This window comes from Balaenoptera acutorostrata, chromosome 3 (assembly GCF_949987535.1).
Source record: "Balaenoptera acutorostrata chromosome 3, mBalAcu1.1, whole genome shotgun sequence".
NCBI lineage: Eukaryota > Metazoa > Chordata > Mammalia > Artiodactyla > Balaenopteridae > Balaenoptera > Balaenoptera acutorostrata.
In genome coordinates, this window is record NC_080066.1 from 150,084,980 (window position 1) to 150,649,733 (window position 564,754).

At 40.4% G+C, this 564,754-nt stretch overlaps 1 protein-coding gene across 14 annotated transcripts; it reads left to right on the top strand.

Annotated features, from left to right (window-relative positions):
• Window positions 1-114,018: 114,018 nt before the first annotated feature.
• Window positions 114,019-486,597, top strand: SIPA1L1 (signal induced proliferation associated 1 like 1). Of its 14 annotated transcripts, XM_057543412.1 has the most exons (27): window positions 114,881-115,120; window positions 149,323-149,418; window positions 201,335-201,401; window positions 208,529-208,666; window positions 299,685-299,746; window positions 333,402-333,457; window positions 347,851-349,651; window positions 368,276-368,406; window positions 373,989-374,177; window positions 387,964-388,138; window positions 396,578-396,681; window positions 399,570-399,727; window positions 409,799-410,372; window positions 410,967-411,241; window positions 420,595-420,864; window positions 437,023-437,172; window positions 441,689-441,813; window positions 444,149-444,211; window positions 444,649-444,767; window positions 447,763-448,205; window positions 462,573-462,809; window positions 463,598-463,763; window positions 468,801-469,047; window positions 480,932-481,078; window positions 482,957-483,071; window positions 485,683-485,767; window positions 486,444-486,597. In XM_057543412.1, exons 7-27 carry the CDS (start codon window positions 348,154-348,156, stop codon window positions 486,585-486,587), a joined length of 5,415 nt encoding a protein of 1,804 aa, XP_057399395.1. In that variant the 5' UTR covers window positions 114,881-115,120; window positions 149,323-149,418; window positions 201,335-201,401; window positions 208,529-208,666; window positions 299,685-299,746; window positions 333,402-333,457; window positions 347,851-348,153; the 3' UTR covers window positions 486,588-486,597. The 14 variants fall into 14 exon arrangements, with proteins under 14 accessions (XP_007184452.2, XP_057399393.1, XP_057399396.1 ...); XM_007184390.3 differs by lacking the exons at window positions 114,881-115,120; window positions 208,529-208,666; window positions 333,402-333,457 and adding exons at window positions 114,019-114,141; window positions 114,705-114,764; XM_057543411.1 differs by lacking the exon at window positions 333,402-333,457.
• The last annotated feature ends 78,157 nt before the right edge of the window (window positions 486,598-564,754 follow it).

Here is a 564,754-nt window from a genome sequence, read left to right on the forward strand (position 1 = left end):
ACATAACAAAGGCTTATTTTATAAATGCTTCTTAGCCAATGAGGGGCCGCTCTGCTCCGCTCCACAGAATCTCTCAGGGGCTCAGGGTGATAGAATCCATCATCTTATAGCTGCCTTGGTCACCGCAGCAGGAAAAGAAACAGCTGGAGGGGATCAGGCACCGCACCCCACCCCGCCCTGCCAGCCCAAAAAAGTGAATCCTGGCACTTCTGCTGGCATCACACTGGGCAGATTTAGTCACAGGGGCCAGGAGGTGTGTGCAGAAAGAAAAATGGATGCAGTCAGACATTAAAAGCCGTCACCACACTGGGGAAGACCCCTCATTTAATCCTCTTTTGGGCTTTAACAAATCTTTACAGCATCGAGCATCAGGCCAGACCCTGGGAACGTGGTGACACCAGGGCTGCTGCCGTGCACAATCTGGGGAACGTCACTCACACTGTGTTCTGTATGAATCTGCCCCCTGGAGTTGTGCGATGCAGGAGCTCTGCCTCTGTTTTTCTTGGTCTGTTCTCTTTTATCACGAATATCCATTTTCCCCAGCAGAAGAAACACTCTCAAAGGGCGGGGAGGGTACCTGAGTAGCTTAGCACTATCATCTTAGAGTTTAGCACAGTGCCGGGTGGGCTCAGTCAATGCTGGTTAAGTGGATGCTTGAAAATGAATAATTCTTGACTGCGTTTCCCACCAATCCCAGCCTTCAGGGAGCTTATAATCGGCTGAGTCAAGAGCTATACAAACAGTTAACTGAAATATCAAAAGAAAATCTCACGCCAGAGAGAGCAAAATACATGTCACATAAAAATCTGGGCTACGTGGCTTGGAGCACAGAAAAGCACGGGGTCACTTTGACCCAGATGGGCTCAAGGAAGCTATCCTTGTTCTGTCGGTGAAGCAGTCATGTCCAAAGAGGTTGATGGCCCTGTCTGACACGGGGTGAGCTGCCAAGCAGTGGAAGGACCCTGTTGTATCTCTTGGTCTGGTGTTATTTTCTTCTCCCCACACTATTAACTAACAAATCGCTATATTTGCAGAGCAGTTCACAGTTTTCTGACAGCTTTCCTGTGCAGCTAAGACCTAAAATACCCCCAGGCGCCCAGCCTGAGAATTCGGTTAGCTTTCGGTGCTGCGTTCACTTCCCGTAGGGGATGTGGGATATGTCTTTTGTTGTGAGGCTGGAACGTCTAGTTCTCCCTGCCTGGCTCTACCTCACAGCACTTTCCCCCCACCTGCCCCACTCCCCAGCTGCCCAGGACAGCCTCGCAGAGCAGGTAGCATTTCCAAAAGGCATCTGCAGAGAGGATGGGAAGGCCCCATCTCAGCAGTGATGGACAGAGAGAGGTGGAGGATGGCTACCTTCCCCCGCAGGCAGGAACGCGACCCATTATTTTGAGCTCTCGAGGGAACACAATGACATAAGCTTCCCATCTGGCTCCCCAAACACTTTTGAAACGATTCCATCTCAAGTCCATTAATTTTAGGGGGACTCCAAAGACAGGGCAAAGTTAGCGTTTATCATCTGGAATCTCCATCATTCAGGCTTTGTCACTCTGTGTCCTTTTCTCTCTCACCTGCCTTCCTTCCCCTTCTGCAGACCTCTCCCTGACTCAGGCCCAGCTAGGGCTCCATTCGGCCTAACAAACATTTCCTGAGTGCCACCTCTGTACCAGGCCCATGCTGGGTGTTGGAGATTCAAGGACAAGTAGGACAAAGTCGGAACCTCAGGGAGCTTGCTGTCAGTGGGTTTGGCCCAATCGTGACACCTTCCGAAGATACCTGCTTTCATCCCGTTCCACCTTCTACCCTCTCCCTTTCACAGAACACGTGTCCTCCTTAGAGTCTTCTGTGTGCCAAGCAGTGAGCTAAGGGTTTGCATACATTCTTTCATTTAAGTTTTCACATCAGGCAGATTCTGTTATGTCCATTTTCCAGATAAGGACATTAAAGCTTAAGAGGTTATATAAATTGTCCAAGCTCACACAGCTAAGGGCCCAGCTGGGATCCCTCCCAGATGGACTGCCTTCAAGACCCACCTTCTTCCTTCTTCCATTGTAGCCACCAAAACTCGGCAGTTGACTATCTACACTCAGAACAAAAAGAACAAAGAAATATCTAGGGCTTTAGCACTCTCTCTACCACCCCTTCCTTTTGACAGTTAGGGGTTTGTTGTTGTTGTTGTTGTTTTTAAGTCTAGTGATTCTAAGACCAGGGACTTGGAGATCATTGTCTCAGATTCCTGGAGTTTTAAAAACTGGATGTTTTAAACATTTCTTCACCCTCTAGAGGGTAGGAGAAACCTTTTCTGACACCACCACTTGAGCACTGTGGTTTGGCCTCTGTCTCAGAAGTCATCTCCTGGAGTCCTGGAAACAGCATGGATGCTGGGCTGTCTTTTCACATCCTCAGAGAGGGAGTTTCAATGGTCCAAGAAGTGGTTCACACTGTCAGTCTACTGAAAAACTTCATTCATGACCCTCTTTCATCCTGTGATCCCCTTGGAAGAGCAGGAGATGGCACAGACCCCCATGGAGGTTTCTGAAGGGTCCCATCAGGAAAATGGACAGCACTGGAGGGCCGTCTGTTGGTTGTCATGTGATTTGCATGTTGCATGTAGTTTTCAAGCAGTCCCACAAACTACCCAAATATCTACGGCAGGATCCACAGTATGATTTTGTTACTCTGGTGTTTGAAGCTGTCAAGTCTTGATTTTTTTTTAATTGGGGGATAGTTGTTTTACAATGTTGTGTTAGTTTCTACTGCACAGCAGAGTGAATCAGTCATATGTATACATATATCCCCTCTTTTTTGAATTTCCTTCCCATTTAGGTCACCACAGAGCACTAAGTAGTGTTCCCTGTGCTATACAGCAGGTCCTCATTAGTTATCTATTTTTTTTTAAAGCTTTTTTTTTTTTTTAATTTTTATTTTATTTATATTTATTTTGGCTGTGTTGGGTCTTCGTTTCTGTGCGAGGGCTTTCTCTAGTTGCGGCAAGCGGGGGCCACTCTTCATCGCGGTGCGCGGGCCTCTCACTGTCGTGGCCTCTCTTGTTGCAGAGCACAAGCTCCAGACGCGCAGGCTCAGTAATTGTGGCTCACGGGCCTAGTTGCTCTGCGGCATGTGGGATCTTCCCAGACCAGGGCTCGAACCCGTGTCCCCTGCATTGGCAGGCAGATTCTCAACCGCTGCGCCACCAGGGAAGCCCTAGTTATCTATTTTATACATAGTATCAGTAGTGTATATATGTCAATCCCAGTCTCCCAGTTCATCCTGCCCTCCCTTTCCCCCCTTGGTGTCCATACATTTGTTCTCTATGTCTGTGTCTCTATTTCTGCTTTGGAAACAGGTTCATCTGTACCGTTTTTCTAGGTTCCACATACATGCGTTAATATACGATATTTGTTTTTCTCTTTCTGACTTACTGCACTCTGTATAACAGCCTCTAGATCCATTCACGTCTCTACAAATGACTCAATAGCGTTCCTTTTTATGGCTGAGTGATATTCCATTGTATATATGTACCACATCTTCTTTATCCATTCGTCTGTTGATGGGCATTTAGGTTGCTTCCATGACCTGGCTGTTGTAAACAGTACTGCAGTGAACATTGGGGTGCATGTGTCTTTTTGAATTATGGTTTTCTCAGGGTATATGCCCAGTAGTGGAATTGCTGGGTCATATGGTAGTTCTATTTTTAGTTTTTTAAGGAACCTCCATACTGTTCTCCATAGTGGCTGTATCAATTTACATTCCCACCAACAGTGCAAAAGGGTTCCCTTTTCTCCACACCCTCTCCAGCATTTATTGTTTGTAGATTTTTAAAAATTATTATTAATTTATTTTATTTTTGGCTGAGTTGGGTCTCTGTTGCTGCATGTGAGCTTTTCTCTAGTTGTGGAGAGCAGGGGCTACTCTTCATTGTAGTGCGTGGGCTTCCCATTGCAGTGGCTTCTCGTTGTGGAGCATGGGCTCTAGGCTTGCAGGCTTCAGTAGTTGTGGCACGCAGGCTCAGCAGTTGTGGCTCACGGGCTCTAGAGTGCAGGCTCAGTAGTTGTGGCACACAGGCTTAGTTGCTCCGCAGCATGTGGGATCTTCCTGGACCAGGGCTCGAACCTGTGTCCCCTGCATTGGCAGGTGGGTTCTTAACCACTGTGCCACCAGGGAAGCCCTGTTTGTAGATTTTTTGATGATGGCCATTCTGACTGGTGTGAGGTGATACGTCATTGTAGTTTTGATTTGCATTTCTCTAGCAATTAGCTATGTTGAGCATCTTTTCATGTGCCCCTTGGCCATCTGTATGTCTTCTTTGGAGAAATGTCTATTTAGGTCTTCTGCCCATTTTTTGATTGGGTTGCTTGATTTTTTGATATCAAGCTACAAGAGCTGTTTGTATATTTTGGAGATTAATCCCTTGTCCGTTGCTTCGTTTGCAAATATTTTCTCCCATTCTGAGGGTTGTCTTTTCGTCTTGTTTATGGTTTCCTTTGCTGTGCAGAAGCTTTTAAGTTTCATTAGGTCCCATTTGTTTCCATTACTCTAGGTAGTGGGTCAAAAAAGATTTCTTTTTCGTACTCCCCCTCACCCAGCCACTCCAGCCCATTCAAATTCCCTATGCGTCTGTATGGAGAGGCAAGGAAAGCAGGAAAAATGTAAGAACTCCCTCGATGGTCTTTCGGGGCCACCTGCCCTCCCCGACAGTTTTGGCGCCAAATGCCTCCAGGAACACTGACTCAGTCTCATATCGCATCACCCCCACCAAAGCCTGCAAAGCCCTCACACTGAGCTCGGTCTTGAAAGCAGCCTTGGTTAGGTAGTGATCAAGACTCAGTTAACTGCAGCAGGAAGGGGGCAGACGTGGAGCTGAAAGTATGGCCGCTGGGGATCCAGGAAAAGACAAGAGGTCGTGTGTTGACATAAGGAAAGTCTCTCAGCAGATAGTGAAGCTGGGGACATAGGTCCAGGTTCAGAATAAGGACCTCTGCCCCAAGAAGTCCAGTCCTAGAAAGACTGAGTTACTGGGGCAGGTTACAAAAGTGGGGACTCACATGGTGCAGGGTGAAGAACCATAATTAGTTTCAACAATCTGGGTGGGGATTTGTTTTCTCATCCTCACTCACTTTTTAGAACTGGGGCTTAATATCCGAGTCACAGAAGCAACAAGAGTAACTCAGTGCTAAGTGGCAGGACGTTGAAGTTGAGCTACTGAAATCTCTCCAGCTAAAGGCAGGCATACTGAACACATGTTTTTGTCTGTCCTGCTCCTCCCCAGCCCCACTCACCCTCTGATAGTACACGATCCACATCGTTACCTTCCCTGCATGGCTACTACAGAATCATCAGCTATTTTTTTGTGACATTACCCCTCCCCCTATGGCCCCAGTTGACTGGTCCAAGGGCAACATCTGACCAGGGTAACTGACCAGGGCCCTTCCCAGAGATGTTTAAACTTGGGACCCAACTCATTGAGACACCTTCTCCGTGGTGACTCTCGCCCACCCTGCCAGTGCTCAGCATGTGTCCCCTCTTTCTTACTCTCTGTTCTGACTTCCTGTGACACATCTTCTTTTTTTTTTTAATGTTTTTATTATATTTTATTTTTAAATTTATTTTTGTCTGCGTTGGGTCTTTGTTGCTGCACGTGGGCTTTCTTCTAGTTACAGTGAGTGGGGGCTGCTCTTCATTGCAGTGCGCGGGCTTCTCACTGCAGTGGCTTCTCTTGTTGCGGAGCATGGGCTCTAGGTGCGCGGGCTTCAGTAGTTGTGGCATGCAGGCTCAGTAGTTTTGGCTCACAGGCCTAGTTGCTCCGCGGCATGTGGGATCTTCCCGGACCAGGGCTTGAACCCGTGTCCCCTGCATTGGCAGGCGGATTCTTAACCGCTGCGCCACCAGGGAAGCCCTGACACATCTTCTGTAACGGATTCTCTATCCATTGACCAGCGCGCTCTCCAAATGGTTAACGTGCCATTGGAAATCTGATGTTTCTGCTTCTTTTCCACGTATGCCTTGCTCTAAAGCCAAAACTCAAGAATGATTTAGTCATTTTCTTCACTGGGTTTCACACAGCTTCTTTCAGGGCAGTCAAAAGATTCTGACTTCATTTTGAAGCCAAAGGATTCCTTTCAACACTACAGCTCTCTGTGCAACCTCCGGAATCTTTCCTGGTATTCAGAGCTTCTGAGTGGCCCTTTTTATACCAGATACTTGAGTCAAACCTTAGCTAATTTCAGTTAAACTCCTCAAGCTGAGAGTTAGGTGAACTTAGTAAGCTGTCCTTTTAAAGAAACAGACTGATTCTGGTATAGAATCATATTTAGTTATTTTTGTGCTATGCACTAATTTCATCTAGTAGATTGTAAACTTTTGGAGGAGACTTAAGTGTTAAATACCTTTGTATCCCTTGGCTCACAACCATACACTTATTAAATATTCAATAAATACAAGTTTAATACATAAATGAATCATTCAATCACATTCCTTATGTTAAATATAAAATTAATGCTTTAAGTATTATTAATCAAATAGATAATCCCACTAGGATACATTTTAAGGTATACTGTTATATATTAGAGTGGTTTTATTTATTTATTTATTTTTTATTAAAGTATAGTTGATTTACAATGTTGTGTTAGTTTCTGGTGTACAGCAAAGTCATTCAGTTATACATACATATATACATATTCTTTTTCATATTCTTTTCCATTACAGTTTATTACAGGATATTGAATATAGTTCCCTGTGCTATACAGTAGGACCTTGTTGTTTATCTGTTTTATATATAGTAGTTTGTAACTGCTAATCCTAAACTCCTAATTTATCCCTCTCTTACCCCCTTTCCCCTTTAGTAACCATAAGTTTGTTTTCTATGTCTGTGAGTCTGTTTCTATTTCGTAAATAAGGTCATTTGTGTCATATTTTAGATTCAATATGTAAGTGATATTATATGGTATTTGTCTTTTTCTTTCTGACTTATTTCACTTAGTATGATAATCTCTAGGTCCATCCGTGTTGCTGCAAATGGCATTATTTCATTTTTTATGGCTGAGTAATATTCCTTTGTATGTGTTTCCCACATCTTCTTTATCCATTTATCTGTCGATGGACACTTAGGTTGTCTCCATGTCTTGGCTATTGTAAATAGTGCTGCTATGAACACTGGAGTGCATGTATCTTTTTGAATTAGAGTTTTCTCTGGATATATGCCCAGGATTGGGATTGCTGGATCATATGGCTAACTAAACTAAAATTATTTTTAGTTTTTTGAGGAACCTCCGTACTTTTTTCCACAGTGGCTGCACCAATTTATATTCTTACCAACGGTGTAGTAAAGTTCCCTTTTCTCCACACCCTCTCCAGCGTTTGTTATTTGTAGACTTTTTATTGATGGCCATTCAGACTGGTGTGAGAAACTACCTCATTGTAGTTTTGATGTGCATTTTAGAGTGGTTTTATAATAGACCCTGATATTAATAAAATTGGGCTAAACTAACTGACACTTTCCTTTTGCATACGGCACACCCAACTTCTAAGAGACCAGTTTCCAAATATGTGTCCTATATAAGGAAGATCTCCTGCCTTCCCCATCAAAAACTGTTTAACCCTTTGATGGAATAGGAAAATCTCACTGGCAGAGCAGAAATGGAAGCTGTTCAAGGCAGTTGTTGGGGGTGGGGGTCACCTTGAACCGTCAGTGAGTATTTGTCTGTCTGCCATGGGCCAGAGCTCAGTTAGAAGGAACTTATGAGAGCCCTCTCCCTGCCCCAATCCAGAAAGCAGGGGTCATGGCACCCCTGACAGATGCACAAGGAAAACCCATTAGAAGTGGGCACAGAAAGGTCCTACCAGGTGGCGGGTCTGATAGGTCATGAGTGGGGACAGAGCAACCCCGTGGAGAGAAGCAGTAGCTCCAGGGGCCCCCCCAAAGCCTGGGACACAGGCTTACCCCAGCTTCCCCTTTTCTTGCTGCACCCAGACTCCCACACATGGCAGGCCAGGTCTCTGATGTGAAGTCCTCATGTGGCCCCAGATTTTCTGTGTATTGAGGGAAGGCAGTCCACTCTCAGAGGAGTACAGGTATAAGAGCACAGAAATTTCTACCACCTTGTAGCCAGGAGAGGAAATTAGAAGGCCCAGGGCAGAGCAGAGATGTGTTATAAATTTACACCTTGACTCTGCTTCTCAGCTGATGACCTGGGTGAAAATGCACACACACATACAGGTGAACATATAGGATTCCGGTGGCTCAGTGGAAGCACAGAGGAGGAGAGAACCCCTGCTCCCAATTGCCTCTCCAGGTCCCAACTGTTCCCAAATATCCTGCATTAGAATAGGTCAGACGGCTGAGGACATCAGTTGTTCTGGTCTGCCCAGTGTCCATTCCACCCTGTTCTGACAATGGCATCCTGATTTTCCTTTGGACATCCACCCTTCCCCTCCCCCGCCCCAGTCCTTGTGACCTCATACTCCTGCTCTAGAAGTGGACACCTGCTCCCATCCTGGCCAAACAGTGGGTTCCATCCCCCTGGCCATGGTGATGATTTAGGAGAAGGGCATGAGACCCAAGCCCAACCAGTTAGCCCAGGGTAGATGGCTGGAATAGGAGAAAGAGGCACCCTTTTCCCATGGGGCAAGCCCAGGGATTCGGGGTGGGGTGGGGAGGAGAGGGGTGCTGTGTGGGGTGTTGGTGCCTGAGAATAGAACCAACATGGGGAGGTCAAAGGGAGCAGCACAACCCTTATTCAACAGGTTCCCAAGCCAAGAAATTCCCTATTCTTAAGCCAGATTGAGTCAGCTCTTAATGCAACCAAGAGTCCCTTTGGTGAGTACAACTGCCAATGGTCCCATCAATTAGAAAAGGGAACAAAGGGAGGGACCATCACTGAGGTGCCAACCTGGAAGGGGTCCACTTCTGGGCCTTTTCCATTTTCTCCTCTGAGAGGGGTTCACACAGAGGCAATACTCCTTGAGAGGCCGCCTGCAAATCCCAACAACCAGAGGGCCCTCGGCTCCCTCCCCACTTCCCTCCCTCTGTGTCATTGTTGAGGGAGGGGTGGGTTTCTTGTGTGTGCACTTTACCTGCAGAGCCATTTTTGGACCTTGTTTTCTGTAGACCAGAAAACTGCTGAAATTAGGAGGCATTTGAAGTGGCTCTTCATCAAGCCCAGAAGAGATTTCTGCAGTTGCTATATTTAAAAGCCCAGCAGCAGGTTGTTTGGGCTTATGTCGTGCTGTTATGTAATAAACATAATGTTAAGCTTTGGAAGACTTGAACACTGGTTGGGAGGGAGGAAAACAGTTAGCCTCACAATGATGTGTGCCCTGCAGATGCTTTGTAGAGGTTGGGGAGAAGATAATATAGTTTCTGCGTTAAGTAGTGTTAAAATAACAATGTGTACACAGCAGATTTGAATTACTATGTAAATTCCTAAAGGAAACAGTGGGGGAAAAAAAGAAAGAAGAAGAAAGGAGGTTGTGTATTAATATAAGGGAAAATGTAATCAACAACCAAAGAGAAGCTGGTTTTAGGAAGATAAAGGGACTCAAGAGATGTGGGCTGATCTCCTGTAGAAAGGAGATTGTATTGTTTTACTAGGCTGTGTAACAAACTGCCATAAACTTAGTGGCTGAAAACATCATGAATTTATTATCACAGTGTTTTGTAGATCAGAGGTCCAGTCATGGTGTGGCTGTGTTCTCGGCTCACGGTTTCATGACATGAAATCAAGGTGTCAGTCAGGCTGGGGCCTCATCTGAAGTATGGGGTCCTCTTCCAAGCTCACACAGCTTTAGGCAGAATTTAGTTACTTTTGGTTGTAGGACTGAGGGTCCCCGTTACTTTTTGGCTGTCGCTGGGAATTGCTGTCAGCTCTTAGAAGCCTCCTACATTTCCTTACCGTGTGATCCCCTCCATAGGCCCTCTTACGACATAGCTCTTAGCTCCTTCAAGGTCCCAGGAAAATCCCTCTCACGTTTCCAATCTCTCTGACTTCTTCCATCTCTGACCGCTAGACCCTCTTTAAAGAGCTCACCTGTTTAAGTCAGGCTCACTCACCTCAAGGAAGGAGATTACATGAGTATGCACACTAGGGGGTGAGAATCTTGGGAGCCATCTTAGAATTCTGTCTACCTCAGTGATCAAACTTTCGTACAGAAGCAGGGATCCAAAATACGTAATCTTAATATGCTACTGACAGGGGCTAAACATTTATGTCCCACCAAAATTGATATGTTGAAGCCTTAACCCCCAATGTGATGATGTTCAGAGGGGAAGCCTTTGGGAGGTGATTAGGTTTATTTGAGGTCATGAGGGTGGGAGTCTCACAATGGGATTCGTGTCCTTATAAGAAGAGGAAGAGAGACCAAAGCCCTCTGTCTCTGCCATGTGAGGATATAGTGAGAAGGCAGCTGTCTACAAGCCAGAACGAGGCCCTCACTGGGACCTGAACTAGCTGGCACCTTCATCTTGACTTCCAGCCTCCAGGACTGTGAGAAATAGACGTCAGTCTGTGGTATTTTGTTATAGCAGCCCAAGCTGACTAAGATGACTACAACACCAAAGGTCCCATTCATCTACCTTCACACGAGCCTTCTGGAAAACAGGGTGTTCAAAGGCTGTGAAAACATTCAGTATCTAGTGTTTTCCAATGACTGTCCTTCTTCTCTACCTCATTTGTTTGTGCCTTTATTCATTCAATGACTGAGCTCCTGTTCTCCCCTTGGCACTGTGCTTGACCCCAGGGCCATGTCTAGAGTGAGGTTAGTGAGACACCTGGGGACAGGTAAGATGTAAGGGGTGCCCATTTGCGCAACCCTGAGAATGACCGCCCCCCTGAGATTTTGCACACTAGCTTCAGAAGGGCACAAAATTTCTCCTAAAAAGCATAGTTGAGTACAACTAAAAACTGACCCCTTCTGACCTTTGATGAGTCCATAAATAAAGGTGTAGAGTCATTTATAACACTATTAAGATAAAATCTGACCCTAGTATAAACTCGGTGCTCTGTTTCATTGAATCATAACTCTGATGAAACCTCCGCCACCTGGTGCTCCACCAAAATGTTTGTGCAGTTTTCTCACATCCCGGGGAGAAGCCCATGTGTCCCAGCAGCATCCTCATATCCTCTTCACCTCTAGCTCAAGTTTTCTCTCTTATTGGCCATTTCAGTGCCAGCTGGGTTGCCTGTTGGGAGATTTACATGAATTTCTTTCTTTCCCCTTACTTCCATCCACAATATGGAGCTGAGCCACTCATCAAAATCTGACTTGCCATCCTGTACGTGGCCCAGAATTTCTCTCATCTGACTGAGAAGCCCCTGGCTCTGTTCTGAGTGCCCTGGGGGCCTTGCTGGTCCTCGGGTGCAAAGGCAGCTGAACCCTGTGACCTCAGCCCTGAAGCAGAGCCTGGGAAAGGAGACCACCCCCAATGCCTCTTGCTCAGGAGCTTTCAGGCTCTTTGGTGAACCATCCTCTACTCACTGTTCTCTGCTCTCCCATTGGGTGGGAAAACGATCCCCACATGGTTACAGTCTTGGGGCTGAGAGCCCTGCCACATCCTTGTTTAGGTTAAATTTCCTTAAGAAACCAAGCACAGGGGGCTTCCCTGGTGGCGCAGTGGTTGAGAATCTGCCTGCCAATTCAGGGCACACGGGTTCGAGCCCTGGTCTGGGAAGATCCCACATGCCGTGGAGCAACTAGGTCCGTGAGCCACAGTTACTGAGCCTGCGCGTCTGGAGCCTGTGCTCCGCAACAAGAGAGGCCGCGATAGTGAGAGGCCCGCGCACCGCGATGAAGAGTGGCCCCCGCTTGCCGCAACTAGAGAAAGCCCTCGCACAGAAACGAAGACCCAATGCAGCCATAAATAAATAAATAAATAAAAATTAAGGAAAAAAAAAAAGAAACCAAGCACAGCCCTGAGTTAGATTTCCTAGGGTATTACTCTGTGCTGAGTGCTTCACTGGGAAGAAGGTTAAACAGAGTACTGAGATGATGGCAAATACATAGGACTGATTCCCCAAACTCTGCATCTTCTAGAATTCTTTGCACAACAGCAAAGGACTGTTGCTGTTGTGAGGACTTTCTTTACTCCCACCCTCATGCCCTGAGCAAGGCAGATGTTTACTTCCAGCACTAGAAGACGGAGGGGGTGAGGGCAGAGATGGGAGGAATGCTGACCATAGCTAACCTAAGTCAGATCACCAGGCTGGCCGCTAGCCAGGCTCTGCATCGCCCTCTGCAGATAGCATAGGCAAAAAGCTGGGTCTTTGCGCCCTGCTCTCTAGCTTAAAGTTCTGATTCAAGGCTCAGTCACTCCCCCTTTGATGCTATTATTAATCATCCCTTTGCAGAGGAGGTGACTTGTTTAGACAACAAAAGCAACTTGAGATGGACCCTTACCTAGGGGTTCTCAGAACTGAAGGAGGTTCATTAATTTCTCTTCACCTCAGTTTCTTCATTCAAAAAAGTAGGCATAATTATATTTGGCATTCAGGATTTTTTTTTTTAATTAGAAATGATATATACCTGGCACAATGCTTGGAAACTGCTACCCCCTTAAGAAAGGGTTGCTACTGCTATTACTGTTATCCCTGCCTCAGGGTATGTGTTATTGATCTGGGCTGTGAGTTTGAGAGCTAAGATTGTGTGCATGGCTGATGGCAATGACAGTGCCTGACACAGAGGAGGTGTGCAGTCAATGAATAAGTCTGGAATTTGAGCATGGGACATCAGCCCCACCAGGAAATAAGAGTCTACATGCAATTACCTGCTCTATTTCCTGGGTTGGTAGTTCTCAAATTCTTTGTGTTCTGGACACATCTGATGGGACTGATACATTCAGACAGCTGTGAGTCAGCAGTAATTGCCACTCAATCCCTGCTATGGAAGAACGATGTCTCCCAATATCTATGAAAGCAACCACTATGGTCCCACCATGTATTTGGATGCCCTTTGTCATTGTGGTTGGGGGGTAGAATGTTTACTGCCCTGACCTCCCCAACTAACGTACGCAAGAAGAATTCTCACATATCCACTTAACCACTGTATTTCTTGGCCACTGGTTTGATAAAACACACCTTTTACCTTTTCCCAGCATTTCAGGTTGTAGCCATGGTATGTTGGCCTGCAGGTCTCAGGCAGGCACGTCAATTGCCCTTGGAATTCCAGGATTTAGCTTTGCAGTCTCTATTTGTCAACAATCTCAAAGGTCCTTGACATATAGACATTTGTAATTTTGCAAAGATGTCAATTTTTAGAAATTAGTTTATTATGGACTTCCCTGGTGGCGCAGTGGTTAAGAATCCACCTGCCAATGCAGGGGACACAGGTTCGAGCCCTGCTCTGGGCCGATCCCACATGCTGTGGAGCAACTAATTCTGCAAGCCACAACTACTGAGCCCGTGTGCCACAACTACTGAAGCCCATGCGCCTAGAGCCCATGCTCCACAACAAGAGAAGCCACTGCAATGAGAAGCCCGCGCACTGCAACGAAGAGTAGCCCCCGCTCACCGCAACTAGAGAAAGCCTGCTCACAGCAACAAAAACCCAACGCAGCCAAAAATGAATAAATAATGTTAAAATAATTAAACTATTAAAAAAATTAGTTTATTATACAAGTAATATATGAGTGTATATATATATTGCAAAATGCTTATATAGTTGAGAAGTACACAAAGGAAACGTGTAGAAGTCTTCCTTTATTTGTATCAGTCAGAGTAGGCCACATTATACTGCAGTAACAAACACCCCCAAAATCTCAGTGGCTTATAGCAACAAATGTTTATTTCTTGTTCACACTACATGTGTATCACGAGTTGGCTACAAGCTCTGCTTATTGCCTTTTTCACACCAGAACCAAAGATGATGGAAAAACCTAGCCTCTATCTGGAACACTGTCAATCTGGCAGAAAGAAAAAGACAAGACAAATGAGGCCCTGACTTCTACAACTTAGCACAAAAGTGATCAACATCTCTTCTTTGGCCAAAGCAAATCACATGGCCATTCCCAAGGTCAACAGTGTGGAGATATATCCTACAGAGAGGAGCGCAGCTGGGAAAGAAACTGGAAAGTTTGGTAAACAAGAAGACATCTCCCACTACCTCCTCCTAGGACAACTTCCCTCCCAGAGGTAACTGCTCTTAGCACTTCAGTCCCCTTTCTTATGTATTTGCCTAAGTGTGTGTGTGTGTATGAATATATATATACACATAAATGTAGAATATTCACATGCTGTTCTGCAGCTTGCTCTGTTCATTTAATCTACCTCAGAGACCTTTCCATATCAGTACATATAAGCCTACCCGACTCCTTCTAACAACTATATGGCATTTCATGCCATAATATATTTAAATTCTTGGTGTACTTTTGGATCTTTTCAAAAATTTTTTCTATTGCAAATAATGTTGTGATATTTATCCTTATGCACATGTCTGTGCACATGTGTATTTCTGAATAATAGGTTTCTAGAAATTGTTAAAGTAGAGCATGTGTGCATTACCATTTCTAATAGATACCACCAATTTGCCTGGAAAAATGCCTCATCAATGTACACAGACATCAGCAATATGCCTAATTTCCGAAATCCTCAACAACTCTTAATATTATTAAACTTTTTCTTTTTGTTGATCTGATAAGTTTTTTAAATGGTTGTTCATTGTTTTAATGCATATAGTGCATTTTCTTGTTTGTTGGTGAGGTCGAGTGTCGTTTGTATTTATTGGCTAATTTCAGTTTTTTCTTTTGTGAGTTGTCTGTTTCCCTTCTTCACCCATTCTCTAGTGGTTGTTTATTCTTTCACGTTTGAGTATGTAGAATTATAGTTTTTCTCAATATTAATCCTTTGTACTACTGCTTGTGAATATGAGTATCTTTCATTTACCATCAGGAACCTTCCTAAAAGCCAGACACAGAGTGAAAATATTAACCGGTAGCCCCTTTTTTGCTAATCCATCACTACCAACCGGTTTCCTAAAACAAAGAGAAAGTCAGTAAACGTAACAAATTACTTAGTACGTCAGATGTAGAAAACATTGCTTCCTGTTGACCACACAGTGACTCTGACGTTTAACAGACATTTGCATGTGTGCAGCCGCACGGCCGGCCTCTCAGCACCGTCAACATCTGACTCTCATCCCTTTGTTGACATTCTGCCCTCTTCAAAACATCTGCATATGATTCTGAAATTCCTCCAGTTATATTTGGAAAGTAACTAAAGAATTCCTGCCCCCTCCACCATAAATATATTACTTTGTTTAAAATGTTATATTGAGTTTGGGAGATGTACAAATAAAGTTTTCTATATAAATCTAGGCCCTAAACATGTTACATTGGAGAGGTATGTATGCTTTATGAAATCTGAGTGTTGATAAAGAGGGCTTCTACTGAGAAAATATTGCTAGGGAGGCAGCTTGTGAGGTGTATCTCTATTTGCTTCCAGTTTGGCCATTTAGTTTTTAATTTTGTTTTTGGGATTTTTTCCCCACCTTTATTGAGATATAATTGGCATATAACATTGTGTAGGTTTATGATGTACAATGTGATGATTCAATATGTAATATATTGAAAAATATTCATCACAGTCCATCACTTCATGAAAATATCTTATGTGTGTATGTGTGTGGTAAGAACATTTAAGATCTACTCTCTTAGCAGCTTTCAAGTGTACAATACAGTATTGTTACCTATAGTCACCATGCTGTACATGAGGTCCACAGAACTTATTCATCTTGTAACTGGAGTTTGTACCCTTTGATCAACATCTCCCCACATCCACATTTGCCCCTGGCAATCACCATCCCACTGTTTCTATGAGTTTGGCTTTTTAAGATCCTACATATAAGTGAGATCATCCAGTATTTGTCTTTCTCTGTCTGACTTATTTCACTTAGCATAATGCCCACAAGGTCCACCCATGTTTTCGATTTCCTTCTTTTTTTATGGCTGAAGAATATATATATACCATATTTTCTTTATGCATTCATCCCTCAAACAAACTTAGGTTATTTCCAAGTCTTAGCTCTTGTGAGTAATGCTGCAGTGACTATGTGAGTGTGGATATCTCTTGGAGATAGTAATTTCATTTCACTTAAATATATACCCAGAAGTGGAATTGCTGGATTATAGGATAGTTCTAGTTTTAATGTTTTGGGGAAACTTCATACTGTTTTCCACTGTGGCTGTGCCATTGTTTTTCATTTCGTTCATGGCATTTTTTTAGTCACACAGTTCGCCATTTTCATGTAATCAAATCTCAGTTATTTTTATTTAAGATTTCTGGATTTGAAGTCTTGCTTTAAGAAGGCTTTTCCTAACTCAGGATTTCTTTTTGAAATTATCCTATATATACAGATATTTTAAAGTTGTTAGTTTTGTTTTTTGTTTAGCTCTTTAATCATAAGGAATTAATTATTGGATAACATGTGAGGTGGGGTAGAGAAGGCTAGGCTACCTTTTCTCTGCCCTGAAGCAGGTAGCATATCAACCCAATACCATTTATTGGATATTTCCTTCTTTCTCCAACTGGTTTGAAATGTACCATGAATTAAATTCTCAGCGTTAAAAAAAAGGTATTCTGTATCTTAAGGCATCAGATTTTATGGTGGAGCTGGTGTACAGGTGTGCAAATCTCAGGGAGCATGAGGTTAATTACAGCATCCGTGGATCAACACAAGCATTCCCTGCACATTGTAATTATTCTCACAAACATAAAAACTTTCTTATGTGTGACAAGCGATTCTGATAGCCAGACAACTGCTAATGATGCATGTCAAGGTGTTACCGACTTGGGTCCTTGGACTCTTTAATCAATAGAAATTGATAACAGGCCAGACTAGGAATTCAGGCAAGGCTTTATTGGGAGTGAAAACAAGTAACAGGTTCCCTTGCTTGCTCTCCGAGGAGGGCGGGCTCGTTCCTTAAATGGGGTGAGTGTAGGGGTGGATCTGTGGGTCAGGCAGGAGGGGTGGCTTAAGTGATCTGCCCGCCCCCTTGGTGGTGCTGTGTGCAGGGATCATGTGCAGTACCCTGCTTTTGCTCCCCACACCTAAGAAATGGCAGTTGGTTTGTGGCTTTTTTGTATCTTATTGCTCATAATTTGTCCCGACTGCACATGCATGCAGTTATTTTTAGTCCCTTATAGTTTCTTTGTATTCTGTTGCTGGAGGAGACATTAGTCCAGGTGCAAGCACTCTGGTAAAGGGTCCCAGGTCCCAGCCTATCTCAAAGGGATCTAAGAAAGTGAAAGACCATTACAAGTAACTAGAGTCCTGTAGTAATAGAATTATTAAAGTTTTTAAGGGGTTGTTTTAATTTCTCAGTTATCCTTTAATATGTTTTACGCAGGGCCTGTTTGGGTTTGATGGTGTTCAATAATTCAAGGATTCAATAGTTCTGGGCTGAGTCCCTGGAAACATTCAGGTTCTACTGTGCCATGAGCTTTCCTGGTTCTGGAGATTCTCCTGCAACTGGTACCACCTTGGGGGCAGGAGCGGGTGAGACTTTTCCCAGTGTTTCCGTCCCCCACGTTGTGTGAGAGAGAAGGCTGCCGTCTGTGCGTCCATTTCTCACCACCAATGGCTCCTCATCCCATGGCAATCTGAGTGGCCCTTCTCCACACCTCAGAAATGCCTCATGCTGGTCTAGTCAGAGGAGTTTAAAGGTGCTGGTGGGGGGGGGGCGGTAGAGGAGTGCAGGTAGTATTCAGAGGATGGTTGACATCATACGGCAGATGCTTTGAGCCTACTGTGTCCCAGGGGGTGGACTTAGATAATTAGCAGATGAGTTGACAGTTGCCTAAAGAAAGAGAACAGAGTGCGGTAGGAAAGGGGAGTGGGTCAGAGGTCCGTCTCCTCTCCCCCCACCACATGCCCCACTGGCACCTCTGTGTCCCAAGACAAACAGTCTCATCTACACCCTGATGGAAGATTAGATGATAACTTAAAACAAGAGGGGCTTCCTGGGCTGAGGAGACAAACTGAAAGGTTCGTGAAGAATTTGGAGAATGCCACAGCAGGTAAAGGAGTTGCTGGCTGCCAATCTGGGCCAGGGATCTCCTGGCCCTGGGCTGCCCCCCAGCCAGCCAGAAGGTGTCTTCTCATGTCTTTAGAGGGCTTCACCCCTGGAGCCCAAGCCCACTGTGCCCCAGCCAGGGTTTCTCAAACTCTTCCTACTCAGCCACCCCTTGAGGCTGGAAGACTCAACACAGAACCCAGGAGAGGATGAGGCATAGCCAGGCCCACTCCAGGCAAATGCGATTTCTCTGCCGTCTCCACCTTTATCTCTAACACTGAAGCAAGTTTGTGTTCTACATCATGTATCTATGCTCGTTTTGATATAAAAGTTGTGTTTGCAATTTCATGCCTAGCCTCCCCTCTCCCCTTTCCATCAGGTCCCAGTATAAAATCCAGTGCTGCTCTGTATTTCATGGGGTTCATTACAGTTGTAATTATGTTTGCCCATCATGTATTTGCTGTCTTTCCCACTAGAGTGTAAGCTCCAGGAGGGTAGTGGCCATGCCTGTCTGGCTCAGTGCATTCTCAGTGGCTGACCAGTGCCTGTCTGTGGCCTTTAGCCTTGGTAGTTAGAGCCTTCTTACAATTAGGCACCTGTAGGTCAAGAGTCTGTTCTTCCTTTCACCAGAAGAAAGGCCTGATAACTCACAAAGGGGCTATTGTTCTCAAAGGGTCCAGGTGAGAGGAGCCATCCGTCATTGCTGGGCCCCAGCCCTGTCACAATTCCTGGCCCCCTCCCAGTGAACGTGAGACAATGACATCATCTCAGAATATATACAAAGAACAGCCTTTCTGTAAATCTCTTTATGGAGAATTACTTTAAGCTCATTCCTACTGTATTAGGTGCATAATATCATAACTCAGAGTTTCCCAGATTTAGTTCAAGGGCATAGATGATTTGGTTAGGTATAAGATTTTTAGAAATTTTCTTGTCCAAGAAGAATTTGAAGCATGTCTTGCTGATGGTAGGAAATCAACTCAATTTGGGAGAGGAACTGATTTTTCAAATAAGTAATTATAAGTCATACCAACCTCCCTCACCTATGGGTCTAGTTCTCCCATCTCTTACATGGATTTTCTGTGACAACGCTTATCATTATCATTCTTGATATCCACAGAGCATGATTCAAAAGATTTATTGGTTAAAAAATGCAAATTCCATAAAACAACAAAGTGCTGGCTCCAAGTTTCATGTAAAGGTGTGCTTAAACAAATGAGTCCACATTTGAAGACGATGCTAAAGAAAAGTAGTAAGAAATCTGAATTGTGGGATAGTTATTTTTACCATAATTCCTTACATTTATTGAATATATATTGTGACATATACTAAACTGAGTTCTTTGCATGAATTGGTTTGTTTAATTCTCACAGAAACCATTTGATATAGGGAGAATTTTATTCCCATTTCATAGATGAGGAAACATTTACTTGGGAGGGAGTAAGTAACTTTCCCAAGATCAGGCCTAGTGGGGAACTGGGCCAGAGCTCCGGTGCTGATTTATACCGTTCCGTGGTCCATTCTCTTACCACCGGATGTGAACAAGTGTTACCGAATCAGGTCTGGCTGCTCGCCGCTCGAAAATCAATACCCAAGAAAGATATGTTGGTAGCAAGGAAAGTTGCTTTTAATCAGAATGCTCGCAATCTGGGGAGATGGTGGACTCAGTGTCCTCCAAAAGCATCTCCGAAGACTCTGCTTGGCCATGAAAGTTTTTAAAGGGAAAAAGGGAAGTAATCTCCATTAATCGTGGAGATAGGGGACCAGAGTCGTTGCCATTCCCCACTGCGTGCAGGCTCGTCGACTTCTTGTGATTTCTCTTTCTATGCTATCTTGTTCACACAGTTTGTTCACAGGATTACTGAAGGGGAAACTAAGGAAGAGATCTGGTCATCTGATAATTACTTATTCTTCGTTTCTATTTCTTTGATCTACAGAAAGAACCAACAAACTAGGCAAGGTATTGGGTGATCAAAAGATTTGAAAAGGGTGCTAAGACCGGAGATGAGTAGAGCATGGGGGCGCCTGGTTTAAGGTTAGTGACAAGACAAAAGGGTGCCTCCTGCAAAGAGCTCTTTCCTGCCAAAATCTGCTTACACAAGCAGTAGACATCTGTGAAAAAGAAAAAGAAAGAAACTTTCACCACTTTAAGTGCTGGTTAGCTTGTGCTGCTCAATCCAGGGCCTTACAGATTTGTTTCAATGAACAAATTCATAATGATCCTTTGTAAGTGGCTCATTGGTTCATTCGTTTTTTCAGGTGATGGAAAATCTGTTAAACGTTGCCTCTCCCCTCCAACCTCATTACAATCTCACAAAAACAATTTTCATAAGTGAGTTTGGCCCATTTCTGAATTGCTTCAAGATCCAAATTTCCGTTTGACCAGCCATCAGACAGGAAGTCCTGACTAGTGGTGCACTTTTGAACAATGTGTTGACATTTAAAGTCCCTGTTTGAGTTCCTGCTCCAGGCATTATCTCATTGCATGCATTATCTCATTTTATTCTTACAGTCACCCTCTTGGTCCCATTTTTCAGACAAGGAAACTGAGGCTCAGAGTGGATGAGCCCCAGGTCACACAGCTAGTGGACTAAGGATCTAGGTTGATTGCAGGTCTGACATCACAGTCTGAGCTTTTAACCCCTATTCTTTAGTACCTTTTCAGTGAGTGCCAGGGAGTTTGGAGATAGAGGCTGTAGTAGTTCAGGAAGATTCCACGGAGGAAGTGGAAGATGAGTTGGATTTTGAGGATTGCATTGGAAATATGAGAATTGCGTTGGGGAGGGAGTAAGGAAGAAAAACAAAGAGCAGGCTCCCTTGCTTCTGTAGAGAAGGTGAATTAGACCATTTTGTGGTTGACATTGCCAGTTAATTTTCAATTCAACACCTGCCTTGCCATTTGAACTTAATCTTATTATAGCAGATCTCTTTGCATGCCTTTTGTTTGTGCAGATTTTGCACACGGGGGTTTTTAAGTCAATCAATGAGCATCTGTGCTGAAAGGAATTATTTTTGTGTGCATAAAAATAATTGGCCCAATTCCTCTGTGAACCAACAAGTAAAACCTATCTAATTCCTGTCTTAGAGGTAAAGAGTGATGCAGTATAGGAAGAAAAGCCTTTACCTAACTACCTCTCTTCTGTTTCTAGTCCATTCCATGATTTCCAGGGAAATGAATTTATACTGTTTGGAGGAAAGGCTGAGATCAGCATAACTAGCCTGAATTTAGCATACAGACAGTGTCCTTGACAGTCATGCTCAATGTGCATAAATGTGCAAGGTATTCCAATAGCAGAGAGGGAACCAGCCAAGAAAGAGATTTGAACTTTAATTTCCCACACATGACATCCAGATATACCACTGTCCTTTTCTTAAATTCTGTTTTGTACCATCCCACCATGAGAGTGTCTCATATAAAATATTCTTTCTCAAATATCCGGACTTCGTTTCCAAGTCATTTAATTTTCGCCAGGATGTTGACTCTGTGTCCTTGTCTTTAAATCATATACTTCTTTCACCATTTCCATTTTTCTTATCTTTTTTGCAGAAAGTAATTTTTCCAAAGACATATTTCAATGCATAGAAGGGGGAAATTACTTCACTTTTATTTAGCATCTCCCGAAACTTTCTTTGTTTCAGGGAAAGCTGGCATCAAGTGACTTTCTCCTCTGTATATCTGAGCAACGCAGTTTCTCCATCTCTGTATAAAGGTAAGCACCACTGGCGGCAGCCATCTAGCCATTGTTGGGTGGGACCAAACCTACTATCAGCTCCAGCAGATAGCCCTGATTGGTCTAGGCTACTGTCAGCTCCAGCAGATAGCCCTGATTGGTCTAGGCTACTGGAGGCCCAATTGTCATGGTCACAAGGTTTGGTTCAGGGATGAGCCAGTCAGTGCAAAGCTTTGAGCTGCTGTTGGTTGACTGTGAGAGACAAACTCTCCTGTCACGTGAGAACAAGAGAGCGTGAAATCCTTTTACAATCACCAGGAAGTTAGCCCTAGGAGGCAACGAACATTGGGTATAAAAGAGAAGAGAGGTAGCAAGAAACTGAGTCTTCACATCATTGTAGCCATCAGTACAGTCCATTTACCTCTATGCTCCCAGTTAGCTGATAAATCCCTTCTTGTTTGTGAATTCCAATTAGGTTTTCTGTCACTTGCAGCCAAACCCTTTTATCTGATACACCCGACTACTGGGCAGTGGAACTAAAACACAATATTACACTTCAAAATGCAGTTTATCCAGTCTAACCATCTAACAATAGAGTACTGGATAATTAAATTACATTCGATGGTGATATATTAGCCAGGACAGACTAGGCTGTTATAAATAGAAATGACAGTCACATAACAATAGGAAACAAGTGTTCCTGGTCAGCGGCTGGCTTTCTTCTGCATGGTTTCATTGGTTTTTCAGGAACCTGGGTTCCTTCCATCTTTTGGCTCCCCCATCGCTTAGGGCCTTGTCATCACCCTTATCAAGCTGGTGGAAGGGAAAGGAGGGTGAGGTGGGCACCACTGCTTTTTAAAAGCCTTGGCCTAGAAATGGGACAAACTCTTTACACCCTCCCTTGGTGAAAACTAGTCACGTGGGCACATCTGACTGCAAAGGAACCCAGGAAGAGGAAGTGGATTTTTGGTAACTAGTTCCTAGTCTTGGCCTAGATAGAATACTTTAGGAGACTATTAAATACATGGGAAAATGCCAGCAGAGCATTGTGCATAGTATGAGCCCAGGTTTTCTAAGGTCCCAGTCTCTAAGGTTCTAAGGTCCCACATAGCGTAAGCTATGTCTCTTTCTGCTCCAGCCCTGTGGCCAGGCTCCACTCTTGCTCTTTTCCAGCCATGTTGGTACATTCATGATGTTCTCTATAGCAAACCCACCCCACCATACCCTGACGAGCAATATGGATGTCACTGAAGTTCTTGGAGGAAGACAGAAATGTAATCAAATTCCTCCATGGATATCTGTTCTTTGCTCCAAAATTCTCTTCCCTTGTAGCACACTCACCTCACTTGTTCCTCTTCTCGGCCACATGCTTCTCGGCCACATGCTTCCCTTTCGCCATCTCCAGCCCCTGAAAGTGTCCTCATTGAGCATTTGGCTCTTGCCCTTTGTTATATGTCCACTCAGCAAAACAAAAACCTGATATTAAGCCTAAAACCAAACAAGATATTTTTACCTCCAGCATACCCCTCAGGGAACTTAGCAGATCATTCACTGAACAAAAAAGTTCTCTTCTTGGGGCAGGGCTGGGTGGGGAGTTGCTAAATAAGGAAATGAATTTTTGCCATAAAAATTCATTTACATAGAAAGAAAGGCTGGAAGGATATTCCCAAAATGTTAACAGTGTTTATCTCTAGGTAACTGGATTGCAAGTGGTTTTTTCCTCTTGTGTGTTCCTGTACTTTAATTTCTGTTTCCCTATCTTTCAAATTTTCTAAAGTACATGATGTAGTTCTTTAATCTGAAAGAAAAAAAGTAAAGAAAATTGTCTTTTGCTCAATTTTACTTATCAGTAGGGAAATGCAAATCAAAACCACAGTGAGATACCACTTCATACCCATTAGGAGGGCAATTACGGAAAAAAAAAAAAAACGGAACAGAAAATAACAAGTGTTGGCAAGGATGCAGAGAAATTAGAACCCTTGTGTATGTTGGTGGCAATGTAAAATGGTGCTGCCACTGTGGAAAACAGTATGGTGGTTTCTCAAAAAATTAAATGTAGAATTATCATATGATCCAGCAATTCCACTTCTGGGTTTATACCCCAAAGAACTGAAAGCAGGGACTTGAAGAGATAATTGTGCAACCATGTTCATAGCAGCATTATTCACAATATCCAAGAGATGAAAGCAACCCACATCTGCATCAATGAATGAATAAATGAAATGTGTCATATACATATGATGAAATATTATTCAGCTTTAAAAGGAAGGAAATTCTGACACATGCACACGGATGAACCTTGAGGAATTATGCCAAGAGAAATAAGGAGTCACAAAAAGACAAATATTGTATAATTCCACTTATGTGAGTACGTAGAGTGGTCAAATTCACAGAGACAGTAATATGGTGGTTGCCAGGGCTAGGGGAAGCAGGGACGGTATGTTAGTGTTTAATGGGTGTAGAGTTTTAGATGGGAAAGGTGAAAATGTTCTAGAGATGGATGGTGGTGATGGTTGCAGAACAGTGTGAATGTACTTAGTGCCACTGAACTGTACACTTAAAAATGGTTAACATGGTAAATTTTATGTTATGTATATTTTTCATAATTTTTTTTAAAAAAGAATTTATCTTTCCATAGGCAATTTTACAAGAATTTTTGACTTGGATAGCTTGTGATCTCTTTTGAAAACCAGATATTTCCCTAGTTTGGGCTTTCCACCTACACAGTATGCCTTTTTATATGAATTTGTAAAAAAGAAGAAATACTCATTTTACCAGTATTACATAAGGCTCAGGGGTTTAATAAGATATGGCTTCTCTTCAAGGATTTGCCATCTAATAAGTGGGAAAGACAGGTAAGCAATTAACTACAATCCACAGGGAAGTGCAATAGTGGCCAAGTGTAGAGATACAAGCAGTGAATTCTGCCTGGGTAGTTAAAGAGGCTTTTCAGAGAAAGAGGTGTTTAAACTGGATTTTGAAAAACTCTTATGAATTTACTCATGAAAAAGATGGGATGAACATGGGGGGCACACTGGAAAGTGACATAGAGACGGGGGACAGCACTGAGACAGGAGGAAATCAGTCACCCCAGTCTTAGGGCATCATGGGACACTGAACACACCTGGCTGAATGTCAGCAGGGGGGCAAGCTGAGGCCTGGATGTGGCAGCGTTGTCTTTCCTGGGGAGATGACCCAGGATGTGGGCTGAACTCAGAAAGCAAAGTCCAAGCCGGCCATGTGTCAGGACCAGAGCTGAGACCTTGGCTGGCTCGGTGGTGTGATTCTAGAGGGACGTGGAGCATGCTGGAGCTTCCTGTGCAAACAGGGGACTGGCTCCCTGCATGTTGGTGCCTGATTGTGCGCAGCTGTTGGTTTTGCAGTCTGACAAGGAACGGAGTAGAAGTGCTTTTCATTAACTGCAAAAGCTTATGTAATATTTCTTGTCGGCATCTTGGACTTGGCCGTTCTGCAGCACGTCTCCCCCCAGTACCCACACACATGGACTTGCGTGGGGCAGTGGAGTGCAAATGGTGCACAGCTGTACAACCAGTGCCTTGGCCCCGGCAGGGGGAGAACAGAGCGTGCTTGTGAGCTGGAAATCCGTGGGTGCTGTGTCAGTCATTCTGAGTCGTGGGATTGGTGGGGGGGGGGCGGCGGGAATCAGCTTGCGAGAAGGAGACAGAGGGCGTGTAGAATTACACGTCTTGGACCTGGAAGATCATCAAGATCAACTCATTCACTAGTTTATTGTCGATCGGTGTGGGTCACTCTTGTCACTGCAGCTGTTTCTGCTCTTTGAATCCTCTGCCATGTGCCGGTCCCTGCCTTCTGTTGGGCACTTCTATTTCCGGCAACCACAAAGATGGCCTTTACGGCTCCTTTCTGCATCCCCAGGCTCCCCTAAGAGGAACTTTACCCCTGCTCCCAAGGCCACAGAAGTGTCCAGGATCCATGAGCGTCCACAGCCAAATCTCATCTGGCCATGGCAGGAGCACAGAGTATAGAGGACGGGCCATGTGGAGAATCCCGCAAATGTACCCTATCTCATTTTCTAAGTTCCCAGGATTCTATCACCTACCTGGGGTCAGACCTTGACTCTCTTACCCAAACAGCACATAAACCTCTACCCTCTTCCCTTCTTGGAAGCCTCCTTAATTCCCCAGGTGGGCCTGACTCACAAAGAGCTGGAAATTCCCTGCCTGGGGTCAGGATACCCAGGTCTGGGAACACAAAGCCCTGGCTGCCTTTCCTGGAAGGGAAAGGGGGATATCTTTCCATTGTTTTTTGGTGATAGGTCAGAATAGCACAAAAGATAAGCTATGATTAATTTCTCAATATCTCACCTTGTTGCACATGGATGGTCTCATTCACCTGAACACCTGGAGACAGGTGAGCTGGGCTCACTCACCTGATACCATAATGTCAAGTGGAGCCGTTGGCCCTACCACCTGGTAGTCTGTTCATGGGTCTTTCTTGACTCCCCAAGATGTAACTGCTGGACACTTTTGGGTGGGCCACTGATTGCTCCTTCGTTTCCTTTCATTTACATTCACAGCTGCTCCTAGGTGGTACCTCCCATCTCATCCCAGCTCTGTCTCCTGTTCACTCCTAGACGTTCTCCTGCATCCCTAGGCACAAAGTCCCAGGGAATCTGATCTGGTTTTAGGGCAGAGTCCCACTGATATAGCAGGACCTAACCCTAACAAAGCAGTGACTGAGGGTTGGGAATCTAAGGTATGAACCCTCCATACTTTCATACAATTCTAAAACTACTTTTGAACTAGGAATCCTGGCACTTCTGACCCAGAGGAGTACTGCCATTTTTTTTTTTAAATTTATTTTATTTATGGCTGTGTTGGGTCTTCGTTTCTGTGTGAGGGCTTTCTCTAGTTGCGGCAAGTGGGGGTCACTCTTCATCACGGTGCGTGGGCCTCTCATTATCGTGGCCTCTCTTGTTGCGGAGCACAGGCTCCAGACGCGCAGGCTCAGTAATTGTGGCTCACGGGCCTAGTTGTTCCACGGCATGTGGGATCTTCCCAGACCAGGGCTGGAACCCATGTCCCCTGCATTGGCAGGCAGATTCTCAACCACTGCGCCACCTGGGAAGCCCAGTACTGCCATTTTTGACAAGCCAGCTGTCCCCAGGCCCAGGTCAAGAAACCCTGGGATCAAATGGCCTGAACTCTGCTAAATGGACAAGGCCATTCTTTTCTGGAATTTGAAACGATTAACTGGCTCAATGGAGGCACTTTTCTTTGTTCACTGAAGGAAGGGCCTTGTTGGTTGGCTTTTTCTAGAGTGTTCTTTAAGGAAGTTTCCCACCTTCCAGATTCTATATATTTGATTTTCCATCTTGTCTGGGTTCCTAGGAAAGCTGAAGCCTTCCCTCTGATGTCCAAATGCAGGGAATTGACAAGCTCTTTACGCTGGAAGACTTGCTAACATTGGGGCCACTCCTTAGGCATCCTTTTCCAGCCCCTCCCAACAATCTCTGAGCCTGAACTCCACTTCACGTCTGGTGTCTGGGATGTATGTCAGCACGTTTAAAGCTTCTTCTGCATGTCAGCTCCTGCCCTCCTTTCCCAGGTCTGGAAACTACGTCCTTTTACCTCCTCCTGGCTGTAGCCCCCAAAGAGTTGGAGGGCATGTCACTGTGCCTGCTGCAGCAGCCTATGTGTACGAACAGATATAGCATCCAACGATCTGATTTATGTTTTCCAGATTTACCGCATCACTCGCATACCCAGGCTGGCTGATATTTTAGGAGCGTGAATCAGAGTGTCTGGCATGGTTCCCTCTGTAGCCGAGCTCCGGCTGCAGGCATAATGAAGTTGGGAGGGGGGAAGAACTCTACTTATCAGGGAGGCAACGTGTGTCAGTAACAAGTCTGCCTGGCAACAGCACTAGGAGGGATCCCAGGCCCCAAGATCAGAGCCAGCATCTCCACACTGGTGGAGAAGCATCACGCTGCACAATTTTCCTCCTTGGTGGGCTGACTACCCTCTTTTAAAAAAAAAAAAAAAAAAAAGGAAAATAAGTGTTTTGTACATGCATTCTCCAAAAGATATCCCCTAACTTGCCATCAAACAGGGAGACTGCAATAAACTGAAATGTCACCGGGCTGGGTCTGTCCACGGAGATGTTACATGAATAATAAGAAACGAGTTTCTGCAATACAGTGAGAGGCAGGAAGATGAAGCTGAAAGAAGCAGAGCTAACTGACTCTCTGCGACTCAGTGTAGGACTCTGCTTAGGGAGTAGGGCTCAAGGCTAGGGAGACAGGGAAATATTCCTCTATTTTTTTCCTAAGCTTTTAGGCATGTGCTGCTAAATATAGAGTTTCCTATTTCTCAAGGAGTCTATTCAGAATGAGGGAGAAAGTGGAACAAGGACTGATCTAGACATCTGCACATGTGGGGCTACGTCAAGAGCAGTGGTTCTTTTTCACCTCTGGATCCCAATGCCTAGAGCAACAATAGACACCAGGTTGCAGCCTCATACAGGTGTGTTGAGCCAAACCTGGACCTGGCTCTGTTTGTACTTTGAGTGCCCTTGAGTGTATCTCTTTGCCCTTCCAGGCATCCTTTTTACCATCTGGAGAATGAACCGATGATCTCTTAGGGATTGTCCCAGGTCCAACATTCTAGGGTCTCAAGGTCAAAAGTGGTCTTACAATTTTTAAAAAGCAGGGAATTAAAAATGTTCCCATAAATGTTTATATCTCAAATGCCTGATCTTCAGGTTCTGCTTTATTATCAAAGTGTGTGCACACAACTGTTCAGGCTTGAATGTTCCCATGAATACATCATTCAGTGGTATCTGGGATACATTTACATTTTTAGCATCAGTGTAATTCTATTTGGTTTTATGCCATGGGAAGTTCAAGCCTGATTCAATTACGGGGTTTCACAAAATGAGTTTTTAAAAAGGAAAGACAATGCATTGCACATGTTATACCATTGTACTTTGCATTGTTATCCAATCAGGCATGTTGGGGGTGGCTCATGCTTCAGTCCAAGAATCTGTTAGCAATCCATAAAGTTGAATATTTTACTATCTTATTTGGAAACATGGAATTTAAGAGCTGGAATGGACCTTCGAGGTAGGCAGGCATCACCTACTAAAATAAGGGCAGGGAACTTTGCGTGCACTTTTGCATACCTCTCACCTCCTAATGTAGCTTTCATATTGTTGGTCTGAAAAACTGAACAGAAAAAGCCCTGGTTGCTAAACCTGGGAATGAGGAGGGGTTTGGGAGCATCAAACAGAACTGCATGCAATCTGAGAGTGCTTCCCTTTCTATCAAAAACAGCCATAGCAAGATTGCAGTTCCTATCTGTCAGAGAAGGGGCAAAGGTAACCGTGCAGAACTGCACAGAGGGAGAATTCTTCCCAGGTAACAGCTGCAGCTGGCTTTTTCCATAAAGTACACACTGAAAAGAAGCAACCCTCCGTGGAAATAGAGTTGAAGTCAACTCAGACTTAACAGGGGGAACACTGAGTCAGTTCAGCCCGACTGAGGAGTTATAGCAGTTGGATAAAACCTCTGGTCTGAGTAAGCAGACATGGTAGCTGTAGAACCCAGAAGGGAAATTCAAACCAAAAAGGATGAGAAGCAAAAGTCCTGAGATCACCCAAGTGAGGTATGAGATGAGAGGGGAAATCACAGGGACATTTTCCTAAGTCCTACTGAGGCCATGTAGTTACAGCGAGACCCCTAGTCTTAACCAGTGAGAAGTGTAAGCTGTAATGGAGAAGGAAGGTCTCACGGTCAAGCCTGAGGACGAGGGGAAGTTGAATACTGGAGACTGCAAAAAGAAGTCAAAGGCAAGCTGGAAGAACTGAGGGAAGGGAAGGGTCAAAGCAGCAAATTCAAAACAAAGACAGTGAGTCTTAGATTTCTGGAGTTCTTTTATATGATGCTTGATCCATGGCTAGGGTGACCATTTAGAGGAACTACATAGAGGTTTGGACAAATAAGAGGATCCAAACAGGACCGTGACAAAATTATTTCCTTTAGACAATGTCCTTAAATATTAGAAGTTAATACCAGAACCACAATCTATATGTATCTATCTTCATTTTATTTTGGCTACAAGCAATGTTACCCCAAAACTGGGTTCATCTTTTGGTGGGTGTCAAGCCAAGAGACAAAACGGAGCCAAAGATCGGGAGAAGGCAGTATTTATTACTTGCAGCAAGTAAGGAAAACACCGGGGAAATTTTAAGCTAAGGGTACATGCATATTCTTGAAGGGGTTTGGGCAGTATATGTATATTCATGAAGGGGCTTGAGCAGAGGAGAATTCAGCATTGAATTGGGGCAGAGGTTGACAGAGTCTAAGCTTTAGTTGATTGAAGTCATAAGGGTCAGAAAAGGTCAATGTCATCATTCCTTAGGTCCTGACCAGACTGGGGTCTCATTAAGCAGTTACCATCCTCCACCTAGGTAGGGACCTTAGTTCCTGAAGAACTCAAAGATGTGTATCAGATTGTGATGTATATCGCCTGAGGAGGAACTAGGATTCTGTTTCATTGCTGAACTATTGTTTCTTGACTGCTTTTCATTCCTTTGTTCCCTAAAGGTCATTAATTACTGAGACCTCCTCAAGGACAAGCATTGTGGCCAGGCTCAGATCACAAAATGGCTTCTCTTATGTCAAGAAAGCCATGACTGGTTGTCTTTCTCTGGGCAACCCCCCCCCCCCCCGCCCCCATCTACTAACAGTAACAGAAAACCCGGCAGAAAGGAGTTTGAACCATAAGGAACATTTATTGTCTCATAAAACAGGAAGTTAGGTGAGATAGGGCAATTCCAGGGTTCTTCCAATCAGGGTCCCCATGCCTCCTACAAGAACCCAATTCTTTCCATCTTTCACCTCCCCCATCCTCAAAGTGGTGTCCTCTTAGGATGGCTCTCCTCATGGCTTCTGCAGTTTTAGGCATCCATGTAGATAACAATGTTCAAGACAGGAAAAAAAGAAAGTCCCTCACTTTTGTAACTTCTTAACAGCAAAGAATCCCTTCCCAGAAGTGCTTCTCATAATTTTTCCTCACATCTTTTCAACCATAATTGCATTACACTCCCATGCAATTGCCGAAAGCAATCTTTTGGCAAGGGAAGCTAGATAAACAAACCAGCTGAGACTGATAAAAGTTCATTCTGTGGGGCCTTCCCCTATGCTACTTTGAATGGGATTGTTTTCTTCTCTTTCAGATATTTCATTGTTAATGTACAGAAATGCAACTGATTTTTGTATGTTGATTTTGTATCCTGTAGCTTTATTGAATTCATTTATTCTAAGAGTTTTTTGGTGGAGTCTTTGGGGTTTTCTATATACAAGATCATGTCATCTGCAGATAGAGATAATGTTATGCTATTCTTTCCAGTTTGGATGGCATTTATTTCTTTTTCTTGTCTGATTGCTTTTGGCTAGGACTTCCAGTACTATGTTGAAAAACAGTGGTGAGAGTGGTTACCCTTGTCTTGTTCCTGATTTTAGAGGAAAAGCTTTCAGCTTTTCACAGTTGAGTATGATGTTAGCTGTGGATTTTTTCATATATGACCTTTATGTTGAGGGATGTTGCTTCTATACCTCATTTGTTGAGAGCTTTTATCATGAAAGGGTGTTGAATTTTGTCAAGTGCTTTTTCTGCATCTATTAAGAGGATCATATGATTTTTATTCTATTAAAGTAGTGTATAATGTTTATTGATTTATTGATTTGTGTATATTGAACCATCCTTGCATCCCATGGATAAATCCCACTTGATCATGGTACAGGATCCTTTTAATGTGCTGTTGAATTCAGTTTACTAAAATTTTGTTGAGAATTTTTGCGTCTATATTTATCAAGGATATTGGCCTGTAGTTTCCTTTTCTTATAATGTCCTTATCTAGCTTTGGTATCAGGGTAATGCTGGCCTCATAAAACGAATTTAGCAGTGTTCCCTCCCCTTCAATTTTTTGGAAGAATTCGAGAAGATTGACATTAATCCTTCTGTAAATGTTTGGTAGAATTTACCAATGATCATCTGGTACTGGGCTTTCCTTCGTTGGGAGATTTTGATTACTGATTCAATATCATTAGTCATTATTGGTCTATTCAGATTTTCTGTCTCTTCATGATTCCATCTTGGTAGGTTGTGTGTTTCTAGGAGTTTATCCATTTCTTCTAGTTATCCAGTTCGTTGATGTATAATTGTTCACAGTGACCTCTATGATCCTTTATATTTTTGTGGTCTCAGTTGCAATGCTTCCTCTTTCATTTATAATTTTATTTGAAACCTCTCTCTCTCTCTGTTAGTCTAGCTAAAGGTTTGTCAACTTTGTTTAACTTTTTAAAAAATCAACTCAGTTTCATTGATTTTTTTTATTGTCTTTGTACTTTCTATTTTATTTGTGTCTGCTGTAATCTTTATTATTTCCTTCCTTATGTTAATTTTGGACTTAGTTTGTTCTCCTGTTTCTAATTCCTTGAGATGTAAAGCTAGGTTGTTTATTTAGATCTTTTTTTTAATGTAGACATTTTTTGCTAAATACTTCCCTCTTAGAACTTCTTTTGCTGAAACCCATACGTTTTTGTATGTTGTGTTTTCATTTTTGTTTTTTTTTCTTCTTCCATAGTCTATGATTAAAAGATTATTTTAATGTTATTGACAGATAGAGAAGTGCTGAAATCACACATGAATTATCACAAAGTGAGCACCCCAGTGTAACCAGCGCCAGGTCAAGAAATAGGACTACATCAGGACCCTCAGAAGCCCCTAGTGTGCCCTCCCAATCAGACCCCCTCCCTTCTCCCCAAGATCTCCATTCATCTCCTTTCTAACACCACATATTGTTTTTGAAGCTTACATAAATGGAACCCTACAGGATGTGTTCTTTTATGTCAAGCTTCTTCACTCAAAATTGTATCTGCCAGATTTAGTCCTGCTGGTGACTGTAGCGATAGTTTGTTCATGTTCATTGGAGTATAGAGTTCATTGCAATTATTTACCCATTCGCTGTTGATGGGCGTTTAGGGTTTTCCAATTTGGGACTGTTACAAACAGTGTTGTAATATTGTTGTGTCTTTTGGTACATATGCACTCATATATCTAGGAGTGGAATTGCTTGGTAATAAGATATACACACATTCAATTTTAATGGATAATACCACACTTTTCTAAAGCACCTATTTACATTTCTACCAGAAGTGTTTGATGGCTCCAACAGTTCTTCAGCAACACTGGTATGATCTGTCTTTTTTATTTTAGCTTTTCTGGTAGAGTCTATAGTGGGACCCCCTAGTTGTTTTCATTGCATTTCTCTCATGACAAGTGAGATTCAGCATTTTCCCATGTTTATTTGGATATCCCCTTTTGTGAAATATCTGTTGATCAATCCTGCCCACTTTTCTATTGGATTGTCTCTTGTTTGCTTATAGGAGTTCCAGATATGAGCTCTTTGTCAGTTATATGTGCTGTAATATCTTCTCCCATCCTGTGGCTTGTGCTTTCACTCTGCCATGATGTCTTTTGATGACCATGAGGATGAATGGCAATCAAGCTCAGGCTCCTTCCTGGTTTTAGTCTTATCTTCTGTTCTCTTTCTAGTCTTCCTGCTTTTGCTGGAACAAACTTCATCATAAGGCAGAGAACTCACCTCTTCCAATCCTGCAAGGTATAGTTTTACCTGGCTCTCAGCTACGAAAGGCAGAAAAGACATTTTATCAGACATATTTTTCTTCTTTTTCTACTTGTAGATGGACAAACTTTGAGAGAAGCTTATCTCTTTCTCATAAAAACTCACTGAGATCTTTAAGAAACAGCAAACACATTCTACAGCCTGAAAAGTTCTGCTAAATAATGATTCCGTCTCAAACGGCACATGCTCTGAGTCCCAAGAGAGAATGGGCAACAATTTAACCAGCTGCTTTGTTAAATTTTATTTATTTATTTATTTTTGGCTGTGCTGGGTCTTCGTTTCTGTGTGAGGGCTTTCTCCAGTTGCGGCAAGTGGGGCCACTCTTCATCGCGGTGCGCGGGCCTCTCGTTATCGCGGCCTCTCGTCGCGGAGAACTGGCTGCAGACGCGCAGGCTCAGTAATTGTGGCTCACGGGCCTAGTTGCTCCGTGGCATGTGGGATCTTCCCAGACCAGGGCTCGAACCCGTGTCCCCTACATTGGCAGGCAGACTCTCAACCACTGCGCCACCAGGGAAGCCCTAACCAGCTGCTTTGTTAAAGCATAACAAAGACAGCTAACTTAGCCAGGGATAGACAAATCCTCGCTGACCTTCATCCTACCTTGGATGGTACCTTTTAAAGTCTATCATTTGTAACACTTCACTGCTAGGTACTGATACCTATTAGGAATCATTCACAATTCAAACTAGCTTATGTGAAAAAAAGGGGGGTGAAGATTTATTAGGTCATGTAACTGAATAGTCCTAGTATAAATCTGTCATAGCTGCATACAGGGGCTCAAGCAATTTCATTTGGACCAATTTTCTCACTATCTTTCCATTTTACTTTCCTCTGTGTTAGCATTGTGTGTCATTCATGGGAATTTCTGGTGGTCCACTGGTTAGGACTCCATGCTTTCGCTGCCAGTAGTGCTGGTTTGATCCCTGGTCAGGGAACTAAGATCCCACAAGCGACGCAGTGCAGCTGCCACTGGAAGTGGTGAGGAGGGCCGTATAGGCATTTCCTGTGATGCGAGAGCCTGGACTCCATTGGGCAGCAGGTGGGGAAGAATCAACACACCAGGGAGCAGAGCGGAGCGGACCCAAGGACAGAGGCGGCAGCTGTCTCTGCTGCCACCCGCCACCACCGCCACCACCATCGGGGCTCAGCCCAGCGACAGGCCCTGTGCCTCCGCAGCCGCCCCGTGGTGCCCGCCCTGTGTTTTCATTTTTGTTTGTCTCAAGATACTTTCTGATTTCCCTTTAGATTTCTTTATTGATCCATTTGTTGTTCAGGAGTGTGTTGTTTAATTTTCATGTATTTGTGAATTTTTCAGTTTTCTTCCTGTTATTGATTACTGGTTTCATACCATTGTGATTGGAAAAGATACTAGATATGATTTCAGTCTTCTTAAATTTGTTAAGGCTTGCTTGGTGGCCCAACATATAATCTATCCTGCAGAATTTCCCATGTGCACTTAAGAAGGATGTGTGTTCTGTTGGATGGAGTGTTCTGTATGTGTCTGTTAGTGCCATTTGTTGTACAATATTATTCAGGTCAGGGAAAACTGATGTTGCCATGAAATTGGAAGACATATCCAACATAGCAATAATGAGATGTAGCCATTTCAGTGAAGAATCAGACAGACTTGGTTTCATTCTTGACTCCATTTTCTAGTTGACAGTCCTTGGGCAGTTACTTAGTTTCTCTAGACCCATTTCCATTGCCAGTATTCCTTTGGCATATGAGTTCTTTCATGGGAGGCAATGTTGTGAGGGATACCACAGCAATGAATGAGGCATTTTATAAGTCCCCAAAAAAGAGTGCTGGCCTAGAGGCTGTGGACAAGGAAGCAGGGGAAACAAATGTCCCCATTTTTCTCTCCTCTCACCTTCTGATCTCTGTTACTGTCCCCCCACCTTGGCCAAACCCAACAAGAAGCCAAAGAGACAAGGGTGGAGAATGGATGGGGGAGGGGCAAAGGAGAATAGCCAGCAAAGTTGTTGTATGCACCTGGTACGTACTACCAGATGTATGCAGGTAAATGAATATTATTTTTATTTTCATAATCTTGAAGTCAAGTTTTGGAAAAACGAAAAGTCACATTTCCCATGTATAAGAAACAAGCTTGGTGCCCTAGACTGTATGTTAGGGATCATGGTTCCCGACCTTCCTGCTCGTCACTTCTCTCATCCACAGATCAAGACATGTTAAAAGAAAGTTAGTATCTACTGAGATTCAGCTCTTTGAGGAGAGTTGTGAAAAGTGTGTTTAGAATAGCTTTGTGATCTTCCTGCCCCTGTAAATGCACTGTGGCCCCCCTCTACCCAGATTGTCTCTTTGTGTCAAATGAGTTCCTCCCGTCTAACTAAACTGACCTGGCAGTATAGCCAGACACTCGATAAACACGTCTGACAGAAGCTGTGGTAATAACAAGAAGGAAGGCCATCTGTCTTCAGCTGTGATGACAGCATCAATAGTGCATGCATCTTGAATAGTTTTTTCTGAAGTGATGGTGATTCCAGCCAACCATTCAGTACAGCCACTCTCTCTTCTCTCTACCCTTCAGTGACCAGTGAGTGATGACAGGTCACTATTCCATTCTAAACTCAAGAGCCAAACTTCTGCAGCCCATGCAGGTTTCTCCTAGCTCAGAGATGATTCAGTGTCAATGAGGGTCAATGAATTACAAATGGGATCTGATGAGTATGGACATTTAAAGGTACACGCTTCTCACACCTCCCATTCTCACCCACTTCACCTTTCTTCACTTCTCCCCACTGCCTCAGATTTTTGCCTTCCTTATCTCCTCTTTACTCTGTGCCCTGCACCTATGGATTCAGGTAGGATGAACCACACAGTCAACCAGGCTTCCCTGCCTTTGAGGGGTGGAGCACATTTCCCAGCCACAGAAGAAAACCAGCTTAGTTTCCAAAGTAGATCAGTTTTCCTCACTAATTTACCTTGAGACAGTAACCGATATGGCCTCCAGTTTTGATTACTTACGAACTTGGGTGCCATTCCTGGTTGTTTATTCCACAAATTACACTCTTCTGATGGCTTGACTCATCACACAAGGATGCCAGATACTCACCAGTTCTGTTCCAAGGGAACTAATGTGTGAATCCCTCCCCTGCTTACCCCTTACTCAACTGCTGAAGGAGCCAGAGAGAAAGTATTTTTAATTGGGTCCTGTTTTGATAAGATTTTAGGTGTTACCTTTAAAATAAACACATAAAAACCTTCCTCTTCTTCCGCTCTTCCAACTGTAGCTAAAGAAATAAAAGAGGGCTTCCCTGGTGGCGCAGTGGTTGAGAACCTGCCTGCTAATGCAGGAGACGCGGGTTCGGGCCCTGGCCTGGGAAGATCCCACGTGCCGCGGAGCGGCTGGGCCCGTGAGCCACAGTTGCTGAGCCTGCGCGTCTGGAGCCTGTGCTCCGCAGCGGGAGAGGCCGCGATGGTGAGAGGCCTGCGCAGCGCGATGAAGAGTGGCCCCCACTTGCCACAACTAGAGAAAGCCCTCGCACAGAAACGAAGACCCAGCACAGCCAAAAATAAATAAATAAATAAATTAAAAAAAAAAAAAAAGAAATAAAAGAAAAACACACCTGGGGGAGGGAAGAAGATGTTCTCTCAACAGTAAGAAATGTGTCAGCAGCTACAAGTTAATTTAGAAATTTATAGATAGTTCCAAAGAGGGGAAGATTTAGTACAAATTACATTTCTTGTAAAAGCAGCAGTTACCTTTATTTAATGGATATGTGGAAGAACTTTTTGTCATCTGTGCCTGGAGTTATTTGCTTCAATTATCTTGGTAGATGTCAATTTCACCTTTTCCTCTTCTCTTGAAAGAGAAAACATGGTTTATTAAAAAGGAGATCCAGTTCCCTTCTAAAGTATCAGGTGCCTGTCATGTCACTAAAGAAAAATGTCTATAAGCAGCCTCCTCTGCAGGGGTGGGCGTAGGATCCTTGCTCAGATAAGATGATTAGATTTTTTTCTGTTTTTTCCCAAACAACAGTCATTTATTTCTCACAGTTCTGGATTCTGGGAAGTCCAAGGTCAAAACTTTGGCAGATTCTGTTTCTAGTACAGGACATCCCCCTGGTTCATAAATGGCTGTCTTTTCTCTGAGTTCTCACACAGTGGAACAGGTTAGGGGGCAAGATGATTAGATCTTAACATCGCATCTGAAAGGGTACAAGCTTGAGCATCATACCCTTAGAGCAGTACTTCTTAACTGAATTTGCACATTAGAACCACGTGTGTGTGTGTGTGTGTGTGTGTGTGTGTACGTGCACATACATACACATACACACTGAATTCCTGAGCATCACCCTGGAGAATCTGGTTCAATTGTTCTGAGGTAGGGCCAGGCACTGGTAGGTTTTTAAAGCTCCTTAGTGATTCTAACATGCATCCAGGTTGAGAATCACTAGCTCATAGCTTCAAGAAGAAATCTGACCATTCCCATACCTGGCTTTGTTGCCCTATGAATTAGATAACTTTCTTCTGAGATTCAAAAGGAGATTCTTGAAACTGGTTGCCTGTGTGCAGCCAATGACAATCAGCAACGAAGGAGAAAGGAAGTGTAACACCTAAAGATAATAAGGGCCAAAGTTCTGAAAAGTCAAATATTAGAATCTGAACGCTGGGCAAACTGTGATGATGCTTCTTTCCCTCCTTCCCTGCTCCTCCCCCATGTGCATGCATGCTTGCATGCATGTGCAACACACATGCGTGTGAGCGCACCCGCACACACACATACACACAGTGACATACTGTAGCTCTACGCACAAACTCTAGCTTTGGCCAGCCTGGCACAAAGCAGCGAAGTGGCTGATGTCTCTTTGTCAAAATGGTCTTCCTGCCCTTACTGGGCTGCAGGTGGCCTCAACTTAGTGACAAGTTGTATTCCATCTTAAGTTATTTGTTTGGAATTCCAACACATTCTCATAGAAATGGTGTGATCGTTGTGATAAAGTTCCTAAGTCCGCTCAGTGCAGCCTGTTAACCCGTAATACATCTGAACCAAAGCGCACAAAAAATTCTAGGGCAGTCGTGGATTTAGAGCACTAACGGCATGTGTCCACCCTGCTGGATTCCTGATATAGCAAGGTGTTCCCTGAAAGAATAATGGCAGAAGCAGGAAGACTGACATGAAATGGCAATGGTGTAGGGACAGGGGTAGATCAAGAGCAGAACTCTGAAATCTAAGGGATAGGCTGAGGCAGCTGTGAGTGAGGTGGTATGAGATGGGGGCTGCCTGTTTAGTAGACCATTGACATTCACAAGGAGGTATTTGGAAATCTTAAAAATTCCCATATACTTGAACAAGGAGCTGTTTATGGAGGGTCTGGCTTTCCTACAAGTCACATGCCCATGGAGATTGTTCTCTGATTTTTGTGAAGATCTTGGTATACCTTGACCATGTTTTCAATTTAAACAGAAATTTTAATCCTCTCTTGATTGCCAGTTTTCACAAAGGAGCAAAGTGTTGTGACCATGAATGGTGGGGACTGCAGTAAACTAGAAGCAGATACTCCATCTCAACTCCAGCCAACTTCTTCCAAGATAGGCTGCTTGCCCAGTTCTCTATTTTTTTCAAGAGAAGCCAGAAATATAGATATTTATATTAAATATCCTAATTTTAGACTAGAAATACTAGTTAATGCAATAAAACAGGGAAAGGAAATACAAGATATATAGATTTAGGAAAGAAGAAATAAAACTGTCTTTGTTCACAGATGACATGATATTCTATGTAGAAAATCCCAAAGAATTGGAACTAATAAGCAATTAGAGCAGGTTTGCAGGATACAAAATTAATATACAAACGTCAATTGCTTTCTTATATACTAGAAATGAACAATGGGAATTTGAAATTAGAAAAAAATCACCATTTCCATTAGCACAAAAAATTTATATACCTAGGTACAAATATAATAAAATATGTATAAGATCTTTATGAGGAAAACTGCAAAACTCTGATGAAAGAAATCAAAGATGTAAATAAAACAGAGAGGTGTTTCATGTTTATGGCTACAAAGACTTGACATTGTTGAGATGTATGTTCTTCCCAACTTGACCTGTAGATTCCACACAATCCCAGTCAAAATTCCAGTAAGTTATTTTGTGGGCATCAATAAGCTGATTCTCAAGTTTATATGGAAAGGCAAAAGACCAAGAATAGCCAAAACAATACTAAAGAAGAACAAAGTCAGAGGACTGACACAACCCAACTTCAAGACTTACTACAAAGCTACAGTAATCAAGGCAGAGTGGTATAGGTAAAAGAATAGACAAATAGTTCAATGAGACAAAATAGAGAGCACAGAAATAGACCCACATAAATATAGCCAACTGATCTTTGACAAAGGACCAAAGGCAATTCAATGGAGAAAGGATGTCTTTTCAATAAATGATGCTAGAACAACAGCACATTCACGGGCAAAAAAAAAATTAACATAGATCCGGACCTGAGACCTTTCACAAAATGAACTCAGAATGGATCATCATAGTCCTAGGTTTAAAATATAATACTTCTAGAAGGTACCATAGGAGAAAATCCAGGTGAGCTTGGATTTGGTGATGACTTTTTTGATAAGACACCAAAAAAATACAATCCCTGAAAGGAAAAGCTAATAAGTTGGGCTTCATTAAAATTTAAAACTTCTGCTCTGTGAAAGACACTGTTAAGAAGAATGAAAAGACAAACCACAGACTTGGAGAAAATCTTTACAAAATGCATATATTGTGGCATTGTATCCAAAATACACAAAGAGTGCTTAAAACTCAACAATAAAGCAAACGACACAATTAAAATAGACAAAAGACCTGAACAAACACTTCACCAAAGAAGAAATGCAGATGGCAAATAACATATGAAAAGATGCTCTATATCATGTGTCATTAGGGAACTGCAAATTTAAAAAATGAGACACCACTACACATCTATTAGAATGGCTAAAATCCAAAGCACTAACAACTCCAAATGCTGGTGAGGATGTGGAGCAACAGAAAATCTCATTCATTACTGCTTTAGAAGACAGTTTAGCAGTTTCTTACAAAGCTAAACACAGTCTTACCATATAATCCATCAGTCATGCTCCTTGTTATTTACACAAATTAGTTGAAAACTTGTGTCCACGCAAAAACCTGCACACAAATGTTTATAGCAGAGGAGATTGGTTCAAGATGGTGGAGTAGAAGGACGTGCTCTCACTCCCTCTTGTGAAAGCACCGGAATCACAACTAACTGCTGAACAATCATCAACAGGAAGACACTGGAACTCACCAAAAAAGATACCCCACATCCAAAGACAAAGGAGAAGCCATAATGAGACGGTAGGAGGGGCACAATCACAATAAAATCAAATCCCATAACTGCTGGGTGGGTGACTCACAAATTGGAGAACACTTATATCACAGAAGTCCACCCACTGGAGTGAAGGTTCTGAGCCCCGCGTCAGGCTTCCCAACCTGGGGATCCGGCAACGGGAAGAGGAATTCCTAGAGAATCAGACTTTGAAGGCTAGTGGAATTTGATTGCAGGATTTCGACAGGACTGGGGGAAACAGAGACTCCACTCTTGGAGGGCGCACACAAAGTAGCGTGCACATTGGGACCCAGGGGAAGGAGCAGTGACCCCATAGGAGACTGAACCAAACCTACCTGCTAGTGTTGGAGGGTCTCCTGCAGAGGCGGGGGTGGCTGTGTCTCACCATAAGGACAAGGACACTGGCAGCAGAGGTTCTGGGAAGTACTCCTTGGCGTGAGCCCTGCCAGAGTCCACCATTAACCCCACCAAAGAGCCTGGGTAGGCTCCAGGGTTGGGTCGCCTCAGTCCAAACAACCAACAGGGAGGGAACCCAGCCCCACCCATCAGCAGACAAGCGGATTAAAGTTTTACTGAGCTCTGCCCACCAGAGCAAGAGCCAGCTCTACCCACCACCAGTCCCTCCCATCAGGAAGCTTGCACAAGCCTCTTAGATAGCCTCATCCACCAGAGGGCAGACAGCAGAAGCAAGAAGAACTACAATCCTGCAGCCTGTAGAACAAAAAACACATTCACAGAAAGATAGACAAGATGAAAAGGCAGAGGGCTATGTACCAGATGAAGGAACAAGATAAAACCCGAGAAAAACAACTAAATGAAGTGGAGATAGGCAACCTTCCAGAAAAAGAATTCAGAATAATGATAGTGAAGATGATCCAGGACCTCGGAAAAAGAATGGAGGCAAAGATCGAGAAGATGCAAGAAATGTTTAACAAAGACCTACAAGAATTAAAGAACAAACAAACAGAGATGAACAATACAATAACTGAAATGAAAACTACACTAGAAGGAATCAATAGCAGAATAACTGAGACAGAAGAACAGATAAGTGACCTGGAAGACAGAATAGTGGAATTCACTGCTGTGGAACAGAATAAAGAAAAAAGAATGAAAAGAAATGAGGACAGCCTAAGAGACCTCTGGGACAACATTAAACACACCAACATTCACATTATAGGGGTCCAAGAAGGAGAAGAAAGAGAGAAAGGACCCGAGAAAATACTTGAAAAGATTATAGTCGAAAACATCCCTAACGTGGGAAAGGAAATGGCCACCCAAGTCCAGGAAGCGCAGAGAGTGCCATACAGGATAAACCCAAGGAGAAACATGCCAAGACACATAGTAATCCAACTGGCAAAAATTAAAGACAAAGAAAAATTATTGAAAGCAGCAAGGGAAAAATGACAAATAATATACAAGGGAGCTCCCATAAGGTTAACAGCTGATTTCTCAGCAGAAATTCTACAAACCAGAAGGGAGTGGCATGACATATTTAAAGTGATGAAAGGGAAGAACCTACAACCAAGATTACTCTACCCAGCAAGGATCTCATTCAGATTCTATGGAGAAATCAAAAGCTTTACAGACAAGCAAAAGCTAAGAGAATTCAGCACCACCAAACCAGCTCTACAACAAATGCTAAAGAAACTTCTCTAAATGGGAAACACAAGAGAAGAAAAGGACCTACAAAAGCAAACCCAAAACAATTAAGAAAATGGTAATAGGAACATACATATCAATAATTACCTTAAACGTGAATGGATTAAATGCTCCAACCAAAAGACACAGGCTTGCTGAATGAATACAAAAACAAGACCCAAATATATGCTGTCTACGAGAGACCCACTTCAGGGACACATAGGGACTGAAAGTGAGGGGATGGAGAAAGATATTCCATGCAAATGGAAATCAAAAGAAAGCTGGAGTAGCAATACTCGTATCAGATAAAATAGACTTTAAAATAAAGAATGTTACAAGAGACAAAGAAAGACACTACATAATGATCAAGGGATCAATCCAAGAAGAAGATATAACAATTTTAAATATATATGCACCCAACATAGGAGCACCTCAATACATAAAGCAACTGCTAACAGTTATAAAAGAGGAAATCGACAGTAACACAATCATAGTGGGGGCCTTTAACACGTCACTTACACCAATGGACAGACCATCCAAACAGAAAATTCATGAGGAAACAGAAGCTTTAAATGACACAATAGACCAGATAGATTTAATTGATATTTATAGGACATTCCATCCAAAAACAGCAGATTACACTTTCGTCTCAAGTGTACACAGAACACTCTCCAGGATAAATCACATCTTGGGTCACAAATCAAGCCTCAGTAAATTTAAGAAAATTAAAATCATATCCAGCATCTTTTCTGACCACAGTGCTATGAGATTAGAAATCAATTACAGGGGAAAAAACGTAAAAAACACAAGCCCACGGAGGTTAAACAATATGTTACCTAATAACCAAGAGATCACTGAAGAAATCAAAGGGGAAATCAAAAAATACCTAGAGACAAATGACAATGAAAACACGACGATCCAAAACCTATGGGATGCAGCAAAAGCAGTTCTAAGAGGGAAGATTATAGCAATACAATCCTACATCAAGAAACAACAAACATCTCAAGTAAACAATCTAACCTTACACCTAAAGGAACTAGAGAAAGAAGAACAAACAAAACCCAAAGTTAGTACAAGGAAAGAAATAATAAAAATCCGAGCAGAAATAAATGAAATAGAAAGAAAGAAAACAATAGCAAAGATCAATAAAACTAAAAGCTGGTTCTTTGAGAAGACAAACAAAATTGATAAACCCTTAGCCAGACTCATCAAGAAAAAGAGGGAGAGGACTCAAATCAGGAAAATTAGAAATGAAAAGGAGAAGTGACAACGGACACTGCAGAAATACAAAGCATCCTAAGAGACTACTACAGGCAACTCTATGCCAATAAAATGGACAACCTGGAAGAAATGGACAGATTTTTAGAAAGGTATAACCTTCCAAGACTAGACTAGGAAGAAGTAGAAAATATGAACAGACCAATCACTAGCACTGAAATTGAAATTGTGATTAAAAATCTTCCAACAAACAAAAGTCCAGGACCAGATGGCTTCACAAGTGAATTTATCAAACATTTAGAGAAGAGCTAACACCCATCCTTCTCAAACTCTTCCAAAACATTGCAGAGGAAGGAACACTCCCAAACTCATTCTATGAGGCCACCATCACCCTGATACCAAAACCAGGCAAAGATACTACCAAAACAGAAAACTACAGATCAATATCACTGATGAATATAGATGCAAAAATCCTCAACAAAATACTAGCAAACAGAATCCAACAACACATTAAAAGGATCATACACCACGATCAAGTGGGATTTATCCCAGGGATGCAAGGATTCTTCAATATACGCAAATCAATCAATGTGATACACCATATTAACAAATCGAAGAAGAAAAACCATATGGTCATCTCAATAGATGCAGAGAAAGCTTTTGACAAAATTCAACACCCATTTATGATAAAAACTCTCCAGAAAGTGGGCATAGTGGGAACCTACCTCAACATAAATAGGCCACATATGACAAACCCACAGCAAACATCATTCTCAATGGTGAAAAACTGAAAGCATTTCCTCTAAGATCAGGAACGAGACAAGGATGTCTACTCTCACCACTATTATTCAACATAGTCTTGGAAGTTTTAGCCACAGCAATCAGAGAAGAAAAAGAAATAAAAGGAATACAAATCGGAAAAGAAGAAGTAAAACTGTCACTGTTTGCAGATGACATGATACTATCCATAGAGAATCCTAAAGATGCCACCAGAAAACTACTAGAGCTAATCAGTGAATCTGGTAAAGTTGCAGGATACAAAATTAATGCACAGAAATCTCTTGCATTCCTATACACTAATGATGAAAAATCTGTAAGAGAAATTAAGGAAACACTCCCATTTACCATTGCAACAAAAAAGAGTAAAATACCTAGGAATAAACCTACCTAGGGAGACAAAAGACCTGTTTGCAGAAAACTGTAGGACACTGATGAAAGAAATTAAAGATGATACAAACAGATGGAGAGATATACCATGTTTTTGGATTGGAAGAATCAATATTGCGAAAATTTCTATACTACCCAAAGCAGTCTACAGATTCAGTGCAATCCCTATCAAATTACCAATGGCATTTTTTACAGAACTAGAACAAAAAATCTTAAAATTTGTATGGAGACACAGAAGACCCTGAATAGCCAAAGCAGTCTTGAGGGAAAAAAACGGAGCTGGAGGAATCAGACTCCCTGACTTCAGACTATAATACAACGCTATAGTAATCAAGACTATATGGTATTGTCACAAAAACAGAAATATAGATCAATGGAACAGGATAGAAAGCCCAGAGATAAACCCACACACCTATTGTCAACTAATCTATGCCGAAGGAGGCAAGGATATAGAATAGAGAAAAGACAGTCTATTCAATAAGTGTTGCTGGGAAAACTGGACAGCTACATGTAAAAGAATGAAATTAGAACACTCCCTAACACCATACACAAAAATTAACTCAAAGTGGATTAGAAACCTAAATGTAAGACCAGACACTGTAAAACTCTTAGAGGAGAGCATAGGCAGAACACTCTATGACATAAATCACAGCAAGATCCTTTTTGACCCAAGTCCTAGAGAAATGGAAATAAAAACAAAAATAAACATATGGGACCTAATGAAACTTAAAAGCTTTTGCACAGCAAAGGAGACTATAAACAAGACGAAAAGACAACCCTCAGAATGGGAGAAAATATTTGCAAACGAATCAATGGACAAAGGATTAATCTCCAAAATATATAAACAGCTCATGCAGCTCAATATTAAAAAAACAAACAACCCAATCCAAAAATGGGCAGAAGACCTAAATAGACATTTCTCCAAAGAAGACATACAGATGGCCAAGAGGCACATGAAAAGCTGCTCAACATCACTAATTATGAAAGAAATGCAAATCAAAACTAAAATGAGGTATCACCTCCCACCAGTTAGAATGGGCATCATCAGACAATCTACAAACAGCAGATACTGGAGAAGGTGTGGAGAAAAGGGAACCCTCTTGCACTGTTGGTGGGAATGTAAATTGATACAGCCACTATGGAGAACAGTATGGAGGTTCCTTACAAAACTAAAAATAGAATTACCACATGATCCAGCAATCCCACTACTGGGCATATACCCAGAGAAAACCATCATTCAAAAAGACACATGCACCCCAGTGTTCATTGCAGCACTATTTACAATAGCCAGGACATGGAAGCAACCTAAATGCCCATCGACAGACGAATGGATAAAGAAGAGGTGGTACATATATACCATGGAATATTACTCAGCCATAAAACAGAACGAAATTGAGTCATTTGTAGAGATGTGAATGGATCTAGAGACTGTCATACAGAGTGAAGTAAGTCAGAAAGAGAAAAACAAATATTGTATATTAATGCATATATGCGGAACCTAGAAAAATTGTACAGATGAACCGGTTTGCAGGGCAGAAATTGAGACACAGATGTAGAGAACAAACGTATGGACACCAAGGTGGGAAAGCGGTGGGGGGTGGGGGGTGGTATGATGAATTGGGAGATTGGGATTGACATGTATACACAAATATGTGTAAAATGGATAACTAATAAGAACCTGATGTATAAAAAATAAATAAAATAAAGTTCAAAAATTCAAAACAAAGCAAAAAGAAATGTTTATAGCAGCTTTACTCATAATTTCTAAAACCTAGAATAACCAAGGTATCCTACAGCAGGTGAATGGATAAACAAATCATGATCCATCCAAACAATGGAATATTATTCAGCACTAAAGAGAAGTGAGCTATTAAGCTAAGAAAAGACATGAAGGAACCTGAAATGCATATTGCTAAGTGAAAGAAGCTGGTCTGAAAACTCTATACACACTGTATGAGCTCAACCATATAACATTTTGGAAAAGACAAAGCTATAGAGACACTGAAAAGATCAGTGGTTGTCAGGGGGTTGGGAGAAGGGAGGGAGGAATGAAAAGGAGGACCATGGGGGATCTTTAGGGTGATGAAACTACTCTCTATGATATAGTGGAGGATAAATGACATTATCCATTTGTCAAAACCCATAGAACTGCACAATGTAAAGAATGAACCCTAATATAAACTCTGGACTTTAATAAAAATATATCAGAATTTTTAAAAATGTTGGTAACCAATGTGTTTTTCTAAATTTGATACAAATCAACACTGCGTAGGCCGAACAAACATATCTGAGTCCAGTTACCTCTTTGAGACTCTAGGCTTTCCCCTCCTGAGTCAACAGAATTCTAAAGTGACTAGCAAACAACAAAGCTGTGTTGAAATATGGTGGGTGGTCAGCTGGGTATGCCCATCTTCAAGTGGTTTACACTTTCACACGAGGCAGCTCTTATAAATCCAAGTCCCTGGAAGATCATAAATTATGACACATCGTTAACCTCCTAGGCCACTCATGAGTGGTCAAAACTATGGGTGAGAATAGCTTGCTCTGTTAGTAATCCAAGTTAAATGCATGTTTGAAGATGAGCCATCAGCAGTAGGGGATGGGAGAGGAATTCTCCATGGGACCAAGCTGTTGTTCAGTCAGAAAAAAAAAGACAGATCTGCCTGGCCAAAAAAAGAAAAAAAATGTATATAATTTTAAACACATATATAGTTTTAAAATAGAGTGAGGGGTAAGTTTTTGAGAAGGAAGTCACTCTATCTCCAGGTAAGGTCCAAATCAGTTCACTGCAAATAAACTGAAATCGTTTCACTTTCCATGCCCAATAGATGCCTTCTGCATTGATCTGCACTGGGCTGTACTCTAGGAGATTGAGAGACAAAGTGGTCAATGACATTTGCAGTTGAATAAGAGAAAACAAGTACACAAATAACGACTTGAAGATAAAAGTCACAGAAAAGGATTCTCTGCAAGGAGGGAGACTAGGGCATCCATTGGAGAGAATAAAAGAAAGCCTTCAAGGAAGAGGGGCATTTTGGAAGAGCCTTGAAGGATTAGTAGAATTTTTATAGAAGGAAATATAACAAGGGGACAGTCCAGATCAAGAGGGCATTGTGAGCAATGACCCAGATCAACAAAGGACAAATATAAGCGACGTGGTTTGGCTGAAGTGGGGCACACACACAGGGATAATGGAAAATGTGGCTGAAGGGAGAGATTTGGATGTTAAGTGGAGAATTCTGAATGTCAGGCTAAAGCATTTGCGTTTAATTCAGTGGTCACTTATCAAGCATTAAGCACTAGATGGGATGCTAAAAATTTCCTTCTCTTCTCTGTCCTTGCACCTGATGCTGATGGAAAATTTCTTTTCTTCCCATATATATTTTTCTTTCTACTCTTGTCTTCCCCCTTTGCCATCCTTATTCTTCCCTTGCTTCCCCCCTTTCTTACTCTATTCCTGATAAATTTCAGGACTCCTTTCATCTGCTCCTCTCCTCTAGGCAAGGAAGAATGGCTGTTGCCAAATCTAATTCCATTCTCCTTGGGCCTATTTTTAAGGACTTTTTCTGGGATGTTTCTAATATTCTAACCTAACATATGCCACTAAATAAACAGCTCTCTGATCTCTGACTTTTAAAAAATCTTTCTTAAATCCCCAAGTTAACAGCTCCATCAAGAGGTGAAAGAACTTTTCCTATGTGGTTATGAAATGACAGATAGTGTTGGTGGGCCCAAGGTAGAGTGGGTCCAATTATTTGCTAGAGGGTGATAGTTAAAACAAACCTTGGTAAGAAAGCAGCAGCCAGCCTTAAGTGCAGCCCTCACCAAAAGCAAACAACTTCTTAGTAGGAGTGTCATTATCCCCATTTTATTCATCCTGTAAGCATTTATTGAACATCCACTCTGTACCAATTGCTGTGTAGGTCTAAGGGATAGAATTATAAAAGATGATGTTTCTATGTATATTGGTCACATTCTAGCAGGAGATAAAAAGAAAACATCACAATGGTATGATGATGTCTAGAACTGTGCTTCTCAAAATTTAATGTGTATGCAAAATTACCCAAAGATCTTGTTGAAAGTATCTTTTCATTCAGTAGGTCTGGGGTTGGGCCAGCCTGCATTTCTAACCTGAGGCAGTCAAGTGATGACCATTCTACTGGTCCTGTACCACATTTGGAGAGGCAAAGTTGCAGGGAGGTCCCAAGCACTACAGAACCTTTATGTTCTCTCTTGCTTACAGTTGACCACCAAAGATTTAGAAATATTAATGGTAACATCTGAATATATATGTGTGACATAGTTTTTTGTAGCCAAAACAAAACCAAAAAAACAGTAGTCATTAAAAGAACAGAAATGCAATGATACAATGTATAGCTCCAAATCCAGAAGAAGGGAAAAAAAGAAAAGTATCTTCAATTTTGTCATATTCCACAGAAGGTATAAGAGAAGAAAGAAAGAAGCAAAGGAAAAAATAGCAAACTGAAAATATCAATATAAAATAAAATGATAGAAATTATTCCAAATATATCAAATAACAATAAATGTAAGTTAGTTAACTCTGCAATAAAAATATAGAGATTAACAAATTGCTTGTTTTATTTTTCTGTGGTAAGAACACTTAACATAAGATCTACCCTCTTAAATTTTTAAGTGTATAGAACTCTTCATTTCCATCCTACCCGCACTCCCTGGTAACTACCATTCTACTCTCTGATTCTACGAGTTTGATTATTTTAGATAGCTTATGCAAGTGGAATCATTCAGTATTTGTCCTTCTGTGACTGGCTTATTTTACTTAGCATGCTGTCCTCAAGGTTCATCCATGTTGTTGCATATTGCAGAATTTCTTTGTTTTTTTAAGTCTGAATAATATTGCATTATATGTTTATACCACATTTTCTTTATCCATTCATCTGCCTACAGACATTTAGGTTGTTTCCGCATCTTGGATATTGTGTGCTACAATGAATATGGGAGTGCTAATATCTCTTCAAGATCCTGGTTTCAATTCTTTTGGATAAATATACAGAAGTGGGATTACTGGATCATATGGTAGCTCTAGTTGTAATTTTTAATTTTTTAAGCATCTCCATACTGTTCTCCATAGTGGCTGCACCATTTTGCATTCTCACCAACAGTGTACAAGGTTCCAATTTCTCCACATCCTCCCCAACATTTCTGTCTTTTTTTTTTCTTTTTTTGATAACAGCTATCTAAACAGATATGAAATGATATCTCATTGTGGTTTTGTTTTCTGTTTGTTTGTTTTTAAATGTAGGAGGAATTGGATTTTTTTTTTTTTGGCTGCGTTGGGTCTTTGTTGCTGAGCGTGGGCTTTCTCTAGTTGCGGTGAGTGGGGGCTACTCTGCATTGCAGTGGGTAGGCTTTTCATTGAGGTAGCTTCTCTTGTTGCGGAGCATGGGCTTTAGGTGCGCAGGCTTCTGTAGTTGTGGCACATGGGCTCAGTAGTTGTGGTGCACAGGCTCTAGAGCACAGGCTCAGTAGTTGTGGTCCATGGGGTTAGTTGCTCCACAGCATGTGAGATCTTCCCAGACCAGGGATCAAACCCGTGTCCCCTGCATTGGCAGGGGTATTCTTAACCACTGCACCACCAGAGAAGTCCCTGTGGTTTTGATTTGCATTTCCCTGATGACTAGTGACACTGAGCATCTTTTCATATACCTGTTGGCCATTTGTGTGTCTTCTTTGGAGAAGTATTCAAGCCTTTGGTCCATTTTTAAATTAGGCTATTAGGGTTTTTTGCTATTGAGTTATAAGAGTTCCTTGGATATTTGGAATTAACCCTTTTCCAGATGTATGGTTTGCAAATATTTTCTCCCATTATGTAGGTTGCATTTTCACTATGTTGTTTGCTTTGCTGTGCAAAAGTTTTTTAGTTTGATGTAGTCCTACTCATCTATTTTTGCTTTTGTTGCCTGTGCTTTTGGTGTCATAGCCATGAAATCATTTCCAAGACCAATGTCCTGAAGCTTTTCTCCCATGTTTTGTTCTATGAGATTTACAGTTTTGTTCTTACTTTATAAGTCTTTAATCCATTTTGAGTTGATTTTTGTGTATGGCATAAGATAAGGGTCTAATTTCACACTTATGTATGTGTATATCCAATTTTCCCAACGTTATTTGTTAAAGAGACTATCCTTTCCTCAGTGTGTGTTCTTGGCACCCTCATCAAAGATCATTTGACTACATGCATGGATGTATTCCTGTCCCCTTGGTTTATATGTCTGCCTTTATGCCATACCATATCAGTTTAATTACTGTAGCTTTGTAATATATTTTGAAATCAAAATATATTACAAAAGTGTGATGCCACCAGGTTTGTCCTTCTTTCTCAAGATTAATTTGGCTCTTTGCAGTCCTTCATGGTTCCAAATAAATTCTAGAATTATTTTTCTATTCTGTAAAAAGTACTCTTAGGATTTTGATAGGGATTGTATTGAATCTGTAGATTGCTTTTAGTAATATGAACATTTTAACAATATTTAGTCTTCCAGCCCATAAACATGGGATGTTTCAATCTGTTTGTGTCTTCTTTCATTTCTTTTAACAATGTTTTGTAGTTTTCTGTGTATAAGTCTTTCACCTCCTTAGTTAAGTTTATTCCTAAGTATTTTGTTTTTGATACTATTGTAAATGGATTGTTTTCCTAATTTCTTTCTCAGATAGTTATTGTTGGTGTAAAACCCAGGTAAACAGCTTATTAGAAACATGACTAAACAAACTACTTCCCCCAAAAAAAGGTTTGAAATAAAGAAGTGAAAATAAATTACCATGCAAATGCCAATCAAAAGAAAGCCTATACACAGAAACTAACACACCATTGTAAAGCAATTAGACTCCAATAAAGATGTAAAAGAAAAAAAAGAAAGCCTATGTACCAATATTAATAGCAGACAAAATAGAATTTAATAAAAAAGTGTTTAATAGGCTTTAAGAGAGATTAACAATAAAAAGTCTACCAATAACAATAACAGTGAATATTTAGTTAGGGATGAAGAGGCATGATGTCTGCAACTTGCATTCAAATGGTTCATCAAAAAAAAAAGTTAATGGAGAAAAAATGTGGCAAAATGTTCCTAACTTGTAAATCTAAGTAAATAGTATAAGGGTGTTCATTTTACAATTATTTCAATTCATTGTGTAAGTATTTCAGTTTTTCTACTCTTTGGAAATTTTTCAAAATAAAATTTTACAAAGCAAAATGTTGGGGAAAATTAACTTGAATAACTCATGAGCTAAAGAGGAAATCAGAAGAAACTATAAAATATTTAAGATGGAAAACAAAAACACATGTTAAAACCTGTGGAAAACAGCTAAAGTAGTATTCAGAGGGAAAATTATAGCTTTAAATAAATTTATTAAAACAAGAAATATTTAAAATAAATAAGTAAATCCTTATGCTCAGATACCTAAAAAAATTGAATAATAAAGTAAATCCAAAGAAAGTAATATGAAGAAAAAACTTAAGATATGAAAAAATGTTGATGACATAAAAAATGAACAATGGAGAGATTCAACAAAAACAAGAACTTTCACTCTGAAAAATTAAGAGATACAATACCTAGAAAGACTGAAACAAAACCAAAAGAAGTTCAAATAAACAATATTAACAAAAAGGAGGATGTAATAACAGGCACAGTAACTATATTAAAAATCAATAGTACAATGATACAAATGAATGTGGCCATTAAATTGAAAAACTTAGATAAAATATGTATTTTTTCTAGAAAAATGTGAATTACCAAAATTACTTTAAGAAGCAATTATTAAAATTAACCTAAGAAAAAGTAGAAAATCTGTATAAACCAATACTTACTAGAGAAATTGAATCAATAATTTAAAGTACACATAAACCCACCACCTTCAAAATACCAAATGTATTACAGGCAAGTTTTAGGAGACTTTCAAGAAACAGATAATTCCCATGTTTAAAATTTTTTGCAGTGAACAGAAAAAGAAGGAAAGCTTCATCAATCTGTCACTTTGCTCCTGTGCAACTTTATGAATAAAGTCCTACCAGTAAAGTTGCTGGATCAAGGGTATATGCACTTGTAATTTTGATAATTATTACCATAAAGATCATACCAATTTATACTTCCACCAGCAGTGTATGAATGGAATGCCTGTTTTCACATATCTTTGCCAACAATGTCTTCAAATTTTAAAACCTTTGCTAATCAAGTGATGAAAACTGGTATTCCATTGCAGTTTTAATTTGCACTTCTCTTACTATTAATATAGTTTATAATAAATTTTATCTTTTCATTTGTTTAAAAGCCACATGTAACTCTTTTATGCATACTATTTATGTTCTTTGCCTCTTTCTATGTGTTTGTTTTCTTTATTGATGTGTAGAGGCTCTATATGAGATGTGTAGAGGCTCTATATGAGATATATTTAGAGATATATCTAAATATCTTAAATTTAGATATTTTATAATGTTTTTAACAAGGAGAATTCAAAAACATTTACGTAATTGTATCTAATAGTCTTTCTAAATTGGCTTCTGTGTTTTATGTCATATATTCAAAGATTTTCACCACTCCAAGATTATTTTTTAATCCTCCTATTTTTTAATCCACTGGGAAATTATTATGATATATGGATTGAGGTAGGAATCAAACTTTATTTTTCTTCCTAAAGAGCTGAAAGTCCCCCCCAAGCTTATTCTATGATGCTCATAGTCATGGCCACAGATGATGAGAGTGCTCTGGCTAAGCCATAAGGGAAAATGGGGACATCTTCCTGAAACAGACCATACCTGAGCTGAGTCTTAAGGAATATGTAGGAGTTAACCAGACAAATAATGACCGGAAAACTGAAATAATTCATTCCAGCTAAAGATTAGCATTTCAGAGAGAGAATGACTTAGAGACGAGTCTCAAGAGATGAGCAGGATGGCCTTGGATGCCACGCTTAGAAATTTGAACTTTATTTTGAAAATGAAAGGGTACCACTAAAGATTATTTTTTAAGAGGGAAAAGGTAACGTGCTTAGATTTGCATCTCAGAAAAAGTACTGTGGCAGCAACTTTGAAAATGAATTGGAATGGGGCAAACCTGAAGCCAGCAGAGCCCATTTAAGCGAAAGCTGACTTTTTGTGAAAGTCACCTGACCCACATCCCTTGGTTAATAAGTGGTTGGACCAAGCATGAAACCTAAGTATCCTACTTTTAATTATTTCTTCATAGTTTAGACAAAACCAGCAGACAGTGTACCAGGAAAGGATATAACCTGCCAATAAGTGGTTTTAAGTGTGACTATTTTAAAGCCCAAATCTAGTGTACTTGAACTCCAATAAGCTCATATGAAGCCTGACTGTACAGTGATTTCTAAGTCAGTTCAACTATCGAATCGCATTGTTGGAGGAAGTCCAGTGGGCCCTCTCCCACCCATGACAGGAATCTCTTCCAAAACACGCCCAACAGATGGTCTAAGAGCCCTGTGTGAACACTCTTCACCTTCAAAAAGAGCTCCCCGGCCTCCTGTTCTTCTGTTTCAGATCTAAACATAGAAAGTTCTTTCTCATGTTGAGCCAAAATTCTTCCTCCCTGTAACTTTCACCCATCAGTCAGCAAGGTCTTCTCCCTGAGTCTTTTTTCCACAAGGAGAAACTATTAGCCTTAGGAAACACTGTCATAGAGCCATCATAAAGGCTATAATGTTTATACCAATGGTTGCACAACCATGTGAATGTATGTAATGCCACAGAACTGTGCACTTAAAAATAGTTAAGATGATAGATTTTGTGTTATACGTGTTTTACCACAATTAAATTTTTTTAAATAATTTTTTAAAGATACTAGCAATACCTGACCAGTTAAAAGGCTTTGAACTTGAAATGTTGATGACTCTTCACAATGGTACTGAATTTTTATTTTGCTTCCTTTTAACTCTCTCTTATTTCCCTCTCATAACATTTTCATGGTGTACCCCATCCCGTCTGTCTTGTAGCCAGGATCTCAGTTTATCTTTGAGAGCCAAGTCTTACTCTCTTTGGCCCTAAATCCTGATGGTTCGTTGGATCATGTGAACTTGCTTTAAAAAAAAAAAATCTAAATTAGGGTCATTAGCTCTGTTTTTTCAGGGCAAAAATTATGATACTTTGAACTCAATAGTCCCCATGTTGCTATAACACAGCTCTAGAGGAGGAAAGATTTTTAAAAATATTTTCATTCCAAAATGTTAAGATCTTAACAGGAGGAGTTTCATATTTAAAAGTGGAATCTGAGAGAACACTCATGACCCAAGGGAACCCGTGATAATAGTGGAGTTTTTAACTGGCCCATCTTGCTAATCCATTAACCAGTTATCTGCTTGTAAAACCAGCTTCAGTCATGTGACTTAAAATATTTTGATCTGCATGAGATATTTACTATAAAACTTTCTTGCCAAAGAGTGAACCTGAGTTTTTCTGTGAGGACAAAATCTGTCATGAGCTCTGCTCATCCAACAGGCCAGTACCTGATGTGCTGCCGTTCCCCACAGCAGCTAGGACCTTGAGTCTGTGGGATCACTCTGTGCCCTACCACCGTCAGCCTCACTGGCTCTGTGGCAGCTGCTTTAGTGACAGCCTCAGGAATGCTTGTTGTTTGTCATTTATAGCTATAGATATTTTGAGTGTGATGGGATCAACTAGAAGACATCTAACATAGCAATTGACCACAATTTGAGAGAGTACATTTAAAATTTAAGACTTAGAATGACATGCGGCCATGCATCAATCTCTTCGATGTTAAACAAAGTCTTCTATGAAAAATACCGATTTTTAAGTTTGGTATAATCGTTTGACTGCTTAACTCCTTTTTCAGTGTTCTTTCCCTTTTAAAAACTAATGTAAGCACCTCAGAGAGATGAATGTAATTTTCCCATAAAGACTTATATTTCCTTAATTTTTATATTCTTAGTTAATCTTGATTCTTTCCAAAACCACATTCTCATGATCCATCATACCTATATCCCTTCCCTGTAAGATCTTTGCAAGTGGTATGCTTTTTAAAAAAATTGTTTGAAAACAAATTTTGACTTCTGATAATGGCAGAGCAGCTTGGTTGGACTAACTCTCTCATAAACAATAATTATAAAACCTGAACAAAATGTTTTAAAAAAACAATTTGAATACACTGGAGACCTATCAAAAGTAAAACAAAGTGGAGAGCAGTCCACCATTAAAAGCAGAAAGTATACCTTGAGATTTGCAAGTTTGCAACTTTTTACCTGAGCACACCCACAATCCACTGTCTTGGGTTGTCAGGGGAGAGTTCAGGCTGGCAGATCAGCCAGAATTAAGGGGGAAATCCTAGAACAAAATGAACTGCAGGAGGTGTGAAACCCAAAATCTATCTAAAACATCCACCCAACTTCTTGACAAGGAAGGAAGGAAGGAAGAAGGGAAGGAGGGAGAGAGAAAGGGAAAAGAAAAGAATAAAAAGAAAGGACTTCCCTGGTGGTCCAGTAGTTGGGACTTCACCTTCCAATGTCGGGGGTGCAGGTTCAAGCCCTGGTTGGGGAGCTAGGATCCCACACACCTCAAGGCCAAAGGACCAAAACATAAAACAGAAGCAATATTGTAACAAATTCAATAAAGACTTTTAAAAACTGGTCCACATCAAAAAAAAAAAAATCTAAAAAAAAAAAAGAATAAAAAGAAAGAAGGAAAGGGAGGAAAAGGCATCAACTGGAAGCTGAAAGAACTGAGCAGAAAATTCAGTTGTTGTTGAGTGCAGGAAAACATAGTTTGGAATTTGAGTCTAGCCAAGTTAATAACGATTACTCTTCAAAGGAACATAGCAGAATCTAGTCTACACATTGTACATTTCTTTATAACCAGCATCCAATTATAAATCACTAGATATGCAAAGTAACAGTAAAATGTGACCCATACTCAGGGGGAAAAAAAGAAAAAGGAACTCTGAGATTATCTAGGTGCTGTTGCAATAAATAGACAGGACTAAGGCAACCACTATAAATATGTTCAAGGATTTAAGAAAAAAATAGTCACAGCAAATGAACATAATGGGATAATCACAGCAGAAAAATAGAAACTATAAAAACAGAACCAATGGAATTTTAGAGCTGGAAAGTACAATAACTGAAATGAAAAATTCATTGGATGTTTTTAACAGCATTTTGGAGGCAGCTGAAGAAACAGTGAACATGAAGGTAGATCTTAGAGATTATTCAACCTACAGGACATAGACAAAAGTCCCACACATTTGGAAATTAATCAATACATTTATAAAAATCCATGACTTATTTCATAAGGGAAATTTGAAAATATTTTGAATGGAATTATAATGAAAATATAAGATATCAAAGTTCATATGATGCAGCTAAAGGAGTTCTCAGAGGAAATTTTACATCTTTAAATTCATATATTAGGAATGAAGAAGACATTAAAATCAATCATCTATTCATACATTGATTAATAGATACATAAAACGTGATGAATCCATACAATGAAATATTATTTGGTGGTTAAAAGGAATAAAGTGCTGACACATGTTACAACATGCATGAACCTTGAAAACATGTTTAGTGAAAGAAGCCAGTCACAAAAGACCACATATTGTATGATTCCATTTATAAGAAATGTCCCAAACAGGCAAATTATAAAGACAGAAATTAGGTTAGTGGTTGTTTAGAGCTGAGGGAGGAAGTTAGCAAGGGGCGGGGTGACTGATAAAGGGTATAGGATTTCTTTTGGGGGTGATAAAAATACTGTAAAATGTATTTGATTTTGGTTGCACAGCTTTGTGAATATACTAAGAACCATCATACTGTACACTTTAAATGGGTGAATTGTATAGAATGTGAATTCTATCTCAATAAAGCTGTTACCAAAAAAAAAATCTAAATAGTCAACATAAGAAACTAGAAACAAAGTGAGCAAATTAAACCCAAAGTAAGTAAAAATTAGGAAATAAAAGATAAGAGCACAAGTCAATGTACTAGAAAAGAGATGATAAATAGAGAAAATAAAGCCAAAAGTTGGTTCTCTGAAATTAGTCAAAGTGGTAAACACCTAGCAAGACTGATAAAGAAAAAAAGAGAGAAAATATAAATTACCTATGTCAGGAATGGGAGAGAGAAACACAAGTCCTGCAGACATTGGGTGGTTGCATGGCTGTAAGTATATGTGCCAAAATTCAGTAAACTATATGCTTAGAATGGGTGAATTTGATTGTAAGCAAGTTAAACCTCAATAAAGCTGTAAAAGAAACAATCAGTGTAATCTACTTGATTAATAGAATAAAGAAGAAAAGCCGTGTGATTATATCAGTTGATGACAATTCTCCAGACTTTGAGATAGAGGACTCTTAAATTAGTTATTTGCATACTGATCTAAGCATCTTTCTTGACCGTTGCTTGGTAAGATGACCCGTCCATTTCCATGATGAGAGACTGTACATCTTTCAAAGGCCATGTTATTTCCTCTCATCAAGGTACCCCATGATTTGTAATGACCATTCCCACCCTGCCTCTACCCTTTTTCTTTCTCACTTGAAAAGGCCCAGGTGAAACTCTGACGATTTGCTTGTGCTAGCCACTTCTGTCTTAGCAGGATTCCAAGAACAGGTCACTGACTAACCGCTACTACAGTTTATTGACCTTGTTGTGACAAAACCATCCCAGTCCATTCCATTCAGTGGTTTCTTTTTCCTCCTGTGGTGGTGATGTATTATAACAAAATGAAGTTCAGTGCCTGGTTCTGTGAGTGAACACGTATCCAAGGAGGATCAAATAGGCAGAGACGGCCCTGTGGGAACCTCACCTCGGGTCTATGACAAAGAACAGGAAAAGCCTGAGACTTTCTTTAAAAGCATAACCAGAAGTCACAGTTAGTTCCTACTGAGTAAAGGGAAGAAAAGGTGAAAATAAGTTTCCTTTATTCCTATGTTATTCACACTGCTGAGAACTGTAAAAGGGAGACCTCTTTATGTATGATTCTTGAAGGTTTTCTTATTGAATAATACTGCTTTGTGGCTTTGTGGTGTCTCAGACTTACTCTGGGTAGTATTGATTTCTACCAAATTCTAGCCTTTGCAATGTCAGGGCTTCTGGACAGAATCCTGAGGCAAGATAGACAAGTCTTTCCATGTTTTTCCATGTAGACTAAAGATCCAGTAGGAAGAAGTTGTAAGGCAGTAGAGTACAGGGTTTAAGACAATGGACTTGGTGTCAAATAAGCCTAGGTTCCAGTCTCAATTTTGCCAATGATGAAGTGACTGGCCTTGGGCAGCTGTTTAATCTTTCTGAGACTTAGTTTCTTCATCTCTAAGATGGGTATAATAACACTACCTACCTCATAGGGTAGCCAGGAGAATCACATAAAATAATGATTTTAAGGGCATATGATGGTGTCTGACAAAGAATAGAAGAACTCATAATATTTATTTCTTCATGTTTACGTGTATTTTCTGCTAGGCAAATTGGCACACTAGAACATTGCTGGAAGGAATATAAATTTGTACAGTCTTTTTGGAGGGCTATTTCTGTTAAATTTTTTAAATCTCATGGGCTTCAAGCCTGCAATTGCACTTCTAGGTGTCTATATTAGAGAGCTATTCATAAGTGCATATTTAACTGAAAACTTGAATTTCATATGCTAGTAAGCCTTATTAAACATACCTATAGACAACATTTTCCCTGGGTCCTACACTGTGCCCTTCTGAACTAATTTATTGAAGAATCATCAACAGGTTTCTCAGGCTTCCAAGAAAGTCAGTCATAGTCTCCTGCTATTTTAGAAATAGATGTTATATAAGCCCTTAGAATTATAGATTGTACAATTTTTTTTAAACTTAGAAATAATATGGCTTAAGCATCTCCTCTTATAGATGAGAAAAATTTAGGCCCCCAGTTACCCAACTAGCTGATGATGGAACCCAGGACAAATTAGTGCTATTAGCAGTTTGTGTTCTCAAAACCCAACTGTGTCCTTTTCATTGCCTGAGAATTCATTCTTACTTATTGTCAGTGCAGCAGGCATAGCTAGTTGTTTACCCAATATCTCTTTTTTCCTTCCTAAAAACACTAACTACCCAGCTTCCCTTGCAGCCAGACTTAGTTCTGGCCAGTGAGATATAAATGGAAATCCACTGGGTGAGGGCTTTCAGGAAAGCCATTGTCTTCCTGATCTAAAAAGAGCAGGCTATATAGCTGGCATGCAATTTCTTTACCCTTCTCCATGTTTCCTCCTGAAATGAAGACACGCTATCTGGAGTGTCAACTGCCATATTGTCCCTATGGTGACAGAGAAGGACTATAGAAGGAGTCTGGGCATTGGTGACATTTTGAGCCCATGCATCAGCCTCAGACTGGCTTTTCTTGTTGCTTCTTATTATGCTAGAAAAATAAGCCCCTTTTCGATTAAGCGACTGCGGTCCTATTTTACATTTATCTCAATTCCCAAGAAGAATAGAGGCTGTGGGGTATAAACTCTGCCATAGCTAAATTCATCTTGCCTTATTCATTCTTAGAGGAGGAAGGGACCATCTTTCTTTCCAAACGTAACCATTTCCATCTCTTTCTGTCTCCTTCCACTTCCTTTTCTTTTTTGACATACCAAAATGTTTATTTTGTATTTATGAATACTATTATTGTTATTACATCTTAGTTTGGTAAAGTACTTGGAAGAACAATATTTTATTAAAGAATTTATCAAAAGTTTTGTAAGCTGTAAAACACTAAATATAGATTACTTTATTAATTTTACTTTTTTTTTTTTTTAAAGCAACACAAGTGGACTTTTTTTTTTTTTTAAGGGAATGCTATTTATTTATTTATTTATTTTGGCTGTGTTGGGTCTTCAATTCTGTGCGAGGGCTTTCTCTAGTTGCGGCGAGCGGGGGCCACTCTTCATCACGGTGCGCGGGCCTCTCACCGTCGCGGCCTCTCTTGTTGCAGAGCACAAGCTCCAGACGTGCAGACTCAGTAGTTGTGGCTCACGGGCCTAGTTGCTCCGCGGCATGTGGGATCTTCCCAGACCAGGCCTCGAACCCGTGTCCCCTTCATTGGCAGGCAGATTATCAACCGCTGCGCCACCAGGGAAACCCATTAATTTTACTTATAATTTTAACTAATATTAGTTTTACCTCTGCTGCTACTATTACTATTTTTTTTGTTGTTTTTTTAACATCTTTATTGGAGTATAATTGCTTTACAGTGGTGTGTTAGTTTCTGCTTTATAACAAAGTGAATCAGCTGTACATATACATATATCCCCATATCTCCTCCCTCTTTCGTCTCCCTCCCATCCTTCCTATCCCACCCCTCTAGGTGGTCACAAAGCACTGAGCTGATCTCCCTGTGCTATGCAGCTGCTTCCCACTAGCTATCTATTTTACATTTGGTAGTGTATATATGTCCATGCCACTCTCTCACTTCGTCCCAGCTTACCCTTCCCCCTCCCTGTGACCTCAAGTCCATTTTCTAGGTCTGTGTCTTTATTCCTGCCCTGCTCCTAGGTTCTTCAGAACCTTTTTTTTTTTTTTTTTAGATTCCATATGTATGTGTTAGCATACAGTATTTGTTTTTCTCTTTCTGACTTACTTCACTCTGTATGACAGACTCTAGGTCCATCCACCTCACTACAAATAACTCAATTTCGTTTCTTTTTCTGGTTGAGTAATATTCCATTGTATATATGTGCCACATCTTCTTTATCCATTCATCTGTCTATGGACACTTAGGTTGCGTCCATGTCCTGGCTATTGTAAATAGAGCTGCAATGAACATTGTGGTACGTGACTCTTTTTGAATTATGTTTTTCTCAGGGTATATGCCCAGTAGTGGGATTGCTGGGTCATATGGTAGTTCTATTTTTAGTTTTTTAAGGAACCTCCATAGTGTTTTCCATAGTGGTTGTATCAATTTATATTCCCACCAGCAATGTAGGCGGGTTCCCTTTTCATCACACCCTTTCCAGTATTTATTGTTTCTAGCTTTTTTGATAATGGCCATTCTGACCGGCATGAGGTGACACCTCATTGTAGTTTTGATTTGCATTTCTCTAACAATTAGTGCTGTTGAGCATCTTTTCATGTGCCTCTCGACCATCTGTATGTCTTCCTTGGTGAAATGTCTATTTAGGTCTTCTGCCCATTTTTTAACTGGATTGTTTGTTTTTTTGATATTGAGCTCCATGAGCTGTTTGTATATTTTGGAGATTAATCCTTTGTCCGTTGTTTCACTTGCAAATATTTTCTCCCATTCTGAGGGTTGTCTTTTTGTCTTGTTTATGTTTTCCTTTGCTGTGGAAAAGCTCTTAAGTTTAATTAAGTCCCATTTGGTTTTTTTTTGTTTTGTTTTGTTTTTATTTCTGTTACTCTAGGAGGTGGGTCAAAAAAGATCTTGCTGTGGTTTATGTCAAAGAGTGTTTTTCCTATGTTTTCCTCTAAAAGTTTTATAGTTTCTGGTCTTACATTTAAGTCTTTAATCCATTTTGAGTTTATTTTTGTGTATGGTGTTAGGTAGTGTTCTAATTTCATTCTTTTACATGTAGCTGTCCAGTTTTCCCAGCACCACTTATTGAAGAGCCTGTCTTTTCTCCATTGTATGTTCTTGCCTCCTTTGTCATAAATTAGGTGCCCATATGTGCTTGGGTTTATCTCTGGGCATTCTATCCTGTACCATTGATCTATATTTCTGTTTTTGTGCCAGTACCATGCTGACTTGATTACTATAGCTTTGTGGTATTGTTTGAAGTCAGGGAGCCTGATTCCTCCAGCTCTGTTTTTCTTTCTCAAGATTGCTTTGGCTATTCGGGGTCTTTTGTGTTTCCATACAAATTTTAAGATTTTTTGTTCTAATTCTGTGAAGAATGCCATTGGTAATTTGATAGGGATTGTATTGAATCTGCAGATTGCTTTGGGTAGTATAGTCATTTTCACAATATTGATTCTTCCAATCCAAGAACATGGTATATTTCTCCATCTGTTTATGTCATCTTTGATTTCTTTCATCAGTGTTTTACAGTTTTCTGAGTACAAGTCTTTCGCCTCCTTAGGCAGGTTTATTCCTAGGTATTTTATTCTTTTTGTTGCAATGGTAAATGGGAGTGTTTAAAAACAGCTTTTAAATTTTCCTTCAGCTTTGGCTCCCTTCCAAAATACCATTCTTTTGCTTCACTTCACATCTAAAAATCTTGGGAGAAGAGACTCCCAAAGCCTGCCCTCCCTATGGCTAAAAATGAATTACGAATGCCCTGATTCAACCAACACCTTTCACTCTTCTTTCTATCTGAACTTTGTAACATTTGACATTGTTGGCCCACCTTTCCCATCTTGGACTCTGACCTCTCTTGACTTCCTGACACCACACTCTCCCACCTCTCTGACCCCATCACTGCCCGGGCTCCTTCCCTGGCCCCTCTTTCCCTGCCTTGTCTTTGGATGCTGGTGTCCTCAGGTGTCCTGCTAGACTCTCTCCGTCCACACCTTTCTCTGGGAAGCCTCTCTCACTTATGTGGCTTGCTATTTGCTAATTGTCTACAAAACTACTTACATATCCCCTAGTTGTTTTTTTCCTGAACTTCAGATCAATATTTTTAGTCAGTTCCAACTGCTGGAACTTCAAACTCAGTATGCCCAAAGCCAAAGCCGCAACATCCCCTGTCCCCCACCAAACCCCCTTTCTATAAAATGAATAATCATACATCCAGGTATTCGAAGCAGAAACCTTAAACGTATAGTTAATCCTATTATAAGCCTAAAAGTTTGAAATCATCCTTGAAAATTTTGTTGTACAAAATTGATCGATGAAAACCACAGGGTTCATGGGGAAAATGAGCACAACACTCAGAAACTTCATCAGTGACATTTAAAAAAAAGAGATAGAAACCTATTAAATGGTAGCATGGTCTTACACGTGTTCAATAGTTGAGAAATACGTAAATAATAGAATAAATGTGGCACTTTCAAAAGACCTGAAGTTTGCTTGGGGAAGTGGGCATCAGAAGGGCTGCAGTTTGTGGGTTATTGTGACGTGGTGGAAATCAGGCAGAAAGTTGTCACCCCAGATGTGGATAAGTGTGACTCATAACACACGTGGTGAACTGAGGAAGCTGGTAAATGTCTGAGGGGCGTGTATGTGTGTGCGTGTGTGTGTGCATGTGTGTATGCATGTGTATCATGCATTCCTAAACTAGGTGCAGTTTTCTGCCTTCACCTAGTGTTTTTTGAGGGACAGGTATGCTCAAAATGTTCCCTAATATCTCAGTAGGGTTGGAACAAATTTGAATTCTCAAAGCAGAGACTACAGTTGAACTACTGTGTCCTGAAAAATTCCATCTTTTCACCCACACAGGGCTTTGGTCGTGAATTCCCATGCATTTTGCTCCTATTCACATCCGTTCTCTTCTCCTCTTCACTTCTTCGCCGTCCCTGCCGCTGCGGCTCCAACCCAGACGCTCATCACCTCCCATGGCAACAGCCGCCCCCGCTCTTTCCACTGCAAGGGCCCTGTCCCGCCCCCATCGGAGGCTTGGGAACTGCCACACCTGCAGGCGTATCCCTGAGCAAACATCAGCCGGCGAGGGCTTCTGTTACTTGATTAGGACATGGTCCCTGATCCCTGAGCCATTTGTTCATTTTAAGATGGGGCAGTGATAGCTTTCCAATAGAGTTGTCGTGAGGATTAAAGGAGGGAATCTATGTAAAGCATCAACACGGCATCGAACACATAGAAGGCATTCAATAAGTGATTATTCTTCTTCCCCTTTCCTATTTCTCAATTTAAAAATAGGATTTTAAAATATTAAGAATACATGTAGTGACTCTACACTTCCCGTGGGATCTAGTGCAATCCTTTGAGAAGGGCTTAGAAGACCCTCTCAACCTGGATCTGGCACTGCTTTCAGCCTTGTATTCTTTATCCCCAGCCCAGCTCCCAAGTCACCTCCGTTTTGAAATCTTCCCAACTGCCTCCCTCATCCAGAAAAAACTTTGTCTTTCCCCATGAACCACACCATGCAATGTACATACACCTCTGATATAGCATCTCCCTAGTCCTCGGTAGTAGATGCAGTTTGCCACCTGCCAAACACCCAGAGCTTTCACCCCATTCTCCTTTGCTAACAGAACTCAGTTTTATTCAGGTATCTACTCCTTCCCCCATGAGACTCGAGGATGGTGACCTCATTCTCAGCATTAGGAATAGAACCTAACTAGTCTGTGCCCATCAGAGTTATCTCATTCCCTTTGCCAGTGATGAAGTTTGGAATGGGCACATGACCTGATTCTGGGAACTAAGACATGAAGGAACATCTGCTGGGAAATTTGTGAGAAGTATCCTCTTTTCTTAAAAAAAAAAAAAGATACAGGAAGAAATGGTTTTCTTTCTTCCTTTGGCTGTTGTGATATCTGATGTGATGGCTGGAACTGCTGCAGCCATATTATCTCTAGCCTGGTTTAGACACCAATGCACATAGAACAGGGCAAATTCAAGAGTATTACAGAGAAGAGGAACTAAAATTTATGTAATGTTCATGGCAACTGCCCTACCTCTGGACTGTTTGGTATTTGAGTCAATAAATGTCTTTGTTGTTCAAGCCATTCTGAGTTAGGTTTTCTGTCACTTGTAGTGGAACACATCTTGATGAAAATTGGCATTAGAGTTATTTATGAGTCTTTCTCCCCAGTGATGTTGAGAACCCCAAAGAACGCCTTTGATTTTATACCCCCAGCACTAGGAAGCTCATGCCACTTACTGGATGCTCAGCAAATTTTTGTTGGATGGACGGATGGATGGATGTATGCACAGACAGATGAACCTTCTGGCAACCTGCCCATTGTGCTTTCCAGTATCTGCCTCCTTCTCAAATATCCTGCTAATCCTTTTATCCTTGACATTAGGTAAAATATCAAGGGGAGGTAAGGTGTTTAGTCAGGAAGTCCAGAAAGCCATAAAACAGAAAGGCAGCCAATATTGGTATCCTAGGAGTGCCTCAAGGTTAGTCACGGTTCTTTCCAATGTCCCACAGCTGCTTTCATTCTCAACTCTGGCAAGAGCCTAGAGAAGATAAGCTATACATAGGAAGGTACCCATGCATTAAATCCAAGAAGCAAGGTCAACATTTTGTAACAAAATTGGAGAATGATGACCTGTATTCCCAAACCACTGAAGTACCAACAAGCAGTCACTGAAGGGCCTGAAACCAGGGCCAAGTTTTCTTTGCAGACAGTAGTGTGCTGTAAACTGGCTCTTTGGAAGGAAAGCTGTAATTTGTAATGTTGTCCTCATTGTGTAAATTCTCCCCCCAAAGCTGATTTCAAGTAAACCAGATGCTGAGCAGCTGGCTTGCGGGTATAAGCTGGCTCCAGCACACTGTACCTACAGGACAGTGGTCGCTCTGCTCAAGAGGCAAGATCAACATTGGCCAAGGCCCTGGAATTCCAGACCATGTGGGACTCTGGTTCCCTTTCTCAGGAATGGCACCTCCATCTATCCAGGTGCCCAAGGGTGAAAGTCATGGAGAGCTACTTTACGGCCCCCTCTGCCCACTTCTAAACAGTGACCACATGTGCTCTCTTCCACCTCCAAAATATCCTTCAAACCCACCTATTTAGCTCCCTCCCCTCTGCTCCTGCCAGGTCCAGGCCTTTATCTTCTCTGGCCCAGACATGGTCTCCTAATTGGTCTCCCTTCATCCACTTTCACCCCCTGAGTAAGTGTATTCTTCATATTGTGCCTGAGTCATCCTCTGAAAATGCAAATCTGATCGTGTTAGTCTTTTGAGGAAAACCTTCACTGGCTCCCTGTAGCTTTAGGATTATGACTAGTCCTTACCACTCCAGATGCAGCCCTACAGGCGTGGCCCCTCCTTTACTAGCATTAACCCACTACCCTGGCCCTGGCTTACTATGCTTCAGCCTCTTTGATGTTGTTTTGGTCCCCCCAATGAGTCCATGCTTTTTCATGCCTAGAGTCTTTATATGTGTCTTTTCCTTTCCCTGGAAAGCTCTTCCCCTCCCCTCTTTATCTCCTCTATTCCTACTCATCCCTTAAGTCTCAGCTTAAAATCAATTCCTCCAGAAAGCCTTCCCTTGGATCCTCAGACTAGGTCAGATCCTCCTTTTTTAGATTCCAAAACATCCTGCATTTCTCTTTCCAGTTACCCTTTACCTGCCTTCCCCCCTGGGCCATCAGCTTCCTCACTGCTTATGGTGAGAAATGCTAGGCTCTGGAGGTAGCATTTTCCACATAGCAGCCAGAGTGGTCCTTCTAAAAGGCAAGTCAGCTCTTATCACTCCTCTGTTCAAAATTTTGAATGGCTTTGCATCTCTCTCGGCATAAGCTTCAAGGTCTGTACGAGGGCCTCTAAAGCCCTACAGGTCTGGCATCTTCAGTCACTCTTGCCCTCTCTTGCTCTGCTCTAGCCACACTGGCTTCCTTGCTTTTCCTTGACTATGGCAAACATAATCCTGCCTCAGGACCTTTGCATGTGCTGTTTCTTCTGCAAGAAAACCACAAGGCTCACTCCCTCATTTTCTTCAGATTTCTGCTCAGATGTTACCTTATCAGAGAAGCCTTCATGGTCCAACCTACCTCACTCTGATATTTGTTTTCCAAAACCACCAAGGAATTCTCTGATTCTCAGTGGACACTGATTGGGTGTCCTACAAATTAAATTAAGTTCTGACACTATCTACCTAGAGATAGTGTTATATTCCACAGGTTAAGAGCTCAGTCCCATAAGATGGCCTCCACTTCAGGGACCAATCACAAGTCCAGGTTGTTGCCTGTGCTTCTGACTGACTAGCTATAAACAGGAGATTCCTACAACTCCCTCCTGAGGTTTGATTAATTTGCTAGAGTGGCTCAGAGAAAGCAGAGAAACATTTACTTACATTTACCAGTTTGTTATAAAGGATATTATAAAGGATAAAAATGAACGCCAGATGAAGCAGTACATAGGGCAAGGTCTGGAAGGGTCCCAAGCACAGGAGCTTTTGTCCCCATGTAACTGGGGTGTGCAACCCTCTGGCATGTCAATGCATTCACCAACCCCCAAACTCATCAAACCTTTCTCTCTCTCTCTTTTTTTTTTTAGTTGAAGTATAGTTGATTTGCAATGTTGTGTTAGTTTCAGGTGTACAGCAAACTGATTCAGCTATATATATATATATGTATATATGTATATATATATATATGTGTGTGTGTGTGTGTATATATATATACACACACACACACATATATATATATATATACATATATATATATATATATATATATATATATTCCTTTTCAAATTCTTTTCCCATATAGGTTATTATAAAATACTGAGTATATTTCCCTGTGCTATACAGTATGTTCCAAATCTCATTGTTCAAGAGTTTTTATAGAGCTTAATCTGTAGCCCCCTCCTTCCCTGTCCCAGAAGTCAGTGGTGGGGCTTAAAGTTACAACCTTCTAATCTCAGGGTCTTTCTGGTGACCATCCCCATCCTGAGGGCCTATCTAGCAGCCCCTCGCTGTCATCTCATTAGCATAAATTCAGGTGTGCTCAAAAGGGGCTTGTTAATGAATACAAAAGACACTCCTATCACTCAAGACATTCCAAGGGTTTTAGGAGCTTTGTGACAGGAATTGGGAACAAAGACTAAATATATTTCATATTATACCACACCTAGCAAACCCTCATCTCATCAGTATCTCTCCCCCTTGCCCTGCTTTTTTTTCCTTCTTAGCCCTTATCACAACATGACAAATTACATACTTATTGACTCATTTGTTTATTGCCTGTCTCTTCTCCTCTAGAAGATGAGCTCCAGGAGAGCAAGGATTTCATCTATTTTGATCACTCTGTGCCCCTGCCATCCAAAACAGCACCTGGCCTAACAGTACTTCCCTTATAATGATTTATTCAATTGCTGAATCCTGGAAAGTTTTGTGGAAGAAGCTCAGAATGGCTCTGGTACACTGCTGGTTGTTTTTAGTTACATTGCCCCCAGGTGATACATTTACTTGTATTTTCTGGTAATATCCTTCCAGCATTGGTCACTCTACTTTTCCACTAATTCACCTTTGTGTGGAGAAAATAGTCCCCTAGGCCATAGTTCTAGCACTTACCATGTACAGTTAGATGCAGCTTTTGAGAAGAAAAAATAGAAGGGTTTGAGGAGACTGTACAATCTCCCTGTGCTTTGGCACACCCTGAGGAAAAAGGAAAGATACTTTAATACCAAAGGTCAGAGGCACAGTTTATTTTATCCTCTGTCCCTCAGAAGAAATTACTTTTAGTTTAAAGAACAGGCCCAGGTAATTTCTATCAGTAAACAAAGGGAATTTTAAAGTGAATGGATTAACATACCCATATTTGCTCAGTACGAACCAATCAAAAGAGTTTCTTTTTTTCCTTCTTGTCTTAAGGAAAGTATAGTATCAGAGGGTAGGGGGTTTTCTGAGATTCCTTAGAAACGACTTGAAAGTGATAGATCAGATTTGGAGTGAGGGGTGGTTCATGTCCATTAGAAAGGGGGAGAGAGAGAGAGAGTCAGAGACAGAGAGAGAAACAGAGATGCATCTGGATTTCTAACATTGCCATGAGAAATGCCATCTCCTGGTTGGGCTAGAACTGAACCCATGTCCTGCCACGAGGTTGACTAGATGCTTCTTGGGCCATTTCGACTGCCCTCTATCCTTGTCTAACCTTGGTTCTGCCCTGACTTGCTGCTTTGGCTGGAGAAGTTCTTTAACATACTTCAGGCTCTGTTTGTAATATGCAGCCTGGACCCTGTAGAGCAGGACGCTCAAGTGCACAGGCTCAAGAACTTGATGGCTTGGGTTCTAATTCTGGCTCCGTAAGGTACCAGATTTCTGAATTGGGCAACTTATTTAACCTCTCTCACATATAAAATGAGGAAGGCATGTACCCACCACTTAAGGTTGTTATAAGGATTAAGTGATGGCTTAATCCAGAACAGTGTCTGGACTTCCAGACTCCCTGGGCAGACAGTGTCAGGACAGGCAGCGTCTGGATCCTGGAAGCCCTGTGTGTGGTTTTTGTCAACAACTTGTGTGTTCCTGAATGAGTTTCTTATCCAGAATCTTTACTTTCTCTGTTTACAAAATGATGGGCAACCATTGCCAGCACACCTGCTCAGAGGCTTGTCAGTATGGGGATGCATTAGTGGGAGCAGGAAAGGACCTTCCTTGGCAGGTGTTGGGAGTGACACAGAAGCTTGGCAATGGTGTGCAAGCTCACCCTTGGCCTGACTGTTTAGTCCTAGCATGGGGACAACGGCAGTGTTGCCACACAGTGATGTCAGGGGCTAGGCACACATGTCAGAGATGAAGATTCACAGACTAGAGCTAGGATATGTACACTCTACAGAGATGAGAAGAAAAACAGAGCAAACTCCCACACATGCTGTCCTATGGCACCAATACCGATTCTCCAACCACCTCAAGAATTTGCCTGCAGGGATGGCAATGAAAATGTGGCCTTACTCGTTGGACAAGGTCTGGAAAATGTGAATGAGGAAAAAAAAGCTTACGGTTCCATCGGAAAATGCCCTATATCTCACGAATGCAGCAGAAGCTCTGGCTGTGGTTAAATGGGAGGCGCTGGTCACAGAGCAGAGGGGAGAGCTCAGAGTCCGTCAGAGCGCCAGCTGTGGTCTCAGAGGGCATCAAGAACTCAGAGGGCATTCCCAAGGGAATGAGTGATGCTGAGGTGCATTCCAGGAAGACAGCCTCTCTGTGGGAGGAGGAAAACGAGTGCTCTGGCCTCTGCTGCTCCTTATAGCTGGTGGATTACAACCCCCTACCATGGGCACACAGCAGCTCCCTACTGCCCCAACTATGGGCAGAGCCTATAAAGACAACACCTGAAGCCATCATGCTACGTACTTGGGGTAGAGACCCGGATTTTAATCATTTGGAGATGGTTTAAAGACCCATAAATAAATGAGAGGAAAAGGACATAGAGCAGAAGTCCAACAAAGGAGGAGAATAGGGAAAGGATGGGGACCAAGTCTGAAGGAGACTGTACGCAATCCACAATGGGGACACATTGTGCTGGTCACCGAGGTGGGAGAAACTCAGCCCTCCTGGAATTAGCAACTCAGGAAAGCCAAGGACACAAGTACAAAATAATGCCAGGACAGCTATAAAGCAAAAGTCAACCAGTACAAAATAATGAAAAACCCCAAAGAGGGATTGCATAGAAGTAAAGAATATTCTGGGGCAGTTGGTGAAGGCTGCTTAAGAAGTGAGTTCTGAGCCAGGCTGAGTTGAGAAGAGGAAGAGAGATGTACGCTGAGTAAAGGAGAGAGAAGGAAGGTTAAGGCACCATTTCAAAGGAGGCTGAGTTTTTTTTTTTAATTGAAATATAGTTGATTTACAATGTTGTATTAATTTCTACTATACAGCAAAGTGATTCAGTTATACATATACATACATTCTTTTTCATATTCTTTTCCATTATGGTTTATCACAGGATATTGAATATAGTTCCCTGTGCTATACAGTAGGATCTTGTTGTTTATCTTGTTTGCATCAGCTAACCCAAAACTCCCACTCCATCCCTCCCCCCACACCCCCTGCAAAGGAGGCTGAGTTCTGCAACATGATGCACTGGAGAGACAAACTTGGATGTGAATCCCAACAGCTTGATTTACAGCTCTGTGACTTTAGGGTTCTCTCAACTTGACTTTCCCATCATTGTAAAGTAAGCATTATAATATCTCCTTCTTGGGTGATTGTGAAGAATAAGATAATGTATATTGTAGGGCCCAGCATTGTGCTTAGCATGCAGTAGGCACTTAATATGTGGTAGTTCCCTTTCTCTTTCCAGTCTTTCATATAAACCCATTGCTCAGGCTCCAATCAGCATAAAGGCATGTTCTTTTACATCTGGTAGAGGTCATTACTTGCTCCAGAGTTATTCTATGCTCTCAGGTTCTAAAAAGAAAGTGGCTCAAAAGAGAGTAAAAATACCAAAAATGGAACTGTGACAAAGTAATCACTGTACTGGAACTTCCTGATTATTTGTCTATTTCCTCCAGCTTCTTGAGAATGGGAACCATGTGTTATATCCTCAGTGCTCAACACAGTATCTGGCACACAGTTAAACCTTGATAAATATTTTCAAAATGAATGGGAACCATGTTTTATATCCCCAGTGTTCAACACAGTGTCTGGCACACAGTTAAACCCTGATAAATATTTTCAAAATGAATGGAAACGGGTGAGGAAAAATGGGCAGATGGCCAAAGAATTAGATGTGATTATACAGAGCGCACTATGAGAAACTGAGTGTAAGAACAAAAAACAGAAGCACACAAACAAGGAAGAGAAGAATGTCTTTGAAACTTGAAGGGGATTAGACAGATCACCACACATACATGGTAAATACTAAAAGAAAAGAGCAAGAATAGAAATGAGAGAGACAGAGAGAGAAAAAGAGAGAAATTGAGACTCATTCTCAACTTGTAAAAGCCATAGGGATTCTACAACGCAGGACAGCTGGGTCCTGTGTCCTGCTAAGACAATGCAACGGGCTTTTTCAGTTATAGGAAGAAGAACAAGGAAGACACAGTCCTTTTGCTTGGGGCAAGATGTGTAATTATAACAGATGACAGAGGAAACAGAGCTACTGGGTCCGGCAGTGCTCCTGCCTCCCAGGAAGAGAGGAAGCTCTTCGTCCTGGAAGGGGAGCTACAGGAGGTGGTGAGCATGAACGGAAGCCAGGGGTCCAGAGCCCCGAGCATCCCAGGTGGATGTGAGTCTCTCTGCCCAAGTAAGGTATGTCATCTCAGAAGTCAGAAGGAACTTGTTGCAGATAAACTTGCTGTCCTCTTCTCATGACCTGTGACAAGCCATAAAGACCTGGAATGTTGTTTTTAAACTCAAGGGGAGCAAAGGATAAAAAAGCGAGATCTCAATATAGCTCAGACCAGTTGTTTCCAAATGATGGCTCTCAGATCCCTCCTGATGCCCTTTTTTAAAAAATGCAGTCTGAGGCTACAGAACTCAAACATAGAAAACTTGTCAAAGCAGAGATGCTCTGGGTGTCATAGGGAAAGGAGGCTAGGAACACCCCCATTTTGCCTCCCCCTCTCTCCCTGGAAAGGGGGCATACTCTGAGACACTCTATTGAACCCCAGAGTGAAAACCACCTCTCTAGATCAGGAAAGTTGACATTTGCTGAATAAATCATTCGTTAGCTCCTATAAAGGGAAGCAGTGAACCCTGGAGGCCAGCAAGCTGGGGTTGCCTAGGAAAGAACAAGGCCAGACCAACTTCATTTCCTTTTCCATAGGCTGTTGGTGGAATGCTACAGCAGAGTTCATCAAGGCTTGAGCAACATGTATAACAACATCTTTCATTATAGCATTACAAACAAAATGAAGTTTCTATGATGATGCCATTGGGTGGATGCAGCACTATTAAGACCATCCCCAAAAGTTGTTGGTTAAAGGGTTAATGCAAACTTCTGGGGAATTTCTAATGGCCTGCCAAGGGACTCTTTTCAGTCAGCTCTTTTTTGACATTTTAATCAATAATTCTAGCAATAATTACCTTTCATTAGATGCTTAATATATTTGAGGCATGGTGCTAAGCACTTTATATTCAATCCTAAAAGCAGGTACCATGTTTATCTCCACTTCATAGGCTCAGAATGGACAATTAGTTTATTCAACATCATATAACTAGCAAGTGGAGGAGTGAGGACTATGCCTAATGGATTCCAAACACTTTGCTATTACCCAGATGAAGACGTTGGTGACACTCTTACGACATGAAACTATCAGGGATAAGTAATGAGTCAGATAATAAAATTATCATCCAAAAAGATCAGCAGTTCAAAATGGTGGATCACATTTAAAATAATGAATGTAAACAGAAAGAATAACTGAAGGTCTAAAACAAAACACACAAAAAACCCGCTACCTACCTCCAAGATAGGAGAGATATGGCTTAACTGCAGCATGTGTAAAAGAGTCTTGGAGGTTTTAATTAAAGACAGACTTGTCATGAGTAAATGGTGAAATATAGCTGCCAAAAATGTTAACATGAACTTAAGCCATATTAATAGGCTTAGAGGGTCCCAAACAAAGGAAGGCCCAAGTCTGCTCAGACCTGCAGTGTCCTTGCAGATATGTCATTGTCATATCTGCAGTGTTCTATGCTGGGAATCACATTAGAAGAGGGATGGTGATAAAAAGAAATCCAGTCAAGATGGCCAAAGATGTGGAAATGATTTGGGAATACTTATCCTAGAAAGAAGTAGAGACTGGGAATAGGAGAGCCATTTGCAAACATATGAAGGGCCACTTCTCAGGTTGCTGCTTGTAGCAGGAGTGTACTTTGCTCTAGCAGAGAGAACCAGCCTATAGGGACACTCTGACTGTGTGCCTTCAATATTTATGACCAATAGAGGCCCCAGGACCTGGCTACCAGATGGAGTTTCCAATACTAATCTTCCAAACAAGTCTTTGGAGAGTTTCAGGTAAAGATGGTAAGGAAAACTGGTTCCCAGATTAATATGCAATAATATGCAAATAATAAAACCTGCCTCTCCAAACAAAACAAAAACAACCAACTAACCAATAAACATACAAACAAGCTTCACTAACAACAACCAAACAAGGAGAAAAGTACAACTTCTTCCAGAGGGCAGACAGCAGAAGCAAGAAGAACTACAATCCTGCAGCCTGTGGAATGAAAACCACATTCACAGAAAGACAGACAAAATGAAAAGGCAGAAGACCATGTACCAGATGAAGGAACAAGATAAAACCCCAGAAAAACAACTAAATGAAGTGGAGATAGGCAAACTTCCGGAAAAAGAATTCAGAATAATGATAGTGAACATGATCCAGGACCTCAGAAATAGAATGGAGGCAAAGACTGAGAAGATGCAATAAATGTTTAACAAAGACCTAGAAGAATTAAAGAACAAACACCTAGAAGAAATAAAGAATAAACAAACGGAGATAAACAATACAATAACTGAAATGAAAAATACACTAGAAGGAATCAATAACAGAATAACTGAGGCAGAAGAACGAATAAGTGACCTGGAAGACAGAATGGTGGAATTCACGGCCACGGAACAGAATAAAGAAAAATGAATGAAAAGAAATGAAGATATCCTAAGAAACCTCTGGGACAACATTAAACACACCAACATTCGCATTATAGGGGTCCCAGAAGGAGAAGAGAGAGAGAAAGGACCCGAGAAAATATTTGAAGAGATTATAGTCAAAAAATTCCCTAACATGGGAAAGGAAATAGCTACCCAAGTCCAGGAAGCACAGAGAGTCGCAGGCAGGATGAACCCAAACAGAAACACGCCAAGACACATAGTAATCAAATTGGCAAAAATTAAAGACAAAGAAAAATTATTAAAAGCAACAAGGAAAAAACGACAAATAACATACATAGGAACTCCCATAAGGTTAACAGCTGATTTCTCAGCAGAAACTCTATGAGCCAGAAGGGATTGGCACAATATATTTAAAGTGATGGAAGGGAAGAAACTACAACCAAGATTACTCTACCCAGGGAGGATCTCATTCAGATTCAACAGAGAAATCAAAAACTTTGCAGACAAGCAAAAGCTAAGAGAATTCAGCACCACCAAACCAGCTCTACAACAAATGCTAAAGGAACTTCTTTAAATGGGAAACACAAGAGAAGAAAAGGACCTACAAAAACAAACCCAAAACAATTAAGAAAATGGTAATAGGAACATACACATCAATAATGACCTCAAATGTGAATGGATTAAATGCTCCAACCAAAAGGCACAGGCTTGCTGAATGGATACAAAAACCAGACCCATATATAAGCTGTCTACAAGAGACCCACTTCAGACCTAGGGACACATACAGACTGAAAGTGAGGGGATGGAAAAAGATATTCCATGCAAATGGAAATCAAAAGAAAGTTGGAGTAACAATACTCACATCAGATAAAATAGACTTTAAAATAAAGAATGTTACAAGAGACAAGGAAGGACACTACATAATGATCAAGGGATCCATCCAAGAAAAAGATATAACAATTATAAATATATATGCACCCAACAAAGGAACACCTCAATACATAAGGCAACTGCTAACAGCTATAAAAGAGGAAATCAACAGTAACACAATAACAGTGAGTAACTTTAACAACTCACACCAATGAACAGATCATCCAGACAGAAAATTAATAAGGAAAAACAAGCTTTAAATGACACAATAGACCAGATAGATTTAATTGATATTTATAGGACATTCCAACTGAAAAGAGCAGATTGCATTTTCTTCTCAAGTGCACAGGGAACATTCTCCAGGATAGATCACATCTTGGGTCACAACTCAAGCCTTGGTAAATTTAAGAAAATTGAAATCATATCAAGCATCTTTTCCAACCACAACACTATGAGATTAGAAATAAATTACAGGGAAAAAAACGTAAAAAACACAAACACATGGAGGCTAAACAATACCTTACTAAATAACCAAGAGATCACTGAAAAAATCAAAGAGGAGATCAAAAAACACCTAGAGACAAATGACAATGAGAACATGATGATCCAAAACCTATGGGATGCAGCAAAAGCAGTTCTAAGAGGGACGTTTATAGCAATACAAGCCTACCTCAAGAAACAAGAAAAATCTCAAATAAACAATCTAACCTTACACCTACAGGAACTAGAGAAAGAAGAACAAACAAAACCCAAGGTTAATAAAAGGAAAGAAATCATAAAGATCAGATCAGAAATAAATGAAATAGAAACAAAGAAAACAGTAGCAAAGATCAGTAAAAGTAAAAGCTGGTCCTTTGAGAAGATAAACAAGATTGATAAACCTTTAGTCAGACTCATCAAAAAAAGAGGGAGAGGACTCAAATCAAGAAAATTAGAAACGAAAAAGGAGAAGTTACAACAGACACTGCAGAAATACAAAGCATCATAAGAGACTACTACAAGCAACTCTATGCCAATAAAATAGACAACCTGGAAGAAATGGACAGATTTTTAGAAAGGTATAACCTTCCAAGACTGGACCAGGAAGAAATAGAAAATATCAACAGACCAATCACAAATAATGAAATTGAAACTGTGATTAAAAATCTTCCAACAAACAAAAGTCCAGGACCAGATGGCTTCACAGGTGAATTCTATCAAACATTTAGAGAAACGCTAACACCTATCTTTCTCAAACTCTTCCAAAAAATTGCAGAGGAAGGAACACTCCCAAACTCATTCTACGAAGCCACCATCACCCTAATACCAAAATCAGACAGAGATACTACAAAAAAAGAATATTACAGACCAGTGTCACTGATGAATATAGATGCAAAAATCCTCAGCAGAATACTAGCAAACAGAATCCAACAGCACACTGAAAGGATCATACACCATGATCAAGTGGGATTTATCCCAGGTATGCAAGGATTCTTCAGTATATGCAAATCAATCATTGTGACACACCATGTTAACAAACTGAAGAATAAAAATCATATGATCATCTCAATAGATGCAGAAAAAGCTTCTGACAAAATTCAACACCCATTTATGATAACAACTTTCCAGAAAGTGAGCATAGAGGGAACCTACCTCAACATAGTAAAGGCCATATATGACAAATCCACAGCAAACATCATTCTCAATGGTGAAAATTGAAAGCATTTCCTCTAAGATCAGGAACAAGACAAGGATGTCCACTCTTGCCACTGTATTTCAACATAGTTTTGGAAGTTTTAGCCACAGCCATCAGGGAAGAAAAAGAAATAAAAGGAATACAAATCGGAAAAGACGAAGTAAAACTGTCACTGTTTGCAGATGACCTGATACTATATTTAGAGAATCCCAGATGCCACCAGAAAACTACTAGAGCTAATCAATGAATTTGGTAAAGTTGCACGATACAAAATTAATGCACAGAAATCTCTTGCATTCCTATACACGAACAATGAAAGATCAGAAAGAGAAATTAAGGAAACAATCCCATTCACCATTGCAACAAAAATAATAAAATACCCAGGAATAAACCTACCTAAGGAGGTAAAAGGCCTGTAGTCAGAAAACTATAAGACACTGATGAAAGAAATCAAAGATGACACAAACAGATGGAGAGATATACCATGTTCTTGGATTGGAAGAATCAATATTGTGAAAATGACTATACTACCCAAAGCAATCTACAGATTCAATACAATCCCTATCAAATTACCAATGGCATTTTTTACAGAACTAGAACAAAAAATCTTAAAATTTGTGTGGAGACACAAAAGACCCCAAATAGCCAAAGCAATCTTGAGGGAAAAAGATGGAACTGGAGGAATCAGACTCCCTCATTTCAGACTATACTGCAAAGCTACAGTAATCAAGACAATATGGTACTGGCAGAAAAACAGAAATACAGATCAATGGAACAGGATAGAAAGCCCAGAGATAAACCCACGCACCTATGGTTCAACTAATCTGTGCCAAAGGAGGCAAGGATATCCAATGGAGCAAAGACAGTCTCTTCAATAGGTGGTGCTGGGAAAACTGGACAGCTACATGTAAAAGAATGAAATTAGAACACTCCCTAACACCATACACAAAAATAAACTCAAAATGGATTAAAGACCTAAATGTAAGACCAGACACTATAAAACTCTTAAAGGAAAACATGGGAAGAACACTCTTTGACATAAACCACAGCAAGATATTTTTGACCCACCTCCTAGAGTAATGGAAATAAAAACAAAAATAAACAAATGGGACCTAATGAAACTTAAAAGCTTTTGCACAGCAAAGGAAACTGTAAACAAGATAAAAACACAACCCTCAGAATGGGAGAAAATATTTGCAAACAAATCAATGGACAAAGGATTAATCTCCAAAATATATAAACAGCTCATGTAGCTCAATATTAAAAAAACAAGCAACCCAATAAAAAAAATGGGCAGAAGACCTAAATAGACATTTCTCCAAAGAAGACATACAGATGGTCGAGAGGCACATGAAAAGCTGCTCAACATCACTAATTATTAGAGAAATGCAAATCAAAACTAAAATGAGGTATCACCTCATGCCGGTTAGAATGGGCATCATCAGAAAATCTACAAAAAATAAATGCTGGAGAGGGTGTGGAGAAAAGGGAACCCTCTTGCACTGTTGATGGGAATGTAAATTGAAACAGCCACTATGGAGAACAGTATGGAGGTTCCTTAAAAAACTAAAAATAGAATTACCATATCACCCAGGAATCTCACTACTGGACATATACCCAGAGAAAACCATAAATCAAAAAGATACATGCACCCCAGCGTTCATTGCAGCACTATTTACGATAGCCAGGTCATGGAAGCATCCTAAATGCACATCGACAGATGAATGGATAAAGAAGATGTGGTACATATATACAATGGAGTATTACTCAGCCATAAAAAGGGATGAAATTGGGTCATTTGTTGAGATGTGGAGGGACCTAGAGACTGTCATACAGAGTGCAGTAAGTCAGAAAGAGAAAAACAAATATCGTATATTAACACATATATGTGGAATCTACAAAAATAGTACAGATGAACCAGTTTGCAAGGCAGAAATAGAGACACTGATGTAGAGAACAAACGTATGGACACCAGGGGGGAGAGTGGCGGCGGGGGGGCGGTGTGGTGTGATGAATTGGGAGACTGGGATTGACATGTATACACTGATATGTATAAAATAGATAACTAATAAGAACCTGCTGTATAAAAAATAAATAAATTTTAAAATTTAAAAAATTTTTTAAAAAGTACAACTTCCTGCCAGAAATTTTTTAAAGGCTTATGAAATCCAGTTAGACGGGATGAATAGGTAAACTGTAGTAAACAAAAACAAACAAACAAACAATAAACCCTGCACGGGGATTTCCCTGGTGGCGCAGTGGTTAAGAATCCGCCTGCCAATGCAGGGGACACGGGTTCAAGCCCTGGTCCAGGAAGATTCCACATGCTGCGGAGCAGCTAAGCCCATGCGCCACAACTACTGAAGGCCACGCGCCTAGAGTCTGTGCTCCGCAACAAGAGAAGCCAATGCAATGAGAAGCCTGCACACGGCAACAACGAGTAGCCCCAGTTCGCTGCAACTAGAGAAAGCCTGCGTGCAGCAACGAAAACCCAACGCAACCAAATATATAAATAAATTTTTTAAAAAACCAAAAAACCCTGCCCAACACTCAATGCTAGGTGACAATAGAAGTATGTTTACCATCTTCTCAGAGAAAATATTTGTGACCTAACAATTTATCCAGTTTATCCTTCAAGAATAAAGTAAATAGGCACATAGTCTCAAGCATGGAAGAGCTCGGTATATATTACTATGGGTCCTTCTTGAATAAATTACTTATTGATAAAGTTGAAGTGCAAGACCCTAGGAGAGGAATCAAAATAGAGAAGTCAAAAGAGGAAAAAGAATCAGAAATTAGCCTTGGATCCTATGGGATTTATGCTATACATGTAGATGTAAATGTTAAAACCTTGACAAGGTAAATTTAATATAATCAAACTTCAGTTGTATTCAGAGGGGCACTGGGAACAAGCTATGAATGTATACCAGGAAGTCAAAATATCTTGTCTAAAATTAAAGCAGTTGTTTAAAGGCACTTTAACCTGTTGAGTTTTGTTTTGTTTTGAATAATATTTTCATCTTAATTGTAGGGGGCTCTTTGAGGAAGCAATATCTTGAGTGGTGAAGGTAACATTTATCTGAAGTTTGGCACTTTCCTCGTTTCACTTCAAGTTCATTTATTTTCTTTTTTCCTTTTTTTTTGAGTAATATTAAATTTAATACTTTCCTAAAAATAGCGTGGATAGTATGGTAGATGCAATATTTAACATTTCTTCAGTTTCAGTCTGCTGTGTCTTCCTGTTCTTCTGGGGCTGGAATGATACAGTGGATCTGTATTTCCACACTCTTGCAGCTCCTGTTCCAATAGAATTTAGCAGCCACCAATCAGATGCACTTCTGTGAGATGAATTCAGCACAGGGTTCAGTGAGGATAAGGTGGTGGCATTGGAGCTTCAGCAGTTACATCATGGCTCTGGAGCCCACACTTCCTCTGGGGCTTCTGACTCCTGTGTTGCAGCTAAGGCAACCCCGTGGTTCCTGAGCCACCACTGAGAACTAAGGTGGTGACTTCCTTGTGGCCAGATCACCTTCGGGTGGTATATTAATTTCCTGTGGCTCCTATAACAAATTACCACAAACTTGGTGGCTTAAAACAACAGAAAATTATTGTACTATAGTTCTGGAAGCCCAAAGATCAAAATTATTATCACTGGGCTGAGGTGCCAGCAGGGCCAGGCTCCCTCAAGAGGCTCTAGGGAGAAATCTGTTCCTTGCTTCTTCCGTCTTCTGTTGGCTGCCAGCATTCCTTGGCTTGCGGTCACATCACTCTAATCTCTGTCTCTATCTTCAGTTGCCTTCTCCATTTTTGTCTGTGTTAAGTCTCCCTCTCCTCCCTCTTATAAGGATTCATTCACTTGTATCCATGCCTTTAGGGTCCACCCCGATAATCCAGGATAATCCTACCATGATAATCATCTCGAGAGCCTCAATTTAATCACATCTGCAGAGACCCTGTTTCCACATAAGGTAATATTGACAGGTTCCAGGAATTAGGACGTGGATATATTTTAGGGCTATCTTTTAGTATACCATAAATGGCATGATCCTGGAGCCTGAATTTGGGGCAGTATCTTACTGGTTCTCCAGATTCCTGATTGTGGCAGAAGCAGACACTGCCTGACACACTAGTTCTAAAGCATTGTTCTGGAGATTATACCTAGAGGCCCAAGCCTGAAGCCTGATCCCTGGGTCCTTCCTGAATTCTATTTGCACACAACTCCCTGTCTGCTTACACTACAAGAGCTTTCTGTTCCCTGCAACTGCGTCCTAATGGATACATACAAACATGGTCACATGTTGGTACAACTGTTTATATTTACCTCTGTATACTTTTATCTGTACATCTATATAGCTGAGCTGCACATTGACTATACTCCTATGTACAAAGAAAAGACACCACTTTGTTTTAAATAAATGCTCTGGTATTGGTTGTAAGCTTCTTCAGCTATGTTGTGGTGGATGGAATACAAAGAAGGAGGGATTGAAATTTTACTCCAGTCTGGTAAACTTAATATAATGAAGTGGCTTAAGGAGTTCATTGTGGTAAATTCTCAGTCTCTCAGATTCTCCTCGCTCTTCTCCAAGGTGGAGTCTGTGGATTTTATGGCCTCATGGTGTCATCAGCAGGGCAGGAAAGACGAAGTCCTCAAATCCACGCTCAACCCTCCGATCACCAGTGATCTCTGCTTTGCACTGACAGTTGTAGGCTTTTCCTGGCCTGTGGCTTCTGAGGCACCCACCACTGGCGTTGATGGCGCTGGCCTGTTGTCTCTGGTCTTGAAGTCCCCCACGAGCAGGCTTGTGCCTGTCCACTGACCTTGTCAGCTCTTCTGCATTCCTGCCCTCAGTCATGCAGGAACTTCTGGGCCCCTTGCAGGCCACACCAAGCCATGGGGGATGAGGAGCACGACCTCAGGTTGAACTATCCTCCTGAGCCCCACCAAAGTTGCTGCACTATTGCCCTGTGCCCTATCGGAGGCGGGGGCATGCAGTGCCGCTCTAGAGATTGACAACCTCCTTGTAGGATGGGTGGTGAAGCCCTCCAGCTCTTTGGCTTCGGTTAGCTATGTGGATGTTTTAAGATTCCCTCTGTGCATACAAGTTTGGTTCTGAGGCAGGCTGAAAACCAGAACTTTGTGTCTGATCTTCTCCATCTCTGTCTGACCCTTCTTCTCCTACAATTCCTGGAGTGAGAATTGGGCAGGCTTGGGGGTTTCTGTTTCATCTGTAGCACATCTGTCTTCTGACATGCTGTTCCTAGGGTAGCCAGCCTCATGACATGACCATCACACACCGGAGAGAGGGCTCCTGTATGCCAGAGAAGAAGCTCTATGATCTAGTACTGATGTTAAAGGGGGAGATGACATAGCTTAAAAATCCTTTTCTCTCTTGATTACATCTGGCTTTCTGAATATTTTCTTGTTTGAAATCAAGAGGTCAAGGAAGTTAGCTGTGATCCATGCTCCCTGTTCCAGACCATACTTGTTCCTCCCCAGTAACAATAAGCCTTGTAGCTCAACAACTCAACTCTGATGAGGGAAGGCTGCTGGGGAACCAATTCAGAAGGAAATTAGAATGGATCAGTTTCATATTTAAAAATATTAGCTGTTAATCTATGCATTAAGGTATGTCTAGAATGATATCCACTAAATTTTCATCAAGGTTACTTTTGGATTCAAGCAATTGGTAATTACTTTATTCTTTGTACTTCCAGTTATTGCTTGGATTTCTAAAAATAAGCAGTAAGTCTAATAAAAATGTCCTTAAAAATTTGGTTTGAATCCTTTCTCTGCAACTCCCTTTTTTTTCCTTTATCAAGAACTAGCATCATATAGAACCTCCATAATTCAAGAGTCACTAATTCATTAATTGATTGGGCATCTACTGTGCTCCAGGTCATATATTAGGCATTAAAAATGAAATAAATAAAAATCATGTTGACCTTTTAGGAAACCACAATTTAGAGAAGAATACTAAGCACACAACTCTAACACGTTCTGATACGTATGATGACACCATTTCCTGACTTAACATGTCATGAAGAACTGACTCAATTTCACAACACATTTCATTAAACATCCACATATGAGCCAAGCCCTAGGCAAGTGCTGGGGACAGAAACACATCATTTCATCTGGATAGCTTTTCACCAAGAGGTCTCAGGGCTTTCAAGTTTCGCCCGAAAGTCTGCAAGACAGAGCTCACAGGCTGGAACTCTCTTCCCCTTCAACCTCCAGCCAGTTGGTCTACCTGCAGGAAGCAAGAGCTGTTCTAAGAAGTCAGAAGTGACAGGTTCTGTGTTATGGATCAAAGAAAACACAGGTGCCAGGATGGGCAGCTGCATATATCCTGGTCGGGTCTCACCAGCCACCAGGGAGGAGGTGACTAAGGCTGGGAGTCAGAGTTCTGCTCTGTCCCACACAGAAGGACTCTCTTCAAACCTGGTCTCCACGTTGAGCTGACTTACTGGCTTCCTCCTCCTATGGTGTCAGAGGACCGTGTCTCTCTCCCAACTGCAGCGCTGAGCTAACGGAGAGAGCGCTTATTTCAAGGTAGATAGTGGGAAACTGGTTTCACTTCTCCTTTCTATTTCTAGGTATGTCACTGACTTGCTGAGTCATATTTGGCAGGCTCAGAACCTCTCTTTTCTCCTGTTTTTTCCATCTAGATAATATGGTTTATAAAGAGCTCTAGGCATTTTGTTTCAAAAAAGGTATAAGCATGTACAAATAATAGTGGTGTTTACCAAAAGGCTTTTTTCTGTATGTAGTTCAATTAAAATATGATCTTACTGCAGTAAAAATATTTGTGTCTATTTTATTCTTCACTGGCATGAAAGCTCTTTGAAAACAGGGACCATGTGTTTACATATTTCTATTCCAACACTCGGCATAGTACAGTATAACAAAGCCTGGTATTCTCTGCCTGGTCCTTGAACCCAGTGGGAAATCCATGCATGCTGACAAGCAGCCTGGAAGTGTCGTGAAGTTTTGTGATGCATTTCGGCATCTTTTGAGATGTAAGTCTATAGTTTTCATCTGATTTTTCGATGGTGTGGGCCAAAAAACAGAAACAAAAACAACAACAAACTAAAACAGTTAAAAACCATAAAAGAGGCTCTTAATATCTATTTATTGAATGAATGTGCAGCTGCAACTCTTCTCTCTCAACATTATCAATTAATTCTGGTCATTCCTCAGAAGTGCCAGAGTTCTGGAGGAACTTACACCGTTTCACAATATCTGCATTGTCCATTTAATACCAAATGCAAAGGGATAAAATAGAAAAGAAAAAGGTGAACACCATGACCATCTTGCTGACACTGAAGTAGCAAGGAATAGGAAGACTGTCACTTAATACTATGCTCTCACCCCAGCTCAATGGCAATGTGCTCAGGTTATCTATTTAATTCACAACAATCAAACTACTGTAAAACCCTCAATACAGTGTCTTACAAAGAGAAGATACTGCATAAATATTTGATGGTAACAAGAAGGAAGCAAGATGAAATAAAAATAAGATACTGTAAAGATATCACCATAAAAATTTTGCTAGAACTTAATTTTGTCATGAATATTTTAAGAATATTTGGGGGCTTGGGTTATATATGTGATTTCTAAATTTATACTCCTGTAAAGTTTTTTTTTTTTAAAACAAATGTATTGAAGAGAGCAACTAAATTATAAATGTGATTTCTAAATTTATACTCCTGTAAAGTTTTTTTTAAAAACAAATGTATTGAAGAGAGCAACCAAAAGTATAGTCGATGTTTCTAATTTTATGTAGCTTTATTTGTAGCTTTAAAATATTCCACTTCTCCCCAATAGACCAAAAGTGCCTTGAGGTTGGACCCATGTTTTGTGTTTATGTGTTCCTTTCTTGTTCCCAACATTTTATACTGAGCACAGGGCTTTACTTTCATTGATGCTTTAGAAATATTACTGATAAAGATGAATGAGAAGTATCTAGTTATGAATAGGTTATCAAATGTCTCTCATATATGAGATTGTTCCACTTTTCACTGATTTATCTAATTTCTGTAGTAGGGTACATGACAGCCTATGTTGAGTCATGAATTAGAATATAGACTATGCAATATATGAGACATATATGTCACAATTATTGTAAAATAAAACACAGATACAAAAAAGCCACCTAAAACAAATGTATACTCTAAAGAATTATTATATGGCTAACATTCCTTTTCTTAAGTATTTATTTATTTATTTATTTATTTGGCTGCGCCAGGTCTTCGTTGCGTCATGCGGGATCTTCACTGCCGCATGTGGGATCTCCGTTGCAGCATGTGGGATATTTAGTTGCAGCATGTGGTATCTTTAGTTGTGGTATGCGGGATCTTTTAGTAGCGGCATGTGGGCTCTTAGTTGCAGCATGCAGGATCTAGTTCGCTGACCAGAGATCAAACCCGGGCCCCCTGCATTGGGAGCATGGAGTCTTAACCACTTGACCACCAGGGAAGTCCCTACATGGCTAACATCATTATAACCAACACCAAAGTCAAGAAATAGAACTTGACCAGCCACCCCAGAAACCCTTCCATGTATCCTGTCCCAATTACAGTTCCCTTCATTCTTTCTCACTCTCCCATCCCAAGTAACCACTGTCCTGATTTTTATAGCAGTGGTTCTCTAAGAGTGGTCCCTGGACGAGCGGTTTCATCACTACCTGGGAAATTGATAGAAATGCAAATTCTTGGGCTCCATCAGACCTACTAAATCAGAAACTCTGGAGGTGGAGCCCAGCAGTCTGTTTTTCTGAGAAATCTTCCAAGTGATTCTGATGTGTTTTTAAAGTTTGAATTCAGCAAGGTAGCAGGATACAAGATTAACATACAGAAATATGTTACATTTCTTTACACTAACAATGAAATATCACAAAAGAAATGTAAAAACAAAAAAAAATCCCTTTTAAAATTGCATCAAAAAAAATACTTAGGAATAAACCTGACCAAGGAGGTGAAAGACTTATATGCTGAAAACTATAAAACATTAACAAAAGAAGTTGAAGACGATTCAAAGAAATAGAAAGATATCCCATGCTCTTGGATTGGAAGAATTAATATTGTTAAAATGGCCATACTACACAAAGCAATCTACAGATTTAATGTGATTCCTATCAAATAACCCCTGATGTTTTTCACAGAACTAGAACAAATAATCCTAAAATTTATATGGAACCATAAAAATACCAGAATTGCCAAAGCAATCCTGAGGAAAAAGAACAATGCAGGAGGCATAACCCTCCCAGACTTCAGACAATACTACAAAGCTATAGTAATCAAAACAGCTTGGTATTGGCACAAAAAGAGACACATGAATCAATGGAACAGAACAGAGAGCCCAGAAATAAATCCACACACTTACTGTCAGTTAATCTTCAACAAAGGAGGCAAGAATACACAATGGAAAAAGACAGTTTCTTCAGCAAGTGGTGTTGGGAAAGTTGGACAGCCACATGTAAATCAATAAAGTTAGAACAAACCCTCACACCATACACAAAAGTAAACTCAAAATGGCTTAAAGACTTAAATATAAGACGTGACACCATAAAACTCTTAGAAGAGAACATAGGTTAAACATTCTCTGACATAAATCATACAAATGTTTTCTTAGGTCAGTCTCCCAAAGCAATACAAATAAAAGCAAAAATAAACAAATGGGACCTAATCAAACTTACAAGCTTTTGTACAGCAAAGGAAACCACAAACAAAAGACAACCTACAGAGTGGAAGAAAATATTTGCAAACAATGAGACACACAAGGGCTTAATTTCCAAAATATACAAACAGCTCATACAACTCAACAACAACAACAAAACAAACAACCCAATCAAAAAATGGGCAGAAGACCTATACAGACATTTCTCCAAAGAAGACATCCAGATGGCTAACAAACCCATGAAAAGATTTTCATCATCATTAGAGAAATGCACATCAAAACTACAGTGAGGTACCACCTCACACCGGTCAGAATGGCCATCAGTAAAAAGTCTACAAATGGGAATTCCCTGGCGGTCCAATGGTTAGGGCTCTGTGTTTCCACTGCCCGGGGCCGGGTTTGATCCCTGGTCAGGGAAGTAAGATCTCACATGCTGCGTGGCACAGCCAAATAAATAAATAAATAAAAATAAAAACTTAGTACCAAAAAAAAAATTATTTTTAAAGTCTACAAATAATGAATGCTGGAGAGAGTGTGGTGAAAAGGGAACCCTCCTACATTGTTGATAGGAATGTTAACTGGTGCAGCCACTATGAAAAACAGTATGGAACTTCCTCAAAAAACTAAAAATAGAGTTGCCATATGATCCAGCAATCCCACTCCTGGGCATATATTTGGAGAAAACCATAATTAGAAAAGATACATGCACCCCTATGTTCATAGCAGCACTATTCACAATAACTAAGACATGGTAGCAACCTAAATGTCCATCAACAGATGAATGGATAAAGAAGATGTGGTACATATATACAATGGACTACTACTCAGCCATAAAAAAGAATGAAAAAATGCCATTTGCAGCAACATGGATGGACCTAGAGATTATCATACTAAGTGAAGTAAGTCAGAAAGAGAAAGACAAATACCATATGATATCACTTATATGTGGAATCTAAAATATGACACAAGTGAACTTATGTATGAAACAGAAACAGGCTCACAGACGTAGAGAACAGACTCATGGGGGAGGGATGGATTGGGAGTTTGGGATTAGCAGATGCAAACTATTATATATAGAATGGATAAGCAACAAGGTCCTACTGTATAGCACAGGAAACTATATTCAATATCCTGTGATAAATCATAATGGAAAAGGATATGAAAAAACATTTACATATATATGTGTGTATATATATATATATATATATATATATATATATGACTGAATCACTTTGCTGTACAGCAGAAATTAACACATTGTAAATCAACTATACTTTAATAAAATAAAATTTTTTGAAAAGTTTGAGAACTACTGCTTTACAGTAATCTCTTCCTTGTTTCTCTTTATAGTTTTATCACCAAAACCTGCATCCCAAATACTGTCCTTTATTCTTACCCATTTTTAAGATTTAATATGTTTTTTACATCTCTTTTAATCTGTTTCCCCATCAGCCCTTTCTTTTCCTTACAATTTGTGTGTTAAATAACTCAGGCTATCTGACCTGTAAAGTTTCCCATGGTTTGGACTTTGCTGATGAATACATGAATATTCATGGTGCAGTGCAACATATTCTTCTGTCCTCTGTATTTCCTGCATATTGGCAGCTGGATCCAGAAGCTTAATTGGACTTCAGTTTGATCTCATTGGCAAGCCTATAGGTGGTGTTCTGTTCTTTCATCAGGAGATACATAAAGTCTGGTTGTCCCTCCTTTTGTGATGTTAGAAGCCGATAATAATGTCTAGATCCATTAATTTATTATGGGCTGAAAAATGGTGATGTACGAATTCTATCATTTCTTTTTTTATTTATTAGCTAGAATACTTTTACAGAGATGTTTCCCTCATCTATTAATCTGATAGTACAATTTATATAGAAAAGGCAATAAATGTTTATTTATTTATTTATTTATTGGCTGTGTTGGGTGTTAGTTGCTGCTCGTGGGCTTTCTCTAGTTGCGGCAAGCAGGGGCTACTCTTTGTTGCGGTGCACAGGCTTCTCATTGCGGTGGCTTCTCTTGTTGTGGAGCACGGGCTCTAGACATGCAGGCTTCAGTAGTTGTGGCTCGCGGGCTCTAGAGCACAGGCAAAGTAGTTGTGGCGCACAGGGTTAGTTGCTCCGCGGCATGTGGGATCTTCCTTGACCAAGGCTTGAACCCGTGTCCCCTGCATTGGCAGGCAGATTCTTAACCAGTGCACCACAGGGAGGCCCCAGCAATAAATGTTTGCTTCTTTCCCATTTTTTTAAGCCAGGTCTGAAGATAGTAAATTAGTTCCCCATTATCCTCCAAAAGTGACCAGTTATTTTTTTAGTATCATTATGACTCATGGATTTACACATATTTGATATGTTTCAATCCATTACTAGTATGATCATTTTTGAAGCTCAAACCATTCCATCTTGGGCCAGTGGGAGTCACTTTAAGTTGACTCCTGAGTCCTTCTGTGAGGACCCTAATAGTCTTTTGTAGCTTCCTTGCTATCTGGAATAATAAGATGTTCCAGATCCATCTTGTACCTTTCTTACCCTGGACCTGAAATCACTTTTTAAGAAGCCCTGGCTACTTTTAGAGTAAAATGGTGCTTCACAACCACAGTCTGAGCACTAGAGGAACCCACTAGGGTGAGACATTGTTTTTAGGCCTTTTCAGTAAATGGAGAAAGTTATAAAATATGTGTGTGTGTTTATGTGTGTGTGTGTTAGTTATCTAGTGCTGTGTAACAAATTACCCCCAAACACAGATGCTTAAAACAATAAACATTTCTTATCTCAAATAGTTTCTGTGGGTCAGGAATCCAAGACAGGCTCACCTGGGTGGGTCTGATTTAGGGTCTCTTATGAGGTTACAGTCAAGATGTTGGCCAGGTCTGCAGTCATCTGAAGGCTTGACTAGGCTAGGAGATCCACTTCCAAGGTAGGGCATTCCAAACCTGGCAATTTGGTGCTGCCTGTTGGCAGGAGGCCCAACTGCTCAACACATGGTCCTCTCAAGGGGCTGCTTAAGTATCTTCAAGACATGGCAGCTGGCTTCCCCTAGAGCAAGTGATCTGAGAGAATAAAGCAGAAACCACTATGTCTTTTATGATCTAGCCTTGGAAGTCACATTTTCTCATCCCAAGTGATCTTCCTAGTTACACAGGAAGGGTCAGCAGAGGGGAGGGGATGACAGAAGGTCACAAACATCCAGAGGACAGAATCAGTGGGAACCATCCTGGGGGATGGTTGATATTTAAAGATAAAATAACTCACACACATTACTACTGATACTTCCATTTCACATGTAAGACTCAGGGTTTTTATTTATTTATGCTATATTATATTGCCTTTCTTTCATACTGAGAATCCTAGCAATTAGAATTATCTCATAATTACCCATTTGTTCTTAGGTTAGTTCAGGTCTTTCAAGTGTCAAACACCAAGATTGGATTAGACATGCAAAAGATTTTGGAGAGGAAAAGCCTGGAAAGGGTGAATGGGAGGAAACAAGAGTAGCAGGGACAGTCTGCAGACTACAATGCAAGTCTAAGACCTGGGAAAGTGACTGGGGAAAGAAGGAGGATGGGTAGGAAGAGCCCCAGATTACAGCCCAATTCTAAGAAAGTTTGGGCAGGCAGATGGGGAGCCCTCAAGCCAAAATGTGAGTTGGAGTCCTGCATCCAGCAGGAATGTACTAATGTACCCCGCTGCCCACCCCTCAGTGCTCGTTCATCGGTTGGGAGGAGGGGGCGTGGCAATGGGAGATCCAGAGGGTGGAAGTTGGGGCTGTCAGTCAACTACGCTCCAGGAAGCTGAAGATCTGAAAAAGTGGTTCATTATCATGGATGCTATGGTTTCATCCCACCTTGTACACAACAGACTCAGAATAACGATACCAATACTCTCACCACTAATATGATCACTGAAAAGAGTTAAAATGTTTTAGTATATGCTCATTCCAAAATCCCTCCTGTAAAAATACTTCTGTGTTTATGATTCAGAATATAGTCATTGCATACTGTATTCTCTCCTTTCAACCCTCATTTAAGATGTTTATATTTTTACAAATCCTTCCACCAGGATTTGTAAAGTTAAACACATCCTCTCCCTTTACAATCTCCTCTGTCCTTAACCATAATCAGCAAAACTAAACCTGACTTCAGTGTATCCTTTCGTATTTGAGAAAGGATCTGAAATTCTGACTGTAGCACAGTCTGGTTACTTAGACTGCTCTAAGTAAAATGTAATAGATCTATGGCATTTGGTTGCACATGTGACCTCAAAGCCCAAACTGGATAATCCAGAGCTGATCTGATGGCTCAATAGATAGATGCCTGACCTGCACCCATTCCCATGCTGGCGTAACTCACACCCCCAGCACCAAAGCAGGAATGCAAAACTACATGAATTTTTTAGCTGAAACATGTGATCTTGAGGAGGATGTTCCTTTGAACAGGCTCCTTCCAGGACCCTTAGATATCAGGAGAGTATGGGGGCTGAGGCAGAGCGTGGGTTCAACCCTTCTGCTGTTAGAGGTACTTCAGTTGAAAAGTTTGAGAAGCATTGTTCTATATATAGCTCAGGTATTAGGGGGGATCTTTCAGCTTTGTAACATAATTTAAATAACAATAAGTGAAGAGTCATAAAGAAGCTGGTGCAGGAGAGCAGTTGTTCTGGGAGCACAGGTTTTAGTCTGGGTGTCATGTCTTCCCTCCCCTTTCTTATTCATGGCCCCAGAATTTTCACAGTTCAAAATGGCTTTGTAAATCAGTTAAGTACATAGAGACAAATCCAGGCAAACTCACATCCGTGAGAAGGATCCCATTAAGATTCCCAAGATGAGAGGTCCCTGTGAGAAACTGCCATTGAACTTTTCGATAGTTCACCCTTGGATGAAAGTGTGGAAGAGTTACAAACGATCTCTTTGGCTTTCAGTATGAGAACTACTGCTTCACGTTTTTCTCTCATTTCCTTGATCTTTACCAAAAATTGAATGAGGCTGGCCTTCCAGATGCTGGTGGTCTGGTCCAGTGTGCTCGCTAGGCTGCCGTGGAGTCCACTGTGGGGATTCTTGCTGGGTAAGGCAGCTGCCCCCTGGCATGAGGGCAGCAACTCCCCAGGCAGAGAAATTCATGTCCAGGGCAACCATGCCCACTCCTGCTACCTTTGTTTTAAGAAGAAGGATTTAAAAAGCAAATGGGCTATGGCTTTGGCTCCTGATTTGTCCTCTGGGCTAAATTCTTCACACTCAAACCAAACACCTCCTACCTGCCAAGAAAAAAAAATCAGACTTATAAACTGGAATATGGAGTGATTATTTTCATTACAAGAAGATTTTTCATTTTCAAGGAGAGCACTTGCCAGTAGATTCCTTCAAATAACCAATTCCCCTGGAATGTTTAAAAGGAGATATGAGTGACAATGGCATGACGCATGTGGAGCTTTTGGGCTACACATCCCATACATGTCATCGTGGTGGCCTTGCCAGACAAGAGCGATGGAGACCCAGGCGACTCAAGGTTGCATTAAAATAGCATTTCTAGAACCACAGTGGAGAGAAAGAATCTTTGAATACACATTGTCTGACTCAAATGTTATGAAACCAGGTTTTGTCCTTGTCCTCGCCCCTTCAGCCAACCCTTCTTTAATTCAATTCCGCCTGCAGTTGCAGTCAACTGTAGGAGTTAAGAGTATAAGCCTTGAAGGTTGACTGCCTGGATTTGAGTCCTAGTTGTGCCCCTTACTCTTTCTGTGACCTTGGGAAAGTTATTTAGCCTCTGTTTTCTCATCTGAAAAATGGTTCACATGAGGATTAAGTGTGACAGTATATTAAATATGATAATATATCTAAAACCCGATCTGCCTGGCACATACTAAGTTATTAAGTCCTGTTAATAACTGTTAGATGAGCAGAATGCCATTTCCTCAAACTCAGCAAATAAGACAGGTGTCGTGTTCTGTTCTGATTACATGATCCATGAACCAAGAGAGGGCTCAATATGCAGATTCTCCTGACTTCGAATTAACACTGAGAGAACAATTCTATGTTAGTTAGACGACACTCCAAACAGCACTATCTTCAGCTAATATCTCCTTAAAGTTCAAATGATCAGTATTAAGCAACTCATCCAGCACATTAATTTCTGCAGGGCACAAAGGGCTATTAACCCTTCCAAGTGACTTTATGGAGATGTATGTTAATTAAAATTAGAAAATCTTCAAGTGGTATATCAAGACTCTTCTATGATTAAGACAATTGGAAACAATTGTAGTTTTTTAGATGTCCTGGGTAAAATGATTTATGTTATAACCTATAGGAGCCGTTCTCAAAGAGTGGTCCCTAGATCAGCGCCATCAGCCTCAACTGGGAACTTGTTAGAAATGCACATTTTGGGGCCCCATCCCGGACTTATTAAAACACAGCCGTCTGTGGTTTAACAAGCCCTCAGGTGACACTGATCTATATAGCATGGTTGGCATATAGATCCATGCTTCCCACTGCACTCTACCTCCTCCCTATCCCTGACAGATACTGTTAATGAAACTAAGCATTTCTTTTTTTTTACAAGATTCTTTTTTTTAATGTTAATTAATTGATTGATTGATTTTTATTTATTTGGTTGTGCCGAGTCTTATTTGTGGCAGGCGGGCTCCTTAGTTGTGGCTCCAGGACTCCTTAGTTGCGGCTCCAGGGCTCCTTAGTTGTGGTAGGCAAACTTAGTTGTGGCATGCATGTGGAACCTAGTTCCCTGACCAGGTATCAAACCTGGACCCCCTGTATTGGGAGAGCGGAGTCTTATCCACTGCACCACCAGGGAAGTCCCAAACTGAGCATCTTTCCCACTGAGTTTGGATGAAATCGTAGAACCCTTTTCAATACAGTGTCCACAGTCACTACAAATCAATCCGAGTTGGCATGGCTGGTCAGGGATGGTACTCTGAGGTCTCAATTAAGCATTCTTTCTTTATTTTTTTTCTTTTTCTCTTCTTTTATTTATTTTTTTTATTTAGCCATGCCATGTGGCATGTGGGATCTTAGTTCCCCTACCAGGGATCGAAACTGCACCCCTTGTGTTGAAAGTGTGGAGTGTTAACCACTGGACCACCAGGGAAGTCCAAGCATTATTTCAATTACTTGAATTTCCCTGAAGGAAAATTGTGCCTCTACCTTAAGAGGTCAGGAGACCCTCAGGACACCAAGAAAGTACTTGGTGAACTTTCATAATCAACTCTCCTCCCTGACATACACATGCTCAGGAACCACAGCGTATGAAATTTCCCCCAGTTAGCAACACAGGCACAATGTCTGTAGCACAACCTCCTGCCAGAGAGCTCAACCTTGATGTAATTACCATTGAAATCCTTTCAGACGGAACTTCCCTCATGGCTCAGTGGTTAAGAATCCGCCTGCCAATGCAGAGGACACTGGTTTGAGCCCTGGTCCGGGAAGATTCCACATGCTGCTGAGCAACTAAGCCCATGCACCACAACTACTGAGCCTGTGCTCTAGGGGCCGTGAGCCACAACTACTGAGCCCGTGCACCTAGAGCCCGTGGTCCACAACAAGAGAAGCCACCGCAATGATAAGCCCGTGCACCGCAACAAAGAGTAGCCCCCGTTCACCGCAACTAGAGAAAGCCCGCGTGCAGGAACAAAGACCCAAAGCAGCCAAAAATAAATAAAATTTATTTTTAAAAAAATCCTTTCAGACCATGTTAAATGTCCAACTGACATAGTATGAAAGTCACATGCTATCTACTTATTTATCTATATCTAATTATCCTAATATGCTGCATTTCATGGGAAATAGATCACAACAAATTTGTATACTGTGACCTGATTAGCTTCGATACCTTTGGATTGCCACCATCCCACCTTAAAAAACCCTATCTTTTGAAAAAAGACTTTGAAATGGCTTTCAATAAGACATATATATGATAAACCAATTAGAGAAAAAGATAGAAAATCAAAATCTTTGCAGAATTTAAGGGCTGCACATGTACTAGGACTCTAGGATAATTGGTTATTGTGGTTAAGCTTATTCTTGGCTCTGAGCAATAGAGAAATATGGTAGTTTAAATAATTCTCATTATCTGGGTAAAACAAAGTACTTCCACTCTTCAGAGGAGACATGCCTGGAATATAAGCGTCAGGATTCATACGTGATGTCACCCTATTTGCTACCCTGTTATTCTTTAAGACTTCTGACTTTCTCTTTTTACTTCTTTAAGGTAAATCTGAAAGCTTAGTCATCAATATTCAGTGTAGATTGGCCATACCGCACAAGATCAACCCATATTAAGATTTGTCCTGTTTTATCATTGCCTGTTGTTGTGGCATTATTCAGCGTATGAAACATCCAAAAGTTTCCTTTTTAAAAATGGAACTTCATTTATCTTTGACCATATTGCCTAATAAATATGAAGGTAACTTGCTACAAATCTTCATTGAATGAGGTTATTTCCTTAATAGCATTTCTGAAAGATGGCTATTGCTGTTAGTAACAGCCGTTGACATCCTGAGAATTTAAATGTTCAGAGCAATTCAACATGAATTTATTTAGCAATCTATTATGTGTCATAAGTGGTGTGGCTTGAGCTTCAAGGCATGCTGGGAGTTCCCAGCTAGGAAGAGGATTTGAGCTAAAGTCAGCCAAGACCAAAACCCAATCCAGGTCCAAGTCCAAAATCAACAAGTCTGATTCGGAAAGGTAGAATCGTGCGTGATGCAGACCTTCATCAGTAACAAACAGCACTAGTTCTTAGAGGTCAAGTCTGAGTCCAAGACCAGGACATCTGTTCAGATCGCCAGAAGTTATAACTGGTACAAGGTTCAGAGAGATTAGCAGGAATTAGCTGAGTTCATGGCTTCTATTCATAGCTGGACTTCAGTTCTAGCAGGAAACTGAAATGGATACTAGCAAAGTAGGGAAGAGGGCTGTAGCTGGATGTATATATTGCTGCCCAAAGACTAATTTCATCCCCAAGCAAATTAGACATTGGATTATAGGGCCATAGATGACTTTCATGCTCTACCATGGCAGACACGGTTACATGCCTCTCTGGTATCCAGGACCTTTTTCTTCCTTCTTCTTTGTTCTGGGCAGCAATGTACCCAGCCCAAGGCAATGGATTATGAAAGGTCTAAGAAGCTAGTTATAGCAGTCATGTTCCCTGGCTTCCTAGACTCCCTTGCAGCAGTAAGTGCCATGTGACCCAGTTGTAGCCAATGAGACAGAGGGGGAATTTGTTTAAGATGCTGTTGGAAAAACTTTTGTTTTTCTTTTTAAAGGAACAGAATTGGCACAGCCCTTCTTCCTGACTTGCCTGCAACTTGTTAACAAGGAAGAAAAGGTAAAGAGAATCATAGGGAGGTCAGCCCTGCCATCACTGAGCCAATAAACTAATGCCAGCAGCCATTTTTGTCCAGACTGCTGTGATGTAAGAATTATAAACCTCTTTGTTCAAACTATTGATAGATATTCTATTATTCACAGTGGAGAGCGTTCCTAACTGATACCCCACTCACTATGAAGATGGAAATCCTAACCACTATCACGTTCAGAGACTGGAGCTGAGTGTGAATGTGGCAGAAGATGGAAACGGACATGGCACGCTGTGCTTAGGGTTCAGGGCCATGGAAAGGGAAAAGGCAGTGATTCTGGTTTAAGAGCCTCATACTTTTGTTTGGGAAACCAAACTTGTGACATGGTCTGATCAGATCCCATCTGAAATATCTGCTCTAGTTCCGAAGGCCGTTTCTTTTTTTTTTTTTTTTTTAATTTATTTTTAAATTATTTATTTATTATTTATTTTTGGCTGCGCTGGGTCTTCGTTTCTGTGCGAGGGCTTTCTCTAGTTGTGGCAAGTGGGGGCCACTCTTCATCGCGGTGCGCGGGCCTCTCACTATCACGGCCTCTCTTGTTGCGGAGCACAGGCTCCAGACGCGCAGGCTCAGTAGTTGTGGCTCACGGGCATAGTTGCTCCGCGGCATGTGGGATCTTCCCAGACCACGGCTCGAACCCGTGTCCCCTGCATCGGCAGGCAGATTCTCAACCACTGCGCCACCAGGGAAGCCCAAAGAAGACCGTTTCTTAAGATGGACATTATCTAAGGTTAGCCTAGGATAGTCAAGACGTTGGAAAACATGCCATGAAAAGAAAGGTTGAAATAAGAGAATTCTAGCAACAAGGATGTTGATAAATGGAAGGCGTTGTTGCATTAGGTAGAGAATTCTATGTACTTCACCTTTACTATACTAGGCAGCAATCTTGTGGTCTCTAGACTCAGTCATAGCTAGTCCCAATCTGGGTTCCCGCTCCTATTAGCCACATGATCTTGACAAAGCTGTTAAAGCTCACTATCTCTCTAATGTAAAACATGGTGACTGTAGTTGATAACGCTGTATTATATAATTGAAATTTGCTGAGAACTTAAATGCTCTCACAAAAACAAACCCGCACTACCTCATACCTCAAAACCTCAATATCGTCATCCTTAAAATGGAGACAATAATGGAATCAAGCTCATGGATATGTGTGAAAAATAAATGAAATAGTCCCTGTAATACACTTAACTCAATGCCTGGAACACAGTAAATATTCAATAAATGTTATTGGTATTATTTTGAGAAGTAATTAAGTACATGGACTCTGGAGTCAGAATACCTGGATTTAAACCCTAAATTCATCATTTGCTGGCCATATAACCTCGAGTACATCTGTTTCCTCACCTGTATAATGGGGATAATGATAGCACCACCATCAAAGGATAATTATGAGTATTAAATGGTGGAAGTGAAGCTTTTGGCACAGTTAAGTGCCCGATAAATGTTGGCTTTTATTATTATTATTAGCTAGACTTTGAGCAATATAAAAACTTGATCGAATTCTTGTTCTCAAAATGCTTATTATTTTAGTTTCTAAAACTGAGAGATGGGGATATATGTATATGTATAGCTGATTCACTTTGTTATAAAGCAGAAACTAACACACCATTGTAAAGCAATTATACTCTAATAAAGGCGTTAAAAAAATAACTGAGAGAATTCAAAAATGATGTATGTGAAGAGGAGATCAGGGAGGGAAATAATTAGCTGAGGCTGGAAAGGTTAGGGGGAACGTGGTGGAGGAAGTAGGATTTCAGGTGATGGGTAGAATGGATGTGGTGGGAATGGAGAGAGGACAGGGGATTACCAGTAACTTCCATTTTCAGGAGACTACTTTATGTATGTCATTTATTTTTCCTTCTCCTGGAATAAACTGAATATTTTAATAATGTGATTTAGAAAAACACAGCGTGTGAAATAGTTTATTCCTTGTTTCATAACTGCTCATCTAAGCACTTTCAGTGATATTTTTTAAGTCATTGTTCAACACACAGTTCAGATCATGTCTAAACCAAGAAACATATAAGAACAGGAAGTCAAAGAGAGCACAGGGATGGGTACCTAACCAGTAGGCATTTGATCCCGTGTGTAAATGATGTTTAACAGTGATGACAACAAAGGTATATGAAGCATACAGGTGCTTTTCTTTTTTCTGTGAAGTATGGATTATACCTTTGGAAAGGAATCTGAGTTCTTTGAACCCAACAAAGAAATTTCTATTTCTAGAATAAGGAATACTGGCTGCAAAGACTTCGGCAGAGGACTCAAGTGCTTCCTATCTTGGCCACGCCTATCTTGCTGGCCTTATCTCCCAACTTCCTTCAAACACCCATAGAAGCCAGAATGGGCTAGTCTCCTCGAGGCCTCCCGAGTGTGTCCTGGTCCCATGCTTTGCTCATTAGCAGCCAATGCCTGCCCTTGAGTAGGTGCCACTGGCTGGAACCACACCCATTTTTTCCATGTGCTGTTTTGCCAGCCTGGAATCCTTTTCTTGGACATCTCTATTTAGCTAAAGCTTATAAACCCTGTAAGAGGCCTTTTCCCTCCATAAGAGTCCTCATTGATTTCTCTCGTTTCTAAACAACAGCGTTTATCATCTACATCACGGTTGGGAACATGTGCCTTCCAAATACTGGGCTGCTAAGGCCACTCCTCTGGTCCCAATCACCTTCTCATGTTTTCCTTTCTCTTTTCCATACCAGCCAGACGTATCAGGTAAGAGCAACATGGGCAAAGCCCAGAGGCCCCAAAGAACCCGGCATCAAGGTCTGTGGGTTAGTCACTTGATGGTTGTGTCCCCTAGAAACATCCCTTAAAAGCAGAATGTAAACCAGTTTCTCCATGGTCAGAATCTTAACCATATTTTTGCTTCATGAACACAACGTCCTGTTACAGTGTGACCATCTTTTCCCGCTCTTGCTAGAAATCTCAAGCCTTAACAAACTGTGACATATCAGTCTATTAAGTTAAGTGGCTTCATGCCTAACAGGTGTGCTTCAGGGCGAGGCACCCTCCTAGCTGCAAAGCTGCTGAACTAGAAACATTATCTTCCCTCTTCCCCCTAGAAGATGAGGCATGATTGCTCTGCCTTTCCTTTATGATCCTAACACGCTGTTACAAGGGGAAGCCTTCCCTGATTTGTGATTGGCAGGTTTGCGCAGGGTGATAACTGGCCTAACTGCCTGCCTTACAGCTGAGAACGGAAGTTGTCTGGAATTTATCCCACTATCACTGAGCTTGGACTCCAATTTCTTCTTAGCTTGCACAAGATCTGTTCCTCAGAGAAGTTGTCTCTGCCATTTATTTTCCCCTCTAACACTTCAAGCTTCGGCTCCACATCACGATTTATTTGTATGCCAGGAGTTGTTGGATAAACAGACATTTGAATTACGAGCAACTGGAGATTATTAGACAGTGGATCTTTCTCTCTTTTTCTTTTTAAATTATCTCCTTCCAAAACGGATTCCTGGTTTCACTCTCTTGGAGAGTTCCTGAAAGGCTGTGGGGAGGAACTATACAACACAGCAGCTTCCCCTCTAGGCTGTGGGCTTATCAATGGCAGGGAGTGTGTTAACTTTCCTCCACACACACAGAGTCTTACACTGGGCTGGGCCTTAACTACATGCTCTACAAATGTTTGGTGCATAACCTCTGAGATGGATTAAAGATGTCACTTACTATTCCTCTCTCTTACTGAATAGGCAGATGACGTAATTTCTTGACCAATAGAATATGGCAGAAGTGATGTCATGCCAATTCCAGGCCCAGACCTTAAGGGACTGGTGGTTTCCATTTCCTCTCCCTCAGAACACTCTGAAAGCCCTGCCAGGTTAAGTCCAACCACCCTGAGACAGCTTTGGTGAAGAAGCCAGTTGGCAGTCCCAGCGAAGTTCAGCCTTCCCCCCTCTCCCCACCGAGATGCAGACCTGTGAGTGAAGACTCCAGACTACCAGCTGGGTACCACTTACAACAGAGAATTGCCTGGCTGGGCTCTCCCAGAATTCTCTAACCCACAAAATTGTGGCATATTTAAAAAATGGTCGTTTTAAGCGTTTAAGTTTTAGGATAATTTGTTATACAATAATAAGCAGAACAGAATCCTTGGGGAGGCTCCACATATATTATTCAGCACCCTAGAAATCAACTTGTATCCTTATAACTATCATTCACCTGGCTAGAGCAGGGTAGTACACATGTGAGAAGAGTAGGGCTGATTCACTCCAGCTAGTTATGGCCCAATAAATGTTGTTTCTCATCTTGTGTGCTGCTGGGCAGTGTAGACCAGAGAACCAGACCAACCTCAGGACACAGAGATTTCAAATAGGATTATATCTGGCACTTGGAACCCAAGAGGACTGAGTCATCCTAGTTTTTTCTTGTGAGTATTGGAAGAGTTAACCACTGAACAGAAATAACATTTCTAATAGAATGGGATAAGATAGAAATTAGACAGAAGACCCAGACTATTCATGGTGATGATGGAGTGAGAACCACTGGACTAAATGAACATAATGACACAAGGCAGATGCCCTTCCTTTCTCATCCTAATGGTAGGTCCAGAGAAATATGGTTGCAGATATCGACTGGGGGTGGGATGAAGAATGAGAGAAATTCGAGCAGAGAACAAGAGGATCTAATCATTCTGTGTGTACTTGGAATTTCTGGTTCAAGCGACTGGAAAGCATCTTAACATTTAAAATTTTTCTGGAAGCAACTGAAGGGAATAACTCAAGAATAAAATAATGACAAGATAATGGCTTAATAAGAAAACCCTCGGGCAGGGTATTAAGAAACTTCCATTTCAGTCCCAACACCTTGCAAATGATTTGACTTTTTTTTTTTTAATTAAATGTTTTTAAATTTTTATTTATTTGTTTATTTTTGGCTGCGTTGGGTGTTCATTGCTGCGTGCTTTCCCTAGTTGCGGCGAGCAGGGGCTACTCTTCATTGCGGTGCACGGGCTTCTTATTGCTGTGGCTTCTCTTGTTGCAGAGCATGGGCTCTAGGTGCGTGGGCTTCAGTAGTTGTGGCTCACAGGCTCTAGAGCGCAGGCTCAGTAGTTGTGGTGCACTGGCTTAGTTGCTCCGCAGCATGTGGGATCTTCCCGGACCAGGGCTCGAACCCGTGTCCCTTGCATTGGCAGGCGGATTCTTAACCACTGCGCCACCAGGGAAGTCCTTGACTTCTTCTTAACTCTGTTTTCTTGTAAAATGATACCTTAATGGAAATTATGTGGGTTGAATTGCAGGAGAGGAGATTAAGAAGTGGCTTAGAAAGAAAAAGAAAGAATGTAAGATTAAGATATATACCGACCAACTCTTGAGAAGTTTGGAATAGAAACTCTTCAAACAAACAACCTCTTTAAAAAAAAATTAAGATAAATCACTCTTACTATTATATAAAATCTGATTATTAAATTTATATAAAAAATTAACTGTGGGGACTTCCCTGGCGGTCCAGCGGTTAAGATTCCGTGCCTCCACTGCAGGGGGCACAGGTTCGATTCCTGGTCGGGGAACTAAGATCCTGCACGCCACACAGCATGGCACCCCCCCCCCCAATAAAAAACCAAAACTGTGGTTAGATAATGAAAGGCAGTAAATGAACCAGCGAGACATACAAACAGCAACATTGTCTAAGAAGAATTCAACAGCTAGACTCTTTCTGCTGCATCTTGGTCTGGGTGTAATCCCCCTACAATGAGATGAAGGCCAAGCCAGCTGCCCTTCTGACGTTTGGGGACACAAAGGAGCCCCAGGAAGTGGCCACAGTGGCACTGGCTGAGAGCAGCTCTCCTGGGCTGGTAGTCAGCTGCTGTCACTGAGTGAAGATTCTTAAGTACATCCTCAACAGGAGAAGCCATATCTTTTGCCTTGCAGGCAATGCCAGTGGAGACAGCAGTGCATCTCAGAGTGTGCTCTGTAGCCTCTTAGGGTGCTAAGCATGTTGAATCCTGGGAGCCACCCAGACCAACTAAATCAGAACCTCTGACCCAGGGGCCTGGGAATCTACATTTAACAGGCACGCTGGGTGCTTTCCCTGTGCATCCCACAGTTTCAGGTCTGCTGCTCTGCATTCCCTTGCATGTAACTATTCCCAAGTACTCCACGTGTGCTCCAGCCTCGGTTCCTTTGTTTGCTGTTCTCCCTCCAGGAACGCCCCACCCCCTCTACTTCTTCACCACATGGGCCAAGATCCACTGGCTTCATGGAGCCATCCTCAACTTCTTGATCTCTTTTCCATAAACTCTAATTATGCTACTTAATCCTGTCTTATCCTATTTTGTAACCTATTTGATATGGATGGCAAATCCCCCTTCATGACCTAATTCCATTACTTCCTGCCCAGGGCAGAAAGATCCCACCTCAAATGGTTCCCCTTTCTGGCAAGACCTGTCTTCCAGTCATCTTTTATTTTGAGTAAGTGTTTTTACTTCTCATCTTCCAAGACAGAAGGAAGGGTGGGCCTACAGGCCACCCACACCATTGTATTGGGTTTCAGTGATTGGACCTCAAGAAGCACAAGACTTCTTCCACCACTATTGATTGTTTTGGGGTTTTTTTCCCCTACATTATCCTCCTCAGCATCAAAATCAATTTAAACTGAAGACTTAATGTTTCTGTTTTCTCCCAAGTACCTAATAATTTCCTTGAGGGCTGATACCTAGACTTATACTTCTTACATAACTCTTCCATCCTGCACGTTTATTGTTGCCTGCAGGACCTCGTCTATGGGAACTGCCGCTTCCACAGCTATGCCATGGTTCCTTTATGCCCTTTTGTGCAACATGGCCCTGGGCTCCTGGTCACAGCTGATTGGGCTAGAGGCAGGCACCTGATCCAAGGCTGAGTTAGCCAGGTGTTTTGTAAACTTTTCTCTTCGGGAGTTTTGTAAACTTGGGAGATATTTGAATTCTGAATGAACCCAGAAGGTATTTTCCCCATGTGGACAAAAAAGTCGAGGAACCAACCTGCAGAAAGAGAGAAGGATGCTATAGAGGCAGATGCAGAGGGAGAAGCACGTGAGTGATGGAGAGAACTCGGATGGTACTGTAGAGTTGACTCCTGAACAAAGCGAAGGTTAAGGGTGCAGAGTAGTTGAAAATTCGAGAATAATTTAGTAATAATAGTAATAATAGTCACCCCTCGGTATCTGTAGTTGCTCCTTATCCTCAGATTCAGCCAAACACGGATTGTGTAGTACTGTAGTATTTACTACTGAAAAAAATCCAAGTGGATCCCTGCAGTTCAAACCTGTGTTGTTCAAGGGTCAAGGGCCTACCCCTGGGTATCTTGGAATCAGGGTTTTCGGAATAAAGTCCCTGTTTCATTCCAGCTAGTTCTGGAGGCTACGAGGAAATCTGGAAAGAAAAGGAGGGCAAGGGAAAAGGGGTTTATGGATGGCTTTTAGGTAGCCAATCCACAGGGTCTAACAAAATGTGTATTATCTCATTTAATCCCCCAAACAATTATGTGGTTTTTTAAAAAATCCATCATTATTACTATTCCTGTTTTAAAGGTGAGAAAATCAAGGCTTAAAGAGGTCAAGTAACTTATCCCAAAGCCACTTGACTACTAAGGGCGGAGGTGGAGGTGGGATTGAGGCCAGGTCCTTCTGTCTCCACCACGCTGAACTGCCTTCAGGTGAGGACCAGTGGGTGTGATACTTTCATTCTTGCTCCCATAGTATCAGCCTGGACTAGGGGGCTGTGAATGAATTGCACAAGTCAATCCTGCACCTTTGAGTTGTCCCCAGCTACTTGGCAGGGACTGCGATTTGTGCTGCCCTCTAGAGGAAGTATGGAGCAAGGAACTCAAAACTGTTCAGCATCCCTAGGAGCCGGAGCTGATTGTCCTGAGAGGTGGAAGCAGCTGGGGGCAGCAGTCCTGAGAGCTCCACTGCCAGCCAGAGCAGCTCACATGGGCGAGCCGCACCACAGGCACCGATGAAGATCCACTCTAGCAGTGCCAACCACAGCCACCAAGAGAGCCCAGCAGGAGGTGCCTTTGAGAAGAGTCCACCCTACCAGCATGAGTTAGGGCTGCTCTTGATATCTGAGATGGGCTTGTGCAATGGGGGTGAGGGGAAGGGGCAGGAGAGGTGAGGGGAAGGTAGAGACCATGTTTAAAAGGGCAAAACCAGTGGGAATGGAGGGAGGTTCAGGAAACTTTTTCTTTTTCAGGAACAAAAGCTTCTTGACCAGGAGCATAGAGACCTCTGAAAGAGGGTAATGCCTCAACACATAAGTGTTTAGTCTAACGGGATGGGCCCTTGGCCTTCTCCTTTTGCATTTAAAGAAACAGAAGTCCAGGAAAATTAAATAATATTAGAGTTGAGTTTGAGTCCAGAAATCCACACCAGAATCCAAGGTCTAGTAGATCTTCCTCCACTTCACAGGGTGATCATTTCTCTGTGTATCTACAGAATAAATTTAAAAATTACATGTATTGTCCTCAGCCATTTCTCATACCTGAGTAAATGTACTCATCACTACTCCCCCCAAGTAAAAAGAATCAGTGATACGGAAAGAAACTTAAAACGTTCATCTCTAAAAAACGAGCTGTTTTAAGGTCCTGAATATACTTGAACCATCAGCATTATTCATTGTTACCTCTTTGCTCTTCAATAAAGGCTAAGATGGCTTTAACGATCTAGCTGTGCTCCTTGGTATGCCCTGCAAAGGACACCCTCGTTACATATGTTCCCTGCCCTCAGGAACACGCCAGGTGTGATTTCTCTTGCAGAATCTTGCTGCGCTCTCCTTGGATGCCTTGAGGCAGCTGCAAACTCAAGTGCCCCTGCAGCTCCTGGGTCCTTGTGAATGTCGCCTCAGCTCTGGCTGGCAAGGGAACAAGCCAGATGGTTCTAGGAGGCCTCAGCCCACAACTTCCAAGTCACGAGCAAGTCTCTTTTCATTTCTAGGGATTTTAAAAAGACAAGGGAGTGGAGAGAGACCTTTTTTTTCCCCCCACCTTCTTTCCCTGACACATCCTCGACCATAAAATCTGATGAAAGGAATAAAGAGACAAGAGTGAGTGGAAGGAAATTTCCACCTCCTAAGAGAATATTCAAGTTGTTTAAAAGAGGAGCTCCCTGAAAGGAAATACTATTGAAGGGATGAATAAAAATATTTGAAATGATCCAAAAATGATTTCTTTTAAAAATGACTGCTGGAGTAGCATGTGCTGATGCCTACATAGAAAAGGATCCAAAGGACGGGTGAACCAGGACTTTCAGTCCTCCTGGAATTTTTATGGAGCCCATGTTAATAAGAAAATCATCAGAAAGCCAGGAATAGCTTGAACAGCTCCATGGAGTATGTTTCAAAAGAAGATACCTATGAGAAGGACAAGAAAATTTGTGATGGTGCTTTAAATTAAAACGTTATTTAATGTGACGTATCAGCAGCTATAAGCTACTGCCTCTCACATTTATAACTCTAGTTCTGACCTCTTCTCTGACCCATGGATTTCTAAATATCTTGCTTTAAGTGTTCTATAACCTCTTAGGTGCAAATTTGAATATGTCTCTGCCTTCTGAAAATCCTTCAGTGGCTCCTTATTGCCTACAAAATAAAGCCCAAGCTCCCGAATGTATCACACGAAGCCCCTTGTGACTGGTCTTCATTCTCTCTAGCTGGCATTGGTGCCTAGACCCTGGATTGTCTCCCTGCCCCAGGCCCCCATATCTTCATGGCTTCAGAAGCTCAAAGAGGCTTCCTAGTAACAAGATGTTTTCTACCCTTTCTAAGATCAGGTAAAGCCAGTTAGCGATTTGGCCACTCCATCAGGATGGAGCCCTAATTCTCCTTTGCTATTAAACTTTGTTCATTTATTCCACAAACATTTATTGAGTGCCTTGCTTGTGTTAGGAACTATGCTAGAAAGTGGAGATTTAAGAGGAAACAAGACACATATCATGCCTAAGAGTTTATATACTGAGAAAACTCTGTGTATTGGTTTCCTATGACTGCTATACCAAATTACCACAAATTTAGTGGCTTAAAACAGCACAAATCTATTGTCTTGCTGTTATAGAGGTCAGAAGTCCAAAGTGGGTTTCACTGGGCTAAAATCAAGAAGTCAGCAGGGGGGCTTCCCTGGTGGCACAGTGGTTAAGAATCCGTCTGCCAATGCAGGAGACATGGGTTCGAGCCCTAGTCCAGGAAGATCCCACGTGCTGCAGAGCAATTAAGCTCGTGCGCCACAACTACTGAACCTGCACTCTAGAGCCTTCGAGCCACAGCTACTGAAGCCCGCGTGCCTAGAGCCCGTGCTCCGCAACAAGAGAAGCCACTGCAGTGAGAAGCCTGTGCACCACAACAAAGAGTAGCCCCCGCTTGCCACAACTAGAGAGGGCCTGCACACAGCAGCGAAGACCCAATGCAGCCATAAATAAATAAATAAATAAATAAATAAATAAATAAATAAGTAAGTAAGTAAAGTCAGCAGGGCTGTAATCCTTCTGCAGGCTCTAGGGGAGAATCCATTTCCCTTGCCCTTTCTTGCTTCTGGAGGCTGCCTACACTCCTTGGCTCATGGCCCCTTCCTCCAGTGTGAAGCATTTCAACTCTCTCTCTGACTCTGCTTCCATGGTCAGTCCTCCTTCTCTAGCTCTGACACTTCTACCTCCCTTTTATGATTGCATTAGGCCCACTTGGATAATTTCAGGATAATCTCCCCATTGCAAGATCTTGAATTTAATCACATCTGTAAAGTAACTTTTGCCATGTAAGGTAACACAGTCACAGGTTCCAGGCATTCAGACATGGAGAGCTAGTTTGCCTACCACACTCTGCTAGCCCTTTTACTTTGTCTTTAAAACAGCACTATTTGCTCATTCGGCAAGCATGCATTGAGTGTCTACTATGTGGCAGGCACTGTTCTAGGTTCTGGAAATACAGCGGTAATAAAGCAGACATTCTAGATGAGAGACGGACAGTAAACCGGCAAACAAGTAAACACTGTGTCTGGGGGTGATAAGGACTCCAGAAAAGAATAAAGTTGGGTGAGGCACCTGGGGAGTATGAGATGTGGGTGGATGCTATTTCATAAAGGGTGACTGTAACAATCAAGGTCCAGTTAGGAGAATATAAACCAGTGTTGGTAATTCAAAACGAGGGAATTTAACACAGGGAACTCTTACATAGGTGATGGAAGGGCTGAGAAGCTAACCAGGATGATGAGACAACCCAGAGATTCTTAACACTAGGAAGTTGCTACCACCCTTAGGCTAAAGATATTACCAGAGCCTGGGGAAGGTTCTTACCCAGTACAACCTGGGGCCAAAGAGGAGATGTATCTGCCGCTAAGACGCTGCCTGAGGCAGACAGAGAGGAGGAGAAAGGTCTGCCCCTTTATCTGGCCACATTCCTCTCCTGCTTCTCAGTGGCTGAACCCAATCAGCTAGAGGCACGACAAGGAAGCCTGGGAAACACAACCCATGGGGGGTCCACTGCCAGTAAGATATCACAGGAGGAAGGACAGCAGCCAAGAGCAAGACAACAGATGACCAACACGGCTGCCTTGGAACAGACACCGAAAGGAACTCAGAGAGTGAGTCATGCAGACCCTTGGGGAAACAGTTTTCCAGGCAGAGGGAACAGCAAAAGCAAGGCCTGGAGGCAGGAGAGTACCTTGTGAATTCAAAGAACAGAGAGATGCGGGTATGGCTGGGAAGGAGAGAGGGAGGGTGGGAGGAAGGAGATGAGGCCAGAGCTCCAGACGGGAGTCAGAGAATGAACAGCTTTCCAGGCCAGAATGGGGACTTTGGCTTTTTCTCTGAGTGTGATGAGAAGGCCTGGAAGGCTTTTGAGCAGAGAAGTGACCTGATCTGAGTTGCTTATGCTCCACACTCTGGTTCTGTGTGTAGAATAAAATATTGAGGGAAAGGGCTGGAATCAGGAGAACAGATAGGGAAACTCTTGTGATAATCCAAGTGAGAAATGGCTTGAATCAGAGAGGGAGAGTCGTGGTGGGTAGAAAATGACTGCATTCTGCACATACTCTGAAGGAAGAACCAACAGAATTCATTGCTGGTCTGATGTGTGATCTGAGAGACACAGAAGAATCAAGGACACCTCTAAGACTTTTGCTCTGAACAAAAACCTCTGAATCTCTGGAGGGGTACCCTTAGCTGAGGTAGGGAAAACTGCAGGAGGGCACTGGTTTGGGAGGATTATCTGGAGCTTTCCAGTTTTAGACATGTGAAGTTGGAGATACCAACTACACAATCAGTTGGAAATGTTGAGTCAGAGATGGATGTGTAAGTCTGGAGTTTGGGGAGGCATCTGGACTGGAGATGTACATTTGGGAGTTGTCAGTATATGGATGGCATTTAAGCTATAGGACTGGTGAGACGGCCATGGACTAATAGGAGACCACAAAGAGAAGGTGTCTAAGGACTGAGTTCTGGGGACTTCTATGTTTAGAGATTCGATACTGAGAAGGCCAGAAAGGTAGGAAAAGAATCAAGACAAACTCTTTTTTTTCCTTAAACTTAAATTTATTTATTTATTTATTATATAGAAAAGACAATTTTAAAAAAATTTTATTGGAGCATAGTTGATTTACAATGTTGTGTTAATTTTTGGTGTACAGCAAAGTGATTCAGTTATACATATACACGTATTCATTCTTTTTCAGATTCTTTACCCATATAGGTTATTACAGAATACTGAGTAGAGTTCCCTGTGCTATACAGTAGGTCCTTGTTGGTTATCTAGTTTATATATAGTAGTGTGTGTATGTTAATCCCAAGCTCCTAATTTACCCCTCCCCCCCATGTTATTTATTTTTTAAATTTAAGTATAGTTGATTTACAATGTTGTGTTAGCTTCAGGTATACAGCAAAGTGATTCAATTATATGTACGTATAGTGGGTTGGTCAAAAAGTTCGTTCAGGTTTTTCTGTAAGATCTTACCCCAGTGAACTTTTTGGCCAACCGAATATATGTATATGTATGTATATATACATATTCTTTTTCAGATTCTTTTCCCATATGGGTTATTACAGAATATTGAGTAGAGCTCCCTGTGCTATACTGTTTACTGTTTACTGTTTACTGTCCTTGCTGTTTATCTATTTTATATACAGTAGTGGGTATAGGTTACTCAAGACAGACTCTTAATCCAGAAGCCATGTGAAGAAATTGTTTCAAGGATAAGAGTGATCAACCTCTCCCCAGTGTCTGAGAAGTTGGGTGAGGTGAGGATGGGAATTGCCTACTGGATTTAGCAATGAGGCAGTCACTAGGGACCCTGAGAAGACCTGTTTCCTCTGGAGTGGTGGGCGAGAATGGCTGCTCAGAGAGGATTCAAGACAATGGAAGGGGAGGAATTGAAGATAGCAAGTGTGGAAAAACCTTTTGAAGAATCCAGTGGTGAATTGAAGCAGAGGGAGATATGGAATCTATGAAATGTTTGATTTTTTTACCAAGCATCTATTACAGCATGCTTGTAAACACTCAGAAACAATTCCATAGAGAGGGAAATTTTCCTGATGCAAGAGAGAGAGGCAACAATTGCTGAATCAATGTCCTGGAGTCAGAGGGGATGGGACGGGTACACAGGTGGAGAGGCTAATCTTGGCTAAGAGCACTGAGAGTTTATCCTAAGTGCCAGGAGGACAGAAGAGTACATGCAGACAGTTGCAGGTGGGTTAGTAGATAGAGACGTAGGGATGGAGTGTGTGCTAAGTTCTCTTCTGGTTGCCTCTGTTTTACCAATGAAAGATGCATGGCAGTTATCTGTGAGTAATAAGAAGGAGGTTTGATGGAGGAGAAGAAGGTATGAAATAGTCCTTTAGAAGAGTGGGAGGGTGGACAGGAAGTGTAGTAGCTTTGCTGAGGAATGTTCATTGATTATCCAGTAGGTGATGTTTTAAACATGTAATAAATACTGTAATGTAAATGGGAGAATGAGGTGTTCTAAGAAATCTAGTATTCAGATCAATAGAATTATATCACCTAGGGCTGAAACAATCAAATCCTAAAAGTGAAACAGCACTGGATATAATTTAATCTTGGCTGATTTGAGGAGCACTTTGGTCCTTCTTTATGGTTGAGTCATTTCTCTGAATATTAGTTAGTAATGCCCTGTAGCTGTATAGCCAATAACAGGAAGTTCTGAACTGATGATAATAGGCTGGATAGACCAGATTTTAACTGTAAAACATGCAAATGTGAATCAATGTTTATAATATTAATAAAAACATATATTTTCCTTGCTTGGTAGGCCTTTGTGTCAAAATTCATTCCATATTTGATATGTTAAGGGTGCGTTGTTGAGTAGAAGCGAATAACCAGAGGAAAGTGAATTCAACTGTGCTTTAACAAACTAAGAAGTTAATAGGGAGGTAGTTCGTATCAGAGAAAAGGTTACACGTCCCTTGAGCGTGTTGGGGAGGGGGCTGGGCAGAAGTGGGTAGACAGCCAGCAGATGGAGTGGGCAGGAAGTGGTTGAGATCTAATCTGTGCTTGACAAACTCTCTAGTCTCACTTTCCCTCTTCTGCTGCCCCTTGTCTGCTATTTTGAAACCCCAGGAAGGTCAGGGAAGATGCAGACAGAGTGCCTGACCCAGAGAACCAGGTAGTTGAAACCTCAGCTTTGGTGGATTTTGCCTTTTATTTCCTTCAAACATACTGCTGAAAGTTCTGCCACCAGTGAGGGGTAAATAGTAGCTTAGGGTCTTGAAAGAGCAGTTTTAGAACCCTAGGACAGTCTTTACTCTTCCACTATGCCTGAAGGTTAGGGAAATTATCTTTGTAGTTTGAGGCCAATACTCATCTCTTGAGCCTCATAAGAAACACTGAAAAAAGTTAATAGATTTGGCTAGCACTTGGGTCAGTTATTTCAAATGTATCAAATGGCTATCTGGGAGTCATAAAACAGGTGGTTCTGAAATTGTACTGGGTTGGTGGATACAGATTGGCAGCCATCCTTTAAGGGCAAAACTATGTTAAAAGCGGAGCCAGGGCAAATGAACAACTGATTTACAATAGTGTGCTATTTTATGAAAGATAGCTCCTGAAAACAGATCAACAGGATTGATGGTGATGCTCCAATGTGTTTCTTTGTAAAAATTTGATACTAAAAATACCAGTCTGTGAATTTAAGACTCACCCTTCTTCTCCTCCTTCCTTCCTTCCTTCCTCCCTCCCTCCCTTCCTTCCTTTGTTTCTTCCTTCTTCCCTTCCTTCCTTCCCTCCCTCCTTCCTTCTTATAGTTATTTTGGTGGGGGTGTGGATGTATTTAGTTTGGGTCTTTGAGTTACCATATTTATTAAATAACAAGAAATCTGTTTTGAGTTAGTGTAAAAATAAATAAAGAACAATGGATTCCCTTTGAAATTACTGTAACATGGTCAATTTTTAAAAATTAATTAATTAATTTTTGGCTGCGTTGGGTCTTCATTGCTGCGTGCTGGCTTTCCCTAGCTGCGGTGAGTGGGGGCTACTGTTCATGGGGGTGGCTTCTCTTGTTGCAGAGCACGGGCTCTAGGCACGTGGGCTTCAGTAGTTGTGGCATGTGGGCTCAGTAGTTGTGGCATGTGGGCTCAGTAGTTGTGGCTCGCGGGCTCTAGAGCTCAGGCTAGTAGTTGTGGCTCACAGGCTTAGCTGCTCCGCGGCATGTGGGATCTTCCCGGATCAGGGATCGAGCCCGTGTCACCTGCATTGGCAGGTGGATTCCTAACCACTGCGCCACCAGGGAAGTCCCTGTTGTTTTTACAGTTGAGACAAGAGAACTTTAAAAGCAACTTGTCAACATGTAGCTGAACTTTGTGAAACTGACCTACTGTAAAATGAAACACTCATTTTGAAAATTCTGTTTGATGTAAAAGGAAAATATCTGTTATTTACTGGAAATTTGTATAGGTCTAAGAGCCACAGAATTTTAAAGCTGTAATGACCTAACATGTGGGCTACCCCTCATTTTAGAGATGAAGAATCAGAAAGATTAAATAACTTCTCAAGGAGACTCGATTATTAGCAACACAGAAAAACTCAAACCCTAGTTTCCTGACTTTGTCCAGTGTTTTTTATCACTGTATCACTATATCACTAGGTTTCTAACATAAAAACCTTCACCGACATGACATTTAAGCTTGCATGTAACCTAAAAGAATCCTTATGTACTTTTTGGGTTTCTGGTTCCAAGGGATTGATTTAAATAATGGTTTCCCCGTATTTATGTAAATAGAGACGGCATTTTTTAAAAATTGAGATATAATTCACATACCATGGAATCTATTTTTTTTTTTTTTTTAATTTTTATTCATTTATTTATGGCTGTGTTGGGTCTTTGTTTCTGTGTGAGGGCTTTCTCTAGTTGCGGCGAGCGGGGGCCACTCTTCATCGCGGTGCGCGGGCCTCTCACCGTCGCGGCCTCTCTTGTTGTGGAGCACGGGCTCCAGACGCGCAGGCTCAGCAATTGTGGCTCACGGGCCCAGCCGCTTCGCGGCATGTGGGATCCTCCCAGACCAGGGCTCGAACCCGTGTGCCCCGCACTGGCAGGCGGATTCTCAACCACTGCGCCACCTGGGAAGCCCTGGAATCTATTTTTACTCATTCATTTTGATATCGAAAGTTTAAGCTTAACTTCTATTAACAGTACCCATTTTATTTAGGCAGTGAGTATATAAAAACCCCAAAGAAAAGTTTCTACAATCAAAAGAAGAAACAGGGGATGAGAAAATTTCATCTTCATCCTCAACAGCATTTTGGAGTAGGTAGGATGGTATCTGAAGAAGCTTAATGATTACCCGGTCCCCCATGGTGAATAGGGTTTTTATGAGACAAAGATGGAGAAAGAGAAAGGAGGGATTATAACTCTTGAAAAATAGGTAACTCTGTGTGAACAGAAGGCGAAGGATAGTTTAGCAAAGTCAAAAGCCAAACTGTGGAGCAGAAAATCATAGTCTAAGCCTAAGTACTTTCCAGGGTAGGGTGAAAGTACTGAGGACACGTACAGCTTGTGGCGTTCATTTCCCCCCACAGACATTAAGTAAATACCTACTATGTACCAAGCCTGTGGAGGCGCTGAGAATACAAAGATGGATAAGGCAGGTCCTCAAGGATCTCAGTCTGATGGTGGCGGTGGTGATGGGGCGGGGGGGCGGGGAGGAGAGAGGGAACGTATGGAGTGGGTGAGGGGTGGGGGATGAGACTAGACAGGAAGGTCGAAAAACTGAATATATGGTAGGAAATTGGGGGTTCAGATATGTGCTGACTTCTATGGCAGAAATCTATCTCAGAATCTCTTAAATAATTAGCCTCATTTGCCAAATTTAGCCAGATATCATGACGCTGGTCTTCTCCGGATGCCCTCTCAAATAGGTTCTAGCTTCTAGCCCTTGCTTTCCCCACCATTAGGGCGTCGGGCAAGGGAGGGGGCAGGTTGCAAACGGCACCCACGTTTGCTGCCTGGGCTCTCTGCAGGAGACAAGAATCCAGGGCTTTGCCGTCGTCATAGCAACTATGAGTTCCGCGGTCCCCCACCTTCCTCTAATTCCTTCCACTTCCCCCGCCGTCTGGGCTGAGCTGCCTCTTCTCTCGCGAGATTAGAGCGCAGAGCTGAGCTGCACAGCGGTGATCTCACCCGAGAGTTGGGGAGGGAGTGAAGGAGGGGAAGGAATGGGGCGGGGAGGGGAAGGGCGAGGGAGGCGCCGCCACCGCCGGCAACTTTGTGAGCGAGTTCACTGTGTGCTTGAGCGAGTGAACGAAAAGTCAGAGCGGCGCTGAGTCTCCGGGAGGAGGGTCCTCGCGGAGGGCCAGGTCTGGGCTTCAGAGGCCGCCCTCCCAGCCACTCCACCCTCTCCCGCCTCCGTGGCTCCCTCCTCATTTCCTCCCCCCACCAATCCTCCCGGGCCTTCCCGCCCCCCTCCTCTGCAGTTACCTGTCCCCTCCCCCACTCGGCACGCACCTCCCCTTTCCCCGGCGTCCACCTCGGACTCTGGTCCCCGGCCGCTCAGCCACCCCGCGTTCGCTTCCCGCGCCGGCCGCCCCCTCAGCTTTTTCTCTTGGAGGCAGGCGGGTGGGATGGGGAGCGCTGAGCCTCGGAGGCGGCGCGAGTGGGGACCCGAGCGCCCAGACAATAGTTGATGCCCGGGGACGGGGGCACCTCCGCCCCCACTCCGCCGGGAGCGCGGCCCCAGCCGGCTGCTCTCCAGCCTGCATTCCGCGTCTCCTTCGGAGCCAGGCTCGGGAGTTGGGCTGATTCCTCCCCCGGGTCCCCCTCCGCTCCGCGCCCGCCCCTGCCTCGCCGCCTGCCGTTCTCCGCAGAGCAGGCGGCGAGTGAGCGCGCGCCGACCGTCTGTAAGGTTTCTCTTTTACCCCAGGGAGAGCGCGCGGCGGACGCGCCCCGGACGTGCGGCGGCACCGGGAGGCCGGGCCGAGCGGTAAGTGGCTCCCGCGCCCCGGGTCCGGGCAGGGGAGCGGGGGTGCAAGACTGTTGACAGCCCGCACCCCATTTCTGGCCGGGGCGCAGGTCCAGGGCACGGAGCAGCACGCCGAGAGGCCGGTCAAAGTTTTATTTCCGATTTGGTGGCGTGCTGATAGCGCAGCCCGGCGGGGGCGAGTCCGAGCTGCACCGCGCCCGGCGCGCGCGCGCGCGCGCACCTCGGAATCCGAATCTGCACAACTCTCCGCCCGGCGTCTGTGCGAGAGGCCAGGAGACCCGCGACCCCTTGGGGTGGCTGCGCCCACCAGGCTGCTCTCGTCTTCACCGGGAGACTCTTCCAGTTCAGTCACGTGGGTGAGCGCTTTGCAGGCTATGCCGGAGGGACAGGCCGAGAGGTTTGATCGTGAGAAAGGGGGAAGAGCAGCTCGTTGCCCGCGGGTGGTTCGTTTCTCTCCCGGGGTCTGGGGGGGAGTGAAAGCCGGAGCTGCTCTAACCTGCTTTTCTTGGAGCAAGTAAACCACAAGAGGGCTGGGGAGGCGAGAAGGTACTGCAAAAAAGAAGTTTTTCTTCTTCGCCCCATTTGTTTCCAACTTCTATCCTGACCTTAAAGGGTATTTGCCAAGCTCCCTATCGCTCCACGGCATTTCTAGGTGGACAAGTAATCTTGTTGGACAGGTTGAAATTTCATCGGGTTCACCATTTGGAAAACATATAGGCAAGGGAAATGGCTCACTTTCAAGGAAGATGTTTGAGTTGTTGATTCTTGTTTTGAAGAGAAGCATTTGGGGACTGATGGATCCTAGACTGCATTTTCCTTACAGATTTTATTTATCATGACGGGTATTTTAGAGGCAGCACTTACTGAAATTCTTACTGCCTGCTAAACGATTACATTTCTAAACTGGGAGCCAGTGACGCGATGCAAATTTTAGAGTAAAGGTGTTGACTTTAATCAGGTTCCAGGTCTGTCTGGATGGACTGGGGTTGGCGTTTCCTCTATAAAGCAAACCTTTCATGTTGAAACTCTGACTCAGACTCTTAAAGACATTGTTTTTATACTGGTACTCTGTGGGAGTTGTGTCAACTTTCTCTCGTTTTCTCATATGGAATATTCATCCAAGGCAAAGATTCTCTGACTTAATCTTTTGGAAAAGTACAAGATGAAGTCCTATGGAATCCTTCTCTGCACCCAGTTTAGTAACAGTATTAATTTTCTCTAAAATCCTGATTTAATGACCTTCACTTTCCCCCTTTTCATTTTTTGAAAGCTGCAATTAAGCCACCTTTACCAGGATGAAAAAAAAAAAGCCGATGGAAATAATATAGAACAGTAGAAACAGCAGTAGTCTCAAATAAAAGGTTTTCATAAAGAAGTTTATGGTCACTGAAGTGTCCGACTATTAGATGACATACCAGTTATTAACGAGAATATTAATATTAAAACATATTTTTCCTATGGAATAAATTATACTCAGGCATTAGCAATTAACAGTGCATTCAAAATGATTTGGGTGATGATTTGCACGTAAATGGTTAGGGGCAAAATAAGAGATTTTGCTGGATGAATGGTATTATGTGGCTGACAACTTATTTTCTTATCTCTTTATGCTTAAGTAAAGGACTCCTGAAGTTGACTGTATCATTAGATTTCTCTAGTTGACCGAGAGAACAAGTTTGGCAAGTGGCTCAAGACAGTCAGTAGGTGTTGCTGTTAGCTTCTCTGCGGTTCCTGGTACTGCTCCTCGAGTTCGAAATTGCAGTTCTGGTGCAATGAACTTTTTAGCGCTGAAGTGTCAGTATTAGTTGTGAGTTCATCATAGGATTCTGTGACAAGGTTGACTTGAACTCCTGGTAATAATTGCAATAATAATTGCAAAGCAGCTCACTGAAATTTTATATTAAGAATCTTTTAACTGTACCGTTCCGCTATTATTTCCTGACTTCCTTACTTGCTTTGCTTTTGCATTGAATTAGGTGTGTAATTTTGGTGTAGGTCTCCCCACCCCCACCCGCCAGCCACATCTTAATTTTTTTTTAACAACTTTTAAAATACACCTTCTAGTAACTTTATTTTTATTTTTAATTTTTTTAATTAATTAGTTTATTTATTGGCTGCATTGGGTCTCCGTTGCTGTGCGTGGGCTTTCCCTAGTTGCAGTGAGCGGGGGCTACTCTTTGTTGCGGTGCGCTGGCTTCTCATTGCGGTGGCTTCTCTTGTTGTGGAGCACGGGCTCTAGGCGTGCCCGCTTCAGTAGTTGCGGCTCGCGGGCTCTAGAGCGCAGACTCAGTAGTTGTGGCGCACGGGCTTAGTTGCTCCGCGGCATGTGGGATCTTCCCGGACCAAGGCTCGAACCCATGTCCCCTGCATTGGCAGGCGGATTCTTAAATCACTGTGCCACCAGGGAAGTCCCTCTAGTAACTTTATTGAAGTCATGATTTTGCTTGAGATGAGCGATTCTGTAAAAACTTTGGAGGATCTTGGTTGACTATGAGTTGGGACGTGTGTCTGTTCTATCTTACTTTTGCAGTTTGAGTTTTTCAATACATGGCTGTTCTCTGTCTCTTTGAGCTGTGAAACAGGAGCATGAGAAGAGGCAGAACAGTGTAAGAGTACATATTCTTTGACTCTTTCCCGTTTAGGAGGAGGTATGTAGTGATTGATGATAACATGGTTATGTGCTTCTACTGGTCTTCACTGTCCTGCTGTCATTTCTGTTGGTCCACTTCAGTGCGCATATGAAGTGTGCCTAGCCTGAAGATTTTCAGGTGACGTGGCAGATTTGAGCCTTTTGATTCACTGACCAAACTGGACTTTCTCTAAGGAAGACAAATAGACTCATCCCCCACGTATAGAGCTAGCGCTCTGATATAGAATGCTTCTTTCTTCCTTTTGACTCAGATCACAGAAGTTCATATCTCAAATTCAGAAAAAAAATTTTCCTTCATAATGTCACCATATTCCTAATCTTTTGAGATTTGTATTAAGTCAAAAGGTAGTTATTGAGTGCCTCTGTCTGGGAGGCATGCTGTTGAGTTCTGTGATTCCAGTGGTGGGTAAAAGTGTGTTCCTTGCCTCAAGGAACTTACAGTGCAATGGGGCCATTTGTAGTGACCTTCCCTGGTTTGGTGTTCTGATACACTGAAGCTCCCATAAAAGTTTTGCAGAGCAGGCAATTATTTCTGAGTTGTAACTTATTTAAATTAATTTTTTAAAATTTATAATAAATTTAAATAAATTTATTTATTTATTTATTTATTTTTGGCTGCATTGGGTCTTTGCTGCGCGCGGGCGTTCTCTAGTTGCGGCAAGCGGGGGGCCACTCTTTGTTGTGGTGCGCGGGCTTCTCATTGGGGTGGCTCCTGTTGTTGAGGAGCACGGGTACTAGGCGTGCGAGCTTCAGTAGTTGTGGCACGTGGGCTAAGTAGTTGTGGCTCGTGGGCTCAGTAATTGTGGCTTGTGGACTCTAGAGCGCAGGCTCAGTAGTTGTGGTGCACGGTCTTAGTTGCTCCGCGGCATGTGGGATCTTCCTGGACTAGGGCTCGAACCTGTGTCCCCTGCATTGGCAGGCGAATTCTTAACCACTGAGCCACCAGGGAAGTCCTAAATTAACTTTTTAAATAATGGGGCCCAGTATTTGTCCTCAGAAGGCCTGGGTTTCAAAAATTTTCCAGCTATGGGATCTTAAAAAGTAATCGAACCTCTTCCTGAACTTTCTGAAACAGCGTCTTTTTTTGCAGCAGTGGGCACAATGCTTGCTTCACTGCCTTGCTGCAAAAATTATTGAGAATATATGTATGAAAGTAATTTGTAAACCATAGTCTTATTTGCAATTGCATTTTCTTGCTTCCTGATGAACAGATTCATAGATTGTTGGGTTTAGAAGGGATTTTGAGTATAAATCATTTGGCCCTTCTTCCCCATTTTACAGATGAGAAAACTGAAGCCCAGAAAGTTGAAGTGATTTTTTTTAAAGGGTGTAGAAGAACTAGTCAGTGATCATGCAATGATTGGAAGGCAGGTTTTCAGATTTAACTGTACTCTTTTGCTCCCTGTTTTTTTTTTTTTTCCCCCTACCTTAGAGTCTATTATGTTAAAATTTATTTACTACATTTTCCCCCCCACTAAGTGTTCAGTATTTATTACATGTCTAAAATGAGAAGAAGAAAAACTTACTGAAACAAAATGTACATGAAGGTTGAAAAGCCATGAACCACACGGATGTAGTGTTTGGTAACTCAGGTTTAGAGTTACTCAGATTACAAAGTTATGGCAAAAGACATTATGAGTTAAAGTCTTTACATGGTAGAGCCTGTAGGTTTTTGTTTTTTTTTTTTTTTAAAGGAATCTTGGTTAACTCAGAGCATAATATACTTATATGCTCTTTAGAGAAGCCAGGCTTAATTTTTTGTAGTTGACCCATCTTTTTTTTCTCTTGTTAAACTCATTTTTCATTTGTAAAAGGAAGTGGTGTGCCTCCCTTATTTTTGGAACAGTGGCTACAGGTACGGGTTACTGGGGGCAGGGGTAGGGGCTAGGGACGATCTGTTAGGTGGAGGTATAACTGCACATAAAACAGGACAGTGTTGTAGGAGCTTCCTGTTGAAAACATAAGTGATTTCTATAGCACCACCCAACTTCCACTGGGGTAATCTGAGCCAAGAGAGAAGAAACATCCCTGCCACTTGGGTGACTGCCCTTTAGATGAGGGACTCTCCCGTTCCCGAGAAGGGTAAAGCATTATGTTATTCCTTCAGCACTCACACAAAAATCTGTGTCTGTTCCACATACGGTGCTATTTAAAATAGGGGTTTTCCACTATCACTTGAGATTGACAGTCCAACCTTATATCCACTGCACGTTTACTGGTTTGGTATGGGAAATAAATTGGCCTCATTGGATTTTTGTTCTTAGTTTTTTTCTGTGCTTAGCTAATAAAGCAAAAAAAAAAGCAAAACAAAGCCCACACACTTTGATGACACTTTGTTTTCCAAAGGTTTAATACAAATTAAGTTACTTATTCTCAGATGATAGCTCATTTTTTCTTTTGGTGGGTTTCTGATGAGCTGTGGAGTGAGTCATAGAAACGTGGGAAAGAGCCCCTTTTCTTTGGATCTCTTAAAGGCAGGTGATTTGAGTGAGGGTTAGAATAGCACGAGTGTGATTGGGTTTGTGATCAAGTGGGTAAGAAAATCCATTGGGTGTATCTTTTGAGGGTAAGGACTGGTCCACATCCATTTTCTCCTTTTATTCTGGCCTGGGAGGAGTGAGGTAACCCCAGTTGCAAAGATAACATGAAAGCTTTCTTGAAAATCTAGAGAGATGACACCACAGTGACACAGAGGTATGTCAGGGGGTTCTTTCATTGGACGTTAGTCAACAGTAGTGCATTGGGGGTGTGTCACAGAGGCAGGCAAAGCTGTTTCTCTTGGCCTCCGGAGGTCTGGGATGAGAATTTTCAGCCTTTAGATTTCTAATTTGTTACTTGTCACGTTGCACTAAGTTCTCCCTCTAATTAGGATTGTAGTATGCCTAACTTTAAATTGTGGGAAGCGGGCAATTACATAATGTTAGATTTCCCTTTTTGTCAATTATGGAGAGGAGAATGTATGCTTGCTGGAGAACGTTGGCCTGGAGAGGGAGAGTTACTGATTTGCACACATACAGGGGTCACTCAGAGGCAACTTGAGCCGACTGGCCATCCAGCCGTGGCGGCCACTGGATTCCTTTATTCTTCTCTCCTCCTCCAAAGCAGGTCTTAGGTTAAATGAATTTCGCAGACACCAGAGTGAATTTTGGTTATTCCTCTTTTCTCTTTCTGTTTTTTCCAGGAAGCCTTTTACCAAAGCTACAAGTATAGTCATTGATTGTTTTTTTGTGGCTTAATGTCTTGCTTCCTTTTAGAATGAGTTCCAAACGTCTCAGAATAAAGCTATTTAGAAGTAAAAAGCAAAGGACCATGTGCTGAATGACCACGTTCCTATAATCGAGACTTGACTATGATCAGTATCATTTACGTTGGCTTCTATATTATCTTTTTCTAATTCATTTTTTTCCATTTTTTCAGTTCAGTTATTTGCCTAGATAGAGATTCTAGTTTGATATATTATAAGCTCCTTGCATCTCCTTTAACATCTTAGTTCTCAGAATTGATTGACTATTTGTTTTTACAAGTTTCTTTTCATTTCTTGATGCTTTCAGCAAAGCAACTGATAACTGAACTGTGGTATCTCATGCCTTCAAGAAGAGAGGGTACTTATAAGGAGATACCTATAGGATATATAATTATGCATTAATAGAATGTTCTAAAATTTTCACCCAGTTTGACTAACTTTTATTCCTTGCTTCACCTGTACATAGTTAGGGAAAACAATGGAAAGAAGTATTTTCCCATATTTTTGCAAGAAATATAAGTATGTGACTTTTGGGAACCATATTGCCTTTTCTTTCAAAGACTTAGAAAACAAGTATTCTTACTCTTGAAATGAGGGTTAGTGTGTAGTTGATTTAACTCCTCCCTTTTCCCTAACCATACTTCTGGCTGCCCCAGCGAAGACCTCAGAAGCTTCTGCCAATATATTTTGCCAGAGTCTGACTTCTGAGTAGCTGGAATTTCATGTGTAAAGAGAGGGTGCTCTGTGTGTATATATGTTTGGGGTGGGGTTTGACTCCTGGCTCAGAATGTGCCCTTGAGAAACCTGTTAGGAGACGTGAGACTGAATGTGATTCCTGACCCTCATCTCTTTTCCAGTTTGAGAAATGCCTGTGATTCTTCCAAGAGTCTCAGTGTTACTTTTTTTTTTTTTTTTAATTAGGATCTTAGTGCTGATCCTTTGTAATAGGAAATGAGGTATAATAATTGCATGACAAAATAATGTTTCAGTAGATACATGATACGTTATGGAGAGCTATAGGATTCACAGAAAAGGCTTATTAAAAGTTAGAGCCTCAGCCTAATAATCGCTTTCAGTGGGATTGTTCTGAAGGTCATTTTCAAGGGAGCATTTTGAAATAGTGGTTTTCAGCGGGTTGGGTCAGGTGTGTGCTTGGGGGAGGGTGTAGGATCGCAGTGAACTCTGAGGTAGTACTCTGGGTGGATGGGTTGGGTGGTTTGAAGAAACTCAGTAGGTGGTTCTGTTATGCTTCTCTCCCACCCAGTTGAGAACACAATGGCTTTTATGTCATTTTTGGATTTATGCTTGACAGTAAGGTAAAGGGAGGGCCTTCGATCATGTGTACAGTTCCCTTGATTAAAAAAGACAACTTGGAAGAAATTTGGAAATGACTGCCAGCAGGTAAAAAAGGGTCAGGCTGCTTAGACTCCGGCAGTGGAGGTAGAACAAGTAAATCCAACTTGGTGTTTGCATGTTGGCACTTACTTTTTTTTATTGGGATAAAAAACACATAGTGTAAAATTTACCATCTTAACCATTTTAAGTATGCAGTTTAGTTGTGTTAAGTATATTCATATTGTTGTGAAACAGAAGTCCAGACTGTTTTCATCTTGCAAATTGGAAACTATACCCATTAAACAACTTCTCCTTTCCCCTCCCCCCATCCCTGGGACTCACCATTCTACTTTCTGTTTGTATGAATTTGACCTCTTTAGATACCTCATATAAGTGGAATCATGTAGTATTTGTCTTTTTGTGACTGGCTTATTCCACTTAGCATAGTGTCCTCAAGGTTCATACATGTTGGCATGTGGTAGGATTTTCTTCCCTTTTAAGACTGAATAATATTACATTGTATGTATATATCCCATTTTATTTATCCATTCATCCATAGATGGACATTTGGGTTGCTTCTACCTCTTGGGTATTGTGAATAGTGTGGCTATGAACATGGGTTTTCACATAGCTCTTTGAGACCCTGCTGTCAATTCCTTTGGATATATACTCAAAGGTGGGATTTCTGTATCGTATGGTAGCTCTATTTTTAATTTTTTTGAGTAACCTCCATACTGTTTTTCATAGAGGTTATATACCCCACCAGCAGCGTACCAGTGTTATTCCTCGTTCTTGCCAACATTTGTTATTTTGTTTCTTTGATAGTGCCATTTAATAGGTGTGAGGTAATACCTCATTGTGGTTTTGATTTTCATTTCTCTGTTCATAAGTTATATTGAGCATCTTTCATATGCTTGTTGGCCATTTGCTTATCATCTTTGGAGAAATGTCTTTTCAAGTCTGCTCATTTTTTGATCAGGTTATTTGATTTTTTGTTGTTGAGTTGTAGGAGTTCTTTATATATTCTGGATATTAACGCCTTATCAGATGCATGATTTGCACATATTTTCTCCCATTTTGTTTTCTTTTTGCTCTTTTGTGTCCTTTGATGCGTGAAAGTTTTAAATTTTGATGTAATCCCATTTGTCTATTTTTGCTTTTGTTGCCTGTGCTTTTAGCATCGTATCCAAGAAATCGTTGCCAAGTCCAATGTCATGAAGCTTTCTGTGTTTTCTTCTAGAAGTTTTATAGTTTTAGTTCTTACATTTAGGTCTTTAATCCATTTTGAGTTAATTTTTGTCTGTGGTGTAAGACGAGGATCCAGCTTCATTCTTTTGTGTGCGGATATCCAGTTTTCTCAGCCCCATTCATTGAAGAGCTTTCCCCTTTCAGTGGTCTTGGCATCCTTGTTGAAGACCAGCTGGCCATATACATGGTGGTTTATTTCTGGGCTTTTTGTCCTAGTCCACTGATCTATTTGTCTGTCTTTATGCCAGTACCACCTTTAGCTTTTTAGATTACTTTAGCTTTGTAATACATTTTGAAATCAGGAAGTTTGAGTGACATTTATTTTTAACTTATGCTATCGTAGGTGCTGAGAAATAGAGAAGTAATAGAGAAATTAACAATTGAGAAAACAATTCAAAGAATTTTTCATTTTTTGGAGGGGACTAGACCCACTTAAAGAATGAAGTAAGGTGATTTAAATGGCAGAATGTATGTGAGGCTCTCAATCGGCAACTAGTATAGTAAGAGCTACAGTCTAGCACTTCCTTGGATATTGAATACAATGGCTTGCAAAAGCTTCTAAAAGGTGATGGACCTTGAATTGGTCTTGAAACTTGGATGTGTACCTCAGTGGGTATAAAACCTCAAACCATCTGTGTCAGTTCTATCACTGCACTAAAGGCGGGTCTTTAATGAAACCCTCTGATAGTAATCTCAAGATTTTCAATGGGGATCAGTTATTATAAGACCCGTCACTGTTTTTTTCCTTGACACTCTATTGTCTTCCCCATTCCAATCCAGTAGTTGTTGATTTGCCATTTCTGCTCATTGAATAGCAATGGGCCATATACAGAGATAGAATACTTAGCTACAGTACGGTTTTATTTTCTAGGATGTGCAAAGAACACAAAGTTAACCTGGCTGGGTTATATAGGATGAGTTGAAGGAGAGAGATTGAACACAGAACAGCAAACTCAGTGGCTGCTTTAGTAAGTAATTTAGGCTACTTAAGACATACTTTCTCACCTTCTTAATAAAACTATAAGGATATTTTGGTTGGGTGTATTACTTGAGGGGACAATTGGTAGAACTTCTATGGAGGAAAAATGTAGTATGCTTGCATATAGTAGGCCTGTAGTAAAGCGTTGTTTAGTGGTGACCAAATGAATTTAAGTCTACATGGGTGGGTCCGTTAAGGAGTAATTTACTCATTTATTTCATAAGTATTTATTGACTCTCACTATATGCCAGGGGCTAGGGGCTGCTTCTAGTGGAAAAAGGATGCATGGCTCTTGCCCTCATGTGGCTGATATTCTTTTAGTGATTGATGTGGTCCTTTTCAGTGTTCCATTCCTCTCATCTGGTTGGATTTTTCTTTTTTTGCCAAAGGCCACCTGTTTTACTTTTGATGCAAAACAATTGTAGTTGTTTATTATGAAAATAGTTCTACATTAAATATTCTTTGTGTGGAGGAAGAAAGAAACACTAGACAATTCTGCCTTTTGGTTTCCAAGGAGATCTGTCTTGGCTAAATTTACTTTATCAAGTGCTTTTCTAAGTAACAGAACTGACGGAAACTGGCTTTAATGAATTTTGCTTAAGGTTTTCCTGGGGACCCAGACATGGTTTTCAGATCTTCATTTCCTCTACTTCCAAGCCCACTCCAAGAGAATCTAAACACCTAGTTTTGGCTGATTCTGGATTTTTCCATTAATCGTGAGATCTTAAAAGTCATATACCCCTTTTGGATCTTCATTGATTTGTTCATTTATTTAACAAGTCTTCATTGTTCATTTATTATATACCAGGTAACCTTTTCATTTGTAATAGGAAGGTTGAGGGTTGAATTAAGTTTCCTTTAAGGCCAACTGTTAAAATTCTGTGAATTTATTATTATGGTTTAGTGAGATTTAGGGCTTTTTTTGCAGATAGTAGAAGTGTTTTTGAAAGAGCTTAAAAAAAGAGAAATTTAGAGTTTTGGTTTTTAACTCAAACATTTTAGTGGGAAAATTCCTCATTGGTGGATAATTTTAGTATTAATTTCACTCTGATCTGAAAATAATCAACATTTTAACTCAGCTGAAAGTCTTTCCTTGTAATTTTGGCAGGACACAATTTTAAAGCTAGCCTTTCTGATGTTACTTGTAACACGCTAGAAACTTAATTCCTGTTTCAGATGATTGGTGTAGTGCCAGTGTGTAGAGATTTAGAAATGCTTAGCACCTCTTCTCCTAGGTGCTCAGTTCTGTGTCTCTTAGAGCCCTTGTCATTTATGTATGAGGTGGTCTTGAGGTATGGTGACATCATGTCACAGAGAAGATCTGCGTACCAGTGCTGTGACAATAAGCTGGCAGTTGCCTGTGCTGCCAAATCTGTAATACTCAGATAACCTAGTGTGAGATTTCATGGCTTTTTTCTTTTTTTAATATTTATTTATTTATTCGGCTGCACCGGGTCTTAGTTGCAGCACGCATGTGAGATCTAGTACCCTGACCAGGGATCAAACCCGAGCCCCTGCATTGGGCGCTTGGAGTCTTAGCCACTGGACCACCAGGGCAGTCCCTTCATGGCTTTATAAAATGATATTTTTATTTTAATTTGTTGTTAGAAATTTGACATAGTATTGATTATGTGTTATGTGTTATAAGGTTCAGTTACGCAGAGTAAAATTTAAGAATTTTCTCTCATGTGGATTGTTGGCTGTTATAAATCTGGTCTCCTGTTACCAAAAGAACATTGGAAGATTTGTGTAGCCCTGGCTCTGTGACTGTGGCCATTTTTCCTTCACTTACTCATCAGCAATATTCAGTAAACACCTTCTAGATGGCAGATACTGTTCTCATCCTGGATATACAGCAGTGAACAACTCTGAGTGATAAGGGAAGCCCCTGGAGGGTTTTGTACAAAGGGTTTTGAGCTGACATATTTGAGAATAGAATGAGGGTTTTGATCTGACATATTTTTAAAGGACAGAACTCCATTGTGTGGAGAATAGAACTCCATTGTGGGGGCAGAGGTGGAGACAGGGAGATATTAAAGGGTTCTAACAATGACCTAGGTGGGGTGTGATGATAGCAATGGTGGAGGAGAAGAGAAGTGGCTGGATTCTGGACTCATCTCAAGTGAGGCTAGCATGGCTCACAGAAGGGTGAATGATACGCAGTGAAAGAAAGAGTGGAGTTAAGGGGAACACCAAGGTTTTTGGCCTGAGCAACTGGAACAGTGGTGGTGCCGGGTATTGAAATGGGGAAGGCTGGAGGAGCAGGTTTGGGTGGGGAATTGAGCTGATAGGTACATGTTGGGTTTGAGGTATCCGTGGATGAGGTCAAGTTGGCAGCTGGGCAGGTCTGTTAATCCTCAACGAGCTTCAGTTTTCTCATCTGTGTGAAATGGGGAGAGTGTTTGCCCTTCTCAGAATTCTTGAGATCAAATGAGAGCAAAAAAGTTCAGACTTCTAAAGTAATGTCTCGTTGTGTTGGTATTATTTCTGGAAAGTAGACTAGTTTCCATCTTACATACTTTGTGGAACTGCTTAACTCATAGGCCAGAATGTATTGTGGAAAGTTGGCATTTTCCCTCCAAAGGCTGGTTTCCTCTCTGGATAGATGGAAAAGCTTTCTCTTTGATCCATTCTGTGATTCCTGACCAGCTTTTGGGAGAACTTGGTATTTTGGTTCCCTCCGGGGTGTCAGAGGGCTTCACTTCGTGTGGAGCCATTGGGGCAGTACGTGGTGTGTGGTACCAGACTCGCCCCTTAATAAACATGGCTTCAGGCCAGAGTGATTTTATTTACGTGGGAGGATGTTGTAGTAGGAAAAAACCCTGGCTCTTTCCTTTCTCAAAGTCTCTATTATTTTATGCTTTCCATAACTTGGATCAGTTAACAAATAAGGTCTAATAGACCATATTTATTAGGGAGACCATTCTCCTTGTTTCCTGATTCAGAATGCCTATTTACATATTCCTAGGTTTTTTGATTGCTTAAAATTTTCTTCTGGGCAGGTGAAATATGTTAACTATATATTTGAATCCACTGAATTAAAATTCATTTAAGTTTCAAGTAAAAGTGTTGAAAGCATCAGTCATATTTCAATCAGTGGTATTTTGAAGTTATTACATGTCTTTCCTTTGAGGTAGTAGTAAATGGTTGTGTCTTTGAAATGCAGTATTTGCTGATAATTGATACCTTCTCAACAGTTAGATGTTGCTTTAGGAACATCTTCAGTCAAGAGATAGGATGGTGGTTCTTGGTTCTTCTCATCCATAAGGCAGTTTGAACAGAAACACTGCTGCTCCTTTCTTCTCTGCCCTCCTGGTTTCATCCTTGGTTCACAAGATTCAATTGGCATCGGCGGTGTGCATTCATTGCAGGTTATGTGACGCAGAAAGAGAAGGTAAAGCCATTTTTAAAGGGTGCCTTTGAGAGCCCGACACATGTAGCGAATGTAACGTTTGATGAGTAACTGACAGTCTTTGGGAACTTGGTCTAAAAAATATTCTGGGTGTTCAGTGGAAAGAGCAGTAATGGCTTTAACACTGAAACAAGGCGTCGGGGGGAACAGGAACTATGTTTTTCAGTAGATACTGTGGAGGAGAAATTGCTTGGGTAGTTCTCTGGTATCTTTCAAGTAAGAGGACATCTCTTTATGTTAGGGCTTTTCTCAGGTCCTCAAATTTATAAAATAAGTTGACCCATCTGCTCAATAATTGTTAAGTTACATAATCTTTTTGCTTTTCATTGAATCGGCTTGCTATATGTTATTTTATTTCAGCTTCTAAGAAACTGAACTATAGGTATTCAGTACAGTATCACTTGACATAATTGTCTGATAAAACCCTAAGCCTTTGTCTTTCCTTTTGAAGTACGTTTTAGAAAACTTACATCAATTGTAAGAAATAATTTGAAAGGTATCTATATATTTAATTCTGTATCTTTTCCATGCCTAATTTTTTTCTCCTAGGAGGAATACAACTTACTAGACTTTCTAAAATCTTTTAGGATTTCCAAATTGCCTAATGGCTTTTTATTTGAACTCTAGTCTAATAATCATTTTTACTGGGGAGATAATCTCTAAGCTTCTGAAGTCATAGTACCTATTTATTGCACTCCTAAGGTTTTTTTTTTTTTTAATAACCTCTATTGAGTTTTAATCACTTACTGTACAGTTTCCCTGCTTGAAGTGTACAGGTCAGTAGTTCATAGAGTAGTGTAACCACCATAAACAATTTTAGAACATCTTCCTCACCCCAAAAGAAGCTCCAGCCCCATTTGCAGTCACTCCCCATTTCTCCCCAATCCCACCCCACTTCCCTGCCCCCAGCCCTAGGCCACCACTAACCTACTGTCCATCTTTATGGATTTGCTTCTTCTGGACGTTTCCTATAAATGGGAACATACGATATGTGTTCTCTTGTGCCTGGCTCATTTCACCGAGCTCTATCAAAGCACTTTAACTTTGGTGGTAATGTTACATATTTCAGAGTCAAAAGCAGACATTCCCTGTCTGCTGACACAGAAACTACAGCCTGTGCTGGGACCAGAGAAAATAGCAAAACCACCTGTTGCCGGGTGCATTTGTGGAACCGGGAGTGAACTTTGAAGCTTTTGTACACAAAGCCACCCTGGCACTAATCCACCAATGCGCTCACTACTCTCCATTGCATGGTTGCTTGATTCTCTCTGCCTGACCGATGCCTGCTTCTTCTTTGACCATTTCAGATACCTCTGAGAAGTCATCTCTGATTCTTGCCTTTCTTTTACCTTGGGTCTGGTCCAGGAGCAAGCCTTGCCTTTTTTTCTTCCTTTTGAATTGACCGTTTTCAACTCGTCCTCTTTGTTTTATCGCCACCATCTGATACAGACCCTTGACCTTTATACCTGGGTGGCTGGAGCAGGCTCCTTTCTGACCAGCTTGAGTCTTGCTAACCCCAGGCTCCGGGTGTCTTGCCTGATTATTCTTTCTGATGGATCGTTTACGTACGTGTGCCACCTGGAGGAATTTAAGTTGTTCCAGCACATCAAAACGTGCGCTTTCCTGCCTGCTTCGTGACCTTTCTCTTGGGTCTCTCCTTTCCTGTTCATCTGATTTCTTTGGCCTCTCCAGGACTGTAGGACTGTGTTTCTGCCTTCATGTGCAAGGCCTCTGTTCTCTCCTCTTCCCAACTATTTCTGACTTCCTTTGAGCCTTTGTTCGTTTTCGATTTTAGTTCCATTCAATTCAAAACGTAGGTGAAATCAATATACTTAGTTCTTTATCTGTCTTATCCCCCTCCCTGCGTATCTTGCTCTTCACCATTATCTTGTCTCCCTTGTCCCTGCTGAGGCAGTTCCAGCCCCTGAACTCTAGTTTTATCTGTAACTTTCTCAGCCTTCAAGGCTCACCTCCTTCATTGCCATCTTTCTGGTTGCTGTAACTCACCTCGATTTCTCCCTTGTTTGGAATGCTGTTGTACTGCATTGTATACTTAAAGAGCTTACAGTTTAATAATTAATGCATAATTCATCAAGGATGTTTAACCTGGAGAAGACTCAGAAGGAATGTCATCCCTTGTCACAGGAATTGAAAATCAGTCTTAGGGAAGGAGGAGAGTTTACCTTTGTCTTCTCAGACCCCACAGGGTAGAACGGTGAGTAAATACAGGTGTTTGAATGAGCATCAGAAAGGACTTTTCTAGAGCTGCATGCAGGTGGCCAGGCTATGTTCTGTTCCCCATCGCATGCATAGGCAGGATCATTTAGGACCGGGTCATTGTAAAGGCCATTCATACATACAGTTCGCAGGGGCTCAGTGAGAGGCATGGTTCTCAGTCTCCCTGGAGTATCAGAATCACCTGGGCAGCATTTTAAGTACTCAGATTATCAGTCTTTGGAAAGTTCAGATTGAGTAATGAAGCCAGGCTTGGAAACTTTTGAGTTAGATAACACTTTTAGGCCCAAGATCCAATGAGTGTCGCATTTGTTTGCCAAACTTTTATTGAATGCGTGCATCGTGTGGCAGTGTAAAATTGTGGGTTTTGCTTTCGTAGGACCTCGAGTCAAGGGGGACATGCAGACAGACCGTGAAACACCCTGTGATTTCTTCTCAGGCAGATGTAGATTCTTTGAGGATAGGAACCATTTCTCATTTTGTTTATTTGACCCAGAGGGAGGGGCCCATTGACATTCATTCTTGGGTGGTAAACTGATTAATCTGCTGTTGACTGATTTACTCCCCGTTGTAAGGCTTGTTACTGTGTTCTTTAACCAGTCGTTTTCATGCAGCTTAACTTCTCAGTTGAAAAGGAACAACTGTATTCCCAATTGCATCATGACGGGTTCATCCTTTTGATTTTGTTGCTTTCTAGTAATAAAATTTACATTGGCTCCCATTTAGTGAGTACCCACTGTGCCAGGCACTTCGTGTCACATTATTGCTAATCTTTATAATAAGCCTGCAAGATAGATATTAGGACTCTGAGTGGGAGCCAAGATGTTGAGTTCTTGTTATAGAATTTCTTCTTATACATATTAACAGACATTGCTATAGCCACTGAGCTGAGGAATTGTCTAGTACAGTCATCCGTTGGGACCAGATGGTTGAAATCATGATTTGGCTGTGTGCATAGGATGTGTTTTCTTGTTGGAATGCTAGAAAGCCTGTCTACATATAATAGGGTTGCTATGACCATCACCCTTAAACCCTATACCATGCTGATGATGGAAGCTCCCCACCCATTTCTCCAGTGAAAGGCTGGTTTTGCTGGTGTAATTTTTAAGCGTGGTGGCCGTGTTGTACCACGGTGGAGAGTCAGGGACAGTTCTTTGTATCTTAAGCGATGATCTGGATTTCCCAGAACTGGCACGTGACCCATTTGGTGGTCTCTTTCCCTGTATCTGTTGTAGGACTTTGGCCTGTCAACGTGACCTCCACAGTGCTCCGTTAACAATGGTCATAAATATCTTCCGCTGAACTTCCCCCATGCATTGGTTTTATGGTAGGTTCTTTACTTATACCATCTCATTTTTATCCTCATGGAATTTCTGTGAGGTAGGTATTATCAGTATTTAACAGATGATGAAGCTGGAGCTTGGAAAGGTTCAGTAACTTGTGTTGTTTTGAGACTCTATTTGCACTTTTCCAGGGGACTCAGGCATGGTTTACACAGGAGTTAACATCATTTCTTTCCATTTCTCTTACTTCCTCCTATTGCTTCACCAAGAAAACTTGGGTGGTACATGAGTGAACTTTTCGGAGTTGAAGAAGACTGTGTCTGATCCCTATCCAAATTTTTGGATAATGTATTTTTCTCCCTTCCAGTGGAGTCAAAATAATAGTTGTCATTGAATGTTCTCTTTGGTCAGTTTTCTGAGATGTGGGAAACAACCTCACGAGGGGCTCCCACCTGCCAGAGAAGTTCCAGGCTCAGGGTTCCTACTATGTCTAGTACAAATAGCTAGAGGAAATGTAAATATTTATAATTGTGGTGAAATAAATAGAAATCTGCACAGAGTTTGGAATAACCACAGAATTTTTTTTTTCTAGTAAGAACACTTTCATTTTACTTCCCAACTGAAGGCATGACCAAAAAACGTGAGAAATGTATTTTCTGGGTGAAATGCTTACTTTCTCATCTTGCACCATGAATTCTGCTGTGAAGTTATCATCTTGTCATTGATTTCTGCCTGTTGCCCTAAAATTATCGTGCTGTCATCACGTCAGCATCTGCATTGTTTTGAAATAAGTGTGTTTTAAGAGGTCGGAGGCATGTTAGAAATACATAGATTTTTAAAGAGAGGTTAATGGAACTGAAGTTAATTGCAAATACAAAAAACAGGTGTAAGATCAGTCCTGGCAATCAAGTGTGCTTCTAGGAAACGCACATTCAATTGATCAAACAGAAGTCACTAGTAAAAGTTAATTAGTTAACTTAGGTCATGGTGAAAAGGGGGAACATTTTTACTGCCCTGATTTTTCTATTGAGTTGTGGGCTTTGTATGTTTATTGAATCCAGCATACCGTTCTTTAAGCTTTGTGTTCAGGTCATTCCTCCAAACCAAATATTTGAGACTTCTCTTTCACGTTAAATCAACCCTCTAGAGTGTGCTTTAGTATTTAGGCTTATTTAATCTTAAGGACAAAGGTTAATTTTAAAGTGTGTTGTTGGGACTTCCCTGGCGGTCCAGTGGTTGGGACTTTGCCTTCCAGTGCAGGGGGTGCGGGTTCGATCCCTGGTGGGGCAGCTGGGATCCCACATGCCTCATGGCCAAAAAACCAAAACAAAAAACAGAAGCAATATTGTAACAAATTCAATAAAGACTTTTAAAAAAATGGCCCACATCAAAAAAAAATCTTAAAAAAAAATTAGGTAAGTTCTATCTAAAAAAAAAAAAATAATAAAGTGTGTTGTTGAACTTTGGTGGCTGACCAGGGCCAAGATGTGCCTTCTCAGTAGGGCCCGGAGCCCCGAGGTTATTTAATGAACTCAGTTTGTGGTGCCCTCATTCATAGCAAGATGCACAAGGATCTTACATCTGTCACCATCCTGGTCTTGGTTGACCACTGCAGCAGTGAATCACCTTGAGTAGTTCACCTTGTCTTCAGGTTGCAGACTTTTCATGTTTAACTGCATTGACTGTTTGAAAGCTACCTTGTAAATAATGATACACAACTGCAATAATCCAAGTCCCCTAAGGACATGCCACATTCACACCTTGGTCTGCCCACCATCAGTCGACGAAGTCCATTTCTAAATATTACCCGAATATTCATCATTCACTCCACAGCTACTGATTGAGCTGTTTTGTGCCAGGCACCTGCTGTGCATCAGATACTGTGCTGAGTGTTTGTTTTTTTAAAAAAAATTTATTTATTTTTGGCTGCATTGGGTCTTCGTTGCGGTGCACGGGCTTCTCATTGCGGTGGCTTCTCGTGTTGTGGAGCATGGGCTCTAGGCGCGTGGGCTTCAGTAGTTGTGGCACGCAGGCTCAGTAGTTGTAGCTCGTGGGCTCTAGAGCACGGGCTCAGTAGTTGTGGCACACAGGCTTAGTTACTCCCCGGCATGTGGGATCTTCCCGGACCAGGGCTCGAACCCGTGTCCCCTGCATTGGCAGGCAGATTCTTAACCACTGCGCCACCAGGGAAGTCCCCTGTGCTGAGTGTTGTGCAGATAATTTAGCAGTCCTGTTCTCAAGATGCTGCCAGCTTGTTGGGGAACTCAGGAAGAATAAAAGAAAATGACCAGCAGGAGACTAAGGAAATCATTTCAGTGTATAGTCTTTCTTTTTTATTATGAAAGCATTGCATAAGGCTTTGTGGAAAATTGGGAAACTACAAGAAAGTTTGAAGAAGAAAAAAGTCATCCACCATTCTATCACCCAGGGATAACCACCATTGTTTTCATGTTCCCTGTCTTTTAAAAATGGCTTCTAAAAACAAGCAAAACAGAGAGATCTGTCCAGTAAAAGAGGGCTTTCAGGTGCAGTTTGATGGGGAGAAGGAAGAGAGGCCCTGGGGAAAGTGCAGCGTTTCTATCGCTGGGGCTGTGACACGGAGCATAGCAGCCTTAGGGAGGGGTGTTTGGGATTCCTCAGGAAGGAGGCACTGGGAGCAAAACCAGAGCTGCTTTGACCGTAGATTTCGCTCTGAATAGTTTCCGGGTACAAGTGTGGTGGGTTCTGACGGTTTGTAGGGCGGTAGTTGGCATCCCAGATGCTTTTCTCAGACACTGATTTCACTTATCTATTCTACGGGAGTGAGGCAGAGCCTACCCTCCAGGACAGGATGTGAGGGATGATATACAAATTACATTGTGTCCACTGCTTGCCCAGGGTTTAAGTCTGGGAGAATTCATAGCCGGAGAAGCAAGGAAAGAAACAGTGTTATTTTTCAGGGTCATTTATGTACTAGCACTTGTTTTGATATATTGTCCCATTTAATTTCCATCGCCGATGTTTGAGGAAGGAATTTTCCTCATTTTTTTTTTTTTTTAAAGTACTCGAACTGTTTTTTCTTTTTTTTAAATTTATTTTTATTTATTTATTTTTGGCTGTGTTGGGTCTTCGTTTCTGTGCGAGGGCTTTCTCCAGTTGCGGCAAGCGGGGGCCACTCTTCATCGCGGTGCGCGGGCCTCTCTTGTTGCGGAGCACAGGCTCCAGACGCGCAGGCTCAGTAGTTGTGGCTCACGGGCCCAGCTGCTCCGCGGCATGTGGGATCTTCCCAGACCAGGGCTCGAACCCGTGTCCCCTGCATTGGCAGGCGGATTCTCAACCACTGCGCCACCAGGGAAGCCCTTCCTCATTTTTTATAGTTGAGATTTAGAAGATGGAGTCGGGGGCTAAGGTGCCGGTCTGTGTTACACAGTGTTTCATAGTAAGTGGCAGTGGCGCATCCGGGCTTTGGCACTGGAGACCTGGGTTCCATCCTACCAGTGTGACCTCAGGTCATTTCTCAACCTCTTTCTTACTGTTTAAAAAGGGGGCAGTGCTGATGCTTACTTAGCTCACAGGGTTATTGTCAAGATGAGATGAGACAGCGTATGTAACGTCCTTCTCAGAGGTGGGATTTAGTACCGATAGATGGGAGCACTTAGGATGGGAGTGGGGTGGCAGCACGCACAGTGCCTGGCACATAATAGATGTCCAAGAGATGCCAGTTACCCGTCCTTCCTTCTTCTTTTTTTTTTTTTTTAAATGTTGAGTTTCTTTAGGAGTTTTTGTTTAAATTCCTCTACTTTTTTTTTTAAAATTTATTTATTTATTATTTATGGGTGTGTTGGGTCTTTGTTTCTGTGCGAGGGCTTTCTCTAGTTGCGGCAAGCGGGGGCCACTCCTCATCGCGGTGCGCGGGCCTCTCATTATCGAGGCCTCTCTTGTTGCGGAGCACAGGCTCCAGACGCGCAGGCTCAGTAATTGCGGCTCACGGGCCTAGTTGCTCCGCGGCATATGGGATCTTCCCAGACCGGGACTCGAACCCGTGTCCCCTGCATTGGCAGGCAGACTCTCAACCACTGCGCCACCAGGGAAGCCCCGTCCTTCCTTCTTACAAGCCCTCCCAGCTTTTCAGTTTTCCTAGTATCTTTCCCTCCGATTTTTAAAGACCCTGATGGAAAGATACATTTCACTTGGGTTGTAAGGGTGGGTTCTTGGATTTATAAAATCAATTTCATCTGCATTACACAGGAAAATCCCATCTCATCAGTAGTTGTCTTTGAAAGGTCATCCTGAACATTTCCCCCTGGGTATCAGGTGAGGAGAGGTTAGGGGTAGGAAAGCTAAGAGCTCAGATGGAGGAAAGGGGAGTGGACAGAGGGAGGAATCAACTTGGGTATTTTCTCAGCTTAATTTGCTGCCTGCCAGCCTCAGCCAGGTGTGGCTGGGATTTGTAACAGTGAGCTGAGGTTAAGAGGGCAGGACAGGAACTTGTGTGGGACACATTTGGTTCTCCTTGCATACTCATGCTTCTTCATTCACATGTTCAATCAACAAACAGTTGGTAGAAACTGTCCTGTGTTCAGGGCACTCTCAGTCCTTGGGATTCAAAGGGAGGATCTGTTTTCATGAGCGCGAGCCAGGTTGATAGATGAGTGACAGAAAATTACAAGTCAAGTTTTAAGTGCCAGGATAGAGGGAAGCTGGGGGAGCTTTGTCAAAACATCTTAAAATTATTTTTCTGTGTTTGCTTCTTCTGTTAAACCTTGAAGGCTGGGGCTGTGTCTTTTTTGATTTTGCAATCCCAGAACCTAATCTGAAATGCATCCCTGAATAAATATGTGTAAGTTCAAAGCTGGCACAGGGATAAAATAGTTTATAAATGGTGTGTTTCAACTATCTGTATATTTGTGGAAATCTCAACCCTATAAATGGAGACATCTGATAAGTCCTTGACTTATTGGTAGTTCTTTTCTTAGAAGGCAAAAGATGGAAATTGTGACTAACTGATTCATACCGAGAACTTTGGGTGAAAGTGGCTATTTTGTCTTGGGGTTTTGCCATGATGGAAGAGAATCTTTTGGCCTGAATTTTTAGGAAGAGATTTCACAAAATTCAGAGAACAGATAGTGTACCTCCAAGGCCGGCAGAACTATAAAAAGGAGTATGGCTTCATCCAGATAGGTAGGGAGCTCCAAGAAACAAAAGTTGTGATTGTAGGATTTCAAATCCTTCTGATAAGGAAAAATGAGGCCCGCTTCTGAAGAAGTCAGCACAGCTGTTAAAGGCCATTGCAGAAAAAGGCAGATTTTAAAAAAATAACAGCTTTATTGATATATAATTCACATATCATATAATTAGCCCATTTAAAGTATATGGTTCAGTGGTTTTTAGTGTATTCACAGCTATGTGCAACCATCACCACAATTTTAGAACATTTTCATCACCTCAAAAAGAAACCTCATGCCCTTTAGCTCTCGCCCCTCCCATCCCCCCAGACCTAAGCAACCACTAATCTACTTTCTGTTTCTACAGATCTGCCTATTTTGCATATTTTATATAAATGGAACCATATAGTATATGGTCTTTTGTGACTGACTTCTTTCACTGACCGTAATGTTTTCAAGGTTCATCCACATTGTAGCATGAATCAGTACTTTATTTTTATTGCTGAGTAATATTCCATTGTATGGATATATAACACTTTGTTTATCCATCAGTTGATGGACATTTGGGTTGTTTTCACTTTCTGGGTATTAAGAATAATGCTGCTGTTCACGTGTAAGCTTTTGTGTGCACATGTGTTTTCATTTCTTTTGGGTCTATACCTAGGAGTGGAATTTCTGGTCATATGGTAACTCTATGTTTAACCTTTTGAGGAATTGCCAGAATGTTTTCCAAAGTATCTGTACCCTTTTACATTCCCACCAGCAGTGTATGAAGGTTCCAGTTTGCCCACAGCCTTGCCAACACTTGTTTCTATACTGTTTGGCTTTTTTATTTTGGTGATCCTAATGGGTGTGCAGTGGTATCTCACTGTGGATTTGATTTACATTTCTTTAATGACATGATGTTGAGAATCTTTCATGTTTTTATTGGTCATTTGTATATCTTCTTTGGAGAAATGTCTATTCAGATCCTCGGCCCATTTTATAATTGAGTTGTCCTTTTATTATTGAGTTGTAAGAGTTCTTTATATACTCTAGACACACATCTTCTATCAGATATATGATTTGCAAAATTTTTCTCCTATTCTATGGTCTGTCTTTTTACTTTCATAGGAAGCCAGGTTTTAAGCGGTATATAAAAGAGAAAAGGGCACATAATAAGCATGAAAACAAAATAGGCTGAGTGGCTACAAGTGTTTTAGAAAGGTTATAACTAGGATGACCTGTGGCTTGTAGGAAAAATTTTAAAATTACCACGATGATTTAAAAAAGCTTTTTAGAAGTAGAATACATATCAAATGCACAGATCGTAAAGATACAGGTCAATTAGTTATCAGAAAATGAATACACGTGTGTAACCACTATGCAGGGTCAAGAAAGAGAGCAGACCCCCAGAAGCCTTCTCATACGTCTTTGCAATCACTAGCCCTCTTTCTTCCTCAAAGGTAATTGCTCTTTTGACTTCTAACACCAGAGACTGGTTTTTACATATTTCTGAAATTTGTACAAATGGCATTATACAGCATGTTTTCATATGTACTGGGTTTCTTTTGCTTAACATGTAAAATTTATCCGTATGTTACTTGTAACTGTAGTTCCTTTTCCTTGCTCTATAGTTTTCAATTATATGAATGTACAACTATATATTCTACTTTTTTATTGAGGTATAGTTGATTTACAAGGTTGTGTTAGTTTCACGTGTACAGCAAAGTAATTCAGTTACACACACACACACACACACACACATACATATTCTTTTTCAGATTCTTTTCTAATGTAGGTTATTACACGATATTGAGTATAGTTCCCTGTGCTATGCAGTAGGTCCTTGTTGTTTATCTATTTTATATTTTGTTTATGGTTTCTGTACTTCCAAAAATACATATTGGGCTTCCAGTTCCCATAGGGTCGTGGCATTCCTGGTGCTGGGGGCACAAAGGTTAGTGTCAAGTTCACAGTTTAGATGATCAGCTTGAAGGAAGTATTCTTAGTGCATTTTTTTGCCCATATATATTTTTTTAAATTAATTTTTTATTGAAGTGTAGTTCATTTATAATGTTGTGTTAGTTTCAGGTGTACAGCAAAGTGATTCAGCCATAGCTAGCTAGCTAGCTAGCTAGCTAGCTAGCTAGCTAGCTAGGTAGATAAAGATATCTACCTGTATATATGTTCTTTTTCAGATTCTTTTCCATTGTAGGTTATTACAAGGTAGTGAATATAGTTCCCTGTGCTATACAGTAGGTTCTTCTTGTTTAATCTATGTTATATACAGTAGTGTATATATGTTACTCCCAAATTTCACCCCCTTTCCCCTTTGGTAACCGTAAGTTTGTTTATGTCTGTGAGTCTGTTTCTGTTTTGTAAATAAGTTCATTTGTATCATTTTTTTAGATTCCACATATAAGTTATGTCATATGATACTTGTCTTTCTCTGTCTCACTTACTTCATTTAGTATGATAATCTCTAGGTCCATCCATGTTGCTGCAGATTTTGCGCATATTTTTTGAAGGGCTCAATTGTGGGAGAAACAGACTGATAAGCAAGTAATTGCCAGATGTAGGCAGAGTGCCTGTAAAGCTGGTTGTGAAATGCTTTGTGACGCTAGGTTGGAGAGTGGGGAAGAAGACTTCTTTGAGGAGGTGGTGTTGCTTCTCAAATCTGCACAGACTAAGGGGAAGTGGATAGGTTGGGGAGGGCAGGTAGGTGCTGGGGCTTGGGTGTAAGAACATTTCTACTCTACAGAGTAAAATGATTATGAAAAAGCTTTCTAGAAGTGGGAAGATGTTGCCACTGTTTGGCTTCATAGTGGAAAGCTTTGCGTATCATGCTGAGGAGTTGGGACTTTATCTTACAGGTCCAGGAAGAGCTCTGGAAGGATTTTAAATGTCCAGGAAGCAGAATGGTCAGATTTGCATTTAAAACATTTGCTAATACATATTGTGGAAAATAAAAAATACTAATCTGAACTTAGGGAAACAGGAAATTCGTAGAAGAGTGAAGGTAGGGATTACCTGGACCAGAAGGCCAAGAAAAGTAACAGATTTTAGAGGGATTTAGGACAGACTAAAACAGGTCATTCTGTGCTAATCTTGTTTTCTTTTTAAAATAGATTTCAAGAAGGTTCGATAGGTATTAGTCAAGGGACTGCTGTCTTTTGCTTTCGACAGAGTGTTTAGTTTAACAAAATGCTGTCCTTATGAAGAAGATGGAAAATACTGAGTGGGTATTTGGTGGGTTTGTAGCTCGTTGAATAAGTATACTTAAAAAATGGTAGATTTAGTGGATTTGCATCAGCTGGGAGGGAAGCTTTTCCTCCAGTGCTGTTGGACTCTGTACTTGACTTCTGTTAGTTACAACTTTCATCTTTGACTGAAATGGTTTTCTTGTTGACAAATTTACTTGTGAAGTAAAATTAGAAAGGTAAGGTAATGTAGTAGTTGACAGAATCAAGGTTTTAAAGTATGCGTGTTCAAAGAAGTGAAATTGCTGGGAGGAGGGTAGAAATTTTATCTTTTAATGTTTCAAGCACAATATACATAAGTATATAAACATATACAGTGTAAGTACATAGACATATACAGTATATCTGTGCTATTAAAGTTTCATGGAGAATGATTAAGAAAAATGTCTAAAAAGTCTCCTTTGGGAATGATAGCGAAAAAAGGTTGAGAAGCAACACTGCTTTAAAAAGCACTTGAGGTTTGGAATGGTGAGCAGAATCTTACAGTGATGGATGGGTAGATGAAAGAGCTTGCAGTTTTTAGAGAATCATTGTTTATAACTTTGATAACATCTATGCCAAATGAATACAATGCAATCTCTTTTTTTACTTTTGGTATTGGGGAGAAAGGCAGATACAAAAAAAAAAAAATCTTACAGTGAGGTAGAGATACGAGAAAATTTCTACATTTAGGATCAGAAACCAAAGACCTTACTAGAGGATGGGAATATTTCTTGATTTATATGTTTATGTGAAGGGAGAAAAATTAGAGTTAAGTTTCTTTGTTAATTTTATTTGACCCTAAACTCAGTATAAGTTGAGTCCACAGGGTAGATATGATAAGAGAATAGTTAATGCCAGCCTTATGCTTCATTTGTAAAAAACAGATGTTATGAGTTCAGAGTGTTCTGTTGTACTCCAAACTGGCCGGAACCTAATCTGGAAATGGGAAAAACTTGAGCATCCAGAGGGTGACCAGGAAGGTGAGAGGTCTCGAAACCAGGTTGAGAAATGTACAACCAGAACAGCAACTGGCTTATTGCTTAAATATACCATGATGACTGCAAGAATTTGTGGCATGAATCCACAAACATAATTAAGTTGGGCAAGGCTGTATCATTAATAAATTAATTAAATCAGTGTTTATTGAGTGCCTGTTCTCTGCCAGGCATTGTTTTAGGCATTGGGGACCCAGCACCCAGCAAAATGGACAAAATACCTGCACTTGTGGAATTTATAGTTTAATGAGTGGAGAGAGACAGTAAACAAATATATGCTTGTAAAATAGACCTAGTATGTAAGATAGTGTGTTAGATATTGACAAGTGCTAAAGTAGAAAAGTAAGAGAAGAAGAAGGATATGAAATATTGGGGAGTGGTAGAAATTTTAGAGAAGTCAGGCTAGAGAAGGCCTTATTGGGAAGGTGATTAAAAAGAAAAACTTTATATATCATAGTATAACAAGCATACAGAAAAGGGCAGAAAGCACAAGTATATGGTGAGATGAATTTTTACAAAGTGAGTACACTGGTGTAGTCAATGCTCAGATTAAGAGCAGACTATTATATTACTGGTCCCTCAGAAGGCCTGGTTACCCCTTCCCAGTCAAAGCACTACCCACTGACTACTAACACCATGGCTTAGTGTTTTTTTGGCCAGTTTCTGAGCTTGATTTTACTGTGATCATGCATAATCTATTCTTTTGTTTCTGGCTTCTTTCACTCAACATTGTGTTTGTGAGACACATCCATGGTCTTACAAGTATTTGCAGTTCATTTATTTTGGTTGCTGTAGAGCATTCCGTTGTGTGATGATACCACAGTTGTTTCCTGTCTTTGGCTAGTGAATCGTGCTGCCATGAATATTCCCGTATATGTCTTTTGTCAAGACATCTATGGGGGATATAATTAGGAGTAGAATTGTTGGGTCATGGGGTATGTGTATATTCACTTTAGTAGATACTGAGAAACAGTTTTTCCAAAGTTTATATGTCCATCAGCAGCATAGGAGAGCTCCACATTCTTGACAACACGTGGTATTTCCTGCCATTTAACTTGAGCTGTTCTGGTGGGTGTGTAGAAGTATTCTATTGTGGCTTTAATTTGCATTTCCCTGAAGACTAATGCAGTTGAGGACTTTTTCATGTGTTTATTGGCCATTTTGATATCCCTCTTGGGGGTGATGGAAACAATCTGTGTCTTCCTCATGCTGGTGAGAATGAATAGGGACACATTTTAAGAGTAAGGCTGACAGGTTTTGCTCATGGTCTAGAAGTGGGGTGTGAGAGAGGAGTCGGGAATGCCATTAGGTTTTATTTATTTTTACTTTTTGCCTGAGCAGCTGGAAGGAGGGGAGTTGGGATGTTGGAGATGGGAAAGGCAAAGAAGATCTGGAGCAGTGGTACCTAGACTTTGGCATTTTACACATGTAATTATGATCTTTTTTTTTTAGCGTTTTGTAAAGAAAGGCCATTTGTATACCACAAGAATAGGAAGGACATAACTTCAGAATAAAGGGCAACCCTTTAAATGAGATAAATTTAGCTTTATGTAAGACTCATGAGCAAGCTTTTTTCCTCATTTCTCTGAGGACCTACAGATGCAGGTATTGTTTTGCAGACCAGCTTTGGGAATCACTGACCTGTGGTATTATGTACGCATCCCTTGATTTTGACACTGTTAATAAATGAGCATCATATCTGTCCTTAAACTTGCAGTAAGATAGACTGAAGTTAGAGTCTAAATATGAGAAACCATAAAAAACATCATAGTAGGCCATGTGTCATTTCTAGCCCAGAAAGACTTCATTTCTTAAAAAAAAAAAAGAAGAGAACACCAGATGCATCCAAAGGACACATGGCACATGCGTAATCATAGTAAAGCTCGGTACTCATCTTAGTAACTTCTTTGCCGATAGGCTCTATGAAATGATTGTTTCAAAGATTTTGTTTTGAAGTAGCCAAGCTCCAAGTTTCCTAGTTTTTTTTTTTTTTTTTTTTTTAAGCAAATTGATTTGCCTGTCCTTAGGGAATCATAGAGTTATGTTTTAACTTTTCTGTATTCCCATTCTTCCCACCACCAGTGTTAAAGCTAAGGGAGCTGTAAAGTATTTGATGAAAGCAGTTCGGGGCAGCGGGAGGGAAAGTGGTCCTGCAGTAACAGAGGTGAAGCTAGCCTCTGTGCCCGTGCCCCAGAGCTAGGTTGGCACGAACTTTAGTAGGCTGTCTCGAATCTCGTGCTTTCCTTTGAATTGAATACCCACTTTCTATTTGGCAGAGCATTGAGACGCCTTGTGAATAGTATCAGTGTCGTTAATTGGCTTCGGAAGTGTGTAAGTGATCTTTTATATGAAAGTTTTGCCTTTGAGTATTACCTGAGAAAGATTTTGTGCCGTCAGATATACAGAGTAATTTGATTATTCAAAGGTATCGAATGTCCTTTGTGAGATCCTGCGGCCATCTTAAAGAACAGTATTAATAACAACTGATTACATTTCCCCTCTTTGCTAATTGATTTTATGGGACGTAATGTCTTTCTACCAAGAAGAGAATTTTAACGTGCATAATCACTTCTCACCATTTCCAGTCTGCTCTTGGCGTTAGGTAATAGTGTCATATTTTAGTTCGCTGATGTGTCTGTGGTTTTAACGTGGTTATCTTGCCCTGAGGGATGGGAGAACGTAAGTGAAAAGTTCATTGCCGCCTTGTGAATTAAGTTGTGCCTTGGCACAGAGTGCTGATCGCTTTGGCATTCAAACACAGCATTAGATCACCTTGTCTACAGTTTGGAAACGTTCTCAAAGTGCTACCTAACCCTACAGGATTCTCCATAAACTTGAGCTGCTATAGGAAGTGATGTTTATTGTATCTCGTTCTCTACCTTGCCCAGTTACTGTCATCAGACCCCTTATTGATAGAAAATTAGTTAGGCAAAAATCATTTTCTTCTTTTTGTGTGGCAGAGGTGATGAAATTTAGGAGAAAATACATATAAGGAAAGGTTGGAGGTGTTGATTGTGGATTTGAGCCCTGGCTCAAAACAAAGAACTTTTGACTTATAGTGGAATGTTCTGTGGATTAGTCGTGTCTTTCAGTCTTAGCTCTTGTATGGGGAAATAATGAAAGGAATACGTGCCACATGAATTGGTCAGGGTTTTTAGTTACAGATACTCAGATCTATTCTAGTTATTGTAAGCAGAAAGGGATTGATTAAGGCTGCTAGGTAACTCAGAAAATCATCAGGAGAGCTGAAGAAAGAGACTGGGAGTGGTTGGCTATGAGTACTGCACTGTGGAACCTGCCTTCCCAGGAGCTGCAGCCCTTGTTGCTTGGTTCAGGATGCTTTAGATGGGAAGCCAGAGCCAAGATCACTCTGCTTTTGTCTGTGAGCAAAGTGGGTGCCGCACACCCTGCCACCCACCTTGCTTCTTTCCCCACGTAACTCTGAGACTCCATTCTGAAGGAGTCCCTTGTGGTGTGTCTGGTTGGTGGTACTGTTACTGACTTGAGTCCTTGGACTCTTTAATCAGTAGAAGTTGAAAAGAGGACAGATGAGAAGTTCAGGTAAGGCTTTATCGGGACTCTTGTTGTGAGGGAGCAGAAACAAGTAACAGGTTCCCTTGGTCGCTCTCCAAGGAGGGCAGGCTGGTTCCTTAAATGGGGTGAGGGTCGGGGGATGAGGGTAGGGGTGGAGCCGTGGGTCGGGCCAGAGGTGGTCTGCCCACCCCTTTGGTGGTGCTGTGTGCAGGGATCATGTGCAGTGCCCTGCTTTTGCTCCCTGTATTTTGTTGCTGGAGGAGACGTTTGTCCAGGTGTAAGTATATCCCAGAGGAAGGCAGGAAACAATGCTCCCAGCCGCGGTTTGTTTATTTGCTTTTTAAAATTCTCCAGTGAGAAGGTGGGCTTTACACAGCAGGGAACTCTTAATTAAACTGTGGTGAGAATGGACCAAGGATTTTCAGCCCTCCTGAATAAACAGCTGCTCGTTACAGCACCTATTTTTTTTTATACATTTATTTATTTATTTTATTTATGGCTGTGTTGTGTCTTCTTTGCTGCACGCAGGCTTTCTCTAGTTGTGGAGAGCGGGGTCTACTCTTTGTTGTGGTACGTGGCTTCTTATTGCAGTGGCTTCTCTTGTTGCGGAGCACGGGCTCTAGGCACGCAGGCTTCAGTAGTTGTGGCACGTGGGCTCAGTAGTTGTGGCTCGCGGGCTCTGGAGTGCAGTCTCAGTAGTTGTGGCTCATGGGCTTAGTTGCTCTGCAGCATGTGGGATCTTCCTGGACCAGGGCTTGAACCTGTGTCCCCTGCATTGGCAGGTGGATTCTTAACCACTGCGCCACCAGGGAAGCCCTACAGCGCCTATTTGAAATAATGTCATAGCAGCTACACTAATGGGTTACAGGTAACTTTTAAGGAAGCCTACTATTTAAAAACATACTTTAAAAAATTGGGGGTAGTGGTGCATAAAGAATATTAAAAACTCTGGCAGTTTCATGCTTGTGTTACTTTAGAATTTCTATATTAGTCTGGTCTAATAAGAGTATGTAGATAATAAAGTTGAGACGAGAATATCATCTTTTTGCACATTCTTTTGCCCTTGGTGAGCTAGTCAAGGCCCATTCTTGTGGATCTTTTGATCAGAGAGGGAGAGTGGTGATTTTATGCATGGGTCGATATGAATTGATACTGTTACTGGAGGAACAAATTAAAGTGTATGGATCTGTGATGGTGAGTTAGCAGAATCACAAAGGGTATATAGGGTTTCATATAACCCTATGTCAAAAAGTATTATACTTTTTGATATAGAGTTATTTACCAAAAGTTTTTTTCTGAAGTGGACTTATCCCTAGAAGGGACTTAGAAATCATTTGGTTCAAACCCTAGTTTTATAGTTGAGAAAATCGTGTGACGTGATTTGCTCAAGGTTACAGGGCTGGTTGGTGGGGAGGCCTCCTGATTTCACAGTCCAGTCTTTTCCCATTAAACCCTAGAAGAGCAGAGGTTTCACCACAGTGGGAAAAGTTCAGTGCCTTTTGAGTTCCCGTCCTGAGATTTAAGTCCTGACTTGTAGTTGGGCCATCTCAGTGGGGTTGTTGGTTGGATAACACTGGTGCTTTTTTTATGTGTCAAATGAATACTTGGAAATTTCTTCTTGTGTTTTGAGGAGTATGAATCATAGAAGTAAGAATTTTGTTAGAACAGCCCTTGTGGGTGTGGAGGGGAACGCACAATGAGCATGCCTAATTGAAGATGTAAGTTTCACTTGGTAGACTAAGCTGCAAAAATGAAGGGGGTTTACACACGGCTCTCTTTTATTTACTCTTCTGGGCTGTTCATATGTTTGCTCATACACAGAACTTTTTCTCTTAAGGCATGTGTTATTACGTGCATAATAAGTACGAGGTAAAAATTACTAGGAAAATTAAATCTGGTTCACTTCTCACCTCCTTCAAGTCTTGGCTCAGAGCTGTTTTTGTAGTGAGTCTTACCCCGACCCATTCTGTTTAAGAGTGCAACCCATCTTCCCTCCATTTATTCCTGAATCCCCTTATTCTTCCATCCTGGCCTTTTTCTTTTTAATAGCACAGATCCCCTCTAATATTATATGTGTATATCCCATATAATTTGTCTATATATTATGTTTATTGCCTATTATGTATCTTCTCCATTAGACTACAGGCTCCACAAAGGCAGACTTTTGTCAGTTTGTTTGTATATCCCCAGCAAGAAGAATAAATAATGCCTGGTCCATAGTACGTATTCAATATATATATGTTGAATGAATGAACTTGGCAAAAGCAGCTACTCTTTAGGATTCCTACTAGTAAAATGACAGATTCTCAATCCCAGTGATTATTTTATTTGTGAACTTGTTGGGGATGGCAACATCTTCAGTTGGTATATAAAGAAAATAAATTGTTTTAAGTGTGTGAGTTGTGTTACATACAGTGTTCTGGAACCTCCTTGCTTATTTGGCAATAAACAAGGAGTTTGGACTCAGATGAAAAAAATCATTACAGTTTCAGCTTGAATCAGTGGAACAAATTCTTCAGATTTTAGAATCTAGATAACTAAATGATAAAAATGCACACAGAACTTCTCAAATATAGACTTGGACAGTAGCTGGTTTTAAATGTAATTGAGTTAAAAGGTTTTCATTTTCAACATTGAGGCCAAAAAAAAAAAAAAAAAGGGCAGGTTTCAGAGTCTTGGGGTACTGAGGCAATAGGGGAGGGAAGAGGAGGGAATTAGAAGTCTCTGCAGAGTGGAAGATGCTTTGGTAGAGTCATCCAGATGTGAAAGTACATTTCTGAACCTTTTTGGAAAAGCTGAAACACGGGACAAGGAGATACATTTCGTGCAGATAAAGTCTAGACTGTTCTGAAATTGTCACTTCGCTATGCTGGTGGTAGCCTCCTAGGAAGTTCTAGGACATAATGTAGTTTATAAATGCTCATTTTTATCATTTAAAGAGATATTTGACTTTAGAAATTCAAGGGGAATAAAGATGATGCTTAATGTATTAGGAAGATGTTAAGAAACCTAGAAAATACCTTAGAAATCAAGCATTCTGACTTTTTATATAAGCTTAAGCCCAAAGCTTAAATGATTTGCCCAATATCACACAACTAATGAATGGCAGAATTGGTACTAATTTTTGTCACAAATTTTCACTGAAGTATCCTTAATAGGAGAGGAGTGTATAAACCTGTCTTTGGAGGTAACCCAGGGAGCAATTATGAATTTGTTTAGAGATTTATATTTTATCTTAAAAATTTCAAAAATTTATGCAGATATTTTATCTTATTCAAATTATTTATGTCCTCTTTTTATGTGTGTAGGCTTTTTTTTTTTTTTTTTTTTTTGGCAAAATTGTGCTTATTTGAGGAATCGTCATTTGGAATTTGAGGAAATGAACAGAATGAAAGAACACCTTAGGTTATTACTGTCTTAGAAGTGTTAAAAAAATCAGAGTTTTAAAGAAAACTACAACAGGGAGATAGCTCTACTTGATCTGTTCTGAAGGTAAATATATTGGGGAAACTAATTATAGTGCAGTGAAAATATTTAGAAAATATTTTAAACCTCAACTTGAGAAGATAGGGTTGCTATTTTTGTCATTTCAACATTCTGTGTAAATGAAGTAAGATATGATTGGTATCTTTTTGCTAAAGATACTGGTTTGGAAGGGATCAGTTTTAAAAAAGAGAGAGAGATGATTTGTATATATAATTTGTACATATTTTTTCCTGACCATAAAATTAGACTATACTTATATGGAGAAAGACAATCAACCCCACCCTATCCTTCCCCAGCAGGGAATACTCTGAAGGTTTTTACTTCTTGATCTTTTATGTTAATTGTTTCTTTTGTAACACATGGTTAAATGAGATACTTATTATGTGGTCCCTCCAGTCATAACTTGATTTTAATATGCTCCAAAATATTGTTTCTACAACGAATTAGAGAGCAGGATGTAAAAGGAAGAGCACTAGACTGGTGGTCAGGAGATTGTGATTTAATCTTATCGGTGAAGTGAGAGTTTCACAGTGATAATGGAGTATTGAGGTCCCTTCCAGCTCTAAGAGCTTATGAATCTATATTTGCTCGTAATATGCTTAGTGCCTCCAAACACACATTTTCTAAATTTAAATGTACAAAGAGTGTGCATATTTCAAGTTGTTCATTGTCTCCACACAAAAATTTCCTCAAGATGAATACTTTGGGAGTCAGTGCCCATTGGTTTAGTCTGGTCAGTGGGTTTTCCTGTGTGACTCCAGAGGCATCATTATGCAAGAACTTGCTGAGTGGTCACTGGTGGCTCATAGCAAGCTCTTCTCTGCTAAGTAGGGTGGATTCTGTGAGCCTCTTGGCAATTTTCAGACCACCTCCTAAGACATGAGGAACTTTCAAATTGGGCCTGCAATCTTAAGGAACTGGAACTTGGAGTCTATCTGAATTTTTATTGTCTGGTGTTTGCAGATTTTCCTTTGATTGCAGGTGTCAAGGTCGGGAGGCCCTTGTCCTTGTCTTGCCATGCTAGTATCACCTTGAAGGTGTGCTGTTGTGTGTGGTTTCAGTGGTCTGTGTGACACTAGCTAGTTTACTAGTGCTGGGTGGAGAGGGTATTTCTATACCCTACAGAGTTACTGGATTCATATCCCAGTCTGGCAGAGTTATATGTTTAGAAGTTCAAGAATGGTATCTGTTGGCAGGCATGACTTGGCAGATAGTGAGCGGCGAAGAAGTGCAGCTATGGTGAAGATAACCAGGCCAGAGCCCCAGCTCCTCAAATAGCTACTATAGCGTAGTACCCAAGAGAGTCATTTTTCAGAAATCATAGCTCTGAAGTGAGAGATAGCTTTACGGCCACTGAATTATTTTGTGATTTAGCTCTCATTTTTCACATCTTCTGGATTTGAAGTTTTGAAGAACTTGGCAGTGTGCTCAAACATGGTCTAGACAGAATAAGCCCAAGGTACCCTGTTAAAGACTGAGTTGAGGCTGAAGAAAGCCTTTATGCCTCTTTCATTTAACTAAGGTATGACAGTATTAGAGCAGATGGGAGGCTAGCGTTTGAGCTTAAGTTGTGTGAAAACTTCAGCAGCCAATTGGCTGACTCTTAATGGTAAGACAGGAAGAACCACCCACGTTTTCCATTTTGGATTTGAGTCACAGAGAACAGGTTTCCTGCAGAAACCATTTGGCTTTAACAAGTGTACGGAAATTTCGTCTTTGATTAAATTGATGTTTTTATCTTCATTATACATGTGGTTCACATTAATTATTTCCCCTTTTCAATCCATAGGTTCAGTTTCAAATTTGAATCTCCTGTAGGACTGACTGTAAACTAATTTCCCAAGATTTTTGTGTAAGAGATAGATGAAAAGGACTGTACTTTCAGGTAAGGATCGAGTTTTACTTTCTCTTAGTAATACACGGCTCCCTTGGCCGAAGTTTGGGGTTCCCCTACCCCCTTTCACATGAATAGAAGTATAGGTGAATTTTTTAAAAGGTGGCAAATTGAATTCTCCAGACAAGTTTCCACCTGTTTGGGATGACCTAAGAGGTGTCAGTGGGCTGGCTACTTAAAACAATTAGAGAAGCAATATGTGATGACAATTGAAACACATGCACATGTTCATTCAAAATGGCTTATAAAACTAAGTTTTTTTTAGGGGAAGGAAATCATCTTTCTGATACCTACTACTTCCTGCCTATGATTGATTGATCAGCCTGTCATCTGTTTGTCTGTTTTCTGTTTTAAAGCTTAAAGACATGGATGGTTTTAAGATTAATTTTTCTATCTCTGTGGCATCCCAAAGTACTATAAGAGTTCTGGGCATGAGAAGATTATAGAAAAAAGATCTGTACTCAAAATAATTTGGATAGGGCTAGTATTTAGAAATGAGTTTTCTCTAGGAAGAAAGGGAACTGTGCAGACCAAAACCAAAACCAAAAGCAAAACCAAACACACAACCCCCCCCAACCCAAATTCGAAAAAACCACATGGCACAGGAAAAATTGTGCTGAGTTGGGATTGCCATAGTGTTTCTGGTTACAAATGAAAGTACATTTCCGATAAGTAATAAATTGGCTTTTTAATCAGTTGCCTAATTTTCCTAATTGATTTTGAGATATTGAACCACTTCTAAGTTAATTTTTGTACCTCTTTAGGATGGTTACTTCTCAAGTTTAAAATATGTAAAACTCAGCTTTAAGTTGTTGTCATCGTTTGAAGAGGGACAATGGCAATTGAGTGAATAATGCACAACTCACTTAGTAATGCATTGTAGGATGGCTCTTGGTGCAGATTTAGTTTCCTAACTATATTACTAGTTAAAGGAATTATTTAGCAAAACATTAACACACCAACAAAGAGGCAGCTCAGTAGAGAGAAGCTGGCTTGGGATTTATAACAAGCTACAGATGATGTGTGGACATAATTTCTTTCCAGTGCATCCTGGGATCAGCCTTACTCAGACCTTTGTAGTAACTTAACTAATTTCCCTGCACCATTCTTTGTAAAGTTGGATCCCATTACTTTCTGCTTGAACACTTTAGGGCCTCCCTATTACCTATGGCAGTGGTTCTCAAACTTTTGGTCTTAGACACCTTTTATGCTGTTAAACATTATTAAAGCCCCAAGGGAACTTTTGTTGATTATATCTATCACTATTTATTCGAAATTAAAATGGAGAAAAGTTTAAAATGCAAGAATATACAAGCTTACGTTCCCTTCGTGCAGAGTGATGACATCATCAAGTCATGCAGCTTCTGGAAAACACTATGAGAGAATGAGAGTGAAAAAGGCAAACAGCAGCATGGTATTATTTTTAAAAGTTCAATTTATTGAGGTATAACTTATACACGGTGTAGTCCACCCTTTTTAATGTATAGTTCTCTGGGTTTTGACAAACGCGCATGGCTCTGTAACCACAATGAAGATAAAGAACGTTTCCATCACCCCAAAATGTTCCCCTACCCCTAGCCTCAACACCCTCTGGCCTGTTTTCTAGCTCTGTGGTTTTGCTTTTGCTCTTGCTCGGATGTCATGTAAATGGAATTGTACAGTCTGTAACCTTTTGAATCTGGCTTCTTTCATTTAACACAGTGCATTTGAGATTCATCCATGCTGTTGTGTGTATCACTAATTTGTTCCCTTTAATGGCTATCTTACTCCAATGTATGAATATTTATATTCATCCATAGACAAACAGACGAATATGTTTGTCTATTTAACAGTTGGAAGACATTTGAATTGTTTCTAGTTTTTTGGTGGTGATGTGTCTTAGTATTATTATTAAGATAGTTTTAACCTCACAGATTCCCTGAAAGGGTCTCAAGGATTCCCAGGGTCCTGAGACCTCTCTCTGAGGACCTCTGGCCATCCTGAATCACTTGCCTGGGTGTGATGTGCACCCTGTCTAGAATGTCAAGATCTAGCTCAAGGGTCTCCTCTGCACTGCCCTTTCTAAGCCCTCTTCCCACCATTACCCCTACACACCTTCATACCCCAAGGCTGGGCTGGTCACCACCACCTGCTTGGCTGTTATTTGAGGACATGGCAGCTTCCCAGCTTCTTGCGGAGGATGCCTTTCCTCTCCATCCCAGCACATGCCTGGTACACAGAAGGTGTGCCACCTGTTGGAAGGAATAAACAGCAATCCGTTACATGTGTTAAGGCATTTTATTGTTTACATGAGGCTTTCCCATATATGATAACTTTCATCCCTCATTTCAACTCTGGGGAAGTATGTAGCATGTGAATTTTTAATTCACTAGTTTTATTTGTTTTTATTATTTATTTATTTAATTTATTTATTTTTGGCTGTGTTGTGTCTTCGTTGCCGCGCGCGGGCTTTCTCTAGTTGCAGCAGGCGGGGGCTACTCTTCGTTGCGGTGCGTGGGCTTCTCACTGCAGTGGCTTCTCTTGTTGTGGAGCACGGGCTCTAGGCGTGTGGGCTTCAGTAGCTGTGGCTCGCAGGCTCTAACGCGCAGGCTCAGCAGTTGTGGAGCATGGACTTAGATGCTCCGCGGCATGTGGGATCCTCCTGGACCAGGACTCGAAGCCATGTCCTCTGCATTGGCACGCAGATTCTTAACCACTGCACCACCAGGGAAGCCCCATAGCATGTGATTTTTAATATCTTTTATTTTTATCAGATAATAACATTTCAGTCTTAAAGCTCTGGTCTTAACCAAGCTGCACCTTAGAATAACCAGGGGAGCTTTTAATAAAGGTACTAATGCCCTAGACCAATTAAGTCCTATCTCTGGAGGTTAGGCCTGGGTATTAGTATTTTTTAAAAGTATCACTGTTGAATCTCACGTGTGGCCACAAGAATCATGGTCGAAGGTTTGACTTACTGTGAAGTCTTAGTGGTGGTGTAGTCAAGACTGGAACCCAGGATGGCTCCCACTCTAATGCCTTTACCTCCACACTGTGAATTTTCATGAGAAGGGAAGCATTACAGCGGTTTAGAGAGCCTCGGTATAGATGTCAGCATTTCAATTTATGGAGGGACTGTAGCACAAGAAACTCAACACTGAATTTAGAGTCAGGAGACCATGTTTCCGTTTTGGCTCTGCATTTACTAACTGTGGATTAATAAATACTTGAGTCTGTTCTCACTTGTAAAGGAAGGATACTACCTTAAATTCTAGAAGCTATTGTGGGGATCAAATTAGATGATGTGTTAAAGGATTTATTGAAAGGATTGCAAAATCCTTTTGTAAACTATGAAGTGCTGTCTAAAACTTATTTTTACTTGATTTTAGCCTAGTGTATTTATTGGCTAGCTTTCCTGGGGGTTCATAAATTACACAAGTAATATATAAATAGAGTCTCACTGAAATAGTCAAATAACAGGATTATGCAGAGTAAAACCAAGAGGTTACTATTGGTCACATACTTTGAATCCTTGGTGTATGCGTTTAAGTGCATAAATATGTATGTATGTAACGTAAGTTATTTTTTCGGCCGTCTTAACATAGAGTCTTTCTTTATATGGTTTTTTAAAAAAACTTGACATGTCTTAGATCGTTCCATATTAGGATATATAAGTCCCTCTCATTCTTTTCATAGCTGCATATTTTTTCATACATTTTCAAGTTGATGGACATTTAGCCTGTTTTCCACTTTTTTACTTTTATAAAAAAATGCTAATTAACATTCTGAGCTCTTATTAAAACATTAGTTTATTCTTATTAAAAGATTTATATTCTATTTTCAAGATACCGGGAGGTGAAGTAGTAAATGATTTACGTATGAAATCTTAGACATTGTCTACTCAAGTCAGAATACAACTAAGAATTTATAAAAAAAAAAAACATGGTAAAATACACTAGACCTTGGATAACTTTTTCATATGTTCTTGTATATTTTGTTTTATTTTTGTGGTATTCTTATTTCACTATTTGGATAGACTTCTAAAGACTAGTATGTGTATTGCTTAAGTTTAACTCTTTGGGGTGTGATTATACATACTTGCCCTCCAGTAAAAACAACGCAACAACAATGGCCAGTACTTACTTATGTGGGTACTGTCCTGAGAGCTTATTATATCCGTGGTCTCACTTCTTTCTCTCAGTAAGTGGGTGGTGTTCTCCAGGTAAAGCATATAGAAGTGGAGAATCAGAGGGGTCAACTCACTTGTCCAAGGTTATTTATGGATATAGGATTCAGAGGTCCTGCTTCCACCTTTGATGTCAGGATTTCGCTGAATCAGAGATGGTACTTTGTATCTATGACACCACAGTTTACTTTCTAAATTAGTTGTATTTGTATATTTTATTGTTTAATACCAGTAATAATTTAACATATACAGAAATGGTTCATGCTCTGGAGTATCCATTTTGTAGAAAGTATGTATAATAAAAGCAGTCTATTAATGTAACATTATAAAGGCAAATGCTTGCTTATTGAATTTGATAGTAAGAATGGTGTTTCGGAGTGAAAAAGGCTACTAAATGGGAAAGTGATCTTGAATTGTATTTATTATCCAACAGTGACCTTGATGAAATAATGCTTTTTCCTCACTGGTAAAATAGTTCACTTTATACTTAATCAGCCATCAATCCTGAGAAACATTAGTGTGAATAAGATATACTTGCGAGAACATTTGGCAGTGGTGGTCTAGATGACTTGCGAAATGGAATTCTAGTAATACTTCCCTTACCTTGAGTAATAAGGAGAACATTTCCCCAAGGGTTTGTTTATTCATGACAAATGAAAGATTAAAATGATCTGTCTCTATTGATGAAAGTACCAGAAGGCAGCCTCCGAGTTTTTTTAAACACACTGAAATACACGTTCTTATAAATTTATTCTAGGCATAATTGAGTGTTAATTTAAGGGGCCATGAGTGGTTATTTCTCAATAGTGATCATTATAAATGGACTTGTAGCAGACATACAATTTCACATATAGTCTTTGTGTACTCTTGTGTTACATCTTGCTTGAATGATAAAATGAAACTGAGGTCTACGTGCATAGTCGGAGCCCACTGATGGTGAGTGTTAGCTCCTTATCCCTTCCTCGGTCTCCTTAGTGTGACTCTCCTGTTCAAGTATGAAATATGGTGGCTGAACAGTTGAAATAGATCTTTTGGTGGACTCTTGGCCTTACAGGCTGAAGTCTGTATTTTATTAGGAAGTCAGAAAACATGATAAATCACAGTTAACACATTATCATACTATCTCATTCCTAGTTTTTAATTTATAAGCCTTTTTCTGAAGGAAATATTTTGGGCCAACACATATTTGGTGATTGACTTAATGAGTGCATTGGCTCACCTTCCTGCGAGGACTTGTTCACTAAGAATTAGTCACAGGAAGCGACTGGGTGGTAGTGACTTTTGGTTGCTCTTGATAATGCATGTGGATTCAAAGCAATAATCTAATGTAATCTACTCTGAACAATACCTTTAAAAAATGTTCTCAGATTCATTTTTTTCTCCTGTTTCTAGACTTACTAATTTGCTTGGATAGATCCAGAGGCAACATCGTGCTTTACTGCCACCTACTTGGAGCTGCTTTCTGAGATAACATACTCCACCCTTCAGAGGAATTCATTTCTTTTTCCAAAATTAAGAATTTGTTATTTTTATCCATGTTCTGTATTTAGATTTCCAGCTTTTAGAATTTAAATACTCATGTACATTCTGCCCTAGAGACTAAGAGGCGTTATATAAGGATTTCCCTCTTTTTTCCATATGTGAACATCACATTCCTTGGCCTAATATTTGTTTTGCATCTGTATTGCGGTGTGATCCTAGCAAGTTCATTCAAGCAGTGGTTGAACTGAGGTTAAGTGTATTATGGTTGTTTGGCAGGATGTGGCCGTAAACGCATCTCTTTAAATGCAGAATGGCCTGGGGTGACTGTCATGTTAAGTTGCATAATCACAAATTACAAACATAGGAATGAGCACATGGGCCGCATATATCTTTAGTGAGGAACTGCCCCACAGAATGGAATCTACTTTAGAAACTATCTGTAGAGTTCCCTTAAGTGTTTTCTTAGACAGTTATATTAATATTATGTATTTAATTAGAATGCTTCTGATTGAGTAGAACTATGAATAGTTTATCAGAGTTTCCAGAAAGTCTCCCATTTGACCTCTCAAAGAATGAGTTAAAATGTTACGAGTGTTTTAGAAATATATTGTACGGATTTTTCAAAATTTTATCATATTTTCTCCTGTCCGCTTTTTTCCTTCCCCTCCTGGTATTTTTGTGACTTAAAGCTGTTTTGCAAAAGATACCCTCAGAAGTAATTCACTCTCTAGAGACTGGATGGAGAGGGGTCCTTCTCAAATACTGGTAATGTGTCCATTCAGTGCGTCTCTGCTATGAATGTCACTGGTCTTTGGAGGTCTTAAGGAGTATTCAAAAATACTCCAGGTACTGTGGGTAGCTGAAGAGCTGAAAGTGGGTAGCAAGGCCTTTTGGGCATATTATATATTTTTTGCGGTTGATGCGAGTATATTTGAAAAAAAAATTTTTTACTTCCTTAATTACCACTTGCAGTATTTATTAGGAAACTGGATATATTTGATATGGACTCAGTGTTTCTATAGTCTTAACTTTTACTAAATGTTTTTATTGAACTGCTTGTTCTTCAGTTTACAAATAGTTTTAATTTTTTGCAACTGTTTATATACATTTCTCATGTGTTTTACTGAAACTGATTTTTGTCTGTAAACTTGTTTAGAGAAACCAAATTCAGTTAAAAATATTTCCTTGACAGTGGCCCCAAGGTTGGACAGTATAGATTTTTATTTGAAGTGTTTATTTATTTTAATTTAATTTTAACTTTTAGCAAAGCAATAATATGCCTGGTTTAAATAGTAAGTAAAATAGTTAATACTAATATAGCCTTGAAAAAAAAAATTCTGTGCTCCAACCTTTCTACCTCTCTTCAGAGGCAATCATTTTCAAGGTTTTTTAAATTAATTAATTAATTAATTAATTAATTTATTTTTATGGCTGTGTTGGGTCTTCGTTTCTGTGCGAGGGCTTTCTCTAGTTGCGGCAAGTGTGGGCCACTCTTCATCGCGGTGCGCGGGCCTCTCACTGTCGCGGCCTCTCTTGTTGCGGAGCACAGGCTCCAGACGCGCAGGCTCAGTAATTGTGGCTCACGGGCCTAGTTGCTCCGCGGCATGTGGGATCTTCCCAGACCAGGGCTCGAACCCATGTCCCCTGCATTGGCAGGCAGATTCTCAACCACTGTGCCACCAGGGAAGCCCGGTTATTTTTTTTTTAAGCTAGTTCTTTTGGCATTTATTTTCCTATATCTAAATAATTTATTTTTACTCCTTCAGCTTGAGTTTTCAATTCTAAACATTATCTTTTGACATCTTCCTACAGAAGGTGATGATTTAGCTCCCCAACTACCCTTTCCCCCTTCTCCCAATGACAGTTTTATCTAATTTTTGGTTAGGCCATCATTCAGTACTTACAGTATTATCATTTGAATATTGATGACCTTGGCCAGAGAGTATTCAGTGATTACTTATTCTTTTTTCAACTTTTTCCCCTCAGAGATAGTGGTTACTTTGTTTTTAATTTGCTTAGCTTTCTATTGATTAAGTGCTAATTTTGCTCTAAGCATGCTGATGGAACTGTAAAGACTCAAATGTTAAAACTTGTTAGGGCATCCGTCAGTTCCAGTTTTCTCTTGGCTCTGTCTCTCCCAGAGCTCTGTGTCCTGCTGGTTCTGAACTGCTTATTGTTGAGCCTCCACAGAGCTGCCATTTTGGATTTACTGCCATCTTGGGGATTCCCTTGGGTTTTCTCCTTTGAGGATCTTTTATTTTCTGGATTCTGTGTTGTCATCTTTCTTTGTTTATTCCCTGACTTTGTGGGGAGATATATGTATATGTTTGTGTGTGTGTGTGTGTGTTTCACAATATATACCACTATTTGTATGCCCATGAGTAGGATTTAAAAATAAAAGTTCGTTTTCTAATTGCTGCTAGTAAGAACATACTTGATTTTTTACATCAACTTTGTATTCTGCAGTCTTGCTAAATTCATTTATTAGTTCTAGTAGTTGTTTTGTGGATTCCTTGGAATTTTCTACAAGAATGATCATAGGATCTTCAAATAAGTTTTACTTTTTCCTTTTTGATCTTTATGCCTTTTATTTATTTTTCTTGCCTTATTTCAGTGGCTGGAACCTCCAGTATAGCATTGACTAGAAAGTGGTAAATGTGAGCATTCTTGCCTTATTCTTCATCTCAGGGAAAAACAATTCAGTCTTTCACCTTTGAGTGTGATACTGCTTTTAGGTTTTTGGGGTAGTTGTCCTTCATCTGTTTGAGGAGATTCTCTTTTAGTTGCAGCATGTGGACCTCTTAGTTGTGGCATGCAAACTCTTAGCTGCGGCATGCATTCGGGATCTAGTTCCCCTACCACGGATCGAACCTGGGCCCCCCTGAATTGGGAGCATGGAGTCTTACTCATGGGACCACCAGTGAAGTCCCTGAGGAGATTCTCTACTCTTCCTAGCTTGTAGAGAGTTTTTGTCATGATGGTTGTTGGATTTTGTCAGATACCTTTTCTGCATCTATTGAACTGATCCTGAGGTTTTCTTCTTTATTTGTTACATTGATTGATTTTCAAATGTTAAAACAGTCTTGCATTCTTGGGATAAACTGTATGTGCTCATAATGTACCTTTTAAATATATTATTGAATTTAATTTGCTGAAACTTTGTTAAAAATTTTTGTGTCTATATTCAGAAGGGACATGAGTCTGTAATTTTTGTTTTTTGTTATATCTTTGTCAGGTTTTAGTATTAGTGTTATGCTAGTCTTGTAAAATGAGTTGGGCAGTGATCTCTATTTTCTGAAAAAGTTAAATTTCTTTCTTGAATGTATGATAGAATTCATCAGTGAAATCATCTGGAATTGGAGTGGGGTTTTTTTTGGAATATTTTTGATAACAGATTCAGTTTCTTGAAAAGAGAGAGGACTAGTTAGATTTTCTGTTTTTTCTTGTGTCAATTTTGATAGGTTTTATTTTTTTATTTTATTTATTTATTTATTTTTAAAATTTATTTATTATTTATCTTTGGCTGTGTTGGGTCCTCATCTCTGTGCAAGGGCCCTCCCCAGCTGCGGCGAATGGGGGCCACTCCTCATCGCGATGCGCGGGCCCCCCACCATCGCGGCCTCTCTTGCTGCGGAGCACAGGCTCCAGACGCGCAGGCTCAGCAATTGTGGCTCACGGGCCCAGTCGCTCCGCGGCATGTGGGATCCCCCCAGACCAGGGCCCGGACCCGCGTCCCCCGCATTGGCAGGCAGACTCCCAACCACTGCGCCACCAGGGAAGCCCAGGTTTTATTTTTTTAAGAAATGTGTCCATTTCATGTAAGTTGTTGAATTTGTTGGCATAAAGTTATACATCATATTGTCTTATCCTCTTAAATGTCTGTAACATCTCTGGTAATATATGTTGTTTTCATTTCTGATATTGGTGATTTGTGTTTTGTCTCTTTTTTTTCTTGACTGGTATAACTAGAAGTTTGTCAGTTTTGATGATAATTTTAAAACCCAGCCTTTGACTTTATTAATTTTATCTCTTGTCTATATGTTTTCTATTTCATTATCTTGTTATTATTATTTCCTTTCTTCTGTTTTGAGTTTAGTTTGCTCTTCTTTTTATTGTTTCTTAAGGTGGAACCTCAGGTCATTTTGGTAGATCTTTCTTATTTTCTTATATTAAGCACTTAGAGTTTTAAGTTTTCCTCTAAGTACTGTTTTAGCTGCATTCTACAAATTTTGATTTTTGTTATTGTTGTTGCCATTCAGTTCAAAATATTTTCTAGTTTCCTTTTTGATTTCATCTTTGATCCATGAACTCTTTAGAGCTGTGTTGCTCAATTTCCTTATATTTGGAATTTTCCTAGATATCTTGTTGATTTCTAGTTTAATTCCATTGTAGTCAGAGAATATACTCTGTGTGATTTCAGTCCTTTTAAATTTATCGAGATTTATTTTATAGCACACCATGTTGTCTATGTTGGTAATGTAACATGCATTTGAAAGGAATGTGTATTCTTCAGTTGTTAGATTTTCTATGAATGTCAATTAGATCAAGGTAGTTGATAGTGCTTTTCAGATCTTCTGTGTCTTTCCTGATTTTTCTTCCCTGATTTTTTTTTTTTTGGTTTAATTATTGTGTCAGTTACTGAGATGGGATGTGAAAATCTTCTCCTCTAATCATGCATTGTCCTTTTCTTTCCATAATTCTATTTTTGCTTTATGTATTTTGAGGTGCATATACATTCATAATTGCCATGTCTTCATGATAAATTGTCCCTTTTGTAATTACGATGTTCTTTTTTTTTGTGGTAATACTCTTTGTCTTACAGTTGATTAAAAGTTCTGTGTGCATGGTGGTGAAACCGCTGAAATGTGTTTTGGGGTGCTCCGAGGAGCTCCGGTTCTTTCTGTCTCAGTGCAGAAAGAATTCAGAGAGGCAGAGTGGTAGATAAAAGAAGTGACTTATTAGAATAGGACGCGTGTGAGGCTTACAAGTGGGTGGGCAAGAGGGTGCCACGCTGAGAACTTAGTGGGCTAGAGTTTTATAATCAAGGGAAAAGTAGGGAGGGAGAGAAGACCACCTTCTTCCTCATTCTTAGGTAGACGTCAAGCTTCCATCATCAATTCCTCCTCCATGATGGGTGGGGGAGTTTTCTTGTCCCTACGTGGTCAAACCAGGACTGTCACAGTGCACAGGAAATGTGCAAAAAGGCGGTAACATATACTAAAATATGGTAAATCATCTCAGGTTTCAGTATAATGTCACCTTTTCCTTGTGCTTTTGTCTTTAGTGTGTGCAGAGAAGCATGTCCTAGGAATCATTAACGTACTGAGCTCGCTGGGCGGGATGTGGGTCTCATGCCACCATTGTTTTCTTGTTTTCGGCCTTGTCTCATGTTTCTGTTTCATGGTTTAGTTGCTGAGCAGGCCTGCTTGGTTTTCTCGTTAAGCAAACCTGCTTTCTTGAGTGTTCATTAACTTGCAGGGGTCTCCCATTCTTTTTTCTTTACTTACAATCGCCTTGTGGGATTAACTGTTTAATCACCTACTTTGTCCTTTACTCTGTCCCTATCATTGGGGCTGGTGTTTCTGGTGTTCTTCTCCTGTGGATGGTGAGCTTGGCTTGTGACATTTCGTTGAGAGTTCTCAAATGTCAGTTTCTATTGATCTTTACTTTCATTTGGTCAGTTTCTCCAGTAAAGAATCTTCTAGTCTATAAGTCTGAAGGGGGCTGGCAGTCTACTGTTAACTTGATGGACCCATATTTTTAGTATAGAGATTCATTCCTATTCTCAGTTATGCCTGGTCAAACCCTCTCATTTAATAAACTCCAGACTTATGCTGGTAAAATGCCCAGTTATTGGGTTAGGGAATTGGTTGTTTAGACAGACTCTAAAACCAATTCCTTTTGTTTTCAACTTCATCCTTTATGTAGAAATCCTTTCTGGAATTCTGCACCATGAATAGACTTGCTTCTTCCTAGCCTATTCCTGGGTTTTCTCCTTATCGCTGACAGTTAGGTTTCAGCTTTCTCCAGTTTGCTAAATCAGTTTTTAGTTATGCATTGGTTTTCCATCTTTCAGAATTTTGTTGGCATCTCTCATATATTATTGTTTCTTCTCCCATTTTTCTTTTATTGTTATTTCTTGAGGGAATGGAAATAGGCATGTATTTGGTCATTCATTTTTATCCTTTAGGGACTTTGTGTTTTATGACAGTAAGCCTTTTGATTGGCATACGTTATTGTTATGTTATGTTTACAACCTGATCTTTAGGTTGTAAAACACGAATTCTGCATGATCTGTTGATGTATATGGAAAAAAGAAAGTGTGTGTAGGTGGGGTCCATTATGCATGGGTTAGTGATTTGAAAACTAATGTATTTCCTGCTAAGGATTTCGTGTACATTAGAAAGTCTTAGTGATGTTTACTTTCTTTGTGCTTGGTTTGGTAGACATTGAGTAGTAATTTGTACATTTTCTTTTTTCAAGTTTTCATAGTAGTCATTTTTTGTTAAGGGGCTAACAATTGCATGAAATGTTGTTATAAATGATTATATTTTGTTTTTTGAGAATCTTTAATTGTTGCCATATTCTTTCAAGTGCCTTCTTTTTGAAAATGAACACATTAGGTCTGTTATGTAAAATGGAAATTTCCTAGATTTAGGATTCAAAAGTCACTGAGTTACCGGTTTCATCTGGGTAAATCATTTAAATACAGTTTCAGTTTCTGCACCTGTACATGGGAAATGTAAACTTCGTACGGTTGTTAACAGTATCTTACTTGTAAGGTAACAGACAAGAAAATATTAAAAAATAATTATAAAGCAGGACATCTGTGTAAAGCGGTGTATTGAGTGTAATTAATGTGTTCTTGGGTAGTCAGGGATTAAACTGTTTGTGTTTATACTCTTTGGTAATTGAATGCTTCCTGCAGATAACTTTTAGTAGAATGTTTTTCATGGTGTAAAACTTGTCCTATGTTTTCATAATGCTCATTTCGTAATATCTTCATGCCCAGTTCCAGTCTTACATGAAAACAAGATAGACAGCTACCTAAATGCTATTTTTGCTGTTACTTATAGAATGCTCAGGAACTCAACAAACCTCTACATTGCTCCATGGTTCAACCTGATATTTTGGGATGCTTTCCAAAGACTGCTGTTAAGTTGCTGGTATTATCACTGAAGAAATTATATCTTGAGATGATGTTTGCCTGTGGCATGCCAGCTTACTGTAGTTTATCTGGAGGACAGGACCTTAAGCGAATAGGATATAGGTCTGTTAAGTTTCTTGGAAGAGGGGAGGGTAGAACAAATTAAAATCTAAAGCAGTGCCAGGAATTGTAGGCCTCGATAGACAGCTGTAGCTGTTAACCTTGGGAAGCATGGAAATGATCTCAAGTGGAGTAGGGATAATATGACTGTTTTGTAGTACATTAAGATCCAGCCCTGTCTGATCTCTTTTTTATTTTTTTAATTTTTAAATTTTATTTTTTTATACAGCAGGTTCTTATTAGTCATCAATTTTATACACATCACTGTATACATGTCAATCCCAATCACCCAATTCATCACACCACCACCCCCATCCCCCCGCTGCTTTCCCCCCTTGGTGTCCATATGTTTGTTCTCTACATCTGTGTCTCAATTTCTGCCCTGCAAACCGGTTCATCTGTACCATTTTTCTAGGTTCCACATATATGCGTTAATATACGATATTTGTTTTTCTCTTTCTGACTTACTTCACTCTGTATGACAGTCTCTAGATCCATCCACGTCTCAACAAATGACCCAATTTCGTTCCTTTTTATGGCTCAGTGATATTCCATTGTATATATGTACCACATCTTCTTTATGCATTCGTCTGTCAATGGGCATTTAGGTTGCTTCCATGACCTTGCTATTGTAAATAGTGCTGCAGTGAACATTGGGGTGCATGTGTCTTTTTGAATGATGGTTTTCTCTGGGTATATGCCCAGTAGTGGGATTGCTGGATCATATGGTAATTCTATTTTTAGTTTTTTAAGGAGCCTCCATACTGTTCTCCATAGTGGCTGTATCAATTTACATTCCCACCAACAGTGCAAGAGGGTTCCCTTTTCTCCACACCCTCTCCAGCATTTATTGTTTGTAGATTTTCTGATGATGCCCATTCTAACTGGCATGAGGTGATACCTCATTGTAGTTTTGATTTGCATTTCTCTAATAATTGTTGAGCAGCTTTTCATGTGCTTCTTGGCCATCTGTATGTTTTCCTTGGAGAAGTGTCTATTTAGGTCTTCTGCCCATTTTTGGATTGGGTTGTTTGTTTTTTTAATATTGAGCTGCATGAGCTGTTTATATATTTTGGAGATTAATCCTTTGTCCTTTGATTTGTTTGCAAATATTTTCTCCTATTCTGCGGGTTGTTTTTTCATCTTGTTTATAGTTTCCTTTGCTGTGCAAAAGCTTTGAAGTTTCATTAGGTCCCATTTGTTTATTTTTGTTTTTATTTACTCTAGGAGGTGGATCAAAACAGATCTTGCTGTGATTTATGTCAAAGAGTGTTCTTCCTATGTTTTCCTCTAAGAGTTTTATAGTGTCCAGTCTTACATTTAGGTCTCTAATCCATTTTGAGTTTATTTTTGTGTATGGTGTTAGGGAGTGTTCTAATTTCATTCTTTTACATGCAGCTGTCCAGTTTTCCCAGCAACACTTATTGAAGAGACTGTCTTTTCTCCATTGTATATCCTTGCCTCCTTTGTCATAGATTAGTTGACCATAGGTGCATGAGTTTGTCTCTGGGCTTTCTATCTTGTTCCATTGATCTGTGTTTCGGTTTTTGTGCCAGTACCACATTGTCTTGATTACTATAGCTTTGTAGTATAGTCTGAAGTCAGGGAGTCTGATTCCTCCAACTCTGTTTTTTTCCCTCAAGACTGCTTTGGCTATTCGGGGTCTTGTGTGTCTCCATACAAATTTTAAGATTTTTTGTTCTAGTTCTGTAAAAAATGCCATTGGTAATTTGATAGGGATTGCATTGAATCTGTAGATTGCTTTGGATAGTATAGTCATTTTCACAGTATTGATTCTTCCAATCCAAGAACATGGTATATCTCTCCATCTGTTGGTATCATCTTTAATTTCTTTCATCAGTGTCTTATAGTTTTCTGCAAACAGGTCTTTTGTCTCCCTAGGTAGGTTTATTCCTAGGTATTTTACTCTTTTTGTTGCAATTGTAAATGGGAGTGTTTCTTTAATTTCTCTTTCAGATTTTCCATCATTACTGTATAGGAATGCAAGAGATTTCTGTGTATTAATTTTGTATCCTGCAACTTTACCAAATTCATTGATTAGCTCTAGTAGTTTTCTGGTGACATCTTTAGGATTCTTTATGTATAGTATCATGTCATCTGCAAACAGTGACAGTTTTTCTTCTTCTTTTCCAATTTGTATTCCTTTTACTTCTTTTTCTTCTCTGATTGCCGTGGCTAGGACTTCCAAAACTATGTTGAATAATAGTGGTGAGAGTGGACATCCTTGTCTTCTTAGAGGAAATGCTTTCAGTTTTTCATCATTGAGAATGATGTTTGCTGTGGGTTTGTCATATATGGCCTTTATTATGTTGAGGTAGGTTCCCTCTATGCCCACTTTTTGGAGAGTTTTTATCATAAATGGGTGTTGAATTTTGTCAAAAGCTTTTTCTGCATCTATTGAGTTGATCATATGGTTTTTGTTCTTCAGTTTGTTAATATGGTGTATCACATCGATTAATTTGCGTATATTGAAGAATCCTTGCATCCCTGAGATAAATCCCACTTGATCATGGTGTATGATCCTTTTAATGTGTTGCTGGATTCTGTTTGCTAGTATTTTGTTGAGCATTTTTGCATCTATATTCATCAGTGATATTAGTCTGTAATTTTCTTTTTTTGTAGTATCTTTGTCTGGTTTTGGTATCAGGGTGATGGTGGCCTCATAGAATGAGTTTGGGAGTGTTCCTTCCTCTGCAGTTTTTGGAAGAGTTTGAGAAGGATGGGTGTTAGCTCGTCTCTAAATGTTTGATAGAATTCACCTGTGAAGCCATCTGGTCCTGGACTCTTGTTTGTTGGAAGATTTTTAATCACAGTTTCCATTTCATTACTTGTGATTGGTCTGTTCATATTTTCTGTTTCTTCCTGGTGCAGTCTTGGAAGGTTATACCTTTCTAAAAATCTGTCCATTTCTTCCAGGTTGTCCATTTTATTGGCATAGAGTTGCCTGTAGTAGTCTCTTAGGATGCTTTGTATTTCTGCAGTGTCTGTTGTAACTTCTCCTTTTTCATTTCTAATTTTATTGATTTGAGTCTTCTCCCTCTTTTTCTTGATGAGTCTGGCTAATGGTTTATCAATTTTGTTTATCTTCTCAAAGAACCAGCTTTTAGTTTTATTGATCTTTGCTATTGTCTTGTTTCTGTTTCATTTATTTCTGCTCTGATCTGTATGATTTCTTTCCTTCTGCTAACTTTGGGTTTTGTTTGTTCTTCTTTCTCTAGTTCCTTTAGATGTAAGTTTAGATTGTTTATTTGAGATTTTTCTTGTTGCTTGAGGTAGGCTTGTATAGCTATAAAGTTCCCTCTTAGAACTGCTTTTGCTGCATCCCATAGGTTTTGGATCGTCATGTTTTCATTGTCATTTGTCTCTAGGTAATTTCTGATTTCCTCTTTGATTTCTTCAGTGATCTCTTAGTTATTTAGTAACGTATTGGTTAGCCTCCATGTGTTTGTGTTTTTCACATTTTTTTCCCTGTAATTGATTTCTAATCTCATCGTGTTGTGGTCAGAAAAGATGCTTAATATGATTTCAGTTTTCTTCAATTTACTGAGGCTTGATTTGTGAGCCAAGATGTGATCTATCCTGGAGAATGTTCAATGCACACTTGACAAGAAAGTGTAATCTGCTGTTTTTGGATGGAATGTCCTATAAATATCAATTAAATCTATCTGGTCTATTGTGTCATTTAAAGCTTCTGTTTCCTTATTTATTTTCATTTTGGATGATCTGTCCATTGGTGTAAGTGAGGTGTTAAAGTCCCCCACTATTATTGTGTTACTGTCTATTTCCTCCTTTATAGCTGTTAGCAGTTGCCTTATGCATTGAGGTGCTCCTATGTTGGGTGCATATGTATTTATAATTGTTATATCTTATTCTTGGATTGATCCCTTGATCATTATGTAGTGGCCTTCTTTGTCCCTTGTAACATTCTTTATTTTAAAGTCTATTTTATCTAAAATGAGTATTGCTACTCCGGCTTTCTTTTGATTTCCATTTGCATGGAATATCTTTTTCCATCCCCTCACTTTCAGTCTTTACGTGTCCCTAGGTCTGAAGTGGGTCTCTTGTAGACAGCATATAGATGGGTCTTGTTTTTGTATCCATTCAGCAAGTCTTTGTCGTTTGGTTGGAGCATTTAATCCATTCACGTTTAGGGTAATTACCGATATGTGTGTTCCTATGACCATTTTCTTAATTGTTTTGAGTTTGTTTTTGTAGGTCCTTTTCTTCTCTTGTGTTTCCCACTTAGAGAAGTTCCTTTAGCATTTGTTGTAGAGCTGGTTTGGTGGTGCTGAATTCTCTTAGCTTTTGCTTGTCTGTAAAGCTTTTGATTTCTCCATAGAATCTGAATGAGATCCTTGACGGGTAGAGTAATCTTGGTTGTAGGTTCTTCCCTTTCATCACTTTAAGTATATCATACCACTCCCTTCTGGCTTGTAGAGTTTCTGCTGAGAAATCAGCTGTTAACCTTATGGGAGTTCGCTTGTATGTTATTTGTCGTTTTTCCCTTGCTTTTTTCAATAATTTTTCTTTGTCTTTAATTTTTGCCAATTTGATTACTATGTGTCTTGGCGTGTTTCTCCTTGGGTTTATCCTGTATGGGACTCTCTGTGCTTCCTGGACTTGGGTGGCTATTTCCTTTCCCATGTTAGGCAAGTTTTCAACTATAATCTCTTCAAATATTTTCTCTCGTCTTTTCTGTCTCTCTTCTCCTTCTGGGACCCCTATAATGCGAATGTTGCTGCATTTAATGTTGTCCCAGAGGTCTCTTAGGCCGTCTTCATTTCTTTTCATTCTTTTTTCTTTATTCTGTCCCACAGCAGTGAATTCCACCATTGTGTCTTCCAGGTCACTTATCTGTTCTTCTGCCTCAGTTATTCTGCTATTGATTCCTTTTAGTGTATTTTTCATTTCAGTTATTGTATTGTTCATCTCTGTTTGTTCTTTAATTCTTCTAGGTCTTTGTTAAACATTTCTTGCATCTTCTCGATCTTTGCCTCCATTCTTTTTCTGAGGTCCTGGATCATGTTCACTATCATGATTCTGAATTCTTTTTCTGGAAGGTTGCCTATCTCCACTTCATTTAGTTGTTTTTCTGGGATTTTATCTTGTTCCTTCATCTGGTGCATAGCCCTCTGCCTTTTCATCTTATCTATCTTTCTGTGAATGTGGTTTTTGTTCCACAGGCTGCAGGATTGTAGTTCTTCTTGCTTCTGCTGTCTGCCTTCTGGCGGATGAGGCTATCTAAGAGGCTTGTGCAAGTTTCCTCAAGAGGCTTGTGCAAGTTTCCTCTGATCTCTTAATCATCATCCTACTTCTATGGTTATGGTCATACTTGAACATAAGATCTATGGCACTTGAGGACCAAAGATGTAAGTACTAGTGGCTTAGCAATACTTATATGCTGCTCATGTAAGCAAGCCTCTTTCGGCATGTTTCACATGTGAGAAAAAAAATGGAAGTTTTCCCAGTCTTAATTAGGAAAACTGGAAAAAAAAAGAATGTTAATAATTTGCTATTACTATAGTGCAGTTGGCCTTTGGACAAAGTATAAAGCATCCATCCATTTAATGAGTTTGGACCACCCCCGTGCCACCCCCCCCAAGCACTCTTGTTTAGTGTATTTAGAAGCAGCTAGATTATAGAGGAAATGGTAAATTTATAGTGATTTTGACAATTTTGGTATAATGGTGATCAATCCATTAGAAATAGTTTTTTTTTAAATAGAAAATATAGTCATATAGCTATGAACTTTTTATATTTGTTGATATAAGGTGTAAATAGCTCTACTGCTTGAAAAGTCATGTAGATACTGGTTTTAGAAGCTTTCTAGTGCTTTGCCTTTGCTTATGACCTTTTTGGTCTTAGAAACATTCAGAATAACCTTTATTATAAAGTAACATTACTATTGAATTAAACAGACTTACTTTGGTACTTTGTTGGCCATGTGATTTTATGGATTTCTGATGGACTTTGTGTGTGCTGGTCAGGTTGCATTCTTGATACCCTCGTCTCTGTGAATGGATTTCTGGAATGACCACCTCACTTCTCTCCTGTGCCTAATTCCTTCTTTTTGAATCCATGATATCCAGTGTTTTACTGTGGAAAATAATTGCATACATATTTTAAAGACCAGCCAGTACTATTTGAGTTCTGTTTTATTCTGTTTTCTCCTTTTTTGTTGTTTTGTTAATCCTAATTGTTTAAGTCTCTTCTTTTGGAAAAGTCAAAGTAAATGAAAAAAGAAAAGCATAGTCATTGAAGACTGTCTTTGAATTGCTTGAATGTGCTTGACTGTCAGAATGTTCTTTTTCTAAGAGGAAGCCCATCCTAGTTAACATTTTTCTGTTAATTAAACTTTGGGATTTTAGTCAAGTAACAGCAATAATTATGTTTCTGAGTTAGGTGGGTGTTGGAGGCGAGTGGTGGTTCTGTCTTCCAGGGGACTGTCACTGGAGATAAGGGACACCAGAGATAAGAGTTGTGCATAGTATACTGACACTGTTACTGTGTAAGCCAAGGATTCTGGGCGGCTCCAGGCTAGCCTTCCTTTGCATGGGTGGAAGAAAGCAGCAAAATCCAGACAGAATAGGCTTTAGAATCTGGATAATCAATGAAAATGACATTGCTATGGAGACTTTGTCCCACCTTTTGTTAACATGTAACAGAAAAGCAATGGCTTAAACAAATTTACATTAGAACTTGTTCGGAGAATGAAGAAAGGAGAGAGATTTGTTTACACAGCAGCAGTCCAAAGGTGACTCAAGTCTGTTGTCAGTCATTCTAAGAATGCCATCTTTATTGACTTTTCTTTAGGATTCACTAACAAAGGAGCTGTGTAGAATTGCATCAGGTTTGTCTCTGGGTGAGGGTTTTTATTAGGAAGAATAGCTTGGTAGATGTTTTAGCGGTTTCAAAAGCTTTTGTCTGTTCTTGACTTAATTAAAGGGGAGAGTATTTTAATTTGTTTGACATCAAACATTGAGTGTCCAGATGTTAAAAGGACTGTGTCAGTTCTCTGGGGAAGATGAAGATCAGTGAGATGCAGTATGGGTTCTTAAAGAGCTATAGCCTTGTAGGGGAATCAGGCATGGGCACCATGGTGATAGAGTGATGAATGCCCCAAGAGAGGCCGTCCAAATACTGTGGGAGTTCAGAGGAGGGAGAGAGAGACACTCATTTCCCCAGTGAGTGAGGGGAGCAGGCTCAGTTAAACTTCATGTAGGCCATGGTATTTAAGCAGTGTCTTGCTAGGTGGGATTGGGACATGTGAAGAATTCTTTAGTTTGAGGCATGGGCAAGTGTTGAGGATAGGAATTTCAGATTTGCTACAATGTCTAGCATGGAAAAGTAAATAATAATAATAGAAATGGTAATAATAATATAATAATACTAGCATTTATTGAATGCCTAACTTGTGATAATTACTTGTTTTAATTCATTTCCTCTTAACAATAACATCATAACCCTAGGAGGAAGGTACTGTTGTTGTCCCCATTTTACAGATGGAGAAACTGAGTTATAGATAGGTTTAGAAACTTGGGTAAGGCTACGCAGTTAGTAGAATTTGACCCCAGACTAGTTCTGGAGAGCCCACCCTTCCTTGCTGTGTTATACTGTGAGAAATGTAGCAGAAGGGGACTGGGGTCTGTTTATGTAGAGCCTTGAATGCCCACATGAATCATTTAATATATTGGAAGATATTATTTTTTTCTCAATGGTTCTGTCATTTCTTTTAATATTCTGTGCTTTAATGCCTTTGACGTGCCTTTCCCACTTTACCCAGTCAATTCCTACTCATTTTTCGATTCTTTGCTCATATAGTACCTTTTCTGTGAGGCTTTTCTCATTCACCCAGGAAGAAGAGCCCTCCTGAGGCTCCCAGGGCTGTTTGTTTGCACCTTTAATACAACATTCATCATTTACTTTTTTTTCCTCAGCTAGGCTGAATTCCTTGAGGATTGGGACTACGTATCCTTTTTGTATCCCTGATGTTAGGCTTATCTTTGTTGTTGAATAAAGCTCAGATAAATGACTGATTGAAAGGGAGGGTGATAAATTTTCAGAGGTCCTGCTGACTTTTTTTCATCACTCTTCTTCTGAGTTACAGGTGTTAGAAATACCTAGAAAAGAGAGAAAGGAATATATGAGATAATACTTTGGTTGATTGGGTTTCTGTGAAAATGAAGGTGAGAGATTATTTTGGATTTGAGGTTACTGGGGACGATTTCTGTGAGGGCTGGGCTTTGGGCTTGGTCCTTCCGGAGGTGTAACATTTAAGTTGGCCGAGGGGACAGGGCACGCCGGCTGACAGAGCAGCATGAGCTGAGGACACAAATGGGGTCAGATGGGAAATAACACTGTCAGCTGTGAAACGTGAGCCCCTCGGCTTCCTGCTGTACCCAGTAGAGCATTTTACAGTGTAGAGAATCTCTTGAAAGCCCTGGTTTTCTTTACAGTCTGCCAGGAAGATGTATGGGCAAGCAAAACATTTGCCGTATTGTGGTTTGAATTTAAGGTAAGTTCCTAACACGTGGAATAGGAAATTCAAATGTCCAGGATACCTTTTTGGTAGGAAAAGTGCTGTTGGAGGACAGATCCATTTGGTGTAAATTAAACTTATACTCCAGAAATTCTTTAAAATCTTAAAACAAGGAACCTTACATTTAATGGGCAGGTAGTCAGCCTGACTTGAGTTTCCTTTGCCAGTCTCCTTAGACCAGTAGAGACTTTCAGGTTGCTGTCATGGACTTGTGTTGTTGAATTGAGCTTCTTGCTCTTCATCTAGCAGCACTCTGCTTGTGATGTGGGGAACTAAAGTTATTGAGGAGAGGCAGGGTTAATTGGACCCGTGGAGAGGAACATGCTTAAGAACTCTCATAATAAAGGAGGGCATTGGAATCCAGAGAGAGGGGCTCTTTGTTAAGAAACATCTTCCAACAATTGGAAACCTTTTACAGTACTTTTTTTAAAAAATTTTATTTATTTATTTATTTATGGCTGCGTTGGGTCTTCGTTTCTGTGCGAGGGCTTTCTCCAGTTGCGGCGAGTGGGGGCCACTCTTCATCGCGGTGCGCGGGCCTCTCACTGTCGCGGCCTCTCCCGTTGCGGAGCACAGGCTCCAGACGCGCAGGCTCAGTAATTGTGGCTCACGGGCCTAGTCGCTCCGTGGCATGTGGGATCTTCCCAGACCAGGGCTCGAACTCGTGTCCCCTGCATTGGCAGGCAGATTCTCAACCACTGCGCCACCAGGGAAGCCCTACGGTACTTCTGAGGCACAACCCAGAGTACTAAAAATGATGCCTTGAAACTGCTGATGCCCAAGATTGAAAGCTTTTCTACCTCACTAAGTTCGGATTAAAAGCGGTCATGTTCTCAGAAGCATCTCAGGAGGGAAGGGGCAGTCTTCCCCAAGATGGTAAAGGCCATAGCTTACCATTTTACTGACTGATTATTCTGGGGACCAGAGGCCTTACCTTTGGTAGAAGGAAAGACTAAAGGGAAGGTGTGTCTCGCTCTCGTGCATGTGGCCTCCATCCCAGAGTCTTCTCTATGCAAAAGTTTTCCTTTTCTACTGATTACTGAAGATTTTAGGGCTATAGCTGTTTAAACATAAGCTCCATGAGGTTAGGGACATGGTCTTGTTCCCTAATATATCCGCAGACTCTAGAATAGTGCTGTCAAATAGAAATATAATGTGAGTCCCCATACATTTAAATTTTCTAATTGCCACACTAAAAGAAAGATATGGAATTAATTTTTTTTGGAATTTTTGAATTTTATTTATTCATTTTTTTATACAGCAGGTTCTTATTAGTTATCTATTTGATACATATTAGTGTATATACGTGAATCCCAGTCTCCCAGTTTATCACACCACCACCCCCCCGCCACTTTCCCCCCTTGCTGTCCATACATTTGTTCTCTACATCTGTGTCTCTATTTCTGCCTTGCAAACCGGTTCATCTGTACCATTTTTCTGGATTCCACACATACGCGTTAATACATGATATTTGTTTTTCTCTTTCTGACTTACTTCACTCTGTATGACAGTCTCTAGATCCATCCATGTCTCTACAAATGACCCAGTTTTGTTCCTTTTTGTGGCTAACAGAGATGGAATTAATTTTAATAATGTATTTAACCTGAATATCCAAAATATTATCATCTTAACATGTAATCAACATAAAAAATTGAGCTATTTTACATTCTTTTGTTCACAGAGTCTTCAGAATCTAGTGTCTATTTCATGCTTACAGCACATATTAATTTGAACTAGAGCTGTTTTGAATGCTTAGTAGCCACATGTGACTACTGCCTGCCGTATTGGACAGTGCAGGTCTGAACTATACCTGGTATGTGGTAGAAGCACAGTAAATATCAGTTAAATGAAGAAAGGAAGGGAGAGAGGGAAGGAGGAAGGAAATGGTAAAGCTTCAAAGATGCGTCAGAGGAGGAACACTATTTTACTTATTTTGGGGTGTCTTAGCAGTTTCTTACTAGACCAGCTGCTGAACGATCCTTATTAGATTAGATTAGATTAGATTAAAAAAATCATTTGCAAATGTGTTGTCTCATTGATACGTACCTTCAACAGCATTGTTTAGATAGGTCAAGTTTTACTGTCTTTAATTTAAAGGTGGCCTACCTGAGGTGAGGTTGAATGAGTGTGTGGCTTAACCAAGATTCATACTCGGGTCTTTTGAGTCCTAGTTCGGTGCTTTCTCCTCACTACTGTGTACCTTCCCGTGGGTTTGTTTTAGGTATGCTCATCCTCCTGTGGACACTAGTTGGTTCTCAATATGGATAAATGCTAAAAGATAGACTGACTAAATGTTGTTAATACAGAGCTATTTAAAAGTAGTGATTGGGAGTTTGGGATTAGCAGATGCAAACTATTATATATTGAATGGATAAACAACAAGGTCCTACTGTATAGTGCAGGGAACTATATTCAGAATCCTGGGATAAGCCGTAATGGAAAAGAATATGAAAAAGAATATATGTATATATATATGTATATATAACTGAATCACCTTGCTGTACAGCAGAAATGAACACAACATTGTAGATCAACTATACTTCAATAAAATAAAAAAAATAGTTATTAAAGACCACACCTAGATAATCAAAGACATGTGTGGGTACAAAGCTGAGAAGGTTGCATGTGTGGCTTCTCTGGATGTCAGGATCTTCTGAATTACAGAAGGCACATAAAAATTTGGTGAGTAAAAAGAGTGTTTATGACAAGGTGTGTGTACATATGTTTGAAATGATCCCTTAGTATATAACCGTTTTCCCTCTACAGACATTATTCTGTAGTAGGAATGGGTCATGATTTGCTGTTCTAGTGCATGGCGAAGTGTCGTATCTCTTACACAGAGGAAAAGAGACTTAACCAGCATAATAACCCTCCAGTGCTTAAGTTATCGGAATTAGCGGCTTTCTCGTTTCTCGAGCCGTTAAAATGGTTGGTTTTATTGTGCTTAACATTGAAATAAAACCCTAAAGCAGATACTTTTGGTATCATTCAATTTGTTATGGTTAAAATGCTGAAGAGGAATTGAAGTTAATTTCTAGAGTATCAGTATGATTTTATGGAAACTTTGCATTTCAGCATCCTTTTGGAGAGAGGCCAATGCTGATCACTTTTTGGACCCAAATCCTACTGTGCAGAGCAAAGTGTGTTAATGAGATATCAGTGCACAGTACATACTTTATACAAGGTGTTCAAATATTTGAATTTGTGAGAAGTAATTCTAGTTTGCAGAAAATGGCATTTCTTGAGGAAAAGACAGGCCTAAAATATATAAAGCTTTTCCCAGAGTCAAAAGATATTTGCGGGCTTCCCTGGTGGCGCAGTGGTTGAGAATCTGCCTGCTAATGCAGGGGACACGGGTTCGAGCCCTGGCCTGGGAAGATCCCACATGCCGCAGAGCGGCTGGGCCCGTGAGCCACAACTGCTGAGCCTGCGCGTCTGGAGCCTGTGCTCCGCAACGAGAGAGGCCCGCGCATCGCGATGAAGAGTGGCCCCCGCTTGCCACAACTGGAGAAAGCCCTCGCACAGAGACGAAGACCCAACACAGCCAAAATCAATCAATCAATCAATCAATCAAAACATACGCATCTGATTCAAGATCCTCATTAAAAAAAAAAAAAAAAAAAAGATATTTGCAAAATATTTTGTTCATTGTTACTCAATTTAGGATAATGTACCATGAATTTGAAAAAAGTAATGCCGAAGTTATTCAGTAAAAAAAAAATGTCTTTGCAGGTCTTTGTCACAGCAAAATCCACTGCCTCGATTTTAATTGACCCAACCTGTGAGCAAAGAAGTGAATTCTAATTTATCTTGCATATTTGGGAGCTTATTCATAAGGAATTTTGTACAAAACCACATGAATATCATTATCTACCCTGTACACTAAGGATTTGAGAGTAGGTAGCTCCCACACATACTTTCCCTTCTCTTTTCATAGCCTGGGAAATGCTGTGAATTCACATAAGTGGACTTTTAAAGTGACTGAAGCTTACCCTTTCTGTGCCACCATCCAGACTCCAGAGGTACTTTGGTGGCCTGCAGAGTCATAGCTGCTTTTCTTTCCTAGTAGGATGACTTAGAACCTGAATGGGTGGGGAACCTGGAAGTTCTCCGTGCGGAAGGTAGTGGGCTCCTGATGACACTCGAGTGCGTGGATGGCCGGTGACTGAGGATCTGGGACAGCAGCACCAAGTCCTGGATGAACATCAGAATCCCCTGGGGTGCTTTAGGACCTTACAGCTGCCCAGACCCATCTGTTTCACACATCAGCGTCTCCCTGGTACTACCTACATTTCAGCCAGGATTTTAATTTCTCATTGAAGAGCTTTCTTGAATCTGTAATCATGGGGCGTCATATATATTTTTTTACCACCTCACTTGTTTATTAGTAGTGATTTCTCATGAGTCTCCAGACTATTCAGGAAGGTTGGTTGGTTTGTTTCTGAGACAGAGATAGTCAGTAAAGGATGAAATAGAGCTAGCTCCTCTGCAAGAAGTCTTGAGGCAAACGGACCCCGAGGAGGTGGGTAGGTGGTGGCAGTTGGAAAGAAGAGGGCCAAGTAGGCCAGAGCTTAGAGGCTGTAAGTGCACAGAAAGAGATGGGTTGTACAAGGGGTCTTTCTGAGATGGCTCAGTGGGCTATGTATGGGTTTAAACCATCTGGAAACTGTGCACTTCTTCATAATTTATGTTTCCCTTTTGCCATTCTTTGAATAAGGAAGAGACATGATTAATGACCATTGCTCAGAGAACTTTTTACTTCTATTTGGACTGCTTTTAAGATAGTACTATTTGTAGGAGGTCTGACATCTATTAAAGTGGTAGTTTTTTCCATCACTGTTATATGTTTTATGTAGCCTTACATACAGAAGGGTACTTTAAAACTCCCATTTCAGATTTCCAGTAGATGGCAGGGCATAAGCTAGACACCTCACGTTTCAGAATACTTAGTGTACTTTCCTTCTTTTATTTAGTAGAGAACAGTATTTTGTGGCATTCTTCTTGTTAACCATAGACGAAGTTATCTATTAATTCAGATAGGGACTTTCGTTTATGTTCTGAACGTTTAACTGAGATCTGTTCTCAGAAGCCCTTCTGTCCCTCAGTTTGATGTGCAGTGTTGTGGTGTTGACACATGTAGTTCATTGTTCGAAGGGCCCAACTGAGGTTGTGGAAGGGAATTGATGTTCTGTGGACCAGTGTGGTCCCTGATGCTAGCTTCTGGTTTTTAGTATTACCTGTAAAGATAAGTCCTTTGACACTAATTGTTAAGACTCAAAAAAGTAGATTAGAACAATCTGGGGGTTGTGGAGGGATTATTTGTAATATTTCTTGGGGACTGAAATTTCTTATCCAGCATTCCTTCTGCTTTACAACGTTCCCATAAAGTATGACATAGAAAAAAACAGTCCACAAACCTTTTGCGATAAAGCCTGAAGACTTAAAATGTTATAGCACTTTCATCCGAATGAGTTAAAAAATCTAGATATTTCCCCCCAGATGATGAAGATCTTTATTATAGAAAATATGGCAACTACAGTAAAGTGTAAAGAAGAAAATAAAGATCACCAGTAATCCCACAACCCAGCAGTAGCTACTATTAACATTTAAACTATTTCCTTTTAGGTTTGTGTGTGTGTGTGTGTGTGTATGTGAATGTGTGTGGGGGGCACATACTGTTTTGTGTCCTGTTTATTACTTCCCATATAAATAACTGTTTTTTAAAAACATAGTTTTCATTGGTTGTTTTCTTGCCCAAATATTTTCCTTATTTTCAATATTTAGTTGAAACACCATTAAGAAATCAGCTTGGATGCCTTTTTTTCCTCCATGATTACTTTCATTCATAGAGGAAGTTGAAAGAATCTCCACTGGGCTTCCATGGAATGTTGATTTAACACTCCTATCACACTGACCATAACTTGCCTCACGTAATATTTTGTCTACATCTAATTCTTCATCTAACATTTACTGAACCCTTCCTTTGAAATAAGTACTATGCTAAGACCTCACGATACAATGGTAATACAAAGGAAATAAAAAGCAAAACACCGAAAACCAGTTTTGTACCTGCATTCAGGTTCCTTAGTTCATGGGCTGGGGAGATGCAGACATTCCTAAGATAATCCCACAAATAAACGTTATCTTATAATTGTGATACGTAATTTGAAGGAGAGGTGAATGGGAACAGTTCAAATGAATAAGGACACGCATTTTTTTTTTGACCACAGATTTAATATGATCCAGGTCCTGTGCTTCTGTAAAGGTCAGTGCAACCAAGAGATACCTTGTTCACTCGAAAACCCTCACGTGTTTACAGTGCTCTGCTGTGGGTGGAGGGCGTGCGGGCTCTTTGTGCCCAGCTCTGGCCAAGTGGGCTACATTCTAAGGGGGACCCATGCTGGAGAAGATCTTAGAAAGGATTTTAACGATGCCTGGCTGGAAGAACTGTAGCAAGTGTTCTGGGGAAATGAAGACCCAGGGCAGACATCGTAGCTGTTGTCCGGTGTGTAACCATTTATCAAGGTGTGTAGAAGGGATTCTGATAGTTGATGGGAAGTGAGACTGCTCTGCTGGTTTCCTTTTCATTTTAAGATTATCTGAAGTCATTCAATATCTGCTGGGTACCAAGAGGACCCTCAGGGTGGTGTACAGCTGATGTCCACTCCTCTCCCTGCCCAGTGACCCCACTCCCGTCTCCAGGCAAGAGGAAGCCACAGAGGCTTGGGGACCTCAGGGAAAGCTGACTCCCAATAGCCAGTATCTGCTGAGGACAGGCTCCTGCAGGCAGGCGCTTCAGGAATTCCTCAGAACCCATAGGCTGCCCATAGGTTAAGGCAACCCTGAATGCCTTAATATGGCAGAAGACCATCTTGCTTCCTCTCTGACTCCTGTCCTCACTCTCTGTCCCTGAGCCTTGTTTGTTCCAGTGATGTAGAAATTCCTTGTGTGACGTGACTTCTTGTCCTTTGCTGCCCTTTTCTTTTTCTTAACACACTTTGTCTTAAACACTCCTCTCTACTGCTGAATAAATTCTTTTCTAGGACCAGCTTAAAAGTTAGCATCTGTAGTGTTTTTCTTACTTCCTAGAGTTAGTTACTTTATAGCATGTACCTCTGTTACAGTATTTCTGAGATTAAAAAAATATATATTTATTTATTTTTGGCTGCGTTGGGTCTTAGTTGCTGTGTGTGGGCTTTCTCTAGTTGCGGGGAGCGGGGGCTACTGTTCGTTGTGGTGCGTGGGCTTCTCATTGCGGTGGCTTCTCGTGTTACGCAGCACAGGCTCTAGGCGCACGGGCTTCAGTCGTTGTGGCACATGGGCTTCAGTAGTTGTGGCTTGTGGGCTCTAGAGCGCAGGCTCAGTAGTTGTGGTACACGGGCTTAGTTGCTCCACGGCATGTGGGATCTTCCCAGACCAGGGCTCAAACCTGTGTCCCCTGCATTGGCAGGTGGATTCTTAACCACTGCACCACCACCACCACTGAAATTTTATGTATGTATGTATGTATGTATGTATTTATTTATTTTTGGCTGTGTTGGGTCTTCGTTGCTGCATGCGGACTTTGGTGATGCAGTGGTTAAGAATCCGCCTGCCAATGCAGGGGACATGGGTTCGAGCCCTGGTCTGGGAAGATCCCACATGCTGCGGAGCAACTAAGCTCGTGCGCCACAACTACTGAGCCCACGAGCCACAACTACTGAAGCCCACGTGCCACAACTGCTGAAGCCCGCGTGCCTAGAGCCCGTGCTCTGCAACATGAGATTTTTTATTTAGCTGTTTAGCTTGCTCCCCTAGAATGTAAAGTCCTTGAAGACTGGGACTGTGTTTTCTGTTTGACTTTTCAATGCCAAAAAGGCAGTCAATAAATGGTACATCCTGGGCATCCAGTAATTTTTGGATGGAGGAATATGATTCTCATTTGCTTTACAATATTGATGCCTTATTGTGGCTTTGGCACTTAATGTCCTTGAGATAAATAGTTGAACTTTAGATTGGTTGATTAAAACATTGAGAAGTGCAAGAGTCTGGTTTTCTTGAATCCCTTATTAAAGATGCTAGGAGAGGATATTATTATATGGTGAGGCATTCCTAGTTTCCACAAGACCACTTTGTGTTTTGGGTTACCTTCTTTTTAAGCTCTTTCAGAGTTATCAAATTGTTGCAGTCATATTTTCAAGAAGGACCACATCTTAATCAGGACTGAAAAAGGGTGAAATGAGGCTAAGAGAAAATTGAAAATCACCATTTTTTTAAGGTAATCATAGTAAAAAAGTGATAGGTATTTATAGAAAGGTACTAGCATTTGGGGATGAAGGAAATCTGTAGTAAGAAATGTTCCAAATTAAATCAGGTGTACACTGTGGGCAGTTAAAGCACAGATTGTGTTCTAATATGGTGTAGAGCTCAGAGTTTGCAAAAGCTAATTTTAAAATGTTATCAGACCACACTTATGCTTGCAGGACTTGCTTTAAAAAGAGCTTCGTAGTTTAACAACAGTGGTCTGGTTATCTAGGGTTGATCAGACTCTGGAAAATCTGATATGCTTAAATAGAAATTTTTGAACATTGATGTCTACTAGAAAATCAGTCGTTAAATGCAATGAGAAATATATTTCCAAGCAGACAGGAATTTTATAGTATAATAAGTGGGTAATGTTCCCAGATGGCAGATTTCTAGGGCAGTGTTATTATCTTCAGAAAGCTTCCTGGTACATGTGTGTGGCATCAAGACTGGTAAGGGTGAAACTGATTGGTTACTCCCACAGGAGAAGCTTAAGACTTGCTACCCAAGTTTTGTTTCCTGCCAGCATACCATCCTAAATTCCTTCAGGGAGTTGTTCTGCTGGGCACTAATCCTTTTTTCTCATAGCTTCTGGCTGATTCTAATCAAAATAGGGTGTACCTCTCCTGCTACCCTATATAGTTTCAGTTCCTCTGTTCACCAAATTACATCATATTCATTTCTAAATGTTGATTCATTAACTGGAACCCTCTGTAAGGGACTATTATTTTGTAGGTGGAGACGTTGTAAATTGGTTTAAGTTCTTAGCATATTACATTGTTGATCTCTTGTTCCATTAATACGCTCTCTGAACTTTAAGATGGATACCCAGATTTTTGTTTATAAGGAAGAACTTTTACTTGAGAAACTGTCTGTGGTGTGACGGTCCCTCTTTATCCAAATCTCTTCTCCAGCTGTATACATCCTTTGTAAAATGTTCATCTAAAATCAGCAGTGAATAAAATGACCTTCATCCAAAAGCAAATTATTTAGCTATGTATTTGAGTTTAATGATTTAGATTCATGTTTGAATTAGGTGATGTGGATTCGTATTGCAAAAAAACAAACATTTTAGATATTCCTGAAGCTTATAGTTGAATAAGATGCTCAAGGCACCTTCTGAAGTTAAGGTACATTCCTTGCTGGCTGATTAAGAGGAAAGGTAACCTGCTGTTGACTTCACCTGATGGATAAGCAATAACTAGAAAGTTAGTTAAGAAAATTTGTGTGATTTATTTTGCTACTGACTCAAAAGAGGAAACTTATATTAGAATTTGTTAAAATATTATTTTCACCTTTTTGGTTATGGATAAGAGGTTTGGGGGTTTTAGTCATGTTTTATAATTGGGCTGCATTGTATGATATGGTGCTATAAAAGTAGGAAAGAGAAAATACATGAGGGCATAATTATAGCCAAATGTGTAGTTGTCTTGGTTTCTTAGAGGTGGGGCCTGGATAGGACCCTTAGGAAATTTTTCTCAGAAAGAATCCTTAATGATGCATACTTTCATCAAATTAACAAAATATACTTCAGATATTATCAATAAAGTAGCTTTGACGGTATAGCAGAGAGAAGTATGCCTGATTTTGGCAAGTGTGAAATTGTCAAGCACGGAGCATATGCTAGTTGTTTCATTTTATATTTCCTTGCACTGTCAGAGTCCTGTTCCCTTTTTGAATCCTGTGAAGGCTCATGCTATGATTGTTAATTCCTCTAACGTGATATGATGAGCTGGGCCTTTGGATTGATATTTACAATGACTCCAGAGCTGTCCTGCTGTGGACTACACTAGGATTCCTTTCACTAAGACCCCTCCCTTGGACTTTATCCTTAAGACCAAAACTGTGTCAGCACTAGGGGGCGTTTCTCTTGGCCCAGTACATGGAGAGATTTATATTTATTAAGTACTACTTATGTGCTAGGTACTTGCTCAGTACTCTATATATGTTATTTCATTAAAGCCTTTTTACAACTTCAAGATTAAGGAATTAGTCTATGCATTTCCGTCATGGAGTAGTCATCTGTCCAGGGACACACTAAAGGTAAGCCTGAAACTTGGCTTCCCACCCAGGTGTGATGAGGAAGCCCATGCTTTTCCCACTCTCCTGTGGCCTCCTGTATTTGGAGAAGGGCGCGGAGCGGCTTGGAGACCATTTCTTGCTCCCTCTCTCCTAAGCTGCCAGGATCTCTTTGGGTCTCTGTGGGTAGACCAACATTGTTATTAAAAATATCTATTCATTCATCCACCAGCCCTCCATACATTCATCCATGCACCTAATAAATATTTATGGAGTACTTATTGTGTGCCAGGTGCTGATTGAGAACCTGGAGATCTGCTGGTTGCCAAGCCCCCTCTACCTTCATGAAGCTTACGCGAATTATCCAAAGACTCATTATATAGTGGGTTTGGGGTGGGAGTGAGTGTCTGCACTTCTTAGCCCCGTGCCAGACTTAGAGGAGGCCCTCAATGAGTGTTCGTTTCTTTTGCCCCATCCCTTTTAACCTAATTTTTATGCCCTCGGCCAGCCATTGTCCCTTGTTCATTTATGGTTGTACTTTGAATTATTGACTTGGGTCTGTATGGTTTTTTTTTCTCAGTTCAAGATCAGTCTATTAATCTTTAGAAACTAGCATGTTCCACAAAGACATTTGGTCTAAGTGGTCAGTTACTCTGATTTTGAATATGAAAAATGTGGTATGGGCTACAAACTTTCAGTTATAAGGTGAATAAGGTCTGAGGATATAAAGTATAATGTGGTGACTGTAGTTGATAACAGTGTATGGTATCATTGACATTTCAGTTCAATAATTGAATTTTTTAAAAAGTTCTACTTTCAGGAAGAAAAGAGATAAATATGGGAAGTGGTGGATTTACTACTTAAGTCAGTGGAAAGTATCCTTTCACAGTGTATGTACATATATCAAATCATCACATTGTACACTTTAAATATCTTAAAATTTTATTTGTTGATTATACCTCAAAGTTGGAAAGAAAAGAAGGTGATATGATAAAAATGGAGTAATTTTTTGCTAAAAAGTTGTTTTTTAGCTCTTGTATTAGGCATTAATCCTAATTACATTGTATAGGTATACCTTTGTATTGTTTTGAGTAGCATTGGTAGTAATTTACCATATATTAAATTGTATGTTTTTTAAAAGGTTTACTGTCTTTTAAAATGTGATGTAATGAGTTAATGCTAAAACTCATAAACTAGAGCGTCAACCTTAGATTCTATTATGAAATTCATTGAGCAAATATTTTTCATTATGGAGAATCTTGAGTTAGTCCTATTTTTGGAATGTTTCTTCTGTAGGGTATCTTGTGTCTTTTTGATAAATTTAAACTATTTCCCGACAGATTTTCAAGGTAAACTCAATTGACAAATTTCAAAATGCCATTTAGAGCTGAGTCTGTTTCTTGGACCAGTCTCTGTGTGGTTAATGGATGATTTCAGACCGTGTTGGAGAGAAATATTAATAACGTCAAAGATCAGTTAAGTGTCACCTTGACAGAAATATGAGTTTTGAGCGAAGTGTAGGGATTCATTTTCTGGCGATGCAGCTTCTTACTTGGGCAACAGCACCACTGTCCTCTCTGGTCCCTCAAGACAGAGATTTTAGTTGACTTTGGTTCCGTTTTTCTCCGTTACCCCATCTGATTGCTTTGCATGTGTTGTCAGTGTTCTAAGTCTCTCTTAAATTCCTTCCTTTCTCTCTTCCCACTCTCCTCGTTCAGGTCCCAGGCATCTCTCGCCTAGAAAATAGCAACAACTTTGATAGTAGCATCTCTGTATTCAGTGTCTGTCCTCTTGCAGGCTCTCTTCCACAGCACTGTTGAAATTTTGGGGAGGGGAAAATAAAAAATATATGCATGTGTGTTTGCACACATATATACATGCACATTTGGTTCTGATGATGACAATCTCCAGTAAACCTTTGGTAGTTTCTCATTGCCTCTAGGGTAATCTTAAGCTCTGTAGCGCGTTGTTTAAAAACTTTGTGGAATGGTTCTAGCCTTCCATCACAAACCCCTCAGTCCTTCTCCTGCCCCTTCCAGTTGGTTCCAGCGAATGAACTACTTTCTTTGCAATTTGTCATTATTGGTGCTTTGTTGGCATTATTTGCCAGGTGTGGTACTCAAACTTTCTTTGATCTAGGTAGCCTTTAAATGTATAAGCCACTGTTTTGTCTTGTCTGAACATCTCATGTAAGTAAATGATGAGTCATTTCTACTGTCTAAGGTAGCAAAGTTTGTTTTCTGCTTTACAAGGTGTGAAGAAGTCCCACATAGAGTACTTTTTTTCTTGAAAGGCTTTTGGCCTAAATGGAATTAAATAACTAAAATTTAATTGCAGTTCTTTAGACTAATTTGTTGAAGGTTATTATTTTCCAGTTTAGGCACTATGTGAAAATTCTGAATTATTTTTGTACATAAAAGTAAGTTTTCAAATTCATCATTAGAACTGTAGCCTTCTCTTCTGCTGTGATAAATACTCATTTATTTGTAACTATGCGAGGTGATGGATGGTAACTAAACTTATTGTGGTAATCATTTCATAATATATAGATACATCAAATCATTATGTTGTATACCTTAAACTAATACAATATTATATGTCAACTGTATTTCAATAAAACTGGAGGGGGACCCCCCCCCCCACACACACACTCACTGTGCTAGCCTACCTCTCCCTGTACAACGAACACCATCACAAAGCTTCATAAGCCATTAACACTACCATAGGTTAAAAAAAATAGTCATTTATGTTTCAGCTGCCTGATAGAATTACACCATCACAAAGCTTCATAAGCCATTAACACTACCATAGGTTAAAAAAAATAGTCATTTATGCTTCAGCTGCCTGATAGAATTACAAGTCCTCCAAGTTTCATCTGAATGCTTCTCTGTATTTAAAAGTAAATGTCCACAGCACAACAGTAACTCTGAATGACATGCCGTGTGCTGGTAACTAGCACAGTTAGAATGATGAGATTCGATGGTCATCTCTGTCATCATGTGATGATTCACACAAGTTCACGGGTGCCAGAAACGATGTTGAAGTAGGCAACATGAAGGATGAGGCCAAAGCTAGAAGACAGCCACTGAATGGACAGTAAAGCCAATTCATCTCCTGTGGCTCTCAGGGAAAATTTCCATGCAACCTTTAGAGTTTAAGTGTTTCTTTGTATGTTTGATATTTAAAATGTGTTTCCATGGTTTATACTTTCTGTTTACTTAAACACCACATGCATGGCAGCCTTTTCTGTCTTTATTCTCTTTTCTCCCCCTAATTGCTTTTCCTCTGCCTCTTGTTTGCCCATTGGAAACTTATTTGTTATTCTTGCCATTGAGTTGACCTTCTGACCTTTATGTTCTTTTGCCATCCTTAAAGTTGTACCTACCAACACTTCGGTTTGTGTTATTGCTGTTTTTACATATCCTACCCCATGAGTTAGGTTGTAAACTTTTTGAAAGGAAAGTCTGTGCCACTGTGATCTTTGGAACACTACAGCTTTTTGCAAATTGATGTCGGAGAAGTGTTTGAATTGAAGTAAATACTTGTTTTAATAAAGTAAATAATTACATCTCAATTAAGATCTGACTTGCTTGGCTGGTGGGTGAGGTTACAGATGGACCCCAGTTTTAACTGAGACTGTGGCAAGTGTAACGCTCGTTTTTGAGAACAAGGAAACAATTTGAAATGTTCTTTGTCCTTTAGGTCTAACCACTCCTTGATGCTCATAACAAGTTCCTTGATGTGTGTTCAAGACCTGCTCAGCTATGAACTTCTGCTTTTCTAGTTTGTTTCATTATTAACTGAGTGTTTCTTAAATTCTAGTGGAGGGAAGAGGGTGGCAGTTGATTATCTCGTTGCATTATGCACCCCATCTGTTTCCTGAGTATGACAGCAGTTTCCACATAGTGCCTTTGCCCACGGAGTCAGAAGCTCCATACAAATGTGGATTCTGGTTCTTTCAAGTGAGAGGAAAGTTAAAAACTCACTTTCTAAAGATCTGTTTAGTTTTTTTCAGGTCACAAGCTTGCCCTGAATAGAGATCTTCTTGTCACTTTAATACCAAAAGTGACTTTTCTGGTGTAGGTGGCACATTTTGTAAGGTGTCTTGAGCCTGTGGTTTCCCGTGGGGGATTAGGACTGTCTGTTCTGGAAAAGTGCCGTTCGAGAAGTAAACTTATTTATTTTTATTTTAGAAATGGATTCAATACATACACACAGAACTTCTCAGGTGCTTTATGACTATTCTGACATCATTACATAAAGAATTTTAAATTTTATTTACCTATTTACTTTTAATTGATTTTTTATTGAAGTATAGTTGATTTACAATGCTGTGTTAGTTTCAAGTGTACAGCAAAGTGATTCAGTTATACATATATATATTCTTTTTTAGATTCTTTTCCCATATAGGTTATTACAGTACACTGAGTGTAGTTCCCTGTGCTATACAGTAGGTCCTTGTAAGAATTTTTAATTTTTTTATTCTGTCACATGGCAGTTTTTTTGAACTCATGCTTTGCAAAGGAGCAAACGAAATATTGGGGAATGTTTGGTATTCATGTCAAAAATGGCTTCCACAGGGGTGTAAAATGCCGCAGGTTGGGCTGGAGGGACGTGGATATGGTGTGTGTGTGTTTTCATCAATACAGGAGTGCTGAGAGGAGTGAGAGTTGTATTGACCTACACAAACATTAGTATTTTTTTAACTTAAAATTATTTCAGATGGACTGGAAAAGATAGGGGCTTATATGTAATACCTTCCAGCTTCACCAGGTCTTAACATTTTGCCATATTTGTTTTAGATCGTAAAACGTTTTGGAAAAAGTTGAAGCTCTGCTTTTCTCCCTCCTGATCCAATGGTTTTTTTTTTCTATTGGAATGCATTTTATTTGATGGCTTTGAAGACAGATTACATAGTGAGTAGTTGAGTGGTGGTTTCCTGTAGGGAAATGAAGTTTATGCACCTCCCATTTTCAGGTTATGGTTACAGCGCTTCTGAAGAGGTTGTGTGAACATGACATAGGGTCATTGAACAAGATGAGAAATGTATATATTTTGAAAAGTAAACTTGGTTGAATGTGGGCATTCACATTCCAATCAGTTGTTTGGCTTACACGACATTCCAGAGCCACTAAGTAGTTTCTTCAGATTAACTGTTCATCTGTTAAAATGCCTGGACAATCACCAAAACTGACTGTTTTCCATGAAGACTTTGTACCGTGGTTTCCAAGGGTGTTTTCCTCGAATTGAATTGACTTTTGTTGGTTTTGGTAATTTTCCTCTAAGCATTTCCTTCAAGTTATGGAATTCTGACTACCTCTCTATTTTACTTACTTTTTTTTTTTTTTTTTGGTTAAGTATAATACAGAAACTGAAAGGCTATTTATTTTTCCTTAGTGCTACCAAGTTTCTCTGTGATTTTAATGCTGTGCCGTATTTTTCATTGTTGTTCACCTTTTGTTCAACTCTGAGCCTCTGTTAAACTTGTATCATGTTTTATCATCTAAATTTAGTTTTGATAGGTTCCAGAGAACAGGGGGAAGAATGTCTGTACTAAAATGTAGTTTTTTGGTGTGTGCTCTACTTTTTGTAAGTTATATATCATAATTAAGGAAAAACTAGAAAAATAGAAATTGAGAAGATTCACTAGCGATCCAATCACTCATAAATATCATAAATTTTTTTGCCTTGTATTTTTCCGAAAAAATATTTATAAAATATATATTTTAACATAGGCTATAGTTTATAATGTGCATTTTCGTGTAATATTATGAACAATAAGCTAGTAATATATAAATAATTCCTAAATTACAATTATCCTATCTTATATACTGTAAGGTGGAGGTTGTATAGTACAGTAGTAGAAACACAGGCTTTTTATCAAATAGACTTGGGTTTGGATTCTTGCTTGTCTGATTACTCAGTTTGTGGTTTGACCTTGGCCAGGGGACTTTATCTTGGGTAAGACTTAAAACTTCACTGATTCCTACGTGTACTCCTTTGTACAATGGGGATAATAATACCCATCTCCCTGGATTGTTATATTGATTACATGAGATAGAGAATATAATGTGCCTGGTGTATTGTAGGTACTCAGATAGTAACTATCATTATTATTTATAAGGGAGATTACTTAATCAAAAGACAAGATTAGACACTGGCTATTTAAAGCAGTATCAAGGAAGAAGTTTCTAGATGCCTTACTATTGTAAAAGTGTGGTTAACGAGGCCTGTGTGAATAGTTTGGTAACTGCTCCTGTCCCCTTCCTCCCAGATTTGGAATAGGTAGCCATCTTTTTTTTTTTTTTTTAAAGTCCTTCAATCAGTTATTTATTTATTTATTTATTTATTTAATGGCTGTGTTGGGTCTTCGTATCTGTGCGAGGGCCTTCTCCAGTTGCGGCAAGCGGGGGCCACTCCTCATCGCAGTGCGCGGGCCCTACACTATCGCGGCCTCTCTTGTTGCGGAGCACAGGCTCCAGACGCGCAGGCTCAGTAGTTGTGGCTCACGGGCCCAGCCGCTCCATGGCATGTGGGATCTTCCCAGACCAGGGCTCGAACCCGCGTCCCCTGCATTAGCAGGCAGACTCTCAACCACTGCGCCACCAGGGAAGCCCCTCGCCATCTTTAAAATACATAATATGTATGGAGGCATTTTTTGAGAGATCTTCATATGTGTAATGAAAAGCTACTGAATATAATTGTGTGTGTGTGTGTGTGTATGTATAGACGCACATGTCTCTAATGTTTCTCATACGTACGTTGTGGATCATCTGTCTCCATCCCTCTTAACCTGGATGTGTTTCTTAGCTCCAAAGAGCCTTCCCATATACTTCTCTCCCCCATTTTCATACTTTCTTCTTCTTTTTTTTTGAATTTTATTTATTTATTTATTTATTTTGGCTGCGTTGGGTCTTTGTTGCTGCGCGTGGGCTTTCTCTAGTTGTGGTGAGCGGGGGCTACTCTTTGTTGCGGTGCACGGGCTTCTCATTGCGGTGGCTTCTTTTGTTGCAGAGCACGGGCTCTAGGCATGCGGACTTTAGTAGTTGCAGCATGCGGGCTCAGTAGTTGTGGCGTGTGGGCTCTAGAGTGCAGGCTCAGTAGTTGTGGCTCACGGGCTTAGTTGCTCTGCAGCACGTGGGATCTTCCCGGACCAAGGCTCGAACCCGTGTTCCCTGCATTGGCGGGCGGATTCCTAACCACTGCACCATGAGGGAAGTCCCTCATATTTTCTTCTTGATTTTAACTTTTAACTTCGTGCTAACGTGAATTAGCACCAATTCGTGTTATTCCTCCTGTTTACCAGCACTATGTACCTGTTGTTAGTTATTTATATATAGGCATATTGAATTTGAAAAGTGTTCTCTAAAAGGAATCTTAGTCATATGGTTCTCACATTCCACTTTACCTCCTTTCTAAAGAATGTTGCATAAACTCTCATCTTTATCAGTTTATGCTTCATTTTGTATCATAGAAGCAATACCCTTTTCTAATTAATTTCGAGTAATTTTATTGTGAGGTCATAGAAGATGAGTTCATTGGTGAACTCACGCCAGCTGTGTGGTGTGTCTGCCTTGACTGTCCCTGTTTGCAGTCTAGTTGCCCGTCCTCTGCTCACACGTCAGCATTTCCACCTGTTGGCCACCTGGTGCCATGACTCTGAAGCTGCTCTTTTTATTCTAAGATGCAGTTTACTTTCCCTTCCTTTTACACACACACACACACGCACACACACACACACAGACACACACACCATGTTGCAGTGAAGAGACTGCGTTTAGTTTCACATGAAGTCAGTAAAAGGAGACAAAATTAATAAATTCCTAACTTTGTCAGAAGGCTAAAAATTCCTGTTTTGGAGATTGGCATTCAGGGATGTAAATATAGTCTAAAATTTTTCTAAATTGGCATTTGAATGGCTTGCTTAAAAATCACTTAAGCTGGGGCTTCCCTGGTGGCGCAGTGGTTGAGAATCTGCTTGGCAATGCAGGGGACACGGGTTCGAGCCCTGGTCTGGGAAGATCCCACATGCCACGGAGCAACTAGACCCGTGAGCCACAGTTACTGAGCCTGCGCGTCTGGAGCCTGTGCTCCACAACAAGAGAGGCCGCGATAGTGAGAGGCCCGCGCATCGCGATGAAGAGGGGCCCCCGCTCGCCGCAACTAGAGAAAGCCCTCGCACAGAAATGAAGACCCGACACAGCCATAAATAAATAAATAAACCCAAAGTTTAAAAAAAAAAAATCACTTAAGCTCACTGCAGCACTGTTTACAATAGCCAAGACATGGAAGCAACCTACGTGTCCATCAACAGATGAATGGGTAAAGAAGATGTGGTACATATATACAATGGAATATTACTCAGCCATAAAAAAGAATGAAATCATGCCCATTTGCAGCAACATGGATAGACCTAGAGATTGTCATACTGAGTGAAGTAAGTCAGACAGAGAAAGACAGATATCATATGATATCACTTATATGTGGAATCTGAAAAAAAATTAATACAAATGAACTTACATACAAAACAGAAATAGACCCACAGACATTGAAAACAAACTTATGGTTACCACAGGGGAAAGAGGGGAGGGATAAAGTTGGAGGTTGGGATTAACATATACACACTATTATATATAAAATAGATAACCAGCAAGGACCTACTGTATAGCCCAGGGAATTATACTTAATATTTTACAATAACCTATAAGGGAAAAGAATCTGAAAAAGAATATATCTATATCTATATCTATATCTATCACTTAAGTAACCAAAAAAACATGATATTCTGGGATGAGGGGCAGATAAAGGTGACTCACCTTTTATCTGAAAGTTTTTAAGGTATGTCCATAGGGTATTTAAAGGGGAAAAATGACTCCCCTTCAAGTTTATTAAAGAACAAAACGTTTTCTAATTTCATTTTAAGTTATACATTTTTATTATAAATTCCCATAATAAGGTCAGCCTCATAGTAGGGGCCTAGTATATTCTTGTTGAATGAATAACTATCTCATGACTGTTAACTATCAATTTGTTACTTGTTTTAAATTATATTTAGCATTGCAAGGGCTTCCAAATAGATTCCATCATTTGATCCTCACATAATCTTGTGAGTTAGGCGGGAGAGGGATTTTCTTCATTTTACAGGGAGCTTAGTAGAATTGCTCACGTATTACCAAAAGATGACTCCAGGGTTTGACTTTAGGACTTTAGCTTCTTATTCCATCCTTTGGTGCACTGCTCTGCTGTTTTCCCATATTGACCTGGAAATATTTCAGTACTTCATATTGTAATAGTTGTTCATTTATTCAGCAGAATTTTATTGAGGGCATGGTTTTAAGTTCTAGGCCTTTGTGGCTGAATGTAAAGACAAAGTTTCTGCTCTCAAAAGGAAGACTGTCAGTAAATAAATAAACAATAATAATAATGATTAGCACATAGTAGGTGCTCAATAAATGGTTATTGAATGAGTGAATGAGTGATCAAAGTGATAAAAAGGAAATGAGGGCTTTCCTGGTGGTGCAGTGATTAAGAATCTGCCTGCCAATGCAGGGGACATGGGTTTGAGCCCTGGTGCAGGAAGATACTACATGCTGCGGAGCAACTAAGCCCTTGTGCCACAACTACTGAGCCTGCGCTCTAGAACCCACGAGCCACAACTACTGAAGCCCGCGTGCCACAACTACTGAAGCCTGCCCACCTAGAGCCCATGCTCCACAGCAAGAGAAGTCACTGCAATGAGAAGCCCGCATACCGCAACAAAGAGTAGAACTCGCTCGCCGCATCTAGAGAAAGCCCGCGCGCAGCAACAAAGACCCAATGTGCAACCAAAAAAAAAAAAGCCTTTAAAGTTATTTAAAAAAAAAAAAAAGGAAATGAACAGTGAGTGTGGGGTTGTAAATGGATAGGTTGATGAAGGAAGGTCTTCCTGAGGAAGTGACATCTAAGCCAGGGGAAGAGCATTTCAGATAAAAGGACCAGTACAGGCAAAGGCCCTGAGGCAGCAAAGAGCTTGGCTTATTTAAGAGGACACCAAAGATGGCCAATGGAGCTAGAGCATAGTAAGCTGGGGAGACAGGGGGTTCCACATGAAATTGAAGAGGAAGGGATCAATTTTTTAGGGCCTTGTAGACCATGTTGAGAAATTTGACTTTCATTCTAGTGTTGAAAGAGAGTTTTCCATGTGTCTTATGTTTCTGCACTGTCTACATTTATTCTGGACTGCCTTTTCAAGGATGATTTGTATGGTCAGCAGCCTTGGAAGATAGAGTGTCTCCCTCCAGAGCAAAGATCAGGCACACTATTGTCTAGTGTAGTAAAGACAATGTCTCCTTCTGGGGAAAAGGTCAGACGGGCTTACTGCCCACTGTAAAAGACTTGGGTTCATTAAGCTTAGGGTTCCTCTCCTGTTACACAACCCACTGCTGTGCAGGTGTCATCTGGCCTTCTTTGTGTTACCTCATGGGAATTGGGACGGAAGGGACTGGCACCGAAAGTGCTGATACTCTGGTTGTTGCTATTGCTGTGAGTAATGATACTCTGGTTGTTGCTATTGCTATGAGTAATGATACTCTGGTTGTTGCTATTGCTGTGAGTAATGATACTCTGGTTGTTGCTATTGCTGTGAGTAATGATACTCTGGTTGTTGCTATTGCTGTGAGTAATGATACTCTGGTTGTTGCTATTGCTGTGAGTAATGATACTCTGTTGCTATTGCTGTGAGTAATGAAGTTCTTTGTCTTTGACCCAAGAGTCTCATGTCTTCTGCCAGCATCCATACAACTGTGGCAGCTAACTTGTTAGCTTGAAATTAGGGTAAAATCTTACATCCTTCACATTCTTGGCATCTCAGGACATGGAAAGCATTGGGGGATTTTCAGCAGGGGGATAATATATAGTTTAGCCTTTTAAAAAGTCAGTGTGACCACTCTGTGAAAATTGATCAGGGGTAGAAAGATGAAAGGAATGTGGGTCAGCTGTCTAGTTGAGAGGTAACAGTGGCTGGGATCAGTGTGGTGACTGTGGACGTGGGCAGGTGTGAGGAATTCAAGGTGGTCTTCAGGAGGTGGAAGTTATAGGTCTCAACAGCATGGATATGGGCTGTGAAAGAAAGGAATGGAGAATGAATCCCAGGTTTTTGGTTTGAGCAAATGAATAGATAGATATGGAGAAGCCTTACGATGATAATAAACCTGTAAAAGGACTTGTTTCTCTTGTCATCACCACTTTAGCCTTTTTCCGGTCAGTTTATTTGCTTGACTCTCTCTTTCTCTGTGTAGAACTTTTATGCTTAGAATTACAGGGAAAGGAAGAATAAGAAGTAGTTTGTACAGCTCGGGATCAAAGAACCACTGGTATGTGCTTTTCTGGGAAGAACATTTTTCCTGTGTCTTCACAAATTGTCAAATCCATTAACGTTAAGAAATGCAACTCCTGCAGTCCCTTGATAAGTGGGTTGTCTCAATAACAATAAATTAGATTAGCTTGGGAGGATTTATTTTTCAATAGCCATATTGATTTTTACCCAAAATTCATTATCTGGGAATTTACAATGAAACTTTTTAATGTGTTTCCAGGTTTTCTCTTTTTTGATGTTAAAGAAATACATTTTTTATGTATGTTTCAGTTTTTAAATTTCCTTTAAAGCTGGGCTCTTCTCCCTTAATTCTCAAGGATAATTACTGCTCATCTTGTGATCACGTAAGCTTAATACAGTAGGATGAAAGAAACATGTGCCTATGGACTAATTTATTCAGTTTGTCATCCTCACTGAGAAATTCCTTAGGATTACTTCTTGTCTCTGTAATGCCTGATGCTGATTTCAACAGCACCTGATTACTTTTCATAAAGAAACTACAAAGCTTAAAAAAAAAAAAAAAAAAAAAGGCTTGGCCCTGAAGAGTTCTTTTAAATGCCTTCCCTTTTTTATCTAGTGAGATTTATTTTTGTGTGTGTGCTTTTTGTGTACTTATTATATTTACAGGATGATTTTACGTTTCTTAACCTTTATATATTGTAGACAATTTTAGGCTACAATATAAAGCTTGAGTGAGTTTTGATTTATCTTTGCACCGTCTTGCACATGTCCTTTTATTTCATTTGTTCTGTCGCATTTTCTTTAGTCTCTCGCCTAGGTCTAGATTTTTCCTCTTCAGAAAGAGAAGGTTGATAGAGAGGGAAGATAGAGCTTCGTGAATTTGCGGGGGAGGGTTTGGGAGGGAGGCTAGGCTTACAATTATTTCTGATTCAGTTTATACTCTGCTCCCTGGAAATCAACAATGGAAAAACTTACTCCTTTTTAAAGATAAACTTAGAAAGCATGAACTGAGATCGCAAAATCATTAGTGCTGATCATGAGACTTTTCCAGGTGGTGTGAGTTGTTATTAATCACTTCAGTAGACTGGAGATTTTTCTACCAGAAATGCAGTTAGAATGTGTTTATTTCTGAGTCTTTGAGAAGATAAATATACTATCTTTTTGCTTTTTTTTTTTTTGCTTTTGTTTTCTTTTTACGGAGATCCATCTTTTGGGGTTTTAGCAGTTTTAAACCCTCTCAGGTGGTTGAGTGGTATCTAAGCTTCCCAGGATGTCCCCATCTTTCCTTTGGAGTAGTATTGTTGTTCTGCCTTCCTATCTCATTGTATAAATTCTTCAAAAGGGCCCGACACTGTGTCACTGATTTCATGTTTCAAGCTGTGCACTAAGTCATGTACAGATGCACCATATTTAGGCTGTGGTTGGAATTTCATGAATGGGTTGCTGGTCTTCTCTCCCTTGTCCCCTGATTTCAAAACAAAACCAAGCAACAATTAGTAGGATTTTACCAGGGCCCTCTAAAGAGAGACCTTATGAGTGACTGAATTGAACTAGAATTTGTAGCCTATGGAATGTGATAGAAACTATCCCTAAAGGATTGTGTTCCTGCCTTCAGGAAGATTTTTACCCGCCTGGCTTTGGCCTAGACTCTCCCATACCCTGAAAACCATTCTGGAAATGGTTCAGAGGCACAGAAGGAATCTTACCCTCAGAATCGTAACTTCACTTCTCCTACCCGTCTTCTTTCCTCTGTTGGAGGAATAGTAGAGGGCACAGTAGAAAGAGGATTTGAGTCAGACCTGGGTTTGTATCTGAGCTCTTGTTTATTAGTTGCGTGACCACAGGCAGCGTGCTTAACCTCTTTAAGCCTCAAATCTCAAATGTAAAATTGAGACCGTGCTAGACTTTGTGGTTTGGTGAAGCACTGTTGTGTCTGTCAAGGAACTGGTGCTCAGCACCTGCAGGTTCTGACTAAGAACTGGAACAGGGTCAGGACTTGAACTTGCTGTGTGTTCCTCCAGGATCCCACCCTCCTGCCTCCCTCTGGAGGGGAGAGCTGTCCTGAATTTTATGTTCAGCACTCCCTTGCTTTTTAAAATGAGTGTATCTGTAGACAATACGGCAGGCCCCCCTTATCCGAGGGGTAGTCCCCCCTTATCCGAGGTTTCTCTTTTTGTGATTTCAGTTACCTGTGATCAGCTGTGGGCTGAAAATCTTAAATGGAAAATTCCAGAAATAAACAATTCATAAGTTTTAAATCGTGCGCTGTTTTGAGTAATGTGATGAAATCTCGCGCCATCCCAGGCCGTCCCTCCCCTGATGTGAACCATCCCTTTGTCCAGCGTATCCCCGCCCGGTTAGTCACTTTGTAGCTGGCTCAGTTTATCAGATTGACTGTTGTGGAATCGCACTGCTTGTGTTAAAGGGATCCTTATTTTACTTAATCATGGCCCCAAAGCACAAGAATAGTGATGCTGGCAATTCACACGTGCCAAAGAGAAGCCGCGAAGTGCTTCCTTTAAGTAAAAAGGTGAAAGTTCTTGATGTAATAAGGAAAGAAAAAAAAATCATATGCTGCTGGTAAGGTAAGAATGAATCTTCTACCCATGAAATTGTGAAGAAGGAAAAAGAAATTTGTGCTAGTTTGCTGCCACATATCAGACCGTAAAAGTTATGGCCACAGTGTGTGGTAAGTGCTTAGTTAAAACAGAAAAGGCGTTAAATTTGTACAATAAGGTATTTTGAAAGAGACTGCATTCACATAACTTTTATTACAGTGTATTGTTATAATTGGTCTGTTTTATTATTATTGTTGTTAATCGCTTACTGTGCCTAATTTATAAATTAAACTTTATCGTGTATACATGCATGATATGTATGCATGCATAGGAAAAAACATGGTATGTATAGGCATACCTCATTTTATTACGCTTCGCTTTATTGTGCTTCGCAGATATTGTGTTCTTTACAAATTGAAGGTTTGTGGCAACCCCGTGTCAGGCAGTTGCTCACTTCATGTCTCTGTGTCACATTTTGGTAATCCTCAAAATATTTCAAGCCCTCCACCAGCAAAAAGATTACGATTCCCTGAAGGCTCAGATGATGGTTAGCATTCTCTAGCAATATTTTTAAATTAAGGTATGTATCTTGTTTTTTTAGACAAAATGCTGTTGCACACTTAGTAGACTGCAGTATAGTGTAAACATGACTTTTATATGCAGTGGGAAACCAAAATTTGTGTGACTTGCTCTATTGCGATATTTGCTTTATTGCAGTGGTCTGGAACTGAACCTGCAGCATCTCCGAGAGGTACCTGTTATAGGAGTCAACATTATCTGTGGCTTCAGGCATCTACTGGGGGGCTCGGAACGTGTCCTTTGAGAATAGGAAGGGACTACTGTGTGTTTTTAGCTTTGCCTGTTTGGGCCCTGTAAAAATGGCATCCTGTTATATGTAGTCTCTAATAAGAGTGCTTCATCACTGCCAGGGAGTGTAGAACTCTTGGTTCTCCACTTGGCCTTTGCTGATGGTCATGGATGTGGGGTTGCAGTTTTTTCTGTGGTGTTTGGTGTAGAATGGTTTTTACCTAAGACGTTTTTGTCTATCTAGGCTTCCCCATTACTGATCCTGTAGAGCAGGCTGTTTCTGATACTGGGTCAGACGTAGGGACAGCATTGCGTGACACAGGGGTGGGGGTGAATCCAGTAAGGAAATAGAGGTTAATGGGAACTAGATATACCACTCTTATAGGAAGGGAAAGGGGAAAACTAGAATGAATCTTGCAGTATTGGACTGGAATTCAGGCTAACTGTATGAACTCATGGTTTTCAGTGTACATGGATAGATATAGGAAGAAATGAAGAAGTAAGTGTGTGCATATATGTGTGTGCTTCTGTTCATCTAGATGACCTAGTAATAGTGATAATCCAGTTGCAATACGCACACCCAGATCTTGGTTTCTAAATACCATTTTCCCCCACTAAAATGGTTGAAATTATCGGACTAAAAAATTACTTTTTAAAAAAAATTATCAATGGACAAAGTATTGGGTGAAAGTTGGTTGAGAAATAGGATATTTATATAGTCTGAAAGTATCACCTCGCAAAATACTTATTAATTACAAAGAGGAAAAGAGTCACTTTACAGTGGGGAAATCTGGCAGATACCACCCTAATCAAGTGATGTAAGTTCACACTACCAGTCAGGGAAAAAAATCAAAATAGTGTACTACTACCTGATAGGGTACAACGAGAGGAAGGAACTTTTCTGTGGTATTCCTGCTGAAAAGTCGTAACTTGAATCTAATCAACAATTAAGTATCAACAAACCCAAAGTAAGGAACATTCTATTCAATATAAAACTGGCCTGAAATCTTCAAAATTGTCAAGTTCATGAAAGTCAAGGACAGTCTGAGGAGTTCTAGTTTGATATAGACTAATGAGCAGTGAAAGGTCAGTGCCAGTGTGAGATCCTGGATTGGATCCTTTTACTAAAATGGACACTATTGGGATCATTGGAGAAAGTCAAACCTGGGCGCTGTTGGGACCATTAGATGACTATACTATGTCCATGTTAATTTCTGGGTGTTGATGGTCATAGTTATTGCAGTTTTGTTTATAGAAATGACTCAGCGAACTCTGTAGGGGTGATAGGCCGTGATGTTGGCTACTTAACTCTCAAGTGGTTCAGGGAAATTATTTGTTCTAGTCTTGCAGCTCTTTTTCTTTTTTTTTTTCTGGTACATTGGTCTGAGATTATTACAGAAAACAAAAAAGACCCCTCCTGTGAGTTGACTTTTTCAATATCATTAGCTTATCAAACCAATCATTTGAAGGGTTTAAGAGGTTTGCTTTCCTGTGCTGTCTTGTCTGGCAACTGCCCTTCCTGTGTGGCTTCCTGTTACATCTTGTTTTGTCTTTTGGTATTCTGGTTTTAAAATATTCACCATCATTTCCTTACTATATTCTTTTCCCTGCTCATTATTTATTTCCCTTCAACTATGTTTTGTTTTTGTGACTAACTTCTTTCGAGGGAAAGTATGATTTACAGAAATCTGGCACTTTACTGTGTTTCAATTCAGTGATAATATTGTATTTAGTTTCAACTTACTTTGTGCTATTCTTTTCTCCTCAGTTTTCTGGTGAGCTGTTTAAGCTTGCTTTTTCTTTCTCTTTTTTTTTTTAATTTATTTATTTATGGCTGTGTTGGGTCTTCGTTTCTGTGCGAGGGCTTTCCCCAGCTGCAGCGAGCGGGGGCCACTCTTCATCGGGGTGCGCGGGCCTCTCACCATCGCGGCCTCTCTTGTTGCGGAGCACAGGCTCCAGATGCGCAGGCTCAGTAGTTGTGGCACACAGGCTCAGTAGTTGTGGCTCACGGGCCCAGTTGCTCCACGGCATGTGGGATCCTCCCAGACCAGGGCTCGAACCCGTGTCCCCTGCACTGGCAGGCAGATTCTCAACCACTGTGCCACCACGGAAGCCCCTCTTTTTCTTTTTTTTTTTTTTTACACTTTTTTTTTTTTTTTAATAGCTACTTTATTTATTTATTTATGGCTGTGTTGGGTCTTCGGTTCGTGCGAGGGCTTTCTCTAGTTGCGGCAAGTGGGGGCCACTCTTCATCGTGGTGCGGGGACCGCTCTTCATCGCGGTGCGCGGGCCTTTCACTATCGCGGCCCCTCCCGTTGCGGGGCACAGGCTCCAGACGCGCAGGCTCAGTAGTTGTGGCTCACGGGCCCAGCCGCTCCGTGGCACGTGGGATCCTCCCAGACCAGGGCTCGAACCCGCGTCCCCTGCACCAGCAGGCAGATTCTCAACCACTGCGCCACCAGGGAAGCCCCCCCTCTTTTTCTTTCTCTTTTTTTTTCTTTTACCATACTGCCTCTGCCTTAGTACTGAGCATGTTTCAGTAGGCTTTTAGTAAAATGTATTGGGCTGGTTGATTGCCGTCTTAGAATTCAGAGTTTTCAGAAAGTATAAGCAGGGTAAGGGGAAATTGATAGAGTGGCGAATTCAATGCTGTCCTAATCCACAGTCTAGTCGTCTCATTACTGTGTGTATGATTGGTTAGCCCCCAAAGGTTTAGGTTAAGCGTATTAGGACCAAGCTGGCCCTAGTCTAAAAATTTGCATGGTTTGAGATGGGAGTAGGGTGTTATGGGGAGAGGGTTAATTGTCAGAGTAGCCTTCTCTTTCTGTGAACGTTAAGTGTAAGTTATCTATTTGGTAGAATCTACCCTTTCCTTTTAGTACAGAAAATCGCGGGGTAAAGCTTTGAATTGCCCACCCCCCTCCTTTCTTTCTTTCGTGGAACTAAAATCCATCATAGGGCTTGTTTTCCTTAGATAGGTTAGAGGACAAACTTCTCTTTAGCAGTTACACTAATTTTTATATTTCTCAGAATGATCGAGGAAAAAAAGCTTTTAAAATCCAGAGTGGTAGTTACATTTCACTTAGAACACTCCCACACATACAGGCTTTTCTTCAGCATTTTTTTTTCTTTTTCTTGCTGCTTTTACAGTGTAGGTGGCCTTCTCTGGATTGCTTTTGACAGGAAATTGAGCAAGCTTTCTTTTTTGGAACAGAATATATTTTACTGCTGAGAGAGAAAAAGAAGTGTTTATGTTTTGAAATTTAATTATGAATTTTTATTTGAAGGCTGATTTAAATCTAGAAAAATGGAGGTGGGGCTTAAATTTCAGATTGTGCACTAATATTTCTGAACCTTCCTATTTATTTTTGGGCTTTCTTTTCTTCCTTTCTTGGAGGAAGAAAGGAAGGCCCCCAAATTACTTTGCTTTCTAAAGCCACAGCCATGGATGGATATTAAGAAGTTTGTCTTTGTCGTCGTTTTTCTGCTTTTGTCTGAGGCTGCCTTCCCCGGTTGTCTTCTTTTTGTAGTGGGGGTATGTTTGGCTCTACACTGAGTTAATGGGCATCTTGAATCTAGAATGTGTGTTAGCCCTACCTTTGGAAAAGCGTGTCATTCAGCAAAGCTTCCTAATGATACGGCTTGTGCACAGGTCTCCAGGGCTGGGTAGGGAGCTCTAGACTGGAACCCTGCCTCTGCCACAGATTCTACCTGGACTCCTGAAGCCCCTGGTGCTTTGAGATAGGAATACCAGTCAACCTGCCAACCAGCCAGGTGCTTGCTGCCTGGGATGATTGTGGGTGAGTTTGATTTGTGTAGTTTCTTTATAGCACTGGAGATTCAGGGGAAGAAATCAGACTGTAATTAGAATATAAGCGCATATGCCACGTCATGGAAACGTTATCCAGTTGGAATGGAGTAATTCTGGTGGAATCTTTCTAAATATGTTTATAAATCATATCCTTTCACTTGAGTTTGACATTGGCATGTTTGTTCATGTCTCTAAGTAGACTACTGGTGCAAATCGACTGTCAGGTGTGTTTTGTTTATATAATTAGCTGGTTATAGCTTATTAATTAAGATGAACAAAACAAAGTATATATTTCAAGTGTTCCAGGCTTCCTTGCCCATTCTGTAGGTGCAATTTGTAGGCCAATCATGTGAAAACTGCAAGTTTCATCATCTGGGGTATCCGATGCTCAGAATATCCTTTTTAGGTTTCTTTTCCCCACAGTTTTCATCTGATGTTTATACCATTGATTATGGTAGGGTAGGAAAGACCTGTTGCAGGGTCTTCTGGAACTCTGTTCTGCTGTATTATGTAAGATCATAGTGCCAGGGACATGGTAGGCCCTCAGCGAGTCTCATTTTGAATGCAAGTAGTGTAAGTTTTGAAGTACCTTTATATTTGGCTGAATGAAAGATGTCCTACTATCCAAGGTGACAGGCTGGGAAATTTTCCCCTTAGTCCTCACCAGGAATTGGAAATATCTGTGAGTGAAACGAAGTTCTGGTTCTTCTTACTCTTCTAAGCTTCCATTTTATATGTTTGGGAACAGGGTTTGGGAATTAACCCAGTTTGAAATAGTGTTTCATCTCAGCAAATATTAAAACTTGGTTTCTTGGAAGCTCTTTTGGACATGTATAGTCTGACTTATTTTAATATTTTTAGAAATAGGTACATGTGCTGCAAATTTTAATGTTGGGCATGTATATGTATTCTTTTAACTAATAATATGTCTGCAGTCACAGGAAATGTTTTATGGTTATAGTAGGGTTTTTATATATAGCCTATCTGAAATGACCAGTGTGAGAATTGTAGAATTTCTAAATCGTCAGAATGTTTGGTTGCTTTGGAACAGGCTTTCTCAGTCTCACTGCTATTGACATTTGGGGCTGGAGAAGTCTTTGTACTGTCCTGTGCCTTGTAGGATATTTAGCAGTGTCCCTGGCTTCTACCCATTAAATTCCAGTAGTATAACCCCTTCCTCTGTTGTGACAACCAAAAATATCTTCAGACATTGCAAGATGTCCCCCTGGGGTATAGAATTGCCCCCTGTGGAGAACCACTGGTTGGGAACAGTGGTTCCCACAGGCAGGTGATAGACCAGCTACAACAAAATCACCTTATTGGGGCACTTCTTACTCATATTGGTTCCTGGGTTTCTCCCCAGACTTTCTGATCAGATCATGTGGAGAGAAACGTGATCTTCCAGACTGAACAGTCAGGTTTAGGAATTTGTTGTATAAGTGGGAGTGGCTGTTGGTTGGCTTAAATTTAAGTGTGTGTTGAACTGCACATAAAGAGATTACAAATTAAAGAGGGTTTTAGAGGTAAAGTATGACATTTCACAATTATGATTTGATTTGTAGCTATGATTTTTCCCCTTTATTACTATTTTCAGAATTTGAAAATAATCTTATACTAAAGTTCATAATTATTTTACTCTAGGTTTTGCGAGAATACCTCAAGTTGGACTCGGAAGCAAGATTTACCACCAACTTTGAAGTGGAATCAGGTGAGTTGGTAGATAAGTCACAAAGCTTTGTCGAACTCCTGTGTTCATTCCTAGAAGACCTGCCACTCACAGCAGACTTTTGATTTAGTAAATTTGGATTCTATATTTTTTCCCCACTGGTGTTTCCTTCTTTGTTGTTCTACTGCTGAGAGGCAGAAATGGGGAAGAGGGGAGACTCCTGTGCCGTTTTTAGTCATTGATTTCTGAATTCAGCATTTTCATTGTTACAGTAAATACTTAAGATATTTTTCTGGCAACTTAATAATAAAAATAGTTTTGTTACATATGTCTATTTTCATTCCATAATAATTGCATTTCAGAACATCTTCTATGTGTTTCTTAAAATTTGATGGGAGGTTGTACCCCAACCCATGTTCTGAATAAGAGCCTTGTTAACCCTGATGCATTAATGTATAATTTGGAATACCAAGTGTATCCTGAAAAATTGAGAGATGGCTGGATGATCTGATTGATTGACATTTGCCATTGATTTAAGTGATTGCTCTTGGTTACTGCTAGGTAGAGACCCAGTTCTGTCCTGTGCCTATCCCAGCGTTTTAGTGGATATTTCTCAAACATTTGACTCAGTTGTCAAACGACATTCTCATTGAACAAAATAACAGTTTAATTCGATTGAAAGAGACTTTTCTACAGGCTGAAATGCTATAATATGCTAAGCTCCTAAATTCAGATAAAAAAGTGGTTTGGGGTTATGTAGGTTTCTTTGGTTTTGGTACTTTGTACTTAACCTTCTTTTCAGCCAGATGCTGAAACAAAGAGTTTGGGAATTTTTTATCGCCTGCTTTGTCAGAAGCAGAAACAAATTGCCTAAGGAGCCAGCTCTTCCGGAGAGCTGCATTCTATAAAGGACAGTCAAGGTTATCTGAGCATCTCACCTCTGTAAACCTGTGTGCAGAGCTGAGGGCTTCTTTTCAGACGCCCGCTGGGTAATTGGAGCACTGATTTCAAAGTGGCTTGCTATTTCTGACCTTCCTTGAATTTCAGTAAGAGAAATTGGGGAATGATTATCTCTGAAAATGTTTTTAAAGTACATTAGGACACTTTCCTGTTAGCATTGATTTGACCATTCCCAGAGTCATTCTTTAAAAGAGGTAGGAATCCAAGAAAGATTTCTAGATCTCTGTAATTTTTAGCCATTTGAAGAGCCTAAGTTTTCTTATTAGCAGCACAACTGGAAAACTACCTTTGAGAATGCAGCACTTTGCAACCGTCAAAAAATTGCTGAGTGGTGAAGCAAACGGCCTGCAGGGTTGCTCAATGTAGGTAGCTGTAGCTCAGGTACTTTGCGAAGGACGAAAAAATCAGTGCATGTTATTGAGTGCCCTCTGGTTGTCACCTCTATCTTGGAAGTTGTTTTCCAAGATTTACTTTTTTTTTTCTCTCCTCAGTACCTGTATACTATTGAAATGTGCACCTTCAGTGCACTCCCTGTATGTCTTAAGGTATTTTTAAACACTCTTAAATAAGGATCATCTCCTGGTTGGTACACTTGAATATGACAGTTCTTAGCAGAAGTGTTAAGTTCTAGGGTTACTATGAGGGCCAAGCCTGTTTAGCTTTTATGTTGGAGCAGCTACATCTTGTCTTTTAAATTGAGTTTAATAACCTGAACGCCTGGGCACTTAGATCACTTCTTTTAACGGTGGTAATATCTGATGATGCTGGTACAGTACATCTGTTAGGTGAGGTGGGAGAGTCTTCTCTTATGCATTCATGCACGCTGGCTCCACTGGGGCAACAGAGGGGAAGAAGCCATGAATGCAGCAGTTCTCCACACCTACTGGTGGCATGACTCTTGGCTTTTCTAAATCGATTCTTCTTTCCTAACTTCTCTCTATTTAAGGAATATCCAAAACAATTCCCTTCCTTCAAAAGAAAACAAAAATCCAAAAAGACAAAAAAAAACCCATAAAGCCGAAACCCACAAAACCTTGTATTTTATATGTAGTCCTATGTGTATCTTATTGAATGCATCATTCTTATACTTTTTAATTTATTTATGGTTTGAGTAGTGTTGTTCTAGAATATAAAACTGAACTGAGAAAGTATACTTTTTTCCTTCCCTTAACAATTTTAAAAAATTGCTATATTCTTTCTAAACACCCAACGAGAAACAGAGTGATATTAATTGAAAATGATCTCTGACTAAATTATGTGCTTTAGCTTTAACTTTAAGACATTTGAATAATTTTCTCAAGTATATTTTTCTTTGGATTTTCCCATTTTTGTATAGATAATTAGGTACTCATAGGTGAGTGAGATATTACTTAAATTTTTCCCTTGTTTCAGTTTGGTTATTGCATTCCAGGCTTCTGCTTTTCATGGGAGAGAAACTGAGGAAATTTTAAAAAGCTCTTCACTTCTTTTTTTTCTTGAAAATAAAATAAAAAAGAATAACACTAGTCACATTTACTTAAGACTAATAGCTTGCGGGTGTAATACACAAAAGTAAAGACATCCTTTTTGTTGTTTTATGGGAAGTCCCAACCATTTAGTAAGTGTAAAAAGAGAGAAAAAAAATGTATGTCATTGCATTCTCCTAGACTTTTCTTGGTGTTATATGGAGTGGTAGCAAGAAACCTAATAATCTAATGCCTTACATTGGCCATCCAGATGATAGAACATCTATAGCAGATTCACAAATCAGTTAAGAAATGGAAGCTTGGAAAACATTTTCTCCCTGGCTGTCCATCCTGTAGAACTCCCTCTTACCCACTGATGCACCCTACCCCTTTTCTCATTTTTCTTACAAATTATGTCTTCCTTAAAACATGCGAGAACAGCTGTTTATATCCAATAGTTTCCTCTTTAAACATAGCCCAGCGACAAAGACAGTAGATTAACTAATAACAGGAGTTTGAATATATTAACTCTTAGAAGAAAAAAGCTCAAATGTTGACCTTGAGTAGACTTGTTAGATTCTGTGGGTCAACCTGAATTAGAGTTTCACAGTGGCACTGAGGGTACAAAAGGGAGGCAACTTTTTCAGATAAATAATAGTTGAAATTTTATATTTTGTTTTTTCTAAACTTTTACTTTATATTAGAGTATAGTTGATTTACAATGTTGTGTTAGCTTCAGGTGTACAGCAAAGTGATTCAGTTACACATATACATATATCTGTTCTTTTTCAAATTCTTTTCCCATTTAGGTTATTGCAGAATATTGAGTTCCCTGTGTTATACAGTAGGTCCTTGTTGGTTATCTATTTTAAATACGGTAGTGTGTGTATGTCAATCCCAAACTCCCAAGGTATCCCTCCCCCGCACCTTTCCCCTTTGGTAACCATAAGTTTGTTTTCTAAGTCTGTGAGTCTGTTTGCATTTTATAAATAAGTTCATTTGTATCATTTTTAAGATTTTTTCAGATAAATACAAGTTGAAATTTTATTAACTAAAAGCTGACTATAATGTAATATGAAAATATTAAAAATTTAGAGTAGCAAAGGGATGATTGCAGAGTTTTCCTTTTGTCTTTGGCCATGACTAATTTGACTTGAATTTGGCATGCCTGGGGGTCACTTCAGCATTATTTCATTGTGCTTATTTATTATTCAAAGCTTCTTCTTTGTTCTTAAAAAAAAAAACATTTTAACAGACTGTAGAACTGTACTGTGACCCCTGCACATTTGCTAATGCTATCATCACCTTTCTCTTTTCAGTGAGAACAACTTATTCTCACCGAATTCTTACCTTTATCTTCTTCAGAACCTAAGAGTACAGCTGTCCCCATCAAATAGAGCGTTGCCTCTTCTAAATTCGTTGGTGACAAATAGAACACATGGGAAAGGAATTAAGTTGTCTTTGGAGGAGTGTCTTGTTTCTTAGTACCTGCTCATATTTTGAGGGCCCTGGATTTGTATGGATATGATTCTTTCTAACGATACCATGTTACCCACTTTCTTGACTGTCCCATAAATTTAAAATTTGCTGTTAGGAGTAGATTTGAACTTCTAAAGTAAGGAATCAGAAAATAGAGAAGCAAGAACATGAACTGTGTTTGAGTGTGGGTGGAGGGCAGGGTGGGAATTGTGCATCGCTCTGCCTCCCCTACCTGCCTTGAAAACTTGGGTGGGTGAAAGCATTTTTGAACACCTGGCTTCTGGGAGCGGATCACAGGATGGAATGAGAGGTGAAACTTGGGGAGAGCTAGCACCTGCCAGTTCTTCATGATACACTGGTGTTTCTCAAAGGCCTTGGGAAACTCTTAGTGGTGGGGGTTTTGCTTTAAAACCTGAGCTTTGTTTTAATGTTTGTCAATACCTAAGAATATTTTAGACATAAAAGGAACTTGTAAATGTCTTCACTAGTATTTGAGTGGCTTTCGTCAAAATCATGCACGCAAAATTCGGGTCATATGGTGGGTGAAGTCTTATGTGTAGGGGTGTCCAGTATGCCGTGTTTTGGGGGTCTTGGTACTCCTTCTCCTGGGAGGAGGGCTTTATTGTGTCTTTTTGGAAAAGACTTTTTTTTTTAGTTGACATGTTTGTTTGTTTCTTTATTTATTTATTTTTGGCTACATTGGGTCTTCATTGCTGTGCACGGGCTTTCTCTAGTTGCAGTGAGCTGGGGCTACTCTTCGTTGCGTTGCGCAGGCTTCTCATCGTGGTGGCTTCTCTTGTTGCAGAGCATGTGTTCTAGGTGTGCGGGCTTCAGTAGTTGTGGCGCGTGGGCTCAGTAGTTGTGGCTCACGGGCTCTAAAGCGCAGGCTCAGTAGTTGTGGCGCGTGGGCCCCAGAGAGTGTGGGCTTCAGTAGTTGTGATGCATGGGCTTAGTTGCTCCGTGGCATGTGGGATCTTCCCGGACCAGGGATCGAACCCATGTCCCCTGCATTTGCAGGCAGATTCTTAACCACTGTGCCACCAGGGAAGTCCCTGGAAATGACTTTTAAGCAAGACCCTAGGCTTGAGGAAAGCTACTGTTCACATCTGCACAGAAGATGCCAGAGTTTCTAGTGAGTCTATGAGAGGTGTGGGTGTACAGCCCTTCCAGATAACATCAGCCTTTTCAGAGCAGGGGATGTTTCTCAAACCACTGTTTGTCTCCGCACATGGCTAGCTCTGTGTTCTTCCTGTAATGGTTTCCTTAATGAAAATGGACTGATCAGTGCTCTGGAGGAGTCTTCAGTAGCTAAATAATGAATGGTTGCTCAAGAACTAATAGACTTTGATTTTTTTTTTTCAAGGAGTCATTAAAAATAAAGTCTAACTCAGTTCAGTAACTGACCCCTTTCTGCAACTGACTGATGTTTTTTTCCCCAGTCAATTGGAAAATAAATGGTTTGAGAAATTGTCTAGGTAACATTTGATGGGTATAGGGACCTCTGGGCATGTTCTAACCATAAAGCTTTTGTAGTTACAAGCAGTAGGACATTCTACTGCTATTGCCGCTTGTTTCTTCCCTGGATTTATTAGTGGAAAAGTTAATTCAATTAAGTATATAACTATTTAACTCCAGTTATTTAGAGAGCTTTTTGCTTAGTGTTGACAGGGATGGAAATACAAAAAAGAAATGCCCCTTATTTTTCTAAAGGGGGAAATAAGACATAATTAAAAATTGTCATACTAAGTGATCAAATGTAATTAGGCCTTTAGTGGAAGTACAAGTAAAATGTATTGAAGTGTCTGTAGAGGGAGAATTAAATCCATGGAGGTGGCATCATTGGAACTGGGCATTGAAAGAGCCATCCATCCATCCATCCATCCACTAAAAGAGTAACATTTGTTTCTTCAGACAACCAAAGTAATTCATATTTATTGTGTAAAATGTGGATGTTCCTAAAAGGCACAGACGTCAAAGTAATAATCACCAAATTCCTACAAGATCACCCAGTCTCTACCACCCAGGGATAACTATCCCTACAAGCATTTTCACTTTTTATTTGTGAGGTTTTTCAAACATGCACAAAAATAGAATAGCACACGGGGCTTCCCTGGTGGCGCAGTGGTTGAGAATCTGCCTGCTAATGCAGGGGACACGGGTTCGAGCCCTGGTCTGGGAAGATCCCACATGCCGCGGAGCAGCTGGGCCCGTGAGCCACGGCTGCTGAGCCTGCGCGTCTGGAGCCTGTGCCCCGCAACGGGAGGGGCCGCGATAGTGAAAGGCCCGCGCACCGCGATGAAGAGCGGTCCCCGTACCGCGATGAAGAGTGGCCCCCACTTGCCGTAACCAGAGAAAGCCCTCGCACGAAACTGAAGACCCAACACAGCCAAAAATAAATAAATAAATAAATAAATAAAGTAGCTATAAAATTAAAAAAAAAAAAAAAAATAGAATAGCACAGCAATCCCCCATGTTCCCATCAGTCTAGCTTCAACAGGTACAGACATCTTGCCTTTCTTGTTCCATCTATCTTCTTCCTGTTTTGATTGTTTAAAAAAAATTTTTTTTGAGTTTTAAAGCACAGCCCAGATATTATACCATTTAACCAAAATACTTCAGTTAAGAATTTTAAACAGATAATGACTTTAAAAATAGTCACAATGTCATTACCCTTAATAAAATTAATGATTATTGTTTAATATTATTTACTTCTAGTTTGTCCTGGTGTCCATGTTCACTTCCTTTGTCTCAAAATTGTCGTTTTACAGTTTGTTGGAATCAGGATCCAAGCCTGATGAACACATTGCATTTGTCTCTTTCAAAACTTTCTTAATCTGTAACATTTTCCCTTCTCTCCTTTTTTTCATGTAATTTATTGTAGGAGAAATTGGGTCATTTGCTTTTTAGGATTGCTAATATTTTAATAGTTTTCTTTCATTTTTGTCCTTCTACGTGACCATGTATATGTTTTAAAAGCAAAATTGGGATCATACTTTGCATGCTGTTTTATAAGATATTTTTAACACATGATATAAGGAGGACAGTTTGTTATTATTTACTCTTCTATGATTAGTTTTTCTTTTCTGTTAAATCTCATGGCATTATAGTAACTAAAAATGAGAAGGATGCGTTTGATTGTATTTAAAGTAAATCTTACATTGATTATATGTAGTATTACAAAAACGAATTGGTTATTTTTCCCCTCTCTCCCTCCCTCCTTCCCTCCCCCCGCCCCATTCCTCCCTCCCTCCCTCACTTCCTTCCTTTCTTCCTTCTTCACTCTAGGACTTCTTACAGATAGACATAGTATTGACAATGCAGTTGCCTGAATCGAGAGCCATTTTATTTTCCCTGAAGAATGGAGCTATGGATGGGTGTATAAATGAGAGCCTGGCTGATGATGGTTCACTCCTCGCTGAGGAGGTAAATGGTGCCCATGCAAGGCCCTGATTTTTCTGGAGAGTCCCTGCAAGAAGGGAACCCTCCTTGTTATTGTTACTGTAAGCTGACCTTTATTAAAAAGTTGTTTGCATTCTCCCATAAACATTGGCCACTGGTGGGAAAGGATTCTTAGTGGTTAAAGGGAGCGTTAACTGTTTTAATTTAGTGATGTTAACATAATCTTGACGTTTCTATATTAGGTCCTCTTTCAGTTGCTGTCAAGTTTTTAGCCTGGAAAAAAGAATATGTGTGCAAGCTCCCGCCAATAATAATTCGTTATACCAGCTTGAAGCTTCATGTAGCCATTTAAGTCGACAGTCTTCTGTTCTTCATCAGATAAAACCCCAGCTTCATTTGTGATGTTCTGGTTGCTCCTGGTAGTTTATCTTCTTTTACATATGATTAGATTTTAGTTTAGCAGTGGTTGCAGGGATATCTGTATTTCACCTTATTCTGTAATCCTGTCATTTGATAACCCAGTAACATCCTTGCAAGATGTTTTTTTAATTAATTTTTTAATAAAAGTAATAAATGAGTTTATAAGATTTACTCCCTGTCTCCTCTTGCTGGTTCCCCTGTTCTCCAGAGGCAAACACTTTGTTGATTTGGTATTTATAATATAAACGTATTGTATTTTGTGTTTAAAACTTCACGTAATTGGTGGTGTATTGAATATCACTATTTTTTCGTCATTCAGGAACATGGTTTGGAGGTTTGTCCATGCTGGTTGATATAAATCTAGTTCATCCTTTTTAACTGCTGCCTAATGTTATGTAGAATAGTCATGGGAATATACCATAGTTTTTCTGTCATTTTCCTACTGCTGATTTTCTAGGTTGTTTCCGATAGCTTCCGATTACAAAGAAAGCTGCAAAGAATATCCTTGTCCTTGGTTCTGTGTACGTGGGCATATGTTTCTCTAGGCAGTTGTCAGGTCATGGGATATTGTAATAGATACTCCCAAATTGTTTTACCAGAGTGACCCCATCAACAGAGAGAATTTAATATATAGAAGTGTTCTTTAATTCCACATATTTATCTAGAGAAATGGGATGGAGCTGGGGCTAAATGTGAAGAACTGACTTATTTACAAATAAGTAGACCTCATTAACTTATAATATTTGGCCATGAAGTTTTTTTTTTTTTTAAGGCTAGTTTTATTTGTTGGGCTCTATTTTGCTACCAGATGTGAATTTATTTATACGTATGGAATTCTGCAATTAAATAATGACAAGTACATTGTCATAATTGCTGTTGAGCTTTTGTATAGAAATAACAGCTTGTTTTAGAATCTGTGCATTGGCGGTAAAGCTGGGTATGAGGGCTGTCTTCTGTGCTTCTGAGGACGGAAGGCCCCTTCAGTTAACTGCTCACCTCTGTTCTAACGGCTAAGGAATGTGCTGAACGTTCAGTGTAACACCTACCTCATTATGGACACCGCAGGCAGAGGGAATACATAATTAAATGAGAGCCACTGTCACAGGAAGACATACCATGCTTTGTCCTTTGGTTTCCCTTAAAGGACTTCTTAGAGGACACTCTTCAAAGTAAAGGATGGTCTATACCCCTTGGCTTTCCTTTGTCTAGCATGACAGGGAAGACAGATACAGTTCCTTATTCCTTTGCTCTCTTAAGAAAAGAATATAACCATTATTTTATCGGTTGATTATGTTCAGGAGCTCGGATTTTTGAAGTCAATCTTAATATGATGCCCCTTCTTTCTCCACAGTAGTTATCGTGCATTTTTTTTTTTTAATATTTTGGCTGCGTTGGGTCTTCTTTGCTGCGCGCAGGCTTTCTCTAGTTGCAGTGAGCGGGGGCTACTCTTCGTTGCGGTGGGCAGGCTTCTCGTTACGGTGGCTTCTCTTGCTGCAGAGCACGGGCTCCAGGCACGCGGGCTTCAGTAGTTGCGGCACCCGGGCTCAGTAGTTGCAGCACATGGGCCCTAGAGCACACAGGCTTCAGTAATTGCGGTGCATGGGCTCACTAGTTGTGGCTTGTGGGCTCTAGAGTGCAGTCTCAGTAGTTGTGGCGCACGGGCTTAGCTGCTCTGCAGCATGTGGGATCTTCCTGGACCAGGGATTGAACCTGTGTCCCCTGCATTGGCAGGCGGATTCTTAACTACTGCGCCACCAGGGAAGTCCTCGTGCATTTTCTTTTTAACATCTAAAATCTTCTACCTGGAGGCCTCATCGGGATGCTGAGCCTCGCTGTTTTCATCTGTCAATGGGCTCCCAAGCCATGCACTTCGCAGGGTTGTAAGGTGTTCATTGCCTGTGTGGTGCCTCCCAGGAAGCGAGCTGTCCAAGTCATGTGGGCCACCCTTTCCCTGTAACAGACGAGGAAACCGAGGTTCAGAGCGTGAAGTGACATGTATTCTCCACTTTTGGTTTGTCTTAATGACTAAAATAAATCTCTGCCACACATTACGTCACATTGCATCTCTGCTTCTTGAGAAAGCACAGTGGTAGCTTCTGTGTGCATCTTTCTCCTTGCCTGACGTTTCCTTTTCTTCTCTCTACCTGTCAGTCACCTTTCTCTCCTTTGAAACATGTTCAAGTTCCTTTCCTCAGGGAGGCTGTTCTGGCTAATCCGGCAGATGGATATTATTTCATATTCTCATCCCCTCAGATGTGTCTTTTCACTGTGGACATTTGAACTCATTTGTATGTTTCTTGGAAAACTCTTCTCTCTCCCTATATTATTTAGAAAGGACCTATACCATAAAATGCTGGTTATTTAGGGGAAAAGAACTACTTTAGAAGAAAACCACATTTGTTAGCAATGCAATGTTATTTCTGTGTTTTGAAAGGGAAAATTTCAATGGACAGAGATAAGCTCTTAATATGCACCGTACCATGCTTTTAGCATGTTCGCTGCTACTCACAGACCTCTGTTCTGCCTTTTACACAATCACCTTTCAAGCCAGTAGGTTCCAACTAAGGATTGTGTTAAATAAAAACGAGAACAAAACTCTCCACTGATCGTTCATGTATCTTTGCCTGTGGATGAGTTTGCCTGTGACTTTCCCCCAGTGTTCCCCTCTTTTTTCTGTGCTGTGAAAAGTGGTAAGCAAAATAAAAATATCAAGTAGCAATATGCACTCCTAAAGATAGCTTGCAGAAGAAGTCATATGTGGACTAACCAGTACATAGAAGATCACGTGAAAGCCAAGCGTGAGAAGCTTTTATGATCTTAAGCACGAACAAATGCACAATTCGGTGACTGTTTCGCTGTACAGCGTACACATTTCAGTTTCATCTCAACATGCAGTTGGATGAATCATTTCCTCATTCACTTGAGAACTGCTTCTGTATGGTACCAGTTTGTAATCAAATATCATTTTGTTTTTTGTGTTAGGCCACCCTGGAAATAGGGTAGCAATGTGGGGACCAAATGCGTGTGTTGATGTGTGCGTCTGTGTAAAAAGACTGCAGGGTCTTAGTTTATATGGGGGGTGTGAAGGAAAAGACGTCTGATAGATCTGGAAGGAGCCTTAACTGTCGTCTGTACATTTTGTAGATGAAAAATAGGTATTCACAGAGATCAGCGTTTGCCCCAGGCTATATTGCTTTATGGTGTTGGTGCTCGGGCTTAGGGCTCTGAGCTGGTGGAAATGGGACGGCACTATTAATGCTTTTGCGACAGATTCAGTGGTATTTCTTTACCCATTCAGGGACCTCAGAATATTTCCTAAGTCATTTGTCTTTTGTGTTTTGAATATGTTTTTAATTAATTTTTATTGGAGTATAGTCGCTTTACAATGTTGTGTTAGTTTCTACTGTACAGCAAAGTGAAGCAGCTGTACGTATACATATATCCCCCCTCTTTTTTTTGGATTTCCTTCCCATTCAGGTCACCACAGAGCATTGAGTAGAGTTCCCTGAGCTATACAGTAGGTTCCATTAGTTATCTATTTTATACATAGTATCAGTAGTGTATATATGTCAATGCCAACCTCCTAATTCATCCCACCTCCCCCTTCCCCCCTTGGTGTCCATACGTTGGTTCTCTACATCTATGTCTCTATTTCTGCTTTGCAAATAAGTTCATCTATACTATTTTTCTAGATTCCACATATCTGCGTTAATATATGATACTTGTTTTTCTCCTTCTGACTTAACTTCACTCTGTATGACAATCTCTCGGTCCATCCACGTCTCTACAAATGACCCAATATTGTTCCTTTTTATGGCTGAGTAATATTCCATTGTATATATATATATATATATCACATCTTCTTTATCCATTCATCTGTCAATGGATATTTAGGTTGTTTCTATGTCTTGGCTATTGTAAATAGTGCTGCTGTGAACATAGAGGTGCATGTATCTTTTCAAATTATAGTTTTGTCTGGATATATGCCCAGGAGGGGGATTGCTGAATCATATAGCAACTCTACTTTTAGTTTTTTGAGGAACCTCCATACTGTTTTCCATAGTGGCTGTACCAAATCTTATCAGCAGTGTAAGAGGGTTCCCTTTTTTCCACACCCTCTCCACCATTTGTTGTTTGTAGACTTTTTAATGATGGCCATTCTGACTTGTGTGAGGTGGTACCTCATTGTAGTTTTGACTTGCATTTCTCTAATAATTAGTGATGTTGAGCATCTTTTCATGTGCCTGTTGGCCATCTGTATGTCTTCTTTGGAGAAATGTCTATTTAGGTCTTCTGCTCTTTGGACATTCTTAAGCATGCTGCCCACAAGTTTTTTTCCTGAAGAGACATCATAGAAAACCAAAACTTTGTCTAAATTGGAGTTTTAGCATTTTATTCTATTGTTAAATAAGTGATTTTTCTTTGAAAAGCATTTTCATGGCCTTTGTGGAAAAAATTTTTGAAAATCCAAGGCAGTTGCACAATGTCACCTTTTCAAGTGTTGACGTTAAGTTAATTATGCCTAGCTTCTACCATAAGGACTTCATCTTACTTGTCTTTATAGTCCCTGCAGCTCTAGCACAGAGCAAAATGTTTAGGAAGTGAGGTTGGAGGGTCGTTTATCTAAAATACTTCTATGTTCCTACCCAAATCCTCAGTGAGAAGTACTTCACCCATCTCTGCCCCTCGCTTCTCTCTTCCGTGTCATTGTGAAGTAAGGATCAGAGGAAACCCTTAGAAGAATTGTTTGGCTATTTGAAATACAAAATTTCTTACTAATCAAAAATTGGACCACTGGACCAGAACATAATAATTTTGGCTCTCATTTGTTAAACTCTTACCATGTGGCAAATGTTCTCCAGATTCTCTGAGAACAGAGCTGAGTTGGCATGGCCTCTATCTTTAAGTACCTAAAACCTAGCAGGTGAGGCGGGTGTGTGTTTAGGTGCAATAATGGAAGTATATTAGAAGTGTTGAAGCAATACACGTACCCTTGGTGTTTCTTGTTAGCAGTATGTGGAAGGATATGAATACCATGAACGATGGAAGTAATTAGGTTTTTTAAAATTAAATCTTATGTTTTGAATAGCTAATATATACCCATAGAGTAAAATCCAAAAGGTTATGCAGTGAAACTAAACTGTGTAGATTTTATTCGGATTTCACAGTTTTTCTGCTGATGCCCTTTTTCTCTTCAAGGATCCAATCCAGAAATGTCAGATTACATTTAGTATATATACTTTTTAAAATTTATTTTTACACAAATTGTAGCATACTGTACCGTGCTTTCACTCTTTCATTCCAGTTTATGATTGTACTTTATTATCCAGTCTCTTAATAGTGGACTTTATGTTGTTTCTGATCTTTTGATGTTGTTAACAGTGCCTCTATGGCTTGTCTTTGAACTTTTAAGTGTGCAGGTTTATATAGAGGAGTTTCTGGGTTAAAGAATATGTATCCTAAAACTGGTGTAGCCACTGTGGAAAACAGTATGGAGGTTCCTCAAAAAGTTGAAAATAGGACTAGCGTATGATCCAGCAATTCCACTTAGGGGTATCTATCTGAAGAAAGCAAAAACACTAATTTGAAAAGATATGTATGCACCCCTGTGTTCATTGCAACATTATTTTCATTAGCTAAGATATGGAAATAACCAAAGTGTCCATCTGTAGATGAATGGATAAAGAAGATATGGTATAGATACACAACGGACTATTTGCCATAAAAAAGATGAAATGCTGCCATTTGCCCTACCATGGATGGACCTGGAGGGCATTGTGCTAAGTGAAATAATTCAGACAGAGAAAGACAAGTACCCCATGGTTTCACTTATATGTGGAATCTAAAAAACGAAACAAACAGAAAAACCAAAACAAAGTCCAGACTCATAGATACAGAGAACAGATTGGTAGTTGCCAGAGGGGAGGGGATTTGGGTTGGGTAAATTAGGTGAAGGAGATCAAGAGGTACAAACTTCTATGTATAAAATAAGTCATGGGGATGTAATGTACAGCATGGGGATGCAGTCCGTAATACCGTATTAACTTTGTATGGTGACAGATGGTAACTAAACCCATTGTGGGGATCATCTCACAATATATACAAGTGTCGAACGACTATATTGTACATATGCAACTAATATAATATTGTATATGAAATATATGCTTCAATTAAAAGAAAAAAAGAAGCAAAAGCCATTCAGCTAAAAAGGGGCTCTGCCAAGATTAGAAAAAAAAAAAAAAAGCATGACCATCTGCCATACATTTATGCTCTTCTGGTATGGTAATTGTTTCTCCCACTAAAAACCCCCACACCAAGAATATGTATCTTCACATCTTTGATAAGTATTGTTAAACTGTCCTCCACAGACACTGTACAGATTTACACTCCCACCAGCAATGTATGCCTTTCTCTTCCCACTTGCCAGTAGTGTGTGAATAAACCTTTGATCCTTGTCCGTTTCATAGCTGAAGAAAGGAATCTTCTTGTGGCTTTCCTGTGTGTTTCTCTCATAAATGAGGTTGCACATACTGTTGGGTGTTTAAGAGCGGTTTTTCTTTCTGTGAATTGACTCTTGTGATCTTTTGCCCATTTATCTAATGAGATAAGAGGTTAGCACTTTGTGATAGGAGCTGCTGATTTATTTTCCTGGGTTCATATTTTGTCATTTATGGTAACTTTTGCCATGTGTAATTTGTTACTTTTGGATAATCAAATTTATTCATCTTTTATTTTATGGGTTTTGGATTTTATGTCCTACTTAGAAAGGTTTTACACTCTCAAAGAGGATGAATGATATCTCCTGGTTTCTTTTAATATTAGGTGGGCCAAAAAGTGCCTTCAGGTTTTTAAGTAAAAATAAAAGGCACGTTTTTCATTTTCACCAAGAACTTTATTGAACAATGTATTCACCCTTTTGTTCCACTACTTTCTGCCATTTTTCAGGCAACTTCATAATTCCATCTTCCCAAAACTTTTTATATTTCTGAGCAAAGAACTGTTCCAGGTGCCTTTTACAGTCTTCCAGGGAACTGAAATTTTTTCCATTAAGAGAATTTTGTAAAGACCTAAATAAATGGAAACCCGAAGGTGCAGTGTCTGGTGAGTACGACGGATGAATCAGAACTTCCCAGCCAAGGTAATAGTTTTTGCCTGGTCATCAAAGAAACATGCCGTCTTGCGTTATCCTGATGGAAGATTATGCGTTTTCTGTTGACTAATTCTGGACGCTTTTCGTCGAGTGCTGCTTTCAGTGGGTCTAATTGGGAGCAGTACTTATCGGAATTGTTTGGTTTTCCAGAAGGAGCTCATATAATAGAGGACTCCCATATACACAACATCACCTTCCCTGGATGAAGACCAGCCTTTGGTGTGGTTGGTGGTGGTTCATTTCAGTTGCCCCGCAGTCTCTTCCTTTCCATATTATTGTACAGTATCCACTTTCATCGGCTGTCACAATTTGTTTTAAAAACAGAATGTTTTCATTATGTTTCAGTAGAGAATCGCATGTGGAAATATGGTCAAGAAGGTTTTTTTCGCTTAACTTATGTGGAACCCAAACATCAAAGCGATTCACACAACCAAGCTGATGCAAATGATTTTCAGTGCTTGATTTGGATATTTCGAGTATGTTGGCTATCTCCCTCGTGGTATAACATTGATTGTTCTCAATTAATGTCTCGATTTGATGGCTATCAACTTCAACTGGTCTACCTGACTGTGGAGCATTGTCCAGCAAGAAATCTCCAGCACGAAACTTTGCAAACCACTTTTGATACGTTCGATCAGTCATAGCACCTTCTCCATACATTGCACAAATCTTTTTTTGTGTTTTGGTTGCATTTTTACCTTTCTTGAAATAATAAAGCATAATATGCCAAAAATGTTGCTTTTTTCCTTCCATCTTCAATATTAAAATGACCACAAAAATTCACCAATTTGATAAGTCTTTCCTTTTTTTTTTTTGACTGCATTGGGTCTTCGTTGCTGCGAGCAGGCTTTCTCTAGTTGCTGTGAGCGGGGGCTACTCTTCGTTGTGGTGCTCGGGCTTCTCATTGTGGTGGCTTCTCTTGTTGCAGAGCATGGGCTCTAGGTGCACGGGCTTCAGTAGTTGCAGCACATGGTCTCAGTAGCTGTGGCACGTGGGCTCTAGAGTGCGTTGGCTTCAGTAGTTGTGGCACGTGGGCTGAGTAGTTGTGGTGCACGGGCTTAGTTGCTCCACAGCACGTGGGATCTTCCCGGACCAGGGATCGAACCCGTGTCCCCTGCATTGTCAGGCGGATTCTTAACCACTGTGCCTCTAGGGAAGTCCCAGGTCTTTTTTTAAATGCATGCTGATAGGACAGCTGTCGCATACAATCTAACAAAATTGTTTCGAATGAAGTTAAAGACAGCTAAGTGCTACTAGAGCCATCTTACGGAAAAAACCGAACGAACCTTTTGGCCCACCTAGTACTTTTGTAGTTTCTTTTTTTTTTGAATGTTTAAATTGTTTGATCAATTTGTAATTTGTTGTCATTGTGAGTTGATATCCCATTTTCTTTTCCATATGGCTGTGTAGTTGTGCCTGTACCATTTATTGAGGAATTTATCTTTTCTGCACCAATTTTAAGTGTTATGTTTTATCCTATATCAAACTCTCTGAAGTATTTTTAGAATTTTTATTTTATCCTTGGTTTGATGGTCTATTCATGAACCAGTTTCACACTTTTAAATTGTTGTATATTTATAACACATCTTACTATCTGGCAAGTATTAAAGCTAGTTTCCTTTATTACTCTTCTTTTTCATAATTACTCTTACTATTCTTGCTCATTTATTTTCCCATATGAACTTTAGACTCAGATTCTGAACTTGCATTCGTGATAAATTGGCACATTCATTTAGATTTTTTTTAAAAGCATTGATCCTCTAGGAATTTGTTTGGTATAGCTCAAATATTTCTCAACTTCTGCATTTTTTCAGTTGAGGTGTAATTGACATATAACATTATATTAGTTTCAGGTGTACAACATAATGATTGGACATTTACATACATTGCACAATGATCACCACAATATGTGTTGTTAATACCTGTCACCATACATAAGGATAGTTACAAACTTTTTTTCTCTTGTGATGAGAACTTTTAAGATCTACTCTCTTAGCAACTTTCAGATGTGCAATGCAGTATTATTAACTATAGTTGCCATGCTGTACATTACGTCCCCCTGACCTATTTATTTTATAAATGGAACTTTTTACCTTTTGACCCCCTTCACCCATATCACCCACCCCTTACCCTCTGCCTCTGGCAACCGCCAGTCTGTTCTCTATCTATGAGCTTGGTTTGTTTGTTTTGTTTTTGTTTTAGATTCCACATATAAGTGAGATCATGTGTTATTTTTCTTTCTCTGTGACTTATATTTCACTTAGCATAATGCCCTCAAGGTCCATCCATATTGTTGCAAATGGCAATATTTTATTTTTATGGCTGATATATATTCTGTCTCTCTCTGCATATATATGTATACAGACACACACATATATATATATATTCTAAATCTTCTTTATCCATTCATGTACTAATGGGCAGTTTGGTTGCTTCCATATCTTGGCTATTGTAAATAATGTTGCAGTGAACATAGAGGTGTATATATCTTTTTGAACTAGTGTTTTTATTTTCTTCAAGTAAATACCCAGATGTGGAATTGCTGGATCATATGGTAGTTCTATTTTCAGTTTTTTTGAGGAACCTCCATACTGTTTTTCCATAGTGGCTGCACCAATTTACAATCCTACCAACAGTGCACAAGGGTTCCCTTTTCTCCACATTCTCGCCAACACTTGTTATTTGTCTTTTTGTTGATGGCCATTCTAACAGGTGTGAGGTGATATCTCGTTGTGGTTTTGATTTTCATTTCCGTGATGATTAGTGATGTTTAGTATTTTTTCATGTGTCTGTTGGCCATCTCTATGTCTTCTTTGGAAAAAATGTCTATTCAGATCCTCTGCCCACTTTTTAATTGTGTTGTCTGTTTTTTTCATGTTGAGTTGTATGAGTTCTTTGTATATTTTTGATTAGCCCCTTATCGGATATATTCTTTGCAGATATCCTCTCCCATTCAGTAGGGTGCCTTTTTGTTTTGTTTGTAGTTTCCTTTACTGTGCAGAAGCTTGTTTGATGTAGTCCCATTCTGCCTTTTGTTAAAGCTTATTTTAAAAAGATTTATTACTGATAATATAAAGGGTACTTACCCGTAATCTTACCTTCTTATCAGGACAAACTACTGTTTTCATGTATTTCCTTCCATTTCCCCTACAGTCTTTGTGATGATGAGTCATGTTTAAAGGTCTTTTTTTTATTACTTTACATTCTGTAATTAGCGCAGTGTCATTCAAACAGTAGGTAAATGTTTAAAGAACTCATCCATACTGCTGTGGGATCCTCGCTAGAGAGTAATTGGGGAGTGTCTATTAAAATTTAAAATGTATGCGTGCATACTTTAGAACCCCACAGCTGCATTACTCAGCGTCTCCCCTAAGGAAAACAAGTGCATCTTATCAGTGAGGTATAGACTCCAGGGGCCATGACAAGTACTACTTTTTGCAGCACCTCCTGTCACCCTCATTATTTCTTTCCCTTTTAGTCATTAAATTCTGTTGACAATGTGAAATCTTTCAGGACTGGTTCATAGCCCATGCTGAGCACTTTTAATTTGATTCTCCACCTTACTTATTAATTTTAAAAATCTGCGACATAGTAATTCTTGAGATGAACATGTTAGAATTGATCAATGCCCCTTTCTGTGTTGAAAATCACCATCATGAGGCACTGTTGCTGACTGCAGGGCCCTTGACGTGTGTTGGGGACGGAAATGCTGTCAGCCTTTGTGGGCCTCCTCCTCCTGTTCCCCGTCCTGCTGAGTCAGCATAAGGAATCCTCTTCTTCACAAGAACAAGGTCATCTCCATCCACTTCAGCTCCCTTTTTTCTGCTCTTCATTCCTTTTGGGAATACAGCTTCTTCACCCTATCCTGGATCTCAAATCTGTACCCCTGAACCTTTGAAATCTTTATTTCTATACCAGAGGAGTCCTTCATTAAGCAAACATTCATGCACAGCGTGGCTGGGGGGACACGATTGCTCTAGTACCAAATAGACTTGAATCAGGATCGCATTGGAACACGGAATATGGTTTTGTGCAGAGTCCTAGAAAAAAAGAGTCCCCTTCATTATCTTAGCATCAAGTCGAAGGGAGAAAGGAGAGAACCGGCTGGTAACCTGGGGATTAAGGGAAGCAGGGAGGTAGAATTGGAATGTTTAAGCCACTCATCAGTGACTGGATTGGGTCATGCTCTCAAGCGCTTCATGCGTGCCTCCCTTTTGGACCAGTTGGAAAGCTGTGGGCTGGTTACTGTGGGAATTGATGGGTGCGGCTGGCAGTGGGAGATGGAAAGTTCTTGGAATTGATCCAAAAATCCCAAGAGAGCAGGGTTTTTCCCCCTCTGGCTTCCCTGCTGTTCTTTCAACTCACTTGCATTTAGCTTGGGGAGGACATTTCCAATAGCTCGTCGTCCCTGATGTCCCAGGGAGTGGTTGAGCGGGGCTCTCCCAGGCAGACTGTGCACAGAGAAGAGGGCTACACAAAGGACTGCTGGTTTCTGATGAGTTTCTGTTTTATCAATTAGCTCCTCGGGCTTCAGTGAACTCAGAATTAAATGGAAGCTTCTGTTTCTTTTTACACTGTCAAGGAATGTGCTCCACACAAGGAGAGGGGAAAGTCAATATTTAATTCTGGAATCACAACTTCTTCCTCTTCTTTACTGCCACCACCCCTCACTAAAAAAGGGGGTGGGATGGGGAGCATTGTGTTTTTGTTATAGGTTTGCTGTTTCTGAAATGTTGGAGATAGAAAACAGATGTTTTATTGAGGTGATATCCACATTGGAAAATAGTGAGTTCAGAGTGTATGTCAGCTTTCATTAATTTGATTAATCAATAACTTTAAAAAGGCTCTACCAGAGTGTATGCTAGTTTGTTTTTATAATTACTCATGAATATGGAATGTAAAGCATTGATTTATTTTTCTAAGAAAAGTATTTGGCTTGAGGAGAGAAGAATGTTCAAGTATCGGGGCGGGGGGCACATTATAAAGTTCGAAAGGACAGAGTTGTTTCCCCTGACATTTTGGGTTTCAGTTCACCGTTTTCTGTTGTTTCTGATTCTTTTACCACCAATGAAAACCTTATTCAGGGAAGATTTTTTCTTTTGATTTTAGGAGATTTTGTTGAATTCCTTCCCGAAAGATAAGAAAGAGGTCTAGGTCTCTTCAAACCTTGACTTTGGCGTCTTAGAGGTGAGGAATCACCTGGCAGAGCAACCATGTGATGTTGAATTACCTCATGATTTGGATGATATATTTCTAGCGGCTTTGACACTCCCGTTTAGTTGGTTCAATTCCTGTTCTTTGGAGCGGAGGAGGGACTGGAAAAAAAGGCCAGTCACACACAAGCCTTGCCCTCCTCAAGCTTTTTTTTTTTTTTTTAATAAATTTATTTTTTTTTAAAATAAATTTATTTTTTTAAATTTTTGGCTGTGTTGGGTCTTCGTTGCTGTGCGCGGGCTTTCTCTAGTTGCGGCGAGCGGGGCCTACTCTTCATTGCAGTGCGTGGGCTGCTCATTGCAGTGGCTTCTCTTGTTGCAGAGCACGAGCTCTAGGTACGCAGGCTCAGTAGTTGTGGCGCGCAGGCTCAGTAGTTGTGGTGCATGGGCTTAGTTGCTCCGCAGCATGTGGGATCTTCCTGTACCAGGGCTTGAACCTGTGTTCCCTGCATTGGCAGGCAGATTCTTAACCACTGAGCCACCAGGGAAGCCCCCCCCCCCCCCACTCAAGCTTTTGATCGGGGAGATAAGATGATGGGAAAAATTCAAGTGCAGGGAGGGGTGTGGGGAGTTGTACGAGAAGTGAATTGATGGAGTGGGTGTGTGTCCAAAGTTAAGCACCTTCCTTGGGAAAGTACAAAAGCCATCATAAAGGAGGTAGCAGTCGAGGACCAGGGCTGTACTCCACCTCCAGGAATTCGGGAAGTCGCAGCTATTACGATTTGAACTGGAGCTTAAAGAACAAGCAGCATTTCAACAGGTGTTGTCCTTTTTTCTCAGCCTCGGAATCTCTCAACGCCTTGATTTTTTTATTTGTGTGCTTTGATTTATACCGATGAAGCACTTCATACTAAAAATACTAGGCAGTCTAGGCTTAGGCCATAAAGCTGCCATGGGAGGGGAGCGTCTGTTGGAGGAGACAGGTAATACTGTGACAGAGGGGAGCGCAGGTGCGGTGGGAGCCTGGAGAGAGGAAGGGCCGCTAATCCTGAGGAAGGGGTATGGGGACTCAGGGGCCCAGGGTGTGGGAGGCAGGGTTGTGCAGTGACTCCCGTACATTTGTCATTCTGCTGTGAAATTCGTGTAGCACCTCCCCATTGACCAGTGAGAAAACTGAGGCTCGTGGTGTGTCCGTTCCTTTCCCGAGGTCAGAGCATCCCCATTTGTTAGCATTGAGATTTAAGCCCATTGCAGCGGATGTTGCTCAGAACCCCAAACCTTGCAGAGTAGTTATTATGGCCCCTTGTTGTTCAGATTGAGGTTAGTGAGGCAGGTACCTTGCTCGAGGCCTGACTTGTACATGGCAGAGTTGAGATTTCAATGATGTTTGGTTTCCAAAGCACATATCTGTCCACATAGAGAGCCCACCTGTGGAAATTCAGCAGAGGGGCACTAACAGAGGCTCAAAGAAGAGGCCGCCCTTCAACTAGGCATAGTAGGGTGGATGCAATTTGCAATTACAGACAAATATCAATGGGCCCTTAATGCAGATGGAATATATGAGAAAAAGCATGGTGAAAGGTAAAGTGCAGAGTGTGTTTAGTAAGAGAATAGTTCAGTTTGCCTGGAGCGATGGCTGTGTGAAGAGGTATAGAGGGAAATAAGTTGGAAAATTAGCTTGGAACCGACTTGTCTAGGACTTGGAATCCCTAGATAAAGAATTTGGACTCTATTTATGTAGGTATTGAAAAACCATTGATGAATTTGGGGCCGGTGAAGGTGGCTGCCCCAGAGGTGAGGGATATGATTTCTTTTTCACACTGAATTTGAATTTTATCTTTAACTATATCTTTAAATGAAATAAAATTTTTTCTGAATTCTTTAAAAGATAGAGCTAAGGAAAATTAAGATTCAGTAGGAAAAGAATGTAAGGTTAACTGTCTAGGAAAGATTGTGAAACTTAGTTGTTTGTTTTATGGGCTCTAATTCTGATTGTATAAGTTTTCAGAATCTTGTCAGCTTCGTGGATTCATGGCTATGAGATGACCGTAAACATGGTATTATCATAAATCTATTTGAAATAGTGGTGTTTCTGTGACTGACTTTACATATATACCCACTAAGTCTGCTGCAGGTGAAGGTTGTTTATGGGTCTGTTTCAGATCCAAAGTCTTGCATACGGAGTCTTTCCCACGGGGTGGAAGGCTGGCCAAGCATTTAAATGGGACCCCTGTATGGCTTTCACTGGGCTGGCTTTCCTAGTTCCAGAAAAGAGTCAGTTCCAGCCAGACCTCTGGTGGCCGCTGTGCTCGTATTATTGCCCAGAAGTTCCGAAAGGGTTCTGGTTAAACCTTTTTTTTTTTTCTCCTATTTATTTTAATTTATTTATTTTTGGCCACGTTAGGTCTTTGTTGCTGCACGTGGACTTTCTCTAGTTGCGATGAGCTGAGGCTACTCTTTGTTGCGGTGCGCGGGCTTCTCATTGCAGTGTCTTCTCTTGTTGCGGATCACGAGCTCTAGGCACACGGGCTTTAGTAGTTGCAGCACGCGGGCTCTAGGGCGGGTGGGCTTTGGTAGTTGTGGCGCACGGGCTTAGCTGCTCTGTGGCATGTGGGATCTTCTGGACCAGGGATTGAACCCATGTCCCCTGCATTGGCAAGCGGATTCTTAACCACTGTGCCACCAGGGAAGTCCCTGGTTAAACCTTCAGCCAGCTAGATTATTTATAAAGATAGAGCCATCATACTGCTGTTTGGAGAGGTTATACTTTTATACTTCTTAGTAAACATTTTCTCATTTTTTAGTGTTAGTGTCAGGAGAAAAGTTGTTCAAAACTACCTAAGACTGGTTGTGAAGCACATTTTTTCATTGAACCTAGAGGTGGTGGCACAGAAGGGTGCAGCCTGTGAGATTCCTCCAATCAGGTACTTTGTTTTGTTCGTCATTGTCCCTCCATGACTGAGTAGATACAGTGTGTGAGAGAGAGTTAAGTCCTAAATCAGTGCCTGTTGAATGAATGTTGGATGAATCTTGGGCAGTTGTTCCTAAGGAGTAACTATTGCAGTTGATGGGAAAACTAGTTAACTTTTTATTTAAGACCCCTTTCTCTTGGGTTCTACAGGGTTTGCTAGTGATAAAGATTTTTAAATGCTCTTTTGATATGTTGTTTCAAAATGCGAATAACACTTTACAGTTCTTTTTAGATAAAATAACCAAATAGAATTGAAGTTACTAAAAATGTAAAATCTTTTAGGCTAATTTAAAAAACATAGAATATTTAGTATTGGCGTTCTCTTCCATTCTCTTTAGAAAGGGTCACTACCCTAAATTAAGATATCTCCTTTCTAGCCAAGATTTCATTGACTTGACTCAAAGCCCAGAGTATAGATGGAAATGCAAGAAGGTTTGCCAAATCCCATGGAACAGTAATGGGATTTATTTTTGGCTCTGGCAACTTGGAATTTATTTTTGTAATTCTAGTAATTAATTATGAAAAAATGTTAACTTTGTTAACATTTAATAATGAGAAAGTTGAAATAAATGTGTATAAATATTAAATATGTTTGTTTTTCTGATAGAGCAGTGATAGCAAGATATGAGGGAAATGTAGTTACTTGAGGATTCGGTCATCCTAAGAGAGCCTGTTTCTGACTTTTGACATTTTCTTCAAGATAATGTATCATTGTAATGTGGCAGTTTGCACATTGAGGGGATTATTGCAATATTCTTTGGAAACTTCTGGACATCATTCATCTGGGAGCCAGTTTACAGTAGCAGGTGGGGAGATAAATTTTGTACTTACAGCTCTGGAGTTCAAAAAGTCCTGAGATTTGATTTTTATACTATAAGAAATTTCGCAGTGTCATTCTGTCTCTGAAAATATGTAGCCTTTCATAATTCCATTTTATAATTCTGTGGCCCAGTATCTAGTGTGAGGGGGTTAATTGATGTATTAAATGTAAGACCTCAGTAGTATTCTGGGTCCTGTCTGTTGTTTTTAGTATTTTTCATAAGGAAATAATCTTTTAGGCTGATCAATATATTGGTTTTGAAATCTGGTTAAATTTAACCATTGATAGAGAATTTTACCTTTTAATACTTGTTGTAGTTCCTTGTAATCCTTCTGAAGGGCTTTTGAAAGGGTAAAAATGAAATGGGTTTTCACATGGAAGCTGCTTATCACATTGAAGCAGAGGGTGTTGCAGATATTAAATGTACTTGAGATGATTTATACAACAGAACCTTTGGAAAACCAACAAATATGCGTGCAGAATTCCTTCCTGGACATTTTCTGTTGTGACCAAATGATTTTTCTTGATGGTTACAATCTTGTTATGCTAAGCAGGTGAAGCAGAATAATTTCTACTAAGTAGAATTTAGACTTTTCAGACCGAAGTAAACTCAGAATCTTGAATAGTGTTTGTATATATCTGTAGCCATAGTTGCAACGACCCTTTTCTTAGAAAGAAAGGAAGTCCATAGGAACAGCGCCCATGAAGTGGTGCGACCCTCTCCCATCACAGAACCAGTGTTGTCCTCCTGATGCTGAAAAGTACTTGCACGGGGACTCCTTTCTTCATAAGCTCCATGGAGTCCTTTGGCATCTGCCTAGGTGGGAGGAGCAAGAACAGCCTAGGGGGCTTCCCTGGTGGTTCAGTGGTTGAGAATCCGCCTGCCAATGCAGGGGACACGGGTTCGAGCCCTGGTCTGGGAGGATCCCACATGCCGCGGAGCGACTGGGCCCGTGAGCCACAACTACTGAGCCTGCGCGTCTGGAGCCTGTGCTCCGCAACAGGAGAGGCCGCGATAGTGAGAGGCCCGCGCACTGCGATGAAGAGTGGCCCCCGCTTGCTGCAACTGGAGAAAGCCCTCACGCAGAAACGAAGACCCAACGCAGCCAAAAATAAATTAAAAAAAAAAAAAAAAAAAGAACAACCAAGAGTTACAGTTTTTATCTCTTGGACCCATAGGAGATAAGTAACATGTGAAATCCAGACAATCTTGGAAATGTTTTTCTTTGGTTAACAGTTTCTGTACAGGCAAATCCTACTATGGTCATTAAAACACAACAGAACAAAACATTTTTTGAAGGGTAGATGTCAGTGGTGTTAGCACGTTTCATGTTTTTGTGTTCATGTACTCTGAACCAGGGGTCTAGCTTCTGTGTATACTTAGCCAGGTGCATTAGGGACAGAGCCAGGCAATTCATGTCCCAGAAAGTAATACCCATGACTACCTCTTAGGTACCCAGAGCCTTTACAAATAGTGTAGAGCTACAGCCCTTCCCATCTCTCTGTGGACACAAAAAAAGACTTCATTCACTTCAAGGGGACCAGTATAAAATTCCCAATCAAATTAGCATTCATTCTGAAAAAAATGAAAGTATGCCATTCAGTACTTTTCCTTGGGGTTATAGGAGAATGTCCTGAAATCAGAGCAACTTCAGAAGACAGAAGTTTAAAAAATTCCCAGACTCTCCTGATTTCACGATTCTTAGGACAGGGAATGAATATGCATCAGACTTTTTCAATGCCTGATACTGTTTCCCACTCACAGTTCCCCAGTTAGTATTTCTTTTGCTCACCCTGTAAGATCAGGAGATGTGATTTATTTTTTTGAAAATAGTTCATGTACTTAGCAGAACTGTGAGAAACAAGAGTGACCTCTTTTCCTTTGGTTCCTGGAGAATGGTGTTGACATTAGGCCCCATTGAGCCAGGACCAGGAGGTGTGTGCTGCTCACTCCTTTGTTTGCACCAAGAGAACAGGGTTGGACCCTTTAGACTTTACCCTGACACGCTGTTGAGTTGTAGTTTTTGTATTACGTGAAGAAATCGTGAATGATAACTGGAGGCTTTGGGAGATTTAAATTGATGATGTGGTCCTCACCACTGCAGCCTGGAATGGGGAGCTACTGGCACTTGTTCTGTGCCCATAACAGCCAGAGGTGCCCTAAACATGGGGGCATCTCTACCCTAGCCAGGGCCTGTTGGTGTCCAGAGTTATAAGGCTGAGTGAAAGCTAGCAGACACCAAGTTTAACATATTTATGATATGAACTTTTAAAAAGGGCTTATATTCTAGTTGGGGAGAGAAAACTTGTTCATAATTGCAATTAGTGGAAGACAACGTACAATCTAATTGCTTCATTGACAGTTTTTCCTTATCCCAAGGTTAGAAAGAAAATCCATTTAGCAAGCTGAAAATACGAGTATATTGACTTCTGAAGTCTGAACAAGTGGAGAGAAGGTAAATTAGAGAAACTCTGTTCTCCGAAAAGTGTGATCTCCATGTTCCCTGGTGTGTAGAGGGTTCTCTGTTGTCTGAGGGCTTGATGAGAGTCTTGGATTAGAATCAAGGTACAATTTTTTTCCCCTTTGTTGATGTCTACCCCGTATTTGGGGAATATTTGATGGAGTGTCTACCCCATGTCTTAAGGAATGTAAGCAGTTTTCCTCTATCTCCTGTTGTCTTGAGATGAGAGAAGTTATTAGCCAGAGTCTCTCTCTGATTGATTGTACTGGTGGTTAACTATTTAAATGCATATGTGCTATATGGAGATATGAATTTGATATTAATATTGCTTAGCATAATTATCTCTTACTTAAATGTAAAACACTCGGATTGGTGTAAAAATCTTCAACATCTGTTGATCATTAACAGTTGGATGACAAATATTTCTTAACTGAATTGCTATTGCAAAATACTTTTTCCTTCCCTGTTATTGTAGTTGTTGTATCAAACAAAATAAGTCCTGTAGATATTAGGTAAACATAACAGAGTTTTTAATTAAAATCAAATACTTTTCCATACCTTTTTATTTATTTTAAAAAGGATTCCTTTTTGCTGACTAGGTAGGAAATAGATGCTAATTTTAGCTCGTTTGGAAAATAAAAAGGGACAAAAAGAAAACCTCATTTATGTTTCTAATATTAATATTTTCTAAAATTATTAAAATATGCAAACTGTATTTGAAAGTACATTGCCTGTTAATGAGTTGATCCTTCAGATGAAGAGGGATGGCATCTATTCAGAAAACTTCACAGGACAGGAGTTGTCTGTTTGGAATCTGTGATCTCACAACACTGACCACAAGATGAAAATAGTGCCAGAAGCTTTTGTGTTTGTGCGTTTGAAGTTGTAGAAGCCTGAATTAGAAACTTTACCTTCTATTAACTTTTACATTAGTATCATAGGTGAAAGGAAACTTTGTAAAACATTTATTTATAATAAAAAGTAATGCTTGAAAATTGCTTTATTCTAATGTTCAGAGTTGAAATAAAATGCAGTTTAGATCTGCTATACTCTGTTTGCTTGTTGTGCCCAAAACGAGCCTGTGGTACCTTGATGCAGTCGGGTGTTTGTTTGTTTTGTTTTTTTTAGCACTTCATGGTTGCCTTTAAAATGATGTCAAGTACTTCCCTCAAAGTTCCGATTATTCTGCAGTGCAAGGCTCCAGGTATGATATTTGGTGTCACTAGGTAGCGGACAGTTTACTGTGCTTTTTACTTTTTATCCAGCTATTGTGGGATTTAAAAAAAAAAAAACATATACTCTTGATTTTTTTGTTGTTAGTATTGTCATTTAACGTCCAGTTATTTGACTTACGGCTCACTGCAAAAGTTCATTGTTTTCCAAGGTTTGTGGAGGCCCTCTGGCCAGTGACAACGTATGATATTTAGCTTTGTGTTCTGTGGTTAAAGATGCTTTCGTGTGGCCTCCAGGACAGTCTTGTGAGGAGGAGGATGGAGCAGGTGGTGTCGTCCCATTTTACAGATGAGGAAACTAAAGGAACTTGTCTAATGCCCTTTGGCTGTTAGATGGTGGCTGCCATTCTTCTTTCTCTTAGTGCTCTTCCCTTTGTTTTATTTTTATTTTGTTTTTCTTGGTTGTCTTTCCAGTGGTAATAACACCAACCACACCGATGATTATAAAAATAGTAAGAGCTGGCCTTTACTGATCAGTTGCCATGTGGCAGGCAGTGTTCTAAGTGCTTTGCGTGAATTGACGCTCACCTTAATCCTGTGGAGTAGGTATTACCCTCTTTTCAGAGATGAAGAAACTGAGGCACATACAGGAGAAGTAACTTGCCCAAGAGTTGTAACACTTATGTCATAGGGTAACTGAGGATCTTAAATGAAAATATGTACAATTCTAAGCAGGTACTAAGCTCTCAGTAAATGATAGTAATTATGATTATACTGTGTATCCAGTTGTAACTTCTGCCTATATGTCATCATTCATTAGTCATTGAGCTCATTGAGGGCAGTGGACGTGTCTTGCTGGTTGCCATAGCCCCAGGGCCTGGTCCACAGTTGGTGCTGTGTTACTGTTACTGCTGAGTGATCTACTGAATGTATGTGTAGCTGTATTCTGGGTTTTAGGATTTTATATCAGTTATGCTTTTCAGCTTCTGGTTAAACACTTGATTAATCAGTCGTCATGCTTCATCTGTATAGGTTAGAGATATATTGAACCCTGTAAGACTGGTTGTGTTCTGAGACACACTTAAAGTGGCCTTTGTGCTACTGTAGCCACTGGAATTCTGTATTCTGAAGATCCTGACATTTAACGACAAGTATAACATGAACTTTCAAGTTGAAATAGAGAACTTTCTGAAATTGGCTGAAGTGGAATTTGGGAAAGCTGAAAATATTTTTGCATTAGGATGTTCTGTTTCCCTTGAACTGTAGTCAAGAGACTCTTCATAATAGCCTGCATTTCAAATTCAGTTGTAAAAAAAAAATAATAATGACAGCATTATAAATGTAGGTGTTTACTCTCTTAGTTTTCTCTAGTCTGAAGTTAGCCTGGGAGAATATGGCCTTTACTATCAGTGGGATGTTTACTCTTTGAGTCAGCCTATTTCTTGCAAAGTGGGAGAGTTCCTGGTTGATTCAAGATGGTGAGCAACCTTCATGGAGGTTGAAGTCAAAGGGACACCAGAAAGGCTGCTGCTGTTTTGATCCTAGGGTTTTGATCTTCTTTGGTTTGCCAAAGCTCTGTTTTTAATTACTGTTAATAAGCAAGACATTACCTGGAAGGAAGGGATCAGGAAATGTAGATTCTAATTTTGGCTTGATTTCTATAGCTCAGTGTGGATATGATTGGCTAGGAGAGTAAACTCCACTTGGCTTTTGTTTTTTTCTCCGAACAAATGAAGTGACATCAGTTCTCTTGGGAAAGGTGGTTGAGATAATGGGTAAAATCCACCTGGTGAGTAACTTAACTCCTGTGTCCCTAGGGAGCTGAATCAACCATTACGGGTTTCTAGGACATAACTGACGTTAGACCTGAGGCTGCACTTCTGGCAGCAGGAAGTCTTTTGCTCAGATATAGGGCACTTGGAGGTTATGGTGATTTTAATAGATAGCCATGAAATGTCGATATACTTAATTCTGTCTTAGGAACTAAGAACGACTTTACTAGCAGAAAATGACCACGCATGGATGTAAAGTCACAACCACTGGCTCTGGTTTGAAGGTGGGGTGAGGTGCCAGTTTCCTGCTACTGCTGTTTCCTTATTTCTTCTGCTATATGTTTTTTGTTGGTATTTGCCAGCAGAAACTCTGTGGCAGATGCTGGAAGATTGATGAAAAATATATGGGAGAGAAATCTCATCAATTTAATTTGTTTTGTGAACAGGGAAGAAAATGTCTATTATCCTGTTTTTTAACAGGAGACTCTTTCTCTCATATCTTCTAGTTAACTTTTTAATCTTAAAAAGGATATATGTTTACTGTAATACAAGCAATAAAAGAAAACTTAAAAGATTAAAAATTACCCAAATCCTAAACCCAGCAATATATTTTCACTTTTTGTTAAAAATCCTTATATATTTTTTCTGTATATAAAAATACATATACCTATATAAAAAACTTTTTATTCAGTTTTATATTCTGTTATATTTCTGTTTTGAGGCTTGATGGATTTTTGATCACTCCTATACTGATGTCATAGATTTAATTTATTTCTCAGGGTGTCCTTTTCTAGCTATAGAGTATTTTCTCTAAGACTCTGTACCCATTTATATAAAATGCTCTAAAATCTTTGTAAGGAGAGGAGGCTATTACTTAAGCAAAACTTCAGAGAAATTATTTATTCTGGGTAGCTAAGTTTTCCATGTTAGTTAAGTGTTCATCTAGCTGATGATTACTAAGATTTCTTAAACAATGTTGATGAAAAAATTCCCAGAGTTTATGACACACTTCTAGCATTAAGTGTATGTTTTGGCCCTGGGAATTTATTTCTAGGGATGTATCTTAATGAAATAGAGACATGCAGAGATTTGCCTGTACCATGGTGCTGGTTCATTGAGCATTGCTAATGAAGGCAGAAATTTGGGAATAAATTTGGGGATAATGTGCAGTGATTTATGGCGGTATCCAATACTGTACCCAACAGCTCAGCCGTAAAAGCTTTCATTCTAAAATATTTGAGAGAAAGGAAAATAGTTATAGTGTAATAAGAGAAAAATGCCTCTTAGGAATTGTACACCGTCCCAATTATATGAAGAAAAATCACTCTATTCTTTCAAATATATTTGTGTATTTTTATACTTAAGTAAAATATATAGGCACATGCACTCATAAGTACCTTGATGTTTTTTCCTATAAATAAAAAAATAAGGTATAACATGAGTATGGAAAAGCACACAGATCCTAAATTTTTATCTTTGATAAATTTTTGTAAACAATACACATGTCTAAATATCACCTAAATTAAAAATGAGAATATTACCAACATTCCATAAGCTCCTTCTGTTTTCTCCCATTTCCCTACCCTTCCCCACCAACCAGTACTACCAAAGGTAATCATTATCCTGACTTACATCACCATAGATTAGTTTATAGTATGTACCCCTTGGTCTGGCTTCCTTTGCTTAATATTATGTTTGTGAGTATAACAGGTCCCTTCTTCACCAGTTAGTATTCCATCGTGTAACTATACCATGAGTTATTTGTTTACTCTACTACTGGACACTTGGAGGGGTATTTTTTTGCAGTTTTTGGCCATTAAAACTAATGCTGCTGTGAATATCCTTGTATTTGTGTTTTGGGCACATATGTGTACATTTCTGTTGAGTGTCTATACCTAGGAATGGGGTTACTGAGGTTGGATATGTGTTTGTTCAGCTTTAGTAGATAATGCAGAACCTTTTACTGAAGTAGTTGTACCAGTTCACTGTCACTGACAGTGTTTGAGAGTTCCAGTGGCTCCACATCTTCATCAACACTAGTTTTTAGTCTTTAGTTTCAGCCATTCTAGTGGGTATGGAGTCGTATCCATTGTCATTTAGATTGCGTTTTCCTGATGACTAGTGAGAATTTGAGCTTTGACCTGAAAACCTTCCCTTCTGAGGAAATTTTATGTTATTAAACCTTGTACTAATTCAACATTATTTCAGTATTAACAGAAACTATTATCTTCTGGCATTGAGGATGTGTTGTGCTCCAAGTTCCAACTTCTCAAATCACCATACCGAACCCTGATTCTTCTGTCATTTAAGTGGGGCAGTCACTAATAGACACAACTTGTCATGATCCAAATTTTCCTGCTTGATGATGTAATGTAATGTGACTCTCTGTTCTAAAGTGAATGTTTGAAATTGTGTAATATTTCACATTATCTATTCATTTTACCTTGTGACCAATTAAAATGTTGGTCAATTTAAGAAATCCAAAGGAAAAAAACTTTCTGGCTTTAGTGCAGTGATTTTCTTTCGACCAGTATATCAAGAATGACTCATCTCCTGCTTTAGTCACAGTAACTTTGAAAAGAATCTCACTCTACAATAGAAAATTCGAAGTAAATTTAATGCTGGTGGAGAGTGCATATGAGAATTAAGTGTGAGTCTAATCACCACATGTAATATTTATAGGAGAATTGTAATCCTGGAGTCCAGTTCCTAGCTTTTAATATGAAATTTTCTTTGATCATGAAATGAAACTAAGAGATCCTTGAGTTATCAAATTGTTAGTCTTAGAACAGGGAAGCTTTATAGTAGAATTTCCGTCTACCATCTTGAAATAGGGAGACTGAGCAAGTCCTGTGTACCTGTGCTTGGGGCCAGGCATTGTCATACAGGTTTTCTCATTTAATCCTCATTTAATACTGTGAGGTAATATCATACCCATTTTATGTATGAGCAAATTAAGGTTGAAAAAGGCTAAAGGAGGCTACATAGTGAGTAAGGGTAGGTGGAAATGCCCTTAATTCTGATTTTATGATTATACTGATGGAAGCTTTTAGTATTTAGGACCTTTGGTTTAAACTCAACAACCCTCTGTCAACTCTTTAGATGTCCTGGGGCACGAGTAATATATAAAAATGGAGTGGCAGTGGTTGAATCTCAGATGAAGGCCAAGTAGGGTATTTTATGGAGAGAGTTGTTCTTCTAGCTTCATCATTTCCTCAAACTATTGTGTAAAGGTTTTCAAGCAAGCATCCTGATTAAAGATGCGTATATCAGTAAATGTAGATACCGCCAGCAGCATGATGAAGTTAGAGAAATTTATGGCTGAACTTCAATCTTAAAAGAAAAAAAAGCATGCATTTATTAACATTTATTTTGAGCCCTGAAGCTCCTCTCGGGTTCTTTCTTAGGTAAGTCATATATGAACCTGCTCTCAAGGGACCTGAATTGTTATGGAGATCTAAGATGTATAGGAGGATAACCTTAATAAGAGATAGAAAGGGAAACTGGTGAGAGGTAGGTGCAGGCAAAGTGCTACAGGAATTCATGGCATCAAGACACAACTTTCAGCTCAAGCCAATCAAGAAATGCTTTCTGGAGAAGATGGTCTTGGAACTGTCCTCGAAGGATGGATAGAATATGGATACTTAGAAATTGGTATCTGGGACTTCTCTGGTGGCACAGTGGTTAAGAATCCGCCTGCCAATGCAGGGGGCACGGGTTCCAGCCCTGGTCCGGGAAGATCCCTCATGCCGCGGAGCAACGAATCCAGCGAGCCACAACTACTGAGCCTGCATGCCACAGCTACTGAAGCCCGCACGCCTAGAGCCCGTGGTCCGCAACAAGAGAAGCCACTGCAGTGAGAAGCCCACACACCGCAACGAAGAGTAGCCCCCACTCACTGCAACTAGAGAAAGCCCGCTTGCAGCAACAAAGACACAACACAGCTATAATTAATTAATTAATTAATTAATTAACTAATTAATTAAAAAAGAAGAAATTGGTGTCTGGTTGGGGCAGAACCACTATAGACTTTATCTTTTTATAACTCTAAATAAATATGCTGATCAAATGAATACCGTAAATAAAATTTAAACAGAAATTTATCTATCAACAATAAAATGGTATTTATTGTAAAGCCACAATGTATTGGGTGAAGATCAGGCAAGTCCTTTTTAGCTCTGGCCTCGTCTATTTGGTGTCACTCTCTTTTACTCCCTTTATCTGCTCTTTTACTCTGGAGGTTCAGAAGCATGTGCTGTGAGAAACAGAACACCTATGCTGCATCTTCACACTTTGCAAGGATGCTTTTCTCCTTGCAAGATTAATCTTGTTACCATTTTGATATTTGACTGTTTGGTGGGGAGTAAGAACTAGATAGATAGTTGATGAGTGAATGCACAGATGAAGAACTGCATGAAATAGAATGTCGTGCCTTTTTACTAAGTTCATATTTTCATCATGCACAGGTACTTGTTTGGTTAGTTGCAACCTGCCCCAGAAAATCATTGCAGTGTGACGACAACAAGTTGATTTAGAGCTAAGAGGAACTGAGTGTGCAGATTAGTGACTTCACATGGAAATCTTTTGGTTTTATCTTTAACTATGATTGTATGTGTGCCATTGTTTAAGTGAATGATTGCTTGCAATGGTTGATCCTGAATGATTGTTCTTGTTGTTTTTTTTAAAAAATATGTATTTGTTTATTTATGGCTGCATTGGGTCTTCATTGCTGCACGCAGGCTTTCTCTAGTTGCGGCAAGCGGGGGCTACTCTTCGTTGTGGTGCGTGGGCTCCTTATTTCGGTGGCTTCTCTTGTTGCAGAGCATGGGCTCTAGGCACGTGGGCTTCGGTAGTTGTGGCATGCGGGCTCAGTAGTTGTGGCTCGTGGGCTCTAGAGCACAGGCTCAGTAGTTGTGGTGCACAGGCTTAGTTGCTCCGTGGCATGTGGGATCTTCCCAGACCAGCTCTTGAACACATGTCCCCTGCACTGGCAGGCAGATTCTTAACCACTGCACCGCCAGGTAAGTCCCTGTTCTTGTTTTTTTTCCCCTCATTCCTTTTCTCAGATTATTTGGACCAGGAAAAAGGAAGGAGAGGGGCTTATTCCCACTGCCTGTATTGCTAGTTTAAAATGTAAAGTTCTGTTGGTTTCCACAACGTTGTTGGGATCATGAGATAAAATGCTGAAACTAGAAATCTTTAATTGGTATATTTTTGTGATTAAATTTGTTTTACATTATGGCTTTTTAGTAATTCCAAATCTTTATTGAAGTAATTTTAAATTAACTATAATAATAATAGTTACCATTATTGAGTGTTTAATTTGTACCCAGAACTTTGCTAAAGATTTTTGCTTCCATTATTTCTTTTAATCTTCATGTTCATTCTGTGAGATGTTGACAGATATCCTCATGTTACTAATAAGACTAAATGGTTTCTGTAGGTCATGTAACTTGTAAGTGGCTGAGGTGGGATGGACCCAGATCTGTCTGTCTTTGGTGCCTGAGCCACTATTTTGAATTGTACTTCCCTGTTTTATCTAACTATTTACATTTCTCCCCTCACATATTATGGTGGTAGGATGCACTCTTGTTTTAGCTTAAAATAACATACTTTCGGTTGTCACAAGTCCTTTATGTAGCAGTTTTTGTTGGTTTGACATCTTAGTGATCATGATCAAAACTCTTTCATTTACTATTGTGTTAATGATACTTAGAAATCGTTTTTGTTTTTGTTTTAACAGCTAAAAGGAAAAACGTAAATTATTTTGTTTTCTGATTGGCAGTTCAGCCTAAACAGGTTCTAACAATCCTCTGAGACAAAACCCTGGCGTTTAGATATTTCTTTTACTGATTTGTGCAGAAGAACCCTGGTGTTTAGATATTTCTCTTGCTGATTTGTGCAGAAGAGCATCTCAAGTTGTTGCGTGGTGTAACTGCAAGGGCGCAGGGTATGGATAGCAACAAAGCAACCTGCTTACACGTAAGGTCAAATAGCAAAGAGAAGAGTAAATAAATGAAAAAGTATGAGTACAAATTAACTGATCTGCCATTTATCTTCTGTTTAGACTTGCACCTGAAAAACTTGCAATAAATGTCAAAAAACTCTTTTTGTTATAAGTAGTGAACATCTACATGTTAAAAACAAAATATCAATTTTCATGTCCTGTAATACTACAGTGGATAACTTTATTATATATTGGTCTACCAGCACTTGTGGGGTTGGGTGGTGTGCTTTATGAATCCAACTGAATCACATGTCTAGACAGAACTAAATGCATAATTGTATAAAATCACAGCTCAGGAATTATGGCTGAAAAACTTTAATAATTATTGGCAACTCTGCCATTTTAGATCACTCTATATCCTTATTTTCTTGGTATATTGTAGAAGAATTAAAGTTTATCTTTAGACAAAACAAAATGTCTAAAATGCAATATGATACGAATCCAATTTTTTTAACTAAAATATATTTTCAATGCAAATATATCTTTCTTGATCTGGAGAATTGAATAAACCCAAATAAGAATAACGCTTCTAGCATTAAATTTTGGTAGAAGCTTTTTGAAAACAACTTAATAGGACAACAAAACTGCCACTTTAAATCCATATTTCTTTTATTTAAATTTTTTTAATTTTTGGATTTTTAATATAATGTTTGCATTTTTATTTTATTTTAAAACAATTTTAAATTTTATATTGGAGTATAGTTGATTTACGTTGTGTTAGTTTCAGGTGTAAAGTAAAGTGATTTGGTTATACACATACACACATATATATATTCTTTTTCAGATTCTTTTCCCATATAGGTTATTATAGAATATTGAGTAGAGTTCCCTGTGCTATACGGTAGGTCCTTGTTGATTATCTCCATTATATATAGTAGTGTGTATATGTTAATCCTAAACTCCTAATTTATCCCTCCTCCCAAATCCATATTTCTTTTAAACACAGACTTACTGGCACTGTGAAAGGTATATTTTTAAATAGCTCAAACTGCCCTGGTGTCTATCTAATTAATTTGTTTTTTCTGTCTTCTTCCTCAAGCAGTGTGTTAGGCAGTCTCCTCTCCTCCAGCTACCAACCCTTAATTCTTTTAAAAAATTTTTTAATTAGTTAATTTATTTTTTGGCTGCGCCGCACGGCATGTGGGATCTTAGTTCCCCAACCAGGGATCGAACCCGCACCCCCTGCATTGGAAGTGCAGAGTCCTAACCACTGGACCACCAGGGAAGTCCCCCTTAATTCTTCACAGGAGAGAAATTGCCAGCATCTCCTCTTCCTCTGTTGAGTTGTCCCCTCCAAAACAGGCAATTTTATATAAGCTGCAGTGAACATTTTATTACTGAGTTGTAGGAGTTCCTTATATAGCCTAGATATCAGTCCTCTTTGCTTTAGGTTTATATTCTACATTGATTTCTCCCCAGGTTTTTTTAACAGTGTCACCTCATAATCAAGTTTTTACTATGATTAAATCTACTTTATCAATTTTTTCTTTTATGGTTATTACTTTAAGTGTCTTAGAAAGCCTTTCCCTACCCTCCAATCCTGAAACTATTCTCCTATGTTTTCTTCTGAAAACTGTGATCCATCTTGAATTAATTTTTCCTCATGGTATATTATTGACATTCAATCTTGAAAAGGTATTACCTCCGTTTTGTAAATGAGGATTTTGGCACTGTGAGGTTTTGGCACTCCAGATACTGTATGTATTAGTAAATGTGAGTTAGAATTGTGGAGCATTTTGAGTATGATCACGGTGAAAATAGGTTAGGTCATATATGTAGCATTTTGGTCAAAACCTTTTTTTGAGATATACTGCCATTGTTGTCACAAAAATATTGTTATTGACAAATGAACAGCCTGCTCTAGAGCTCGCGGCCTCTAGAGCGCAGGCTCAGTAGTTGTGGCATACGGACTTAGTTGCTCTGCGGCATGTGGGATCTTCCCAGACCAGGGCTCGAACCTGTGTCCCCTGCATTGGCAGATGGACTGTTAACCACTGCGTCACCAGGGTTTATCCCCATAATGAAACCAGTGGTGTTAAATGCAGATTAAGACTGAAACCTTTGTGTGCATATATTTTATCAGATAGAGATGTTGTATTTATGTACAGATGTTCTATGAAACTGGCCTGGCGGGCTTTGCCTGTTGATTCAAGATACTTAATCATACTGCAACAAGAAAGAATCAAACTGATTTAACTATTTAACCTGGCCTAATTCATTGTTTTTAGTAGACACGGTATGGGGCTCAAAATTGCTGTCAGTTCTCCCAGGGTCATCCCTTAGTCCTAGGCTGTAAAGTCTCTCCCTGACATTGCAGTAATGTCACCAGTACCAGCATCTAAGGCTAAAGGGAATTCTCAGCAATAGATGTTGTTTTGTTGGTATATATTTTGGGTGTTTACTATGTGCTAGCCGTGCTGCAAGCATTGTATTTCTCACAACAGTCTCGTTTTAAAGAGGAAGTTAAGAAAGATTTTCACAGCCACAGACTTGGAGGTGGTATGTGGGGAAATATACTGAGGTGCTCTAGTACATTTTCTGAATGGTGGCTTCTCATAAGTCCTTACAAGTGTGTTGAGTCCAAATAGGTAACACGACAATATACTGGTAATTCAGTCAGTACTGAGATGTGTGTGGAGTCCTTTGCTTTGGGGGAAGAGGAGCGGTTTCATGTATTGGATGTATGTCCAAGACAGTGTACTATAGGGGTGTTCAAAGATGAGCAGGACAGGGAGAAGCTAATGTGACCCCTAAAGGGAGCTCCACTCTGTTCCTGGGCTGCCATCCGTCAGTATGCACAATTAAACTCATTTTAAACTTGCTATTTATTGGGGGATGGGAGGAAGGCTGCCCTTCATTTTTAGCTGAACAGGTGAACACAGTGAGGACTATTGAGAGACACCACTTGAGGATACGAAGATTCCATCGCAAAGCTAGTGTTGCCCGAGCTGCACATCGGCTTGTGTCCCTGTAAATAGCAGAGGAAACTGGCCAGGTTCATAGTACCCTTCTCACTAAGGAAACATTAGCTTCAGTCGATAGCTCTCAAATGAAACTAGGACAGTTCCCAGGCTGCTCTTTATTTATATAGATAAACAACGGGCATTAATAGAACTGTGATGAAAGCCACAGTAATAAAATTCACTGTGTTCTAATTGTATCCTCTTAGCAAGATTATATTAATTTGAAAATCCAAACATTGTGCCTAAAGTGGAGATTTGTATGCATTATGAACTAAATTAAATGTTTTTTCTTAAAAAGTAATTGTTTTGCCTAGTGTTTACTACTATTTCTGATTAAAATGGATTAAAATGGGTGTTTATAGTCTCAAGCATGTTTACCAGTTAGTTTTTATGAACTATTTCAAATTGTGCACCCGAATCCAATTTAATGGCCTTAGTTGTTTGTTCTTTCAGTATATTTTGCTAACTATTTTCTCTTTCATATTCTCTCCATTTTAATCAATGTAGTTATGCTATATGCATGCTTTCAATCTATAAATCCATTATTAATATATGTAGTAGTTAATGATTTGGGATATAAGTCAAACTGGCTTTGTCTTAACAACTCATAGGCAAGATTTCAGAACATTTCTACAGAAAAATTTTCCGTTTGGAACAGCACTTGTGATGTGAAATCAGCCATTCCCATCATTGCCATCTCACTGTCCTGATTTGTGTCAGCATTGACTACTGTCGGTGGGGGGTTCTTTGAGTCAACGTTGTGTGTAGATATTTACAGATATACCATCAGATGCTGCCTTGTCCAAGTGGGTGTTGACTATTATTTATAGGTAAAGAACTCTCTTGTCTTTGTAGATAGCAGATTATTTGCATCCAGTAATATTTGCTTAGCTATTTATACATTAATATGTTTAAAAAGAAATCTAAGGAGAAGCATTAATCATTCCCTATTTGATCAGATAATGGCACTGACATTGTGTAATCATAAAATAGCTAATCTTGTTGTGTTTGATGCCAAGAGCAGATGTACTTCCTAGAACAAAGAGCATGCAAAACCCAAATCTAAATGCATTATTTAGAAGCATATTAAAATCTTTGTATTTTTTGTGATTTTAAAAAAGTAATTGCAATTTGCATTGTGTCAAATTTTCAAAAAAAAATATGTGATTACTGCCACAGCTCAAAAACTGAAGAAGCAAAACTTGGCCCATAAGTTTTCAAGTATAATGTGTTATTTTGAGAGAGGTTTTTTCGTGTGTAGAGGTTTAGTGCATTAATTCTAGAGCCAGACTGTCTGGATTTAGATCTTGCCTCTACCACTTAGCAGCTTTGTGATGTTGGACAAGTTACTTAACCTCTCTGTGCTTCAGTTTCCTCTTTTGTAAAGTGGTAATAATAGTGATAATAGCATGCGCCTCATAGGGTTGTTAGGAGGACAGTATAAGTTAATGTTTTTAGAACAGTGCCTGACTCATAGTAAGGAAAAATGAACAGGCGTGTAAAGGGTGAAACAGGTAGGTGTGTGTGCTACAGGGGCTTCTCCTATAATCAGTTCTAATTCTTTTAAAATAGAATTATTAAAAGATGATTTTCTGATCAGTCAATGATATTTGTAGGGTGACTTTCATGACAAGTATTATTCTAGAGTCTACGGGGCAGATAAAAGGAATAAAAGGCATGGTCCCACTTGGAAAGCTTGCGCTATATTTAAATAGGTTCCCAAATGCAGATATATACAAATGAAAGTGTAACATAGCAATGCATAAGTAAAAAGGTCTGAATCTTTTTCCAATGAAAACAGAGGGAATGAAGAAGTGTAAAAGGTGAGTTTGGGTCTTGGAGGACAGGAACTCTAAAATCCCATTCAAAAAAGTCTCAGTTTTGTGGCTCTGAGAGCCATGCATCTTTATGAAAAAAAAACAAAAAACAAAAACCAAAACAAACTCATTGTGTTTATTGTTCTCTTGGAGAACTAGTCATTCGTTTTAGTTGAGTCCCCCTGTTTTTTTTTTTTTCCAAGACTCCTTAACTTATTTATTTATAAAAACAAAAGTAAAAATAGTTGGTCTTTGAACTCTGTGTTACTCTAGCAATAACTAGTATCCATCTGTGGACACAGGACCTAAATGGAAAAAAAAAAAAAAGAATACCCCTATTTTGCTCATTAAATAACTCATTTCTGGAAATTTTTATTTTGTTTTGACCTATTATATAATAAAGCTAATTTTAGTGATAACTGAATCTGAAAGAATATATTAACATTTACAAGGGTATTTTTGGTCACAGAAAATTCTTATTTCAGTTTATTAACATATTTTGGAGAGAACTATAAATGGTCAATTAAATATCTTTAACATAAAACTATGATACTTAAATAAAAATTTCTGTGAAAAAATGAAATAGAACCACAAGTTTCAAGAGGAAAACAAGAATATCACACAGTATCCCAACCTAATGTAAATTGTGTTCATGCATTTTTAATATATTCTCCCAATATCTTTTTTTTCTTTAAACATCTTTATTGGAGTATAATTGCTTTACAATGGTGTGTCAGTTTCTGCTTTATAACAGAGTGAATCAGCTCTATGTATACATATATCCCCATATCTCCTCTCTCTTGAGCCTCCCTCCTGCCCTCCCTATCCCACCCCTCTAGGTGGTCACAAAGCACCAAGCTGATCATGTGCTATGTGGCTGCTTCCCGCTAGCTATCTGTTGTACATTTGGTAGTATATTTAAGTCCATGCCACTCTCTCACTTCATCCCAGCTTACCCTTCCCCTTCCCCGTGTCCTCAAGTCCATTCTCTACATCTGCATCTTTATTCCTGTCCTGCCCCTAGGCTCTTCAGAAACATTTTTTTTTAAGATGCCATATATATGTGTTAGCATATAGTATTTATTTTTCTCTTTCTGACTTACTTCACTCTGTATGACAGTCTCTAGGTCCATCCACCTCACTGCAAATAACTCAATTTCGTTTCTTTTTCTGGCTGAGTAATATTCCACTGCATATATGTGCCACATCTTCTTTATCCATTCCTCTGTCGATGGACACTTATGTTGCTTCCATGTCCTGGCTATTGTAAATAGAGCTGCAGTGAACATTGTGATACATGACTCTTTTTGAATTATGGTTTTCTCAGGGTATATGCCGAGTAGTGGGATTGCTGGGTCGTATGGTAGTTCTATTTTTAGTTTTTTCAGGAACCTCCATACTGTTCTCCATAGTGGCTGTATCAAATTACATTCCCACCAACAGTGCAAGAGGGTTCCCTTTTCTCCACACCCTCTCCAGCATTTATTGTTTGTAGATTTTTTGATGATGACCATTCTGACCAGTGTGAGGTGATACCTCAATTGTAGTTTTGATTTGCATTTCTCTAATGATTAGTGATGTTGAGCATCCTTTCATGTGTTTGTTGGCAATCTGTATATCTTCTTTGGAGAAATGTTTATTTAGGTCTTCTGTCCATTTTTGGATTGGGTTGTTTGTTTTTTTGATATTGAGCTGCATGAGCTGCTTGCATATTTTGCAGATTAATCCTTTGTCAGTTGCTTCATTTGCAAATATTTTCTCCCATTCTGAGGGTTGTCTTTTGGTCTTGTTTATGGTTTCCTTTGCTGTGCAAAAGCTTTTAAGTTTCATTAGGTCCCATTTGTTTATTTTTGTTTTTATTTCCATTTCTCTAGGAGGTGGGTCAAAAAGGATCTTGCTGTGATTTATGTCATAGAGTGTTCTGCCTGTGTTTTCCTCTAAGGGTTTTATAGTGTCTGGCCTTACATTTAGGTCTTTAATCCATTTTGAGTTTATTTTTGTGTATGGTGTTAGGGAGTTTTCTAATTTCATTCTTTTACATGTAGCTGTCCAGTTTTCCCAGCACCACTTATTGAAGAGGCTGTCTTTTCTCCACTGTATATTCTTGCCTCCATTATCAAAAATAAGGAGACCATATGTGCATGGGTTTATCTCTGGGATTTCTATCCTGTTCCATTGGTCTGTATTTCTGCTTTTTTGCCAGTACCCTACTGTCTTGATTACTGTCGCTTTGTAGTATAGTCTGAAGTCAGGGAGTCTGATTCCTCCAGCTCCATTTTTCTTTCTCAAGACTGCTTTGGCTATTCGGGGTCTTTTGTGTTTCCATACAAATTGTGAGATTTTTTGTTCTAGTTCTGTGAAAAATGCCATTGGTAGTTTGATAGGGATTGCATTGAATCTGTAGATTGCTTTGGGTAGTAGAGTCATTTTCACAATGTTAATTCTTCCAATCCAAAAACATGGTATATCTCTCCATCTGTTTGTATCATCTTTAATTTCTTTCATCAGTGTCTTATAGTTTTCTGCATATAGGTCTTTTGTCTCCTTAGGTAGGTTTATTCCTAGATATTTTATTCTTTTTGTTGCAGTGGTAAGTGGGAGAGTTTCCTTAACTTCTCTTTCAGATTTTTCGTCATTAGTGTATAGGAATGCAAGAGATTTCTGTGCATTGATTTTGTATCCTGCTACTTTACCAAATTCATTGATTAGCTGTAGTAGTTTTCTGGTAGCATCTTTAGGATTCTCTATGTATAGTATCATGTCATCTGCAAACAGTGACAGCTTTACTTCTTCTCTTCCGATTTGTATTCCTTTCATTTCTTTTTCTTCTCTGATTGCTGTGGCTAAAACTTCCAAAACTATGTTGAATAATAGTGGTGAGAGTGGACAACCTTGTTTTGTTCCTGATCTTAGAGGAAATGCTTTCAGTTTTTCACCATTGAGAATGATGTTGGCTGTGGGTTTGTCATATATGGCCTTTATTATGTTGAGGTAAGTTCCCTCTATGTCTACTTTCTGGGGGTTTTTATCATAAATGGGTGTTGAATTTTGTCAAAAGCTTTCTCTGCATCTATTGAGATGATCATATGATTTTTCTTCTTCACTTTGTTAACATGGTTTATCACATTGATTGATTTGCATATATTGAAGAATCCTTGCATTCCTGGGATAAACCCCTCTTGATCATGATATGTGATCCCTTTAATGTGCTGTTGGATTCAGTTTGCTAGTATTTTGTTGAGGATTTTTGCATCTGTGTTCATCAGTGATATTGGCCTGTAGTTTTCTTTCTTTGTGACGTCTTTGTCTGGTTTTGGTATCAGGGTGATGGTGGCCTCGTAGAATGAGTTGGGGAGTGTTCCTCCCTCTGCTATATTTTGGAGAAGTTTGAGAAGGAGAGGTGTTAGCTCTTTTCTAAATGTTTGATAGAATCGCCTGTGAAGCCATCTGGTCCTGGGCTTTTGTTTGTTTGAAGATTTTTAATCACAGTCTCAATTTTAGTGCTTGTGATTGGTCTGTTTATATTTTCTGTTTCTTCCTAGTTCAGTCTCGGAAGTTTGTGCTTTTCTAAGAATTTGTCCATTTCTTCCAGGTTGTCCATTTTATTGGCATACAGTTGCTTGTAGTAATCTCTCATGATCCTTTGTATTTCTGCAGTGTTAGTTGTTACTTCGCCTTTTTCATTTCTAATTCCATTGAATTGAGTCTTCTCCCTTTTTTTCTTGATGAGTCTGTGCCGCAGACTGGCTGCAGAAAGCTAGAAGTTCCTGGCGGTGAGGGGTAAGGAACTGAAAAGCACCAGTATGGGGTCAGAAGGGCCAAGACAACTGATGGTTGCAAGGCAAGTTTATTCAAAGAGCATGAATGTATATATAGGTTTAGTACGGAACGAATATCAGACAATACATCAGTAAACCTTGTATTTCCGCATAATTCTGTCGCCATACGCGCCACTATCTATGCACCACTATCTATGCACCACTATCTATGCGTCAGCATGCCTTATGGGCCATTCTTTGGAGATACAGACTTCCCCCTCAGGGCAGCACGTCCTTCTTCTGGGGAACAACCAGGGGCTCTTAGATGCAGAGCAGGCACCTGGAGCGAAACTGGCCGCAAGCCATTTTCCTTTTTTACGCTCAATACCGCAGCGTCAGGAGTGCATACCAAGAGAGAGACAAGCAGTTCTCCGGAAAGCAGAAAGCTGAATAAGCTTACAGCTTGGGGGCCACCACAAGTCTGGCTAATGGTTGATCAATTTTGTTTATCTTCTCAAAGAACCAGCTTTTAGTTTTATTGATCTTTGCTATTGTTTCCTTCATTTCTTTTTCATTTATTTCTGACCTGATCTTTATGATTTCTTTCCTTCTGCTAACTTTGGGGTTTTTTTTGTTCTTCTTTCTCTGATTGCTTTAGGTGTAAGGTTAGGTTGTTTATTTGAGATGTTTCTTATTTCTTGAGGTAGGATTGTATTGCTATAAACTTCCCTCTTAGATCTGCTTTTGCTGCATCCCATAGGTTTTGGGTTGTCATGTTTTCATTGTCATTTGTTTCTAGGTAGTTTCTGATTTCTTCTTTGATTTCATCAGTGATCTCTTGGTTATTTAGTAGTGTATTGTTTAGTTTCATGTGTTTGTATTTTTTATAGATTTTTTTCCTGTAATTGATATCTAGTTTCATAGTGTTGTGGTCGGAAAAGATACTTGATACGATTTCGATTTTCTTAAATTTACCAAGGCTTGATTGTGACCCAAGATATGATCTATCCTGGAGAATGTTCTATGAACACTTGAGAAGAAAGTACATTCTGTTGGTTTTGGATGGAATGTCCTATAAATATCAATTAAGTCCATCTTGTTTAATGTATCATTTTAAGCTTGTGTTTCCTTATTTATTTTCATCTTGGATGATCTGTCCATTGGTGAAAGTGGGGTGTTAAAGTCCCCTAGTATGATTGTGTTACTGTTGATTTCCCCTTTAATGGCTGTTAGCATTTGCCTTATGTATTGAGGTGTTCCTGTGTTGGATGCCTAAATATTTACAGTTGTTTTATCTTCTTCTTGGATTGATCCCTTGATCATTATGTAGTGTCCTTCTTTGTCTCTTGTAATAGTCTTTATTTTAAAGTCTACTTGTCTGATACGAGAATTGGTATGCCAGCTTTCTTTTGATTTCCATTTGCATGGAATATCTTTTTCCATCCCCTCACTTTCAGTCTATATGTGTCCCTAGGTCTGAAGTGGGTCTCTTGTAGACAGCATATGTATGGGTCTTGTTTTTGTATCCTTTCAGCCAGTCTGTGTCTTTGGTTGGATCATTTAATCCATTTACATTTAAGGTAATTCTTGATATGTATGTTCCTATTACCATTTTCTTAATTGTTTTGGGTTTGCTTTTGTAGGTCCTTTTCTTCTCTTGTGTTTCCCGTTTAGCGAAGTTCCTTTAGCATTTGTTGTAAAGCTGGTTTGGTGGTGCTGAATTCTCTTAGCTTTTGCTTGTCTGTAAAGGTTTTAATTTCTCCGTCGAATCTGAATGAGATTCCTGATGAGTAGAGTAATCTTGGTTGTAGGTTCTTCCCTTTCATGACTTTAAATATGTCCTGCCACTCCCTTCTGGCTTGCAGAGTTTATGCTGAAAGATCAGCTGTTAACCTTATGGGGATTCCCTTGTATGTTATTTGTTGTTTTTCCCATGCTGCTTTTAATATTTTTTCTTTGTATTTAATTTTGATAGTTTGATTAATATGTGTCTTGGTGTGTTTCTCCTTGGATTTATCCTGTATGGGACTCTCTGCGCTTCCTGGACTTGATTGACTATCTCCTTTCCCATATTAGGGAAGTTTTCAACTATAATCTCTTCAAATATTTTCTCAGTCCCTTTCTTTTTCTGGCACCCCTGTAATTCGAATGTTGGTGTGTTTAATGTTGTCCCAGAGGTCTCTGAGACTGTCCTCAATTCTTTTCATTCTTTTTTCTTCTGCTCTGCAGTAGTTATTTCTACTGTTTTATCTTCCAGGTCAGTTATCCGTTCCTCTGCCTCAGTTATTCTGCTTTTGATTCCTTCTAGAGAATTTTTAATTTCATTTATTGTGTTGTTCATCATTGTTTGTTTGCTCTTTAGTTCTTCTAGGTCCTTGTTAAACATTTCTTGTATTTTCTCCATTCTATTTCCAAGATTTTGGATCATCTTTACTATCATTACTCTGAATTTTTTTTCAGGTAGACTGCCTATTTCCTCTTCATTTGTTCAGTCTAGTGGGTTTTTACCTTGCTCCCTCATCTGCTGTGTGTTTCTCTGTCTTCTCATTTTGCTTAACTTACTGTGTTTGCAGTCTCCTTTTCGCAGGCTATAGGTTCGTAGTTCCCATTGTTTTTGATGTCTGCCCCCAGTGGGTAAGGTTGGTTCAGTAGGTTGTGTAGGCTTCCTGGTGGAGGGGACTAGTGCCTGTGTTCTGGTGGATAAGGCTGGATCTTTTCTTTCTGGTGGGCAGGTCCACGTCCAGTGGTGTGTTTTGGGGTGTCTGTGACCGCATTATGATTTTAGGCAGCCTCTCTGCTAATGGGTGGGGTTGTGTTCCTGTCTTGCTAGTTGTTTGGCATAGGGTGTCCAGCACTGTAGCTTGCTGGTTGTTGAGTCAAGCTGGGTCTTAGTGTTGAGATGGAGATCTCTAGGAGAGCTTTCACCATTTGATATGACGTGGAGCTGGGAGGTCTCTTGTGGACCAGTGTCCTGAACTCAGCTCTCCTACCTCAGAGGCAGAGGCCTGACACCCGGCCAGAGCACCAAGACCCTGTCAGCCACACGGCTTTTCGGAAGTCTGAGGTCTTCTGCCAGCGTTCAGTAGGTGTTCTATAGGAGTTGTTCCACATATAGATGTATTTCTGATATATTTGTGGGGAGGAAGGTGATCACCATGTCTTACTCCTCCACCATCTTGAAGGTCTCCCCTCGAGTCCCCCTGTTTTTGTTTGAACATTTGCCTGGTTTTCATCTGTAGCTCTTGTTCCTCCACAGTGAAAACCAGACACTCCAGCCTACAGTCCTGACTCTTCAGGTCTTTTTCCATTTTCAGGCCCTTGTGGAATGCTCTGGAATGCCCATCTCTGTCACCCCAACCTCGCTAAGGCCTTACCCCATCCTTTAAAGTCTCAACTCCAAGATGCCTCTTCCAGCCACCTTAACTGAGTCCCAGCTTTGCCAGCTTCAACCTTAGTGCTTAGGTATTATTTTGGTAGGCACTGATTCTATGTGAAACTCTTTGCAAACTATGAAATGCAGTACAGATGGAGGGAGCAACATTGCTATCTTTTTCTTGCATTATTTTTTACCTGTTTTGTGTTTATTCTGTCATACACACCTCGGTACACGCCTCTTGACATTAACTAAGAGCTCATAGATGTCAAAAGTTTCATGTGAATCCATCCTAGCCTGCAAAACAGACAGAGAAATAACAAACAACAACAACAACCCAATCAAGGCAGTAGGGAGCTGTAACGAGTGAGTGAGTGAACTGAAGGGTGCTCTGTCAGGGTGGGTAGCACGGACACGGGTGCAGCTCCCTGAAGAGGCGATGTGGTTAGGGCAGGCAGAAGAGCAAGGGCTTTCGATGTGAAAGACTTCAGTGCAGGTGTGGACTGTACATTGGTCGCCTTTCTGAACCCCTTCGATCATCCACATTCTCATGTGAAAAATGAGGAAGGTGATATTGCTGTATACTTTATGCGGTGGTGTTTATGAGGAGTAGATGAAGAGATGCTTGTCGAAACCTGTCATGTTATTTACTAGTTGTTATATCCAATAAAAACAAATGTCAGGGAGAACTTGGGGCCACACACTGGATACATTCATGCGTCATGCCCAGCCCCGGCCAGGAAGTTGATGTGGTTAGGTGAGTAGGCACAGGAGTTGAGGGGGGACCTGGCTGACCTTAACAGCTGCAGGGTCTGGTGGCAGCAGTGGGGGGTGCCTGGCAGCCCCCTTATAGCATGCCGAGGGAGCTTAATGAAGTGATACCTGGATCTTTGTAAGCACTAGGGTATTCAGATTGGGGCAGGGCAATGATAAAATCGATGAGGTAACATTACTTCACTCATGTAGGAAGTTTACCTTGGGGAGCTTTCTGGGTGGGGCTTTCCATGAGTGCATTTTATGATGAACCTTTGAACAGTAAATTTGAAACCAGGTGACAGTTACCAAATTACAGACACTCAGCTGCTCTCTCTCTCTCTCTCTCTCTCTCTCTCTCTGTCCTGGAAATTTACAGCAGCTTCTGTTAGGGAAGCGTTGGTAAAAGGAGGAAGCCACATTTGCAGCAATAGCTTCCTGGAGTGACTTTGGGATTTTGAATCTGGGCAACTAGACTTTGAGTTTCTGTCTGCTGGGATTGTTCTGACACTTCAGCAGCCTCCAAACTAGTTGTGGGCTTTTCAAGAGACTGTGCAATTGGGGACATTGCAGGAAGCCTCTTGCTGAATGTTTTCTTACATACACCAAATGAAAAAAGTGCACGTCTCTGATATTAACTCAGTCGGGTTCTGCAAACACTTGCAAGAGATGTGTTGTATATAAACAAAAGGAGAAGGGATGCCAGGGGTGATTGTTTGGTGGGGCTGCTTGTACGTCATTAGACATTTACCTTAGGGGTTGTGTTCTCATGGTCTTGGTTAAATTATGTAAACTTTCTGGACCTTAAGGTTCACATCTGTGAAATGAGAGTGTTGGGGTAGTGGCCTATTGTCACTCCTCACCTGTGAGTATTGTATATTTTAAAAGGTGTTGGAAAATGTTCTCCTGGTCTTCTAATTTTACATGGAGCACTTCCTAGAGGAATCTGAAATTTTTTAGGAGCTCTTTTCACTCGTGTTTAGTAAGGACTTACTTTGTACTTGGGACTGCTTTGGGGGCTGGAAATACAGCCGTGAACAAAGCAGGTCCCCTGCTTTCTAGATGCTTACATTTTAAGAAGCAGATACTGGGACTAAATTCACATACACGTGAAGAGGTGACAGGAGCTACTATTACATTGCATGTAAAGTTAAAAATGGGAAGAGTCGAGAACAACTGAGCCTTTTGCCCTGAGTGGATGGTGGTGGTGTTACCAGTCTGGTGAATGGAGCGGGTCTGGGAGGTAGGGAATCCATGTTCGGCTAAGTTTGACATGCTGGGGAGACAGGTTGTCTAGGGTTTTAAATTTGAGGGTCTTCACTACATACACTGTATTTGAAGCTTTGAGACTGGATGAGATCAACTGTTGGCTGAATTAGATAGAAAAGGGAGCAGGAGTGGGGACCAAGCCTGGACTCCAACATTTGGACTTGGATCGAGGGGGGGAATAGGAGAGAGACCTTGGCCGGTTGTCCTCAGCCTGCATTCAGCAAGTTTGTGTGTCTGTGCGCTGCCCTTCCTTTAAGTTCCGGGACAGCCTGTGTCTGTGTGAGTTTATACTGCACCTACATGTATACTTAATACTCAGTCCTTGCAAGGTGCTGAGAGATGAGAGCTCTCTCTGGTGACCTTCACTTCCCTGTTCCTTCTGCAGCCAAGCTCATGGGTGCCTGGAACACCAACACCTACAAGTGGCAACCACCCTCTAGATGCCCATGTCCTTTGGGGTAGGCTGGTCGTGTTGAATGTTGATCATGGGTCAGTTTTGTTTATAACAAGAATCTGTTTTTGTCTGTGGTACTTGTTATTGTAATTGCATAATTAAAATTTTATGTAATCTGATTAAATGTGAGCGTTATTTTGCTACAGAAATATGCTAAATACTGTGGAAAGCCTCCAAAGGCAAGCCTCCAAGAAGAATGCTGCAAAGTATGGTCGTGCAACTATAAAGGATTGGAGGAGTAATTAAACTTCTATAAGTATTCTCAGCTTGCGTCTTGAGAGCCTTTTGAGTTTGTACTCCAGTCTAATAGAAAAGGGAAATCGGAAGTTGTGGATGATATTTTCTTGGGTGTGGTTTGTGTGACAATGAGTAGCCTAACAGTCAGTCTGGAGACTGATTGTTCATGAAGAAGACATTGACCCTACATCAGGAAATGGATAAAAGAATATATATAAAAAAAAAAAAAGAATATATATCGTGTTAATGTCAAATAAAATGGTGAAATGGCTAAGGTAGGGGTGTGTGTGTGTGTGTGTGTGTGTGTGTGTGTGTGTGTGTGTGTGTGTGTGTTTATGGGCCTCTGCTTAAATCAGCCTTTTTAATTTCTAAGCCAATTATCATCCTGTTACCTTGTAAAGTGGGGTTTTACTGCAGGAACTTTATAAACAACAGTTTTATAGTATATGCCAAAGAACTTCAAACTGGTTATGTCCTACTTTACCACTTCTAGGACTTGATTCTATGAAAAAAAAGTTTTTTAAAAATACATAAAAATTTCAAGCATGTTTATCGCTTTTGTAACATGAAAATTGGGTGCAATCTACATGTCAGGTAGTGCAAAAGTGGTTAAATTGTGACACATACATGTAGAAGACTATCATACTGTGATTAAGCATCCGAATGACACCAAATGACATGGAGAAATGTGCGTAGGATAATGTTAAATTACAAAGGATAGAAAGCACTTTATATAATATGATCTCAATTTTAAAAACGACTACAGTATTAGCAGTTTATCTCTGGGTGATAAGATTGTGGGTGACTTTGAGTTTATATTTTATACTTATTTTGAATTTTGTAATTTTCCACTTAAAGAGGTGTTATTTTTGTAATTACATAATAACTATTACAGTAATGGATGACTTGAAACTACAAAGAGGTCTTTTGAATTTCTTGCTGTTGAGAGTTGGTGCTTCATAGAATGACTTACTAAGGAGGGAACATGAATGAAAACAGTAAAACTACTTGTAGTCTTTAAAATAATTATTAACTATTTATAATTAAATATATAAAAAAGTAAAAAATAACCTTTATTTCTAAAGTTAAGTACACACATATATATAAAATTATTATCTGTATAATAAAGATTATAATATATATGTTAATATTTATAGATATAGAAATAAAATTGCTTTTATCTTCATAATCATTATTAATCTTTTATAATAATTATCAATCTTCATAATAACCAAGACAGTTGAACAAAATAGAATTTTCCTCATTTTGAAAATAATGAAACAGTCTCAGAAATGTAACCGGCCCCAAGTTCCACGGTTGGTAATGGCAGATTTTGAACCCAGATTTTCTCTGAATCTCTTGGTCTTTCTGCTCCTGACACTGCTTTCTGGTCTTTTCTTCAGTCAAGTTAGGTTAGAAAGAAGGAGTAGTGGGAATCTGGCTTGAAAGTCCTGAATTGAGGACCTGCTTGTGGGTAGAAGGTTAGATAAACTGGGTAAGGTACAGGTCTCTCTTTGAAACAGGAACTTGAGAGCAGAAATGCCATCACAAGGAACCTAAAACTGTGTTTTCCCAAATGGGTGCATATGTCAGAGTGCAGGAAATAAATATGAGAGCTGTTAATAAGCTATTAAGAAATAAACTAAAATTTACTAATATTAAACATTGGAATTGAAACCGGGACCCTTGCTTGGGTCCTGGGTCAGAGGATGTGTCCCGTTTGGAGCACAGCCCTCCTGGGAATTGTGGGGGAACTTCCACAGCCCAGAGCGTGGGGAGGGGCCCTCACTCCTGTTTGCTTTTCACCTATTGTGACATGCTGCTTTTACTCAGTAGACTTACAGATTAGGTTAACCAGTTTTCATTAAAGCACCAGTTACAAAATTGACACTTGGCTTACAAAGATTCCTACTAAGAATCGTGGTTTGAAGGTGATGTTGGTAATGCAAACACAAATGAGCTGTAAAGAATTGTCAGAGCGGAGACTTCTCTCTGTACACGCTACTATTATTAACCAAGAAATTAGTTGAAAAGTGAATTTTGTCTAAGAAAATTCAGTTCTCTTTTTGGGGACTCACTAAGCAGTTGTACAAGCTCTCCGAAGTGGAGGAGATGGTGCTCATGGCCAGCACCAGGAGTGTTCTGCGTACCTCAGGGGACCAGTGGATAGTGTCCGCTGGGAGTTATGGTCATTTTCATGCAATTCAATTTCTTTTTAAATTCTATTCAGCAATTATTTATAGAGTATCTCTTAGGTACCAGGCACCGTGCTAGTGTGATGAAGAAGATAATTCCTTTAAGGAGCTCACTGTCTGAAAAGATCTCAATCTTGTACTAAAATTATAGAATGAGAATTTTTTTAGTTGTCAGATTCGTGGAGTACCTCTTGCAACCCTATTACTGTTCAAGTGAGGACTCCTCTGCCATGCACCCCACCGTCAGTACCTAGGAATCGGAATCCCTCCCCTGACTTGGTATCACCAGGCTTCATGTGTGGCATCCAAGTTTTCCTTTCTTCATTTGTCTCTTTACAATTACCTTCTCAAGCCTGATTTTCTAACTTGCATTTTTGCCAGTAGGCATTGCTAATATAGTCCAGCCTGAAAAAAAACTTTCTACTTTAGGCTTCAAATCATGTAAAATGAATGAGTTTTCTTTAAAAAAAAAATTGTGAGTGTGGATGAAATTCTGTGTATTGATTTTATTTTGAATGCAGACGACGATCTTTGCTGGCTACTGAGACTAACAGAAATCATAGCATCCTAGGCAACAGAAAGGAGAGCACTACTGTGGTGACGTCATGGGACATCACCTTTCACTTTTGACATCTAGCAAAGAGAAGCACTGCCTGTGCATGAGTCAGGGTTCCGTCATGTACAGTCAGGTGATTATTTTTAAGTACCTGTCTGAAAGAACCCCAAGAGTACCACTTTTAAAGTGATACTTTTAAGTACCACTTTTAAAGAATAATGTAGCTGTATACACTACCGAATGTAAAATAGTTGGCTGGTGGGAAGCAGCAGCATAGCACAGAGAGATCAGCTTGGAGCTTTGCGATGACCTAGAGGGGTGGTATAGGGAGGATGGGAGGGAGGCTCAAGAGGGAGGGGATATGGGGACATGTGTATGCATATGGCTGATTCGCTTTGTTGTGCAACAGAAACTAATGCAGTATTGTGAAGCAATTATACTCCAATAAAGATCTATTAAAAAAAAAAGAATAATGTAGCATATACTTTAGGCTTGAAATATGATAGTCAAAGCAGGCTTATTAAATATTCATCTGTTCCTGTGCGCTGTTCTCAAGCAAGTGAAACAGATCAAGGAGGAATCTCTCTCATTTAAAAATAACTGGACTCTCCTTATGGTTGTAACTGAATTATTTTTGTAATAATTGGTGAGAGTGATGTTATCTGAAAGTTTAGGGTATCAACCACTCCCACCCTTGCTTTTGGTGGTGATAGTGAGATATTAGATAGAGCCACTAAAAAGTATGATTTCCTTAAGAGTATTAAAAATGAAGACATGATGGTCACAGTCATCATTTATGGCAAATTGTGTTAGGAGTAGAAGAAAGGGAGTTCAACTGTTTTCATGTTTCAGTATAGGGAACCTTCAAGAAGTAAAGAAAAATAGAAAGAAAAAAATAAAAATTATCCAAAGCTTCATCATTAAAAAAAAATTCTGTTTCAAGAATACTTTTTTTTTTTTTTTTTTTTTTTGCGAGGGCTTTCTCCAGTTGCGGCAAGCGGGGGCCACTCTTCATCGCGGTGCGGGGACCGCTCTTCATCGCGGTGCGCGGGCCTTTCTCTATCGCGGCCCCCCCCCGTTGCGGGGCACAGGCTCCAGACGCGCAGGCTCAGCAATTGTGGCTCACGGGCCCAGCTGCTCCGTGGCATGTGGGATCTTCGCAGACCAGGGCTCGAACCCGTGTCCCCTGCATTAGCAGGCAGATTCTCAACCACTGCGCCACCAGGGAAGCCCCTCAAGAATACTTTTTAAAGTAACATATTGATAATTATTTTCTGCAATGAAACGGCCGGCGCTATATCATATAGAACATATTGAAAAGGAGCGCCAGTGCAAGTGGGGTGGGGTGACATCTGCGTTACCCTTTTAATGGTTGTTACCGTTTTTCTTTGAAATAGGCAAAAATGACTCCATAAAAAAATGCTTTGAGGAAATGGAAGACTAACACAGTTTGACAGAAATAGTGCAGAGACGTGTGTTAGAAAATGTTTTATCATAGCGTTTTGGAGTTTCTTTCGGTTTAGTAGTGCAGTTGAGAGCTGGTCCTCCCCTCCGTTCACTCCGTTGAGTAGAGACTCAGTTCTAACATTAGGCTTATAGAAATTAGGCTCAGCTGCTGGCACATTGTGGCGGCATCAACCACTTGTGGTCATGGTGACACAGTCCAGATGTTCTCAGTGAAACTGGTTTCCTTGACCTTTTCCTTTTGTATACATGCTCTTCATGTTTTCAAACAAACTTTATGTGCATTGAGTGCTTCCTGTCGAGGAAATGGAGGAGGTATGGAAAGCCCTGTGGGGATAGAGATGGGACCGGACTGTAATGGACAAACTTCAGATGTCTCCAGGTTCATGCATCTGTGTCCCTGTTGATTCACCTGCTTTGTAACATCAACATCTCAAAAGCCAGATGCTTAGATGTCTAGCTCTGTTGGGCTCTACTGAATATTGGCTTTCTTTCATTAAGCAGTCATACTTTTTGTGGCTGAGCAGTTAACTTTGGAAAGAGATGATTTTATGGTGTCTTTTAAATACTTTATAAATAAACTTGGTTTAAATAATACTTCATACTACATTGCTCCATTGTCCCGTTGTCTTTAAAACCCATTTCTGTGGCAATATGCAGTACAATATTTACATAATTTAGTTAACAAGATGTTATTGTAAATTTGAGGTATTTTTATGTTGGTTAAAAAAATCAACGTGAAATAAAAGTTAAATTGCCTTTTTTTGTGTCATACAATTCTATGGGTTTTAACACATATGTAGATTTGTGTAACTATTCCCACAACCATTCCATCCCCTCAAAATGTTCCCTCATTCTCTCTCCACCCCTAAATCCTGGCAACCATTGATGTGTTCTCCATCCTTGTAGTTTTGCCTATGCAAAGATGTCATTTAAATGGAAGCATACAGCATGTCTTTTGATGCTGACTTCTTTCACTCAATAGAATGCCTTTGAAATTCATCCAAGTTGTTGCGGGGTATTGATAGTATGTTCCTTTTAATAGCTGAGTGGGATCCCACTTTGTGGGTGTATTCCAGTTTATTTATCCATTAACCCATTGAAGAGCATTAGGGTTATTCTCGTTTTTTAGGTTTTACAAATAAAGCTACTCTGAACTTTTGTGTAGCAGTCTTCTCACGTACGTATGCTTTCCTTTCTCTTTGGTAAATACCTAGCAGTAGAATGGCTGGAGAATATTGAAGGTGTACGTTTAACTTTTTAAGGAAATTTCAAACCATTTTACAGAGTTAACTGTATCAGTTTGCATTCCCGCCAGTAGGGCATGAGAGAGAGTTTCAGGTGCTTGGCGTCTTTGTTAGCACTTGGTATTGTCAGTACTTTTTACTTTAGCCATTCTAGTAGATGTGTAGTGGTATCTCCGGTTTTACTTTGCATTTCCGTAATGTCTAGTAACGTTGAACGTTTTTTCACGTGCTTACTTGAAGCTTCTTTGCAGCCATTTTGATGTGCTTACTTGAAGCCATTTATATATCCTTTTTGGTGAAGGGTCTGTTCAAGTCTTTTGCCCATTTTTAAATTGGATTGTTTCTTCTCTTGGTTTAGTTTTTGGAGTTTTTTTGGTTTTTAACATATTCTGTACACAAATCCTTCATTGCATATGTGATTTGCAAATATTTTTCTCAGTCTGTACCTTATTTCTTCATTCTTTGTTAATAGTGTCTTTTTCAGAGCAAGAATTTTTAATTTTGAAGAAGTGCAATTTATCTTTTTAATTTTTTTAATGGATCGTGCTTTGTGTGTAGCTTCCAAGAACTCTGCCTAGCTCCAGGTCGTAAAGATTGTTTTTTATGCTTTGTTCTAAATGTTTTATAGTTTCACATTTTATATTTAGATCTATTTTGAATTAATAGTTGTATAAGGTCTGAGGCTTCAGTCAAGGTTCCCTTTTTTGCATATGGATATCTAATTGTTCTAACACCATTTGTCGAAAAGACAGTCTTTTCTCCTTTGAATTACCTTTGCATCTTGGCCAAAAATCAGTGGGCTATATTAGTAAGGGTCAGTTTCTCTGGTACTTCCTGTGCCCCTGAGGTTCTCTTTTTTTAAGTCCTGCAGACACAAAGGGGGGGCTTTAGAATGGGGCAGTGCGCTTCCCATTGTTGCAGGAAGGGGGACTCCTTCCGGGGCCCTAGAGTGGGCTCTTGTCTAACACTTGGAAATGAATTGTCTGAGGAGACACACGTGCTGACAAAGCAAGAGACTTTATTGGGGAGGGGCGCCCTGGGTGGAGAGCAGCAGGGTAAGGGAACCCAGGAAAACTGCTCTGCAATGTGGCTTGCAGTTTCGTGTTTTATGGTGATGGGGTTAGTTTCCGGGTTGTTTCTGGCCAGTCATTCTGACTCAGTACCATATGCAAATTTACATTTAGTATCATTTGATTTTTGTTGCGGAAAGGCACCTGGATGCACCTGGGAATGCAGGGATGCACCTGTAGTCATTCACTATTCTGTTTACCTTGTAGCTCTTATCTTTATTACATCAAGAATTGTCTGATTTTAAGCCCTCAGTATCCAGCTACTGAGCTGCCTCCGAGATGTGAGTTGATTCATCTTCACTCTGAACCTCTTGCAAAAGCTTTAAGAGGAATTAGAGGATTTAGGGAAGTCCAAAAAGAGGGGCTAATTATTAACATATTCATTCTCTACCGCCTTTAAAAAAATGTGGACTAAATATAATTATCCAAACAGCTGGTGAAAAACAAACATAGCTCAGTAGGTTCCCAGTGGAAAAACTACATGGTCTAGAAATTAGCTAATTTATTTTAAGTAATTATTTATCAGTAGAAATTCATTAAAAATTAGGGAGGAATCAACTGTAGGTGATCATAAATCTCTTCAAACCAACCTCAGGAGGCCATGTTAATGGGATCACAGCGGGCTATAGGAGTAGACAATTAGAATGGCCAAGTTGAAGGTAATTAAGGATAACTCGTGGCATTTAAATGATAGAAAGTGACAGAAGATGAAAATGGAAGATAGTTGAAAAATCGTATGATATCCCTTTACAGCTATATCACATTGGTTATTATAGTTGTTTTTATGCTTTTAGCATCTGTTTTCCACAAAAGGGTCAAGTCTTGAGGGCTTGGATCTTGCCTCCCTTAGTGCTTGCCGTGTTTTTACTGTTTAAGGCTAATAACAATTTGGTAGTGTTTATGGAGCTCTGTGCCGGACCCCGTGCTGAGCAACCTTATGTGGGTTATCCCATGTCATCCTCACAAGAACCCTGTGAGGTTGGTCCTGACGGACAGGGAAGGAGACAGGCACAGAGGAGATAAGTGCATAGGACCGAATTCACATGGCCTAGCTCTAGAGCCTTGCTTTGCTCTTACCCTTTCAGCTGTGAGATTGCTTCATTGAATGGGGCAAAATTCTCGGAAGGAAAGGATTAAGTCCAAATTAAATACTAAAAATTAACTATACATTTTATAAATGTAAAGGGCATTTTGACTAGGTGTGTTGGAGCTTTAAAAATCATGGGCTGGGTTTAGTGATTATCCAGCTTAAACCAAAGTAAGAATCGGAACAGTCTCGGTTTTATGATTCATTATGTCATCCGAATATTTCTTCTGCCATTTTTCCCCATGTCAGCTAGGTGTAAGTAACCACTTTTTATCACCACCCTTTTCCTGAGTGCATGTCTTCAGTAGAATTATGCCATTAATCCAGTGCCAGGGGACTGAATCCAAAGGAAGATTTAGACAAGTTGAGGTTCAAGGAAATAAGAATTTGGTACTTTTTTTTCATGTGGATAATTTGGGGTCCTAGTTGCTTAATCTTTTAAACTTCTCGAATGATCTTATGGAGATGGGTCCTTATTGTGTTCAAAAGAGATGATTCCTTCTCTCCGTCCTCCCTCCCTCTCACCCAAATTAATTAAAGTGCACTTAAACCAGTTGGTTGATTTTATACTTCTGAGAGATTAAGACCCTTAAGGAATCGAGGAATGGGTTAATATCCTGTCCAGATGGATACTTGTGCCTGAATGTTCATGTTTATACACATTTTTCTTTGTGAATATACAGGCAGCAGCCAACTCTGTCAGCCAGACAACTTGTGTGGTATTCTTCCTTTTTACAAACAGTTTCAGCTGATAACTAAGCACAGATAAGAGCCTTTTTCAATGCCCACAGAGTTGTTTTGCTCTTTTTGATAAGTGACTTCACAGTTATAGGCCAAGGGCATGCTATAAAGTCATTGGGGGGAAAAGTCTTAAAAGTGGTCAAAATTTGGGGGCTATCAGAATTTTCTTCTTTACCTAAATCTAAACACTTATTTAGATAGTAGATTATCCACATCGCATAGGCAAATGATAAAAATGTTTGAGATTCAGTTTTTATTTCTGTTAGTAACGGTTGATCGTAAGTAGAGGCGTTTGGCTGTGGAACTGAGAGAGGGGAATGTTTTCTGGGAGCTTTCAGTGAAGTTGAAAATGTACCTACATTCACCTTTCATCCACATTGTACCATGCCTAGTGAGAATTTCAAACCAGGCCACTTGATCCTATTCTTCTGGAGCCATTGATATTGTTGGGAGATTACATATATACAAAATCTCTTCAGAAACCAAAGAAGACCCAGCTTAATTGTAATTGCTTAGAAAATCTTGTAACAGCTTAGCTGAGCTTAAAATGTGAATTCTAACTCTGTAGCCTTATTGTTGCCCACCTGGACTACTGGTTTACCATCCCATTCTGCCCTGCCGCATGCAGTTCATTTTACACGTTGCCACCATGATTTCTGTACCAAAAAAGCATGTGTAACCCTGTCACTTCCCTGCTGAAAACATTTCCAAGGCTCCTCGCAGCCTGTGGGAGAAAGTCCGGCGTTATTCCGTGGTCTTCCAGCCCTCTGATGGGAAGCTGGGCAATCACATTATCTACTGCTCCCTGCTTTGAACCTGGTACTTCTGATACCCTGGGCTGTCTCTCACCTCAGGGTGCTGCTCCCTTTCAGCACTTCTCTTTCCTCCTCCTTGTTCTGTAAGATTTTACTCAAGGGATTCCTTCCTTCTGACACCCTAGGTTGGGTGGTGTGCCCCACCTCTGCCCTCCTGCAGAACTCTGTGCTTTTCTTCCCTCATTGCCTGTCACATGTTGTATTCATGAGAGGGAGCTATGAATTCTTTGAGAGCAGGGGACCATGTCTTAATTATCTGTTTCCTCAAGCCGGATACAGAAACTGACACATGGTAGATACCATCCTCGGTGTGTGCTAAGGCAACTTTGCATGAATGACGAAGTTGCCTTTTGAGGTAGTGAGTTCCCATCACTGGAAGTGTTCCAGGCAGGAGCTAAGAGGGCTCTTGTTACTCAGAAGTTACTGTCTCTCATTTTGCTTTTTATTTTAGTTGATACTTTTAGTTATGTTTTTTTAATTTAATTTTTTCACCTCTCATTTTATCTTTGATAGTTAAATAAATAAAACCTTTCTAGTAATTAGCATTATATTAATAGCTGTAAAATGCCTAATGTATGCATTAGCACTAATTTTTTCAACAATGCTAGGAGGAGAATGATACCATTACTTTCATTTTATAGTTGTAAGAATTGACGTCAGAGTGAAGGAAATTAATCTGCCCAAGGTTTTACCTACAGTTAGTAATTCTTAGAGCCAGGATTCAAATCCAGGTTTGAATCTAGACATTATATACATTTCACTATGCCATTTTGCCCATAAACAAAACCAATGTTTTGGGACTTCCCTGGCGGTCCAGTGGTCAAGACTCCGTGCTTCCAATGCAGGGGGTGCAGGTTTGATCCCTGGTTGGGGAACTAAGATCCCACGTGCTGCATGGTGTGGCAAAGAAAAAAAAAGAGGCAAAGCAAATGGGTGTTTGTGTAATGATCCAGCATAGAGCAGGGATTCAGTAGTTGTCTGGTGGTGTTGACTTCACAGTAGGCTTGTTGTTAGTTTAGCTAAATATTTGAAATAGAAAGGAGTACTCTTTTTTAAAGAAGTGAACAGAGATAAAAGGGGAAATAGATTATATTCTGTTTAGTTTCTTCATTTGGATTTTGTTTCTAGCTTCAAACAAAAGCTGTACATCGAGTTACAATGGAGGTGATCCTGGCTTTCCTACAGTCAGTAAATTTCTGATTCTGCCCAAAGACAGGAGTCCCCTCCCCTACCCCATCCCAGCCCTGTGGAATTATTCTGTTTTTGTTGGGCATAATCTTAGCTATTTTGATGGTAGAGGATGGAGGAAAGGGGTGCAGTACTATTTCCACAGAAATACAAGAATGTGTCTCACCGATGTCAAGGAAGTTACTGTGAAGCAACTATACCTTTAAAAAATGAAATAACTGGGGTATCAAGTAGAATAAGAATGCTATTACATTTAAATCTCAGTGTGATTCTATGAGCTTAGGCAGTGGCTGCCAGAGATTAGTTTAGATCAAAGACCTCCAAATTGAATCTTACCTAATAATTCACCTGGCTTGCAAAACACAATGAAGCTTTTTGTAAACAGCTTGTGTTGTGCCGTTATCGATGTGTAACTTCCCTGTTCCCCCTGCACACTGCCCCACACGCCTGCTCTCCAGGGATTGTTCTGCCGGCCCCCCTCACTCTCCCCATTCAGCTCCCAGAGTAGGTCAGATATTTATTTCAAGAACCAGATGTCTGTGTCCAAAGAAAAAAATTAGAAAAGATTTATTTTGATTTAAAAAGGTTGTTTAATAAGGATGTAGAATGTGTGATTTTGATGAAAAAAGACAGGGACTCATGAAATATATTTTAATACTGTAAGTCTAGTTGAAACTGCTTTTTGCCAAATCTTACTGTGTATAGTTTAAATATTCACTCGCATCTGCAGTGAAATTTGTGTTTGTCTAGTAGGAACAGGAATCTAATAAGACAGGGTTTGATTTGCTCACATAAAATGTCTGTAGGGAAGGTGCTTGGGTTGGGGGGTTCTACCACATCATTGGGAGGGTCTTGGCTCCTTCAGGCTTTCAGCATCCTGAGGATAAGGCCTCCGTCCACGTAACCACAGGGCTCTCTTGGAGCTCCAGCCAAGATGCCTGCAAGAGGAGGGGAAAGAACAGCGGCAGAGGGGCTTTCTGGAATCTTCTGCCTGACTTGTACTTGAAACTCCTTGGCCACCGCTGTCTTCAAGGAGGCTCCAGTGTGGTGTTTAAGTGGGCACATTGCCAGCCCAAATAAAACCAGATTTCTATGACTGAAACAGAAGGGGAGGGGAGGGGAAATCAGGTTTGAAAGAGTTGACTCTGCTGCCAAATGCGAACTGTATTTTTAAGTCATGAATCTGCTTAACGGTCTTTTCAAAGTTGAAAGGGAAATGCATTATGTAGGGACATTTTGAAGAAATATTTCAGTTTTGGGAAAATTTTTTTTCCAGTCCATTGCTATGCTTTTGTAAAATTCTTAATGTCCTATTATTACTCCCCAATAAGTAATCTTTTAAAATTATAAATATTAATAACCTGGGCTTAAAAATAGAGCAGGATCGATACTGTGTGCTTCAGGTTAAGAGAGTCTTTTCATGCCTTTCCTGAAGGCACGTGATTTAGAAATATTTATGAAAAATCATCAGGCCTTTCTCTCTGAGCCTCTCCTTTAGATACAAGTCGTGAAAGCTCAGTCCCTCAGGTGTTAAAAACTGCTTTGGGTAGGTGTGTTCCCTGATCCAGCAGCAAATTCTGCCATGCTGTTCTGATGAACTGTAGTCTTTTCTTGCCTCTGGATGTTTCTGCCTGGTTAATTCTCTGTGTGAAACCTTCTGCCTACACCTTTCAACCCGGGAAAATTCTGTTGATTGTTCAACTTTCACTTCACCGCTCAGCCTTTCCTGTCTTCCATGCCGTCCCCTCCTGACTGGTGCGGTGGCTTGGTCCCTGCTGCCCCTGTCACAGAGAGGAAGTCCAGCAGTGATGGTGTGGAATCAACGAGATAGTCAGATTAGTGTTCACTCCAAACTGTGCTCAGCCTCCCCAGAGGAAGCTCACATTATGTACAGTCATCATTTGTTCACGTTACACTGTAATCGCTTCTGTGCTTTTCTCTTACTTCTTCTGGATGATAGATTCCTTGAGGATGGTTCTTTCGGTCATTAACGTTATTCCCGGCATTCCTACACAGTGCGTGGTGCGTAGTGGGCGCTCAGTAGACTTGTAATGGATGAGCAAGGGCGAGTGGGCAAGCAGGAGGAGCAGACAGGAAGACCGGAGCTCTCCAGTGCCCACTTCCCCCGACTCAGCCTGTGGAGACATGAGGGAGTGAGGTCTGTACACCCCTGAGGTAAAGAGCAGGGCTCCTTAGCTGGCCAGGGAGTGGCAGTTTTTCCACTGTGCTGTGCTTTGTGTCACTGAATGAGCTGGCCCTCCGGTGGATACCGGCATCCTTCAGAACTATAGAATTATCTGTCACTGGAGGACTCTTGATGGAGGAGCTCTGCATTCATTCGCTTCAAGTTGTTCATTTAACATTTATTGAGTATCTCCTATATGCTGGGTTCTAGGGCTGCGAAAGTGAACAACAGTAATCGTCACCTTTAAGTTCTTCTAGGAGAGTCGGGGAGACAGACAGACACTCACCGCATCCTCGGTATGTAGACGCTTAAGTGAAAGGTTAAAGGTATAAACAGAGAAAGGACTTGTGATTCTTATGTTTTGTTTCTTCTTTAAGAACATTAAGTTCTTGTTAAAGAAAGTAAGTGCTGTTCCTTAAGCCCTGTTTTTTCAGAGATTTTATAAGCTTGTTTATATTTCTATATATGTGACACCAGACTGTTGGTAGCAATAATGAGGCAAAAACAGCATCAGAGATGATCCTATAGCTTCTGCAGTTACCAGTATCTTTGACCATGACTTCCCTGAACATGACAGCACTAAAGAAATACTGCTAAGGCTTCCCTGGTGGCGCAGTGGTTGAGAATCTGCCTGCCGATGCAGGGGACACGGGTTCGAGCCCTGGTCTGGGAAGATCCCACATGCCGCGGAGCCACTAGGCCCGTGAGCCACAACTACTGAGCCTGCGCGTCTGGAGCCTGTGCTCCGCAATAAGAGAGGCCGCGACAGTGAAAGGCCCGCACACTGCGATGAAGAGTGTCCCCCGCTCGCCGCAACTAGAGAAAGCCCTCGCACAGAAACGAAGACCCAACACAGCCAAAAATAAATAAATAAATAAATTTAAAAAAAAAAGAAATACTGCTTAGACTTTCTCTTTAAATTCTTAGCATGCATCCTTAAGGCCTAAGATGGCTACTGGAAGCATCATGTTCATATTCTAAAACGTGGAAGAAGGGAAGAAAAAAGGTGAAATTCTGAACAGGGTCAGCTCCCTTTACGTAACTTTTCTTTGCCTACTTTTCTTAAAACACGTGCATGTGTCTCATTGGCCCGAACTTAGTCCTGTGGACTCATCGAGCTGTTAAGGAGGCTATGAAAGGGAGTCTTTCAATTAGTTGTCTTGCTTTCCCCAGATAAATTAGGGGTTCTGTTAGGAACAAGGAGAGAGTGGACACTGGGTAGCAACAAGCAGCCTCAGCTGTATTGCTCAGTAAAATGTTCTTTGAATGAATGAATGGAAGTGAAGGAGGCATGATGGAATCAAGGCTTTTGGTTCATATACTGTGCATTTAATTTTCATGGTCTATATTTTTTGAACCTTGAAATCAGATTGATTATCCACATATCTAGAAAATCAAGTACTTGGATTTGCTTTGCCCTCTAAATCGTAATGTTAGTTTATCTTTAGGTATGATGGACTGGGCCAGAATTGTAGGCTAGTGAGAGGAGATAGGTTTTGGGTGTGACATACATATATGGACACGTTTGGTATTTTAATTTCATTCTTGATTAGCAATTGTTTACTGAATTCTTGTGATTTTGGTTTATAGAAATAGATATATAACTTACGTAGGTTTATATTTATAGTGTTTTTTCAGAGATTTATTTGTTTTATTTTTTCACCTCTGCCCTGGCAGTGATTTTCCTAATGTGGATACTAAAATTGATAGGACATAGTTTCCTAAGTGATACATGTACCTATGCTAGTGTCAACCTTTACCACTGTAATACTCTTGAAATGTAAGTTTTAAAAATTGTAGAAGTTCTGTTTTGAAGTTTCTTAAAATTGAGAATGATACCAATTTCCAAAATTATCAATTGGTACCATAATTATTTAACTGATAACTGTGATAGGATATTCATGGTTTTCTTTTTATTTTCCAGTTTCTGAGCCCAAAATTTAAAAGAAAACTCTTTCTTCATTGTCAGTAAGGCTATTTTGGACAGGATTGCCCTGTGAACTTTCTAAAGAGAAGTGTACTGTGAGGAACCTTAAAAATAGGTCTTTGTTGGCTTCTTTGGGACGGTATTCATGTCCTCTGCACGCTGTTGAAAATATGCTCTATTCCTTCATTCTGTTGTGCTGAGCAATCGGAAATTGGTTTTCCCAAACCATCTCAATGCGAAGAATGGCCTGCTTTTATTAGTTATGTGAAGAAGTAAATTCCAGGGACCCTCAGCTGCAGGATGGCTCTTTCTTCACAGCTGCTACTCTTCCTTTGTGGAGGATGCCAGTTGCTAAGAGAAGGCTTTGTCTGTTGTGCATAAAATGAATTTTGTTTGGACCTCCCTCAAGCACCTTAAAGTGTGTAAGAGTCCAGCTGGACATTCCTCACCAGATGATAATTTAAATGCAGGTCAAATTTAGAACCCAACTTATATTAGTTTAAAAATAGATGTTGCCTTTAGAAAGCTGACCTCTGGTACATTTGGGGCTTGCTAGGCCATTTCTTGTGATTCACACAGCTGTTTTAGACTCTGAAAGGGAGTGCACATTTAGAGTAGATGGAGCCAGTGTCCTTGTAACTTGTAACTTGGGACCCCAGTCTTCTGCCACGCCAATTTCTTCAGCCCATGCGCATTAGTTCCAGTGAATTCATGGCAAGACAAGAATATGTATGGTAGAATAGAATCAGATTTCTGTACATTAATTTTACTGGAGGTTTTCCACTTTGACAATGAAAGCCTCAAGAACACAGAAGGAAAATCTAACAGGTTAATTTTAAGGTAATAAGACTATTCATTATATGATGGATTCTTCAGTTTTATTTAGATGAGTCAGAAATTTCCCTCAGGGGACAGGGTAAACGTTGGTAACCCTAAAGATGAGAAAGATGTGACTACTGGCAGCTTTCACCTGGGGCTGGAAGTCAACAAATGATGTTATGTACCATTTATAATATGCAGATGAGTTATTGGTTATCAGAATATGGAGTCATTCTTTCATGTCTTCATTTGTCAACCCCAAGTCCAAAGTTTACATGGAAGGTGTTCAGCAAAAAAGTTAATAGGGTAGGATTGGGATTGGGGAGGCCTGTATTGCTAGCTTTTTTAATTATCAGAGAAGCAAACATATTGCATGGATGTATTTGAATTGTTGCCTAAAATTTTGTCCAAAATTGAAACAAAATGGTAAGCTTAAAGTTTTAAATACTTGATTATAAAAATAACCATTAAGGGCAGTTTTTTTCTTTATGATTTAAGAAGGTAAAATAAACATTTTTTTAATGCAGTGAGATTTATCTTTATTTCTGGACATCACTTTTCATATAGTCTTAATAGTTATCTCTTTACTGACTCTTTTGTATGTTAAAATGCACTTTGTTTGGACCTCCCTCAAGCAGCTTAAAGTAAGAGCCCAACCGGACATTGCTCACCAGGTGGTAATTTAAGTGTTTCTTTGAGGCCGATACCTTTAAACAGAATTAGTTTAACATTGAGTCTTTTTGGTACATTTAGCAGCACAAAATTATATATTATTTTGTGATCCACCTGTATTAGTAATGTTACTTTTTTTCATCAAAACAAATATCTTTTAAAAAGAGGAAATATGGGTTTTTTACTTGCTTTTTGTTTATAAAAGGTCAGAGTATATTGCATATACTCTGCGTGTGTGTGTGTGTGTGTGTGTGTGTGTGTGTGTGTGTGTAGTCCATGTTATTGTAGTAATTGACATGTTTCTGACAGAGGGCTACTGTGAATATTTTTGCATTGCACAAGTAATGTTTGGACATCTCTAAGATTACCATGCCATAATAGCTAGTATAGAAATGTCATACAGTGACATTGTTTGACACATCTGTGGAGGCGTTTATAATTTTTTCTTTGTTGTATACATATTTGGACAAAAGCAAAACACTTGTTTTCATTATAACTTAAAAGCTGAAACTAAATAAAGTAGTATTTCCTTCAAATAGGCAACATTAGGTATGAGTAGCTACCTAATAATACATTATAGAGAACATTTTCAAAGTTAGTGTTTTAATAGGAATCAAGATGCCTGTTCTCATACTAGGAAGTTGGTTCATTTAAATTAGTAACAATAATATTTATAAAGTCTTATTTTTTTAAATCATTTTTATTTATTTGTTTATTTATTTATTTATTTATGGCTGTGTTGGGTCTTCGTTTCTGTGCGAGGGCTTTTCTCTAGTTGCGGCAAGTGGGGGCCACTCTTCATCACGGTGCGCGGGCCTCTCACTATCACGGCCTCTCTTGTTGTGGAGCACAGGCTCCAGACGCGCAGGCTCAGTAATTGTGGCCAACGGGCCCAGTTGCTCCGCGGCATGTGGGATCTTCCCAGACCAGGGCTGGAACCCGTGTGCCCTGCATTGGCAGGCAGATTCTCAACCACTGCGCCACCAGGGAAGCCGAAGTCTTATTTTTTAATAATGCTCTGAGTGCTTAAGTAATAAACACTCCTTTTGATCCTCAAAGTCTTCCTTTTAAATAGACAGGATATCCACATTTAAAAATAAAAAGAAACCAAATCCACACATTAGATACATTTCTAACCCATTGGAAAGGAAGTGTCAGCTACAAGTAGATTTTCAGCAGTCTCTTAATCAGTCTGGCTTTCATTTTTCTAGTAAAGTCTTCATTACAGCAGAAACTCAAGCAAAACAAAATGTGGCTCTTGGAACTGAGCTATCTTTGGGAGCAGTTCTCTGAAGTTTAAATTACAGTTATTCCCATTGGTGGTGATCATAATTCATTTGCTTTTCTCCTTGAGTACCTCCTTTGTGTCAGTCATCATCCTGCTAGCCTCTGGGGACATTGTATTTCCACAGACTGACACCTTACTTGTCTTCATGGAACTTAGGGCTTAGTGGAAAAGACGTGAACAAAATAGTATGGTCATACAAGTAAATATATACATGTAAACTAGTAAGTGCTCTAGAAGCAATATACCCATGTATTTCCACTAGTATAAAGGAAACCTGATATTTTATTTAAACACACACACACACACACACACACACGGAGCAAGAGCTGGGGTTTGCAGGTTACATTTTCAGCAAATAGTACATGAAAGCAAATTATTTGGAAATTTAAAAGTGTACCTGACATCCTCATTTAGTTCAGGGTGTGTATGGGGTGAAGGTGGGAGAGGAAGAGGATAGGGGTAGGGGAGAAAGTGCTTCCAACAAAGATGAGTAGGGATTATCCAAATTGGGACTTGGGAGGTAGGAAAATATTTCAGACAAAACCCCACCCCTGACAGGAGAGCTGAGTGTGTTTGACAAGTTTAAAGATTGGTGTGGCTGGAGCATAGTAACTGGGGACATGGTGCCTTCGAAGTTGGAAAGATTTGCTGGAATATCACGCAGGGGCTTTTAGACCACGTCAAGGATTTTTAGCTTTACGCCCAGTGTAATGAGCAGCCATGAAATGGCTTTAGGCAAGGGTGTATTATGTTTTGCAAAGGCCACTTGGTTGCTGTGTTGAGAGTATATTAGAAGGTGGCAAGGGTAGAGGCGGGGAAATCAGTTATGCAATTAAAAAAAAATTATTGAAATATAGTTGATTTACAATGTTGTGTTAATTTTTACTATACAGCAAAGTGACTCATTTATACATATATATACATTCTTTTTCATATTTTTCCATTATGGTTTATCGCAGGATATTGAATATAGTTCCCTGTGCTATACAGTAGGACCTTGTTGTTTATCCATTCTGTATATAATAGTTTGCATCTGATGCAATATTTTACTAATGTTCTCCTGGGACATAAAGGAGTTGACTACTTTATTTTCTTCCCCTAACTAGAGCTGGAATTTTTGCTTTCTGCATTTTGGATGACCTTTAGTGCTCTTCCCGAGTAGAGCATGGGCTCCTTGAGGTCCTGCGGTTTGGTCTTATTCCCTGTGATGTGCCCATAACCTTGAGCAGAGCCTGACACAGAGAAAGTGCTCAATAAATATTTCTGAACTGACTGTTTGATGGCCTGAGAAAAATGAACTTCTGTTTTTTGCTCATCCAAGTCTGTCAGCACCTTCTCCTCTGCCACCCGGCGGTTCAGGCTGTATTTAAATCTACTTAATGGCCGCGGGCATTGCAGCCAGGTCCACATAGGCTCTTGTCCTTGACAACAGGCCTTTGTTTGGATACTTGGGGAAATACTGGCTACCACCAGGGCTGAAAGTGCAAAGAAACGGTATATTAGCTAAATTTTGGGGGCTAGCAGCCTGATGGCACAGCAACAAAAGGACTTGGCAGTAAGGAGCAAGTGGGGATTGCTGGAAGTTTCAGGGGCGGTCAGGCACACCAGAATATAGGAACATGGTGTTGGTTTTATTAGTTCAGAAGTTTTAAATTTCAGTATAACCATGTTTTCCCAACAGTATGTATAAAGGATGGACTTGATGTTTTATTAAGGAAAAAGAAGCAGCAGCAGCAACAAGTAGGGTTGGAGGCTACATTTTAACATGTAATTGAGAGTTCCTTTTATTTAAGATAAATCTTTGAAACAGCTTGACAGATAAAACTGTTTAATGCTGTGAACATCAGTTGAGGCAGATAGAAGTTTTGTTTTTGGATATAGATCATATATATCAGCTCTGAGTATAAAATATTTTTGTTTTCTGGTTCAGACTTGTAGACCGTGTGACAGGGCCAGGCTCATGCATTTGCTCTTTCTTGAACTAAAAGGTTGTATGTGAAAGCTCGCCTTCTAAGGGAAGCATTTGAAGGAACCAACGCGGTCTCTGCCCCAGTGGCCAGGGATTGTGGGTAAATCCTGAAGTGTGCTTTTCCTTTGCCTTTGGTTACAGAGCTTCACCAAGGTGGTTACTTCCTCCCATAGATGGGTCTGGAAGTGGCTTCAATTGTACTTGTAAAGCTTGAGATAAATGTCTTCATTTTCTCTCTGATGAAAGTAAATGGCATTTTCATACATCTGTCTCCGTATTTGTTGTCCCAGAAGGTAGGGTCTTCCTCCGTACTATTCTCCAGTTTCCAACTTAATTCACTTAATTCCCGTACAAGGAGCACGTCTGTGATGCCTGCCCCGCTAACCCTCCCTGCAAAAATAGTCACTGAACAACTACTTGTGTGGGTGCCAGGTATTGTTCTAGTTCTGTGTTTCGAGCAATACAAAATTATATATTTTTTGTGTATGCGACTATGGACTTGTGATATTAAATTGATCGACCAGGGTGACTGAGGAGACCTTTATTTTATTTCATCATAAGTATCGCCGTGAAAGGAACCCTCACTAGAATATAGTTCGAGTTCATATTGGAAACTTAGATTATTGCTTCCTTTCTAAAACAAACAGTGGAAAAAAATGTTATGCATGTTATGTCAGGAGAGAAGCCGATATTATGAAGCCTATATAATTTAATTCCAAAGGATTAAGATACAATTAAAATGTATTGACACTTGGAAAATGTGTCAGCTATTTTAAAATGAATAAATTTTAGTTCAGCAAATATTTTTTTCTGTTAGTCTTTAAATTGATATATTCAGTTCCTTGCTTGTGTTTGTTAATTCCAATGAAGAACTTTCATACTCCTGATCACTGATGATGTTGACAAGCTAGGCTAAGGGAAATCCATGGTTTAATATTTACCACACAAAAAGCACATTGGCTCTTGTTTTTAAACATAAGTTGCCTACTTTGGTACTATGTGTGTGTGGGTACTGAAAATCTAGAAAATTGAGGCTTTGAAAGCTATCAGTTTTAATTCTTGCTAATTTGGATACCTTTACTTTTTTGTTTGTTTGTTGGGTGTTTTGCCTTACTGTACTAGCTAAAACCTCCAGTAGATTGGTAAATAGAAATGGTGAGAGTGGACATCCTTATCTTGTTCTTGATGTTGGAAGAATGCTTTCAGTCTTTTAACATTAAGTATGATGTCAGCTGTAGGTTTTGTACAAATACCCTTTATAGGATGAGGATGTTCCCTTCTGTTCTTAGTTTGCTGAGTTTTTTTTTTTTATTAATCATGCGTGGGTTTTGTATATATTGATATGATCATGTGGCTTTTTGTCCTTTATTAATGTATTAAATTAATTTGTTTTCACATGTTGTATTATGTTAATTGATTTTCAGATGTTAAACTTGCATTCCTGGGATGAATCCCATTTGGTGATAGTATCTAATCTTTTTTATTTGTTGCTGGATTTGGTTTACTAATTGAATTTTGTATATATGTATTCATGAGGGATATTGATCTGTTGTTTTCTATTTTTGTGATATCTTTGTCTGGCTTTGGTATCAGGATACTATTGAATTTATAGAAGGAGTTGGGAAGTGTTCTCTTTTTCTCTGTTTTCTGGAAGAGTTTGTGAAGAACTGGATTTATTATTTAAATATGTGGTAGAATTCAGCAGTGAAGCCATCTGGGCCTGGGATTTTCTTTGTGGGAAGATTTGTAATTGCTAATTGAATTTCTTGTTACAGGTCTGTTCAGATCTTCTGTTTCTTCTTGAATCAGTTTTACTACTTTATATCTTTCTAGGATTTTGTCTGTTTCACCTAAATTAGGTTAGTATTCAGTTTCTCATAATATTCCCTTATAATCTTTTTCTATAGGGTCAATAGTGATGCCTCCTCTTTCATTCCTGATTTTGGTAATTGGTGTCTTTTTCATTTTTTCTTGGTCAGTCTAAATAAAAGTTTGTCAGTTTTATTGCCCTTTTAAAAGAATCAACTGTGGTTTTGTTGTTTTTTTTCTCTACTGTTTTTCTGTTTTCAGATTTGTGCTCTAAACTTTAATATCCTTCCTGTTTCTTGCTGTGGGATTTAGTTTACTCTTTATCTAGTTTAAAGTGGAAGTGAATTGAAATTTTTATTTTCTAGCATAGGCTTAAGTTTATAGCTATAAAATTCTAATAACTGCTTTAACTACATCCTATAAATTTTCACATACAGTATTTAACTTTCTAAGACTTGCTTACTTCACATAGCATGCCTTTGAGATTCATCTGAGTTGTTGCAAATATCAGTAGTTCCTTCTTTTTTACTGCTGAGTCTTCCATTGTGCAGATGTACCAGTTTGTTTATACATTCCACCCATTGCAGGACACTTGGGTTGTTTCCAGTTTGGATGATTATGAGTAGAGCTGCTATAAACAGTTGTGTTCAGGTTTTTCTGTTAATGTTAAGTTTTCATTTCTCTTGGGTAGATACCTAGGTGTGTGATTTCTGGATCATAGGGTAAGTGTATGTTTAACTCTAAAAGAAACTGTCAAACCGTTTTCAAGAGTGGTTGTATCATTTTGCATCCCCACTAGCAATGTTTGAGAGTTCTCCTTACTTCCCATCCTCACCGCCACTTATTGCCAGTAGTTTTCATTTTAGCTATTCTAACAGGTGTGTAGTCATACCTCGTCATGGCTTTAATTTGCATTTCCCTAACGGCGAATAATTTTAAACATCTGTCGTGTGTCTGCCATCTTTATATCCTCTTTGGTGAAGAGTCCTCTTTAAGGTTTAAAGTCCCTATGTTAAGGATTTCTGAGAAAAATTATTTTAAGTACACTGAATATAATCTTTTCTTGATACCAGAAGTCATTGTTATGGACTATAATTACAAGATGGGTTTGGAATTACCGGGAAGCTTTTGAGGACTATTGAGTGGTGTTGTACTACTTATGTCTCTTTCGGGCTTTTCTTTTCTGCTGTTGGTGTGCCTGATTCTGGCAGCAATCCCATTTCCCGTCCCCTTTCTGGTTTACTGCTTTTATGAAATGATCATGAATAAGCCTGTTAGAATTGTGTTTGAAAAAGAATAGTGGAGTGCCTCTCAGTAAATGCTGCAGGAGCTCTTCTCTAAGTACAGTACATAAACTCTGTAACATCTGTTTTAGTGCCTTTCAAACTGGGGCCATGAAATTGAGATGAGGGGTCTGTGAATGTGACTCTGTATATGCACCAAGCATTGTTTATAAACTGAATAAACAATATAACTTGCAATATCTATTCTACTGTTTTTCAGAAATGTGGATGCTGCTGGGCAACCCTGGATTCATTATAATCTTTTTTTTTTCCCCCAGTGTACTTTCTCTCCCAGTTCTTTCGCTTCTTTCCTTGTTATTGGCCATTGTGAGGGTGAGTAGAGGTTGTCAGATGGAGCTTTCTCAATAAGTGAGGTATTGATGTTCATGACTAGCCAGGACAGGATGAAGTATGCTTTTTAGTTTGTGCAGTTTAACCATAGGTGGGTGGTTAACCAAATGTTCTTTACAAGGCTTATATCAATTTTTGATGATGCAGTATAGCATATTTTTGTTGAAAGGCTTCTTGTACAAAGTTAGAATACTGGCAAGCTCTTTGAATTCTTCAAATTAGAGGACCTATATGAATTGTTATTAACACCAACCTAAACTAAACCAAAAAGTGGCAAGAAAAAGTGTATTCTTCGAGTGATTGTTGCATAAATGAGATGTTTATATCATGGGTTCCACGGCTGATTCTTTTCCCATATTCGTCATGTCATTTTGATGTACTTGTTATAAATAAAACTTGATTAGTGGCATGGTGGCGCAATACAAAGATTATAAAAATAGAAAAGAAAGCTGTTCCTATGTGTGTAATTTATATAAACACGACATCTGCTTGCATATTCTTGGTCAGATTCTTACTTAAGTCTCTAAAGTACTTTGCTGCTTTGCATGCCTCATACTGTCAAGCAAGTTCTTGTTCAAAGAATATGTAATTATGTCATAATATGATAATTTGTTATGCAGGTATTATATCTTAAATTATCAATCTTTTTTTTTAACTTAATTAATTAATTAATTAATTTTTGGCTGTGTTGGGTCTTTGTTTCTGTGCGAGGGCTTTCTCTAGTTGTGGCAAGTGGGGGCCACTCTTCATCGCGGCGTGCGGGCCTCTCACTATCGTGGCCTCTCTTGTTGCGGAGCACAGGCTCCAGACGCGCAGGCTCAGTAGTTGTGGCTCACGGGCCTAGTTGCTCCGCGGCATGTGGGATCTTCCCAGACCAGGGCTGGAACCCGTGTCCCCTGCATTAGCAGGCAGATTCTCAACCACTGCGCCACCAGGGAAGCCCTAAATTATCAATCTTAACACCTTTATCTTCCCAAGTTATTTTTGGTTCTCATTTCAGGGTACGAAGTAAGAGTAATTCCTTCTATGTTACTAGAGATTATCTGAGCAAAACTACCAAAAAAAAAGTTGTTGATGTACTAAGTTATCGGTACCCTCATTTTAATTATGAGATATTCAGGGGTGTGTAATATTCACTTTCTTTTATAAACAGGCTAGTATGTTAATTGAAAGTAGTCTAAGTGTCTCTATTTTTTACATTTAGGGAATAGTATTTGAATTCCATTGAGATTAACCATAAAGGAAGAAATTGATAAATTGAACTACATTAAAGTTAAGAATTTCTCTTCGTCAAAAAACATTGTTAAAAGAGTGAAAAGGCAAGCTACACAGTGACGGGGAGGTATTTGCAGTATACTGCATATATATTGAACGGAGGACTCATATCCAGAATACATAAAGAACTGTAAATCAATAAAAGCCAGACCCTCCATTCCCTCTTACCCTCCCTTTGGCCAAAGATGTAAGTTTTGAATAGGTAGCTCACAAAAGAAGATCCTAAATCATTTCTTATAAGGAATTAGAATGAGGAATTAGAATTCTTTAGATATGGCATTATAGTTCTTAAAAATCTTTTTTACCTTTAAGGGCTGATGCTCTTATTTGCCAATTTTGGTTTTAACTGCTCTAAGGATCTTTGTGAAATCTGAATAGTTTGAAGGGTCAGAAACAAAGTTTCTTGGTTATTAGGTTAGGAATAAACTATAGTGAGTTTATTAAATATGAAAACTTATCAGTTTTTAAAAATTTTTACAGAGAACTAAAATAAGCTGCTGATAAGGTATTTAGTCCGGAGACATGTCTGTTAGTCCAGAGAAAATATTTTTCACTTGCAATAATGCAAATCCAGTTATGGTCTAATACACTTCTCAGTTAATGGTATGTTTTTATCATCCTTGTATTCTCATAAAACTCCTCTAACACTTACTATATTATGCCACATGTTATAGGTCTTTATATTTCTTTCCCCTGTATACTGTAATTTTCTTGAGGGCAGAAACTGTTTCTTTATTTCTTCTAACTGATGTATTGCTTATATTAAATAGAAAATGTTGATTGTCTTCACATTTTATAGAAGAGTGATAAAGTACTAGAAGTTTTGAATTCTACTGCATATTCCCCTTTTCTTATTTCAGATGAAATTAGTTGCAATTTCTTACATGCTGATGATGTAACATCTATCCTGGTTGATGGTCTTGAAATTTTATAGCCATCATAACCTCTGACCTTTAATGAAAAAAATGTGCTTAATATATATATCAGTGTGATGAACTTTGCCAAAGTTTAGCCACAAACAGTGTAAATAATAGTATTTAAAAATTGGAAGATCGTATAGCTCATTTTATCCTAAGAACAATGCTGTGTGAAAGTGCTTTGTAAGTTTACAAAGTTATTAGAACCAGAAGGTCGTGAAGGAATTTTCTGGCACGGTTCCTATTTTAGATTTGATACAGAGCCCATATTTATATTCAGAATCACTTTAAAATGTTTTATGAGTAAATCTGGCCCAACATAAGTTGATTGTGCTGGAGAAACATTTTAAGATGCTGATTTCATTGATTTGGTTATCTTGTGCATTTCCAGTAGAATAGGTAGGGGTATAATAAATGTATTAGCTGGCAAGTTTGGTTTCCTTGTAAAATATTTAAAAATTTGTAATGCATGCCAGTTTGGAGTTGCTCTTTGTTGTGATTATGGTAATTGCCAAAGAAGCTTGATACTATAAATGTTTCATTAAGTATTTTTCTTAAACATTTATCTTTTCAGATAACCTATTTGTTGAGGTTAAAACACCAATGAAACTGCCAGTAAAAATTGTTCATATGTATATCTACTTGTAGTAAAGTCTTTATTTTAGAATAATTTTAGATTTACAGAAAAGTTGTAAAGATGTGAATATTTTAAAATGCCTAACTGATAGTTCCTTTAATTGGCATTTCTATTAAAAATTTTAAATCTTTAATAAAATGTTCTTGCCTCTGATTTTTTTTTATAGATTTATTTATTTATTTATTCATTCATTTATTGGCTGCGTTGGGTCTTCGTTCCTGTGCGCGGGCTTTCTCTAGTTGCGGCGAGCGGGGGCTACTCTTCATTGTGGTGCGAGGGCTTCTCATTGCAGTGGCTTCTCTTGTTGCGGAGCACGGGCTCTAGGCGCACAGGCTTCAGTAGTTGTGGCACACGGGCTTCAGTAGTTGTGGCTCGTGAGCTCTAGAGCACATTGCCTCTGATTTTTGTTCATTAAGAAATTATTTTGTTTTAATGTATGTATAAGTGAAAGTATGCTATTTTAGTTGTCCTTTTTCCTTAAATATCACTTTTCCTGTGCTGTAAAATGGCTATCGATTACATGGACAGCTGTGAAACATAAATGTATATATATGTGATTTATATTCCACATTTATGAGCAGGAATAAACCTTATTGAATCAGGACCATGGGGATCATTTAATTATAGAAACAGAAATCTGCCTGGTAAAATGTTCACAATTTTATATTTTTGTAAAAGAAAGTAGTTTAAAATTGCATATGCCAAGTTCCTCTTCCCTTCTTCTCTTTTCTATTGTAGTTATATAATAACATGAGAGAGTAGTTTGTAAGGACAGAGAGATACCACATTTTATTGAATTTAAGATGCCTTCAATTGTAAGACATATCATTATTCTATCTATCATTAAGGAAAAGACCATAGCTTTTTAAACTATGACACAGTGCTAAGATGCCAGTGATTGTAAGATGCATCCTGATTTTACTGATGTTAAAATGAAGAAAAATGTGAATTTTAGATCCATGCAAAACATTCATCACCCTGACACAGTTATTTTATTTGGGGTTTAACTTAGGACCTCTAGCATTTTTAGAAGTCAGTGTGAGAATCATTTATTTGAATTGTGTTGCTTGTTTTTATGCTCAAATACTGTTGGTGGCATGTTCTAAACAGTGTCTCTTATTTTTTTTTATTTTTATTTTTTTAAAAGATTTATTTATGGCTGTGTTGGGTCTTCGTTTCTGTGCGAGGGCTTTTCTCTAGTTGTGGCGAGCGGGGGCCACTCTTCATCGCGGTGCGTGGGCCTCTCACTATCGTGGCCTCTCTTGTTGTGGAGCACAGGCTCCAGACGCGCAGGCTCAGTAGTTGTGGCTCACGGGCCTAGTTGCTCCACGGCATGTGGGATCTTCCCAGACCAGGGCTTGAACCCGTGTCGCCTGCATTAGCAGGCAGATTCTCAACCACTGCGCCACCAGGGAAGCCCAGTGTCTCTTATTTTAAGAAGATATCAAAGTTTTCATTGAAGTATTATTTCTGTAGACAAATTTGAGTGCTTTACAGGAACAGAGAATAAAAAACCAAATTCCGTTCCATATAAGTTGAGTACTTGCACCATGTGACCTCCAAGAGCTATTTCATCATGTTCCTTCCTTCTCTTCTGAATTTTCAATTTTTTTCTTTACTGATTACTCACTCTCTTTCTAGTTTATAGCCTAAAAAATTGTTCTCAATCCTAATTCTTCCCCAAGCTACTATCATGTTTCTTTTTTCCTCCAGATTACTACTTGTTTCTTTTTTCCCAGCATTGCCTGAGTCACACACTTCCTCACCTCCATTATTTAGTAAACAATTCTCTGCATAAGATTTATGTCTCTACCATTTTGTTGAAGCTCTTCTCTCTGAGGTCCCCGGTAGCTTTCTCATTTTCTAAAGCTGGTTACCTCTTTTTAGTTCAGTTGTTAAAACCCATCTCTCTCTATGCTCTCTCTTTAGAACTATGGCTACAGTTTTTGTCCCTGTGCCACTTTCATAAAATCGTGATGCCAGATTTTCTTCCTGTTTCACCTATTCTATTATTAAAACAATATTGAAACATTAAAAAAAATGCTCCATGCATCTGCCATTCCAGTATTTATATAAACTTATAGATTCTAGTGTGGATGCACTGTAATTTTCTATATAATGTGTCTGTTGTTGGACAATTTACTTGTTTCCAGATTCTTTATTTTGTTCAACAAACATTGTAGCAGAGAGTATTTTCATTCATATAACCTTTTGCGTCTCTTGTATTATTTACATAAGATCCATTTCTAGGAGCACCACTGATGACTTAGCCATCAATTACAAGGGTTATGAGCATTTTGCTGAACATTAACTACGATTATAGGTGCCATCCCAATTTACAGGCCCACAAGGAGTTTTAATTCAGGCTTATTAGTGTCAGTGTTCCAAAATTATTTTGCTAATTTAATAGTTATAAATGTATAAAATATTACCATGCTAATTTAATAGTTCTATGATGGCTATTTCATTTTTGTTTTAATGTTTGTTTCTTGATAATTAATGAGGGTGAGCATTTTCACATTTGTTTTATATTGAATTTCTATTTCCTTATGAATTCTACCTTTATACTGTATCCTGTTTATCTATCTAGTAATCTAGTACAAAAGCTGTTACAGAGAAACTTGTCTTAGATTGCAGGATTTCTAAATTACCCTCTTTTTAAACCAAATGTACAGAAATATTCCTACTTATTCACAGTCTGATGGCTTTTGCCAATGTGATGCTTTAAATTCATGTATATCTTTTCATGTTCAATGGACTTTTTCCCTCTACTCATTACATAGAAATTTGGAGGAAAACCTGGTGACTTTTTCCATTTGTTAGCTGACCAGTTTTGTTATTATGATAATAAAAATTATTCTCTGACAACAATTTGTTGTTGAACTGTGCCTAATGTATTTTTCTGCCTCTGCTCTTTATTTGAAAATGCGTTTAACATGTAAAATACGACTTAATTTAGATACCATATGATAATTCTGCTGAATGAAAAAAGGCTTTCAGAGAGAACTTGGTATAACATTTATATTGACAGAAATTAAAAGATACATCTTTCCGTATTAACCTTAACTAACTGATACGTAGTACAGTTTCATGGGTAGTTTAGATTTGGTTTGTTGTTGCTGTTGCTAAATAAATTACTCTACGGTGGACCCTCATCTCTCTCTATAGCACTGGTCTCACAACTGAATGAATTTTTGCTGTAATCTGTGCACCATCAACTTAATTCATTTTGAATTCTTGAACCTCTCACTCTGTGACCTTGCCCTTTACTTATTGTTACTGTTACCCTGTCTTTTACTGGCTTGAATTATTGGCATTTCCTAAAGTTCCATCCGCAGTTGCCACCTCCTTTTTTATACATTCTCTTTTGTAAGCTCAGTCTTCTTCCATGTTAACCTATTTCAAACCCACCTTACACCCCAGCTCTAGCCCTCTCTTCCTCTTACCAGCCAGAGACCCACATTTTCAACTCCTTTCTTGACTCTGTTGTTCTACAGCAGATTCACAAGCTTAAGAGCCTGGCTAACAACGTAAGTGAGTAAAAAGCAGGCCTTTGGGTAAGAAAAAAATGTTTTTCTACACTAAGAAAAACAACAGGGTAAGTGGGGTGATAAGTGGCTGTTGGCATAGACTCAGGGTCAGGAAGACAGTCATGGGGTGGGGGGGGAGAGTGCAGGCCCCATGCAGGCTGTTTGGCTCTGGCCTTTGTTGCTATTTGGGAATGTTGGCCCAAAGTTACCAGATCTCCCAGTTTCTCAAGAGAAGCTGTAAATCAGGATTTGCATGTTAAATACCTTGAATTTTAAAGGATGGGTTGAATTTTTGTAAAATACTGCATGGGCCAAAGAAAACATGCCCATGGATCAAGTTCAGTACACAGGCTCTTAGTTTATAACCTTTTTCTGTTAAAGACACTTTAAATTTTGTATGTCATCATCAAGTTGTCCCCCATTTCCCACCCTTCCCTTTAGTTTTATTGTTCATCTAGTGGGAGAACCATCTGCCCAGTTATTTAAGCCAGGAACTTCCAAATCATCACTGACATCTTCTTACTGCATTACTTCTTTATTTTGGAGGAGTGTTTGGGTCAAGGGACAAGCGTTTTATGAATTAAAGGAGATTAGAACATGTTTCTAGGCAGAAAGGAAGAGGCCAAAGGAAGAGGATAATGGACAGAGCCCAGGATGTCCACTGGAGATGGGATCCAAGGTGTAGAATCCAACTACAGACCTCCATGGTCAGATGCTAATCACCCTTCATACTTTTATTTACCAGTAATCTTATTTTAACCAAAAATAATCATTTTCTCTTTTCTTTTCTTGTGGATATCATATTTCCTTGCATTTCTTGTAGAAATTTATTTTACTTTTAAAAACATGTTCTTTGTTTTGTCATGTTAATACTCTTTTTCCTTGGACATTCTTGAATTTGATAATTTTTTCCATATTGCTGGTTTTCTTAGAATGGTGTTTGGGTAGGGGAGGTAAAACTTTTCCTTTTCCCTTCTAGGGTCTCTTGCTGGGCCTGTGAATTAAGTTCACATAAGACAGGTTAACAGCAAAAAAGCATATAGATATATATTTTTTAACATGTACATGGGAGCTTTCACAGGAAAATGAAGACCCAAAGAACCAGTTAGGCCTAAGTGTTTATATATCAGGTTGAACAAAGAGTAGTGATTGTGAAAAAATAACTAAGATACAGGCAGAGGCTAAAGGAAGATAACAGGGTTAGTTTAAAAAGGTTTGTTTATGCAGGTTCTTCTCAGCCTTGACTCCCTGTCTCTGGTGATCAAAATGTTCTTTTCTTCCAGGTGCAGGGAGGGCACCTTTCACATGGGAGTTTTTTTTATCTCCTGTTTTCAGGAAGAAAAGGGGAGGTTAGAGTGCCTTTCTCACACCTGTTGTTTTTAAGTGCCTTTAGCTCAAAATAGTTAATATGCCAAATCAGCATGTTTTGGAGTAACATGTTCTAAACCCCTTCAGTTGTTTATCATAGATTTATTTGTAGTAAATGATAGGACCAAAAGGTTGAATTCAGCGTTGTGGAGACTGTCCACCTGTGCCCATGGGCTCTGATTTATGGGAGCCATGGTGGGAGGGCCAGCCACATGGGGTAGGGTGGACTTCCCCAGATGTGTGGGTGCTTTGCCTTCTGAGTGCGGGTAAACTCTAAGTTATCTGGAACATTGTCCAGCTTCTCTAGTCCCAAGGATCAGTGTGCAATAGATTTTAAGCCATAGATGTTGATGTCATCAGACATCCAATTGAATACTCCCACTTCAGGTTCTTAGCAACAGTTCTGCTTTTAGTGACAGTGGAGCATATATGGTGACTGTGAGGTCTGTGCATGTTTATCCAACTTGTCTGAGAAGGCTGTTCTCCCCCATTTTGAGTAGCTAAATATGACAGTTATGATTTGAGCCTGTTTCCTTCTTGCTTATTTTGAGTGAAAAGATCTGTATATTGGCTGAATTTCAAGAATTTCATAAAGAACCTGGTTATTTAGAGTTCAGGCCAAATGCACAGTTGCCGCTGTAGAGAGGAAAGCAAACATTGCCTTCTGATTATCCAGTGTGCTCTGAAGGAAAGAATGGAGAATTTGTGTAGCAAAATTATGGCTTAATCAATTTGGTGACTGTTAGACCTATACACTTAGTACATACCCTTGAGAATGAAACGAATGGTTTCCCCTGACTTATCTCAAGTGTATTCCATTGCAGTTCATGTCTTTTGCTAACCTGTATAATTGCTTCTTACATAAGTAAAGATTGTCACCTCTGCTTAAAATAGAGATCTTTTCTATGGGCTACAGAATTGCTCTTTTTCAAATAGTATCGTTAGAAAGCAAACAGTGAATTAGAGCTGAATCAGCTAGAACTGTCACTTGATGTTTCTATGGAAGTTACCATCTGTTTTAAAGATTTTGTACATACACCCACCCATATAAAATAGGGACCATAATACTCTAAATTCTGAACACTATTATATAACATTTAAAATCAAGGAAAATAGATTATATCTTTGATGCCAAATTTAAATACATAGCTTATGATTTTTCCAAATTGTTATAATTGGTTTGGTTTGAGGGTAGTTATGAGGTTTGTGGACACACTTCACCCTAACCTCGGCCAGGTCAGCTTAGCACATGGTGTCATCAGAGCTCATTGCTATCAGAAGATTGCAGATACAGCTCAGAGCATTTTGCTCATATGAGTGTTTTATTTTGTTTTTAATCCTGTTGCATTGATTTAAAAACATGGTTTTTTGGGGGGTGAGCGATGGAAAGTTATACTGTTCTAATATATATTTTTAAATGCATTGCTGGTCTAATTGGTATAAGTTCTTAGAAGCAATCTCACATGTCTCAGTAGCTAACAAAATAACATTTTTTTCAGTCTTTAAATACTTAAAGAAAAAAATTGGAAGATCACAATGTAGATGGTGCCTTCGCAAGTATATTCAATAGACCTTGGGAATTTAAGCACCCTCTTCTTTAAAAAACTAAATGAGGGGCTTCCCTGGTGGCACAGTGGTTAGGAATCCGCCTGCCAATGCAGGGGACACGGGTTCGTGCCCCGGTCCAGGAAGATCCCACATGCCGCAGAGCGGCTAGGCCCGTGAGCCACAACTACTGAGCCTGCGCGTCTGGAGCCTGTGCTCCGCGACAGTGAGAGGCCCGCGCACTGCGATGAAGAGTGGCCCCTGCTCGCCGCAACTGGAGAAAGCCCTAGCACAGAAACGAAGACCCAACACAGCCAAAAATAAAAAAAATAAAAAAAAAATAAAAATAAAAAAAACTAAGTGAGACCTATGGTTTTGTTAGTTTAATCTAGTGTTTGCCATGGGCTCAATGTTGTATTCAAAGCTATAGGAAGTTATGCTGTTATCTCTTGGAGGACTTAATTGTCTGTATCTTGGAAGCATTCAACAGTTCTGAGCACAAAACTGTGGAAAGATTTTAATGACTATTAAGGGGTATTGACCCAGCCTTCAGTGAGCTTGGAATCTAATTTTTAAAAATTTAGTTTATCACTAATCTTTTTCTGAAAAAGTATTTAGGGATATTGTTCCCTTGACTTTTTCCACACTGATGCATTTAGCATCAGACTTCACTGATATTACTGCAAACAAAGGCATATTTTGTTTTCCTATTCATTCTACTGTTGGAATTTGGGTTTGCAGTTTTCTGTGGTTGTGAATAATTGTATTTGTCTCTGAGTGACAGTTCTGGAGACCATAAACTCAGGAGTGAAATTGCTGGCTGGTAGGGTATGCTCATGCTGGACAGTTTTCAAAGTGGTTGTTTCAGTGTATGACTCCCACCGGAGTCTGAATGTTTCCATTGCTCCTCATCTTTGCCACACACTTGACATTGTCTGACTTCTTAAATTTAGTCAACCTGATAGGTGTGTAAAGGTGCTTTTTATTTGTATTCCCCTATTTACTAAAGAAACAGAGCATCATTTCATGTATTTAAGGAGCTTTTGTATTTCCTTTTATAATTTTTGTCCACTTTTCTGTTGGATTGTCTGTCTTTCTTACAAATTTATGACAGATATATTCTAGGTAATTATATTTTGCTGGTTATGTGTTTTCTAATTTGTGGTTTATCCTTTTCTTTTTTCTTTTTTTTTTTAACATCTTTATTGGAGTATAATTGCTTTACAATGGTGTGTTAGTTTCTGCTGTATAACATAGTGAATCAGCTATACATATACATATATCCCCATATCTCCTCCCTCTTGCGTCTCCCTCCCACCCTCCCTATCCCACCCCTCTAGGTGGACACAAAGCACGGAGCTGATCTCCCTGTGCCATGCGGCTGCTTCCCACTAGCTATCTGTTTTACATTTGGTAGTGTATATATGTCAGTGTTACTCGCTCACTTCGTCCCAGCTTACCGTTCCCCCTCCCTGTGTCCTCAAGTCCATTCTCTACATCTGCATCTTTATTCCTGTCCTGCCCCTAGGTTCTTCAGAACCATTTTTTTTTAGATTCCATATACATGTGTTAGCATACGGTATTTGTTTTTCTCTTTCTGTCTTACTTCACTCTGTATGACAGTCTCTAGGTCCATCTACCTCACTGCAAATAGCTCAATTTCATTTCTTTTTATGGCTGAGTAATATTCCATTGGATATATGTGGCACATATTCTTTATCCATTCATCTGTCAATGGATACTTAGGTTGCTTCCTGGCTTTTGTAAATAGAGCTGCAGTGAACATTGTGGTACATGACTCTTTTAGTGAACAGAAGTTCTTCGTTTTAATACAGAACAAATTTATTATTTTTCTTTATGGTTTTTCTTTCTTATGTTGTTAACGTATTCTGAGGCCATAAAATCTACTTTTATTGTCTACTAAAAGTTTTATAATCTTGCCTTTTACACAGAAGTCTTCAGTTAAATTGGAAATGAATTTAATAGAGAAGGTGGAATAGGGATTCAATTTAATTTTTCTCCCACCTGGATAAACATATGTGCCAGTACCGCTATTAAATAATTCAGCCTTTCTGTGTTAATCTACAATTATGGCTATGTTGTAATTGATCGTTGGTAGGGCAAGTCCCTCACTACTGTCTTCTTATGGAGTATCTTGATTCTTCTTGGGCCTTTGACTTTTCATGTAAACTTTATATATAATCACTTTTTGAGTTCCTTGAAAAATCCTGTGGATGTAGATGTAGATGTGTGTGTATGTATATATGTATAAGCACATATATACATCTGTCACTCGGTATCTGTGGGGGATTGGTTCCAGGACCCCTGCAGATATAAAATCTGAGGATGTTCAAGTCCCTTATGTAAAAGTGGCATAATATTTGCATATAACCTTCGCACATCCTCTCTTATACTTTAGATAATCTCTAGATTACTTATAATACCTAATGCGACGTAAATGCTATGTAAATAGTTGTAAATAACATGTAAAGGCTATGTAAATAGTTACCAGTGGAGGGCAAATTCACATTTTGCTTTTTGGAACTTTGTGGAATTCCCCCCCCCACCCCAATATTTTCCATCCATGTTTGATTGAATCTGTGGATGTGGAACCCATGGATATGGAGGGCCCACTCTATTCCCTAGCTCTTTCACTAAGAGTGCCTGAGAGTGGCCCCCAATAGCAATAAACACATCTAACACTTGGATCTTGAATTCTTTCTTTCTTTTAATTTAAGTATGATTAATATACAGTTATTGTAATTGTTTCATGTGTACAACATAGTGATACATTTACATACTTTATGAATGATAAAGTTCATGATAAGTTACCATCTGTCACCATTTAAAGTTATTACAGTATTATTGACTATATTCCCTATTCTGTACATTGCATCCCCATGACTGACTTATTTTATAACTGGACATTTGTGCTTCTTGATCCCCTTCACTGATTTTGCCCATCTTCCCACCCCCCACTCCTCTCTGGCAACCACCAGTGTGTGTCTGTATCTGTGAATCTGTGTCTGTTTTGTTTTGTTTGTTCATTTATTTTGTTTTTTAGATTCTACATATAAGTGAAATAATACGGTATTTGTCTTTCTCTGGCTGACTTATTTCACTTTGCATAATACCCTCTAGGTCTATCTATGTTGTTGCAAATGGCAAGATTTCATTCTTTATGGCTGATTAATATTCCATTGTGTGTGTGTGTGTGTATACCACTTCTTCTTTATCCATTTGTCTATTGATGGACAGATGCTTTGGTTGCTTCTATATTTTGGCTATTGTAAATAATGCTGCAGTGAACATAGGGGTGTATATATCTTTTCAAATTAGTACTTTTGTTTTCTTCAGGTAAATACCCAGAAGTGGAATTGCTGACTCATGTGATAGTTCTATTTTTAATTTTTTGAGGACCCTCCGTATTGTTTTCCATAGTGGCTGCACCAATTTACATTTACACCAACAGTGAATGAGGGTTTCTTTTTCTCCACATTCTTGCCAATACTTGTTATTTGTTATCTTTTCAACAATAGCCATTCTGACAGGTGTGGGGTACTATCTCATTGTAATTTCATCTTTTCATGTGTCTGTTGGCCATTTGTATGTCTTCTTTGGGAAAATGTCTGTTCAGGTCCGCTGACCATTTTTTTTTTTTTTTTTTTTTTTTAGAATTGCCTAAGCTGTTTTTTTTTTTTAGAAATTCACGTTCTTTTATTTATTTATTTATTTATTTATGACTGTGTTGAGTCTTCGTTTCTGTGCGAGGACCTTCTCTAGTTGTGGCAAGCGGGGGCCACTCTTCATCGCGGTGCGCGGGCCCCCCACCGTCGCGGCCTCTCCTGCTGCGGAGCACAGGCCCCAGACGCGCAGGCTCAGCAATTGTGGCTCATGGGCCGAGTTGCTCCGCGGCATGTGGGATCTTCCCAGACCAGGGCTCGAACCCATGTCCCCTGCATCGGCAGGCAGATTCTCAACCACTGCGCCACCAGGGAAGCCCCCGCTGACCATTTTTAATTGGATTGTTTGTTTTTTGATATTGTGTTGTATGAATTCTCTATATATTCTGGATATTAACCCCTTATCAGATATATGATTTGCTAATATCTTCTCTCATTCAGTTGTTGCTGATTTCATTCACTGCAAAAGCTTTTCACTTTGATGTAGTACATTTGTTTATTTTTGCTTTTGTGTCCCTTGCCCGAGGAGACAGATCCAAAAAAAATATCGTGAAGGCTGATGTCAAAGGGGTGACTGCCCATGCTTTCTTATAGGAGTTTTATGGTTTCAGGTCTTACATTCAAATCTTTAATCCATTTTGAGTTTATTTTCGTATATGGTATAATAGGGTGACCCAGACTCATTCTTTTGCATGTCCAGTTTTCTCAATGTCATTTATTGAAGCAAGGCTGTCTTTTCCCCATGTGTATTCTTGCCTTTTTGTCATAGATTTATTGATCATATGTGTATGGGTTTACTTCTGGGCTCTCTCTTCTGTTCCATTGATCTATGTGTCTTACTTTATGCTAATACCTTACTGTTTCGATTACTGTAGCTTTGTATTATAGTTTGAAATCAGAGTGCATGATACCTCCAGCTTTGTTCTTCTTTCTCAAGGTCACTTTGACTAATTGGGGTCTCTTGTGGTTCCATACAAATTTTAGGATTATTTGTTCCAATTCTGTGAAAAATGCTATTGATATTTTGATAGGAATTGCATTGAATCTGTATGTTGCTTTTGATAGTTTGGATAGTTTTTCTAAAACTGATTGTAATACATTTTTTCAGTATTAGTTCTTTTGTTCTATGAGAACGGCATATCATTCTGCTTACTTGTGACATCTTTAATTTCTTTCATCAATATCTTATAGTTTTCAGAGTATAGGTCTTTCACTTCCTTGATTAAATTTATTGCAAGGTATTTTATTCTTTTTGGTGTAATTGTAAGTGGGATTGTTTTCTTAATTTCTCTTTCTGATAGTTTGTTATTAGTCTATAGAAATACAAGAGATTTTTACATATTAATTTTGTATCCTGCAATTTGCTGAATTCATTTATTCCAATAGTTTTTGGTGGAGTTTTTAGGGTTTCCTATATATAGTATCATGTCATCTGCAAATAGTGACAGTTTTACTTCTTCCTTTCTGATTTGGTTGAATTTTATTTCTTTTTCTTATCTAATTGCCATAGCTACAACTTCCAATACTTTGTTGAATAAAAGTGGTGAGAGTGGGCATTCTTGTCTTGTTCCTGATTTTAGAGGAAACCTTTCAGCTTTTCACTATTGAGTAGGATGTTAGCTGTGAGTTTGTCATATATAGCCTTTGTTATATTAAAGTGTGTTTACTCTATACCTACTTTGTTGAGAGCTTTTATTATAAATGGGTGTTGAATTTTGTGAAAACAACGTTTTCTGCATCTACTGAGATGATCATATAATTTTTATCCTTTGTTTTGTTAATGTGGTGTATCATGTTGATTGATTTGTGGATGTTGAACCATTTTTGCATCCCTGGAATAAATACCACTTGATCATGGGGTATGATCCTTTTAATGTATTGTTGGATATTATGTTTGATCCTTTTAATGTATTGTTGCTTTGCTAATATTTTGTTGAACGTCCTGTTCATCAAGGGTATTGTGTAATTTTTTTTTTTTTTTTTTTTTTTGCAGTGTCTTTGTCTGGTTTTGGTATCAGGGTAATGCTCATCATGTAGAATGAGTTTGGAAGCTTGCCTTCCTCCTCAATTTTTGGAAAAGTTTGAGAAGGACAGGTTTTGACTCTTCTTTAAATGTTTGGTAGAATTCACCTGTGAAGCCATGGGCTTCTATTTATTGGGAGTTTTTAAAATTACTGATTCAATCTCATTGCTAGTAACTTGGTCTATTCAGGTTTTCTATTTCTTCCTGGTTTTTGGAAGATTGTAGTTTTAAAAATTTTATCCATTTCCTCTCTGTTTTCCAATTTGATGGCATATAATTGTTTATAGTAGTCTCATGATCCTTTGTATTTTTGTGGTATCAGTTTTAACATCTCCTCTTTCCTTTCTGATTTTATTTATTTGGGGCCTTTCTCTTTTTTTCTTGATGAGTCTGATTAAAGGCTTGTCAATTTTTTATATTTTCCAGGATTCAGCTTTTGCTTTCATTGATCTTTTCTGTTGTTTTTTGGTCTCTATTTTATTTATTTCCACTCTGATCTTTATTATTTCCTTCATTTTACAAACTTTGGGCTTTGTTATTTTTTTTCTAGGTCGTTTAGGTGTAAGGTTAGATTGTTTCTTTGAGACTTTTTTCTTGTTTCTTTGAGACTTTTTTCTTGTTTCTTTAGTTAGGCCTATATCACTGTAAACTTCCCTCTTAGAACTGCTTTTGCAGTGTCCCATAGATTTTGGAAGTTTAAACACAACCTTCCAACTTTTCATTTGTCTCAGGGTATTTTCTTATTTCTTCATTGCCCCATTTATTGTTTAGTAGCATGTTGTTTAGTCTGCATGTGTTTGTGTCTTTTCCAGTTTTTTTCTAGTAGTTTATTTCTAGTTCCCCACTGTTGTGGTTGGAAAGGATGCTTGATATTATTTCACTCTTCTTAAATTTATTGAGACTTCTTTTGTGACCTTTTTCAGATTCTTTTCCCATACAGGTTATTATAAAATGTCTTTCATATATTTTCATTTCTAGTTATGGCCTTTCTTTTCTTCTTAAATAAGTCTCTTTAACATTTCTTGTAAGGCATATTAAGTGCCTTAGCTTGTGCTTATCTGAGAAACTTTTTATCTGTCCTTGAGTTCTGAATGATAACTTTGCCAGGTAGAGTATTCTTTGTTGTAAGTTTTTTCCTTTCAGGACTTTGAATATATCATGCCGCTTTGTTCTGGCTTGTAAAGTTTCTGCTGAAAAATCAGCTGATAGTCTTACAGGGATTCCCTTATATATAACTAGTTGCTTTTTTCTTGCTGCCTTTAAAATTCTCTCTTTATCTTTAACTTTTGACATTTGAATTATAATGTGTCTTGGTGTTGGTCTATTTAGGTTCATCTTTTTGAGAACTCTCTTTGCTTCTCGGACTTTGATGTCTGTTTCCTTTGCCAGGTTAGGGAAGTTTTCAGCCATTACTTCTTCAGATAAGTTTTTTGTACATTTCTCTCTTTCTTCTGCTTCTGGGACCTATATAATATGAATGTTAATATGTTTGATGTTGTCCCAGAGAGCCCTTAAACTATCCTCATTTTAAAAAATTCTTTTCTCTTCTTACTCTTTTTTAAAAAAATTATTTATTTATTTATTTTTATTTTTATTTTTTTTGGCTGTGTTGGGTCTTCGTTTCTGTGCAAGAGCTTCCTCTAGCTGCGTCAAGCGGGGGCCACTCTTCATCACGGTGCGCGGGCCTCTCACTATCGTGGCCTCTCTTGTTGCGGAGCACAGGCTCCAGATGCGCAGGCTCAGTAGTTGTGGCTCACGGGCCTAGTTGCTCCGCGGCATGTGGGATCTTCCCAGACCAGGGCTCGAACCCGTATCCCCTGCATTAGTAGGCAGAGTCTCAACCACTGCACCACCAGGGAAGCCCTCTCTCACTCCTCCATTTGAGTGATTTCTACTACCCTCTTTTCCAGATCACTGATTCATTGTTCTGCATTATCTAATCTGCTGTTGATTTCATCTAGTATAGTTTCATTTCAGTTACTGTATTCTTCAGCTCTGATTGGTTCTTTTTTATATTTTCTATCTCTTTGTTGAAGTTCTTAACTGTGTTCATACATTCTTTTTCAGAGTTCAGTGAGCATTTTTATGACCACTTCCTTGAACTCTTTATCAGATAGGTATCTCCGTTTCATTTAGTTCATTTTCTGAGGTTTATTTTGTTCTTTTGATTGGAACATATTCCTCTGTCTCCTAATTTTGCCTAACTCTTAGCATGTTGTGTTTTTTTTTTAAATAGGTAGATCAGCTGTGTCTCCTCATCTTGAAGGAGAGGTCTTATGTAGAACGTTTCCTGTGGGACCCAGATGAACAATCCCCCCTGGTCACCAGAGCCAGGTGCCCCAGAAGACTCCCCCATGTGGGGTGCACGCACCCTCCTATTGTGGTGGTCCTCCAGTTCCTGCAGATGCGCCGTTGGGTGGGTTGGCCCCCAGGCTGGCTTGTTATAAGGCTTGGCTCTGACTGCTGCAATTGTGCTGGTGGGCAGGGCTGGCCTCCAGAGGTAGGAGCCACTTTGTTGGGGAGGGGTGGCGATCTGGACCAAGGCCACCCGCCAGTGTAGAGGGACGGGATCTGCTTTGGGGGGGTTCCCGTCCCGACAGAGGCCGCCTGTTGGTGTGGTGGGAGAAGGGCCACTTTGGGAGGGTGCTGGCTGGAGCAGGTCCACAGGGGAAAGCTGGGGCTGGGTGAGTGGCGCTAGCAAGATACCTCGCAGATGTCACAAACGGCATCCACCAGTGCCAGGCCAGCTCGGTAGAGGGAGGATAAAATAAATTTTTCTTTTTAATGGCACCCACCAGAACTTCATTCTGGGAGGAAGTTCCAACAGATCCCTGCCCCTTTGGCACTTGCCATAACATCGGTCATTGAATCTCCTTTATGTATGGCCCAGATGCTTTTTCAAACTGCCACTTCTGCACTGGGACTTGGAGTGAGTAAGTTTGTGCACAGGCCCTTTAAGCATCTTGGTTTCTCATAGCCCTCCAGCTCTCCTGAATGTAACCCTGCTGGCTTTCAAACCCAGACATTGTGGGGGCTCATCTCACTGGTGCAGGACCCCCCTGCTCTTTAGGGAGGACTTCCACATTAGTGATATCCCCTCTTGCTTGTGGGTTTTCACACTGGGGGTGTGGGTTCTGACTAGACTGTGTCTCTGCCCCTCCTGCCCATCTTGGTTTTTTCTTAATTTTCTTAGTTGTAGATGAGCTATTCTGCTAGTCTTCAGGTGGTTCTCAGAGAAATTTGTTCTATATGTAGCTGTAGTTTTGATGTGTCCATGGGAGGAGGTGAGCTCAGGATCTTCCTGCTCTGCCATCTTGATCCCACCTTGGATCTTGATTTCTAAATACCACTCTCTAATAAAAGGAACCAGGGCTCCTTGGAGAAATGGTAAGAAAGTACAAAATGAGACTGAAACATCTAGTTTTAGAAAGTAAGGGAATGCTCAAAAAATGATGAGGTCATGTCAAAATGACCTAGAAGCCATCTTGAAGGGGTTTCCACTGGCCCAATCTGGGGCTGATTGGGCTACAAAACACATAACGGTAATAATAGATTATAAGAAACCATAATAATAATATAACCCACTGAATACATGGATGGATAATATAAATGTAAGAATGAATGGATTGATTAATTGAAATCTTGATGAGGAACAGTATATGTACATAGCTTCAAAGTACTTCCCTAAGAAATACTAACTACCAAGAGGAAAAGTGTAAGTAGCTCTGCAGTGGAGAAGACTAGCAGATACCACCTTAATCAGTTCATCAATGTGAACATCATCAGTAATAATACAAACGAAAATTGTGTGCCACGTGGTGGGTTGCAATGAGAAGAACACAGCGTTTTTTCCTGTAATATTCCTGCCATACGTATCTTTGCTCATCATTCATTCTGCTTTTAAATAAATTTGTCCTGAAGTATGACATACATACAGAAAGGTGACAAATCATATGTGGACAGATCAATAAATTTCAAAAATTGAACTTGTCTATGTAACCAGCACCCAGATCAAGAAATTGAACAGTCTATCACTCTAAAAGCACCTGTTCTGACTTCAAATTATAATCATTGATGATTAATTTTGCCTGGTTTTGTACTTTATATAAAAGGAATCATATAGCATGTATTTTTGTGTATGGCTTCTTTCTCTCAGCATTATATATTCATGTTGTTGCAGGTAGCAAATATTTTCTTCTTTTTCTTACTGCAGCGTTCCATTATATGAATTCATCAGTTATTTTTTCTTTCTGTTATGGATACACACTGGAGTTGTTTTCAGTTTGGGGCTGTTATGAATTGCACTGCTGTGAACACCCTTGTTCATGTCTTTTGCCACACATGTGTCTGTTTATGTTGGCTATATACCTAGGAATTGAATTGCAGAGTTATAATGTATGCATACATTCATCTTTAGAAGATACCGCCAAACAGTTTTTCAAGTAGGCAGTTAACACCCCTACCAAAGGTATAAGGGAAGTGCCGTTTGCTTCACATCCTTGTCAACATGGTTTTTAATTTTAGCTATTCCAGTGGGTGTGTAGTGGTACCACACTGGGGATTTTAACTTGTGTATCTCTGATGACTAATGAAGTTGAGCATCTTTCATCTATTTGTTAACTGTTGTCTTTTGTGAGGTCATCATTCATTGTTGCCTTTCAGGTCTTCTATCCGGTATCATTTTACTTCTATGCAAAGGTCATTTCCTTTATAATTTAGTGTGTCAGCTGATGGTAAACTCTCGGTTTTGTTTGGCTGAAAATGTTTATTGTTCTAGAAGGAATCGTCTTTAGTTATAGAATTCCAGGTTGATTGTTATCTCTGTTAGGTCACTGAAGATAGTAGTCCTTTTCTGGGCTCCATTGTTGCTGTTGAGAAATCAAGAGTCATCTTAATTGGTGTTCATTTGTAGGTGATTCTCTTTTCTCTTTGCTGCTCTTAAGATTGCTTTTTATTTAGTGTTCTGCAGTTTTACTCTGATGTCCCTCAGTATTGCTTTTCCCCCTGCTTGTTGTTTGTTGGCCTTTCTGGATTCAAGGATTGGTGTCATTTACAGTATTGATTCTCTCCATTTTCTTTCTCTAGTAGTCCTCTTAGGTGAATGTTATACCTATTCACTCTACTATCCGTGTCTCTTAATGTCACTTTTATGGTTGCATCTGTCTATTTGGGAAGCATTCCAGATGTTTTTTTTAGATCTGTCTTCCAGTTCCTGATCCATTATTCGTCTGTGTCCAAATGTAATTTATTCACCTAATGAATTTCTTTTTAAAGTGTGGGGATCTTTTTTTAAAAAAATATTTATTTATTTATTTGGTTGCAGCGGGTCTTAGTTGCGGCTCGTGGGCTCCTTAGTTGCAGCAGGTGAGCTCCTTAGTTGTGGCATGTGAACTCTTAGTTGCGGCATGCATGTGGGATCTAGTTCCCTGACCAGGGATCGAACCTGGGCCCCCTGCATTGGGAGTCAGAGTCTTATCCACTGCATCACCAGGGAAGTCCCATGAATTTTTTCTAAGCTTTTGTTATCATATTTTTAGTTCTAAAATTCTATTCAGTTCTTCTTTCAGTTCTGTTTAGTTATTTACAATATTCTATTTGTTCATTACTTTCAAGCTTTTCATTTATACATTTATGTATATATATATACCTTAAAAAAAAACCCAAACTATTAGCTTTAATATTTGGCACAGAGAGAAGAGAAGAGAAGATTAAGACGATTGTAACTCACAATCTCTCATCTCTTCCTTCTTTTCTTTTTTCTCTCTTTCTTTCTTTCTTTTTTTAATTTTTTACTTTTCATTTTGAAATAATTTTAGACTTAAAAAAAATGTTGCAAAAATAGGTCAATTTCTACATACCCTTCACCCACCTTCCCAAAATGCTAATATCTTATATAACTATAGTAAACTTATCAAAATCCGGAAATTAACATTCATACAGTAATGTTAAAAGAGCTACAGACCTTATTCATATTTTGTCACCTATCTCAATAATATTTATGTCTGGACCATGATCCAGTCTAGGATCCAACATTGCATTTAGTTGTTTTATTTCCTTTGTCTTCTTTAATCTGTGCTGTTTGTCAAATGGTGGTTTTTCTATTTCCATCATTCTTCTCTACACTTATTAATTGAAATTCTCTTACAAGAAGGAGCTTGGCCTTCTTGCCCATTTATTTGTGTATTCAGTTACTTATTTTTTATCGATATGGACTCATGGGTATTTGTTTTATCCTATAAGTTATAATGTATTAATATAATTTTTAAATTTTTTTGCTCAGATTGTCCCAGATTTGGCCCCTTCAGGTTAGTTCCAGTCCTTTTGATAAATCCATATCTTTTTTGAGCCCTCCTTACTTTGTTGTACCACAAAATGTTCTAGGTTCATCTGGTACTTTCCCTTTCCTAGCTTTGCAGACAGACATTTCTCTAAGTAGTCCTGGTTCCCCTTATTGGAGGGTGGTGTTTAGAAGCCAGTATTTGGGTGCTACATGTGCTCATTGCTACAGGGGTATCATTGCTCCTAGTCTTTGTCAGAGGACAGAGCTACACATATCTGCCTCTACCAATATCTATTATCTACTGAAATATGTATTAAAAACCATATCTCTGATTCCAGTCTGATACCATACACTTCATTCTGGTCTTTCCCATTCCTTTCTTTGTTTTTTCTCTAGTCTCAGAGTATATAGTCGAGATACTGGCTTCCAAAGAGGTTAGGTTAGTTCCTTTCTTCTGTACTCAGTTAAGTGTGGTTACTTATACCTTTGTAATGCAGTTCCCTTATTACTGAATGTGTTTCATTTTGAGTTACCTTCACATACTGTTTGATTTTGGTTGTTTACCTTTTTATTTTGTTTAACAGTACTATGGTTATAAATGTCAAAACTATGCAAAAAGATACATCTGGAGACCTATCACTCCCCCTCTATTCTTTGTATTCCATTCTCATTCCCCCAGTTCCCACCTGAATGGTTCCATAATGCCTGTAAGATAAAATTTGAACTTAGTATAATTGACAAGTCCCTCCATCATCTCAGTCGTAACTTGTCCTTATACATCATGTTCTGGAAGCCTCAGATTTCCTCTTATTCCTCAAGCATGACTGGCTCATTCATGCCTCCATGCCTTTTCATATTCTCTCCCTCTGCCTGGAATAATGCTCTGCTCCTCTTCTTGTCTTGCCCATCTCTAATCGTTCAAAACCCATTTCAGCTCTTACCTACTAGGTAAAGACTTCCTTCCCTCACCCATCTCTCCCCATTTGCATTTCACTCCTCCATTTAGTAATTCTCTTCTGTTAATTCATAGCTCTATAGCACTTGTAAATATCGTGTAACTTTTGTGACATTTGATTTAAATTATTGATGCATAGGCTTTTCATCTTCTTTATAACTGAGCTTCTTGAAGACAGGAACTTTGTCCTTGGATTTCTAGCATCTAGTTCAGTTTCTTGCACTTATCAGTTATACAGTGAATACAGTATAGTGAGTGGATGTCAGTTCTTTTCACTTTTTCTTTACTCTTTCTCTCTTTATTTCACCCATGATATAAGCCCATATTAATAGAATGTGATGCCCATGATCTTGTTATCTTTGGCATTTTTGTATTTTCTGCCTCTCCTCATATATTTGGGCACAACCTTGGTAATTTAATGGCTTCCTGTGATCCCTGGGAAGTCACAATATCTAATTAAATTTTCAGACGCAGTATAGAGGGATGAGATGAAACCAGGGTATAGAAATTGTTTAAAATATGCAGACCTAAAAAGTCAAGACTATATTATCTGTCTGATTTGCCTCTTCATTTGAAAAGCTGAAGCTTGCTGCCCGTTTAACCTGTTAGATTGGAAGAAATTGTTGTACTGGAAACAAAATCCCTTCAACGGTCTTTTAGGAGCACTAGTCAGCTTTTAAAACGTCATTATTATTGTCCAAAAGACAAGTTTAGTAACCTTCCACATTGTGTTTCTGAGCTGCTTACTTTACTTTCTATTCTGTATAGATTATTCAGCAGATTATGTTAAAATGTAGGGGCTTATTTCCACCAGTCTCTTCATGCACCATCTGTTACTTCCCTCTCTCCCGCTGTATTGCATTCTCTTCCTGCCACTCCTGTGTGTTCTATTTAATCATAGCTCATTCTCCAAAGTCCTACCTGCTACTCAGCACAGAGGTTTAGTTGTAATGTAGACGTCACACTAAGCAAAGGGGCAGGGATGTTGTTTCTGGACCGCGCTTAGCAAGGGTACAAAGCTACAGCTACTGCATCCGGGGCTAGTGAGCTTTGAGAAATCATTCACTTATATTACTGGCCTGTTTTCTTTATTTATAAAAATTGAAAATATATCACTTTTTTATTCAACTGTTATACATATGGAGACAAATGTGTCATAAAGGAGCACTTTGATGAATTTTCCTAATTGAGTATAACCGGAAAACCACCATTCAAACCAGGAAACCCAGTATTACTACCCTGCCAGAATTCTTCCTTCCCCCCAGGCTTTACTGCCCCCTCTAAAAGGTAACTACTATCCTGATTTACATAGTTTTACCTACTTTTGGACTTAATAAAATAGAATCATATGGTACATTCCGTCATGTGTCTGGCTTCTTTGTCTCGACATTAAGTTTGTGAGATTCATCTGTGTTGTTGAATTACTTATGGTTCATTTATGTTCATTACTGTGTAGCATGCAAACTGCCTGTTTTTGTAAATAAAGTTTTATTGGAGCACAGCCACACCCATTCATTTACATATTGTCTGTGGTTACTTTTGCACTCCAAAGGCAGAGTTGAGTAGTTGTAACAGGGCGCAGAGACCATTTGGCCTGCAAACCCTAAAATATTTACTATCTGGCCCTTTGAAGAAAAAATTGATTGACCCCCTGCTGTATAGTGGTCATTATATGAATATTCCACAGTTTATTTGTTACTGAGTTTTGGCTGTTGCAATTAATGCTTCGTTAAATATATGTGTCTTTAGGACCTATGTATATGCATTCCTAGAAGGTATTTCCCCAGGAGTGGAATTGCTAGGCCACAGTTTTTGTTCTGCTCTATTAGATATCGCTGAACAGTTTTCCAGTTCACACTCCCACAGCAGCATATGAGAGTTGAATTGCTCCGCATCCTAAGATGTGGTATTGTCAGATATTTGCATATGAGCCATTTGGATGAGTATGTAATTTTATCTCATTTGTGGTTTTTAATTTGTATTTCCATGGTAATGAATGATGTTGAACACCTTTTCATGTGCTTGTTGGCCATTTTTGATATCCTGTTTGGGTGATCTGTCTTTTTCTTATTTTGTCAGAGTTTTTTATATTCTAATGAGTCCTTTGCTGGATTTATATATTGCAAATATCATCTTCTTTTCTGAGACTTGCACTTCTATTCTTTTAATAGTGCTTTTGTTTTATTTTATTTTTATTTTTATGAACATGAAGGGGATCAGAATATGCCACCCCAAAATATGCCACTTTGGCATGAAAATTATTTTGGACTGAAGGAAGTCTAAAAACGTCAGACACAGGAAGAGCTTTTTGCCCTCCCCCTTTCTTCCAGAAAGCAGGGCATAAATTTCCATTTGTAAATTTCCATTTGTAAAGCAGGGCATACATTTGGGGTGTAAGCAGGACACCCCATCTGCCATACCAGGAAGAAGAGAATGACACTCGAGTCTGTGTAACAAATCTTACTAAACAATTCTTATCCACCATACATTTCCTAGTCACCTTCCCACAATTTATCATCCTTAGGAGCCTAACCCCCTGTTTTCCTTTGTTTACTCACTTCTCCACTATTTATTGCCCTTTGTTAAAATGGTGTATAAGCCCCTGGATCTAACTGACACTTTAGGTTTTCATTGTTCCATGGCATCTCCATGCATGTAAAAAACATTAACATCAATAAAGAAACATATGCCTTTTTCTCTTATTAATTTGTCTTTGTCAGTTTAATTTGCAAGTCCCCAGGAATTGAATCCAAGAGGGTAGAGGAAAAGGTTTTTCTTCTTCTGCAGACCATAACTAATGCCAACAACATGGCTGAATCTTACATACACTGAGGAAAGTGAAGTTAGACATGGTATTTGTAGATAGATGGGCAGTAACTATCCTCAGCCTTGCCAAGGCACACCATCCCCAGGAAACACCAAGCATCCATGGTTAGAGTTTTATGTTTTCAAAGTCCTTCTGAATTAAGAGTGTGACTTGCCATATTGTTATTTGTCCTGAGGTCTGGCTAGGGACAGACCTTTCTCTTTTGAATATTAAAAGACATTCCAGTGTCTTAGAGTCCCCAGTTCTTTGGCTGTGTTTCTTTAGCATTTCAAGGTATGCTGAATATTCCAAGATTTTATTAAGAGGCAGTGTCAAATATTTGAATCAGATATGTGCATTCTTTTCTGAGGACTGTTTCCTCAGATCTCTGAGTTTAGGAATTTAGAAACTGAAGCTGATTTATCTAGCTTTAAGTTGCGTTGAACTCAGTAGGTTGGATGTGTGTTGTAGGGGTTAGAGGGCATGGTTTTCGAGGTCCGTTTAATAATTGCTTTTGTTTCCGTTTTATAAATAGCAGTCCAGGGCAATTTTACTTGCTTAAAATGTATTTTGTTTGTTTGTTTGGTGGTGGTCAGATCTACAAAAGACGCAGATAATTTTAACTTGAAGATAGAAGAATTTTTATACTACAGATATTTTTCTCATTTTTAATTTAAGTTCAGCTGCTTACTTTAAAAATGCTGGTTTACTTCTTTCAGGGAAAAAAACAAGACTTGTCAAAGTGATGCAACTGTTTTTAATGAAATTTCTTCTGTACTTAACTATTTTTATTCTTTTTTTTTCAGGTTATACATTGTTAATGTGGATGCTATTATCTAAAGTTCAGTAGCTATGGCACAAGAATATAGTAAGTACTATACCATACTTCCTATGACCTACGTGCTTTATAAAGTGTTAATTTTCTGTCTTTAAATGTCTCATTGGAACAGTGGAGGTATAGGAACAAAGTTTTTAAAAATCTGCTTTTCTCGGGAGTTCCCTGGCAGTCCAGTGGTTAGGACTCAGCGTTTTCACTGCCGTGGACCTGGGTTCAATCCCTGGTTGGGAAACTAAGGTCCTGTAACGAGCACGGTGTGGCCAAAAAAAAATCTGCTTTTCTCAAAGGAAGTAATTCATTTGGTCATCTGATTTTTGCATCTCTAGCTTTATATATATACAAATATATCACGATTATGATTTATTTAATCTTCTGATAAACACAGAATGGCTCAGGCCTTTCCCTGTAAATGCTAGTGAGTAGACATTAGGATTGAATCCATATTATGCATCTCATCTACCCCCCCCCACAAGCCCCCCCCTCCATGTTATGGGGTTGAGGAGCTGACCACAGCTCCAGGGTGGGCCCTGATGAGGGGCAGTCCCATCCCTGCTGTGTCCACACATGATTAACTCATCGGGGAGGAGGCATCAGCCAGTGTTGGGCATTAACTGGCCAGCGGCCTGGCTTCAAGAATGGTTCTCTAATCCTGCTGTAGGCAAGGAGACTCCAGAGTAGGTTTTCCAGGAGCTTCTGGCAGAAGTCTTCTCATACTTCAAACAGAGTTACCGGAAGAGCCTGCTTCTGCCTCTCTTCTTCTGGATGTTGTTTTGCTCTGGTGTGAGGTCTGGTGTGTCTCCAGGCCAAGCGGGAAGTCGCACAGAGTGGAGGACAGAGGAACCAGCCTTGAAGGCAGTTTCTCCTCCAGAAGTCCAAGCATGTGAGCCAGTAACATTTCCTTTTTGTTTAAGCCAGTTTGAGTTGGGAGCCAAAACAGCCTAGGTGATTCACTTCATCTCCATTTGTTTTTAGTACTCCATTAGTTCCTCCCTGGGGAATGTGGGAGCAATTGCAAAGGGAGGCAAACTCATACTGTTAAACTAATCTGACAGAGTGTGTTGCTGTTGACGGCACCCTCTTCACTCTGAACAATTCACAGGCAGTGATTTCATATTCAAAGACATGAGAATGAAATACATTGCTTTCGGATTCTCTCTTTTCTTTCCCTGGAGGTTTTGCCTTTTAATCAACCCACTTGGGCTGTGAACACTGAAAAGGGTCTTAGACTGCTGACCTGAAAACCATCCCCTTGTATAGGTATATATTTAACAGTGTGGAGCTGTCCCTTGTGTTTTCTTAGAACAGTCTATACCGGACTTCTAATTCCTTGTTTGCTTTTGTTCTTCAAAAGTTACTGTGAATACTCAAATACAGAAACTGCATAAGGGATGATATAACAGATATTTATTATGTGTCCTGCTACAACAGTCTAGACAAATAGAATGTTTACCAATTCTATGGAACAGTTAAAAACCTACGGCCATCCTCCCTCATAGCAGTGTCCTTTCTCTGCCTCTGAGGAACCTCTATCCTGGTTTTGATCTTTGTTCTTCTCATGCATTTGTTTGTGCTTTTACCACGTATGTGTAGGATGATTTTTGTATGCTTTTTCACTTCAGGTAAACGTAGATACTGTGTGTGTATTTGTTGTTTAAAATCACAAAAAAGTTGAGAAGAAATTCAGGATCACAGAAAGAAGCTATAAATGTGTTCTCAGATACTTGTCCGAAGATCTGTTATTAGGCATCTTGGTGATCCGTAATGAAACGTGTTAGATTTTCAGTGGCTGATGAGTTTAATCAACACGCTTATCTTCTGGAGTCTGGTGCTTGGTCTGCTGCTGAGTTCACACCCGCGCCTGCACTCCTGTGAAGGTTTGGCATGTGCAGGACCGACTGTGTCATCAGTGAGCTTTTCAGAGTGTGTTGGTTACTTTTTCATATAAATAGCTCCATTCATCCTGTGGTCATAATGCATGCTTTTGGCAAACTTGGGTAAAACTATGCATCCTCCTGCACTCTGACAGTTAGCCATCATACTGACGAAGTTGACTTATGTGCTTTCTAAATCTGTTTCCGCCTTGTACTGGTGGCAGCAGTTATAGAGGAGGCATCCACTCCTATGAACAGATTATGAAGCATGGTACTTTGAATTGTAGTATCTCATTATTTCCTTTTGTGCCCCAGCATGAGTCTTGGAGACGATTTTGTAGCATCCTTGTCTGAAACATTTCTTAGGTCATTTAACTTGTGCATTCAAAACACCCATTCTTTGCCATTTGAGGAGTCGTATCCCCTGGTTCTTGTTTGGAATGTTGCCTCCATAGACTGAATAGTCATTTCCACTCAGAGATCATTAATCCTCTCAACTTGGGAGCATAAATACCGATAAAATGTCAGAGGAAGATTTATGACAATCAGAAGAGGATTTCCATTTTTTCCCAGGGTGTTATTTTTTGCTTAAATTTTTTTTTTAAACTTTGTTTATTTTTGGCTGCGTTGGGTCTTCGTTGCTGCACGCGGGCTTTCTCTAGTTGCGGTGAGCGGGGCTACTCTTCCTTGCGGTGCATGGGCTTCTCACTGCAGTGGCTTCTCTTGTTGCGGAGCATGGGCTCTAGGCACGTGGGTTTCAGTAGTTGTGGTGCATGGGCTTAGTTGCTCCGCGGCATGTGGGATCTTCCTGGACCAGGGCTCGAACCCATGTCCCCTGCCTTGGCAGGCGGATTCTTAACCACTGCGCCACCAGGGAGGTCTCATCGCTTAAATGTTTAACATGTGAAAAAAAAGTAAACCCGAAAGGTTTTTTTCCCCTTAATTCATATGGATTGTATCCACACTACAGACTCAATAACATCTTTTATAGAAATCCAGTTTTAGGTTTTTGTGCATGCATTTTTCTGTTGTTAAAAAAATGGATCCTTCTTTTAATTTTATTTAAATATAACTGTCTTTAGCTTTTTTCTTTCATTGTGGGCCCAGGATCATAAATTAAAATGTTGCCAATGCTAGAAGATTATAGCCATCAAATGGAAACATCCAATCAATGAGGCCCCTATGAAAAGAGCTAGTAAATCTCTTCCATTGGGAGATGACCAGCCTTCAAATGGAATGCCATTTGTATAGCAGGCCAAATATAGACAAGAAATGCAAGAGATTTAAGCTATAATCCTGTGATGAATTTTATTTCCATATTCTTGTTTCAAAAACTTTAGTGTTATAGTTGTTTTTTAAGGGAAAAAGACTACTGACGTTTTTCTTTAAAAGATCAATTCAGTGAACTGATATTTTTATTTCTTGTGGGAGGATGTCTTCTTATTTATTTCCTATGTAAAGGGATCTGTAGACTTGGCTTGTTTTTATGCCTCAAAATGAAATGGTGCCCTTTGGGGGACGCTCCACTGGGCTGAGGGAACTTCTAGACAGTGACTCAGATCTGTAATTAGGTCTTGCTTTCCGCACCCTTGTTGACTTGAAATCACTAGCCATAGACCGTTTAGTCTGGGGAAGCAATACATGAATCATCTAAATTGGTGCAAATTATCCAGAATGCTACTAAATGTTTTCCACTCTTTATTCTGATTGAGGGAACTAGAAAGGGAGACTTGTTCTTTGAGTTTAAAGATACTCCTGTGGGTATGTACCCATTTGTGAAAGCAAATTTCTTCCCTAGATAGAGTGAAAAGCAGTGGAACATTTGACATTTGTAAGCAATTCGGGTTTTGCGGGTCTGTTTTAGAACATTCCTCCACGCTTTTTAGCCTTTCCTTTGTGAAGGGGTAGTAGTGGTTGCCTATCTTCCAGCTCCAGTTTGGTCTCCCATCCATGTCTTTCAGGAAGGGGAGGCCCAGGGGCTGTCTTGCTGCCGAGAGTCTCAGCTTAACTCCTGCAGCATGGTTGACGCAGGAGGGAATCCTGGAAGTTTATATTGTGTGCATTTTGTGTCTTCTAACTTGAACCACTCATCAGTGTCTCTCATATTCAGGATGGAATTTGATATCCTTTTCTTCTCTGACTTATTGACACCTGTCAGTTACCTGGCAGTGAAGTGGGTGAAAGTCTTTTTTTGGTCTTCACTGAATCATAAGTTCACTTTGTTCCAATTTATTTTAGTGCAAAACATTAAAATAATCATATTCATTCTAAAGTGGAGGACATTTGTAAGTCATTTGGGGATAAAGATAAAATGAAGACTTTTCTTAGATAGAAAGTAAGCCTTTTAATTAGGTTTTTTGTTTTTTGGGTTTTTTTTCCTTATGGGTTTTCTCTGATGGTGCATTAGGGATCTTGCCCAGCACTTAACATCTTATTGTTTCTGTTCTAAAGAGAAAAAGACAAGCAGATTTAGCCAGTCAGTAGCCAAAAGACCAGATTTTCAACTTGTAATGTGAGTTGACTTTTTAATACGTGGATAAATTTTTGTTTTCATATTGGAATATCTGTGAGTGGACCTCTCAGAGGAATGCATCTTTTGACAGGAAGTAGAAGAAAGCCATAGCTCGCTGTGTAATTGTGTGTTTTGCAGGCGTGACTACTGTTTTGCGTCTGTGGGTGTATGTGTACAAGCACGTGACTTGGGTTGTCTTTGTTGGTCTGGGTCATTGCTATTTGTTATACACTGTCATGTTCATTTTGGAAAATCAGGTGTTCAAATTGTAAAATTATGGTTAGCACATCTGCTGAATTAAGTTGAAAGATTTTAGAGTGAGTTTCTAAGAAACTGATTGATAAAGTATTTCATGTCAGTGAATACCCTTGATAAAATTCCTTATTACACAGTTAGTTAAGCTCTTTTCCCTGATATAAATCTTAGAGACCTTCATAATAGCAATTTAGGCTGTGTTTAAAGAGGGTGCCTGTTTACGAAGAACTGCCATCCTGTTTGTTGTAAGGACTTGTTTAATACCCAATTAACCTCTCACTTAATCTCTTTTTGCAACTAGGAGCCAAGAGACCATGCTTCAGTACCAAATACAAATCACCCAACCTTATGGCCCTTAGTTTGCATATTGTGTAAATAATTGGGTCATTAGCCAACACCTAAACAGACGAGTGTGAAAGGTTTATGTCTAGTGGGAATTTAACATCACTTTATGGTTTCTGGATTACATTGTGTGAATTGTTTCTTCCATGGCAGTCAATATCTCTCATCAGTGGGTGCAGTGACAGGCTAGGTCAAGAATTCCAAAGTTCTTAACGAGTGTAGAAATATCTGGAGTTTTATGCTTGATGATATCTTATCCCCTCAGTAGCAGATGCCTTCTAACTTTGTGGAAATGAAATCTCAGTTTTCTAAATGAATGCTAATCCTTGGTGAAAGCTTCCCACCCTCTTTGTTTTTTGGTTTTTTAAAAATTTTCTTCTCAAATCAATTAAATAGAATTAGTCTGATCTGTACCGATAGGTGCCCCCTCTGTACTCTGGAAAACTCTGCTAAACAGTGTGTGAAGACAGACCAGCTGTCTCTACTTCTGTCTGAATATTTGGCCCCATCCTGAAAATTTGATGGTATACCCATTTTATTACTGCATAGTGGCCTCATTTTTTAAAAAATAAATTTATTTTATTTATTTATTTTTGGCTGCCTTGGGTCTTCGCTGCTGCACGCGGGCTTTCTCTAGTTGTGGTGAGTGGAGGCTACTCTTCGTTGTGGTGCACAGGCTTCTCATTGCCGTGGCTTCTCTTGTTGCGGAGCATGGGCGCTAGGTGCATGGGCTTCAGTACCTGTGGCGCGCGGGCTCAGTAGTTGTGGCGCACGGGCTTAGTTTCTCCGCAGCATGTGAGATCTTCCCGGACCAGGGCTCGAACCTGTGTCCCCTGCCTTGACAGGCGGATTCTTAACCACTGTGCCACCAGGGAAGCCCAGTGTCCTCATTTTAAAGATGGAGACATCAGTGTACATCCATTCACTCTGCAAATGCATGGAGCTTGTTGTTTATGAAGATTCAAGCCAAGGCCCAGCATTCATTGTGGCTAAAATTCTGTTCTTTTATTGTATTTTGCTAATCATTTGGAGTAATATCCATTTGGTTGTATTTTTTCCGAAGTGTCCAGAAAACCTCATTTAACACTCTGTTCCTCCCAAATTTAAAAAATAACTTTTCCAAAAACAATACATACCTACGAAAATGTGGAAAGTACAGCCAAACATAAAATGAAGATGAAAATGAAAAGCATCTGTGATTTTACCACCCAGAAGTAGCTGTGGTTAACATGAGCTAATAATCTGTTCTCACCGAATACAGAGCACACAATTAAAAGGGTGGTGCATATATAAAAAAAAAATTAAAAAAAAAAAAAAAAAAGGGTGGTGCAGGGGGACCCACACCCATTATTAATGAAGGACTAACCTGGGTGGTGGCACCCAGAAGTTCTTAAATACCTGTACATGGAATGTGTTAAACATAATATCATCTGAACTTCAAGTATTTATATCAACAGGTTGTTGACATTTCATCATAGGATAAAGAGGGAGCCTCTTTAAAGGGAAGCTGGGCTCTGGCCTATTCTGGTTAGCTTTTGTTTTTAACGATTTTAGGGAGAGATTTTTGGTATAGGGTATATTTCTCTATGTAGGCCTGTGGTTTTGTTTTGTTTGTTTTTAAGTGAGGGAGTCTTATAAAGTAAGCTGTTATATAGGAAGAGGAATACTATATCTTTGAAAGAAATGTCTCCGTTCCCCTGACAGAAAGATAGGAGAGAAAAGGCAAGTGACCGAAGGCTGCATACGGTAATTCTCCAAGGGTAATTGAATTCAGGGTCCCTCCTGGACTTGTTTTTAATATGGTATATCTGTCCCCTGCCTCATTCTGTCTGACGTACCCCTCCTCTCTGCTCCCTCCCCTGTCCCGTAACTTAAACAATGCAACATTGCAAAGCATAGGGAACTCTGCACTGACTCACATCTCCATTATCCCACTTCATGCTTCAATTTACAGTAAGTCCGGTTATTGTCTGGTTTTTCAAATCATCACACCACAAGGAAGCAACAGACATCTCCCTGGATCTGAAACTATTTGCCCTTTGTGGTGTTTTGATTGTTTCTGAGAATTTGTTTGCTGGCCTCTTTCTCTGAGGCTCAAAATAACTTGGTATGTATGCCACAACCCTCTTAGCTTCCAGAGGGCTTCTTTTAAGTGTCTGTCCATAACGGAAACATTCTCTATGAGCAGGGATGCACTTCAACCAGTTGGCCAGTAATCACCCCCAGAGTTTCTTGTCCTGAAGCCTTTATGGTGTAAACAGAGCAAATGATGAGAGCTTTGTCCTTTGTCCTCTCTTCCAAGGAAAGAATGTAAAAGTTGTTTTAAAGGAAGTCTGAATTTTGTGGTATCACTCGGTTTTGGCCCTGTGTCCATTTAGATTTTAGCCTGGGATTCTTTGGGAAACTGCACCCCCGGAAGAAAATGAGGATTTTTAAAAGAATTGTTGTTTCAGCAGCTGTTAATGTTAGTAAGAACACAGCACTGTCTTTGAAGATTCTTCAGACAGCAACAGCATGTGGGATTTCACTTTTGCGATGTTAGTCTCTTCCACTGAGAGACTGATTTGAATTATATTGGTCAAATACCGTCCAGTTTTAAATTATTTTATAATTTTGTATTGTTGGAAAACACTCAAACTTTGATTCCTGGGTGTTATAGTGTGTTTTTAGTTTTAGGCATCAAATTAAGATCTTTGCATTTAAATGGTTGAAGAAAGCAAATTTTAATTTGTTTTCAAAATATTATCATTAATAAATAGTGATCCTATCTCTTCTGCCTGTTTTACTTATGGGTGGCTTCATGGGACTTTTAGACTTTGCATGATCGTGTTTAATATTCTGAACTGTTGTCTTTGTATTCACAATGCTGGGGGTGTGTATCAGTTGATTTTCTTGCATAACACTCATTAGATTTATTTCAGATTTATTTCAAATTTATTTATTTTATTCTCAGACCCAATGCTAAAGTTATAAATAAAGAAACCTCCCTGTTTTTTTAATTTGCTACTTGGACTCTTAACACGTTATAACACTGTCTCTTTATCAGTGGGTTCCTGATTCTGTTAAGTTCACTACTCCTTCACAGAGATAGCTTGATAGGGTTTTGTTTGTTTGTTTGTTTCAGATAAGATTCCAATGTAATCTTTTCTCCAAAAGGATTTGGATAAGTCATTTACAGTTGGTCTCCCAATCTTCATTCTCATTCCTTCAAAATGGGTTATCTTTTTACCTCTCCTTCCCCATTTCCTTTTTTCTTTTCTTTTTTTCTTTTTTTTTGATATGGAAGACATGGGGGGCAGCTGGTAGGAAGAGGGAGGGGGAGTTTGACTTTGTTCTAAATGGAGGATGGGAATAAAATCAAGTTCAGGTAAAGAATGAAGGGGTCAACCTGATGTGGGAAGAAAGTTAGAGAGAAAAGAGTTCAGGTGAGGAATTTGTAGTCTTAAAAAGTAACCCACCACAGAGGAATTGCTAACTCTGCCATTGCTTCTTTTTTGACCTGAAATAACACCAGGTAGCTACCATTTTCTAAGCAAGGTCTGAGGGCATCTTTAAGCAGTAGCTAATTTGTCCATGTTTTGTTTTGCTTTTCATAGTAGATGCTCAGTTAATAGAAAGTTTGATTGACTTGCTGATGTGTTAACTGCAGGGAAAAAAATAGGCTCACTCTTTTTTTAAAATAGCCATTCTAATTTCCGACCAGATGGATTCCTCCTTCATTAATTCTGTGAGGAGGCTGTGATATAAGTTGAATACCCTTTTTTTTAAATCAAATCTTCTTCCCTAATGTTATATAGTAGGATCTCTTTTTCTCTAGGGGAGTGAGAAATGTGAGAAGTTACTTTCTCTTCATGTTTCAAAGTAAAAGGCTGTACTGTTGCCTAGTTCCCAGAGAAGTGATTTCTAACCATTCCTACACTCAGTTTTTGGGGTACATTAGTCCTCCATAAATTGGTGGGATTAAAATTATGTTCTGAAATTTTGCCATATTTTTTGAGATTCTTGGACTCCCCTAGTGGTCGTCTGAAACCACAGTTGGGATCACTGCGTGAGGGATAATCCTTTCACCTGTTAGGTGGGGATATCATCCTTGGCAGGGAAGGCAGTCATCTGGCAGAATGGGATCTGGACTTGAGCGTTTCTTTTCTGCCTTCTCTTGTTGCTACTTCAGATCTCTCTGTCTTCATTACTAGGGCTCTAAATTTAATTGTCAAGTTCATTTTCTTCCAAATGCTATAAAATAGAGGCAGGGTCATGATGCTTTTTGGAGTTTGTGTCTGTTTTTGGTATTTCTGGATACAAAAGGACAAAGTAGGCCCCTTCCTATACGTTTCAATGCTTGAAGAACAATCAATGAAAAAAAAAAGTCTGGTTTCTTAGTAAGTAGTTACTGTCTTTCTTTTCCAGACTCCCCTTTTTTTTGGTTGTGTTTATTGCATGTAGCTCACCACTAACTGTGGTCATGGGATGTTGCTTTCAAATCGGGTCTGCAAGATAGTTTTTTAGTTACTGTTTTTCAGCACAAGAGAAGATGCAGTTATTTTGATTTTGTGAGTATTTTCCCTCTAAGGGCAGAGGGCCACATGCTCTTTGGTGCTGGGATACTTCCTACAGTTCTGACTGGACTTGGCCTATTTTTCCAAATGAGATAATGAATACAAAAATGCTCTCTAGTAAACTGTAAAGTGTCATAAATGGGAGAGAATGTTGTTACAGTTATTCTCTGCTTGAGTGGCCAACTATAAATATTCTCTGTTCAGTTCTTGACCTCCATCTGAGAACCGGCTGCTTTTGACATTCCTGCTTCCAGGGAATAGCTATTTCTTGATTAGGCCAGCTTTTACCTACTTGGACCTTTTGCAGAAGAAAAAGCTTCACACATTGAACAAATGTAGCTTATATTACATTCAAGCTAGTGGTTGGTATTTCATAATATTTACAAAGAGAGGAGTCACTGCCCTTTATATATGGCAGTACGTTTCTATTGGCAATGACCATGAAGTTCCCGGCCCCATGAAAAATAACTGGCTCTTGGAATTATGCTTTCAGTTCTCCATCTCCCTTCCTATTCAGCGAGAGGACGCTTTCTCTGACAGATGGACTTGTAGTTTTTGTTGAGCTTTCATACAGAATACAGCGTGTGTGTGTGTGTGTGTGTGTGTGTGTGTGTGATTTAACTCTTCACCCTCAGGCTTTTCAATTTGTGTACATTGATGTTCTTATGGAGAGCTATATGACCTGGACTACAGAGAGAGAACTTGCAAGGAGAATTAAAGGTGGAGGGAGACATTTCCTTCCCCTGTCTTCCAGAGTAGCTGGAAAGCGGAACTGTTGTGAAGTCCCCAGCCCCCTGTGGGTGAAGAGATGCTGCTTCTGCCGCAGATATCATCTGAGCGGGTGCCTCATCCCTGGGGCGATGCCAGGTGGCATTTGGAAGCTGGCCTAAAACTGCTTCTTCATTGGCAGCGGCTCCTCATGAGAAATGCTTTCCTGCATCTCATAGTAAACCAGTGCTGACTCTAATGGGGAGCTCTAAAAAGACTGCATCATGGAGATTTGACATTCCCTGTAGCTGGCCAGTAGTTTACCTTCACAAGCCTCTTGGAATTGTTTCAAAACACCAATCACTCGCTGTCAGCGGCTTGCTCCACCGAGGGGAAGAGGTGAGCTGATTATTGCATGGATCCTGAGACTGCTTGATCGGAGGGACATTTCTCAGCTCACCCTGTCTGTTCTTTCCTTTCCAGTGTATATGGAACTTAAATTCTGTGAAAGACTGTAATAAAGTTGATTCCTAGAATTTGCTTTCCAGAATTTTAGATTTTTGTAGAGTACAATGTTAGCTAGGGAAAACAAAAAAGTTGTGTCAGTTATCTTGGAAGTAATATCTTTGTTGAATAAGAAAAAGAAGGATACACTAGCAGTGGAAACACTTGATTTGCCCCGAGGAAAACATTTTAGCTCTTGTTAGGTCAGAATTCTCCTCCTTCAAGAGAGATGATACCTCTCTTATCAGTTATTTAGACATTTTAAATTGTTTGAAATTAGGGTAAAATCATGTAGTGTTCAAAAAGGGGACTCAAATGTACAGAGAAAAGGAAGTCTAAGTTGTAGCTTCTACAGAAACCAGAACTTGTTCATGTTATGTGTAATTTTTTATCTCCACCTCTAGTGAGAATAATTCATACTCCATATGAGGTGAATTAGCTTCTTTATTGGGCCATTTGTTAAGTTCCACCTATTGGCAAGTAAATTAACCTAGAGAGCATGTTCTGTATTCAGAATGTTTGGCTAATGCAAGGATTCTAATGTTTATTAGTCTGTGATGTACATTTTAAGTATAAGTAAATAAAGGCCCAAATGCATAGTTGTTTGTTAAAGATAACAAAACAAGTCATTTAAAGAGCAGAGAACATATGGACTCTTGCATACTTCTTTCTTTAAAAGTTAATCCATGTTGACACAATGCATATATCATTCAAAAGAGAAATTCGAGTCTTTTGCCAGATAGTCTCTCCTTATTTTAGGCAAGTATTGTAGTGGTCACACAGCACCAACTCAAGGCTGTCCATATAATACATTTTCCATCAGATGTCACAAAAGAATAGACTGTTGGGTTAAGGGAGAGGAAGGAGTTAAAGGCAGCTTTGTTGCAAGCCCGTGGATCCGCCATGCTGGAGAATAAACTTACTTCTCAGCACCCAACTCCTTCCTTTCCTCTGTCCTCCATGCTGAATGAGGTCCTGTGCCTTCCCACAGTTGAACTCTTCACGCAGTCTGTGGGTGCTGGGACGCTGTGGTCCCCTCTTCTTCTCCAGATGTGAATTCTCTAGTCCTGGCGTTCCCTTCTCTCCTCCCCCTTCAGCTCTTTCTCTCTCCAGCAGAAATCTTTCTCACCGCCTCTCAGATCTCTCACTCTCTCTTTCTTGTTTCCAGTGTAGGAGAAACAAAAAGTAGGAGAGGGAGAGATTAGTCCATCACTCTTATATACCTTAATTCTTCTAGAGTTTCGGGGATTTTATGGGGGGGGGTTCGCTTATAATATATATGACATAAAATGCATAGGTCTTAAGTGTTCTAAGATTGGGTTGTTTCTAGTTATTATTGGCTGTTATGAATAAGGCTGCTATAAGCATTTTTATAAAGTCATTTTGTAGACATATTATTTTCATACCTCTTGGGTAAATACCTAGGAATAGACTTGTTGGATCATAGAGTAGATGTATGTTTGACTATATAAGAAACTGCCAGACTGTTTTTCCAAACTGGTTGTGCCATTTCATACTTGAGCAAGGAATCATGTGTGAGGGTTCCAGTTGCTTCATGTTCTTACTAGTGTTTAGTACTGTCAGCTTTGTGTGTGTGTGTGTTGGAAGGCAGAGATATTGAGTAGTATCCTCCGAACTGAGAAGAAACTTTGAGACTGAAAAATGGAAACAGGCAGCTCCATAAAATGCAGTTATGAAGTTTATTGTAGGTAACTTACCTACAAGCAGGATTGGGCGGATGACGATCCAGAGGCATTTGCAGCTGCATATGGTGCTGTCAAAAGAGGTACAGGGGATGTAAGGGGGGGCCAAAGCTAAAAATAGAAGCTCACTACCAAGGGAGAAGAAGTCCACACCTACGGGAACCAGGGATTCCCCCCTCACCCCCAACCCCGGGGATCTCATGACCATCTGTGTCAGCAAAAGGTATTCTTCAGTTTTCATATCAGATGAAGGCAAGGGTAAAGTTGATAGGGCACCTACCTGCCTTGGGTGCATTCCTTGTGAGCAGGCAAAAGCCCGGTCACACAAGGGGAGGGTGGGTAGGACTTCGGGCCTAGGATGGAGCTGGTAAGATGGAGTCTGTGTGGTTCGGCCACACAGTTTGTTTGTTTTTTTAATTTTAGCTGTTCTGGTGGGGTGAGTGTGAAATAGTATCTCATTGTGATTTTAATTTGTGTTTTCCTGATGTGTAATGATTTTGCGGATCTTTTCATGTGCTTATTGGCCATTCATCTTTTTTTGCAGTATCTTCAAGTCTTGATTGTTTTTCTAAAATATTATTGAATTATCTTTTTTGAATTATAAGATTTTAAATATATATTACCTCTATATATTTAAATAACATACAAATGTGTACCCATATAGAATGTATACATACATACGTATGTATATGTGTATATATTCATATATATTTATATTTTCTGTTTTGGATTTTTAAAAATTGAACTGTAGTTGATATACAGTATTATATAAGTTTCAGGTATACAACATAATGATTCATAATTTTTAAAGATTATACTCCTTTTATGGTTATTATAAAATATTGGCTATATTCCCTGTGTTGTATAATATGTCCTTGTAGCTTATTTATTTTATACATAGTAGTTTTTACCTCTTAAGCCCCTACCTCTACCTCCCCCCTCCCCCCCTTCCCTCTTCCCACTGGTAACCACTAGTTTGTTCTCTGTATCTGTGAGTCTGCTTCTTTTTTTGTTATATTTACTAGTTTGTTGTATTTTTTAGATTCCACATATAAGTGATATACAGTATTTGTCTTTCTCTGTCTGACTGACTTCACTCCGTATGATAACCTCTTGGTCCATCCATCCATGGTGCTGCAAATGGCATCATTTCATTCTTTTTTATGGCTGAGTAATATTCCAGTGTGTGTGTGTGTGTGTGTGTGTGTGTGTGTATGTGTATATATACACATATATACACACACACCACATCTTCTTTATCCATTCATATTGATGGTTGCTTAGGTTGCTTCCATATCTTGGCAATTGTAAGTAGTGCTGCTATGAACGTTGGGGTGCATGTATCTTTTCAAATTAGTGTTTTTGGTTTTTTTTGGATATATACCCAGGAGCAGAATTGCCGGGTCATATGGTAGTTCTGTTTTTAGTTTTGTGAGAAACCTCCATACGGTTTTCCATAGTGGCTGCACCAATTTACGTTCCTACCAACAGTGTACAAGGGTTCCCACTTCTCCACATTCTTGCCAACATTTGTTACTGTGTTCTTTTTGATGATAGCCACAAAATGAGGTGATATCTCATTGTGGTTTTAATTTGTGTTTCTCTGATGACTAATGATATTTATTTAGCATCTTTTCATGTGCCTGTTGGCCATCTGCAGTTCCTCTTTGGAAAAATGGCTATTCCGGTCTTATGCCCATTTTTTTAAGTGGGTTATTTGTTTTTATGATATTGGGTTGTATGAGCTGTTTATATATTTTGGATATTAACCCCTTATTGGTCATGTCATTTGCAAATATTTTCTCCCATTCTGTAGGTTGTCTTTTCATTTTGTTGATGATTTCCTTTGCTGTACAAAAGTTTTTAAGTTTAATTAGGTCCCATTTGTTTATTTTTGCTTTTATTTCCTTTGCTTTGAGAGAGAGATTTATATTCTTAATGGTGTCTCTTGATAAGGAGAAGGTTTAATTTTAAGTCCAACTTATAATTTTTCATGGTTAGTGCTTTACTATGTGTTATCCAAGAAATCCTTGCCTGTCTAATATTGGGAAGATGTTTTTCTGTATTTACTTGAAGGTGCTTTAGGGTTATATCTTTTACATTTAGATTGATAACCTATCTTTCATTTTTTGTGTATGAAATAAGGTAATTGTCGAGGTGTATTTTTTTCCCCCCATCTGTATATCCATTACCATTTGTTTGCTTAAAAAGATTTTTTTCTGCTTGAACTGAGTTGGTGTCTTGGTTGAAAATCAACTGACCATACATGTATAAGTCTATTCCTGGACTGTTTTCTACTTCTCTTTGTTTTCTGTCTCATTTCCCAAGAAGTTACTCTTTTTCTTCTTCTTCATTTTGGTTCTCCTGCTTCCATGAAAATAGCTTCTTCTCTTTTACTGTTTTTTCTTCTCATTCATTTATTTTTATATCGAACATTTAATGAGCAGGTACTTTGTGACTGTGCTGGTATCTGGGACTGTACAGGTTGATAAGAGCTGATCTCTGCCCCAAAAGAACTCACTGTAAAGTGTGGAAAGTGCTTTGAAAGAATGGGATCCTTGGATTCCCTGAAAAGGATGGACATCTCACCTGGTCTGGTGGTCAGAGAGAAGACCTGCTGGGGGAGATGATGGTGCTGCCTCCTGTTCCCCTTCATGGGCAAAGGCCCAGGATTAGGGATTGGTTCTTTTTTATTCCTCCTCTGCATGTGCTCACACCTGTTATCAGTTGTTTCTGTGTCATCTCTCTGGGCACAATTTCCAAATCCAGCCAGAGGAATAGTTGTCAGAGTTATACTGTGGTGCTTATTGCTTTGTTCCTTATGTGGTTTTATGTAAAGAGCTCCCCTAATAGCTTGTTAGCACTGGACAGTAGTAATTTGTCTTAATCTTTAGAGGCTCTGTAGAATTTTATATGCATCAGAAACTTAAAGATATTTTTGCAAAAAGGAGCTCATTGAAAACTTCTTTGTGGGTTCATTTGTATCTTACATTTCATTACTGGATAGGTTTTAAATTTAACTTAATTATGAAAATACTTTCAGAGTATGTTACTTTTCCGGCATAATTCTTTTTGTTGAAATATTCCTGCGGAGGTCTCCTTTCCCTCCAGCTGCTGGGCAGTAGGATGGCTCTCTGGCCTGTGACTGTGAGCACAGCAGACTCTTTCTTTGGAGAACACATGTCCTTGAGCGCCCTGCCTTCAAGACTCCTACCTGGAGTTTTTCATTTCATTTTTTCACCTAAACGGTGTCTGCTTTTCTCTGTTTGTCAGAATGCCTCTAGTAAAAAGCTCTGCGTATCCTTATAAAGCCATAATGACATCACAGAACACATTTTTTAAAAGGATTAATGTATTTTCAGATCATTAAATTCTAAAGCTATAAATAATGTCTTAATGCTAATGGAATAGATATGTGAAGCATCGTTTAGTGATTTCACTGGAATGAAGGTGAAGCAATTAAATGCATTTAAAAATATATAAATTAAAATATGTATTTCTTGCTTCAGGCAATTATATGCAACTTAGTATCCATTAAATGTGTCTGTATAGCTTTACTGTGCTTAAGCATAATGTCAGAAGTCTGTAAACCCAATTATGTTATGAAGTTTGCTATCAGCATTTTTTTCATTGAATTTCTATCATTTACAAAATTTAAATTACTTTGAAAGATAAAGAAATGATCTTTTATTACCAATGGATTTTAAAATTTACATCCTTACAGAGAGGAATGTGGTGATTATAGAAGGTATTTATATAGCAGATAAAATTATTGTATATGAGTATTTTTTACATACATAAAAATATGATATTTTTTAAAATTTATTTATTTAGTTTTGGCTGTGTTGGGTCTTTGTTTCTGTGAGGGCTTTCTCTAGTTGCGGCAAGCGGGGGCTACTCTTCATCACGGTGCACGGGCCTCTCACTATCGTGGCCTCTCTTGTTGTGGAGCACAGGCTCCAGACGCACAAGCTCAGTAGTTGTGGCTCACAGGCCTAGTTGCTCCGCGGCATGTGGGATCTTCCCAGACCAGGACTCGAGCCCGTGTCCCCTGCATTAGCAGGCAGATTCTCAACCACTGCGCCACCAGGGAAGCCCCCAATATGATGATATTTTTTGAGTGCCCTGAAAATGTAGTTATCGGCAATCAATCAACAGGAGAATCAATGTTTTAAGGGTGATTTACATTAGGATGTTTAAATTTCTAATATTGTTAGTTAAAAATAAAACAAATTTGGTATTCAGTATAAAAGTAAAATGAAAAGGCATAATGATATAATAAGACACTGCTTAAGCTGTTTGATCAGAAACCTTTGACCCTTACTCTTCTGAGGTTTTTATTATTGTTTTTATTTTTAAACTCAAGTCTGCCTTTTCTGTTTCTTTTTCTTTACATATGATTAAAAATGCTTCATGTTTATTAAACTTAGTAAGAGTTCAAAGTGATCCAGCATGTGAGTGATTTTAAGTGCCAGAGAAGAATTTGGGAAGTCCTTTTGAAGAGTGACTATGCCCCTACAAGAGGGACCCTACAGAGGGGCCCACAATGGGGGCAGTCCATTTATCAGTAGAGTAGCATTTACTAGGTATAATTTATTCTCATTAATTGCTTCTCTCTGAAATTCTACCGTTTCAATTATCTTATCGTTTAGACAGAGTCTTTTTTTGGTGAGAAAGCATCCTTTTTTTTTTTTTAATTTTTTAATGTACTTTTTGAAATACCCAAGTCTTCTTGTTCTCTCTAGCCAGGATGCTTACCCTCATAGGAATGAAGATGTCCCACAGGGGAGTCAGGTAATTCTGCTATGGCCATTCCAAGCCCTGCGACCTCTTTTGATTATTTCTCATGTTTCATTCTCTTACTTTCTCTGCCCAGATTGGCCAGATAGAGTTAGATTTTACAAGGTCTGCTGCAAACATTTGATATTTTCAATCACAAGTTGGCCAATTGGGAGGCTTCTATTTAGTTACTTGAACTAGGTCACCAGACACATTGTATTAATCCCATAGTTTAAATGGGCCATCTGTTGAGTCACTCTGGTAATTGTTCCTTTTTTGAATACCAATGTACCCAAGTTAAGTTGCAGCCAAGGGTGTTAGCAGTGTTTTCAAAGAGACTAATGCGCTGAACTGTGGTCCTCTCTCAAGTGAAACTTGCCTTTGGAGAGTTTTTATTGTCAACTTATTTCTTTCTGTGTTCCTTTTCCTCATTGTGACTTTTTGATTGTGGTAGTGGAGGGTCATGCTTCTTAAAGATACTTAGAAAAGGAGGGAAGTGGGATTGGAAGTAGGGAAAAGAGGCCAAACATTTGTCAGTAGTAGTCGTGGGATTTCTTTGCAGTGAAGCTTTGGGAAAGAGAAGGGAAAGAATGGACAATAAACAAACCTATTCTGTATATTTGGGCTCTTCTGTGACTGTTGGGAAGGATCTGACATGGGGCCCTCAAAGCTGAGGCTTTAAGCAAACTATCAGTAGCTTAAATAAGTCACCCAAAGCATCTGAAATGTGCATTTTACTTTGTGTTTCTATAATAATTTTCTGGCAAGATCTGGAAAGTAAGAGTCAAAAACATGGAGTCTTAAGTGTGAAAGGCTGTGTAGATGGGGAACTGTACTGATGCAGACATCTTTATATTATCTGTGAAAAAGAGAAATGCCAACTCTGTTCTAGGACCTCTTCTCTTCTCTCCCAAGGTGATGTCATCTAGTTCTGGGACTTTAAATGCCACCTGTATGCCTCTGTGATTCCCAGTTCTGTGTCTCCAGCTCAGAGTTGGTTTCACATCTGTGTATTTCAAACTGTGAGTCTGATAGCTCCACATAGATGTCCAATAGACACGCTCAGCAGAGAACTCTTGATTTATATCTGGGGTGATCAAGTCATCCTGCTTTCCCAGGACTTCCTTGGTTTTAACACTGAAAGTCCCACATTCTAGAAAACCTCTCAGTCCAGGACAAACCAGGATGGTTGGTCATCCTGTTTATAAACCTGCTTCTCGCCCACTCTGAATTCCTCAGGAGAATCATCCAACCAGTTGCTCAAGCTAGACATTCAAGAGTTATCCTTGATTCATCTCTTTCTAGATCCATCAGCATGCCTTGTTGTCTCTACCTCCAAAAGTACCCAACTCTGTCCATTTCTCTCCATCTCTGCTGATCCCACCTTAGAGCAAGCCATTTGCGTCTTCTGCTGGGTCATGCACAAGACAAGGCCGTGGAGCCCTGCAGCTGCTTCACATTGCTTTTACTAAGGCCTCCGAGCTTCCTTACAGTCTGAAGCTGTCTGTCTCTCTTACCCTGTGTCATCTCCCTGCCCTCCAGCCACACCTGCTCTCTTTACCTTGGACATGCTAAGTTTGTTCAGGTTTTAGGGTCGTTCTACCTACTCTTCCTTCTGCCTAGAACGTCCTTCCTTTGTGTAGCCGGTTCCTTCTGGACATTTAGGTCTTCTTATCTCAAATCACTTCTTCACAGAGAGACCTTCCTTGACTGACCAATTGATGAGAGTATCCAATCAGCCATCTTAGCCATATTACTTTTTTTTTTAAGTTTAATAATGTTTCTAAGATTCATTGTGTTATGTTATTCATTATGTTATTTCTCGTTGCTTTAATTCATTTATTTTCACTGCTGCCTAATATTCCATTGTGTGAATATACTGTTTATCCATTATTTCTTCAATGCAAATTTAGGTGGGTTCCAGATATTGCTGTTATAAACAGTGTTACTATCAACACTTTTGTACCTGTTTCCTCTTATGTGTAGGATTGCCAGATAAAATAAATGAGACCAAATTAAATTTGAATTTCAGACTGTTTCTGGGGTTACTATTTACTTCCAAAGGTCAATTTAGATTTTGATACACTAATATCATACTCTAATCACTACAGCTTTTTTTTTCTTTTCCAAAATCTTATCTAGGAAGGAAAGTCCTTTCATCTTATTCTTCTTCATGAGTGTCTTTTTTTTTTTTGTCTGCTTTTCTTTTTTTTTAACATCTTTATTGGAGTATAATTGCTTTACAATGTTGTGTTAGTTTCTGCTGTATAACAAAGTGAATCAGCTATACATATACATATATCCCCATATCTCCTCCCTCTTGCGTCTCCCTATCCCACCCTCCCTATCCCACCCCTCTAGGTGCTCACAAAGCACCGAGCTGATCTCCCTGTGCTATGCAGCTGCTCCCCACTAGCTATCTATTTTACATTTGGTAGTGTATATGTGTCCATGCCACTCTCTCACTTCGTCCCAGCTTACCCTTCTCCCTCCCCATGACCTCAAGTACATTTTCTACGTCTGCGTCTTTATTCCTGTCCTGCCCCTAGGTTCTTCATAACCATTTCTTTTTTTTTTTTTTTAGATTCCATATATATGTGTTAGCATACGGTATTTGTTTTCCTCTTTCTGACTTACTTCACTCTCTATGACAGACTCTAGATCCATCCACCTCAGTACAAATAACTCAATTTCGTTTCTTTTTATGGCTGAGTAATATTCCATTGTATATATGTGCCACATCTTCTTTATCCATTCATCTGTCAGTGGGCACTTAGGTTGCTTCCAGGTCCTGTTAGCCATATTACTTTTTAATTTTATTTTTCCGGAGGGCACTTTTCACTTCTGATCTTTACATTATTTATTGATTTCCTTGTTCTTGCACTCCCCTACTAGAATGTAAGCTCTTTAAGAGTGAGGGTTTTTCTGCTCTGTTCACCATCCTAGCCCCAGGGTTTAGAACAGTTCACAGAGTAGGTGTTCAGGAAATATTATTAATTGAAGTAAAGAATAAATTTAATTACCTTAAGCCACGTAATTAAAACTCTGAGGGAAGGAAGATTGTGAAAGATTTTTAGCAAGCAAAGATCAGTCAGTGGAAATGAACATTATCAATATTGCTACTACCAAAAGCATAGTATCATTGATGTTTTCTTCATTTAATGAGTTGTCATCATAATTTTACATTGGTTAACTTTTTTTTTTTAAGATTTATTGATTGATTGATTGATTGCTGTGTTGGGTCTTCATTTCTGTGCGAGGGCTTTCTCTAGTTGCGGCAAGCGGGGGCCACTCTTCATTGTGGTGCGCGGGCCTCTCACTATCGCGGCCTCTCTTGTTGCGGAGCACAGGCTCCAGACGCGCAGGCTCAGTAATTGTGGCTCACGGGCCCAGTTGCTCCGCGGCATGTGGGATCTTCTCAGACCAGGGCTTGAACCCGTGTCCCCTGCATTAGCAGGCAGATTCTCAACCACTGCGCCACCAGGGAAGCCCCTGGTTAACATTTTTAAAGTACCTTTTCAGGTTTATTTGTAAATGTATTTTCCCGTACTCTGCATTTCTTATAAGTTCATAAGTTATTCAACAGTGAAATCTCTTCCTGTAGCAGTTTTCAGGACTGTATCCCGTGTGAAAGTAGAACCATTGCAAACATCAGCCTGTAGGGAGTACAGAGAGCCTGGGAGACTTCCCTACTTGCTTTGACCTAAGTTTTGGAACTTGGATGATTATAAATCTTTGCATTTCACTGTTAAAGATACTTCTAAACCGAAATCTCAGCCTTAGAACTGTGCCACTTGAGGCCAGAGAATTCTTTGTTATGGAGGCTGTGTCACTGTAGGATGTTTAGCATCGTCCCTGGCCTCAACTCAGTAGATGCAAGTAGCACTCCTTACCAAGCTGTGAGCACCAGATACTGCCAAGTGTCCCCTTGGGGGGCAAAGTTGAAACCCATGTTTCTAAACAGTGACTATGGTTTCTTCTATATTCTTTACATTGGGAAATTACTAATGTGAAAAAGTCAAGTAGAAGGCTGGGTTTTTTTGGGGGGGAAGGAATGTATCAGCTTTTTTTTAAAGCTATTCTAAAGACTGTTCATCTTAACATCATTACGAAGTTATAGGAATCTATTTTCAACTTGAATGCTTCTGTAATTCCATGTTAAGCTTGGTGTTGCAAACCCTAAAATATTCTGAGGGAATTTGTTCTTTCAGTGTTTCTGTGTTTTTCGCCTGCTCTCATCACCATGGAGCTAAACGCTTTGAGAGACATGTTAGGTTAAAAACAGTAATGACAGAAGAGGAAAAAATGTTTTTCTTCTGCTTTTTTCTTTTTTTCTCTTCAGTTCTTCCTTACCCCTCAGTCAACCAAGTGGGATGTTCAATTTGAATGTTTTTAAATTGGGTGTCAGGGTAGGAAAGGCATGCTTTTCAGAACATTTTCTTTTCCCCTGGAAAATGTCAACTAACTTGACCCATGAATTGATATTTTAAGATAATGAAAAGTATACCAGAACTGGGTAGGAAGCAAGCCTTTTTCCTTGGCCTGCACCCATTTTATAGACTTATATACTTAGACCTGCTCTGCATCATATAGAAATTTTTTCTCATATGGAAAGCAAGTATCAGAATGTGTATGTAGGGCTTCCCTGGTGGCGCAGTGGTTGAGGATCTGCCTACCAATGCAGGGGACCCGGGTTCGAGCCCTGGTCTGGGAAGATCCCACATGTCATGGAGCAACTGGGCCCGTGAGCCACAATTACTGAGCCTGCGCGTCTGGAGCCTGTGCTCCGCAACAAGAGAGGCCGCGATAGTGAGAGGCCCGCGCACCGCGATGAAGAGTGGCCCCTGCTTGCCACAACTAGAGAAAGCCCTCACACAGAAACGAAGACCCAACACAGCCATAAATAAATAAACAAACAAACAAACAAACAAAAAAGAATGTGTATGTACTAGTTTTTAGTGTAGAACTGATTGATTCTATGAATTAATACATTCTTATCAGCTTTCTTTTTTTTTAATTTTTTAATTTAATTTAATTTATTTTTTTATACAACAGGTTCTTATTAGTCATCAGTTTTATACACATCAGTGTATACATGTCAATCCCAATCACCCAATTCATCACACCACCATCCCCACCCCCCCGCGGCTTTCCCCCCTTGGTGTCCATGCATTTGTTCTCTACATCTGTGTCTCAACTTCTGCCCTGCAAACCGGTTCATCTGTACCATTTTTCTAGGTTCCACATACATGCGTTAATATACGATATTTGTTTTTCTTTTTCTGACTTACTTCACTCTGTATGACAGTCTCTAGGTCCATCCACGTCTCTACATATGACCCAATTTCATTCCTTTTTATGGCTGTGTAATATTCCATTGTATATATGTACCACAACTTCTTTATCCATTTGTCTGTCGATGGGCATTTAGGTTGCTTCCATGACCTGGCTATTGTAAATAGTGCTGCAGTGAACATTGGGGTGCATGTGTCTTTTTGAATGATGGTTTTCTCTGGGTATATGCCCAGTAGTGGGATTGCTGGATCATATGGTAATTCTATTTTTTAGTTTTTTAAGGAACCTCCATATTGTTCTCCATAGTGGCTGTATCAATTTACATTCCCACCAACAGTGCAAGAAGGTTCCCTTTTCTCCACATCCTCTCCAGCATTTGTTGTTTGTAGATTTTCTGATGATGCCCATTCTAACTGGTGTAAGGTGATAGATACCTCATTGTAGTTTTGATTTGCATTTCTCTAATAATTAGTGATGTTGAGCATCTTTTCATGTGCTTCTTGGCCATCTGTATGTCTTCTTTGGAGAAATGTCTATTTAAGTCTTCTGCCCATTTTTGGATTGGGTTGTTTGTTTCTTTAATATTGAGCTGCATGAGCTGTTTATATATTTTGGAGATTAATCCTTTGTCCGTTGATTCATTTGCAAATATTGTCTCCCATTCTGAGGGTTGTCTTTTGGTCTTGTTTATGGTTTCATTTGCTGTGCAGAAGCTTTGAAGTTTCATTAGGTCCCATTTGTTTACTTTTGTTTTTATTTCCATTACTCTAGGAGGTGGATCAAAAAAGATCTTGCTGTGATTTATGTCAAAGAGTGTTCTGCCTGTTTTCCTCTTAAGAGTTTTATAGTGTCCGGTCTTACATTTAGGTCTCGAATCCATTTTGAGTTTATTTTTGTGTATGGTGTTAGGGAGTGTTCTAATTTCATTCTTTTACACGTAGCTGTCCAGTTTTCCCAGCACCACTTATTGAAGAGACTGTCTTTTCTCCATTGTATATCTTTGCCTCCTTTGTCATAGACAAGGTGACCATATGTACGTGGGTTTATCTCTGGGCTTTCTATCTTCTTCCATTGATCTATATTTCTGTTTTTGTGCCAGTACCATATTGTCTTGATTACTGTAGCTTTGTAGTATAGTCTGAAGTCAGGGACTCTGATTCCTCCAGCTCCGTTTTTTACCCTCAAGGCTGCTTTGGCTATTCGAGGTCTTTTGTGTCTCCATAGAAATTTTAAGGTTTTTTGTTCTAGTTCTGTAAAAAATGCCATTGGTAATTTGATAGGGATTGCATTGAATCTGTAGATTGCTTTGGGTAGTATAGTCATTTTCACAATATTGATTCTTCCAATCCAAGAACATGGTATATCACTCCATCTATTGGTATCATCTTTAATTTCTTTCATCAGTGTCTTATAGTTTTCTGCATACGGGTCTTTTGTCTCCCTAGGTAGGTTTATTCCTAGGTATTTTATTCTTTTTGTCACAGTGGTAAATGGGAGTGTTTCCTTAATTTCTCTTTCAGATTTTCCATCGTTAGTGTATAGGAATGCAAGAGATTTCTGTGCATTAATTTTGTATCCTGCAACTTTACCAAATTCATTGATTAGCTCTAGTAGTTTTCTGGTGGCATTTTTAGGATTCTCTATGTATAGTATCATGTCATCTGCAAACAGTGACAGTTTTACTTCTTCTTTTCCAATTTGTATTTCTTTTTCTTCTCTGATTGCCATGGCTAGGACTTCCAAACCTATGTTGAATAATAATGGTGAGAGTGGACATCCTTGTCTCGTTCCTGATCTTAGAGGAAATGCTTTCAGTTTTTCACCATTGAGAATGATGTTTGCTGTGGGTTTTTCATATATGGCCTTTATTATGTTGAGGTAGGTTCCCTCCATGCCCACTTTCTGGAGAGTTTTTATCATAAATGGGTGTTGAATTTTGTCAAAAGCTTTTTCTGCATCTATTGAGATGATCATATGGTTTTTCTTCTTCAGTTTGTTAATATGGTGTATCCCATTGATTGATTTGCGTATATTGAAGAATCCTTGCATCCCTGAGATAAATCCCACTTGATCATGGTGTATGATCCTTTTAATGTGTTGTTGGATTCTGTTTGCTAGTATTTTGTTGAGGATTTTTGCATCTACATTCATCAGTGATATTGGTCTGTAATTTTCTTTTTTTGTAGTATCTTTGTCTGGTTTTGGTATCAGGGTGATGGTGGCCTCTTAGAATGAGTTTGGGAATGTTCCTTCCTCTGCAATTTTTTGGAAGAGTTTGAGAAGGATGGGTGTTAGCTCTTCTCTAAATATTTGATAGAATTCACCTGTGAAGCCATCTGGTCCTGGACTTTTGTTTGTTGGAAGATTTTTAATCACAGTTTCCATTTCATTACTTGTGATTGGTCTGTTCATATTTTCTGTTTCTTCCTGGTTCAGTGTTGGAAGGTTATACCTTTCTAAGAATGTGTCCATTTCTTCCAGGTTGTCCATTTTATTGGCATAGAGTTGCTTGTAGTAGTCTCTTAGGATACTTTGTATTTCTCAGGTGTCTGTTGTAACTTCGCCTTTTTCATTTCTAATTTTATTGATATGAGTCCTCTCCTCCTTTTTTTGATGAGTCTGCCTAATGGTTGATCAATTTTGTTTATCTTCTCAAAGAACCAGCTTTTAGGTTTATTGATCTTTTCTATTGTTTTCTTTGTTTCTATTTCATTTATTTCCACTCTGATCTTTATGATTTCTTTCCTTCTGGTAACTTGGGTTTTGTTTGTTCTTCTTTCTCTAGTTCCTTTAGGTGTAAGGTTAGATTGTTTACTTGAGATTTTTCTTGTTTCTTTAGGTAGGCTTGTATAGCTATAAACTTCTCTCTTAGAACTGCTTTAGCTACATCCCATAGGTTTTGGATTTTCATGTTTTCATTGTCATTTGTCTCTAGGTATTTTTTGATTTCCTCTTTGATTTCTTCAGTGATCTCTTGGTTGTTTAGTAGCGTATTGTTTAGCTTCCATGTGTTTGTGTTTTTTACGTTTTTTTCCCTGTAATTCATTTCTAATTTCATAGCGTTGTGGTCAGAAAAGATGCTTGATATGATTTCAGTTTTCTTAAATTTACTGAGGCTTGATTTGTGACCCAAGATGTGATCTATCCTGGAGAATGTTCCATGCGCACTTGAGAAGAAAGTGTAATCTGCTGTTTTTGGATGGAATATCCTATAAATATCAATTAAATCTATCTGGTCTATTGTGTCATTTAAAGCTTCTGTTTCCTTATTTATTTTCATTTTGGATGATCTGTCCATCGGTGTAAGCGAGGTGTTAAAATCCCCCACTATTATTGTGTTACTCTCGATTTCCTCTTTTATAACTGTTAGCAGTTGCCCTATGTTTTGAGGTGCTCCTATGTTGGGTGCATATATATTTATAATTGTTATATCTTCTTGGATTGATCCCCTGATCATTATGTAGTGTCCTTCCTTGTCTCTTGTAACATTCTTTATTTTAAAGTCTATTTTATCTGATATGAGTATTGCTACTCCAGCTTTCTTTTGATTTCCATTTGCATGGAATATCTTTTTCCATCCCCTCACTTGTAGTCTGTATGTGTCCCTAGGTCTGAAGTGTGTCTCTTGTAGACAGCATATAGATGGGTCTTGTTTTTGTATCCATTCAGCAAGCCTGTGTCTTTTGGTTGGAGCATTTAATCCATTCACGTTTAAGGTAATTATTGATATGTACGTTCCTATGACCGTTTTCCTAATTGTTTTGGGTTTGTTTTCGTAGGTTTCTTTCTCCTCTTGTGTTTCCCACTTAGAGAAGTTCCTTTAGCATTTGTTGTAGAGCTGGTTTGGTGGTGCTGAATTCTCTTAGCTTTTGCTTGTCTGTAAAGCTTTTGATTTCTCCATCGAATCTGAATGAGATCCTTGCCGGGTAGAGTAATCTTGGTTGTAGGTTCTTCCCTTTCATCACTTCAAGTATATCATGCCACTCCCTTCTGGTTTGTAGAATTTCTGCTGAGAAATCAGCTGTTAACCTTATTGAAGTTCCCTTGTATGTTATTTGTCATTTTTCCCTTGCTGCTTTCAATAATTTTTCTTTGTCTTTAATTTTTGCCAATTTGATTACTATGTGTCTCGGCGTGTTTCTCCTTGGGTTTATCCTGTATGGGACTCTCTGTGCTTCCTGGACTTGGGTGGCTATTTCCTTTCCCATGTTAGGGAAGTTTTTGACTATCATCTGTTCAAATATTTTCTCTGGTCCTTTTTCTCTCTCTTCTCCTTCTGGGACCCCTGTAATGCAAATGTTGTTGCGTTTAATGTTGTCCCAGAGGTCTCTTAGGCTGTCTTCATTTCTTTTCGTTCTTTTTTCTTTATTCTGTTCCGCAGCAGTGAATTCCACCATTCTGTCTTCCAGGTCACTTATCCGTTCTTCTGCCTCAGTTATTCTGCTATTGATTCCTTCTAGTGTAGTTTTCATTTCAGTTATTGTATTGGTCATCTCTGTTTGTTTGTTCTTTAATTCTTCTAGGTCTTTGTTAAACATTTCTTGCATCTTCTCGATCTTTGCCTCCATTCTTTTTCCGAGGTCCTGGATCATCTTCACTATCATTATTCTGAATTCTTTTTCTGGAAGGTTGCCTATCTCCACTTCATTGAGTTGTTTTTCTGGGGTTTTATCTTTTTCCTTCATCTGGTACATAGCCCTCTGCCTTTTCATCTTGTCTGTCTCTCTGTGAATGTGGTTTTTGTTCCACAGGCTGCAGGCTTGTAGTTCTTCTTGCTTTTGCTGTCTGCCCTCTGGTTGATGAGGCTATCTAAGAGGCTTCTGTACTTATCAGCTTTCTTAAACTGTGAACTTAGCACAGGATTGTGAATGAAATATTAAGTAATCAGAGATAGTCTGTCAATTGAAGGATTTGAGTTTCTAATCTCCTTAGTGGAGATGTTGGAGTCTGACAGATGTAGCATGCTTGAACCAGTCATTTAATATTCATAGGAAATGCACAAGATGGCTCTGGTTGCCCTTTATATTTTTCAGGTTGGGTTTTTTATTTGAAATTCATAGCCTCACCCAGTTATAGACTTTGAGCCATGCATGGCCTGTCTCAGTGGAACATTCTACTCAGTACTTTCACATGTACCAAGGATTAATATCAAATTGGTGAGAAAAATTTTTCACCCTCATATTTATGAATGGTAGCATCTTCTGTTAGTTTGTAGGAATATGCACTAGTATGTTATTTCTTTTTTTTTTTTAAGATTTTTAGAAATTTCATGTAATTAGTATGTTATTTCTGTTCAGCAAGGGTGGTTTGGAGAGTTCTTCTATTTAAAATGCTGCATTGTTCTAAACAAAGTAATATATTTTGCTATTAATTATCAATCCTATTGTGGTTGCACTGTGCTGAAACCTTCAAACAATTTCAGAAAATTTACATGCCTCATTTCTTTTTAAACAATATTACTGCTGCTTTTTGCATGAATGAAAACATGGTACTGAATTTAAAAGTGGATGACCTTCAAGTAAACTGTGGAATTTAAACATCAGAGACTTAAAAATAATTGTGAAGATTAAAAACAGAAAGTTTTAAAACACAACTGCTTTTGTGATATGGGCTAATGAGAAAAGATGGTCTTCTTCTGTTGCATTAATTTTTTAGCTCCTTGTCAATTACCCCCAGTTTATAACATAAGGAGTCAGTCTTTGCATTCTTGAGTAAAACTCCCCACAGGTGACCTTCAGTATAAAGAGCTAGAGAGTGCTTTTCTCTGTTCATTAACAAAGATAACAGTTCAAAATTACAACACCCTCTGATTTTATTCTTATAAAAACTTTTCAAGCAACTTTTTGGATGTTTTCTTTCTTGTTCCCCTTACCTCCTGTACCCAGATTACCCTGCTTTTTACAATATTAAGAATATAAACATAGATGCTGAAAAGTTACCCCCTCCCTCTCTAAGTTTTGATATTGGTACTCTGGATGTATATATACATGTGTACACATCCACACACATACATGAATATTTACATGTGTGTATATATGTATGTGTTTGTTAATTTTTCTATAAAATATTTATTTTTTTCCCTTTGGCTTTAAATTTAGTCAACAGATATTTCTAAGTACCTACTGTGTGAAAGGCACAATACTGGGAGCACAGTGATGACTGGGCAGAGACCCCATCTTCTTAGAATGTGTAGAAAGCCTGGCATTTACAGTAGAGTGGAAAGAGAAAGGTAACCAACACTATCAACATTACCAACCCTAAAATACTACTTGCTGGTGGTATTCTCCCCATCTGTGTGTGTGCTATTGTTATTAGCTTTTTTCCCTCTTTAAATTGTTGAGGTCACATTGCACACATAGTTTTTTAATTTAAACTTAACATTATATTGTGTTCTCTCATAATTAAAAGCACTAATTTTTGTGAGTCTATAATATTTTTGGACATTCCATAATTTATATAGTTTGGTAGTTTAGGTTTAGGTAGTTTACAGTTCTTTTTTATTATAAATAATGCCGTGATGAACATCTTCTGCATAACATTTTGTCTTTTGGAATATTTCCTTAAGACATTTTCAGGAGTAAAATGACTGGGTAAAAGTTTGTAAACCTTATAGAGGCTCTTGATACATATTCCTAAAAGTTCTTTTTTTTTTTTTAAAAAGATTATTATTATTTTTAAAATTTATTTATTTATTTATGGCTGTGTTGGGTCTTCGTTTCTGTGCGAGGGCTTTCTCTAGTTGCGGCAAGTGGGGGCCACTCTTCATCGCAGTGCGCAGGCCTTTCACTATCGTGGCCTCTCTTGTTGCAGAGCACAGGCTCCAGACGCGCAGGCTCTGCAATTGTGGCTCACGGGCCTAGTCGCTTCGCAGCATGTGGGATCTTCCTAGACCAGGGCTCAAACCCGTGTCCCCTGCATCGGCAGGCAGATTCTCAACCACTGCGCCACCAGGGAAGCCCTTTTATGAGTTTTTTAAAAAATACACAGAGGGCTGCTTTGTTTTAGCATGTACTCCACACAGAAATATCAGCAATATTTCTTCCCCTTCCTTGTTGTCATCAATTCTTGTCCTTAGTTTTTCTGTCCTCTTCCTCACCCCTTTCTCCACTCAATGTAGCTGTTTACTTTAAAATAAGTACAAGTTACTTTTACAGGTTTTTATCAGTACTTTAACATGCTTTAATTCCTCAGTTAAAGGTACCTTTTTTTGTTTCCTTTCATCCCCTGAATCATGCCCTCCATTTCTCACTGTAGAAAGAGTACTTGGATTTCACATCAGCAAATTGGCAAAAATGAAAAGTTGTTGGATGGAATGTGGAGAAATGGACCCTCTCATGGAGAACCTTGATTCTTTTCTACTTGTTGCTATTTTCTCTTTTGGAGTTTCTATTTGGAAATTTTCATTTTTATTCTGTTGTCTTTCACTTTCACAGTAACCCTAATGTCTTTCATTTTTATTTTTCTGACAGTTTTCCTTTCATTTTATTTCTCAGTTTTTGTTTCACGTGTACCACACAACTTTCTCAGTTGGGTCAGGATGTTATTTTTGTCTGTTTTCTTATTAACTCGCTAGGCATCGGGGATCTAGTCTTAAAGGAGACTTTTTGAAGTCATTTCCTGTATGTGCTCTTAACTATAGAGATACTGAATTTGGTTTTGGGAAGGTGGTGGGTAGGCCTGCCTTATGGTTTTACTGAAGGTTCCATCATTCATTCATTTTGTAATCAAGTCCAAATTAACAGCATTTTAAAAATGCTTTTGAAAGTATAATCCATCTCTTTTTCCTCCAAAAATCATGCCATAGGGGATACAAGAACACACTCCAAAGTGGACTTCTCCTCATTTGCTTTAGTGAATATGTTGGACTGCGGGGAGTAGAGCCATTTGGGTGGCTAGCTGGCAAGGCCTTCATCATATCCCAAATAAATTCCCACATGTGGTTAAGACTTATTCCTCCTTTAAATATTTTGGTGTATTTTCATGACTTTCTAACTGATCTGTCAGTACTTTTAATAAAAATTATATAGAGTGTATTTTCTTCCATAGTACTTCCAAAGTTGTATGTGTTTTTTTTGAAAACTACTATGTAACAAATATTTATAAAGAAGAAAATCTTTCCTCCTAAAAAATCAACTATTTTCATTATCTCAAAGTCCCTGTGCTTCTGCAGGTATATAAATATGTTTATAAAGTAGAATATAGCCTTTTTTTTTTTAACTTAACATACATTTTAAAATTAAGCCGTGTTAACTACTAGCCAACTTGATAAGGCAACAAAAGGAAAAAGTTGTTTTGCAAATGGTATGATTGTCTAACTAAAAAAATTGAAAAGAACCATCAAACTGATATTAATGCTAATAAGGGTTCATTCAGTAAGAGTACTGGATATGAAATATACAAAAAAATCAGTGATTTTTTTTAGTACACTAGCAACAGTTTATTAGAAAATGTGGTTACATAAATGATCCTAGTCAGAATAATAAAATATTAAAATGTACCTCATAATAAGTATAACAGAAGGTATGCAACGACCAAGTTCTCATTACTTTATGAATTTGATGCAATTCAAAAATAGAACAAAGCAACAAAGTCAAGAGAGTTTGCCATGAAACATGGCAGAATGATACTAAAATTAATTGGAGAAGTAGAATTAATGTGGTCAGTAGGATTTCTTATAATGCTTTGATATTTGAATTGGTGCTGCATTGGCATACGGATAGAGAATAGACCATTCAAACAGAAGAGAGACTATAAAAAGAGACCTTCATGGTGTGGGAACTTGTTTTTGACCTTGTATTACAAATTTGTATGGAAAAAGCAGGCTATTCAAAAAGCAATGGTGGGACAGTGTGGTAAAAATTAAAATTATATTCCTGTAAATAAATTCTGAATGAATTAAAGACGTGCATTTTAAAGAGAGACCTTTAAACTCTTAAAAGAAAATATAGGAAAACATCTGTATAATATTAGAGATTGGGAGGATTTTTTTTGAACAAGATACAAAAAGCCCAAACTATAAAAGAGAGGAGAGATAAATTTGACTATGTTAAAAATTTTAAATGCGTGTATAAGAAAGTATACCTTAAACAAAGGTAAAAGACAACCTATAGAATATTCAGACACATGTCTAATGAAAGATTAATATCCATAGTATATAATGAAATCCTACAAATCAGTAACGAAGAAAACAGGGACCTAGTAGAAAAATGGACAAAACAGAAGTAGATAAGACCAATAAATGAATTAAAATTCCCACTGATTATCAGGCAAATGCCTGTAGAAGCAACAAGGTAACGTTTTATGTGATCCTGATAATTTAAAGTCAAAAATGTGGCAGCAAATGTTGTTTTTTATGTGACTGTTGGATTGTAAAATTGTTACAACCGCTTTGGAGTTTCGTTTGATAGTATCCAATAATGTTGAAGAACGCTCCAACTCAAGGTTTCAGCACTTCCCATTATAGAGTCCTCTAGAGAGACTGACCCATGTTCACAAAGAAGGTGTGAAAGGAATGGCCATTCTGTCTTTGTAATAGCAAAGAACTGGAAATAACCTAGATATCAAGCAACAAACCCAAATATATACACGGAATGTAAAGCATACAGAGGTTATCATAAAGGATCTGTATCTTTTTGTATCACCATGAATAAATCTAGAAGACAGTTTTGTGTGAAAAAAACAAAGTTGTGAAAGGATGTGTTCCCATTGATACTGTTTAGATTTCATAAATATACAAATACTTGTGGGAAGGGTGCCTAGCATCTTTAGGAGAGAAGTTTCTCTGGAGAGGCTGAGAGAAGAATGGGGTTGGAAGTTGATATTTTCTCTATATTTATAACATTTTATTTCTTTGTGATCTGAAGCAAATCTGGCAGAACACTGACATTTATTAAATCCAGATGAGGGGTACTACGTATCTCTAAGTTTTTGCATGTTTCAAATATTTCATAATTGAAAGTTTTCAGCTCAGACTAATAACATTGCAGTCCTCAGTTAAACACGCCAGATTGAACACATGCTGCAGTTTTTTCTTCCCCTCCCATACCCTATGCCAGTGTTACTAAAGGAATAGAAAAAGATACAAATGTGCAAGGCCAAATAATGAGGAAAAGAAATAGGAGCAGATTAGCATTATCAACACTGTTTTGGTCAGCAGAGAGAAATGGATGTATTGTAACTAATTTAGTGATGAGGAGAGAGCTGCATGGGAAGGCCTTTTCAGAGAAATTCTAGAAAATGTTGACCCTATACAGTCCAAGAGTTGGAGGCCCCAAGTAGCTGGGAAGATTGCACTGAGAGGTTGGTCATGGGTACATAGTCGGGTCCCTTTCCAAACCGGTGTAATTGTAAAGGCTCTGGAAGCAGGGAGGAATTATTTGAAACATTTTTGGCTGAGCTTGGCTCCCAGAATGCTGGAAGCCAGGCAGGAAATGGAACCATTCTTCTCTAAAGAAAGCGAAGTGTATTCTAGAAATGACCTCTGAGTACTAGCACTTTGGGGTCCCCAGTAGAGGGGGAAAACTGTCAGTCTGATTTCAGCAGGAAAGGAATTTATGGAAATAGTGTTTAGTGACTTGCTGAATTACTGGAAAGGCTGTAGAACTAGGTTTGGAAAATGGGTAAGAACAAGGGAGGCCAGCTGGCCAAGACAACACTCAGATCACTCAAGAAAGCCGGCGTGGTGCTGCCCCTGAGCACGGGATGTCCAATTTTGCATTGTCATCACCAGCACTTTTTTTTTTTATAAATTTATTTTTATTTATTTTTGGCTGCGTTGGGTCTTCATTGTTGCGTGCGGGCTTTCTCTAGTTGTGGCGAGCGGGGCTACCCTTCATTGAGGTGCGTGGGCTTTTCATTGTGGTGGCTTCTCTTGTTGTGGAGCACGGGCTCTAGGCACGCGGGCCCAGTAGTTGTGTCTCGTGGGCTCTGTGGTGCAGGCTCAGTTGTGGCTCATGGGCTTAGTTGCTCCGCGGCATGTGGGATCTTCCTGGACCAGGGCTTGAACCCGTGTCCCCTGCGTTGGCAGGCAGATTCTTAACCACTGTGCCACCAGGGAAGTCCCACCACCAGCATTTAAATGAGGGAGCTATTACACCGTCGCCACTACTGATGCCACCAGCTTCCATGTAAATGTATTTGCTTCCTCCTTGCTCTTTCCAGATGCTGCCTTTCCATTCAGAGTCCAGGATGTGCACACCTCATTGGCTGAGGAGCAGGTAATGTCTGTGCCCTATCTGTAAGAATAGCTGGTTCATTGACAGTGTGGCACTTTTAGGCTTCTATTGTGGAAGGCAGGCTCTGTATAAGGCAAGGAATTTCCCCGGATATATGAAGAGACTACACAGATGCTAGGCAGTGATGATTATATTTACCCCTATGTCCAGTTTCCCCAGGTAAACCAATGGGTCCCCACCCAGTCCCCTTCAGGAAAGTCTACTTAGTAGTCACCAGGCCCTGCCCCCACCCAGGTACTAAATGTAAAAGGATGGCCAGTGATAGCAGACATATGAGAAAAAGCCTTCCATGTGAGAAGGACAGTGCTCACAACAAACGGAAGAAAAGTAAATTGAGAAATTTACTTTTTCATTTCATTTCATTGATTTTCATTGAATATAAAAAGAACACTTTTAGGACTTCCCTGGTGGTCCAGAGGTTAAGACTCTGTGCTCCCAGTGCAGGAGACCCAGGTTCGAACCCTGGTCAGGGAACCAGATCCCGCATGCCACAACTAAGAGCCTGCATGCTGCAGGTAAAGAGCCTACATGCCACAACTAAAGATTCTACATGTGGCAACAAAGATCCCGCGTGCCGCAACTAAGACCCAGCGCAGCCAAATAATTAAAAAAAAAAAAAAAATGAAAGTAGTATTAAAAAAAAAAGAACACTTTCAAATTAGTTTAATAATAGCAGGGATAAGACAAAATATCATAGTCATGAAACAAGAACAGTTTTTTTTTTAATGGAAGAAACAATCAGAGGACACAAAATTTTTTCAAAATTGAGTTCAAGAATAAATAGGAAAAATTAAATAGTCTGGTTGGAAAATGAATTTCAAAAATTTTCCCAAGTACCTAAATGAAAAAGAAATGGGGGGTGTGAGAGAAGAGATAAGAAACTATTGAGGGAGTACAGTATCCAATAAATAAAACATTTACAAAATGAAAGAGAAAAGGAAATATCAAAACAAATAATGAAATAACATTTCACTTAACTGAAAGAGGTATGTTTTTATGTTGAAAAGGCCTATTGGGTGTCCAATACAAGGACTATAAAAAGACTCACACAGAGGCCACTCCAGTATTGAAAAGATGATCCTAAAAAATTACTGGAAAAGAACTTGTATAAAAGATCAGGAATCAGAATATCATTGGACCTTTCAATTCCAACAGTAGAAGCTAGAAGATAATGAAATAATACCTTAAAAATTCTAATGGTAAATGTCTTACTACCTAGAGTTTTATACCCAGCCAAACCATCAGTCAGATTAAGGCTAGATGTGCCAAGACTCAAAACTTTAGCACCTAGGTACTTTTCTTAGGCAGTTGCTGAATGAGGATAGTGGTCCATTAAAATGAGGGAATAGACTAAGAAAGAGAAAGATAATGAGATCTGGGAAGCATGGAATTCATCCCAGGAGAGGAGGGAAGGAAATGTCAGGATGATGATGGTGATGATGTCTTTCTGGAGATGCCTGTGCAGTAGACCTGGAGATCAGCAGGGCTGGATTGGAGCATGAAGATGGAGAGAAGTCTCCAGGAGAGAGAAATGGAATGGGCACCTGTTACTTTTGACCATGTGAGAAACAGGAATGAGAAAAGTGTTTTTGTTTGTTTGTTTGCTTCTCTTGTTGAATTTAGAAAGAATTAAGAGTAGGTATATAGACACTAAGCAATTGAAAAAAAGCAATTATTAACTCCAGGAAAAATAAAAGTAAGCAACTGAGCAAATATAGCCATAGTAATATAAATCCTGATGTATGTATGTGATATAACTGTGACATACATATATAAATCTATCCATGCATAGTTACATAAAAAAGGGCAAGGGAAGTGGGGAGACACTTACTGGAAGCATGCTTACTTCTCATCTTCCAAAACAGAACTTCAACAGAGAATATCTAAGATTGATAAATCAAGAAATAGCACATAATCATGTTATTTAGGAACATGGAAATACTGGAGGAAACAGTGCTATGAATTGAAAGTGATTGCTCCTGGGAATGGAGAAGATGAAATAAAGCACTACTGTTTGGTTTTGTTTTTTCCTTAAATGCCTGAAGTACTATTTGCTTTAACGAGCGTATGCATTACTTTGGTAAAAAAAAAAACATAAGTGAAAAGCTAAATAAATAGCAGAGTAGTGAGTATCTTTGTACCACAGGTTTTCCTTCTTACAGATGGTAAAAATCACTTCTCAATGTTTGTTGTACCACTTGTTTTCCTGTTCAGATGTAGTTGACATTCTCTATTAAAGGCTAAGGATCATAAAGTTAAATAAGGTGCAGTTCCTGGCCTGAAACACTTGTGGCTTAGTGGATGGTATATCAGGAAACTTTAAAAAATCAAGATGTTCTTGATGATTGCCTTTTGGGGACTAAGAATGTGGGGGGAGTGTTAGGGACTGTAAGAGAAAGAGTGGATACCCATAGCTCACAGGAATGGGAAATTCATGGGGCTTGCTGAAGGAACAGTGATTAGAGACGGCTGGTGTAAGTGTGAGGAGTCGTCCTGGGGCTCAGCAGAGGAAAATCCCTTCTGCTGCTGGACAGCCATCCATTTGCAAATGTTGAAAGAGAGAATATGGAGCCCAACAGTATGAATATTTTCTGGTTTACCCACCTTTTTTTTTTTTTCCTGAAATGGTTCTACCAGTTTCTATTGCTTCTACCAACACAAGGATGTCTGTTTTAACTGTAGCACCATTAACAGTGGGAGGACTGACATCCCTAGAATTTTTCCTAATAGGTATAAAATGATGCAGTGTTGTTTTGATTTGTATGTCTTTTGTTGCTTATTATACCCATGATTGTTGTAACACTAGTTAGGCTTTTTCTTGCGTTTGTGCTCTGTTGAAAGATTTTGTTTTTTTTTTTACTCCAACATATCCTTTCTTTTAAACCTATTTTAACGAAAGTTTCATCAAAAAATTTTCAAAATCAGTTATTTTGTCAGAAAACTTCAAACTGACAGTCCCTTGCTTTTTATTCCCAGCAGAGCTGGTGTTAGAAGGTAATAATGCAAAGTGAAATCAATTTCTTTAAAGTGGAGAATCCCTCTCTTGTTTTTTATTCACCATAAATTACCTGCAGTCCTCTCAAGGGATGCTGTTAAAAAAGGTAACGTGTCAGGGGATGGGGCGGAGTGTGGACAACTTCCTGGAAGAGACAATACCCAAATGCAGTCTTGAAGGAAAAGAAAGAGTTCAGCAGGAGGAAGAGGGATGGGTAGGACTAAGCACAGAGAAGGAGGGAAGAGAATTGGGTGAGGTTATGTTTCAGTAGAAGTTGCCACCTGGTTTCTCCTGAAGGCTCCAGAGTGCGTTCAAGGTGCATTCAAGTACTTGCACCTGGTTCCCCTTTCCCTTTTACTAGAGCCGCAGGTTCAGAGAGTGCAGAGAGGCTGTGCTATTAACCAGGGAGATGCATCATGCTTTTGGGAAATTCTCTTGCCTTGAGAGCAGAGGGGAGTTATTGTGAGGTTTCCAGCAAGAGAGTGTAAGTGTTGTGCTTGCCTGCGTGCACTTTATAGAAACGCCTGCATAGGCAAAGTGATCACATTTTAAAGCGAGTGATAATGCAAACAGGACTGCATTTTAAGATCAAACTTACTATGTCCAGTTAGGGGATTTATTTCACTTTGCCACAAAAATGAAAAGGGTGACCAAGAAACAAAAGAAGACTTCCTGCCACAAGGTTTTATCTTGGAACACTTGGTCAGTCTGCATTTTACTTAACTTTTTTTCCCCTAGTTTGTAAATGAACATTGACGTGATAAAGTTAATAGATTTGTAAGATCTCATTTAGAAATCAGAGGTTTTTAAGTTTGGAGGCATAGATAAAAATAACTTCATTTGAAGGTTATAATGTTTATGTGTATTTGTATATGTACATAATTAGTAAAAAAATACTAAAATTTTTATATAATTAGTAAAAAATTTACATAGTAAAAAAAAAAACCTTGGAGGGTTGTGGTGTGCATTGACTTAAAGTTCTTTCTTTGCTTTTTTTGTAATTTTTGTTGACAAGTTGCCAGAAACATTTGTATAGGGCTCCTGTTTTCAGAACCAGGATAAGTATATAAAAGATTCAAAATGTGTCCGTTGTGAAGTGTTCCATCAAGTGCTTTATGTCAGGTTGGCAAGGGAGGTCCCCTGCCTCTCCTGAACATAAGTAGATTGTTTCATGCTTCATCACCCACCCTCCACCTTTCTTTTCTTTTTTTTCTGGTTCTGTAAGCACTGGAGTAAAGTCTCTTCAGATGTGAGCTGTTCCCTGCACTGCATCCTTTCCCTCCCTCCTTCTAATTCAGTGCCTGTCTTATTGTGTTTGTGCGCCCAACCCCCTACACAGAGTCTGGAAGAATTCATGAACCAGTGGGGGGGCTACCGTTGGGGTTGGGATTGGGATTGGGATATCTTGAAGGAAAGATGTATTTTTCACTTTTTTAGCACTATTTTTTTTTTTAACAAAGCGTATTCATTTTTTAAAAACAACTGAAAAAGGGGGCAGCAAAGTGGAGACTTTTGTATGGGAGAAAAATTATTTGGGGATAGAAGATAAAAATTATTTTGACCATTATTAATTTGATGGCAGTGATCTTTAATTTCTGTTTTCTGTTGTCTCTGCCACCTGTGCTGTACTAACCACCCCTCCTTCCCTTTTCCTGTGAATGTGTTTACTTACTTTGCTAGGATTCTTAACAGCAGATTCTATTGTGCATTAGTTATCTCATGTGATGGTGCCTTATCCAGTTTTGATTCACTTCTTGTTGCTCTTTTAAGAGATTTTCTCATTATTATGGCTATTTTTCATGTCCTTTGATGATGAGTGGATTGAAGAGAGGAAGGTCAAACCGCTCTTATTTTTCATTCACGACTGTTGTGAAGACTCCTTAAGAGAGAACAATGAAGCTGAAATCTGTATTAAATTTCAGTGAAGGCGACTTTTTTTTGACATGTCTCCCTCAACACAGTTTTTATGAGATAACCATAATTACTTTTTAGATTACAATATAAATTCTATTAATGTATCAATTAATTTCTAGTTCATCTTAGCTGGGACCGCATGGCTTTTGTTGCAAAGGATTCCATTTCAAGGATACTGAGCTTAGGTGCTTTGAGGGTGAGGATTGGATGGATCTGTGTCCTCCCGAACCTAAAATCTAATTGAGGAGGAAAGGCCCAACCATGTGTAGAGTTAATTTCAGAAAGTAGGAGAAGGAGAGGCATTTTATGGAGGGTGGGTCCTCCAGTGCTGGGAACATGGCTTAGGGATCAGACCCAGCAGTGACCCAGTCTTTTCTGAGTGGCAGGGTCTTAGTAGGAACTGCGGTGGATGATACCCGCATGCAGATTGATGTGGGGAGTAAACGAGGTAGTTAGTGCACAGTAGGTGGTACAGATGGATGCTCAGACTGTAGTTACAGCTGGTGGCAGCAGATTGTTGAAAAAGCATGTTCTTGAAGGACAGCCTGGTGAAGCGGACAGGGTAGAAGTCAGGGAATGAGGAAGTCTGGCTTCACATGTGGGCTCGGCCCCAGCTGTTTAACCTTGGTGGACTTAACGGTGGCCCTGAGACACCCCATGTGGAAAATGAAGGGATCAGACAAGGTATTCATTCTAGTAACTCACAGTTTTAAAACTCTGAATGTAAGATCAAGAGGGACACCCTCGATTCCGGTTCAGTCATTGTGGAGCCTTAGGAAAAGGTGCTGGTTTGTGGAGGGCAGACTAGTCCCTGCTGTTACAGGAAGAAGGAAGGCTTTTGGGGGTGCATGCCACTTAATTCTGAGCTCCAGGCCTAAGTCACACAATAATGGGGTTGCAATTGAGGGGCCTCTGAAGTTTCACGAAAGGCAAGTGACGTGACCACTGCAGCATTTTAAGGAAGTTAATTATCCATATATTTTCCCCACTGGGTGTAGAGATTCATGTCTGGATTGGGCTTCAGAAGTGATACTCAGGCTACACATGGAGGCCTTTTTTCTTTTATAATGTATTTTCAAAATAGTTTTTCTGCCATAAATCCTCTAACTGCTATCCCAGTATTTATTGAGAGAGAGCCCTCCACGCAGTGAGCGCTTTGTCAGACACAGCGTGCTTACCTCTCCAAAGGGGAGATACTCACCTCCCAGGGTGCTTGTGAGGGCTGAGAGGATGCACAAGGGTCAGAGAGCGGAAAGCATGGCAGAGTCCCACGTTCTCCGAGCTCTGTGGGGAGAGAGTTTATCCTCAGAAATAAGAGTACAGTGAAACAGACAAATAACCCATCTGCAATCTGTATTTAAGGAAACACCAAGGCAATGTGGAATGATTTTATGTTTTAATTTTTTCCTTTTAAGCTCTTGGTTCTTGGGTGGTATTTTAAAAGCTGCTATATGAAATATGGTTACTGTTGATATCAATCGTGATTAATAATGTTTAGGATATTAGAGTGTCGTGTAGAAGGAACTTTCTGTTCACCTGTTGTTCTTACGGATGTGGCTTTCTACTCTTTTCCCAAGCCAAAGTTAAATATGCCTCAAAGTGCCCTTTCTTAGATTGTTTTTGGAATATAAATACTCAAATGAGAAAACCATGATGTCTTTGACAAAGCCAGTTGTTCTGTCTTACTGAACCCTCTGGTTTCCTACACTCCTCTTTTCCTCTTCCGGTTAGATTTTAGGAACTTGAGAGTGGAAATGTTCCTTCTTTGCCTCCCCCTCTGATAGTGACTAGCTCAGTGCAAAGCATTGAACAGTGCTCGAATAGCCCACGCTGGCAGCCTGAAAAGCTGTCCTTAGTGATGCAGATTCTCAGCTGTGGTTCATCCCGTGTGGATCAAAGGCAATTTTTCATGGCTTGTATAGTTTAAATCTGACTTAATGCAGTTCAGACCATCTCTTTCCTCCCTGCCCTCAGAGAAAGTCAGTACTACTAGATTCTTCCTTTCCGGGTTCAATGTACAGTTTCAGTTCCTTGAGCCATCGATACCTCATAGCACTGTTATAATGCTCTCCAGAGTGTTGGTCTGCAGTCCAAATGGTGACCTTCTTCCAATTTAGCTCGAGTCTCCGCAGAAGGAGGGTTGTGAGGACAAAAGGTGAGAAGTACGTGTACATCGGAAAGTAGATGTGTTCCAGGAAGGGGCAACGAGTGATGATGACTCGGTCTGTGCTTCGTTTAGGCGGCCTCACCTGACTGCCCAAGTCACTGCAACCTTGTGAAAGGGTGAAATGGAGACTCTAGGGTATGTCAATATTAAATATAAAAAAAGCAATATTAAATACGAAGAAATGAGGAAATATAAGCAATTGTGTTAATCATCTGTATGGAGTAATTATTCAAATCCTGTAAATACTGCTAATCTTACAATCTTTAGTAATCTATACTTTATGTAGCCCTCTTTGATTCCATTTTAATCAGGGGATTTAGCATAAGGTCATCTTATTGGAAGGACCTGATAGCTGTTGAATTTTGACTTGTTTGGTGATTTGAATGGTTGGAGGTTTAATATGGTGCAGTCTTTAATAATTAGTATTCAAAATCATACTACATACCCAGATCATATTTTATTTTATTTTATTTTTTTAAAGATTTATTGATTGATTGATTGCTTGCTATGTTGGGTCTTTGTTTCTGTGCTAGGGCTTTCTCTAGTTGCGGCAAACGGGGGCCACTCTTCATCGCGATGCGTGGGCCTCTCACTATTGTGGCCTCTCTTTGTTGTGGAGCACAGGCTCCAGACGCACAGACTCAGTAGTTGTGGCTCAGGGCCTAGTTGCTCCACGGCATGTGGGATCTTCCCAGACCAGGGCTCGAACCCGTGTCCCCTGGATTAGCAGGCAGATTCTCAACCACTGTGCCACCAGGGAAGCCCTTATTTTATTTTTTTAGTAACAGAATGATGTTTCTTTTTTTTCTCCTAAGTTTTTTCCTCTGATTATAAAAGTTATAGTGCTCATTTTAGAAAATAAATAATATAGACAAATACCAAAAAGAAAGAAAAAAAATTATTCATAATCTAACTATGTAACAACAAGCATTATAAATCCTTTGGTGAGCTTCCTTTGGGTTGTTTATATATCTTTATATAACTTTAAAAAGCATAGCTAAATTTATAATGTATATACCATTTTGTTTGTATTCTGAATTCTTCTGAAACTGGGCCTGTTTGTGCCCAGTTACATTCAATAGGATGCAGAGTATAAAAATGTTTTTGTTTTTTTTAAAGTTAGTCCATGGTCAAATCGGTTAAGAAATACCTTAGTTTAATAGTAAGTGTTGGGTTTTTGTTTTTCTTCTTTTTTTTTTAACTGTAGATTTCATAGAGCCTTAATATACTAACATGTATTATCATGTCGTAACAGAGGTGATAGTGTGTCCCTGCCTTATTTACTTATGGAACCCTTTCTTATGAATTAATAACTTGGATTTGAAGCACAATTCAGGGAAAGTTGATAAGCCTTTCCCCCTGCATAGTAGACATTTATTGGTTGTCTCCCCTGACATCCATTTCTCACATGCCTTTCCCCAGATCCTATTTGGTAATAGGATGATCAGTACTAGATCACAGTTTGCAGGATTGATGAATAACTTTTTAATGGATTTTAAATGAATATTAATGTACAAATTAGTATTTTCAAAACACTCACTACCTTCGTGGATTTAGTCTGCTCTCTTGATATCCTGGGTGCCGGCCATGGAAACTCCATGCCCCTGATGAGTTGGTGAGCTCTGATTTCTTTTCCTTGAAAGTGTTCATTTGCTGCACCTAAAACACTATTTTTCCCCTAATAATCCTGGTTCACTGTTACCTTCTACTTATTACCTTTTACCCTACTTTTTACCTTTTACCTCCCTATTTCAAGCTCCTCACACCTAGCTCTTTGACATTATATTAATTGCTTACTGCATAAATTTTGTCATATTTAAATATAAGTGTTCGAATTTATTCTATTCTCCTTTACTTTGCCAGCTATGGAATCGTTTCCCTACCCATCAATAATTCTATCATGTATCTTGCTCCATACGTTTTTAATTTTATCACCTCTCTTCTGCCATCAAGCTCACTGCCAAATTTTCATGTTGTTTCCTTCACCCGCAACTATGCAAAGTATCTTCAAGCCTTACTAGGCCTTTGAAATGGAACTTTCTTCGTTGAACTTTTTTAGTTTGGAGGGTGGGTGGGAGGCAAATGTTATTATCTCTTTTGGTCCTCACTCTGTCCAAACAAGCACTTTTAAAAAAATATTTATTCTTATTTTTTTGTGGCTGTGTCGGGTCTTAGTTGCGGCGCATGGGATCTTCGTTGAGGCAGGCAGGATCTTTTCGTTGTGGTGCACGTTCTCTTTGTTGCGGCACTCGGGTTTCTCTACTTGTGGCGCTTGGGCTTCTCTGTAGTTGTAGTGTGCAGGTTTTCTCTCTCTGGCTGTGGCGCACAGGCTCCAGAGTGCGTGAGCTCTCTCATTGGGGTGCGCGAGCTCAGTAGTTGTGGCGAGTGGGCTTAGTTGCCCCGCGGCATGTTGGATGTTAGTTCTCCCACCAGGGATCGAACCCGCATCCCCTGTGTTGGAAGGCGGATTCTTTACTGCTGGACCAACAGGGAAGTCTCCAAACAAGCACATTTTAAATTGCTTTCTTACCTCTAAACTCAAATGTAACTTTATCCTGTTATGTATGTTTTGTATCCATAACTTCTTTTTTCACTTTGGTAATTCCAGGGCAAGTTATCTGAATCTACTTTGTCTCCATCAGTGCTTTTTTAGATAGTGAACATTTGTAGAGCAGGAACTAGATTTATCAACTCCTCTCTTCCCAGTCCTTCCTACTTTTTGTTGAAGGGATAGAACGGAAATGAAAGAAGGGGGAAGTCCAGTCTAAAAAATTATGTGCTGATTCATAAAGCTTAAATTATCCAGGACATTGCACGGAGTCGTTTGTATGTGTTTCAAGGCTAACTTGAAAGAGTGAGATGTCCCTTCTATCTGAGATGTTACTTTTATGTAATGTGAGTGAAATTCAGGAAAGCCAAGAAGGGATGTAAAGAGAATTGTTGGCCTTATTTGGTTATCTTAGCTAATCTAATGTTCAAGCACTGTGGTGCGATATTTCTGTTTTAAAATAAAGTTTCCTGTTACAATCCAAAGCAAGAATATTTATGGGTATTTTAAGTCTGTGTATACAACTTCATAAACTATTTACATTGACATTTTCATAAATACTGATGTTGTATATCTGTGGAATCTCGGGGTATTTGTATAGTTATTCATCATCAAAATTCCTTCTATTGCCTGTAAGCATTGAGAGTTGGCCCTGTATTTGAGGCTGTACCAGTTAAGGAATCTAACAACATCCCATTTTGGAATATGGAAGTAATTGATGAGGAATGCTACATCTTTTTAGTGAATGTAACATCGTATTGCAGATTATTTCAGGGCAGGAACTGTAAGTTGTTGTTGGTTTTTTCTTTCCTTCCCACATCTTCTTGTGTAACCTTTAAACTATTCTTTATGCCCTTGGCACAAAGAAAGTTTCCCATGTTGTTCCTTTCGTTTGGTTCCTTCAATTATTTATTGTTCTCACTTCCTTATCACCCATTTATTTCTTGGAAAAATTTTATTTTCCCATTTTTTCTGCTTGTTAGTTAATTCATTGTTGAAAATAGATAAAAAGGGAAGATATCAAATGAGCACGTGCATATATTTTATCTGGAGTTTAGGGGAGGAGGGTCATGAGAAGAAATTTGGAGGTAACTGCATAGAGATAATATTTAAAGCTGTGGGTACCTATGACATCACCAGACAGTAGTGGCTACCATGCAGATATCTCCCAAAGTAATTTCATTATTCTGCTTCATTCAGTTGCACAGGCAGCTGATCCAATGAAGTCAACACCCTGCTCTCCAGAGTAATATTTTTACTCCAGTGTAGCCAGGCCTGCGATCTCATCCTAATGCACTCAGTGCTCAAATGGATCCTAATGCTGATACCCTTTACAGCCCCTTCCAAAACTCTGAAGACTGGTAAGAGAAGTAAGCCAAGCATACCACCCTGGAATCACTAGCTTTTGAATGGAGCCCACCAGTGATCCTGAGGAATGAGCCAAAAGAAAGAGGCACCAGAAATTAAGGAGAATGTGTTCATCATGGAGGCCTAGAGAAGACAGAGTTTCAGGAAGGAGGGGGAGAGGTCAAGAATGTAAATGTCTCAGTGAGCCAGGATGACAGGGACTGTTTTTACACCTGTAGCTTCCCTTGGAGGGAGGGACTGTTTCCCCAAATATCCCTAGCACCAAGTGTGTGGTCTGTGTTCAGAAGAGAATGCAGCAAGGCTCAGGGTGATTTAGAGGAGAGGGGGAGGTACTTCTTCTGGAAAAATGGTGTTATCAGAAAAAGCTGATAGGTTACCTGGTGATAGACCTTGAGTGATGGAAAGACTTTGATCTACTAGACGTTGAACGCATCTTCTCCTTTTCTGATAGTTTCCAGGACCTCACAGAACTAGACTGGTACTGGTATTCTAGGTAAATGGATCTACCATGGACTCAAATAGTACCTAGAGCTGTAAAATTAAACATATAACAAGGATATTTCTTAAATAGTTTACTCTTTCAACAGATGGAGGTGACATGCTGTAAATTAGTATTGCTCTTCTATTCTGTTGTTTTTTACCATATTTAATGATGCTTAGGCAGGTTTGCTGATAATTAGGAGAATTGCTAATAACTGTCAGTATATGTTTGCTCTTTCCATCAACCCCGAGGAATAGGTTTTAGGTGTTATTGATGTGTCATCATATTACACACATGGATGGCATCTTTATTTTCAACTAGTACTTGAATAAATGCAAAGCATATATGTTTGTATAGATGCTACTCCGTGTCTGAAGTTTCATATTGTGCCTAAAGGGGTTTGTTGCTATAAATAAGGATGGGAAAGAGGAAGGGGAAGAGAAAAGGAAAAAAGGTCCTCATGACAAGAAAAGAAAATCTGTTATTTAACTTAGTTGTCCATCTGGAACCTTCTCCGTTTTTACAGGTCATTAAACTGTGGGTCCTCTCTCCCCTATGTGCCCGTCTATATTTTGAAATTAAAAGATAACATTGAGTTGTTATTATAATCAAGATGTAATAGGAGTCTTGGCATTTCTTTTAAATTACAAAGAAACATAGTTATATCTGTATAAGATTTTTTTAAACCCATTAAAAAACACAGGAAGCATATGAGATGGTTCTGAAAAGGTGTCCTGTAGTAGTGACGATCAAGAGTGGAGATTTTTCAAGTCAGTGCTATTTACTGTATTTTGGTGCTGGCCTTCAGTTTCCTCCTACAATGGATATAACTTCACATATCCTAAAAAAGGCAGTCCTGCAGTGAACTCTATTCTAAGGGAAAGGAAATGTGGAAAGAAAAGAGTTTTTACCCCGGTGGGATTGGTGCATTGGCTTTTTAGAGAATGTCTGTTCTGGGAATGGTAGGTGATTTATTTGCATTTCTGTGAGCTTGTGAGAAGCATTGCAAACATCTGATTTTCATAAGAATCTATTGAGAATTATTTTGTATGTCAGTGTATTCTTTCTTTGAAAGCTATTTCACTGAAATAAACAGCTTCTTTTTCCCTAGTTCGTTACAAAATAGCTCATAAATTGTGGTTTGGGGTTGTCAATTTTTTTTTTTTTTTTTGAAATGGGCTAGTGTTTATTTTGCATCTTGCTTCAGTTGCCCAGTTTCCTTCCATTTTATAAGGAGCACTTCTTGAACCTTGCCTGTGGCCACATGGGCTGCCTTCAGATTCAGCAGTTAGCACATTATTCCACTTGAAGGTTTACAGTTCAAGAGGAGCTTGGACAGTTCCCAGATGTAAAGTCAAATCATAGCAATCTGACGATAGAAGTATCTAGAAAGCTCAAAAGCCAGGTTTAATGGGTAGCTGTGCAAAACCATTATCCCTTTCACAAAAGATGGTGAAGAGGAGCGAGAGGGAAAACAATTGGCGTTACTGTGCTGGGCTGGTCTGAGCAGCCCCGTGCGAGCGCAGCTGGAGTTCAGCTGGCCCTGCATTCTGCAGGCGGGCGTACGTTTTGAAACACCCCTAAATGTTCCAGCCTTTAAATAGCAGCGAGTCTTCTAAAATGATGCTGCATAGCGCAGGAGAAATTAAAGCGGCTGCCTGGGAGGCAGGAAGCCGACTAGCGAGATGCTTAATTATCGTGGAAGTAAGTGCTTGTTGCCGGGGAGCGGAGCGCAGCGAGCGCGGGTCGGCCTGGGTGTCAGCCGTGATTTGTAGACAATGCGGCCCCGGCAGCGCAGTGCTGGTTCAGCAGCATCTTTCCAAACATGCATCTGGCAGGAATTTAAAGGCCGCCTCTTGTGTAATTTGTGGAACCTTGGAAAAGGGTGCTCTGCCTTTATTTTCATGACGAACGCAACCATTCAGGATTTTGTGCTCAGAATTTGTGCCTCTCTCCTCCTGATTGACGTGCTCCTGAGGAAGTTGGCTTTCTTCACCTGTCACCTGGAAGGATGTTAGCAGTTCTCTGTCGTCGCCTGGGGGATATGGAAAGGTCTGTCCACAGCAGCATTTGGTTTCTGCTGTCTTCATAAATTAGTGCCAAAGGGTGGGGTGGGTTGCAGTGTGTAAGGAAATGCAGGCATTTTGCTAATGAGTGAAATGTTTCTAGCTTTAAGGGTAGATGGATCTCAGAGCTTGGGAAGAGGTGGTGGAAAACGCTGGATGCATTCTGAAATACTCCTCTTTGGCATAAGTAATAAAGTAGAGGGAAATATAGAAGCATGCTAATGGGTAGAATGGCTCCGGGAAAACCCTGTTTATTTTCTCTCTATTGTATTTGCTCTTGCCAACTCTGTTAAGCCTTTGTAAGGAAACAAAAAAACAAGTTTGGATTTTGAAATACAGAAGAGGTTAAAAAGTGAGCGTTGCGACATATTCAGTGACATAATTTTTCAATTTTTAGTCTTGTTAAAAAACTGTACGTTGCTCTAATTATCGAACTCTGTTGGTTATGCCTTGAACTTCTGGTCAGCACAGTGGTTCATGATATTCTACATTATTAGAGGTCATTGGAGTCTGTACGTCGTCTTTACTTGGGCTAGGAGCCTTGATATCCTGGAACGAGATCCCTCACCCCCATTCGTAGTGATATGAAACAGTTCAATTAATCTGAAGTGTTAATAGTCTTTTAAAATGTATATAATTTAAATGATGGATATTATTAAATGCTTTCACTTTCTTCCTTCCTTTCAAGCCTGCTTTACTAAAAAGATGGGTTGATCCTTATCAACCACAGTCCATTAGTGAGTCTTTTATTTGCATGTGTCTGGTTTTGGCAATTGCATGTTTATTTTTAGATGTATTTATCAAATGCTAATTCCAATTGTCCTTCTCTCTTTTAGAGAAAGCATGGGATTATGGCAATCACAGAGTCCCAGAGATACAAGTTGCATTCAGTTTTTTTCTGAAAGAAAGCCATCTATCAAAGTGAAGCAGAGGAACTCTTGTGGATTATAATGTTTTGAAGGTCTGGATCTTCAGAGGTTTGAAAATAAGGCATTGTTTAACCTTTTAATTGAAAAAGATTAAGATCTCATGCAACTGATGTATTTTCTGGAAGCCATTCTCCAAAAGGGAAGTGCACATTTAAAACTTAGGTATGATGGTCCTTTCTGCAGGGATTTAAGTCTGATTGCTTTTACATCATGACCAGCTTGAAACGGTCTCAGACAGAAAGGCCGGTTGCCACTGAAAGGGCGTCTGTTGTGGGCACAGATGGCACCCCCAAAGTCCACACGGACGACTTCTACATGCGACGCTTCAGGTCCCAAAACGGCAGCTTAGGGTCATCAGTCATGGCTCCTGTAGGCCCCCCCCGAAGTGAAGGTTCTCATCATATAACCTCGACCCCTGGGGTCCCAAAGATGGGGGTTCGGGCAAGGATTGCGGATTGGCCCCCAAGAAAGGAAAATGTAAAAGAACCTAGCCGTTCAAGCCAGGAAATAGAAACCTCAAGTTGCCTTGAGAGCATGTCCTCCAAAAGCAGTCCTGTGAGTCAGGGAAGTTCTGTAAGCCTCAATTCCAGTGACTCAGCCATGTTAAAAAGCATACAGAACACACTGAAAAACAAGACGAGGCCGTCGGAGAGCATGGACTCCAGATTTCTCATGCCTGAAGCCTACCCCAGCTCCCCCAGGAAAGCTCTGCGCCGGATACGGCAGCGCAGCAACAGCGATATCACCATAAGTGAACTTGACGTGGATAGCTTTGATGAATGTATCTCGCCCACCTACAAGACGGGGCCGTCACTGCACAGGGAATACGGTAGCACGTCTTCAATCGATAAGCAGGGAACGTCCGGAGACAGCTTCTTTGACTTGTTAAAGGGCTACAAAGACGACAAGTCTGATCGAGGTCCCACTCCGACCAAGCTCAGTGACTTTCTCATCGCCGGTGGGGGCAAGGGCTCTGGTTTCTCCTTGGATGTCATAGACGGGCCCATCACACAGAGAGAGAACCTCAGGCTCTTTAAGGAAAGGGAAAAACCACTCAAGCGGCGTTCCAAGTCTGAAACCGGAGACTCGTCCATTTTTCGTAAATTACGCAATACCAAAGGTGAAGAACTTGGGAAATCGTCGGATCTAGAAGATAATCGATCGGAAGACTCCGTCAGGCCCTGGACGTGCCCAAAGTGCTTTGCCCACTACGACGTCCAGAGTATATTATTTGACTTGAACGAGGCGGTTATGAACAGGCACAGTGTAATTAAGAGGAGAAACACCACCACGGGGGCTTCGGCAGCTGCGGTGGCATCCTTAGTCTCGGGGCCTTTGTCCCACTCGGCCAGTTTTAGCTCCCCGATGGGCAGCACAGAGGACCTGAACTCCAAAGGAAGCCTCAGCATGGACCAGGGAGACGATAAAAGCAATGAACTTGTAATGAGCTGTCCATATTTTCGGAATGAGATCGGTGGAGAAGGGGAAAGGAAAATCAGCCTGTCCAAATCAAATTCTGGTTCCTTTAGTGGATGTGAAAGTGCCTCCTTTGAGTCTACCCTCAGCTCCCATTGTACGAACGCAGGAGTGGCAGTACTTGAAGTGCCCAAGGAAAACTTGGTGTTGCACCTGGATCGAGTGAAAAGATACATCGTGGAACACGTGGATCTCGGCGCATACTATTACAGGAAGTTTTTCTATCAGAAGGGTGAGTAGAGATCTTTTATTATTTTAATTTTCTTTTGCCATACTTTCTGAAAAAGAGTACTGTCTATTAGGTTTTTTAAGCAGCAAGTGATGTAAGATTTGCATGAATGCCTTCTCCTGATGGTGAAAGAGTTAAATAGTTATTTGCTGCAGTGTATTTCCTTTTGCATTTTTGAGTTACTTTCTCCTTTTAGATACATTAAATATCTTGTATTGACTAGCTTATGAAATATTAATTTTTTTTAAAACCTTTGATTTAATGGATGAAATTGTAATCTTTGTGTAGAAGACTTGCTGTGTCACCTTTAGGGATAAATGTCATATAAAGTTAAAAATATTATAAATACAGCTATTTTTTTAAGGGTTACTAAAGCAATCTTAATGCTGTTTTTCATTTATTTAGCACTTTTACAGTTAGTACGGGACCATTTCTTTTCTGCCTCAGTGTTCTCATCAGTAAATGGGAATTATAATACATTCCTATTCATTTCACAGGAATTTTAGTGAGAATTAATTTTACTATATTTGACAAAAGTATCAGAGCCAGGAATCAAACCTAGGTCTTCTAGATTTGAGTATAAAAGTCACTGGAGTGAGAAGTACTGTTAACGTGTTGGTGACTTCCTTTTCCGTTTTGTATGGGGGAAAATATATGCCTATATTGTTGGATTGTACTGCATGTGAACTGTATTTGTATACAGTTTTATCTCATGCTTTTAAGAAAACTCTGTGATTCATTGAAAAGTAGTTTAAATGAACTCTTAAGAGCTTTCTAGTAGTGTTTTTGAGCAGCATTATTAATTGAAGAATGAGTTTGTCACGCGAGCACCCAAGCTAGGAAACAGGATGCTTGCCGAGGAAGAACATACACCTGTGGTCCACTAGCTAGCTCAGTCGTTTCTGCATTGAACCCAAGTGAGAGGCCCCCTGTATGCAAGCTACTAGAGCAGTTTTTGTTTTCCCACCTACTGTTTGGGGGTTTTGAGTCCTGCTTAAGTCCTTTTGAGATTTATTCTTCGGAATGAAGTTTCATTTCTAGTACTTCATTCTGGTACTCTAGCTTTATGACAGTGCTCACTTTAAAATAAAATTTATTGTAAGGTTATTACATGGTCAGCCCCACTCACGGGAGTTTATTGACCAAAAGAATCTTGTCTTGGTGCTCAGTATCCATGTGTCTTAAACATCTATGGCATAGGTCCTGAAACCAATATGATAATGAAAATCCCAAATTCATTTGTAAGCCATCTTTATTTTCTCAGCATAACCTTCTGGAGTTCAGATTTTAGAAATCACTTCTTTCTCATTCTGTCCGTTAGGCTACAGGGTTTCTCGACCTTGCCATCTTGGCATTTGGGGCCAGATAATTCTTTGTTTGGGGGGATGTGTCATATGCGTTGTAGGATGTAAGATGTTTAGCAGCGTCCCTGGCCTCTACACCCCAGATGCCAATAGGTGCCCCCAATTGTGATGACCTAAAAAGTCTCCAGTCGTTGCCATGTGTCCTTAGGAAGTAAAATTGCCCCTAGCTGAAAACCCCTGTTTTGCTGTACCTGGGGAAGTTTTCCACAGGTGTTTGTGAGCTGTCTGTAGGTGAGGCCATCTTGCTAAAGAACTGACACTCCAACATGAGAAAGAACATGTTACTTACAGTCATCTTTATTTATGTAGTAGTTGGCTCTTTTCCTATTAGGCAATATGATCACATTAATGATGAACATTTTGAGTACTTACTGTGTACCAGGAACTTAGCATTTGGTATGACGTGCATTTTCTCATTTCACCCTCTCCATGCCCACTGGGGTATAGGTATCGTTATCGATGGCATTTTCCAGATGAGAAAACTGGGGTGTAAGTGGCTGGTTTTAAGCTGTTAAGCTGTCACGAAGCTAGTAATATTGGAGCCAGGACTTCACCCTTGGAGTGGCTGACCAGAGTCATGTTCTTGACTGCCTTGCCTTGCTCTCTATTATATTAGACTAAAGGGAAGGAGTATATTTTTATCTTTAAACCTGGTAAAATTTTGTGCAATGTACTTTGTCTTTCAAAAGTAAGGAATAAAAATTTGAACACCTATATTCCAGAGTAATCCAGCTTAGATCATAACACTTCATAAATTTAAGAGCAGTTAATTGAAAGTAGTTTCTAATTTAAGCCATAGAAAATACCCTCTTAGCTAACATAATTGGAACAAGTTAACTGAAAAAAATCATTAAGACAGGGAATCTTTCAGAAGTATACATACTCAAAATATTTTATTTTCATTAAAATGTATAATAATAACTATATATTTGCTAAACTCTTGTGAGAGGCCGAGGGCGTTTCTTTGACAGTGATTCTACTATTTTGAATTCTACATTGTGTGAATAGTATAAACCATAAGAGCAAAAATATAGACGCTAGCAAAGCAATCTGAATCTTACAGAATCTGAGGCTTCAGAATTTTTTCTCATTTTTTATAGGTCTCGCCCACATCTAATCCAACAGCTTTCCTTTAGTGATTGCTTTTATGAAGTCTTTCCAAAGCCTTCAGTTTAGTTTTTAATAGAAACAAGATTTATCTCTTGTACTCATATTCCATCAGCTTTCATAATATTTAATTAAATTTCATAATTACAATAACAAGTCAACTGGCATAAACAGGTTTGGGAAGACACAGCCGATTCTTTGTCAGCATGGAGTCCCAACTGGTGGGACCAGAAAGTGTGTGTGGCACTAGAGATTGCCTGCTAGTGCCATTGGGCATTTATCATTGTGGTTTACAGAGGGAACACAGAGCAGTAGTTAATACATGAAGCTGGTCCAGTGGAAGGCAATATCAGAGAGCACCTGCTTTGTTTTCTTAGGCTATACAACTTAGAATTTTCAAATTAGGCAGGTCATTTGTCGCAATATGATAAGATACAACAAATTATGGCTCTGAATGACATCACTTGAAGCTGCAATTAACACCCCTAAAGTATAACTGTGTATTAAAAAATTTATATAGTATCTAAACTTTTCTTAAATTTTATTTTCTTGAAGGATAGTTTATTTACAATGTTGTGTTTAATTTCTGCTGTACAGCAAAGTGATTCAGTTATACATATATATGCATTCTTTTTCATATTCTTTTCCTTTATGGTTTATCACAGGATATGGAATATAGTTCCCTGTGCCATACAGTAGGACCCTGTTGTTTATCCATTCTACGTATAGTAGTTTGTATCTGCTAATCCCAAACTCCCACTCCATCCCTCCCCCGTTCCCCTTCCCTCTTGGCAACCACAAGTCTGTTCTCTATGTCTATGAGTCTGTTTCTGTTTCATAGATAAGTTCATTTGTGTCATATTTTAGATTCCATACATAAATGGTATCTGTACTTTTCATCACAGTATAAAATAGAGTTAGACAAGTAATTCTGTCTTATGATTTTTAATATACAACTTGATTCAGTGAAATTAGCGCACTAACTCATTTTTCCTAATCAGAACCTGGAAGTGAGTCATCTTGTTGAAGGAGTACGTCAATGTCAGATATAATTTATCTTCTAGCAACATGGAGTAGCACTACTGACCTGGTTGTTACTACAACCTCTCTATCACCAGATATTTTCCATTCTGCCATTTAATGAATTCCTGACTTCACTGTGGCTAAGTCTCTGAGGGGAAAATATTCACTTTACTGAAGTGTATATTGTTGACATTATACGTAAAATTTAATTGTATTAGGCTGATGAAGCTGCCATCACTTTTTAATATTACATTGTTTTCATGAACATCATTGTTTTGCAAATTTAGACTTGAGAGGATATTTGGCTCTATCACATAAGTCCAGTCCATTGCTGGAAAGATGCTGGCCCAGTAGAGGAATCCCACTGTTTGCATTTATTGAAAGAAGCAACATACCATCAATGTTTTTTCTGGTCCTTCCTCCTGCCCACTTCTCTTTGCTGTTTTGCCAGTGTGTGTGGTGTTTTTATTGAGACTCACCTAGGATTAAATGACAGTAATAATGTAGCTAACATGTATTGTGTTATTACTTTGTGCTTTATGCAGACCTCCTCACATAATGCTCATAAGACCCCAAGGCAAAGTTGTCATTGTGATAAGTCCAAGTGATACAACGACATCCTTCTTAGGCACGAACTAGGCAGTAGGATAGCATCAAAATTAATCTGGTCATCTCCCTTTGAGTACATATATATTTTGTGTTTAGTTTTTACTTAGACAGTCACCATGATTAAAGTAGCAGTACAGGACTTTTTCAGTTTTGCACTGAGCATACAAGTATCTGAGACACATCCTCGCTGAATCCCATTCAGAAGGATGCACTGATGGAAAAGAGAGGAGCCCATGGGTTGCCTTGGCAGTGGTGTTTGTTGCTCCATTGATCAAAAGTGTTGATAGGCTTATCTGATGCCAGACAGGGTGTCACTCTCAAAGTCAAGTTATTGAAGATGCTGTGATAGGAAAGGGCCTCTTCCCCCTGCCCAGTGGCCAGGAGCAGCTGCCATTATCTGGTCTGAAGCTCATCTGCGAATATTTTCCCACTCCTGAAAAGAAGAAACACTAATGCTCTGCACCTGATTATTCTTCTGATAACTTTGAACCACCAGATTTGATTGTTCTTTTCCGGTTTACCTTCCTCCTCCTACACCTCCACCCCGCCCTACCCCACCATACATGAGTGTTCGCACACCCACACCCACACACCCACACCCACACCCACAAAAGTCAGGTTCAGCAGTCCGCTGGGCTCCAGGATTATCAGTTTGAGGACACAAACAAGTTGGATTTCAGTTGGTCTCGCAATGTCCAATTTTCTGTATTTACCTCTCACCCTCTTCTAATCAGCTGTCTTTAACATTTCTTTAGACTTGACTATATGCACTGAACTTCACTTGTACTTGAAGTGACAGCTTTAGTGCTCCGATATACTCTCCAGTTGTGTTATCAGGAGCTATTCTGCTAGTTCAGTTTGTTAAATGAGCATCATTAAGTACCTATTGTAAGTTTTAGTGGATTATCGTAGGGTACATATAGAACATCAGAGAACATCGTACAGCTAAACTTATTTGTAAAGCCCTGGCTTATTTTGTTTGTTTAATTCTTCTGTAAGTATAGCAACATTAAGCTTGAGGAAAGTACTATGGGATGCCTTATACTCAGAGTTCTTTTTTTTTTTTTTTTAATTTATTTATTTATGGCTTTGTTGGGTCTTCGTTTCTGTGCGAGGGCTTTCTCTAGTTGCAGCGAGCGGGGGCCACTCTTCATCGCGGTGCGCGGGCCTCTCACTATCGCAGCCTCTCTTGTTGCGGAGCACAGGCTCCAGACGTGCAGGCTCAGTAGTTGTGGCTCATGAGCCCAGTTGCTCCGCGGCATGTGGGATCTTCCCAGACCAGGGCTCGAACCCGTGTGCCCTGCATTGGCAGGCAGACTCTCAACCACTACGCCACCAGGGAAGCCCCTCAGCGTTCTTTAAGGATAGCTATTCTATGGTTAGTTTTTTGTGGACAGTCGTATTTCAAGGAAGTGGTAAACTCCAGCGTCAGCACGTCTGCTCTCCTGAACCATGTTGTGCTCTTGAACTGAACAGTTTATTTCTGCCAAAACTAATAGGGAAAGATTTTATACATGTATAATAACTTATTGTCTTAATGCCCTTGCCTTTTATTTTTTCTTGAGAACATATCAGCTATATTTAATTTGTTCGAAGGTAGCTCTCTAGCTATTTAACCCTTTTCAGGGAGATCTGGGGCACTAAATAACTTCTTGAGGAACTCACCTAGGAGTGTTTTGCTGTTGTCTCTTTACCTGTTCAGGGTTTCTGGTAGCAAGAAGGCCATTCGGTAGGAAGGTTTGCATGTCTGCTCTTTGGAAAACAAGCATCCTCTCCTTTCTTGGCCGTGATCTCTCGAGTCCCATCACTGATCATCTGAGCTCTGATCTGTGAGGCGTTTGGGATTTCATGTTACCTGAGCCATCTCCGTGCAGAGGTTTGTGAAAGCTGGTTAAAAGGGCATGTGCCTCAACTGCTCCTCTCTGTTTTGTTTTTAAAATCAAGCTAGACTGGCCGAAGGCCACATTTGCTCAAACACCTGACTTTACTCAAAGTCATCTTGTAAAGATCCAGTCATATAGAAACAGAATGTGCTTTTGCAGTAAAACTGCTGATGGAGACATTGGCCATTTGGTCATCCTTCAGCCCTTTAGGAAGTTCCACATGAGAAATTTACTTCAGAATTTGATGCCAGGAATTGTTTTCTGGTAGCTACCAAATGCCTGCCTTTCTAATGACAGGTGTGTTTTATTTGTTTGCTTGTTTTATTTATTTATTTATTTATTTATTTATACTGTATCTCCTGTTTTACCTCAACTCCCAGAAGCAAATTTGATGCTCCAGTTGTATAACCTTCATTAATAGCACATTTGTTTCCACTTCTGTCTTTTATTTTCCAATTTCTGTTTCATTAGCACAGCTTACATATTTCCTTTATAATGAATGACCTCAAAAAATTCTTTTTAGAAAAGGTAATTAGTATACATTTATATCCAAATAAAAGACCTCTGTTCCCAGGCTATGTCTTCAGTTCTAGCTACGTTTCTCACTCTCCATTACCTGCTTTCACCTGGTTGGTTATCTAGTTGGCAACTCGAACCCTGGGACACAAATTTTGACTTCATTTTTCTCCCTGAACAAGCCTCCCACATCCTTGCCCTCGTGCTGTAAATGCCACCATTATTATCAGTCACTTGGATTTGAAACACCAAAGCCTCTTTGTTGCCTCTCTTCATTGTTCTCAACCTCCAATCAGTTGGGAAAGCCTCTTGAGTCTACCTTCGAATTGCTGCTAACTTCTGTTCTCTGTGTCCCAATCCCAGTTCTGTCACTTCAAGCCCGCGTTACCTCTTGCCCCAATTCTTGGCCATTGTCTTAGTCTCTCCATCTCTAGTCCGCCTTACTCAAAATGCAACGTCTTGTCTTTGCCAAATACAGTCTAATCACATAGCAGTTTACATTTTACATGATTGCATTTATGATTTAATCATGTAACAAATACATTATCGGTCAAGTCCTCTGAGGAGCAGGTGTTGAAACAGTATAGGCGTGCAAGTGGTTTGTTAGGGACCTGGGGGTAACGCCTGTGAAAGAAGAGGGCAGAGGAAGCAGAATTTAGCAGGGAAGCCCTTCAGTCCACAATGCAGGTCTGACACCATGAAAGTAAAAGGGAAAAGAAGCAAAAGTGGGCAGGGGGAGCCCAGCCCACCGTGCACATCTGACAAAGTCTCAGCCAATGCCATGGAATGAAAAAGAGCATTAGAGAAGTCATTTGTTGGGCAGTAACAGCAGGCCCTGTCACCCCTGGCATGCTCAGTCCTGGGGCTGCCCAAGAAGAGTGTGGCTGGGCTGGAAAACTGTAGAAGATCCACAGTTGCTACAGCCAGAGACTTTCAACTAATTGCATTTCTTGTGGCCAAATGGGTTGTGAGCCCTTTCTGGAAGGGGAGATGTGAAGTGTTGCACCTCTGTGGCTGCCACACGTGCATGAGTGCCTTCATCATGCTCGGCATGATTTTGGACACTTGGAGTGAGAAATAAAACGGAGCACCTTCATGAGCTTACATTCTGGTGGAGGGAAACAGACAGTAAACAAATCAAACAAAAGTATATACATGCTTACTGTGAAAATTAATAATGCAGAGTTGGAGAAAGTAATCCCTCTCCTAATTCTAATAGTTTGATTTGTAATCCTATCTACCTTTTCTTTTTTTCTTTTTTTTTAAATTGAAGTGTAGTTAATTTACAATGTTGTGTTAGTTTCAGGTGTACAGCAAAATGATTCAGTTATACATACATATAGAAAGATTGATACTTTTTCAGATTCTTTTCCATTATAGGCTATTACAAGATATTGAGTATAGTTCCCTGTGCTCTACAGTAGGTACTTGTTGTTTACCTATTTATATATAGCAGTTTTTATATGTTTCTAAATCTTTTCTTACTCAAAAATTTATTATCCAATTTACTATTAATGAGTGCCCTTCATATTTTTTAAGTAGTTTTAAAAATTAACAATTGCACATTCATACATGTATTTATTTGTTCATGACATAATGTTTGTTAAGCATCTACTCCATGCCACCTACAGTGCTCAGAGGAAGAACAAAAGCAAATAATTTTTTTTCTAATTTCTTTCCCTTAAGGGATCTGTACCTTCTGAGTTGTATTTTCTGTTTGTCTTTCATGCTGTTGGTTTTCCTTAGTTGTCCAGTAATCTTTGCCACATTTATGAACAAAGGCCAAGGAGGATTGGTGTAGGTGGCAGGCTTCCCCTGCAGCGCTGTGGGTCTCTTTCCCTAGCTGGCTTCACATTACATGGGGGAAGTGAGGGCTAGCACTGGAAAAGTAGTGAGACCCCCTAACGGGGGGGAGTGTGTAGAGTGAGAGGGTAGTGAACCCGGTGCAGATAGAAACCCACGTGGGCGCCGGAGTTGGGAGGGCTTTATTGTGCTCCCTCCTGCCTTTCCTCCCGCCCATGTATCAGAATGGGTTGTTCTCCCTGTGTCTCCTGGGATTCTGAGTAACCTGCTCCTTCCCAAAGGTGCAAGTGCTTTCCCACCACTGTTCCAAGTCACCCTATGCCCTGGTTTCTGCCCAGGGCTTTCTATGGCGCCCTAGTTCATAACCAGTCTAAGCACTCCTTGAAGGCAAGGACCACAGATTAGGCAGACTCAGCAAACGTTTCACAACTGAACGAATGTTTGGTCCTGATGCAAAGTATGAAATTTATTGAGTTGAGGAGCCAGTGTATCTTATATTTATAGCATCAGGTAGCGGCAGGGAGGGCCCACTGTGTATATGACCTTGTGTTATACTCTGGACACCAGATAATATGTTACAGTTCCTTTTCCTCTCTTTTCAGGAAATGAGACCACAGATAAGTCTGTGTGTGGTCATGGTGGTTTTGTGGAAATTTACCAAGACCACCAGTCGATCCCCATAGACCCAAAACACAATTATGGAGACTGATTTTTACTATTGTAAACCCTCTTAGACACAAATGATGGATGCTAAAGTCAGTGGATGACAGTTTGAGGAGAAACAGGAGGAGAAGCAGGATTTACATAATCTCAAAGTATCTCCCCAAAGATATTTGTAAACCACGAGGAGAAAAATAGTAACTTTTCAGTGAAGAAACCTGTCACGTGCCACCTTAATGGAATGAATCAGGTCTCTATCATGAACTCCATGAAATGATGCACTGAGGTTACATCATTTCTGTGGTTCTCTTGCGCAAAATGCATAACCTTAGTCCAATCATGTGAAACTACCGGACAAACCCAAATTGAGTGATAAATACTGTTCAAAGGTGTCATGGTCATGAGAGACTGTTACAGACTGAGGAACTGTAACAGACTGCAGGGGACTAAGGAGAAATAACAATTAAGTACAACATGGGATAATGAATGAGATTTCAGAACAAAAAAGGACATAGTGGAAAAACTAGTGAAATTTGAGTAAGATCTTTAGTAAATGTTAATTTACTGATTCTGATTAATGACGACTGTACTATATGTAGTTACATAAGATGTTAACATTGGGGAAGACTGGGTTAAGGATATATGTACTGAAACTCTTTGTACTATATTTGCAACGTCTCTGTAAGTCCAAAAGCAGTCAAGATAAAACGTAAAAAACAAAAACCTTCAGGTACAGTCAATAACAGCAGCTGACATATGAACCATCCACATGAAAATGGGAATGCTTCCTCAACTTTGTGTGTCAACATGCATCAAGGCGAATGCCATGCTTACTAATTCCTATACCCAAAGAATTTCTATGCTCTTTGTTTTGCAGTTTCGAGGACATAAGGGCCCTTTAGATCTGTTATTTCAGTACAAGTTAACATATAATAAATCCTGCCACCTATTTTTCAAATTCACACCTCATTATTAACTTCAGACACCAGTGAGCCACCAAAATTAGGTGCTCAAAACATACTTGCTTTATTGTACCACTTCCTTTGCTTACCTTCTCTTGGAGCTCCCTGCTGTGTACGGGGAGGTCATGCATCTGAACTTCAGGGCAGCAAGAGGAGAGACCTCCCTAACTGCATTCGAGTCAAGTAGAAGCATTCAGTGATGTAGAAGCATCAGCAGAAGCAACCTCAGCAACTCATATCGATACAAGTGTGTGGGCTGTGCTGAGTTTTTGAGACACATTGCATGGGCTTCACCCTCATGAGTGGCAGTGACTTCGGCCTTGACTGAATTTCTGACTGTTTCTGAGGGGACTTCCTTTCAAATCCTTCAGAAGCATTTTACACAGACATCTTGCTGCAATATCCCTAGTAAGGAGATACAAAAGTTTTTTTTAAATATAAAGACATTTGAGTTAGAGACAGGTGTTTCATCATAATTTCTTTCATTTGGATGTTAAATACTTTTCTTTTTCTGAGCTGGCATTTGTAACTAACATTAAACTTAAAGAGTTACATTAATATGCAACCTTGTAAACTATGCTTTATACTCTTTGACCATTTGCAAACCAAATACATTTTTTATACTTTTAAAAATCTTCCTATTGTAAAAGTCACATATATTCATTACAGAAAAATAAGCAACTATAGCAAATTAATCATGTGATTACTACTGATTTTACTTCTCATCTTTTTTTTAATACGTATTCATTTTTTTAAGTAAAATAAGGATCATTAAATATAGTTTTATGTATTTTTTTCCTGGTTCCATAATTGGCTATGCCATCATTTATTTAAAGTTTTCCAGCTGTTCTATATTCAGGCGTTCCAGTTTCTTATTATAAATCATTCTTACATTAGATCTTCCTAAGTGTCTTTTGATTGTTTGTTTGTTTGTTTTTCCCCCATTGACCCCTTTGGCAGTTTGGTGAAATCTATGGACTCTCCTTAGAATAATGTTTGTTTGTTTGTTTTTTAATAATTATTTATTTATTTATTTATTTTTGGCTGTGTTGGGTCTTCGTTTCTGTGCAAGGGCTTTCTCCAGTTGCGGCAAGCGGGGGCCACTCTTCATCGTGGTGTGCAGGCCTCTTACTATCGCAGCCTCTCTTGTTGCGGAGCACAGGCTCCAGACGCGCAGGCTCAGCAGTTGTGGCTCATGGGCCCAGGTGCTCCGCGGCATGTGGGATCTTCCCAGACCAGGGCTTGAACACGTGTCCCCTGCATTGGCAGGCAGATTCTCAACCACTGCGCCACCAGGGAAGCCCAGAATAATGTTTTTAAGTGCATAAAATAGACGTACAAAGCAAACCAAGCATATTAAAATACAATTGCAAGAGTGTTAAAAATTTTGTGACGTACTATATAGATGCTTCTTATTGCATTAACAAAAAGATCTAGCCTCAGATCTGATAACTGCCATAATTTCAAAGTTGTGATGAGCATAATTGATATTTTGATATGTCTGCAACAGCTGTAATGTGATATGAAAATGTCTGTGATTTCTATTGGTATCAAAGTCACATGTACAGCTAATATTACTGTAGTTGGATGGCTCATTTACAACTAACAGAAATGCTACGTTTCATTTAGAAGTTAGTGAAAATAAAGGTATAATTTTTTTCATTCAAGTTCATGGACCCCCTAATTTCTGTCCATAGACAAGTTTAAAAACCTTGACCTTACGTAAATGATCTTGTTATGTAACTTTTTTTTCCACATGTCCAATTATTTACATAAGGTAGAGCCCTGGTGTGAACTTTATAGGAACCTTGAATTTTATTGCCAAATTTTTCTTAAGAAAGCTTAGACCAGGAAGGTCCAACGGATATTTTAAGACTGTATAGTGTTTAACATTTTCTTGACTACTTTGAATATTTACAGTTTTTATTTTAGACCATTTATTATAGATCCAACACATTTTCACTTCTTCGATCACTAATGAGATTGAATTTTTAAAGATATAATTATTGGCTATTTGTCATAGATAATGGCCAATTAAAAATCTCCCATTTTGACGCTGATGCTTTTTATTTTCCCTTTGTTTCAATTAGAGCTTTCTTTGTACTTTTTTTCTTTAACCATTGGTATGCAATTTATTAATGTCAGTCTTAGTCTACCTTTTACTGGCAAGTTAGGGGGCTACTGGGGGCTGCTTAGTCACTTGAGACTTTTAAGCCTAACAACTTCATGTAATTTTGGCAAATAGACCACCTTACCTTTTAAGAGTTACCTATGCAAAGAAGAATTGGAACTTCAGAGTACTGTGCACTTTGTAAATGTGGGCAATTACTCTTATGCAACCATAATTATAAGCTTAGTGGAGTGCTTTGGGACAGAATCGTGGCCTGTGGCCAGTCCTGTGTAAGTGTCCCCATCCATTACTCTGACCTGCTTTTGATTATGATGCAAAGTCCTAGGCTATTTAGTTCTCGTGGAACCTCCACCCTTATAATTAGGATGAGCCCTTTGGGGACCAGAGACAGAGTAGTGCTCTTCTCGGAAAGAGCCATTCATTCATTCATTCATTCATTTAAATTTATTATTTATTATTGTGACTGTGTCAGCCAGAAATATGGCTATTTGTGTGGAATGTTCTAGTGATAGCAGAACTAGGCATTGGTGCTCTTTGTACCATCCTTGTTAAAACTCAAGAACTAGAACTAATAAGAAGACTTAGGCTGAAAATTTGTTTAGGTGCTAAAGATGAGAAATGAAGGCAGCGGAGAATCAGCCATGTAAGGATAAAACATGAATATTGCTCCCTTTAAACCCAGTGACAGGGGCTTCCCTGGTGGCACAGTGGTTAAGAATCCACCTGCCAATGCAGGGGACACAGGTTTGAGCCCTGGGCCGGGAAGATCCCACATTGCTGCGGAGCAGCTAAGCCCGTGCGCCACAACTACTGAGCCTGCACTCTAGAGCCCACGAGCCACAACTACTGAAGCCCATGTGCCTAGAGCCCGTGCTCCACAACAAGAGAAGTCACCACAATGAGAAGCCTGTGCACCTCAACGAAGAGTAGCCCCCTCTCGCTGCAACTAGAGAAAGCCTGCATGCAGCAATGAAGACCCAACACAGCCAAAATAAATAAATAAATTTATTAAAAAACAAACGAACAAAAAAAACCCAGTGACACCTTGGCAATATAGCACATCAAGGAATAAAGCCTTATGTGTCATCTGGCTAGTTAATCCCTTTAGGCATCACATTTTATTACCTATTTTTTATTCACAATACAGTTTTAGAAACGTTTGGGAAGATAATGTTAGATGTAATGGCTAAGAAAATGAGCTTTGGAATTGGTACTTAAAATAATATGTTTGAGGGCTTCCCTGGTGGCGCAGTGATTGAGAATCCGCCTGCCAGTGCAGGGGACACGGGTTCGAGCCCTGGTCTGAGAGGATTCCACGTGCCGCGGAGCAGCTGGGCCCGTGGCCACAATTACTGAGCCTGCGCATCTGGAGCCTGTGCTCCGCAACAAGAGAGGCCGCGACAGTGAGAGGCCCGCGCACCGCGATGAAGAGTGGCCCCCACTTGCCACAACTAGGGAAAGCCCTCGCACAGAAACGAAGACCCAACACAGCCAAAAATAAATAAATAAATAAAATTAAAAAAAAATAATAATAATAATATGTTTGAGTTCTGGTGTTGCTGTTTACTAGTTGTGGCTGGGAAGTGACTTATTCTCTCTAAATCATATTTGCCACATCTGTGAAAAAGAAGGCAAAGCCTGTATTTTCATGGTTGATGTTGAGTATTAGAGTGCTTGGCAAAGTTCCTCACTTTGCTGCATTATATCATTCTAATGGAGTGATTGCAATACTGGTTTTTGGCATTCCAGTAGGCTGGCACAAAAATATCATTATTTTTGGTGGTGTAATCCCTGTATTTCAGTTCATCCATCAGCAGATTTAAGCACCCTGCTTGAGTCTCCAACTCCTCTTTCCTTTCCCTTTCCTTCCTCTGACTTTCATCATCAAAGGCTTCCTGGCCTTTCTTTAACACTTATCATCTGCATCTCCCCTGTCCTTGTACCCCTTCTCTCCCTTCTGTCCCGCCACCCCCAAAAAGACAAAGCTGATTGTAGGTATGGCTGGAAGAGCTCTCTGCAGTTGATGGATAGCACCGCCAGCAAAAGGTGGAGGTACATGGCTGGTAGGAAGAGATAAAACATGCTGCAGCGGGAGCAAGTGCAGAAGTGCTGCCCCAAGGCTGTGGTCCCAAGAGGAGAGTACTGCAGTCCAGTGAACTTGAAGGACAGGCAGCGGCAAGAGTGCCCAGAAGGACAGGACACAGGATATCCCTGAAAGGCTGGGTTTTAAGTTAAAAAAAAAAAAAAGTCATTTGTCTTGAGATCAGTTTAAAGACTCAAAAATTCAATTTAAGGTAATTTGCTGAACCAGACTCCTCTATTGGCGAATTATACATTGCATTCGGATTTTGAAGTGAAAAAGTTGTGTTCATGTAGAAAGGACTTTTGTCTATACTTCTGTAATCCTCAGGAGCAGAAAAATGGATGGTGGACCAAAAAGCAAGGCTTTTATTCCAAGAATAATTCTTACTCAAGTTGAAAGACTTTTTGAACAAGTAGAGTCTGAACATGATATTAGTGAATTTAACACAGGAAGCCAGACCAGAATCTTCATCTCTACTGATGAAACTGAAATAAAGATCAAATGGAAATACCTTCTTGGAAATAATAGCTAGAGCTCTTTTTCAGTAAAAAAAAGATTGATGTTTCTGCACAAACACACAAATAAGTTTTTAAAAGATCTTCCTGGAGTTATCAAACCAGAGATGGGTTTGTTTGAACATAGAGTCTGAAGAAGGTGTTAGAAGTTAGTTTATAATGATCTCATCAGCATTCCCCCAACTCAGAAATGTACTTCTTCAGTAGCTGGGAAAAATTGCACAAAAATATAGCCAGGTGTTGAGGATGACACACACAAAAAAGTTTAAATGATCTTTAATTTTTTTTTCATTTTTAAATCAATATTCTTCATTTTTATGTAGGATTTAGTTTCTTTTTAAAATAACACTATTATTTTATCTGCCAATTTATACTCAAATGATTGTGTTTAATATTTGTATTTTTATAAATTTATATTTTTCTGTTGTAACATTTCTAAATTTTTGTAGTTGAAATATATTAAATATTTGGTTTCCCTAATTTGTATTTTTATGAATTCTTAAAGTATTATTGTTACTATACAAAGTACACACTTTCATTTTGCTCCAGTGTTCAATCACTCTTTGAGAGGATGTCTAAATAATATTTCAGATGCGACCTGAAGGGTGAGAGGACTTAGTCAAATAAAGAGGAGCTGTGGGAAGAATGTTCTAGGTGAGAAGGGACATAGTGAGTTGAAAAGTTCAGTATGGTTGGTTCTCAGAGTTCAGAAGGATGATGGAAATGTCCAAGTTGAAACTGGAGTGATAGGCTGGTGACAGGCTGTGAGAGCCTTTGGGAAGCCATGAGAAATATCCAAGGACTGGTGGGAAACCAGAGGAGGGTTTTAAACTTAATAGTGATGGTCAGGTTTGCATCTTAGAAGCCAGTCAGGAAAAGCCAATCAGTCAGAAGACTCACAAACATCCAGGCAAATGATGATGAGGGTAAATCAGTGGCAGTGAGACGGAGGAAAAGTAGGTGGATTTGAGAGCTATTTAGGAACTAGAATTCACAGGGCATGACGTTGGGTCTGGCATGAGCAACTAGAGAAATGTGGTAGCAGTCGCTGAAATTGGGGTTGCAGGGAGAGCTGTATAGGTTTGTATGGAAGGTGATGGGTTCACTTTTACAGATGCCATGGGACAAACAAACAGTGAGTTCCGTTAGGTGGATGTAAAGATCCAGGGCTCACAGACGTCTGGAGTGGGCAGGTGGACCCTTGAGAGTCATCAGCATTGAGATGGCAGTGAAAGTTCTGAGAGTGGATGGAAGATTCCAGATGGGAAAAGGAAGGGAAACTGAGTAAGAAGAGACAGAGTGGTGGAAGGAAAATCAGGAGAGGGTGGTGTCTGAGGAGCCAGGACGAGTGTTTCTAGAAAAAAAATGAAATGGCCAACTGTGCCATTGGCGAGTTGTTGTGGCGAATTTGAGCAAGATAAGGACCAAAAGTTTCCATTTGTTTGAACTTTAAGGCTGACATTGGTGACTGTGCAATGGTGTCAGATGATAGGAATCCTAAAGTGAAGAATTAGGCATCTCTTTCAAGAAGTTGCCAGTGGAAGGAAAGAAAAAGGAGATAACCTGGAGGCGGATAAGGAGTTGAGGGTAAGTGTTACGGTTAAAGATGAAGGAGACTTGAGCCTGATTAAATGATGATGGGAATGAGCAGGCAGAGGGGAAGCTGAAGGTACGGGGAGGGTGATCAGGCATCAGTGTCCCTGGGAAGGTGGAATGAGTGGAGACCAGACTTTCGGGGGAGATTGGGTTTTAGATTGTAAAGGAAAGGAAGCAAAAGTCTGGACCCAGGTAAGTGTATGTGATGGTGGAAAGTGAGGACAGTTGCTTCTGAAATGGCTCTTTATCTTCTTTGTGACGTAGACAGCATTATCTGCTGAGATTGAGAGAAGGTAAGATGGGGGGAGTTTGAGGGAGAACAGAGAATATTTGAGACATCTTCTCTGGAGAAGGATAGCGAGAGCAGACCAGGGACAGCTTGAGGATGAGTTGAGGTTACTGACACTAATTGAGAGTGACCCCCGTCTTTGTGAATTTCTCCAGCAGCAGAGAATAGCAGTCTCACCTGCCCTTCCTGAGGTTTGTGGCGGGGGTGGGGGATGTTTGAGGAGTTTCTGGAGAGTCAGGTTTCGGTAGAGTCCATGAAGTGCAAGGAACAGGATATAATGAATGTGACGCTCATCTTTGACACATTCACTGGTGTTCTCTGCTGCCGGGTTGAAATACGCTCTGAAGTTATTGAAGTTTGTTAAGCTCTTTGCTCCTTCAGTGAATGGCCCCAGACTGCTGTCTTGTTTCTCTTTCAGTTCTTGTCCGCTTTTTTATACTATTTCTGTCTCCTCCCTTTCTGTTTTCTTGCTTGTTGTAAGTTGTTCTGTCCCATTGCTGTCTGCATGCAAGTCTCTATCAGCCCTACACCCTTGACTTTGTCAACATCTGGAATTATCACACCTCTGAAATCAAGCTGTGGGCTTGAAGATCAGACAACCACGCTTATTAAAATTATGTGCAAAGTAAGAGTAAATAACCTCTGAGTGTGATTCTCACGTGCTGTGCTTTGAGGGTGTACATAAGTGTACATGAATTTTGTGATGTTTACTGGGTTGTTTCTCAGCTGTCCATATATGAGATGTTTGTTGCTTGTATTCCCATTGTGTTTGCCTTATTTTGAATTTCCATGGATTATGATAATATTCTTAGAGAGGCCGTGATATTAATGAGTACGTCTTTTATAGTTGTTCTTTAGTACTTGCAAAGCATTTTCTTACATATTACCTGAATTTTTAAATTACATGATTAGATATTTTATGCTGTTGTTTCTTATTATTCTCATGGATTTTCAAATACATGTTTTGTATGAGAATAACATGTATTTTCAAATATTGATGCATTTTGTATGAGAATAACCTACCATGTCACAACTCAATCATTTAACCATGTCACATGTAAATGAAATAGGGCAATGTAAAAGTAAGTGTTTTGGAGGTTCGAAAAGTAAATTATCTGTTCTAGCTTTTCATATATTTGTTTTATTCGCTTTCTCATCTGTAAACGCATCATGTCTGTATCAACGATTTTAATTTTTTTTAAGAAGTAGATACTTAGGTGTACAGTAAATATCACTTTTTACATTTTCTGTAAATTAATTTAATTTTGATCGCGACCTTCTTGTCAGGAGGAAGGTAAAGTCAACACCAGTCATTTGGACACTTAACCCCAAACCCCAAGGTTGTGCTAAGGTTTGGAGTCTGGAGCAATGCCAGACATTGAGGAGAGAGGCCCCTGAGTCGCCATTAGTTACAGGGCCACACTGGTTGCCTAGGAGAGACCCGTTATCCCAGCCCTCCCTTCCCTCCAGGTTCAGTGGCTCCGTGGGATGCCTTTTGTGCTTACTCTGTGGGAACCATTGGTGTGGCCCAGAGCCCTGGGTCTGGGCTTCTGCCTCCCAGGGGCACTTGGAAGCTCTTACCTCTGAGCTAAGACTCCATCTTACTTGGGCAACGTGGGAGGAAAGCTGCCGAGTAACTCACGGACCTCTCTCCTCTCTCCAGTCCATGGAATCTTTTTTAATCTGCAGGAAATCCCTCCATACGCAAACTTTGTTCTCAATAGGTTTGGGGGGAGTTTGTTGTTGTTGTTGTTGTTGTTTTTAGGAAAGCTAAGAAGCCCTGACACAATATAGCCTGTTTATAAGGAGAAACCACAAATTTCTTTTTTAAAAAATAGCAGAGCAGTAAGTTGCCAAGTAGTAAGAACCTGAACAGGCCACCTCTGTTGTCTTACCTCCTCTGAGACTAAACCTGCATAGCTAAGTCTTTACTTTTATAACTCACTGAAGAATATTAATTTTGTTAAATGCATTTACATTTTATTGGTATAGAGTAATTTCTGAGTGATCTAAATAGCAAACAGCATAAAACATTTTTAAGCGTTCTGTAAATATTCTAATTTTGTTTTGTCTCATTGTACCTAAGAACACTGGAACTATTTTGGGGCAGATGAGAATCTTGGTGCGGTGGCTGTGAGCATTCGAAGGGAAAAACCAGAAGAAATGAAAGAAAATGGATCTCCATACAACTACCGAATAATTTTTAGAACTAGTGAGGTAAGTCGCACATGAGAAAGACTTGAGGCTTAATTTAATTGAGGAAAAAATAGAGTAGTAGCAGTAGCAAAGCAATTAAATTTAATAGCTCATGGTTACAAATGTCTTTAGAATAAACAAAGACCCCTTTCATTCATTCCGGTGGTGATAGGGCTGGACATAATGGTTAGATCTGGACCCTTTCTTCCCATCTAGCCCTGGATAGATGCAATAAATGAATGGGAGTTTTGATTCACAGAAAGATATGTCCATTAAGTGTGACCCAAGGAAATTGGAGTCCTCAGAATCCCAAACTGGATATTACATATCCTGCTTGGGCAGCCGGAAGGCACCGAGCCAGCTTGAGGAGGCAGAGAGGGTCAGCCAAGACTTAACTCACTTTTCCAAACTATTGCTTAGGACATTTCTTGACCCAAGAAAACTCTTTTCTTCTTGCATTTTCACTTTGCCATCTTGGACCTGTTCTCGGAGGCCTAAAACGCAGACTATTTGAACCAGAGGCTGTCTAATTGTGGGTAAGACAGGTTCTTGGAGCTCTTTAGGGATCTAAGTACACATAATATGTGAGTTTTTATTTTAAAATGAAATTCAGGTCAAAAAAAGAAAAGGAAACATAAAATAGCCAACAAAGCATTTTAAAAAAAAAAAAAACTTGTGAACAAGTTTGAGACTATGAGGTTTTTTCCTTTGTTTTCTTTCTAAACAGTTGTTTAGTTGTGCCAGCTATCAATTTATTGCCTCTTTGAACCAGATCACTTTAGGATTGTTGTTATGCATTAATGCCTAATGCTCCCTTGAGGTATCTAGAAAATAATGGTTTTGAAACTGGTTTAAATAGGGCATTTGGCTTCATTTCCCCCATTGAATACAAGGCAGGTTGCAGGGGTTGGCTTCACTTAGTAATTGTTCCTCAGCTTGAACTCTGGGGAAATTAAAAATAGGATTTTTAAAGGCACAGCTTTAATACCTAATGTGTTGTGTCGAGTGGCCCGAGAGAAACGAAGAACTCACATGCTGCAGGGTCCTTTTTCTCCATGCCAAAGCTGATCGTTAAGCAGGGTCAGTACTTTTGTTGAACGTGAAAAGCACAGAGAACACAGTGTGTTTTTGAAGCTGGGTGGGTGTAGGTAGTTGCTCCTCAGACCCCACCGGATTTCTGAGAGCCACACTTACCTCCTCCCACCTGTTTTTGTCTTTCCTGTTCTTACCTTTCCCCCTCCCCAAGGCCACTCTGATTTAAGTCCGCATCATACTTTTCCTTTTCTCTGTTTTTTATCCATTGCAATTTCTCTTCTTGCCACACTCCTATCATTCTTCATGCCAGACGGTGAAGCTTTCTAAATCGGTACTTTCGTTCTCAGATCCTGTCTCTGGTGTCCACGATCGTCCCTTCCAGCTTGCCTTGCAGGCACGCCATGGCTGGTCACAGCCCCTCTCTCTCCAGGTCAACTCCTATCCTAAGTGAATGTGGTCCCTCTGCTTCTCCCTGCCTCAGCCTCAAATGCTCCACCTGCACCTCCCACCTGCAGTTACAATTAAACCACACTTAAGGATTCTCTAGTCCTATAGTTCAGTCCTTTTCCTGCCAACCCATTCGACGGTCCATGGGGCCACTTCCTTACCCTTTGATTGAAACATCCAAGTCAAATGTTGTTCATGGTTCAAAAAACCATTACCACCTGTTTTCATGTTCAAATTAATGTTTAACCAGTGACAACCCTGTTGTTACAATTGTTCAAGCCAGAAACCTTGAGGTCACTTTTGACTCCTCTCTTCTCCTCCCTCCTGCTCCCCACATCTGGTCTGTCCACAAAACTGGTTGACTTTGTCTTCAAAATGTATCCAGAATTCTACCGCTTCTCCAATCCCACTGCCTCTGCCTGGGCCAAGCCACCATCATCTTTCTCCAAGAACCATTCTTCCTGCTTGTGCCCTTAAGCCCTGCATCCTTTCAAGCCCAGCAGGGGTCCTTTAGAAATGTAATCCACGTCTTGTCATTCCTCAATTCAAAATCCTTTCATGGTTTCCCATCTTTGTGACCACCTAGAGGGGTGGGATAGGGAGGGTGGGAAGGAGGGAGACGCAAGAGGGAAGAGATATGGGAACATATGTATATGTATAACTGATTCACTTTGTTATAAAGCAGAAACTAACACACCATTGTAAAGCAATTATACTCCAATAAAGATGTAAAAAAAAAAAAAGTCATTCTCCTTGCTAGCCTAGGAGTCCAGACGCGTCTGCTTCCGACCTTGACCTCATCTCCGAAAACTCCCCCTCACTTAGTCTTTTCCAGCCACACTGGCCTCCTTCCCTCTGGGCAATCTCAGGACACCTCTGTCTCAGGGCTCCGATCGTCCCTCTTCCTCTGTATTCAGTGTTCTCCCCAGGCATCCTCGTGGCCACAGCTCTCTCTTTTCCTTCTGGCCTTTACTCTTAAGTTACAGGGACCTTCCTTGGCCACTGGATCTAAAATTTCTACTCCCTCATATCTCATTTCATGTCCAATTCCAGGCTTTCTTTTTTTCATGAACACTTAACCACTGTCTCATGCACTGTACTTACTTACTTGGTTCATTTTGTGACTCTCCCACTCAAATATCAGCCCAGGGAAGATGAGGACTCAGTTGTTCGTGACTACACGCCTAATGCCTAAAACAGCCCTCCCCCTTCATTCCATCCTTCCTCTCTAATGTTTATTTCATTAATTGCCACTAGCCTTTGTGTAATTTTTTTCATTCGGATAGAAATAATCCTTAAGTGTGGTTTAATTGTAATACTGTTAACACAAATTCGTGTGCCGGACGCACAGTGAGGGCAAACAAACTGAAACGTCGGAGTTTGGAGCAGAGAAAGGTTTATCGCAAGCCCGTGCAAGGAGACGAGGTGGCTCATGCCCTGAAAAGCCTCGAGCTCCTCGAAGGGTTTCGGCAAAGCATTTTGAAAGGCCAGGAGTGGGGGTGGGTCGCAGGGTACGTGATCAGCTTGTGCACAATTCTCTGATTGGCTGATGGTGAGGCAGCAGGGTGGTGTCACGGGGGTTAACGTTATGAGTCCTTAGGCTCCAGGAGGCCTGAGAAGAACTACTCAGGGTAGTCAAGTAGTTCTTCCATTTGGTGGGGGGTTTTCACATCTGCAAAACAACTCAGGAAATTTGCATCAAATCTAGGTGCTTCAGAGGGGAGCTAAAGCAGAGGATATGGGGGGAAGGCCTGTCCCAGGAAGGCCCCCATAGGGTCCTGCTCGGTTACAGTATCTTTATGAGAGTTTTCATAGAAATAAACTAATGAAAGTCCTTTGATAGAAATATCTCTAGATGTTGGTTCTGCTCCAGAGCTGCACATTGTAGGATGGGCAGTTCACTCTTCTCCACTGAAGGCAGTTCACTGAGTATATAATAAAGTAAGACTTAATTCTTCTGCCTTTGTAGCGGCTTCTCATGCTATTGATTTCTCCTGTTAATAAATCCATTGAGAAAAAAGAAAACGTAGTCACCACAGTGACACTCCTGTTGCTTCAGTAAATGGCATCAAGATAACAGAAATACAAACAAATCTCTTTCAGTAGAAATAGGCATTGCACAACAAAGAAACAAAAAAGGAATTTACATGTATTTGGAAGCATGACAGTTTGTTTATGAACAAAATCTGTGGTGTGAGTGCTTTTAAGCATGGGTGCACAGGGATGTGGGAGGATTCTCTTCCTGTTTCTGGAAGTCATTAACAAAAATATCAGTAACACTAGTGATTCAGGTATAAAAAAGGAATCATTCCTTTTTGGTTTTCTGCTCTGGCTTTCTTGAGGTGGGCTGCTGTCTTCCTGTGGTGCAGGATTAGCAATGATTAGCATTCCTCATCTGGGGTTCTCAGTTGGAAATACGTCCAGCCTTTGTAGCCTCCTGTCCCCAGGAGCAAGAGAGTTGCTCGTTTCCCGTGATTTAAAAAACGAAACAAAAATTATTTCTGTCCAGTTAGATATTAAGTCACAGGAAAAAGATATTTTTTACACAACTGTCATTTGAAAGCAAACTATTTATTAATGAAAGAAAAGATACTAATCAAATGAACAGACTGCAGATACCCCCCAAGCACCTTTTTCTTGTCTTGAGAGTTAGAGCTTGGTAACCTTGGCTTTTCCTACCCACATCTCTCTTCTCCATCAGTTGGCACAGTTATAGATTTTACTTCCCTGGTGATTCTTCCTTTGGTTTCCATTTTCCCTGCTAATCCTCTGTCACACCCTCTGCCTGTTACTTGAAGATGGTTTACAGTTTGTTTCTAACTGTTTTCTCTGCCTGTAGTTTCTTCCTCGGGCAGTTCATCTTTATTTGCCAACTGAATTTTCTTACATCATCATCCCTATGCAAACAAGTTCTGATATGGCCGGTTGGAGCCGGATGAGGTGCATGCCCGTCGGGGTACGCTCGGCTCGGGGCTCCGGCCTGCCTGTAGCTTCACCACCCTCTGCCCCTTTGGGCTCGCTTAGATCCAGCTAAGCTACAGCAGTCGCTCTTTCCCGCTCACACCCCGATCTTTCTCATCTCCACACCTTTGCTCTCTGACATTGTCTTTTTGTATAATTTTTCCTAGATTTCAAGGCCCCTTTTCAGTGCCACCCTTTTCCATGAGGGCCTTTCCTTATGCCCTGAGCCACGGTGATCCCTTTTCTGCCTTTGGACTCTTGTAGAACCTGACCTTGTTAAACTTTTCTTAGTAGGTATATCCTCCTGAATGGGTATTTCTTACCTCTCACCCTCTTGCATGCCACACCCAGCCCTCAACGTTTGCTCCTGTTGCAGTACAGCACCTTGTAACCTACACACTTAACGGAAATTCGTTCGACTTAATGGGTTTTTTCTTTAGGTCACCGTACAGTGTTTAAATTATACTGACAACTTTGCCACGTGGAAATGTCTGAAAATTAAGACTAGTTTACTTCGACAGATCATCATTACTTAAGGACATTTCTTTGCTTATGTTTTTATTTCATAATAATAGAAGGGCTCTCAAGACATAAGGATAAAGCAAAAGTCGTTTTAAATGCTGTTGATGGTGCCGCTCTACTACCTATAATCACTGTCCTATTGTAGCAGCATTTGGGGATGGGACTAGTTTAAGCTAGTCAACAGTACATTATGAAATTTAAAACTTCCTCTCCCCCCACCCTTACCTTTTATAATTCAAAAAGGTGTAACATCTAAATTCTCAGCATTTAGTCTTCAGATATTCTCGGGGATAGCTCCTTCTTAATTTCCTGGTGAGTGTGTGTATGGCATTGTATAGCTATATGGAGACCTTGATCTTTCTGAGTTCTCTAGGGAAATACGCACTCTATTTGGTATTTAAGGAAATGTCCTCGGAAGCCTTGATTATGAGTTCCGTTGGACTTGCCTGGGTCTTCTTGAAAGTGTTGGTCTCATTTTTCATATATAAAGTATCTTACATCACTTCCCTCATCCTTTCTCCCTCACTGGCTCAATCAATCAAATGTCATTTCCAGCTCCCTAAGGGGGACCTCAGACTGGGCTTTCAGTGCATTTGATGTATTTGCTCATCTCACCAGAGCACGTGTCTCTCTTTCAGCTCATGACACTGAGAGGGTCAGTGCTGGAGGATGCCATACCCTCAACGGCAAAGCACTCGACGGCCCGGGGACTGCCCCTGAAGGAAGTGCTGGAGCACGTGATTCCCGAGCTCAACGTCCAGTGCCTGCGGTTGGCCTTCAACACCCCCAAAGTCACAGAGCAGCTCATGAAACTGGATGAACAGGGGGTAAGTGTGGCTGCCAGGGGAGAACATTCTTGCTGCTCAGGTGTCCACTAGGCATCCAGAATACAGACCTGAATAGTTCTTTTTTGATGGGGAAAACTGATACTATTTATTGTGAAGGATCTTCTCTTTGCAATTATTCACTTTCTTTTTTCTTAACTCTGAACTCTGAACATTTCTCATCTGTTGAAATTCTCTTTGTCAGGACTGATTGATGCAGTACTTAAACAATGTTCAACTCTTCTGGTAATCTTCCATAAATGCAATGAATTTTTCAAATACTCCAGGAATAAGTAGTAACAATAACAGTAATAACAATAGCTAACACTAATGAACATATTCACCAGGCTCTGTTTTAAGTACCTTAATATGTTATCCCAACTATTGTCCCAGCCCCAAGAGAATGATACCATTTTTATCCCCATTTTAGAGATGAGGAATCTGAGACAGAGAGAGGTTCAGTAGTAAGTCCAAGTTCACACAGTTAATAAGTTCAAAGCCTGTACTGGGAGCCACTACTCCACACCATTCTTAAAAGCTTTAATTTTTAGTCTATTAATACCACCAAAAATGTATTTTAGCCGAGGTGTTTAAATAAAAAATTCAAAATTTAAAAAATCTGGGTCCTAATTTGTAACAAAATGAAAGTGCTCAAGATTTTCTCACCTGCATATTTCCTATACCTTAACGTGGGGCCATTGATCCAGATACAAATGAGTGATAGGATAATCCATATGGAGGAGGCAGAAGAGTAGAGAGTGCGAAACTATAATCTGGAAAATCCACTAACCAGAGAGTGTATCCACATTCTGCTTGGAATCATTTGAGCATATGAGCTAGTTTTATTAGACATTGTATCTATATACTCTTATTTTAATTCTTTCTTTGAATATTTTAGCCATATTGCGTCCTGGCAGTGAGTGGTAGTAGCTTTCCCATTGCACTTTTAAAAAATTCTACCAAAAGTAAAATTGGTCCAGTTATTGAGTTCCATTTTATAAACAGATTTCGATGGTATTTTCTTAATTAGGAAAAAATTTGAATTTTATTAAAATGAATGGTAGTTCAAAAAAATCAGTTTCAAGGAATATTCAGTCTTTTAAATCAGCTGATAGGAATATATTATTAGGAACCAATATTTGGATGTAACTTTTCTAATCATTGCTCCTTTCGTCCATTCATCTCACTTATTGTAAAGCATAGCTAATGTCTATTTCATATGTATATTTCAAATAGGCTGTCAGTATCCATGTTTATAACATGTAAATCTGAGCACGTCAATGCTTCAGAAGACTGCTGATACATAAACTTAACTATTTTGGATGCTGTTTTTCCAATAAATATTTTGAGCATTTATTCTAACAAAGAAAGAGTAGAAAAATAATGATTAGGTTCAACCTTACGGATTCAGTCTTTTCAGTTACTACACTTTTCAAGGAAAACAACAACATTTAGACATTGATAATATAATCATATGTTGATAATATAAGCATATACTGCACATTCTAAATTCAACAGATTATTTTGTGTAAAGGAGGTATTTTCTTCCTTTTTCCTTTTGTTTTACTTATATTAAATTTAAAAATGGGTGCCCCAATTGTAGACATTGTATGGGCTCTCTGTCACATTTTGTGCCCTCTCTTAGTGTTTACAAAATGTTGGAGATGGGGCTGCTCTGTGATAAACACTATATGGTCCCATCCACACAGGAAAGATGAGAGCAGTATAATGAGTTTAACTTAAAGGTACATTTATTTAATTCACAAAACTGCCCATTATTCTGAAATGATGGGTTTCTTATTCTTGGGGATATTAAACTATCCTTTCCTTCATAAATTATTGATGATAATATGTGTTAGTTGTCTTCTTTAATGCCTTCCCGGTGAAATTAAAATTTAGCAGTCTAGGTGAGTCCAATTTTATTTTGGAAATTTTACTAAATTCTAGGCAGTAGAATCTAGACGTTTAAAACCTGCTATTCTGTATGAGCAGCTCTTTATCTGAACTAAGGGACACCACTGCTTGGCCTCTCTTTCCGTTTATATATTCATAGCATTTAAAGCCCAGAATTATACTGATAAAAAACAGAGGACACACGTACTTAGGTGTTTAGTCTGGGGAGTCATATTTTTGGTAGGAAATTTTATTAATGCCTTGAAATCCTTGTGAGAAACTGATTATTTTGGTGCCTTTACAAATACAGATTTTGAAAAAGAAATGCTTGTAAGTGCAGTACATTATGCATTTGAATCTTTGCAAAGCATTTTTGGTTTCCCTCTATGTCATCATTGTTTGAAATTTCATGCTTTGTACATCCTTATATTTAAAGAGATTGATAGTATGAATACCAAAAAACTGGACTTGCTAAAAGGACCTTCTACATCTCCCTTTAAGTTTTATTTAAATGATTCCTTTAAAATCTTTTCTACTTTAACAGCTCACGTAATTATGCTTGGATAAAGAAAACACTATTTGCTTGCTATATTGTGGCATTTTGCCTTTCAGATCTTTGGTGCTTTTTTCATTTTTTTTTTTTTTAATCTTACCATTTAAAAATGAAATGAACAGAAGAGCAGATGTAAGTTATATCTATATACTATAAAAGATAGTATTTCACAAAAATATAAAAATTTGTTTTTCATTTGACTAGACTCTGATATTTATGTGGGAACTGAAGTAGGCATTTTAATTCCCAAAGTTTTAGGAAATGATTATATGCTTTGTGGCTTACCCATGCTTTCACATTCACCTTCCTGATACCTTCCTGGGTCTTTTTCACTATTGATTGATGTCCATTTCCATTATCATGAAAGGTCAGTAAGAAGATGAAATAACCTGCCAATGATTTCACATTATCAAGAATTTAGAGCAGTTTGTGACCCAGCAAATTTAGATCACCTCTGGATTTAGTTTTTCCATCATGGTCCTACATCTTCACGTATTAGATAATTGAGAGCATCTCTTATGATGAAAACACATTAGATAAATATATATGTTTACTTATTACACTGTTCTAAGCTCTTTACCAGCATCATCTGATTTAATCCTCACGGCACCCCTGGGCAGTAGGTTCCAGTTATTGGCCTATTTTACGATTGAGAGGATCGAGGCTTTCAGAAGCAGTGCCATTTTCCCTTAGGAGTCCTGAACATTGGATACGCATTTGCACGATACTCCCTTTTGTTTTTATTTATTTGTTTGTTTGTTTGTTTGTTTGTTTGTTTTTGGCTGTGTTGGGTGTTCGTTTCTGTGCGAGGGCTTTCTCTAGTTGCGGCGAGCGGGGGCCACTCTTCATCGCGGTGTGCAGGCCTCTCACTGTCGCGGCCTCTCTTGTTGTGGAGCACAGGCTCCAGACGCTCAGGCTCAGTAGTTGTGGCTCACGGGCCTAGTTGCTCCACGGCATGTGAGATCTTCCCAGACCAGGGCTGGAACCCATGTCCCCTGCATTGGCAGGCAGATTCTCAACCATTGCGCTACCAGGGAAGCCCCCCTTTTGTTTTTAAGATTTGCAAGTTTTCATCTCTTTTTGCACATCTCAAATTATTTTGGTCCTCCAAACTACACTGTGAAATATCAGGAATTTCATTATCTATTCAGGCCAACTTTTAAATAATATGGCTAATTCAGTTACTTTTAAATTTGCCATATTAATGCCGTTTTTCTTCATCAGTCATTAAAAAACACCTTTATCTCATCTACCCAGTGCAAGAGAAATGAAAGGTCATTATACCAGGCTCTGTTTCAAGGAGTTCGCATGTGTAAAGCACTTACTGCAATGCCAGGCATGTGGTGAACACTGAATAATGATAAAATAATAACTCATTAGTCCTTTACATGCATTATTTCATCTTTATCAGCATCCTGTGAGAAAGCTGCTGTTATAGATAGTATAATATATTGTGCTTAACTTTCAGAAGTAAGCGTAACTTTTCAAATTCAATAAATGCTAATTGAGTAACCACTCTTTGCAGATTGTTAAATACTGTCGAAAATAAATAGGCTAGTAAGACACAGTCGTTACCTGTGAAGGAGACAGAGTCATAAATTACTGTATATAATGAGTATAATAAGAGAACTGCAAACAGACAAGCCAGTGGGGCCAAGTTGTGATTGGTTAGATGGGTCAGGATGAAACGGACCTTTCATCAGGCTAGAGAATAAGCCGTACGGTGGTCTAGACTCGGAACAATGAGAACAAAGCGCAGCAGGACAGAAGCACAGAATGTGGTTATGGGACAGCAAGCAGCCCTGCTGAGCAGGAGTGTGAGGCAGTAATAAAAACAGATTACTAAGCCAGGAACTGAGCAGTGACTAAGCCAGGAGCTGTGTGAAGCAGTTTACATGAATTATTTTAATTAACCCTTCGACTCCTTTGATATAGGTGCTGTTATTGTTCTTGCTTTGCCGACAAGAGCACCGAGGCACAAAGAGGCGGAAGGACCCCCCCAGATCACAATTAGGATCTGGTGGAGGCAAGTCTTGCATCCAGGCATTCAGGCTCCAAAATCCACTTTCTTACCCGATACACTGTACCCCCCATCCTCCCCTCCCCTCCCCTTGAGTGGGAGAAGGAACTGGAAATATGGATCCAAGTTTTATTGCTACAGGCTACAGTGCCCAGTATTAAGTATAACATGTAAAACCCAAATAGAATCAGAATAGAGCTTAAAAATAAAGTGCAATTGCCAGTTTGCAGAAGAGAAAATTGGAAGACCTGTTTTCATTAGGAAATGTCAAGGTTCATGTACACAGTAGTGATTTTACCTAAATGAGTATCTCCACAGTTTTTCTAGATACTTATTAAAAATACAAAGAAATGAAAATATTTGTTGGATTCTCTATTCTTTAAAATGTTGCCCTTCAAGTTATTGAAGTTAAAGGGGAAAAGTAATCATATCTAATTAGGTCTGTAATATATATCTCAAGAAAAGATGTAAGGAAAGAAGCAGTGTTTATTTGATAATGAATAGCACTGTTCCTTTGATTAAGGGCATGGGTGAAATTCTCTGCTGACTTAGCCTGTTCATTGCCCTGGTGCATTATGCTATTGAAGATAAATGAGTTTGACTAGCCACTTTCCTCTTTGATTCAGGCAGCTGGATTTAAAGAATGAACCATAGGGAAAACAATTTTTCCAAAACCCATTTTCTATGAATGAAGCTTTGGCAGAACAATTACCATTTCTGAAATTTCAGTCTTCTTCTAGATTATGGTATCAGCTAATGCATGCTGAAAGTTCAGATGGCCACCAGATGGGTTCCATATGTACATTATCAGGAAGACATATACACGGCCGTCCTCAGGTCAGAGAAAGGAGACAGTGGCATTGGTTGCTTTGTCTCGTCTGTTCACAAGTAATGATTACACGGACTCATCCATGCTGTTTTGCCTGGCTGAGGCTGGGATGGGTGACTGGATGGAGGCCTTTCCAGTAGTAAGATTTATGATTAACATGACTGATGGCAGTAGCATTTGGAAGACGTTTGGTTGGGTAGGACTGCAGTTTGCAGTTGAAGGAGCTCAGCATGGCTAAGACTTGCAGTGAGGATTCTTTGGTTCACAGTCCAAAAAGACAGAGGAACTGTTTGCAGATATTTCAGTCTTCTTGATTTTAAACTGTGAATTGTGCTTTAAATTCAGCTTTAAAATAAAAAGTTAAACTACTTTCCTTCGTACAGGACTTTAATTAGCTAATATCTTCAAATGATCCAAAAATCAAAGTATTTACATTGAGGGATCCCATTTCCACCCTGTTCCTATCCCTCACCTCTCTTCTCCCCTGTATTACCACTTTTATTAGTTTCTTATGTATTCCTATGTTTCTTTATACAGATGCACCAGATACGCATATGTAGTCTTAGTTTCCTTTTTTTTTTTTTTTTTTTTTTTTTTTTTTTTTTTTTTTAAAGTTCACAGTGTATTTTATAGCTACTTTATTTATTTATTATTTCTTTATTTTTGGCTGTGTTGGGTCTTCGGTTCGTGCGAGGGCTTTCTCTAGTTACGGCAAGTGGGGGCCACTCTTCATCGCGGTGCAGGGACCGCTCTTCATCGCGGTGCGCGGGCCTTTCACTATCGCGGCCCCTCCCGTTGCGGGGCACAGGCTCCAGACGCGCAGGCTCAGTAGTTGTGGCTCACGGGCCCAGCTGCTCCGTGGCATGTGGGATCTTCCCAGACCAGGGCTCGAACCCGTGTCCCCTGCATTAGCAGGCAGATTCTCAACCACTGCGCCACCAGGGAAGCCCAGTTTCCTTTTTTTTATACAAAATATAGCATGCTGTAAACATTTGCTTTTTCACTTAGTAATACATTTTGGAGATCTTTCTATGTCAGTACACAGAAAGTTTTCCCATTGTTTATATGGCTGCATAATATTCTGTTTTGTTGCTGTACCATAGTTTACTTCATTAGTTCCTCTATTAATGGACATTTAGATGGATAACAGTCTTTTCCTATTACAGACAATGCTGCAATGAAGAGCCTTTTCCTATGTAATTGAAATTCATCTTAATGTCAAATCAATACAAGTACATAAATCATCATTTTAATACCCAATATGAAGCTTTCTATTTTTGTGAGAACTTTTGCACAGCATGTTATTAGATAAGATTATTGTGTGTGTGTATAGAATATTTCCTTTACATTATGCCAAAGATAAAAATAGATTAGAATCTGTCTGTGCACATGTATATAAATAATTTTGACAGCATCTCTGTCAGATTTTTTTTTAAATGACCTTTATACCCAGTATCCATATGTCATTTTTTAAAGCAATTTGATTTTTGTTAGTAAATTCCAATGAAGATAAATTTTCTAACTAGCATTTTTTTGCCCCCAACAGTGAATTTTTCCAGTCTCTTTGTCATTCTTTTTGAAGGACAGTACAGTGGTAAATCTTTAGGAAGTAGTTAAGACAGTTATCATGTTTATGAAGAACAAGCCAAAGTAAATGCTATCAATGTGAATCATGAGGATTTGAAAAAATGACCAAGGTCTTCATGCCCAGTAATGGCAGAGTAGCTTGTCTCAGACCAGCCCACCCACTGAGAATAACCAGAAACACTGGACAAAGTATTTTTTAAAAATAAATTTGGACTTTTGCTTTTGGAAGTATGGGACAGATGTAATTTTCCCCTATTCTTCCTGCTAAGTACAGCTAAAAACCTTGTACACTGTATATAAAGCAAACATGAATCTGAAAGGTGGAACGAAGGAAGCAGATTGGCTGGGGAACTTGGGATAAGGAACGACATAGTGGTCACTCATGATAAGAACGGAAATAGAGAGGAACTTCCTCAACTTGATTAAAAACAGCTACAAAAACCCTACAGCTTACATCATAGTTGATGAAAGACTTAATGGGAACAAGTCAAGGATGTACACAGTCTCTATTGCTATTCAACACAGTACTAGAAGTTCTAGTCAGTACAATAAGGCAAGAAAAGGAAATAAAAGTCAGGTGGATGAAGGAAAGGAAAATATAAATTTGTCCCTATGTCAAATGACATGATAGTCTATGTACTAAAACCCCAAGGAATCTACAAAAACTTTATAGAATTGCAAGGTGTGTCCAGCAAGGTTGTATGATTCAACATCAACTCACAAAAATCAGTTGGATCTCTTTTAATGAACATGTGGAAACTGAAAATAAAATACCATTTACAATCCTCCAATAAAAAATGAAATAGTTGGGTATATACCTAACAAAACATGTTTAGGACTTGTATGCTGAAAACTATAAAACACTGATGAAAGAACTCACAGAAGACTTAAATAAAATAAAGAGACATACCATGTACTTGGATTGGAAGACTCAACCTATTAATGATGTCAATTCTCACCTAATTGATATCAGTTTAACACAATCGGTATCAAAATCCCAGCAAGATTTTTGAAATTATAGACAAGATTATTCTGAAGTTTATATTGAAAGGCAAAGGAACTAGAATAGCCAAAACAATTTTGAAAAAGAATAAAGTGGGAGAAATCATTCTATGTGATTTCAAGACATTATATTATATTGGTATAACTACAGTAATCAAGACTGTATCTTATTGGAAGGATAGATGCATGGATCAATGGAACAGAACAGAGAAACCAGAAATAGCTCCACACAAATATATCCAACTGATTTTTTTGACAAAGGTAGAGGAAGGATAGGCTTTTCAAACAAGGGTGCCAGAACAATTACATAGACAAAATAATGAACTTGACCTAAATCTCACACATTATACAGAAATTTATTCAAATGGATCAGAGTTTGAAATGTGAAACTATAAAAATTTTTGACAAAAACATAGGAGAAAATTTGGGGGACCTGAGGATTGGTGAAGAGTTCTTAGATATAACACCAAAAAATATTTCTTTTCTAGACTTAGTCTAGAAAAGAAATAATTGAGAAATTTGGGTTCATCAAAATTAAATCATCCTGCAGCACTCTTTTCCTTGGACATTTGCTGATTTGTAAGAGGCTTGGGGCTTAAGTATAGCATAAAGCTGCAGATAAAAAGTTAGGTGACAGTTCAGAGTTTTCATTAATTTCATGGGGACTGCAGGAATAAAAAATAGAGATCAAGGGTCACTGGAGAACTTGGGATTTGTTTTTAAAAAATCAAATTGAAATTCTAGAACTGTAAAAACAAAAACAAAAAGTTAAAATCTCAGCAGATGGGTTAAAGCACATTAGACACAGCAGAAGAGAAAATTGATGAATTGAAGTTACCAGCAAATGTTTAACTGAAGAATGTAGACAAGAAAACATGAGAAATACAGATAACTGCCTAAAAGACATGTGGGCCATAGTGAAATACATGTATGTAATGGAATTCCCAGGAGGAGAAGAGAAGTTAAAGCAATATTTGGGGACAGAATTGATGTCTGAAGAAATACCAGTAAAGAAGTTACGAAAACTGATGAAACACATGAATTGAGACAGAATCAAGGAGCTCTGCCTACTAGTAAGCAGGATAAATACAAAGAAAATCAGACATAGGCCCATCATAGTAAAAAATGCTGAAATTAAAAGAAAAAGAAAAACTCTTAAAAATAGCCAGAGGAAAAAATACCTTCAAAGAAGAACAGTAAGACAGACAATTGGATTAAAATTAACCCTTTCCTGAGCTATAAAGCGTAAAGAAGAGGTGGAAGCCACATTTCTAGAATGCTGAAAGAGAACTCTCACTAGGAATTTTACCCAGCAAAAATATTCTTTTAAAATGTAGGCAAACCTATTTACAGTGGAAAAAAAAAAGAACAGTGATTGTCTGAGGCTGTTAGTTGATGCAGGGATGGACAGCAAATGGGAAACAGGAAACTTGGCGTGATAGAAATGTTCTGTGTTTTGACTGGGTTGGAGGTTTATTAGAAATCATTCAACTGTGTATGCCTCAAATGGATGCAGTTTACTGTTCAGAAGCTATATACCAGTAGTTGACTTTAAAATGGAATCAGATTTCTGTTTCCAGCCAAGATTAAAAGAGAGGGACTAGATTTACTTTCATCTGAAACAACTTTTAAAAGCAAGGCAAAACAACGAAAACATTGGTTTTTATGATGTTGGACATCAGGCAACAAAGGACAGTGATCTCTGGGAGGTGGGAACCAAATGAACAATAAGATTGCACCAACTTTCTGCCTGAAGAGAGTTTCCAGGCTGTGGAGCTGGGAGGGGCACCCACTTGAAGCCCAGGGGTCTTCCTGAGTGGAGATTGAGATGTGAGGCCAGGGAGATAAAGGATTTGCAGAGCTGAGTACTGGTAAGTGCATGTATTTGAGGAAACTATTTGCAGCCAGGGTAAGAACCACCCTAAGATTGAAGGGGGCAAATGCTCAGACCTCTGCCTGGCTGAGAATAGTTCCTGCTCCCACCAGGCAATCTGGAAAACCTCATACATAGTTCACATGGCATCGGGTAAAGTCTCAAAATGACTTTGCCTCAATAATGGGGCAAAATTATCCTCAAATTAAATGCTGCTCTGTCAAGACCTGTCAGAGTTTAACAGGAAGAACTGAAAGGATCAAACTATTTCCAATTAACTGTGTCCCAGAGCAAAGCTAAAGCATCTCTAAAAGGTTCATGACCCACATTTTGAGAACTGCTGGACAATGAAATACCTCATAGTGACTGTTTTAAATCTCTGGATTAAATCAGACAATTTAAAAGATTTTGTAAGAAGGGAAGAACTGGGTTGTTCTCATGGTCTGTGCTGCCCCCAGTGGCCTTCCTCTGACTGTGACATCAGGAAAGAAGAGGTGAAAATACAGAACTTCTTAAGAGGTCTCTGAGAACTTGGTTATTCAAACCTGTTTCTACTGGTAGAGGGCTCTGACTTTATCATCCATCGTTCCAGGAACTCAGGGCTGCGTAAGTCAGATTTTGCAGTACCTGTTTCTTTGATTCTTCGTTAAAGTGCCTATTTTATGAGAGGAAGAGCAATTTTTGTACTGTTGGTTCCCAGCTGTGGGAGCCCAATGTCACTTTTGGTGGGTGTTGGAAGACACTTTCTTTATTGATATTCAAGACTTTCATCTCAAACGGAACCTTGGTCCTGTTGGATTGACCATCATCACTTTTTACAATGCAAACATTTGTTGAGTGTCCAAACACTTCCATCAGTGCTCCATATGAACAATAGATATGCAAGGATGGAACTGTACAGCATGACTTCACGGTCATCCAAAAGCAAAATCCTAAACTGTGGATAAACCGAACTTGTTTCCAAGATGGCTTCCGGTGTCATCATAACTCTATTTTGAGCATTACAGGAAAGTATTATATATTCATATTCATAAACCCATACAGATGTGTTTGTGTGTGTCTCAAAAAAAATAGTGTTTTATATAACCTCAGAGCAATTCAAAACCCCCAAACCATAGCTCTAAACTCCATTTCCATTTGCTCTTTCTCTTGAAATATTCCTTATTACACTTACATAACTCCTCCTTAACAACTTCTCATATTCTGGGCAGGGAACAAGGTTGCTAACTGAAGATTCTAGGAGCCTGAGTTCACAGAATACCCACCTACCTCGACTTCATTGCAGCAGAAACAAGGATACAGTCATAGTGTCACCTTCCAGGATAGAGCAGTGACATTTGGCACCGTTTCAAAGGACAGGAAATTTGACATTCCAACAAATTTCCTCATCCTCTTAAAGGAGCCTTCCTTTTACAACCAGCAAATACCAGTCTGTTTTCCTGTCTGCAGGTGGAGCTCACTAGAGTGTGAGAAACCCATCAAAAGAAGGCAGCGCTCTGTCTCATTGTCCTTGCATTCTGCTTCTACAGTGGTTTGCGGGAAGTTCCATTACTTATCTTCTCTCCGAACTCTTTTTTCATATATGTAAATGAATCCTCTTGAATATTGCACAGTGAAATCTTAGGCCTTTATCTAAGAAGTTTAAAAAGCCACCCACAAATCCAATATCACTGTGATGCTTTCCACTGAACAGGGTGACTTTTGTTTTGCATTGTTGCATGAGAAGGCTGATCTGGGAGGCACAGATCCAAAGAGCAAATAACCCCAAGCTCCAGATTGCTTCCTTTCTTTGACAGTTCTCCCTGCAGGGGGAGAGTAAGAATCTGGCTTCATTAAGGACTTCTTTTGTAACAGACATAGAGCCTACCACTACTTTTTTATTTGTTGAGACCTAATAGGATACTCAGCTGAATTCTAAAGCCAAGATGAAATCACTACCTGTGGGAGTTCCCCTCTAAGTATTAGTAACATTCAGACCTTTGAAGGAGGCCCGCTGCCAGTGGTATGTGGTAGGTTTTACTTTCTTTTTCTTTACTGCATGTGGCATACAAAACAAATGAACTAAATCCTAAATGTGTTTCTGTTAATAATTAAAATGAAGTAGCAATAATGCAAGGTTGGATGCTATTTTAAAAAGATTCCGACATTGGTATATCCAGTTATTTGCAAGTTTCAAATTTGGAACTTTGCCTTCCACTTGTTCAAGTAGGCAGAGTAAAATCAATTCTGCACCGTTATAGAAGTCCTAAGGAGCTCTCGTGTCTTTGGGTCATGTAAAAGCTGCTGAACCTTCCTTGTCAACTAGTTAGCATGCAGTGGAGAGGGGGGAAAGCAAGCAGGAGTTCCCTCATGACATTTTGTAGTTATCACCATTCTGAACCATTTGGTTTAGAAAGTTGAAAAGAGTTGCTTAGGTTCACAGTCTCTTGTGTGAAACAATAGGAGCTGGATATGTTTCAGAATTAAGACAGGTCCAGCTTTAGAAGGGTGATAAAATGCATGCAGCATTGAGTAATAGTCACCAGGATCTGGAGCAGCACCCCACAGTCAAACACATTAATATTTCCACAAAATATGAATATTCACAGAAAGAGGAATAAATTAAAAAGTATTACTGTCAGCTTATATCAAGTTTTACTGCCAAATATATTTGCTTAAATTTGGTTTTCACCTTTCAACTGTGGAATTGCTAAGAAGGGGCTATGGACATACGTTGCAGTGACAGAAGTAGAGCACGACAAGCCTGGTTGAGTCCTGGTAATATTTAATAGAGCCGAATCACAGGGCTGATAACTTACAATCTCTCCCTACTGGACCAGTTACTTGCTTTTCCCTTTTCTGACCTTCTCTTTGCATATCTGTCAAACAGGGGTAATATTTGCTTTGTAGGCTTTTATGAGGATAAGCTAATGTAAGTTAAACACTAAACAGTGATTGGCAGACAGTGGCTGTTCAATAAATGTTAGCTATTAAAATTTTGCCTCTTCTCTTCCCCCTTCCCTTTTATGAGATAAAAGTTTACTGATACAGTGGTTGCAGTGCCACTCTGGAAACAGGCCTAAGTGATACGGATCGCCCTGATTTTACTGGAGAATTAAAAGTCTAAATTTTAAGATTGAAAACTCATTTATTGTTAAATGACTAATACAGCTTTAAAATTTGTTTATAGAATGACTGAACTTTTCAGTGATGAATGAGTGTTTCTATTAATGTTATATCATATTTAAATGTCTTGAATGCTTTGTTTTAACTGTATTTGAGGAAGGAATATTTACCACTAGCTGATTTGCCATTATGAGGCCCCTTTTAAAGTTTCTATCCAAGTACTCATCTTTTAGAAAAATATTTGAAAAGCATAGTGTCGATGATGCGAGTGCTGTCACAAAGATATAACCAAGCTTTATAATTTAATATATTGGAAAAATGGCATTAGGAGATAAGTCTTTTCCAATTTTACCCCCCCCCCCAAATTTTATAAGAACTTTAATGGGCTTTTAGTGCCAAGCAGTTTAAAGTAACTTTTGTAAACAGAAATAGACCCACAGACATAGAAAATAAACTTATGGTTACCAAAGGGAGAAGCAGGGGAGTGATAAATTAGGAGTGTGAGATTAAAATATACACACGACTACATATAAAATAGATAACCAACAAGGACCTACTGTATAACACAGTGAACTACACTCAATATTTTGTAATAACCTATAAGGGAAAGGAATCTGAAAAAGAATGTGTGTATGTGTGTGTGTGTCTGTATAACTGAATCACTTTGCTATTCACTGAAACTAACACAACGTTGTAAATCAACTATACTTCAATTAAAAAATAAAGTATCTTTTGTAAAGTAGACCTTTACTTTTAAATTCTTAAGGCCTCCCTTTTTAAAAGGGGAAGAACGAAAGCAGAAGGATTTCAAGAGAAGAAAGAGGTTAGCTTACTTGATGGGCATACGGCCTACAAGACTTATTAGCATTTAAGCGGACAGAGTGGGTCCGCCTATATTTATATGCATTGTATCACCTGCCTTCACAGCTGAACTATCAGCAGAAAGTAGGCATCATGTACTGCAAAGCTGGACAGAGCACGGAAGAAGAGATGTACAACAATGAATCAGCCGGCCCAGCCTTTGAGGAATTCCTCCAGCTATTGGGAGAACGCGTTCGGCTCAAAGGATTTGAGAAGTATCGTGCGCAGCTTGACACCAAAAGTAAGAAATACTTACACCCTCCTACTAGGCTTATTGTCCTCCTGCTGTGTTGATGTTCACCTGATAAGTTGCCTGTAAAACAACATTGCCACTTACTGTAGAAAACTGCTGGTGATGGGGGAGAGGAAGCCAGGGAGGGAAGATGTGGCTCTAAAACAATTGAAAACCGTAGTCAAAGTAGCTAGGATTGGACTTAAAAAAAAAATAGTGTTATCAGAAATGTGGAAGGTAGAAAGCAGTGGATGGAGATCATGCAGAATTGCCCCTGGATAGTGTTGCATAAATTTCACTATATTTAGCTGAAAAACTCCTGCAACTTAAAACCATCTGGTTGCAAGCCCTAGAATTTTTGACTTCATTAACTCATTTCATAATCCTTGTGCATATCTGTGTAGTCATTGTATGGTTTTCTTAATCATTTTTATATTTTAATATCTAGAGGTATTTTTGTTTATTTATTTCCTATTATTATTGTCCATAGTCTAACTTAATCTCTAAGCAGATAGGCTTAACTTTGGTATTAGTTTGGCTCGTAAAATGTGTTGATTCAAAGCACAATAGTGCAGCAGTCTGTTTAGCTACAGCTCATGAACATAGAGGTTTGTCCCTTCCCATTCCCAGGTGGTTAATAAAAGAGTTATGTTCTCAAGTATCTCGAGTATGTTGACTTCTGCTATGCGTCTGTGTGAAGGCAATTTTAAATTTTATCTCAAAATCCATCCATAGACACCTGTGACCTGTTTTTCTTTGAGAGGGTCTTTGGATTAGCACATCTGTATTGCAGTCTATAGTAATCGCTCTGATTTTCTGTACAGGAAATTAAATAAGGAGTTGAGTCATGAAAACAGAAAAGCATTCATAAACTCCACTGCAGGGAAGAATTTCCTGTTGCCATGGTTTTGCTGTTGCCAACTTGGAAACGACAGGCAGGAGAACCTATGAAAAACCATAAATAGCCTAGACTATTAAATATTATTTTAACGTTCCATACTCTGCTTGCAGCTGCATAATATGTTAAATCTCAATACGCCCTTAAACTCTTTTTATCAAGATATTTTGACATTTCCTTTGTAATTCCTTCACGTTGTCCCAATTTGTTGTGTTATGTAAATTATCACCACAAAGAGCTATTTAAAGGGTCTGGGAAGAAAATGTAATAAGCGCCTTGATTCTGTCAATGAATGGCCAGATTGGGAGTTGGTAAGATTATTTATTATTTGTGTATTTACACGGTCCCAGCCATCTCTTGATGATGAAGGGCAATGTGAGAAATGTATAGCAAGGGCGGACTTAAGCAATGTGGCACTGAGTAAGGCAGTGGAATAAGCGAAATAAGCACTTTGCACATTTTGCCCCAATATCCCAGTAACTGCAAAGGCCTGGATCAGCAAACCGCCTCTAATGGCACATTTTTCAGTTATGTGATACATTCATCTGGGAAGGGTTTCTTTTCACTGAACTACTCTCCTTTAAGGTTCCTTGTAACCTTCTGAGGCATAGCTCCTGAGAAAGAGGGTTCAGTTTCCTTTTCTATCCTTTCAGAGGGTCAGGTTTCCTAAAGTGAATGAAAAGTAGGAAAGTGTTTCCATTCTAAGGCCTGAAGAAGACAGTATGCATATTTATCTCTCTTACTCCAAGCTAGAAGAGACCATTAGCCTCATCACTTAAATGGGTATTTAACAGTAACAGACCACAGAAATAGGGATCAACCAGCCTCTGCACTCTCTCCAGCAGCCTCCTACTGGCCGTGACACACCCAGAGGTGAGACTTTGTTCTGTGTACTGTGAGATAAGCTCACCACCTCTTACCTAACTTTATGTTGTGTTAAGAAACTCTTTCAATATGATCTTTAAAAAGAGAAAATGCTTTCCAGAACATGTGTTCCTAAAGGATCACTCCATCTCCATATGACAGTGTTGTTGTCACTTGGATCTGTGGATGTGTAGTCTTCATCAAATTAAAATATTATTTGCCAAACTCATTTTTAAATTTTTCTGCACCCTCCACCTTCTGAATCTCTAATTACACATATATTAGGTCACTTAGTAGTTGTGATTTGATTTTTAAACTTTTTTTCCCCTCTGTGCTTGTGTTTGGATAATTCCAATTAATGCATTTAAGGCACTGTATTTTTCTTTTCTTCCATAGTGTCTTAATCTGCTATTATCCAATCTAGTGAAATTTTCATTTCAGATATTGTGATTTTCAGGTCCAGAAGTTGCATTTGGGTTTTCTTTTCTTTTTCTTTCTTTTGGGGGGAGTTCTCTTTTCTTATATTTTCCATATTATTCTCATTAGGTTCATGTCCTCCTTTAAAGCCTTGAACGTATTTATAATAGCTGTTTTAAAGTCTTTGTGTGCTAATTCCATCATCCCTGTCATTTGGGGTCTCCCTTTAACAGATTTTCTCCTGTTTTTGAGTTACATTTTACTGCTTCATCTGTCTGGTTATTTTTGATTGGATAGTGGACACTGTGAATGTTTCATCATTGAGGATCTAGATTTTGTTGTCTTCTTTAAAGAGTGTCGTTTTATTTTGTTGGGCAATTAATTTAATTATAGAACAGCTTGATCTTTATGAATCTTGTTCTTGGGCTTTTTTAAAGCATACCTAGAGTAGCCTTTACTCTCTGGCTAATTTAGCCCTCCTGCTAAGGCACCTGAATACCAGCATAGTCAGTGAGGTATCTCTGCTGTGGTCAGTCAGAAGTTGAATGACTTCTACCCCTGTGTGAACTATGAGAATTGTTTGGCTGACAAATCTCTGGTAGTTGTTATTTCCCCAATAGTTTTTCTTTTCTTTTCTTTTTTTTAAATTGAGATATGATTGACAGATAACACTGTATTAGTTTTGGGTGTACAACATAATGATTCAGTATTTGTATATATCCCGAAATGATCACCAAAATAAGTCTAGTTAACATCTGTCACCATACCTAGTTACACAATTTTATTTTCTTACGATGAGAACCTTTAAGATCTACTCTCTCAGCAACTTTCATTTATGAAATACAGTGTTATTAACTGTAGTCACCATGATGTACATTACCTTAATGTTTTTTCTTTCCCTGGCTTTTGGAACCTCACTCTATGCTTGTGCAGCTTAATATTCAGCCCAAGACTCAAGGGAACCCCTGTGTAGATTTCTGAGCCTCTTTCACCGTGTGGTTTCCTCTTCTTTGGTATTCTGCCCAGCAAATATCAGCCACCTCAACCTTCCAAACTTCCAGCATGTTTTAGCTCCCCTCTTCAAATCCCTGCTCTGTGCCATTGTTTTGAAAGTACTTCCAGGTAGAAAGCTGGGTGGGGATCATAGGGCTCACCTTCTTTGATACTTTTTTCTCAGGGAACACTATCCAATGCTGCCTATTATAAAATGTCTGAAAAAAAGTTGTTTCAGATATTTTGTCCATTTTTCTATTTATTTACAATGGGAGAGCAGGTTCTATACCAAGTACTGTTATAGCCAGAAATAGAAGTCTTAGATACTTTTTATATGTCATCTCATTTAATCCCCACAAGCTCTGCTAGATGCCAGTTAGCCCCATTTTACAGAATTGGCTTCTTTAGATTAACTAACGTGCCCAAGGTTAGGCAGCTAGTAAGCATTAAGGAGGAAGAACAGATCCTAGTGTTATGGTTAACGACATGTTCAGAGAAAGCATAAATGTAGAATAAATAATAATAAATAAATAATAAATAAATGTAGAACTAGGTACAGTGAAGCCCGCAGAGCTCTGCCTTGTGGCTGTATCTTCCCCTCTCTCGAGCCCTTGAGCTAAAAATACCCAAGCCGTCTCATGAGACAGCTCCACTTGTCATGTATTATAATTATATTCAGATTTTAGTACTTTGGTAAAGGAGGAAGAGGCCCAGGAAAGGAAGGATTGATGGAACTGTCAAACCATTTCTTCTTTTTCCCAATGTTCCATACAAAGTCCAGTTTCCATCTCAGAAATAAGGACTTCTGGCAAACAAGCTACAGATGTGTCAGGGGTTGGAACAGTTCTGCAGTGAAGAAACTTTCAGGAGTAAATTTTTTTCTCCTTTTTTTTGTTTCATTATTTGGATGACATAACCTCTATAGATAATTTACCATCCCCTCACACCACGGTAACTACAAAAATAAGCTTCCCACCAAGCAGTTTATTATTTGAAAGCTGGAGACCACCCTCATTTTAAGCTGCGTGTATGGATTATTATTTGGGAAATTATTTCCCGAATGAAGTACGTTTGTCAAGTCAGCACGTAAGAGACTTAGAAACCCTTTGAAAAGCATTCCTTCAAAGCTCTGCCTTCTTTGATTTGCCGCAATATTAGTGAATGCTTGTTGCTTCCCCCATTTTTCAGCAGTATTATGAAGATCGTTGAGATTCATGGTCTTAGAGGAGATGGAAGACTTTTCATAAAGAAAATAAATCCTTTATTTGGAATATTTAACCTTTGATAAAGAAAGGAGTAAAACTAGCATTATTTAAATGTTTCACACATGCAAAGGACTATTTGGAGTTCTAGAGACTGATGAATGAAGAAAAGTTTTCTTTTTTCACCTCCTAAACTTTAAACTGTGTTATAGTATAAGGTTTTTCCTTTGAGTGTTACTGAGATGCAGTTGGCAAAGAAATTAAAATATGTAAAAGGCCCTATTTAAGGCAGCTACACTTTTTATCTCAACTGCACAAAATTCTAAGTTCTGATCAACACATTTCTTGAGCATCTTTTATGGGCTGGTACTTTCATATGCATCGTTTCAATCCTCACAACAGTGAGAAGAATATCGAGGGGCGAGGGGCGGAGAAGTGCAGTGACTTGTTTGTGGTCATTTAGTAAATGATGCTGGAGGTATTGGAATTCAGGTCTTCTTACTTCCAGGTGGGAATCCAGGTAATTGCAGGTATCTTGCAAAGTGCTCAGTAGGTAGAAAATAGTAGTGACTGATACCTAAGTACCTGTCCCACAGCATCGCTTATCCTTTTCTCACCATATGTTAGTGATTTTTAAGAAGCCTTCCGTCCCGGGCACATACACATGCATACTTGCACGTTCCCTCAACTGACACAGTATGAATTCTCCCGTCATGGCAAAGGGGGTGGTATTACAAACTCTCCTTGATCCCTTCCTCAGTGAAGTAAAGTAACCTACCTCCTGACCATGGTTAAAGGTACATTGAAAAAACATGAGTAAATATGGTAGATGCCAGAGAAGGTGGGATTCTTGACTTCCCCAAGTACTTTGTTACTGAGTGGGTGAAATAGTACTACAAGGAGGCGTGAACAGTACTACAAGAGGTGTGCCATCCAGTGTTCCAGATGTTAACACTTGTGCCCGGCTGTGCTTCTGACCATTGACCTCTGCATCCCCAGACCCGGAGGCAAGCTTTCATAGAAGGGAGATCTGGGGTCTTAAATGGATGGGCCTCAGCAGCCAGCTGACTATTGTAGGATTTCAAACTATGGATAATAATCAGATCCACAACCTGTCTGCGAGTTGGTTCTGCATTTGATGTGTTCTGTAGGGGTGAGGACATTCATAAACTGAGCTTAAGCTTTCTTCATTCTGTTGACTTTGTGAGTCTACCTGCAGTTAGGTCATGAGATTGCTTTTCTCCTTGTATTCATAAATATTTAAAACTAGGAACTTCCCCAAAATCAAATTGCTTAGGCTTGATCCTTTATCTAGCTTTTCTGAAGTCAAACGTATCTGTTAGTGACCAGGAAGTGGTTGCATAAAAATCGAATTACTTTTTCCTGATTCAGATTCCTACACATCCACCTTTATCATCCAAGTTTTATTCCCCTTAAAGCAAAAGAGTTGAGCCAAGAGAAGTCAAGGATGAATATGACATTGACCGTATCTGAAACTGCTTCTACAAACTTATTAACCTATTCATACCATCTTCAAATAGAAGTGCCTAATGTAGGGTATTATCACTTATTGACACCTTTTCAAAGCAGCTGACAAGAATATTCTTATCATTCCTCAATTATTCAGTGTCTTCTTATCATCTAGTTTGAATATTAGAAATTTTATTTTCTATGACTTAGTGTATGTAGAGGGCTGACCTTATTAGTGGATATACACCATTCGCTGGTAGTATAATTTGGAGGCAAATCACATGATTATCAAGATGACCGATTATCAAGATGACTTATAAGATGCCCAAATTTATTTTTTAACTTTTAAAGCTCCATACAAATATGAAGGAGCATTATCTTCTTTTTATCCTTCTTCTATAAACATATTTTTCCCCTTAGAAATCACTCAATATATACTCTTTTCAACCAGAGAAAAAAAGATTTTTGTCATTTTCCCAATGGTCATCTTCCTAATTTTCATTCTGTTAAGTATTTCATGGTCTCAAGGTCACTAAAATAATAATAATAACAACATTAAATGCCTTATTCTTTAGAGAATATAACAAACATTCAGTTTCCATTCTCTCTGGTAAAGTTTAGCAATTCTATTATGTACACAGTAATTTCAGGATTTTGGAATTTCTTTCTTCTCAGAAAAGAAAATTTCATTGTCTTGGCCCTAGTTTCATTTCTAAAACTTTTGAAACTGTTTACAGACTGTTTAAAATTATCAGCAAAGCTGGGGTTTTCAGAGGTCCCTAGAAGAAGACTGGTCATGCAGCATCCATTGTATAAAATGAGGCAAGTGTCGGAAAGAGAGAAAGGACAAGAAGTAGAAAACAAATTATCTTCAGGGTTGTCTTCACTTTTCTTTCCTGGTAGTAATGCCTTTAGAATTAGAAAGACATATAAAGCAAAATGTAGTAAATGAACACTGGATGATAATTTGTTTTCTAGTTCATTAACTTTGCTTTAAATTGACTTGAAACACACGTAAGTACTCATCACAGCTGACACATTGACTTGAAAGTTGTAAAATGTACGAATCAGTTCTAGAGGTATTTATAGCACGGGTCCTTAACAATAGAAACCTTCTTCATCCTCAAGATCTGTCTTAAGTAGGTCAATGATTTATTGCAGTTGTATTTTTTTGTGGTAGTGGTCATTAACATTTAGAAGATATTTTTCTTGGAGCCTTACGTGTTGGTACGTATCTTTGCAGTTTTTCAAAAGTAGTCTTTGCTTTATTCTACATTCATCTTGCTTTTAAAACCCTTTGTGTTTTATGCCCTCTTCAAGATTAAGATCCAAGGTTGAAACTCAGGGCTCTAGAACATCTTAACAAGTCTCTGCAAACCTCCCTTATGGTCTATTCTTGGAGCAGCGCCTAAGGGCAGTGCAGCTACTGCATTGGAGTCCCCTGGGGGTGTTTATTAAAATAGATTCTTCTGCCCAGCCCCACACCTACGGAGCAGTATTTCTGGGAGTGGAGGATGGGAAGCTGCCTTTTAAGCTGCTCCCCAGCCGACTCCATGCACACTCCAGTTTGAGAACTACTGCCTTTCGGTACATGCCAGAGGCTGTCTTGCAGCGTCATTCTCTAAAATGCGGTAAAGTGTTTGCTCCTTAGCAATATGGTTGGTGGAGGATTGAGTTTACCCAAAATGAATGCATTTCTGTTCATTTTGCCGCCTGTAAGTCCAGGTCCTAATCTAAAGATATTCCCCTTCATTTGGACAGTTAATAATTCTCTTTGGTTTCCAGGTATTTATGAGCACGTTGATTTGTTAATGATTAAGGGGGTCGAGGTTGTTTTTTTCCTTAAGGAAGGTGAGAACAGAGCACACTCAGTCTTAACTTGTTGGACATTGCTGTAATACCTTTGCTATTCAGTGTTACAGTCTTGTTAAGTTTCCGTCTATTTGTTAAGAACAAAACGGTTCTCTTGCTTGAGTCAGAAGTATTGGAAAAGATGTTCTGAACTTGAAGTCTGTGGACGGAATTCAGGGGTCTGTGAACTTGGATGGGAAGTAATTTTACATTTATCTTCACCGACCCCTAATTGAAATTTAGCATTTCCTTCAGTTATGAACGTAGGCAACACACCACAGTAGTATAAGGTCTACCTGTGATTTTATCGCCAGTAGAAAGCATAGGTATTTTCATACTATATTGTTTGTTGTTGGAAGTATGTCAAGATACTGCTTATGCACTTCACTATGTCAGAATTATAGTAGTTATTAGACCAACTGCTTAAACTTATTATATAAATCTTATGCTATTATATCATTTTAAAATTATTTTGATAGTGGTATTTTTCAATCTATTGATTTATGTTGAAATCTTATGTATTTTATGTTATGCATTTACAAATATAATTCTCAGAAGGAATCCAAAGGCTTCACTAGACTGCCAAGGGGGGATTGGGTACAAAGAATGGGTAAGAACTCCTACACTGTGTCTTGTCTTAGGATGTCTTCATCCTAAACCATTTCCCTTTTTTTTTTTTTGAGATCCATCTCTTAAATGAACTATTTTTCCTATTGTTACAGTTGTCTCATGTATTTTTTTTTTTTACTGTAGCTGACTCCACTGGAACCCATTCTCTGTACACAACATACAAAGACTATGAGATCATGTTCCATGTTTCTACCATGCTGCCATACACACCTAACAACAAGCAGCAGGTAAGAGATCCTTGTGTTATCTGTGGGGTTTTTTGCCCTTGTTTCATTTCCCCCAGAAGCCTAAATGGCAAGTTTATAAAATCTTAAACCAGAATTTAATGTTGCACCTGTCACAGCAGCAGGAAGCTTTGTACTTTGTGGAAGTAAGGAATAGCAAATGAGCTGAAAACAAATGAAGAGACACAAATTCTAGGTTAACAGCCAGCTGGATGGCTTTGTGAATTAATCATTTGCTTTTCACCCACGAGAATTGAGGTTTTCCTGAAATCTGAAAAGAACAAGTTGAAATCATGGTGATTAGATGACTCTGCAGGGTTGCAAAGAACACATATGAGTGGGTGAAATTTCATCTCAAGAGGCCAGTGTACAAAGCAGGAAAGTACTGATGTTTCATTTCAAATTTCAAAGGAGGTTCCCTCCACTAACTTGGAGAAAAATCAAAATGTCGATGGGAGCTCAGGAAAATGTTTTTTCTTGATGTGTTCTTCAGGGGACAGCATAAGTAACAATTGCATTTGTGTACCTCATACAGAGAGTTTCTTTTAAAAAGATCTAAAAGCACAAGGCCTAGTACTAAAATGTAGTCTGTGAGATGATAAAATGCGAAAACTAAGAAATGGCAGATGGTTACAGAGCAAGATGGAAATGGTACTGTTTTAAAGAGTATGTGGTACTTGTTGTTTTTAAAAAATATTTTAAAACAAATGATATCAAACTGAAACTTAAAAGAACCAGAGAACTAACAGACTCTCCTTTCAGTAGCTGTTATAAACACAGCAGTCTAGTGTCACTTCTGACCTTAAAACGGACATAGATTTTGTTATTGTCAATTGTTGTACTAACAGAACACAGGGCCAGCTGCAGAATGAATCACATCCTCTTGCACAGAATTTAACAAAACATGGATCGAATCTAACACGTCGTCACTTTAGGTTTGATTACATCACACATCTCAGTAACAAAATCTTGCCTCTTACGATTACCAAAGCAATCAAAATGTAGGAAGCAAAGCAGTGAATCAGCTATAAATCTGAAATAAACCTATTTTAAGATAAATTCCCCTATCTGGAGTTTGTTGACAGTTTGTTTTATGCAAATTCCAAGTTCTAGATTTTTGAGAGGAAACACCATGCTAAGAAAAATATACTAAACTCATTCTGACCAGACAGTAGAGAGAATTTAAGAACATCAACAAATGATCTTTAAAGGGGAGATGAAGGCTTATTCTGCCTGATTGCTCAGCAGAGAAAGGTAACATGTGGGGGAATGGGGGTAAAAAATTTAGTGACAAGACTCAATTGTATATCCAGCTAAATGAGTCAAAGGGCTGAGCTGAGTGAGTTGGCATTTAAGTGGACATCTATCCAAATTATTTAATTTGGGGTCCAATCAAGGCAAAAGTATTATGGTCCTGAATCAGAGTGAAAGAATAATTGGTATTCTACATATTAAGAAATTTAAAATTCTCTAGCTGAAGAATTTATTTCTTCTACATAGATTATGTTATGCTTGGAAAAACCAGAAAGAACGTGTCTTTCAAAACCTTTTTGCAGAAATTGGTTTATAAATACTGTCCTTTTTTTCATTATATATAATGTGAGATGGACAGATTTATTTCTATTTGGGTCCTTTAGTAAGACAGTAACATTACATATCAAGCCATATTTTGAAGGAAGAATGACATTGCATCAAAAAAACAATGAAATCTATGCAGGAGTGACATATACATAGATTGTATTTGAGCTTGATAGGTTCAAGATCCTGAGGAGATTAATAATCTTTGATGATGGGTATATTTTATATAGCAATCAATACAGAGCAGCCTTTATTTCTGTAACATCTGATAATATAGCATGTTTAGAAATGAAGTACACAGCCTCATTAGAAGATAATTTGGGATGCTTTAAAATTCCTAAGGTTAAAAGTACATTTCCGGAACATTGTAACTCCCAATTCTCAACCCTAATCTAATAGGCTATTGTTTCTCCCAGCTGGCAGCCAATACTCAATCACTAATTTTACTGATAACATAATCTGTGTAAGTTAAAGTCACTGGAGAATTTTTTTTAAAAGGGTTATAAATACAAGCTTATGTCTAATGGATAGTTTATATAAATGTCATGTTTAGTTGTTTTCCTCCTGGTAGGAGCCTCCATGTAATAAATATGAGTAATACAAATTTTGTTCAGTTTTTCTTCACATGATTGAGTTAAACTCCCTAATAACCCCTTCCTAGAGAGGCGCTGAGCTAGGAGGATTTTGAATGTCTGAATTTGAAAGCCACCTTTCCAAGACACCGTTTAATGTGAAACAGAAGGTGGTCTTAAGCAGCTTTCACTGTAATTAAAAAAGCTATTTAAACCTGAAATTTAACCTGTTTTAAAACTGTTAGAACATTTTGGAATATTATTAATTTCTGTATTGCCAGCTTGTGCCACAAAAAGTACTATCAGAAAACACCTTAGCCATATTTCTTTAAATGAAGCTAATTAAATCAGAACATAAATTGCGTTGTAATTACTTTAGCCGTTCTCATCTTTAAAAAATATTCCCTATGGCAAGTTTCTTTCTCACATGAAAATGGAACAAAACTGTTGTTATGGAAACTGAAGATTTGGAGATGCTGGGACTTGGCATAATATGCTAGAGATTAGTTAGATCTATTTGAATGGACTGTGTGTTTTATGCAAATTTATGAATATTCATTTCCATATTCTTCCTCGGAGGGAATGATAAGACCGGCTAAAATATTGACAATAACTGTGTAGATTACCTCCCCTAATATGTACTGATTAATAATGAATGTTTTAAATACAGTTACATATGGGAATCGGGGAGGAACAAGCAGAGCGTTGTCATTTATGTCTCTTGCTTATGTTTTCTTTTAGCTCCTACGGAAGCGGCACATTGGAAACGATATCGTAACAATTGTTTTCCAAGAGCCTGGAGCACAGCCATTCAGCCCGAAAAACATCCGATCCCACTTTCAGCACGTTTTCGTCATTGTCAGGGTTCACAACCCCTGCACTGACAGTGTCTGTTACAGGTACTGGTTCCAGAGGTGGCTGGATGGGCATTGGTGCGTGGTCACATCGAAGGCCCCCTCCAGCTCTGCTTTCTGAAGTGGTAGTGGGAAGTCGATTGCTATTTATTTCTGTCTTTAAACTATGCTTGCGGATGGCTGAATTCACAGGATGACGTAACCTGATGGCATTGACATTCCCCAGACATGTTGGTTAGACACCTGCCGTTTCCATTTGCACCTCCTTCTTAGGTGGCATCCTTCATCCATGCCATCTGGACACCAGCTAATTACTCATGCTGCTAATTATATTTTGCTTTTGCCATGCCAAAAGCAGAGAAGAATGATCATAATAAGTAGGGAAGAGAAGTTTAATTTTTTTTTAATTATTATTATTATTTTTAAAAAGCCCAAACCCTTGCTTAGGACTGACTTGATTACCTCTAACATTTCTGACTGCAATCTTAGGGGTATTTCTATGCTTTGTTAAGCATTTGGTGGAATGGTTTCAGTGTCCCTCATTGACCTAGTCTCATGAGTATCAGAATTCAAGCATCTACCTGCAGAGGCCTCTGCAAGAATCCTGGAGAGGGTTGGTGTTGAAGAGGGTACGAACCTGTGATGCTGGGTTGACGTGAGTGTAGTGCCAAGAAGATGTGTGAGGATGTTCTAGCATTAGGAAGATGTCCTAATAGGAATCTATCCTTTCAAAATATGAAAGTTTATTGTATCCTTCCATCCCTAAAACTTAGAAGACAAGGCTTTGTTAATTTTGGATTTTTGTTTTTGAATTAACAGAGCCACCTACACAGAAAGTGGCCAGTGCAGACTGATAATTGGTTTGTTGTGAGATCTACAACTGTCTAATCCTAGGTGTAATGCAGGTTAAATATAGGAGAACAAGCAAGTTCAGGGAACAAAACAAGTCAAGGTTACATTGGACTCCTACTGACTGCCATCATCCTTGCCCATTCCACAGTAACTACGTATGATGAGCTCTAATTAGAAGCCCAGCTCTGATCTAGGTACCTTATTTGTGTTACCTCATTTAATTTTTTTTTTAATTAATTTATTTTTGGCTGTGTTGGGTCTTAGTTGCTGCACGCGGGCTTTCTCTGGTTGCGGTGAGCAGGGGCTACTCTTCGTTGCGGTGCCCAGGCTTCTCATTGCGGTGGCTTCTCTTGTTGCGGAGCATGGGCTCTAGGCACGCGGGCTTCAGTAGCTGTGGCACGCGGGCTCAACAGTTGTGGCTCATGGGCTCTAGAGCGCAGGCTCAGTAGTTAAGGCGCACGGGCTTAGTTGCCCCGCGGCATGTGGGATCTTCCTGGACCAGGGCTCGAACCTGTGTCCCCTGCATTGGCAGGCGGATTCTTAACCACTGTGCCGCCAGGGAAGCCCTCATTTAATTTTTAAAACCTCTGAGGTAGGTGCTGTTTTAATCCCTGTTTTCAGATGAGGAAATTTAAGCGCGTGGGGGTAAGGTAACTTACACGAGGTCGGCTGGTACTGGGTGGAGTTTAGGTTTGAATGTACCAAGTCTGATTATAGAGCCCAGTCTCTTAATGGCTCTGCCATGCTGTCTCCCTCCATGCCATGTGCAATAGGGGTCTTTGCTGCCCCTGCTGCTGACGTACTAGCTATTCCTGAACTTCTCGGGTGCCAATATGAAAACCCCAGACCAGGGAGTTCTGTAGCTTCCTAGACTCAGTGGGTGGAAACTCAAACAAAGGAAACCTAGATCTGAAGCTTTTTCTCAAGAATATGGTCTCCAAAAGCTGCTTTATTTAGGTGTAGAAGGAAAGAATTAGTGCAGAACATTTGACTGTAATTGGGATGGATAACTATTTGCATTTAGAAAATACTCCAAGCAATTGAAATGTTCTATGTACTGGATTCGTGCAAAGGATTTCATATTACTTTGTAGATAGAAAACTAAATCCTTTTTGCAGTGGTCACTAGGAAGTTTGGGGAGTGGAAGGCTATGTACTTTCTTTTAAAAAGAGATTCTTCTTTTAAAGGTGTTTGTCTAAATTAAGTGCTGTCCGATAGAAATATAATGCAAGTCACATATTAATTTTATATTTTCCAGTAGCCATATTTTTAAAGTAACAAGAAATAGGTAAAATTAATTTTAACAATATGTTTTTTGACCCAATAGTGTATTTTATTTACCTGATATATCCAAATATTATTTCAACACGTAACTTTTAAATTTTAAAAATTATTGAGATATCTTACGTATTTTTGGACTAAGACTTTGAAATCTGGAGTGCATTTTTGACTTACAGCTCGTCTCAGGATGCTCAGTTTTCATTGGAAATAATCTATATTTAGATTTCATAAAATTTGCAATTGGAGAAGTAGATTCATAATAGCTTATTGCAAACATACTTTTTAAGTGTGTCTCCCTCTCCTTCAGAGACTTTTGAAAAACTGAATCAAGTGTCAGTTTTTAAAATTTAATGTGATTTAATACTCTTTGGTCATACTAGCCACATTTCCAGTACTCAGTAGCCACTGGAAGTATGGCCAGTGCAAGTCTAAATAGACTGATAAGGAGCAAAGGTGTCTGAACCTTCTTCATTACTTGGCTGGATGAGTAAGTGATATGTTTTATTCTTTTCAAACCCTCCTTCCCAGCCTGAAACTCATGATTTTTGCTCTCTCTCTTTCTTATTTTTAATCTCTTACCTGGAGAGCCCATCTTCTTAAGCCCACCTTGTGATGCTGGGAGCCTTTGCAGGATGACACTGGACACCCCTGCTCACAAGACATGGGCTAGTCTGGAATTTCCCTAGTTGCCAAGCTTACTTGAAGACCCAGTGCACTGTGATTTTTGGAACTAAAGTAGTGAGCTTTTCCTATTATAAACCTTGGGTACATGAATTTTTCTCAGTCCTTCTCAAACTCAAGTAGGTGTGTTTCCTGGGGTATGTGGTGATGCCAGGAGATGTTTAAAGGCCCAGAATAACTAGGGTACCTCTCTTGTGGTCTTTAATGCTTGGGGGAAGGGATGTTTATTTTCATGAGAAAATAAATGTATTATGAAGTAGAATGGGAAATTTGTATCAATTTTAAGATACAATGTGGGTCTTCAAAGAGTTTTCATACCTGTGGGTTTTTCTCATACATTGGCCCCTCCCCAAACTACTAGGGATGTGAATTTATAGGCCTCTTTCATTAGGGATACTCTGGTGGGAAAGCTTAGAGATGCATTTAATTTGTACAAATTTTATTTATATCGAATTTATCTCTAAGAGGTGTAGTTAGAATAATTCAAAGCCTTTTCATCATTTAAAATCTCTTGTTCCCACTTTCTCCACTGTGAACACTCACTTTTATTTACTGACATCTACTTGGTGCCCAAAGTGTGGAAAGTTATTTCCTCAAAGGAATGTCTTGCTCTAATTGTGTAGAGAGTTGTGGGGTCAACACAGGCTAAAGATATAAAGAACATTTAACTGAGAAAATGGGATTCGGTATGTGTTTTGAAGCACAGATGGTGGAATTCAGTGGCAAAATGAGAATAATTCTGTGAGTCTAGGGGTGGAAAGTGGTATAGATGAACATGTAGACACAGGAAGGAAAGTGGAAAGTACAGTAAGAGGGCTATGCTGTCAGAAAGATTAGTGGGCAGTGGAAGCCCTTGGAATGCTCATCCAGCAAATAACACTGTATAAATAGTTCTAGGAAAATTTACTCACCGTCACCATGCGAGGTAATTTATATACAGAAACACAAATGTAGGCTTTATTGTTATTCATTTATTTTTCACTAGTTCTTTACAGTCCTTATCAAAATATACTAGGCACTATTCTAGGCTCTGGGATTCAACGGGGGAACAAAGTGACAAAAATCCCTATAGTTCATATGGAAATGAGGCTCTGAAATAATGTGTGTTGTATCACCCTCGGAACTAGAAAGTTTATACAGGAAAAACTGACTAGTTTAAGTTAATTCCAGAGGCCAGTTAACCTTGAATAGTAGACATAGCCAAGAACTCAGAAATTAATCACTAAGTCTGCGTACAAAAGCTTATTATGCCCATACCTGATAAGAGGACCCTCTGGTCTCTGTTATTTTACTTGTATCATTACAAAGAGCTTAATTGTCTGGTTTCAGTTGATAGAGCAGATTAGAAGCAACAAATCAAAAAGATGAGACATTTAGTGGCAGGAATATACTGAAAGCATCAATAAGTGATTACCAATAAGGGAGATGTAGAAAGACGATTCACATTAAAGGTACAAATTCAATAAGCATAGCAGTCTGGGGTCACTTGGTTTGGGACCAAACAACCAAATATACGTCACTCACCCCTGAGGGCCTCACTTTGTAAAAACATGGTGCAAAAACTTTGTCACCAGTTTTTTTTAACAACTGATAAATTAATGGATCTAGGCATTGATCATCAGAGGCTGCAAACATCATAAAAGAGACAAATGCGTGTCTCATGATGGAAGAATACAACCCCATCTAGGAATTAGTCTTATCCCCTCTTCCCAAAATTGAATGTGAATCCAATCAAACCTCTAGAGAGGCCAGGAAATACAAAAGACCAAAGAACATGTTTGTATTCAGCAAAATTCAGGCTCTGGACTATGTGACACATAGCCCAGTTTCTTCAACAAATAAATTGCAAGAAATAAAAGAGAAGTGAAGTAAGAGAAGTGGAGGGGCATTAACAGAATATAAAAATTTAAGATAATTAATTGTAATGTATGGGCCTTATTTGGATTCATTTCAGACAGACTATTTAAAAATCTTAGGACATCTTAAACAATTGAAAGGTAGAACTTTGATTCACTCTATGATGAAATTAAAGAATTACTGTTCATTGCAAAACTAGTATAGTAGTAAGTGGTTTTTATAAAGACTGTCTTCAAAAACAGATGTTAAATTGTGGTCAGTAACTATGTTTGGGAAAGTAGATATATATGTTACTCCTCTCAGAAAGATTTCTGTATTCAGTGGTTAAGATGTAATAAATGTTGAAAGGAGTTAGTGTGATGTAGTATAAAAAGCACCTGGAATCAGACCAGACAGTTAAACATATCAGATTTTAAATTTCCCTTTCTGTCCAGTGGAAGGTGGCTTGACATCTACCTGAAATCCCATAAGTAAAGTTATCTGGTGTAGGCAGGGAGTGTTGTGTATGCCCATTAAATGACCATGCCTTTTTCTTCTTTTCTCCTCTTGAATAAAAATAAATAAATATGCAAGCTTCAACCAGGAAGAAAAATAACAAAGGTGGAAATTTCTATCAGAAAGTCTATTCCAAGCCATCCTTAATCAGCATCCCTATTGTCCCATGTAGCTGACCTTTCTAAGACAAAACTCTGAATATGTCACTCTTTGTGCTTAAAACCATTTAGGGTAACTTTGAGACTCCCCAGCATAGCCTACTTCATGGAGCCCTTCAGGTCTGGCCTCTCTTGTCCCTCAGCGTCCACTGGCACCTCTCCCAGTCCTCCCCCCAGCATAGAGCTACTTACAGCCCCTCCTCTCTGCACATGGCACTCTCTGGGCAAGAATGCCTCTTCTCACACACCCCTGCCACTTTCATCCAATGAACGCCTGCTCTTCTTTTCCCTGGGAGTGCTCCCTGACCTCCCAGGACTGGATAAAGTGCCGTTCCGAAGTGTTTCCAGTAGCGCACTACACCTCCCTAGGAGAGCACTCAGACCATGAGCGGTAGCCCCACCAGGCTTTGAGTTTCTGGATGGCTGAGCCTGTGACGTCTCATCCTTGGTCCTGGCGTATAGTCGGTGCCCAGTGAGTGCTGGTGATTGAAGGCTGTTAGAAGTGGAGAGGCCCCAAGAGGGAACAGTGGGCACACATTTGTTCTGCCACTCATCTTTCCTGTCCTTTGCCAAGGTCTGCTTTCTTGGAAAGCTCCCCAAGCTGGCAGTCTGATCTAAGCTTCAAGGGGAAACTTCCCCCTACTGTTTTGATGCTAAGTTCCCTTCCTTTTAAACTTCGTTGTTTATTGCTGTTTCCATGGTGCTTCAGAAGTTCAAGTGTCTTATTCTTCTCCCTCTTTTTCATTGAGACCTCTGTTCAGATGTCTCTGGAACATTCCCATGTATCAACTTGCTACTTCATCCGAGATCTTTGATGCCAACAAAGGCCCAGGCCCAATAGAAACAGCCTGTAATGGTGGTCTCTTTGGCCATGTGACTCTTGTGGATGGTCCCTTTGGCAAGCACCTCAAGAGTGGAAGATTCCACACTCAGGGAATAAGTGTGGTCTTGTCGCACTGCTGGCCATCCAGAAGCTCAGATTCCAGTCCTGGCTTTCTCTAATCTCTGGGCAAATCATCTTACTTCTCTGAGTCTGTTTCCTGGAGCAGTGAAGAATGTCTACCAGCTGTTCAAAAGGAGGTTCAGGGATGTGTCAAATGAGAGTGAAATAGAACACCTCCCTGCTCCCTCAGTTGTACTCCGAGATTTGGGGAACAGAACAGATTTTTGTGTTAAAATGAGTACAGATATTCTTCAGTGGAATGCAAAATCAAGATGAATGTTAAGATGAAACTCAAGATTTTACTGGCAGAGTTTGAGGAACCCTGACTTCTCTAAGTCCCCCACCCCCCAGTGCTAACTTTCCGTAACTATTTCAGCCTCTGATCTTCTGTCTGTTCTGTCATCTAGATAACCCTCTTGAGTAGAACATCGTAGTCCTTGACAATGCTGAGCAAATAATGCATGGCTATAATTTTAAAGAATGTATTATTTCTAAGGAGATACAATATTGCATACTAGGCGAACATAAGTGTAGACAAGAAGCCCTTTGGAATCTGCTTTTAAAAATAGCAAAAACCATTTATAATGAATACACCTCAAGTATCTATATATAGCACACTGAAATTCTAGAAAGGCTTCTATTCTTAGGAAGGCAAAAATATTCTCTCTACTTAACTTAAAACAGGCCTTATTTAAGAGTTCAGAATTGGTGGCATCTAAATTAATGAGCTTTTAACCTTGTAGAAAACCTTGAAAGTTAAACTTACCCAAAACAAAACCCTTTATTTGAAAAGAACATTCTAGGGTATCATCTTCCTCATCTTCTTCTGTAAGGATTCTATTTCTAATGATGCAAAGCTGATTTTAGTGTCTGTATCATTTACCTCCCTACCATGATGAATCACTGATAATTATATGTTAAGGGTTCAGTCTTTTCCCTCATAGTTCATTCTAGAGGCTTCTGATTATTGGTGGGTTTTCAGCATATGTTTGTCTAAAGTCCTATTAGTTAATAGGTAGATCTATAGATAACCAGTGAATTTAAGGGGCAAGTGGATGGATGGTCCTCATATCGACACCTTCTGCTAAGCATTTTCTTCTCCTTATTTAAAATAAAATCATAGCTGTTTCTTGAGAAAGAATAATGATGTGAAATTAGCAAGAGAAGAAATTGCCAATTTAAAAATGAAAGATATTAAATATTTCTGGATTCTTACGGGATTCCTCTTAGAAAAGCTAGCAAATCTGGATATTAGCGTCATCTGCTTGACTTGAAAAAAAAATAACATAAACAAATTAAAATTATATAGCTGTCAGCATTCAAGCCAGACAGTTCACATTAGACAAGAAAAATAGCCTTTCTAACACTGATGTAATTAGGCTATCACGCATGTGGAGGTTTCTGTGAATTCTCATCTCCAGTTAGAAAATGGGATGTTGCTTGCCACCTTTCTTTGTCGTGAAGTGAACTAGGTAGTCTTTTTCTTTTTTTTTTTTTAATGAATTTGTGAAAAGCCATTTTTAGAAATAGGCCATCTCGTGGCATTTTCTAACAAAATATATAATTTGTCTTCTGAGGTTGCTGATTTTTATTTATTTATCCTATTTTCAAAAGCAACAATCATTTTTTGAAAAGCAAAGCTGAATATCTTCAAGCAAACCCTTGAAATAAAGAAAAAATAGTGCAACAGAGCTCTTCAGTTTAATTTGAAAGATGCACACTCTCTGATTATGTCCTTTCCGTTCTGGGAGTTCTGGAGAAACACATTTTGTGTTGCTCTGCTAATACTTAGTACAGTTGCATAATTGACTCACTTTTAAATAATTAGATAATTTGAAAAGGGGATGTTTGATCTGTTAGAATCTTCATTTCCAGCCCTCTCAAACTTTGCTGAGGTCCTGGAAGGAGATCTTGAAATATGATATAAAACACACAACCTGGGCTTCCCTGGTGGCGCAGTGGTTGAGAATCTGCCTGCCGATGCAGGGGACATGGGTTCGAGCCCTGGTCTGGGAAGATCCCACATGCCGCGGAGCAACTAGGCTCGTGAGCCAGAACTACTGAGCCTGCGCGTCTGGAGCCTGTGCTCCGCAACAAGAGAGGCCGCGACAGTGAGAGGCCCGCGCACCACGATGAAGAGTGGCCCCCGCTCGCTGCAACTAGAGAAAGCCCTCGCATAGAAACGAAGACCCGGGCTTCCCTGGTGGCGCAGTGGTTGAGAATCTGCCTGCTAATGCAGGGGACACGGGTTCGAGCCCTGGTCTGGGAAGATCCCACATGCCACGGAGCAGCTGGGCCCGTGAGCCACAACTACTGAGCCTGCGCGTCTGGAGCCTGTGCCCCGCAACGGGAGGGGCCGCGATAGTGAAAGGCCCGCGCACCGCGATGAAGAGCGGTCCCCGCACCGCGATGAAGAGTGGCCCCCACTTGCCGTAACCAGAGAAAGCCCTCGCACGAACCGAAGACCCAACACAGCCAAAAATAAATAAATAAATAAATAAAGTAGCTATAAAATTAAAAAAAAAAAAAAAAAAAGAAACGAAGACCCAACGCAGCCAAAAATTAAAATTTAAAATTTAAAAAAAAAAACACACAAAACCTATCTCCATTTAATTTCTGTTGTTGTTGTTATTTTTTTTTAATTTTATTTATTTATTTATTTATTTTTGGCGTGTTGGGTCTTCGTTTCTGTGCGAGGGCTTTCTCTAGTTGCGGCGAGTGGGGGCCACTCTTCATTGCGGTGCGGGGGCCACTCTTCATCACGGTGTGCGGGCCTCTCACTACCACGGTCTCTCTTGTTGCGGAGCACAGGCTCCAGACGCGCAGGCTCAGTGGTTGTGGCTCACGGACCTAGTTGCTCCGCGGCACATGGGATCTTCCCCGACCAGGGCTCGAACCCGTGTCCCCTGCATTGGCAGGCAGACCCTCAACCGCTGCGCCACCAGGGAAGCTCCTGTTGTTATTATTGTTTTAGGAAAAACTTGGTCTTTTTCCTTTTGAGATTAAAAATAATAGGTTCTTACAGATGCTTGTATGATCCTTTTCTTAGTCCCAATTTTAGCAGTGTAGATGCAGAGGAAATGACTGGAACAGGCTTTCTTAAATCAGTCTTGCTTAAAGGAATGGGAAAAGGAGCATAGTCTCACAAATAGTCAGACTCACATACCAAAAGTAGAGAATTGGGACCAAAGTTTAAAAATATGATTTTAAAGCACTGCTGCTATTACCAAAAAAATCATAATCTCTTTCTGTTACTCAGATTTCAATTTTTGTTTTAAAATTATGCTTTTTGATCTGGTTGCTTAAGGCCTGACACATAGGACAACAAATAACATTTGTTTAATTTTTTTTAAATTTAGTCCATTTTTCTTATGTCATGCATCTGTGGATATTTTCATTATAAGTTGACTGCTATGGGCATCATATCTAAAATGGGGATAACATTTATGTTCTTACATAATCTGTGCTTGTTCTGAAAGGTTATATGGTTATAGTAGCCAACACCCTCCCCCTTTGGAAATAATCACTAGGGATTTAAAATGTTATCTACTATGAAGAATATGGTTATAATGATGATGTAAAATTATGGAGTTATGGTGAAAATTTTTAGTTTAAGCTTTTTGGGTATTTTGACCTAGAAAAAATTTTGTTCTATAAATCCTAAATATGAGTGAATGAAAAGTGTGCACATGTTAAGTAGAAGTGTGTGTTGTTTCTTGTGGGACGATGACAGTTATTTTCCTTCTGAAGGGCATCTTTGTCTTTGAGAAAGTGTATTTTATTCTCATGCTGTGAGTCTGAGAAGTATTGACAAGCCTCTTCCTCATTGATCTTTGCTTTGTCTTTTAGTGTGGCCGTCACCAGGTCCAGAGATGTGCCTTCCTTTGGACCTCCCATCCCCAAAGGGGTCACTTTCCCTAAGTCAAATGTGTTCAGGGACTTCCTTTTGGCCAAAGTGATTAATGCAGAAAATGCTGCTCATAAGTCAGAGAAGTTCCGGGCCATGGCAACCCGGACACGTCAAGAATATCTGAAAGATCTGGCAGAAAAGAATGTCACCAACACTCCTATTGACCCGTCCGGCAAGTTTCCGTTCATCTCTCTGGCCTCCAAGAAGAAAGAAAAGTCTAAGCCATACCCAGGAGCTGAGCTCAGTAGCATGGGAGCCATTGTGTGGGCTGTCCGGGCCAAAGACTACAGCAAGGCTATGGAGATAGACTGCCTACTCGGGGTCTCCAATGAGTTCATCGTCCTCATCGAACAGGAAACGAAGAGCGTGGTTTTCAACTGTTCCTGCAGAGATGTGATTGGGTGGACCTCAACCGACACCAGCCTCAAAGTCTTCTACGAGCGAGGTGAATGTGTGTCAGTGGAGAGTTTCATTAACAACGAGGACATCAAAGAGATTGTCAAAAGGCTTCAGGTCAGTGTTTTCCTTCCACTTACCTACATGCATGTCCCTTTCATAAAGCTTTCAGTACAGACTAGAGCTAAGTTACAGAAGCTTGTTCTGTTTTATTAGCTCCTCTGAAAACTCCCTTAACAATGCAAAGGAACACAGAGTTTATGTCACACTTGCTTCCCATCATTTTTTTCAGAAGGAAAAGTAGTAGAACAAGTGGGGGAAGACACACTGACTGTGCATTTTTGTTGGAAACTCATTTGCATGTGACCTGATCCCATTGCCTTGTGACTGATGATGTAGCCCAACCAATCTGCTTTAGTTGGTGAAAAGAATTGTTGGATCGGGTATCTGCTGCTTTGAATGTCTGTCTTAAGGGCAAAATGAGCAGCAGAATACCGGTTTTCTTTGCTGCCAGCTCCCTGTAGGTCTCTGAGAAGCCGTTGAGACAAGTGTGTTCTTTTTGGCCTAATGAATGGAGATTAGTGAAGGCAAAATAACCAGGCTGCTCTTTAGCTGGCATTAGGGTATTCAGAAAGAACCCTGCTTGCCATGCGTACCACTTAAGACCCTATTGCATTCATTAAACTGTGTATCTTTTGTTTCTTTGTCTAGTTCGTGTCAAAAGGCTGTGAATCAGTGGAGATGACTCTGCGAAGGAATGGACTGGGACAGCTTGGCTTCCACGTCAACTACGAGGGCATCGTGGCAGATGTGGAGCCCTACGGCTATGCCTGGCAGGCAGGGCTGAGGCAGGGCAGCCGGCTGGTGGAGATCTGCAAGGTGGCGGTGGCCACTCTGAGCCACGAGCAGATGATCGATCTCCTGAGAACATCTGTCACGGTGAAAGTTGTCATTATCCCCCCACATGATGACTGCACCCCACGGAGGTAGGTCTGAGAGTCCAGGGCCATTTGTGTACGATGGAGAACATCCCCAACTGGGTCAGAGTGTAGGAGGTTATGAAGAGCGCTCGGTTACAATGTGATGCTGAAAGTTCCCTCCATGGAAAGTCTGACTCAGGACAGAGCTCCCTTTCAGCATGTGGCAACAGCAGCTGGAAAGAATCACTAACTTGGACCATTCACAGGATTTACATCTCTGAGTATATAAAGTCACCATTACAGATAGAGATGTCTGGTAATATCCATTTTAAACATCTTGCACCGGTAGCTGAGAAACAGTGAATACTTAATGTTAAAAAGAGACTCAGCGTGACAAACTGTTAGACATTTTTCTTTTATGTTCCGTGACACTCTTATTCCCTCAAATCTCCCATTTGTAGCCAATTGCTGTCCAAAACTCAAAGTGCTGTTTTTGACCCCTGCTCTCTCAGCCTGGAGGGCTGAATGTGACTTAGCAAGCTTTTTCTTAACTGCATCTGCATGTGTCAGAAATTGGCTTCAAATGAGCTGGTCCTGCTTGTGATGCTTGGGCAGTTTGGTTCCCGGACTTTCCCAAAGGGAAGCCCAGGAGCTCCCCACCCCTCCCGGCTCCTGCCAAGCCAGCAGCACTGTTGAAAATTTAATTTCTCTGTCTCTGGGGAGGTTTCCTGATGGAACAAATTTAATCAACTGTTTCGTTTCTCCTTTGGGCATGCACATGCTGTTTTTGCTGGGGTTTTTTTTTTCAATCTGTTAATTTGCTTTGAACCCATTATTTTCTAAGAGTTTCTGTTAAGCTTTGGCAATTAATTCTTAGGCTTTCTGAAGCCAAGACAATATTCTTTATGCTATTTTTTCCCCCAAAACATGACCAGTCCTACACCTGAGCTCTCATAGATTCATGAACATCAGATGGCAGAATATGTAAACAGTTATGAGGGGTTATTTGTGCCCTTTAAAAAGTAAGCGCAGTGACAATATCAATGTACTTCAGTTCTTGAAACCAAGTGTTATAGACCAGACTGTGTTTGGGATGGTATTTAATACTGCTTACCTCCTAGGTGGCCCAGAGATTATGTGCTGATGTCAGAATGTGGTGAAAATCCCTTTGTCTGATAGTTTTAAGAAATGCTCCCATTCGGATGACTGGATTTCCCTGGAAACCAGAATTTATATCCAGAACTTTTTGTTTTAGCTGTCTTGAGGGCAGGGAGGGTATATTCTGAAAGTGCTGCCTTCCTTTCCTCAACCACATGGTATTAATGTTAAGTATTTTGCTGAACCGCAATTCAAGAATGACTCTTGAGGGTGATCAGAAAGGCAGCTGGGTCCTTACAGCACTCTCCAAGGGCTCTGTGATCCTCCTCTTCCTCTTGTCTGTTTTCCGTCCGGAGGTCTTTCCTACAGATTGTCTGCTTTATAGTTTGTATGTCTAAACAGTCATCTATAAACTGGAGAAGATAACCAAGTTGTGTAACTTGTCAACCTTAGACAGTACAGAGTTACAGGCGCTAGTCTAAGGACTAATCTACTCAAGAGGAAGCCTGTAGATCTTGCGACACCATCTTGTCTGCTCAGGGGTCTTTCCCCGTGTTTCTAAGCTCTTCAGTTTGTATGGGGGAGAGGGAAATAGGTGTGTGTGAGTGTGTGAGGAGATAGGATGGAATGGGCAACATGACTGCCATTGAATTGTGAATAGTAGTTACTAGAAAGATGGGTCCAAAGGCCTGGCCCTGGATAGATGATAGGTCCATGACAGGAGGTGATTTGTCTACAGCAAAATACTAGGCTAGATACATCTTCTGCGGTGTATCGGTAAAAACAACTAATATTTGCTGAGTATTACTTTAATGTGCCAGACCCTAGAAAAAACACTTTTATATGGATTAGCACATCTAATCCTTATAACGACCCTATGAAGTAGTAGTATTAATATTACTCCTAATTAAAGGAAACCAACACTTACAAAGGTTAGTAACTCCCCAGCCTCATCTGGCAAATTCAGGTCTAACTTCAGAATCCAAACTCTTAACTTTGTGTGCTTGGGACACAAATCCTTTCCTATGTACCAGCATAAGCAGAGATATGATGGTAAACTGGCTTTCTGTTGGGGAAAAGAACCTTGACGTGTAGTATTTGCTGGATTTGTCTTCATCTCCCAGCACCGCTTCTGGGGCATCATCGTCATCCTCTCATAGCCAGGGAGCTGGCAGTGACGGGACAGAAGAGTGTTAGGAACCTGCCCCCATTAGAGCGTGGGATGGGGGGCTGGGCTGAAGGAGCGGCGCACCGCACAGCCCCTCGGGCCTCGGAGACACACTCTGCCCCTTGCTCTAGAGTTTCCACCCGAAAAGCCACCATCAGACCTTCTAGGTGGGTCTGAAACGATGCCCTTGATACCTCTGGAGGACTAGAAGCCTGCTCTCCCCTTCCCTCCTTTAGAAACAACTTCAAAGGAATAGTTGAAGCATTAACACCTTGGTACGATTTTCAACAAAATAAGATAATGCTCTGCTGTCACTTTTTCCTCTCCTCCGCACTTCACACTCCCACGGCTGTTGTCCTTGCAGCTAATTGCTCTGCTCTTTGACGGGTCACTCTCCTGTCTGTCAGCTGGTGCTGCTGCGCCAGCGCCAGGAAGAGCAGGCCTCCTGGGAATACGCCGCCCTCCGTCCCCAGCCGCATGCTTCTCAGGGTCACGGGGATCCGAGGGTCCCAGGACACAGACACCGGCGTGGGGATCATATGTAACCACAAGCACCCACGTATGTTCACATGGAAGAGTCACTAGTTTTGAAAAGGCAGGTGGTTTTTGTTTTGTTTTCTTAACATCTTTATTGGAGTATAATTGCTCTACAATGGTGTGTTAGTTTCTGCTGTATAACAAAGTGAATCAGCTATACGTATACATATAGCCCCATATCTCCTCCCTGTTGCGTCTCCCTCCCACCCTCCCTATCCCACCCCTCTAGGTGGACACAAAGCACCGAGCTGATCTCCCTGTGCTATGCAGCTGCTTCCTACTAGCTATCTATTTTACATTTGGTGGTGTATATATGTCCATGCCACTCTCTCCCTTTGTCCCAGCTTACCCTTCCCCCTCCCCGTGTCCTCAAGTCCATTCTCTACGTCTGTGTCTTTATTCCTGTCCTGCCCCTAGGTTCTTCATAACCATTTTTTTTTTTTTTTTTTTTTAAGATTCCATATATATGTGTTAGCGTATGGTATTTGTTTTTCTCTTTCTGACTTACTTCACTCTTTGTGACAGACTCTGGGTCCATCCACCTCACTATGAATAACTCAATTTCATTTCTTTTTTATGGCTGAGTAATATTCCATTGTATTTATGTGCCACATCTTCTTTATCCATTCATCTGTTGATGGACACTTAGGTTGCTTCCATGTCCTGGCTATTGTAAATAGACCTGCAATGAACATTGTGGTACATGACTCTTTTTGAATTGTGGTTTTCTCAGGGTATTGTGCCCAGTAGTGGGATTGCTGGGTCGTATGGTAGTTCTATTTTTAGTTTTTTAAGGAACCTCCATACTGTTCTCCATAGTGGCTGTATCAATTTACATTCCCACCAACAGTGCAAGAGGGTTCCCTTTTCTCCACACCCTCTCCAGCATTTATTGTTTGTAGATTTTTTGATGATGGCCATTCTGACTGGTGTGAAGTGATACCTCATTGTAGTTTTGATTTGCATTTCTCTAATGATTACTGATGTTGAGCATTCTTTCATGTGTTTGTTGGCAATCTGTATATCTTCTTTGGAGTAATGTCTCTAGGTCTTCTGCCCATTTTTGGATTGGGTTGTTTGTTTTTTTTGATATTGAGCTGCATGAGCTGCTTGTAAGTGAAAAAGCCAGTTTAACAACAACAAATGGGGCTTTAGTAACACCTGTTAAATCAAGCTCTTTTCCCTATTCACAGGACATAAGCAGACCCTCTATGAATTATTTCCAAAGGCAACTGTTTTAAAGAGAAGAGAGGACAGGGAAAGTAAAGCAAAATTCCTGAGCCCCTGCTGTGTACTGGGCTTTAAAAAAAATCTTCACGGCAGCCTCATTTCCATGGAAACAACGCGGAGAATGAGGATTAGAGAGGTTTAGTAGCTGCCCGGAGAGTGAATAGGGCCAACTAGGATGACAGCATGATGGAAGCAGTCTTGGCAGAAACAGGTTTGGGATTTGCCTGCAGACGTCACCAGAAGGCTCCCCCCAGGGAGTAAGATGTTGCACTGCAGGAGGGACCCCCACCCCCTCCATCGCCAGTCAGAGTGTATGGCCAGCTGTGTGTCTTGGTGTCTGTGACCTCTGACTCTTGAGCAGTCATTCTCTAGGCAAAATGAGAAGTACCCAGGTAGCAGATTCAGTTGTGATGCTCTGAATGGTATCGCATGGGAGTGGCAGGCCGTCATTCTGTTGAGGGCCACCGGCCTATGGGTTTATTTTTTTAACTGAAGTATAGTTGATTTACATTGTTGTGTTAATTTCAGTTGTACAGCACAGTGATCCAGTTATGTATTTACATATATGTGTATATATTCTTTTTCAGATTCTTTTCCCTTATAGGTTATTACAAAATATTGAATGTAGTTCCCTAAAGAAAGCAATCAAGGGCCGTTCAAGAGGAAGAGCTAAAAACATGTTACCTAAAAGGACCAGATTACCTTTTAAGTAAGAATGGGTTGCAAAGTTTTTTCTTCATTTTAAAAAACAATTATTTCGAAGTGCAAAAGCATCCTACTTTAGAGCTAGAAGGGCTGTGAGAAATCATCTGGTTCAAGTCTCTCATTTTTTTTAGATGAGGAACCTTGGTTCAAAGAGGTTAAGTTTCTTTTTTCCAAGCCAAAGTCACATGAATGATTAGGGACACAGCTTTCCCCAAACATCCAACTTTTCTGATTCAGGAGTCCAGGTGTTGTGATGTTCTGTTCAATATACCGCTCAGCTGATTTTTCTATCTGTATTTCTTAGTGTCTTAGGAATAAAGGAGAGAGTAGTGGGTAATAAGAAATTAAAGGGAGGGCTTCCCTGGTGGCGCAGTGGTTGAGGGTCTGCCTGCTAATGCAGGGGACACGGGTTCGAGCCCTGGTCTGGGAGGATCCCGCATGCCGCGGAGCGGCTGGGCCCGTGAGCCACAGTTGCTGAGCCTGCGCGTCTGGAGCCTGTGCCCCGCAACGGGAGGGGCCGCGATGGTGAGGGGCCCGCACACCGCGATGAAGAGCGGTTCCCGCACCGCGATGAAGCGTGGCCCCCGCTTGCCGCAACTAGAGAAAGCCCTCGCACGAACCGAAGACCCAACACAGCCAAAAATAAATAAATAAATAAATAAATAAAGTAGCTATAAAAAAAAAAATTTTTTTTAAAAAAAAAAGAAATTAAAGGGAAAAGTTAGAATGAAACGACTGAAAAAGAGAAAGAAGATGGAGTGACTTTTCAATTAAGTTATGGTTTCAGCTTGTCACCATGTGTCACTTTTAGCACTGAAATTGTAATTCCTTTTGAGCATAGCTCTTTAAGAATTGTTGACATTTTGTCATAGGCCATTCCCGAATGAAATGCAATAGTCAGTATAAGATGAAGTTTGGCAACCTGGAGTAGAAATGTTCTTTAGTTAGTGACTAAAATAAGACTAATCTACAAGTAGACTTATTCTGTGGGTTCAAATCCTGGCTCTGCCACTTCTTCTTAACTGTGTAGTCTTTGCAGATTAATCTCTCTAGGCCTCTATTTCCCCATCTGATAAACGGGGATAATGATACTCGTACTTCAGAGAGTTAGTGTAGGGCAGCCAGATTAGTGCTGGCCCATCGTGAGCTCTAGGTGCCCGAGTTTTTGTTGTTCAACACCAGATTTTACTTGGAGTAATATAATATAAATCCTTTTATGAACTTTCATGCATGTCATTAAAAACCAGCTTTTATCTTTGCCCTTCAGTGTACTGCCCACTTCTGGATTCCATGAATCATTCTCACAGGGATAAGTAAGGGAGCAGAAGCTAGTGGTGTCCCGCCCCCCCGTGGAAGGCAGTCAGAAGTGGCGGGATGGCAAAGGTTCAGCACTGTGGAATCTTTGCTTTCCATTCTCTGTAAATGAATCTTCTCTCCCTGCTTTGGCCTTATCTTACTTCATTCTATGATTATGGAATATGCAGAAGGTCTCTAATAATATGCTAAGGGTGGTGGGGATGAAATATAGACTAGAGAGAAGACAAAATCTTTGGCTAATGGGATCTTCTAACCAGATTTAGTATTAAACGTTATGCAGCTTAAAAGACTCTTTCAGGGGCTTCCCTGGTAGCATAGTGGTTGAGAATCTGCCTGCCAATGCAAGGGACATGGGTTTGAGCCCTGGTCTGGGAAGATCCCACATGCCGCGGAGCAACTAGGCCCGTGAGCCACAGTTACTGAGCCTGCGCGTCTGGAGCCTGTGCTCCGCAACGAGAGGCCGCGATAATGAGAGGCCCACGCACCGCGATGAAGAGTGGCCCCACTTGCCGCTACTAGAGAAAGCCCTCGCACAGAAACGAAGACCCAACACAGCTGTAAATAAATAAATAAATAAATAAAAATTTAAAAAAAAAAGACTCTTTCAAAGAGTGCTTGAACTAGAAGAAAGTTTAGTAGTTATCAATTACAAGTCTTTCATTTTACAAAGAAACTAAGGCCCCAAAGCTGATATTGTCTATTTGATATTACATTATTATTGTTTCTATTTTAATTATTTACTTATTCTCTACCCTGATGCAATATGGGCTTGAATCAGCCTATGAAGGTACAGAATTAAAATTCAGTGAGGGAATCTCTGTGTATGTGTGGTAGGGAAATGGGGAATGGGGGGAGGTAAATGGAAAACGTGGCCAAGGGGGAAATTTTTGAAAAGTTAATGCCCTGGAATACATGATAAAGGTCTGTACGTGTTCTGTACATGTGGTTGGTTCCTAGCAGCCAACAGAAAGGGACATGGACGATATGATCCACTGAGTTTACAAGTTAAACAGACCATTGCTGAGGAGAAGTAAAGCTAGTACTGATTTTGAGGTAGAAAGAAATTTTTCCATGCATTATTATAAATTTTTATTAATATTCCTGTGACAAGCTACAACATTCTTGCATTTTGCATTCTTGCAACATTCTTGTATTTCCAGATCCAGAGCTCTGGATACTGCATGATCAGAAATGAAAGACTTCAGATATACTGCAGTAACACCTGTGTTAACAACCAAAAAAGTATGGTAATGGCATATTTTTGTCAGAAATATTGATTCAAAACTAGAAATTATATCAAGGCCTAAGGTGATAATCCTTCATTTCAGAGAAAAGCGTTTATTATATAAGAAGTCAATAACTGCTGAAACTAATGTCAAGTAGGCCATACAGTGTTTTGCGAACTGCAGATCGTAATTCTTAAGTAGATCATGAAATCAGTTTAGGAGGTTGTACCCAATGTATTTTTTTAATGAAATGGATTAACATAGAATATAGCAGAATGGAAGCTGACCAGAGGAAGAGTGTATGTGTGTGTGTATTTGTGGTTGTGCTGTATCACAGTGTAAAATGTACTTGTCACCAGGATTGTGGTCCAAAACATTTGAAAGCCATTGTCATCAAACCATTAAAAGGGGCACAGCAGCATCTTGGGCATAGGGTCAGATTAAGGTTGACCTAGGCTTCTGAAGAGTCGGAGGGAGAGGTTAAGGAAACTCCAAGCAAAGGTGTCCACTGGAGACTTGGGCTAAGACTGAGGAGGGCAAGGACCCCAGCAAATGCGCATGCTCCAAAAGCAGCACTTTTCAAAACCCGTGGCTGTCATGGAGACGTGGGAGAGGACGCATGGTGGGGTACATTTAAAATGTCATGAGTCATACCCTGAGATAACACGGACAAGGTCATAGAGGGGGGCCCGTTCCATCGTGTTCATTCTCCCACCAACATAAGCCCCTTCCCCAAATCAAGACCAGGCCTTCAGCTGGATGCCCTTTGGACCTACACTGTCCAGTACAGGAGCCATGAGTCACCTGTGGCCACAGAGCCATTGTAACGTGGCTGGTCCCAAGTGAGATGTGCTCTAAGTATAAAATACACTCCAAATTTACAAGAATGTAAAATGTCTCGTAAAGTTTTTAATACTGATTGATTGATTACATGTTGAAATGATGGCATTTTGGATACATTGAGTTAAATAAAACGTATTATTAATTCTACCTGTTTCGTTTTATTTTTGTAGTATGGCCGCTAGACATTTAAAACTTACATACGTGCCTCCTATTTGTGGCTTATGTTGTATTTCTGTTGGGCAGCACTGGTCTGGACTCTCCTTACGCTATCTCTAAAGTACCTCTTAAAGGACTATTTCGTAATTACGCTTAATCTTTTCTTTCCAGATCTTCCCACCTGCTTCTCAATCTTTGAAATGTCTTTAAGAGAGAAAGTCATTTTTTCTCTTAGTGATGAAATTCAAATGCACAGTTTGAGTTAATGTTTTAGTGGGGGTAGGTTTTTTCCGTAATTTTTCTATCAATCAAGTCAATAATTGGTCGAACCTTCCTTGGTTGTTTGGGTAAAGGTAATGGAAAGTGGGTTCCTCGTTTCCTAAGTTTTGGGGGATGGAATGATGGCGCAAAAAGAGGGTAAAGTGATGGAAGACATTTGTGCCTGCCATTAATTTCACTCAGACTGCTGCCTGGGGACGGCTCTGCTATGGGAGATTTCTAGCTTTCAAGGGGGAAAAAAAGGCCTGATTTCAGATTATGCTTTGTTCCCTGGTGATTTGATAATTGCTGATTTCAATAACTGGCTTTTTTTTTTTCCTCCTCCTGAGCTAAATTTGGCTCTCACTGTGGATTTCAAGAATTCTCCCCACTTATTTCTGACTATCGGGATCCCAACGAATTCAAAACTATATACCCTTTTAGATCCTTAATCGTAAGGGAAGGATCTAAAGCTTCCCTTACGATTAAGGATATAAAGCTGACTCTTTCCTCCGAGGTCCCATCTTAGGGGTCTGTTCCCACCATGCTGTCTGGGCACCTTCCCTCCCCAGGTCTCAGTGCTGACTCTGCCCCCTACTCCACCCCCATCCCCACCAGGGTGACCATAGGTCTCACTGAATTTTCAAGACTCCATATCTCAGACTCAACATTTAGGATTGAGCAAAGGAAAATACTAGTATAATACTTCCTGGGATTCTGGTTTTTGAAAGGAAAATAGTTATAGGCCTAATGATTGAAAGATGGTTTGAAACTGAGAATGAAGTGTTTGATCCATTTTAACTGTTAATGAGAATCAGTGTGGTTCCACCAACAAGAAAAAGCAATATTGATTTTTCTTCTCTCTGTGCCCTGCCCCCTAGGAGTTGCTCTGAGACCTACCGCATGCCAGTGATGGAGTACAAAATGAACGAAGGGGTTTCCTACGAATTCAAGTTTCCCTTTCGAAATAATAACAAGTGGCAGAGGAATGCCAACAAGGGGCCTCATTCACCTCAAGTCCCGTCCCAGGTGCAGAGTCCCATGACCTCGAGGCTGAATGCCGGGAAAGGAGACGGGAAGATGCCTCCTCCAGAAAGGGCCGCCAACATTCCTCGAAGTATCTCCAGTGACGGGCGCCCACTGGAGAGGCGGTGAGTGTGCCTCCCAAGCTTTTCTCTAAATCTCTGCCCCAAATTTAAATAGCACCAGGCCCATAAGCACTAGCTTTAGGTCTTCCCATATTTTACTAGAAATCAAGACTTAAAACTGAGATGCATGCACTAGTGGTTTTCAAAGTATGGCAGCATTCCAAAGCCATCAGGATAAGTGAAGATGTATTCCAGCAAAGCATTCGGCTCTGTACAATGGTATTTGGGCTTTGCTCTTTCATTTTCATGGGATATCAACAGAAATCATCACTGCACACTCAGTAGCCATGTGAACTAGAACTTGGCAGACTCTTTGAGGTGACATTGACCATATCATCATCTTTGACAGTCTTTGTCTTTTGGAGATGAGTGATACAACAGTGGCAAGAGAATGCAGGTTTTTGGTTGAGTGTCTGTGTTTGTGTCACTTTGTTAATAAAGAATTGTGAGAAGGGAAAGCCACTAGTATAGCACAAACCTATTTTACCACTGCTCTGAATGTAAAAGAAAATAGTGGATATGTTAAAACACTCAGTCCTGAGCAAAGTAAGCAAAAGGAGAGGGATTGAGGGATCCCAGAAAGTAACAAAACGAGGTTTGCTGTTAAATTGAAAGTCACAGTGGATTCCCTCACAGGTGATAACTGGTGAACTCTTCCTTAACCAGGATGCCCTAGCACTTTTGTCTCGAATTCACTGTAAAATGCAGCACTGTGAACTAAGAACCTCGGCCAAAAATTGAACTCGATAAAGTACTCTTAAAATGTGAATACAAATGGACTACATAATTTTAAATCATTGCACTGTAAATTCAGTTACCCCAAATTACCTAGGCTAATGAAGGAGACGGTTGAACTCAATGACCTGCTAGTGCCCTCCTAGAAGAAGCCAACTTCTTTCTGTCCATGCACTGCCCTTTCCCCACCACTGTGCTTGTCTTGATCACATCTCTGAGTGTTTTTGTGGCCCCCGCACTGCAGAGGGATCAGGAACCCTCAGAGCTGGTGGGGAGAAGTCTCTGTTCCAGGAGCTGCTGTGGGTAGAAGGAAGGTCTCTGGAGCCAAAATGTGAGCCTGACTCATCTGAGCCTCAGGAACCAGGTCCAGCAAGAACAGGGCGCCAAGGAAAACAGATGCCAGCTATGCTTCAGGAGTCATTGGTTCAAGTTGAGAGCAGAAAGTTGGAGATTTTAAAAACCACACAATGATGTCTTTTATCTTAAAAGACATAAAACATTGTCACTTAACTATTTCAGAAATACTAGAATACCATGTAGAAATAGTTTAATCACAACAGACAACCAAAAAAAAACCTAGTTGTCTTTCTAAAATTCCTCATGTAATACTGGGGATTTATTTACAGAGCCTTGCTATTTATCTCAATAAAGGATTCCTCTCCCAAAGTAGCTGCATTCCCATCTGGACTCCTCTTGCTTTCATTATTTTCGAGAAGGAAAAGCATCCAAGTGGTCGCTGAATAAATTCTTTGTTCTGCACATTCCAAACTTGGCTCCCTCTGAGGTGTGTGTTAACTGGAATTCATGATTTGGCCCACATTTGGAAGGATGAACCTAGGAAACCATTGTTTAGAGAAGGACCTTTTGTTCCTCTCAGTGCTATTTTCTTTCTCTCCAGGACAGTCATCAGGCTTTTATGAGTGAAATTGGATTTGTGTTATTTTCTTTATACAACAGTCCCTATAATAAAATAGCAGAATATATTTTGATTCCACGTCGAATTTAATTTCTGCAACAGAAACTAAAGCTTATTGCTGAACATACCGACCTCTGAAAGTGAAAATATTTTTTGTAGCGAATTATCCTCTTAACGATGCAAGCAACTTTTAGTGCTGAAGACAACTCCATTTTTTCCAGATGGAGATCTTTGAGTTCTAGAGGTTCTTTTTGTGGGTACTTGTGTCTGCCTTTCATCGTAACTCCACCCAGAGGAAAGGGAATCCGCGTGCTCTCCCTTTAAGACTAATAATAGCCCTGTGGCTCTCCAAGCTATAAGAGGAAAGTGACAGAAGTGAGGCTGCCAATGGTTTTTTAACCTCTACTCACTTCCCTCTAAGGCTTCTTAGTTTCAGAGATCCTTGAGGACATTGGAGTAGGATTTAAGATCTTATGACGGAGGGCTTGTAAAATCTAAGCTTTACATTTTCAGGTTATTTGGCTCCTCTTCATTTTGAAAGGTGTGGTAATTAGACGGCTATTCTTTCATGAAAATTTAAGAGTTCGCTGTCCTATCCCATCATTCTTAACTTTTAGTAAAGCAATATTTCTTATTTAAGTTTCAACTTTGAGTCATAAATAGAAGGTACTATTTGAGAAACTTTGTATTGCTACTGTTTGCAGAATATTTGAGTATAGAATAGACTCGTGACCTTCATCGGGAATGCTTCCAGATTCCTCAGATTCATACAGTGTACCTGGGAATATAATTTTCTCCATGAAACGTAGTAAAATATAACTAAAAAATTTAAGCATTCCCTTCATAGTCTTACTGAGAACAAACCACCTTACTGTGACGTGGAAGTGAGGCCCCTGGCCGGGCGCACCTCCTCCATCTGACTCTCCCCTTCATGCCAGCCCTGCCCTGGGTGCCATTTGCATTTGTACCTGGGCCATCTAGACAGTGTGATATAGACCGTTCAGATGAATCACAAATAGTCAAAACAAATGCCCAGGTCTGCCATTCCTTGAATCTTGCCTTACCAATAGTGGCATGAGCCCAATACTGAGACTAAAGGATGGTCCCTCGGTATCCGCGAAGATTGGTTCCAGAGCCCTCCATGGATACCAAAATCTGCACCTGCTCAAGTCCCGTAGTTGACCCTCACGTCCTCGGATTCAACCAATTGCAGATCGTAAACATAGTAGTGTATGTATTGAAAAAATCCCCATAGAAGTGAACCTACACAGTTCAAACCCATGTTGTTCAAGGGTCAGCTGTATTGCCTTTACATGGTTGCTTTGTTCCATTTATTTTTCTCCTCCAGTTTAGGCAAATTGTGTTTAACTGTAGAGAAACCAGCTGTATTTAAGCTTAAGTTAGCAGCCGCCTCAAGCCTACTCTGCACGTGCTGCACAAATCTGCCTACTTCACTCACCACGGTTGGACCCAGCACGGTTCATTTTAGATGAAAACTGAATATACTGCTTGTAGAAACTTAATCTACTGCTTGTAGAAACATAGATTTTCTTAAATGGTGTGCAGGATCCCAGAGTTAAAGGCCATTAGAAATAATTTTTTTAAAAAATACTTGTGGAACAGATTATCCTTTTTCCTTTAGTACCAAGGTCACGATTTTTGACATACTAAAAGGTGTTGGTATTTGGAGTTTCTAACAAGAATTATTTCACTGAATTGTGCTCTCTATACATTGTTAAGAGAAACTGATGCAGTAAGAACAGATGGCGCATTTGCCATCTAAGTAGAAAAAAGTCTGATTTGATTGGGTTTAAATACAGGAGCTTTATGCTCTCTAAGTGGCCTTTCAAGTACAGAATTTTATGGTATTTGTGGGAGTAGTTCTTATTGACAGAATTAATATTTAACAAAAATAGGTAATATGCAATCACTCTTCTGGCCTCAAATTTATCTAGAGTGTAAGGGTAGGACGGAAATAAAAATAGCTGGCTAGGGCTTCCCTGGTGGCGCAGTGGTTAAGAATCTGCCTGCCAATGCAGGGGACACGGGTTTGAGCCCTGGTCCAGGAAGATCCCACATGCGGCAGAGCAACTAAGCCCATGTGCCACAACTACTGAGCCTGCGCTCTAGAGCCCGCAAGCCACAACTACTGAGCCCGCGTACCAGAGCCCGTGCTCCGCAACAAAAAAAGCCACTGCATTGAGAAGCCCGCACACTGCAACAAAGAATAGCCCCCATTTGCCACAACTAGAGAAAGCCCGTGCACAACAATGAAGACCCAACACAGCCATAAATGAATAAATAAATATATAAATAAATAAATAAGTAAGTAAGTAAATAGCTGGCTATAGTACATTGAACTTAACACGTTACTGTGTTTAAACATAATGTGGGATCAATAATAAAACCCTGATCTGGGTTAATATGTTCAGAAAAGCTTAACTATTTCAGAGGCTTTGCAAAAACAACAGGCATGTTGGCACACAAAGGAATTTTCCTTTCTCTTTTTTGTAGATGAAATATTTCCAGGCTTTGTATAAATATTTAATGTCGGATCTTACTGAACCATTGATACTTTTGCATTTTACCTGGATACCATACTATTCCCCTTTCCCTGCTGTATTTGGCGCTCAGCAGCTGGATGGAGTGTTGGTTCCTTTACGGAGTTACAGCTGGCTACACCTGCAGCCTCCCTAACGCCGCCCTCCTCTGCAGACACAGCTGCACCATACAGAGCATGAAGATTGTGCTGGAGGATACTGTTGAAACAAACAAAAAGAGTTCTCTCTTTTTGCATAATTAGTTGCGTGTCCATTCTTTTTTTTGGGGGGGCCGTGCCGTGTTGCATGCAGGATCTTTTTTTTTTTTTTTTTTTTTTTTTTTTGGCTGTGTTGGGTCTTCGTTTCTGTGCGAGGGCTTTCTCTAGTTCCGGCAAACGGGGGCCACTCTTCATCGTGGTGCGCGGGTCTCTCACTATCGCGGCCTCTCTTGTTGCGGAGCACAGGCTCCAGATGCGCAGGCTCAGTAGTTGTGGGTCACAGGCCTAGTTGCTCCAAGGCACGTGGGATCTTCCCAGACCAGGGCTCGAACCCGTGTCCCCTGCACTGACAGGCGGATTCTCAACCACTGCGCCACCAGGGAAGCCCCATGCAGGATCTTTTAACTACTGAACTTCCAAGGAAGTCCCTCAATCTTTATTTTCAAGGAAGTGTTTTCTAGGTTTATTTCGAACAGGTTCTGTGTTAATAATCCTCACGGTGTCATTTTCTGTTTTCAGACAAAGCCAGCACGCATTTATTCTTTACTCTTCCTTTGTTTGGAATATTAGCTGTGGCTAGAAGTTGCATGACTTGTTCTTTCAAATACTGCCCTCCTGGATCATAGTTGTTTGAGTTGACATGAGGACCTTGACTCATGGAATTCTTGAGTTTCATTGGGGTTGCTCAGACTGCATCCCCATTGACTGCTGTATTTCCAGAGCCACTGGATGTTGTGGGCTTCGGCGTATCCGGTACCTTTTGCCATTCCCTCCTCCTTCAAACTCCTCTTCCTTATCTTCCAAAACTTTCCTCCTGATTTTTTTTCTTTTTTTTGGTCAGTTCTTTGCATTTGTCTTATCCCCCCCCAAATGCTGTGTTCCCCCATGACTCCTTCCTCATTTTTCTTTTAATCCCCTACTGTGCAATATCTCTGAATAGTTTATTTGTTTTAGTAACCTCAGCCATCATCTGTATGTGGGCAGTTCCTGGGTAGTACACATTTGGTCTTGACCTCTTCTTTACTTTTCATATTCATATGCCTGTCTTCCTACTGAATATCTGCACTTGAATGTCACACCAGTGTCCCAGACTCACCAGTCCAAACTGACTTCAGCCATACTCCTGCCCGTCCTCCACCTCTTCCTTCTCACCTGTTGCCCATCTTGGTGAAGGGCTTTGCATTCTGCCCAGGTAGCCAGAGCAGAACTAGAATTCATAATTGCCCTCCTGCACCCTCATCCCCGTCTCCACACCCATTTAGTTGTCAAGTTCTACCCTTCGATTCAGTCCCTCATGTAGGCATCCTCCTTGTCATTGCCTTAGGGGCTCTCGTTTCACACTTAAGATTTTTCTGGCCAGAACAGCCTCCCACTTTCTCCCTGTCCACGCTGCATACTGCACAGGACGGCCTAATACAAAGGGAATTGCTCCTCAGGCCCTGCCTTTCATCCTAGCCTTCCACACAGCCTTCAGTATCAAGTCCACCTCCTGCTGTGGATTTACTGACTTGCCTTTGTCTTTCCCAGGCTCTAGGCTTGTAAGTGACTCTCTGCTGCCAGGTTTTCTCTTGATAACCTTTATACCTGCAGCTCCGCTTGATCTGCCTTCTACCCCATCCTTCAGCATCTTAACAGCTGCTGGTATTTTAACACCAAGCCCAAGCCTCACCTTCTCTGAGACGTCTCCTCCCATCTCTGCCTTCATTGCCCATCCTGGGAATTTTCATATTGCTGCCTGTCTGCTTCCTTCACAGAATTTATTATACTTCATTTTAATCTTATTGGTCCATTTTTCCAATTTAAGGTAGCCTGTCTTATTCATCATCGTATCCCAAGGACCAACCACTGATTCTGGCATTTTAATAGGCTTGCAGTGATTTTTTTTAAAACTTCATTAGTTAAACCAGTAAGCAAAAAAACTTAAAGAAGTAGGAACAGAAGTAAATCAATTTGGGAGAAAATAGTTGGGGTTTTTTTTTCTTTTTTTTTTTAACTTTTTTTTACTGTTGTAAAATATACATAACATAAAACTTACCATTTGGACCACAGTTCTGTGGCATTATGTATGTTTCCATCGTTGTGCAACCACCACCAACATCCATCTCCAGAACTGAAACTCTGTGTCCATTAAACAATAACTCCCCCTCTCCCCAGCTCCTGGCTGTTACCTTTCTATTTTCTGTCTCTGTGAATTTGACTATTCTTGGTACCTCACATAAATAGAAACTTTATGTAAGTGGAATCATACAATATTTGTCCTTTTGTGACTAGTTTATTTCACATCAGTGTAATGTATTCAAGGTTCATTCATGTTGTAGCATATGTCCAGTTTTCCTTCTTGCTTATTAGCTCAAGCTGCTATAACAAAATACCATAGATTCAGTGACTTAAACAATGGACGTTTACTTCTTACAGTTCTGGAGTCTGGGAATTCCAAGATCAAGGTTCCAGGACGTGTGGTTCTTGGTGAGGACCCTCTTCCTGACTTGTAGAAAGCGCCTTCTTGCTGTGTCCTCACACAGCAGAGAGCTCTGGTTTCTTCCTCATCTTATAAGGGCACTAATCCCATCATGGGGGCTCCACCCTTATGACCTTATCTTAACCTAATTACTTCCCAAAGGCCCCACCTCCTAATGTCATTACATTGGGGATTAGGACTTCAAGATATGAATTTGGGGGTGGGGGGAGTCATTAAGTCCATAACATTTCCCTTTTTTTAAGACTGAATAGTATTCCATTGTATGTATGTACCACATTTTGTTGTCCATTCATCCATCAATGGACAGTCAGGTAAATCAGGTTATATTTTATTTATTTATTTATTTTTAACCGTAAACTGCCTTTATTCGAACAATTTTACTCTTATTGTGTACAAGTTGCCTGATGAAAACAGAACAGTGAGTCATTACCATCAACGAAACTAAATCTAGTCCTGTCTTCAACTCTAAGAGAACAAAAAGAAAGGCTCTAGCTCATTGGCTCATGTATCAAAGAGACTTATTTCCTCACCAGCCTCTTATATCGCATAAGACAAGTCCTTCTCCTGACACTTCACAGCAAAAAGTAACTCCTCCCCAAACAAAACTCCTACCTCTAAATCATTATGTACATTTTACATTAAAAAATATCTCAAAGAACTATGATGCATTTTAAAAATTAGGTTGATATTTTTGCCTTGTTGACTTTGATTTTTTTTTCACACACACACACTGTATTTTATTTTTACAAGAGATAAATAGACTGACACCAAGCATTGTAAATGGATGACCACAACAAAAGCAACAATGATTGCAATTACCAAACACGAAACACACTCATACTATGTCATAATATTGACATTCAGTCCAGTAATCCTCCACTGTAACAGCTCCTTTACTTCGCAGTGAAAACTGATTTGTATATTCTTTGCCTCTGAGTCCTTGTGGGATTTTTTTTTTTTTAATTCAAACAGAAAGTCACAAAAATTATAATCATCCTCATCAGTTCACTCAGTCCCATGTAATTAATTTTTTTTTCATCTTGATCTTTTGTTAGCACTTTTATGAGCTCATCAGTTTTTCATTAGAGTTCTGAAAATGCTTATTCATTCAGTTCAGCAGTACAGTTACCAGAAACCTGTACTTGTCAGAGTCTTTTCTATGAATTCCTTGAAGATGAACCCCTTTTATAGAAACATATTTGCAAAAGCATCAGAGTACACCCAGTACTGTCTGTAAATGACAAAAGACTTAAAAATGACCACAGTTAAAGATTTGATGAAAGTTCATAATAGTGCAATTGACAAGGAAATTTAGTTATTTCTGAGATATACATTTTAAAGTAATAACTAGAATTATGACTTATAACATTATACCAGAACATATAAGATTTTTAGAAATTTCATGTAGTGTCTGAAACATTTATATTAACATATTTCCATACAAATAACCCAATGAAAGTTTAGTATTAGTTGTTTGTTTGTTGTTTATTATACTGCAGGTTCTTATTAGTCATCAATTTTATACACATCAGTGTATACATGTCAATCCCAATCGCTCAAAATCAGTTTATTTTTATAAAATTAAATGACACATAAAAGTGAAACATGCTTTAATCCGATAAAGCTATAGAATTGAAGCTTAGATTTAAGTAGAATTCTTTGCTTTTTGTTGACTAAGTTTAGAATACTCCTAGTTTAAAAGTATATTGTGGGTAAAGCTGTCTAAAATTCAAAGTGAAAAGTGAGTTGTTCTTGATTGAATTTCCTCTAATTGGTTTCAGTTAGGTTGAAACTGAATTATGGCATTTTATTTGTCAGCCAAGTTAAGGTAGAAAAGCAGAGGGCTGTACCTGACTTAAACTCACCGAGCTCTTAAGCCTCTTTCTCCCCAACTCTTCAAAGGAGTAAGTGTACTCTGGCATCTACATTGGGGTCAGAGTTTAGATAATTTGCAAGTTCACACTTTTAGATTAGAGAACAAAGGTGTTTCCTTTTTAAGCATTCAGGAAATGGGCACAGTGGCCTGAGCCTGGCACACCTCCCAGTTCCCTTTCTTTTATAAACTCTAGAGTGAGCCAGGGAATGAGACCAGGGTGCTCCCATGTGGTCCCCAGCTTAAGCTCTTGAATTGCTTCATCGTTCCTTGGGCCTTGAAAGTAGCTGCTTTGCACTCCACCCAGGGAGATGTTCCAGGGGGCTCCTCCTTGCAGAGCCACTAGTGTTTTACTGTAACCCGCCCAGAAATTCCCAGATATGCCAGGAGTGCAGGCTCTGCCATCCAGGGGCCTTGACTTGCATCCTGGCCCCACCCCTTGGGAGTGATGTGATGGTGGGAACTTCCTGATCCCCTCTACACTTCAGCATCGCCAGGAATCAAATGGGCCACTAGCCCCACCTCTCAGAGTCAGCATGATGATTAACTAAGGTAATATAGTTACTCTGTGTCCAACCCGAGCTCTTAGGACAGGCCTGGCACACGGTAAGGCTTAGAAAATGGTAGTCCCTGTTTGTCTTTGATGTCATTTTGTAGATGCTCTTCTACACACAGCTACATGGAAGTCAAAGAGAGCTAGTTGCAATGGGGTACTTAGGGATATGGGTAGAGCTGGCCAGACTGGACTGACGAGTCAGTTTGCAGCCTAATGCAGGTCACGTCAGTGTGTTTCCAAGGAGCAAGTTGTGCTGTCTTCAGCGCCAGCGTCCTGGTTAACCTCGGTGAGATGGAGAGGCCGAGTTCAGGAGGGCTGCTGTGCTGGGAACAGTCATGGTGAGCAGGTGTAGGAAATACTGCAAAAACCATCCATTGAATTAGAATAGACTGAGAGGTGATCTTGTAGAAAGCCATCGTGTTATGGGAAGAGAATGAGGTGGCAGCTGGGCACGTCGTTCTGCGTGTCAGTAAGGAGCTGTCCTCCTCCGTGCATCCAGCAGCAGGGTCTTGCCCTCTTAGCCCTCTTTTTAAGGGAGTGCTGCATTAGGACCACCCAGGGAGACCTGGCCTGGTCCCACCTTATGGGAAGGGTCTAAAGGCCCACAGTGGCCCTGGGGCTTCCTCCAAAAGCACCCCCTTGTCCACCCCCCGACACCTGACACGGGGAAGGCCTTCCCAGAAGCCAGATCTACTATGGGTCCTGCCGTAGCCCTCCCCTCATGGAGAAGGCAACAGGAGTCTTAGGCCCTTTTTTTTTTTTTTTTTTTGGATGACCACAGCAAAAGCAACAATGATTGCAATTACCAAACACGAAACACACTCATGCTATGTCATAATATTGACATTCAGTCCAGTAATCCTCCACTGTAACAGCTCCTTTACTTCGCAGTGAAAACTGATTTGTATATTCTTTGCCTCTGAGTCCTTGTGGGATTTTTTTTTTTTTTTAATTCAGACAGAAAGTCACAAAAATTATAATCATCCTCATCAGTTCACTCAGTCCCATGTAATTAATTTTTCTTTTCATCTTGATCTTTTGTTAGCACTTTTATGAGCTCATCAGTTTTTCATTAGAGTTCTGAAAATGCTTATTCATTCAGTTCAGCAGTACAGTCAGTTACCAGAAACCTGTACTTGTCAGAGTCTTTTCCATGAATTCCTTGAAGATGAAACCCTTTTATAGGAACATATTTGCAAAAGCATCAGAGTACACCCAGAACTGTCTGTACATGACAGAAGACTTAAAAATGACCACGGTTAAAGATTTGATGAAAGTTCATAATAATGCAATTGACAAGGAAATTTAGTTATTTCTGAGATATACATATTAAAGTAATAACTAGAATTGTGACTTATAACATTATACCAGAACATATAAGATTTATAGAAATTTCACGTAATGTCTGAAACATTTATATTAACATATTTCCATACAAACAACCCAATGAAAGTTTAGTATTAGTTGTTTTGTTTTTTTTTTTATACTGCAGGTTCTTATTAGTCATCAGTCTTATACACATCAGTGTATACAAGTCTTAGGCCCTTTGCCTGATGAGGGTACATCAGCCATATGGACACGTTTATCATTAGGAATTTAAATAATTCTCAGGGGTAAAAAGGGATATCCCGCTGCCTTATATTTGAAACCACTGACATTTTTCTTTAAGATCTGTTGATTGCACAACACGTGTGTAAACGTGTGCGAATGCGTGATAATGAGACAGGTGAGCTACCTAGACCCACGCCCATAGTCAGCAGTGTGGAGTCTCCCCGGAAGCCTCTGTGCAGAGCCCGGGACAGTGAGTGGTGTGACCGAGGTCTCCTTCCACCCATGGAGCTCCCTCCGTATGGTGACAGGGTGGCCGTCTGGGACCCACCTATCATTGAAGTGCCTGCCGGGAAAAGTGGGTTTAGTCTCCTTTTTACCTGCAGGAACGATTGTCGTGAAATAATGAGATTGGCAGAGTGTCCTTGGGGGTGGTCAGCAGAGTTGAATTGATCTCTTCACCCGAGTGCGTATGTGTGTCTCTGGCCACTGGGCTCTCGGCTGGTGACTCGTACCACCGGAGGGCTTGCTGGACGCTGCTTCAGGCCACATGAAGACGGCCCTGGACCATTTGCTCTGGACCCACCTCCTTAGGATCTGCAGGCTCCTTTTAAGGAGCAAGCACCAATACACAAGGAGGGGTGGCAGGGGAGGTGGTTGACTCATATACCGCGGCCCTGCTAGCAAGTTCACTGCCGTCTCCCCACCAGTCCCCACTCCTGGGGAGAATCGGAATCCAGCCTGATTAAATAGCCTAGAGGCTCCCAGTCTCTGGCTTTTGGGTTGACTCTTCTAGTTTCCCATTATATTTAGAAAATGACAAATGACGATGGCAGCTGAATGGCACGTATGCCAGGCTCTGTTCAGAGTCTGTTATGTGAGTTTTCTCAGTTAATCCACCCAACAGCCCAGTAAGTTGGTGGCTCTTTCCCCCTTTTACAGATAAGGATGCCCGGGGATAGAGAGATGAAATCGTTTGTGCAGAGTCCTGGCTGGTTAGTGGTGGAGCTGAAATTAGCACCAAGGCCACCAGACTACGGAGCCCCTGCCTTCGCCACCATGCTGCAGGGATGAAGCCTACCACCATATATAGATGGTGCTCAAGAAATACTTGCCAGATGAACGCATGCGTGTTTGTATGCTAAGGGGGCCCAGCCACGTGTGCTGCAGTCAGGGCCAGCTTCAGGTGTGTAGCCTGTGTAGCTGCACAGGGCCACACGCTTAGCAGGGATCAGTGTTCTGCTTGAAATTTGCAATACGTTTGAACAAGGAGACCCAGAGTTTCATGTTGTACTGAGTCCCACAAATGATGTAGCTGGTCCTGTCTGAAATCCGTTTTAATGTTCTGTTCTGTAGAGTCACCCTTAGATATAAAATTGGCTCTTCTCAAGAGGCACCCATGATGTGTGCCAGGCTGTGAACCTCCAACAGCTTGCCAGCAGCTGGGAGATGATGATGCGTTATCTCGGTGTGATAAGTTGCTGTATTTCCCTAACTATGCAAGAGTTATTCTTTGTTGTAAATTGATCTCGTCACAGGAGGTTCATCAGAACAGGACTTCCATGGTCCAGTCGGAATAGCTGATAGGGATTGCACGGTCAGAAAGCCAGGAATGGCTCTGGTTCACAAAGTTAGGAAGAGATGAAACAACAGGGGGGTGGGGTGATTGAATTTGAATACAACTTGTTCAAACTCTAGTCTGGGTACAGCACCCAAATGACATTACCTTGAGTCATTTTAGAGAATTTTTTTAAAACAATTCTGGAAGAATCCTGGTTGATAAGCATTGCTAAAGACAGACTTTGACTGGATCCTATTCCCTGGGTGAATAGTGTTTTAATTGCTAAGTTGTGGTAAAATGCTGTGCTTAGTTATGGACTCGGATATCTAATTCGTCAGTCATTGCTGCTCTTTGAAATCCTCTCGGTTGTTCTTGCCGTCATTCCTCTGTCTGCACTTGAGTTACAGAGGGCCTTATCTCCTTGGACACATCCAAGCAGTGCTGTCACTTTGGAGTAAAAAGCAGGAAACAGAGGCATAATTAAACCCATACATAAATACTCAGGAAAGAAAAATTTAGCATCAGTTGCTCGGATACTGAGAGTTCCTTATCCATAAATTGATGTCACAGTCTTAAGAGATCAATTTAATAAGAGTCTATCAATGTTAACATCGTATGTGTAGTTCTGTGAGTTGAGTCATGGGAAGGGTATGGTGGGGGGCAGGGGTTATTTTATTAGAAATCTGGGGGTTTTTTGGCGCTTCTCTTCTCTCTTTTATCCTGACGTGAGGAGGCTTCTGGAAAAATGAAGAACTAATATTGATCTTGGACCACCTCTTCCTAATCCATCCCATTCAACTCTTTGTTTTCATTGCAGTGAAATGAGCTGCATATAAATGGAAAGCTGACATTGAGTGCAGTCCTGCAGACTATGGGAGTATTGTCTGTCGAGCTGATGATCATGACTTTTTCAATTGCTGCATTCTTTGTACAGTCCAAAAGCCCTGGTGTTTTATTTCTGCAGAGGGAAATCATAGCCCTAGAGAACATTTAAGATCGGTTACTTTAAAAACATTTAGTTATTTCTCAGCTAAATTGTTAAAAATGGAGGGAAGAGAATCTACTGAAATTAAGGCTAAAAGATTTTTAGACATTTCCTTTCTGACAGTGACCATAGCATTCTTGAAGAAGATTATTTCTTATATTCCACAGAATCTAAAGATCTCACAGCAAGTGAAAGATGTATTCATCTTAGTCCTCTAAACCTATTTGGGCATGAACATCCAGATGCCCGGGCTCATTAAGACTGAGAGAAAGTAGAAAGATCTGGGTTTATCTCAAAAGAGAAGAAAAGACTTGTGATCCATTAAGGTAGAGTAGGGGGGATGTCAGAGATTCAAGAGGTTAGCGTGCTGGCTTCCCATGTGAGCCAATGCGGGGGTTATTCTTTTTCAAAGTGGCAAGACAACAACCAGCCCAACTTCCAGAAATGATCAGCCGCAGCCTCTGGCAGAAGTAGACAGCCAATGCCAGGCAGGTGGGTACCTTCCACTCCCTGACCTAGATCTGTTCTCAAATAATATTTGTGAGATGGTATCAAATTCAGAGTATTTGGAAAGAATAGTAAGTCATCAGAATAAGGGCTAATTCTGAATTTTTTTTGCCTACCATACATACATCTAGAGTCATAAAAACATTTGGGTGGCATTTCCATCAGTTGCTGTATGTGTGTTCTGTGTGTGTGGACAGCCTGAAAACAAAGCCACTATTGAGTTATATAAATTCAGAAAAGGCATTGGAATGAATGCTGGCCTTCTGGAAATGCTATTTTTTCACTTTGGGATAACTCCAGCAACCAGATAGAATTTTCTGATACATTTGCCAAATAAAAGAGCTGAGGTTGAGAACTAGCATGATATATTTTAGCTTAATGTACGTTTTGGAGAGCAGGGTAAGAAAAGCAAGCTCTAAATATAAATACAAAAGTTACATCTTGACTTTGGCTATGGAATCATGTTGTCACTTCTTCGTAGATGCAAAAACATTTTAACATTCACCGTGAATATAATTTCACTGGCTATTACTTGTTTACCCCAAAGAGAGCTAAAAAGTCATCAGGCGCCCAGACGTGGCATTGGCCCCAACCCCGTTCACATTTCTGCTGCCGTCTCCTTTCTTTCCATCTTTCTGTAACACCTCCTCCTCTTCGCAGTAAGAAAATCAAAGCAGCTGCAAAATGAACTGTTTTTGAAGTTTCTCTGTATTAGGTGCATCTAAAAGCCAAACAAACTCTTAAAGCAGAAAGGAGTGATTCATGCCATTCCTTAATCCTTACCTAGTTTTCTTTGTGACCTACTCCTCCCATTCTTCCCCCACTCCAGTCCCCTTCTAACTGCTTCACAATAAGCAGTGAGAAGTTTGGGAGATGTTTTAATAGAAAAGAAGGGATAACAGAATCACAGCTGATAACAGGTTTGTCGCTGAGGAAAGAACTAGGGCTCCCAAGTCAGATCTGCCATGTGGGCATAGATGGATTTGGGGGGGGGTCATATTTTTCGGTGCCTGTCCTTATTCTTTTTCTGATAGAAAAGCTTCTCGGCGTGATTTTATTATGCCTTCTGTCAATTTCTGTACCTGAAGCCCCATCCTGCCCTGCTTCAGAAGGTATGTAGGTTCGCTGTAAAAAACTGCCATGTTTCAGTGAATCAGGTTCAGTCCCAAGGCTTCAAAACTTTGGCCTCAGTGTAAGACTCTATGTGCAAAATCGTCTGACTCTGCAGACCCCTTGCAAACTGTCTTATTAAGCACAGAAAACCCAGCCTTCTGTAGGGGGCAGAGTACAGTGGACTCAGAATCAAGAAGCCTGGCTTATTGAAAAAGTGACTTTGATTCCCCTCCCTCAGCTATAAAATGGAAATGACCTGCCCTGCTACAAGAGCCAGTGATCTGTGCCAGCATTCACTTCGGAAATAAAATATCATTGTTATCAAGATTTAGCTGACGTCTCATCACAGTCTTCAACCTCACTTGTTAATATCCAGCAGTTGCCCCAATGCCTATTTGAGTGGAGACGGTAGAGGGCAGAAAATCACGTCTCTCCTAACTCCAAAGCTCTGGTTTCTGCGTCGAGCCAGTCCACAGGGTGAGGGATCCCTAATTTTAGAAAAAGATGTATTGTGGGCTACGTGGAGCACATCTCTGCTGTGTTATTATATAAACTCAGTCATTTCAGTGAAATTCAACAACTGCAGTTCTAGGCATGTTTCCATGGAAGTTTTTATATGGTGATGCTACTATCAACCAAATGTATACACACTAAATAGCAATATCTGAATATTCATTCCAGACTTTGAGTAATAAAATTGGAAAACAAAGACGCATACAAAGAATGTACCAGTCTCACTGTGGTCATATACTCTGAGTAGAGCCAGTGGGGAAATTGGAATTAATTGCCATGTTAATGTCACTGGGGCTCATTTATACTTTGTGCTGCCATACTACGAAATTGCATGAACAGTGCAGCCCTTGAATTCTGGCAGCTTTTGGAAACATACATGTTTTCTTTTTTTCCCCTATTATTTTTTCACGCCCCCACCCCCTTCAAGGCCGTTTTCCAGCTGTCCCCTTAGGGAGTAGTTTTATGGGGAAGTTTCTTTTCTGGGCTTCCAGCTGGCTTTATTTTTATTATCTCCACGAAGTGGCCGCGTTTGTTGCATCTGTATGTTATCCATCATGCATTGCCTTGGGATTTTCCCTTTGAATCGTTGACTTCACGTTTTTGGTTTGCACACACAGGCTGTCTCCTGGTTCAGACATCTATGTGACGGTCTCATCCATGGCTTTAGCAAGATCCCAGCCATGTCGCAACTCCCCGAGCAATCTGTCTTCATCCAGCGAGACTGGCTCTGGCGGGGGCACTTACAGGCAAAAGTCCATGCCCGAAGGGTAGGTATGCCGGAGTTGGCATTGCTGTCTCTCGTATGTAATTTCAGACGTGTAAAAGAACTTCCATTCAGCCAGACTGGATCAGTTCACAAAAGAGCAAAAGGGAAAATAGGGTTAATACTCCAGATTAAAAAATGTTCTCATGGCTGGTTCAAACCACTTCTTAGAAAGTTTATCATTCTTTAGTCTCTAAGGACTCAATGGCAAAGAAATCAAATTACATCAGTTCCTCCATTATATGTATTGTCTAGTTTCACAGTACAGATTTTGCCACTTCCTAAAAGTTCCTCCAAAGTGAGCTCAGTAGTATACTGCTTTGCACTGGGTGGAGTTTGTATTGATGGTAAAGTAGGGGAAATGTTCATCATATCCAAAGCTAAAAGGGATTTTTCTCATACTTTAGAAATCAGTGATTTCAGCCTGTGGGTTGTTTGGGAGTTTTTCTCCCCATCTTTTTTGAAAACACTAAACACCCAAAAGTAACTGTTTGCTTCCGACCAGACTCACAAAGTAAAAAACTAAGTGTACATGATTGAAGAGGCTACTAAAAGGTAAAAAAATTGGAATGTCTGAACCTGGGAAGTAATTAGCAGCAAAACATCGCATGACACACATAAGCTGGCTTTGCTCAGAGGGAGAGTAAAAGAACCATCACCAGCTTCCTGCTGGGATACCTCTGGCGAACTTGATAAAGAACTTGAAACCACTGGAAAATCAAAAATGGGGTGTTTAAAAAAAGGATGTTTCTATGCCAAGTTTTCCCTGAATTATTTTTAACAAATGCACATGATTTGTTTACTTTCTTGAGATTTTACCATATTACAAAATAATTATGCTTATGAGAATACTTTCTTAATGGGTATTTTTTATCTTATAGTATTTTGTTGGTTTTTACAGCTAAGTATAATTTTATTCATGTTTTTGCTAAATGTTTATGTTAGCAGAAAGTAAGTAACAAAAACCACTATAAAATATACTTCCCACCCCACCACCAAGGATTCCCTTGGTAGCGTATCTAAAATGCACATTTCTTATTTTAATTACTTCAGTGACAATTAGTAAAAACAATTCTAGCTCTTATTTATGAGCCCCTGCAAGAAGTTTTATGAATTAAGTATTTTTATTATCCACACCACAAGCCCAACTAATTATTTCTCTTTTTTTTTTAAACATCTTTATTGGAGTATAATTGCTTTACAATGGTGTGTTAGTTTCTGCTTTATAACAAAGTGAATCAGCTATACGTATACATATAGCCCCATATCTCTTCCCCCTTGCTATTTCTTATTTTAATTAGTAGATTTTAAATGGCCTGGTTTGACTTCAAAAGTAAGAATTCACTGCAACTTCAGTGTTAATACAGCAATAAAATATAAATGAGCTAACAGCCACAACAAAATCATTGTTTGCTTCTTCTGTCCATTTTGGTATACACTCTCAAGACATGCCAAAATGTAATTTGAAACATTAATTTTTGGTGACTATTAATGTTAGAAACGTGGTTCCCAGTGTTCGTGCTACACTATTTTTTTTTTAATGCAGTGGTAATTATTTGACTTGATATTTGATACTAAACCTGCCATAGGTGGTATTGAGGGTCTCCCCCATTGCTTTCAAGGTTACCTGGTGATTATTTACTATACTGTATAACATCAGTTTTACCTGGGGTGAAACTTTACAAGAAGATGCTGGTACAGTGTTTTCCTTTAGATCCCAAGCAATTGTTGTCTGTATCAGTGATGCAAGAGACATTGGTGTTCACTGTCTGATTCACATGCCTTACTCATGGGCCAGGTTCAATCCTAAAGTTCACACTTACCAAGGGAACAATCGTTACATCTACTCTATAACTTAGCCCAGTAAAAATAAATAGGTACAGGGTGACAGTGAAGCAGGAGTGTATGGAGTCTGCTGCAAACTTACTAATGTGAAACTTGGAAAAGCTCCAAAGTGTGAGGTAATAACAACAGGTCCGTACACACTGATCGTCCATAAATGTAATCCGCCCCTTTGTTGCCCTCCCTGTGCTTCAGCGGGCTCAGTGTCTGCTTGTACGTGGTGTGTGCTGCCCACTCCCTGGTGTAAGGATGTTGAGACCGTCCAAATCAGTTGAGAGGCGCAGTTTCACAGGCTGGTTGATAAAACCTGCTCTACTTGAGTGAAGGCGGAAAAGGCACCTGCACCAGTTTAGGATGGGAATGAGAGAGAGTTAAAAAGCAACACGGATGAAAAGACATAGGGTTCTGTTCTACCATCCTTGAGATGTGTTTTGGGGCTGCATACTCTGAGGAATGTTGACGAGCCAGGGCACGTTCAGAGGGAAGGATGGACTGGGCAGATGCGGAGTTGGAGGTCGTGGTGTAAGATTCGTAACCGCGGATGTGCAGCCCGCAGGTGGGCATTGTGGAGGCAAGGAGGCCTCGATGGCTTTCTCCTAGCACTCTTAGACGAGGGATTAAACTTGTCTCTGAGGGCAACTGAGCTCAGTAAGTGAAAGTTATAGAGAAGGAGTTTCTAGCCCATTATGAGGAAGGTATTTCGAAGCTGTCAGCCTGCCCTGGAGAGCAATGGACTGTCTCACGAGGTAGAAGTTCTTGGTCACTGAACGCGTTTCATGTATCAGCCAAATGATTACTTAAAAACTCCTTCAAGTCTGAACCGTGACTCGTAAAGTATTAAGTGCTCCTCCAACCAAAGGGACAATGAAACTCTTCAAAAAGAAGCACAGTGTCAAATTAGAACAGGTTTTGTCTGAGCTCCTCAAGGATGGGACCTTCGTAGCCCTGATGCCCTGGCACGTAGTAAACGAGGAGTGTATGTGAGAACTGAAATTAAAAATTCATTGGATGAAAATGTTTTTCAAGGCAAAGTTGAAAGACAGCCTTACTTTATCATTTCTTTAAAAGCAGACAGCCAAAAAAGCATTTGACTTTAAATTCAGAAGTTTAAAAAGTTGGCTTTGGTTTCCACTGCTACCAAAAAGTAAAAGCAAAATTCCGATCCACTTCTTACTTTGATCTCTGTGGCTTTTTGAAAAGTCGTATTTTAGTTAGTGCACATAACTAAATAACTAAATAAGATATTTAATAAATAGATTTAATAAATCTATTAAATTATTAAATTTAATTAATGTATTTAATAAATAGATATTTAACTAAATAGGATAACTAAATAGAATAGGATCATAGGACCAGTTTGAGGATATTCATTCTCCTAACCTAAACAAGGACCCCACTTAGGGAGGAAGTGGCAAAGATCATAATTAGTGAATCCTTTTTTTTAAATGAGCCCTTTCACTGAAGTTTTCATAAATCAAGGTTTTTGTTTGTTTTTAATAATGGAGGTAACTTGTTTAGTGAGGCATATGAGTCAAGTTTGTAAATGACAGTCATTGGTGCAAAAAGTAATGAGGGAGATGTTGTAGTAGGAGTTTTACTAAAATGTTTTATAGTTTCCCTGCTTTCCAAATGCTTTTATATAGATTTTTCTCCCTGGATCCATATAAGAGTTGCCATGACTCTGGGTGGAGAAGCTGAACTTGGCTCCCAGCCTTCCTCCTCCTAATCTCCTGCTCTTTCCAATACACCCCTTGGTGGTTCTGCCCACACATTTATCAGTTTGTAGCAAAGAAGACACCTGTCACATGCATCAGTTAATTCGGGCCCTTTTGTGTTTTATTGTGTAGATTACTCATAAATTCATTAGTAACCACACTCAGATTTGTAAGTTTCCACATGAATCTTTGAATTTTATATTCTGGCCCTTTTTCCTGGGCTCAGTCAGTATTTCCTTTGCTGATGTTACTAATCAAGGCATATGCTTTAATTAAGCCTATATTATATTATTAGTCTACACAGGGAAAATTAAAATGGACTCATTAAATAGCTAAACATTCTTTCCAGAAATAGACATTTGCCTTTATATATGCCAGTTTACCTATTTCCAAATTGCCTTCCTAAAGGCGATTTAAAATTTATACATTTTGGAAGCGGTCCCTATGTAATGTAAATGATAGCGATCTTTGTTTTTCAGACCTTAGAGTAAGTGCTCAGAAAATACTTGTTCCAAGAATGAATGCCTTAGTGATTTAGCAGATAACCGAGTTAAGAGAAACCCCTGCAATGTGCCAATTGGACGACAAAAAAGGAACACTAGGATGGTGACATTTTTCTTTTGGGTGCGAATGACAGTCTGAGCTTAGCTACTCAAGGGCCAGAAGTTTTTTGGTTTCTTACTGCATATCTCTTAGGTTGGCTCGGTCCTAATGGCCCCTGCCCTTGTTGACAGTTTACATACTTAGCATACATACCTTTCTAAACAGAGGGGTGTATCCTGACCATAACATCCACAGTTCCAGCATCCATGTACACATGCACGAGGATGAGTACGCAAGTACAGAAACGTAAGCAAAACTAGTAGTACCTGTCGTTAGAGTTTAGTTCATTACTCCCAGGACCGCCTTCCCTTATGGGTGAGGTCCCTGATGTTGTCTTTGCCTTCGGGAAAATCACCACAGGTTTGGAATAAGCCGCAGATCCCCAGCCTCCATCGACAGGCACAACACCCAGTCAGACATTGGTGGCAGCGGGAAATCCACACCCAGCTGGCAAAGAAGTGAGGATAGCATTGCCGACCAGATGGGTAAGTAACTAATTCCTACAAAAAGCAAGTTGCTTTTATACTAAGGTGACTTTGGTTACCTTTGGATGATGTCATCAAGGCATTCTGTTCTATAATACAGCCCTCGGTCATAAATGGGAATGAGCATTAAGTCTCAGTTAGCTTATGTATAAGTGAAAGCAGCAATTAAGACCTGAGAGAGAAATCTAGGAATTCTAAGTAACCCCGACTTTAAAGACAGAAAGGACATAGGAATTATTTTCAGCACCAGAGTTAAAATGCCAGAGTACCAAGCCGCATGTGTCCTAAGTATCTCCCTCCCCCCTTGTTTGTTTGTTTATTGATTTGTTTTTGCCCAGTATAAGTGCCCTGGGAGATTAGTTGGTATTAATGTTGAGTTTAAAAAAAATTTTTAAACTATGTGCAGAGAAGGAAAGAAATATAATTGTTCTTTAGTCACTTCTGTAGCTTGGTGAGAATGTCTTTCCTCCCTTTATATGCTTTCTCCCCTGGCTCTGCTATTAAGCTGTCAGCTAAGGAAATGTCTTAGGATAAAACAGCTGGAAGGGAAAGATTTGCATGAGTGAGCCTTCCTTTGGGTTTCTGGCACATAGCCCTTCACTCTCTCTCTAAGCAGTTCTACAAGATACCAAAACACTAGTTGATACAATAAAATTTTGCCATGAGCAAGATTAAGTTTCAACACAGTAGCACCAGGGATTAAGTGTCAACACAGTTGATACATCAGGGACTTGAATCTGGACTGTTAGGGTTTTTTCCCCTTTATCTTATCTCTAGTAGCTTTCCCATCAATACCATAAAGAGAAGTAAATTTCAGGGCTGAAAAAAGATCAGCGTGTAAGGCAAAGACCGCATCATTTTATCTTCTCTGCAAATGCATCGTTTTGTTCTGTTTTAACCACTGTGCCCATGTTTCCATGCCTGGGAAGGGCATCCTCAGTGCAGAGGTTGGAACCAAGTTGGGGCTCCCAGCTGCTCAACGGGGGGTCAACAGAAAAAACAACCCCTGAACATGGAAGGGAGTGGAGGTGCATTCAGCTAAGACAGGCGTTGAGGAAGAGAAACGAAATTCTTAGGTTCTGAAGATAGGCTTCGTTCCATCACTTCAGTGAGATGTGCCTCGTTATTGAAGCCATCTGTCACCCCCCCCTCATCCCAGCTCCCACCCCGCCACCGAGAACCCGAGCATATCCTGATCCGCTGTTCTGCTCTTGACAGAATGTTTCACATCCCGTGTGTTTTGATACTGTTGAGAGGGTAAGGACATGTGAACAGGATCCCTTCTTCCATGTGACTTTAGCAGCTTTTTTTGGCTCCTAGTTGCAGGCTTTGAACAAAGCTGCCCTCGAGCCTTTGTGCACTGTTCAGGGTCCCTCTTCCCACTCATGTGAAGTCATGCGGGGAATGAAGCGGTATCTTGGGACTGGAAAGGGTAATTACAAGGTTTGTCCTAGACCCGTATTCATTCTTTCATATAAGCCTTCCTCTAGTCTTTCTTTCCTTGCATCCACTTTAGTTTAGTGGCATCCACGTTGCGTAGATGAGTCATCGGTGAATCTTTTTAACACATTCATTCATCCTTTTAGTAAGGTATACCTTTTTTTAAAAAATAAGATACCCCTAGAGCCTGCCAGAGAAGCCTTTTTTTTTTTTTTTTTCTTTTAAACCACGGCCTTTCTCCATCCAGAATCTAAGGCTTCAAAGAAAATGTTCAAATACATTTTTATAACTTTTGATATTCCAGCATTCCAGAAGGATAGCCCAGCCCTTTCTGCCTGGCACTTCAGAAGGAATCTGGGGCTTTGCTGGTATAAGCCATGCTAGGAAGGAATGGAGACAAATAATTGTTATGTTCTCATTCCTCAGTACACTGTATTGAGTGTATAAAGGGCTGACCTTCCTACACTCAATTTGTAGGAACACAATTCTCTAATGACCTTCAGGTCACCGGTTGAAAATGTCAAGCAGATTCTCACTTGTTAGCCAGACCTCACCTGTCTTTGTCCATCAGTGTGTGATAAACTGATGCCCAGGGGAGATGTGGAGCTTAGCGTGCTTCATTGGCTCACTCATCTCAGTGCAGTTTGTTTTTCTGCCTCTCCGCTTTTGGACACGGTTGAGAGTCAGAGTCAAAGAGTGCACTGCCCAGTCCTGTACGTGTTAGGAATGGTGTTGCAGACGTGCAGAATTGTTGCCGTGAGCTCTTAGGTGTGTTAAAGAGGCTAAATCACTTACCTTTCACCTTTTGAACCCCATCTTGAATGCCAGTGGAGTCCAAAAGGAAGCAATTGTTTTAAGTAAACTAGTTGCTGTGTGTCTTTTCTGTTGTGCTTAGCTTACAGTTATAGAGGACCTCAGGATTTCAATTCTTTTGTCCTCGAGCAGCATGAATATACAGGTAAAATATTTCCAAAGTGTCATGGTAAGTAACGCGTGATTGCATCCATGCCTGTCTAGGTAATGTAGACCAAGCGAGGTTAGCCACACTCTGCAATGAATGAATTTCATAAATTTAATCCATGTATTTGAGACTTTCCCCCCAGACCGAAAGTTGATTCCTAACTTTGCCGCATTGTTCATGGCCTCTGGTTTGGTGGTACTTGGCTATGCTAATGTGTATGATCTGACACACTGTCACCAGCTGCAAGCTTTATCCATCAGCCACTTAGTTTTTGACATGCTGTCTATTGTGTAAACTTTCAACAAGCTTCTTGCTGAAATTCCGAGTTTGCTGGCCAGTGAACTGAGAGGTGCAATGGCAAGCCGTCTTCATTTGTCAACCTGTGCCAGTATCTGTTTAGTGCCTGCACCAGAATGTCCTGTTCTGTATTCCAGAGCCAACGTGCCACCTCCCAGCAGTATCAAAGGTACTGCCAGCTTTCCGAGAGAGCCCCGGTGGGAGATTAATGCGTCAGGATCCGGTGGTTCATTTGTCTCCAAACAAACAAGGGCACGTAAGTTCACTGTAAAATAATAAAAATGATAGATTCCTAGCCATGTACCTTTCTTGCAAGGTGAAAATGGTACCGGTCTGCTCTCTCTTTCTTCCACAATGTCAGAGAGGAAGTCATCCTAGTAGAAGGTGGACATTGGCTGCCACGGCCCTGGAATTTCTACTGCCAATGGCCTTAAGCTTGCTTTGAGATAAATTGAAATTCCTCATGGGTATGCACCTGCAGATTTGGATAGAAGGCCGTGTGATCCAATCACAAACAATCCTAATGTCTGGAATAGAAATGTGCTAGATATAGATTTTATTTGCTTACACAGTTGCCAGCATGAGGTATGTATGGCTGGAGCACCAGTCGAGACGGACAGCTTCCTGACAACCCCCTCTACAGCTTCTCTTATCTTCCAGGGCTACGTACATTTTTGTCACATTACCATAGTTATAAACAGTTCCTTATCACTTACAGGTGGAATTGGGAAGCAGAGGCTATCGTTTCCTCCCTCTTTAAATTCAGTTGATCTCCTTGGTCTGTCTCTTCACTGGAATGTGTACTTATATTTATGTCATTCTATAGGATGAGGAAATACTGTATTTCATATTCACTAATTTATAAGATACTCAGAACTTTAGTGAGAGGGCTCAGCTTTGCTTCAGTGAAATGAATATTAAAGCTTAAAGAGAGCACAGCACGTTCGTGAGCGTGCTAGGCTGTGGGAGAGAGAGTTACTGATGAAATGTGACGCTGTCACAGTCACACTGGTAAGTGCTGGATTACCCTAGACCACCTGTCAATTTCCCCTCCTTCATTAACAATTTGTATATGGGCTACATGGTCAAATAATACTTTGGAAAGATTGGGGTAGATAAAATACATTCTTAAAGTTAATTTCACCTGTTTCTTCTTCCTCTTTAAAATTTGGCTAGAACACTTCAAATTCCAGATGTGGTTCGAGTTTTATCTCCATATACATCTGTCCTGTACTTTACACACTCAGCACATCCGAATGCAGACGAGTCACGTTGAAAATGCCCAGTAGCCACGCGTGGCCGGGGCTAGCAAATTCTACAGCCCAGGTCCAGCGCTAAAGAGGAAATAGGAAAAATAAATGATGGCCTTATAATGTAGAAGTTGTTATTGAGAAAAACTCGAGTAGCACCAGGAAAGTAACTGGGATTGATCCTTTTCCAAGGGGAGGAGATCTTTCACTTTGAAGTGAGACAAGATGGTCCTCCTGTGGCCCTCTCCCCGCAGCTGGTAAAGACACAAACACAAGTCTTTTCTCTCCTTTTCTCTCCATCTCCAAGTATCTGAACTTCTAGCCCCCTCTCATTTAAATATTATTTTACTCAGATATCTTTTGAAATTGTATTTCTTTGGTTAGCCATAAGATGTTCTTTCTAAGCAACTGAGCCACTGTGCAACAGGGGTTCTGCCCACATTTTTTAAATTGAGAGATGATTCATATACCACATATTCACATATCATAACATTCCCACACTTAAAGTGTACTGTTTAGTGGTGTTTAGTACAGTCACAGAGTTTTGCAACCAGCACCACGGTCTAACTCCAGAACATTTTCATCACCCCAGGAAGAAACCTGTATCCTTAGGGAGTCACCCCACCTCTTCCATCCCCTCCAAGCCCTCAACAACTGCAAATCTACTTTCTATCTCTATGGATGTGCCTATTTGACATTTCATATGAATGGAATCATACAATATGTGGCCTTTTGTGTCTGACTTTTTTCACATAGCCTGTTTTCAAGGTTCATCCATGTTTTAGCCTGTATTGAATAACTGTGGATGTACCACATTTTTTTAATCCATTGATCAGTTGATGGACATGGGTATTGTTTCTACTTTTTGGCTATTATGAATAATGCTGCTATAAAATTCATGTAGAAGTTTTTGTGTAAACATAGGTTTTCATTTCTCTTGAGTGGGATTGCAACGGTTTTTCCACAGCAACTGCCGCATTTTATATTCGTACCAACAATGCCCGCCATCTTTATTGTCTGCTTTTCTTATTAGAGCCATCCTAGTGTGTGTGAAGTGTTATTTCATTGTGGTTTTGATTTGCATTTCCCTAATGACTAATGATATTGAGCATCCTTTCATGCACTTATTGGCCATTTGTATATCTTCTTTGCATAAATGACTATTCAAATCCCTTGCCCATTTTTTTATTGGGTTATTTGAAACACAGAGGTTTTTAATTTTGATGAAGTCCAGTTTATCTGTTTCTTTTTTCTTATCATTTTTGTGCTTTTGGTGTCATATCTAAGAAACCATTGCATAATCCAAGGTCATGAAGATGTATACCTATGTTTTCCTCTAAGAGTTTTATAGTTTTAGCCCTTACGCTTAGGTCTTTGACAGTTTGAGGTTTTTTTTTTTTTTCTATGTGGTAAGGACCCAGCTTCATTCTGTTTTGCATGTGGATATCTAGTTACCCTAACACTGTTTGTTAAAAAGATTACTTTCCCCCATTGAATTCTCTTGTCACCTCTGTGTAAGTTTACCTCTAAGCACTCCTTAGAAAGCTGTCTCCTAAATAGATGCTATATGGGGAAAGAAAAGATGTCTTTAAGAGAAAGTCTTATATTCTGCCTTCTATTTACTCTGATCAATAGGGTCTTTCTAATTATAAGCCCTTTGGAAGTATCACTTTCTATTTTAAGATTAAGCTATTAAAGACTTTAATGACAGTTTAGGTGGGGTTTTTTTTCTGATTAAAATTCTCTCAATACCATCAATACTTTAGCATAAGCCAAATAATGAAAAATGGATTCTAAAAAACTAAGTTTCCAGCACTGTCTGCCAGAATCTTCTGAGTAGGTTTTTCCAGATACCTCCTGCCTTATTTTTGTGTTCACAGGAGTTTTTGTGTCTTGAGAACCCCCTATTTAGACACATTTCACAGGGTCATTCCCCCGTTATTTTTCCCTGCTGTTCAAGAAGCCAAGCCTGTAGTTAAGGAAAGCCTGCTTCCCTTGCAGTCTGAGAGCCACTACTCCAGCCACTCCAGCAGCAATACCCTCTCCAGCAACGCATCAAGTGCCCACAGCGACGAGAAGTGGTACGACGGGGACCGCACCGAATCCGAGCTGAACAGCTACAACTACTTGCAAGGCACCTCCGCAGACAGCGGTATCGACACCACTTCCTACGGCCCTAGTCACGGCAGCACGGCCTCCCTGGGGGCGGCCACGTCGTCACCACGCTCGGGGCCGGGCAAGGAGAAAGTGGCCCCCCTGTGGCACAGTTCCAGTGAAGTCATTTCCATGGCAGATCGGACTTTAGATTCAGAGAGCCACGGCATGGACCGGAAAACCGAGTCCTCCCTGAGCTTGGACATCCATGCCAAGAGCCAGGCCGGCTCAAACCCTCTGACCAGGGAGAACAGCACATTCAGTATCAATGACGCTGCTTCCCACACCAGGTAACTGCCCCTCCCTGCCGCCCCTCCCACTCCTGGCCTCCCTGCGGCCAGTTTCTGGCCTCATCCCACTTCCCTTTGCTCAAGAGTGTATAAAGAAAGGGTTTTTTTATTTTGGTTTGTTTTTTTTTGCACAGTGACAGTTATTTTTATATATTTAATACCTTTTATTTACCACCCAAATCCTTTATTCCTACCATCCTAATGCATTATTTTAAACTGTGGGAAAGGTTTGCAGATTTGTTCTTCATAGCTGTATTTGATTTTATAAAAACGTTCCTAACTGCATACCAGCATGAGAGAAGAATTTTGTCATGTGGCTTCCAGCTAGTGATAGAGAATATAGAATGGGACAGTCTTGTGAAGACATTAAAAGAAAATCTTGACCATATTTTTAAAAGGAAGGGGTCTTTTCCAAGACTAACGTGGCATCATTTATGATGCTGAACGCATCTTTCACACTGCCTCTCTATCAGAGGACATCGCTTACCCAGTGTTTGCACGGCAGTTTGTTTTCAGTAATTGGCTCCTGGCAGTCATGTGTTGGGGGGGTTGTCCAACAGGAGAGCGTAACTAAAATTAGACACAGCCCGTCTACCTTTCAGAAGAGAAAAGTACACATTCCCCCGTATCCTTGGAGATCACGGTGATAGGCAAAGTAAATACTATTTTTCATTTCCTCTTTTGGATTTGAGCCTACAATCCAAAGTATAAGATCCTTTCTTTTAGGGAGGAAACATTCCATCACTATCTTTTGGGGCCTGTTGATCTCTGTGGTGGTTTCTCCTTTTACCTTTTATCATTGTCAGTCATTGATCAGCTTGTATAATAGCATCCAACCTTGTTGTCTTCCAGGCTTCTTTTACTGTCATGCCCTCAAGAAAAGTAGCAGAGAAGTTGAGTTTAGTTTTACTTTCCAAATGGGAATCCAGGCACATAATCTGTCAGTAAACCCCAGATAATCTTAATGAGAGAGGACATCCTTGACTTAATTTGGATTTAACTTGATAAGTTAAATATTCACTTCTCCCATTGTCTGTATTGTTACTGATAAGATTCGCAAGCTTCCCCTCGTGTTTCCTGAGTTTTATCTCTGTTTACCACTACCACATTGCAGTAATAAAAAGTGATTGCCACAGGTCTGGAAACCGCATGGCCTCCAAGCAGAAAGGCAACTGGGAAAGTCATCTCAGGATTCTTGGGTACCATGCATCCAGTTACCTTTCCATAATTCAGAAAATAGAATGTTTGGTTCAAGTGGATTAAGGAAGTGTTTGGAAGACAGAAAGCCGGGCGCCAAATACCGTAATAATATAATATAGACGTAGAATCACTTGACGCAGAGTTATGCCACTGGCTTGCTGTTTCCGGCACACCCACCATCTCATTAAGTATGGCCTGTGCATGACCCAGAACATTTTTCAGTTCACAGTGGTTCCTCTGTGGTTTTCAGGTTTACCTTGACTCCTAGATTTGGTTTTCCGTTCTTCATTTTGAAAGGAGAATGTCTTTTTTGAAATGATACTCCATCTGGGGATGTATCTCTGGTTTAATTTGATGGCAGAAGAAAGTCAGTCATAGAAGTCTTGTCTCAAGTGGCATCACCACGGAGTAAAGTTGAAAAGAGCTGGGCCTCTGAAGCCAAAGCACAGAACGTGGGCTGCGCCATCTCACAGATCTACCAAATCCCAGGGGATGTACAAAGTACCCTCTGAAAAGTCAGCACCTGGGCTTGCATTATCTGAATATGCTGACTGAGGCTGCCTGAAGGTCTTAAAGGATTATCCACATTTTCTGCTTCCAACTGACCATGCAGAAATCATTTAAATCATCATTTAGAAATAACTCTTCCGTTGAAAATCAAAGTTGCCAAGGAAGAATGTGGCCTTTCAGGGAGGATGGCCAGGCTTCCCACCCACTGATAGATTGAGTCACATTCATTCGTGACTCTGGTAACGGGGATGCTTTGTGACTTCAATCTGTTGATCTTGGCAGAGTGCGCTGGATAATCAGAGCTTTAGCAGACTTCCTTTCCTGGAGGAAAGGGGGACTTAGCCACCAAATGCACATTGCTAGAGAAACTAAAATCACTGCAAATTAGAGCGTTTGTGTCCTCGGAAGACAGGAACAGCAATTAATGTGGAGATCTCTTGACAGTGCATAAAAGAGCTTGTACCTGGGACTTGGTGACAAAATCTAAATTACAGTGATTAAGTTCCACTGCGTATTTCTGCCTGGGCTGTGTTCCTACTCCCTCTGTCCTCCAGTCTCCCTGTTGATGATTGTGCAGGTTTTTTTGTGGCCCCCCCCATGAGAATTGCTTAATGTAGGTTGGTAATTATATAGGGTTGTTATATTCAGATGTCATTAAGAGGAACCATACACATTGAAAGCTTTCTACAATTAAAAAGTCTATTAATTGCTCTAAAGTGTTATTCCCTAGAATGTATTTTCTATGAAGCTTGGGAATTTAGGGAGAGATTTAAAAAAAAAATTTTTTTTTTTGTAATGGCTGTTTCACTTTCAGGTCTTAAACCACTCAAAAAACTAATCTGTGGTGAACATAGGAAAGGTGAGGATAGTTCCAATTTTAGTATACTATTACCAGTTGGGTTCATTTTTGTCTTAGAGTTCTGGCCTTGGAGTAGGCAGTGTGTCCGTTTGTGTGGTGACCAAAGACTTCCTTAGCTTACAAAACTCTAGTCCTGCTGACCAGTGGCCATCGCTAGTGGCAGAACTAGATTCAAGATCACATATTATAAAGCTAAAGGGAATTCCCTGGTGGTCCAGTGGTTAAGACTCCACACTTCCACTGCATGGGGCATGGGTTCCATCCCTGGTTGGGGAACTAAGATCCCGCATGCCACATGGTGCTGCCAAAAAAAAAAAAAAAAGCAAACAACCCACCTCAGGCTTGCACATATACATCTTGTCTGTAACATCCTGACCTGACCTGTTCAAATGTCCAGACTTCTGCACCCACTCGTTACCAGCCGTTCTGCTGCTTCGTCTTGCTTCCTGTAGGCCCCCTCAGAGCTCTGGTGCCGATTAATACCCACTTATTGATCACATACACATTTTTACTACCCTCCAATACAAAAGGACTTCTCACCCAGTGTGTTCACCCAAAGCGCCTGTGCATAGTATGCACCACTGTGAGCATGACAGATAGGTGCTCAATACACCAGCATTATAGGTGTTCAGGACATTTTGATGAACAAATAGGAATAATTTCTTCCTTAATGTTCCCACTTTTTGCCTGATGACTCAAGGTCCCTACTAATAAACCAGTTTGAAAATAGCATAAATCCTTAACTCCTGACTGCTCTGGAAAACTACCACTACATTTCAAAGCTTACTGTATAGACCTGTCAGTATTTGCACAGAGCTCTAGCGCTTTTATATACAAGTGTATGTATAAGAGTGTACCTAAAGCCCTTGTATGGCATGAGTTTTTAGTTCAGTCACTTCTGTATAAGATTTTTTAATCTGCAAAATATAACAGGGAGAGACTTTATAACCGCTTATCTACAAATATCAATCAAAATCTGGGTATAAGTTGGTCAGTGTCTGACATTCACTAGAGAGGATGATTAAAGGCCAGGAAAAATGCCTGCCCACAGATGTTAGTACAGTTCAGTTTCATGAATGTGCTTTTTCTGGTTGACTAATAGTTAACTATTTTCTGGTTGACCTAATAGCTAACTATTCATGCCAGAAAAGCTGTACGTTTCTTGAGAGTAGGGGTGAAGAAAGACTTCTTATATTCAGTTTACATGGAACAGTAAGGAATGCCTCAGGCTACTCTAGTGCACTGACTATATGTGAGTGCCTCTGTGTGTGTGTGTGTGTGTGTGTGTGTGAGTGTTAGAGCTTATGAGTTTAAATTTTGTTCTCTACCCTCTTTGGCACCCTGGGTGAAAAATAGGCCTTCCTTCTTCGTTTAGAAATTATTCTGTTGTCTTTGTCTGTAATGTTTCCCTCTTAAATCTCTTCTGCCTGGGATCTTTTTAAATTGCTAATGATTAGTTACCTCTCTTCTACATTTTTTTCTTAGGGTGAGACTGTTATTTTTCTAAGTTTTATGGACTAAGTCAGACTTTAAAGTGAAGCCTCTACAGTTCCCCAGGACTTCTCCCCAACATGTGGTTGGCTCCACTTGCCGTATGTTTATGAATTGTTTTCACTGGTAATTTTTGCTTTGTGGTCCCGGACACCGTGAACATTCGGGGTTCTATTTTATTTTGCTTTTACACATCAGGACTCCAGGTGATCTGGCCTAAGCTCTCTTGCCCCATTTCCATTTCTTCCAGCTTATGAAAGTGGGTGATGATTTTAGCCAGAACTTCGGTGATGTTCAACTTACCGCAAAGAATGAATAATACAACGACTATGGTTGAAATTTCAACATTGAGAAAATGAGAGCTCTGTCAAGCCCCAGACGTCAGATTTCTTGATGCAGAGGTCACTGACAAAAAGTTTCTCATTACTTGGTTCTGTGAAGCAACTAAAGCATTCATCCAGTCCATATAGAAAGCCCAAATTCTCCAAATGCCATTAAATGGAAGACCAACAGGAATTCTGCAAGGACAGAGTCTCTATTCTTTGCCATATTTAAACCATCCTACTATACTACTAGGGTGAGAATTTATCCAATTGCTAAAAGAAAAGAAAGAATAATCTCAAGAAGAGAGAGATTCCATAATCTTTCTGAGTAATCTCAGTACTTAAGTCCCCTCCCTCTTCAAAATTTTGTCCTGTATCTACCTATCTGAAATTCCTCTAGCTGCAGCTTAAATCTATGATTAAGAGAGAGAATAGTTTTTCTGAGCTGAGTCTTTTCTAAAGACTGAAGATTTTTGAAGTCTAAGATTATGAAATTTGTAGATACCAACAAGTGGTGATTTTAAAATAATTTAACTATATATATATGTGGTAACAGCCCTTCACCTCCAGGCAAGTCAAGAGAGAAATGTAGGGAAAATAGATTTGGATCCTGAGATCCAGGTTCAAGTCTCAGTTCTGTTGTGGACCAGCCATGTGGCCTTTGGCCAGTGCCGCCATTTCGCTGAGCTTGTCCCTTATCTGTAACTTAATAATACCTAGTCCCCTTACTAAATGATTGTTTTTATATGTTTGTTGAGAATTAAAAAAATGTTATCAAAGGTATTGCAAACTGTAAATGTCCTTTTTCTGTCATTTCCTTTTGTAAGCACTCCATCACTTAGTGTAGTTATCTAGCTACTTTTCCTTCAACAAACATGTATCTCCCAAGAAACTTTGCTTCTCGAGTTTCCTGCTTTGTTTTCTTTATCCTTTTTAGATGCCACATCTGGACATGACACTTTTCTCAGCTATGCCTAATAGAATGATAATATTCGTAGTTATCTTGTTAGCTCCCTATTAACTCACTCAGCATTGCAGACTTGTTCAGCTTGAGGTCCACAGTGACCCCTGAGGTCTATTCTGCTGGGTAGGCCTAGCTACTCATTTCCCTATGCTTTATGCATTCGTGTGCCCTTGTACTTATTAAATATCTCCCTCTTATAGATGAACAGTCTTCTTTACTGCAGTCACTTGGATATGCCCTTTGCCAGCTTCATCATTCCTGCCTCACTTCTTTTTCCCCCAGTCCTTTAGAATTAGTATCTTCTGAAGCTCTCCTAAATTGTAGAGCCAGTATTGGACATAATTGGCTAGTGCTGAACGCAGTGGGAGGAGTCGTCCTTAATCACTATCCTCCACATTATCTGTCACCCGAAGGCTTATTTGTTATCTGTGCAAGTAGTCACAGGAAACCCATCAGTTCCCCTCCCCTTGGTATCAGGCCAGCATTCAGCCTTTGGGCAGATTTTGCCACAGTCATTTGACAAGTGACTAATTGCTGCTCTCCCCCTCCTGAAATTACCATCCCAGCCGGTCTAAAATCCATCCCTCTGTGTCATGCCTGAATAGTGGTGACTCCAAGTGTTTCCTTCAGCAGCTCTCGGTGGCACGGAGAGTGGCTGGCAGGTGTTTTCTGTAGGAGGCGGTGGCCTCGTTGATGATGCAGAAATTGCAGAACAGTTTCCCAGGCCCTCATAGCTTCAGTACTTGGGGCTTTGACTCTTTTTTTTTTTTTTTAATTTATTTTTGGCTGTGTTGGGTCTTTGTTTCTGTGCGAGGGCTTTCTCTAGTTGCGGCAAGCGGGGGCCACTCTTCATCGCGGTGTGCGGGCCTCTCACTATCGCGGCCTCTCGTTGCGGAGCACAGGCTCCAGACGTGCAGGCTCAGTAGTTGTGGCTCACGGGCCTAGTTGCTTCGCGGCATGTGGGATCTTCCCAGACCAGGGCTCGAACCAGTGTCCCCTGCATTGGCAGGCAGATTCTCAACCACTGTGCCACCAGGGAAGCCCGGGGCTTTGACTCTTAACATGCAGCCTGCCCTGTCCTGTGGGGTTCATCCCTTTGCAAGGTTGGCAAACAGATGTAGCTGTTCCTCTGCAAAGTGGCCCCCGCCGTGACTGGCGTCCTTTTTGGAAACTAGTCATCTAGCATCGTCTCCTATAAAGTTTTACCACAGCTGGGAATGTAAATAACCAGGTTGCAGCTCATTTGGTTCATGGTTTCGTTTGAGCAACAGGTCAGGATGAGAAGTTTGGACAGATTCAGACTGTCCCAAATTCTCAGATGCCCCGTTGCCTCTTCTCCTCTGTTTATGTGACAAATCATGCATATGTGTGTGTGCCCTCTCCTCCTTTTAAAAATTCATGTCCTGTAAGCCCTAGTGTTCAGAGCAGCACTGTTTACTGTAGCCAAGACATGAAGCAACCTAAGTGTCCATTGACAGAGGAATGGATAGAGAAGATGTATATTACACAGTTGAATATTACTCAGCCATAAAAAAGAATGCAGCAACATGGATGGACCTAGAGATTATCATACTAAGTGAAGTAGGTCAGACAAAGACAAATACCATATGATATCACTTATATGTGGAATCTTATAAAATGATACAAGTGAACTTATTTACAAAACAGGACGAGACTCACAGACAAAGAAAACAAGTTTACGGTTACCGAAGGGGAAAGGGTAGGGAGGGATAAATTAGGAGTTTGGGATTAACAGATACACACTACTATATATAAACTAGATAAACAACAAGGACCTACTGTATAGCACAGGGAATCTATATTCAATATCTTGTAATAACCTGTAATGGAAAAGAATCTGAAAAGGGAGATATATATATATATATATAAAACTGAATCACTTTGCTGTACACTTGAAACTAACACAACATTGTAAATCAACTCTACTTTTATTTTATTTTTGGCTGTGTTGGGTCTTCGGTTCGTGCGAGGGCTTTCTCCAGTTGCGGCAAGCGGGGGCCACTCTTCATCGCGGTGCGGGGACCGCTCTTCATCGCGGTGCGCGGGCCTTTCTCTATCGCGGCCCCTCCCGTCGCGGGGCACAGGCTCCAGACGCGCAGGCTCAGCAATTGTGGCTCACGGGCCCAGCTGCTCCGTGGCATGTGGGATCTTCCCAGACCAGGGCTCGAACCCGTGTCCCCTGCATTAGCAGGCAGATTCTCAACCACTGCGCCACCAGGGAAGCCCAATCAACTCTACTTTGATTTAAAAAAAATTTTTTTTTAATTCATGTCCTGGAATGACCAAACGAATCAAAGGTTGGTCCATTTTTAGGAAAGGGGAAATGTCCTATACTTTATGTAAGAAAGAAAGCTAGTGTCTCTTCGTGTGGAATCCAGGAACACCCTGATTAAATTCTTAGTGCTTCCAGTTTAGCCATACTCACAGCTAATCTCACTTTTTTCTACAGATAGAAAAGTAGCAGATACTGCACTTGTCATTTCCTAACATATCTATTGCTCGTCTCTTTTTGTTCCATATTATTGGCTTCTTACACAGTTCCTGGGGAGAGATTTAATTTGCCATGTGTACAACTAAATTGCAGCGTATTGAATTAACATGAAATCTCCAGGATAATGAAACCACTCAGTTCCCCTTTGAAAGTATGAAGCTGACAACTTCATTTCAGTTGTTTTGTAATTAAAGCCACTCAGAGATTATTTGGGGAAGTGTGTATGTGCAGGTCCCTCCGAGTGGTTCAAGGCCAGGCAGTGGGTCAGCTTCAAGGAGCCCCACCCTGAGCCTCCAACACACACACACACACACACACACACACACACACACACACACACACACACACACACACACACACACACACACACACACACACACACACACACACACACACACACACACACACACACACACACACACACACACACACACCCCTGGGCCGGGGGAGGGGGCCACAGAGGAAGGAGGAGACAACCCATTGCGGAGTGGGAAGAGTTGAGGGGCTAATGCAGTAGCTCTTAAGCTCTAGGGAACGTGAGAGTCCTTTGGGGGTTTGCTAAAATACACATTTCTGGGGCTCTAGGAGATGGGATGTGAGCCAAGGAATCATTATTTACATCAAGACTTGCAGGTGACCAAAGTTTATGGCTGCATAAACACTGCTCTGATGCCTTCCCTTTCTTGATCTTGACTGTGTGAAGCTGGATTTTGATGAAGTCATAACAATATGATAATTCCCCTGGATTCGAGCAGTTCTCAATGGATGTGCACACTTGGGGGAGATTTTTGCCAACATACACAACTCAGGCACCACCCCAACTCTGTTAAATTAAAATCTCTGGAATTAGGGCCTAAGGATGTGTATTTTTAAAGCTCCCAGGTGATCCTCCTGTGACAGTCGAATTAGGGGGCAGGTGAACAAACTAAAACTAAAGTGCTCACCTTCGTGCTGTGAGTTGTACACAGTAAAGAAGGAAGAACCACCAATGGATTAGTCATTTGTTTTTGCTTTTCCATTGTTCCCAAATCTAATCAATTGTTAAGTAGGGCTGTCCTTGATTATAACCATTAGTGAACAAAAGTGTGCTGGCATTTCACACCTGGGACCTAGTGTCAGCTGCCCTGTTCACAGATAAAACCAATAATCAGGGTCTGTGGTCACATATAAAACCAATAATTGGGGTCTATGGATAATTAAGCATTTATCCTTTTAAGAATACACCTGTAAACAGAAGCATACTGTAGATTTAATTATTTCTTGCGGTAAAAATAAAGCAACATCCAGTTTTAAATAGAGTATGGGTAAAATACACTATCTTTGTGCATAACTCTCCCTTGCATTTAAAACAGATGGCTAATTTGTCATTTATTTGACAGTTTCCTTCATCAAATATTGCATGCCTACAATGGCCAGGGACTGTTCTAAGCAGGGAGGATATAGTAGTGAACAAAACAGACAAAAATTTCAGCCCTCATGGAGCTTACATTTAAACTGGGGGAGACAGATGATAAACAAGATAAAGAAATTAAATATATAGTGTGCTTTGTAAATACTAAAGAGAATCCCTATGTGCAATAAATATCTTACTGAGAGTCTACTGTATTCTGGCATTGTTAAGTATACAAAGATATCCATGCCTTCAAAGAGTTTTATCATCTAGTACAAAACCTATTAAATGCCTCTCAGGGAAATAATGGTAGTAATTTATTTTACGTAGGAAGGAAAGAGCTTCAGAAACCGTATATGCTGTATACTTTACTCTTGCCTTTGATGTTTCTAAGCCTTTTCCATAACGCTCCCTTTTATGGAGTACATACATTATGACTAAAAGCAGCATAGCTATTTTGTAAAACATGGGGGAAGGATTTGTAAATTAACAGACTGTGCAATTTACTTTGTTTTCTCATGGTTAATTATTTCTATTTTGACCAAACATTTAGTCTTTGAAAGCCCCAGGGTTTTGAATACCGATGTTATCGCATCAAGATACTTACTGATGAGAAATGTAAAATATGAGCAGTCAAATGTACCTCTGGTACAGTGGCTTTTAGGGTCTGAGTCAGGGCCACGGCATCACCTGGGAACAAGTTAGAAGTGCAAATTCTCATGTACCCCACCCCACCCAAGCTCCCGAATCAGAATCTCTGGGTTGAAGCCCCACAATCTGTATCTTAACATGCTGATGAGGAAGAATGGCTTGAGTCATTCAAACACACGTTACTCACTTGTGGATACCAATCAAGGCAGGTGAAGCAAGCATGTGATTATCCAAGATGAGAGGTGAGTACATTAGACACTAATTTGTTGTTTTTCACTTAATTGGCATCTGCTTCATACACTAACCAGGGTTGAGGCTTGAGACATCTCCACATCTGGGCTACAAATGTGTATGAGGTAGGTATAGCTGGGTGAAAAAAATCTGCAAACTAAAGATTAGATCTTGTCGCTAAGTAACAAATAGCTGCAAACCTGTCATATGCTTTTAAAGTATCCCAAAGGCTGCACTCTTGGTATTTCAGAAGCTTCTCTGGGTTGATGCTCCCTGTGCTGATAATGCATTTGCTGTTAACCTGGGTCTCTGGTGTTACTGTCCGTGGGCTTGTCTGCCTCTATCTTTATGTGTCTTTCCCTGCTTTTGTCTTTTTGGTTCACCTTTCCACTTTTAGTCTCTTTTCCATAACAGAGACCTACTATTATTTTGTTCTTATTGATTTATCAATAATATACTGCACTTATGGAAGAGTTTTGCCTTCCCTTAATTTTATTTATTTATTTTTTTGGCGTCACCCCGCGGCAGGTGGGATCCTAGTTCCCCAACCAGGGATTGCACCCGCGTACCCTGCAGTGGAAGCGGGGAGTCTTAACCACTAGACCGCCAGGGAAGTCCCATCCCCTTAATTTTCAAAGCAAACAAATGGGATATCTGTTATCAAGAGGTAAAAACTAAATGAGATAGCATTGCTTTTAAAGTTATGTTGCCCTTTGAGGTTTTGTGAGGGGTCTTTTCTTTCCCCTTCTCCCTACATAGAAAAATCTTTGGGGGAAAATTGTTAGAGGGATTATTTGAGTATGGCTAGTCATTTTTTAAGTTATATTTTCTATGAAGTTTGAACCTGGTTCCTCCTTCTTAGTTTCAGAAATAAAGGAGATGGTTATATTTAATCTGAAGTGTTAAGACCCAGTTAGTGTGGAAAACCCTCGAGATCACCTTTGCCCTGTGTCCTATTCCTCCCCCCACACTCTGTTCCCCTCTCTCCAGTCTTTGCAAAGCCTCAGGGACTGATACGGCCTTCTTTCAGGTCATTTATTTTTGCTTTGTTTTTGTGGGTGTGTTTTCATTAAAGTATAACATGCGTACAAAAAAAGGCACAGGTCATAAATATACATCAGGTTGGGTTTTCCCAAAGTGAACTTCCCATGTCATCGCTACCCAGATCAAGAACTGGAACTTGACCAGCATCCAGACACCATTCCTCCTACATGTCTGCCCACCCAGTCACCTCCCACTCCTCCCCAAGTGAACACAATCCTGAATCCTAAGTCATACACTCATTTTGCCTATTTGGGGGCTTTGTGTAAGTGGAATCATCCCATATGTATTACTCTGTGTCTGGTGTCTTTAAGTCGACATTTTGTTGGGGAGATTCATCCGTGTGTTACAAGTAAGTAGCATTCGTTTATTTTCATTGCTGTATTATATTTCCATTGTGAGAACACACCACAATTTGTTTATCCACTCTACTGTTGATGAGCATTTGGAGTATTTCCAGTTTGGAGATAATACAGGTTCTTGTACATGTCCTTTGGCACATGTATATATGCACTTCTTTTCAGTATATACCTAAGAGTGAAATTGCTTGCATAGGATTTATACATATTCAACTTTAGCAGAGACTGTGAACCAGTTTGCCAAAGTGGTTGTAACAAGTACCCACCTGCAGTGTTTGAGAGTGCTAGTTGCTTACCATCCTTTCTAGCACTTGATATTGTCTTTTTAATTTTAGCTGTTCTGGTAGGCGTATAGTGGTCCCTCTTTGTGGCTTTAATTTGCATTTTCTTGATAACTGATAATGTTGAGCACCGATGTGTAATGGTTTTTAGATGTCCTCTTTTGTGAAATTCCTTTCCAGATCTTTGCCCGTTTTTCTGTTGGGTTGTCTGTCTGGTTAATTTGTAGAAGTTAGTTATGTATGGATAGGAGCCCCTTGTTGGATATATGTTTTACATATATTCTCTTTGTCTTTTGATGAATGGTTCTTAATTTTAATGGGGTTCAATCATTTCCTTTACGATCCTATTAAGGAAACCTCTGCCTCTGTCATAAAGATGTTCTTCCATGTTACACTCCAGAATCTTTAGATCTACATTTAAATATACAGCCCATCTGGAATTGATTTTTATGTAAGGTTTGAGGTGGAGTTCAAGATTCATTTTCAGATGTGTGTATATGTGTGTGTGTATGTATGTATGTACGTGTGTGTGTATGTATATTGTACATGTATGTATGCACACACGCATATAAAATCTCTGGACCATTAAGGTTTTATTTTTTGTTGTATTTTGTTTTGGTTTTTTGCTTAGTTTTTTATAATGAACTTTTCTATTTTAGAATAGTTTTTGATTTGCAGAAAAGTTGCAAAGATAGTACAGAGAGTTCGCATGTACCCTTTACCCACTTTTTCCTGTTCTCATCATCTTATGTCACTGTAATACATTTGTCATAGCTAAGGAATCAATGTTGATGCATTCTTATTAACTAAAGTCCATACTTTATTCAGAGCAGGACCATTAGATTTTGACCAGTGGAAGTGCTAGTGAGGCATGCTTGGAGACCACATCCTGTTAACTAAACCTTCAGTAACAAAGTCCCCTGGAGTGACCTGTCTTTGGTCTCGGCCTAAGCTGGAAAACTCAGCGGGGCTCAAGTGGTGTGAATGTAGGTCCCATGAGATCACTGGGAAGGAAGTATGGAAATCCTGCAGTTAAAGGCTCTCTAGGTTTGTTGTTAGCTTAAACTCTCATCTCTAGTTTATTTAAAATTCTGCCTGAGTTTTAAAGGTACAATGAGTAGTCTTCTCCTTGAGTCCTACAGGACTTTAGTTTTGTAATTTCTAACCAAAGTTTAAAATACATTGGTGATGAACAGTTTTTTATTTTTAATCACCATGCCTAATATTACATCCCCAGGACTTATTTATCTTATAACTAGAAGTTTGTACCTTTTGAACCCTCTTTAGCCATTTCACCCACCCTCCAGCCTCCACCTTTGACAACTACTCTGTATCTAGGAGTTTGGTTTTCTAATTTTTTGAGGAACCTCCATACTGTTTTCCATAGTGGCTGCACCAATTTACATTCCTACCAACAGTACACAAGGGTTCCCTTTTCTCCACATCTTCGCTCACACTTGTTATTTCTTATCTTTTTGATAATAGCTGTTCTAACAGGTGTGAGGTCTCATTATAGTTTAGATTTGCATTTCCTTGATGATTAGTCATGTTGAGCATCTTTTCATATACCTGTTGGCCATCTGTATGTCTTCTTTGGGAAAATGTCTATTCAAATTTTCTACCCAATTCTTTTATTCGGATTGTTTGCTTTTCTTGTTACTAAGTTGTATGAGTTCTTTATATATTTAGGATATTAACTCCTTATCAGATACATGATTTGCACATATTTTCTCCTGTTCAGTAGGTTGCCTTTTTATTTTGTTGATGGTTTGCTTTGCTACACAGAAGCTTTTTGGTTTGATGTAGTCCCTCTTGTTTATTTTTGCTTTTGTTGCCTTTGCTTTTGGTGTCAAATCCAAAAAATCACTGTCAAGGAGCTTACTTGCCTATGTTTTCTTCTAGGAGTTTTACGGTTTCAGGTCTTACATTCAAGTCTTTAATTCATTATGAGTTAACTTTTGTGTATGTTATAAGGTAATGGTCCAGGTTAATCTGATAAACAGCTTTGTAGAGAGTCAATGTTACTGATAGATGCCATGGGGAAGGAGACCTCAAGGTGCCCCTTTGGCCTTGGAACGGAGTGTATAGAGAGCTGTATGGCTGATCCAGTCTTGTCTCCCCTCTTCAGCTCGGGCCTGGGGAGTGTCACCGTGACCCTTAGTTCTGAGGAAGGGAGGACAGAGAGCCATTGATACTCCCAGACCTTTTACTGCCGGCTTCCCCCTACCACTTGCCTCTTCTAGACTTCACTGTAACAAACTTCAGCGGTGCTAGCATACTTCAAAGTGTCCCTGACTGTCGTAACTATTTTTACTTTTCAACTTAAAGTGCAGAATAAGCCTCAGTCACCATCTTTCACTTTGACAGCAGACCTTTAAATTAAAGCGAGAAAGCAAGGAAGGCCAGCCAGCCCCATTAATATTTTATGAAATATTCATTGTTCTTTAACCTGGCCATAACCCCTGTCCTGGACGACACTTTGATAGCTGACATACTGACCCCAGGGATGCACACACGCACACGCGTCCTTTTGTCTCTGTCCTGCTTCTCCTCAGTACTATGAGCTCTCGACACTCTGCCAGCCCAGTTGTCTTCACCAGTGCCAGAAGTTCACCGAAAGAAGAACTGCATCCTGCCACCTCCTCGCAGCTCGTTCCTTCCTTCTCATCCTCCTCCTCCTCCTCCGGTCCTAGGACTTTCTACCCTCGCCAGGGCGCTACTAGCAAGTACCTAATTGGATGGAAGAAACCCGAAGGAACCATAAACTCTGTGGGATTTATGGACACAAGAAAGTAAGGATTCTTTTGCTTCTCTTGCTGGGTATCTTGCTTTTAACATGACAGAGAACAGAAAAGCTTGGGGCAATTGCCTGCAAGAGAGGAGGCCGGGCTAGGGGCTGGGAAGAGGGTGGTTTGGTAGGGAGATTTTTTTTTTTTTTTTCCTAAGTGAAACTTGTCTTAAATTGTTTCTCTGACACATTCCTTAAATAAGGTAGATTGCAAAACATTCAGATTTGAGAATCTTAAGTCTCCTAGGAAAGAGTATGTCTGAAGAACAAACTTCAGAGTAATCACCCCTCTGGTGCTAAGACCACACTTGTCCCTTTGATGCTATTAATCCCAGCCTTCCCATGTGATTCCTAACTGGGCCAGGAGGCACCAGAGGGACGCTTAGAAAGTAAGTGACCACCTCTGAACATAAAGAACTTTTTGCCAAAGTAGTACAGCAAAAAATAAATGATTCAGTCAATGACTTTGTTTTTGTTTGTACAAAGATTGCATTTGGGATTCACACCCTGTGGGCTTTTATTAATAAGTCTGTTGCTAATTTTGGCTTAGTGGAGTTAATAGTTTCCTGTGAAAGAGTGATTTATTCTTCAGGCTTTTTATTTTGTATTTCAAATTGGTCTTGTTTCTCTAACAAGCATTTATCTGAGTAGATTCTAATGTAATTGAACAGAAGTGATTCTCCTTTTCTCTCCTTTAATAGCTCTCCATTGACTTACCTCTTTCAGAGCCCATCGTGCCCTTGAGTCAACCTTGTCGACTTAATTTCTACCCTCTCTTCCCCTTCTTTCAAGGCGTCATCAGAGTGATGGCAATGAAATAGCCCACACCAGGCTGCGTGCCTCAACCAGGGACCTCCGGGCATCCCCAAAGCCAACCTCCAAGTCCACCATTGAGGAGGATCTCAAGAAACTCATCAATCTGGAAAGCCCAACTCCTGAATCCCAGAAGAACTTTAAGGTACAGGGTAGAACTTGGGGTAAATAGCAGTTAGAGAGAGACCGAATAGGGCAGTTGCACCCTCCAGGAAGTGGTGGTTCCCGGCTCCTCTTCATCAGACCCCACTTCCCGCCATCACCTAACCGTCCCAGTAATTGGTTCACGTGTTTTCCAAATGCTCTGTCCCTGCGGGCACATCTCATGAGTCGGGTTTCTATTAACCTGTCCCTACCCCCATGGCGTGTTTTCTTCCAGTGTACCCTACGTGCAGTGCACAAGCTACGCTTTCTTGACATTATTACTCAGATGACGTTGCTTCTGAGAACTCTGCAGAGACACCCATGGCTCCCTTGTCAGGCAGAAAGTTTTCTGAAAGGGCTTTAGTGCCTTCTGTCCGAAGGGTCCTCGTCCTCCTTCCACAGTAGCCCCCAGTGTGTTTCCTGCCCTGTGTGTGTCTACAGCACCCTGCACTCCGGCCTTGCCTCTGCCCCCTGCCCCTGGCCAGGCAGACCTACCAGCCATATACTGCATGCTGTTTAGTCCAGCAAACTAAGTCTGCACGTTTACCTTCAGAACTTTCCAGATTCTCTTCACTTCGTAAAACCTTCTCTCCACTCTCAGAATTCCAGACTAGAAATGCCTTCTCTGGAACCCAGCCACCCTCCCCATCAAGTCCCGAGAACTTGCTCAGAGTTGGTGGGTATGTTGGTGGCCAGACTTTTGCATGAACACGAGGAAGGGTTTGTTCTGCTCACCTCAGCTTGGAGGACCCTTGAAGCCCATCTAAGGCTCTCTGCTTTCTTGTCCTCTAAAGTGTTCAGTCTCACGCTCCCAGGCTCAGAGCTAGTGTTGGCTTAGCTGGGCCCAAAGGTATTTCACTCCAAGCGTTAGGGATTCCTGTCTGCAGTGTACCGGGTGGCCCCAAGAGAAGGGAGTCCACCCCCCAGAAGGTCATGGCTACAAACTTTAATGTTTTCTGTTCTCTGTGTTCTTAGTTAAATGATTTGTAGTCTCTTTGAAGTGACTAGAAAGCTTAATTTAAGAAGACCTTTGAGAACTGATTGAAAATGGAAGCTGACATATTTCCTTAACCACTCACCATCCTCAAACTGTGATCAGAGGGTGAGAGACATGCCCAGCTGGATGAGCTGTGTGGTCTTGTCTCATCCAGGCTTTCTCGTCACCATTCTAGTGTATGTGCACACGTACATGCCTCTGCGTATGCGTGTGTCACACGTGTGTGTGCGTCTTCCTTCAGACAGGTCAGATATACCTCCTAAACTTACAAATCAACATTTACAGAGATGAAATATGCTCCAAAGACCATTCTGGAGTTTTGCTGAGAAATCAGTGAGTTATTAACATAAACATTAACATCATAAATCATTTTAAAAACTTGCCATTCTGGATTTCTGTAATTTCTATTTTATAAGCCAGCACTTAACAGTTCTGACTCATCACCCAGGGCACAAATGGTTTCCTTAGCAACCTTGCAAAAGATAGTACTTGAAACTTCTTTCTTTATCCATCAAAAACCAAAGAGGTATATTAAAATTTTTAACTACCAGTTTCAAAATAAAAATTATTTCAGATTTTTCCTTTGAGGTTAGAGGAAAATAAAACCTGCCCTGAAAGGAATCTTTCCACCAATTCTTAGTTTAACATTCTTGGAAAGGAGCAAGCTCAGAGCTTTCATCCTTTTGATTTACTCATGCAGTGGAAATAATTGAAAGCAAATGTCTGTCTTGCCCTTACTCAGGCCTTGGCTTTTATTTCCAAAGTGAATTACTTTAACATTCCTATTTGAAATAGGAATGCACATTCTTTATGTTCTGACTATATTACCCTGAGACCCTCTGCAAAGAAAATGCTTCTGCTGGCTAAACTATTATGGTGAAAAGGCTGGAAGCAGGAGCTGGAAACATGCTCTGTTTTCTCTCTCGTTTCATCCTTTTTGGTTTGGTTTCAGATGAGTTCAGCTAAGTAGCTCTGCGTGTCTTGTGAGACTCATCATCTGAATGGCCGTGCCTCTGCTGTGTCAGTAAGGCTGACATGCCCTTGAGAGGTCTTCCAGGCCATGCCTGGCTCAAGGCTCCGAGCCACTGCATCAGGCTTCAGGGTACAAGGAGTAGCCTGCTTTGGGCTGTGATACTTGGAACCCACTCACGCCACATTGGCTTTCTCAGATAGCAAGTGCTACCAGTGAGCCATCATGAATATCAAATGATGGGGTTATTCCCCGGCTCGTTTGCCAGCAGAGTGAGATATGTGCTGCAGGACGTGGCAGGGCTCTGCTGGGCAGGCTGGAGCTGAGAGGTGGGTGGCTGCAGGGCCCCGAGCAGCTGCTGTGGAACTCGTATCTCAAGGAAAAGGGCAGAGCTGTTAACATTCTAAGAAACCTCATTGGCAGGCAGAGCTGGGATCACTGTATTCTCCCCGAGGGCTGCATGAGTCTGGCAAGTGAACAGACAGTAAGTAGTGCAAACTGAGAGCCTTGCTCTCCAGCCAGTACTCTCAGATACAGACCAAAGGAAGAGGCTTCATGCGGCTCTAGTGTTTAGGAAGAGCCAATACTTGCTTATTGCAAGTGCGGGTAACCCGTTCCACTGAGAGCCGGGAGGGGTGAAAAGAGTGAGGAGGGGAAGGAGACGGACCTGAAGCAAGATGCCATCTCTCTAGGCCTTGCTTCTCAGCCTTGAAACAAAAGACCAGACTAGATCAATGGTGCCCAAATGATTTTAAAGTTCAGGAACCCTTTTTTTCCTAATACAGTTACACATGGCAGCCCAATATGTAGAACTAAGAAAGCAGAACTTCTCCGATGGGAGGGGTGGGGTGCCTTGGGCACTTGGGTCCCACCTGAACATCTCCTCTCCGCAGGCAGTGATGCTGGGAGGAACCCTTAGGGCTCCTTGGAACACAGTTGAAATCCCCCTTCCTGATGCTCTCTAAAATCCCTTCCAAGTCTACCACCCACTGTATTGTGGTTCTTTCCCAGGGTCTGGCAGCACAGGGCAGCACCACTCAGCAATCTCAGGTATGACCTGCAAGGAAGACAGAGGGTGCCCTAGGGGACTGGATAGGTGCACATACCTTTAAGACTGGAGTTGAAGAGGGCTGGGGTCAGGAGCCATCCTAACGTGCTTGGCCCAGGCTAGGTCCTGCTATTTTTTAACGGGTAGAAAGCATCTAGGCAGATTGCTTCCTTCCATCTCCTCCCCTGCCTCCCTTTAGTGCAGGATGTTATAACTTTGAATAAATCTCACTGCTCAAAGGATCTCTTCAAGGTAGCTGTTTACTACCTTGAAGTATATTAACATTTCCCAAAGAGGCTGAAACTAGAACTGGTGGAAAATCTCTCTCCTGCAAAACCATCAGGGTGGGGATATTCACTGGAAAAGGAAATCCCTTTGCCAAACCCAGATGTGCTAAAAATGATTGACAGCAGTTTTTGAATAGAGATCTGAAATCTGGTCTAGAAGGCAGGAGCCTTATGTGACAGTTCTAGAACCTTGCAGGTGGAGGGAGATGATCTGCTTTTTTTTTTTTTTTTTTTAATTTACAATTAGCAAGCCATTTAACCTCTCTAATGCCCACTCTTCTGTGTGAAGTGAGAAGGGAAATCATTTCCATACCAAGTCCCCTCCCGCTTAAAGACTCACAAAGCATTTATCACAGCAGCTTAGTTTTCAAGGTAAGCACATAGGTACTTTGGGCTTAACTCATTGTGAATTTTAAAAAGTGAACACAGTTGGCTACACCTGGGGCTCATTTACAATGCATTTGATTAATAATTTTTTCATATTTACACTGCAACTGTGCATACCACACTGTGGGTAGCTTTGACTTGATTAACCCTTGGCTTGTTGGACCGGAAGCATGTTAGACCTCAGAACCCATGAATGAGTCTGAGCATCAGCTCTGTTCTCAGCCTCCTAGATGGAGGCATTGCCATATCATTCTCTCTCTGTCCCTTCAAAGTGTCATGGAAAGTTTCACAGTGGCTTCCTGCCAGCAGTAACTCAGCCCTCCTACTCACATCCTCACCTGTTCTCCACATTGTTCTCCCTGCCAACGTGAACCGTTAACTAAGAGGAACTGAATAAGGATAACTCTGTTAATGGACCACATACTCTGTTGGCTTGCAGGATGCTGGATATTTCAATATTGTTAACGTGTCTGTTTTTTCTCCATGAATGGAATTCTCAGAAGCTTGCTATTTGTAGGAAAATCTCAAATAAAAATCAAATCTGGTCACAAAGGCAAAAGACATTAACAAGAGATACAGCTATCTGGAGCTTTTGTCATTTATACATAACTGTATAAATACTTGTCACTTATAAAGATGACTTCCCTATTTTTATTTCACGAATAGAAATCCATCTAAAAAAATAAATTCTCTCCCAAGCTCATTAAATATAATATTAGTAGTTAATGCTTTCAAAAGCCACCTATTATTTGAGTGAATATATTGTGATGATCAGAGGCTCTTGTTGCCTGGCAAACATGCAATCGCTTGACAGGCTTCTGAGGATACCTTCCTGGCATCATGGCTGTTTCGCTGGGGACCATGACATTATTTCGTAACACCACTGATAACATACTGTTGTGCTCATTCCAGTGTTTCATGGAATCCTCATAATAATCCTGAGAGGTGGCCCCATTTCATAGACGAGGAATTGGGCTCAGAGCAATAACATGATTTGGTCAAAGACACGGGATTCAAATAAAACCCATATTTGTCTGATCCTAAAGTCTTGTTGTTAACCATGACACAATAGTGATGAATCCGCTTAATCCCACATCTGAACTTTGTACTGAGCACTGATCGGCTGCAGCCAGCATGCTGGGCCGTGAGGATGCGGTGCCCGGAACTCCTATTTTAGCCCTTAAGGACGTAGACAGTGATGATGGACCTTGAGGCTTCCTTGTTGGGCTCCAGGATTTGAAGGGTTGTGTCTACCAGAGTGATTTTGTTAACCCACCCATCCTCCGCCCCCGGTCTTGGGTATGTGACCCAGAAGATTGACTTTCTGTTGTCTTGACGCTATTTTTCAGTTCCACGCGCTCTCCTCTCCTCAGTCTCCCTTTCCCACCACTCCCACCTCAAGGCGGGCCTTGCACAGAACGCTGTCCGATGAGAGTATTTACAGCGGCCAGAGGGAGCACTTTTTCACCTCAAGGGCTTCGCTTCTGGACCAAGCCCTGCCCAACGATGTCCTCTTCAGTAGCACGTACCCTTCTCTCCCCAAGTCTCTTCCGTTGCGGAGGCCTTCTTACACCTTGGGAATGAAGTCGTTGCATGGTAAGTGTGTCTTCAGCTGCAGCTGAACAGCCCTGCTTATGATGGCCAGTGTCCCCAGACACGTGCCACTCAATTTGCTCAAGAATGAGAATTGGAGGAAGTCCTGCCTGCTTGCTCTGATTATCTGGGCTCATCACCCCTCCCTCATTCAGCCTCTCACCTAGAGTCCCAGACCACAGGGATTGAGCCTCACCAGACCACAGGAGTCATCTAGGATGCTTGGTTTATTTTTTTTTAGTTGAGGTATAATTGACATATAACATTATATTAGTTTCAGATGTGTAACATAATGGTTTTTTTTTTGGTTTTTTTTGTTTTTTTTTTTTTTAATTTTTATTTATTTATTTATTTATTTATTTAATTTTTGGCTGTGCTGGGTCTTCGGTTCGTGCGAGGGCTTTCTCTAGTTGCGGCAAGTGGGGGCCACTCTTCATCGCGTTGCGGGGACCGCTCTTCATCGCGGTGCGCGGGCCTTTCACCATCGCGGCCCCTCCCGTTGCGGGGCACAGGCTCCAGACGCGCAGGCTCAGCAGCTGTGGCTCACGGGCCCAGCCGCTCCGCGGCATGTGGGATCTTCCCAGACCAGGGCTCGAACCCGTGTCTCCTGCATTAGCAGGCAGATTCTCAACCACTGCGCCACCAGGGAAGCCCAACATAATGTTTTGATATTTGTATATATTGCAGAACGATCACAACGACTCTAGTTAACATCCGTCTCCATCCATAAAGGTTTTTTTTTTTTCCTTCTGATGAGAACTTTTAAGATATACTTTTGTAGCCGCTTTCAGATATGCAGTACAGTATTAACAATAGTCACCATGCTGTATATCCCCATGACTCATTTATTTTATAACTGGAAATTTGTACTTTCGACTCCCTCCAGCATCTTTCACTACCCCCACCCTACTTCTGGCAACCACCAGTCTGTTCTCTGTATCTATGAGCTCAAAATTTTTTTTTTTTTAGATTTCACATATAAGTGAGTTAGATCGTACAGTATTTGTCTTTCTCTGACATTTTTCAATTAGCACAGTGCCCTCAAGGTCCAGCCGTGTTGTTGCAAATGGCAACATTTCATTCTTTTTTTTAATTAATTTGTATTGGAGCATAGTTGATTTACAATGTTGGGTTAGTTTCTGCTGTACAGCAAAGTGAATCAGTTCTACATATACATATATCCACTCTTTTTTAGATTATTTTCCCATATAGGTCATTACAGAGTATTGGATAGAGTCCCCCGTGCTATACAGTAGGTTCTTAGTAGTTATCTGTTTTATATATAGTAGTATGTATATGTCAATCCCAATCTCCCAATTTATCCCTCCTCCTCCTTTCCCCCCTGGTAATCATAAGTTTGTTTTCTACACCTATAACTCTAAATTTTCATTCTTTTTTTATGGCAGAATAATATTCCATTGTGTGTGTGTCCACATTTTCTTTATCCATTCATCCGTCAGTGGACACTAAGGTGGCTTCCATGTCTTGGCTATTGTAAATATGCTGCAGTGAACATGGGGGTGCACATATCTTTTTGAGTTAGTGTTTTCTATTTCCTTGGTTAAATACCCAGAAGTAGAATTGGTGGATCATATGGTAATTCTATTTTTAATTTTTTGAGGACCCTCCATACTGTTTTCCATAGTGGTTGCACCAATTTACATTCCCATGAACAGTGCACAAGGGCTCCCTTTTCTCTACATTCTCACCAACAATTGTTATTTGTTGTCTTTTTGATAATAGCCATTCAACAGTTATGAGATGACATCTCAATAGGTTTCGATTTGCATTTCCTGGGTGATGAGTGATGTTGACCATCTTTGCATATACCTGTTGACCATCTGTATGTCTTCTTTGGGAACACGTCTATTCAAATCTTCAACCCATTTTTTACTCGGATCGTTTGCTTTTTTGCTATTGAGTTGTATGAGTTCCTTACATATTTTGGATATTAACCCCTTATCAGATATGTGATTTGCAAATAACTTCTCCCATTCGGTAGGTAGCCTTTTCATTTTTTTGATGGTTTCCTTTGCTGCACAGAAGCTTTCTAGTTTGATGTAGTACCACTTGTTTATTTTTCCTTTTGTTGCTTTTGGTGTCAGAACCAAAAAATCATCACCGAGACTGATGTCAAGGAGCTTATTACCATGTATGTTTTCTTCTAGGATTTTTATGGTTTCAGGTCTTACATTCAAGTCTTTAATCCATTATGAGTTAACTTTTGCATATGGTGTAAAATAGTGGTCCACATTCTTCTTTTGCATGTAGCTGTCCAGTTTTCCCAACACCATTTATTAAAAAGATTGTCCTTTCCCCATTGTATATTCTTGCCTCCTTTGTCATAAATTTATTGATCATATATGTGTGGGTTTATTTCTGGGGTCTCTATTCTGTTCCATTGATCTATGTGTCTATTTTTATGCCAATACCATACTGTTTTATTGTACCGCTGTAATAAAATTTGAAATCAGGAGCATGATGCCTCCAGTTTTTTGGTTCTTCTCAACACTGATTTGGCTATTCAGGGTCTCTTGTGGTTCCATACAAATTTTAGGATTGTTTATTCTATTTCTGTAAAATATGCCATGGGAATTTTGATAGGGATTGCTTTGAATATGTTGATTGCTTCGGTGGTATGGACATTCTAACAGTATTCTTCTAATCCGTGAGCATTGAATGTCTTTTCATTTATTTGTGTCTTCGTCAGTTTTTTCATTAATGTCTTGTATTTTTCAGTGTACAGGTCTTTTACCTCCTTGGTTAAATTTATTCCTAGGTGTTTTATTCTTTTTTGTATATGGGATTTTCTTAATATATCCTTTTGATAGCTTGTTGTTAGTGAATAGAAACAACAGGTTTTTTTGTTTTGATTGTGTGTATTACAACTTTCCTGAATTCTTTGATTAGTTCTAATAATTTTTTGGTGGAGTCTTTAAGGTTTTCTACATATGACATGTTATCTGCAAATAGTGGCAGTTTTACTCCCTTTCTGATTTGGATGACTTATTTATTTTTCTTGCCTAACTGCTCTGGGTGGGACTTCCAATACTATGTTGAATAAAAGTGGTGAGAGTGGGCATCCTGTCTTGTTCCTGACCTTAGAGCTTTCAGCTTTTCAAAGTTGAGTATGGCATCAGCTGTGGGCTTGTGATATATGGTTTTTATTATGATGAGGTATGTTCCCTCTATACCCACTTTGTTCAGAGTTTTTATCATAATTGGATGTTGAAAATGTAAAATGCTTTTTCTGCATCTATTGAGATGATCATATGATTTTTATATTTCATTTTGTTAATGTGGTTTATCACATTGATGAACCATCCTTACATCCGTGGAATAAAACCCACTTGAACATGGTATATGATCCTCTTAACATATTGTTGAATTAGGTTTGCTAATATTTTGTTGAGGAGTTTTGCATCCATGTTTTTAGGGATATTGGCCTATAATTTTCTTTTCTTGTGGCATCCTTGTCTGGTTTCCACATCAGGGTAATGCTGGCCTCGTAAAATGTGTTTGGAAGTATTCCCTCCTCTTCTATTTTTTTGGAAGAGTTTAAGAAGGAATGGTATTAAATCTCCTTTGAATGTTTGGTAGAATTCATCAGTAAAGCTGTCTGAGTCCTGACTTTCGTTGTTGGGAGATTTATGATTACTGATTCCATCTCCTTACTAGTAATTTGTCTGTTCAGATCTTCTATTTCTTCATGATTCAGTCTTGGTAGGTTGTGTGTTCCATTTCTTTGAAGTTGTCCAGTTTGTTGGCATATGACTGTTTATAGTAGTATCTTACGATCCCTTGTATTTCTGTGGTATCAGATGTAACATCTCCTCTTTGATTTCTGATTTTGAGTCCTCTCTTTTTTTCCTGAGTGTAGCTAAAGGTTTATCAATTTCGTTTATTTTTTTTTCAAAGTACCAGCTCTTAGTTTCATTGATCTTTTCTGTTCTCTTTTTAGTCTTTCATTTATTTTGCTCTGATCTTTGTTATTTCCTTCCTTCTACTAACTGTGGGCTTCAATTCTTCTTTTCCTGGTTTCTTGAGAGGTAAAATTTGGTTTTTTGAGATCATTCTCATTTCTTGATGTAGGCATTTATTGTTATGAACTTCCCTCTTAGAATTGCTTTTGCTGCATCCCATAATTTGGTATGTTGTATTTCCATTTTCAGTTGTCTCAAAGTATTTTTTAAGTTTCTCTTGCTTTCTTCTTAGATCCATCGGTTGTTCAGTAGCATGTTGTTTGTTTAATCTCTACCTATTTGTGAATTTTCCAGTTTTCTCCTGTAATCAATTTCTGGTACATACCACTGTGGTCAGAAGAGATGTTTGATATGGTTTTAATCTTTTTAAATTTAGTAAGACTGGCTGTGGCCTAACATATGGTCTATCCTGGAGAATATTCCATATGCACCTGAGAAGAATGTGCATTCTGTTGCTTTTGAATGGAATGTTCTGTATTTCTGTTAAGACCATCAGTCTAACATGTCATTTAAGGCCAATGTTTCTTTATTGTTTTTTTGTCTGGGTGATCTATCATTTGTTGAAAGTGGTGTATTAAAGTCCCCTATTGTTGTTGTATTCCTGTCTATTCTCCCTTGAGGTCTATTAATATTTGCTTTATATAATTAGGTGCTCCTAGGTTATGTGCACAAATATTTACAAATGTTATATTCTGTTGTTGAATGACCGCTTTAGGATTATGTCATGATCTTTGTCTCTTACTACAGTCTTTGTCTTAAAGTCTATTTCATCTGATGTAAGTATAGCTACCCCAGCTTTCTTCTGGTTTCCTTTTGCGTGGAGTATCTTTTTCCATCCCTTTGTGTGTGTCCTTACATGTGAAGTGAATCTCTTGAAGCAGCAATTAGATATATATTTTTTATCCAATCACTCTGTGTCTTTTAATTGAAGAATTTAGTTCATTTACATTTAAAGTAATTATCAATAACTATGTACTTTTACCATTTTGTTGTTTTCTGGCTGCCTCTACTTCCTCTGATCCTTTCTTCTTCTTTACTGTCTTCCCTTGTGGTTTGATGACTTTCTTTAGTGGCATGCTTTGGTTTCTTTCTCTTTATCTTTTGTGTATATACTATAGAGTTTTGCTTTGTGGTTACCATGAGGCTTACTTAAAACGACTTATAACAGTCTGTTTTAAGTTGAGAACAACTTAAATTTGAACACATTCTAAAGCTCTAACTTTTGCTCCCCACCCCATTTCATGTTTTTATGTAAAATTTACATCTTTTTATCTTGCGTATCCCTTAACTTATTATAGTTATAGTTATTTTTACTACTTTTGTCTTTTAACCTTCATACTAGCTTTACAAGTGGTCAGTTCACCACCTTTACTATATATTTACCTTTTCCAGGGAGATACATACTTTAATATGTTTTCTTATTACTAATTAGCACTCTTACTCTCTGCTTAAGGAAGTCCCTTTAACAATTCTTGTAAGACCAGTGTAGTAATGAACTTCCTTAGCTTTTGCTTATCTGAAAAACTCTTATTTCTCCTTCAATTCTGAATTGACAGCTTTGCCAGGTAGAGTATTCTTTGTTGGCAGTTTTTTCCTTTTAGCACTTTGAATATATCATGCCGCTCCCCTCTGGCTTGCAAAGTTCCTCCTAAAAAATGTGCTGATAGTCTAACGGGGTGTTCCCTTCTATGTAACAAGTTGTTCTTTTCTTCCCGCTTTTAAGATTCTCTCCTTCTCTCTTCTTTTTTTTTTAAATTATTTATTTTTGGTTAGGTTGGGTTTTTGTTGCGCAGGCTTTCTCTAGTTGCAGTGCACGGGCTTCTCATTGCGGTGGCTTCTCTTGCTGCAGAGCACGGCTTCTAGGCGCACGGGCTCAGTAGTTGTGGCTTGCGGGCTCTAGAGCACAGGCTCAGTAGCTGTGGCACACGGGCTTAGTTGCTCCGTGGCATGTGGGATCTTCCCAGACCAGGGCTCGAACCTGTGTCCCCTGCATTGGCAGGCGGATTCTTAACCACTGCACCACCAGGGAAGTCCCTCTCCTTCTCTTCAACTGTTGACATTTGAATTATGTGTTTTGGTGTGGTTTTCTTCAGGTTCATCTTTTTTGGAACTCTCTGGACTTCATGGATCTAGATATCTGTTTCCTTCCCCAGGTTAGGGAAGTTTTCAGCCACTATTTCTTCAAATAAGTTTTCTGCCCTTTCTCTCTTCTCCTCCTGGGACCCCTATAATGTGAATGTTGGTCCGCTTGATGTTGCCCCATATGTCCCTTAAGCTCTTGTCACTGTTTTTCATTCTTTTTTCTTTTTGCCTCTCTGATTGACTGAATTCCTCTACCCTATGTTAGACTCACCGATCCTTTCTTCTGCTTCATCTAGTCTGTTGTTGAGCCCCTCTAGTGTATTTTTCAGTTCAGTTACTGTATTCTTCAGCTCTGTGACTTCTGTTTGGTACTCTCTTTTACGTTCTGTGTCTTTGTTGAAGTTCTCACTGTGTTCATCCTTTCTTCTCTCAAGCTTCGTGAACATCTTTATGGCCATCATTTTTAACTCTTTATCTGGTAAGTTACTTATCTTTATTTCATTGAGAATTTTTCCTGAGATTTTTCTTGTGTTTTTCATTTGGAACATTTTCCTTTGTTTCTTCATCTTCCTTGACGCTATGTTTGTTTCTACGTATTAGGTAAAACAGCCACCTCTCCCAGCTTTGATGGAGTGGTCTCATGTAGAAGATGAACCATATCTTCCTACCCTGCCCTAGCTCTTGGTTGTCTCTCAAACTTTTGTGATTGTCCAAGCAGCCTAGTTTATTTATTTTTTTTTTAATGATATTCTTGTCTGCTTACATTCTTTTTATGTATGTATGTATGTATGTATGTATGTATGTATGTATGGCTGTGTTGGGTCTTCGTTTCTGTGCGAGGGCTTTCTCTAGTTGTGGCAAGCGGGGGCCACTCTTCATCGCGGTGCGTGGGCCTCTCACTATCGCGGCCTCTCGTTGCCGCGCACAGGCTCCAGACGCGCAGGCTCAGTAATTGTGGCTCACGGGCCGAGTTGCTCCGCGGCATGTGGGATCCTCCCAGACCAGGGCTCGAACCCGCGTTCTCTGCATTGGCAGGCAGATTCTCAACCACTGCGCCACCAGGGAAGCCCGCCTAGTTTATTTTTAAGAGCCTCCAGTAGCTGAGGGTGTGACAAGACCTGTCAGTGTCTCCAAGGGATGGATCTCAGTCATCACTTAGATTCAGTCATCACTTAGATTGGAAATCGGAATCTCAGGCAGCAGCTTTTAAAGTATGCATGTATGTATGGTCCTATGGGACCACAAGTATAAGCACCACCCCACCACCACCACCAGTGACCTGGAGGTGTCTGCTGGGTGGCAGTCATAAGTACTGGGGCACCAGATGTATGTATAAGCGCCTTTCTGGAGATGCCTATGAGCTGGAGTGAGGCAGATGGAGAGCACAGAGATTGTGTCCACTGGCCTCTGTTCCCTGAGAGCACCTTGTAGGCCTCTTAATGTGCCAAAACAGAAGGTTATGCCTGTGGCCAAAGCTCCAGGACAAGCAAATAGGACTCTTTCACAGAAAGACTGGGGTGTGTTTCAGTCTGCTGCCTGGCAGTGCCCTGGGGGGATGGTAGCCTGCCAAGAACTGCCTCTTCAGGTGTTAGAGTCCCGTGGGACCCAGAAACATGAGCTCCTCTTGGGCTCCAGAGCCAGACGATCGAGGGGCAGACACTGTGCAGCAGCCGCAGAACTGGGGCACCTGATGTGGTAAAAAGCTCTCCTTTGGGATGCTTGTTAAAAATAGAGATTTCCAGACCTCACCCAAGACCTGCTGAATTTGAATACAGAAGTGTGGTTTGTATTGTATTTTTACCAAACATCCCAGCTGCTGTTAGGATTGGGCAAATTTGGCTAACACCAGGTTAGTTATTTCTTAGAGAATTTTATCCACTGGCTTCCCTGAGCCACACCATTGTTCTGTCTTTCCCAGCTGTGAGAATATTAGCTGTGGTGTCGGCCACTCACTTGTTGACTCATTCATTCATTGAGTGAGTGAGTATTATTTAGGAAAAGGCTTATTGATGACGGGCACCTCCGTATTCTTCCCTTTGATTCATAAATGCCTTGTTCCTCCATCACCTTACTTGATCCCAGTTTTATTAAGGGCCATATTCGGGGACCAAAAAAAATTGCTTTTTTTCTTTCTCCTCTGTCCAACTCCATTCCAGGGTTCTGCACCTACCCTCCCACTATTGCCCAGCACAGCAGATACCTATTATGGAACCTGTGTGCCTGCTTATTATACATATGGCTGTAACCCCACCTCCCTTCTGCCCTTTTTCCTTCAGGGAGTTCTGCAGCTTTATCTCTCTCTATGTCCATTTATACCCAATTTCTTTTCCTTCTGCTTCTTCCCTGAAGCAGTGTTTTCTTTCAATCTCCTGCCTTCCTAGTTTTCTTTCTCCCTGCATCTTTTCTGAGCTTTCAACCCACTCCCAGGACTGTTCCTCCATCATCTCCATCCTGCTTCCCACACAGTTCCCTTCTCCCCTTCTCCCCTGTGGCAGACATCACTCAAGAATCACATCAGCTTCCCCCTCCTCCCTCTTTATAAGAGGTCCAACTATGGCTTGAACCTGATTTCTCTTTGCTCTGAAAGGTCACCGTCTATGAACCAAAGTTGACCCATGAAATGACCACTTCTTACCATCTGGACACTAGAAACCACCTCCTAGTTGTGCCCTAAAGAGTAGCCTTCTTTTCTCCCCTTCTCTCCCTGCATTGGGACCACTCTCCCTGCCCTCCATTCCTCTTACAACTTCCTGCCTACCTTGAATGTTTCTTTCACTTCCCCATTTTTTTTTAACCTTTATAGGGATAAAAATAAACCCTCTGTGAAAGCCTGTGTGCATGTGTCATGTCACAGTAGGCCCTGCCTTCTAGAAGCTCACATACTAAGAGAAGAGCCTGGAAATCTGCTCCCCACGCACCTTCCCTGTGAAGCCTGGGGCTGAAGGCCTGGCACTGAGGAAGGGAAGGAGCGGGCCACCCTCTCCCAGCCCCTTCCCATCACCTCTTCTTGCTTTCCTGAAAGTCAGGAAGCAGCCACAGTGATCCCACGCCCTAAACTGAGCAGTCCTTGGTGGGCTGATCCCTACGCCTTGGCCTCGGTGGTGTGCCCACCACTGAGATACTGAGATGTGTTTGGAGAATGGGCGACTTCTTTTTTTTTCCAAGTGGAAATTTGGGCCCCAGAGATAAAAGGGCAGAAGGGTTGTGTGTGACACACAAAACTGTCTGTTCCAAAGAATTTGAAAGAGAAAAAAAAAAAAAAAAAAAAAAAATATATATATATATATATATATATATATATGTACTGAATCACTTTGCTGTACATCAGAAACTAACACAACATTGTAAATCATTCCAACTACTTACCCTTGGTGGGAGCAAGTTTAAATACAACTGAGCCTTTAATATCAGGCAACATGTTGATTTCCATTTACTCATAACTTTGCTAATGTTAAGCACATTAATAACTAGTAGCTGCACTTCAGACCAGTTCTTTATGTAATTTGAAAGGGAAAGCAAGCGCTAAATATACTCTGGTTTATAGGCCATCATAATCGACAAAACTTTTTAACTCATCGTACACAGTTATTTCCAGAGTCGCTTAGAGATTTTAACTGAGAAGTTCACTTTCAGCTTTGTGTTTGCGTGAGTTTTAGTGTTACAGTCCCATTGTGCGGGTGACCCTTCTCACGGAGGCACGTGCTCTGCTCTCGTTGCTGCCCCAGCTGCTGCCCCATTGAGAGCATCTTCGTTTCCTGAGCTACGTTTCCCTCGCTCCTCCACCTATACGAACCTGAGCGGTAGCAGCACACCCTCCACGGCACAGAGGGGCTCATTTCACCCACTCCTCCCGTCCCCAGGATAAGCAGAGATTAGCTGTTACTGTAGTTTAATATTTGTATTTTTAAAAATTGTCACCTTAGAAGGGGCTTGGGATGTTGGGCTGCTGTAAATCGAAAACTGTACAGGTTTCTGGTAGCTGACTATACTGCTGAACTGAATGAATAAGCATTTTCAGAACTCTAATGGAAAACTGATGAATTCATAAAAGTGCTAACAAAAGATTAAGATGAAAAAAAAAATTAATTACATGGGACTGAGTGAACTGATGAGATGATTATTTTTGTGACTTTCTGTTTGAATAAAAAAAAAAAAAAACCAAAATGATCTTCCCAATGAACAAAGTTTATTACATCACTTCCCAGCTGAGTATCTCTCAGTGTCTTTTTGTCCCCATTGGAAGTATGATTCTTGCTGTGCTGGTAAACGTTTAACAATCGGCTCCTGGAAGGAGGCAAAGGCCCTGACTTGCAGCACTTGCCGGTTATTGTGGTGTAGATATACTCCTACTACAGCTGATTTCAGGTTACCAAAGTGATGTCACTGAAAGCAAACTGGGAAGAGATATCCATATAGATACCACCATATATCCACCATATAGATACCTCCACAACATAGAAAATAGCAAAAAAAAGTAATCAACCAGTGATGAGTCTTGAGTACCATCTTTTTTTTTTTTTTTAAAAGGGAATAGTTTTTATCTATTTTTTTATTTTTATTTTTTTTATTTTTGGTTGTGTCGAGTCTTCGTTTCTGTGCGAGGGCTTTCTCTAGCTGTGGCGAGCAGGGGCCACTCTTCATCGCAGTGTGCGGGCCTCTCACTATCACGGCCTCTCTTGTTGCGGAGCACAGGCTCCAGACGTGCAGGCTCAGTAATTGTGGCTCACGGGCCTAGTTGCTCCACGGCATGTGGGATCTTCCCAGACCAGGGCTCGAACCCGTGTCCCCTGCATTGGCAGGCAGATTCCCAACCACTGTGCCACCAGGGAAGCCCGAGTACCATCTTTTAAAAATATGATTTATTTAGTAGTAAGTTTACATAATTGATTTTTTTTTTACGTTTTTTTGATGTGGACCATTTTTTTTTTCTTTCTACATTTTTACTGTCTTAAGATTATAACCCTATAAACTCATTTATCAACTATCTTCCTTTTCTATATTATTCTTGGCACTCAACTAAGACTGCTGAAGTCTATCGTACCTTGTATTTTTACATTCTCAAATAAGAACTTAAGATTATAAAATGTGCATAAAAAAAAAAAAGAAAGAAAACTGATGCCAGGAGTTGCTTAGCGTGTCCTTGGGAAGGAGAAGGATGCCAACACCAGTTAACCTATGTTAACTCTGCTGGGTGACCCAGCACTCACTCTCACGTGCTCTGATTTGGTTCCCACACCACCCTGGATACATCCAACTGCAGAAACCAGTGGGCCGCCCCTGGGATACAGGACAGACATGGGCCAGGGATGTCCCTCACCAGTCCCAGGGATGCAGGGAGTCCACATGGAGGGCAGTCAGATCCCAGGTTCCAGTGCAGATAAAAATAAGCTTTCCTATCCCCTCACACAAGCATCACCAAGCCTCCCTGGCCTGGCTGCAAAACCCACCTCTCTTGAAGTAGGTCCCTTCACCCCAGCCTGAATCTCTCGATTCTGCGAGGAAACAGGAGCTGCCCTGGGTCCCACTGTAGACAAGCAGCTCCTGCCAAAGCAGACACATTGCCTCGGTGCAGGACTGACTTTTCCAAGACTCACCCCACTAGAAATGGGACAGTGGGAGGTTATACAAAAGTGAATTAAAGTTGGAGGAAGTCAATCCCTAGTTCCACTCAGCTTTAGAATGACCACTAATGGCCTGTTAGACTAGAAACTGATTCCAGGTAACAAATGACTTACCAATATATTGTAACAGAAAATGGGTAAAACTTTGAGTGGTTCTCCTGTGGGCATGAGAAACATCTTATCCCTTGTCCCTTCCTGCAGGAGAGTTCTCGGCCTCGGACAGCTCCCTCAATGACATCCAGGAGACCCAAGGGCCGCCCATGCCCGACCCCGGCCTGATGCCCCTGCCTGACGCCGCTGCGGATTTGGATTGGTCCAACCTGGTGGACGCTGCCAAGGCGTATGAGGGTGAGTCTGCTGATGATCCAGGCTGGGCCACACTGAGGCCGTGGGCAGCGTGAGAGCTCTGGACACACTGACAACACACACATTTTACCAGCGCAGCCGGAAACCAGTTGAGCTAACAGTTCTTGAGCACTTGGTAGGGGCCCCCACTGTCAGATTTAATCAGGTGGAACCCAGTGTTTCCTCTACACAGGAATTCATCACACGGATGCCTCGCCTCCCTGTATCTGAGAAGGGCAGAGTGCAGGGGAATCGCAGCTGTCACTTGACTGAAAACAGCACGTGTCCGGGAGAGTTTTTTATCACGTCGTAAAGACGTCATTGCTCAACGCGCAGTTGGATCTGTTAGGATGCTTGTCCTGCTTGGCCCGGCCCCAGGCTCCTCCCTCTTCTCTTCTCACTCATCTCTCGGGTGTGTGGTAGCAGGTGTGCTTTCTGCCTGCTTCGTTCCTGCGTCAACCCACTGGCTGTGTGCTTGCGTTAAGCCAGTGGTCCTTAAATGCAGGCCCTTAGACTAGTGCTGACCTGCTCTGCTGAAATAGAAAAAAGCTACAAGTATTGCTGTGTGTGTTGACATGAGGCTGTCATAGGTCTTTTTTTGATAGACTGACTCTAAAGTTGCCCTTCCAGATTTTTTGATGCTAAAATGGTCTTTGTAAAATGATGGTGCTAGCAGGTGATTGGTTTTGAGTTTTTGTTTTATTGCCCTTACTTGGAAGGATTGAAAGTTGCTCTTCAGTCAGGCTCCAGTTTGGGGGAGCCAATTGCCTAGGCCATGGAATTCAGAAGTCAGATAACCACAGAGCAGTGAACAGTGAATCTGCATTTTAGCTGATGGCAATTCCCCAGGACTAACTTGATTGTAAATTTCAATATGTTGGTCACTCTCCTTCATATAAAATCACAGTTTTGTTTTTTGTTTTAATTTTTATTGGAGTATAGTTGATTTACAATGTTGTGTTAGTTTCAGGTGTACAGCAAAATGAATCAGTTCTACATGTACATATACCCATTCTTTTTTTGATTCTTTTCCCATATAGGCCATTACAGAGTATTGAGTTCCCTGTGCTATACAGTAGGTCCTTATTAGTTATCTGTTTTATGTATAGTAGTGTGTACATGTCAATCCCAATCTCCCAATTTATCCCTCCCCCCCTTACCCCCTGGTAACCATAAGTTTGTTTTCTACATCTGTAACTCTACTTCTGGTTTGTAAATAAGTTTATTAGTACCCTTTTTTTAGATTCCACATATAAGTGATATCACATGATATTTGTCTTTCTCTGACTTACTTCACTCAGTATGACAATCTCTAGGTCCATCCATGTTGCTGCAAAGAAGTTTTGGTTTTTCAGTGGGAGATTTTTTTTTTTTAATTTGATTTTGTTTCTTGGCTCAAGCCTGAAGTTTGTGTATTTTGAAACAGAGGTGGTGCGTGCCTAGGCTAAAGCCCACCAAGGTGGCCAGGAGTCTTAGGGAAAACATACTTCAGGAAGCCTCAAGAAGCTTAGTACTAGCTCTTTAATGCGTTTCATGTTGTCACTGAGTGGAAAGCATCGGTCTGGAAATTTGGCACGAGGCCTGTTTCCGGGGAAATAATAGAATGGTACTTTTATGAGCAAGAAGGGAAAAGCTGGAATAGAAGTTGAGTCACAACAGCTGTTTTTAAAAGAGAAATTACAATGTTACTATCCTCTTCCAGCTAAAACAGTAAAAAATTTTTCCTACAAGGGTTGGGAGATAAGGTTTCCGATGCATTCCTGCCCCTTGATTAGATCTGACTGTGCGTGTAGGCCATTTCTTTTAGAAATGGAGGGCCCCCATAGAGAGGACCCAGGATCCAGTTCCAAAATATTGAATGGTTTCTCCTCTCCGTTTCAGTCCAGAGAGCCTCGTTCTTTGCTGCTAGTGATGAAAACCATCGCCCCCTGAGTGCTGCATCCAACAATGACCAGCTTGAAGACCAGGCTCTGGCCCAGATGAAGTCTTACAGCAGGTTAGTCATCCAGTGGCGAGGGTACCACTCCACCCCACACATCACCTCCGCTAGTGACAGACAGCAGGTGTGGGGAAGAGGCGATGGAGGCCACATGGATCAGTTGAATGAAGCTCATCACTGCGGCGCCAGACACTTCACTTCTTGTTCGAATGCTTTTTAACCAAATACTCTAAACACCATGAAACTGTTCTTGATGGCTTAAAAGTCATCATTATGATGAATATTCATTATTATTTAATGCCGTAGTACATTTATGTCCTCAGGGTTTATTAGGTAAGGTAAGAGAAATCATTTGTCCTGAATATCCTCGGACTCCTATGCGTTTAGTCCTTGAGTCTGGTTTTTGAGTCTGTCAGTTTTGAAGCTGTCAGTTGGTCACGCTTGTAAATGTGCCTGCATCTTAGCAGCTCCCAACGTTCTGCTTCAGACCTACATTAGAACTGGGTCACCAGGATAGGTAAGAAAGATTTATGTAAAATAAGAAGTTAAAAAAAAAAGCAGTAGCTGAGTTAAGGGTATGGACTCGCTGACTTTTCCATTTCCCCCTCAGTTTCAAATGGTGAGGTTGTTGGATAAATGTGTGATGTTCCTATGTGTTAAAGCATCCCAGCGGTCAGCCGTGGACACATAGTAAGCCCTCCTTAACGGAGAATAATTTCATCAATTTGAAATCTCTTAAAACCTTTTGATGATGGATAAGAATCCAGGTATCTAGAAAACTTGGTCAGAAACAGCCAGTAACGGGAAGAGTGAGGTTGGCATAGGTTTGCAGAGACATACCGGCGACTTGTGCTTGAAGACTTCTGAAGCAAGTCTGTAAGGAAACCCTCTTCAAGAGGAAGTATAAGAGCAATGGCTCGTTTGTCGTGAGTGTAACAGACGCTGCATTTATCCTATTGTTGGGACAGTTGGGGAAGGAAAGAGGCAGTTAGTTTGGCTGTTGAGCACTTTTTTAAAAATTGCAGAGTCGAGGGGAGAGCCCCAAATGTCCCTTCTTAGGATGAAGAGAAGTCTGAGTGAGCAAAGACTGTTCTCCTGAGAAGGGATTATTAAGCGGTTCCTAAATCTTTGTAGAACCTGTAGAAGCTTAAGATGAGGAGGATGATTGGAGCTTTGTTCGGTGTGGATGAGCAAATGCAAGTGGAGTTAAATATGCTCTTAAAGACTATCAGTGCACTCACAGTCACAGAATTCATTTTGCAGACCTTCAGAAATCAAGATACGCCACTGAGGGTTACTGACAGCCTGCAGTGGCTGCGTCAGCCCTGCCAGGAGCGGGGAGTGTGGACTCGACGGCTTGTGAAGGACAGCCCTGCCCCCATCCCCAGCCTCGGTGTTTCCCGTCCAACACCCCTCTTATTCTGTCACATCTTTGGCCTTCAACCCATGCAAACCTGACCCGCTTGTGAGGTGCTGTGGATTGCAGCTGACCGCTTCCCTTTTAAAAATCCATTCACTGTCAGCGTTTAACGGGTCGTCCCGTCTTGCTTAGAAGGGAGGAGGTCATGATCATGCCATTTTATTTACAGCCTTGTGACACTCCACGCCACTGTGGGCTTGCGGTAGACCTAGAATTAGCAGAAGACGTTGACAGACACAGCTTATTGTAGGTCAGGAATTCCAACTTGAACTTCGATTTTTAAAGTAAAGAATACCTTTTATTTCATGATGCCAAGAGTTCAGAGTCGCCACCTCTTGCCCTTGACCTCTGGAAAGAGGCAGCTGCCAGCTGGCTCCGTGGAAGCCTTCAGATTCTTGGTTGTGTGAGGCTGAGGTTGTGCTTCTGGCTGGAACTCGCCTGGAAACTTTTTGGAGCTTGAATTCAAGTAGAGGAGAGTCGGGGAAGGAGAGTTGACAGGTCTTCAGCCCCTGCCAAGCTGTGTCATCTGTCCAGCTGGTTACACGGCCTTCTCGTCCTCTGACTAACTCCCCTTCCTTTTGGTGCTCCACTGGCATGGCATTTTTAGCACTTAAATGAAATGGGAGAAAATAAGAAAACTGTGGGCCTTAGAGTTTGCTGATCATAATAGCGAAGAGCTTAAGACATTAAGGTTGGACTGACAAGCTTCTGAAAGATGGAGCCTTATTTTTTTAATATTTGAAGATATTTAAACTAGTGTAAGTAAGTTAAGACGTGGGCCCGATGACTCAGTCGCCACTGGGTGAGTGGGTTGCCCCAAGGTAGAGCCTGCCCCAGCCCCACCCCCCCAGCCAACATGCACACAGAGAGGAGTAACTCTCCTCTTCTTAAAGCCTCTAAAGAGATACTCATTTCACTGTTTGACAGTCGTGTCTGCCAGAAGGTTCTTGTGCTGCCAAAGAGACCATTTTCACTCACTGTCCTATATTCTTTTGTCACAAAGATGCAGCATCTTTAACAAAGGAAGCCATTGATTGGCTGTAGTTCACACTTGTATTACCTTTTGTTAAGACTGCCATTTTCTTTTTTAAAATGAAAATGCACGGTTGTGTCACCATACTGAGTAATTTGATATTGAAAACCATTTTGTAAATTCAGGCGCCGCCTTAAAAAAAAAAAAAAAAAAGTGCCAAACAGAGCTAGCCATGGAGGCTCCTGCCAGCAAGGTCTTTTGTTTCTTGTTCCCAGCAGTAAAAATTCCTCTCCCACTCTGGCTTCTAAAGTGGACCAGCTGGAAGGTATGCTGAAGATGCTTCGAGAAGATCTGAAGAAGGTAAACCATATTCTCAAAGCAGGTTACCCAGTCCACGCAAGCTGCCCTTGAACTGTGAGAGCCCTTTGTCAGCAGTGTTTGTTAGTGGAATAAGATGTGGGCGTTTTCCCTACTTTCTCCAAACACATGTTTAGGGAGCTGCTTAGAGCTTGGTTCCCACTGACACACATAGTGCAAGAAAGCTTTCATTGTCACAGGCACAGAAAAAGCGTTCCCTTTTTTGTGAACGCCTTTAGACCTCAGCCAGCCCTCTCCCGGCCTCCCCGCTCCTGGTCCATAGCCCAGACCCACGTGTCCTCATTGCTATTCAGGCTCTTGCACCAAAAGAATTAGATGCTGTTTGTTTGTTTCTTGAGTGGCTTTATATTAAGACAGGAGCCCCCAGAGCAATCGTCTAAAATGTAAGACAGCCCTTATTCCTTACAACTTAACAAAGACATTAAACTATGCAGTCATGTATTTACATTCCAAAATCAACCTGTAGCGGATGCCTCTGGAAGTCCCGTTCCCTGGGTGAGAGCATCTTAAGGCCCAGCACCAGGCCACGTAGACAGCTGTTCAGTGCAATGAAGGAGGGAAGTAGGTGAAGGGCGCACACAGATCCACAGCCACTCCTAGCGGCTGGGCAGGGTGAGGCCACCCTCTTAGTTCTTGCCTGCCCTGCTCGCCCTCCCAGGAAAAAGAAGACAAAGCTCACCTTCAGGCGGAGGTTCAGCACTTGCGAGAGGACAACCTGAGGCTGCAGGAGGAGTCCCAGAATGCCTCCGACAAGCTGAAGAAGTTCACGGAGTGGGTCTTCAACACCATCGACATGAGCTAAGCCGGGAGAGGGGGCCGCGGGGGCGCGCGCCCCTTGGTGCCGCCGGTGAAGGCATCCTCCGAGCTCCCGCCCCAGCTCCCAACTCTGCCCCCTTGAGGGGAGTGCACAACACAACAATTGCAGATCAACAATCATTATCTGCCTTTTGTAGAAAAGAAAAAGAAAAAGGTAAATAAAAATTTTAAAAAGTAAAATAAAAGTTTAACTGCTAAAATGTGAATGTCTTTATTTTTTTGCACAATATCTTTATCTGTTGTTATGTATTTAAAAAGAAACTGGGCCTAGGACCAGGGTTCCCCCCACTGGCCCATCTGCCTCTATTTCCATCAGCTCTTTCTTATCTATTTCAGGTAACCCAAGCTTTCCCTCAGTATCCTGACAAATGTCATTATTCCTAGGAAGACAATAAAGTTTTTAAAAACTGTTTATTTGGGGAGGGGGATTTCCTTACCTTCGTTCCTGAAATGCCTGGGGAGGGAGGTGCTTTGAGAAAACGCCTGCCTCCCTCGAATGGCTTGTGCATGAGCTAGTGGTGTCTGTCCCTATCTTCCAGAGCTCAGCAGGATCGGGGTTACTTGACAATAACAAATCAGTGAACCAGAGAGAGGCAGAGACGGAGGCTGTGGGCCACACCCCTTTTCCAGCCTGCATTATGCCATCACTACTTCCTCCTTCCTTTCCCTGGGAAAATGGTCCCAGGTGCTGTGTGCTCCTCTGAGCTGGAGCCCTTTTTGTTTGGCTTAAGTCAGTCAGTCCCTCTAAAGTGGGATCAGCCTTTCTATAGCCTCCTGGCTCCAAACAGTAATTGGTTTCAGAATTCCTCCAAACTAAAAATCATATGATTTGTATGCATTTTGGTCAAAAGTAGAGTTTTTGTTTGAGATTTTTAAAGATAACAATGTGGCAAAATTGTATTTTTAGCTTGCTCAAAATGAACTTATTAATAAATTAGTAAATCCTTCTCTCCAAAGCAAGACTTCACCAGTATTTGTAACTAGGAAAAGTGAATGTTAAATTGTGAACTTTAATACTTACTTGTTAGGAGCAATGACTGTGATAATGGAATGGCCTTTTGAGACCTGCATGTCCCAGTGTACAATTTCAGCCCAGCATTTTCTGCATCCTTGTGTGGCCTTCCAAAGGATTCTGCTGCAGAAATGATTAATGTGCTATTTTTCCTGTCTAGTGATGCAGCTGCTTTGGGCCCCTGGCCGTTGTTCCACGGCTCTCAGTCCTGCACAGAACAGAGAAACTGGGTCACTAGTGTTGAGAGGCCCCAGGGGAGCTCCTGGTGGCCTTGTTTCTTGCCTTCACAATTGTCACTAAATTGCCACCTGTGCCCCTTCAGTGGTAACTCTGGTCTAAGGGAACGTTCAGCTATCCAGTGGCACCTGCTCGGAAGTTCCCTGCCCCAAGTAATCTCAGCCCATTCCTCTCTCCATCCCTGAAAGAAACGGGATGGATTTTCCTCTCTTCTCCTCCGCACCCCCATCACTAGACTTTTATGCTACAGTTTCGTTCACGATTGTGATTTCTCCATGGGATTTTTTTTTTTTCTGGTGACATTTCTGTCATGGAAATAGGAAGATTTCGGAGTGCTCTGTAAAGATCTCAATTGTCTGTCTCTTTCTCTCTTTGACTTGTGTGAAGGAGATTGTACATTGCCTGATATCTCTTTGTAAATGAGAAATACTGCTAACATCCAAGCATTCTGAAGTCTTGCTTAGCCTTCTGAGTTTAGTTTTTATTTTGTTTTACATTTTGTCTGGGGACTTGGGGCAAGCTATTTATTAGAGTTTTGCAACAGAGTTCTTGTTTGAAGCCTTTAAAGACTACTTGTAAAATTCAAATAATAAAATTCATTTTAAACACTCTTTTAAAACACTTTGGTATTATTGCTTGAGGTTTTCTTATTTATTTATTTATTTTATTTTATTTTATTTTCTTCTCTTTTCTTTTCTTAACATCTTTACTGGAGCACAGCCGCTCCACAATGCTCTGTTAGCCTCCACTACACAACAAAGCGAATCAGCTATACACACACATACACCCCCATATCTCCTCCCTCCCATGCCCCGCGCCCCCCGCCCTTCCCATCCCACCCCTCCAGGTGGTCACAAAGCACTGAGCTGATCTCCCTGTGCTATGCAGCTGCTTCCCACTAGCTATCTATTTTACATTTGGTAGTGTATCTATGTCCATGCCACTCTCTCACTTCATCCCAGTTTACCCTTCCCCCTCCCCGTGTCCTCAAGTCCATTCTCTTTCTTCTTTGACAGACCACCCAGTAACTCATTGACCCTCCTTGTATCCTTATTTTTCCATCAGACTCCATTAACACCCAAGATGATCCTTGAAACTTTGTCCCTTTTAGAATTTTAATAAGCTTTTATACTGTCTGTTCACATGTCCATAGAGAATTCCTAATTTGCCCTCTCTGCTTACAATTTAATATTTGCAGAGCACTTTATAATTAGTTCCCTCTTCATTACCCGTGTGTGGATTGTCCGTAACAACGCTCATTCCCTGAGACCAGCACATTTTGGACTCCTCTACGGCATTCTCCCCAACTCTCAATGTTAGATGTCGTATGCTCAGGGAATACAAATGCCTGTTAATACTAGGCTGTGCAAGATGTAATTAGGAAAGTTAATCTACTGAAAAAAATCACAATGCATTCCAAAGCCAAATGGAACCAAATTTTTTAAATCTACCACGTCACTGTTCCTCTCCAGTGGTGCAGCTAATTGAGAGCTGACAGTAGAGTTTCTTCCTTTTATTTGGTTCAGCAATTCTACAAATTCTAGAATTACAAGACAGGCTAAGACTGGATGCCACAAGATACTCTGATTAGCAAGCTAAAAAGTCTGTTTAGACCATGCTTTTTACCTGGTTTAGAGGGTTTCCGAAGGGCTTGGACGTGGGTTGTGAGTTCCTGGGAGAAGGTGCCACTGACCTACATTGATGGAGGACCTTCATCCATGAGGTGACTGGAGGGGCCAATTGGTTGCACTACAAGTCTGCTGCAGGTGATAAACAGATTGGGTTGTGTTGGATTACTAACGCTGTAGATGGGGATAAAAATGGTAGTACAAGGGCAAAGGAAATAGGCCCAGCAAGCTTAAGCCATTTGCCTCTAGTTAAATGCAGAGCAATGACCTGAACAGATTACAACCTCACAGTAGATAGATGTAACCACCTGGTGCTATTTCCCCAGAAGGAACAAAATCGAGATTAAAGTGCAAGGTGGCACACCTTGGTCAGAAAGGCACTTAAACAGTAAAGACTTGGGCATTGTTAAAGATGAAGTGTGTTATTTTAAAAGAATGAGAGCACAGTAATATTGGACACCTTTTCCCTGTATGAATTATGCCACTACTGACCTGTCCATAAGGAATCAACATACTCTAATAAAAAAGGCATTTGACTTGGACTCAAATGCCATCCAATTGTGTAGCGGCTGTGTCTTTAGGTAAATTACCTAATATATTTGAGTTTGGTTTCCTATCTGGTAAAATAGCAACAGCCTCATATTGTTTTAAGGATTAAGTGGGATCATATGTGTAAAGCCAGTGACTGGCAAATTCAAGGCACTCAGTAATTATGTGTCTTTCCTTGTCTTCCATTTCCAGTATGTTAGGGCTTTTATGTTGTTTTTCTAGGAGAGAGTCCTGACATATTAATAGGAGAGGGGGATGGAAGAGCCAGAATGAGCTCGTCCACTCTGCCTAATATCGGCCCAGGGCTTTTCACCCTTTGCCGTGTATTTTAGAACAGTGACTCAAACTTGAGCTTGCATCACAGTCACCTGGAGGGTTGGTTAAAAACCTGGGTCACTGGGTTGCATCCCCAGGATCTGTAATTGGGCAGGTCTGGGGTGGGAACTTTGTATTTTCTCCAACTTACCAGGTGATGATTTAGAAGCAGGACTTTTGAAGAATGGAGTTAACAAGAGGATAGCCATGCCCATTAGTAATTGAAAGAAATAGATGCTACGATGCGAGGCTCTTAACCATGTCCAGAAACCTGAGTATTATTTTGACAGGTTGGCTAACCACAGAGCACCTTGCCGAAGGAAACAGGCTTAAATTATAGCTAAAGAGAGCTTAGGCAAAATAACTTATTTTTTCTTTTTTACTAAAAAGGTAATTTAGAGACCCCTTTGCATGACATTTTCTGCCACTTGACTATTTTAAATTTTTGTGTTACCTAGATGTGACTGGAGTGTCCTTAACTACCATTAATGGTATGAGACTAGTTACCAGGTCAGCAAGGAATGACCTTGGTGACCTTGAGGAGCTAACAGTTTGGGAGCCAGTGAAGAGCCCTCAGCCAGGCCCACAGTGTGCGGCTTCACAGGAGTACAAAGACCGGGAGACTAGGTCCCAGGCTGGAAGCACTGAATTCCAGTCACTAATTTCCAAAGTCAGCCCGTCCTGTTTACCCTACTCTCCAAGAACCTATCAACCCTCAAAGTTACTAGACAAGCAAATTTCCCGACTGCCCTCATACCTGCTCCAAACTTAAGAAATCTATCTTCATGCTGCATCACAGCCCATTTTCTGTGCCACTGTCCAGAGAGAAGGAAAGCATTGCTGATCCTCTATATCCTTTAGATAAGCCGCAGCTCAGGCTTGAAGACACTGGCTGTCTTTTTGGAGATCATTATAACCATGGTTTTATTTGCTGCTGCTTTGTCCCCTTACTGCTCTCCTTTCCTCAGGTTTCCCCCTTCTCCCCAGAAGAGTCGGCCAGTGTCGTGCTCCTCTGTTTCCTTGTCAGCTGAGCCCCTCCGGTCCTCCATCCTTAAATATCCAAACATCTCCCCCTCTCATGCCTTAGCGCATCTGAGTCATCGTACCTGAGACCAAAGAGAGCTTTCGCCTTCCCTGTCTCATTACACCTCTCATTATACACCTTCACCGCGATTGCCTTTGGTCCTGTGAACATGCCTGTCTCAAATGTCCTCCCATTACTTCTTCTAAATGAGCACATGTCACTATGCCCCTTAAAGAGCTCCTCTGCCAGGACAGCCCCACCTTCAAATACATGCAGCTCATGTCATCCTTCAAGTTGTATTCCTCATGACCCATTTTCAACCTGAATGATCTCCCAGGCAAAATCCCCTAAGCTTTGGGCATTTTACTCTGTATTTTTAAATACTTTCCTTAAGGGATCTCATCACATGTTCTAGGGATGCACCCATCACTCCCTGTCCTTAACCAGAATGCTCTGTTCTCTTAAAGGGACCCATATCTGTACACATTTTTTTAGATATTAGAACACTCCCTGAATCTCTAATGAGCCCACCCAGCCGTACCTCTCCTACACATTTCTGTAATTCAGCATGTAAGAAAAGAATCACAAAATGGCTATCCACCAATCAAATCCAGCTCCCTTGGCAAAAGTATAAATGGCTGGGAGGGTGTGGGGTCTCCCACTCAGCACTGACACTTCCACTCGCTATTGCCCTACCTACCCCCAACTCGCTGCACACATTTATGTAACTAGACTGATAGGTAGACATTTGAGTGGGTGTCCAGATCCCCAGGCCAAACCCAGGGCGGCACTTCCGCCAACCCCCCCCCACCCCGCCCCATAATGCACAGACATTCCCACCCCACCCCGACCCCACCTGCTCTGTGTTCCTGGGAGTGAAAGTTCTGAGAAAATACATTTAAGAAAGGAGTTTTATTCAAGTTCAAATAGCAAGCTAGAAGTAACTAATAAAATTGCCTGGAGGTGGTCCTTCTGTCCCTTGTCTTAGTGAAGAGCTGGGAATGGATTTGTAAGTGACCTAGTAATTTTTCTAAAGAGCTTAGGGGTATTTGAACACAGTTACTTCTCTGAAGCAGCTTAAACATTGCTCTACGATCTTAAGGCAAAGAATATGTTTAGCAAACTTTTGCAGTAGTTGGTACAAAGATACGTTCAGCCCAGTGTAGGCACATATCAAATTAATGAGGCTATGCCTATTGAAACATGTGCTGTCAATGCAGTCTAGCTTAATATTAAAGATTCCAGCTGGAGTAAGAACTTGAATTTCATTTACAGGCACTGGGAACAAGCAATTCTACCCCCAAAGAGAAAAGACTCAGTGGAGGGTAGGAGGGGTTCAGGGATATGGAACTACTGATCACTATCTTTAAGTATTTGACACACCATGGTGTGAAGGAGAAAGCAGCCTTGATCTCTGTGGTTCTAGAGACAAAACTGGGACCAATGGATACAAGTTACAGGAAACATATTATGTCTGATTGGGTGGTTTCCTGGACTTGAAGCCAAGAATTAAGTTAGGCCAGGAACCACTTTGCAAAGATGCCACTCATCACCTTTTCTAGTGGACCCTGCCCTGTTTAAATAAACTTGGAGTCATGAGTTACAGACTCAAGATGGAAAGAAACCTTCAACATTACGGTTCTACCTCCCTTCCCAGGAGTCAGTCTCTCTTCATCACCCAGCCACAAGTTCAGGCACCTGGGTTTTGAATACATCCAGTGATGGGGAGCTCACTACTTCCTGAGACAGCACATTTTATCTTTATATTTACTCCTCTTTTTTAAAAGTGCCTCCTTTTATTCAGAGAAAATCCATTTTCCTTTAATTTTTGTAACTACTCCCAGTCCTACCATTTTAAATTACACAAACAAATATAAATTTCCCTTCCCAAGTAATAACCATCAATATGTTGGGAAATATCAAGTCTTCCCAATATTATTTCTTCCCCAGGATAAGAATTCTCTATTCTCTCAACTTGTCCTCATGTGTCATGGTTTCCAGTCCCTTCCCCTGCATAATCTAATCACACATAATATGTATTAAAGACACAATTGCTTTATATGCATTTGCTCTTTGAATACTTATAACAGCCCTGTGAGGAGGGTGCTTTTTTTGTCCCCACTTTACAGAAACAAGAAACTGAGGCCTGGAAAGGTCAAATAATTTGTCTGCAGTAAAACAGCTGGTGAATGGTAGAGCTGGGATTCAAACCCAGGCCTCTGATTTCAGAGCCAACACTTAATCTGTACTTTCTCAATTGTATTGGTTCCAACTTATGGGCCCCCTTCACGGCCTGGTTGCATGGATCCTTACCAAAGGCACCTAGACAGTGAGCATCCCAGACACTGGGCCATAAGTGGGGTGGGGCTGAGAGCCAGGGAAGACAACAAAGTGTCCCTAAAGGCTGGAGGACTAAGAGGAAACCATCTCTTCTGGGGACCCTTTAGCAGAGAGGAAGCTTTAAAGTGCTTGGACATTTTCTCTGATACAATATAGATGTTCTCCCTACAAATATCAATTCAAGAAAACATCTCTGTCCAATCGCAGGCCAACTCTGGAAGTAAAGAGGCTTTGAGAAGCCCAAGCCAATGGTTCCTAGACTTAAGAATGCATCAGTACCACCTGGAGAGCTTATCTAATTACCAACTCCTGGGCTCCAAGCTCGAAGGTTTAGTCTTATTAGGTCTGGGTGGAGCTGTGGAAGCTTCATTTTAATAAGCATCCCAAGTATTTATGGCGTGGATGGCTCCTGAACCACTCTCTGAGAAACTCTGCCCTAAGCTTTCAAAAACTGTTGGCCAGCTCTTCTGAATAAGGGAATGGTGTGTTAAGGCAAGGTGTTGTAGGCCAAGTGGTCATCTGGCTTGAGATACCTGGATGTCTTGCTGCTCTCCCAGTAGGTGGAGAATGGCAGCCTGGGCCCTGCTGGCCAGCCAGGGTTCTTGGTGACAGAAGGGTAGAGTTACCCTCTGAGCAGCCATTTATACAGTGGCTGAGAATTCTCAGCCTCACCTCACCCTACTCCCACGTTTTCCTTTTTTTAAAACAAGAAGTAGTTGCTTAAGTGGAAGCCAATTAAAATCGTTATTTTAAAACCAACTTCTAAATATTGTATCTAACACTCTTCCCTCCTTAGGATAAACTGCAACAATGTTAATTTTACACCCTGATCTAATCAGATCTCATTACTGATGTTGCTGTAATAACCTGCTACCAGCTCTGTATCCTTACTACTGAGCAGATAGAAGTCATAGATTTCAAAGCTGGTCCCTGTTTTTAGCAAATAGAAAGACAAAGAAGAGACTTCCAGCTTATACTTCGAAACCCATCTGTTGCAAAACCATGCCCAAGGTGCTTGCAGTCTGCCTGCTAAAGCAACAGACTGAGAGGAGCAAAACAAGCCCAGCTCCCAAGTGTAAACCCAGGCAAAAGTCCAAATGCCTCCTGACTGCCTGCCAAGGCTGCAGCAGGACAGCTGGAGCCAGTGTCCCTGGCCAGGACCTCTTCCTTCAGCCAGTGTTCTGGTTATCTATGGCCACTTAAACTACTTCCTACTTGCTTGTTTAAACCACCACCATCGCATTATGCACAATCTCACATGTCAGGAATTTGGGCAGGACTCAGCTGTGTGATTCTTCGATTCCATGTGGCATTCACTGGGGTGACTCAGTGGTATTCAGCTGGACTGGTTTGGAAAGTCCAAGATGACTTCACTCATGTTGCTGCCCCTCAGCAGGAACAGGGGAAGGCTGAGCTCAGAAGGGACCCATTCCCCTCTCTCTACAGTCTCAGAGCTTCTACCTGCATTCTTCCTGGCACAGTGGTTGGGCTGCTAACATGGTACTCAGGGCTCCAAGAGACCAAGGTGGACACGGCCAGTCTTCTTAAAAGGTAGGCCCCAAAATGGCTTAGTGTCACTTCTCGTGTTTTGTCAGGCCCCGAGTCATGGGGAGGGGAAATAGACACACCCTACCTTTCAAAGAGAGGCTTGTCAAAGAATATGCACCATCTTTATCTCCCAGAGCCAGCCTCTTCTCCTCTGGCTCCCATGGGTTCAGAGCCGTTCTCCCTTCACAGACCGCTAAATCCTTAAGACCAGAATACAAGGCTCCAGTTCCAGATGGCGATGTAGGAGAATCCTGAACTCACTTCTTCCCATGAACACCCCAAATCCCAAACCCCAAAACTAGACGAGTGCCTCCTACACATCAGGCAAATGAGAAAATCCCACATCAAAGTGGGAAGGAGAGGCTGAGGCACAGTCTCACTATAAACCCAACCGCCGGCACAGGATCAGGGGGAAACTCACAAACCTGAGGTTCTCCCTGAAAAGCAAAGGGCTTGGACCCCACTTTTGCACACCAACTTTTAAGACCTGCACCTCAGAGATGAACCCTCCAAACATCTAACTTTGAAAGCCAGTGAGGCTTGTGTCCATGAGACCCACAGGGCTATAGTGAACTGAGAAGCAGTCCCTAAAGGGCTCACGTGCATACTCACCAATCCAGAGCTTGATACAGAGGCTGCCAAATGAAAAGGCCCCAGGCTTTCTGTGAAAGAGGCTTATTAACTTATCTTAAGGCAATGGCCAGAGGAGCAGGCATCTAACTGAACACACATCTAGGGCTCTACTGAAGTACTCTCCAAAGACAGGGCCAGCAGTTGCTGTGTTTGTGTTCTCCCTCTGCCTTGCTCCAGCTTGTTCGTATCTCCCAGAAAGGAGCTTACACACTTGTCTGGTACCCCAGTTTTTGTGGCTGCTGCCTAGGGAACACGTCTAGATCTCCTGGCTTGGGTGGCCCGTGGAGTTTATGTTCACGGGTACCGCAAGACTGTAACAAATGGAGAAAGAGTTCTTAACTGGCTGTCATTTGCAGGACGCGGCAGAGAGGCAACAGATGGGAGTGCCCAGTCTGTCTGTGAAAGAAACCTACTGGCTTGTCTTCCTAGTTGTAGCCTGAGGGGTGGCTTCTAATTAAACACACATTTAACGGCCAACTGTAATCCTCTCCAGAGACCTGGGAAGACAGGCACTATCTTCACACTCTCCGTCTGCTGTTCTCCAGAACACCATTATCTCCTGGAATGGGGCCTGTATCTGGTGCCCCGGTTTTTATGTCTGGTACCCTTTTGTTATGGCTGCCACCCAGGGGATACCCCTTGATCACCTGGCTCTAATGGCCAGTGGGACTTGTGTTCACGAGTTCAATGGGTTGGTAGCAAAGAAAAAAAACAGTTCTTAACTAGCTCTCAAGTCTCAGCACAGGGAGAAATGCTCATCTCCCAGTCTTCCCCTGAGAGAGGTATATCTGCATAATTTAAAAGCTACTGCCTGAAGGTCTGGCTTCCGATTAGCCAGAGTCTAGGTGCTGACTGAAATCCTCCCCTTTAGGATACTGACAGGTCTTTTCACATCTTCAACTACTAGAGGCTATTAAAAATAAAATAAGCAGCTTGAACGATCACAAAGGTTTGTCCTGAAAACTAGGGCAGGGTAGAATGATAAGTTTCATCTCCTACACGAGGCCACCCCTTAAAGACTGGAAGAGGTGGCTGCTTTATCTAATGCATAGAAACCCAGCACAGTCAAGGAAGATGAAGAAACAAAGGAAAATATTCAAAATGAAAAAGAAGATAAAACCTCAGAAAAAGACCTTAATGAAATGGAGGTAGGTGATCTGCCTGATAAAGACTTCAGATACATGGTGATAAAGATGCTCATTAAGCTTGAGAGAAGAATGCATGAACAAAGTGAGAATTTCAACGATGAGATGGAACATATAAAAAATACCAAGCAGAAGTCACAGAGCCGAAAAATACAGTAACTGAACTGAGAGATACAGTAGAGGGGTTCAACACACCTGAAGATGCAGAGGAAAGTATCACTGAACTCGAAAACAGAGCAGTAGAACTCACCCCATCAGAGCAGCAAAAAACACAAATAGCTTAAGGGACTGACTTATGGGTCAACATCAAATGGACCAACATTTGCATTATAAGAGCCCCAGAAGGAGAAGAGGGAGAGAGGCAGAAAACTTATTTGAAGAAATAATGGCAGAGAATTTCCCTAACCTGGAGAAGGAAACACACATCCAGATCCAGAAAGCTCAGAGAGTCTCAAATAAGATGAACCCAAAGAAACCCACACCAAGACACATTACAAAGTGTCAAAAGTTAAGAAAAAAGAGGGAGGGAGATCAAGATGGCAGAGCTCACGGCCCACCCCCCCCACCCCGCCATGAACACATCAAAAATACATCTACATGTGGAGTAATTCTCACTGAAAACAAACTGGAGACTGGCAGAGAGACATACAACCAAGGCTGTAAGAAAGATCCACAAGGAAACAGGAAGGGAAGAGAAGCAATCATGCCGGGTCCTGCACTCCTAGAAGGGGAAGCATGACCTTTAGATCCTCCCTGGGGAGTGAGCCGTTTGATCCACATATTGGGCACCCCAACCCTGCGGTCTGTCACTGGGGAGGACAAGTCCCCACGCTGGTTTGAAAAGCAGAGGGACTGATAGAAGGGCTGTAAGCAACCTAGACTCTACTTGTGAAAAGCATGCACATACTTGCTTACTGCCAAAAGAATGCAGAGGAAGAAGACTGAAACTGCCCAGGACTCTGCCAGTTTCCTGTGGGTTTCCTGTGACTACCCCAGCACATGGCCCAGCTTGAGCTGATCACCCACTCCAGTCCCCTCTTGCTCTGTGCTGCAGCTCCACACTGGGGCAAGGCCTGCTGCAGCTGAGGGGAGTGCCCATTTGTGAGAGAAGAAACCAGCTCAGACCTGGCACAGCATCTGTACAGGGTGAGGATGGCCATTGCCGGTGCTCACAGAGGCAGAGGATTGGGAGTAGTCCAGAACTCTTATTGGTGCTGGGACTGCCAGAGCCTGCACCCACACCCATGTCAAGCACCCACTCTGACTCCTCTTGCTCCATCAGTGCTTCCCTCTGAGGTGAGGGTGCCAGTGCTAGGATGGAGGAGAGCACCCACTTAGAGGGAATAAAGCCAACTTGAGCCTGGCCTTCAGTGCTTCTGCTCCAGCGACTTGGGACCTGACCCCACCACCAATAGGGTGATGTTGGGCACTGAGCGGAGGAGAAGACACAGCTCACACCTGGCTCTGGCCATAGCCCTTCCATCTCCAGCCCCATCTCCTACCAAGGTGATAGCTGCCAGAACACCCTGAGGAAGATGTGACTCATGGTCATGCCAGATCCAGCTCACCAAAGCCACTGGCCACATACAGATTGGACAAGGATGCTCCCACACAAGGATACCCCTTCAAGACTGGGATGGGTAAATGTTTCACCCAATTTCATAGAGACAGAGAAAGTTAAGCAAAATGAGAAGACAGAGGAATTTGTTTCAATTGAAAGAACAAGAGAAAACCCCTGACAAAACAACTAACAAAACAGAAATAAATAATTTACCAGATAAAGAATTCAAGGCATTAGTAATAAGAATACTAACTGAATTAGGGAAAAGAATAGATGAACACAGTAAGAATTTTTCCAAGGAACTAGAATATATAAAAAAGAACCAGTCAGAACTGAAGAATACAATAACTGAAATGAAAAATACACTAGGAGGAATTAACAGCAGACTAGGTGATGCAGAAGAATGCGTAAGTGATCTGGAAGACAGAATAATGAAGATCACCCAATCGGAACAACAAAAAGAAAAATAAATTTTAGAAAATGAGAACAGTTTAAAGGATCTCTGAGACCACATCAAGCATACCACCATTCAAATTATAGGGGTCCCAGAAGGAGAAGAGAGAGAAAAATGGGTCAAAAATGTATTTGATGAAATTACAGCTAAAAACTTCCTAAACCTGAAGAAGGAAACAGATATCAAGGTACAGAAAGCACAGAGAATCCCAAACAAGATGAACCCAAACAGCCATAAAAAAGAATAAAATTCTGCCATTTGTACCAACATGAGTAGACCTGGAGGGTATCATGCTTAGTGAAATAAGTTAGACAGAAAAAGACAAATACTGTATGTTATCACTTATATGTGGAATCTAAAAAGCCTCATGGTTTTTTTTTTTTAACCACAAAGCAAAAAACCTAGAGTATATACACAAATGATATAAAGAAATGAATCTAAGCATACCACTACAGAAAATCATCAAATTACAAAGGAAGAGAGCAAGAGAAAAAGGAAGGAAAAGAGGAATTACAAAACAGCTAGAAAACAATTAACAAAATGATAATAAGTACATACACATCAATGATTACTTTAAATGTAAATGGACTAAATTCTCCAAGCAAAAGACATTGAGTGGCTGAATGGATAAAAAGACAAGACCAATCTCTATGCTTCCTCCAAGAGTCTCACTTCAAATGTAAGGAAACAGACTAAATGGGAAGGGATGGAAAAAGATACTCCACACAAATGGAAACCAAAAGGAAGTTGGGTGGGATAGCAATACTTAAATCAGACAAATTAGATTTTAAGACAAACTGTAATAACAGACAAAAAAGATCATGACATAATTCTAAAGGGGTCAATACAACAATAGGATATAACATTTGTTAATATTTATGCACCCAACACAACAACACCTAAATATATAAAGCAAATATTAACAGACTTAAAAAGAGAAATAGATAGCAATACAATAATAGTAGAAATTTTAAAACCCCACTTACATCATTGGATAGATCATCTAGACAGAAAATTAATAAGAAAACATCAACCTTAAATGATACATTAGACCAGATGGACTTAACAGATACATAAGAATTCATTCAAAAGCAAAAGAATGCACATTCTCTCAAGTGAACATGGAACATTCTCCAGGATAGATCATATGTTGGGCCACAAAACAAGTCTTAATAAATTTAAGAATACTGAAATCATATCATGCATCTTTTCCAACTACAATGATATGAAACTAGAAATCAATTATAAGAAGAAAACCAGAAAATTCAAATAAGTGGAGAGTAAACAACATGCTAATGAACAACCAAAGGGTCTAAGAAGAAATCAAAGGAGAAATTAAAAAATACCTCGAGACAAGTGAAAATGGAAACACAACATACCAAAATTTGTAAGATGCAACAAAAGCAATTCTAAGAGGGAAGTTCATAGCAATAAGGACTACATCAAGAAACAAGAAAGATCTGTTTTAAAGCAGAAACTAACACACCATTGTAAAGCAATTATACTTCAATAAAGATGTTTAAAAAATTAATTAATTAATTAATTAATTTAAAAAAAAAAGAAACAAGAAAGATCTCAAATAAACAACCTCACTTTACACTGCCAGAAACTAGAAAAAGAAGAACAAATAAAGAGCAAAGTTAGTAGAAGGAAGGAAATAAAATCAGAGAAGAAATAAATGAAATAGAGACTAAAAAGACAATAGAAAAAAATCAACAAAAGTAAGAGCTGCTTCTTTGAAAAGATAAACATAATTGACAAACCTTCAGCTAGACACACCAAGAAAAAGAGAGGACTCAAAATCAGAAATGAAAGAGGAAATATTATAACTGATACCACAGAAATAAAAAAGGCTCAAAAAAGACTACTGTGAACAGTTATACACCCAAAAAATTGGACACCTAGAAGAAATGGATAAATTCATAAAAATATACAACCTACCAAGACTGAATCAAGAAGAAATAGAAAACTGAACAGATGAATTACTAGGGAGGTGATTGAATCAGCAACCACCAACCTCCCAACATACAAAAGTCCAGGACCAGACAGCTTCCTTCTCAATATCCCAAAAAACAGAAGAGGAGGGAACTCTTCCAAATTATTCTTTGAGGCTAGCATTACCTTAATACCAAAAGGTATTAAGACAGAAAGAAAAGGACACCATAAGAAAATAATACTACAGGCCAATATCCCAGATGAACATAGATGCAAAAAATCCAACAAAATATTTGAAAACCAAATTCAACAACACATTAAAAGGATCATACATCTGATCAAGTGGGATTTATTCCAGGGATGAAAGTATGGTTCAACAATGTGATACAGGGGGGAGGAGTCAAGATGGTGGAGTAGGAAGATGTGGAGTTCGAGTCTCCTCAAAATTAGAGCACCTACCAGGTGTTGTTTGGGGGCCTTGGACACCTAAAGGGATGGGAGGAATCCCCAAGCAACCGGGTAAGATGTGGGGGTGGGGAAGGAGGAGAGGAGACAGGATGGGACTGGCACCGCAAGGGATGGCTGGGGGAGGGGAGGGGTTCCCACGATCTGAGGGGCCCACCCACAGAGCAGGGATCAGTGGGGATGGGAGAGACCTTCAGGGTATTGGGGGATCAGAGGGGAAGGAGGCTAGCATCTCCCCTGCCTGCTCGATCCCCAGCAAGCCTACTCGGGTCCCAGGCTTAAACCTCAGCCCTCCGGGGCCCCCTCCATCCGTGCTGAGCCTAAGCCCCGCCCCCCCACACTCCCAGGGCCTTTTCCGGCCATGGAGGTCCTGAGCCTAGGCCCTGCCCCCCCAGCTAAACCCTGCCCGCCTACCAAGGCCTTTTCCAGCCTTTTTCTTTTCTTTTGCTGTTGTAGTTCTGTTTTGCCTTGTTGTTGTTGTTTCATATATATATATATATACATATATATATATATATATTTTTTTTTTTTTTTGGCTGCATTGGGTTTTCGTTGCTGCATGCGGGCTTTCTCTAGTTGCAGCAAGCAGGGGCTACCCGTTGTTGAGGTGCGCAGGCGTCTCACTGCGGTGGCTTCTCTTGTTATGGAGCATGGGCTCTAGTTGTGTGGGCTTCAGTAGTTGCGGCATGTGGGCTTCAGTAGTTGTGGCTTGTGGACTCTAGAGCACAGGCTCAGTAGTTGTGGTGCACAGGCTTAGTTGCTCAGCAGCATGTGGGATCTTCCCAGACCAGGGCTCAAACCCGTGTCCCCTTCATTGGCAGGCAGATTCTTAACCACTGTGCCACCAGGGAAGCCCTATGTTTTTATCTTTTCTAATATATTTTTTATTTTTCTAATTTTATCTTATTTTTTATTCTTTGTTATTGTTCTGCTCTTTTTTTTTTTTTTTGCCATGCTGTGGGGCTTGCAAAATCTTGATTCCCAGGCCAGGGGCTGGGCCTGAGCTCCTGTGGTGGGAGTGCCAAGTCCAAACTGCTGGACTAACAGAGAACCTCAGAGCCTAGGGAATATTAATCAGTGTGAGGTCTCCTGGAGGTCCTCGTCTTGGCCCCAAGACCCAGCTCTATCCAACTGCCTGCAAACTCCAGTTTGCAGGACGTCTCAGGCCAAACAACAAGTAAGACAGAAACACAGCCCCACCAATCAAAAAAAAAATGACACAACAATATGTTACAAAGGAGCAAGGTAAAAACCTACAAGACCAAATAAATGAAGAGGAAATAGGCAATCTACCTGAAAAAGAATTCAGAGTAATGATAGTAAAGATGATCCAAAATCTCAGAAATAGAATGGAGGCACAGATCGAGAAAATACAAGAAATGTTTAACAAGGACCTAGAAGAACTAAAGAACAAACAGTGATGAACAACACAGTAACTGAAATGAAAAATACACTAGAAGGAATCAATAGCAGAATAACTGAAGCAGAAGAACAAATAAATGAGCTGGAAGATAGAATGGTGGAAATAACTGCCAAGAAGCAGAATAAAGAAAACAGAATGTAAAGAAATGAAGATAGTCTCAGAGACCTCTGGGACAACATTAAATGCACCAACATACAAATTATAGGGGTCCCAGAAGAAGAGAAAGAGAAAGGGTTTGAGAAAATATTTGAAGAGATTAGTCAAAAACTTCCCTAACATGGAAAGGAAATAGTCACCCAAGTCCAGGAAGCACAGAGATTCGCATATAAGATAAACCCTAGGAGAAACACACCAAGACACATATTAATCAAACTAACAAAAATTAAATTCAAAGAAAAAATACTAAAAGCAGCAAAGGAAAAGCAACAAATAACATACAAGGGAATCCCCATAAGGTTATCATCTGATTTTTCAGCAGAAACTCTGCAGGCCAGAAGGGAGTGGCAGGATATATTTAAAGTGATGAAAAGGAAAAACCTACAACCAAGATTACTCTACCCAGCAAGGATCTCATTCAGATTCAATGGAGAAATCAGAAGCTTTACAGACAAGCAAAAGCTAAAAGAATTCAGCATTACCAAGCCAGCTTTACAGCTAATGCTAAAGGAACTTCTCTAGGAGGGAAACACAAGAGAAGAAAAAGACCCACAAAAACAAACCCAAAACAATTAGGAAAATGGTAATAGGAACATACATATTGATAATTACCTTGAATGTAAGTGGATTAAATGCTCCAACCAAAAGACACAGAATGGCTGAATGGACACAAAAACAAGACCCATATATATACTGTCTACAAGAGACCCACTTCAGACCTAGGGACGCATACAGACTGAAAATGAGGGGATAGAAAAAGATATTCCATGCAAATGGAAATCAAAAGAAAGCTTGAGTAGCAATACTCATGTCAGATAAAATAGACTTTAAAATAAAGACTATTACAAGAGACAAGGAAGGACACTACATAATGATCAAGGGATCAATCCAAGAAGAAGATATAACAATTATAAATATTTATGCACCCAATGTAGGAGCACCCCGATACATAAGGCAAATACTAATAGCCATAAAAGGGCAAATTCACAGTAACACAAAAATAGTGGGGGACTGTAACACCCCACTTACACCAATGGACAGATCATCCAGACAGAAAATAAATAAGGAAACAGAAGCTTTATTTTTTTAATATAAATTAATTTTTTAAAATTTATTTAATTAATTTTTTTAGCTGTGTCTGGTCTTAGTTGAGGCACGAGGGGTCTTTGTTGAGGTGTGCATGATCTTTCATTGTGGCGTGGGCTCTTCATTGTGGTGTGCAGGCTTCTCTCTAGTTGTGGTGTGTGGGGTTTTTTTCTCTCTCTAGTTGTGGCACGCAGGGTCCAGAGTGCATGGGCTCTGTAGTTTGCAGCACGCAGGCTCTCTCATTGAGGTGCGTGAGCTCAGTGTTGTGGCGCACAGGCTTAGTTGCCCCGTGGCATGTGGGACCTTAGTTCTCTGACCAGGGATCAAACCAGGGTCCCCTGCATTGGAAGCTGTTTTCTTTACCACTGGACCACCAGGGAAGTCCCAGGAAACACAAGCTTTAAATGACACAATAGACCAGATAGATTTAATTGATATTTATAGGACATTCCACCTGAAAGTGGCAGAATACACTTTCTTCTCAAGTGCACATGCAACATTCTCCAGGATAGATCACATATTGGGTCTCAAATCAAGCCTCAGAAAATTTAAGAAAACTGAAATTGTATCAAGCATTTTTCCGACCACAATGCTATGAAATTAGAAATCAATTACAGGGAAAGAAAACTGTGAAAAACACAAACACATGGAGGCTAAACAATATTCTACTAAATAACCAAGAGATCACTGAAGAAATCAAAGAGGAAATCAAAAAATACGTAGAAACAAATGACAACGAAAATATGACAACCCAAAACCTATGGGATGCAGCAAAGTAGTTCTAAGAGGGAAGTTTATAGCAATTCAACCTCACCTCAGGAAACAAGAAAAATCTCAAATAATCTAACCTAACACTTAAAGCAACTAGAGAAAGAAGAAGAAGAAGAACAACAACAAAAACCCCAATGTTAGTAGAAGGAAAGAAATCATAAAGATCAGAGCAGAAATAAATGAAATAGAAATGAAGAAAACAATAGCAAAGGTCAATGAAACTAAAAGTTGGTTCTTTGAGAAGATAAACAAAATTGATAAACCTTTAGCCAGACTCATCAAGAAAAAAAGGGAGAGGATTCAAATCAATAAAATTAGAAGTGAAAAAGGAGAAATTACAACTGACACCGCAGAAATACAAAGGTTCATAAGAGACTGCTACAAGCAACTATATGCCAATAAAATGGACAACCTGGAAGAAATAGATAAATTCTTGGAAAGGTACAACTTCCAAGACTCAACCAGGAATAATTAGGAAATATAAACAGACCAATCACAAGTAATGAAATTGAAAGTGTAATTAAAAATCTTCCAGCAAATAAAAGTCCAGGACCAGATGGCTTCACAGGCAAATTCTATCAAACATTTAGAGAAGAGTTCACCTATCCTTCTCAAACTCTTCCAAAAAATTGCAGAGGGAGGAACACTCCCAAACTCGTTCTACGAGGCCACCATCACCCTGATACCAAAACCAGACAAAGATATCACACACACACACAAATTAGACACCAATATCACTGATGAACATAGACGCAAAAATCCTCAACAAACTTCTAGCAAATAGAATCCAACAACACATTAAAAGGATCATACACCATGATCAAGTGGGATTTATCCCAGGGATGCAAGGATTCTTCAATATACGCAAATCAATCAATGTGATACAACATATTAACAAATTAAAGAATAAAAACCATATGATCATCTCAATAGATGCAGAAAAATCTTTTGACAAAATCCAACACCCATTTATGATAAAAACTCTCCAGAAAGTGGGCATAGAGGGAACCTCAACATAATAAACGCCATATACAACAAACCCACAGCAAACATCATTCTCAATGATGAAAAACTGAAAGTATTTCTTCTAAGATCAGGAACAAGAAAAGGATGTGCACTCTTGCCACTATTATTCAACATAGTTTTGGAATTCCTAGCCACAGCAATCAGAGAAGAAAAAGAAATAAAAGGAATCCAAATTGGAAAAGAAGAAGTAAAACTGTCACTGTTTGCAGATGACATGATACTATACATAGAAAATCCTAAAGATGCCACCAGAAAACTACTAGATCTAATCAATGAATTTGGTAAAGTTGCAGGATACAAAATTAATGCACAGAAATCTCTTGCATTCCTATACACTAACAATGAAATATCAGAAAGAGAAATTAAGGAAACAATCCCATTTACCATCACAACAAAAAGAATAAAATACCTAGGAATAAACCTACCTAAGGAGGCAAAATACCTGTATTTGGAAAACTATAAAACACTGATGAAAGAAATCAAAGATGACACAAACAGATGGAGAGTTATCCCATGTTCTTGGATTGGAAGAATCAATATTGTGAATATGACTATACTACCCAAAGCAATCTACAGATTCAATGCAATCCCTATCAAATTACCAATGGCATTTTTCACAGAATTAGAACAAAAAATTTCACAATTTGTATGGAAACACAAAAGACCCCGAATAGCCAAAGCCATCTTGAGAAAGAAAAACGGATCTGGAGGAATCAGACTCCCTGACTTCAGACTATACTACAAAGCTACAGTAATCAAGACAGTATGGTACTGGCACAAAAACAGAAATATAGATCAATGGAACAGGATAGAAAGCCCAGAGATAAACCCACACACATATGGTCAACTTATCTTTGATAAAGGAGGCAAGCATATACAGTGGAGAAAAGACAGCCTCTTCAATAAGTGGTGCTGGGAAAATTGGACAGGTACATGTAAAAGTATGAAATTAGAACACTCCCTGACACCATGCTCAAAAATAAACTCAAAATGGATTAAAGACCTAAGTGTAAGGGCAGACACTATCAAACTCTTAGAGGAAAACATAGGCAGAACACTCTATGACATACATCACAGCAAGATTGTTTTTGACCCAGCTCCCAGAGAAATGGAAATAAGAACACAAATAAACAAATGGGACCTAATGAAACTTAAAAGCTTTTGCACAGCAAAGGAAACCATAAACAAGACCAAAAGACAACCCTCAGAATGGGAGAAAATATTTGCAAATGAAGCAACTGACAAAGGATTAATCTCCAAGATTTACAAGCAGCTCATGCAGCTCAATGACAAAAAAACCAACAACCCAATCCAAAAATGGGCAGAAGATCTAAATAGACATTTCTCCAAAGAAGATATACAGATGGCCTACAGACACATGAAAGAATGCTCAACATCATTAATCATTAGAGAAATGCAAATCAAAACTACAATGAGATTATCATCTCACACCGGTCAGAATGGCCATCATCAAAAAATCTAGAAACAATAAATGCTGGAGAGGGTGTGGAGGAAAGGGAACACTCTTGCACTGTTGGTGGGAATGTAAATTGATACAGCCACTATGGAGAACAGTATGGAGGTTCCTTAAAAAACTACAAATAGAACTACCATATGACCCAGCAATCCCACTACTGGGCATATACCCTGAGAAAACCATAGGTCAAAAAGAGTCATGTACCAAAATGTTCATTGCAGCTCTATTTACAATACCCAGGACATGGAAGCAACCTAAATGTCCATCGACGGATGAATGGATAAAGAAGATGTGGCACATATATACAATGGAATATTACTCAGCCATAAAAAGAAATGAAATGGAGGTATTTGTAATGAGGTGGATGGAGTTAGAGTCTGTCATACAGAGTGAAGTAAGTCAGAAAGAGAAAAACAAATACAGTATGCTAACACATATATACGGAATCTAAGGGAAAAAAAAAAGGCCATGAAGAACCTAGTGGCAAGACGGGAATAAAGACACAGACCTACTAGAGAATGGACTTGAGGATATGGGGAGGGGGTGGGGTGAGATGTGACAGGGTAAGAGAGTGTCATGGACATATATACACTACCAAATGTAAAATAGATAACTAGTGGGAAGCAGCCGCACAGCACAGGGAGATCAGCTCGGTGCTTTGTGACCACCTAGAGGGGTGGGATGGGGAGGGTGGGAGGGAGGGAGATGCAAGAGGGAAGAGAAATGGGAACATATTGTATATGTATAACTGATTCACTTTGTTATAAAGCAGAAGCTAACACACTATTGTAAGGCAATTATACTTCAATAAAGATGTTTAAAAAAAAAAAAATGGGCAGAGAATCTGAATAGACAATTTTCCCAAAGATATACAGATGGCCAACACACACATGAATGTAATGTTCAACATTACTAATTATTAGGGAAATGCAAATCGAAACCACAATATCACCTCATCTCTGCTAGAATGGCTATTATCAAAAAGCCAAGAGATAACAAGTGTTGGCGAGGATGTGGAGAAAAGGGAACCCTCGTGCACTGTTGGTGAGAATGTAAATTAGTGCAGCCACTGTGGAAAACAGTATGGAGGTTCCTCAAAAAAAGAAGAGGATAGACTACCATATGATCCATCTATCCCACTTCTGGGTATTTATCCAAAGAGCATGAAAACACTAATCTGAAAAGATATCTGCAGCACATGTTTATTAAATCATTATTTACTGTAGCCAAGATAGGGAAACAGCCTAAGCACCCATCAATGGATGAATGGATAAAGAAGATGGAATATTACTCAGCCATAAAAAGATGAAATCTTGGCATTTGCAACAACATGGATGGACCTTGAGGGTATTATGCTAAGTAAACTAAGTCAGATGGAGAAAGACAAATTTTGTATGATTTTGCTCATATATGCAATATAAAAACCAAACACAATAAATAAATAAACAAACAAATACAACAAGCCACACCAAACAAAAACAAGCATGTAGATACAGAAAACAGTAGTGGTAAGCAGCAGTTAAGGGTGAAATTGGTAAAGGGGATCAACTGTATGGTGATGAACGGAAACTAAATTTTTGGTGGTGATCTACTATAGTGTATACAGAAGTAGAACTATGATGTTGTACATATGAAACTTATATAATGTTATATACCAATGTTATCTCAATTAAAAAAAATGGGCAGAGGATCTGAATAGACATTTCTCCAAAGAAGAAATACAAATGGCCAAGAGGTACATGACAATGTGCTCAACATCACCAATCATCAAAGAAATACAAATCAAAACTATAATGAGGGGGCTTCCCTGGTGGCGCAGTGCTTGAGAATCTGCCTGCCAATGCAGGGGACACGGGTTTGAGCCCTGGTCTGGGAAGATCCCACATGCCGCGGAGCAACTAGGCCCGTGAGCCACAATTACTGAGCCTGCGCGTCTGGAGCCTGTGCTCCACAACAAGAGAGGCTGTGATAGTGAGAGGCTCGCGCACCGCGATGAAGAGTGGCCCCCACTTGCCGCAACTAGAGAAAGCCCTCACACAGAAATGAAGACCCAACACAACCATAAATAAAATTAAAAAAAAAACTATAATGAGGTATCACCTCACACTTGTCAGAATGGCTATTATCAAAAAGACGACAAACAAGAAGTGTTGGCAAGAATGTTCATTGTTGGTGGGAATGTAAATTGTACAGCCACTATGGAAAACAGTATGGAAGCTCCTCAAAAAATTAAAAATAGAATTACCCTGTGATCCAGCAATTCCACTTCTTGGTATTTAATCAAAGAAATAAAAAACATTCACTTGAAAAGATATATGCACCCCCATGTTCAATGCAGCATTATTTACAATAACCAAGATGCAGAAACAACTCAAGTATCCATGGATGGATGAATGGATAAAGAAAAAGTGGTGTGTGTGTATACACACACACACACACACACACACACACACACAGAGGAATATTACCCAGCCATACAAAGGAAGGAAATCTTGCCATTTGAGACAACATGGACGGACTTTGAAGGCATTATGCTGAGTGAAATAAGTCAGAAAGAGAAGGACAAATACTGTAATATCTCACTTATACATAGAATCTTAAAAAAACAACAGAAAAGCCCTCCCCCAAAGCTGAACTTAGAGATACAGAGAACAGATTGGTGGTTGCCAGAGGTGGGGGCTTGGGGGGTGGGTGAAATGGGTGAAGGGGGTCAAGAGACCCATACTTCCAGTTACATAATAAGTAAGTCACGGGGAGGCAATGTACAGCGTGGTGACAACAGTTAATAACACTGCCTTCAGTATTTGAAAGTTGCTAAAAGTCGATCTTAAAAGTTCTCATCACAGGAAGAAAATTGTGTGGTGATGCATGTTAACTAGACTTACTGTGGTGACCATTCTGCAATATACAAATATTGAATCATTATACTGTACACCTGAAACTAATACAGTGTTATATGGTCAATTATTTTTCCATTAACATAAAAAGACTAGAATAGCAGAAGTTTCATCAGGAGCCGTAAGAAACATGAATGCTGATTTCACCTGTGGACAATTACCTCATTCCTCACGTGGTCATGGGGGGGAAGGGCAGGCCCTTTTCAATGTCTTTGCTGGACAGAGAGGCCCCACTGCCCCTCACCCCTTTCACCACCACTCCCATCAGCGGGTCTGATGTTCACCAGTTGATAAACACTCCTTTTTATTTTTCACCCCAGCTTGGTCTGAGTGCCATGGCGTGCGATCAGAGGAGACCGGCAGAAGAAGAGACGGTCAACCCTCACCCCAGCCCCCTTCCCACTAAGCCTGAGAGTCTCCATCCAAAGACCCTGTCCACCCAAGGTCGACAATTGCTGTGGGGCCTGAGAGGCCCCCAACTCTGAAGGACCAAGAAACAGCTGGCTCCCTAGGCCATCACCACATTCCTGAGAACTCGGGATTTACTATATATTTGGGGCAGCCCTTAGGACCCAAAGGCCATTTAAGGGCTACCAGAAGGACAAGGGTAAGCAGAGCAGTCTGGAGGTGGCTGGTAGGAAGCGGTACAGTGCGGGGAGCCCCAGCCAGCAGGCAGGGAGCCAGGGGCCGAAGCTCTAGGGACAGTCCCCTAGCTGCTTCTGCAGCACCAGCGACGGCCTCCCTTCTGCTGCCAGGGAAGCGATGCGCCAGAATGCCGGTGCGCGGGTCTGCGACGCCCTCTGCCGGCTGTCTAGAGGCATGGCAAGCGGCCTGGCAGCCCTGTTTCCTGCACTTGAGTGAGCTTCGTGTGGGAGATCTATCAGCGTAATCCCCTAAACAACTCCCTCCTGCAACTCACACGGCCTGCCTGCTGGGCCCCGATGCTTAACCCGCCAGAGAACTGACCACGAAAAGTAGCAGGAAGTGGAATCGAGGAAAGCCCTCAGCTGGGGCTCAGTGAGCCCCCCCCATCCCATGTCATGTGACTCTTCATGAAAGACGCCCTCGGAGGAGCAAGGGATATCCGCCTCCCCCCGGCACCTAAATGCCTTTCACCTTTCCAGCCACGTCCGGCCAGTCTCTGTCTTCGCGGCCTCTAAGCCTCACTTAATGGGGGCGCGATGAAGCACTGCCCTACGTTTGGGACAGCTTCCCCATGTCCAGATGTGGGGACATCTCCAGCCCTGCCCTTTGGCTGGCTGTTCTGCAGCACAGTGGCCGGATGGGCCAAGCACAGTTCTTTTTTTAAAAGCAGGGCTAAATTCTCCCTTGACACCAAGAGCGATACTTGTAATCAATCTAGCTGGGGCAGCAAAGTACACACATTCGCAGTATTATAACCACCTGAATGTTCCTAACCTCCCCAAACTGCACTCTGTGGAGGGGAAGCTCCAAGTGCTAGAAGATTCTTTTGCACTAAACCCAAAATTATCCCCCTCTAAGTACCCCCTAATAGTAACAACAAGTGCACTTTATCCAGGCCTTACAATGCTTCCGGCCCTCTGCTGAGCACTTTGTGGCCGTCGTCCCATCCTGGGTGCTGCTTGGGGGTGCAGACATACCAGCATCCCTGCTTTACAGCTGAGGTTCAAGGTTCAGTGGGCTAAGGAGATCGCTGAGTCACTTAGCGGGGTTTGAACACAGGTTTGTGGGATGCCCTGGACCAATGTTCCTCCCAGCCTGTTGGGCCTGGTTCTATCCTCTGAAACCCCAAAGAAAAACATCACCCCTCTTTCTCTAGGCCTCTCTACACCAGTCTTTTCTCCTAGACCAAGCATCCTTGGGCTTCTCATTGCCACTTAGCAGCCTTGGCCTCTGTCCCCTCATCATCCTGGTCACTTGTTTGCCTGGGCTCCCTTCAGAGGGCAACAGGTAGAAATGGACACAATACTGCAGCATTAGTAACCACCTCTCCACTTCTGGATCCCATATGCCCTGTGATGCAGCCGAAGATTACCTTTTTTTGGCCTCTCCCACATGAGCACAGAGGCAACTCCAACACCTGATGCTTGTTCACACGCGGTATTTTAGGGTATTCCTTCTGCATTCAGAACTTTACATTTATCTCGATCAAATTTTGTCTTGTTAGATTGGATTGATTGTTTCAGTCTCTTGAATACTTTTAACAATGCCGATTCTGTCATTCAGCACACACGCTACCCCTCAAAGCGTGTCATGCGTAAATGTGGCCTCACAAAGGACACTGATGACGTGCCGACTGGCTGAGGCTGAGGATATGGCCTGAGGCCACCACACGCCACATCCAGACTGGGATCCACTGCTTTTAAACAGGGGCCCTTGGGAAGCACCGGTCAGCCAGATGAATCCACCACCCAATGCCACCCCCGTACTCACCCCTCTCCTTCCAGGTTTCCTCCTGATCTCCACTGCTGGCTCCTGGCTCCCTCCAGGATTCTTGGAATGTCTGAGCAAGACAGTGACAGACTTCCATTTCTTTGTTAAACGTGGTCAATGTCTGCCTCGAGTCATGAAACTGTCAATGTTTTTCTGCAGAGTCTCCCGACAGCAGTTGAAAGTTGTGGAGCGGAGACCTCTGTGATGTTCCGGAGGGGATCAGGGTGCAGGCAACAGGGACCTTTTAAAATAACCAGGTAGCCCCAGTGGTGGATGAGGCTGAGGAAGGGAAGGCAGCTGTCCTGGAAGGTGAAAGCGGAGGCGTTTCTGAAACCCAGAGTCCAACTGTGAGCCCTGATCTCAAGAAACTTACAGCACCTGCCCCTCAAGGTCTGTGAGGACCCTGTGTGGGAGATGCAAGGAATTCTCAGCAGAAGGAAGGAGGGAAGGAAGAGAAGAGTTCTGGCCTGGTGGAGCCCACGGGCTTCTGGTGGAGAGAGAGGTGGACAGAGGCCGCTTCTGCTGCTTTTCTGCTTTCCATTTTCCTCAAGAGGCACTTCACCTGGGCTTTGCTGATTGGGTTCAGCCCCTCTTTGCAGCACAAAGTGCAGGGGGGGAGCTTACTTGAAGAACACCTGTTTAAAATCAGGTATCAGATAGTTGGCTAAGGAGTTGATTAGCTTCATTACCAAAAGGTGCTTCTTATAGACGATTCGGGGTCCTCAGAGACAGAAAATGCCCCCAACGCTTTTCTGGGTGTCCACAGGTTAGCCATTCAAAGGGGACCAGAGGGAAAGGGCACACATTTAAGTTCTAGAGAGACGGAAGGGACTGTCTACTGCAAAAGAATCGGAAAAGAAGGTAAATTCCCTCTGTAAATCTGAGAAAAATGAGCCTCACTAGACAAGCTGTATTTCCACCTGCTAATAACACAGCGGCTGTGAAAAGACGGGTTGACATGGGAGAGTGACACAGGTGATGAATTTGGAAGGAAACCACAGTGGGCCCTCGAGAGGCATTCACTTAAGTCAATGTGTATTTTCTGGGCGCTCCAGTTCCAGGGGGAAGAGCCAACAAGCCCTTGGAATACTTACTACACTTCAGAAGACTGGCCTGGAAGCCAACGGTAGGCTGCTGCCTCCCTCTGCTGGATGCTTTGAAGTCTTGCTTCAGGTGAAGAAGAAGAGCTGTGCCAGGAGAAAATCTGAAGGCACGAAGACTTGGCTCAGGCTCTTGGGGCTCTTGCGGGACCGGGAGAGCCGCTGATCTGAATTTCAGCAGGACACACAGCCCTGTCACTGTCTGAGCTAATGGGCGGGGCTGGGAGTGACCCACTCATTGACCGGTGGCCTTCGGAGCACAACTTCTTTCAAGGACTCTTCTGGGTACCTGGGGTGGCAGTGAAGAGGCAGTCTGTAAAGGCAAAGGGGTCCACAGAGCACTGAGCAAATGACAAAGACATTGCTTCAAGCTGAACAGACATTCCTCCAAAGAAGACATACAGACGGCCAACAGGCACGTGAAAAGATGCCCAACATCACTACTCATTAGAGAAATGCAAATCAAAACCACAGGGAGGTATCACTGGTCAGAATGGCCATCATCAAAAAATCTACTAACATGCTGGAGAGGGTGTGGAGAAAAGGGAACCCTCCTGCACCGTTGGTGGGAATGTAAATGGATACAGCCACTATGGAGAACAGTATGGAGGTTCCTTAAAAAACTAAAAATAGAACTACCATACGACCCAGCAATCCCACTACTGGGCATATACCCTGAGAAAACCATAATTCAAAAAGAGTCATGTACCAAAATGTTCATTACAGCTCTATTTACAATAGCCAGGACATGGAAGCAACCTAAGTTTCCGTCGACAGATGAATGGATAAAGAAGATGTGGCACATATATACAATGGAATATTACTCAGCCATAAAAAGAAACGAAATTGAACTATTTGTAGTGAGGTGGGTGGACCTAGAGTCTGTCATACAGAGTGAAGTAAGTCAGAAAGAGAAAAACAAATACTGTATGCTAATACATATATATGGAATCTAAAAAAAATGGTACTGATGAAACTAGGGGCAGGGCAGAATAAAGATGCAGACATTGAGGGTGGACTTGAGGACATGGCATGGGGAGGGGAAGCTGGGGTGAAGTGAGAGTAGCATGGGCATATATACACTACCAAATGTAAAATAGATAGGTAGTGGGAAGCAGCCGCATAGCACAGGGAGATCAGTTCAGTGCTTTGTGACCACCAAGAGGGGTGGGATAGGGAGGGTGGGAGGGAGGTGCAAGAGGGAGGGGATATGGGGATATACGTATACATATAGCTGATTCACTTTGTTGTACAACAGAAACTAACACAGCATTGAGAAGCAACTATACTCCAATAAAGATGTATAAAAAACCCCACAATGAGATGTCACCTCACACCTGTCAGAATGGCCATCATCAAAAAGTCTAAGAATAACAAATGTTGGCAAGGATGTGGAGAAAAGGGAACCCTTGTACACTGTTGGTGGGAATGTAAATTGGTACAGCCACTATGGGAAACAGTATGGAGGTTTCTCAAAAAACTAAAAATAAAACTACCATAAGGACTTCCCTGGTGGTGCAGTAGCTGAGAATCCACCTGCCAATGCAGGGGACGCGGGTTTGAGCCCTGCTCCGAGAAGATCCCACATGCCGTGGAGCAACTAAGCCTGTGCGCCACAACTACTGAGCCTGCGCTCTAGAGCCCACGATGCACAACTACTGAAGCCTGTGCACCTAGAGCCCGTGCTCTGCAACAAGAGAAGCCACTGCAATGAGAGGCCCGCGCACCACATTGAGGAGTAGTCCCTTCTTGCTGCAACTAGAGCAGCAACGAAGACAAAACACAGCCAAAACAAACAAACAAACAAACAAACAAACAAAAACAAAACTACCATATGACCCAGAAATTTCATTCCTGGGTATATATCCAAAATAACCAAAAACACTAATTTAAATGATACATGCACCCCAATGTTTATAGCAGCATTATTTACAATTGCCAGGATATGGAAGCATCCTAAGTGTCCATCAACAGATGAATGGATAAAGAAGATGTGGTGTGTATACACAATGGAATATTACTCAACCATAAAAAATGAAATTTTGCCATTTGCAACAACATGAATAGACTTGGAGGGTATTAAGCTAAGTGAAATAAGTCAGACAAAGAAAAGACAAATACTGCATTATATCACTTATATGTGGCATCTAAAAAATTTTTTTAAGACACAGTGAATATGACAAAAAAGAAGTAGACTCACAGATATAGAGAACAAACTAGTGGTTACCAAGGGGGAGAAGGAAAGGGGAGAGGTGAGACAGGGGTAGGGGATTAAGGGGTACCAACTACTATGCATAAAATAAATAAGCTACAAGGATATGCTGTACAACACAGGGAATATAGCCAATATTTCATAATAACTGTAAATGGAGTATAACCTTTAAAAATTGTGAATCACTATGTTGTACACCTGAAACTTATATAATATCATACATCAACTATACTTCAATTTTAAAAAAGGCATTGCTTCAACCCAGAAGGTGTTCAGAAGACAGAGAACTTCTGTTGATGGCTCCACGTGGTTTCCATTTTCCTCCCCTCAGACTGATGGGAAAACCTCCTACCACCTATAACCTCCCCCCACCAGCATCTGAAAAGTCCTGGGGAGCCAGAGCAACTGGAAAGAACTAGGGAGTGGGGTGGGGATGAGCTGCGGGGGCCCTGATTTCTCTGACCAGGAATTCTCCACAAAGTGATCTGCTAAGTACCCAGACATTTTGTTTTTCCCCTAAAGCAAGTTCCAGACATGTCAAGATTGTCCAGCAGGGAAGGTCCTGGAGTCCACCCTTCCCCAGACCATGAGCTCCCCCCACTTCAAGAGATAAAAGGAGGAGAAGAGTGTCAGGATTCACCAAACTTATTTATGGAGTGGATTATGACTTTACTGAATAAAACGGTGTGTAAGAAATGTCACATTTCTTTCCTTTCTTCCCAATCCAAATCTATCCTGTCTGCTCTAATCTGGCTAGGTTGAAAGGGAATTCCATCTTGGTAATGACCAAAGCTCTCACCTGCCCTCCCACGGTCATATAAAGGTGCCAGGGGTCCTAGCAGGGAGGACCCAGGTCTTCTGGTCACCATATCCTGGTTTGATATGCTCCTTGTTCTTATCTGCTGAGCCAGCGCATGGAGGTCACAGCCCCAGCTGTGTTCCAGCAGATATTCTCCTCGAGGTCCTGCCACATCCCAGGGATGCTGTGCTCAGAACCTAAGGACTCCCGTCCCCTTCCCGGGCATGGGGGAAGCTCTCAGAATCTCATTCCAGTCTTCCTGTTTCTCCGTGCCCAGCACAGCTTGAGGCAGGGGTAAGCCCCAAATGGCCCCTCACTCTCGGCACCAGCCTTTAAGCCTGGGCAAGAGGGGTGCCACTCTATACAGGGCCCACAAATCATGCATGTACACACACTACACACACACACACACACACACACACACACACACACACGCACTCGGGACACAACCCCCAGTGCTGGCACAGAGTCACCTGTAAACCCCAAACAGTCGCCTTACGAAAACCTATCAGGCCTCAGAGAAATGCCTGCCCTTGTCTTTTGCTCTGTGGCTTCAAATGGAGACAGAATGCTTGCAGGGAGCTGGATACCACTGTGAAATGTGGGGAGGAGTTGAGCACGGGGAATGTCTAGGGTGGAGAAAAGAAACATTAGCTTGTCAAATGCATCTTCTTAAGTAGCATCAAAGGAATAGCTTTGTGCCCAGCAAAGTGTTGCTTCTGTATAGTTTGAAGTGTCCATTTTCTAGCTTCTCTTCATGTTCCAGTTCATGGTCCCAATTCTGTGACATTCACAGCAGGTGCATATGGTGGCTGAGGACCATTTTGTACTATTAAACAATTCATATTACTCTTCAGCCTGTGTATGTAAAGGTCTAGGGGTAACATATTTGAAGTAATATACCAAATCATTTTTATGTTTACATTTATGGTAGTTTACATTTTTGATAAAGAGATATTAAAATTGTGTGCATTTGGGATACAATTCCCTTTAATTTCTCCAGATCCTTGAAAAGAGGAGAACAAATCAGGATGATGAAAAAATAGAAAATCTGACAGAGGAAATCAGAAAAAAAGGCTGAAAAGAGAAAAGAAATAGAAAATCTTTAGAGAAATGGACTGCTTAAATTTTTTAGAAACAGGAAATGTTGAAAGTGAGCAGGTTTGCATGTCAAAATGCACTCATGTCATTATGAAAATGGACAGAAGACTAGATAAGCAGCCAACAGTCAAGATATTCAACAATGACAAGGAAATACATGTCAAGACTTGAAATATTATACGTCCAATATTTAGCCAAATATAATGACGCTTTTGATGGCACTAACAGTGCAATATTTATAGAAAACAATGGGTAATTTTTAAGCTTAACAGAAATGATTTTGAAATGTGATGCTATAATGGTCGAAACATGTAGTTTGGATAAAAATTAAAGAAATAATCCCTCCCTAGGATGGAGAATTCAAAATGAGATTATTAATTTATGAGTAATAAAGTCAAAAAAACATACATATATCCAATTCAACTAGATTGTACTAAGGAGGGACAAAATCATGGTGCATAACTAACATTTTTATACATATCATTGAGCTGCCAGAAGAAAACAAGGAAGTTGAAGTTAATGAATGTTTTTAACTGGTTTTGCAAATATTGTAAAAGATAATATTCTTGTTCTCAGTGAAGAACTAAAAAAAGTTTAAATTTTAGGCATTCATTGAAAGCAGAGATGCACAAACTTTTTTTTGTTTGTTTGTTTGTTTGTTTTGTTTTGTTTTTTCCAGGAAGTTTTGCTTTTATTTTATTCATAACATATATAACATTATTAGAGGGAAATTTTTAAGCTAAATTTTCAAGATTTCACTTAAGTTCTTCTCAGCTCATTAAAACGTAGCTGGTAAATGGTAGGCTGAGTTAAATGTTCTAATCCCTTTTCATACCCAAACATTTTGTTTGTTTGTTTGTTTTAAATAAATTTATTTATTTATTTATTTATTTTTGGCTGTGTTGGGTCTTCGTTTCTGTGTGAGGGCTTTCTCCAGTTGTGACAAGCGGGGGCTACTCTTCGAGATGCACAAACTTTTTATGTAAAGGGCTAGATAGTAAATATTTTAGTCTCTCTAGGCTAGACTGTGCTTGCAATCCTTCCAGCTCTTTCAGGCATAAAGCATAGGTTCCAGGATAGTATTGGGGTCAGCCTGTCCCAGACGGAAAACTTTAGGAAATGCTGAAGGAGATCACAGGATCCCCAGCGCAGGATGCCCAAAAGGGTTCCTGTTTACAAATGAGCCCGGTTAAGGGGCTCCTGCAGACTCGGAGACCCCAACCTCAATTTCTCAACATCCTGTTTACCATCTGCCACTGGAAGGACAAAATTAGACATGTCTGTGGCACATGATATTTAATAATCTCTTATCGGTGCCGCATATTTTCATTGTGAATATTTTAGGACTTTTATCATTTAACTGGATTCACATATCTTCTAAGGGATCCAAGCTGTTTGATCAACAAAGTTGTCTTTACATTGCAAATTCAATGTAGAAGAGTTTCCTAGTTCTTTTATATTTTTAGGTTTCTTTCTGTGGTCCAACCCATCACCTTCATATTTCTAGAAGAAGGAACATAAAAAGAAAAAGAAAAAAGCCCTTGCAACTTCATAGGGGTGACTATAGCAGCACAGCATGCTGATATCCTAAAGAAAGCAGACAGCACAGTTCCAGGTAAAAGTTAGACAGTTGAGACTATATTTTACTCTATATTAATAAACTCTAAATAAAAAAGTTTTGTTATTTCTCTGATAACACAAAGTCTTCTTTGAAGCTGTGGAAGGGAGAGTGTGTGTGTGTGTGTTTGCCATTTTTATTTTTCTTAATGTACTGATAGGCTGGGCTGGGCTGGGATTGGATAGAGAACTTCAGAGAAAAAGAGTAGAAACCACTCAACTCTTAAAGTTTGCCTGCTGGTCTCCTAGCAACTGGCTTCTTGTCTGAGGCACCATCGAGCTGTGCAGGGACCCGGAACACTGTGAAGGGCCACAGATTCGCTTTCCCACTGGATAATGAAGTTGTTTGTGATTAATACAAACATTCCATTTAAGGAGTCGTGAAGGAAAGAGGGAGAGTTTTCAGAATAAGCTTTCCTTTTCTTTTTAAAAATTCTTTTCCATTATGGTTTATTACAAGATATAGTTTCCTGTATTATATAGTAGGTCCTTGTTGTATATCTCTTTTATATACAGTAGTGTATATATGTTACTCCTAATTTATCCCTCGCCCCCTTTCCCCTTTGGTAAACATAAGTTTGTTTTCTATGTCTGTTAGTCTGTTTCTGTTTTTTGTAAATAAGTTCCTTTGTGTCATATTTTAGATTCCACATGTAAGTGTTATGTGATACTTGTCTTTCTCTGTCTGACTGACTTGACTTAGTATGATAATCTCTGGGTCCACCCATGTTGCTGCACATGGCATAATTTCATTCTTTTTTGTGGCTGAGTAGTCAGAATGAGCTTCTCTGGGTTGCTGTGTCTGCTGTTGTGACAAGAGAAGAGGTGTGTGTGAGGGTGATGGTTGGCTTAGTCCTTACGGGAGCCGGAGTTGCTCATGCAGCCTCCTCCATGCTCACGGGGACCAGGCGGGCTACCTGAATGAGGAAGGAGGCAGGTGAGGCACTGGAGGGCAGGACCAGACTGGAGTGAGGCAGGTGAGGAGAGTGAGACATCAGGGTGAAAATGTAAGGAGGCATTCACTCTCTGGGTGATGATACAAATGCTGGCTCTGCACTCGCAGACCCTGCTTACACTAAGCAACCCACTGACCCCACTCCAGGCTCTGCTGGAGGGGCATGTCCTGCCTCAGGACAGCATTTGCTTCTGAGACTATGAGCCCAGTTACCAGATCACTTGGTTTTTAAAGAAGCAACAGGAATCTAGATGTCTGTGTGTGTGTGTGTATGTAAATCTCCCAATTTAAATATACACTCTGCTATATATAAAATAGATAATCGACAAGGACCTACTATATAGCACAAGGAACTCTACTCAATACTCTGTAATAACCTATATGGGGATATAAGCTGAAAAAGAATAGATATATGTAGGGAATTCCCTGGTGGTCCAGTGGTTAAGACTCTGCTCCCAACGCAGGGGACCAGGGTTCGATCCCTGGTCAGGGAACTAGATCCCGCATGCCACAACTAAAGATCCCTCATGCCACAGTGAAGATCCCGTATGCCGCCATCTAACACCCAATGCAGCCAAATAAATAAATACATACATAAATATTTTAAAAAAAGAATAGATATATGTGTATGTATAACTAAATCACTTTGCTATACACCTGAAACTAACACAATATTGTAACTCAAATATACTCTAATAGAGAATTTTAAAATAAATAAATAAATAGATAAATAAAACTTGCTTATTTTTCTTCAAAAAATAAAATAAAAATATTTTTACGCAAATGTTTTTCATTCCCTTGGGACACATGAGGGCCAAAATTTGAACCATGACCCTTTGCTTAAATCTTTTCTCAGCAGACTTTGCCTTTAAAAACTCTTTTCTCATCCCATTCCTAAAGCCATGCACTCCCCTTCGGGCAGGATGATGACCCAGGAGTGTGAGAAGCATCAGAGCCTTTTTAGTCGCACAGCTCAGTCTGTGAGCTACGCCCCGCCAGACATGGGGTTCAGTTCTCTAACACCTCTCCCCACACTGAGTGCAGATCCTTAGTGGAGGGCGGTGGTGACAGGGGAGACCAGGGCTGTGGTGGACAGGGGAGACCAGGGCTGTGGTGACCGGGGAGATCAGGGCTGTGGTGACCGGGGAGACCAGGGCTGTGGTGGACAGGGGAGACCAGGGCTGTGGTGACCGGGGAGACCAGGGCTGTGGTGACAGGGGTAACCAGGGCTGTAGGGGGGGTGAAAACTTGGTGATCGGGGCTTGCCACCAGTATCTATAGAAGTGAAGAGTCCAATGAGGAAAAAGACTGCAGAATGAAGGGCATATTGAGGGTTCACATTTGGGGGGTGGGGCGGGGTGAGCAGCGGTTTAGCCGAGGGCATAGGCAAACTTGTGGAGCTGAGTTCTGCTTCCGGGTAGGCTAGAGTAGGTCATGGTACATCAACTCACTTACTGACAAAGAGCAGAAAAAACTGGATAAATTACAAAAGTCCTATCTTTAATGGCATCAAAGAGTTGAGGAAGCTACAAGGATAAATGGACTAACATTTCAGAAAGGGGAGAACTGTCCAGAGCTGAGTGGACAATTGGCTGCCCTTTATTTCCCTGGGTGATTTTCTGATTCTGGGCTGGGCTGAGCACCACGCGAGGCAGGGAGCAGCCAAACTCTCGGGGGCCCTGCGGGGTTGCACTGCTCAAAGCGGGGGGTTTTAGGAGTCTCCAACTCACGGCTAGCTCCCCCGCAAAAACTTTTCTGAATCTGAGGCTGTGAGGGTGACAAAAGAGTTAGGTGACAAGTTTTAAAAGGCAGAGTGAAATACCCTATGGTCTAGGGGTGCTGAAGAAACTAAAATGGCCAGGTGGAAATGAACTGAAAACAAAAAGGCAACTGATGAAAGCTATAGGGAGAGGGGTACACTGACACTGAGATTCCATAGGCCCTTTTTACCTGGAGTCACTTATGAATTCTGGAAGCTGCTAGAGCCTGGGAGTCGAGGCTTGCCTCTAAGTCTGCAGCTAGAGGTGGAGAGCTTATGATATTTATGAGAAACTGGGGTGATACAACTGAAGACTAGGGGACCTGAGACAGATGGCTGAGCTCCCTCTCAGGATATGTACTAAAGTTTGAATCTGTATGAGGCGAGATGTTAAAAAAGCTAAGCTGAAAACCTGTGAAGGGCAGAGCTCTCCTGTAGTCTTCAGGTGAAGGAGCCAAAGACCTGCCAGGCTCTAACTGAAAACTCTGCAGAGTCACACCCTAAGCACAGGGTAAGCTGGAGGTAGACCGAGTCTTGCCAAAACTCTTACCAAAATCTCATCCAAGGCCTGATTCAGCTCAGCCTCTGATGGACAGTCTCCTGCCCGATGCCTAACAGAGGAAAAGGGGAAGATAACATCATTTGGAGCCTTTACAGGTCTTTCATCAAAATGTCTGGCATCTAATAAAAAATTACCAAACACGTGAAAAGCAAGATTGTACCACAGATAACTAAATTAAAAACCTAGACAATAGAAATAAACCCATAGATGGTCCAGATAGTAACAGATAAGAACTTTTAAATAGCTATGATTAATATACTCAAGAAAGTAGAGAAAAGGATGGACAAAAGAGATGACAGAATAGAGAATTTCACCAGACATTTGGAATAGAATCTATAAAAAAAGAATCAAATGGACATTCCAGAACTGGAAAATACAATATTTAAGCTTGAGAACTCAATGAATGGGTTTAATGTCAGATTGTGAACATAATTTAGTAACTAGTTGGAAGACAGCCTACTAGAAAATATTCAAAGTAAATATACAGCAGAAAAATATGAAAAAGTAAACATCAACAGTGTGACATGTGGGGTCACTGGAGTCTCAGAAGGAGAGAAAGAGGGAATGGAAAGAAACAATAGGGATTATGCTTAAAAATTTCCCAAACTGATGAAAGACAGATTCCCTCCCACAGATTCAGAAAGCTCAGCAAACCCCAAGCAAGATAAATACAAACTTGTGGTGCCCTTCTGTGCCGTTTTTAGATCCTGAACTGAGTACAATAAGAAGTAAGGGCTTAGACTTAGAGAAATAGAAATATTTATTCTGGGGCATCGACCACCTTTGGTTAGAAAACTGACATATTTCACAAACTCCCTATGATCACTCCCCATTTCCCAAGGCACTTTGGACACTGAAACTGCCCCGCTTTGCTGTTGTTTTTTCTCTACTTGGAATGCTCCCTCTCATCTACCTGTTGAATCTCTGTTTGTCCTTCAAGACCTGTGGCATGTGATGCTTATCACTGCTGATCATTTTGAGGTTGAGGGGAGGGCACACTTGCTACACTCACCAGGAGGAAACAGTACTGCAGAAACACCACTGGCCCCTCTCTTTTCCTCTTGACTGTATCTCCTTATGGAAGGAGGCATGATTTATTTGACTGGACCATTGGAGAAATCTGACACCCTCCCCCATAGTTATATTTCTCTATTCAGTGAGGCTAACAGGCTAAAATCGCCCCTACACGTGGCCTTTCTCTCTCTTCTGCGTTCAACTTTTGTGCCACAGTTCACAACCCGGCCTGCTGCTGGCTCAGAGTCTGCCCTGCTCACCTGGTTTTCTCATGAACTCCCTGTGTGCAGGTACTGCAGTCTAGACTATGAGAGAAATGTGAAGATTTTTTTCACCCATAGCCCCAAGCCTCATTCTCGAATCCAGTTTTATATGCAGCATTTACTCCCTATTCTATTTCTCAGTTGGTTCAAACTCCAAGGGGATGAATGAGGTTTATTATCACCCTTAAAAACCCAATAAAACACATCTCAAAAGGTACACCTTATTTTAAGCCTTTCTTATTCTTTCCAAGTAGAATACACTGCTCCCTTTCCGGCTCTGAACCACTTCACAATAGTACCACACTGTGTGGTAATTATTTCTTGATCCAGATGCCCGCCTCACTGGGCCCAGGCTCTTTGAGTCAGGTACCACATCTGATTTCCTCACGTTACCTAACTCAGCATCCGGCACATCCTAGGTGTTCAACATTTGTTTAAGGAGGGCACTCTGCAATTTCACCAAATATTACTATGTGAGAATCGCTAATGTTAGCAACTAATTCTTTGCTCTGTAGCTGTTTTCTATATCAGGTTCACCTTTATTAATTCAGAGTAACCAGGAATGGGCTGTTTTAAAAAGGCTAACTCTTACATAACAAAATTTTCTTCTCCAAGTGCCAATGTTTTAAAACTTTCTTTACCTTTTTGAATGAAACTTTTCCATACATACATAAATATATAACTTTATTATATTATTTCTCTGCTTTTTGAAATACTGGGTCGGCCAAAATTTCATGAAGGTTGGCTTCATGAATCTAGAGTTAGGGATAACAAGATTCCTGAGTTTTTCAAGGGTCCTAGAAAAAGCTACCTTATCCCATGTTAGGCAGAGTTGATTTCCAAGGAGGAAATGAACTGATGCAATTAGTCCTTGTGTTTGCCTTCTTTCTTTTTTTAAAAAAAAAAAATCTTTTTTGAGATAGAATTCATACACCATATGTCTTAGTTTGCTTGGGCTGCTATAACAAGATAGATGGGTAGCTTAAATAACAGGTACTTATTTTTCACAGTTCTGGAGGTTAGGAAGAACAGGATCAAGGTGCTGGCAGATTTAATTCTTGGTGAGGGCCTCCTCCTGGCTTGTATACAGCACCTTCTTGCTGTGTGCTCACATGGCCTTTCCTGAGTGCATGCATGTGGAGAGGGGATCTCTCCATCTTCCTTATAAGGGCACTAGTCCCATCATGAGGGTCCCACGCTCATAACCTAATTTAAACCTAATTATCTCCCAAAGGCCCGCCTCCAAATACCATTACATTGGGGGTTAGGGCTTCAACATATGAATTTGGGCAGGGGACACAAACATTCAGCCCATAACACCATACAATTCACCCATCTAAAGTATACAATTCAATGGATTTTCATATACACACAGATATGCACAACAATCGCCAAAGTGAACTTTGGAACATTTTTCTTATCTCAAAAAGAAACCCCGTACTCCTTAGCTATCATCCCATTCTCCCCCAGTCCCCAGTCCTAAGCAACTGCTAATCTACTTTCTGTCTCTATAGGCTTACTTATTTTGTACATTTCATATGAATGGAATCATATAATATGTGGTCACTGGTGACTTAGATAAGTGGTCTGGTTGAGGGTCTCTCATGAAATTGCAGTCAAGATGTTGGCTGGGTCCTACAGTTATTAGCCTGAAGACTTGACTGTACCTGGAGGATTCACTTGAAAGATGGCTCACTCACGTGACCATTGGCAGAAGGCCTCAGTTCCTCACCATGCAGACCTCTCCATAAGACTGCTAGAGTGTCCTCACGATATGGCAGGTGGCTCCTCATACAGCAAATGCCCTGAAAGAAAATAGAGGAAACTGAACTAAATTTTATGATTTAAAGTCTCAGAAGTCACACACCATCACCACATTCTATTTGTTAGACGTGGGTCACTAAATCTACACTCAAGGGGAGAAGGATAGGTCCACTTCTTGAAAGGAAGATCAAGGAATATGTGGACAAATTTATAACTCACCACAGAAATATTGCTGGATTAAAGATCAATGAAAAAACCAATACCAGTTTTTATACCACCAACAATTGACTAGAAAATGTAAGAACAACAACAACAACAAAGCATGCTATCTACAATAGTTATCAAAAATAAAAAGTTTCTAAATGTTAACCAAGAATACCAAGTCTTCTATAAGGGCTATAGGGGAAGAGCCGATAAATGGAGAGATATCCTATGTTCTAGAATGGGACAACAATCCATTCCCCAGTTATCTAAAAATTTGCTATTATCAAAATGAAGATTCAATTTGAACTTCTTGAGAATATTGATAAACATGATAAAATTTACATGGAAAAAAGTCAAAGTCTACAAATAGGTAAGATAGTTTTAAAAAAGAAGCATAAAGAGGGGTACTTGCCCTACCAAATACAGAACACATCACAGAATTATAACAAAAACAACAACAACAAAAAACCCATAAACAGTGTGATATTGACACAAGAACAGTCAAATGGACTATTGAAGCAGAAGAGAGAGCGCAGAAAGACCCAAAGGTATAGGAGAACTTAATATGAGATAAACATGGTATCACATATCAGTGAGGACTGACTAGCTTGTCTGTCAAATGGTACTGAGAAAAATAACAACTATATGATGAAAATACACTGGATGTCTACCTAACACCACATAAAAAGATGCACTCAAGATGGAAAAAAAAACTAAATATAAAAGATTATATAGTTAACAGGAAAAAATATTGACAATATTGTTTTGAACTAAGAGCGTAAACCATAAGACAAAAATTTTATTTGTCTAAATAAAAATTAAGTATTTATTTTCAACAAAATAAATCTTGGATGTCTTTTGATAGAATGACAGAAGATATCTGCAGTGTTTAAAACTGAAAAGGGATTAATATCTAGAACATTGCGTGTCAAATTTTAATAGGGATTCTAATTCCTTGGGGGATTTTGTTAAACTGCAGATTCTGATTCTGTAGGTCTGGGGTGGGGCCCTGAATTCTGTACTTTTAACAAGCTCCCAGCTGATGCCAATGCTTCTGAATAGCAAGGATCTAGAGTATATAAAAAACTTCCAAACCATCAAGAAAATGACAGAAACCTTAATACAAAATGGACAAAGGTCATGAGAACATGATTTAAAGAGGAAACCCAAAAGGCCATCAAACATATGAAAAGTCTCAAGCTCATTAATTATAAGATAAACGCAAAATAAAACAATAAGAAAATATTATTTTACACATATCAGGGTGCCAAAAATTAGGAAGACTGATAATGCCACTTATTAGCATAAAGTTTGGGAATATAGAAATACTCATGCACTGCTGGTGGGATGGTAGACTGGCATAGCCATTTTTGTGAGTAGTCTAGCACTATTTGGTAAATTTAAATACAAATTCACACCATATGTATAGGCGATCTACTCCTGGTTACATTTTCCAAAATAATTCTCACGTAGGTTCATAAGGAGACATGCTTATTTATAAGAATGTTTATTAGAGCATTATTTATGGTACTAAGGAATTGAAGGCTCTCTAGAGGTCCATACCTAAGAGAGTGGACAGATACCCACTTTAAAACATACACCAAGTTTATGGATCAAAAAACTTAATGTCTTTAAGATGACAATACTCACCTAATTGATGTACAGATTCAAAACAATCTCTATTAAAATCCCAGCTGCCTTTTCTGCATAAATAGACAAGCTGATCCTAAAATTCATATGGTAATGCAAAGGACCTAGAATAGCCAATTGTGCTGGACATGGGACTTTTTAGCATGGTGGAGTGAGGAGTTTGGCAAATCTAACAACTAACATCTTACTCAATGGTGAAAGACTGGATGCTTTTCCTCTAAGATGAGGAACAAAATAAGGATATTCTATCTTGCCACTTCTATTCAACATTGTACCAGAGGTTCTAGCAAGAGCAATTAGGCAAGTAAAATAAATTAAAGGCATCCAGATTGGAAAGAAAGGAGTAAAACCCTCTCTATTTGCAGACAACATGATCTTCTATATAGAAAATCCTAAAGAATCCACTTAAAAAACTATGTGAATTAGTAAATTAGTTCAGCAATGTTGCAGGATATAAGATCAATATAAAAAGTCAATTATATTTCTATATACTTACATTGAACAATCCAAAAATATAATTAAGAATGCAATTCCATTTACAATGGCATTAAAAATATTAAAATATTTAGGGATAAATTTCATTAAAAGAGTGCAAAACTTATGCTCTGAAAATTACAAAACATTGTTGAAAGAAATTAAAAGGAGACCCAAATAAGTGGAAAAACATTCCATGTTCTTGGATCAGAAGATTTAATAGTGCTCAGATGGCAGTACTCCTCAAAGTGATCTACAGATTCAATGCAATCCCTATCAAAATCCCAGCCAGCTTCTTTGCAAAAATTGACAAGCTGATTTTAAAATGTGTATGGAAATTCAAGGGGCCTAGAATAGCAAAACAATCTTGAAAAAGAACAAAGTTTGACAGTTTCTGATTTCAAAACTTATTATAAAGCTATAGTAATTGAGACAGTGAAGTACTGATAAAGATAGACATAGTGGTCAACAGAATGGAAATGAGAGAAAATTTGTCACAGTTATAGTCAACAGATTTTAAACAAGGGTACCAAGGCAATTCAATGAGTAAAGAATGATCTTTTCAATAAATGGTGCTGGGAAAACTGGATATCCACATGTAAAATAATTAATTTGGATACCTACATCACACCACATGGAAACATTAATTCCAAATGGAACAAGGCCATTTTAGGAAAAGCCAAAACTATAATATTCTTAGAAGTAAACATAGGCATAAATCTTCATGACCTTCGATTAGGCAGTGGCTTCTTAGATATGACACCAAAGGCACAAATAACAAAAGAAAAAATGCATATATTGGACATTATCAAAATTAAAAACTTGCATTCATCAAAGGACATCATTAAGAAAGTGAAAAAATCTATAGAATGAGAGAAAACTTTTGGAAATCACGTATCTGAAAGGGGTTTTGTATTCAGAACATAGAAAGGATTCTTACAGCTCAGTAATAACCCAATTTAAAAATGGGCAAAAGATCTAAATAGATATTTGTCCAAAAATGATATATAAATGGCTAATAAGCATATGAAAAGATGTTCAACATCATTGGCCATCTGAGCAATGCAAATCAAAACCACAGTGAGATAGCCACTCAAATAACCACAGTATTTGAGTAACAAATATTAGTAAGGATGTGGAGAAGTTGGAACCTTAATATAATGCTAGAGGGTATGTAAAATGGTACAACTATTTTGGAAAGCAGTTTGGTGATTTCTTAAAAAGCTAAGTATATACTTTCCATATGGCTCATTTATTCCATTCTTAGGTATTTACTCAAAAGAAATGAAAGCAGTATGTCCACACAAAGACTTGTAAGCAAATCTGTAGAGACAGGAAATAGATCCGTGTTTGCCTGGGGCTGGAGGTGGGAATAGGTATTGACTACAAGTGGAATGAGTGAACTTTTCTGGTGTTGGAAATGTTTTAAAATTGAATTTTTGTGACCGTTACACAGATCTATAAATTTAGTTAAAGACATTGACCTATATAATTATAATGACTGAATTTAATGGTATGGAATTATACTTCAATAAAATTGTTTAAAAAATAACCAGCAAGTGATAGGAGGTATGGATAAATCAAGATTGGCAGTGTGTTGAAAATTGCTGAACCTCAGTGATTGGTAATGGGGTTTCGTTACACTCTTCTTTCTATTTTTATATATATTTGAAAATTTTCATAATACAAAGTAAAAAAAACAACAACAACAAAACAGTAGTGTTTTAGGAAAGTTTTGTAGCCAAATAACTTTGTGATGGGAAAAGTCTATTTGATGGTAAGGCTATTCAGAAAGAAATTGCACACTGAGACATTGCACACATCTCTAAATGTATAAATTCATACTAAGCATTTGAGTTGTCTTTATTCAACAACCATTAAAAAAGAGATAAATTTTAAAAATCTATATCACAATGCCCACAGGTCTGTATCCCCTAAAACATGTTGCTAGCACTCAGCATCCCAAGATTGGGATGTTAGTGTTAGACAAACAAGATTGTCCACTGAATGACCCCAGATGGTCTCTGCACGTTGCCTGGCAACAAGCCATCTGGGATCAGTATAAGGGGCTGCACACAGTCTGGACTTCCCACAGGGTCTCCAGGTGCTATCAGCATAGGTCTGCAAACTCCCTGGACAGTTGGAGCTTATGCTCAGACTCTTTTCTCCTGTGTGTGAGGCTGTTCTCTAGCTGCCCTATAAAAATGCAAAGCAACAGAGGGAAAGTTTCCAGATGGAGCACAGGGCAAGGTACACCCATCTGTGCCTTGGCTCCTGAACTTTCCTTGGGATAATGAGAGCTTGGTGGTGGGGGACGCATGTCTCCTCTTACTGCTTGTAAGCTTACTCCCAAATTCTGCTTTGTATCTACACCCTGTCACATGTAGTATATTCCTTCATCCACATTCCACAGGTGAGGCCCAACATGGAGAACATACAGCTTCTTACTGCCATTTTGAAATAGTCAAAGGGATCAGTTAGGTCATTTTGGGTGTGGGAGACATGGCTCCTGGGGGCAATGGCAGGCCACCTGGCTGAGCTGGGATTGTGACCTTGTGGTCAGAGATTTATGCCCATGGACTGCAGGAGTCACAGAGCAGTGGTTCAAACATAAAAGGAGAGGCAATGGAAGACAAGGCTACCCATAATTCTATTCCTCTGCTTTTCTGGAAATCCTTTTGAAGAACAAGAAGGAAGAGACAAAAGAGGTCTCTCCTAGGCCACCATCAGAGGGACTGGGTTATCGTAACCACTTAGATCTGAAATCTATTAATATGCAGGGTTGCAACCAGGGTCGTTTTGTCAGGAGAAGGGTGAGTCAGGCTCCCTCCTTCATTACCACCCTCGGTCAGAGGAGTCCTGAGAAGTGTGTCATTTACAGGACATGAAGGGGCTGAACAAGGGAAGTTAAGGGAAACCAAGAGGTGGTTAATGCAAGCTCCCCTGCTGCCAAATGAATTGCCTCGCACCTGTCTAATTCCTGAATTGGCTGCCAGGGGACTCAGGTCCTCACACCTGCACAAAGGAGGCTCCTCGGAGACCCTGCATGTGGACTCCTACCGATGTAGCCACAAACATTTGAGACACTTTGCAATTTTGTTGTCATTATGTGATAAACCTGGGCATTGCGAGGCACTCTCAGCAATGTGCCCTGGACTCAGAGCCTGCCAGATGAGTAAACAGAGACAGACGTTTCCAAGAAGAAACCTTGTTCCATGCCTGGATGGGGGTGGGGTGGGGAAGTATTGTGAGAGGTGGGATAAGGATTTTAGCTGCTTATATATACCATATACCATGTCTCAAGGGAAAAGATGGAGTTAAGGGGCCAAATAGGGGCCATGTCTGGCAGCTATGGAAAGAAAGGGGGTTGAAGAAGGGGGTAAGCAAAAAGAGGGGAAGATCCAAGGGCCAGACTCTTATAAGACAATATGGTTGTTGGCCAAAGGGGTTGTTACTGAGGAAGTAGACTGACTGGTCACCCAATCCTAATCTGTGAAAAATAGAGACAGGCAGGTTTCAGAGGTCTGAGGTGCTGTGGGCTCTGCGATCCCCCTTCCTTCCTGGGTCAGGGGCCTAGGAGGTTCCTAAGGGGCTGTATAAGTCTCCAGGCTGACCCTGGAACAAGTGACCTCTGGCCCTGAGGCCTCTCTTAGCTGCTCCTGGGCCCCGCCTACAGGAACAGAGAAGATAGAAGCCACAGGCACAGTTGTAGGTGGTGGGGGTGGTGGCTGGAGAGACATCCGGCCCCAGACATGCTGCAGCTATAGGGTTTCTGGGGGGATAAAACACTGGGTCTCGGGGTCCTCTAGGGGCTTCTGGTTTCTTGAGCTCATGTATTGCTCCTTTCCTCTCCTCATTCCCAAGACGCCTGTTGTAGCTGGAGTGATCTTCATGATAGACAAGTCCTGGTTTACGCTGGGGAAAGAGTGATGCCCAGATGGGCTTTGTTACATTGGTCAATGACAACAGTAATAGCTAACCTTGCCTGAGCGCTCTCTAGATGTGAGGCCCTGCTCTAAGGACTACACTTGCTAACTCATTAATCCTCACAATCTCTCCGTGATCATCTCTGAACATCTCCACATTACACATGGGGAAACTGAGACACGGAGAAGTTAGTAATTAGTCCAGGGCAATGCAGCTAGTGAGGAGCCTCTGGTCACATGGATGGACAGACACGTGAAGGACACGCAGACTTCAGATTATATACCTGTGCTGCTTCCTTCCATACCTCACCTCTGCTGGTTATCAGAAAGGCTGGGGGGCTTCCCTGGTGGCGCAGTGGTTGAGAATCTGCCTGCCAATGCAGGGGACACGGGTTCGAGCCCTGGTCTGGGAAGATCCCACGTGCCATGGAGCAACTGGGCCTGTGAGCCACAATTACTGAGCCTGCGTGTCTGGAGCCTGTGCTCCGCAACAAGAGAGGCCGCGATAGTGAGAGGCCCGTGCACCGCGATGAAGAGTGGCCCCTGCTTGCCGCAACTAGAGAAAGCCCTCGCCGCACAGAAACGAAGACCCAACACAGCCAAAAATAAATAAATAAATACATTAAAAAAAAAAAAAAAAAGAAAGAAAGGCTGGGGCAGTGAGCAGAGTGGTATAGGGTGAAAATAAACTATGGAGTCAGATGGCCTGAGTTCAAATCCTGGATCTGCTACTTAAGAGTTGGTCCACAGCAAGTTACTTCGGCTCTTTAAGTCTCAGCTTCCTCATCCTTAACAAGCGGATGGTTATACTCGTACCTATCTCATAGGTTGTTATCAGTATTAAATGGGGTAACATGTTAATTCTAGTGACCAGGCTGGATATTAGAGCTACAACCCACACACTGTATGACTATATTCTATCCATATATCTCTATATATCCAGGCAGCAGGAAGAAGGAAGGTGGGAAGGACTAAAAGGTGCTCTCTCTGTTTAAAGGAACCCTCCAGAAGTCCTACACAACTTCCTTGCTCACATCTCATAGTCCAGGACGTAGTCCACGGCCACTCTAGGCACAAAGGAGGCTGGGAAATACATGGTTGCTCTGAATCCAGGTTCTGATTCCCAGGAGGAGGGGATAATGGATGAGGAGGTAGGCAGATAGCAATCTCTGCCACACTCTTCCAGACACGTGGAAGTGCTCAGAGGAGAATTCATCATGGAGCTGGGCGATGCATTTGATTTTACATTCGTAGTAGAAACTTCTAGTTGCTTACTCAATCAATACCCATCCTCATTGTCTCCCTTTCCAGAAGAATCCCCATTTGGGGGATGTGGGGGATGCGATTGTGAGAAAAAGGCTGTTTTCTTCACTTCCCCTGTATAAAGTGGAGCCACGTGATCCACTTCTGGTCTTTGAGGCATAAGCTTGGTATTTCTGGGAAACCCTTTGCTTCTTAGATAGAGATTCTGGAGTTTCCTTTCCTTCTTCTTCCTGCTCAGAATATGGACTTGATGGCTAAAGACAAAGCACAACCTTGAGACCAAAAGGGAAAGGCCAAGTGAATAGAGGAGACCTTAGTCCTAAAATCCCGAAGCTTCTCAACTAACGTTGGTGACCATGCACCTGGACCTCTTGCGTAAGAAAAGAAACCTAGGTGTTTAAGCCACTACTGGTTGGCTTCCCATTTCATGCAGATCATAATACACTCATGGATACACTTTGTCTAGGAAAGAACCAGTCATTGTCAACCTCATCCATGGGACCAGAACCCTTGCCAGTGGACACCATGGCACAAATCCATCCCAACTGCTGCTGCCCTGCCAGTATTGGGTGGAGGGGAAAAAAATAAGACTGAGACACAAACACTTGCAAGGCGCAGAAGGGACCGATGAGATTAAAGTGGATTATTTTGGTAGGGAGTGCTCAATATTTGGAAGCAAAAGGGGAAAAAGTGGGGGAAGAGGGCAACATAGGGGAAGGCGCTGTATGGAGATTCATTCTCTCCCTCTCGTCTCTCTTTCTCCCCACCATCTTGCAGTCTCTGTTTTTCACACCTCCAACTCCTTTCTAGTTGCCATCCTCCTAGTACAGAATTCTTGTAACTTTCTTGGGACTCCCTGGTGGTCCAGTGGTTGAGACTCCATGCTCCCAATGCAGGGGGCCCGGGTTGGATCCCTGGTCAGGGAACCAGATCCCACATGCCGCAACTAAAATATCCTGCGTGTCGCAACTAAAGATCCTACATGCTGCAACTAAAGATCCCGTATGGTGCAACTAAAAAAAAAGATCCCGCATGCTGCAACGAAGATCCCCCATGTCGCAACTAAGACCTGGCGTAAACAAATTAAAAAAAAAAAAAGAATTCCTATAACTTTATTTTTTTTCTTTTTTAATTAATTAATTAATTTATTTATTTTTGGCTGCATTGGGTCTTCGTTGCTGCGCGCGGGCTTTCTCTAGTTGCAGCGAGTGGGGGCTTCTCTTGTTGCGGAGCACGGGCTCTAGGCTTGCAGGCTCAGTAGTTGTGGCATGTGGGCTCAGTAGTTGTGGCGCACGGGCTTAGTTGCTCTGCGGCACGTGGGATCTTCCCGGACCAGGGCTCGAACCCGTGTCCCCCTGCATTGGCAGGTGGATTCTTAACCACTGCGCCACCACAGAAGTCCCCTATAACTTTCTTAAGCATTTTAATTCTCCAACCCCCCAGCGCATTTTTATAAACTGATTAAATTGCTGTAATAGTCCAGGTGATTAAGGCGAAGTACAAAGGAATAAACTTAAGAAACTTAAAAATTCCTCTGTGGGGACATATACAAGACTTGAACAAATGGAAAAGACAAAATATTTCCGTATAAGAAAACTGAAGACATCAATTTTATCCAAGATGTTTTATGCCATGATCCTGGTTTAAAAAGAAATATTAACTGGATATTATTGAGAAATGGGCAAACTGGTGACAAAATTCATATGGAAAAATAAGTGGGTAATGGAGCCAGACTAACTCCATCCCAATCTGCTGATGGAAATGGAAGAAAGTAAACAGGTTTTGGTAAGACTTGTCTTGCACATGACTCACATCTGCAGTGCTGCATTCAATTGGCAAGAACTAGTCACCTAGTCACCTGGTCAGACCTGGATGCTGAGGGGCTGGGAACACTGTGGCCTCCTAGTAGCAACACTGTGCTATGGGAGGGGAATTGCCTTATTTATTTCTTATAGTGACTGACAGGATGCTTATTATTATGCTTATTTTAGACACCTTCCTGAGCCTTAGGTAGGTTAAGTAACTTTCCCTAATTCACAACTAGTAATTGTCAGGGCTGGGAATCAAATTGGGCAGCAAGGCATCCCAAACCTAAGCTCTTTTCTCCATAGCAGGTTACATTTTAGAGCTGGAAGGGGACTTAGAGATGACTTAGTTGTACCCTCGACTGTGAAATGCTTGCAGGCTTCTTCTGGACCTAGCACGGGTCCCGGCTCATTTACACGTGTTGCCTCCCTAATGAACGGACTGGCTGGCTCACCTCCAGATGAGCAAACTGAGGCCCCAGACCTTTGAATGACACGCCCGAGGTCCTCTCCTAGTTATTGGCGGAACTGGGATGGGCCTGTGTCCGTTTATCGCTCTGTCTTCTAGGCCACACTGCCATGATCCTTTTCTCTCCTCCATATGAACTCATCCCAATCCATGAAACCCCTCTCGTCAGAGGGTGAGTCCTTTATTCTTCACTGTGAGTGTCAAATGTGATTCATGGGCAGTTTTACAAGTAGTGATAAATTCACAGAAAGGTCTGGCTTTTCATCTGAAGTCCTCACTTCTGAAGCTTGACCAGCTACACTTCTTGATGACCCCCATTCCAGATGAGAACAAAGTTCTTTCTGGCTTTCCTCCCTCTTGCAATTCAGTTTGGAAATTGCCCTTTTCCCCCCAGACTCCTCACAGCTGGCACTGGTTTCTGTCTCAGCTGCTTCTCTCTAAATCTGGACTCTCTTAAATGGTCATTTCTTTGCACTCCTAATCTGAGGCCAGATCCACTTTTGGATTAATTCCAAATACCTTCTGCCTATTAACTAACCCTTGTCATCCCTGGCAGTCCTGGGGAAGAATCTGGCATTGGTCCAGCTGTGTCCTCAGATGTCTGCCTTGGATCGCTTCTGCTCCAGCCTGCAGGGATGACACTTGTATTTTCCTGGAGTGCTTAACCTCCTACTAGTAAACTCTCACCTATTGCTAATTTGCAGTTGTAGAACACACACAAACACACCTTACAGACACACCCCCCCTTCCTATTTATATGGGTTTGTTCTTACCGGTCCCTGAAGACAGATACATTTATAACACCCCCAGAACCAGAGGGTTATTCTTCACAGCAGACTGGAAAACCCAGATCTGTCCTTGGAGTTGACTTTACTTTTGCCTGTTGGGAATGGTTCCCCTGGGGGATGGGAGGGAATAGGTTGATATCAATCATTTAGATGCAAGAATCAAACCAAACCAAACCAAACCAAAACAACTCATAACCGGAGGCACTGGAGAACTCGAATTAAAACCTCTTTAAAGAGAATTTTGAGAGGTAATGATTATCTTGCTAAGCAACCCCTATTTAAGGTGGCCTCCAGAGTAGGAAACTTTTTGTCTGAATAGGCCAACAGCCTTTAAATTTCATATGGATGAAAAAAATTGTCATAACACAAGAGATAAATGAATAAAAATGGTTTCTCCAACTCATATATTTGAAAATATCTTTCATTGCAAGTAATATTATGTGATGTCTTAAGCCTCTGGAGTTGGACATTTGGTAATATAATCATCGATGTTTATCTGCATTTACCTTTGTGTGCTCAAATCTTATTTTTGAGAAAAATAATGTAAATTCAATTAATCACAATGTAATTGGGCCATAAAGGAATCTTGATAAACCAGCAACAAACACTATAACACTTACTGTCCAGGATCACATCTTTAAGCTAAGTGCTGAAAACAAATTTCAGGGCCGAAAGGGCTAAGCCCTGCTAAAGACTTGGGCTCTCTTTCTACCAAAGAAAGACTGCGGGCCACGTAGCAGCCTTGAGGCCAAATCAAACATCTTTGAATTTCTTCCTGTTCACATCCTAAGCCTCTTGATTATTCCTTATCCCAGGAAGGAAAAGAAAGTCAGATGTTCCCCTTGACAGGAAGTTGGAGGGTGAAATTCATCCAAAGTGAACTGTCAGGGAGGGGGTCCTGGGGTGAGTGGGGAAGATGGAGGAGGAAATCAAAGGGGTTCGTGGGGCTGTGACCAGGGCAAGGTGGCTATGCCAACAACCTGTCATCTGTCTGGGGGCCACCTCTCCTTGGTCCCTTGCCCCTGGAGGTAGAGAAGCAGGACATGTGAGGGATCTGGCACATGGCTTGGGAACAGCAGCTGAGGGGACAGATCCTGTGTGTAGGGCCAGCACAATGAAGATGTGCTCTATTGGGTGCCTTGGAGAGAGAGATGCAGAGCGAGCGCTGGCAGCAGGGAGAAACATCCTAGGTGCAATAAAATAGTGAGTGGAGAAGCCTTTTATAAAAGGGCAGCGTAGTTGTATTCTTGGATTTCCAGAAGCTTCTTGGACGAGCAAGTGCAGTGGGGTGATGGTTTTCATTTCCATAACTCCTCTTGGTCCCTACGCTCTCGTTAGCATCGGTCAGACTTTGTTCTCAGGATAGAGTTGTCAGAGTGAAGTGCAAAGGGCAAAGTAAAAACCCACATATTTCTTGGGTTTGGAATTTCCAAATGGACATTTCCATTTCCAGTTGGGAGCACACCCAGCTTTTGAGTACCAAAGCCAACATTCGTGCCATACGCAATAGGCCTGGGAAGGAAGACTGATGTTGTAACAGTCAGTCCTCTTGTCCTAAGCCTGATCAAGGGTGAGAGTTGGGGAGGAAGACGATAGCCAAGGTGCTGGCGTGTGGCCCTGTGCTCTTGCCCCATCCCTCCTGTCTGGGGGCTGAGTCCAGGGGAAAGACCCCTTGATGGTTAGGAATCTAGGAGGAGAGAGGATGTATGTCTTGCTATTCATCTGGTGCTCTACTGGCCTCACAAATGTGCGGGCGAAAGCAGGTAAGGCTGGGATGGTGGCAGGGCAGGGAGGGCTGGATCCTGGCCAGTCCTGACAACCCTTAGAGCAGCTCAGAAGTGAGTTTTCTTGCACAGGAGACAAAGGGATGGGCTCAGAATTAGCAGTATAAATGGGAATGATAAGATGCCTAAGGCTGTTCATCTATACAGTAGTCTTGAGTGTGGGGGACAAAAGATGAAAACCCAGGACTGCCCTGGTGGCACAGTGGTTAAGAATCCGCCTGCCAATGCAGGGGACATGGGTTTGAGCCCTAGTCCGGGAAGATCCCACATGCTGGGGAGCAAATAAGCCCGTGCACCACAACTACTGACCCTGTGCTCCAGAGCCCGCGAGCCACAACTACTGACCCCGCGAGCCACAACTACTGAAGCCTGTGCACCTAGTGCCCGTGCTCCGCAACAAGAGAAGCCACTGCAATGAGAAGCCCTTGCACCGCAATGAAGAGTAGCCCCTGCTTGCCGCAACTAGAGAAAGCCTGCGCGCAGCAACAAAGACCCAACGCAGCCAAAAATAAATAAATAATAAATAAATAAATAAATAAACTTAAAAAAAAAAGAAGATGAAAACCCTTTTGAGACTTATGGTTTTCAGCCCACCTCTCCTCCCGGGATCAGGAATTCCACAAGTTCATCTGTTCATTGGTTTGTTAGTTTGCCTGGTTATTATTTCAATTATTCATTTGTTCTCATTGGTTTCAGCACCTACTGTATTTCTAGAGTTTAAATCTCGTATTACCTACTGACCCAGCTCTCTCCAGCATTAAGGAATGTTCCCTTGTCTTATCCTGGAAAATGGTGATCAGTTCTGAATTGCCCTGCCCAGACTCTTCATTGTTTTGGATACTCTGATCAGACTGACTTTGAGCCTGAAAGGTAAAGTTTTTAGAAATCTTAAATCATGGAGCAAGAACCTTTGTGTGGACATACTGAAGAGAAGGGAAACACATATTTGTTCTCTTTAGAGTTTTCCACACCCATGGAGTTACTTCACGTATGAAAAAATAGGAAGGGGCATCTAATTTTCAGAAGAGAAGACATTTAAACTCTTACCTTTCAGGAGGGCAAACATTTAACTTCTTTGTGCACCTCAAGGTCACACAGGCTCAGAAAATTCCGACTTCCTTTAAACTCCAGCCTCTTGACTTATTATTATTCTCTTGGTCCTGAGACTTTGGAGCAAATAAGGTGATGGCTTATTTTCTCAGCATATCTGAGGAATAAAGTTCCACAAATGTTGGAGATTCAGTAAGTAAGCCATAGAAATGTAAGTGATCTAGGGACAAAAGTGTAACTGTTCCTGGAGGCTGTCAAGAACTGCTTTCTTCAAGCTCCCTTTATTCTTAGGATTCTCTGGGTGGCAAGTGTATTTATGGACCATACCCCCAGGGTAGATCATCAACCTTGATATTTCCAGAAGAATCCATTAACATAGCACTAGACACTGCAGACATCCTGCTTCCTGTGTGTAGAATACAAGGCTATTTTCTATACATTCCCAAGGGAGAATATGTATTTTTTCAATACCTATTTCCTTACTGTAAAGAAAAAGAGAAGTGACTGAGGTATTTTGCCGGTGAGAATCCATGGAAGTCTGGGCTGGTTACTGCCGTGACTGGAGCAACAGGAATGAAGCCAAGGGTTTAGTCCATACGTCAACCTGTTAGTTTCAATGTCTGACCACAAATTATTCTCCTCACGTGACTTGCAAATGCCTCATGTTGGTCATGAGAACTGATTAAGAAGTACAGATGGCTCAGTGTGTATCCATCACCCTCAGTGGGAAAGTAATGCCAAGTGCATGCTGACAGCTCATTCCAGGCAGCGACAAATGGCTTCTTTTCCAGTTGTGTTGGAAGCCGAAGGTTTTTCTTATTATAAAAAGATGTTATTTAAATTATTGTTTGCTTTTGCTCTGATGTGAGGAGAGAAAAAAAAAAAAAAAAGCACGGGATTGCAAAGACCCTTTTCCTGCTGAGATGAAACAGAGAAGGATAGGCTACAAGCTGAGAGGGCACATGTGGTCTCTGTTTGGCTTTAGATCCTAGGGTAGCAGAAAGACACTTTCTCTCCATTATAGGGGTGATGCAGACTCAGAAGGGAAGTGCAAAAGCCTCCAAGGTCATGGGCTTTCTCCGAGAGGAAAGAAGAGCTAATGAAGGAAGCCACAAAGAGATGTCAAGGGAACCAAGAAGGAATGAGTCTGTCAATAGCAATTTGCCATCTGCTTTTGTTATGCACAAGACAATTAGGTGACATCTAAGGCTGAGTTCTTCAAGGGCAGTCAAAAAGAAACAGAGCTTCTTCAAGCATCTGTAGTAGGCTCATAGATTAACTTGGTCAGTGACTTATTTGCAACTCAGCTGGTGAACAATGGTCTGCCAGTCTGCTCTCTGGGCTTTGAGGAATTCTTGAAGATATTTGGTAAGTCAAAGAATGATGTTCAGAGAATAGTTGGTGTCAGCTGAGGCAGGACCTCTCTGGGGAATCTGAGCCTCACCCTGAGCAAACCTACACATTTGATGTTGGTGTGTGTGTGTTTCAAGGTGAGCTGACCCAAGGGACTGACTCACACTAACCAAATGCATAAGAGGCAGATGCAAAAGCCCAACTGACGATTCATTAATTTTTAGCAAGAAACATAACAGTTGACATACTGTGTCAGCTGGTCAGCATGTTGGCTCTCTGGAGGGATGGGAAAGTCCAATGCCTGTGGGGCCAGGCGGGCAAAGAAATGAATTGACCAGATGTGAGGTCAAAAGGAGGCATGGGAATTTTGTTGAACAGGGGACCCTATTCCCTTTCTAAACTATGCAGCCAATATGATCTCCACCCAGGTGTTGCTGTTCAGGGGGTGGTGTGTGCAGAATTTCTGATTTCTTAGAAGTTGAGATACAGAATTGTATAAGAAATTTCCTGATTTATAAATATTAGCAATTAATTTTTAAAAGTTTTAAAACCCACTGTATAAGCCAAACATGCCTACACACTTCACATTTGCAACTGCTCATTAAATTAAAACCAGAAGGCTGCTCTGAAAGCCAATTTCAGGACAAGGGAGTTAGTTGGTTGAGCTCAATGTTTAGTGTCATCAAACTGTAAAAGCCTGATGTATCTGTCTGTTTCTATTCCACACACCTGCTAGGAAGGGTTGAAGTCTCCTCTGGTCCAGATACACAGTCACATCTGCCTCAGCTTCATAGGTTTCATTAAAACCACCAATCCCCCCGCTAGCAACACTTTCTTCATTTACACTGTGGTGTTTGCCAAGGAAGGTTCCACCTTTCTGGACATCTTCTGGGATTGCATTCTCACTCCCCCGTTAGAGTTTACCAAGCTCCTGTTTTGACCTAAGGATTCCGGAGCACTTTGTCCAAGTGGATATACAATCTTATTCATTAGGAATTGATTTTTCTCATTTAATTTTCCACAGGAAACAATGACACTATTAATAGTATTCATTCATCCAACAAGTGTTTATTGAGCTCCTATATTGAACCAAGCACCGAGCTGGGCACTAGGATTGCATGAGCAAACAAGAGAGAACCGAAGGAGCTTACACTCTAAGCACTGCCAACATTTATCAAGATCTTTCAATGTACCAGGCTCTGGGAGAGATATTTTATGTAATTATTCAATCTTTAGGCCAACTCAAAAACCAGTATTATAATTATTTCTGTGTTATGGTTAAGAAGCTGTGGCAAGTTAAGATCTAATGACCCTACTTCCACTATCCAGAGAGGCACCGTGGGTCCCCATTTGTCAACCTTAGTGTCTTCCTAGGCACTGATGACTCAACTCCTTCCCCCCACCATGCTGTCTTGGGACTGGACTTGGTGGATGGGAAGTGGGCTGGGTCTTCTGATGGGAATTCCACGTATGTGTTGAAGGTCTTTCCCATTCAAGAGTTCTTTATAATAATTATTAAAAGAGATACCATTTTCTGGGTGCTTACTTTGTGCTAGGCTTCACACTAAGTATTTTACTTCTATTAATTAAATCCTCAAATCTATCACACGACGTAGGTATTATTACACCTTTTTACAGATGAAGAAACTGGAGATCAGAGAAGTCAATAACCTGTCCAAGATTACACACAGGGTCACTGCACGTCACTGGGGGTCGGGGGGGGGGACTGACGTCGCAGACCATGGAGTAGGCAGTGCATGACGTAGTCAGTTGCTCACAGAGTTCATACATAGTGCCACCGAGAGCTGACCCAGAACAAATACAGTCAGATGGAAACACAGGCAGAGGGACTGGTGGAGGGGAAAGAGAATTCCAGGAGGGAATCAAGAGTACCGCCCCCCTACCCCGGGAAGTGGGAGATGCTACCCGCACATGGGGACAACCTCTCCAATATCATAATTTTGCCCGTGGTCAATCCAACACATTGGAAGAGTTGGCTCAGCTAATAACTCACCAAAAAGACAAGCAACTGGTTGATTCACCTATAAGATAGTCAGAGTCTTGTAAAACTGTTGTAATTGTTCAACTTCTTTCATCTGACCAATCTGGGAATGTAACTGACCTTCTTGACCAGGTATTTTGGCATTGTGTGGACAAAGCGGAATAAACAATCAACGCTAAGATCCAAAAAGCCTACGTCAAGATATGGTTAAGAAGAGTCAGAATGTTTTGCAGATCATGAGGCCTTCCCTGTTTATGGTTTGTCCTATTGTCCTAGCTGGGTTGAGGAAGGAAACATTTTCCTAAGGTTTAAAAATAAATAAGTAAGTAGGATGCTATCAAAAGCCATAAACTAAAAGAGTCCTTGGAGAACAGCCAAACGGGATTGTTATCAAGGAATGGCAGCCTTCCTGAGCAACCAGTCAAATCCTTGGCATGTCAAAATGGATTGCAAATGGAACAAGTAGTCCTGGAATTCTAGAATATTAGATCTGGAAGGGGCTTTAGGGACCAGCTAGACAATCTCCCTTATTTTATAAATGAGGAAAAACTTACGGACCAGAGAGACAGAATGACTTAGTCAAGGTCACACAGCCAATGATGGAAGAGCATTAGAATGAAGGCTTCCTGAAGCTTCTGCATATCTAGAGCAACATTTCTGCCTCTTTGAGGACTATTTAGAGCTATTTGGCTGGGGCGGGGGGGGGGGTCTTAAAATAAATAGTTGATTTATTAATGTTATAAATTCAAAAGTGTAATTTTTCTCTCAACTTTTACATTCAACTTATGTCTCATATTTTTATTTATCAAATAGCCCTATTTAATCCAGTTAATAAAATTCTTTTAAATCTATTCAACATGATTATAAAGGTAATATATTCCATTTTCATTTTTAAAAGTTTTAAAATGTCTGAATTAATAAGCAGCTTTCCTAAATACTTAAACAACACTAACAAATCTAATAAATCTAGTAGAATCATCAGTGATTAGCAATCTTAAATGCTGCAGTAAAGCTGTAAAATTCTCTTAACACTTAACTTAAAAATCACACACTAAAATTAAAACTTAAAAATCACACACTAAAATTAACTACTCCATCTTACTTTTTAAGTTGGAACCACAAGGCAGTGTTTTATTCCCTAATATTCCAAATTCTCTTAAACATTTTAGACACTCTAAGCATCAAATATACAGATTGTCCCAATGTTCACAAAATCTATTCTTAAACTGAATAGAAAAGTATTAACTCTATGGAACTGATGTACTTCACCATCTCCTTAAGTCTAAATCTTTCCCAGGGGTAAAGGAAGCCATTACTCCATCCCCAGACTGAGGGTATCATTTCAGTGAACCGAGGACCATGAAGGATTTGGCTGTGATGGGCAGCCTAGAGCAGCAGGTAGGTAGAGGAGTCATCCCTGGACATGCACTACATTTTGAACCCCTTTAAAACTGTTGCACCAATAGTGTGGTCTTGCAGTCTGGGTTCTCTGGTTTGAAACGATACTTTCTCTCTTTTCATTTGTGTCTTCATTTCCTTTCCACTCTGCAAGCCTGCTTTGCAACTTGATTGGATTCTGCTAATCTGTTTACTGCATTATTGTGTTCTGAAGCTTTTCCCTTTGTTCCTGTTTCTCCTTGCCCAGGCCATAACTCTTATAGATACTTAATGACATCTGTTTGGATTTGTATGGATATCTCAGAGCTTGGTCCGGTTCTGTGGTCACTTAATCCAGTGATACCCCAGAGGTCTTTCCATCACATGGTCTTCTCCTGTAACATGGAGGTCAGTCTCTGGGCAGGATCTGGGAGTGGCTGCAGGCTTCTCCTCCCTCTCATCCGGGAAAAACACCCCCCAAATGCTGATTGCCTTATAGACCTCTGAGGCAGAGCCCAATTCTCCCCAGGGAGCTGGTCCCCCAGTTGGATACAGCCAGCCTTATTATGGCGGTATTCTTCTGTGGAAGAGACTTCAATACAAAGGTTTTTTGTTGTTGTTGTTTTTAATAGATTTATTTATTGGCTGCACCGTGCAGCATGTGGGATCTTAATTCCCCAACCAGGGATCGAACCTGCGGCCCCTGCATTGGAAGAGCGGAGTCTTAACCACTGGACCACCAGGGAAGTCCAATATAAAGCTTTTTAAGATAATGAGTTTTGGGGTGTCTTTCTTTTTTTTTAATACAGGGAAAAGATGCCCTCCAGTCTCGGTCTTTTTTTTTTAAAGGACTGGTTTTGTTTATTTATTTATTTAATTAGGACGCACCACGCAGCATGAGGGATCTTAACTCCCCAACCAGGGATCAAACCCATGCCCCCTGCAGTGGAAGTTCAGAGTCTTAACCGCTGGACTGCCAGGAAACTCCTGATTTGGGGTGTCTTTTAATACTTCATGTGAATATAAAATTTCGTGGGTGTGCTTGGGTGGTTAAAAAAAAAAAGTTATGTGATATGCCCAAATTTTACTTTGGAGGGTCCTGGGAATCACACTTAAGAGAAGCAGAATCTCAGATATTACTGGAAGCCCAAATGGCCTCTGGTCAGAAGTAATCTACTCTATGTATTAAGATGCTGTAAACAGAGAAAACAAGCAATGGTTTCAAATCAAAACTCACCTTGAATTACAGGTGTTGATTTGCAATTGAGCTGCTTTTCTCATGAGCATACACCTGGGTACAGGGCAGCCAGAGATGGACGATTAAATGATGCTTAGTGATTCTTCAGCATGATACTGGCTTAACCAGAATTTATTTTCTGTATATATGATATGTGTATGTATGTGTGCGCATGTATATGTATATATCTTTCAAATTGAAAAGAAAAAAAAGAAACAGAAGTTCCTTTAGTTTTTGTTTATTTACAAAAATATTTAGCTGGGCTTGACAAAACTTCGGAGTGTGTACAGCAGATGTTGTAAAACTGTCCTACTCTGGTAAAATCCAGCCTGTAGATGGGATTAGTTCAGCCCATTAGTATCGGCCCATGTGGTGTTAAGAAAACAGCAAGGAACATTTAGGAGTAGGAAGGTAGCACATAAGTATCTAGATTTCTTTAAGGAATGCCTGGCTACACAACCAGTATGACATGGTGACAATGGTGTCCCCACTAGATGGGGCTTGTACTCTTCAGTCCACAGTCCCCATCATCCCCTATGTCTACCTGACATTGAGTGTCAGTTGCTGTTTATCTTCACACTCACCTTGTTATTTTTCTTATGGTAGCATTAAGAAGCAGCATCATAATTCTAGCAAAAAATGGAAAAACAAAAGTCCAAGGGAGTTGCAGTTTTCAAGAAATAAAAGAGGGCATATTTCTATGCAGAAATAAAGGCTGTTCCTAAGTTTTTCACATGCAGAGTTTTCTTAGACCCAGACAGTACCATTCATTGACTTGGCCTCCGGGGTTCCTGCTGGCTTGTGAATATGCAACCCCTGGGTCAACTGTGCTTGGGAATAGATCCTTATGTTTGGCTCGCTGACAATGAGTGTCAGCATGCTGTAACCCACTGAAATACTCATGGCAGGGAAGGTGGGTGAGCTTTACAAACTTTAGCAGTTCTCTCTTTAGCTTCTTCCCTAAGGCCCTCCTTTCTCACAAAACTTTCAAGCCAGTCTCACTAACTCCACTTCACACAAACATAATTGTCTGCACTGGTACTTTTTCCCTTTCCAATCTCCCTTGAAATTGGGTTATTGCACTAGAAGTGTTCATGGCCATGAGAGACTTAAAAGCTAATAGAGATATGTAATACAGAAGACTCAGCCCTCCCTTAGGAAATTATTCTGTAGTACAGTTGAAAGGGGAAGATATTAAAATCAAGATTATGTTGAATAAGATTGAAAAGGAAACACTGTAACTGGGGAGAGGGGTAAAGAGGGTAGTTGGAGGGATTTCTTGATTTTAAAATTCATTCTATTAAAAAGATATTGTCAGTTTAGAATAAGCCCTACTCTTAGCTTTTGATTAAAAGGTTGGGAGAAGAAATGAATATTTCAGACTTTCATATGGGCAGAAGTAGCATTACAGATGACTCATTTCAAAGGGGAAAGAAGAGTAGAGGTTTTCTTGCAGTGGTGCTAAGAGTGCTGGAAAAGAGGCACGTCTTTCTGACAACGAATCTGACCTACTTAAATTCAGGGTCTGGAGAAGCATGAAAACATAAAAATCCTAGGGAGTCACTCTGATCGTGTCCTCCTCTCTTTCGTATATGAGACTTCCTTCGGGAGTGATAACCTTCCATAACCAATGCAATGAACAAAAATGATTGACCTCTAAGGTGCAGCCTCAAACAACCTTACTGGTGCCTCCACCCCTAGGTCCTGGTTCAGATCTGCTCTGTGCAGCTCCTATTCCTGACTCCCGGGTGAGGTCTAGGGCAAGCCCAGACTGTCTTGGTCACCCTCAGATACGGAAAAATCTTCTGGTCACCTGAAGTCACAAAATCAGTCTCATCTCAGTAATTAGGATATTTAGTTGCACAAAATAGTTAAAACTCCAAGTGCATTTAGAGTTACAAGTTCTTTTCTCCTTTAAGTCAGGCTGCCCCAGGAAAAGGAGGCCTGACTGGATTCTTCAAGATTTCCCAATCTAGCACTTACACCAGCGATCCCATCCTCCTTTCTTGGTGGGCTGACCACAGAGTTTCTAATCCTTCCAGGAAACAGGGGAGAGGGAGGAGAAGTAGGATGTCAGGAGAGGTCTTACCTGACAGGTACAGACGTAGCTGTCATGAGGGCTGGGATTAGGACATAAAATTTAAGGGGCTCCCCAAATTAGCAATCAAGATAAATAGTATTTTAATCCCACATTAAAAAAAAACTAAAATTAATGCAAGAATCCCTAATGAACAAAATGTCAATGTTTTTTAAAGACAGGATAAGCTGAAATTAATTTAAAAATTATTTCAAATGCTCACTTACACAAGAGAAATTGTCAAACACAGCAATTCTCTCAAATGAAAATGAGATAAGTAAAAAAGTTGATTCTGAAAATGTTATTGATGAGTTTGTGTCCATTAAAGCCAGGAAATTAAAATAATAGCAAATCTGTTGGGGTTACAGATAAAATATTTAAATTAAAAGTAATGTGGTTTCAAAACATTTTTCAATTTCTCAGTATTTTTTCAACTATGTTAATGTTCTGGGAAAAAATTAACCATTAAAAAGATACATTAAAAAATGTATGTAGAGGACACACATCTTTCCTTTCACCTCAGGCTCCAATATGGCTTGCTGCGGCACTGTTACCAATCCTGCTTTTATTTAAAATATTAATACTTTGTTCATCATGAATGTTTTACCATTAATTTTGATTTTTAAAAATACTGTATCAGAATATTATTTATCTTGATTACTGAGTTGTTTGGTGTCCCCTTAAATTTTGTGCCCACCTTAAGTGTCCTGCTCCAGTTGCCCTAATCCCAGCCAGGGCTGACGCTGTGTTTGAAGGTGGGCTAGGCAGTTGTTTCAACGTGACTGTCACCTGCACGGCTCCCATTCTGCAGGTGCACCTACCCTGTGTCTACACACTCATGACTCTTCCCTCCACCTTTAGGCAACCCACAGGACACTTCCACCCTTATCTGCAGCTCTTGGGCAGGGTCTAAGCCCCACCTGAGCGGCTGTCAGGCGCCCACAACCTTTCCTGGAAAACAAGTACCTTGAACCCACCATTATTAGTAACTAAGGTCCTTAGTTTATTTAGATTTTCTTAATTTTAACCTAATGTCCTTTTAAAATTTTAATTTAAGACAAAATAAAAATTTATAAAAAGACTATCTTTCTAGAGCAATTTTAGGTTCACAGCAAAATTGAGAGGAAGGTACAGAAATTTCCCATATAACCGCTGCCCTCACACATGTATAACCTCCCCCATTATCAACATCCCCTCTCAGAGTGGTGCCTTTATTGCAATTAATGAGCCTACATTAACACATCATAATCATCCAAAGCCCATAGATCACATTAGTGTTCATTCTTGGTGTTGTCCATTCTATGGGTTTGACAAATGTGTAATGCCATGTATCCATCATTACAGTATTTTACAGAATAATTCACTGCCCTAAAAATCCTCTGTGTCCTGCATATTCACCCTTCCCTCCGACTCTCAGCCCTTGGAAACCACTGATTTTTTGTCTAATAGTTTTGCCTTTTCCAGAATGTCATATCGTTGGAATTATATAGTATGCAACCTTTCAGATTGGCTTTTTTCACTTAGTAATATGTACTTAAGTTTCCTCCATGACTTTTCATAGCTTGATAGCTCATTTATTTTAGTGCTGAATAATATTCCATTGTCTGGATGTACCAGAATTTATTTATCCACCCACCTGAAGGATATCTTGGTTTCTTCCAAGTTTTCGCAATTATGAATAAAATTGCTATAAACATCTGTAAGTTTTTTGTGCAGACATAAGGTTTTTTTTTTTAATATTTTCAGTTTTTTTGGATGTATAGTTGATTTACAATGTTGTGTTAGTTTCAGGTATACAGCAAAGTGATTCAGTTATACATATACATATATCCATTCTTTTTCAAATTCTTTTCCCATTTAGGTTATTACAGAATATTGAGCATAGTTCCCTGTGCTATATGGTAGGTCCTTGTTGGTTATCTATTTTTTATATAGTAGTGTATATATGTTAATCCCCAACTCCTAATTTATATGGACATAAGTTTTTAACTCCTTTAGGTAAATACCAAGAATGCAATTGCTGGATCATATGGTAAGTGTATGTTTTGTAAGAAATGGTCAACTGTCTTTTGAAGTGGCTGTATCATTTTACCAACATTTCATCAACATTTGGTGTTGTCAATGTTCTGGATTTTGGCCATTCTAATAGATGTGTAGTGGTATCTCACTGTTGACTTAATTTACATTTCCCGAAGACATAAAATGTGGAGCATTTTTTATATGCTTATTTGCCATCTGTATATCTCCTTTGGTGAGATGTCTATTAAGTATGGCCTTTGGCCCACTTTTTAACTGGGTAGATTGTTTTTCTATCGTTGAGCTTAAAGAGTTTTTGGTATGTTTTGGATAATAGTCCTTTATCAGATGTGTCTTTCGCAAATATTTTCTCCCACTCTGTAGTTTGTCTTCTCATTCTCTTGACCTAATGTCCTTTTTATGTTCTAGGATCCCATCTAGTATACCACATTATATTTGTCAATTCTCCTTAGGCTCCTCTTGGCTATGACAGTTTCTCAGACTTTCCTTGTTTTGGATGATCTTGACAGTTTGAGGAGTACTGATCAGGTATATTGTAGGATGTCCCCTTATTGGAACTTGTCTTAGGTTTTGGTCATGATTACACTGGGGCTATGAATTTTTAGGAGGAAAATAAAAGAGGTAAAGTGTCATTTTTATCACAGCATATTAAGGGCATATACTACCAACATGATTTATAACTGTTGATATTGGACTTGATTACCTGGCTGAAGCAGTGTTTGGCAGATTTCTCTACTGTAACATGACTCTTGTTTATCTCCTTTCCATGCTGTGCTCTTTGGAATGCAGTCATTACACGCAGCCCATACTTAAGGAACAGGGAGTTATGCTCTCCCTCTTTTAGAATGGAGTAGCTACATAATTTATTTGTAATTTTTCTACATAGGATATCTGTGATTTATTGGTTTATTCAGTAACTTATTTGTATCAGTAGGACTCATGCATATTTATTTTATTCTTCTTTTTTATGTAGGTGTTTGTAGCCATGGATTCCCTTTAAGCACTACTTAGCTGCATTCCATAAGTACAAAACTGGTTTTTAACCAACTCCTGAGCAAGTCCCTTAGCGTGACTACTTGCTAGCTAGTCTTGGGGCTCAGCCAAAACTCAGACTGAGTGCCCTTTTAACATCCTGGTATAACAAGGTTCTTTGACACTTGACCAACAAACTCCCCTTTTTTGAGGTCCGTAATAGATTTACATTTATTTTACATTTCTATGATATTGAGCAAAGTCCCAGGGCAAGAAGCATTGTGGGGTTGAGGGTTGCCATAGCAGGAAGTTAGATTTCTAATGTGTTCACAATGGTTACTTTTAGTTTAATTTAGGCATACCCTTAGACGAATTGCACAGCTGCAATTATAAGTTAAGCAGAGGAAACAGACGTATCTCTTCTAGATTATTTGGTTAATTTAGGCCAGACTGTGTGTTTATACGTGGAGGAAATATGGAGAGAGGGACGGGGAAGTGGGGAGATGGAGATAGTAAATATTTGCAGTCGTTGAGCTCTGGCTCATAATCCAGAAAGGAGACAAGAACCAAAGGGCAAAACTCTCAGGTAGTCACAGTGACTTCAGGACCATGACGGCTTGAAAATTCTTATCGGCACAAAACCAAAAAAGCAGCTTATTTGAAATAGGATTATCCTGGTCCACTTTCTTGTGCCTTGGCTCTGAAATAAACTGAGCTTGGCCTTTGGTTCTTGGAAGACTGACTTCCCAGGAGTAACTCCTGAGAAAGCTGGTATCCAATGGGGAAAGATATTGCCTTTGAGCCTTCCCAGGGCTGTGATATGGTCATATCATCCCTAGTTGCTCCATAACTTATTGTGTGACCTGGGGCAAGCCCCCTTAACCTCTCTGAGCCTTACCTTCTTTATCTAGAAAAATGAGACTGGAATAGATGGAGTAAATGATATCTAGAGACCCTTCCAGCTCTAACCTTCTGTGTTAGATTTCTCGGCTGGTGTTAGCCCATCTTCCATAATAAAATGACCCCCAGAGAAACATAGAGTACTAGTCTGTATTTTTCTCCCCTCCCTTTTTTTCTCTCCTCACCCTTGCCCATACTATTTTTCCCTGTTTTTATCCAAATACTAAAATTTCCCTTAAACTTAAAACTGGGATGGAATTGAAAAAGATGTGATGCTTCCCATATATGTTTAATAAGCTAAAATGACTGTTTCAGTTAGGGAGGGAAGACCTCAGCAAGCCCAGCACCAGAAACCCAGTTCTCAAGGGCATGCCCTGATTATGGTTTCATTCAGGGTATTTTCAGTGAACAAAAGATAATTGACAATGAAACAGAAGCAAAACAAATCATTTGTGCCCATTTGCATTCTCTTCATAGGGTGATGTCTAATTCTGGAAGCAACGGTAAAAAATTACAACAAAGAACTCTGTTGTGATTCAGCTGGTAAACAGCACAAGCCAGTTCTTTTCAATATGCAACTTCCCTAGTGGCGCAGTGGTTAAGAATCCGCCTGCCAATGCAGGGGACACGGGTTCGAGCCCTGGTCCGGGAAGATCCCACATGCTGTGGAGTAACTAAGCCCGTGCGCCACAACTACTGAGCCTGTGCGCCTAGAGCCCGTGCTCTGCAACAAGAGAAGCCACCGCAATGAGAAGCCCGCGCACCGCAGTGAAGAGTAGCTCCCACTCGCTGCAACTACAGAAAGCCTGTGCACAGCAATGAAGACCCAACACAGCCAAAAAAATAATATTAATAATAATATGCAAAAGGTTGGGGAAGGGGTCAAATGATTAGGTGGCAAGAGGCTTGTTCGGCAAAAGCTCAGTGAATTTTTCATCTGTGTTGCACCTGGGCTTCCTGAAACCCACCGAAGTATCTTTTCTGTTAAAAACATTTCCGAGAACGTTTTTGGGGGGCACAGAGGAGGGGGAGAGGAAAAAAGAGAAAGAGTGTCAGGGATAGGTCCAACCATCTGGTTTATGCCACAGAAGGCCTAGAATCAGATGTTTCTCAAAGATACAGTGTGGTGAGACGCACACTGGATTTGGAGTCCAAGTCAGAACCTGAGCCTCCTGCCCTGTAGCACAGAACTCCGCCTAACGCTTGCTCACGTGACTGTTGTGAAGGCCAAAGAGATCCGTTACAGTGGCTGGAAAACAACAGCATCTCGTGTTGGCCGATGTCACGAAGAGGCCGTGCTCCTTGGAAAGAGAGGTGCATTTCAAACTAAGCAGGGATTGCTGTAAAGGGGGCTGTAATTGGGGATGAGGAGGGCTTCAGGAATTTGTACCCCCTCATTTCCACAGGTGTCTCTTCCTATAGAGGCAAACTACTTGTAACCGGTGAGGCAGGGTCCCAGCGGGAATTGCACTGGGAGTGCAGGGGAAGCAGCCTTGGGGACTCAGGCTGGAGAGTTATTTGGGGACCTTGAGATGCTCGAGGGACCACAGGGGATGACTGCAGTGCACCTGCTGAGGGCCAGCTCACCCTTCCTTCTGGCTAGAACATGTGTTAGACTTGGATGATGAAGTGTTATGATGGGATTTATTTGTGTTATGGTTCCGACTCATCTTACGTGAAACTTACACGATTTAAGCTATGTTAAGATATGTTAAGTAGTTCTAAATGGAGTCCCAGTGGCCAATGGGAATTTTCCTAATTGTTGTTTTGAAACGTCTGCTGTAGGACTGCGAGTGTCTTAGGGTGTAAACTAAGAGTGTTACTTTAGATAAGAAGTATGATGGGCTATGTACGTCCCTGGAACAGAAAGAGTGACTGATAGTCAAGACCCCTTTCCTAGGGTAATCGTTACTTCTTAAAAAGAAACCACTCAGCTGAGTGGCTTGAAGGCTCTTTGCTGGGGGACCTGACTCCACACTGCTGCCCTGTCGGAGCTCGTCCTGACTCACGCTTGTCACAAGACCAGTTGCCAGACTGGAGACTGCTGCTCACGTTGAGATGCCTCCTTCCAGACTCTCCTTGGGGTGGTTCGTTACCCTCTTTTCCCTACTTTAACCTGTGTTATGTGCTAATTGTGTACAATAAACCAAGTGATTCGTGAATTGAATATTGGCTCCTATTTCATCCGCCTCCAATTCCCATGATTCTTACCTGCCCTTGCTGCTGGGTCCTGCAACGAGCATTAAACCTTCCCTCTCTGAAGGGCTCAAATAAACATCCCAAAGAACTACAGACTCAGAGGTCTAGAGGTTGTCATTCTTTTCAGTTAACTCATTTCCTTCCTCTATCTGATGGTCTTGTCTCTTCGGCTTCCAGTGTGCTTAACTCCTCCCAACTTCATTGCCCTCTATCTCCCTATTTCAGGTCCTTCCTTTGGCTTTACACACACACACACACACACACACACACACACACACACACACACACAAACACAGCCATTCCCCAGTCTTTCCTGTCTGGCTATCTTCCAACCCTCCTAGAGATCTTCATTCCTTCCTACATAATAAAGAAGTCCTGACCCCATACTCTTGTGCCCTGCAAACTCGGACCACTTGGACTTCAACAGGAGCCTAGTGGAGGTTTGCCTTTGCTGACTCTAGATGTGTGTGGAAGATGGGGCAGCAGAGGGTCAAACTGGATATGGAAGGAAAATGTGGTTATGGGATATAATGTGGTTTCCTGATCCAGTTCAGGTTAGATGCTCCACCAGCCAAAGATGGATTGAGTTCCCTCCAAAATCAGCCTACAAGGAAACATACCTTGTGTGCTTCCAGACAAAAGTATGGAAAATTCTGCACACGCACGCGCGTGTGTGTGTGTGTGTGTGTGTGTGTGTGAGAGAGAGAGAGACAGAGAGAGAGAGAGGGAAAGGGAGAGGGAGAGGACGAGAGGACAGGGATCTTAATGTCATTCTATTTTTAAGTGGAATAATTTTTAAATTTAATTTTCACATTTTCAACTGGGAGCACAGATAGATGGCTAAAAACCATTTAAGAGCATGCAAGCTTTAATGTCCACGTGACAATGAAGGACATTCAGAACGCACTGAAGTAAATGATAATTACAGCAGATCTGCTGCGGTCTGAGGCTCCACAGTGAATGACTAGCATAATGCTCCATAACGACCAGCAAAGACAGCAGTACCACATCCACAGCGAGTGGTTCACGGAGCTCATTAAAAATTTCTAGAACTTGACCAAAAGGAGTTTGCAAATCAACAGATTTTCACCCACACATCATTTAAAATGGAGCAAAACAAGCACAATAAAATGTCAAATTCATTCATGGCTTTAGTCCAATCAGAAGTAAAAATGGGGTTGACTTTAGTCTTTCAGTCAGAGTTCAGGGACATCTTTTGAACATGCAAAAATGCATCATTTCAGCTTGGCCGTCTCTTCTTGAGCCTAAACCCAGATCCACAACCTGGATCTCTACTAAGTTTTCTCCTATTAAATGATTCTGAAATTTTGAAAGAAGCTTCAAGCAATTTTGTCTCCATCGTCTTATTTCTAGCCCAGACATGTTTCCTGTTAGCCACAAGAATTCCTGAGACGCATTCAAAATTGCATAATTGAATTTTCAATGTCACTGCAACAACGGTTCTTTACTGATCAGTTTTATCACACAGGAGTTTTATTATATGAAAGTTTGTGCTCATTTGCATCTCCACAATTATAAAGCCCAGGTTTAACATAAGCATCTAAATACCTCCTACACTTTAAAAATTGCCCACAGCTTACTTGTTATGGTTTTGGAAGTACCATCTTCTTTTTTATAAGATTGTACCTAAGAGGCAGTGAGTGTGCGTTCAGCTAGCATGTACGTATCCTCAGGTCCGCATGTGAGCAACACTCAGGAAAAGCAGCGCACCCTGAAGCCACAGCCGTGCACCAACCGTGACACCACGATTGTCTAGATCACCTTTCCTCAAAGGGTCTGTATCAGGGTTCTCCGGAGAAACAGGACCAATAGTAAATATACAGATACGTAGAAAGAGAGTTATTGTTAGGAATTGGCTCAGGCAATTATGTAGGCTAAATCCCACCATCTGCCGCCTGCCAGCTGAAGTCTTAGGAAAGCCAGTGGTGTATAATTCTAGTCTGAACCTAAAGCTCTGAGAACCAACGGAGCTGATGTAAGTCCCCCTCTGAGTCCAAAGGCCTCAGAATCAGGAGCGCTGATGTCCAAGGGCAGGGGAAGATGGATGTCCTGATCTAGGCAGAGAGCAAATTCGCCTTTCCTCTGCCTTTCTGTTCTATTCAGACCCTCAACAGATTGGATAACACCCACCTGCATGGGTGAGGAAACTCTTCCTTATTCAGTCTACTGATAAATACTGGATTCAGTCCAATGCTAATCTCTCCTGGAAACACCCTCACAGATACACCCAGAAATAATGTTTTACCAGCCATCCAGGCATCCCTTACCCCAGTCAAGTTGACACTGAAAACTAACCGTCATGGAGTCTGAGTCTTGATCTTTTCAGTGGCATCAGCGTTCTCAGTTTACTCACTGGTAAAAAAAAAATAGGATGTAAACTGTGTAAAGATCAGCGGTTTGAATACTGACCTTTCCAGAGGAAGCGGAAAGCTTGTGCTAGCACATATCTATATGCTATTTCAGCTGGGAGAAGGCGCTCATTAAAATTTTCAGGCTGGGGCTTCCCTGGTGGCACAGTGGTTGAGAGTCTGCCTGCTGATGCAGGGGACACGGGTTCGAGCCCTGGTCCGGGAAGATCCCACATGCCGCGGAGCAACTAAGCCCGTGCACCACAACTACTGAGCCTGCGCGTCTGGAGCTGTGCTCCGCAACAAGAGGCCGTGACAGTGAGAGGCCCGCGCACTGCGATGAGGAGTGGCCCCTGCTCGCCACAACTAGAGAAAGCCCTCGCACAGAAACGAAGAACCAACACAGCCAAAAATAAATAAATAAATAAAATTTAATTAAAAAAATTTTTTTTCTTCAGGCAAAGAATTAAACGGTTGTTTATCTTTTTGGAAAAAATGCGACCTTGAGGCAAAGGTAAAAGCGTGAACGGGCAAACGATTTTATTGTTGACCTTGATGAAGAAAAGTGACTCACAAAGTTGTCTTTTTGAAGCAGATATTCTTTATCATGACTGACTGAGCATGCTCATTCAACACAAAGGTGAAAATAAATATTTTAAATTACACATGACTTGATCACAAATAAAAATGAAGTTGGATAAAGACAGTTGATTGTGAGGACAGTGAATCATTTAAGATTCTCTGTTTACCTGGCATCCAAAATCACAGCCCCATTGGTAAAATAAAGAACAACATTGGCAGTGATCTTTTATCACAGAAAAAGCCACTTAATGAATATTTCCTGGGGTTGTTGAGCCTGATAGAGGCTCCTTCAAAACAAAATGTGACATGGGCGACCTGACCTCTTAACAAAGATATATTTGTTAAGTTTGCATCAGCTGAGTTTCAGCAGCCTGAAAACCCTGTGCTATGTACCTCTTAGTATGATTCTGGCAAGTCTCCTCAGCCATTACTGTGATGTTTGTTTGAGTTGTTAAAAAAAAATAAAGCTGTAGCCATTATATTTATGTAAATCTGTGTTTATAAATATTATGACACAAAGAGAAGGGAAATTGTGTTGATGGTGAACTTAGTACATGTCCCCTCCTGCACCCCAGCCCCAATTCTGCCCAGGCAGCCCTCAGTTTTTACTACTCAGCTCTGTTTCCCCTGCTGCTTCCTCTCTTTTTCAAACCTGGGTGAGCAGATCACGTGATGATCACTTCCTCCTTGTGCTGTAGTCAAAGGAGTTCTTCTTGACCCAGGAGTTCTTTGCAAAGTGCCCATTAAAGTCTTTTGGGCCCAATTCCCAGTTTATATGGTAGGTACTTAATAAACATTTGCTGTCGAATGTTGTTCAGCTGCTGTGTTTTGTGGGCTTTCCCATTCGGGGTACTTGGGCTCTCATTCCAGTGTTTGAAAAGCACTCTTTTCATTGTGGCACTCTCTTTGACTTCGCTCATTTTGAGTGCCTGGTATTTTTGGTCTTTGGCTCACTCTTGTTCCTGGGTTTCTAATAAATGGCCTTTTAAATAGTCTCTAGGCTTCCTGTGGGTTTGCTTGCTTGTTTGTTTGTTTGTTTTTTATCTTGTCTTATAACTCTCCCTTTACAATTTTTTCCCTAACTAGTGTCTGATAGTGTCAAATTTCCCTTTTCTAACATTGGATATCTAAGCAATGGATATGCTTGGTTTTCTCTCTCCTTGTGGATAGCAGGGGAGGGTTAGAGTTGGGATTGAAAAAAGAGAACATTTATTACATACACGGTATAGACTTTACATGTAATTTTATTTAATGCTCACAAATGCTTATGTCCAAGATTATTTATAATAACAGCCAATATTTATTGAGCATTTACCACCTTTCTAGAGATCAAATTTTTGCTCATTTGTGTATACTATCTCATGTGATTCTCATGACAACTCTATGGGGTAGATTATATTATTCTCATCAGTTTAAATGTAAGGAAGCTGAGGATCAGAGAGGCCAAGTGACCTGCCCAAGGTCACACAGCTAGTACGGGGCAGAAGTGGGCTTCACACTCAGTCCAAAGCTTCGGCAGCTATGCACTTGAGCATTCTGTTAACAAGTGTTACAGCTGGGGTTCACAACCAGGGTTCACAAGTAGGACTGGCCGCAAAGGCCGTGTTCCTTCCACTACAGCACCCCTGCCTCCCTTGTTATTACATGCTATTAAATTCAACTCCAGAGTGTGTAATTTAACAGTCTCGTGATTACTGGCTCACAGTGAAAGAATATCTTGACATTCTTGAAAGATGTTTAAAACCATGATAAGGCCGAACAACTGAAGGCATAAATGGGTATTAAAGGAGGTAGTCAAATGATCTGGTTTATCCTGAATTTTGAATAATTTGCAACAGGTTAGAAAACATCGAGAGGCTATTTCCATACAGGATGCAAAAGACTCACCAGCTCTGTTTCAGCCTCACTGAGTTCCCATTGGCCCATATTAGCCACATTTGTGAAAAAGAAAAATTGAGCTTGTAAAGGACTCCAATTCATTAATTCATGTATCTATTCATTCGGTCATTCAACAAATATGTGTATTAAGTTAAAAAATGTGCCAGGTACTGTTGTAGGTAATGTGGTTATAAACTGTACAAGACAGATGAAATGTCTGTCCTCTTGGACCATATTCGAAGGGTGATGAGAACCCCTGGAAGGTTTAAGGTTTCTAATGTTTGAAAGGCTCACTCTGGCTTCTGGAGGGCAGGAGTGGAGGGGGGACTATATGGAAGGATTCTGTAGTGGTCTGGGCAAGAACTCACGGCGGCATGGAAGATCAAGGGATAGAGGTGGAAGGGATGAGAGGGATGAGAGGAGGCTGAGGTCAGGATACATTTTTTTTTGTTTATAAATTTATTTATTTAATTTATTTTATTTTTGGCTGCATTGGGTCTTCGTTGCTGCGCACGGGCTTTCTCTAGTTGCGGCAAGCGGGGGCTACTCTTCGTTGCGGTGCGCGGGCTTCTCATTGCGGTGGCTTCTCTTGTTACAGAGCACGGGCTCTAGGTGCAGGCTTCAGTAGTTGTGGTACGTGGGCTCAGTAGTTGTGGCTCGCGGGCTCTAGAGCGCAGGCTTAGTAGTTGCGGTGCACGGGCTTAGTTGCTTTGCGGCATGTGGGATCTTCCTGGCCCAGGGCTCGAACCCGTGTCCCCTGCATTGGCAGGTGGATTCTTAACCACTGCGCCACCAGGGAAGCCCCCAGGATACATCTTGAAGGCACAGCCAACGGGGTGAGTTGTGGGGAGTGAAAGACAGAGAGAGTGGAAGTTGCTTCCCAGTCTTGGGGTTGGGCTGCTGGATAAATGGAAACGCCATTACCGTCTGTGGGAGCAGCAGGTTTGGGAAGGCGTTCTGTTTCGACTCCTTTAAGTTTGACAAGTCCGTCATGCATTTCCAGGAGCCATGTCAGGGAGGTGGAGGCTGTGTGGGTCTGGAGCTCAAGGGAGAAGTCAGGCACTCCCTGCGGTTGACTTGCCCACCCCATCCAGGTGATTCAGCGGTAGAGAAATGGGGACCTGAGCTCAGGTTTCTCCCTCTTCCACTCAACAGTGATTGGCCCCATTTCACACAGCCTGGAGGACACACATACAGCTTCCCTGGTGTGCGCTCCTGTGAGGCACCTGAGCCCCCAGTGCTCCTCTAATTTCCCCTGGAGACATTCTCAAGATAGAGGAAGTGGCTCCTAGGGCTCCTGAAGGGGCGGGGGGTGCACAATGGCCATCTGGAAGAGGTTTTAATCAGCTGCCAAGGTGCTATGTTACTTCTCTACTTCCTCCCGCCTAAATCCGTGGTGTAGTAATAGTAACAACGGTCAGTACTCCTCTGGGGTCACAGGAGCTGGGAACTGTTCTAAGCACTTTATTATCTCATCTCAGCAATCCTTACAACAATCCCCCGTGGAAGGCAGTCTTATTATCCCTGTTTTACAGACAGCACACTGAAGCACAGAGAGAGGATGAGAGGTGTGGCCACCAGCCTGGCCTGGCCTGCCCTCTGCCCTGTTGGTCCTGATGAGGTACCCCTTCCTCCTACCTGCAGCTCCCCTTGGCCCCCTTCATCTTCCTTGTTGCAGGCTGGTGCAGAGGAGGGGCTTTCTACTTAGTGCTCAGGCCTGATTATTCTCCTCTGACCCCTGTAGAGCTGATGGGAAGACCCCTCTCTGGGGGATCTTCATTCACATCTTGGTCTAGGTAAGGCAGGGCCCACTTCTCTGCTTGACCTCTGAAGCACCCCAAGCAATCACCCATGAGTTTCCACTAAACAAGGTGTGACTGAGGAAGTTCAAAATCATGAGAGAAGAAAGCCTCCCAGTTCCTTGTACCACTTAGAGCGTATCACCTGCATGCATCAGTGCCAAAAACTTCCCTGCTGACCCTCCTGCTTCTGCCCTACTTGATCACACCTCCTTTTGGGTCTTTTAGTAACTTTTATTTATTTTATTTTATTTATTAAAAACATTTTTAAATTGAAGTATAGTTGATTTAAAATGTGTTAATTTCTGCTGTACAGCAAAGTGACTCAGTTATACACGTATATACATTCTTTTTCATTTTGAATTTTATTTATTTTTGTATACAGCAGGTTCTTATTAGTCATCCATTTTATACACATCAGTGTATACATGTCAATCCCAATTGCCCAATTCATCACACCACCTCCCCCACCCTCCTCCGCTTTCCCCCCTTGGTGTCCATACGTTTGTTCTCTACATCTGTGTCTCTATTTCTGTCCTGCAAACTGGTTCATCTGTACCATTTTTCTAGGTTCCACATATATGCATTAATATACGATATTTGTTTTTCTCTTTCTGACTTACTTCACTCTGTATGACAGTCTCTAGATCCATCCACATCTCTACAAATGACCCAATTTCATTCCTTTTCATGGCTGAGTAATATTCCACTGTATATATGTACCATATCTTCTTTAACCATTTGTCTGTCGATGGGCATTTAGGTTGCTTCCATGACCTGGCTATTGTAAATAGTGCTGCAATGAGCATTGGGGTGCATGTGTCTTTTTGAATTATGGTTTTCTCTGGGTATATGCCCAGTAGTGGGATTGCTGGGTCGTATGGTAATTCTATTTTTAGTTTTTTAAGGAACCTCCATACAGTTCCCCATAGTGGTTGTATCAGTTTACATTCCCACCAACAGTGCAAGATGGTTCCCTTTTCTCCACACCCTCTCCAGCATTTGTTGTTTGTAGATTTTCTGATGATGCCCATTCTAAACAGTGTGAGGTGATACCTCATTGTAGTTTTGGTTTGCATTTCTCTAATAATTAGTGATGTTGAGCAGCTTTTCATGTGCTTCTTGGCCATCTGTATGTCTTCTTTGGAGAAATGTCTATTTAGGTCTTCTGCCCATTTTTGGATTGGGTTGTTTGTTTTTTTTAATATTGAGCTGCATGAGCTGTTTATATATTTTGGAGATTAATCCTTTGTCCGTTGATTCATTTGCAAATATTTTCTCCCATTCTGAGGGTTGTCTTTTCGTCTTGTTTATGGTTTCCTTTGTTGTGCAAAAGCTTTTAAGGTCCCATTTGTGTATTTTTGTTTTTATTTCCATTACTCTAGGAGGTGGATCAAAAAAGATCTTGCTGTGATTTATGTCAAAGAGTGTTCTTCCTATGTTTTCCTCTGAGTTTTATAGTGTCCTGTCTTAGGTTTATGTCTCTAATCCATTTGAGTTTATTTTTGTGTATGGTGTTAGGGAGTGCTCTAATTTCATTCTTTTACATGTAGCTGTCCAGTTTTCCCAGCACCACTTATTGAAGAGACTGTCTTTTCTCCATTGTATATCCTTGCCTCCTTTGTCATAGATTAGCTGACCATAGGTGCGTGGGTTTATCTTTGGGCTTTCTATCTTGTTCCATTGATTTGTATTTCTGTTTTTGTGCCAGTACCCTATTGTCTTGATTACTGTAGCTTTGTAGTATAGTCTGAAGTCAGGGAGTCTGATTCCTCCAGCTCCGCTTTTTTCCCTCAAGACTGCTTTGACCATTCGGGGTCTTTTGTATCTCCATACAAATTTTAAGATTTTTTGTTCTAGTTCCGTAAAAAATGCCATTGGTAAATTGATAGGGATTGCATTGAATCTGTAGATTGCTTTGGGTAGTATAGTCATTTTCACAATATTGATTCTTCCAATCCAAGAACATGGTATATCTCTCCATCTGTTGGTATCATCTTTAATTTCTTTCATCAGTGTCTTATAGTTTTCTGCATACAGGTCTTTTGTCTCCCTAGGTAGGTTTATTCCTAGGTATTTTATTCTTTTTGTTGCAATGGTAAATGGGAGTGTTTCCATAATTTCTCTTTCAGATTTTTCATCATTGGTATATAGGAATGCAAGAGATTTCTGTGCATTAATTTTGTATCCTGCAACTTTACCAAATTCATTGATTAGCTCTAGTAGTTTTCTGGTGGCATATTTAGGATTCTCTATGTATAGTATCATGTCATCTGAAAACAGTGACAGTTTCACTTCTTCTTTTCCAATTTGTATTCCTTTTATTTCTTTTTCCATTCTTTTTAATATTCTTTTCCATTATGGTTTATCCCAGGATATTGAATGTAGTTCCCTGTGCTATACAGCAGGACCTTGTTTTTTATCCATTCTGTATGTAGTCTTTTAGTAACTTTTAAACATTTTCTTCATATATCCTTGTATATTTTTTGTTATGCTTATTGCTAGGTATTTTATCTTTTTATTGCTACTTAAAAAGATTTTTCCACTATATCTATTAACTAGTTGCTGTTTATATATATGTGTGTGTGTCTATGTGTGTGTGTGGGTGTGTGTGGTGTGAAAACTACTGATTTCAATATTTATTCTGTATCCCTCTATGGTGCTGAACTCTTACTGTTAGCAGTGAATTTTCAGTTGATTTTTTTGGGTTTTACAGATACAGAGCAATATCTTCAATGATAATTTTAGCCTCTCCTTTTATATTTTTTATGCTTGCAGTTTCTCACTCTCTTCTGTGTTGGTTGGTACCTCGAGGTTAATATTGAACAGTGGTGGTGACAGCCAGCTCACTTGCTTCTTCCTGACTTTAGTGGGACTGCCTCTCATAGTCCCTATTAACTTTACCTCAGGCATGAAATAGATGTATCATGTTGAGAAGTAATCACATACACCTACTTTATTGTGTGTTGTGATCAAGATTGGTTTATTGATTTTGTCACATAGCATATTGGCATCTGTGAACATGATATTCTCCTGAGAGCCATTGACATGATAAATTATATTAATAGTTTTGCTAATATTGAAGCATTTGGACATTCTTGGAATAAATTCCACTTGGTCATGATGTTTCAGTTTTAAATAAACTGTTGAATTTAGAATTGATATCCTTACATGAGAATGATCTATAGTAGGTTTATTTTGTACAAGCTTTGACAGATTTGTTATCATTATTATACTGGTTTTGTAAAAGGAATTCAAACATTTTCTTTTTTGCCCATGCTCTAAAAGAGAGCATTAGAATTATCAATTCTTTGAGGTTTTGGTGGAATTGCCACATGAAACTCCCTGATGCCATCTTGGGGGTCATCTCTTTGAACTTTCTCTCTTTTGCCTATAGAAAAGGGCTGTTTTGATTTTCTCTTTCTTCCGGGTTAGTTTTATTTAGTTATATTTTCCTAGAGAATTGTCCATTTCATTCATATTAACATGCTGTAATTCCCTTAATTTCCTCTGTATCTATGATTATTGTCCTTTTACGATCCATCATTCTGTATCTATGTACTTTTGCCCTTTCTCTCCTGACTGGGCTAGCTAGTGCTTTGTTGTGAGTTGGGTTCTCAGGGGAGTAGACCATGAGGCAGAGGTGAGTGAATCAGATGTTTGTTAGGGAATGCTGCTGGAATCAAGATTTGTGTAAGGCAGGGGTAGGAAGCAGAAGTAGTCAGAGAGAGAAGAGATCCAGGTCCAATGCTAACCTCTGGTGACTTCTTGGGCAGCTCTGGAGCTAGAATGGCCTTCGGAGTTGTCCCCCAATGGGCTGCATGGTCAGGCCTCCTTTACTGCTTTGAAGAGATAGTGGATATGGACCACTTGCTCCAGAAGGGGTGTGACCTGAGTGAGGTGACTCTCTGCGGCTGACACAATCCTCAAAGCCACTGACAGCTGAAGCAACAAGTTTTCAAGAAGGGAGAACTGGGGAAATCAGTGCCCCCCACATGGTTTATCAACTTTTTTCTTCTTGAAGATTCTACTTTTTGACTTATTTATTGCCTCTGCTTTTTTTTTTAACATATTAATTTCTGTTTTTACCCGTATTAATTTCTTCTGTCTTCTTTCACCTTATTTTGTTGTTCATTTCTTAACTTTTTGAGCCAGATGCTTAATTCATGTTTTTTTTCTTTCATGTTTATTTTTGTAAGTATTTTTAAGGTTAAATACTTTCCTCTGTGTATGACTTTAGAAGTTTTCCGTAGCTTCTGATACATCTTTATGATTTTTTTTTTCCTTTCTAGGAAGTCTGCAATTTCTGTTTATATTTCCTTTTAGACCCTAAGGTTGTTTAAGAGTTTTTAAAATTTGCAGATGGAAAATGTTTTCTGCTTGTTATTAATTTCTAATTTTATTGACTTTGACCAGAAAATATTGTTTGTACTATTTCTACTATTTGAAATTTATTGAGGTTCCCTTTGTGGATTTAATGTATGGTCAATTTTTGAGAAAGTTCTCTAGGTACTAGAAAAGAAGGCATATTTAATTAATTTTTTGGCCACCCCGCGTACCATGTCGAACTTCCCCTAACAGGGATCGAAACCGTGCCCCCTGAAGTGGAAGCACGGGATCTTAACCACTGGATCACCGGGGAAGTCAAGAAGGCATATTTTAAATTATTTTTAGGATACACAGTTTGATGTATATCAATTTAGATATATACCTTA

Excerpts from the sequence above, each read along its gene's own strand:
- SIPA1L1 (XM_007184390.3), top strand. The coding sequence starts at position 348,154 with ATGACCAGCTTGAAACGGTCTCAGACAGAAAGGCCGGTTGCCACTGAA. Across the intron at positions 411,242-420,594 it reads GATGACTGCACCCCACGGAG|GAGTTGCTCTGAGACCTACC; the intron begins GTAGGTCTGAGA and ends CCTGCCCCCTAG. Across the intron at positions 469,048-480,931 it reads GGGAATGAAGTCGTTGCATG|GAGAGTTCTCGGCCTCGGAC; the intron begins GTAAGTGTGTCT and ends CCCTTCCTGCAG.